The sequence below is a fragment of the Natrix helvetica genome, assembly GCF_964273705.1.
Source record: "Natrix helvetica genome assembly, chromosome: 2".
Classification (NCBI taxonomy): Eukaryota; Metazoa; Chordata; class Lepidosauria; order Squamata; family Natricidae; genus Natrix; species Natrix helvetica.
In genome coordinates this window covers 72994987-73524186 of record NC_138552.1, presented here as the reverse complement: position 1 = coordinate 73524186, position 529200 = coordinate 72994987, and the positions used below count along the sequence as shown (strand labels likewise).

The following is a 529200-nucleotide window of genomic DNA, read 5'->3' as shown; positions in this document are numbered from 1 at the left end:
GTGTTATTTGTGTGTGTGTGTGTGTGTGTGTTTAAATCTGGAGTGTTTTTAGCCACCTTGGGCAGAATAAGAAATTAAATAATAAATAAATAAGAAGGGATAGAATAGGATAGGTAGTTTGGCTCATAATAAACTTAAAGAAAGATCTCCACTTTGAATTATCCAAGTTTTTTTCAGTTTAAATCTAAAGCAACTTGCCTGGCTAACCCAGCCAAAGGTACCTCTTAAGCTAGGCTGCGGATTATGTCTGTTCCACAGCTGCATTATATAGAGGGGAAAAGAAATGAAATGATCCACAATTCATTTCTGATTACAGTTTGTCCCCAAGTGAGCAAATGAGTGAGAGGCAGTACACTCTGAGTGTTTTGCCTATTAGGGAAAATGCATCTTGGTCTTCCTTGGCCGCTAGTTGCTTGAACTCAGTCCAACCATGAGAACAAGTATAAGCTGGCAGTGGGCAATTCCTTCTGTACTTTAGACTTCATTACAGTATATTTTTATGAGATAACAACGTCCCCTGAATTAGAATAGTGATCTCATAACTATAAAAGCTTGGGATGTTTTTCTTTAAGTAAAGATAGCTTCAGATATAAATAACACTTTAGAGGCATGTGATTCTAATTTACAACATATTTAATGATTCCAGCAAGGTAATGTTAAATATGCTAGCCTAGTAACCAAACTAACATACTTCTAAGAACTTGTAAAGGAGTTCAGGAAGCCTGTTTTACTCATTGTTAATGTTTCCTAGACTACAGTACTGGCCTAATAATTCCTTGTCTGCCCCATTCTTTCATTCTTTAGCTATTATTTCTAATTTTTGGTGTTTTATCGTATGTACAGGAAGTCCTCGACTTACAACAGTTCACTTAGTGGCCAAAGTTACAACGGCACTGAAAAAAGTGATTTACGACCATCGCAGCATCCCCATGGTCACACAATCAAAGTTCAGCCGCTTGGCAACTGATTCATATTTATGACAATTGCAGGGTCCCATGTGATCACCTTTTGCAATCTTCTGACAAGCAAAGTCAATGGGGAAGCCAGATTCACTAAACAATTGTGTTGCTAACTTAAAACAACTGCATTGATTCACTTAACAACTGTGGCAAGAAAGATCATAAAAAGAGGCAAAATTCACTTAATAACTGTCTCGCTTAGCAACAGAAATGTTGGACTCAATTGCTGTCATAAGTTGAGAGCTACCTGTATAGACCTCTGTCTGAATAAAGATTAGCAATTATGTTTCTTCTAGTAGTGGTCCCAAGTGAAATCGTTTGGGATTTGTGTGAGTCATGAAACTATGATATACAAATATTCGTTCAACTAGTCACAGTTGGATTAGTAAGGCTATTGTCTGGACACTCACAGAATGGTTATAGGGTATCATGAGTGACAATAAAAAAATGAGGATTGGTATTGCAAATCAGCATTTTTTATAACATTTCAGAAACACAGTTTACAGGTTAAGCTTGGCAACATCAACAGTATCTGAGATCTTATATACCCATTTGCTTCTTCTCAAATAAAAAACCCTGTTACGCGTTATTCATTGTATCTTTCTACGTTGCTCAATAACCATTGTTTCTTTCTTTCTTTATAGATGAGAGTTAATAATTAATTGAAGTCCTCCCACAATAATTCCATTGGGGTGTTCCATATGCAAGGTTTTGTCTTGTGCTTTACCTTCCCGTAGACATGTCTTATATTGCACTTTCCCATGTGTTTACATCTTGGAATTACGTGAGTAGCAGCATACAAATGTGGACAAATTAATAACTTCTGGTATAACATTGTACAATTTATTAGAAAATTTTAAAGCTCAATTTCAACAAGTCGAGTCCAAATTGTAAAGGTGTTACAAGCAAGTGTGCAAACAGTAAAAGGTGCATAATATAGTAATGTGCAGTATTCCTATCTATCTTCGACCTCTCATCATTCTGAAATCTGATGGCCTATCTTGATGTTCTCTCAATAACTTCAAATGACTCTGTACCCTTAATAGAAATTTATGGAAGTTCCAATGCTGTCTTCAAGCTCCCTGACACACGTTTGCATACACACACACATACACACAAAATATCAGGGATCTTGGTAGGGAGGCAAAAAGGGAAGATCCATGTGATAAATATAATTAGTATAAAATAATTATAAAATTCCAGAAATATTGTAGAATTAAAGCCATTATTAATATGCACATATTAATATACACTTATTTATTTTAAAACAAATCTCACTCACTTATGATGATCTACACATGTATTTGGAAGTGTGAGGCCTATTGAATTATCTGGGAATTTCTGAGTAGATAAAACTATTCTGGAAGACTGTGGCCTGATAACCATGTGTAAATTCAGATATGACATGCACTGTTAATTATATTCATTTCAGTGCACTTTTAGAATCTATTAAGACTTACCCAAACAAATCTTATAAGCAGTTTTATGATCTGCTTATGTATTTAACACATGTGCATGTGTCTTAAATATGTTCCTCACATGGTTAATGATGTTGGTATGCAAAATGCTTAGCAGTGGTTTTCTTGGTCATTTTTAGAGCAATTTTGTAAAGCTGGCCTGTTATTTTAAGATAAAATGTAACTGGGAAAGTGAATGAACTAATATTTAGACAGATGATCAGTTTTGTGGCCACATTCTGACTCCTGATTTATGACATTATCCAACCATTGCTGTGCCTATATAACAAAAAATGAGGACAGCTTTAAAATACCTGAGTGATATTATGAGACACTACAAAGGGAAGAGATAAGCTTAAATGAAGTAAGAAATAACAGAATTGTCCCTGTTACAACTGTTCCAAATTTCATTTTCCTTTTAACTATGTAGTATGTTCATTTCCCCTCCAAATGTAAGCTGATGTTTGAGTACACTATAACACAACTGCTGAGCTAGATGCATGATCTGCATGCACGATTATTTTATTACAGGATAAAACTAGGATGCTAAAAGTTTTTAATGGGTTTAATTATTATATATGGTACATAAGCTGGGTATTTGTTTCTCCTACTTAATGTTTACAAAATGCCTTAAGCTAGTCTCCCAAAACACCTGAGATAGATAATTTGTTTAAAAAGAGACTAATCCATTTCCAGGACTAAAAGCTACATGTGGAAATGCAGAACAAGGCCTTGTCTAGTCTTTGTTTGCCTAGTTACTGCTTCCTCTATGAAGGAAGACCTTCTGTGCAAAGGTTATGAGGGGGAAAAATGGGTAAGGTCTGATGTATAATTATCAGAAGAACATTCCAAAACAATTGGGTGGGTGGGGAACAGAATACCCTGAGAAGAAGATAAAGAAGGAATTGATACTAATGTTAATGGTGAGGCAAAGCAGATAAGAAAGCTACATTTTTCAGGATTTAGCAGTAAATGCGTTTGTTTTAAAAAAGACACCCTACCCCCCAAAATTTGCAAAACAACAGAACAGTTGAAGTTGTTCTCTGCCTGGAAGGAAGATCAATTCTCCTTTGGAAGAGAAGCAAGGAAGGAAGCCAGCTTTGTGCTGCTTGCATGCTAGAAAAGTGACTGGGTTTGTAATCTTTCCCAGCTAACACCCAGCATTCCTGGTCTGTCCCCCCAACATAACTTTGTTTACAGAAGTTTCTACAGCAAATCCCGACTATTCAATGCAGAGCGAACACTGGTGGGGCCGCACCAACAGAGTGCAGACTGCACTGCAGGCTGCAGATGTACGTGCATCCGAGCCACATGCTGTTCAGGCAAAAGTACAGGCATCGCCCTTTTAAAGCTGTTCTGCAGGCGGCAGAAGGGAGGAGGAGAAGGAGAAGGAGAGGAGTTCATCTGAGGACACAGTCCCAGTTCTCAGAAATCCGCTGCTGGAACATCGAGCTCCCTTTACTGCAGTTGAACAAACTGCTCTAGATTGGGGGCTGGTGAGCCCGCCCCCAGCTTGTGCATGAAGCTCAGGGCGTCCATACCCACGTGAGCTGCACTGAAATTAGCACCTCCACCTTCGAGACAGACAGAAACAGATAGAAAGAAGAGGGGAAGCTGGATGGGGAGGAAAGAGGAGAGCAGCCCAGTGACAGCTAAGGTAGCTGCGCGACATCTGGCCTAAGGCCATGCTGCTTTTATCCAGTGGAAATTGCTGGGTGATGTTCTCCCCTTTTTCGACTTCAGGGTTGAAGGCGGTTCTTTCATAGATCGTGGCGCCGGCGTTTGCACTTTTCAGTGGCAAATACGCGCGATCAGCCTGCAAAAATTGGCGCGAGGTAAATCGATTGCCCGCCACCGACCCCCACGCCCTTCCCGCTCTCGCTGCGAGAGCAGCTTCTGTGAAATGGAAATGTTTGGGAAGCCGCTAGTGCAACAAGGTATTTTGAGGTAGCCAGCTCCACCCTCTCACACGCACGCACGCCCTTGCGGTGGTGGTGGAGGAACACTTTCGGTCACCCCAAGAGCGCCCTGGCTCAATAAAATAAGGAAACGAACCGAAACCCATGCCTATTTATAAACAGAAGGATTAGACCCCGAAGTAATTAACCGCCAGGGGTTCTTCTGGTTTTTTAAAAAAAACACGCCCCCTACATCGCCCTCCATTGTGGCACGCGTGTACGCAAATGACACATTTGCAATTATCTGTATACAGTGGAGCCTCCCCCCCCCCCCGCCTGTAGCTCTGTGATTCAGATGGGTGCGTTTCCTGAAGAGGGGTGTGTGTATCTGAGTGTGTGTGTGTGTGTGAGCAGTGTGCTTCATCTCCTCCTCCGCCCTCTCCTTTTCTCGCCTTCCTTCTTCCTCTTCCTCGCTCAAATACTGTATGTAAAAACCTCTCCGGCCACGTCCCTGGGCGATCGCCTCTGTTAAGTCTCCCCTTTCCGGAGGTGACCCTAAAAGCACGCCACATCAAACCTGCTTGTGCATGCACCCTCCCACGCCCACTTGGCCCCTTTCCAAAGGGGACCTTCAGGGATCCGAGGCCCGGGCGTGCTCGGGGGATCCTTTTCTCTAGCAAGCACGGGTGGGGTGGGGTGACTCGGGTGACCAAGAGATTCCTGAGCAGCAGCGCCCAGGATGAAAATGTCTGTGGAGAAACGCGGGTTCTGGAAGGAAACAGGTTGTTCTGGCAAAGGATAATCTTCGCCTCAGCCTTCGAGGCCCACGCCCCCTCCTCGCATTATTTTAGATCCCCCCTTGCGAGGCGTGACATCAACGCTCTCGCCCCCCCTCCCGCGCCCCATTCCTCCGCTTCTCCTACTTGTCCCCTCCATTCCTCCCCCTCTCCTGCCCGCGCTTCCTCCCCCGGCGTTTCGCTTCCTCCCCGGCCGCCCACCACCTCCCTTGCCGCCTATCACACACACACACACACACCCCTCCCCGTTCCCTTTACTCCCGCCTCGCAGCCGCGGCGGCGGCAGTCGCCTCCTTCCTCTCCTCAGCCTCGGCCCCTCCCGCCGCCTCTCTCCGTCTCCTCCCCGTTTCACCTCAAATAACCCTCCGTTCTCTCCTCGCCGCCCTCCCTCCCTCCGCCTCTCAGCCTCCCGCATGCCTCCATGTTGTACACACGGAAAGAGCGCGCTCGCCGGCTCGGCTTTTGCCCGCAGCCTGCCGCACCCCTCAAGCCCACGGCCCCCGCGCGGGGGGTGGGGTTGTCAAGAGAGGGGAGCGCCCGAGGCTTATTGAGGCCAGGATGCCCCCCCCTCCTCCGCCCGCCCCGCATTTTCCAATTCACTTTGCACGGGAGGCGCCGCCCCACCGGAGCAACCGAGCTCCTGGCACTGGCGGGGGCGCCACATTCAGTCCCCACCGCAAGGGCAGCGCGGGCGAATGGGGAGGGAACATCCCTCTGCCGCCGCGCCCCCCCCCCCGCTCCGGAAAAGCGGCTTTCGAAAGCAGAGCGGGGGAGGGAGGAAGGGAGGGGCGCCGCAGCTGTTGCTTCCCTCCTGGAAGCCGCGGCTGGCATTGCCGGCGCTTCACTGTTTACTTTCGCTCTTCCCTCGCTGGGCAGCCCCGAGCGCCAAACATGCGCAGCCGGCAGTCATGAGATTTCCCTGGAAAGGGTGTCGCCGCGGTTCACTTTTTTTTTTTTTAAACGGGAAGGGTTTCGCCGAGCTGGGTGAAATCCAGCGCGGCGGGGAGGGGGGGGGAGAAATACTTTGTGGTGGTTTCGGGTTACACGGCCCGCTTTTATGGGGATTTCTCCAGTCGCACGCGGGGCTCCTCCCGCCGCTTTGCTCGGCTCCGCTCTGGCTCACGCGCGCAATAAGCTGGGAGGGGGGGGGCGCCCGACGAAAACAGTCCCCCTCCCCTCGGGTTTCCCTCCCCTCTGGGGACCTTCTCCCTCCCCACCAGGAGGGAAGGGTCGTGGGCATCGCGTGGCGACTGCCGGACGCCCCTTCTCGGCAAGGAGGAATGTCTCTTCGTTCCAGCACATCAAAGCTGCATAGAACATGAGGAATCTACTTCAGCCACGTAGAGAACATTCCGCAGGACAGGCTGTGCAGCACCCGCGTCCCCTTATCTTTTGACACTTTCCCCAAAAGATGCAGCCGATCGCGCTGCTCCCACCAGCCGCCCTGCGGGGGACACCGACCGCCGCCCGGCTCTTCTAGGGGGCGATCCTGAGCCGTTGGACCAAGATCACCTTCCAGCCAGAATCCCGACCTCGGGGATCTTGTTTGTTTATCCACTCGAGGACTGGCGGGAATTCGAGCCGACGTGAAGCTATGTTTTGGATGCTGTTATTTTGGCTTGGTGCATTTTTTTTTACAAAGGGCATGCTGAAGATGCAGCGGTCCCTCTACATTTTGTTTCCTTTTCCTTTCCACCAGTCACAGGCTGACAGATCAGAGAGATAGGATTATTTCGGATCTGAAGTAACTTTGTATTAAATAAAAAAGGAGGATGTTACAAACAAAGTACCCCACAATGATTTCCTGATTTTAGTCACTGAAATGCTAACTGAAAGAAGGAAGCCTTCCTAGATTTTGTAATTTGTTCAGATTTCCTAGGATCAGTTTTGCATTATTTCACCTCTCCATTGCTTCTTAAGGGCTTTGATTGATTGATTGACTGATAACCTGTACTTCTTGTAGGACTTCAAGATGATGTACAGAGCTCTCCCATTTCAGTTCCCACCATAATTAGAATCCGGAGAAACAGAGAGGAAGGGGTCAACCTCTTTTCCAAAGCACCTGAGGCCAGACAAGGAATAGTGGATGGAAACTGATCAAGGAGAGATTCAATCTAGAAATAAGGAGACAGAACAATCAACCAATGGAACAGCTTGCCAGTTGTGGGAGCTTCATCACTGGAAGCTTTCAAGAAGAGACTGGACTGCCATCTGCCAGAAATGGTTTAGGGCTGTGATGGTGAACCTATGGCACACGTGCCCGAAGTGGCATGCAGAGCTGTGTTGCCTGACACATGTGGCATCACCTGTTCCTCTTCTGGGTTTCTAGCGCGCACATGCACACAACAATCAACTGGCCTTCATGTGTACAACAGTGCCGGAAACTGGAAGAGCTGGTCTTCCATTTTCCTACGTGAGCATGTGTGCCAGCCATCTGATTGTCATGTGTGCATGCACGCCAGTAACTGGAAGAATAGCTGGGCGGCACATATGCACATGCCAGAAATCAGAAATGCATTATTGGCTGTACACAGTTTTTCCGGCTTGTGGGCCTGATAAGCGCGCAAAGCGTGTGCACACGTGGCTCCCTTTTCAGTATTCAGTGCCAAAAAGGTTCACCATCACTGGTGTAGGATCTCCTGCTTGGGCGTGGAGTTGGACTAGATGACCTACAAGGTCCCTTCCAACTCTGTTATTCTTAGTGATTTTCTCTAAATTAACCAGGAACTGAATTGCCAGGGCTGAGGGTGGTCTTGAAATGGGCCAATGTACTTAAGCCCTTTAACCATAATGCCACAATGCCTTTATAGGTAATCCACAGAGTGACTATCTCATTTAGTGACCATCCAAAGTTACAATGGTGCTAAAAAAAAAAACTTGTATTTACAACCTTTGCAGCATCTCTGCCCTTACTTTCATTTGCTTAGGTACCCTGTATCAAGATGGCCTCAAAGGGAAACAATCCAATTTCAGTCAAAGAAGATAGTAAGAAGCAAATGAAAAGGGAAGTAAAATTATAAAAGCAAGTGTGGTCATGTGATTTTAAGTTAGTGGCCACTTTGCTTAATGACTTCTGGGTCCCAGTTGTGATCACTACACAAGGACTACCTCTACTTGCTTTACTAAAAAATACAATTGGGACATGCTGGTTCTGAGGCCAGTACCAGATGCCACCAGATGAACAATATTGCAAATGGTGAGATACCATTGCTTCATTTAGATGCAAAAGATCTCAGCGTTGCTTTGCAGCTCATCCAAGAAGCTTCTTCAGTTCTTGGATGAGAAGTGAAACGTCTTCAAAGGAAAAAAAAAAGTCCTATTCCCCCTTGAAAAAGCACCTTTGGGACAACCATGACCTGGATGACTGAGAATCTCCATAAACTAGTTCCATTGTAGTGGTTGAAGTGATAAATAGGGTTTGCCAGTGTATGACCCAATGATACCTTTGAAGAAAAAGAAGATCCATATGAGCCACAAATATATATCTTAAAATTAGAGGATAATCTAGAATAGAATTCACCAAACCAGTGCTCTTCAGATATATTGGCTTTGCAATTCCCAGAATTCCCAGCTAAAAGTACCAGAGAATTATGGGAGGTCTGGCCACCAGGAGCATATTACCCTACTTAATTTTAGAAGAGATTTTGTGAGTGGGGCAGTGGTGGATTTCAATTTATTTTACTACCGGTTTACTCGTGCCCGGGCGAGTGGACGGAGCCTCCTGCCGCCGGCACTACCGGTTCACCTGATCCGGGGCGAACCAGCAGAAAACCACCTCTGGAGTGGGGTCATGGACACATATGCATTACTCGTGTCTTATGCTTTGTTTTATTTAGATGCCCTCCAGATGTGTGGTCAATTCACCAGCTACTGTGAGAATTCTGAAAATTCTGGGACACAAATTTAGAGGAGTACTGGGGGGAGGGGAAAAAGTAGTTTCATTATATTCAGAAGCATCCACAATGACTTGGGATGGGGGAGACTCAGGGTGATTGGGGTGATGGGTATAACTGCATGATCAAATCCCCCTTTTGAACATATATCAACATATACATATGTAGAAAGGGGTGGGGATTTGACCCGTGGTAAGTTTAAGCAGTTTGCACACCTTTCCCATTGTGGAAATCTCTTAAGTGTATTCGTGAAGTTTCTTGATTGCAAACACACAGCCTAAATTCCTCACATTGAAATGGAAAGCGGAACTTCTGACTAGTGATGCCAAATAAAAAGGACCCTTTATTGCTTAGGCCTTTCAGTCAGTATTCGATGTAGTTCACTAAACGGTTCAATAACAAATAGGATTGAAATGTTAAGGGTGAAAATGTTGGCAAGTAAAAATCTTCCTTAACAGAGCTATGAGCTGACATTTTACCCATAAACATCGATTCCTCATTTTGTCTTCCGCAATTGAAGATACAAACAAAATTCCCCTATTTGGACAAAATGGGACACTATTGTTAATTAGAGAGGGTTTTTTTTTTAACTTTAATCAGGCAACTGCCATTTATAAAAAATAAATGAAGAGACTACAGGCAGTCCTCAGTTTATAACCAAATTGAACCCCAAATTTCCTTTTCTAAGCAAGGTCGTTAAATTATTTTTGCCTCATTTAATGTTCTTTTTGCCACAGTTGTTAGGTGAATCACCGTAATTGTTAAGGGAATCTTGTGCAAATCTGACTTAATCCATTGACTTTGCTTGTCAGAAGCTGGCTTGTAAGGTTACAGATGTTGATCACATGACCCCGAGACAGTGTAACTGTCACAAATACATGCCAGTTGCCAAGTGCTCAAATTTTGATCATGTGACCATGGGGGATTCTGCAACGGTTGCAATTGTGAAAAACGGTCATAAGTCACTTTTTTCACTGTTGCTATAACTTCGAACAGTCACTGAATGGTTGTAAGTCGAGGAATACCTGTGTGTGCCATTCATACCTGTGTTGCAGAGAACCATCTGGAAGATGTGCTTCTCATAAAATGAGGCAAAGTATTGACTTGACACATCTGGATTTTATCCTATACTGTTCACTTGACAGTTTTCTAGCATCTTCCTCTCTTAGAACATTGTTATTAATTAGCTTTACTTTCTGGAGGACTGGCACAAAATCCAATGAGACGTGCAATCTATTGTGGCCTCTTAAGCAATCAACGGCAAAATGGCAAAGCGTCATTTGCCCTCCTGTGTTTACTTGGAATTTAGAACCACACTTATAGTCTTAACAGTCTTAATTAATTCAACATTGTGCATCCTTGTAAAAAAAAATACTAAGAAATAACAGCCAAAACTCTAGTGTTGGCATTTTTGTTGCAATTTTCATGAAAACGACAGAAAATGCAGTAAATTGAATTAAAATAGCAATAGAACTTAGACTTATATAATGCTTCACAGTGCTTTACAGCCCTCTCTAAGTGGTTTACAGACTCAGCATATTGCCCCCAACAGTCTGGGTCCTCATTTTACGGACCTCGGAAGGATGGAAGGCTCAGTCAACCTTGAGCCTGGTGAGATTCGAACTGCCAAACTACAGCTAGCAGTCAGCTGAAGTAACCTGCAGTACTTCACTCTAACCACTCTGCCACCTCGGCTCAACAGTAAATTGAATTACAAATTCTCAGTATTTGAGAAAAGTCAGCATGAATTTGACAGATAACTGCAAGTATATATACAGGTTCTTCTAGAATTCTTCCTTGTGTAGCTATTATTAGTGCTTACCTTGTGACTTTTCTCCTCTGCAAATGTTGAATTAGCTATTTTTATTGATAACGGCAATACCTCCTATGTTCCTCTGTCCTAATAGAGCACAGCAAAAATATAGTCTGTACAAAAACATAAAAGTCTTGATGGAATAGGTCAACTCAACTTTGCCTCTACTAGTGGCCAACCTCGTTATTCTAACTCTTTTTTTGCATATATGGGATATTGTTTATCATAGATTTTTCTCTCTCTAACAGGACAGTTCTGGTCCTCTTGCGAAACAATGTAATAATTGCTGCTATTTAAAGGTTAAGCAACATACCATAATTTAGTATTATGACTTCTGATTCCACCCTGCAATAATCCAGATGGCCACTAGATAGCAGCGTCTATATAAATCTTTCAAAGTACTGTTGCACACCAGCTCAGAAAAAGTGACCTCATATATGAAGTTGATAGTCCTGCAGTGAAATATTAAGGGGAAAAGTATTGCTGTTCCTTCATTGTCACATGGTGGAGCTGCATGGACTGCGTGGACGGGCAGTACAGGATGTCCCCATGTGCACTTTAAGCACTCGCTGTGGGAACAGTGTGATTTGTGCAAACACAATTTCTTCCCATCTCTGGGATGAGAAGTAAGTATAGCCAAACAGCTGAGTGGATGAGGTTAGCCCTAGGAAGACCATAAATGGAGGCTTGAAGACAAGTTCCTCTCCTACGTCTTTTATAGAAGATTCAGAAATGATATGATTTCTACGCTTTAGAAAATATTTGAGAAAACTTGGAGCGACATTTCAAAATAAAGGATCTGCCAAATGTGAACAATATGTTTTGAGATAATAACTTTGGAGTTATGGAAAGCTGTATTTCAGGACACATCCTGTCCTAGGCCTTCTTCAAACTAGCAAAGCCTGACTATTTAAGTGGGTGTGTTTCTGGTGAGAAAGCCACAGGGAATTCAGCTAAATATTGGCACCTGCATTTCCATTTTGCATCATGAGCTTTGTTTTGTAAATCTGCTGGATTAGATCCAAAGATGCTAGATGCAAACTACTCAGAGTCCTTCTTTTCAATATCTTTGAATGTTTATGTTAAATAATTGCTCAGCAAAAGACATCAGGGTTCAGGTTTGTTGCAGAATAAAATGCTCAGCTTCACTCAAATTTATTTGGGTGTTGCCGCTGCGAGATCGGTGCACATTAGTGATATACCATCTGCATCAGGGCAAATATTGGGAGTGTGTTAAGTGTTGCCCCATGGATAAAATGTATCAGTTTGAAGAGTGCCAAGTTTTCTTATTATTAGAAATAATTTTAAAATAAGGAAAACATGAGCAAGACTCTTAACCATTTGCATTTATGGATTCCAGGAGGACTTTCTGGCTTTGGGTTATAGGTATGGTTATGAGTGCCCTGTTTAGTGACCGTTCAAACTGATGTCAGCACTTCAAAAGTAGCTTTATGGTTGATTGTCTTGAATTCACATCCATTGCAGCAACAGTTGTAACATTTAGCAACTGAGTTGCCAGTCGCAATTGCTGTTGTTAAGTGAGGATTGCTTGTACTTTCTACATAGCTGCTTTTCCCAGAAAGTTCATAGAATGTTATTTTAAAATTTAGGTAGGTAGGAAAGTGTGTGTGTGTGTGTGTGTGTGTGTGTGTGTACTTTCACATTCGTGGTATACACATACATATATAGATATATCCACACACACACACACACACACACGTTTAAAAAACCATGGCAAAAAGCAAACCTAGTGGCCAGCTAAGTTTCATTGCAAGAATTGGTCCTTCATAGATGTCACTGATGTATATGGAATAGCAAGAATGATGAACCTGCACAATTCTCACATAAAAAGCTTATTACAGCATAATATGAGCCAGCGTGCCATAAGATGAATTACATGCACTGTGTATACACGGCCAAAAAAGCTCTGAAGTATCAGATCTATTTGGATACGGATTACAATTAGAACCCTAGAGGAAGCTGCTAATATACCCAGTGGATTCTGTTTCACAGCCTAATAATTCCTGAACTCTCCAGGCTGCTTCCAATTTTAGCTTGGGAAATCTTCAAAAGCAATGCAAAGAATCATGGCTGTGAATGGGAAAGGAGAATGCCTAGCCATCCCCACCAAAAATGCTTGCCAAAGGTTTTGAGTAACTTGTCATGATGTATATCTAATCCATGAATCCTGGATGGATGTAATACTAGTTATAAAAGCGCTGTAAACAACATAACCGTCTTTGGACCAGAGTTGCAATATTGAAAGAGATTTAAGTGAGGTTCATGTAGCTCACAGCTAAAATATAATACAGGTAGTCCTCGACTTACATCAGTTCACTTGGTGAACATTCAAAGTTAGAAGGCTGCTGAAAAAAGAGAGGTACGACTGTTTTTCACACTTATGACTGTTGCAGCATCCCCATGGTCACATGATCCAAATTCAGACCATTGGCAACTGGTTCATATTTATGATGGTTGCAATGTCCTGGGGTCATGTGATCACCTTTTATGACAAGCAAAGTCAATGGGGAGCCAGCTTTGCTTAACAACTGTAGCAAGAAAAATCATAACAATGGGGCAAAACTCACTTAACAAATGTTTCACTTAGCAACATAAACAATTGGACTTAATGGTTGTCATATTGAAGGCTACTTGTATGTCAATATGTTTATGGAGAAGGAATGGGCACGTTTTCCCTGGCATCAGCCTTTCACGTGGCTTTAGTCCGCCAATTATCATTTTGACAGCTATTCTGTCTGTCTTATAGAAGTCTGAGCTTACCAGATGCTGAAGCAGGGTAGGACCTTCAAGGAAAGTATTGTGCAAGTAGTTGGAAGTGTGGGTTAGTGACTGCTGGCATAGGGCTGTCTTTAAATTGTGAGCTGTTGAAATTTTGGATCTCTCTGGGGACTGGTTTGGAGGACTATGTTTCCCTGGTGCTTCCTTGTTTGATTATGTGTCATCAAGTCGCTGTTGAACATTAATAACCCCTAACCTGGTCTTTGAGGTCTTCCAACAATGCAAAAGTTGCCACTACAACTGAGTCCCTCCACCTTATTGCTGGTTGTCCTCTTCTCTTTCCCTCCACCTCCCCTAGCATTACAGCCTTCTCCACAGAGCTAGGTCTTTGCATGATGTGTCCGAAGTAAGACAGCAATGACAATAGCATTTAGACCACTGGTTCTCAACCTGTGGGTCGGGACCCCTTTGGGGGTCGGACGACCCTTTCACAGGGGTCGCCTATTTTCGATGGTCTTAGGAACTGAGACACCAATTTTATGGTTGTGGGTCACCACAAGATATGGAACTGTATTAAAGGGTCATGGCATTGGGAAGGTTGAGAACCACTGATTTAGACTTATATACCACCTCACAGTGCTTTACAGCCCTCTCTAAGTGGTTTACAGAGTCAGTGTATTGCCCGCAACAATCTGGGTCTTCATTTTACCCACCTCGGAAGGATGGAAGGATGAGTCAATCTTGAGCCTGGTGAGATTCGAACTGCCAAATTGCAGGCAGTCGGCAGTCAGCAGAAATAGCCTACAGTACTGCATTCTAACCACTGGGGCACCACAGATCTTAAAATAATTTAAGTCTGGTAATTTGTGCCTCATGAGAATTCTGGGTTGATTTGCTTGATGATACATTTGTTTGTTTTCTTGGCTGTCCATGGTATTCTCAGAAATCTTCTCCAACATCAAAGCGTTGTTTTTTTAAACTTTTGCCCAAAGAAAAAAATTATATTGTTCAAATTTCCGCCCAAATTAATGTTGATACTATAATTTCACCCTTAAGGAATTTCTGTACAGCTAAAGACGAGGATGCAAGCTTCCAAGTAGCAAGAGTTCCTAGGACAGCTAAAGATCAAAGCAAGGCAAGAGGTTCAGCTAAAAAGGAGGCGCAGAGCAGCTCCCTGCACTGGAGCTACATTGGAAATGAAATTGAAAGTCTGTGGAATTAATCTAGAAATAGCATAAACAACCAGGACCATCATCCAAATATTTTCCCATTGAATTTCAAAAAAAAAAAATTGGGAGATGGATCCTTCTATTTTTATACATGTATTTATACAACTCATGTTACTTTAATTTGAGACTAAGAAGCTTGCAACCAGCTCGACGTACGACCACAACGGAGCCCAACATTTCTGTTGTTAAGTGAGACATTTGTTAAGTGACTTTTTCCCCATTTCACGACCTTTCTTACTACAGTTGTTAAATGAATCACTGCAGTTGTTAAGTTAGTAACACTGTTGTTAAGTGAATCTGGTTTCCCCATTGAATCCTTGTCATAAACACACAACAGTCAGGTGGTCACCGGACCCTGGGACACAGCAATGTGATAAATATGAATCTGTTGCTAAGCATGGGAATTTTGATCACATGATTATGGGGATGCTACAAAGGTTGTAACCAGGGGTGAAATGCTACCGGTTCAGGCGAACCGATATTTCCGATGATCAGCTCTGACACGTTATTTATATTTATTAGCTTTCTAGCTAAACTACATCACATGGCACAGTGGATCCCCCCACCCCCCCACCCCCGATGTTCTACTTACCTTTGCAGGTACGCTCGGTAGCAGGGTCCATGCGTGCTCACATGTGAACTGGTAAGCGAAGGTAAGCAGATTTCACCCCTGGTCATAACTATGAAAAGTGGTCATAAGTCCCTTTTTTTAGTGCTGTTGTAACTTTGAATGGTCACTAAATGAACTGTTGTAAGTCAAGGACTACCTGCATAATAAAATAATCAGCCAAATTTCCAAACCTGCAAATTGGTCTCCGGTATCCCAGAAACAAGAAGGAACAATTAAGATCAACCTTCTAATACAAATTGCCAGGTAATACGCTTGAGGTAGGAAATAGTGATTTATGAGTTCATAACCTAAAAGTGTACTTGGCCCTAATATTTCTTTTCTGCTCCTGTCATGCCAGGGTATTAGAATTCCCTAATTCATCACAGAGGTTTTACCTAGGATGTCTCTTGTTCTGAGCCTTTTGCCAAGACAACTGGTTCTTACCAGCAAGAAATGAATAATAGCCGTAACATGTTTTACCCAGTAACCTCTAAGTCAAATGTACAACTGGCATGAAGTAGGAATATGGGAATACTTCTTCAATTCTGTCGTGGTTGAAAAACAGTTTCTGGGTTGAGGGGTGGGAAAATAGGTTAAAGGCAATAATAATTTTAGAAATGTTTGACTCTGTTACTACTGCAAAAAAAAAAAAAATCAATCTCCAAACTCCTTTTTGGTTTGTGTGCAACATTCAAAACAATAACTCTGCTAAAGCCCTTAGGATAAAAATAAACTCAAAATGAATCTTTCCAGAGCATTTTAACTGTGAAATGTGCAGCCTATGGTCAAACGATGACATGGTAAGTTTGGATTGTGATTTCATCCTTTTAATACTGTCTGTTGGGATTTATAGCTTTAAGGGAGGGAGATGCAGCCAACATTCTTTTACATACCAGGAATTCCATTTTCTATTATTAATCCATTTTCCAACACTGCAGAGTGTCACGTGGTCTTATTTTATTTTTGGGTTCCAGAAACAATAACATTTCCTGCTTTAAAAAAAGAACAACAACAAAAATGTTACTTTCTCAAATTCAACTTATACATGGAAAACTCCATCTGGTCCCTGCAGCAAATACACTAAAAAACCATTGTCCTTGTTTTTTAGATTATCTAGGGTAATCCGTTACCCTCAAAAGACTGTTCCTACATCAACGGGTACAAATAATGCTCAGAAAGTTGGAAGTTTCAGGGTTTGAATAATCTTATTGTTTGCATTTGGGATTTGATATTACTGACTACGTTTCTTCATGGTGCACATCTATGTATAGGATCAAGAAAGATAGCAAGTGCTCCTGTGCCCAAGTAAGCAATGTTTTAACATGAGCTCATGAATTTTTCCTCCTTTTAAAATCAAAAATCACTTTCACACTCAGAATGTAGATGGGCAGAATTAGGCATTTCTGCTGATGCCGATGCAGCTGCATCAACTGCTGTGCAATGTTTTTCTTGAGGATGCCTTTGTGCGTTAGCACACACTGAATTGCACAACGGGAGAAATCCTGAGAGTGCAAGATACCTGTGTGTGCGTGGATGCCATGAAGGCCTCTTCACTAAAAATATTTACAATGCATGTAACAGACACTTGCTGGAATGTGAGGACTAAGTAAGCCATTAAGAGGGCATGGTTTATCATCAGAATTTGATATATGTGATATTTGATCCTATATCTCCTTCCCTACTATCTCCATTCTCTCTCTCTCTCTCTCTCTCTCTCTCTCTCTCTCTCTCTCTCTCTCTCTCTCTCTCACACACACACACACACACACACACACACACACACACCCCAAGTGAAGCACTACCTTAACATGATTGTGGACCTTTGAGGAAGATGATTGCTTATCATCTGTCTGTCTATCATCTATTTATCCATCTGTCTATCATCTATCTTATTGTCTCTATTATCTCTATCAATTATCGTATCCTGCCCCATACATCCCTTCGGCCGATTCGCTCACACAGAGGGGGACTCCTCCGGGTGCCGTCCACTAGGCTGTGCCAGCGGGCGACGCCTAGGGGAAGAGCCTTCTCTGTGATGGGCCCGACCCTCTGGAATGACCTTCCCTCTGACATTAGAATGACTACGGACCTCCGCTCCTTCCGTCAGAAACTTAAAACCCACCTGTTTCAGATAGCCGGCCTGGCCTAATTCCAGCTTTCCCACCTCAGTTTTATTTTTAAATTTTTATGATTGGTTTTATGGTCGAAGTTTTTAATTTTTATAAATTCGTACAGGGGCTATTTAATCTAATTTTAGCTATGTATACTATTGTTGGTATGGTTTTTTAAATTTATACCTGTACACCGCCCCGAGTCCCTTCGGGGAGAGGGGGCGGTCTAGAAATCTAATTAAATAAATAAATAAAATCTATTTCTCTCTGTCTCTCTGTCTCTCTCTCTGTGTATGCATATACTGTACACATACACACACACATAAAAACTATCTTCCTCCTCCTCCTCCACCACCACCTCCTCCTCTTCTGCATTTGCTGCCAAACCAGCTTCAAGCACTTACACATTTGAGCATATTCAAGTTCTTCACTGCATGCAGTTGCATCTTTAATCATCTCCTACTTATTTCCTTCCAAGTGTCTTGAAACTTCATTCCCACCCACCCCTCTTTCTTCCTCAACACTATGTGTTTTCACTTTTGTGACTAGCCTCAAAGCTTTCAGTTTCCAATGGAGCAATACTGATGCCTAGGTTTTAAATAACGGCATAACAATATTTAGAATATGTTGCCTTTTGTAACCAGAATAAATTGTTCCGGCATTGCTGGAATTAAGCGGGTAGAAAACACAGGAAATACAGATTGATTTTCCTCTACAACATAACTTGCCAGCCCTTGGACGCTTGCAGTCTAGGCTGTGCCTGTTAATTCTGAAACCTTGTCAAGCTCCTGACAAATTCCTTTTGCTTCACACTCACAAAAGAAATCTATATAAAGCCAGGGTAAATATTGGCCTGTTTAAGTATATTGGCGGGGGTGGTGGTGGTGTGTTAGACAATCTAGGGTGGTCTTAGAATGAATATTGTCTTTGTATATTCATTGCGGGGAATAGCCCAGTTAGGCTAAGCAGTTATAACTACTATTGATTAAGCATCTCGTATCAAAACAAGTGGGATTTAAGACTTGAGATTGGGTGGTTCATGTTATGTGTTTGCTTGTTACAACTCTTTTGAGTTTCAGGAAAGCTATTCAGACATGGCTTTTGAAGAAAATCCTGGGAGTAGGAATTATTTAAGCAGAAAACTTTCCCTTCCTGCCCTTTATGGATTATGTTTTATCCAAACCCCAAGACATTTTGTTATACTATTTTTCTTTGTCTTTTAATTTTGTAATCGACAGGATTGGATTGGGGTGATATAGAACGCACAAGGAAGGAAAGAAAGAAGGAAAATAGCAAGCCTTCTTGACAATTCCCCCTCTATTTGTTGCCCACAGGAAAATGAACATATAGGTAGTCCTTGACTTACTACAAAGTTGAAAAAAGTGACTTAAGACTGTTTTTCACACTTACGACTGTTGCAGCATTCTTGTGATCAAAATTCAGACACTTGACAACTGGCAAGTATTTATGATTGTTACTGTGTGTCCCAAGGTCGTGTGTTCACTTTTTGTGACCTTCTGGCAAGTAAAGTCAACGAGGAAGCCAGATTCACTTAACAACCATGTTATTAACTACAGTGATTCACTCAACAACTCTGACAAGAAAAGTCATAAAAGGGAGCAAACTTCGCTCAACAATTATCTTGCTTAGCAAAGGAAAATTTGGGCTCAATTGTGGTCGTAAGTAATGAAAATGGTTCCTTGATGTGATGACCTGGGACAAGGCACAAAGGTCACACAGCCAGCTGAGAGTTGAAGCTCCTCTTTTTAATGCTCCAAATTTCCTCCCAAATACTCCCAAGTTCTTGGCAAGTCCTAGAGCAAAGCGCTCTCACACACACCTACGGCAGCCTCTGGCTGCACCCAGTCCAGCAAAGCAAAGGTACTGAGTCCACAAAACAAAGAACAAACAATGTAAGGAACAAGGCACTAAGTCCACAAAGTAAGGAAGAAGCAAGCAGTCCTGCAAACTCGAAATGTCTGTACAGGCACATGAAACTTGACAAACTCAGTGTTTGTTCCCGACAAATGCCCCCCCCCCCCAGCGTCTCCTTAAATCTCAGTCCCCAGGGGTGCCTTGTGAAGATGGGTGGGGCGCTCTCCTCCCAAGTCATCGGGTCGGCCTGCGTTGTTCCCACCTTCTCTCCATTCTCTGTGCTCAGGGATCAGGAGGGGATGGTCCTTGCTAATTGCCTGAACTTTGTCACTCCTCATTTTCCATTGTTTGCCCTCTCTTGGTCATCCTGCTCCCCCCCCCATTCCTCCCTGCTAACAAGCCATCCCAATTCTGATGGGCCCTGGGCTGCCTCATCCTGCTCCTCTCCACATTCCTCCAAAGCCAATGAAGCTGCTCTCTCGATCTTCATTGGCTCCAGCTCGTCCTTCTCCTCAGATTCAGGCTGTGATGGGGGCATGACACTTCATAAATCAGTTGTTGAACCTTCATTTTCCAATAAGAAACCAAGGGAATGAGAGAGTGGGGTTAAGATGTTATATTTTGTTGAATTTAGCATACTAGCACCCAAATATGTCAAAACACCAAAATGCAAGAGGATTGGTCATGGTGAGGCCAAAAAATGTACATAAAACTCTACCTTTACTGGGTGTTTCTCTCACATTAAAAATGGAGCTTAACTCTACCTCTTGGTTCATCATAAGTGACTCAGAAGTTACTTCTTATTTCTGAAAATTTGGATTAAGAGATTGTGAGGCATTGGCTGTGAGGATTACCTTAACTCCTCTCACTGGCACGGTTTACGCATTTTTAACATTTCTTGGGAATGGTAGCGTGTGTGTGTGTGTGTGTGTATGTGTGCGTGTGTGTGTAGATATTAGTATGAAAAAATGCCAGTATTGCCATTTGGCACACAAATACTCTAGTTGGGTAATGAAATGTCTGCAAGAAAACAATCAAGTTTGGATAGCACCAAGGATCCCATGGATGCCAATATGATGGTAACTTGGTGGTTGGACTATATAGAATTTGGAAACTGTTACATTCTGGAAAAAGATAAGGATGGTTGCAATTGTTTAATTCACCAGCTGGTTATTATCCACTTCTTAGACTATAATTTTAGTCTGTGAAAGCTTTATGTTAACAACTTTATATGAAATTTCCATTCCAAGGATTAAAGAAAGACCTGTTTTTGTCTATAGTTTTCTACTGGCCTTAGTATAGAGAGGAGAGCTAGATTGCTGCCTTAGAGATAATTCAGGCAGTCTTGAGCCAAGAAAAGGATAAAACTTCATTGCTCTCATAGCTGAGCCCTCTCCTGCCTCTGTGGGACACATCTTCTTATGGTTTGAACATGGGGAAAAGTTGAGGAGAGCAACTGATGGATTCCTTTGCTTCATTTCCCTCCCACAGAGCATTGTCTGCCAATGGAATAAACAACCACCTCGTTCTTCTGATGATCGAGGTCCCTTTGAATATCTTGTTTAGCCGTCTGGCAAGTTTCCCCCAATAGGTTGGTGGTATGGAGGAGCCTGGACCTGTGATCTACACACTGGGCTGTTTTAGAACAAAGAGTGAATGCAGGATTCAATCTGGGCCGGTCACCAGGACCAGAGGTTTGGTCTTCAGATTCAAGCTGGAGCCCATTATCAGGGAACTTCTCTCTAACAGAATGTATGCTTTGAGCTGTTCTATGTGTATTGCTTCTGTGGTGCCTGGTTGTATGTGTTACCAATGTGTTAAAGGCCAGAGTTGGCTGTTGTTTCCTTGTGCTGCCAAGCCCTTGGCTCCTAAGTACTTGATAAGATGGTCGTAAATCAGCAGTTTGTTGATGGAAAAGAAGGCCATTTCCCAGGCTTCAATCATTTCCCTGGCTATTTTTGTCCCTGCTCAGCCAACAATCTTAATAGCTGCAACATTGAATGTATGTCCTTGTTCATTGCAATGTGAGGTTACCAGAGAGTTTGGCTCTCCTCTCCTGACAGCTTGCTTGTATTCTTGTAATCTGGTTGTTAGCTTCCTCCCTGTCTGTCCTGCATAGTTGAAAGGTCAATATTTGGAAGGAATCCAGTAGACTACATTAGAAGTATCTCCTATCTCTAAGTGATCTTTGCTGTGCATGATTTGTCTTCATATGGTAAACTCTGGGCAGTGTGTGATGCCCACTTGCAGATCTCTGAAGCTGCGTTCTACCCCTTTCAAAATGTTTTTGATGTATGGTAGAGTGTGCCATATAGTTAAGCTTGAGTGAAGAAATAATGAATGCTCTTTTGAAAGAAAATTTCCCAGTTATGAACAGGAATCGATATCTGGCTAGGCAGTGTAGAGAAGACAGAGTGAAACAGGAGGGAACAATTGGCAATGAGCAAGTTTTATTCTTGACAAAAACTGCAAAGGAGCAGCAGCACCATTGGTATGGAGCCATATAGTAGAGTCTTTATTGTCATTGTACAAAATAAATACAATGAAATTAGTTCCAGCGGTGACCAGATGTAACCTGTGGAATAGGCAAATGGTACTGCCCCCCCCATCAAAATAATCAAAACAGGAAAAGGTATGGCTACATGAACCCCTTTATCTTCAGAAGATGTGCTCCTCTGTGACAACACCAACTACAGAGCTGGGAGGACCCATTTTAAACAAAACTTCTGTACAACACACGGGATTACTGCTTTCTTAAATGGAAATTGAAGAATCAGTTTCAAAAGAGCACTAACCCATGTGGCTCGATGAGGGATTTGGAGGTCAGGTGGCTTTGGCAAAGCTGCACAGTGTGAGCCAAAGGAACACAGCCACAAAGGTCATTGTCTAGTGTTCAACCTTGACAACGTTAAGGTTTGTGCACTTCCAGCCAGCCATGCTTTGTGGATTGTATGGATGAGCCAAGGACAGAACCAATACATTACTATATGTTTCTGCCTTTAAATTATATCAGGCGCTGTTATTTCAACAGTTGGTTTATTGTTCACAATAAATCAACTTTTTTTTCTGATGTTGGAAATCACAAATTCTCCATTACGTAAAAATGTGAGTACTTGAACCCCTGCTGAAAACTGGAGTTGGAGACCATTGCCGTGGTGAGGGCATCCAGGGCTAAATAGCTTCATTTTATAAATTGCAGTCCTTTTAAGAAGAATTTCATTGGTCTGGCGCAGAGTTTAAAAGGACAGATTTGACTATGAAAAGAGGTGCATTTGTAAAATTGTAATTCCCCATCTGACTGGAAAATGTTGAAAGTTAAAGTCCACTAAAGTGACTTAAGTTGATATCGCTATAAAATGTATTTTAAATTATGTATAATGTAAAGACATTTAGCTTTTACATTTAATGTAACACATTGTGATTTTCTGCTTTCAGATAATTCTTCGTTTTCCATCACTCTGTATTTGCGACAGATAAATACCTTTTCTTCCAGTAGTTTTGCAGTCCTGGTAACTGTCCTGAGTCCTGTAGCCCATTTTTCACCAGATGTCCAGGAACTCCCACACCTAGTGTGGTCTTTGTTGACTGGGGAGATGACCAAGCTGGTGTGGATTTATGTAATTTACAGCTCACAGTAATTTATATATTTGTCTGATTCCTCCAATGAGGTTTTTCAGTATGATTGAACCAGTGGTGGGGTTCAAAATTTTTTACTACCAATTCTGTGGGTGTGTCTTGGCTTGGTGGACGTGGCTTGGTGGGTGTGGCAGGGGAAGGATACTGCAAAATCTCCCTTTCCACCCTACTCCAGGGCAAGAATGCTGTAAAATCCTCATTCCCTCCCGACCCCCATTAACCTGCTTTCCAGCTCCGTTCTCTTGTGCAGGGCAACAGAAGAAGGCTCAGCCGATCAGCTGGGACTTGGGAGGCAGCAAATAGATGGGGGCGGAGCCAGCCAGAGGTGGTATTTGCCGGTTCTCCGAACTACTCAAAATTTTCACTATCGGTTTGCCAGAACTGGTCAGAACTGGCTGAATGCCACCTCTGGATCGAACCTCTGGCATAGCAATTATCTTCCTCAAAGCCCCACAATCATGTTAAGGTAGTGCCTCACTTGGGGTGTGTGTGTGCGTGTGTGCGTGCATGCGTGTGTGTGTGTGAGAGAGAGAGAGAGAGAGAGGGAGGGAGGGAGAAAGAGAGTGGGGGGTAGATAGGTGAGTTTCTATCTATTCGGTCCGGTTTGGCTGAATAGGTAGTAATTCCGGAGGACGCGTGACCGTATCGGTTCTATCATTGGCGGCGCCCTCTTGATTTTCTGTTCTGCACACGAGCAGAACAATCTTCATTGAAAAAATGTACTGTTTATTCCTTTTTTAATGTTGTGCGCATTCACAGATCGTTTTAAGTGCAAATGTGGGCGTTGAAACAGTAGTAATGGTGGCCGGAACCCACTCCTGGTGTGTGTGTGTGTGTGTGTGAGCTATATATAAATTCTCTCTCTCTCTCTCTCTCTCTCTCTCTCTCTCTCTCACACACACACACACACACAATCATCTCCAGTAATTGGAAGCATCCTTTTTTCCTACCATTCAGCCTCTCTATTTCTCTACTCTCAATAGCTTTCACAGCAACATGTATCCTTTTTATCTCATACTTAACAGTCCAATTTTGAGGGAAATGGCTTGTCTTTATTTTTCTTCCCCTCTCCAGCACCGTTGCTCTATTTTTGGTATGTTTGCTCTCCTTTTTCAATAACTCTACTTCTTGTTGAGGAGGGAGAGGTGGGGAAGGTTTAAGTGTTGTTGTTGGTTTTTTTTTTAAACTTAGGTGTGTTTTATCCCTCTCTTTAAATTACAAAATGTCTTTCTTCTAAGTGACAGAGCAGGAACAGCAGTAGCTGACAAATGTTGGCAAAAATACACATTTAAGGCAGTACAAGCTGATTTGCCTTTACCAGGATGAGGTTTCGTGCTGCGGAGGAAACACAGCTATTATTGCTGAGGCAAAGCAACAACACGAATATCTTTCACTAGGCGGTTCAAAAAGGCCTCCAAGACTTGAGAATAGCTCCAGTTGCCAAACCCACCCACCCACCCCTGGGCGCAGCGCTGGAACTACTGGATATTGAAAACATGGAGGCCTTTGTGGAGAGGCAAAAAAGAACAACGTGGCCTCTTTACGGTACTAATAGGAGCTATGACACTCCAATTCTCAGAAAGCATCTTCGGGGAAGTCCTTTGCTTGGGCATTTGTTAGTTAGAACAGTGGTTCTCAACCTATGGGTCGGGACCCCTTTGGGGGTCGAATGACCCGTTCACAGGGGTCACCTAAGACCATTGGAAAACACATATTTTCGATGGTCTTAGGAACCGAGAAACCAATTTTATGGTTGGGGGTCACCACAACATGAGGAACGGTATTAAAGGGTCATGGTATTGGGAAGGTTGAGAACCACTGGGTTAGAAGATCACACAACAAATGTCCACATATGGCTAAAGTAATGAAAGCCCGTGACCCTTTGTCTTTGACACAGATCCTTAAAATCGATTTTATTTTGGAATGAAAAATTTGTGCTTCGTGGCTAATTTCCACCCTTAACCCTCTCCTTCCTGTTGGATAGAAGAAAAGCCAAAGGTACAGCTACATGGAGGAGCCCATTCCTGCCAAGAGAAGTTCTTCTATTCTGGAGTTTCAGAAGAGATTCCAGGAGTTCCCTACTGTGGATGGTTGAAGAGAAGCTTCCACAAACTTCAGAACTGGAGGAAAAGGATTATCCAGGCGAGTGATGGCTAACCTTTTTGTTGTTGCGTGCCGAAAGTGTGATAGTGGGTGTGTGATAGCGTGCATGCCCCCCCCACCCATAATGCAATGCACGCATGACCCCCCCTGCATGTCCCACCCCCCAGCCATGTGCACATGACCCACCACATGTGCCCTGTGCATGCATGCATGGCCTCCGTGCGCATGTGACCCCTCTGTACTCTCCCATGTATGTGCCATGTCCCCAACCATTTTTGGCTTCCAGGTTAGTACAGGAGGCTTTCCAGGCCCAAAACGGGATGCAGGGGAGCCTCGCACAACACTCCCCCATCCCGTTTTGGCTTCCAGGTTGGTGTAGGACACCTTCCAGATCCAAAATAGGGTGAGGGGGCACCCCCATGCCCCATTTTGGGCCTGGAAGGCCTCCTGGACGAACCTGGAAGCTAAAATGGGGCATGGGGGGCACACAAGGCCCCAACATGCAATGCAAGCACCCCAAAACATATGCACTCTGCCTCCCATGCATGGTGTGTGCATCCCCTGCATTTTCTCCTCCCCCCATGCATGCATGGCAGAAACCCAATGTCTCTTGTGACAGCGTGGTGTGTCTGAACAAGAAAGTAATGGTGGAGGAGATGAGTTACTAGGAAGAGCCATAATGTCAGTAGAAACAATTCCCGTAAAATTTAAGGAAAGAGCCCAGGTCAGCTAAAAGTGACGGGGGGGGGGACATAAGTGGAATGGGATTAAATATTGCTGAGAAATCCCTGAGGAGCTACTGAAATATTCAAGAAAATCTCCTGTCACATCATGTAGGGAAGACAGGTGTTCTGTGCCTGTCATATAGTTTGAAAAGGAAAAATAGACGGGAATAAGAAGAGAATTTGCTAAACCTTTCCGTCTTTCCTGCTGGGTTGGGTGTCTGACCTGGGATCGCCCAGATAGTAGCTTTTAGGCGCTTGTCCAGCCAGATTAAATTGGCCAGAAATGAATCCTGTTTAATAAATTGATGTCCAGATTTCAATCCGTTCTTCAGCTTTGTCAACAATGTTGGACAGTGGTTACCATGGGCCCTAACTGAGGATTCCCTTGCTTTTTAATTCCCCCTCATCTACTGTGGGATAGTAAGTGCCAGACACTTTCTTTCAGTGACGTGCGGTGAGGTTTATGGCTGGTGAGGCTGGTGACGTCATCAGGAAGGCGGGGAAGGGACCACGTGTGCTGGAGGCTGAGGCTGCCTCATCTTCCAGCACACGTGATCCCATTCCCCGCCTTCCTGAGCGTGCTCCGCCGGCTCACGCTCCGCAGTCCTCGAAAGCGACGGGAACGACGAGAACCTTCCTGCCTCTGCTGGACTTTGCAGCAGAGGCAGGAAGGTTCTCGTCGTTCCCCAGTCGCTTTCGTGGCTTCGTCATACGGCAACATTTCTGCCTCCGCAACATTTCTGCCTCCGCAGCTCCCGGGCGCGGCTGGGCGGATGTATATAATATTATAATATTATATATATATATATATATATATATATATATATATATATATATATATATATATATATATATATATAATATTATATACTATTATTTCATGAAGAGAGGTGAGGCTCTGCCTCCCTTGCCTCCCCTGACCGCACGTCCCTGCTTTCTTTCCATGAGTGGGTCTTGGAGGAGATAGAGTTACCTTGATGATTTTCCCTCTAGGCATCTACCACCCCAATAAAATGGACTGGAAGGGGGGGAAAAACCACTGCAGGTTTATATGTATGTTAGAGTTAAGTGCTGCCCATCTCCTATAGAGGTGACACTAGTTTTACTATCCGTCCTGTCACTTGGTCTAAAAGAGGAAATTTGCAGGCAGGCAGGTCCATATTTTCACTGGTTCATAAATAAACCTGTAAAAAACCAACATTTCTTCAGGCCATTGGTGACAGTGAAGGAAGAAAAGTCAAGCATTTAATTGAGTTTTGAGTTTGAGTTTATTAAATTTATAAACCGCCCCCTCTCCCCGCAGGGACTCGGGGCGGTGTACAGACATCACATATATAAAAACAACAAAGCACAACACGAAAACCCAGACAAACAACGTAAACCTACAGTCTGTATATTAACCCAAACTAATTAATAGTTAAAAACAATCTAAAACCAATTAAAACCCCCAAAATTTAAAATTTAAAAAGCCATCCAGGAAGGTCAGTAATAAATGTTACTTATGATTACAATTGGGCCAGGCCGGCTAGTCGGAACAGGTGGGTCTTGAGTTTCTTACAGAAGGAGCGGAGATCAACGGTAGTTCTAATATCGGGGGGGAGGTCATTCCAGAGGGTTGGGCCCATCACAGAGAAGGCCCTACTCCTGGGCACCGCCTGCCCGCATTGCTTAGCGGAAGGTACCTGGAGGAGTCCCTCTCTGTGAGAGCGGATTGGTCGCAGGGATGTATGGGGTAGGATGCGATCCCGCAGATAACTAGGTCCCGAGCCATGGAGCGCTTTAAAGATGACAATCAACACCTTGAAACGCACCTGAAAAGCCACAGGCAGCCAGTGCAGCTCGCACAGGAACGGTGTTACATGGGAGTACCTAGTACTCCCCATAATTGCCCGCGCGGCTGCATTCTGAACCAGCTGGAGCCTACGGGTGCATCTCAAGGGGAGCCCCATGTAGAGAGCATTGCAGTAATCAAGACGGGAAGTCACCAGGGCCTGAGTGACTGTGCGAAGGGCGTCCCGCTCTAGTAGGGGGCGCAATTGGCGCACCAGGCGGACCTGGTGGAACGCCCCCCCTAGCCACGGCTGTCACATGATCATCCAGCGTCAGCCGGGAATCTAGGAGGACGCCCAAATTGCGCGCCCTATCCACCGGGGGCAATTGTTCCCCCCCAATGGCCAGAGATGGAACACACTGGCTAAAGCGGGGCGCCGGTAGCCACAGCCACTCCGTCTTGGAAGGGTTGAGCTTGAGTCTGTTGTCACCCATCCAGACCCGGACGGCTTCCAGACACCGGGACATCACCTCGACGGCTTCGTTGGGGTGGTTCGGGTTAGAGATGTATAGCTGAGTATGCAGATGACACTCAACCCCGAAACCTCGAATGATCTCGCCCAGCGGTTTCATGTATGTGTTGAACAGGAGAGGTGAGAGGACCGACCCCTGCGGCACTCCGCACGTGAGCGGCCTCGGGGTCGACCTCTGCTCCCCTGTCAACACACATTGCGACCGACCGGAGAGGAAGGAGGAGAACCACCGTGATACGGTGCCCCTCACCCCCATCCCCTCCAGCCGACGCAATAAGATACCATGGTCGATGGTATCGAAAGCCGCTGAGAGATCTAACAGGACTAGGATGGAGGAGCAACCCCCATCTTTTGCCCTCCAGAGATCATCCACCAACGCGACCAAAGCCATCTCAGTGCTGTGACCGGGCCGGAAACCGGACTGGCGCGGGTCTAGATAAACAATTTCCTCCAGGTGTCGAGGGAACTGTTGTGCCACCACACTCTCAACAACCTTCGCTAGAAAGGGAAGGTTGGAGACAGGACGATAATTGGCTAACTCTGCTGGGTCCAGGGAAGGCCTCTTAAGTAGGGGCCTCACCACCGCCTCTTTCAAGGCGGCTGGTAGGAACCCCTCCCTCAGCGAGGCGTTCACCAGTCCCAGGAGCCAGTCTCGTGTAACCTCCCAGGCTGCCAGTACAAGCCAGGAGGGACACGGGTCCAATAAACATGTGGTGGCCCGCAGTCGCTCACGTAACCTGTCCATATCCTCGGCGGCAACAGAGTCAAACTCCTCCCAGAGAGGTACCTCAAAACTCGCCTCCGGTGTCTCCCCTAGATCACTAAAGGAGACCCATTCACTCCGGATCTGAGCGATTTTGTCCTGCAGATATTCCCCAAATTCCTCTGCCCTACCCTGCAAAGGGGCTTCCCACGGCCTCTGTGAAAGGAGGGAGCGGGTCACCCGAAACAGGGCGGCAGGGCGGTTTTCTGCGGACGCAATAAGAGTGGCATAATATCGACGTTTAGCCACCCTTAGTGCCACAAGGTAGGTCTGTAAATGGGCTCTTACCTGTGTTCGGTCAGATTCGGCACGAGAGGATCTCCATCTGCTCTCTAGGCGTCTCTTGTGGCGCTTCATCACCCTCAGCTCCTTGGTAAACCAAGGGGCCAGGGTGGTTCGCTGCCACCGGAGAGGCCGCAAGGGCGCAACCCGGTCCAAGGCCCCGGTCGCCGCACTATTCCATGCGGCCACCAGGTCCTCCATCCGGGAGCGGGTCAGGGCTACAGGAAGTGGCCCAAGCTCCGTCTGGAACCTATCAGGTTCCATCAGTCACCTGGGGTGGATCCATCTAAGATCTTCTGGTTCCGCCTCCCCGCGATGGGGGGTAGCGGCAGGGAAGTCGAGTCGGAGAAGCGAGTGATCTGACCATGACAGGGGAGTAATAACCAGATCCCCTATTCCCAGATCACTCTTCCACCGACCAGAGATAAAAACAAGGTCCAGCGTGCAGTGGCGTAGCGTGGGTTGTCAGCACCCGGGGCAAGGCAAGTAATTTGCGCCCCCTAAAGCGAGGGCAGCCCGACTGCAGCTGCCCCTGGGTCGGCATCAGTCAAGTGAGGCTCTCCATGTTGGCCTCCTGCCTTCCTCCCGAGGAGGAGCTCGAAGGGCAGCGGGAAAAGGCTCGACTGAAGGGAAGCAGGTGCCGCGGGGGTGGGAGGCGCACCGGGGGCTTCGGGAAGGCGCTGGCTTCCCGGGGCGCTCCAGGCGGAGCGGGAGGACGCGGTGGTGTTGCAGCGGCAGGCAGATGGAGCGCAGTGCCGCTCTCCTTCGGCTCCCGTGGGGGCGGCGCGGCGGGTCCGCTGGGAGGTAGGCGGTGCGCAGGAGGGGCCTGGGCAGGCCGGGGCCGGGGAGCTTAGTTCGCGGGCCGAGCCGGGCGTGGAAAGAGACGGCCACAGTCTGGCAAAGGGCGGCGCAGGGTGAGTCAGGGCGCCCCCCAGATGTTGCGCCCGGTGCGGCCAGCCCCCCCTGCACCCCCCATGCTACGCCACTGCCAGCGTGTGGCCTCCCTCGTGTGTGGGGCCCTGAATTATTTGGGTCAGGTCCAAGGCTGTCATGGAAGCCATGAACTCCCGAGCTACCTCGGATGATTCGTCCGTCGATGGCAGGTTGAAGTCCCCCATAACTAATAGTCTGGGGGTCTCAACCGCCACCTCCGCAATCATCTCGAGGAGCTCTGGCAGGGCCGCTGATGCATAGCGAGGAGCCAAGTATGCAATCAGCAGGCCCAACTGACTCCCTGGGCCCCATCTCACACCTAGAGTCTCACACCCGGATATCTGAGGTACGGTGAATTCTCTCAGTGCCAGGCCTTCCCGTATAATGACCGCTACCCCGCCACCCCTACCCCGGGCACGAGGCTGATGGAATACACGGTATCCTGGTGGGCACGGTATCCTGGGTGAACCCCCCTCGTGGCCCAACCAGGTTTCCGTGATCCCTGCAAGGTCCGGCTCCCCCTCAGAAACCAGGTCGTGGATGAGGGGGGCCTTATTAACAACAGACCTTGCGTTACACAACATCAGCCTCATGCCCTGGTTCTGTAAACCCTGACCACCCAGAGTGCGGGGGTTGGTACAAACGACCGGGCGTATCCAGCGCCCACGGTCTCCTAACCGGCTACAGAATCTTCTTCTGTCCTCGCATCCACCCCTTACTACGACCGTTGGAATATAGGAACCCTCTAAAGGAACGACGTTCTTAGTCCCTTTGACTGGCTATTGCTTGCCCTATCCATTGGCAAACCACTCACTCATGTGGAGAGCTTCAGTGTGTCCCTTATTTGAGTTATAGAAAGAATCAGTCTCTAAATCTCTCTCACAATGAACGGTAGAGTTCTGGTTTTAGGTGGGCATGTTCTCTATGGACACAGCTGCCCCAAATATAATTATGGAAAGAAACTACCATTGGATGACCATTGGAATTTAAGAGAGGGGTCAGTCTAGTTGCTCCATATAGTGAGCAACAATAGTAGAGACATTGTCTGATTTGAACTGTAGTCCAACATACTTCCTTTTTCTACATTAGGGGAATTCATGTGCATGACTGTTCCCACACTATCAACCGTTATTCCAGGCAGACAGCTATTTTTCTGTTCTTCTTCCTAGTCAGACTCTTCTGTAGCAGATCTGAGGCCATAGGATGGGAAACTGAAGATCTCAAACCTCTCTTCCCAGAAGCCGTCTGGATCTTCACAGGGAGAGAGGGTAGGTGACTCTCTCTCTCCCTCTCTCTCTCTCTCTTCCTACCCCCTCTCTCACCTATTTCTATTTTATAGCCTACCCTATCCATCTATCCTCTCCCTCCCACCCTCTCTTTTCTTTTTTCTACATGGTATTCCTCAAGTTACAACAGTTCAATTAGTGATTGTTCAAAATTATAACACCTCCCAAAAGTATTTATGACCCAGTCCTGAAGTTATGTATGTTGCTCCACCATAGCGGTTGTTCGCCCTTACGACTGAACGCAGAGACACTGCAACTTGCCCCTTGCCTATTTACCACCCCCTCATCCTGCTCCACCAGGTCTCCACAGACTGGGCCTGCTTTGCTAGCTTCCCAGATTCCACTTACTGCTCCCCACCCCATTTCTCATCCCTCTCTTACTTTTTAAAGATCTCCAGAGCTCCAGGAGAGGCTGACCCAAGAGGCAGAAAAGCCAAAGTCTTTTATTCGGATGCTGGCAATGCTGTTTTCCTTAGATCTCATGTTCTTACAGCTTTGCCAGCATCTGAATAAAAGGCTTTGGGTTTTCTGCCACATGGGTCAGCCTCTTCTGGAGAGCTTTGAAAAGTAAGAAAGCGATGAGAAATGGGGTGGGGAGAACAAATGGAATCCGGAAAGCAGGCCCAGTGCCTTTGGAGATCCGGCGGGGCAAGATGAGGGGAAGCAACTATGGAGACCCTAAGGGATTGTAAGCAAGCATGCAGTATTTCAGGGGGTTGGGGAAGGCCTTGGATGGCCTATTCCAGAATTAGACCCTACATGGTCTTCCTCACCCTGAGGTACCTCATGCGCATTTAATGACTTGCATATTCAATTAGCAAATGCATTGGGTAAAGCAGGGAGGGATCCTGTTCATTTAATGTGATCCAATTGAACGAATCCTTGGGTTACAAATGTAATTGGCAGGCTCCATTACATTTGTAACTTGAGGATTATGCTCCCTCATCTATCTAGCAATCATCTAACTATATCCTATCCTATCCTATCCTATCCTATCCTATCCTATCCTATCCTATCCTATCCTATCCTATCCTATCCATCATCTATCTATCAATCTATCTATCAATCTATCTATCTATCTATCTATCTATCTATCTATCTATCTATCTATCATCTATCTATCATCTACCTATCTATCATCTATCTATTTATCTATCTATCTATCTATTTATCTATCTATCTATCTATCTATCTATCTATCTATCTATCTATCTATCTATCTATCTATCTATCTATCTACCATCTATCTATATCTTCTATGCCATATATTTTATAAAAATGTGACTGGATGGCATACAATAAAATAATAAAAACAATAATTTCAAAAACACTTTACAATAAAAACATTAATATTATTATATAAAAAACCTGAAGGGCAACATGAGATGTTTCATACGATATAGCCATTTTGTTAGATCCCTATTTCTATGGCACCCTCAAGTCTGTTGACATTATCAGGGTATTTAAGGGACTTCTAAAAGGACATCATGAATGGGGCACCATCAAGGATCACCTTGCTTGAGGGGGATGATGTTCCACAGGGCAAGGGCCATGGCAGGAAAGGCCCATCTTCTGGGTTCCACTAAACATAGTTCTTTAGCAGATGGGACCCAGAACATACTACTTCTGCAACCCAAGATGGATGGGCAGAGGTAATTGGGAAGTCCTTCAAATAACCCATCCCCCATGCTATGAACGGCTTTAAGAGTCAAAACCAGTATCTTGAATTGGATCCAAAAGCAAATGGGCAGCTCATGGAGCAGAGGTGTAAATACTGTTCTAGGAATATACCATATTTTTCAGAGTATAAGACACACCTTTTTCCCTCAAAAAAGAGAGTGAAATTCTCGGTGCATCTTATACACTGAATACAGCATTTTTGGCCTCCCGAAATTCCACCCCCTTTGCAAAAATGGCCATGTTTAGCCTTTAGGAGGCTTCCAGGGTGCTCCTGGGGGCTGGGGAGGGCAAAAATGAGCAAAAATGGGCCATTTTTTGCTTGGTTTTGCCCACCCAGGAGCACTCTACAAGCTTCCTAAAAACAGCCCATTTTTGACAAAACGGGCTGTTTTTGGGAGGTCTGCAAGGTGCAAAAACTTTTTTTTTAATTTGCCTCTTCTTGGTGCCTCTTATACTCCAAAAATGCAGTACATAACTGCCAGTGTCATTGCATTTTGCACTAGCTGAAGTTTCCGCATACTCTTCAATGGCAGTCTCATGTAGAGAACATTACGGTAGCCTATCCAAGAGATGATCATGCCTGAGTAGTGTCTCCCGACTCAGGAATGGGTGCCACTGGATCACAGCAGAAGGATATCATTCATTACCCCTGAAGATAACATACTTCTTGCAGACAGCTGGTCATTGCATTCTTTTAGCGAGTTGTTAAGGCCACCTGGAGGTTTATCTCTGTCATCAGGGTCACCTGAGTGAGGCAAATGGGTGTGGAGCCTTCTTGGAATTGTTGAAAGGACTGTGTTGTAGACTGGAGATAGATGATGTTGTATTCCCCCCCCCCCTCACTGAGAGAGGGCTGTTCAATTTTGACATAGATGGTGTCTTTGACCCCTCTTTCAAACCAGTGATCCTCTCTGTCCAAAATATGGACTTTGCTGTCTTCAAAAGAGTGGCCTTTGTCTTTTAAATGCAGATGGACGCTGAATCTGGTCCTGATGTGTTTGTTCTCCTATGTTGTGCCATGCATTCATGAAGTGGAACTATATTCCAGCTGCAAGGAGTATGTCTGCAAGGAGTATAAAACCACCCAGTATAAAACCACCCAGTGAAGAAGCTTCTTGGATGAGAAGCGAAATTTCTTCAAAGAAAAACCAGAAAGTCCAGTTGCTTCCTGAAAAAGCACCTTTGGGACAACCATGACCTGGATGACTGAGAATCTCCAATAGACAATCCCCACAAGGCTTTACCCTAATGCCCTTTTCGTGCTGAAGGATTAAGCAGAGTTGTGCAGTATCTGGAACAAAGGCTGTAGGATATAGAGTTGTGCAACCCTTGGAGTGAAGGCATCCAAGACCACCGGTTTTAATTTTAAGATGTACATAAAGGAGGTTAACGCGGCTGATCACCTTTGAGAAAGGCAACTATGCCTGAGCTGTTCATCACTAGTCATGCCCTGGGATACACATTCAAATGTTGAAGCTCGTAGGTTTAAGTGCACAAGCTCATCTCCGTTATGGAAGATGGCAGGGTCTTGCCATTTGTAATCCAAAACAGTAGCTAAGTAAAACACGGGGTTAAATCACTGTCCGGTGCAAGTCAGTGGGAAAAATCATAGCTTTGAGATTTTTTGGGGAAAAAACCCAGGAATTAGTGACAGACAAATGTAACAAAGCACCTTTGCAGAATCCATCCGTGTTGTAGGAGGGACGTCGTTGCCCTGGGTTTCCTTAACTATAATTAGATTAAAGACAACTGGAGGGGAAAACCCTTTAAGTGGAGGATAACAAATGAGCTCGCAGGGCAGAAAGTCCGCTCATTCACCAACCTTGACCTATGCACACCCATGTGAGTATTTTCCTCTTTTTTTCCTTTCTTTTCCTCTGATGTCGATGGACCAACCTTTTGACTCATCCAGATTGAGAGTTTCTCTATTGTGGAGCTGTTGTGGCTGCCGCCACCGAGCTCACGTTGTTGATCTTGTTTTACAGCAGCTTTGCCTGTTGTTCAGGGAACAGAATGTTCTCTTCAGTGAACTGAGGTTGAACTTCCTAGCCCACTTGGTCTCTCAGAAATCACAAGGGGAAAGAGAAAGATGGATATATATATTTGGATTAAAAAAAAGGGATCGGTTTCAATTGAACCTTTTAATATTCCATCCCTTCACCGTTGACATTACAAGAACACACATTTGAAATCAGATGTGTTAAGGAGAATACAACCTACTTGCTGCTCAGAAGCAGCTTTCCTTCTTTCCTTCCTTCCTTTCCCACGATCAAATTGCCACGTCTTTTCCTCTGCTGTATTCCCTTCCCATAATGTTTACGTCCTTGTCAAAACTGGGATTGCAAGGTAAACTCCCATGCGTGAATCATGCATGGGAAGAGAGGAGACATTAACGTCTCAGAGGCATCTTGAGCTGCAAAAACAGCCCAAAGAATTCCAAAAATATTACAAAGCCATCTAGAACCCTTTGTGGGGCTGGGACTTGGCTGAAGGCAGGACCAGCCTTGGCGGTGATGGTGATGGAGCTCCCATCTCAAAAAACAGTTGAGTGCTAGAGAGGCCAGACTGAAATCAGACCCATGGCCAGGCATCAAAATTCTTTCCCTCCCGTGTTCCTCCCCTTCATTAAAATGGTTTGACCACAGGTAGTCCTCGGTTTACAACCACAAGTGAGCCGAAAATTCCTGTTGCTAAGTGAGAGATTTGTTAAGTGAACTTTGCCCCATTTTATGACCTTTCTTGCCATCATTGTTAAATAAATCACCGCAGTTCTTAAATTAGTAGCACGGTTGTTAAGTGAATCTGGGTTCCCCAATGACTTTGCTCATCAGAACGTCTCCAAGGGTGGCCACAATGACCCCAGGACACTTCAAAGCCATCGTAAATATGAATCCGTTGACAACCATCCGAATTTTGATCATGTGACCATGGGGATGCTACAATGGTCGTAAGTGTGAGAAATGACCACAAGTCACTTTTTTTCCAGTGCCATTGGAACGTCATAAAGGTCACCAAATGAACTGTTGTAAGTCGAGGACTACCTTCACACGATTTTTGCTCACCAAAAAGATATCGGTTCTAGACCACCTGAATGATGAAATTTGACTGGGAAGAAAAAATGAAGAAACATATACCTGATTTGAATTGGATACCTTCTCCTTGGATACCAGCAGAGGGTGGGTGGCTCCCCGTTCGGCTGAACCGGGAGTGGCGGCAGCGGGAGGCTCCGCCTACCTGCCCGGATGCTTCTGCGCATGCCCAGAATCGTCACACGCAAGCACACACGCGCATGAGCAAACCGGTAGTAAAACCAGTACAAACTCACCACTGGATACCATTATCCCTTGTTTTGTTTTGTTTTCCCCTAAAGAAGCCTAGGAAATGTTATTCTACGGATTCTATTTACTCTGTTCTTATACCTGTCCAGTGGAGCACCTTTTTGCTATTTCAAGGTTCAGCAACTGCATAAAATTTAAGGTGCCATACTCACTGCATGAATTATTTGTGGTTATATAAAGGCATATGGAGATTATATCTTTAGTATTTCCCTTTAGCATTCATTCATCATTTGAATTAAAACACATAGGCTGTGATTCTCAAAGACTCAGTTCTGCCACACACTTGGATATCCAGCCTTTTCAGCCATTTATTTCCATGGTTACCAAATTTGTGCATTAGTGTAGAGTCACTTTTCCCAACTTGGTGACCTTCAAGTATGTGAAAATGTAGATGAATGTGATTTAACCAGAGCATTAATGTAAAAGAACTTGGCTTCCCAATCCTGGGTCTAATATTTCTGACTGTACTTCTTAGTAATGTGTAGATACCACATATTCTTATTACTGATTTTCTTTTATCATTACACTGAAGTGATAGGTACTTGCATGCAGAATCTCGATCTCTGTAAAGCTCTATCTAACCATTCATCTTTGGATCTGTTCAGGTCAGCATTTCTCAATTTTAGCACGGTTGGATGCTGAATTCCCTCCGCTTGCTGGCACTTCAATTATGGCACTTCAATTCCCAGAATTCCCTGTCTAGCAAGCTAAGAGTGGGCTACATCCGTTTGAAAGGAATAGCAAAGCATGTTTTATATAGGTAGTCCTCAACTTACAGCAGTTCATTTAGTCACTGTTTGAAGTTACAACAGCACTGAAAATAGTGAGTTATGACCATTTTTCACACGACCATTCCAGCACCCCCATAGTCAGACACTTGTCAGCTGACTCACATTTATGACGGTTGCAGTGTCCTGGGGTCATGTAAAATCCCCTTTTGTAACTTTCCGATAAGCAAAGCAAATGGGGAAATCAGATTTCCTTAGCAACCGTGTTACTAATTTCACAACTGCAATGATTCACTTAACAAACGTGGTAAGAAAAGTCATAAAATGGGGCAAAACTCACTTAACAAATGTCTCACGTAGCAACATATATTTTGGGCTCAATTGTGGTTGTAAGTTGAGGACTATCTGCACTTACAAACACCGATGCTGATTCTCCATCAATGTCTTGCGATTTCTAGAATGCTTACTTTTTTGTCACACCCACAGTTTTTGTCATGGGTTTTTTTGTGCCCGTATGTCTGTTCTTTCTGTTCTTTGTCGATAACAGAATTGGAATTTCTGTTCTGTATTGTGTCATATATTGGCAACTATTGACACATGAATTCAACAAATCGGTCTTTGTACTCGTAGATTATTTGAGCATTAGGGCATGATTCACAACCCCCCCCCCCATGGGGCACAAAAATGTATGGATCTGGATGTAGACATTGCCCACAGCTAGCACTGCGAAGGCTGACCTAGAATTCTCAAATGTCTAGGTAAGATCTTCTTAAGAGACATATAAGCTGCTGGAGAAGCATTTGCCATGCCTGGGGATCATCATTAGCTTACCAAGAATATTTGCGTTATCAGTACCACTTTGTTGTTGTTGTATTCCCCTCCCCCCTACATTTAGGTTTTCAAGTACCGTATTTTTTTGGAGTATAAGATGCACCAAGATTTTGAAGAGGCAATTTTTTTTAAGTCCCCCAAAATGGCTGGTTTTTTTACAAAAACAGGTCCATTTTTTATCAAAAGAGGGCATACATAGCCTTTAGGAGGCTTATAGAGTGCTCCTGGGGGCTGAAGGGGGGGGGGAAACGAGCAAAACACGGCCCATTTTTTGCTCATTTTTGCCCTCCCCAACCCCCAGGAGCACTCTGGAAACATTTTTGCAAAGGGGGCGGAGTTTCGGGAGGCCAAAAATGCTGTATTCAGTGTATAAGACGCACCCAAATTTTCACTGTCTTTTTTGAGGGAAAAAGGTGCATCTTATACTCCGAAAAATATGGTATCTGTCATGGTCAGCATTTTTTCCCCATTTCATTTCTCACTGACCTTTATACGTGTTTATTTCTCAGAGAGCAACCAGTCGTGCATAATAGGAAGTAATAACATATAATACAAGCTCTAAATAAAATGTATTATCTAGATGTCAACAAAGATAATCTGCCTAAATTAACACCGCTGCATTTTGAGAATATCTTTCGGATAACAGGTCTGACCGCTTCAGCCAGGTCACATGTTAGGGAATACATCTAGCCCTCTCAATGTTGCATTTTTAAAACAATGACATAGGTAGAACACCTGACAAGGAACTATGGTTATATAATGAGATGATCAGACAAATCGTTCACTAAGAAATTATTCTGTCAAGGGTGTCAAACTCAAGGCCAGCAGGTCGGATCCGGCCCATGGGGTACTTAGATCTGGTCCATGGGGCCGCCCTGGAAACAGAAGAGGACCGGCCCGCGGTGCCTCTACCAGTGAACACAGAGCTCAGGAGGGGCATGTGCAAGCTCCATTTGTGCTGGCGGAGTGCTAACAAAACAATCCCTTGCAACACCTACCTCAGCCATGGTCACCCCAGGCCCAGCCACACCCAGACGCCCCCCCTCCAAGGTCAAACACAACTCTGATGTGGCCCAGAATGAAAGTGAGTTTGACAGCCCTGTTCTATGCCATTCATGGATATTAAGAGGAGAAAGTGGGAGGGCATCATCCCAGTCATATAATATTCCCATATTGGTGGTGCTGCTGGAATGAAGGAATGAAGCGTATTAGGAATGAATACCAAGAGCAAATACTCCAAATATGTTGACCCAGCATATGAAGGTCATCTCAGCGACCGAGTTAAAGCAAGCAGGTATCTATATTGGGCAGTAGCAACGTAGGAACGTAGGACGATCGCTTTAGTAACAACAAAGGCCTTTCATAGGACATGGAAAAATCCATAAATAGAGAAGATAAAGTGATTTTTAATGTAGTGCCAGATGATGGACCCTCAGGTCAGATGGTACTCAACATGCTACTGAGAAAGAATTGAGGATCTTTCAGAGTACTAATGGTGTTTGTGATGTAGCCAGTTTAAAGCCTTCAGGACATCTAATTTGCTGATGTTACCATGCAGGAAAAGAGAATCCAAAGCTGTAAAGACAAAATGTATAGTGGAATCGTGGAATGTAAGAAACATGAATATAGGAAAGCTGCACCGTGAGAGATTACAATGAAAAATCTGCTACACGTTGTCATCATACGACAAACTGAAAAGGACTGGGATTGGGCACTTTGTTAGAAGAGCACACGGTTTACTACTCAGAACACAAAATAACAAAGAAAGGAGACAGCGCTTTCATTGTCCGAAAAGACTAATAAAGAGAGTTCTTAGCTACAGTGCAGTCAATGATGGAATACTGTAAATTAATTTCTGCAGACAACCCTTTAAAACAGTGGTTCTCAACCTTCCCAATGCCGCGACCCTTTAATACAGTTCCTCATGTTATGGTGACCCCCCAACCATAAAATTGGTGTCTTGGTTCCTAAGACCATCGAAAATATGTGTTTTCCGATGGTCTTAGGCGACCCCTGTGAAAGGGTCGTTCGATCCCCAAAGGGGTCCCGACCCAGAGGTTGAGAACCACTGCTTTAAAATAACTCTTATTCAAGTTTATGTCCCAAACACTGATACTGAACAAGAGGAAGATGACAAATTTAATGGTCGTGTTTAATTTGAAACCAACAGAATGTGAAGCAAGAGAGGTGGCCTGTGATTGGAACCTGCTGAGCCAAAGCTGAATATAGTAAGGAGGAAGCTGGATTACACAGCCTAGGAAAGAGTAATGAAACAGAAGAATCAATTATCAGTTTCTATTCCAGTCTATTATACATAACAAAGATCTACCCCTTTAGCTCCAGGGTGATGGGATTAAGACATGGCCCTCAGGACATGATAGGATTAGCTCTCTACCCATCTCACCACATGGCACTTGAGGAGATTGCATCACCTAAGCCTGGGACAGAAACAGCCTACAAACAGCCTAGCTAAGACGCCCACCCCCTGGGAGTCTGACAGCCAGTGGGATAAATTTCTTATTCAGGAACAGGAAACTCTAAGGTGGGGCCCAAGAGAGGGCATAAAACCCAGTGACTCTCGGCATCTCTGCCCTTTTCTTTCTTCAAGATCTTCAAGGCATGTTTGGTTTGGTTTCTGGTTTATTTGGATTTATATGCTGCCCTTCTCCAAAAGGACTCAGGGCGGCGTACAACATTAAAAAACACACATCCCAAAAGTTAAAAAAGATTAAATCTATTTCCAAAAAAACAAACCGAATTTTTTAAAAAACAACACATTTAAAATAAGTTAAAATTAAAATTAACAGGCCAGGCCGGCTTGCTGGAAAAGCCAACTTTTTAGGGCGCGTCGGAAGGACAGGAGGTCAGGGATTAAGCGGAGCTCTGGGGGCAGCTCATTCCAGAGGGAAGGCGCTCCCACAGAGAAGGCTCTCCCCCTGGGGGTCACCAGCCGACACTGCCTGGCCGACGGCACCCTGAGGAGACCAACTCTGTGAGATCATACTGGACGGTGGGAGGCTACTGGTGGCAGTAGGTGGTCTCGCAGGTACCCTGGGCCTAAGCCAGGGTAAGCCATGTGATCCCCTTTTTCCTCAGGACCTCAAACCACGTGGTCCTGTCCACCATCAATAAACCTTCTTTCCAAGCAATGTCCATGAATCCAGTGTCTTTTCCCCCACTTGGAACTGAACCCAGATGGACATTTCTTCAATGGATAGCCAGATTCATTTAATAATTGTGTCACTAACTTAACAACTGCGGTGATTCACTTAACAACTGTGGCAAGCAAAGTCATAAAATGGGTCAAAACTCACTTAACAACTATCTTGCTTAGCAACAGAAATTTTGGACTCAATTGTGGTCAAGGACTATCTGTGTATCCTGAAGTTCAACAGGATTCTTTCTGCTTTCTTTCTTCTTAGTCTTCTGCAAAGCACTGAAGACCTCACTCCCCAAACCCCCAAAGTGTGGGATGAAATGAAGTGACTTCATATTAGGAGCTTAACTAGGCACCAGGTTTTTTTTTAATGTGCTTACTTTTAATAATATTTTAATGTGGCTTTTATTTTAGTTTTTGATGGGGAGGCTCCCAGTGTTTGTTATAGAATGGGCAGCTACATAAAAGTTTGAAATAAACAAAATCCTGACTCTCATTCATAGAGAATTAGAGAAACTGTGGAATTAAGTCAAAGAAGATATAAAGATGCACGTGAAAACAAACTGACCAAGATCAAGAAACCAAGGTGGATGTAATAGAAGAGAAGCCAAAGCCAAGGAAGACAAAAATTGAAGAAAGGAACTTCACAAAGAATTTTAAGTATCTGAGAGGAGACAAAAGTACCCATATTACAACATCTGTACTACATCTTTTCTCCTTAAGAGGGGAGAAAAACATCAAAAAAGAGGAAAATCTTCCAAAATATCTGCAAAGAGATTCCATACTCAAATTAATATGTCAAAGGATACTAGCTACATGGTAACAGATTTTAAAAAATCAAATCAAGATAAAAGGAATATAATGAAACATTGTACAGGAAGAATGTCATTTCTTTATTGTTGTTGTTAGTTGCAAAGTCATGTCTGACCCATTGTGATCCCACGAACAATGTTCTTCCAGGCCTTCCTGTCCTCTACCATCCCCATTTAAGCTCATGCTGACTGCTTCTGTGACTCCATCCAGCCACCTCATTCTCTGTCGACTTCTTCTTTTGCCCTCAATCATTCCCAGCATGAGGTTCTTCTCCAGTGAGTCCTTCCTTCTCATTAGGTGGCCAAAGTATTTGAGTTCATCTTCAGGATCTGGCCTTCCAAAGAGCAGTCAAGGTTGACTTCCTCTAGGACTGACCAGTTTGATCGCCTTGCAGTCCAAGGGACTCGCATTAGTCTTCTCCAGCACCTCCAGTTCAAAGGCCTCAATTCTTTGATGCTCAGCCTTTCTTATAGTCCAAATTTTGCAGCCATACATTACAACTGGGAAAACCATAGCCCTGACTGGCTGGCTCAGGAATTCTGGGAGTTGAAGTCCACAAGTTGTAAAGTGGCCGTAGTTGCCCACCCCTGCTCTAATACTAACAGACCGGTCAGAACTTCATCAAATTTGAGATTCCAGGAACTGGGCACCTACACAAACATGGGCAGCATCAGAATAGGAATTTTAGAAGTTAAAGCTTCTAAACAAACAATGCCAGCAAATCTGGGGAATGACAGAGTGACCAATATTTTGGAAGCAATCCATCTACATACCAACACCAAACAAAGGAGACTTAAACAGATTGTGCAAAGTATTATACAATATCCTTAATTTCACATGTTAGTAAAATAATGCTCAGAATAATCCAATACAGATTATTATATTTCCCTACAGGGGAAGGGGAATGCCAGATGTTCAAACTGCTTTTATAAAAGGCCAAGGATTATGAAATTTTCAGCAAGGATTTTGCTGAGGCATGCTGATAACTTAGACAAGACAAAGAATACCAAAAAAGGTGTTTCATTGCTTATAAAAAGGCCTTTGACTCTGCCAGGTTTCTCAAGATGTAGAATGTCCTTTGGAAAACACAAGTGCCAGAGCATCCTATTGTCCACTTGCAAAATGTATACAGTACAGAGATGGAAAGAATTTTAGTTTGTGCACTGACCAATAAAAATTGAACCAATAAAACAAACAGGATAAAAGTACCCCTTAATAATGAGAACTATGCAACAGTGGTAAATATCTGTAGCTTGGGTGTAGGATGAGGATGGGGGTTCATTCTCTGAGTGTGGGTTGGTTTCCAAATATTTCATTACCAGGCTAGGTAACGTCTTCAGTGGCGTTCAGGATTTGTCAATGTTGGTGTTCTGCTTGTAAGGGCTTCGTAGGGTCAGTAGATCTTATCATGGGGAGGTTATATCAGGTGGGGCAGGGGTGAAATCAACTTACCTTCGCTACCGGTTTGCAAATGTGAGCGTGCAGGACCTTCTGCGCATGCACAGAGCATCAAAAATGGGACGTGATGATGTCCAGGCAGGAGAGCAGACCCTCCTGCTGCCACCGCTGCCGATTTTCCCGAACTTGATAGAACCAGCTGAATTGCACCACTGGGTGAGGGTCACAGCAGGTATGGGTTTGGGGATGGGTTTTGGGATGTGTCAAGTGTGGATCATGTCAAGTGAGGATCTTACGATGGATCTTGTGATGGGAACTATTAGCAACCATTTATGGGCGAACTTACAAATAATGTAGCAGCATTTTGCTACTTTTAGAGAAATAAATTTATTGTGATTACTTAAGAATTAGTGCCTTATAAGGGCTATCAGAATGCACAAGAAATTTAAATCAAAGAGGGATAATCAACTGGTGGTGAATGTCCCTGGAGGAGTCTTTGTACAAGGGGATTTGTTTAACTGGATTTACACACATAGTGTGAGTTGTTGATCTGTAAACCCAGCTTGGTAGATTGGCTGTACATCTAGCCAGCTGGAGATTTTCTGAGTAACTACCACTACTCAGACTGTACTTTAGTCTCCAGGCAGCATGGCCAGTGATGAGAAATTCTGGGATAGATAGTTTTAACCATCGAGGGATTGCCAGGACTTGTCACTGGGTCCTTTTGGAGTCACTGATTGGACAGTCATTTACTTGGAGTGGGATAAGGTCTCCTGGTGGAGGAGGGGGTTGGATAAGAAGACCTCCAAGGTGCCTTCCAATTTTGTCATTTTATGTTCTATGAGAATTGCCAAGACATAAGCTGTGCTTTCTTTCTTTTTTTTATAAAGAATTTTTTTGAATAAACACAAACAGACAAAACACACACACAAAAAAACCACAAAACCATCTTCCATTATAAATTGTAGAAAGTGTGCCGATTGGTTACAAAAACTTCTATGCATCCCTTCCACAGTCATCACCTACAATTCATATCAAATCATATATTTTAAATCAAATATATTTATATATATATATTACTATCATCATACCTCAACCTTCATTTGACTATAATTGTTTTTATGTCCTTTTATATTAAATATTCCAGATTTAAAGCAAAACCACATAATGGCAATATCAACCAGTAACATTACATCTTTATAACATGTTCTAAATAAAAAATGGTTATATTTAATAACAGAGTTTCTAAACCTCCTTTCATAGTCACTATTTGCAATGTATATCAAATCCTCTTATCAAACCAATACCGTGTTTCCCCGAAAATACGACAGGGTCTTATTTTCTTTTTACCTACAAAATATGGCTTGGGCCTTATTATGAGGGGAGGGTTCATTGTTTTGGGGTTGCCGGGTGGCTGCTCTCTTCCAAGCAGGCTCCCAAAGAGCCGGGCACAGCCTCAGGGGCGAATGGCTGTGTTGCGCTGTTGCAGCAGCACAACACAACAGCCATGAAGCGACCAAGCTCATGAGCAGCCACCCGGCAAACCCCCTTTCCAGCCAGGCACAGCGCCATTCACTGACCTAGGGATATCGCCAAGCCACGTGAGCGCCTATTCGCTGCCGCCTGGCTCCCACGGCTTGGCACCTTTGAAATGCCAGTGAAAGGCACTCTGCATGGCTGGAGAGGGGGGTTGCGCGAGCGGTTGTTCCGCTCCCGCTTGCAAGCCTCCCAGCCTCACGATGCCTTGGCCCAGCTCTCTCTGCAGAGGAAGAGCGTCTCGCTGCTGCCGCTGCTGCATGGCTTTTTCAGCGGCTTCCAAACCGAGTCTTCCAGCAGTGGCCACTCTGGGCATATGCTCTCTGGTTGTACCCTCTGCCAGCAGTTGGCACACAACCATAGAGCATGCGCCCAGAGCGGCCACTGCTGGAAAGCTCGGTTTGGAAGCCGCTGAAAAAGCCATGTGGTGGCAGCGGCAGCGGAGGAGCCCTGGCTCTGCAGAGGGAGCTGGGCCAGGGCATCGTGAGGTTGCGAGGCACGCGAGTGGGAGCAGAACAGCCACTCATGCAACCCCCCTCTCCAGCCGTGCACAGAGCCTTTCACTGGCATTTCGAAAGCGCTAAGCTGTGGGAGCCAGGAGGCAGCGAAGAGACACTCACGCGGCTTGCCGATACCCTTAGGTCAGTGAATGGTGCTGTGCCTGGCTGGAAAGAGGGTTTGCTGGGTGGCTGCTTGTGAGTGTGGTCGCTTCATGGCTGTTGTAGTCCGCTGCTGTGACAGCACAACACAGCCATTCACCCATGAGGCTGTGCCCGGCTCTTTGGGAGCCTGCTCGGAAGAGAGCAGCTGCCTGGCAACCTCCCTCTTCAGCTGGGCACTGCGCCACTCACCAACCTAGCGGTATCCCGAAGGCACCAAGCAATGCGATCACCTTTGCCTCCCCCCCCCGGTTCCTGCAGCTTGGCACCTTCGGGATACCGCTGGTTGGTGAGCGGTGCTCTGCTTGGCAGAGTTGGGGGGTTGTCCAGGGAGCTTATTTGCAGGAGAGGGCTTATGTTTTTGCCCATCAGAAAAATGTCGCATGGCCTTATTATCAGGACATGTCGTATTTTGGGGGAAACACGGTACGTATATATGCATTATTATCATTATCAATCAATTATTTAATTGTATCCATTATTACTTCATTTTATACATAATGCTCTAAATTTAACTAAATTTGACTTAATTTTTTATTATAAGCTTTCATTATATCAACCTGTGTCTTTCCTGTAATAATGCAGTCTTATGTCTCTTGCCATTTGTGGCATTAATATTCTGGTTATTTCCTTAGTAAGTTTTGTATGGACTTCTCTTCGCAACTTATTGCTTATTGCATATCTTGTATAAACTCGAAACCCTCCATCTGCTTCTTCGATCAGCTTATCCTTGGTTATCACTAGAGCTTCTGACAAAATTTCTCTCCTTAGTTCCATCAATTCTTCTCTCTTTTCTTCTTCTGTACTTTGAAATGTGGGGTAGAACTCCAGTCCATCTATCTCCCCTTTCCATATTCCACTCTTTCCATTTCCAACCACGCTCAGTTCACTGTCAGTATCAACAATTTTCTTGTCTCTTTATTTTTTCCTTCAGTTTTTAGAACTCTGACCTCCACTTTCTTCATTTGATGAACATCTTCAATTTTTTCATCAAATTTTATGATCTATGTTCTCCAATCTCTTCTCAATTTTCTCTGTTACTTCTAATAATTTTTGAATTTCAAACATAATCTTTTGCAATGTTAAGTTTTTTTTTTCATGTTGCGCCATTCTTCCAACTTGTAAACACTGCCACTCTGGCATTCAAATTTTTTTTATTAAATTTAAAGCAAATTCATTTACAATCTTTCAAAACAAGGCTTTGTTTTCACTCCACTCCAGCTGCCAATAAAGCTCCCGAAGAGCATCTGTATAAACAACCCATGCTCTTCTCACTATCACTCTCTGTAAACAAGCTGAGGAACCTTGAAATGCAAAGTTAAATGATCAAAGAGAAAAAAAGAAAAGACAATATTTCCAAGCCTTCCAAGCCTCCAGCCTCCAAGTGGCAGTGTTACTTCTTTTCCCTCTGTTATTACAACCCTCTTTGTATTCCTTTTATATCTTCTTTATATTCCAGGCTTAAAGAAAACAATATTCTTAAATGGAGCAAAAAAACCAACAACATCCAATCCAGCATTATAAAAATAAGGAAAAAGATTTTAATCCATAGGTATAAAAAAAAAGAATATAAAAAGTAGAAGAAGAAAAACTAATCTGTTCAATTTAAACAATAGGAAACCTTTGCAAAAGTTCCATCTGTAAAAGAATTTTTTTTAAAAAGGATAACACACTGTCTAATGTAGCTTAATTTCGCCACTTGTTCTCTTCTGTTTTCAAATTTAATTTAGCTTTAATTTTTTTGGGGGTAGTCTCTTTCATAATAATAAGATTTCCTCACCAGATGGACACACCTTCTCTTTCTGTTTTCCTCCCATTCCGGAGCTGTCCCAACTTCAGCAGCTTCAATGGCTGCGCTTCTGTCGCTGGCAAAAGAGATTCTCCTGGATCAATCAGGGACTTTGCGGTGTCCCTGAGATCAGCAGGACGTACTCTTCCCTGTCACAGTCTCTTCGGGACAGTTTAGGTCCAAAAGGACAGCCAGCGGCAAAAGTATCAACTGCGATCTTGGAGCTCCAAGATCGCACATCATGTCATTGTGACGTCAGCTCCTCCTTCCACATGAGCTGTGCTTTCTATGGCACCCATGTCACAGGGATTTACTGGGTTTCATATGAGGTTTTCCTAAAGTTTCCTTCCAGCCTAGCTGTGAGAAAAACATTAAACTGAGCTAAAGATAAAGCTCTCCTAAATTTGGGAACTGTGAGATGATATAAATATGAGATTGGTTTAGACACTAATGTTTGCAAGACTATAAAGTCTCCTCTTAGTTATGTTGAATATGTATCAAGGGACTCTGGATTGGAAAAAGATGACTCTGATTTTAAAGTAGACAATAAACAGCTATCATCTGTGCTATGTTGATGACACCCTGCTTGATGGCTGAGAATGCAGACAATCTGCACATGCTAATAAGGAAAGACAAGGAGCATAGTAAAAAAACAGGTCTATAATGAAAAATAAATATCAATCCAATGAATATAGGTAACAGTAATAATCGTAGAACTGACATTGAAGACACTGACGTGGTGGATATTCTTGATAACAACAGTAAAGGGCCAGCAGTCAAGAAATGCACCATAAATTAGCAGTAGTGTAGCAATGAAGGCCTTGAAAAAGTTGCTATGATGTCTCTACAACTAAAGACTATCAAATAATATAGACAATTATTTTCTTTGTGGCATTCTATCAATGCAAAAACTGAACATTGAAGAAATGGGGTGGAAAAAGTACTGACACATTTGAACAATAGTGGTGGAAAAGACTTTTCAAAATGCAAAGGATGGACTAGAAAACCAACAAAGGCATCATAGAATAAATCAATCCAGAGTTTTTAGTCCAAGGACAAATGATCAAGTTCAATCTATCATAATTTGAACACATTACATTAAGACCCCGATTCCTTAAGAAATCTACAATAGTGAGAAAAGTGGAATGAAAGAGAATGAAACTACCAACAAGAGGTACAGATGCAATTACAACATCAATGAACTGAGAAACTTAAAAGGCCAAAATGAACTTTCATTTTGATATCATATTTTCCACCACACCCACAGTTTTTTTGTTAATTTTAACCAGAAAAAAATGTACTAAGGGAAAAAAAAGAATAAGTGATACTTAGCTACGTGGAAGATTTAAGACTCCAACCAAAGTCTTGAGTTATCCTTGTTATACTCAATTGCTTTTGGGAATCCTCTAGCAAAGCATTGTTGCAAACTGTTAAACAATAAAATCCACTTTGCAATAATAAGACTAAACAATAACTTTTGTTTGCATGTATGAAAGAGAGAAAATGTGTATGTATGGCCTAACCTACTACTGCCTTACTCAGTATTGTTCCATCCCCACATGATTGCACACCAATCCATAATCTGCTAGACCAGTGATGGCGAACCTATGGCACGCGTGCCACAGGTGGCACGCGTAGCCATTTGACAGGTCATGTGAGGCGCTGCCCTGTCAGCTGGCCATCGCGCATGCACACGCTGGCCAGCTGAGTTCACCCTTTTTTAAAGCCATTTTTCACCCTCCCCAGGCTCCAGAGGCTTTATAGGAGCCTGGGGAGGGCAAAAACAGCCTCCCCCACCCCCCCGGATGCCATCTGGAGGCATCAGGGAAGCCTCTGGACAGTCCCTGAAGCCTTCGGAGCGCTCAAAACGAGGCTTCAGGGAAGCCTTCGGAACGCTTAAAACGACCCTCCGAGCAAACCGGAAGTGACTTCTGGTTTGCTCGGAGGATCGTTTTGAGCGCTCCGAAGGCTTCAGGGACTATCCGGAGGCTTCCCTGACGCCTCTGGAGGGCATCCGGGGGGGGCGAGGGAGGCTGTTTTCGCCCTCCCCAGGCTCCTATAAAGCCTCTGGAGCCTGGGGAGGGCAAAAAAAGTATTTAAAAATGGGGGGGAAGCACCTGTAGTGCGCACATGCGCACTGGGGGGGTCGCGCATTGCATTATGGGTGCAGCATGCCCGCACACGACCCCCCCTGCGCTTCCCCCACTTATGGCACGCGAGCCAAAAAAGGTTCGCCATCGCTGTGCTAGACAATAGAATATTTATTTTTCTAGTTACACAATATTTTCCTGGAAATCTGTTCATCAGAGTTTAAGAATCTTTTTGATAGGCATGTCCTCAGAGGCCTATTTCAAACACAAAGCCAAAAAGATCCTTCAGAGTAAGAATAGGTAGGTATGTTGTACCTGGCAATATCTCCTTAAAGTAGTTGCATGGCAAGTAAGCAATCTCAGGAAGCTAAAGGTTTAAGTTAAGAACCTCCCACACTATGTTCTTCTTTGCTCTCAATAAACTTTCTGGCTTCGGATTCAAAGTGTCACATATTTTGTTTTTTCCAGAACAAGTGCTGTTCATAAATGATCCAAACCTTGTGAGATCATCAGATTTAGTAAGATTCAATTATTTCACCCAAACTTTTTGTGAGATGCTTTTCTTCCTTTCTGAAATCTTATGGAATTACAACCTTGTCACCTTAAATCAAGCGAGACTGGAAAAGCTCAGGATGTTTCAGCCATTTGAAGTTTTGAAAGTTCTTCAGATGCCACGTTGCCTGAGGTCATTGCATTGCCAACGTAGAATGTCTGTCCACATAAAAAATAATGTACATCTACAGCTCACCTGTACATATTTATGAATTGCACATGTGAAAAATTATCCACATTGTCTATACTATTTACTCACAATGGGTCCATATGAACACCACAAGCATTTGATAAGTTACTCACAGTTACATAAAATGTATTTTCTTTCTACTGGGTAGGCTGATCTATAACTTCCTTGAACGTAGCGGTGGAGAAACTTTAAGCAAACCTGACAAAGGACAGGATAGATATTGTGTACTTATTATTATGTATTGCATTTGTATTTTCAGTTGCTCCAAGAGTTTGAGGCCGTATATTAATCTCTCAGCTGTTCTCTGGGGGGTGGGGGACAGTGTCAGGCTGACACTCAATGGCCAGTTTATGACCCCACCTGGCAAGCAAGACTTTGATCCCTAGTTTCCCTGCTGAAGTCTAATACTATAGCAACCATATCTGCTCCTGGAAGACAGGGCCAGGAATTGAGAATATATAAATTAAAATGAAATTTAATTTTATGCATGAATGATTCAGGAAACAAATAATTTGACAGAAGTTGTGATGGGCATAAAATCCAGTGAGTTGGCACAAGACTAAATTAGTTGTACAAGCAGCAATCCTATACCTATTTACCAGAAGTATCGTCATTGAAATAAATAGGATGCCCTTCTAAGTAAGTCTTGTGAATTACACAGACCTTTCCCTTACATCAAGGACTGAACTGAATGAACTTTTGAATAGGTCTAAGCCATCGTTGGTGGTCATTGTATATACCTATGGGCCAAATGCCGGGCAATTCAAGAGAACTTACTAGAAGTCTTAAGAATGTCTGCTTCCTTATAATGGGCTTAGCCTTATATTTTTTGCAGAAATATGTAGCATTACCTTGTATATTCTTCTTTTATATTTTTGGGGTGGAGGGCTGGGGAAACATTCTATTTACTACATCAATTTAATTTACTTCAGGTATGACCAGTCAGCTCTTTCATAGTTGCAGATATTAATTTGGGCTGCAAAATTACAGGTAATCACCAGATGATTGCAAAAGGGAGTTTTTGTACCTTTTGGCTGCTATCTAGTGGCCATCCACAATTTTGCAGGCCATATCTGGCAGCTGTTTTCCTGGGTTTCATTTGTAATTCATTGTTATCCATTTGTGTATGTATATCAGTGGTGGGTTTTAAAATTTTTTAGAACCTCTTCTGTAGGTGTGGCCTGCTTTGTGGGCGTGGCTTGCCGGCCATGTGACCAGGTGAGAGTGGCTTGCCGGCCATGTGACCGGGTGGGTGTGGCTTGCCAGCCATGTGACTGGGTGGGCATGGCCAACTTGTAAAATGTGGTGAAACTCACTTAACAACGCTCTTGCTTAACAACCAAAATGTTGGCTCAGAAACGCTGGCATTTGAAGCACGCAAGTCTTAAAGCTGTCAAGTTACAAGACCCTTGCACCCCTAACCCTTTAGAAAAAAATCCCCAGGGATGTTCAAACTTGACAGCTTTAAGACTTGTGGACTTCAACTCCCAAAATTCCTCCTCCAGTCATGTTGACTCAGGAACTCTGGCATTGAAGTGTGCAAGTCTTAAAGCTGTCAAATTACAAGACCCTTGCACCTCTAACCCTTTAGAAAAAAAAACCGCCAGAGATGTTTAAGACTTGTGGACTTCAACTCCCAGAATTCCTCCTCTCGCTCTCTTGATGATGTGTGAAGGGGCAGGGGGAGGGAGCTGGAACCGGTTCTAAACGGCACTGTAGATTTGTGGAACCTCTTCTATATAGAATAGGTTAGAACTGGCAGGAATCCACCCCTGATGTATATATGTATGTATGAATGTGTGTGTGTGTATTTTGATCAAGTTCATTGATACATTGAAATAGTTTCCTTTGATCACATAGGGGTGTATGTGTATACATATATTAGTGTGATTTCAGTGAAATAAAACACTTCTAAAAGAAGTATTTCTTCTCTAGTTCTTTTCAAAGTACTGAGAAATCCATGGGCACAATGTTCACTTGACATTTATTTTTATCTGCATCCTTGGTCAATATAACTTTTTTTTTTTTGGCCCATCAAAGTGACTAGCCCAGAAAATGCAAATGCACAGGATACAAAATTCCAAAATAATTTTGGGGATTACATGCTTTCTGATCAAGTTTATTATTTGGATTAAAAGTGTTCTGAACCATATTTTGAAAGGAAGCCGAGCAGATTTTTAGGATCCGTACAGTCAAAAATTGCCTTAATAGTCTGCCAAGAGGCTGTATGCACTTTTAAGGGGTGACTGGATTATGAAACATCTAGAGATGCTTTATATTGAAGAATTTAGCTGCTTTTTATTGGTTTTGTTCCCTAATGGTTTTTTTTTTACCCATAATGTAATTTCCCACTGATGTCACCTAGCAAGAGAAAATAATTGATGCTATCAATGGACTTGGAAAGATTGCAGTCCCACTTCACCATTGAGGACACTCTTGTCGCTTTCCCATCAATTTAAGCCATGGGGGGGGGGGGGAATGCTTTGCTGGATCTTGTCCTTCATTACAAGGTAAGTTCTATCAAAAATGTACTTACACTTTTGATGGTTGCTGTGGTGATAGTAAGCCAATATTTCTATAATTGTTAATAGCTCATATTCTTGTTAAGGCGATTCACTGTAAAAGTTAACTAAGTAGCAAATTTCTAAAGCAAAAGATTTAAACTTTTTTTTGTTGTCAGGTTAACCTTTTCCCTCCTGTTCTCTACTACGGCTTTATCCTGAGCAGGGTCTCTCAGCTGGTTATTCCCAAGACAGGGATAGCCACAGTGGCATGTTGGTGGTTGTGGCAACAAACCACAACAATGTGATTGAAGGCCTGGTCTTTGTTTATGTATGCTTCTGGCCGCCACCTTGACCAGGGGTGGGCAACCATGGCAACTTGATGATCTGTGGACTTCAACTCCCAGAATTCCTGAGCCAGCATGGGCTCAATTGTAGACTATAAATTGAGGATGACCTGTAGACCTCAAGTCTCCAGTAAACAGTAACACGTTAATGTTGTTTATTAGTAATTACAACACACAACTGAAGCCACACAACTGTATTATTAATAAGCCACGGTTTATACTGGAAAAAGACACTTTACTTTTTTTTTAGCAACTGGCTGGTAGACTGCATGCATAGAGACACTCAGCCTGTAGCAGATTCTCACAAGCAACAACAGGACAATTGTGTCAATTATGGCTAATATCTACTGTGTCTCCACATCTATACCATCAGCATTACCAAAGATCACAGCAAAATTCGAAGTTTCCTCACATGCCCTTCCTTCATATAATAGAGGCCATCATCTGCCAGGAATAACCTTTTGGATTCTACATAGGACATATGAGACAAATTTTGCACAACAGATCTAGTTGGCATTAGTTTGACCTTAGGACTCAAAGCAAGGTCAGATGATCCTTCCAGGACATTACTTAGCAGACCTCAAAGTGATGGGGGATCAAGAGCACCAACAGCAAGAAACAAAATCACACATATCAAAAGATGTCAGGTAATCCCAGAAGGTCTCAACAAACCCACTGGGCTTTCAACACACTACAATTGTTAATTGATAAGATAAAGTACTTGTAATCAGTGTCACAGGTAACCTGCATCTGGATAATCAAATTATCTTTCTTCCTTTTTCTTCCCTTCTTGTCCTCCCACCCCACCCCAGATTAAATCCTACATCAGTCTAGCCACTCTGCATCTGATAAAATCAGCTTCCCTTGATTGACATAATCAAAGGCCTTTCTCTAATCAATGAAGTGCTATCTTGACTTTTTTTAAAGGTATTCTTTGGCTTTCTCAATTATCCAATGTGTACCATGAATAATGTCTTGTATTCCTTGGCTTTTTCTAAAGTCCGTTTGAATGTCTGGCAATTTTTTTTTACATAGAAGACTCTTATAGAATACAGGAATAGATGAAGCCATGACAATAGGTTCAAGGATACAAAATTTCTTCCCATTAGGTATCATTGGAATGGGTGTGGTTGTAATAAAATTATTGTTCATCACACAATCAGCCAAATGTTCAGACTGGGTTTGACATTTTTGTCCACCTATCATGTCCTTCCCAAGGATCTGGGATAGGCAGATGTATATGTTTGATGATGTTACAGATATTATTGCAGGATGGAAGCTGTTCCAATTAAAGTTGCCTTTTGCAATTGACTGAGGGTGAATTTGTCAATGCCACCGGGGTTCAAATGCTGCCCCTGTTGTTCTGGGATTGTACCCAAGGCACCTATTACTATTGGTACTACCTTTGCTTGCTTCTGCCACAGTCTTCCTATTTCTGTGTGCAGGCCTTCGTATTTTGTGATCTTTTCCAGTTCTTTCTTTTCTATTCTTCTAGATCCAGGTACTGCCACATCCACTATCCAGATTTTTTTGTCAGTCTTATTGATAGTTGTTAAGTCTGGAGGCATGGACCTGTCTGTTTGAATTCTAAAATCCCAGAGCAATATAACTTCTTTGTTTTCTATTATTTTTTCTATTTATGGTCCCACCAGTTCTTGCCTGCAGGCAAATTATATTTCTTGCAAATCTTCTAACATACCATTGTTGCTACTTTGTCATGCCATTGCTTGCAGTCAATCTGTGTGATATTCTTGCAGCAGCTAACCTGATGGTTCACTGTTTCTTCAGCTACTTTACATAGGTGGCATTTGCTGTCTTCTCAATTCTGGCTTTGTATGCATTTACTCTTAAGGTTTGGTCTTGTGCAGCCAGAATTAGCTCCTCCATCTCTTTCTTCAACTTTTCTGCTCTTAGCCATTGCCAGGTCTTGTTATTATCTGTTTTCTCTGCTATTTTTTTAATGTATTGGCCATGTAATGATTTGTACTCCTATGCCTCTATTCAGTTCTTAATTTGGTTTTTCTTGCAGGCCAGTTCTCCTCTTCCTCCCTCCCTTCCTCTCTTCTCCCTTCTCTTCTCCCTTCTTCCTTTTTTCCTGATAACTAAGCACAATGTGTTTCTATCATTCATTTGTTATAGGTTCTACACATTTGGGCACAGGAACAGGTGGTTTGTTCACAGAAGGAATGCAGATATCTCTATGATCTAGAAATACAATTCATGCATATTTGACCTCTGTTTCTTGAGCCTTGCTTAGCAATAAGTCACATGCCATGACTGGTAAACAAGCCTGCGTTTATTCCAACTCCATGTTTATTTTAAGCTGATTTGTACTTTTTCATTCCATCCAGAAATTTCACAGCCTAGATTAATTATGTTTCCAGATTTTTTCCCCAATGGATTATATTTTATACAATATAAAACATCTCCTCCTCCCCCCTCCCCATCTTTTTACCCAACGTATAGTACATTTTTGCTGGTTACAATTCAATTTCTGTCTTTGAGTTAGGAACTGCTGCCTGTCTCTGTGGCGGGTGGGGCAGCAGTCCAAGAAAGCTGAAGGCAGGTGGGTCATCCATGAAGGCAGCTAATGTTTGTATCTAGGAGGGATTTACTAATGGCTATAAAACAGCTTTTTCGCTGGGAAAATAGTAAATGGGGCACAGATAAGCCCTGCTACGTCAACGCTTCCATGATTGCTGTCTGAATCCCTACTAATTCAGTGGCTATTTTTTTTTTGAAACGTCAACTGGCAATTTATTGGCAGACATAGACTGCCTGCTTGTGTGTATGTGTGTGTGTGTGTGTGTGTGTGTGTGTGTGTGTGTGTGTGCGCTTTCCTGATCTCTGCTGGTGGATTTGGGGAAACTGAAGTGGCTATTTTTTATTTATAAACATCACTAAGCCCATCAGCAGCCGAGCATGCTTTTTCTTTCATTTTCAGGCCAACAATCAGGGGGAAATTGTATCAAGGGCATTCACTGATTTGGCCTTGAGGTTTTAGAGTCTGTTTGGTGGGGGGGGGGGTGTCTACCATCTGCATGGACGTGGGTTTCTCCACCCCTCATTCCCCAATTTCAGTGATGGGAGAGTAGAAGCAGCTTCCCCCCACCCCTCACAAAAGTAGATCATTGGTCCATTTTGTAGCCCAGCTCAATTTATACATTGTATTGTCATAAAGGACTTTATTTGTTTTGGGCTTTGTAAAGTATAAACTGTGCTATTGTCTTGTGAATCACAGTTTACGTTTTTGGGTGTGAACCAGGCTACCGAGACCTTTTCCTAGAAAATTATTGTGCAAGCAAATTGTGGCAAGTGCAATGGCTGAATCAAACAAGGGTTTCATGCAAGGGGTGGATTTGAATCTTACCTACTGATGGGATTGAATTGGGGAGCATTTGTATGCAAAGCATGCACTTACCCATAAAGTTCAGAGGTGGTATGCTGCCGGCACGGGCAAACCGGTAGTGGCGGCAGCGCGAGGCTCCGCCCACCCAGCCTGATGCCATCAAGGACCTTCTGCAGGCGTTCCCGCTACCGAACCGGTAGTGAAGGAAATAGATTACCATCTCTGCTAAACTTGCAGCCCTTCCACCATGCATTGGGCTGTGATTTAATCATGATGACATTTCTAACAGTTTAAAGGTAATTGCAGGCCTTCCTTCCCACTTCGGATGGGAGTGGTGAAGGGAGGATATTCTAAAATATGTTTCCTTTGTGCCAGTGTCAAAAATGGAGGGTTTGCTATTGTTATTCATAACTGGAACATTAGAAGGAGAGGAGCCAGTTGGTCCACCTATCGGCTGTATAAATTGCATGTGGCTGTGGTCCTACTTGGATCAGTTCCTACTTGAACTTTCCCACCTCTGTTCTGTATCATTGCTTTGTAGACAGCCATTTACAAGGGAACTTTATTTGCTTGTGCATTAGTGCCAAGTTGTGGTGTTTTGCTTTTTGCTTGGCTTCTAATGGCCAGGAGCTATATTGTTGGGTTTGAAGTCATGGTAGTGAAACAAAGTTTTGTTACATAATGGGTAGGAATCGGAAGTTTGGCCCCTCCCCTAAGAGTTTGACATTTTCCTTCATTCTTCATTCTTAAAAAAAATTAATGTTGTGGCCTGCCAGCGGCCAGTGAAGCTGGCAGCAGCATCGGACAGTGAGGTGGTTGGGGAGGAGCATGGGCCAGTCCTGGAGGCTGGGGAAGGATTGGACGAGGGCTCTGCGTCAGAGGTAGAGATGGGGCCGAGGCTGTCTGGCAGTGATCAGTTGCCTACGGAGCTAGAGGCTGTTCCCAGTGTGCGCATGTACAGAGCTGCCAGAAGAAAAGAACAACTCAGAAATCAGGGTGGACTTGGGAGTAAAGTCACAGGTGGAAGGTGATTGGCCCCTCCCACAAGAAATAAAAGGAGCAAAAGGGGAGTGGGCTTTTGCAGGGAACAATTTGTTCATTTGGTCATTAGATTCGTTTCAGGAGTGTGAAGATCTCTCTGTGACTCTCAGAGACTCGTGCCCAGTCTTTCCTTGCACAGCACCTCATTTGGAAAATATTTATATGGCAGCTTTCCAAGATAGATAAGGTCTGTAGTCATAAATATTCCTTTGAAAGAATGTTTGCCAGGCCTTGCTGAATGTAAATGACAGGAATTCACATTCCTTTAATAAAAGGGATTTTGTTAGGACCAGGACTCTGCCTCGTGCTTTTTGGGGAAGCCTAGGTCAGAACAATTAAGCCATTTTTTTTGGTTATATAGTATCACCTTCTTCAACACTATGGGAAATGATATAACTGGGTTTCATCCACACTGGGTCACAAGGGCCCAAAGCAGAATTGGGTGGTGGTAGTTGGGCAACAGGCAGTCTTGGACCCATGGGTGACAGGTTGCTTTTGTTGTGTAGAGACACAGACTGAGTTATGACTAGGATGGTTCTAATTTATTTGGACGAATGAAACCCTAGGAATGAAGAATGAACATTTGATTGTATCCAAGCAGTCCCGTGTCTAGATCTTACTTGAATGGGGTAGCTTGTCCAAAAAATTTCTTTGCTGTGGAAAAATGGGAGAAAATCAGCAGCATATCTTTACCATCAAGGTATTATTATTATTATTATTATTATTATTATTATTATTATTATTATTATTATTAGTATTAGTATTAGTATTAGTAGTAGTAGTACTTTCCCTAAGGAATTGGATGTATCAGAAACATGAACAAGTTAGCTTTTTTCAAATGGGATGATCAGGTGAGTCCATGTTGATACTCCAAGGGATGCAGATTGATTCCAGCCTGCCTGGATCAAAGGACTGGATCTCTAGAGATCAGCAGCAGCAACTTGGGCTGAGGCCTACCTGATAAAATGCAAGTGAGAAGTTGTGGCAGCCTAGGTGGCAGAGACATCTTTAGTCCAAGGCATTGATAAAGGAAAGAATTTAGTATTTAGTATTAGAGACCTAAAGGGACATGGTGGCTCAGTGACTAAGACTCTGGACTTGTCGATTGAAAGGTCGGCAGTTCGGCGGTTCGAATCCCTAGTGCTGTGTAACGGAGTGAGTTCCCGTTACTTGTCCCAGCTTCTGCCAACCTAGCAGTTCAAAAGCATGTAAAACAGTAATGGTCTTCTCTTATCTTCGCTACCGGTTTGGAACTGGGAGCTTGCACACGGTACTTCTCCGCATGTGCAGAGTGCCCGTGATGACATCTGGGCGGGTGGGAGGAGCCTCCTGCTGCCACCGCTACCAGCAGAATATCATCTCTGATGTGAAAATGCAAGTAAAAAAAATAGGAACTACCTTTGGTGGGAAAGTAACAGCGTCCTGTGCACCTTTGGCGTTTAGTCATACCGGTCACATGACCAGAGACATCTTCGGACAGCACTGGCTCTTTGGCTTTGAAACCGAGATGAGCACTGCCCCATAGAGTTGGGAACAACTAGCACATATGTGCGAGGGGAACCTTTACCTTTACCTTATTAGAGACCTGCTAGGGTAGTTGAAAACAAGCTCCTGGAAAGCAGCAACCTCTTTGGCTGAAAGGAATATAGAAAAATGAAGGAGTATGCAAAAAGACTGCAACCGGACACTCAGCCTATTTCTTCCAATATTTACTTTTGATTGAAAGGTATTGTCGGTTCTATTTTTTAAAGCACCTGCATGGAGTCATATAAACGTGAAAGGCTGCTCATTGATATCAGCTGACGATTTCGTCTCCCTCTGCGTAGGATACGTTCAGGGAAATTAAAAGATGCTCTCCCATTTTGAGTGTTGGGAAAGAATGACACAAGCTCGTTTTAAGTAAAAGTGGGTGTGGGTGTACATGCTTGCATGTGTCAGATAACCTTCTATTTGGAAGAAAGTCAGGTCAGCAGATGGCCTGCTGCTGAGTTTCACAGAGGAAATACTGACAGCCTGTGGCAAAGTGAGTCCATAATGAACTGTATTTCTCTTGCAGACAGATCTAAGGAGGCGATCTATGAAGCCAAGAGGGGGCCCTGAATCCCCAAGATTTTTTTGCATTCCTTCTGGATTCAGTCTCAGGGTTTTCTAAATGGTCTTTTTTTCAGAAAAACATGGGGGAAACTTTTGAAAGACATGATTGGGTTGAAATAATATCCTGTTTTTAATTTAAATTAAATGTAAAGGAAATCAAATATAGTTTTTTTATCTCAGCATATGATTAATTAATCCATTTATGAGCATGCTCCCCAGCAGGAACATTGAAAGTGTTGCCTTTGACCTTAAAAACAACAACAACAATGCTGCACAGCCCGACTAGGATGATTTCTAATTTTCCAACATTAAACTATGTTGAGGCAGGATAGGAAGCCTGATGTTCCGTTTGGATGGTTTGGATAATTCCTCCCATGATAACCACCGTTCATATGTGCTGGCTCATGGTAAATTGTGACCTAACCTATTTGGAAGGTTGACAAGAGTTATCTAACCTGTGCCAGAATTCTTAAATGGCATTGGGAGTTGGGCGGCAAGCAAGTTTATGTTGCCCAAAGTCACCTTGGACAGAAAGATGGGTAGCATATAAATAAATAATCAATTGTGGTGTTAGAACCATTGCAAATTACTTTTACAGCACTTCTAACTTTTGTGTTTTCCTAACTTACACAAAGTTTTCAAGCAATCTTTGGAATCAGTTGTCTGTGGTGGTCCTTGATGATGCCTAGCTGAATCCTGATACATGGAGTGTTTTATTAAGATTAGAGAGACGTTAGAGCAGTGGTTCTCAACCTGTGGGTCGGGACCCCTTTGGGGGGTCGAACGACCCTTTCACAGGGGTCGCCTAAGACCATCGGAAAACACATATTTTCGATGGTCTTAGGAACTGAGACACCAATTTTAGGGTTGGGGGTCACCACAACATGAGGAACGGTATTAAAGGGTCGCGGCATGGGGAAAGTTGAGAACTACTGCGTTAGAGAGCTTCTGATGTCCCAAAATGTCATATATTGAAGAATTTACTAAGATTGGTGGCTTGGAGTGCACCAGGGGTGGGTTTCAAAAATTTCAGCAATGAGTTCTCTGCCTGGTTGCTGGGTGGGCATGGCCATGGTGGGCATGGTCTAGTTGGCTTCCTGTACTACAGCAGGAGGGGCGGCAGCTGTTTTTGCCTTCCCCAGATTCCGGAGGCTTTCCTCGAGCCTCTGGGAAGGGAAAAACTGCCTCCTCCGGGCTCCGGAAGCTGAAAATGGGCCTGTTTCTGGCCTTCCGGAACTTCTGGGAGGCCCGTTTCCCCCACTCCGTGAGACTCCATGCAGGCCCTGCACTTACCTTGCATCCAAAATGGGCTGCGTGGAGACTCCTGGGAGGGGAGGAATTGGAGGGGCCAGCCAGTGGTGGGATTTGGAGGTTCTCTGAACCGGCCATAACGTTAGTTATGGCTTCTCCCGAACCAGGATGAACCCATAGCAGCTCACCCCTGGAATGTACTGTTCTGAAATACATTCAAGCATAGCCAGGTTACTTTGATTTGAGACCAGCACCTTCATCTGAAGAAGGCAACTCTGGATTGCCCAGATTTGCCGATATGACTATTTTCATTTTGAAATGATAACATCAATCCTCAATCAATAACATTACTTATATTGACTGTGGGGCAGATAAGGCTACTGTTTTCGATAAGTATAACACTTTTTGTTTTTTACATGGGAACCAAGAAAAATTATTCTTGGTCTTCTTTCACAAATCATAATTGTGTAGCCCAGTGCTTTTGTTCTGTAAATAAGAAAAAGGGAATAAACTATTGCACTGAATACTTTACATTGGGATTGATTGTTATTTAGACTCAGACAATTGAACAAACATTCTTTTCACTATATTGCTCATATTTCTTCTGACAATGAACTAATACACTTAACAATAACACTGTGTGTTGTTGATGAGAATCTGACTACTGTCTCAAATGTATAGCATCGTAGTGCTGCAGTTTCTCTCTGGTATCGTATAAACTGGATAATCTGGCCACTCAGCCTAGGCCTCCAAAGATGCTTGGTGTGTTGCTTCTCTTCTTATTGTTGTGTTGTATTGTTGGTTTGAACTTTGGAAACAGGCCAATTTGTCTTCTATTATTATTTTTTAAACCAACTTTTTAGATTGAGCACTTTCTAAACGTATATCACTTTCATGGTAACTCAGAACTTTTAACTAAATGGATTTCAAGCATTATGCAGAAGGGATGATAGTTGACACTATTGCTCCCCCCCCTTACATTCCCATTTATATATCTCAACTGAGTAAATCACTTGTGGCATTGGTATATATGGCAGATTTGGTTTAGCCTTTCTGCTCTTAAACTACATTTCTAGCTCCCACTAAATAGAGTAAAGCAATGTGTAAAGATGTCAATCTGCCCCTTGCTTGTATTTTATTTAACTGACTCATATAATTGGCCCCTTAAAAAAAACTCTAGCATGATAATTTTTATAGTGATTGCTTCTTTGTTGGAGTTGATAATCTCTGTATTTCTTTGCTGCCATCTGTTGGTAACCTAGTTTTTTACAGTTAGATCTGGCAGCCTTTTCTGTGGTTTTTGAACCATTCCGTCTTCGATATCCTTTTTCTAAGAAAAGATGGCAAGATATTCCTTAGGTTTTCCACTTGTTTATTTTGATAAATTTGTGAGCTGACTGTTGTCCATAGGATAATCTTCTTTGTCTCAAATTGAACACACACTGTGAAGTTAAATTAAATGCAGTGAGAAAAGCACAGCCTTCATAGTCATATTATTCATATTATAGGTAGTAATTTCCCAGGATTAAATGCAAGCAAAGTCTGATATCACATTCTCACTTAACAATTTCAATTTTTTAAAGCATCCTGTTAGGGCAGGTATTAACTTTTATATCAAAGCTCAAAACTGCTCTGTGAATACAGTTGAAGCAACCATTTTTGGGAAAGCTGAAAAGATGTCAGTAACAGCACAGTGTAAAGGTAGAGCATGTATATTTGTGGAATTGGTTAGTCACAGCAATTAGCTGAGTATTGGATTAACGAAGAGGGAATGACCATAAACAGAAGTACCAAGAAACTGAAGAAATATTTTCAACTACATCCATTTTTATTGCAAAACATTTGGTACAGAAATTTCGAAAGTTCTACTGCAGCAACTGTCAAATTCTTCTTTTTATTATATATCTAATATACAGCCTAAAAGTGAATTGTGAATCCAGTAGAACTTTAAAAGGACAATTTCTCTAGATATATATTTTCCTGTTAAACATTCCCCCCCACCCCAGGAAATGATTTGAAATTACATTTTAGTTGTTTTTCTTTAAATGAGTGTAATAGAGCTGAAAATAATAAAAAAATCCTGCTAATACATCTTTAACTTTTAGGGTAAATTGAAAAACCCTTTCAATTAGCAGAAAAACTTGCTTCATTCAAGATAGTTGTAGATGTCAAAGACATAGATCCCTTTATTACCTCATAATCATTCTCTCTCTCACACACATATCCCACTCTTTTACTATTATTGTATATATTTGGAAATAAAATAAAATGTATTCCTTTTCCAACTAGTTTCTATCCCTTGTACCAATATGTAGGTTGTAATCTAGGCATGCTTACTTGGCAGTGAGTATCACTCAGCTCCAAAAACTCTTTGTTTTTGAGTACAGGTAGTCCCCGATTTACAAAGGTCCATTTAGTGACCATTTGAAGTTACAGCGGCACTGAAAAGAGTGACATATGACTGCTTTTCACACTGATGACCATTGTAGCATACTTAGGGTCACATGATCAAATTGCAGTCGTATTTATGATGGTTGCAGTGTCCCGGGGTCGTGTGATTCTCTTTTGTAACCTTCCGTCAAGGAAAGTCAAATGGGGAAGCCAGATTCATTTAACAACCGTACTACTAACTTAACAACTGCAGTGATTCATGTAACAACTGTAGCAGGAAAGGTTGTAAAATGGGGCAAAACTCACTTAACATGTCTCACTCAGCAACAGAAACGTTCGGCTCAATTGTGGTCGTAAGTCGAGGACTACCCGTAGAAATATGTGGGAGATGCATTGGTAAAAGAATAAGAATTCTTTCCAACCTGATACCTCCACGGTAAGAATGTATGAACTTAATAGATTAATTTAATAATTTAACAGAAAATTAATAGGTCTGAGATATCGAGGTCCGAGATAGTCAAATATAGCAGATAAGTGTTTCTCAATCCTAGTAAGTTTAAGATGGGTGGAGCTGAACTCCCAGAATTCTCCAGTCAGCACTCTGAGGAATTCTGGGAGCCCAAAACCAATATCTTAAAATGGTTGTGGTTGAGAAATACTATAATACATTATCCCATTGGTTACCTGTGCTAATTTGCAACGGAGTCTATGCTTATTCTCTGAGAAATCCTGAGTGGAATTTTCACCCATGTCAGTGCAGGATGGATTGAAACCTCAGACTGCCTAGTTGTTAGCCAAGGCAACACAAAGGAAGTTCAAATCCAGAAGGAATTTGTAGCTCTACTGATGCACATCTATATGACTGTCCATGGAACTGTAGATCAGGGCATTAAAGACAATGACCTGCTTCAGGTTCACAGCTTAAAGAAATGTTGGGCAGCTCCTCCGAGCAGCCTTCCCTCTTTAGAGTTTGGACTGGAAGCAATTAAGGTAAAGAACAAGGATCTAAGAAGTCTGATTATTAGCACTTGTTAGAAAGAAGGCTAAGGGTCCCACAAGCTCCCGCAAGTTTCCCTACAGGTTGAAATACCTGTACATGGGGAATTTATGGAAGCAACGGTCTTTTTCTATGCAGAGGGTTGGAAGTGTGCCCTATTTTTGTGAAAAGCACAGCAGTCTGCATTTTTGTTTTCATAATATCACGGAAAGTAACTCTCATGTTGGACAGAGATTGATTTTCAGAATGCTAGTAAGATAAAGCTAGGACCCAAACATGTTTAGAAGCAAATCATTTGGTATACTAATTCCTAAGGCAGAGGTCTGTGACGGGATAAGTTAGTACTCACTACACAACATATTGTTTTGTGCATGCCTCACCTGAAATGTAGGATGTGGATTGCTCCTGCACCCCCCTGGGAGCAAAAAGTGCACCCACTGCACCCCGTTTTTGGCCTAGTAGGCCTCCCTGCAGCCTCCTGGGAGCAAAAACAGGTCATGGGGTATCGCGCCACAACCCCCGGTGCCCTGTTTTGGGCCTAGTAGGCCTGCCTGCAGCCTCATCGGAGCAAAAACAGGCTGTGTGGGGCTGCGCCACAACCCTGTGCCCTGTTTTGGGCCTCCCTGCACTTACCTGGGAGCCAAAACGGGGTCCTGGAAGAGGCAAGGCAGGAAGGGGTGGGCCAGACAGCAATTTAACAACCGGTGAGCCTGAACTGGCTGAATCCCATCACTGGGTTAATTTCTAATAAGTTTTATCCATTTTTCCTTCCGTCGCACTGCTAAACTACTATTTAAAGAGAAGTTTTGGATTTTATCTTCAGTCCAACTTTTTCTGGAAAATATTGCCGTCTCCTAACATTTAATGAGGTCTCCCCAAAACAGCTGATTTGAGGACCCTCCTCCTTGGCATCGTTTTAAACATTGCATTAGCAGCCAATTCCTTTTTCCTGCAATCTTATTCAAAGTTGATTTTTCTGTGATGCATATATTTTAGGACTGGTCAGTAAAGCTATGTGCAATACAATTCTCATTTGGCAACATAAGCAGTGCCTTACAAAATGGCACATATCACATTTCTACAGATATCAAGATTGCATAATCTAAAATATTCATTTGCCTCTTGTCCTGTCCTGCAGCTATCGTGTGTCCAAAGCCACCTAAACCCTGAGAACCTACTTTATATGCAAACATTTATCTTCCTCAAAACTTAAAAGTTATATGAAATATTCATATCAATGATTTTCAATTATGGATTTATGGGTTTTATTTTATTACTGGCAATTGTTACAATTTCAATAAATTTGCTGCTTGTCGCTACTTGATAACAGGCATATGCTAAAACAAACAATGAAGTACCTTGTTTCCAAAATATATAATTATTTCAATCATAAATGCTGTAGGTTTAAGACCCTACTGTTCTATAAGTCATTTTATATAATACTAAAGTGCTATTAAAATCAGTTTCATAAAAATGAACATATTGGGAGAGAATGTAAAAGTCCAAAATTGTTATTTCATTCTAACTCGATTCATTGTTACAGGCAGGCAATATTGAAATGTTGAACCCCATAATAGTCCAAAGGAATTAATGGAACAATGCATGCATTTTCATAGGCACAAAATAAGACTGTCATTTAAGGAAGAAGAAATTATTTCAATCATTATCACGTTATTATTGTGAAAGAATTATGTGCTATAATTCACTACCTAGGACAGGTGATATATCCAACTATAGAACAGTGTCACTTGAACCGGAAATAACAGAATGGATCACTAGAAGAAAGTATTTTAAAAATACTGTACACTCCTTCCTCAATTGCACAGCATATGTAAACAAACAGCTAACTCAACAGAGTTTTAAATATTACTTTAAAGAGGTTGTTCTCTTTGCCTTTTGCATAACTCCCTAGGTTTATTCTTTCACATTCTCATAATGCACGTATCACAGCTATTGGCGGCTCATTAGGGATATATGCCAGCTCAAAGGCTAGCCTTCTCTAACATAGCACCCTTCGGATGTTTTGGGATTCTAACCCTCAAGAATCCCAGTTCAGAAAGTCCCAATGCATCTGGAAGATTCAGGCTAGAAAAGCTATGCCAGAATTGATGGAGGAGCTCTGCCAATAAATACATAAATGGAAGCCTAACAGCAATGACGATAGACTCTGATTCCTTGGCCAATAATTGCTAATACTTGGAAAGCTAGGTAGCAAACCATATTGTTCAGTGGACTTTATTTCCTATTATCGAACATAGTACTGTACTGCTGTATAAAGATATGACTTTATACTTTTTTTTTGTACATGATTGCTACAAACTGACAGCAGAGTTTCAGGTAGGAAACATACGTAAACTGTTGTGCGAGGCCTAAATTAAGGACAACACAATGGAAAACATTTTAAAAAGAAAATGAAGGGAAATCCCAAAATGCCACTCCCTAAACCCAGATCTGGCCCTGTATATGTTGTGGCTTTCAAAGCCCACCTGTGCCATGTTAAGAGTGGCCTTTGACTCGCTAAAGGTTGTCCTCCCTGATATAGTGCTAGACCCAAAAGTTGATCTAATATCCCATTATGTAAAAAAAACCCCAACATTGGAATATTCTGGTGTCTCTTGTTCAGTTTGTAAATGGAGCCCTCTTGTTATTCTGAATTCTTGATTAGCATTTATCCTGATATTATTATGGTATAAAAGTAAATACACTACGTTGAATTGAATTCATCTTGAAATTTTGCCTTTCCTTTTCCATGGCTGTGCAATTAGTAATTTTATATTTTATAGATAACATTTCAGATTATGAATTAAAACTTTGCATGGTTTGATGCTTTTACTTTAGCGGCTTATACAGCATACCATACAGGTTTCTAAAAACAGATATCCACAGCACACAGGAAGTATTCAAGTCAGTATCAAAAGAGCCATCATGGTTTTAGAGAAAATGGGAACATTCACATCACTAGTTTCAGTGTTCAATGTAATGCATTTATCTTGATATAAATACAATCTTTTTTAAAAAAATGAAAATAAGGGTACATCTGTTTCCATACTCTAGAAAAGTTGCTTATTTTAGCAGGAAAATGCTTCATTTGCTTACTTATTCTTGAGTTAGCAGCATCAACTATGCAGAAATGAGCATTTTACTGTTTAATTATTGCTGTTTGATAGCTTATGGAAATAATTCCAATTTTTCCTGTAGAGCTGAACCTCTAGTTTACTAATGCTGTATTCTAAGTTCCATACAGCATCTCAATTTATGAATATCTTAACAGAAAATATATTCTGAACTGTTAACTGATCCTGTATATACTTTTTCAATACAGAAGATAAGAGGGTAAATGACATAATATCCTCGATCAGTCCTGGTAATTAAAATGGAATGCTAAAGTATGCTTTATAAATTATACAAAGAATACATTTTATTTATCATATGTATAAACTGTAAGTTCAATGAGATACGATCTTAAAATAGGTATACTTCCTAAGAATTATTCTCTGTAATTCCAATGAGTCTGCCTTCTGTTCCTGTGGGCAAGGAATATTTTATCCCAAAGGTGCTTTTTACCAAGAGGCAACTGCCTTTTGGGAAAAGCACCTTTGAGACAACCATAGACATTACGGAATATTTAAATAGTAAAAAAAACAACATAGTACTTAAACAATGTTTCTTTTTCTGTGATTTTTAACAGCAGAACACCCATGGTAATTTATGAAAAATGCACATTCAAATACACTTTTCTTAACAAAAGCCACAATATATGCCTTTGCATTTGTTTACAAGTTTGCAAGTATTTCAAAATAGGTTCCATTCCCAGGAAGCATGTAGAAGTGATCCTTAAGACTATGCTTTGGTAGAAACAGCTATTTTTTTGCATTAAAAAGTATAAATGCTGGCACTCCTGCCAGAATTTGGCTTTTGTCACACTAGGATTAGGGACACCAGGAGTTCTGTTTGTCAATTTGTTATCAAGCTAGGGCCCATACATTATCATTACCGTAGGTCAAGACATTGTCATTGAAGGCAAACAGGAAAATTCAAAGGATGATTTTGAATTGTTTTTATAAATCCATTTAGGAGTTCTTTCACACAGTCAGCTCAAATGAAATTGAATAATTCAGTAGTTTAAGAGAATAACGTTGATCTAGTCTGGGTTTATGTCCAAAGCAGAAATGAGCAAGAATGATAATACATTTTGACTTATTTAAAATAGGTCTGTTTCATCCGAAGTCATTGAAATATTGTTTGAATGAATTACCTTTAGAGATCCTATTCAAAATTATACAAGATTATTTCATATCTCGCAAAATCTGGAATGATTGTGATAGTATGAAAAAAGGCATTAGTAGTAAATTAAAAAGAAACCCTTCTTAGACACCATGTTGTGCATGGATCTGAAATCCCATATGAGATAGGAAACATGTTTGAAAAAGAATGGCTAATGACTAAAACATCCACTTGCACACCATATTTCTTTGCTGTAGAAAAGTTTTTTCTAACACACACACAAGCTCTAATAAAAATGTGCATTGTGCAGTTATTTACAACAATTGAATTAAAGTTGGGCCTTAGAAGCAAGGACTTCTAAGTTGGGCCTAATAAACCTAATAATCAGTGTATCCTGCTTGCCATGTATCCAGATAAGTTGGCATATGTCTTGATCTTTGATAAATTATTCTCATGGAAAAGCACATACTAAAAACATCTTGGCAAACTATAGAATAATAGCTGAGATAATGAAGATGGAGAGTAGCATGAAAGTCAATTGAGTGGGGCAATGTGCATTACATTTTATAACTGAAATCAATGCACAGCTGCTTTCAATAAGATCTGTGGCTGTGTTTTGCCCCCAGCTACTATCAGATAAATTAGGACTTTGGAAACTCTCAGAGTTCTGTGTTTATTCTGGTACCTTCCAAAGTTCTGGATAACATCCACATTCCTTGATCCCTGCCAAACTTTCTGGGGTTAACAGGAGCTGTGACTCCAAACAAAGGAGAATATCCTTGCTCTATCCTGCTTTGGAAGACTGCTTTCACAAATAGATTTAGTCTGAATGCTTAAAATTGAAAAAAAGGAATTTAGACAGCCAAGTCAAATTAATTCTTAAAATGTTTTCTACAATATCACTGATGTGAGAGCGTGATACATAAATTGAAACTCCATAACTATGCCATCTGCCTATTATCCTCTAGGAGCCATGCTTAATTCTCGCACCCAAGAGGGTTATTGCAAACATTATTGAGGAGTAGACCTGAGGACAATGAAACTTTTGCATTCCGCTCTTACATGGTATAAAATCTCCTCCCTTTGCCATTCTAGACAATGGAAGCATACTTAAAAGAATGGCTTTTGAAACAATCCAAAGTCTTAATTTCACTTAGGCTAACTAACCTCTCAATCCTTTAATATTTTCAGATAAGATCATCATTCAATACCTCCAGCAATAAATGGTAGAACAATTAGAAGAGCAATGAAATGCAAATATGCCCAATGAAATCCAAACACTTGGGGGAAAAAATATAGAAATGTTGTACAGAACAGTAAGAATACGATGTTGCCTCTGGACTCTTTTCATCCTCTCGTGTAACATTTTAAGGAGGCTCCATGGACTTCTTTCTAAACTAATAGATGTAATTACAAAAATAAGTATTTACTATTCCACTTAATTACAATCTTCCTGAGCTTGGTCAGCTGTGCGAAAAAGCCTGTTTAATACAGGAACCACATGATAATGTATTACATAAATTTCCCCCTTTCCCTTATGCTGCTATATAAAAGGCATCTTTTTACTTCCCTTCTTGAAAATATAACATTTGTGGCACTACAAGTTGTCAGTACAAAAAAAGACATGTGAACCATGAGAGTGAAAAATGGGAATTGATAGGTTTGTCTTCTATAATGCAATTCAAAGATACTGTTTCCTAAATTATCACAAATGTACTGATGTAAACAACAACAGAATCATAATTAAAACACCCACTTTAGATGCATGTTATTTTGCTTCTTTAAAAAAAAATCTATTTCTATTTGGAAAGGCAGATTTCTCAAACTATTTACCCATTTATGCACGATGTCATAAAGCTTTTTCTTAAAAAATAATGTCTTTAAAATCTTCCCTCCCACCCATCCCACCCCTTATTAAGTGCAAATGCCATCTGGGTCAAGAGGCAGAATCTCGGTGGCTGGCACTGAGATTAAAGAGGGCTAATTCAACTGGTGGTAGAAGCCAGCTTTTTGCTGACACATCATAATCTGAGGTTACTTCATTCTGCTCAAGAGAAGGACCAAAGAGCAGATGTCATCTCTAGCAATATTTGCTCTCAAAGCTCCGGAATGCATCTGTTCTAGAGAGTCTTCTCATTGACAAGGGGTCTCCTGTACTTTCTGGCTTGGATGACTTGCTCCTCTGAAATGTATTTCGAAGGCTGGCCGCATTGCGCTGCCTATCAAGTTTGTCACTGATGGAGTAGCTTTTCCGTGTGTGCACGTAGAGTAAGTTGGATTCATCTGCAGAATAACTATTGGCCCGTTCTATTTTAGGAAGCAGAATATTGTTAGACAAGGTCCTAGATGTATTGCTATCTTGAGGTGACAAGGAAACTGCTTTTTTGTCTTTGGCTTCAGTGTCCTCATTGTCAGAACTTGGGTGACTTAGTTCGGCTTCTCTCTCTGGATGGCAGCATCCCAAGTCATCCATCTTATCTCCATGGGTCCCAGGAAAGCTTGACCTTTCTGCAATGGTTTGAGGAGCACTGACACACCTTGTATCAATGCAGTCGGTAATGCTAGTGTACTCTGCTGTTTTGACCGGTACTCCAAGACTGCTGAAATAACTCCGGGAAGGAGAGAACATAAAACTATGAGATTTTACTATAGGTGCCTCTTCTAAAATAAAGGGGGTTGTAGCCAGGTATCGACTACTTTTAGAACGCTCTAAGGTATGATATAGAGGGGGATCCAATTCCCAGGGATTTTGGCTGTCTGTGATTTGGGAATAATCTGAAGAAAACACCCTTGTTTCCAGCGAAGAAGGCTCTTCATACTCAATACTTCTGCCTGAGATTCTATCACCAGAGGTACCACTGACGTAAGCACTACTCGAGAGAACACTGGAAGTTATCTGAGCTTGAAGAGTGGGGTCTCCGGTCCCAAGGATGTTCATTGAACTGTCCAGGGGCTCTATTCCTGACTGCAGCTCGTCCATGGCAGATACATATATATCAATGCAAGAAGAAGGCCTCCGAGAATCTGGAGCAATAGACAAAGTGCTTACAGGCACTAATGAAACTTTTGGTTCTTTTGAGACTGAGTGAGAGCTAGTGGCACGATGAAGGCTCAGAGACCTTTCTTTCAAAATACTTTCAAATTTCTCAAGCCCACCCTTCTCCTTCATATTCATCGCATAGAAGGAGTGACTTCGCAGTCGAGGTGTTAATGTTGGAGAGGTGGGGGACATTGATTCTTCTCCTGTGGGATCAATACTCTCTTGAAGTTTGTACGTGTTCCCTTCCTGGCTGTTGAAGCTACTTTGCCTCACAATGTAAGCTGCGTCAGTACAGTCAGAAGATGTTCGAGACCGTATCTTACTGGTCTCTCCTCTGTCCACGCCAGAGATTTTGTCCAGTGTTGTGGCCATTCGCCCAATCATATCTTCCAGCTGAGCAAGCCGTATATCTACAGTCTGAAGCGAGGCCTTCATGCAATGCTCTCGTTCGTTCACTTCCTCTAATCGCATTGCCATATTCTCTACTCTGCAGGAAGAAGAGAGGAAAAAAATGTTTTCATAACATTCAGTAGGGCAAGCAGGTTAGCTTAGTTATTTCTAAACCAGTTTACTTAATCAGGAAAACTGATAATAATGTAAATAGTATGCTATTAATATACTGATATGCACACTAAGAAAATTAATCCTCTTTTTAAAAATAAACAATTAAAAATAGGTTACTGGCTAACTGGAACTATAAATCCATTTACTGCTTGTCCCCTCAATGATTTTATCAACACATATTTAAACAAGAATTTGCATTTTGCTCCTGATTAAAGTTGTGAGATGTATTGATGTCCTTTTTTTAAAAAAAAAATCTACACATCTTAAAATACAGGCTTTTAGAGCTGTTCTATATACATTATTTATAGATTTAAAATGTGTAAACATGAGATTTACAGATCTACTGTATGTTATACAGGCTCACATGCACAAAGACAAAAATACTGATTTCTGGTATAGAAATATTTTCCATTCTATGGGTTTTATGTGGTGAACTCCTTAGAAAGTAGTAACTGATTTATCAAACAACTAAAATTGCACAGCTATACAGATTTTGAAAACTGCCAGGAAGTTGGAAAAGTGCCTAATTCTTGTCAAATGAATATGATGGCAACAAGTGATCCCTGAAGAAATAAATTTAGGGTGTCATGATATCATCAACCCCCAGTTATATCATTTATAAAAGCAGACTTCACACAACCCAATGTTCTACTTAAAAAATGACTCTGAGATTCAGGGATGATTTCCAATTCACCGAGAAGAAAGAGAAAAAAAGTAGGATATGCATAGGAAATACCAGAGCTGGATAAGACCAAAGGCCCAATCAGATGAGATCTCCCCCCCCCAACCTCCCCCTCCCAAAGGATTCTGCCATGCATATGGGGAGGAGATTTGGGTGTCATTTGCACTGGAGTCAGAAACAGCCCTTTCCTCCCATGTATTTCATGCCTTGTTCTCACCTTCCCCAATTTGATAATAGGGTAAAGAAAGACTTGACACATAGCAACTAAACCTATATTTTTGTATTCTAGGTATGTTTTAGACTTTATGTTCTACTGATGATTCTACTGATGACTCTGCTGAGGTCTCTATTTTAGCCAGACTTAACCAAGTAATCAAGTAAACCAAGGATTTTTACTTGGAAATACGCTTAATTTTTGTGGAAGGGTTTTCTGTATAAATACCACTTTTATGACAATTCCAAAATAGTTTTACCATCTTTTGATTACTATTAGTTTCCAGCCAATAAAATATTGTGAAACCTTTAAACCACTTTTTTGTTTTAAAACAACAAAATGAAAAATTCTATGATTACGATTTTCAAAACATATAATATCTACAAAGCCAAACAAAATGTTGTGCACCTTTCAGAAGTTACACGGATTCTCTCATCATTGGAAGAATTAAATCTATCGTCTTTCTCTCTGAAATATTCTTCTATGCACTGTTCTTCAAAATCATGAACCTTCTTCAGTTCATCATCTGTTATAAAAAGTTCTATAGGAGACATACAAGGCAATAAACAACAGTTAATAACTAATTAGCTGTAAGTATAGAGCACTGCCTATTTTAATTTTTTTACAACTGAAACCACCACTATATGTAACTTTATATGTAGATCATTTTGATGAGTCTCAGGTTGTAGCTCTACTTCTGCTCTCCCAAATTTGTACCCTAACTCCCACCTGCCAGGCATTTTTCAATTTATGTCAGACTTATTCAGATAGCCCGAGCTGTGATATTTGACTCCATTATTTCTTCGTCTTTGACCCTCTACAATCTCATGGAAAATGTCAATATTGTCCTAGCACTAAGGACATTGGGAGCAGTACGATTCTGTAGGTACTGGCAGGGCTTCTGATTGATAGTTAGTAGACAAGCAAGTGGAATTACTGGTATTCATTGTTCTTCATATCTTTGCAGAGCCCAATTTGTATGATGTTTTTCCACTATAAGAATTAGTTTTATATGTTTGAATTCGTTTTCACCTCCAACTATTCTGTGAGATAAGATGGGATGATAGACAATGACTGGCCCAAAGTTACCCAGTATCAACCCTACAGGGTAGACCAGAGTAAGAAATCAATGTCATGTAAGTCAGAACTACCTTTATTGTAACAGCTTAACTAACAAAATCTTGCAATGTGCTCCCCCTTGTGTAAACTAGCGAGTATTTTGTCTGAGACATTTTGCTCCTTAGTTTATTGGCCTACTTATAGTTTATTGGCCTACAGATAAGACCCACTTATCTGACTGAAGTCTTGGTATCAGCTCTTTCTTTTGTCTGCTAAGGCCATTCCCTATTCCCTCTATACCCACGAAACTTCCACAGCTGAGGATGGACCTAACCTGATTTACCTATATCTAGCCCAATTACTTAGCCACTGTACCAGTGTTGGCATTAATGTGATGAAACAGTAATATACAATGAAGTAAAACATAGTAAAGAAATGAAATAAACAGATAAGATAAAGATACAATGTCTGAGAATTTTTAAAAAGAATATTTTCATCAAATTAGAAAACGTGCGAAAATAGAAATGATTGTGCATAATGACAAAAGACAGAAAACAAAAACAAAACAAAACCTGAAGGCAGGCCAAATTAGGAAAATAAGAGATTTCAAAGTTTGAGTATGAGCTTAAACAAAATCACCTCTTTTGTAATATCTAGAGACCAGTTAGATGCTCATGCCAAGGAAATATTATTAATTGATTCTATGACTTGAATTTTTTTTGGAAATTATATTTGGACTGGGAATTGCAACCTGTTTTTCTCTGACTTTAGCCAACGATGCACATGCTTTATATACATAAGATATGGGCTTCAGTCCCAGTCTTCTTCAGTGAAAAACACCACAAAGCTGACAATAGGTGAGTTAGGTCTGGATACATAGTTTGTCTATCAAACTATGAAATTAAATATAATCAAAAGTGATTAAATCTTTTGCGGTAAAACTGGAGTGAAGGAATGCTATTTGAGAGATTTGTACAGCAATATTAATTAAAACTGAAACGACTTTTAAGAAATAATTGATGAAAAGAAAATCACAAATGGTGTGAAAAATGATAGCACTGCATACATATAACAGCAGAAATGCTAAATATATGGATGCAATTTGCTTATTAAGTAGCTATGCAGTGTAAATGTGTATGTGCGAAAAGAGCTCCTATGCCTCATACTTGATATGTTTTTATTCTCATAGGAAATGCATGGGAAAATGTAGCAAAAGTGAGTGCAAAAATGATTTGAGAATTAATTTGTTAAGGACACTTGAAAAAGTGACAGAACCTGATTGAGAGAATATAAGGAGGCAATGAACAAAATTGATTTAGCACAGCATGTTTTTATATTGGTCAAGAGGTGTACAGAACATTAAGAAAACTGAAAATGTGAGAAGTTTATTGTATATTTGTTCATATACAAAGCTTATGATAAACTAAATAGGCCTAATCCAAGACAAAACAAGTATACATGATGCTCCTTACATTGTTTAATGTATTTATGGATAAACACATAGGGAAAAGGTGGTAGTTACATTAGAAATGCATTGGCTGGGGTCATGAGTGTTTGTGTACTTTCAATGCAGGTGAAGTTCTATTGTTAGTCAAGAATCCAAACAATTTGGTCACATACAGAGAATGAATAAATTGCAAAATGATGATATAAAAGAAAAGTACTGAGAAGAAGAAAACTGAGGAGACTGGATGGAATTGATGATTTCTCAAAAGGACAAAGGGTAAGAATTTTAAATAACAAAAGACAATGTAGTAATTTATCAATGGATGCTGCAGCCGTACTTTGCAAGGATATAAAGATATGGAAAAGTGTAGTGAACGATGGTGGAAATGAGACTTAAGTATCTTTCTTCCTTTTATTTCTTCCTTTTAATTTCTTCTGCTTACTATGTCTTACTCTTTTTCTGTCCTTTGCAGAATGTTGCTTACCTTCAAAGGTAATTCTGTGATGATGGATGCAGCTTCCTATGGATTTGCTTTCAGCTTTAGATTTCCAAAACTCACTTTGCAGGTTATGACTAAGGAATGGTTCCAAATGTACAGTATCCCACAAGCTGCTGTACTACAAAACAACACATACCTCCAGGTTGTGTATTCCTTAGTTCAGGGGTGTCAAACTCGATTTCATTGAGTGCTGCATGAGGGTTGTGTTTGGGAGCTGGGGTGGGCTTGGCCAGGGCGGGCATGGCCAGCTCAACATTACTTGTGTCAGGGGCACCTGTAGTGGCCTGAGCACTCTGCCAGCGAAAATGGGCTCCCAAGCTCTGTTTTCACCTACCACAGCTTCCTGCAATCCTCCGCCAGCGAAAATGGAGCTCGGGAGGGGTGCAGGCGGCCCTTCTGAGCTCCATTTTCACTGGGAGAGGTACCGGGGGCCAGTCCTTCAATGTTTCCAAGGTGGCCCCCCTGGGCTGGATCCAGCCCCCAGGCCTTGAGTTTGACACCCCTGCCTCATCTGAAAGTGTTTGCTTATAGGTGGTCCTGTATCTAAGTGATGCCAGTGCCCTCATGAGCCATAACAGCTTTGTCCAAGTAATTCTGCACAAATCCTATGACACTTACTGAGCCCATAGTCTGTTTCATCTGGATCGCTGTCGTTTTTCCGCCATCTACAGCATATGTGCTGAAATATCATGGTCATGTGACTGAAGATGATTAGTGGAGGGGGTAAGACTGGTCTTTCATGGAAGGTCATAATAAGCTGATATCTCTGAAACTTCCATACCTGGTTTGATATAGACTTAACTTCGAAAAACGTGTTGCTGAAATAGGAATAGAAAAGGGAACAGGCTTTTGATAAAACAGCTGAATTGTTTTGTTTGCATATGCAACTTTGGGATCTGTTCTATACATTGAAAAACAGTAAATTTTAGAGTGTATGTACATTGAGCATCTGCGGTCAATTCCAACACCCTTTTCGATTGGACTATTCATAACTGTATCTGTTATGTTTACATTGCTGTACTGTTTATTTTACTCATATACAACATTTTTGATTTCTGCATAAAAATATTACTGTGTTTCCCCGAAAATATGACATGTCCTCATAATACAGCCATGCCACATTTTTCTGGTGAGCAAAAATACAAGCCCCCTGGACAACCCCCCACCTCTGGCCAGACAGAGGGCCGTTCACCAACCTAGCAGTATCCCGAAGGTGCCAAGCCGCGGGAACCTGGGGGGAGGCAAAGGTGATCACTTGGCACCTTCGGGATACCGCTAGGTATCTGTGCCCATCTGAAGAGGAGGGTTGCTGGGTAGCTGCTCTCTTGTGAGCGGGCTCCCAAAGAGCCGGGCACAGCCTCATGGACGAATGGCTGTGTTCCGCTGTCGCAGCAGTGCAACACAACAGCCATGAAGTGACCACACACACGAGCAGCCACTCGGCAAACCCCCTTTGCAGCCGGGCACAGCGCCATTCACTGACTTAGGGGTATTGCCAAGCCGCGTGAGCACCTGTTTGCTGCTGCCTGGCTCCCATGGCTTGGCGCCTTCCAAATGCCAGTGAATGGCGCTCTGCACAGCTGGAGAGGGGGGGTTGCGTGAGTGGCTGTTCCGCTCTCGCTCACCCACCTCCGCTGCCATCCCAGCCTGGCTCTTTCCGTGGCTTCCAACCCGAGTCTTTTGGCAGTGGCCGCTCTGAGTGCACGCTCTATGGTTGTGGGCCAGCTGCCTGCAGAGCGTACAACCGTAGAGTGTGCGCCCAGAGCGGCCACTGCCAAAAGGCTCGGATTGGAAGCTGCGGAAAAAGCCAGGCTGAGATGGCGGAGGCAGCGGCGGCGGAGGTGCCCTGGCTCCGTAATGAGAGCTGGGCCATGCATCGTGAGGCTGGGAGATGCAGCTTGGCAATACCCCTAGGTCAGTAAATGGCGCTGTGCCCGGCTGCAAAGGGGGTTTGCCGGGTGGCTGCTCGTGAGCATGGTCGCTTCATGGCTGTTGTGTTGCACTGCTGCGACAGCGGAACACAGCCATTTGCCCATGAGGCTGTGCCCGGCTCTTTGCGAGCCCACTCGGAAGAGAGCAACCCCAAAACAATAAATCCTCCCCCCATAATAAAGCCCAAGCCATATTTTGTAGGTAAAAAGAAAATAAGACCCTGTCGTATTTTCGGGGAAACACGGTAGGAGGTAGTTTACTTCTAAAAGAAATATCTATTCACTTAGGTATTTAAATATAACTGCTATAAGAACCAAGTTTCCAAGATTTTCCTTTGATTAGCACTGGCTATCATCTTAGGTTATTTCAGCAGCATGGATGCAACACCACCCCAACCTCCATTCTTTCTCACTTCACTAAGACAGGCAGAGGACCTCAAGTTCAAGTAAAAGCACGGAAATGCTGAGTTAAATCTGGACTTGGGGAAAAATTGTGAGGTGACTATCTTGTTTGATGGCATCCAGTAGAAGACTGTCCCTCATTACTGAGATATATAACTGGAGAATACAACTCAGTATTTTAACTCATGTCTTTGTCAAATAAACCAGGTGTCTTTTGCAGGCTTACTGCATGGAAACTCTTGGCACTACTGGAGAGCCCTGCTTATTCTGTAATTACCAAACTATTTTGGCTGCTAATACTCGCCTTGCACCTCTACCTCAAAATTGCTTACTTTGTATCAGGCTGTAAGTTTTATCTTTAAAGGATATCTTCAATATGTCATTTTCTACCTTCAGGTAAAAAATAGTCTAGAATAGGAAATAGTACAGGAAACACCTCCTGATATTAGTTGATTGAGGCATATGTATTGGAAGAAGTGTTCAATAGAAGTTCTTTTTTAAAAAATTCAATCTGCTCTCCACTGCTTGATGCATCCAAAATAACTGAAAAGAAAAATGGACTGAGGAGCAAGGGTTAATTGCCTCTTTTGAGGACTTTTTGATTTTGATCAACTTAAAGCTATCTTGAGGTATATATTTAAAAATAACATAAATTGGAAATCTTCATTTGTTTTCCTCATCATTTCTAGCTGGGAAGATTAAATTTTACCCTAAAATACAGGCTTTTCTTATTCAGAAGTAAAATATAGTTCCATCTATTTTTATCAGTTTATGAATTTAAAGCTGATTGAATATGAAACACAGTGAATTTACCTAAAGCACAATCACAACTTTTATAGTATATGTTTATTTGTATAACTGGGTGTCTTTGTGCTGTAGAACTGGACAAAGTTTCTTCAGAGTGCACAAATGTAGCCTCTGTCTGCAACTCTTTAAAACGGCTATATCTTTGTCAAGGCATACATAGTGCCTATAGAAATAGTCATGCAATCACAGGAATAGTAGTCCGTGGTTAATGTCTATGGAGATCCTCATTCATCCAGGTCATGGTCATCTCAAAGATGCTTTTTGAAGAGGCAACTGGACTTTCTGGAAGCTTCTTCCAGAAGCATCCAAGAACTCAGGAGCATCCAAGAAAGACTCACCTGTTTTGATTAGCTGGCCTGGCACATTCTTAGTTTTTACCTCCCGGTGGATATATTTTAATGGGTAATTTTGGGTAATATTTTAACTCCTGGGTTATTAGAGTTTTTAATGTACTATATTTATTATTCTATATACAGTCTTGCAACCTCCTCCACCTACGTATTTAATTATTTAACTGTTTTATGTATGTATTTTATAACGCATTTTAGTGACTGTACACCGCCCCGAGTCCCTTTCGGGAGAGGGGGCGGTCTATAAATACGAATAATAATAAATAAACCTTCTTAGACAAGAAGTGAAATGTCTTCAAAGAAAAGCCAGAAAGTCCAGTTGCCTCTTGAAAAGCACATTTAAGAGAGTCTGCAGTTAATGACTTGTTCAGTGGTTAGTTATTCAAAGTTACAAGGGTACTAAACAGAGGTGGGTTCCTACCGGTTCGGACTGGTTCAGCCGAGTAGGTAGTAACTTGGCCGGACACGCCCCCGAACCGGTTCTTTTGGCATCTTGTTTTTTTTACCTACTGCACATGCATGTCCATGAGCGAACCGGCAGTAGGAGCTGGAACCCACCCCTGGTGCTGAATGAATTGTTTGATTGGTTTTCCAAGTTTTGGCCATTGTAGTACCTGTAGTACACCTGTATTTCAAAATCTTTGGACATATACCCTCTGCAAAAGATATCCATGATTATGTACTCTAAAACTCTGTCATGGAATACTTACATCTTTTACTATTGCAAATAATTTATGTTGGTAAATGCTTTAAATCAGTCTTGTGCCAAATACTAAAAAGTTTGGCATGGCTGCTGCGGATGGAGGAGAAATATATAATATTTTATCAACTCACTTAAAAACTGCAATCAGTAAGTTCACCAGAAGGATGTTTGCAACCAAAAGATAGCAAGCCATTATGGCAGGAACGATCCATGCTCCTGTTTTGCAGGGAGGAAGCTGAATTATTTTACCATCTTCTCTAGTTTCATTTTGACCGCAAGGAGCTGAGGAAAAACAGGTGAGAGGAGGTGAAAGAAAATAAATTGTAAGAAGAAATGATTGCAGAACATACTGTATTTCAAAATCTTAGAAATGTCTGGACATCTACCCTCTGCAAAAGATACCCATGATCAATGTACTCTGTCACTGAATACTTACATTGTTTGCTATTGCAAATAATGTCTGTTGGTAGATGCTTTAAAACCAGTCTTGTGACAAAAATTTAAAAGTTTGGCATTTCTGCCAATTTCTAGGTACTTACTATGTGCTTTTAAATTTAACTCTCTTAAATGTGCTAAGAACTGATAAAAACATCTGTGTGAAATGTGATCTATACCTCCATTTGTTTTTTGGTAACTAGAATATATCAGTAGAATCAAACAAGAGTACATTTAAAAAAGGAATATTTGATGAATATAGTATATATGACTAATATATGTAGAATCACAATAGGATTTTTGTTTCTGCCTCATTTTAGTCCATTTTAGAATATTTAACAGTATTCTAGAATCAAATGTGGGCAGGCAGGTAAGATTTATAGGCAACAAAGCAGACATTTTACTTTATTTTGTGTCACCAGCTGCTTGAAAAGAACAGAGGACAAATTGGCATAGTTTTCTAGTGCTGATATAGTTTAGAAAATATGCCCTCGTATTAATTAGCTGAAGTTTTAATTTGGGATGACTTTGGCTATTTTTGTTCACCCAAACAGCGACTACATTTCCTCACCAATACTGTAGATCAGTGTGTTACTTTTAGGAAGTGTCACTGTTGCAAGGAATGCTATTCCTCTCCTACCCCTGGTTATTTTCTCACACATTCCCAATATAGCAGTGAATAAGGAGAAATTTGTACAACAAGAAAACATCCAGTAAATTAATTTGTTCAAGAAGTGAAAGAATGTTTAGCAGGTGCAGGCTCATTTCATATCACAGAATGCATGAGAAAAATATTGGCTCACAAAATAATCCCCCCCTAATTAATAAAGATACTGAAGCTCAGATTGCTTTTGATCATAGATGGGCAAATCTGCCTGGTGCAAATAGAAGAAAAGGAGAAGACAGTTCCATTGGTAAATTTCTGAGTGAGGCATTGGTGAACTAAGATATCTCTGGAGAAGTGGAAATGATGCATTGGCAAAGACCAAAGAATCAGTGATGAACTTGTCTAACAGAATATCTCCAGGTAAGGAGAGGCTCAGAGTTTGCCCACTTATGCTCCAGATGGCTATTCCTTTTGAGTAGACCCTGTCAACACACAAGTCTGAGCAATAGGAAGTAAGGAAAACCATTAAACTCTCAATCCTGGTGGAGCCTTTAAGGACATTAGTTTTCTCTATCTTATTTTTGAACAGTGGTGGTGGTGGGTCAACAATCTAAATATGTTTTCAAAGTTAAAGGAGAACTTCTAAGCAAAAAGTTTTTTAAAAACTATCTTGTGATGAGCGAAGAGAACATTTGTAGCTCAATGTTGAGCTGAACTGAACTGAACAGATAGCAGCAACGACCCCACACTACCTAATGAGTAAAACTTCACCCATTAAAAGAACTTAAAATATAAAATAAAGGACAAAAAGATAAATAATAATACAATAGTAGAGTTGGAAGGGACCTTGGAGGTCTTCTAGTCCAACCCCCTGCCTAGGCAGGAAACCCTATACCGTTTCAGACAAATAGCTATCCAACATCTTCTTAAAGACTTCCAGTGTTGGGGCATTCACAACTTCTGGAGGCAAGCTGTTCCACTGATTAACTGTTCTCACTGTCAGGAAATTTCTCCTCAGTTCTAAGTTGCTTCTCTCCTTGATTAGTTTCCACCCATTGCTTCTTGTTCTACCCTCAGGTGCTTTGGAGAATAGTTTGACTCCCTCTTCTTTGTGGCAACCCCTGAGATATTGGAACAATGCTATCATGTCTCCCCTAGTCCTTCTTTCTCTTAAGCTAAACATACCCAGTTCCTGCAACCGTTCTTCATATGTTTTAGTCTCCAGTCCCCTAATCATCTTTGTTGCTCTTCTCTGCACTCTTTCTAGAGTCTCCACATCTTTTTTACATCGTGGCGACCAGAACTGAATGCAGTATTCCAAGTGTGGCCTTACCAAGGCATTATAAAGTGGTAATAATGTAATTCAAGAAAGTTTTAAATAGATTAAGGGACCAGAAGAATTTGGAATATTGGAACTTTTGCTAAGATTTGTGAAATAAATGATAATAAAAGGATATTTTGATGGAACCTAAATTGTTTAGTTTATCAGATTAGAAGTGATTGTTGAGATTCAATAGAAATTTGAGATTAAAGTTCCAAGTTGGGAAAAAAGAAACAGAATTAAAATGGAAATACAAATGATGTAAAGAGATGAAAAATCCCAAGGACAAAGATTTTTAATGGGTTTACAAAAGTGGATTTCTAAAAATTTTGAGATGGGAGGAAGAAAGTTTAAATGCAGATTCAAGCCCACAATAGCAACTGTATGATGATATGAAGATTGAGATGGTTAGAGCAAAACCAATCAATCAACCAGGAATAAAAAGTTGTTTGTTTGATCAAGGGTAAAATAAAAGTATTGCTGGGACTCTTTATGGACTTTTTGCCAGTACTTGGAAAGAAAAGACAATGATATTTCAATTTGTGAATAAAAGAAGGTTTATAGTAAGAATTAGATTATTTTTATAATTTTATAAGAGGTGAGCAAACATTAAATTTGCTTGTATTTGTTACTGAGAGGAGTGAGAATCACTTCTTAAAATATTTTTTTCTATTTCCATTTTATTTCTTTATTTTCTTTAACTTTTTGCACTCTGCATTTTTTTCTTTCTCCTTTTCTGTTTTTTCGTCTATATTGCTTTGTATTAACTTTGTTACAATCCTTAATATAAGGTGTTTTTTTTTTAAAAAATGAATTGTTCTTATAGGTGTAAGAGGAAAAAGAAGCAAAGTTCAAATTGCTTGTTTTCATCAGAATATTAAAAAAAATCAGCTTTGTATCATGATGCTTGTTCATGACACTTGGTTTTGAAAAGTCAATAAAATATTATTTACTTATTTTGTGTCAGATAATTTCTCTTTCCTGCCCACATTGTTTGTCTTTTTCATGTTAATTGTCATGTTAATTAAATTGTTTCAATGGGTAATAAGTGACCCAATGGGCATCAGCAAAAGAATCAGGTGAATTGGCTGTGCCAACCTACCGTATATTGTCAAGGTAGTTGTTTGATTTGGATCACAGATTAAATTATACCATTATATGGATGGATTATTTCTCTAGGAGCAGGACTTTCAGAAGGAGCTACATTTGGATAGTGTATGGGCACACATATATTTTAATGAGCATTTTGTTTGAATCTCAGCACTCATAAAATATGATATTTTATTAATGTGTGAAATGAATACCTTAAAACTGAATGGATATTGAATCATATTTATGAGCAAATGCATGACAAATTACAACATGCAATCAATGCCTAATTATGGATAAATTTATTTATAAAACATCTCTCTAAAAATTACATCTGATATTAGTAAATTAATTCCGTCCTGAAAAAGGAATAGGAATAGGAATAGAAAAAGGAATAGAAATATGCACTGTGCAATTATTTCCACTATGTAGTTCTAACAAAGGATTTAATTCACCAATATTTGATTTGCATGAGGTTAAATTAACACCCTATTTTAGCTTTCCTTTTGAGTTTCAAAGGTTAGTTTCATTATACATTAAATAATTATAAATTAAATAAACTATGAAACTATTTACATGATCTGTCTGGTGAATAACAGATAATAAAATTTGATTATTAGGAAGATTTCATTTTATATTTATAAATTACAAAACCTGCAATGTATGTTCATGTTTTTCTTTTGTTATGATTGATGGTTCAAGCAACAAAGTCATTATTATCATCTATTCAAAACATTAACAATATTAATAATATAAAAGTTAGACTTTTTCAAGAGATATCTCTATTAGATGAAAGCAATTCAGAATGCACTGACAAATTATTTATTTATTTATAAAATGTATTTGTTGCCATCTTGTATCCAACAACTCTAGGAGGTTGTACAACATAGAAAAGCATTAAAATCATATGCTGTAAAAAACATAGGAGATAAAATCATGGATACAAGACGGCAAAGAGGGGAGCTGGGCACAAGGGGAGGTGGAGTGGGATTGAATTTAATTAATCAACCACCTGCAGTATGAAGCTTCCCCATTGGGTCCACACAAGCCATATGGCAGAGCCAAGTCTTGAGGCTTTTACAAAACATCGGGAATGTGGCAGCCAATCTCTCTTCAGAGGGTAAAATGTTCCAGAAGGCAGGAATTAAATAATAATCTTGATTTTGAAATAAATCATGCTTTGTTATTCGTCTGTACTTTTCATTCTAATAATTGAGCCTTCACACTAAACAGACTTTGGTTCTTGCCCTTCATTAACAAAAATAGACTTTTATACGAGCTTTGCATATTTATTTTGATATTTATCTATTTTTGTGTAATTCTTCTGTCCTCTTCCCCATTTTCCTATTTTTTATTCCTAACACGGTTTATTGAGTCAATAAAGTGACTAACACAGTCTTTAAAAATTGAACTGCTAAATTATAGGCAACTAAATCCAAGGTTTTTTTTTTGGTTTAACCTAACACTGTAACCTTCAGCCTCATTGATCCTTGGAGCAATTCAGTCTCTGAGATCATGATAAAATCTATGAGGTACTTAATTCTATTTTGTGTCTCTAAAATAACCTATAATAGTTAGTGAGGATTGACAGGAAATGGGTCTATTTTGGAAAACTAGGAAAATCAATGAATACGGGTATCTTTTAGAATGGAGGCATGGTTAGCGTGCACAATTAATTCCTGTATTGGAATGAAAATTCTAACTTTCTTGGCTAGAAGTGGTAAAGTGGTAGGATTCAAAATTTTTCACTACCGGTTCGGTGGGCATGGCTGGGGGGGGGCATGTGACCGAGTGGGTGTGGCCAACATGATATCATTCATGCCCACGCCCACTCAGTCACACCTAGCCATGTCCACAGGAAAAGATAGGAAATTTTTTAAGGATTATTCCCTATTCACCCCCGCCCTCCCTTTGCTAGTCGCCCCCATTTCCCTGCTTCCTCCCCTACCACAGCCTCTTTGGTTGCTTAGTCTGGAAGGCTGATCCAGTCTGGAAGGCAAGCTGACTGGAGTTTTTGGTGGCCCCCAGCTACTGCCACTGCTGGGAAGTGGCTGGCTGGCAAAGAAGCCTCCCAGCCACTGCCTCTCTGCACACAACCACCTGCAGCGGCTGGCAGCAGGCATCTGAAAAGTCATCTGGTTGGTGAAAAAGTGGCTGCTGTTACCGCCATCTTCTTCGCACATGCGCATACCATTGCCTTGCAAGTCCATTGCCTTGCAAGAGCCGGTATGCAAAGAGACAGCACAATCAAGTGACAACCAGATGGGCGGGGTGAGCAACTGGTGACAGGGGGACCGGTTCGGGGGCATGGCGAGCCAACCATCGCTACCGGATTTCTACTGGGCAAAATTTCTGCCACCGGTTCAGGCAAACTGGTGCGAACTGGTTAAATACCACCTCTGACCTTGCTATAATCAAAGTAACTAAAGCAGAACAACTCAGGGAATTGTAAATAACGCTACCAAATTCCGAAATAATGAGAGAATCTGAAGTACTATAATAAAAGGCTGAGATGAATAAAATGTTCTCTCTTCTCTTTTAGGAATGGAACATTAAAGGTAGGAAATGTCCCTTTCTCTCTATTCCACCAAGTCAAAGAAATGATCTAAATGTGCTTCTCTTAAGTTTGTAAGGGAGGATTCTGGATGAGAGATGTTTTTATGAACCCATCATTATATTGATTTACTATGACATATTATAAGCAAATAATAAAGCTACTACTGTTACTATTGCTAGTGCTAATAACTGAACAAATGCCAAGATCAAAGTAACTAAGGGCAGCCATTTCCTAAACACAGTTAAAATAGCTGCTTTCCTTGAAGCTTAAATCGTTTGGGAAGCAACTTGCCCAAAGACTAGAAGGCTCACTGATGCTTCCCCAGAGCCATTTAAGGAAAGTATTCTTAGAATACTCCTCCTTTCTTGAAAGAGAGCAGCAGTTTTCACATTTCCAAAGTATCCTTTGCCAAGAATTCTTTGTTCGTTTAGACTATGTTAAACATTTGAACATGAATTGGCTTAGAAAAGAAGAAAGGACAGACAATCTTGATATGAGCAGTTAGCTGGAGAAATAAAATAACCTTATGCACAATAATGCTCAAAATTGGAAGTAGCATCAACCCACCCTTCTGGATGAGTAAAACTCTGACTTAAGCAACACTTTTCTTCTGATTTAAGGATCACCCATTGAACTCTGATGTTCAGTGGGGAAGAGTGTTACTTAAGCTAGCAGGCTTCTTGGTGTCATTTATTCATCTTAGATGGTCATTTCCACTAGATCAAATTCTCATTTGTGTAATTTTTTGTCATTCTACTTCTCCAAATGTGTGAGAAAATCATACATAACTTATCTTCTGTGGCTTTGGTTCAATGGCTATCCCCGAGATGTATTCTATTTTCTTAAAGTCATGAATATTATCGCTTTGTGCTTTCTGTGTAGAGAAAACCTCATAAAACAAAATGTAAGGAGATTCCATCTGGACGTTTCAAAAAGTTATCCTTTTCCCTGGATTAGATACTCCATATAGTGTATGCTCTGTTCTTTATCATTCTGCATTGCACTTATTTTTCCTTCCAGATTGTTTGTGTAGTTTCTTGATTCCTCATAAAGATAATCCCTCATGTCTAGGCCAGGGGTCCCCAAACTTTTTGGTTTTGTGGACCTATGGCAGCAGCAGCCTTGGCAATTTTGGCAATGGGGAAGGAATGGTTTTGCACACACAACTGAAATCTTATGCATGTGCAAATGAAGCTTTGTGTACTTGCCCGCTGCTTCGGCAGCCCTGTAGCAGGCTGTGGCTCCGTGGTTGGGACCCCTGGTCTAGTCAGTTCAGGAAAGTCAAATCTTCCAACCTACATTTGTGTGTGAGTTAAGCCTAAGTGCCTCAAATGCATATTTACATAAAATATTGTTTCTCCAATTCTAAGAAGAAGAAGAAAAAAGGATATCTTAAACATTTTTTAATGTAACCTATGTGCAGATCTGTGGAGAGGGGCTGGTGCTGGTCCAGAGTATGTGATCTGCCATTCAGCAGCATAAATGTATTCTAGATAAAACTATGTATGTTTTAATTGAGAAATTAAATAACACTACTTTCAGAATCCTGCAACTGTGCCGTATGGGACACCAATGTCTTAAATTAAATAATGGATTTTTAAAAAAAAGTTGCTGTAAGAAAGCCAAGTGGTGAGCAAAGGTGTTTTATCTAAGAAACAATGCCTGAAGTGTTTGTTAAGTGGTGATGGCTAAAGAAAGTCTTCTCTTCTACTCAGATGAGAAGTTTAGTAGATGGTGAAGAAGAAAGGATTTAAACTCATACATAAAGATAGGAATGGAAAACGTTCCTGTGTATTCCAGTTGTTCTCCTGTTTATTTTAATGCATTCAGGAGGGGAAAACAGTTTATGAATCTGTATATTAAATATATTGTAGTATATTCTCTAAAAAATGAGCCTTGGTGGTGCAGTAGTTAGAGTGCAGTACTGCAGGCTACTTCTGCTGACTGTCGGCTGCCTGCAATTTGGCAGTTCGAATCAAGGTTAACTCAGCCTCCCATCCTTCCGAAGTGGGTAAAATGAGGACTCAGATTGTTGGGGGCAATATGCTGACTCTGTAAACGGCTTAGAAAGGGATGTAAAGCACTGTGAAGCGGCATATAAGTCTAAGTGCTATTGATATTGCCAAACACATTCATAAATATGGTTTCACACCAGTAAGGTATTCCGCCATGGTGGTGGGAATAAATTAATTTGCTGTTGTTTTCATACTACTTGCATATGGTACTAATAGGTCTTGCCAGACATAAATAATTTAGGCCAAATTTTTTTCTCATGTTGTGATCAAATTTTAAAAAAATCACAGATGTAATAAATATTTAACTAATAAAGATTTGTTAATCTACCAGGATAGAGATAAACATCAGATAACCATTAAAAACCCATTGTGATAAGGTGAACATATATTGAAGACCTGTTGCCTTTCCAATGAATTGCTGAATTATAGTAGAGTAGATACTTAGCAAATATGAATGAATTTTAGTTTATGTGTCTCTGAATAAGAGACAGTTTGGGCTAATAACTGGAAAGCTGGAATTTTAGTCCTGCTTTTAGCATGTAGCCTGCTGGGTGACTTTGGTGGAGTCATTCTTTGTCAGCCCTAAAAAGAAAGCAATGGCAAACCACTTCTGAAAATATTGTCAAGAAAACTAAAGTTGTTATAAATCAAACATGACTCAAAATCACACTCAATCAATCATTGTTGGATGGAACAGCAAGCAATCGGAACAATACAGGACAGCAGCCCATCATGATTTCAGGTAGTTTTCCCATCCTATGCATATCTTAAAAGGTCTGGGCAAGATGAGAGGGTATCTAAATTGCCTATTATTCCCTGATGGGTAACAATTTTTCAAAATACCATTCAAGATTCTCTTTCACACTGCCACTTTGCTTTGTTACTTAAAAACCTTTTAATTATAGACATGAAGGGATCACTAAGCTGTGCTCTCTTCCGAGTCATCAGTGAGAAGTCTAAAAACCAGATTCCATGAGTCTCAAATAGTAATATTCTTCGAACTTTAAGGAATTACCATGTCTATAAGTGAAACTCAAAACTTAACAGTACAATCCAGCCACCACACATATTGTTTTTCCCTCCAAAAGAATTTAAACATTTATTTACTGATACCCCATCACCAGAACCCAATTACAAAAAACATGCATTGGCCCAGAAATCATTAAATGCTTTGTTCTAAAAAAAAAAAAGTGATGAGGAATATAGAATACATTCATTGAATGGAGAGGCTGCCAGTTGATGAGACATTGACTGTTAACCTGGACAGCCAGATTTCATGCTTCACATACCAGTACAAAAAAATGAAACCAAAAGCCAAACCTATCTTAGAGTCTTACAGAATACTTGGTATATTTCTCAAATTCAGTGAAATATTTTATGAAATTAAGATCAAACAAATAGTGAGAGATACGTGGGTTTTTAAAAGGAACCCAGAATTTATAACTAGTAACAAGAAATACCAATGCAAAGGAAAGGGAAAAAAGCCTGAATCTATGTATGTATATAGCATACACTTTTAAATAAATGATACTAAACTCTAAGATAGATGGATTGATAATTCAGAAAGATAATAATTTGCATAGTAAATTGTGGCTGATTTAGCTTAGGCTACTGTGGAGACTAACAGCTGCACATTCCCCCGCAAAAAAGTGAGAAAATAGTACCCTTAATAGATAAATAACAGTATGTGGTTTAATATTCTCTCTTTCTGTGTGCAAAGATACACATTGTTCCATGACACATCAATAATAAATAGGTTGAACATAAAATATACAGAAGCAGAAAGATGGACTTACAAGTCCTAGATTAACAGTTAGCATCTATTCATTATTTTTTCTCCCCAGATCTCAATTTTTCGTATCTTGGGACATTTTCCGACTTTTACGTAACTTTATCTTTTAAATGCAGTCAGATTATATTAGTTCTTAATGCATTTTGGATTTGTATTCTGTATAGAAATTTAACTAGGAAACAAACATTATCCTCTGGCTATTTTGCCAAGCAATTAGCCAAAATCATAGGGATTTTGAATAGGTTGTTTGCATTACACAAGTACTGACAAATTCTGCCTTCTCTGTTTGGATGCAAAACAACATAAGGATTCATTAATTAACTATCATTAAGTCCTCCAATGGAGGGTGATACATGGCCTTCCACAATCTTACTTTTGATAGTACAATATGAAGCACTTCAGGCTGAAACAATCACTTCTGCAGCTTCATTAGGAGCTCAGTCATTGGTGTATATTTAAAACAGATGTAGTATATAGGTCTCTATATCGTCTAAACATATGCTCCTCTGTTCAAAGAGAACTACAGCATGCTCTGTTCTTGTCATCTCCATTCTCCATTTCCAGGGTTCTAAACTAGAATCAGCACACGGCAAGAAAAAGCATGTTTTCCTCAGCCAAGTTGCTGTGGAACATGTTGCACTATGCCAGTAGATTTTTTTAAGTACAACAGCAATAAATGGCCACTTGTAGAGGAACAGACATTTTTGAAAAGAAACTCCACAGTCTGGGATTCTACTTCTCCCCCACTTCTTGGCTTTCCTAAACCCCAAATACAGAACAAAAAAGGAAATATGTAGTCAAGCAGAAAGTTAAAGTCATGAAGGACTTTTGTGCATTTGAATTCCGCATTATAGCTCAGAACAAAGAGGAAGGGTAATTTGCAAGAGGAAAGAAATAATTGTTCTTTCTTTCTCTTTGGAGAATGATATGGGTTTCTTTTATCAATAGTAGAAAGAAAAGAGTATATATAAAGATATTTCAGCAAATGCTTCCTTCTAGTGGGCATATAAAATGAAGAGGTTAAATAAAAATGCAGCATTTAAAAAAATACAAACCTTCCTCAAATCTGAATAATTGGGGGAAACAATCTGCTTCCCCCTTTCTATATTTTATGTAGCTGAATTTTGCATGAGTAGGCGCACACTCATTCCTGAAAGAAGTATCTGACATCACAATAGATCTATGGGAACAGCTGAAAAAGTTTCTAACTATGCTCAGAGTGAATTTGGACCTTTAAATGCCATCCTTGTCCTCTCAGGCAGAAGAGAAGTGAGCTAACTATATTCTTCTTACATGCCTGTCTGTACAAGATTGTCTTACTCCTTCATACAGCTCCAAAATTTCATATGAGCATGATCTGGTCTGGCACATTACACAGACAGCCATCAGGAAATGTATTAAAAAGGAACGATGAGGTTTGCAAAGGGCCAGGCAAATGAATTCTTACAACAATATATGTGGAAACAGATTCTGGGTTTGGAACATAAAAAATGAAGTTTCTTATCTGTGTAACACTCTCAGGCTTCTCCCAGATAGTATGTAGGTGAAATTCTTGGAACAGCCTTGTAATATAAGTCAGCTTAATATCCCTAAATTACAATTAGGGAAACTGAGAATTTGATGAAGTTTTATCTGGGGAATTCACAGGTTGCAGCTTAGTCCCTTAACATGATACCCATCAATTCTAAATAAAGTACAAAGTGGTATACAGTCCTTATTCAAGACGTAGACAACACAATAGATTTTAAATTAACTATTATTTTACTAATATACCAAAATAGGGTGGACAAAATAGGTCACAAATATGGCAAAAATTAGTGTAATGCCACTGTAACTTCAATGCTGAGTAAAAATCTAGAACTGGTGCAGTAGCTTCTAGAATTGAACGGTCTATCAGCAAACATGTTTCCTACATTCCACCTTTAAACTAATGGATGGCAACTGATATAATCTGCACTACAAACTTAATCTGGTTAAGACTCCTCAACTATGGACCTCATTGAGGAGTGCTTGGGATCTCTCTCGGCATACCAGTGATTCTCAGGGAAAGGCAATTATTAATTAAATGATAGAACACCAATGTACATGTGTACTTTGAATATGATTTATATGTATTAAAAGTGGGGAAAAAGCAGCCTGGGTGGTATAGAAATGTTGATTTCACCTTCTGAGATTAACAGTTTAAATATATCATACTTTCCTGTAATGTTTGAGTCCTCTATCTTGAGCCATTTATTGAGAGCGTTAACAATAATCATGTAAGACATCACCTGATCAAAGTTTGATACCTGACTTTGGTGTATGAGAATCATAAACTTGCTTACGGTCTATCTGGTCTGCAAACACTTCCCCATAGATCATCCAATAGGGCATGTAAAAAATATTTTTTGCCAGTTTCCATGATGGCTCTTCGTTGGGGAAGAGAATTGCTTGCCTTGCAACACCAAAACTCATCAGAACCACCAACATAATAATGACAAAATACATCATATCTATCATCTGAAAGAAAAGAAAAAAATTACAGAGACAGAGAGAAAGAAGGCCACTTTATCCTGGATAATTGATCAACTTGTATATAAAGCATAAATCATCAAATGGTTTAAGCATCTGCATATTAACACACTATTTAAGCTGCTTGTCTTATCTTGGTAATCTTCTTCAAGTACTTGTGCTAGATCTTTGGCTATTACAATATTATGTTCTGTTATGTTGAAGATCTTTTGATCATGCACCATAATAAATCCCAGGTTTTCATGCAGAAATATTTTATTTTAAAATGGTATGGAAATTTTCTTTCCATATGTAGCTCAAGGGCAGTAATACAGATTGCAAAATAAATACAAATGAATTGTTTGGGACTATTACTGATTGTTTCTGCTTCTGTTTGTTTCCAAGTAAGTCAATAAAATCTGATCTATCTACCTACCTACCTACCTACCTACCTACCTACCTACCTACCTACCCACCTACCTACCTACCATCTATGTATGCACATACACACATGAACCGGTAAACATTATGTGACTTTCAGTTTCAGTACAGAGAAAATTAGCCCAACTTATAGCAAAGCATGGCAACTACTTGTTTCTTTGTTCTTGGATTAGACCAGTGCTTCTCAATTATTTTCTGTCATGCCCCCCCTAGGAAGAAGAAAACATTTCGCGCCCCCCGTGCGACTGTAAATAGTATCATTTGTCTATAAAATTGTTATAAGTACACCTCTGCATAACACTGTATTGAATAATGCAACGCTTCCGACGAGAAGTCAGATGCTGGGTGACACTGTTGTGTCTTATCTACCAGAGAGTTAAGACCCACTAAAATTGATTGGCTTTGCTTCCAATTTGGGCCTTCCAATGAAGCTGCAAAGCAACGCGGGCTGCCCCGGTGGCATCCAATCTTTCTTTCATGTTTGGTTTCTGAAGTCCCGCACAGCGCCCGGGGCCAGGCCGGCCTTTCTGCTGTCCTTTCCTTCACCGGACGGGGGCTGCCAAAAGAAGGGAGCGCCCCCTCCGCCCGACCGCTTTCCTTTCGCTTTGGGACTGCAGGTCAGTCATTTGGTCGGCCGGCGGGCTGCAGGGTAGCCCAAGCAAGAGGCTGGTCAGCGTGAAGGGACGTCCGCGCCCACCAGGCGGCCTCAGCTCCCGCTTCCCCTCGCCCGCCGCGGCCAGTTGCAGGGCGCGGATCCCGCTCGGAGAAGGCGGAGCGGCAGCTCCTCCCTCAGCCAGGAGCCAGCGGGGGCTGGTCGGACAGGCAACCTCGTCGGGAAACTCCAGTCCGCCGCCTTCGCCGCCTTCGCCGTTGCCGCCTTCGCCGTTGCCGCCTTCGCCGTTGCCGCCTTCGCCGTTGCCGCCTTCTCCACCAGTCCTCTGGGCTAACCAGAGGAGACGCGAACGAGGCCACAAAGACCTCTTTGTGCACTGGCGGCCGTGGCCCCCTTGTCCCTCGTTCTTGGCCGGCGCCAGCATGGGCGCAGCCAGCGCCGCCTTCTTAGTCCTGCTGGCAGCGTCCAGGCTTCTTCCTCTGATCGCGGCAGGTAAGCCCGAAAGCAGCTCCGACGGCTCAGGGCGTGCGAGGGTTGAGCACCCCCTCGCAGCCGCCTGCTACTCTTCATCCCCAGAGCAAGCGAGGGTTGCAAGAGGAGATTTACACATGGGCTGAACCCACTTGAAAGCAAACTGTTGAACGTGGTGGCGGGACCCTGCCTGTTGCTCCTGGCTCCTCGTTTGCACCCAGATGGAAAGGGAGCCTTTGCGCCCCCCTTTATGGAGCCTCGCGCCCCCCCTGGGGGGCAAGCCCCACTATTTGAGAAGCACTGGAGTAGACAGACATCACTCCTATTATTACTGAAGTGCTCCTAACTTTCAACAAGTGCCAATCAAGTAATGCTTTTTAGAACTTTTTTATTGCATCACCTCACCCCATCAGTGGTGAGTTGCCAATTTTCTTACTACAGGTTTGGGTGTACTCCCACATATACAACACTTCTGTGCATGTGCAGTGGGTGGGTGGGCGGAGCCTCCTGTCCCCCGCTACCACCGATTTGCCTGATCCGGGCTGAACTGGCAGCAACCGACCTCTGCACCCCATAATATGTTTGAGTGGAAGCTGAGCATACATTTTATTATGAATCATTATCTGTTTTGTGAGGAATTAATTGCTGCACATGAATGTGTGAATCAGCCCTCAATTTTACTTTGAAGTTCTCATTACTGGAACAGGTTTACTCTAGCCTGCAAACTTTATATTTCTGTCACTCCCAGTAAAATTCCACATTTCCACATTGAGAATGTGATGTGATATAACTTTGAAATATTGCTGAGGAACTCATCTCACTCCATCTCAAGAATGCTTTAATATTTTCTTTGCAAAGTAAATCAAAAATCAGGTATGCATCACAATAACATAGATGCATATGGATTGCCCTTTTTTGATATGCATGCAAAAACAAATGTTTTTTTTTGTGCACTTGATGTAAGACTGTGCAAACATTTGTATTTTGGCCTATGGCCTAGGCTACAATTAGCACTATCAAATGAGTCAGTTAACTAAGCTGCTTTGGTAGATGTTGAAATAAATCAACCTGTCAATTGTGTTCAAATGGCGCTTCAGATGTTTTGAAATTGCACTCAAGGTGCCTTTTGCTATTAGTCTTATCTTTTTTTTTTCGTCACAGTCATTCTACTTCCATTTTCAGGTCTTTGCATTTTGTGATCCCCCCTCCCTATTTTTTCTCTTCTATTCTGTTGTTTACAAGTATTTCTTTGTTTATTATTATTATTATTATTATTATTATTATTATTATTATTATTATTATTATTATTATTATTATTATTATTATTATTACATCTCTTGAGTCTGGCTTTATTGCTAATCTACCACTTTAAATGCAGGTTTATATTAAATTAAGTAGCCCAGTTTTATATTTATTGCTTTTTCTCACATCTCAACCCCTTATTCTTATCAACCCTACTGAAATGTATTATTCCTGCATAATTCAATACTAGATATGCAATAAAGGCTCTGTGATAAAGAGATTCCCAAATAATGAATAAGGGTGTTAAGATATTTGCTGTCATTTAAAATACACCATCTTTTAAATAGCAAGGGCTAAATAGCAAGATTGAATTATCTTAATTAATTTTATCCCACTTCCATCTGTGAGTTCCATATCATCTTAGTGAAATGTGAAATCTGTATCACAAAGCTTAGCAATCTTTCCCAAACTTCCCTTGTAACCTCAATATCGACTATGATTAATCACACTATCCTAGCCTAGATGCAAAATAGATTAGGATTATTTCTATCCCATTCCCAGATATTCATAGTCTGAGTGACATTTGAACGTATCTGTATGTGTTTTCTATAAAAATAACGAGTATAATGCTGCTTACAATTTTAGACCTGTGGTCCAAATTCCTAGAACTTCCATAGAATTCTGTTTGAATCAATGATCCAAATAACTTTGACAAGGACAAGAAAAAAATGCAGGAAGCTGCATTGCACAGAGAAGTACTTGAAAGATTTAGGCTAAAGATTGTACAAAAATAGTACCACCTTCTACTGTTTTCGCTTATAACATGCAGAACAAAAAGGAAGGATGGGTAACTTTTTCTTACCATTTTCCCAATCATCATTACATATGGCCCCAAATATTTGTTCACCCCGAAGATGTCTAACAATCGGATATACCAGTAAATAATGTTGACACAATATATGACGCGACCATCACTCCTGAACGGCTGATCCTGCAGGCGAAGCACCATGCCCACCGAGAATAAGAGGATGGCAATAAGATCGGTAACATTCCAGTATTCTTGAAGCCACACCTTCACCTTCTGCAGTAGTTTCCCAGGTTCTGACATTAATATCTAGAGATGGAAAAGGAACATCTTTTGTGTCAAAAATAATATGATGAATGATTTGACAACTATGTCCTGGATTATAATTTCACAATCTATTCACAGGGCTACCGCAAGCCTTATGGAATATGGACATTAAGAGCCAGTTAAGTAAGGATGTAATAAATGCCACTCTGAGGCATTTTTCTGGAATAAATATACTTTTCCCTATTGGGAAAAATACAAATTATATGCAGGGGGAAAAATATTGCTTTACACATAAACACATTAAAGTTCACTGTTAAATTTTACTTATTGATATACTATCAAATCAGAAGTGGTATTCAGCCGGTTCTCTCCGGTTCGGGCGAACTGGTAGCAGCAGCTGCGGGAGTTTATGCCCACCCCTCTGGACATAATGTGTGAGCACTGCACATGCGCAGATGGAGGTGCGCTCACATTTGCAAACTGGTAGGGAAGGTAATTGAATCCCACCGCTGCATCAAATCTTATGATTTACGGTGATTTTACAAAAATAGAAACTAAATTAGCAATCAGCTGTCAGTTAAATAAAATCAATTTGTATATACAATTCTGTCACAATAACTATAGGTACCCATAGATATCAGAATTTTTTAAAGGTTATAGTTTGCTTAAAAGGGAAGAGAAAGTATTGTGGACACTGAATTGGACTCTGAGTGTCAATTCCAAGGTTCTTTTATTCCATTGGAACTTCATGCAAACAGAAACAATGTGGCATTTTTTTTCTGTTTTCCCTTCCTGGTGTAATTTCCATTATTTTTAAGTATCTCAGTTCTTCACAGCACATATAGAAAACCAGCCAAAGTCAGAAACCCCCCCCACATTTTCTGATGATGACGGTATCCTATTTTGTTTACAGTAAGATTTATCTTTGGGAAAAAGCACAAGAAACAACTGTCTTTAGAATAGTATTACCTCTCTCATCTTTTCTATTCCCATTGTAAATATGTATGAGATAACTATCCACTCTTGCATGGAAGGCCAACGTTCCATTTTCACCAAAACAATATAATTAAACAGCATCAGGTACCCAACGTAAAACAACTGTAAAGAGAAAAACCCAGTTTACCTGCATATATGAGTTAAATGTTTAGCTGATATGTTACAGAAATAACATTATTTCTAGAAATAAAAAAAATCTCCTACAAGAAGACTAATTTTAGTTATAGAATTCTTTAGGAATACAAGACTTTCCATATATGGAATCTTATACTTAGATTTTATGAATTTATTTTAAAAGAGTATACAATGCCTTGAATGCAAGCAAAGCAAATACATCATTGCCTAATCTCTTTAAATGATTCTAAGAAGCAAATCAGTTAATGTTGAAAGATTGTTAATACAAACGTTTAATTTTAACAATTTAAACCCAATTCAGTGAATTTTTATAAACCTAGTAAAAGAGTATATACAGAAGAATGAAGTCTTTATAAATTAGTGTTACTAAAATAAAATTATAATTGCTCCTTACAGTATAGAACCAAAATTTAACAATTGGTGCATTGTAGAACTCATAGATTTTACGTCCAAAGGGGATCCATCTATGTCTATTCTGAACTTCCTCCTCTTCCTTCTTTCTTACTGATGACTCTCCACTGCTACGTCCCAACATTGCCTATAAAATAAGAAAACATTGGATAAATGAATGAGAGGAAGCTGAATAGAAATAAATTAATTTGATATTCAGCATTATAATATATTGAAATACTGCATTTTCAAATGGTAAACCACAACCACATCAACAAACAAAATCTAACCGCAATTCACAAATCTCTTGGAATACACAAAAAGATTTGCTTCTATTTGTGTGATTTGTCATTCTCTTGATTAGTGTGTTTGAATCAGATAAAATGAAACATACAACAGTGAGTGGAAGGACCATAGGACTGACAATTGTAATGTTGGAATAGCAACAGAATAGGATCTGAGTTGTTGTGAAAGATACTTATTTCCTACTTCACATTTGGATCCAATGTTGTTAGCTACAGGAACAGTAAGCACAGTGGTGGGATTCAGCCAGTTTGCACCACTTCAGGAGAACTGGTTGTTAACATCTTGAGCAATTTGGTGAGCTTCCAACTGGTGTTGGAAGAAATCATTAGGGAAGAGAACTGATTGTTAAATTATTTGAATCCCACCACTGTATGTGCCAATCAAACCAATCTTATCTCCCCTTTTCATATATCCCCCCAAAATGTGGAGTAAGACAACCATATCTGATCTCCCAGAATTTGGAGGACCTTTTAGTGACAACAAAGAGTTTTCAAAATTAGTGACAACTAAGAGTTTTCAAAATCTCTTTATTGCTACCTACCGCCTATCTGTATTTTTGCAATCCAGATACAATAGCCATGCATGGGAGAATAGCCTGAAACAGATTTAGGGCATGTTAAAAGGGATGGAAGACAGACTAGAAAGAAGAATATTTTTGTAGAAGCTTAGTCTAATTCAATTGCCTATCATTTAGTGGTGATCCTTATTTTTATACACCGGGTATGGTAGCTTTAACTAATTAGATTATGTTGAATTTTGTCCCAATTTTTTTGATAAAATGGAGTGCCATTCATTAGCGTTTCACAGGAAATTCCGAAGTATTTTCTTTAACAAACAAAGAGAGTAATGTGATGAAACAAAAGAAATGGTCTTTCTTTCAAGAGAACACAAAATAGTATTATTGGTATCCTTCATTGATTTAGAGCCTTAGGATGTAAAATTGAAAAAATATTTGTTTAATCATAATGTTTATTATAACAAATACTTATGATTAATAATAAATTATTGTCAATGGTAGATTTATCAAGCTGGATTGAGGCAATCTAGGAAGATGTTTGATCTGTTGGAAGGAGAAAATGCTCATGGATTGGCTTGAAACTAAATATATTTGCTAAAAGGAAAGATGAGTTTTCTAATCTTACTCTTTAAGTATTTATTTATTGGATAACATTTTGCCAATTCACTCCCCCCCCCCCCCCAAGTTAATTTCTCCTATAAAGATGGAAGAGGCTTTTTAAAGGCCATGACAGTTTTGTATAGATGCACATAGAAAAGGGGTGAAGTTAAGATTGGAACCAGCTCTGTTTTCAGGAATGTTGGCAGAATATATCTTTAAAGGTGTTATAAATTAATTTTAGTATCTAATTATGGAATTTGTATTTTAAATTGTATTATTGGTTTGTTTTTCTTTGCATGAATTTATAACACAGCATAGTAATACATAAGTTGATTAAATATTATTTATGCCAAATAATTAAAATCTTAACAATGAATAGCTAAATATTATTGTTATAAATCCAAGACTGCAAGCTATGTGAAGTCACCTTATCTGAAATTTAAAGGGATATTCTTGTGATTCCTTCCAGACATACTTAAAATTTCAAGATTTTTTCCGATTATTTTACATAAAAAAAAATAAAGAAAATCTTCAATGAAAAATTGTCTGCAATAAAATGATCCTTTTGTCAATTACATGAAAGAACTATGGATATCAATTGTTTAAACTTGATCAAATTGTCCAAAAAGTGCAAATATCATTAAATGATACATATTATGCTAAGATAAGAAATGTGAAAAAAGTATTATAATGTATAATTATATTTATAAAAAGGGTCATTGTAGGTTTTTGTCAGCATAAAGTTTGGATTTTTGATTGATATTTTTTTAATAAAAAAGCAAAGTAAAAATAAATAAAAATGAAGTTATAAAAACAAAAACATAAACAACATGAGTAATGTAAGGATAGCCTTAAGACATTTTGATGTTATCACGTTATAGTTACTAGGTTTTTTTAAAATTCCCCTTTACCCTTCAGTTTCAATGAGAACATTATGGTTTTTCTTTAAAAAGGGAAGGATCCATCTGGTCTAGTTACCACATGCTTTTCTTTAAATGTGTGGTATAGTGATTCTAATCCAGGAGTGTCAAACTCAATTTCATTGAGGGCCACATCAGGGTTGTGTTTGACTTTGGGGGTCAGGGTGGGCGTGGCCAGGGTTGGCATGGCTAGCTCAACGTCACTCAGGTCAGGGGCGCCTGTGGCGGCCTGAGTCCTCTGCTAGTGAAAACGGGCTCCCGAGCTTTGTTTTCAGCTGTGACAGCCTCCTGCAACCCTCTGCCAGTGAAAACGGAGCTCAGGAGGGTTGCGGGTGAACCTCCTGAGCTCTGTTTTTGCTGGCAGAGGCACCACGGACTGGTCCTTTGCTGTTTCCAGGGCGGCCCGATGGACCTGATCTAAGCACACCATGGGCCAGATCCAACCCCCGGGCCTTGAGTTTGACACCCCTGTTCTAATCAGAGTTGGTTGGATATAATATAATGTTTGATATTCTCCATGTCTTACTGCACATTGCTACCTCATTCCTATTTTTCAAACTATTGTATCCTGCTTCTTTTCTAGGCATACTTGTTCAATATTTATGACCGATCACCTGGGCAGTCTTTCAATCTCTCCTTTTTTCCTGTCAACAGCATTTAACCCAACCATGTGAACTTTTTGTTCATTTAACACAATGACACATTTTAAAGACTCTGAAAAAGAAAACCACCATATCAGACTCCTTCAAAACAACCACTCTGCTGTTGATTGAAGAAAGTCTGATTACACTCCATATACATTATACAAAGTCTGATCCTTCCATATACATTATACTATAGGTTCACTAATTTAATATTAGACATGGGGAAAATACAGGTAAAGGATTGAAGTCACAATAAGAGGAGGGAAAGGAAAACCATGCTACCATCTTTTTTGGTATTTTGCATGCCGGAATTTTGCTCAAACAAAACACGGTACTGGAGGAAATCATGGGTCTGGGGCATGGCAAGAGATCAATTGCTATTCACTATGATGTAGACCTATTAAACAATCTGTACTTTTTGGATTTGAATCACGTCATCTATTGATCAGAAGCCAGCAAGAATTAACTACTATTAAAGCAGAATAAGTTCATATCATAGGAAAGCAACCTGTCAATCTTATGCTGGCTTACGACCTTTTCCTCTTTTTCCAGGGTCCGGGGTCTTGCCTGAATAGGGGTCCTGTAGGTTGATCTTGTGCCTATGGTCGTCTCCTTCCCTGAATTGTGGTTCTTGTAGGCAAAGCCATCTGCCTGCCCGCATATAAGATCCTGGGGATAGTTCTTGCTGGTGGCCTGAAGAAAATAGCCTCATTTTTAACAAGCAATCCAGTTTTTAATGGTTTCTCTAAACTGAATAGGGCACTGAAAGAAAGTCAGTAGATGTAACAATACAAATAAAGGCTTATAAAATCTTATGCCAGCAGTGAACTTATGATTATTTGGATTATATTAGGGCTTTGATTCTCTGTTTTATGTACAACAAATTGATTTGAATTAGGCCTTCAAATTGCTAGAACTGTCAGTGTTTGTCATAATAAACGTGCTATCTAATGCATGTTTATAATGATTTAAAGAAAAGCAAATAAAATAACAAAAATAAAATGAATGAAAACTTAGGAAAAAGATTGGTATCAGTGGTATCAGAAAAGGCCAACCTACATTTTTTTACATTAATCTTTAGAGAAATAGATTTTTAAAAGCAAACTACTTTCTGTAGTTCAAATGTGAAATGATTTCCAAACATCCTATTTTACAATGTTTTAATCAAAACCCCCAATAGCTTAAAGCTTTTCTATTAAAATTAGCCTTTCACCTATTTGTGAAACCATTATCTTCGCTTTGCCTAATTTCAAGCTTTCAAATATATTTCATTAATAATTTTACAACTGGAATCACCCTAAAATGAAGTGCTTTGCCTTAGTATATTGCATCTACCCACATAGTATTTTAGAAATCTTTCTTGCATCATACACGAGCATGTTGGTAAAGTTCAAGATTCCTACATTTTTTTTAGAGGGGTGGAGGAGTCTATGGGATGGACAGTGTTAAATATTGAGCATATTGTTTTAGGCACATTTCTGGAGTATATTTTCCTAATGATAAATGGAAAATAGATACAAAATATAATGAACATAAATAATAAGGAACCGTATGCTAAGCATTATAGCTTTCAGTGGAGATATTTTTGGTTAGTTTTTGTTTTATTTTGTTTAAACAACCTGTAGAAAGATTGCTATTGATGCTGTTGTTGTATTCCAGCAGGTTTAATAGGCATTGTATAGAATGAGTTTTATTCCTTACAATATTATTGGAATTTGAACTTAATATCAACTAACAACCATCTTTCTTAGTTTGTTAATTCTCTTAACTTTTTTTAAAGTAAAAATTGGATAATTGGGAACCTCCTATAGTTGTATGCAGGGTAACTTAAGATATGTTCTTCAAAAAAGTATTATAAATAACTGTATGATAAAAACTCAATGTATAAAATACAAAATCACTAGTGCATTTTGGAAAGTGTGGTTATTCATCTCAATATGTTTTCTCCTAATAGATATACTGTACTATATTATATTCAAATTAGGAATTATCCCTGGTCACTGTGAATACTTGGGCATAGTTCAGGGGTGTCCAAACTTGGGAACTTTAAGACTTGTGGACTTCAACTCCCAGAATTCCCCAGCCAGCTGGCTGGGGAATTCTGGGAGTTGAAGTCCACAAGTCTTAAAGTTCCCAAGTTTGGACACCCCTGGCATAGTTTGTTTAAAAATGGATGCCTGAAGGAATGTATATTGAATTACACTGTGTGCCTTGACACAGATGACAACGATCAAAGAAATAATAATTATGCAGATCACTTCCAGCAGTGTTTTCTCCTTACTGTGAGTTCCATATCTTCCTCTTCTTTTTCTTTTACTGTTTTTTCTGGCTCTTCTGGCTCTTTTTCTTGCAGTTGGATCTCTTGAGCCTGAGACATGTAAGGCATATCGTCTTTGTTTTTGAACTCCAAGCTGAGAATTGAAGGAGGAAGTAGAATTCCTAGAATTACCTAAATCAATAATAACGATAACAATCATCACAATTAACACAATGATGGTTACTGCCAGTTTCTCTTTTTGTTTATTATTACACATGCACTTTATGCATCTAGGAATGAGACATTTGGGCGTATTAGTTTTAAAATTATGCAACTATTTTGTAGGCAATGGTAAGAATGAAATCAATAATTGATTTAGTACTCTATAAAGTTCTGGTCCTTAAAGCTTTAAAATGAGTTGACCATCCACCTTTCTGAAGTGCAAAGAGATATGGCTGTTCTCTATTTTTAGAAACAGTCAATTCTTTATATTATATTTATATGCTGATTTAACATATAAACTTTCCCACAAGTTTCACACTTAAAATAATCCTGACCTTTAGACTTGAGTTTTTGCGCATCCGAAGCCTCCCCATCCACATATCTGTGAGTAGCATTTGGCTACACGTGTGTGCAATGAAATCTCGATGCTTGGCTGCCACTGCAAGTTGCAGGCAAGTGGCGTTGCTCCAGTTCTTTAACTCATATGTCAGCAGTTTCATAGCCAGCTGTTCATCCTGCTTGTAGGATTGGTCCAGCAGCTCTACTGCCAGCTGGCCAAAATCTCTGCAAGAAAAGGCATTTTTTTTAAAGCTTGTGAATCTGTTACTGTTTGTGGCATCTAAACAATTGTTAACAGCTACTTATGCAGGGAATGCAACCCAGCCTGGCATGTTTGGCTAAGATCCTGAGAGCACTTGCAGATATTATGCTTCAGATTAGACCCTTCATTAAATCACTTCGTTTCAATTTTGCTAGGAAACCTTAGCTTCCACTTGTCTGCTATTCTCTCCTTATTGCTAATCTGGTTGCTCTGATCTCATTTGTATAGAATTCTGTGAGAGAATCAGATTTTCAATAATAAAAGTATAGTATAATTTAATCAAGCTTGACTGACTATAGCAGGGGTATCAAACTGTATTTTTCCCACAGCCCATTTTCGGTCTCTACAGCCTCCAGCAGCACTCTGCCGGCTGAAAAATGTGTTGCGAGGGGCTTCGTGTCTATCCTCCCCCCCCCATGGCCCATTTTGGCCGGCAGAGGAACCATGGGCTGGTCCTCTGATATTTCTAGGATGGCCCTGCAGGCAAGATCTAAGCACCCCGCCGTCTGCATCCAGCCCATAGGCCTTGAGTTTGACAATCCTGGACTATAGTCTTTATGATTAAAGGAAAGTCTGGAATATATGAAGAATAGTTGCAGGAACTGAGTATATCTAGTCTAGTGAAAAGAACGACTAAGGGAGATATGATGGTAGTGTTGCAGTATTTGAGGGGCAGCCATAAAAATAAGGGGTGAGTAACTATTTTCCAAAGCACCAGGAGGCAAGACAAGAACCAATGGATGGAAACTAATTAAGGAGACAAACAACCTAGAACTAAGGAGAAATTTCCTAATGGTGAGAACAATCAACCAGTGAATGGCTTGCATTTAGAAGTTGTGGGTGCCCCATCACTGGAGGCTTTTAAGAAGAGACTGGGGAGCCATTTGTCTAAAATGGTATAGACTTTCCTATTTGAGCAGGGGGTGGTACTAGATGACTTCCAAGGTCCCTTCCAACTCTGTTATTCTATGGAGTTCTATGAATTAAATCTTAGCACCTTCTTTTTCTATTCAATTTCTGTCTGATGCTCTGGTAATTGTAGACATAATGAGGGTCTGGATTTGGCTAAACAGACTGAGTTTCCAAAAGATGCTTTTTCAAGAGGCAACCGGACTTTCTGGTTTTTCTTTGAAGGCATTTGGCTTCTCATCCAAGAAGCTTCAGCTCATCCAAGAAGCTTCTTCAGCAAGAAGAATTTTATTACTCAGATATGTACATTTTTGTATAAAGAATACTTATAAAGGCATTTAACATGCCATGGTTAATCAGGCCATAAATGTTACCAGAAGGTACTTATATTAAGGTTAAACTATTGCACACAGTTATCAAACTCCTGGCCTGCGGGCTAGAATGCGTCACACGCTGGCCACGCCCGGTTTAACAAAGGAGAAAAAAAAAAACCAATCCGTCATGTGACGCCACTGTGACGAGTTTGACATCCCTGCTATTGTAATATACTTTTTATAGGGTAGCTCTTTAAAGGACTGACATGTAATAGAAACTGCCAGATAAAGCTACTTGGGCTTTAGATTGGAGTTCCAGCGGCTGCATCATTTTCTGAGCAGACTGTGAAGTACTGTTTTTGACCAATAAAACCCTGGATTTTTATGGACCTGGAAGATTGATTTCCCATGTTCCTAACAACAATCTTTGTTATAGCTGTTTTCCCTTTTGCATGGCGAACCCTCAATTCTAACAGTGAAGTCTTATAAGCCAATATTCTCAATGGCTGTTTGAAATGATTTGGCTTAGAAGCATTGTTCTGTTCTACAAGGCTAGCTCATTGAGCCCTTGGCTTAGAGTGAAATGTTTATTTCTCTTGCAGGCCTCTCAGTCATCTGTGAGAGTATTTGCAAACATTCCAAGAGGGAGCCCTCATGCCAATACAGTTTACACTGCCTGGTTTTTCTCCTAGGATTTAGAAAGCATTATGAGACTTCTAGTTTAATCAGCTCAGTAATAAAAAGAAGTGGTATTGTTCTATCTAGATTCTGTGTCATACAAAATAAAGGACATCAATGTAACATTCATGAATAGCTCAACCTGGAGTTGTGATTAAGTTCCTGAGATATGTCATCCACCATATCATTTTCAGATGCTTCATGGGCCATTGCTTTGCAAAGTTTACAGGCTACCAGAGCCTTAGCCATGGCTTCCTCTCCATGTTGCCAGAAGAAAAGAGCCATCTTCTGGCGCTTCATCAGCACAGCCCATACCATCAGTTCATGAAAGGGGAAAGGGAAATGGTTAATCTCAGGATCATCTAGGTCTATATCCACTTCCTCTTCTCGTTTCTTAGTGGTCTTTCTTCCCCTCCGTAGTGGAACATCATCCTGATGAGCATAGAAAGATATTGTTAGTCTAAAGGTAACTTTAGGAATATAACACCATTCTTAAAAAGACATTGAACTTGTTTCTTTTCTATAGTTGCACAGGAGCTTACCTGGATCTAATTATATATATCTTTCTCTCCTTGCAATAGCTTTCAAAACTGTATAAATTACCCTTAATTTATTTAACAGCAATAATTTTGAGATATACTTAACAATCACCAATTAAGCATTCCAAAAATACTTGTCTGGTATGCCCAGTGCTGATTTAAGACTCCTGGGAAAATCACTTTCAACATCTTCATGCATTTTCATCTAAATATAGAAATTTTAATAATATTGATTTCACAATTAGTTTTCTGATCATTTTTGAAGAGGTGTCCCCCCCCCCAAGAAAGCTTGTAATGACATTATAATTTTCTATACTGACTCTTACCTAATACTTCTAACGTTTGTGGTTGTTTCCAAATACAGATATTTTAATGCATTATTCACTAAAACTGTGAAATTTTATTAGAAGTCTTTAAATAAACTTCCCTGCCTCTTTTCCATAGTTATACATATGAATATGTGGACAGTATGAGAGATTAAAATGGACTTTTTTCTTGAACTATCTTGAAAGCATGTATTATTATCCTGCCAGGATTTAAAGATAAATTTTAGGTATGCCTGATCCTCTAGCCATGTTCAGTGGGATGTTTGATTTCTTTTCCATCATTTCTTCCTTCCTTTTCTTCTTGTTCTGCTTCCCTCTTCTATGGTGGGAAAAGAAGCTCCATTTGAAATCTTAAATTGCAAATGTTCTTGAGTACATAGAAGTAGTTACTGGGTTTTTAAAAATCCGTGTTCACATGAAATCATAGTCCTGAATATATTTTGTTCTGCTGTAAAAGTTTCTAAAATGTCATTAAAATGAGTGACCTGCCACTTACCTCCATTCCCAGAAGTTTTAAGGCCTTGGGCTGTGGGTAAAAAAAGAAAATAATAATTCTATATATAACTTTTCAAAAAGCACAGGGACTAATAAAACCTATCCTGTTCATTCATCATTTTTGGATTCAGCATACATACTTTGTAACCTTCTTGATGTTAGTGCAATCACTTTCTACTATTTAACTGTTTTTACATATCCCTATTGTTTCTGAAAGATCTGTATTATTGCACAAAAATTCCAAAGTTCTTTAAAGAAAAGTAAACTTTCCTTTAATAATGTGGACCTTTAGATTCCACCCCCCGGCACCCAGATTTATTCCAGCATTTTAAACTTTTGGACAAAAAAAATCAGATGTTGTTCCCTCAACTCCCCAGAAAATCCTGAAAGGATATTCTAAGTTTCCTATATGTTAGGAATTGGATAAAATGTCAGTAACATCCTTTTCCACTTTGTCTCAGGCTGAGCAATATCTTGCATCTAATGCTTAGCCCCTTGCATCTCTTCAGCATTTTGCAGCTATAATTAGAGTTTGTTGGATGCACCTGTAACTGAAAAGAGGCATTCAGGTAGAAGCTCAGCTGCAGTAGGACAGGGGTGTCAAACTCGCATTGTCAGGGCGGCATCACATGACGCATCACAACTTTCTCCCCCTTCGCTAAACCGGGTATGGGCATGGCCAGAGTGTGTCGCATCTGGCTCGTGGGCCATGAATTTGACAGCCCTGCTGTAGGGGTGGAGGGGTGGGATGATATTATTGATTGATATCTCCTGCATTTGTAAAGTGTCATAATGTTATGTGATTCAATTACTTTAATTTTAAAAAGAGGTGGTTGGACACATTTTAGAGCGGAGAATGATTTCTTCCAATTGTCATTTTATTTTCTTACATGTTTATGAAATAGATATATGTTGGGCTGGGGCCAGAATTCAGTAGTTCATAATTATTTACTGTGAAAAATGCACTGGAAAATGAAAGGAAAGAATAATAATATCCCATTGTTTTTATCCAGGAAGAAACAGACTTGAGGATGGAGTGGGAAAGCTGGCAGAAATCTGGGACTAATCTGGGACTATAGTAAGAGCTGTATCAATCCTTTGAGGCAGTCCAGGGCAGGAAACAGATAGCATAGGAACTACTGTAACTCTGCTTTATAGGAGATAAAGGAGAAACTTGAAAGCCTACTAAATTTTCCCTTTCCCTCCCTATTACACCCAAAAAACTCAAGGCAGATCACCTCTGAGTTTATTTCTCACTTCCTCCTCCCATTCCTGGGATTTAATTCCTCCTATGCCTAAAGTGATGTTTTCACAGTGATTGGTGCATATTGTCTCAAGGCTATTTTTGCACTCCTCTGAGGATATTTTATGAAAAGAATAGAGGAAGCAAGGACAACGAACAAGCTGAGGGATTTCTTGACATGAGAGATGGAGGACGGAAGAACTGAATTTGAATCTCAGATCAGCCTACTTCACAGGGTTGTTGTTATGGAGAAAAACACATGTATACTTGTGTTCCTGAGTGAAAGGAGAGATATCAATCAACACACAAATAAAAGAGAGGACAGGAAAGAAATATATTTTTGTTACAGACTGTGTTTTTGGTATGTACTATGGGTTTAGAATAAAACAGCGTATGTAACAGAAGTAAATAATTTAGGTGTATGTGAGAGCAGGGAGGTGGATGATGACTTTAGAATCTAAAGGTTTAGAATTTAGGAAAGGAATGACCTTGAGTAAGTGTATTCAAAGGAAGGAATTTGTTTACAGAATGAACTTAGAACACACCATTTTCTTGTGTTTTCTTGAAGTAACTGGCTCAGCCCAGAATCATCATACAGCAGTGCCTGCAACAGTTTTTCAACGTTCAAGATGCATCCAAAGGCATAATAATGTTATCTAACTAAGACACCTTTGACTTGATCACCTGTCAAACCACCTTCTTAAATTTACTTTTTATGAAATAGGTTTAAAAAACTCAATAATAACAATCCTTACTCTCTTGGGGCCAAATAAGTTGTGATAGAGTGTTCTGAAGCGTTTTCGAGTATAATTACAGCGATAAGCTCCTCCCATCAGGTACTCAATCACCAAGCCAATATCAATTAGACTTATCCTATAGTCTGGTGGTAGGTTTCCCTGTTTTTTTCCCAATAGAATAAAAGACACACAAAACAAGGGAGGGGGGGAAGATAAACTGATTACTAAGTCTATTGCACACATTTTTTTTCTATAATTATGAGAGTTTTAAATGAAACATAAGAAAACATATTATTATGCTTATTAATTAATTCACCTTAAAATAGATCCAACCGAAACCTGGATATTCGCGCTTGGAAAAAAGACATAAATTATGTAAGAAAATGTGTTAAAAGATAGCTGTAACAGAAGATAATAAGTTTCAGAACAGGATTTAGGCTATTCTGAGAAGAAAAACAGGATACACTACTGCAGAACAAGGAAAGCATGAAGGCAAAGCACAGAAATTCTATGTATTTGCTGGAACCTGGTGGTGTCCCAAATAACCCATACAACAGTCTGATATTCTGAGGAATATATTTATGCTCTGGCAAATGACTTGGGGTTGGGCATCTTCTATCACACTTCTAAGAATGTCTTTTCCAAAGTTAGTCCTGGAACAGGAAGGCAACTTTATCATAAACAGATGCTGAATGCTTTAATCACAAGTTTTGCTCTTTTGCTGAATATTAAATATTTATTAATATTAATTAATTGATATTAAATAAATATTAAACACTGAATATTAAATATTTAGCAGAAGTCTCCTTCTTGTGATTCTTTAATTAATACTATCACTTTTATTCCCTAAAACACCAAAACTGTCTTCATACATATGGCTGACAATTAAAAAGTGAAAAATTCTTATAGCTACCCGCCTGCACAAATGAAAATTCTTTCACTTGAAGTTTTGGTTACTGATTTTTTTGCTATGTGGTCCTGCATCTTCCAAAAAGGAAATATATTGGCTGTAGTGACAGTGAAATAATATCTGATATCTAGGAAAAGTGTGCAGAAGAATGTATTTTCACTTTTTAGAGAGAAATCTATATGACAGTGAATTTGTCCTCAATTTTGGGGGGAATTCCAATGTGTTCTCATTTAAATAAAAATTGATTTAAGTTATATCTACTTATTTTCATACACCATCTATCATTTAGTGCCAAAATTCATCTGTTACCTCATTACTTAGCACTGAGTGGGCCAAATAATGAATTTACCTCTTAAGCCATTTCTCAGATCTTGCTCCACTGACTTTCAATTCTCCTAATATCAAAAAGGACATGTTTCTATGTTATTACTGTAATGCAAAAACAGTTTACAACCCACCCATCCCTATGTATAGAAAGCATAGGCCTATTGCTGTATATACAAAATCTTGCACTTGCTTATTTGTCCTCTCTAAATAAATATATTGCTTTAAGAATAATAGTATAGTTGATGTAGCCCACACTTTATATGCCTAGTAAATAAACACAAAATGCCATTTTGAGATTATTACTGTAATTGTGCCTATATTACCTGTCTAGGATTTATATTATGAGCTATTAATCTTAGTGGTTCTAAAGACGTTTGAACGGATCAAATTTATATAATCTGGTCTATTGCCAACTAAAATAACATGAACATAAAACAAAGTTTTTGATTCCAAATATTTTAAATAATTATACAATCTATTGATATTTTTACTAAATTTTATTCTACTCAGGTATCAATCTGCTAGCTACGAACTGAGAATCTTTCTTCTGATTTTTTTTCTAGATTAGAAGGAATCCAAACTTATTCAAATAACGTCTGAATACCCAATAAAAGTGAAATATTTCTATGATACTTTTTATGACTCAGATTGTAAGGCTTAGTCGTAATTTTGTTTCTTCTAGACAAATCCAAGAATAATTCCTTCTTCTAAAACCTTTTAAAGTATAGCCTGATTATGTTGATTGTAATAAAATTTCATTATTTACGAACTGTATTGCTTGTTTGAAAAGCAATTTATACTCAAATGGCGCTCTCCTTTTAAATTGACATGCTTAGGACTGAAGAATAAATTGTTAGGAATACAGAAAGTGACATCTTTTCTACAGATGCTTAATTTTGAGTATCATCATAATGCATAGATACAGCTTACTGGTCATGAATTACTCAGAAAGATATCTTACTAAATATATACCTAGTAAGAGAGGTAAAAAAAGGGTAGAAATGTTTATTATATGAACATTAGAGGGCACTCTTTAGCTATCAAAATTCCCAAAGTGTGTCGTTTTCCTTTTGTTATTTGAGTAATTATTAAACATCAAATTTGGCAAAAAATGTAGTCATTATAGGTCAAACGTTTCTGACTAATGACTTGTGCCCTTGATATTCAAATATAGGATAAATGGCCTTTATTAACTAAATAAAAGAGGTAAAAGGCCATATTGTCCATTCTTTTCCATAACTCATTAGAGCATGCATTTGTTTATAACTGAAATTCGAGAATTATCCACGATCTTTCATTGTTATCACTTTTAAAGTCTTTTAATATAAGGAAAAATGGCAAAATTTTGAAATTTTTGCTAACATCTCTTCCCTTGCATGCAAGCAAAATTATTTTTATGGTTACTTGAATGGTGTTCTCTTTGCATCCTTTACAATTAGAAAGAAATGATTTTCCTTAACATAATTGGGGCAACATTATCTCCAATATTAGGTTCTGCTCACACTGCACTATTATAGTACTGAGAAAAACTGGATTTTGTTACTTAAATATATAACTGCTACATACCCACAAGAGCTTTTTTTGGAATTTTTCATATGCAACCTTAATTGTGCTCACATTCTGTGAGCACATTTATATTTAGCTGTTAAATTTTCTTTTTTTTAAAGATTTTTTTTATTTTTGAATAAACACAAACAGACAAAACACGCAACCCCCCCCGCAAACCATCTTCCATTACAAATTGTAGAAAGTGTGTCGATTGGTTACAAAAACTTCGTGCATCCCTTCCACAGTCATCACCTACAATTCATATCAAATCATATATTTTAAATCAAGTATATTTATATATATATTACTATCATCATACCTCAACCTTCATTTGACTATAATTGTTTTTATGTCCTTTTATATAAAATATTCCAAATTTAAAGCAAAACCACATAATAGCATTCCATTAGCTCTTTCCAATATCATCCAGTAACATTACATCTTTATAACATGTTCTATATAAAAATTGATCATATTTAATAACAGAGTTTCTAAACCTCCTTTCATAGTCACCATTTGCAATTTATATCAAATTTCCTCTTATCAAACATATATATATGCATTATTATCATTATCAATCAATTATTTAACTGTATCCATTATCACTTCATTTTATACATAATGCTCTAAATTTAACTAAATTTGACTTAATTTTTTATTATAAGCTTTCATTACATCAACCTGTGTCTTTCCTGTAATAGTGCAGTCTTATGTCTCTTGCCATTTGTGACATTAGTATTCTGGCTATTTCCTTAGTAAGTTTTTTATGGACTTCTCTTCGCAACAAGATATTGCATATCTTGTATAAGCTCGAAACCCTCCATCTGCTTCTTCGATCAGCTTATCTTTGGTTATCACTAGAGCTTCTGACAAAATTTCTCTCCTTAGTTCCATCAATTCTTCTCTCTTTTCTTCTTCTATACTTTGAAATGTGGGGGTAGAGCTCCAGTCCATCTATCTCCCCTTTCCATATTCCACTCTTTCCATTTCCAACCATGCTCAGTTCACTGCCAGTATCAACAATTTTCTTGTCTCTTTGTTTATTTTTTCCTTCAGTTTTTAGAACTCTGACCTCCACTTTCTTCATTTGATGAACATCCTCAATTTTTCCATCAAATTTTACGATCTATGTTCGTAATCTCTTCTCAATTTTCTCTGTTACTTCTAATAATGTTTGAATTTCAAACATAATCTTTTGCAATGTTAAGGTTTCTTTTTCATGTTGAGCCATTCTTCCAACTTGTAAACACTGCCACTCTGGCATTCAAAACTTTTTATTAAATTTAAAGCAAGTTCATTTATAAACTTTCAAGACAAGGCTTTGTTTTCACTCCACACCAGCTGCCAATAAAGACCCCAAAGAGCACCTGTATAAACAACCCATGCTCTTCTCACTATCACTCTCTGTAAACAAGCTGAGGAACCTTGAAATGCAAAGTCAAATGATCAAAGACAAAAAAGAAAAGACAATATTTCCAAGCCTTCAGCCTCCAAGTGGCAGTGTTACTTCCTTTCCCTGTTATTACAGCCCTCTTTGTATTCCTTTTATATCTTCTTTATATTTCAGGCTTAAAGAAAACAAAATTCTTAAATGGAGCAAAAAAATAATCCAATCCAGCATTATAAAAATAAGGAAAAAGAGTTTAATCCATAGGTATAAAAAAAAGAATATAAAAAGTATTAGAAGAAAAACTAATCTGTTCAATTTAAAGAATAGGAAACCTTTGCAAAAGTTCCATCCGTAAAAGAAAATTTAAAAAAAGGATAACACACTATCTAATGTAGCTTAATTTTGCCGCATGTTCTCTTCTGTTTTCAAATTTAATTTAGCTTTAATTTTTTTGGGGGGTAGTCTCTTTTATAATAATAAGATTTCCTCACCAGGTGGACACATTTTCTCTTTCCATTTTCCTCCCGTTCCGGAGCTGTCCCAACTTCAGCAGCTTCAATGGCTGCATTTCTGTCGACAGCAAAAAGAGATTCTCCTAGATCAATCAGGGACTTTGCAGTGTCCCTGAGATCAGCAGGACATACTCTTCCCTATCACCATCTCTTCAGGACGGTTTAGGTCCAAAAAGACCATCCAGCGGCAAAAGTATCGACTGCGATCTTGGAGCTCAAAGATTGCACGTCATGTCACTGCGACTTCAGCTCCTCCTCCCTGTTTAGCTGTTTAATTTTCAAGTGTCATAAAGGTGCCAGGAATGTACATACTAAAATTATTTTTGAGACTTGATATTAAACTGCCTTTTAGCAGAATAAAGTGAATATAATTTATTTCTCTGGGTAATACTTACAAAGTGCTTCATTTTAACAAATATTTATTTGATCTTAAAGGGTTACAATAAACTGTTGTTAAGGTACTAGAAATAAAAATTCATCAGATTGAGATAAATTGCTTTAGACATTCATCTGTCTCTGGACAGTGAAATATTGTGCTGACAACATAATGATATGTTGCATTAAGAGGTTATTTTTTAGAATATCATTTCATTTAAATTGATGTCAGATTTGTTGCTAGATTCAGAAACTGAAGAGAAAGAAATGTTATCACTCAGCTATAGGTTTACAGGAATCATCTAATATCAAGTAGCATAACATGTTACTTCTTCACTATTTATGAAGTGAGGAACAATTGCTGTCTAATGCAACAGATTTCAATTTGAGACCAACAATATATGTATGTGTGTGTGTGTGTAAACGTCTGTTGCCCTTAGACACACACACACATATCATCAACAACAACAAAAAGAGAACAGGGAAGCAAACAACTTAAATTAAATTAATCCCTGATTTTGAATTAGGCAGTACTGTGCTGCATATTCATAACATTTTTTGTTGTAAAAAGTTTTGTAATTGTCCCAATAGACATTTAGCTCTGTAATTGAAAAAAAAGTTACACATTTTGGCCTGGTTCTCCAAGATTAGTATTTCATAATAAATGAAGTAACAAATGTAAAATAAGTTCTCAAAAAGTTTTCCCCTGCTTCCAAGTATATTGAAAGTTTTGAAACATTTCAATTTTCCCCTCAAAATTCTCAGTTACTTATGATTTAAGATTCTTTAAACATTTTGTTGGATACTCTGTCTCTGTGTTTTTGTTTTACAAGAGTTTAAAGGGCAACCTATTTTAAATCTATATTTTTCTCATTCTCTGGACATTTCTACATGGGGCTTCCCTTGAAATGCACTCGGAGACTGCAGTTGGTCCAGAATGCGGCCGCGCGGGTGATTATGGGGAGTACCAAGTACTCCCATGTGACACCTCTCCTGCGCGAGCTGCACTGGCTTCCTGTGGTCTATCGAGTGCGTTTCAAGGTCTTGATTACGATCTTTAAAGCGCTCCATGGCTCAGGACCTAGTTACCTGCGGGATCGTATTCTGCCCCATACATCCCTACGACCCATCCACTCGCACAGAGAGGGACTTCTCCAGGTGCCGTCCACCAGACAGTGCCATGGGGCGGCGCCTAGGAGCAGAGCCTTCTCTGTGGCGGGCCCAGCCCTGTGGAATGACCTCCCCCCGGATATTAGGACCACTACTGACCTCCGCTCCTTCCGTGTCAAGCTCAAGACCCACCTTTTCCAAATAGCTGGCCTGGCTCAATCATAACTTCATAACGCTCCTGATGGATTTTTTAATTCAGTAATTTTATTTAATGGGATTTTAAATTGTGTTTTTAATTGTCTTTCACTTATGTCAACTCTCCTCCATGCACATATGTATATGTCTCTGTTCTTTTTGTATATATGTTTGTCTTATGTGTATTTTTATTCGTTTTGATTGTACGCCGCCCCGAGTCCTTCGGGAGAGGGTTGCGGCTAATCAAATAAAATTATTATTATTATTATTATTATTATTATTATTATTATTATTATTATTATTATTATTATTATTATTATTATTATTAATGTTTTAAGGTGAAATAGCCTTAAAACCGAAATCTACAAATATGTAAATTTATAGCTGATGATCTTTGTATTTTATGCATGGATTTCAAGCTCCAGAGGATTATAAGATTGTGATCAAGTACAAAGGCACCCACTAGGCAATAGATATTAAGTTCACCTGTTTTAGTACTTATTTCCACCCTCCTCCCCACATACAAATAATCAATTTATAGTTTTGCCAACGAAAAGAAAATTTGGGGACGAGGATTTATTTAGCTAATGTTATACTCTGGTTCTCCCCACAATTATTCTTATGAACAGATAGAGGTGTGACTTTCTTATACCACTTTAAAGTTGGGGCTTAATTCATATTAGTGTATCTCCATGAAGAAAATCAGCGCCCAATATAAAGGCATGAAGAAGCTGTAAGAATTGCAACCAAAGCCTGTAGGGTCAACAAGTTTCTTTTCACTCTCTTCTTCACTCTGCTGGTAATCATGCAAGAGATGGAATATGATTGAATAGGATCCAAGACATATTGATATAAAAAGCACAATCTCTTTCCACCAGTTCCTTTAAGTAGCTTCAAGTCACATAAACTGAGTTATATCTAAACTGTTTTCTTTTTAAACTTGCTACTTCAAAAAGATAAGGGGCTATATAAAAAAATAGCACTTAATGAAGCTGAAAATAATGCAATGATTCAAGATCCAGCACAACAATATTGCAATGTCCAACACTGGCCCACAATATGGAAATCAGCATTCATAACACTGATGGCTATTAAAAAACATCTATTGCATAAATCCACATCACATGAAAAACACCTACAGTCCACTAGCAGAAGCAGTATACCTAAAGCGTCTAAAGTAACCACTAGCAGCCACTAGTTAGCTGTATTGTACACAAGGCTGAGAATCATTACGAACACAGACTGCACAACTGCAATGGCAGAAGGTGGAAGAAAGCTCTTGTTGGTAGCCCATGCAAAACAGAGGCTGTCTCTAATGACAAGAAGCAGCTACAATATTACCTTCATATTACTGTCCACCTTCGGACTCTTACCTTTTTGACATCTCTGACAAGGTGATACAAAGTGTTGGATGGCCCATGTCTCTGAAAAAGATCACAACAAACAGCTTAATAGTTCTGATGTATCTGAAGAAACTATTTGGATTAAAGGACAGAGAGTCCAACTAAAAAGCTCATAACACCAAAGTACTGAATGTGACAAGTACTGAATGTGTAGTTTCTTAATGTCTTACCAAACACTTGAATCAAAAAAAGAGAATATTTGTAGTTTATGTTTGAGTTTTGTTATTTTCTTGCAAATGTGTCATTACCCAACTAGGTAACATTATCAGTGCTATTAGGGAGTGGGGTTTGCTCTCTGTTTATATAGAGAGAGCAAACCCCACTCCCTTCTTGCATTCATAATGTTATCTAGCTAAAAATACTCTCTTCTTTTGATTCGACAGTTCTACTTCCATATGAAAGATTTAGCTGCAGTATGCTAATTTTTTGAAAGATGTTCCAAATGGGTAGAGATAGAAGTAGACTTAATCCAACTTGTTAATGTGGATCAAAAGGTACTAAGCTGTAGTTCTTCAAACATTTACTACTAGGTGAAAAGTTTGAGTCATGGACAATGGCTAATGGCCTTTAACTATCTCATGAAACTTAAGTATGATATATTATGGATGCCTTATATAGAGGTTACCAAATCATGCAATACCTGATCTTTTAAAATGAGTTAATGTTGGGGAGTGATTAAGAAAACAGAGCAGGAGGCAAGGTATATTGACCTCTGCAGAGTTAGAATAATTACCATATGTCCTTAATATTATACCACCCATGCAGCCTGAGATAGACTTAAGATTACCATTATTACTCCCCATTATTAGTAAAGGAAAATCAAGCAAAAATTCAATAAGCAGCATTATTTTTTCTGGCTATATGAGGAAAATGGCTGTCTATTGAATTTTTGCTCATCTTTTAAGTGAAATACATGAGTTACAGCCTGCTGGTAAGTGAAAGTTTTATTATTTTGACAAGGCTGCTGCTGTTCCCTGAGAAATAATAGGAACCAAATAGAACATTTGAAATGATCTGCTTTAGCCTAGCCCATTCAGTGGTGTTTTGAAAATGACATTAAAAAAACAATTCATCTTGGGAGGAAATTATTTTTAACAGAATTCAAACTATAAAAGGGTACAGATGCATTTTTTAAAGCATAGTATACAGTTGTATTAGGATTTAATAAAAGATAAGCAGGCAAAACATTATGAGATTTTGTTACAGGAACACTTTAGGAAGGCAAGCATTATTTCGGGAATGAAGAAATTGGATGCATTTCTGGGCTTCATTCTTGGGCTTGAAAGGAATTAAATAAACAAATAGGGACCCTACCGTATTATACAGCTCTTCTAGTCTGGAGAGGGTGAGAAAACGATGCATGCTTACTCCATTTTCTATGAGTAACTTCACAAAATCCACTCTGTCTAATACCAGGGCATCCAACATTGCCTGTTCAAGGGACCCCACCTAAAAAGGAAATAGCTTAATCAGGGAGATCTTGTGATCAGTGGAGAAAATTCATACAAAAGGGGAAATGTTTTTCATTTTCCCATCATTTAATAAATGGGTTCCACATAACATTATTTTTCAATACAATTTTGAGATGTTGTAAGCTTCTTTTTACCTCTATTCTTTTGGTGTGGACATCTCCTGACAATTTTTACCAACCTGAATAAATGGTAACATTAAACACACTAACCCCAGTACAAAATATTGAGTGACTCTTAAAGCTTGCACTTCTCCACTGGAAGAATTGTTCAGTATCCTCCATTTTCTGTTCTTCAGTTTTAACAATGGTGAGAGGACATATTCTCTTGGTCAAACTTTGCAGAATGGTTTTGGAAAGTATGCTGGATGTACCATGGACTTTATCAAACGTTCTCAAGAGTTGAAAAATTTTCATTTGGAAATTCATTATATTATCAATAATACTTGTTTATCTGTGGCTCTGTTCAGGATTTACCATAGCGTGTTCAAGTCAAAATGGAAGAAGCAGTGAAGAGCACTTGCCTGTTCCTAGTTGTGCTGGTGACATAAGTGAAATTATGGTCTCCACATTACAACATGATTGTCTGTGGCAGAGAGCCTTCACACATAACAAGGCTTCAATTGGACAATTCTGAATTCTAGCTTATGTGGAAATGATCACATATACAGCTAGCCTTCTTACTGAAGACAATTGCCCTTCCTGTCACTAAATCTCCTCCAGGTTCATCTATCCCAATCTATTCAACAATTTTCCATTAATTTCCCTATCTGAAGTCATTATATTTCCTTTCCATAACACTCAGAAATGGTATTCATCCCTCCCAAATTTTCAGCTTTTTCCCTTTGATACAGTAGCTGAGATGGAAATTGTAGAATTTTCTGAATAACTGAAGATTCTATATCTGAATCGTATCTGCTCCATTACTTGTTGTATTTGTAAATCTGTGACATCTTTGCACGTATGCCAAATTACAGGTGGGCAAAAATATTTTTTCAACCTCGTTATTTGAGATTTCATTATCTGGAATTGCTGAACTGGAATAGTGTCTCTCAAAATATATATCAAGAGAGAACAAAAGTGCATAATATGACATTTCAAGCATCTCAAGAGGCAGACTGTGGTGTCTGAAAGCTTAAGCCACAGTAAATTTATTTATCCTTAGATTTTTTCCTACAAAATAAAGAACAATTGGTCATGCTGTATTTTAACAGCTCCACTAGATGACACTATTTCCTACAAGAAAAATTACAGACATCTTTATTATGATTACATGACAATGTAATGTATTATGATTACATTATGTTCCAGAATCCCTCTCTCTCCCTCCCACTTCTCCCCCATGAAAATAACCATGCTCAACTGGAAAAGTATTTGATAACCATATAGATACCGTACCGGCCACTGTTGCCCATAAATAAAAATCTGGCTGCGAGCAATGTCTACCCTGTTCCAAGCTAATGCCAAACTCAGTTGATCTGGAGCAGAGGCATTCGCTCCTGTAGAAATTGAGAAGAATAAGAATATTTAATTAATTCAACACAGTCAGTAGCAAAACAGACCCTCATGAGAAATAAAAGGAAAGAAAGTAGACATATGGTCCAAATGAGAGTTATTACAATGATAATTATATGATTTTCTTGTGGAAATTAGCAAACTAGTTCAAGATATTTAAATAAGCCAAGGTGCATGAATATTTTAGAAAATTAAGATTATAAATTAAAGGTCTCACTGCAACAAGGAAATAGTACCTAACAGATTCCATTTTTTCTAACTTTGATGAGCTAGGGATAATATACGCAGATTTATGAAAAAAAAACTGGAACCCCTTTCTCAAAAAGGGGGTAACAGAAGCAGAACTGCCTTACATCTGAGGAGAGGTAGTATAGAAGCTTGTATTAATTCTGCTTGCTAGATTAATCTAATGTTAAAAGAATCTCCCAGAGGTCTCCTTTGTATATTCTTCTCAGATACTGATCTCAGGAGTTTGCTTAGTCAGAAGGAAGCTCACAGACATAGCTTAGTTTGTTTAGTTATTTCATACAATTGAAAAAATTGTCTACTGTGTATACAGAGAACAAAGCTTATATAACATTTTAAATTGCAGGTTATTTTCTGCCTTTCCAATGATCACGTCAGTGGTCATTTTTGCTATCCTTTTCAAGGCCACTGGAGGCAGCTGACTATGCTGACATGGCAGTCCTCCCAAGCCTGGGAACTGCTGTTCCTATGTTGCCAATCTCTTTCCTAGCAATTCCATTCCTTTTAAAAACACAATACAGGTAGTCCTCGACTTACAACCACAAGTGAGCCCAAACTTTATGTTGCTAAGTGAGACAGTTGTTAAACAAGTTTTGCCCCATTTTGTGACCTTTCTTGCCACAATTGTAAATCACTGCAGTTGTTAAGTTAGTAACACGACTGTTAAGGGAACCTGGCTTTCCCATTGACTGCTTATCAGAAGGTCGCAAAAGGGGATCACATGACCCCAGGACATTGCAAATGTCATAAATATGAGTCAGTTGTCAAGCTTCTGAATTTTGATCCCATGACCATGGGGATGCTGCAATGATCATAGGTGTAAAAACTGGTCATGAGTCCTTTTTTTCAGTGTTGTAACTTCAAACAGTTACTAAACGAACTGTTGTAAGTTGAAGACTACCTGTGCAGAAAATTAACCTGAAATAAATAAAGGATACAATTTCTTCTGTTTTAAAAATTAAAAGCGAGAATAGATGCAATCGGTGGAAACTGGAACATTTCCTGGGCATTATTTAAAAAAAATGTTTTAAACTGAGATGGGCAACTTGGTTGTTAAGAGAAGTGGTTGCTGAGTAAAATTGCAAATGTGCTTAGGATTATTCTTCAGTTTTCCTTTGTTTTAACAGACCTATGAAAGTCACTAAGGGAAGGATTGCTTTTCTTTTTCATCACTATCATAATTGCAAATGGTTGCTAAACAAGGACTATATATGTGATTGGGGTTTTTTTTAGGAAGATAATTTGCTGGGATTTTTTTAACAAAGCAAAAACCTTGTTTTACAGTATTTGTCTTGCAAATCGTTTCAGAAAAAAAAACTCTTTTGGAGCTTTATTTATTTTAATTTAATAAACTGTGTTATATGTATTTGGAACCTAACACATATATGCAACAGAGTAACTGAACAGTATCAGCATAAAGAAACAAAACGAAGTGTATTCTGCAATTCAGGAAGAAGCAGCATGTAAGAAATGTATATTATTATTTCAGGTCAGTGAAAGATTCAAAAGTAAAGTAAAATGAAAAGCGACATGAGTATTGATGCAGATACAATATCAGTCACTGAGCTGTAATGAGATTTCCAATGCAACTGTAGCTCTTATATGGCCTTTATCAAAGGTTTGGATTAGATTGCTATGAATGAATGAATGAATGAATAAATTAGATATAATGAAACATATTTTTAAAAATTAGATCAACATATCTTGTAATAAGGAAGAAAACATCCTAAAGTGGTAGCCTGAATTGGCCAGGACAGTTAAATGATTTGAAAATGAGAAAATAGTATTGTATAATAAAATATTGTATAATAAAATCTGTGGCAATTCTATACAGATTTTAATCTTGCAAATCTCATTTTGTATACTTTAGCAATCATATATGCTTATGTTTTATCTGAAATACCCAACTCTGAATCAGTGGGTATTTGCCTGTGAGCCTGCTGAGGATAATATTGTATGCGTTTCATGCTCTCTGTGAAAGTTTATGAAATCTGATCATCTTTAATATAAAGAGGAAGCTATAGTGAAAAATATCAGCTGAATTAAACAATTACTGGTTTCATACATGGTACCAAAGCACTGTTGTTAAAATAATGCTGTTTTGGAGAAGAAAAAACATAGTTAATAAATGTAACGGCTAGGTTAGTATATCATGCCAAGCTAAAACAAAAAATCCAAATGGTTAACTTAATGTGTGAACAAAAATAAGCGCATTTTATATTCCAGGAAGCAATTTTCTACAGCTCTGGATCGAACAGTAGTATCAGCCTCTTTTCCTCTTTCCCTTCTTTACCTGGGTCTTTAAACTCTGGAGAAAAGTCTTGGAACCTTTTTATTAAAAAATGAAGGGAACAGGGATTTTTTCTTTATATAATTTGAACATACTTCTCTGATTTAAGAACATACTTCTCTGGGTTACAGTTGATGCAGCATGATTTTATACATATCATGTCTACATTATTTTGTCTCTTGATATTAATCAATCCACTGCAAACATTGTTGGGCAGGAGGTGAATTCTCTATTTTACACCCCCATTTCAAGGGGAGTAAAACCTGATCAAGGCAGAGAAATGGTTCTGAGATTCATCACGTGGTTTTTGTGTTGTTGCTAGGATACTCCCTTCTTGTCTGTCTGAGTTAGAAAGCTGTCTTGTGACTCTCCAGTGGATTTGCATCATGCCAATGTTATATCAGAGCACAGCAATATCTCAGTTGCTGCATGTTTCCATTAAATGTCCAGATTGTACAGATATAGTTAAATCGATCTCTCCTTTATGTCCCAAACATTCCAGCTAGATGGATGACAATATATAATAATAAAATGTTCTTGTTTTGCAAAAGTACGGAGGAAAAACATTCTGGACACTCTTGTTATCTAGATTCATTGGGGTCAAATTTATTTGGGTTAAATTTTTAAATTTTTAATCAGTTAAAAATTTGAAAACATCATCCTGCACTTTACACTTTCTCAATAATAATAAATGCCTACTAACTTTTTTCTAGAATCTATTCAATACATAGCAAGAGTATCTATTTCTGTGCACAGAAGCAACCTTAGCAAGGATCAAGGGAAACCAAATGATAGAAGCAGCATTATGTTGATGTTACACAATCTCAAAATGCTTGTAGAGATTCTCAGTCATGCAGGTCATGGTTATCCCAAAGGTGCTTTTTCAGTAGGCAATTGGACTTTTTTGTGTTTTCTTTGAAGACGTTTCACTTCTCATCCGAGAAGCTTCTTCAGCTCTGACTGGATGGTGAGGAATGGAAAGATTTATATTTATATCTATCTGTGTCCTCAGGGTCACCTGAGTAGTGCTAATGCCACTATCCAGTCAGAGCTGAAGAAGCTTCTTGGATGAGAAGCGAAATGTCTTCAAAGAAAAAAAACAGGAAAGTCCAGTTTGGGACAATCATGATGTGGGTGACTGAGAATTTCTACAGACTTTTAGCTATGCAATTTGGGATGAATACCCTTCAAATGGTGTGGGAATATGAACAGATTTCCAGAAAACAAATTGCAGACTACAGGAACCATTTGCACTTCTCAGGTCACAGATAAATCTCCAAGTGCTTCGATGACCCTCTAAAAGGATGCAGATGACCAACTGTCTGCAAGGAATATAAATCCTTCCATTCCCAAACATTCAATCAGAGCTGAAAAAGCTTCTTGATGAGAAGTAAAATATCTTCAAAGAAAAAACAAGAAAGTCCAGTTGCCTCCTGAAAAAGCACCTTTGTGACAATCTCAACAATTTCTTGTAGTTGTATTGGGGTGGAGCTTGCACTATGACAGGAGGAACTTGTATCACTACAGCAAAACACTGCTTCATTAATATGTTAAAAATGCTGGATCATGTGGGAAAGCCTTTGTCTTTGTATACACAGACAAAGTGTATGCATGTGGGTATATTTCACAGTATCCCCTGGAAATCCAAATGGATAAAATAAGCTATTTAAATAAATAAATAAATAAATAAATAAATAAATAAATAAATAAATAAATAAATAAATAAATAAATAAATAAATAAATAAATAAATAAATAAATAAATAAATAAATAAAAAGCAAGCAAATCTTCAGGAACACCTTATGCCCAATCTATCAACAAATCTGTTTTCTAGTTGGCCTCTTTCAGGGGTGTGTGTGGATATGTCCTATTTGCTGCTTCAAACACCTGGCACAGAAGGAGGAGGAGGAGCTTCCGGCAATGGCGGTCGCCTCTTGAGCTCCGGGAGATGCTACAGAGCTCCAACGGGGCAATGGGTGCTGTTTCCGGCCCTCGTTCCATCGGAGGGCCGAGAGTCGGACTGATAGACCACCCAGGCTGGTTTTGGACCTATTTTGGTCCGCCAGGGTGGTCGTGGTGATCGAGGGGAGGTCATAGAAGATCGTCGGAAAGGCAGGAAGAGGCTGGGCAGTGAGGAATGGCGGCGGCACAACAGCGTTCGGCGTTTTAGCGTTTTAGCGTGCGTGCCGGCAGAGGAGACAAGTGGAGCGACAGAGCGGCCGGTAAAGAGGCTAGGCAGCCGACTAGGAGAGGCCGAAAGAAGACCTGAGGCCAGGCGGAATGGAGATAGTAGCGGCTGCTTGCAAAGATGCCTCTGCCAAGGGCCTTGCCGAGGCTTTTTTGCTGAGGCTTCTCATCATCCTCTGGTGGCTCCCGGTGACTCCTGGAGGCCAGCGCTGTTGGAAGACGCCGGAAGAACAACGCCTGGAACATCGGAATGCTGGGTGAGCGCTGGGTGATAGCCTGGATTATTGGATTATTGGACCCTTCAGATGGGAGCCAGGACAGAGTGATAGGATGGTGGCTATGGGGGTTGGGGGGGCCTGGATCATCTGAGGCCTCTGGAAGATCTGGCCTAGGGCCATGGACTGGGCCTATGACCACGGAGAGGATGGAAGGCTGCCTGGGATTATGGTTATCTTGATACCTGGGCCAAGACTGCCTCCCCCCACCTACCAAGGACCCTGAATCTCTGTTCCTGAGCCTATGCCCACCTAGGACCACCTAAGACCATGGGGGGTTACCATCTATTTTACCATCTTACCATTTATCAGCTGGGGCTGTCACCCATTTTTTCTATCATTTTTTCTATCATCATCCGTCTAATCCTGGCATCTGGACATCTGCTCCCCCCCCCACTCTTTACTGAAGAATTATCCAGGACAATGCCTCTTACCCCCCCCCACTGACTTATGGGACTAATGCCTTTTACCCCCCCCCCCATACTGACTTATTTTTACCATCTACAGCGCCTTAACCCCCACTGGAATTTTGATAATAACCTATTCGAGGTTAGACTTGCTCCGCCTGCGGGAGGCCCCTCTCTCGCAGGTTTGGCCCTTGGCTCTTTCAAGGGCCCGCCTCGAGGACGAGTTCGTGGACCCCGAGAGGTGCAGGAACCGGAAGTTAAGGGGATTTTTAGTAAAATGTTTTCTATCTTTTTTAGGGGGTTCCAGGGTGGGGGGGAGGGCCAATCAGACCGGGAGGAGAGCCAGTGCCGGACAAACAGGTGAGTCCAGGAAGGACGGGGATGCGGTGGAGGGGGGGAAAATAAAGGTCACTCGAGTAGAGGGTTGTCCTATTATAACGGTCGTGGGGAGGAGGGGATGCGAGGACAGGACAAGATCCCAAGGTCGGTTGGGAGACCGTGGCTGCTGGTTACGCCCGGTCGTTTGTACCAACCCCTGCAGTCTAGGTGGACAGGAACTACAGAGCCAGGGCCTGCGGCTGATGCTTTGCAACGCAAGGTCTGTTACCAACAAGGCCCCCCTCATTAATGAGCTGATCTCAGAGGGGGAGCTAGACCTTGCAGGGATAATGGAGACCTGGTTGGGCCACGAGGGTGGTTTACCCCTCGTGGAAATGTGCCCACCAGGTTTCCGGGCATTCCATCAGCCCCGGGCCCTGGGTAAGGGTGGTGGGGTGGCGGTGGTTATTCGGGAATGTCTAGAGCCGAGGGAGTTCACTGTCCCTCAGATACCCGGGTGTGAGTCCCTTGGTGTGAACTGGGGCCCAGGGAGGCAGTGGGGCTTGCTGATTGTATACTTGGCTCCTCGCTATGCATCAGCAGCCCTGCCCGAGCTCCTCGAGCTAATCTCATCGACGGCAGTTGAGACTCCCAGACTTTTGGTCATGGGGAACTTCAACTTGCCGTCAACGGGAGCGGCTTCTGAGGTGGCTCGGGAGTTCATGGCTTCCATGACGGCCATGGACCTGACCCAATTAGTTCAGGGCCCCACTCACGAAGGGGGCCACACACTGGACCTCATTTTTGTATCTGAACAGTGGATGAGTGATCTGGGAATAGGGGACTTAGTCATCACGCCCCTGTCATGGTCAGATCACTCATCCCTCCGGCTGGACTTCCCTGGCGCTATCCCCCACCGCGAGGAGGCGGAACCAGACCCTACAAGCTGGCACCGCCCCAGGCACCTGATGGAATCGGACAGATTCCAGACGGAGCTTGGGCCAATACCTGTAGCCCTGTCCCGCTCCCGCTCCGAGGACCTAGTGACTGCCTGGAATAGGGCGACGACTGGGGCCTTGGACCGGGTTGCGCCTTTGCGACCTCTCCTGCAGCATCGACCCTCCTGGGCTCCTTGGTTCACTGAGGAGCTTAGGGTGATGAAGCGCCACAGGAGACGTCTAGAGAGCAGGTGGAGGTCCTCACGCTCCGAATCTGACCGAACACAGGTAAGAGCCTACTTGCGGACTTACCTTGTGGCAATAAGAGCGGCCAAGCGTAGACATTGTGCCGCCCTTATTGCGTCCGCGGATAACCGCCCTGCCGCCCTGTTTCGGGTGACCCACTCCCTTTTGTCGCAGGGGACGTGGGAGACACCCTTACAGGGAAGAGCAGAGGAGTTTGGGGAATATCTTCAGGACAAAATTGATCAGATCCGGAGCGGATGGACCCCCGTCAGTGGACCAGACGAGCCGTCAACAGCGAGTCTTGAGAGACCATTCTGGGAGGAGTTTGACTCTGTTGCCCCCGAGGATTTGGACAGGTTACGTGGACGGCTGTGGCCCACCACATGTTCAATGGACCCGTGCCCCTCCTGGCTGGTACTGGCAGCATGGGAGGTGACACGAGGCTGGCTTCTGGGCCTGGTGAACGCCTCATTGGGTGAGGGATACTTACCAACCGCCTTGAAAGAGGCGGTGGTGAGACCCTTGCTCAAGAGACCTTCGCTCGACCCAATGGAGCTAGCTAATTACCGTCCAGTCTCCAACCTCCCCTTTTTGGCGAAGGTTGTTGAGAATGTGGTGGCGCAGCAGTTTCCACGACACCTGGACGAATCCGATTATCTAGACCCACGCCAGTCCGGCTTCCGACCCGGGCACAGCACAGAGACAGCCTTGGTCGCGTTGGTTGATGATCTCTGGAGGGCCAGAGATAGGGGTTGTTCCTCTATCCTGGTCCTATTAGACCTCTCGGCGGCTTTTGATACCATCGACCATGGTATCCTATTGCGCCGGTTGGAGGGGATGGGAGTTGGAGGCACCGTTTTGCGGTGGTTCGGCTCCTACCTCTCCGACCGGAAGCAATGTGTGTTGACAGGGGGGCAGAGGTCGTCCCTGAGGCCACTCACTTGTGGGGTGCCACAGGGGTCGGTCCTCTCGCCTCTCTTGTTCAACGCATATGTGAAGCCGCTGGGTGAGATCATCCGTGGTTTTGGGGTTGAGTACCACCTGTACGCTGATGACACTCAGCTGTACATTTCAACCCCAAACCACCCCAACGAGGCTGTCGAAGTGATGTCCCGGTGTTTGGAAGCCGTCGGGGTCTGGATGGGGGACAACAGACTCAAACTCAACCCCTCCAAGACTGAGTGGCTGTGGGTACCAGCACCTCGGTTCAGCCAGCTGACGCCATCGCTGGCCATAGGGGGCGAACAACTGTCCCCTGTGGAGCGGGCGCGCAATTTGGGCATCCTCCTTGATGCCCGGCTGTCAATGGAGGACCATGTGGCAGCCGTGGCAAGGGGGGCGTTCCACCAGGTTCGCCTGGTGTGCCAATTGCGCCCCCTACTGGACCGGAGTGCCCTGGGCACAGTCACTCATGCGCTGGTGACGTCTCGCCTGGACTACTGCAATGCCCTCTACATGGGGCTTCCCTTGGGACGCATCCGGAGACTGCAGCTAGTTCAGAACGCAGCCGCGCGGGTTATCATGGGGAGTACACGTTACTCCCACGTAACACCTCTCCTGCGCGAGCTGCACTGGCTACCTGTGGCCTTTCGGGTGCGTTTCAAGGTACTGATCACCATCTTTAAAGCGCTCCATGGCATAGGACCTAGTTATCTGCAGGATCGCATCCTTCCACACACGTCCCTGCGACCTATCCGCTCACACAGAGAGGGACTCCTCCTGGTGCCGTCCGCTAGGCAATGCCAGCGGGCGACACCTAGGAGTAGGTCCTTCTCTGTGATGGGCCCAACCCTCTGGAATGACCTCCCCCCCGACATTCGAACTACCACCGACCTCCGTTCCTTCCGTCAGAAATTAAAGACTCACCTATTTCAATCAGCTGGCCTGGCACTCTCTTAGTTTACCTCCCGGGATATATCTTAATTGGGTTTGGGTTTTAATTGGGGTGTTTTTAGGGTTTTTTATAGTCTATTTATTTCTTGCACAGCCTTATCTCCTCCATCCAAATGTATTTAATTGTTTTATATTACTATTGTATTTTTATCTGCATTTGACTGTACACCGCCCCAAGTCCCTTTCTGGGAGAGGGGGCGGTTTAGAAATCCAAGAAATAAATAAATAAATAAATAAATACAGAAATGGCATTCACAAACTGCACATCTCTCAATACATGCTACTAAGCTTACTCCAGCATTTTTGTTTCAAATCAAATGAAATTGAATTATAACCATTTCATGGTTGATATGCATTGCCCTTTGCATCAGGCTAGAGAATAGTAGCAATGTTCATCCAGAGCTGCAGGACAAATGCTTTGTGAGCATGAGTCATGATACATTAACAAGCTAGAAGAAACCAAAAATATCAGAGTCAGGTAATCATAGCAATATGCTTCAATGAATACAACATGGATGAGGTAGCACTTATGGAAATGAACATATTGTATACCATCCACTGCAGAGGTGGGTTGCTCCCATTTGGCCCGGATCGGGAGAACCAGTAGTAGCGGTGGTGGGAGGCTCCGCCCACCTGCCCGGACACTTCTGTGCATGCGTAGAAGCATCGCGCATGCGCAAGCGTGCAGAGGAGCACACCCGAAGAGGTAGTAAAAAAATTGGCAACCCACCACTGATCCACTGTGCTTCTTCCAACATTTCATACAGTACAAAAATTTGGACTCATACTTATGAAAGGACTACGGGAAAATAAGCAGCAACTAAAATAGCAAACCTCTTGTGAAACAGCTGTGTTCTGCATCCTTTCCAGAAACACCCCCCAGATGTTAACAAAAAATCTCTAATCATATCTTTTTAAAGTATAACATAAATTGAATTAAGAATATCTAAATGTATAGATGCAACTTCAGAAGATAGGGGCAATATTAATGTTACCAACAGCACTCATTTGGTAAAACTTTTTACCTTTTCTTTTTTCTTTTTCTTTTTTCTTTTACTTTTTCATTTTTACTTCACCATTGCACCAAGCATCCCATTAGAATGTACATACTTCTGTGGCATTCCATAACATTTTATTCTCTTTCATGCAGCTTCCACATTCTATTTTCTAATTTTTCAATATATCATAAGCCATCAAGTAAATCATCATTTTAGATTTATATTCACACCTCTGTCATATTTTATGGCACTACTGAATTATAAGAATGTTTTCCAGTCATATATCAAACCATAATAATTCTCACTCACGGTGGGCACTTCCTATGCTTTCACCTTGTTCCAATACATCCATTCATGCCTTCTAGAAGAATATATTTCCCCTGGATTATATTCATTTAGAATTTGCTACAAATTTCCTATATAATCACATGTTGATTATCAAACATACAATGGATTTCAAACAAAGCTATCTAGCCTTTAACCTATTCCCCTTAACATTCTCTTTGAAAAAAAGTATAGATGTAAGAAAGGGATATTTATAAGACTATGATGTTTTAAAACAAAATTTGGATTCCTACATATTTTATAATACTATATTTATTTATTAGACTCCAGGCAGCTGAAAAAAAAATAAAAATTAGAAAGTGTAAAAGCTTTACAAAATCCGAACACAATTGCATTGATATGAACTACTATGCAGTACTGAGGTCTCTCCAGGGGTGGGTTGCTGCCGATTTTACTACTGGTTTGCAACCCATGCCTGTGCCAGACACATGCTGTGCCCTTGTGCACTGTTCACTGTACATTGTTCTTCACGCATGCGCAGAATAATTTACAGTGAACTGCGCATGCGCAATCAGTAAAAACCAAAATGGCGACAGCCCAGCAGCAGCAAGGGAACCGGTTCAGGGGCGTGGCAGGCCTGGGTCACTGCTGGTTCTATGATCCAGGCCTGAATTCCACTACCGGTTCAGCCGAACGGGGTCGAACCGGGAACAACCCAACTCTGGGTCTCTCCATTTGAAAAGTTCAATAAGTTTGGACTTGTTTTCTGAATAACAAAAAAGGGGCCCTTTCTGATCTTGGGACATTGAGTATCCCAAAGTGAGTGGGCTGCTGTTGAGAAGATTGTCCTATAGGCCCCAGTCCCCTCTACTGAAAGGACTTATTATATTTTCAGCAAAAGGTCCTAAGAGTAGCCCACGCCACAAAGATCTTTATAATAGTTAATCTTTATTGAATCATCTTGAATGAGTTCCAGAAGAGTATTGGCAATCATTGAAGCTCCTGCAAAATAGGTGCTTTGCCATTAAACCAGCTTTAGTCTGTTCTAAATTCTATTGTTGGTGGGTTACACCATTATTTGTAAGAGTTTGCTGTGTAGATTTAGTATAGGCTTGTTGAGGCAAACAATTACATTACCTTTTAACAAAGCTGTCAAGATAGCCAGATCAATATCCTGGTGTCCTTCTGACCCCATACGAAATACTGTAATCTGAAATGAAAAAACAAACAAAAAATTTCACATGTGCAACTAAAATACAGATAGCTATTAAAACAATATGTAAAATTTGCAGAGAGTCTGAATTCAGAGATATTGGGAGCAAACAAAATTGGTTTATATCAATACAGGAAGACCGATTCATAATACATAGCAAATATTAAAGATTTAATAGATCTAGATTCATCTTCCTGTTCAGATTTGCTATAAGAACTGTGGTGGCACAATGGTTAGAGTGCAGTACTGCAGGTTACTTCTGCAGATCACTGGCTGCCAGCAGTTTGGTAGATCGAATCTCACCAGGCTCAAGGTTGACTCAGCCTTCCATCCTTCCAAGGTGGGTAAAATGAGGACCTAGATTGTTGGGGGCAATATGCTGACTCTGTATAACCAGTTAGAGAGGGCTGTAAAGCACTATGAAGCGGTATGTAAGTCTAAGTGCTATTGCTATATGAATTCTATATGGAATATGCAAAATATTTTCCACTATTCATAATAATTCCTTTTCTTTGTCAACTATTGAGGGTAATTAAAACACCGAAATTGCAGAAAGCCATTAATGGAGCAGTGTTCAAACTTGTAGCAAAAATACCATTAGGATTTATATTGGTTAAAAGTATTGTAGTACTATGTCTCCACTATTCATCTATTTCAAAGTATGGATACGTTGTAGTACAGATTTATTCAGTATAAGCATCTTCTAAAATCTGACTCTAGGATGCATAGGAAAAAATTGCAGGTATAGTTTCTTCTACCCATGTAGCACAAGTGAAATCCTATACCCATGATGGTGAACCTATGGCACGCATGCCACAGGTGACACGTGGAGCCATTTGTCAGGGCACACGAGGCGTTGCCCTGTCAGCTGGCCAGCACGCATGTGTGTGCTGGCCAGCTGACTTCAGCCTTCGGTCTTCTTTCGAGGCCATTTTTTGCTCTCTGGAGCGTGAAAAACCTACCCTACAGGCAAACAGGAAGTTCGGGAATGTACTTCCGGTTTGCTCGTAGGGCTGGTTTTAGCCCTCTAGAGCATTCAGGAGCCTTCAGGAGGCTTCCCTGAAGGCTCCGGAGGGCAAAAAAATGACCCTACAAGCAAACCGAAGTCATATCTGGTTTGTTTGTAGGGCTGGTTTTAACCCTCTGGAGCCATTCCCGAACTTCCGGTTTTCCCTTCGGGCTGTTTTTTTGTGCTCCGGAGGCTTCAGGGAAGCTCCTGAAGCCTCCGGAGGGCCTCGGGGGGAGGACACACGGGGGAGGCTGTTTTTGCCCTCCCCAGGCTCCTATAAAGCCTCTAGAGCCTGGGGAGGGCGAAAAAAGCATGCCAAAAACAGGGGAGGGAGCTGGTCATGCGTGCATGCGCACTGTATTCATGCACATAGCATTATGGGTGTGGTACACCCATGCACAATCCCCCTGTGCTCCCCCCGCTTTTGGCACGCAAGCTAAAAAAGGTTCGCCATCACTGTCCTATACAATGTTCCCTAACCATACAGTAAATCACAATTTCCTCATTAAAGTTGAGTCAGAGAACTCTGCAGTAGTTAAAAATAATCTAATAAAGCAGAAACATGGGATATAGAGATTATACATCACTATCAACTTTCGTTGTGGATAGTGACACTGATCTAGTATTAAGCTTGTTAACATAAGATCAATGGGGTTACCATAGCAACCAGGCGAGTATATTTTCCTGTATGCAAACAACAGAAAAGTAGCATTCAACACTCACAAAAGGATGTGCTGAATACACAAACAAATGCTCTTCAAAATTACATTTATTTTTACTAATGCCTGTATTTGTGCTAAGACCAATGACAATAGGATTTCATTTAAGTAACAATTGTGTATCAAACAACAAATATGCAGTGAACCCTTACACCAGAAGTATGATACAGCCTCAAATTAATCAATAGGTAGCAAAAAGGGGAAGAGAGAACAAGAACATCAACATTCACTTGCCAATAATGATACACTCTGATGAGGCTTGTAGATGCCTGCAACTGTGGATAGAAAAGTCTATTCAAATAAGTGCATTATGCATATCAGCAGGGCAGAATCTTTTGGGGCTGACAGATGCATTTGGTTTTTGAATGAGATACCTGGGGGCTGCATTCTATAAAGTGAACAGTACGGATTAAGAATTGGGTGGGACTGGAATGGATACAAATTAACTTGGATATTTAAGTTAAATTGATAAAATATAGTTACTATTATTCGTCTGTGCATATACAATGCAGCAATTATGAAATAGCTCTGAGAGCTGCAGCCATGTTTTGAGATGGAATGTGTACTCTCAGTAGAAATAAATGTGTTCTCTTCTTACAGTATATTAGGATTCCATGCTTACTACTTAAAGCATTTAAAAATTTATATCTATTATTTTAAAATAAGAAACTCGCACGGTTCTTAACTTTACGTTTAGCATTATGTAAATGCTATGAAACAAGGCATATTTCATTTGGGCTTTGGGCATAATTTAGAGCTGGGACTGCTTTAGTTGTGTGATGGATGATCCATGAGGGAAACTGAAAAAGAGAAGCATAGGCCTACTAGTTTGACCATAGAACGTTGGGCACTGAGGACAGCATCCAGAAGCTTTGACTTCCTTTCATGGCTCCAGCAATCAGATAGTAAGTGTGGAACTGAAGTCTGGCTCTTTTGCCAAAAAAGAAGATATACCCACTGTGGATGACCTGTTCAATATAGCTTGGGCCTTTTAGGTATCAACTCCAATTCTGTCAACTACAAATAAGGAATTTTGAAGAACTAGATCTCTCTCTCTCCCCCCTCCCTCCCCCTTCCTCTCGCTTAAAAAAAGGGATACTAGAAAATCATCTACTGATAACCCTAATATGCATAGAAAGAAGTTCAAACAGATAATAAAAGTAGTCCCTTTTTAAGTATTTTGAAGGTAGTACAGGTATTTCTCAACTTACAACAGTGGCCGTTTGAAGTTACGATGGCACTGAAAAAGTGACTATCAATGGTCATTTTTCACTTATGACCATTGCAGCACCCCCATAGTCACGTGATTTATGTTTGGATGCTTGACAACATTTATGACGGTTAGTGTCCCAGGGTCGTGTCATCCCCTTTGCACCCTTCTGACATGCAACGTCAATGGGGAAACCCAATACACTTAATCACCATGTTACTAATTTAACAACTGCAGTGGTTCAGTTAACAAATGTGACAAGAAAAGTCGTAAGATGGGGCAAAACTCACTTAACAAATTTCTCACTTAGCAACATAAATGTTGGGCTCTATTGTGGTCATAAGTCAAGGACTACCTGTACTATGATTGCTAAGAGTCAACAATAGATTTAAAAAATTCTCAAAAATAGAACATGTATGACAAAGCTTATTTTCTTCTTTGACAAGGTAACCACTTTAGCAGACAATAGGAACGTTTTTGAAAGCTGTTAAGTGTGGTTCAAATGGCACTGCAGACAGGTGAAACTAACCGCCTAGCTAATGATCCTCAGAGGTTTGGTATTAATATTTCTATATTGAGTTGGAGAGCTTAATGAGAGGGGTGCTGCAGGAAGCTGTCTTGGGGCCAGTATTATTCCACATTTTTATTTTTATATATACACTTTATTAACATTGTACAGATAGCATAAAGACAGAAAAACACAAAGATAAACGTATCAGAATATAAACCTACAAATATAAACCTATACTAATAATAATGTGTTGTATTTATTACTAGAGTTGACTTACAACGACAAATGAACCCAAAATTTTCTGCTAAACAAGACAGTTATTAAGTGAATTTCCCCCCATTTTATGACCTTTCCTGACATAGTTGTTAAGTAATAACTGCAGTTGTTAAGTTAGTAATATGATAAGTGAATCTGGCTTTCCCACTGACTTTGCTTGTCAGAAGATCGCAAAAGGTGATCACATGACCCTGGGACATTGTAACTGTCATAAATGCACGCCAGTTGTCTTAATTTTGATCACAGGGCCATGGGGATACAGCAACGATTTTTAAGTGTGAAAAATGGTCAGAAGTTACTTTTTAAAGTGTAACTTGCAACAGTCACTAAACAAATGGCTGTAAGTTGAAGACTAGGTATAATGCCTGAAAAAAGCAATTACATACCAATTAAAATGTTCCAAGTCTTTGCTCTTCTTCAGTGTTCTACCTTAGATGAAATACCAAGACTGCTAACATTGTAGCACAGGTGTTGCTGCAATAAGAATGCTGCTTGGGTCCATGATTCATGGATGGCTATAACAAATAATTTGTTATAATGTCTGTCTTACTGGCATAAAAGGAAAAAGCTGAGTTACATTCTAATGTCTTCTTGGGAAGCACGAAGAATGATAATGCATCCAGCAGTCTGCATTTTGCTGCAGTTTCATTTTTTCACTTTGAAGGCAATCACAGCAAATATTTGGCCTAGTAGTACAATTGTTCATATTTATTTAACTGCTGCAGATGTAAATTATAAATGAAAAACTATTTTGCTTAAGGATAAGAGATGTTACTAGGATAGCCTCTTCTATTTGCAGCCTACGTTATTAATACATTAAGTTTCTCAGACTTGAATGGTAATTCTATTCTGGTGTGTAGGCAGCAATAATGATTGAGTTGAGTATGCCTGCCTGAATATTTTGATACAATTGTCCCTTGGAAGAGAGAATTAAATGAGAATGAATGAGTCCTCACACCTACATACAGTCTTCTACATTTTAGAAGAAAAGTGTAATAAAACCCCATTAACAGGCATGTAGAAGTTACAGAGTGTTTCCCCACTTTCATAAGCACTAAGAAATATCATGCTAAAGTGATTAATCAGCTATACTGCGCCCAACAACTGCTGACTGTAACCAACTGCTACTAATAAATAGTGGGAAAAATGGCATAACTTTGAATGATCACCAAATGGATGATTGTTAAATGAGGACTACTGGTACTGTTTTAAGAAGACTATTTTTCTTTGTTTTTTTATTTGCCTTTTAATAGTTATTTTGTTGCCCATTGCCCATAATCGCTAAAGCATTTGGAGGTCTTGTAAATCTAACTAACTAAATAAATAAACTTACATAGTTTTCTGCTATCTTTTTCAATACACAATTACCTTATATAGGTATTTTGCTCATCTCCTTTTATAGTTTGCTGGAACTTTGAATGAAAAACGTTTTCCCTAACACTGCACAGAAATCCTTTCTCTTGTTATAAAATTATGATTTATTAACTGTAAGTGAAATTTTGAATTCAGGAGCGGCCAATATATTAAACATATTTTTATGAATAATGACAGGAGAAAACAGCTCTGGCACAGAATAAGGAAATAATCACATATATGTAAATTCCACTTTATATGAAAGGATGCCTATTTTAAATAAATTCTTCTGAATTAGATTTTCATTTATCTTTTTTTGATATGTGTTCAGCTTTCTCAAAATTTGATAAAGTGGAGATTATTTGCACCATTAGTTATACTAGGAAAACAGCCAATTTAAGATAATCTTTAATTTGTCTACAGAGTAAAGTATAATAAGAAAATTACTTTTTTCATTTAATTCTACAAGGGAAGAGGAAAATAGCAGTGGATTAATATAGAATTTTGTTGTAAGTTGAAATTCTACACTGATTTCTTGGGCTGTCTTTATAAGTGTTGGTGAAAAAGAGAGACAAAGTTGAAAATATTCCTCTTTCCAGGATATATTTCTATGCTTCCAAATGTGTGCTATACATAGTCTTTGTTAAACGAATGCCTCATTTAGCCACTGTTTGCAGTTACAATAGTAATGATAAATTAATTTTCTGATTATTCCTCAAGTTTAAGACCTTTGCAGGTCTGTAAAGGAAAAGAAAACTCAGGTAAGATCATAAGGACAGTTGTTGTTTCACTTAGTCACTGCTTCACTTAACAGCCAAGTTACTGGTACCAAATGTAGTAGCTAAACAAGGACTACCTATACATATATCTGAAACAGGAGCACAGGAAGGAGTTGTTGGAATTGTGCGTCCTTTCAAATAGTTTGGCCAGCTTTGTGTATAGGTCTTGGATTCAGTCCTTTGCGCTAAGAGAATATCTTTCTCCAGAATTTCAAAGAGCCAATTTTGTGCAGTGGTTAACCAATCTAAAAACTGGGAAAGTGTGAATGTACTTTCCCCTTAGGCACAAAAGCCAGTTAGGTAACCTTGGGCCAGTCACACTCTTTCATCCCTAGGAAGCAGCGTTTCTCAAAAATGTTACCAAGAAAACTGCAGGGAGTTTTCAATGCAGTGGCCAGGAGTCAAAAACTGACTCAAAGGAACACATACGCACACATACAAGGTTATCCAAAGTGACTAACACTCAAGTTTAAAAAGTGTGAAGCAATTTTATGATATTCACTCAATCCACAATTGCCTGGAGGATATACAGGCAGTCTCTGACTTACAACCGCAATTGAACCCAACATTTCTGTTGCTAAGGAAAACAGTGAAGTAATTTTTTCTCTCCATTTTACTCCATTTTTCTTGCCAATTGTTAAGTGAATCACTGAATTTGTTAAGTTAGTAATAAAGTTGTTAAGTGAATCGGGCTTCTCCATTGACTTTGCTTGTCAGAAGGCTGCAAAAGGTGATCACATGACCCTGGGACATTGCAACCATCATAAATATCAGCTAGTTGCCAAGGGTCTGAATGTTGATCATGTGACCATAGGAACGTAGTAGCAGTTATAAGTGTGAAAAAAGGTCATGTCACTTTTTTCACTGTAACTTCGAATGGTGACTAAATGAAAATTTGTAAGTTGAAGACCACCTATGTACTTTAATATTTATGTGCATCTCTGGTTCATCCCTTTTCTCCTCAACTCCTTCCTTGAGGAAGGAATTCTGACCCAGGCTTCCTTAGAAAGCAAGAAGCAACGTCTTGGTCCTGGCAAAACCTCTTTCATTTACACGACTGTGAATTCATTTCATTCACAGTCAGCAATGTTTAGCAAACAGTATTTCAGAGGAATATTTATCCACATGCACCTTATCTTGTTTGGAGCACTGCCAGATAACTAGTTTCCAAATGCAGGACAAGGCAAACTTGACACAGAGTCTCTTATAGTCACAAACAGAACTTTCTACTCTTGAAATGACCAAATGAACGACTTGCTTCCTGCAAAAACCCACTCCCCGTTCATTCTTCTTCTGTTTCCTATGTGAGGGGACAATCACCTCCAAGGTGTGGCTTTACTCCTAAGTCGACCCTGCTTTCTTAGTTGTTCTTGTCTTCTGGCAGTTCTGTGCAGGCGCACACTGGGAACAGGCTCCAATTGCTCTTCTGCCTCACTGCTGTCTAACTTTCTCTCTGCATCCAACACAGAGCCCTCGTTTGAGCTTGCCTCAACCCCCAGGACTGGCCCATGTTCCTCTCCAACCTCCTTACTGTCTGACTCTGCTGCCAGCTCTGCTGGTTGCTGACAGGCCACAATTGGCTGTAAGGATGCATTTGTAAGCAATTTCTTTTTTTTCAACTAATAATAATCCATTACAATAGAATAAAAAACAATATTTTATCTTTCTTCATGTGTAGTTAGATAAATGTTGTGCTAATTGGTTTTTATTGGTGAGGGCCTTGGATGAAACAGGCCAGAGTAAATTGCCCTTTCACTTAGGCTTCAAACTTGGGTATAATAATGATAAAATATTGGCTGTACTTGTTGATGACTTTGGGCAGAACTGGGACAGGAGCAGGGCAACAGTCCTGATTCTCCTTTCTCTCTCAGTGACTTTCAACTTCATTGATCATTGTATCCTTCAGGACTGGCTTCAGAGCAGAAAGCATGATGTTTTCTCCCTCAGTGCAGGAGGGAAGATATCAAGCCCAAAGTCCCTCACGTCTGGGGTGTTACAGGGTTCAGTACACTTATCATAGGATTTTTCTTTCTACTCTGCTTTTGTTCAAATAGTCCTTAGAAATATGTTTTCAACATATTGGTCTCAATGGCTAGTGGGGCTCTTACTGGATTGGAAATGTTTGATTGCATATTTTACATATACATGAAGCCACTGGTTAAAGCCACCCATTCAGTATACTGATAATGCCCAGTCTTGACCCTATGTTAAGGAATGCTGTCATTGTCTTATCTCAGTGCCTCAAAGCTGGAAGGAAGATAGTGAGGAGGAGAGGAAGATGGAAGGGAGAAGGAGAGAGGGTAGGAAGGGGAAGAGGAAGAGAGGAGGAGGGGAGAGGTAAGGGAAGAAGGAAGGAAAAAGAGGAAGGAAGGAAGTAGAGAAAGGAGAAGAAGGTGGTGTCAAAATAGGCGAGGGATGGTAAACAAAACAACCCGAATGTAATATTACAATGCTATAAATGGAATGATAAATGTATTAGAATTATGAATGTAAAAAAGAAAAACAAAGAATAATAATTATGTGAATGTATATATAGAGAACAAAAAAAAAACTGAAGAAAAAGCTGGAAGAATCTGGATGAAAAGAAGACTGGTTGTCTGTGGCCATTTCGATTGCTGGATGTCTTGGGATTGGTGAATAATCTGATGATTTTCCTGGACCAACAGCTCATGTTCAAAGAACAGGTGGCACTTATGACCAGGAAAACTTTTGCACAAATTCATTCAAGAGCAGCTGTATCCTATCTTGGACCAGGTGGCACGTAGTCCCTTTGTGCTTTGGTCACCTTGTGCCTGGATTACAAAATTCAACAATAAATAGATAGATAATAAACTGTCCTGGTGCAAATATTTTAACACTGATATTTAAAATATCTGGAAGATGAAAGCTTTATCATATTTCCAACTTAAGAAAAGAAATAAGCAAAATAGTTTCATAACACTAAAGCAAAAATATCCTTCACCCTGAAGCACACATTCACTTTTTTATATCAAGGACTGCCATTTAATTTATGCATGACATTTCACTTTTCAAAGAATTAGTTATTCACCATCTTCAAATATGTACTTGTCATATGATAAGATCTGATCTATTGATCCAATGGAAACATCTAAACAAGATAAGCTTTCTTGATAGAGTCATTGTGAAGGACAGGAAGAAAGAGCACAGCGTGATAAAGAAAAACATGAGTCAAAGGAAGATTCACAATATTCTATTTCAGAAGAAAATAAAGCTATAAAAAGAAATAGAGGCGGATTGCTGATAAATAGCTTTTTAAAATATATATCAGCAAGTTCAGAGAGTAACCAAGCACACTTTGGTTAAGTATAAAATAAGACCTTATTCCTCTGCTGAACATTAAATATTTTGAATGACAGAGAGCCAAGTTTGAAAACCTGATAATTGTTTGATTCATAATATTACAGAATGAAGTGACTTTATGATATGTATAAAGAGCTTGTTAATTTGGCCCACCCCAAGAGACTGATAAACCCTATTTTTTCCAGGGGAACTTGGAAGTCAAGGACTTGGCTGCAGGCTGGAATAGGCATGTGACTGAAACTATGGACTGGATTCTGTTATACAGCCTTGGTTTTCCAGTGAATACCGGGAGATGAAATGCCAGAAGAAACTTCTGGAGTGCTGCTGGAGAAAGACGAAGACAAATCTGACTGAACAGGAGTAAGAGCCCATAAGGACAGTGAAAACTTGTTATTTCTCCGCTCCTACTGTGTCTACCAATAGCCACTCAACAGCCCTGTTTAGGCTGTTTAGTGCCCCACTCCCAATTGAAAGAAGGGGGCTGAGCCATAGGATCACATGCAGGTCATGGTGAAGAATATTCAGTCTCTCTGGCAGACAAAATCACTCAGATATGCTCAGAGTTGGATTGTGACTGGGCAAGTCCTAGTGAGTTGCCCAGGGCACAGTCTTGTTATAGTATCTTTTTGATGTTGTTATGCCCCATTGATGAGCTAAAAATGTAAGATCTGAGTATAAGGAAGTAAGATCGAACCTAAGCTATAAACAGCTGAATATATCATTATAACCACCTTGAAAGGGTTCATATCATGACCGACAAACAGTGAATTTAATGGTGGTAGTAATGAAGTATATTATTATTAGTAAGCACAATACCCCATTACAATGATAAATCATAATGGTTTAATATTATGCTACTGAACCATAAGATAGGGATGAATGATTATGGAAAGGATTAAACTGTTCTATCTGCCTGCTGATTTTTCTATTGACATTTTCCATCCCTGCTACATCCAATTTGGATTAGAGCCGGTTTATCTACTGGTTAAGGCACCAGATTAGAAATCAGGAGCCTGTGAGTTCTAGACCATTTTACGTATGAAAACTGGATGACTTTGGGTCAATCACTGTCCTTTAGCCCAACCCACCTTATAGGGTTGTTTTGAGGAAAATAGGAGGAGGAAAAATGTTAGGTATATTTACCGCCTTGAGTTTATTTATAAAAATAATAAAGATGGGATATATATATAAATATATAATTAAAATCACCCCCTGTCTGCTGTTAATTATAATAAAGCTCTCAACCATTTCCAAAGTTCAGCATCATATCTTGCTTGGTCGTGAGTTTTGAATTTTTTGAGATGAAAAAAGGAAGGCAATTCAGATTCACAATTAACATTGTGAAACATTTTATTTATATATTCCCACTAGTTGTGACATATAGATGAAAAAACAGCTGGAATTTATTAACACAGTTTCTTTTTAAAATGGGACTTTGTAACAATACTTTGGAAATCAAAATTGGAACTTTTTTCTTAGCAAAGAGAGTACATGTATCTCATACATACCAAATACAGGTGCAATGTTTTTGTTTCCCTTTATCTGGAGTCTAATAAAATGGTTTCCCTTTTGTACTTCCTTAATATAGTGACATACCCCTGGGATTCAATAGCCCTCTTAGTTTCTGAACATGAATTTTTATGCATCTGCCACCTAAATTTATATAAGCATAAACAATTTAACAGAATGGTGCTCCCTAATGAACAGAATTAACCATCCACATTGCAAAATAACTGTAATACAAAATGTAAATGTAAGGTAAAAATAGAGGACCAACTGAAATGCAAATCCAGACTTATGTAATTACTTATACATGAATGACAAGAGAGGGACTGGCGAGCATTTTATCTTTAGGGTTTTCAAATTCAAACAGGTGCTTAATATCATTATCAACATTAATTAAGTTTTCATATTCACAAGCGGCTTTAATCAAACAAATAATACTGTTTGTTGTAAGACAAAAGTGGCTAGCCACAGCCAACAGCCAGCCAATTGTGCTTTTTAGAGGCTTCTCAAGAGACTTGGCTGAGCTCAAGGAATGCACAGATCTCTTGCTTCTTTCAGTCCCCCTCAGTTAAACGTTCAAGTACATAAATTCCCTTTGGCTTCCTTCAGCCATAATTCAACACTACTTAATTTAGTGTTATTCAGTATTACCATTTACCATGGGTAAGTGAGCAAGGATTGCACAGGACCAAGATATGCAAACCCACTTTTCAAATACTGATTTTAAAGTACAATTTTGAGACAATGTAAGTTTGACTTAGCCATGTGTCGTGCAATTGAGACCTGAAATTATGTTTGAAATGACCCCGGAAAGCCAAGTTTCACATAACAGACCAATATGAACATTATGCTACTAAATACATTTGCATTACCAGTTCCTTCTTTTTCATGCATTCCATAAGAATTATGAAGAGATGCTGAGCCTGTGTCCTGGTGTAGGTGAAGGTTTTCTGGATAGTAACAAGTAATTGGTCTCTCAGAGATTCATTGATAAGCCTGAAATTTAAAAAGGACAGCATCTAAACATTCACCAATAAGCGAAACTCTGAGTTTAAAATTATGAATTAAATAACTCCAAGTTATTTACATCAAACATCAAAAGCATTGAATTTAATTCACTTGTCCAACATTTATTCTGCAGTGCTTGTTCCTTTGCCTAACCTGCTTTGCTTCTACTAATGATTCGTGGTGGTGGGACAAGAGCTGAGTACTAGAAATCTGACCTCTGAGATTTCTAGTACTTTCTAGTACTGAGATTTCTAGTAAAAACATTGCCTGCATGGTTTCATAAGCATAAAGGCTAAAAAGGCACTTTCCGTTTCTTGTTTTACAGTGAAAGATAAATTGTATATTTAGACCCATTTTGACTTTTCTCCCATTTCACACTTGAAGAATGGCACGTATGCCGTTCTGCCTGGGAGGTAAGAATGTACTCTGTTGTGTTTCATATGATTACAGTCATTCTGTAAAACAAAAGGCAGGAAAAGCAGATACAAATGCTTGAAAATGACCTGCTGTTTCTTTGCAGACTTGGTTTCAATTTCTAGATCATGAGTTGAAAAAAAAAAAACACCCCCTGGAATTAATTGCAGTACAACTGGGTCTGGCAGGTTATTTCAGAAGCAAAAGGATTTTTCAGATTTCTCTCTCTGGTCAGAAAGACAGCTCTGACCTTGGAGGAGGGTATCTAATATCAGAACCACTTCCAGGCTCAACTGAAACTTCCAGTACACACCCAGTTTATTTTGGAACTCTGACAGCGAGAGATGGATAATTTGCTTAATATATGCACATAGAACTTTGTATATCACAAGGGTGAGCAACTATGGCAAGTTTACAACCTATGGACTTCAACTCCCAGAATTCCTAAGCCAGCACGACTGTAATTAAAAGAGTACCAAGCAACAATATAAATAAAGTAATCAGTAAATCCAGAGACTCCTTTTATCTCACATGATTAGGCCCATTTAAACAGGTGCTGAGCATTTTACTTGGAGAAGATGTGAGGGAGAAGCATTTTATTGGAGAGGAAAAGTAATCCCCTCAGATGTGCTAGACCCCTGTGCTTCTAGCATCTATGAAGATACTTAAAATCATACTTTTTAGAAACATTTGACATCTAGCTATAAATAATGGATGACTGTCTGTTTTTAAATTAATTTAACGTTGATTTTAGTGAAGCAAATTGATTTTGATTGTTTTTAGTCTATTATCCTTTTGTACATTATCCTGAATCCTCTGATTGGTGTGAGGTAAATCTTCAAGTTGTCTCCCTCAGAAGGAGAAAAGATTCAGAAGAAGAGCAAAGAATCAAGAAGCCCAGCCAGGAATAAACAAGCAGAAAAGAGGAAAACAAAGTAAAGACTTGGACAGAAAAGAAACAGGAAAGTGGAAACTAAAGCCGCTTATAGACAATGGTTACAATAGAAAATAGTTTTATTATTAAAATTCAGCTCTACAATAATTGAGCACATTTATCATTTACAGTCTCTTTTTCTTTAATTTGTAAGTTTTTCTGTTTTAAAATAAAAGGCTTTCCCACGCCCAGCCACTAAGGGGAGATACAAAAACCCAATAAATTGTCCAAATTTTTAATGCTTTGCGTTTGTTGAATCTAGGTCAATCTGGTTATTGGTGGGAAATAAATAAATAAATAAATAAATCCTATGACTCTGTCACATTAGGTAAAGCAGGAGTGTTCCTGTTTATTAAGGACTACCATCTGGTTGGAGCATGGAAGGGAGCCTTTTCTCTTTTGGCACCCAATATCAGGCTATTTGACTGGTCCTAGCTCTATTCCCTTGTCTTTCAGAGAGGATGATACTATGAGACTATGACAAAATAGCATTGAGACAACCTATTCATTGCTATTTGAGACAGAGCAATGTCTATCAAGAAGGCCATGACATCCTGGGCTGACTGTGCCGTGTGGAAGAGCATTCCCCACAAACTCTTTATGGTTCTGACTCTTTAGGAAGGCCTTAAAATGGCTCTTCCAGCAGGCACTGAGCCAAGGTGAACCTGCTTAATTTACCCGATTTAAGCCTTAGTCTTGCTCTGGTATGTTGCTTTATTATTTCAATTCTTTTGTTGATTACTATACGTTTTACTCCTCTTTGTAGCCTGTCTTACTTGACAACTAGGTGTCATGCAAACAGCCTGGAAAAAAGAAATGCAAATATTTCAAAGAGGACCCACCTTAATGAATTCACCAATAAAGATTTGCTGGATAATTCCAATTTTGGTTGCAGATATTAGTTATTCATATATCGGCATAGTTCATCAATTTCAGATATTTCTTAATCACATTAACTAAATGCAGTCACTTTTTAAATTCAAAGTTACCCCCAGTATTTTTTCAAAATAAGAAACACTGTAATTTTCAGGAGCTATAAAATTTAGAGGATGTTAAGTAATGTCATAATATATGTTTATTACATTCAAAATTGTAATGAAACATATTTAATAATGCTATGAAAAACATTTGATTAAGTCTATCTGAGAAACTGAGAATTTGAAATATTTGAAAAGTTTATTGTGAAAAGTATATAGAAACCCCATCATTTATGCTTCCTAGCAAATAGTACAGAAAAAAGTATAAAAACATAACTGAAAGGTTTTCAATGAAGTATCTATTTGTATCTCTTCCTTATCTGTACCCAAAACATGACAAACATATTTTAATAATCTTGATTGTCTGTCTTACATTGTATCCATCTTACAATATGCTACTTGAAATCTAATGTCAAAAATTATAGAAATAAAAAGTACTGTAATCACATGACATAGTTTTTTAACAGAGTATGATAATAAAGTATTAGTTTTTATTTTTTTCCTAATTATTCACTTGCATAATTAGGGACCTCTTTCATATTTATCAAGCCTAAAAACAATTGCTCATTTGAATTTTTAAGTCTTGGATTATTATTGATCTGTTGATTTTCAATTTCTCAAGATGATCTAGAATTTTGTCATCTCAGTTCCTTAAATTCCCTTAATAAAGATATATTCTGCATATTTGCCATACATCTGCTGGAATGAAAACAGATGAAAGAATTTATTAAATTTCTTTGCAATCCCTTATTCTAATTTAGAATTCTTTTAATCCTCTTATAATATATCAAGGAAATTATCTTCAGAGTTTATTGTCCATGACATATTAAATTATTTTAAACATTTTTAGTCTTAATTACAAATAATATATTTTAAGACAACTTTCTTTTGTTCATAATATAAAAACAGTCTCTTTTTTGTTCTTATTTGGGCTATCTTTCCAATGAATGGTATCAACCTTTTTTCCGTTCTTTGATAGTGTTGATTAATTATTCTCATTACCTCTTGATCTTAAGATTCATGGAGTTGAAAGGGGTCATTTAAGCCATCAACCAAGGCAGTAACCAAAATTAAAATACTTCTGCCATTCAGTCTGTATTTGAAAACATTCAGTAATGTTTTCAAATTCAGTAATGTACAATAATGATCGATTCAACTATACTGTTATGGTTGAACAATTTTAGACAGTTTTTGTAATATGAAACAAAACTGGCCTTGTAATTTAAGATTATTATACTGTGTCTTGCATTTCAGGATAATATTAGAGTTTCTGTTACTCATCCTGGACTTGATATATATTCTAGTTAAGCTTTTCTGCTGAAAAGTACTTAACCCCACTGGATTCCTCTTTAAAGTTATTTTGCATTAATCCTTTCATTATAATTTCTTTTTAAATAAATTATTTTTAAAAATAAAAAGTAGCTATGTTGGGTTCCTTTGATACTTTTCCATTTCTATGTAATAGGTCAGTGGCACAGTCCCTAATTTCAATCAGTTTGACAGCCAATACATATTGTTCTAGATCAGGGATGGACAACTATGGCAACTTTACAACCTGTGGACTTCAACTCCCAGAATTTCTGAGCCAGTTCTACTCCATCAGTCTTAACTACATTTCCTCTCTTTACTACCATCAGGTCACAATTCACACTCTTGACTCGTCCCTGTATATTTCTTTCAGTAGCCTACTTATTGTCAGTTTATCCTGGTTGTCCAAAATCTGGCATACATCTTTTTAATCTAGGTGACATCTGAGCTAACGTGACTCTTTTAGTTTGTGTCACTCTCATATTCGAGGTAGGCAGGTGAAGTGTTAGGGGGTCTTTGCCCAAAGATCCTTACTGGTAAGGTAGGTACCAACAGAATTAACACCAAGTTTCCCACGTGATATGGCAGTGTTCCAACCACTAAACTAACCACATGCCATGCCATGCTATGCCCCCCCCCTCTCCTTCCCTCCCCCCCTCTCTGAATGTGTGTACAAACATAGCAACATACAGAGAGTTCTTTGTAGTCTATCTATCTGTGGACAAGTGCCTTCATATAAGCAAATTTAAACTCGTCACACATCTTCTGTTGATTAAAGAAATTAAGATATAACATTTAGCTGCCAAGTTATTTGAACAACTAGAAGAAATATTATTCTACTAACAGAAACCTTGTTGATCAAATTTGATTTCTATTTCTGTCAACAAAATTTCTACCTCTCCATCTGCTTTCTCACTTGCTGGGAAAAAAGCAAAGGGATCCATATGTTTGTCCACTGCAGATGGGAAAGCAGCTGCATTACAAGTAGATTTTGATAATAAAAATAGCATGGGCAGAAAGGATTAGAAACTTCATCCGTCAGTGCTGGTACTCAATTAAAGTTAAAATCCTTCTATTTGCATTCTACTTTTAAAAAAGAAATTGGGAGATTATCACACCTATCTATCCATTCTACAGTAACTTTTATTCTAAAATGCAAATTAAATATTTAATGCATATTTTTTCACTTGCCTGGAAAATGTCATACTGATTTATACATGCCACATAGTTTTAAAGAGTTATTTTCAAGTTACTTTCAGTTGTTTTTACAGGAGCACTTTGGTTCCACATAGCCTTAGTAAAGACCATTTAATGAAAAAAGTGAATAATGGCAAACAGGTCCCTGAAGAAAGCACTCAACCAGATTTCCCCATCTTTCTTTGCAATACACAGCTCTAGGGGGGGGGTATTGGAGTCATTTCGGGACACAGAATCAATTTTTCCAGCAAACTATCCAGATCCATTAGCCACTGGTGTCCTTCAGAATGCAGCTATTTTTTTAGTAAACAACTGATAAGACCCTAAGGAGAAAACATTTAAAATGGCTACTGTAAAGTGACAAACGTTAAAGTTATTTTTAATGCAATTATATACATTCTTTTCAAATATGTGGAGAAAATATTCTGCCATTTAGCATCTACATCTATATCTGATCCAGCATCGGGAATTTACAAATGTATTAAGGTATATCTTAGGGTTATGATGCTTTGGTTCAATTTTCAATGTTTCTGAATTAGGAATTCACACAAACATGTTTGTGTGTGATATTTGTTTGTCTGTGGGTACTTATGCTTTCACTAGCTCTTGGCATATCTTAAACTGGGTTCTTTCAGATTTTGGACCTCCATTTCTATTTTGAGTCAACATGTTTCCAATGACATTTCCTTGAAACATTAGTAATCGCATAAAGCTTCCACATAAATTATCTCAGGAACTGAGAAATATGAAACCATTAATTCTTTTGTATTTTAAGAAATATATTTGGATGACTGCACATGTGTATTTTTGTTCAGGGAATCACTGGTGGATGTTTTGCACACTTACAACATTTTAATAAGGATATTCGTCTGCTACCCAAGAACAGTGATTTATGGCATTATATTTTAATCAATATGCATATTTAGGATTGCAGATCACATTTACTTGTTTCAAGTAAGAATATTTAGTACTGAAGATGACATCTATAACAATATAAAGCATATCAAGCAAATAGATTTGTCAGTTGTCCCAAGATATTGAAGCAGAAAAATAGGCTATAAATATTTCATAGAGACAGAAAAGCAAATAAAAAAATAAGCATGCATCAGTCAAACATTAATGAAGCTTGACTTGTTGCAACACAACATTGGACCCATTGAAAAGTAATTTATTAGGAGTATATGAGATGGGATGAGAAATGTGTATTGGTTTTCTTTGTGCCACTGAGGGGATGTGGTGTGCATTACTTGTTTCTTCCAAAGTCACTTCCATTTGCCACTAGATATGCCAGAAGGATCTCAAAGCAATTTTGTATGCAGGTATACTGTATGTGTGTCTTTGAGTCAATCTTAACTGCTAGCAACTACATGGACAAACTCGGATAATTTTTTAAACACAATATTTGGCAGTGGCTGGCCACTGTTTTCTTTTTATGGCTGAGAAGAAACACAATCGGACTGAAGTCACCAAATGCTCGGTTTCTGTGTCTAAGATAGGAATAGAATTTAGGTCTCCCTGACTGTCAATATCTAAGTATACTTTTTAAAAAGACAGTGCTGGGAAAATTCTTAAATTATCAAATGAATTCCTTGTAATACCAAAATGCATTTTAAGAGGAAGGAAAGGAATATTTAAATTAATTCCATAGGTTCTTTTGAGATATACTTGGGCCTGAACTATGAAAATTTAGTGGATATTAGAAGCAGATGTAAATTAAAATGGAGAATAGCAAATATGCCTACTTTAGCTACTGGAATATTAAATAAATCGTATTTTGATCCAGCAGAATATATATTCAATGAGACCTTTCCCAAACTCATTTGGGGATGCAGTTTGCAGGACTGATACCTGCAAAAATTCATTCTTTCATTGGGCAGACTGATTTTAAGTCAGACAGACCTGAGAACAAAACATTCTCACACAATACCTTTTTTCTTTGCTATGGGAGATCCAGTAGAAACAGATGGCAGAGATGGCATATTTCTGTCTGACTTAGAAATCTCTTTTGAATTGATGCCCTGTGTCAGACAGGATAAGTCTTTCCACACTAAATTGCACTGCGATCTTTCAGCTATGATTCCTGCTAAACTGCAATGACCAGATTCTTTGGGGAATCTGGTCTGTGTCCAATTATAAATTATTTAGTAGGCTGTCACCAGATAACTTCAAGTTTTGTTTTGTTTTGTTTTTGGGAGAAAACAGTAGATGCTGCCAGATCTAAGCTCCTGTTTAAATATATTTTACTGATAAGATTAGTCAATACAATGGATTATGATTTTAATTATTGTTCTGCACATCCTTTTCTCTCCTTCATATTTTGCAACTTTGTTCTTCATCCAAGTTCATGTTCTCCAGAGCTAGAAGGTCAGGAGGGATACAGAGCAATGAAAGGAAACAAAAAACAGATTTGCAGAAAATAAAGAGCATCGGTCTCACAGTGATCTGCAATGTAACGGACAAATATTTCATGCATATCTGCACAATAATTTTGACAATATGGTTTAGATTGTGAAAAACCTATGATTGAGCACATGGGGCATTAACATGTACCAAGAGAATAAGGATGAAGATTATGGCTACAGACGTTTCCCAAGGCACTGCTTTATTTAGCTTCATTTTTCAACACTGCAATAATCTCTTCAAAGATTTTGCCACATCTGCTCCATTTTTATTAATACACCAAGTCTGAAAGTTTGTATCTTTCAGCAAAAAGACATTTAAGATATTAAAAGTGAATAATGTTAAACTGAACCTAATATGGATTTTTCACACAGGGAGTACATAAGAAAAATGATTATGCTTCTGCTATTTCTGAAATATTTCAATATTACAGTGACTGAGTTTACAAAGAAAGATTTATATGAATACAGCATTGTGTGAATAGACCTACCCTCCTTCTTCTGAGTATTTATGACCAAATGCAAGGATGTCAGATGCTCGGCCACTCCCATCACATACTACAACTGGAACTGGGGGTGTATCACGCAGATATTCCAGGACAATGGAGATTACATTGGGTCCACCTTCTACAATGAGGGCCACTACTGGAACTCCTTGACCAATCCCTGTTATGAAATAAACAAAAGCAAAACAAACAAACAAAAAGCATGCAAATCAAATAAAAATACACCAATAGAAACTGAAACTACCACCAATACTATTTTGCTTAAACAACATTAACAAACTATGTGTAATTCGTATCTTTGTCTTAAAGTACATAGCATAAAAGTGGAGATATAAAATAATAAATTGGCAAGATTTTGCTTTTTAAATGAAGTTTGCCATGAAATGAGGAGGGAGAAAGAAAAACTTAGCTCCTTCCAACTCACATTTTAATTCTTGGCCATAGCTTTCTAAACCACAAGTAAGTCATATCTGACAGAGACATAGGGTATCTGTACAATATCATCATAAAACATGAAAGTTCTGTTGCATTTCAGAAAGTACATATGGGTCTTATAAGAATGTAATCCACGAATGCAAAAATTTCCTATTTATTTTGTATAGAATCAATAAATAATAAAGTTGCATATTTTACACATTTTCTTTAGAAGAGAATTTAATGCAGGGATTCTATGGCAGGTCTTAGTTAACGTTACTTTCTCACAATTATAACCTATAACAATGATCCCAGGTAGCTGATGCAATAATGTAATACATTAGAATTTATCCAGATTATTATTGTGGAAGCATTCCCATAAACTGACATAATATTGCTTTTGAAATGTAGTCACCATGAAATGAGGAGAAAGAGAGAGAAACACCATAACATATAAACTTCAATCTAACACCACTGAGGAGCACCTAAATCAGGGGTGCCAAACTCAAGGCCCGGGGGCCAGATCTGGCCCACGGGATGCTTATATTTGGCCCATGGAGCCACCCTGAAAACAATGGCCCTCGGTGCCTCTGCCAGCGAAAACGGAGCTTGGGAGGGCTGCACATGGCCCTCCTGAGCTCTGTTTTCACTGGCAGAGGGTTGCAGGAGGCCGTCGCAGCCGAAAATGGAGCTTAGGAGCCCATTTCCTCTTGCAGAGCACTCAGGCCACCAGACACGAGTGATGTCGAGCTGGCCATGCCTACCCTGGACACTCCATCTCCCCAAGTTCAAACACAACCCTGATACGGCCTCAATGAAATCGAGTTTGACACCCATGACCTAAATTGATTATTCTAGTTCACAGTAATAGCCATGAATGTTACATTTCAGAAGGTCTCAGATCCTGCTTATGATACCTATCATTCTTTGTCCATCTCATGTGGTAAGGCCTTTCAAGAATCAGCACTGAATAGTGTAACACTTCAAGTATATTTAATGGTATAAATCAGATTTAAATGTTCTATTGAGCAATGATCTTTTAATTTTTTAAAAGCTCAAAAAAGCTCACATTTCATATATCAAAATTTTTTTACATACAATTTTCTTCGAGTTTCTAATCTGCTTTTCCTTGTTGGCTTTTATGTAACTTTACTGATGAATTATCTTGGGTATTTTGGACAGGAGGTTTAACAATATTTCAGTTAATCTCAAAGTATGATTCTTTTCCCACACAGTTAACAACTAGGATTTATCTATCTGTATCCAGCACCAGCTCAAGGATAGCTGGCATTCGGAATGACAGTGATTAATAGCACTACCTCCAGCTAATGTGAAAATTGCATTTTTAGAATGACTTGGAAGGAGGGGCTATATTTGTACTTTGGTGTCCTGGGCTAGTGCCTAATTGGCCTGAACCTAAAGCTTGCCCTGCATGTATTTATTTATTTGCACCTAAATGAAAATGAAAGAAAAGCAGCTTGCTTGCCCCATGACATGTCCTGATTGACGATCTCTCACAGACCTTTCATTAATTTTGAATTTGGGCTTATTCACCTTAATCAGAGATGAAAAAAAATGAAAAGTGAAAGCAGAAACCTATCAGTCAGAAATATATATTACTGGCCAATTCACAATAAAAGATGGCAAACCCTCTATCTCATATATAAGGCATTTGTAAGGCCACGATTAAAACTTCAGCTCTCTGGAGATAATTTCCATTTAGGATTTCCTCTATAGGATTTAAAATTGTAATTCATAAATACACAATAAGTAAAGCGTATACATATATACATGAAATATTTTATTTCCATGGTTAAAGATTTTACTTTCTACAATCTTCTCTAGTTGGATTAAGCATACATTTCAGAATCATTGGAAGTCAAGCAGCAAACAAGTTTAAATAATAGTAAGAACTACTTTTACTTTAATTTCCAGAAATCAGACCAAACTTTATGCTGTGACAATTTTATATGAAGCCAGAGAGACCAAGATTAGCTGAGTGTTATTTTTGTGGCTATTGAAAAATATAAAGGAAGAAATTGTCACTATGAAGCAAATGTTATATAATAACATTTAATGTTCCTTTTTATTTATACATGCTTTATACATCCAGTGTGTGTGTGTGGGGGGGGGATGACCCTTTTTAGTGAATAATTTTCTCCAACAAAATATTCCGATTGTTACAAATTTCCAGTACCATAAAAATGCTCTTCTGATGTTCGCTTCCATTTATTGGCCTGCCTGTTAATCTCTGAAGAGATTGCTTTCATGTGCATTGTATTAGGGACTCACAATTATGAATTCAGAATGGCTTCAGAGAAGCTGCAGTTCAAGAATGCTGTGTGGAATGGGCTGAAAAGGCTCAAATCATTTTTTTTTTTTGATGCTAGATTTTTAATGACTGGTTGTTTGCTTATTGGACCTTGAACGGCACTCAAAAGATTTGGGGCTAGTTGCAATTTGGCAATATTGAATCTTAAATATAAAAGATTAATGTATCACCACTTTTTATTGTTCTTAGTGGCCTATGCTTATAAGCAGTGGTGAAATTCAATTTTTTTTCCTACCGGTTCTGTGGGCGTGGCTTGGTGGGCGTGGCAGGAGAAGGATACTGCAAAATCTCCATTCTCACCCCATTCTGGTGCCAGCCAGAGGTGTTATTTGCCGGTTTTCCAAACTACTCAAAATTTCCGCTACTGGTTATCCAGAACCTGCTGAATTTCACCCTTGCTTGTAAGCCTATTTATCTATCCCAGAACAGTGTCAAAATATATCACTGTTGTTACCCAATAGGAAGATAAGGGTCTACACAAGAGGAAGATGGAAGTTTTCCCAACAAATACTTACTTTTGAAAGGTATTACTTTGAAAAGTAATCGTATATGCAGTGAATACAATTTCACTGAGAGTGAGATCTCTAAAACATACATGAGTGTGCAGATGAAGCCCTCCTCTTTTGTAGTTCATTGCAACTTCTTTCCCTTCCTGCCCTATTGCAGACCAGATACCCAGTAAGGTAACAAGCGGCATCAATGCTCTTGTCTGCCTTCCACTTGAATAGAAGTATACTATGGCATAGTGACTGAGCAGGATTAGAAACCTAAGCATGCTTACTTGGCAGGAAGAGATGTTGAACTCAGTAGGACTTAGTACAGTGACTGAGTCCGTAGATTTGTGCTGATCCCAACATAAAAACCTGTTAAGCCATCTGTAAGCTCTTTCATTTCCTGTCTAGTCTCATCAAAATCATGTCATCTCTATTTCTTTTTCTTTCTGTCCTTTGTTGTCTTTTCCTCCTTCTTTGTTGTTTTTTGCATAGGAGTGGAAGAAGATGTGATTCTGCCTTTGTCTATAATAAGTGAAAGACAAAATTGTTTCTGTACAGATGGGAGGAAAATTGCCTTATTTTATAGGCAGTTTATTTTAATCAGTAGATAATTCAGTTTGCTGGAGAGGTTTTCCTGGTCTTTCCTTTTTTTTTTTTTTTTGAGAATGGCTTCTGGCCAATATGTACAGGCGAAACTTGAAAAATTAGAATATCGTGCAAAAGTTCATTTATTTCAGTAATGCAACTTAAAAGTTGAAACTAATATGTGAGATAGACTCATTACATGCAAAGCAAGATAGTTCAAGCCGTGATTTGTCATAATTGTGATGATTATGGCTTACAGCTCATGAAAACCCAAAATCCACAATCTCAGAAAATTAGAGTATTACATGCAATCAATAAAACAAGGATTGTACACAGAACAATATCAGACCTCTGAAAAGTATAAGCATGCATAGGTACTCAGTACTTGGTTTGGGCCCCTTTTGCAGCAATTACTGCCTCAATGTGGCGTGGCATGGAAGCTATCAGTCTGTGGCACTGCTGAGGTGTTATGGAAGACCAGGATGCTTCAATAGCGGCCTTCAGCTCTTCTACATTGTTCGGTCTCATGTCTCCCATCTTTCTCTTGGCAATACCCCATAGATTCTGTATGGGGTTCAGGTCAGGCGAGTTTGCTGGCGAATCAAGCACAGTAATCCCACAGTCATTGAACCAGGTTTTGGTGCTTTTGGCAGTGTGGGCAGGTGCCAAGTCCTGCTGGAAAATGAAGTCAGCTTCCCCATAAAGCTTGTCTGCGGAAGGAAGCATGAAGTGCTCCAAAATCTCCTGGTAGACAGCTGTGTTGACCCTGGACTTAATGAAGTAGTGGAACAACACCAGCGGATGACATGGCTCCCCAAATCAACAGAGGCTCTGGAAAATTCACACTGGACTTCAAGGATCTTGCAGTGTGTGCCTCTCCATTCTTCCTCCATACTCTGGGTCTTTGGTTTCCAAATGAGATGCAAAAGTTGCTCTCATCACAAAAGAGGACTTTGGACCACTGAGCAACAGACCAGGTCTGTTTTTCTTTAGCCCAGGTAAGACGCTTCTGACGTTTGTTGTTCAGGAGCGGCTTGACAAGAGGAATACAACATTTGAAGTCCATGTCCAGGATCCGTCTGTGTGTGGTAGCTCTTGATGCACTGACTCCAGCCTCAGTCCACTCCTTGTGAAGGTTCCCAACACTTTTGAATGGCCTTTTCCTGACAATCCTCTCCAGGCTGCGGCATCCCTGCTGTTCGTGCACCTTTTTCTTCCACACGTTTCCCTTCCACATAACTTTCTATTAATGTGCTTTGATACAGCACTTTGGGAACATCCAACTTCTTTTGCAATTACCTTTTGAGGCTTTCCCTCCTTACGGAGGGTGTCAATGATGGTTTTCTGCACAACTGTCAGTAAGCAGTCTTTCCCAAGATTGTGATTCCCACTGAACCAGACTGAGAGACTATTTAAAGGCTCAGGAACCCTTTGCAAGTGTTATGGCTTAATTAGCTGATTAGAGTGGGACACTTTGAGCCTAGAAATTGCACCTTTTCACAATATTCTAATTTTCTGAGATTGTGGGTTTGGGGTTTTCATGAGCTGTAAGCCATAATCATCACAATTATGACAAATCACGGCTTGAACTATCTTGCTTTGCATGTAATGAGTATCTCATATATTAGTTTCACCTTTTAAGTTGCATTGTTGAAATAAATGAACTTTTGCATGATATTATAATTTTTTGAGTTTCACTTGTATTCATAATGTGTCAGGTAACCAAAAGTGTCATGAAATTTTCCCTACTTTTGAATCATAGAAGGTTTTGTGGGACACATGAACTTTGGGGGAAGGAGCAATGGAAATGCATTCCTGCATTCAGTAAAAGAGAAGGCCCCAGGAGACTTGCATGGATCCATCCCACCATGTGAATGACATTACTTTCAGCCGATTCCAAAAGAAAAACTCACAATGTAACCTTGATGTTTACAAATCACTCTATTTAACCTGCCTGCCTGTTACTACTTTTGTTCTTTGGATTCAGATTCAGCACAGCCTTCCACATTGTAATCTAACTATGTCAAATTCCAAAGAAGCACCAAGGGCATAGAAATTCATTAAATATTGAACAGAGTATGAAAAAAAAAGATTGGGACATAAGCAAATGAGCATTCCAATGCATTTGATGATAGTGCAATGATCAAAGAAGATGCCGGTGATGACAATTGAACGTCCCTTTGCCTTCCCAGCCCTCTTCATATATCCTCAGGCATAGGATGACAAAGGGAAGTCCACAGGTCACATGAATAGGTACTGCAGACACTTTACAGTGTTAGAATTTGCCACTTGTTTCAATTTTCCCTATATTCTTCTCAGTTCATTTTCTATTGTTGAGGAAGAATAAATTTAGTTTTATAAATTTACTTATAATGGGCTGCAATATGTTACACATATGTTAACATAAACATTTAAGATTTGTACAAGTCAATCAATCTGAGGATTACCTAGTTTAGGTGAATAATGCAAAATATTTTGTTCTTATATATAAAAAAACAAATGCGCGTCATGAAAAAATATTTTTACAGTATTTTTATATGATTCAGTAAAATGTATACTTTTTTTTGGCTATGTCTGTGACAGTGCAGGTTCTAAAAACCAAGCAAACATTCAAGCTTTTTGAAATACAGACCTATTTAGAAGAATGCAAAACATTTTCCACTGGAAATATGCATTTATAAATATTCCTAATTAGAGCCAGGATTTGGATTCAATTTTTTAAAAATGGCCCTTTCTATGTATAGTAAGGGGTGCTTATATAGCCCCTGTCTTCAATTTCCTAAAGCAGTTTTTTTTTTTTTTGCAGGATAACATGGCAGCCCTTTGTGGCCATTGTGTGATCCCAATTAAGACACACCTGGTTTAAGGTGCTGCAGAGAAGTTCATTGCCAGTTCCCCCTAAACCAGTGGGTCTCAACCTTCCTAATGCAGTTTCTCATGTTGTGGTGTCCCCCAACCATAAAATTATTTTATGTTTTCTGTATTTTTTCAAAAATATGTGTTTTGCGATGGTCTTAGGCGACCCCTGTAAAAGGGTCGTTCGACCCCCAAAGGGGTCCCGACCCACAGGTTAAGAACCACTGCCCCAAACCCTTTGAAGACATTTTTTGCTTTTGAATCTGAAGTGCTACCTCACTCTGTTGCTTATTACAAGATCATAAAAAGGCATGTATTTTAAGACATGAAGTACAATAATGTTGGGCATACAAATAATAACTGCAAGGGAAAATGGAATTTTATAGAAAAATATATACTATGTTTGGAACTTAGTTTGTTTAAAAGATTTGGATTGGAGACACCTGAACAGTGTATAATTCTTTAACTTTATAAAGGTATTGGTTCGCTTTGGGCCTGCGCACCAGACGTGCGTTGCATGCGCATGCACAGTTTACTGTAAATTGTTCTGTGCATGCGCAAAGACCACAAAAAGCTAATAAAAAACATGCTGGCAATGGCAGTGGAGACCAGGAAACCGGTTCAGGGGTGTGGCCAGCCTGGGACGCTGCTGGTTCTGTGACCTAGGCCAAATTACCACTACCAGTTCACCTGAACCAGTGCAAACCGGTATAAACCAATCTCTGGTATAGATGTTATTGTACATTATTTCTCAAGGAAACTTTTACTGCTAATTTTGAAAAAAAGATTAGCAGATATATAAGATTAGCATCCTAAAGGACTTTAGCGTCCTTTTCAGTTCTCTTCTGTTCCTTATTGTTTTACCAGGCTTTGCCCTCATCCTTGCAAGCATTCTTTCAGCAGCTTTAAGCACTATCAATTTAAGATGAAAACTGGCATTTTCAAAACTTTTAACATTGTGCCCAGTACCAAATTCTGTGTAGTAGAGTGGATTTGGGAATATGAAAACCACCTAGCCTTTATTAATCCAACATATTTCCATAGTTCCAAGATAATTTGTCAATCATGAAATGGTACAATGCATATTTATTATAATTAACAGGACCTTTAAAGCTATTTTATGGGAAAAACAATTGCAACCTTTTCTATGAAAACATTCATTTTGTAGGTTTTTGAGAAATAGGATCCCTAGGAAGATTGTTGGATTGCTTGTTCTCACTACCTTCTAAAATAAATGGGCACCCACTGGTGATATTAAGAACAGATTTTTCTTGGCCAGAATGTCAAACTAATTCTTTCAAAATGCAATTGTACAAAACCAAATTAAAATAATTATAGGTTTAACATTATATTACTCAAATACAAATGGTGTAATTTATTTATTTTGCTAGAGCAGTTCAATTGTTACAAATGCCTTCTCAAGATTACCCTGTTCTCTTTTTTTCCTTTATAATACAAACATACGAAGGCCACACATTTAAAAGTATCATTACTTCTCTATTTTCCCAATAGGCTAATTGTGTTCTAGCAGCTGTCCAAGGAGAAACATATTAACTACTTTCTCCTGAGAACAAAGAACAGTGGTCATAAAATAAAACTGCATGGTTTATCTGGTGGTTGGCTTCTTATTTATGATTATTACTGTTAATACACACATTGAATATTCCTGTGAACTCAAGATTCACATACACATCCCCTCAATTTTTTGTTTTGGTTAATTTTGAATATTTTGGCAGAAAAGAAATGAAAATAGAAATAATATATAACAATTGAGTCTATTATAAATAATTACATAATGAATGGCTCATTTGTAAGAGCAATTGTGCAATGAAAACAGTTGCTAGAGGGTGGAATATCTCAGCTACATACTACATCAATATTGGTACTGAATTATATATAACCTTGCTATTAGAGAACTTTGTGTAAATAATTTTCTTAGAAATTATTGGATATTGACACTGAATTGCCAAATTGGTTCTACATGAACAGAGCAGCTTCTTTAAACAACATCTCCCTCATCACTATAAAGAAATATTTTTTTCAGGCAGAAAGACAGGCTTTTACATAATGAGGATTAAAATAATTTGTTAACGTTTCTTTATAAAGGAAATGTAGCGTGACAACAGGCTAATGTAAAATTTGAACATATTGTATGTGGCCTATTTTCTGCAATTATACTTGCAGGTTTGAGAGAATTAATTACCTTTCTTCTCAGATAATACTGAATAAAATCTTTGTTATCTAATAAATATTTAAATATTTATTACATAATAAAGTTATCATTAACATGCAAATGATATTAAAGTTATTAAATAATGAAGTTAATAAATAATATTATTCATTAATTACATTATCATTTATGTGGTAGATGTTGGAAGTCCATGGTAGTCTGCAAAGTGCAACAACATATGTGAGTATACAATAACATTTTAATAGATCCAGTTATATTTACTGAAAAATCAGCCCTACTATAGTGTAGATTTTTCATTAATTTCTACTATATTGTACAGTTGTAACAGTAAAAACCAAGAAAATAAGGAACTCATACTTTTAACTTATCTGCTTTGGAGGTCCTGCACTGTTTCTAACAAATATGTTTTGCAGTTAAATATTGCACAATCAAATGCTAAGCATAAAGAAAAATAATAGAGAGGAAAAATACACAAATGCTCCTATATAAAAATTTAAATAAATCATAAGTTGGGAAAGGTTGGTAAAATATATTAAAAATGGTGACAACACTCAGTTTTTACCTTTAAAAAGCATGTAATGGAAAATAGGTTGTATATACCGTAGTTCTCACTGCAGTTTAATTGATAAGGTATGTATTAGGCTATAAAATTAAGAAAATCAAGGTGAAATGGAAAATACACTTGATACAAAGAATAAGAACAAGAATGCAAAGTCAGTGAACCCTTTTCAGAGCCAAAAGACCAGAATGAAGCATCAACAGTCTCATGCTTCAGCAGAAGAAATAAATGGTTCTATTTCCATCAATCCTAAACAGACATGTGACAAAAGGCAGCTGCAATCTAGTGTCATATTAACTCCAACCTTTCTGTATTTGCAATGTGACATCATGGCATCAATGTGGAAAGATGGAACTTGTTAAGTGACATCATGGAGCAAACTGTCATTCTAGATAGAAAAGCAGCCTGTAATTGCTTAAGCTCTTCTGTGTATACAGACCTTGTTGTCATTTTTTTGCATTTAATTGATGGGAACAAAACATTTTAGATTGATCCAATAGGTTTGTTTTTAATTTACTCAGTGAGATCTGGGATAAATGAAAGGGGCTGTGCCTTAACCAAGTATAAATAATATCATTTTATTAATTTTTCCAAGGTATTTTAAATAATTATGCAGTAACAACATAGATGACAGCTTGTGCTCTTTCTTGCAAAGAGGGTTATCATAGGTGGGGAACTAGCCATTGCTGGCTGTCTAGGAACGCCAGAAGTTTCCCTGGGGCATTTCTAGAGGGTCATATGTTTCCCATCCTTGCCTAAACAAAATCAAGAATGTTCTTGCTGCAAAGTCATTAGACTTCAACATGTTAACATTTTGGAAACAACCTTTAGTGTAGCAAAAGTAGCTGAAGTTAGAAAACAGATAAACCAAGAAAGACTGAAAAAATCATCTTGTTTATCAGATTTATTTTTCCCTGCCTTCCCTGATTTTCATTGTGAGATAATTCTAGATTTGACATCCTTTTAGCATTCTTTCTATTCCTTTCTGGTATTTACTTAGGCAATAACTTTTTTCCCTGGTTCTTGGATTATGATTTGAACCTTCATTTCTGAATTTGCTTTCTTATGTGTACATATGTGACATTTGTGAAGTCATCCTAATGAAATTCTTTACCAAAGCCAGAAATGGAATGAACACACACACACACACACACACACACACACACACTTCATTATAGGTGCATAATACTATCAATTCGCACTACATCTGTTATATGGTAAATGAGAAACTAACTTCCCATGGGATCGGAAGTAAACTGGAGTGTTTGACCATAATTTATATCTAGTTACAGTTAATATAGTTTACTTTCCCTCATTCCCTTCTTTCTCCCTTCTCATGGTTTTTGATCCAGAATTGCAGGCACTTCATTTTAAAGTTTAACCAATACTATCTTATTTTGTTTTACTATGGAATACAGGTAGCCCTTGATTTACGACCACAATTGGGGCCCACACTTTTGTCGTTAAGCAAGACAGTTATTAGGTGAGTTTTCCTCCATTTTACAACTTTTCTTGCCACAGCTGTTAAGTAAATCATTACAATTGTCAAGTTAGTAACCTGGTTGTTAAATGAAGCTGCCTTCCCCATTGACTTGGCTTGTCAGAAGTTCGCCAAAGGTGATCACATGAGCCTGGGACACTGCAACCTTCATAAGGTTGCAGGTTTTTAGGGTTTTTATGGTATATTTATTTCTTGTACAGCCTTATCTCCTCCACCCAAATGTATTTAACTGTTTTATATTATTGTATTTTTATCTGCATTTGACTGTACACCGCCCCGAGTCCCTTTTTGGGAGAGGGGGCGGTTTAGAAATCCAAGAAATAAAATAAATAATAAATAAATAAATATGAGCCAGTGGTCAAGAGTCTGAATTTTGTTCATGTTACCATGCGGAGTCATAAGTGTGACAAATGGTTATAAGTTACAGTACTTTTTCAGTGTTGTTCTAACTTCGAACAGTCATTAAATTAATGTTTGTGCGTTGAGGACTACCTGCATCTCTTTTATATCTTTACTTTTTATCATGGATTATAATAATGATTTTAATTTTTAGGTATTCCATGTATTTTTGTATTTTAATAACTTGGCAATTTAGGGATTATAGGTTGTCCTTCAAAGAGCATTTTTCATAATTCAGTCAGTTTTCTCTAGGTATCAAAACTTTAAGCATTCTTGTAATTGTATTTCATTGCTCAATAATATTCAACTCTTTTATACCATGTTCAATTCTGGTTAATGATGATAATAAATATACGGATGGTACAGTATATGTGTACATAAAACTGATCCATCTTTGCTAGAAGAGATACATTAAACACTCTTTCAAACAACAGCCTTTGTACCATTGCTGTTCAATTTTGATACCATGTAAGAAGAAGTAGAAAGTGATCTGCTCACTTGTATTTATCTTCTGAAGGGAGATGTGCTTTTCCAACTGCCTGCGAAGTTTAACCTCTGCACCATATTTTCCTGTGGTTCCATTATCAGCCAGAATAAAATGAGAATGCATACTGTTGAGTACTGTCAGCTTACTCATTGGATTGGACATTGTTTGATACGGTCGGACTACCTGCATATGTGAAAAAAAGAGAATATAAGCATAGATTATTGTAGTAGCATGGAAATCCTGATAAAGTCTAGTATTGGGATAACAAGCCAAAACCAAGATACTGAAATCAATTTCCAAGCATTTCTAAAATTCAAGTACTGTTGGAGGTTTTCAAACTCAGAAAATCAATAATAAATTATTGTCTAGATAGAATAGTAGAAAAGTGACACAACTCTTTTAAAATCTTATTTAAAACCAAACCCAACCAACCACTGTGAAATTTGATTCCATATAAGTATTCACGTTGCATTTATTCATGTTATAATGATGGAAACTCAAAAATAGAATTCCAGTAATATTATTTGTTTTTCAGTTTAAAAGACTATAAAATAGGCAGATTGGCCAGGGGAAATATAGCTCATGTGATGATATTGTGTAAGTATGTTTACCAGTCATCATTATGTCATTATATAAGAATACCATTTATGAAATTACTTCATGTTATATGGTGTTGTGGCTTGCAGATGCTACTTGAAGTACTTATTTATAGCCACCCAACTCAACCAAGAGAGCGTGAGGCTTACAATTCTAAAATTATAAAAATTAATAACATGAAAACAAAACATCCACATAAATAAATAGATCTAATTAGCTGTGATCAGATGTTTTGCACTAACTTTCATCAGTTCCAACAGTCGTGCTGTGAGAATTGCAATCTAATAAGGCCCCATAGATGTAAGTCATCAAGTTACTTATTCCTTTTCAAAAATATAGGGATTAAAATAATTAACTTTGCTTTTGGTTTTTCTGTTAACTACTTCTTTTATATAAATATGGTAGATAAAGTTATAACAAGTCAAACTGGTTGTAAAGAGCTGTAGAAGTTTATAAATTCTGGGACTGATTCGCAAGAGGAGGAAGCGATCATTGTTTCAATATATTAATCTGTATTTAACTAAGGGAGACAATATCTGTATATATGTTTTTGTTTTTTGTCTTTTTAATGCCGATTTTTAATGTGTTTGTCTAATTTTGTTTTGTTTTTGTAAAATTTCTTTTCCTCTTTTTGGAGTTTGTATTTTAACTTTCTGAATAAAAAAATATTGCTAAAAAAATAAAAAATAAAACAATCAAGTTTATTTCTTAGATAGTGTATATACTTATATGACATATTGCCTCCTATATCAATGAGCTTCAGTTGTTAAGAGAACATAAATGCAAAATTCTACTTCTTTCATATCCTGTTGTAAACTGTCCAAGTTCTGAAAAAAACTTGAAAACAGTTTTATCCTCTGGCCCGGGGATCCATTAATGTAGGTATGGAATTTGTTAGGGAAACTGACTGCTCTTTTCTACAAATTAGATTTTATGGTTTTAACGGTTTTATTACTTTAATGTTTTTTGTTAAGTTTTTTTTATTATTTGAGGTAGTGTTCTTTCTAAACTTTGTTCACTGCCCAGAATTACATTTGTGAGAGGGGCAGCTATCTAAAATTTCCAAACAAACAAACACGGAATATTGAACTAAACAGATGTGTGATCTGATTACATTAGCTTGTAACTTATATATGTGCCCATAAAAGTCTTCCAAAATTATTCATTTGAAACATGATGTCATAGTTTTCCCTATTATTACAGGACCTCCTCCACTACAATTGAGAATATACTCTCCATAAAGAAGGATAAGATTATTTATTTTTATTTATTTATTTATTTTTATTTTATTTTTATTTTATTTTTATTTATTTATTAAATTTGTTAGCCGCTCCCTCTCCACAAAGGGACTCGGGGTGGCGTACAATAAATAAAAACTCATATTATAAAATTACACATTGTACGGAGGAGGTATAAAACACAATACAATATTATAATAACATAGAAATATTAAAATAAGTTAAATTAAAACCCCAATGGAAATTACAAGTTTAAAAATTGCCAGGAGGAATAAAATGGAGCTATGGTTGAGCCAGGCCTGCTAGTTGAAAAAGGTGGGTCTTGAGTTTTGAACGGAAGGAGCGGAGGTCAGTGGTAATCCTAATATCCGGGGGGAGGTCATTCCAGAGGGCTGGGCCCATCACAGAGAAGGCCCTACTCCTGGGCGCCGCCCTCTGGCACTGCTTAGTGGACAGCACCCGGAGAAGTCCCTCTCTATGAGAGCGAATTGGTCGTAGGGATGTATGGGGCAGGATGCGATCCCGCATATAGCTAGGTCCTGTGCCATGGAGCGCTTTGAAGATGGTAATCAATACCTTGAAACGCACCCGATAGACCACAGGAAGCCAGTGCAGCTCGCGCAGGAGAGGTGCTATATGGGAGTATCTCATACTCCCCATGATCACCCGCGCGGCCACGTTCTGGACCAGCTGCAGTCTTCGAGTGCATCTCAAGGGAAGCCCCATGTAGAGAGCATTACAGTAGTCTAGGCGGGACGTCACCAGCGCGTGAGTGACTGTGCGAAGGGCATCCCGGTCCAATAGGGGGCGCAATTGGCGCACCAGGCGAACCTGGTGGAACGCCCCCCTCGCCACGGCTGCCACATGGTCATCCATGGACAGCCGGGCATCCAGGAGGACGCCCAAATTGCGCGCCCGTTCCATGGGGGCCAGTTGTTCGCCCCCAATGGCCAGTGTTGGAATTAGCTGGTTGAACCGGGGGGCCGGAAGCCACAGCCACTCCGTCTTGGAGGGGTTGAGTTTGAGTCGGTTGTCACCCATCCAGACCCGTACGGCTTCCAAACACCGGGACATCATTTCAACGGCCTCGTTGGGGTGGTTATAAATAACATACCTACAATCCTATCAATTTGTAGTTATGCATCATTGTAACCAAACAACCATAAAACAGCAATGTACGCCTAGCTAAAATCCAGGAAAATCATAGTTACTGTACGGCATTGTTTTGGATTGAATTCTTATTTTCTTTTTGTTGCTTAATCCGATATAAAAGCCAGTGGCTAAATAAGAATTAAACATCTTTAAAGCTTTTTTGTAGTAAATCAGATTCTTGATGATATAATAATAATAATAATAATAATAATAATAATAATAATAATAATAATAATAATAATAATAATAATAATTTCAGTTATTAATTCACTACTACCACCACTTATTCTGCTACTAATAACAATGTAGGCTTTGCTGACAAAAAAAGGAACAAGGGCAAAGACAGAATATTACATCCTGTGGCTTGATAAGTACATTACTAAACAATTCAAACCCTGTCTGGTACATATAAGGCTTTAGTAAAGATTTCATTTTGCTTCTGTCTTCAGAGTCCTCAGATACTCATATAATCTGCTGCTATGTCCAAGTTCAAAGAATAGATAAAAGATGTTTTCTTCTATATAGGATGAATTAATCTAAAATTATAGTATCACAGAATGTACAGATTGGAATAGACCTCGGAGGTCATCTAGTTCAACTCCCTCTGCAGTGCAGGAATCCATTTGTACAGCATATCCTGCAGACTACCATGCAGCTTATTAAAGGAGCAAAGGAGAATTTGCAGCCAATTGCGGCAGTTGGTTTCATTGTTGAATAGTAATTACCATTAAGATTGTTTTTTCTGTCACATCCAACCAAAATCAATTTCTTTGTAAAACCGTTATGTCTTGAAGAGCTTCAGAAACAGCTCCAGGAAATTCTATCCCATCTTCCACATGACAGTCCTTGAACACATATCTATTGTGTCTCCTTGCAAACTTCTCTTCTAAAATAAAACATGCCCAATACCTTCAAGGATTCCTCATAAGCTTTCCCTTCCCTTTCCCAGCTTGGTTGCTTTTCTCTCAACTTTTTATCAATGTATTTATAGAAATGCGATGCTAGAAATGGACATCATATTCTAGATGCAATCTGACCAGTGCCAAATAGTAACAATGACTTCTCTTAACCTTGATCCCACTTCATGGGTGAACTGTTGAGCAGTAAAGTTATTCCTACCACCTTTACATGCTCTAATTAGGTGTTTCATTTTTCATAATAGGTTTCTGCCCATTATTCTAGCTTGCCAACATGCCCTCAGATTAGGCTAATGACCTCTAAAGTGCTTACTATATTCTGATTTATAGAATAAAATAGTGTATCTTCTAACTCATTCATGTAATCATTTACAAATATGTTGAACGGCAAAGGATCTAAATGGTATCTTGCAATATACCAATCTAGAGCTCTCTCCAGAATCACAAACATACACTTATTGGGCACTGTTGTTCAATCTCTGTCTGCATCCACCTAACATACCATAATTAACTCAAAATTTCTTATTATCTCTATTAGAATTCCGGAGAGGTCTTTGTTGAATGATTTGCTTTGAAAGGAATGTTTTCACCTCATGGTAAACATATGTATATCATACCTAATGTTTTTACCTTACTCATTTTTTATTACAAAGTGCCAAGAATGGAATTCAGGTTTGGGTTTCACTATATATTCTAACAGATTTATATTTTGCCTTTATTTCATATAGGTCCAGGTCAGAGGTGAGTTTCGACAGTCACTACTGCTGGTTCGGTTGTGTGTGTGCATGAACGCACTTGATGCATGCTTTGCACACATGCTCAGTGCAATAAAAATGCTTCTGTGCATGCACAGAAGCAAAAAACAAGATAGTGCCACCTATGGCGGACCGGGAGAACCGGTTCGGGGGCTTGTCAGGCCTGGGTTGCTGCCGGTTCCAGCAACCCAGGCTACCAAACCACTACTGGTTCGGCCGAACTGGTCCAAATCGGTAGGAACCCCCACCACCGGTTTAGGTGGTGTATGCAATGCTCCCACCTCCTATTTTCCCCACAACAATAACCCTAAGAGGTGAGTTGGATGGGAACAGCATCCTAAGTCACTCAGCTGCCTTTTACGCCTAAGGGAATCCTACACTTCACAATCTTGTACTTTCTAGCTCTTATCTTCTCCATCAAACTGGCTCTCACAATTTAACACCGGTCTAATATTATTTTAAATGTAGGATTCCTGAAGAATTTTTTGCCCTAGCAAAACACTTGGTAATTCATGCCTGTGCAACTTGTGAGCTGGGAGATGAGAGAAATATGATTAGTTCAAAGTGCAGTGCTACTGAATTCTAAAGCCGCAAATCAAAGGCAATAAAACAATTTCTGACAGAGAGGATGAAAAGATAGATTTGCTATTATCCTTCTCCCATTAAAAAAAAAAAGACGATATCAACTTCATTACAAGAGAAATGGAGAACACAGCTGTTAGGTACCCAGGAGAAATGAAGCTGGATAACCTCCAGGAAAAGCATCAGATTTCCTTTATCTATCTAACTTGCAGGCAGCAGTTCCAACTATCAAGGAATCTATGAATGCTGCAGCAGGTGTGTTAGTATGAATATGAAAAGCAAACGGAAACGACTTCATTTTCTCCTTCAGATTAGTACATTTCATCTTTAATCACAGAGAGAAGTTCCTGTGTCTTGACTGGGCGCCATTCAAAAATGATTTGAAGGAAGTGCTCTGGACCTTGTGAGTGCAACACTCCTCTGCTATTCATTAAAGTAGCCTGACTTTTCCCCCCCAGGTTTCTATGTAAGCCTGAAAGAAAGGCACCACTGCTTCAGGGAAACAACTCATTAAAGTTAACATGAAGCAGACACATCTTTTCCTATGGATATGTGATGTGTTTGGTTAAGGATTTGGAAGCAGATGCTGTATTCCTACACACGCCCCCACATGAAATTTTAACCTTCAAATCTGAAATGCTATATAGCTTTTCCCTTTTCTCATTACTGAGGACCTGCAGCCAATATTTCTACCAAAAAAGGGAATTTGGCCACATAGTTGCCAAATATATGCATTCAGTGTTGTGGTTTCCCTGAAGCCTGGAAGTTCATGATATCTAAGTTTTCAGTAAATAAAAACTATGCTTGGCATTATACCGTGTTTTCCCAAAAACAAGACACGGTCTTATTTTCTTTTGATCCTCGACCTAAGCACTTGGCCTTATTTTCGGGGAGGTTTTATTATTTTTGAGGTGCAGGAGGTGGTGAATGTGGTCACTTCATGGCTGCTGCTGTGTTGCAATATTTTTGGGGAGGCTTATTTTGGGGGAGGGCGCATGTGCTCAAAAGCCCAATTGGGCTTATTATGCAGGGAGATCTTACTTTTGAGGAAACAGGGTAGAGGAAAGACTGTTTGTCAGAGATCTATAATGCCACTATGAAATAACTTTAACTCAAAATGTTGCACTTGAAGTATATCTTCATTTTTGTCTAAAAAACAGGCCCATCATAATAACAAAATGATTCTCCTCAATTCATGACTACAGAGGGTTTGAAGCATCACTTTGATATAGAAATGAAGTGAGAATTCCAAGAAACGATACTGAAATAGGAAGTAGAGCCAAATGCTATTCTCTTCTGAAAAAAGTAACCTTAAGGAGCAAAAAACAAAACCTCAAATGATCCTATGATCCGCGAAGAGGTTTTTTTTTTTAATTAATGCAAAGTTTTCTGGAAGAATAATTTTTACATCATCAACTATTTTTCCAGGCACAACATTGGACATTTGTCTACTTCTGCCACCAATTATGGTTTTCTTTGCCACAGATTGTTAGGTTTTTTTTTAATTTCCCCCTCTGCTTATCATATTCAGACTTACCCAACATGCTCCCATGATAAGAGATTAGATCAGAATTATTTTTTATTTGAGAATTCTTTTTCAATACCAACAAAAGCTCTTGAGGCTTTCTAGGAACTAAAAGGCAATATTTCACATATCTGAAACAAATACAGGGATCTTCTCTTACCCCTACACAACTCACACATACAACATAAATCAACAACCTCAAAATGAAAAACAGAATAAAATGATTTTTTTATCTTGCAAGTAACCACTATATTCAAGTTCTGAATTTTGGCCAGTAAAAGCTCGGATACATGCTGGTTTGTTTTAAACTAGTCATCATATTTCAGTTTAAGCTATCTCAATGGCTGTTTTGAGATTAAGGGCGAGGGAAAAATATATAGTGCCTTCAGTTACTGGAATAACAAATTAAACAAATAGCATTACTGATTTGAATTTTGTAAACAGTTTATTGTAGGTCATGAATGCACAAATGTCATTCTCCAGGTGTCACCTCTTACATCTCCTAGTATCTTACCTATTGGTGATTCCACTGGGGCTATGGTGATTTATTCTTCAGAAATATTTGCAAAGCTACACAGATGCATCAAAAACATACAGGGATGATTTTTTTAAAACCCAAAGATATATTTGCATGCGCTTTTTGGCAATAGATTTGTACTGAATCCTGTTGTTTAGTTTTCAATGTGTGAATAGATGTAAATAAATTTAAAACCTTATCAAATTTAATGGAATAGATATTATGCACATGCACAAGTGTGTATATACACATGCATTTTGCTTTGCCACAAAAGACTACCCTGCCATATATCAAGAACTGTCAGCTTAGTATGCAGATTATATGGTAGTAAAAAGCTAGATACATTTCAGTGAAAAGACTCTGTCATCCTTGAGTAAAAACTCTAGATTAATAAGATACATTTCTCCAATCTCTATCTTTGAGCTTGTTTTTATTAAAGACTAGCCTATAACCCGGCATTGCTCAGGTATTTATTTATTTATAGGAGGAAAATGTCCAAACCAAACGTAATTTCTAATGTTGGATTTCCCCCCTTACTAGAGGGAGCCCCCTTGTGGAGTATTGTGAAGCTGTTACCATGGCAACTCTACTGCGCTGTACAGTAGAAGCCATTTTATGGAAGTACAGTAGAAGTCATTTAAAGGCACAACAGGCTGCATTTTAACAGAACAAACCTCCTCCCCCCGGGATGTGTTAGGGGTGTCTTACTCCCACAGTATTTGTCTCCAGAGAATAAGTCATCTGTGTACCAAGTTTGGTTGAAATTGCTCGAGGCGTTCCACAGTTATGCTTGAACACACACACACACACACACACACACACACTTGTATATACATATAGATTGCCCAATCCTAGTCCTTGTGCTTAAGGTTTAATTCAATGTTTAAGAACGAAGTGTTTTTATTTCTTTGTATGTCTTTGACTGTCGTAATAATGAATCATTATTATGGTTCATTGCACAGTACCCCATATGTTTAAACTGCCATTATTATTGTTGTTGTTGTTGTTATTTTAATGCAATAAAGCATTAATTACAAATATTATGACAGTTGAAAGGAATAAAAAATAGAGAAGGCAATAACTATAAGCTAAGAGAGACCATGACAAAAACAACATTTCCTCCAGAAAATGCTGCCATAGGCACTAATTATAATAATGTGAGAGACAAGTAAAGAGCTGTGCCCAAAAACTCTCTAATGTTTTGACAGGAAGAACAGTGAAATTACCAGTGTTATTAACAGATATGTGAGTGGCACAAAGAGCAAAAAGAATAATGAAGTCTTATTGGCTTGGTTCACAGGTCAAAATGTGCCTTAAACTAAAGCTGGATGAAACCAAGACCTGTTTTAGGGGACATTTTAAGGAATAAAATAGGTACCTTAAGGCTCTACAAATTCCTAAAAATGTAAAGCATAGGTAAAAGCCTTAGTTTCACCCAATTTGGGGAGCTTTGCCAACTGCAAAATGGATGGCAAATTCAGGCAGTCTGCAAAAACAATTTTACATTTGTGGATAAGGAGGATGAGCCGACATTTGCATTGCTGTATATGTAAAAGATATGTCCAAATAATATGAATTGTCCTTAATTACTAAAAAAAATGGATGGAACTAAATTGTTCATCCTTAAACAAGAATGCATCCTCTAAATGATTAAATGATGGTTTAAATTATCAAAACATCTAAAGAGCTATATATGCTCATACAAAGCATTCTGTTTTAATCTTGGTGTTAAGGTAGATTCCTGGGTCAGGAAGTTGTGAAAATCTCAATATCTAAAATATACTAACAAAAGCATATTTTATAGATGAACAAGAGACTCACATCCTTGCCAATCAAGTCCTCTTGATTTTCTACAATTCCCCAGGGAGCTATTCCAATAGTGCAGATCTTTCCTCTAGATTTTGAAGCATGGTCTTTCAGTGCATCTCCAACATGCCGAATAACTCCTGAAAAAGAAATGCCAACATATGACAGGATGACATTAATATTTGCTATAAAAATGTCTGTACATTAAATTTTGTGATACAAAAATGAAAACATTATGAGTCAACTAGAGATCAGGCAATTGGATTAAGATTTAAAATAAAAGCAAGAAAGCCACCCACTGTATAGTTCAGGATTTCATGGAAAGCTTTGGGCATAAATAGAAAAAGTATGTTTACCTATAACATTGCCTTAAGTCACATTTTGATTTAACCAGAGCTTGCATTTAACCTTGAAGATAAGTGATAACAGAATTCATGATCATAGCTCAGTGATGACGAACCTTTTTTGGCTCCTGTGCCAAAAGTGGGCGGGAATGCAGGGGAGTCGTGCGCGGGTGTGCCACATCCATAATGCTATGCGAGCATGGCCAGAGCCCGGCTTTCTAGGAGCCTGGGGAGGGTGAAAACAGCCTCCAGAGGGCAAAAACAGACCTACAGGAAATCTGGAAGTTCGGGAATGATGACTTCTGGTTTGTCCGTAGGGCTGATTTTTGACCTCTGGAGCCTTCAGGAGGCTTCCCTGAAGGCTTCAGAGGGCGAAAAACAGACCTACGGACAAATCAGAAGACACTTTCAGTTTGCTTGTAGGGCCGTTTTTTGCCCTCCAGAGCCTTCAAAGGAAGCCTCCTGAAGGCTTCGGAGGGCGAAAAACGGACCTATGGGCAAACAGGAAGTCACTTCAAGGAAGCCTCCAGAGGCCGAAAAACAGCCTCAAAAGAAGGCCGAAGTTAATTGCCCAGCTGACAGGGCAATGCCTTGCGTGTCCTGACAACGGGTCCACGTGCCACCTGTGGCACATGTGCCATAGGTTCTCCATCACGACCATAGCTAATTCATTACATGCATTCTTGCCTCTTTTTTTTCTAATCTTGAATAGGGATACAGAGGTTGTGGTGATCCTGATATTTTTGGCCTGCAACTCTCAGCCACCCCAGCCAGTACCGCAATGGCGAGGAATGCTGAAAACTGTAGTTCAGCATCATTTGGATCAGAGACTTGGCAAAAGCAAGAATTAGGTTTTTTGTCTTTTTGATTTATACAGTAGAATGGTTTCCATTAAAGAAGCTAATTTGTATTGTACTATTTTTGACTGAGTGGATGTTGGAGGTAAGCTGAGAGGATACTGGAGGTGTCTACATTGGGTTGGAATATAAAGTGTTCATGTATGTATCAGGGAGAAGAAATGAGCGATGATCATCAATACCTTATGAAGATCCCTCAATTTCTATTGTAATTATGAGGCACATACCAAGATCTCAAGTTCATAATTTCCACACAGGAAACAGAGATATTAATTTCTCTGATCCTTGAATTCTACTTATCCAATCCATTATTGTTATATTTAATTATCAAAAATAATAATATAAAGAGGTGGAGGTAGCATGGTCCAATGTTTACCTGCCTTTCTGCCAGTTCTATATCTCTGTGTTCAATACTCTGAAGTTAATCTCAATTTAGGAATACACTTTTAATACATTATTTCAACCCTCTGGAGTTGCATTAAACTATCATCAGTGCCATGGCTTTTTGCTCTTTGTCCATGGTTATTGCCTTTGCTTCTGTTTTAACTGAAAATAGCTGATACAATTGGCAGGCAAGGAAGCAGCAGGCATTTAACCTTCCTCTCCACCTGGACAGTATCTTGACAAATATTGTTAATGGACCATTCCTTCCAATGAGAATAACAGCAGGGGTGGTGTGAGGGTTGTGACCATGTCATTAAGAGTTTTTTTTTTAAGTTCTTCCTTAGAATCGTATTTTGGTTATCTACATTTTTATAAATGTGCCTGCTAAATGAAAATGTGTATTTAATGTGATGTTTATGAAAAAAGGAAGGAAAGGAATGTGCAGTGATATATTTCTTTGACAAGCCTTCTGAGAAATACTTGCTCCAGTGATTTTTCTCTTGATAGTTTTTATTACCTGTATTTACTCCGCCTGTAAATATCCATGCTCCAGTTGTCATAGCAGCTTTAATGAGGCCTTTCCCAAATACTTGTTTGAGTTTTGGTTGCAGTTCAAAATTCTGGAGACCTCCATGTACTGAGATGAGGAGTTTCGGTAGTTCAAGCTGCCATTCCTTGGTCATCAAGTGTAGAAGAAGATCAGGTTTTGTGTCAAAAGACACCCGCACATACTAGAGAGCAAGGGGAATTGATGGATAATGTAAAAAAAGAGAGTTAAGTTTGTAATAAACATATTGATTCCATCTCTGGTAACATGAAAAATAAGAGGCAAGAATATTAAGTATGTTCATCATTTTGAATTGACCAAATATTAAAAAGACACACACACACACCTTGGGATGGGAACAAAATCTAATAATGGCAACATTTAGCTAAATGGAAATTCTATCAATGGGGTTCTTGTAATAAAGTAAGACAATTCCATGAAATCGTTGTATGTTCTCTATGGTTATAGAGCAGGGGTGGGTTCCTGCCAGTTCTAACCTCTTCTATAGAAGAGGTTCCACAAATCTACAGTGCTGTTTAGAACCAGTTCCAGCTCCCTCCCCCCGCCTGTCCGCACATCATCAAGATTTTAGAGCGAGAGGAGGAATTCTGTGAGTTGAAGTCCACAAGTCTTAAAGCTGTCAAGTTTGAACACCCCTGGATTTTTTTTCTAAAGGGTTAGGGGTTCAAGGGTCTTGTAACTTGACAGCTTTAAGACTTGCATGCTTCAAATGCCAGAGTTTCTGAGCCAGCATTTTGGTTGCAAAGCAAGGGGGTTGTTAAGTGGGTTTCACCACATTTTACAAGTTGGCCATGCCTACCCAGTCACATGGCTGGCAAATCACTCCCACCCGGTCACATTGCTGGCAAGCCACTCCCACAAAGCAGGCCACACCTACAGAAGAGATTTAATTTTTTTTTGAAACCCACCACTGTTATAGAGTTAAAACATCTGTATATAAGGTAGCTAACACTGAACCAGAAGATTTCATTTCATTTCAAGGTTCATCAAGCACTTCATCATACATGATTGCTCATGCATTTCCTGATCATGATGATTATTATCATGATGATACAAAGTTCATCATGCATTTCAAGGTTCATCATCATTCTTAATCAAAAATGGTTGTAAAGAGTACTTGGGGTTCTGGGCCTTTGGATCAGATTATGATAAAATAGTTTCCCATCCTATGTCCTTACTACTGATTAATTAATTTAACTCTAAATTAACTAGTTGAATCTGTAGCAATACTGGTGGTTTGCAAATGCTGGAACATAATATATCTATTTATTTATTATCCCATCTTTATTATTGTTATAAATAACTCAAGGTGGGCAACATAATAATATTCCTTCTTCCTTCTCCTATTTTCCTCACAACACAATACTATGAGATTGGTTGGGCTGAGAGAGAGTGACTAACCCAAGGTCACCCAACTGGCTTTCATGACTAAGGTGTAACTAAACTCAATCTCCTTTTTTTGAACAAGCACCTTAACCACTGCACCAAACTGAAAGTCACTCATTGGAGGAGCTAGCCATGGAACGTGGGCACCAATGCAGCATTTTCAGTTTATCTATTTCATTGTTAAATGTGACGTGTAAACATTGTCTTAGTATGAAAAGCCTATCAGCAAAAATAGTTTGCCAGTAATGGGAAGAAATGTGTTGCAATTAAATGAGACAGGGTTTTTTTTTATTCAAGCAATATTCTATTAAATATTGCTTGAGTTAAAATTACATTACATAGCATAAGATCAAGAGAATTTTAAAATTGCTTGGAGGTGGGAGATTGCCCCTGTGACTATGTAGGACAGATGGGGTGGAAGCTAACCACCAGATCACAAGAACACAAGAAAGTGGTCAGACGAGGAGATCCAAACTCTTTGGCAGCCTCACACTGCAATGGACAAGGGTATAATTTTGCAGCTACTAAGATTGTTGGATAAGCAGGCACAAAAACAGCCAGGGAAGTGATTGAAGCCTGGGAAACAGGCTCCTCATCAGTCAACAGGAGTGCTGATTTATCACCAGCCTATCAAGTACTTAGAAGGTGACGGCTGGGCAACACAAGCAAATGACAGCTAATGACTTAAAAGACAGTCATCAACATACCCCAATCAACATCTAAAACCCACATACACCAGGCACTAAAAATACCACACACAGAACCATGCACACTCTGCTAGAGAGAAGTTCCCTGAAGATGGGCTCCAGCATGAGTCCGAAAGCTCAGAAGACAAAACCTCTGGTGACTGACGTAGATTGGATCCTGCAACATTATCGTGGCACACTTATATTCGCCTTCCTTCATGAGAATCTTAAAACCTACTCAGTATACTGATTACCATTTTGAATCGATAATTGACAAACAGCAGTAATACAATAAAATACCAATTTTCCAAGATTGTGAGATACATAGAATAAGTTATGAGTTGCTTTAAAGAAATTCCTGCTACCTTTATACAAAGAAATTGTTTCTATCTCCATGGCAGTAATCATCCCAAAGATAGAAAAAATGGATTATGTAAGCCAAGGTCCATTCATGTAAGTACAAAAGCAGTAAATCTGTGTAATTTATTTGACAAAGCATTTCATGTGCAGGCAAAATAGCATCCTGAATTTGTGTCTTCAATAGGCTACACAAACTACTGGATCCTCTCTAAATATTGGTGTGACTGTTTCAAGGCTCTCTATAGTCTTCTGGTATATGTATGTGTGTGTATGTGCATGCATTTATATGTGAATACTCAGAGGCTGCTTCCCTCAAATGAGTTACATATGCCTCTAACTCAATTGTTCCATTTAATGATATGCCAAGTTTATATTAATCTTTTAATTCCTATTTATTGAATCAAGCCAATTTCAAACATTGATTTAGGAAGCTTTTAGATTTTTACAGTAAAGTTATATTAAATTAATATTAGAAGTTGAGCTGAAGGAAAAAGTATGAGAAGAGGGAAGGACATGAATCTAAGGTCAGCAAACTTAATATATTGTCATTAATCTAAACATCATAATTATCCCTCATTTAACACAAAATAATGTTGAATTTTGACATCTGGGGGACTGGCATTTAGGTTACATTGCTTCTACAATTACACAATTGAATATATGCCAGAACACCTATTTGCCCTCCATTTACAATTATATAATCAGTAGCATAGCTTAAAAACTGGTCTGGCAATAGCCACACCAGGAACTCACAAAGTTTTGTAGTACCCATAATCCTTAGGAACAATGAACACAGTGTGACACCAAAAGCATGGGTGCTTCTGGGGGCACAGGAGAGACTCAATAGAAGGCAAATGGCAAAACGTATATTAAGGCACCAAACCTACAATATATGTAATTGTTGAGATGCACATATCTAAGTCTGGGTTTGGCACTCTAATGACATTGCAAATGTCATCATTCTTACATAATCTCAGTTTGCTGCAGATGCCCATAGCTACATGCTTGCTAAATCTTATTAAGATGGAATTGCAAGGTCAATGCATCTTTGATTATTTAAAACATTTATATAGCTGTCCATCTTTAAATCAACTTTGAACAACTCCCAATCTAATAAAAGATATATGATATATAAAGATATAAAAATATATGACAGATAAGACAGATAAAATTAAATATAAAATATACATTACATTATATTAAGGCTATAAAACTCAACTGATTAAAATATTAAAAATAACAACACATGGTGCCAAATCAGTTCTATTATGGGATTATTTAGTTTTCTCCCAATACTTGGAGGAAAAGGCAGGTCTTCAAAACTTTATAGTGGATGCCTGCCAAACTTCAGGCGGCACAGTGTTCCATAGGCAAGGGCTGCCACAGAAAAGGCATGCTTCCTAGCTGCCATCAGATGGCAGTATTTAGGGGGACTAGGAGCATGCCCACCCTATCTGACTTATGTCGTTAGAGAAAGATGGTTCTACAGATAACCTATGTCTGTGCCATAAAGAGATTTAACGTGATGATCAACATCTTGAATTGTACCTGCAAAGAAACTGGAATCCAGTGCAGTTTGTGCAACAGAGATGTTATATGGGCAAACCTAGGGTCCCCCTTTACTATGTTCGCCGCTGAACGCCACTGGACAAGTTCGCCGCTTTAACTTGCCGCTGGACAAGTTAAAGTTTCTGTGTGGTCTACAAAGGCAGCTTCACTTTACCATACTTATTCTACACTGCTACACTGTAATAATTACATTCATAAATCTTTCTCTTCTCTGTCTATATATATATCTATATATCTATATATCTATCTATCTATCTATCTATCTATCTATCTATCTATCTATCTATCTATCTATATATATATATATATATATATATATATATATATATGTTGTAGAATAAGCAAACTAATACAGCTGGTAAAATAAATGAAACTACAACTTTTCACAGCAAAATACTTTTGGAAAGGGTAACTTGAAAGTTTCAGAGATAACCTGAAAGTTTCTCACACGTATCCTATTTTAAATTTGCATTGCTCTGAAACAGTACTTTATATTTTCATTGGAAATTAGACAAGGACAAATCCTTTCTTCTTTTAATAAATGCAGTATACTGCACTGCAATATGGAGTTTGTCATTCTATACTGTATTAAATAAGTACAGTTTTATTACATGGTTTTCTAATGCAAATATCTCTTCTCCTTTTAGCAAAATTGACAAAATATAATAAGAATATGTTGCCAATAAAATTTTATTTTTCACTGACTCCAAGATCACATTAATTTCCATGGACCAAGTTCATTTCAAAATGTTATATATAATGTAAAATACTAGATTTTAATAAGGAGAGAAATGCATTCACAGTAAAATGGAGCAATTGAATTTGGACTTGACTTTATAATTATAGAAAATATCTGAAGTGTAGAAAGTAAAGATCAGAAATCCAGAAATGTTGCTGAAAATGCCAAACACATTCTGACAAATCTTCATTCCTAGTTATAACCATTCTCAATTCCCTCTTATTCTACACCAGACATGTCCAAAGTCCGGCCCGCGGGCCATTTGCGGCCCGGGGGGTGGTTCAATACAGCCCTCTAACAGCCCTCCCTGCTCTGTGTAAATGCGGCCCTCCCACGGCCCTCCATTCTGATTGAGAGCGGCAAGCAGAAGACTGTCTGCACAGGAGGGAGGGCGGTGAGAGGGCCGCATCGAAAGCTGGCTGGGGAATTCTGGGGGTTGAAGTTCACAGGACTTAAAGTCGCCAAGGTTGAGAAACTCTGTCCTACAGCAAAGGTACCTGTCATCCACGGGCCAGCCTAAAAACAGGCAAGGCGACTTGCTTGTAAACTGGTCGGGCCACATTCATACCAAAGAAAAGGGGGAAACTTCTGTCTCCCTTGGGGGGGGGGAGAGAAAGGGTGCCTTTTGAGGAAACGAGAGACCAAGCCTCATGGGTATCGCCGAAGAACGCGCGCTGTAGCCTTCGCAACACAGGCTGCGAAATGGGCAAACTATCAGGCAACGCAGGCGCAGTACGTGAAGCACAGGGCCAAGGGATACTTGTAAAATTCTCCGCCGGGCTCGGAGAGGTCTGGCAGGCGAAAAGCAAGGAACCTTCCCCCAAGGTGGGTTGGTTTTTTGTTTTTGTTTTTTTTAAGGAAGGAAGGAGGAAATATTCAGCCACGCATTAACTTCTCTGCTTGAAGAGACCAAAGAAAAAAGAGGAGATGGCCTATTAAAGCTCACATGAGCCGCTATAAACAAATATCGGAAGGTTTTTAAAGGGTATCAATAAGCGTACGTGTGTGCGCGCTCGCATATTTGCTGCGTCTAAACTTTGTGGAAGTTTATTAACATCTTAGCGATGTAGAGAATGAAAGAGAGGTGCGGGTGAGAAGGAATTGAAGGGGGTAACTCAAGTTCCCGGTTTCTTTCCTTGGGCACAACAACAACAAAACTCACATATTTTGCTTCTGCTTTAACAAAATAATGATTCATTGGGAAAATGGGGCATAAATCTTCATTTTGGACGCAATTAAAGTGTTGATTTGCCTTTGTACCAGACCGAGCCTATTTGCTGCAGTACAGATCTCAGTTTCACCCTTCACATTAGTGCAGGTAAGTTTTTTAAAAAAATTATTTAAAATACATTGTGAAAACTCAGCTGTCAGTTGATCTTAATGTTATGAAATGAGAAGTATGCCATTTGCAATTAACTTGGCATAAAATAATTCATTTGCATTTAATTGTAATTGTTCAAAGAATGTTCGGAAAAATGTTTGGCCCTCCAGCATGTTCACTTCATCCAATCTGGCCCTCTTTGAAAAAAGTTTGGACACCCCTGTTCTACACTATCACTAAATCCCCATTTTTACATTTGAAAACTAATATCTGACCACTGAGATCCATCTTTGTTCATAAAGTCAGCAGTGAGTATCAGTAGCTTCCCACTATTTCAGACATGTACCTTCAGCTGTCTATGGCGATACCAAGAAGAAAAGTCACATTTTTTACCTCAAAACATGTGGGTGTTCTATCTTGCCCACATATTTCCCACCCATTGTTTATTTCTTTCACTTCTGTTTTATAACTTTCCTCATTGGTTTTCTTAGACCAGTGATGTTCAAACTTGAGATACATTGAGAAGAACATTGGTCATGTGAAAAATCAGTGTGTAGCTCATTAATAGATATGTTTCCTCATAGACGTTTCTCTTGTAAATGAAACAATGCAATGAAGATTTTAAAAAATTGAAATTGTAACAATCCTTAGAATAATTTGTTATATATAAAACCCCTGGATGATTCTCATGGAACCCCTGGGTTCCAGGGAACATACTGCAGTTTGAATACAATTGTCTTCAGTTATAAACTCCTTGAGAGCAAGGGTCTATCTAAGTTACCAATGGATTTCTGTAATATATAGATTTTTCCATAAAGTATAAGAAATAATTATAATAGTTCTTATACAGCAGCCTAGAGATATATATTCTTTGCTAGAAAATAAACCCTTGTATAACAGATAGAGTAATAAATTCATTTGGACATTAGAATTTTTAAAAATTACCATGGCTTTATTTGAGTGGCCACCTCCTTGAAACTCAATGGTTCCAAAGGCATCCGTGGGGCTGAGTTGTGTGTGCTTGCCGACTGACCACTTCTCTGACTGGATGTCATTTCGAGCGAGCCGGCTTTCATTTTTCTCATTCTGAATAATGGAGATACTTGGAGTAAGTCCCACATGTTGACCTATTAGGCGCCCACAGCAACACCTATGGCATTAAGCAAAAACTACTTAATATTTTGTTATAATAAAGCAGAAGACTAAAGTTACTAGAAGTCTTGCATGAAATAAGTAATCATTTTGCCAGGAGAATGAGATATAGACAACTAGGCCAATTGTAATGATGTACAAAACTTAGCACTTGTGAAAAGAGTTCTCAGTAATATAATAGTCTATACATACACAAAAACCAAGCAAAAAACTTTGTTAAGCTTTACTTTATTTTCAGAGTGGAAATAAGATTATAACATTGACTGGTACAGCTATAGCTAATTCTGATGCAAGTGAATACATTTAGAATAATCATCCATATGATTAAAACATTTTACTTATTGTTCTCTCAGAAATTAGAAGCCATATTAAAAGACTGTATTTTGCAACTATTACTGTCTTTTTAGGTAAAGTATTGCAAAGAAACAGCCACAAGAGCCAATTGCAGGAGGGTCAAATTCAAGGCCAGATTCGGCCCACAGGCTTGCCCTAGAAAAAGTGAAGGACCAGCCCGTGGTGCCTTTGACAGTGAAAACCAAGCTCAGGGTTTTGTGGGCGGCCTATGCAAGCTCCAATTTTGCTGGCAGAAGGTTGCAGGAGGCTGTCACAGCTGAAAATGGAGCTCAGGGGCCCGTTTGTGCTGGCAGAGCTCTTGGGCCACCACAGGCCCCATCAACACAACTAACGTTGATCTGGCCATGTCCACATTGGCCTCCCGAGGTCAAATACAACCCTGATGCGGCCCTCAATGAAATCAAGTTTGACATCCCTGGTCTAGTGGTTAAGACACCAGGCTAGAAAATGGAAGTCCTGCTTCAGCGATGGAAGCCAGCTGGGTGACTTTGAGCCAATCTCTCAGTTAAATGTACTGGGCTGTGTCCAATTTTTTACATCTGTCAGTAAAATGGAAGTCACCACAGAAAAAAAATATTTTCTCCTTGACATGCCTTCCAAAGCTTCTCCAGAAGTTGAAAAGCCCTGTGGAATGACAATGGCCACACATGGAAACACAGAGGAAAAGAACAGTCCCTATGACACAAAGATATGGTCATGTGATCTTAGAAATGATCCATTCCTGTTTAAATGGAAGAAGAAATCTATTCTCTTTCTTTTAAATCGTTTAAACATTTTTCATAAAGTAGCTACCATATCTCCATCCAGGGTGCTGTATCAGTGTACTGCACATTCTAAGTATAGTGTATATTTTAAGTAGTTGTTCCTTATTAATAAAATAAATATGTTTTTCCTGTAGCATATATCAAAGGTTTAACTTTTTCAGTATATATTATAGCATGCTTATTTTCATATTCAATGCAAATTAAGTAACCAAATATAGCACTCTTACCTATGGGGGTCTTTGGTGCTGGGTATTATATGGACGCACTCCCTTTTGTAAAATGCTCTCTCTATCCATGACTTCTGAGCCTGAAAAGAAACAAGATGAATTTTGAAAAAAGCTGTTATTAAATTTTAAAGAGCCATGAAATATTTTAACAGATGCCCTGCAGCAGCACAACTCAAGGAAGGTGTTATGCTCTAATGCACACCAGTGCATTCCTTCCAGATGATGGGCTGCACACTCTATTAATATTAATACCACACAATCTATAAAATATGATTAATGGAAATAAATGACAAATCAACATTCTCCAACTGATAAGAAAGGCCTTGATGGTGTGTTATTTTTCTTTTATAAATTCTCTTTTTAAAAAATATCTGTTGTGCATAGTGAAATATTGAATATTTTTGTCCTTTAAAACAATTCAAGGTCATCAGAGAACCTTGATATTTTTAATATTCTGATATACAGTATAAGTTTTAGACTGGAGTATGGGAGTATAAAATATCACCCAATTCATATAGAAGGCACTTGGGAAACAAGGAACACAGATGCAGCAAAGAATGTTAAATAATTAAGAAGAAAACGCAGAAATGTAGGCATATAAAGTTGCAGGCAGGTTGAGCTCTGGTAAGGAGATATTCTCAGCTATCACTGTCAGCAGCTCAAAGTTCAGAAATTATTTTTCCCTCCAGATTCATGACAATTATATATTCACACCTGTAAGGATAAATCTAGAGTAGGCACATATTTCTATTACAAATTTTAAAGCATTCTATATTAATGGTTAATTAAATGTCAGTATCAGGTTTAGCTGATCAGAAAGAAAAAGGTTGTGAGAATGGAAACTCCACAGGCTACACAACCATTTTCTTTATTTACTCCAATTTGTCATTTTCTACATTATATTCCATTTTAATAAAAGGCATAGCTTAGGCAAAGAGGTCTGATTTCGCTCTTCTCCTCCGCAACCCAAAATTGCTTAGGCTTCGGAACAGATATGGAAGAACAGTGGAGGAATTCACAGGAAAAAGAGGGGATGGATGGATCAGTATACTGGGAACATAGGTGTCTGCAGGATAGACATGTGATTAAAATACTTTGTGACATTACAATGCAAAACCTGCCAGTTATATATTGTATTCATCACTGGAATATTGAAAGTGTGGGCTTTGTTCATGATGCCACAGTACATGTTATCTCATTTTTCTATTGCCATAACTATGTTGGGCTACTCATGTGATAGAAGAACATCCAGATATACTATATAACTCTCATTAATGACATTGTTAAAATAATTGGATATAAGAAGTGACATAATAGATGTCATATAGCACAGGCACAGCAAATCCAGTGAGCCCGAATGGGAGCAATAAATCATACCAAATGCACACATACAGATGCGGACACACACAAAGAAAAAAAGAGAGGGAGAGCGAGAGGGAGGGAAGGAGGGAGGGAGAGAGAGAGAAAACCTAACCTATACCCATGAAATCATTTTCACTGTATACTCTTGAGTAGAAACTTTTATCATCACTCATGTTATCAATGGTGAGAAATGCAAAAACAATAGAAGGTATGCATACTTTTAGTTTCTGCATAATACAAAATCTTTATTTGAAAAAAAAGAAATGTGTATATGTTAACACAAGTCATGAATGGAAATTATTGCCTTTTAAGCATTATATTTATATTATATATTAAATATCAATACTTTGTTTTGAGCATTTGTTAAAGCAACTTCCTAATGCTTAAAAGGTAAAAATTTCCATTATTATATTATATATTATTATATTATATATTTTTATATAATTACATTTTTATTTAAATATAAAATGTATTTGACAATATAACCCAATTTTAAAAAAAACTATGGTCATAGGCCACTTACAGAATATAAATAATGGGAAACGTTGACAGTAGGGTAGCATATATGTTTAATAAATATAACAGTAAGATTTACAGCATAAGACTGTTGGAAACTTAATAATTCAGATTCTAACCAACGATTTTAGAATTATTAAGGTAATGTTCAAGAATATAGGCAGTTTCAAGGAGAGTGGATTTTTATAAAATTAAAGGGTTGGACGCATATTGAACATGGCACTATTTATGTACATTGATTTTATAATTGCCCCTTTCTTGTTTCTATTTTCTTTTAATTTTGATAAAGCCCACTGAGTTTTGGATATTTTCTATTACTTCTTTTATTTTAGCCTGAGGTTGGGCACAGGTGGCTGGTACCTTTAGTGCATTTTAATTCTGATCTGGTGAGAAAAATGGATTTTTTAAAGATACTGTTTTAATGGTCTCTGATGAATTGGATGCAAAAACTTCATCCTTAGATAGAACATTTATTCAGAGAGCAAGCAAAACTTTAATAGTGTGATTTTATTGTTAACAAATACTTAAATAATGCAAACTGTTTTATAGTGATTATCAAATAAAATCCACTAATTTTAATAAAGAGGAAATATGACTTCATCAATCAAGTTGCATCCCTTTATGTATTACAATATAAACAAGTGAAACCATTAATTTCTTATATTTAAATACTTTTCCTAGTCACCAGAAATCGAGTAGAACAAAAGGATTCACTTTTTTAATTCTGCCCTTTAAATTCTCGCTTTATTCAATTTTATTTGCTTACTTATTTAGTTAACCTTTGGTTGTTTAGAAGCTTGAAAATAAAGAATAAAATTATGTTATGTACAGGTGTTCTTAAAAGGTAACTTGGATTCAGCTTTTAGAATATAAAAATATATCTTAAAAATTCAAATGTAAAATATTTTTGAAATTATCAGAAAAGCTAACTGGTTAAACCAAACAATATCTATGTAATCATGCCTTTTGCTTTAAACATCATCTGATAGGCGAGACATGTATGTACAGTAATGGTTTGGTAGGCACTAGGCAGTGTTCAACTGATCACCAGGTCAAAAGAAAAATAGTTATGACATTAACACAAACATGATTATATTATTATATGTGCTCCAATTTCTATGAAACATTAATGACAATCAGAAAAAATAATGAAAACATTTTAAGATTCAATTGTAAAGTGTGAAAAATATATCTTACAGTTTACGAAAATATATTAAAAAACTACCCAGATTTAAAATGTACTCTGCTCTCTGAACTGATGTATTACTGTACAAAAGACAAATCGCAAGAAAGACAAATCGCGAGAAACGTTGCTATTTAGTTTAAATCGCCAAAAATGAAGAAATGAAAATAAACTGTACTGCACATCCAAAAGTCTGTAAATGATGTTTTATAATCTTCACATATTTTAGTCGTTATTATTTTAGCTTTGATTAATTAAACACAATGTTATGTTAAATGTTATACCATTTGAGCAAATATGGTTTCAACATTGTTTTGTTATTAAGACTTACAACAATAACAACAATAATAATAATGTTTACCTTTCCTTCCACACTGAGTCTGTCTCATGCTCTCTCTGATCTATTTGTGCTGTCTAAATTTCACTGCAGCTGGTCATTCAACTAATACTAATGCCCCATGACTGCCCACCAGACAAGTTTTTCATTCCAGTTTTGACCATGAGATGTTAAAGTAAGCAATGAACTTGCGCCCATTAGCTACTTGGAATGTCCTGTCATGGGATTAGCCTCATTAAGAGCTCAAAAGAGATTCACTCACAGCCTCCAAATACTGCCTTCATTTGAAGAACTAATCTGGTGCCAAAAAACCCCACGTAACCAATAAACAAAACATAGCCAGAGATTTTGGATTTAACTGGCACAAGCCCTGACAAGCTAGTTGGATGGATTTTCTTCTTTCTCTCTTTTTTTCATTTCCACAGAAGGTTTTGTGCAATTGTGATATGGTGTCCTGAATCCTGAAAGTTCAACTAGAAAAACAAATCAGTCAAAAGAAACGGTGTATTAAACTGGAAAGGGTCTGAAAAGTACATGGCATATTTTTAAATCTTCAAAGAATGAAGATTAAAGTGTGCTTGTTTGGCAACTGCCGGGAATCTTATGAATTAAAATATATATTATAGTTAAATAACAAGAGGATTTACCAAAAGAGATGGAGTTTGCAACTGCCTTTCGGCAGTCTTGAAATACAGTAAAAGTGTATTTTTCAGAAATAAGTTTTAAAATGTAAAACTCTTTTAATATACAGAAACACATAGGTAAATTAAAATTTAGGAACTGATTTTCTTGGATCCCCACAAGAGCAAAGCAAGTCATGAAATAATAAAGATAGACAATGACAAATTAAAAAAAAAACATATGGAGAAACACCTTCTATGCAGCATTTTGGAATTTTTGTACAAGGAAGATTATACTGTACTTGTTCAAAGGTCAGCCTCACACTTTGAAGATACTTTCCACTGACTGCAGCCTTTTGTACTAAATTTCATATTTTTCTGGGAGTTGTATTTCTCCAAAGTAGCTCTTGGGGGTGAAGTGGGGGCAGAAGAGAAAAGAATGCTCTTTGAACACCTTCATTCTCAGATAAAAGCATTTTGCTTCTCCTTTCAGGGAACTTCTCCAAAGTTTTTTGGAAATGACTTGTATTGATATCTATTTAAAACAAAAGGATCTATGATAGCAGTTCTTAGAGAAAAATATTGGCATAAATGGTATGAATATGGGAAAGATGTATAATGATACTGTTATTCAAAACAATATGTTTAGAATAAGTTCAAACTTGAGATTTTACAATGTTTTCAAGGAATAGGAAATGGATGTCATCAGACAGTGATTTCATTTTTAAGATTATCAACTGGTTGTGGGGTGTCAAACTTTGCAAACTGGGAAGGTTTAAGGCTTTGAAGTTATCCTTTTTTCTTGCTTTTTCATTCAAATGGGATTCAGTACTTTGTACTTCTTTTTGTAAGGAATGCTGCTGATAACATAATTTCACACTTAGTATAGTTAGAATAAATCATGCCACATGTTTTAAGAAGAATTATTGTATTATGAATCTTTTTTCTTCCTTGTTCAATTGATTTAGAACAGATTTGCCTATTTTGCCTCACCACGAAGTTATAAGGGCTACAAGCTCTGTAGTGTTTGGATTCAGAATTAGCTCCCCCTGCATTGGCTAGGAAAAGATACAGGTAATTCTTGACTTATGATCACAATTGGTACCATAAATCCAGTTGTAAGTCATTGTGGTCATAAGCTGAGGCATCCACGTGATTGGATCAGGTTTTTTGACATTTTTCACAGCAGTTAGATGAATCACTGTGGCCGTTAAGCATATGCCATGGTCATTAAGTGAACCCATTCTTCTGAAGTGGTGCAAATTGGCAAAAATGACACAAATCATGATCACATGACTGAGGTACAGAGCAAGCGATTGCAAATGTGATCTGGTTGCCAAGCATCTGAATGTAGTCACATAACCAAAGGGGGAACATGATATTTTACAACAGCTGGAAGTGTTTTAGGAGCCACAGAGCACCTGTTCCAGGGCGATTATAATTCAAGGATTATCTGTATATCTATTTTGAGAAAACAGAAATATACCTTTTCTCTATTATGTTGGATGAGTCCAAGCATTAAGAAATTTGAAGGCCCAATTTCCATAGCAGTCAATACCTTAATCACAATGTTCTAAATTTCAAAAACCCAATGGGTTTATATTTGAACCCATTGGCATTATAGTATGAGAGACAGCAGGATGGGTATATAGCTCATTTGACCAGAATGCGTAAATAAGCTTACTAAGTACGAGAGATTTAAATGTGGCAATTGATTACATTTATTGATTTTATATATATATTCTATTATATATGCAGTATCTTAAAAATTGTTTTGCAGCTCATTTATAGCATGAAACCTAGGATAAGAAGACACCTAAATATTTTTGAAGAAATCTAGTTCAGCACCCTTTAAGGTCACTGTAAAGTATCTCTGATATAATTCATTCGATTAAATAAGACCTTCCTTTACTGTTTGACAATACATGAAAAAGTAACGGCTGCTTGGTTTTGGCTTGGAGCTTGATGAATGTGGATCAAAGTAGTCAGTGGCAGTGGCATTCACTGAGGGGACACAAGTGACAACATGGGTGTCATGATGTCCTAAATAAAAGATTACAGGATGTCATTTTGACACAAACTTTATTTGCTGAGGAAGCTCACAATCAGTGGCGAGGTCACAAAATGTTTAGGTCTCATAAAATGTTATCTACTAATTTTGATTTCTAAAGGTGTTATCAACCTTCTATTTTCATTTTTAAGAAATACCGTCTAATTTCCGAAGCTTGTTTGCTTTTATATTGATGATATTAAAATTATTCACTAATGGATGGTAAAATAAATAAATTAAAATGAAATGAAATAATTAGAATCAGGAAATGATAGATTAATAGGTCACACTTTTCTGTAATTCCACAAAATACTATAAAACATTGACTGTATTAGCTGTGACAATGAATTACTAGTGTTTACTTAACACTAAGACTAAATTTGCAGGAGATGCTTGATACAGAGTCAAACCAGAGGTGGTACTCAGCAGGTTCTGACCAGTTCTGGAGAACCGGTAGCAGAGATTTTGAATAGTTCGGAGAACCGGTAAATGCCACCTCTGACTGGCCCCGCCCCCATCTATTCTCTGCCTCCGGAGTCCCGGTTGATCGGGAGGAAATGGGGATTTTGTAGTAATCTTCCCCTGGAGTGGGGAGGGAATGGAGATTTTACAGTATCCTTCCGCTGCGACACCCACCAAGCCACACCCACAGAACCGGTAGTAAAAAAAATTGAATCCCACCACTGAATCAAACCACTGGCTAATGCAGTGAATGAAAGTGATAGGTAGTGAACCTTAACTCTTTGCAATGCTTAAATATGGACTCGGTCACAGAACTTATAGCCCTATACCCTTAGCATTTAAGGACAGGTTTGAATATAAAACAGTAATTTTTATATTCAGCAGTGGTTAACTTCTAATTGCGGTTACCTTACTGATCTAGGTCAAAGGTTAATTTGAATCATGGTGCACTAAGGAAGAAGCATTTTTATACCTAATAAGAGGAACAAGTTATTTTTTCATTCCTTTCTCTGTTCTTCCTTTCCATTTTGTCCCCAACAGGAGTTTGGCTTTACTTCCTACAGAGCAATATAATTGCACCTGAAAATAATACAGCTCAAAACTGTAGGAGCATAGACAAACTGTATAGAAGTACAAGCATATTTTTCTGGGGCCATTTTAACTGCTAATGTAACATTGCAGAGAGTGGAATAATGTTTGCCAGACAAAGTAAAGGTTCTTTATATTTTTCATGAGATGTATTGCTACAAGAATTTCAATTAAACCTTTATCTGTTCTCACAGCCCAAGTGCCAGCAAGAATAGTTGCCAATAGCTTTTTGAACACAATGAACAGCAAAAACAATGAAGTACCTCATTATCACCATTCATAGTTTACTTGATACTTTTTGAACTATAAGAAGAAGAAACAATTTGGGGAAAACCCAAAGAAAGGTTCACAAGAGTCTATAATTTAGATTACGCTTTATACACTGAATGTTCTTCTTGAGGCTATAAATAGCCCAGAAACCTTCACACCAATAATTCAAAAATGTTAAGTATTTTATACTTATGACTAATTTATACTATCTTAATAGATTCTGATTTAGAGGAATCATTTAATTTATGAATGCTGGACACCAAAGATATATTCTATCCTCAACTATTAATGTCCTTATCTAAGTTCTGTGAAGTTTGGCTCACACTTTTATCTTCCTCTATGCCATGACATTAAAGGGGTAACAGGAGTACAGATGAAAGTTATGATCAACCTCCTTGTCAGACAAGAAATTAACAGCGTAAAAAATAGCAATTCTTTTTGCTAGCAGCCTGGATTATATAGATAGCTAATATCAGAAAGATTAGTTTATGGTTGTTCTTATTTGACTACAATGATATATGGGCTAACACTGTCCCATTAAAGAACTTCACAGTGCTAGATCCTTGCATAGTAAATTAAGGGGCTCCTAATGTAGCATGCAAAATAGAAATACATGCTGTCATGATGAAGACCCATTGTTCATTTTCATACTCTATGATTAAAGAAAAAAAACACATGCACATCAGTGACAAGCCTGATTAAAACTATAGCCTGTATTGTCTTCCTTTTGGGGAGAGGCAGAGTGGTATAAAATACACTATACAAAGGCAATCTGTTATTCTACACATGGTTGACTAGGATCTACTTCAAGGATCTAGCACTTTCATCAAAAGCAGATAATATGGGTGCTGTTTCAAATATAATTTAACCTGATCAAAGTATATACTGTTTAATTCAGGTAAACTATTCTCATCGGTTTAGCACAGATAGACCAAGATGCTATGCTACTTGAGTATGAAATAACAGGGGGAAATCGATGTGTGCATTCTAGACAAACTCTAGTGTTTTCCATCATTGCAGTATTATTAAGCCTAATCAAAAAACTTCTCAAGCAAAGGAACAACATATACTGCTTTCATCATTTTATGCATTACAGCTGTGTCAAGATTATGCTTCTTACAGCTTGATATACCATTGATATATTAGCGATATCATGTTAAGATTTGCTGACATATTTATTTAAACAAAGTATTTTAAAACAATGACATATTAAATTGCTCTGAGCATGAGAAGGGCAATCCCTAAATTAAATAAATAAATAAATAATCTTACATGAATCTGTAATATTAAATGATCTTTCAGCCTTTGAAAAATGTAAAAAAAATATTGACTAGAACTGCAATAATCGTAACTGCAACCATAGACAAACATAAATAGCGAATGGTTAAATTGATATGCAACAACAATCATAGCACAATGATAGTTCAATATGTAAGTGTGTAATTCATTTGTCTTAACAAGAAAAAAATTGATCCTCAGGAGAGCCTTGGGGGACGCGGGGCTGATGTCACGACGGTACGACATATGAACTTGAAGCTCCAAGATCGCCGTCGATATCTGTTGCTGGATGGTCCTTTTGGACCTATACCGTTCCGTAGAGACAGTGATAGAGAAGGGCACATCTTGCTGATCCCAGGGACATCACAAAGTCCCTGGTAGATCCAGGAGAAGCCCTTTTTTCTGGCAACAGAGGAGCAGCCATTAAAGCTGCTGAAATTTGGGACAGCTCCAGAAACAGAAGGCAAGCTGGAGAGAAAGTGTGTTGAATTGGTGAGATAATTTTTATTATTAGATGAGAGAACACCCCAAAAGATTAAAAATAAAGTTAAAATTGAAGACAGAAGAGGTCAAGCGGCAAGATTAAGCCTGAGTCAAACTTAGTGTGTTATTTTTATTTAATCCTTTTACTGCTGGAATTTCTACAAACGCTTCTTATTTTTTAAACTGGATTGATTTTATTTTTCTTTTTTTAAGACTTTCATTCTTTTTCTCTTTTCAATGCCCTATAATATTTTCTTTAAAAAATTCTTTTCTTTCTTGGAATATAAAGAGGGAAGTCAAAGTAGATGAAAAGAAGTAACACTGCCACTTAGAGGCTTGGAAATATTGTTTTTGTTTTCTTCGTTTGAGCATTTGATAATCTTGTGCAAAGTAAGAGATGGTGTTACATTTCAAGGACTCTGAGTTTGTTTATTGAAAATGATAGTGGGAAGAGCACGGATGTTTATACAGGTACTTATCTGGGTACTATTAGAGTGAAAACCTTGGAGTTGAAAGAAAAAAGATTGCACTGAACTTGGAAAGAGATCAGTTAACTTTGTTTGGAAAAGAGCCTTGGATTCTACATAGTAGCAGTGTTTACTATCTGAAGGAAAATATCAATATAGATGATATTGCAGCAGAAAAAAGAAAAGGAAGTGACATTGCAGATGATTATGCAAGAAATTCAAAAAATACAAGTAAGAACAGAGAACATTGAAAAGAGAATAGAGAATATTGGACAAAGAACAGAAAAAAACAGATGAAAAAATTGAGAATATCCACCAAACGATGATGAAATATGAGGACAGATTTCAAAAAACTGGAAGAAAAAGATGAACAAAGAGATAAGAAAATTTGAGATATTAACAGCAGATTGAGTGCGGTTGAAAAAGACAAGAATGGAATATTGGAATGGGAGATCAACAGACTAGAATTTTACCTCAGATTCCAGAATATAGAAGAAGAAAAGGGAGAAAATTTGGCGGAAGTAATGATAGAAATTCTGGCAGAAGCATTGATGATAACCAAAGGGAAGATAATGGAAGGAACGGATGAGGAATTTCGAGCCTTTACAAGATATGCAGTGAAATATAAGTTGTCCATACAAGATTGACTAAAAAAGCAATTAGAATACAAATACCACAAATGGCAAGAGATAAAAGATTGTACTACTATTGGATGGATACAGGATGATGTAATGAAATGTTATAATAAAAATTAATTTGAATTTATTTAAGAATGGAATTGCACTGTGGAATTTTACTATTTTACTCTTTTGATGCAATCTTGGTTTGCTGTGGATGCCACTAAAGTTTACCTGAAAGCACATCTTTACATTTTCCTTGCTACCGATTTGATTTTAAAAAAAAAAAGGGGGGGGGAGGGTTGCAGTCATCAGGAAACAATGCATTCTGCTTTTTGATATATTATTAAAATGAAAACAATTCCTGGTTGACAGAAAGCAACTGCTATGACATATGCTAAGCAAAATAACAATAATTATGCTGTATTTCAAGGGTATATTGGTAATCTCTGACAAAGAATCTCCCAAGTTCAGTGAATATACCCAGAATATATTCATGTAGTCAAGCTCTATCACAAACCATCTATGTTCTTAAGATCATATGCAAGAAATAGGAATGTGTGATTAGGCCTTAACTGATTTCTCAACTATGCATCTGATTTTAGACTTGTCAGCCACTTTAAAAACTAGGAATAACATTTTACAATTTAGTATTGTATCAAAGGATACTATATTGTGTCTTTTTCAAAGTGCAGAATAAATATTGGGATTGTTTTTTAAAGGCAGACATCATTAAGAGCATTAATCATATCTACAATAAAAATGAATGATTAGTACTAAAGTTTTAGATATTGGAAAGATTGACTACTTTAGTGCTTAATAAGTACTCCAACTGCAGAGGTTGTAAGTAATTTGGTTTGGAAAAGTTACTTGTAAACCTTGGACGTGTTCTGATAGTTGATACGTAGAAGTAAATTCTATGGAATTTGATTAACTGGAGATTCCAACTATTTGCCCCAGCCAGATCCTGTGTTAAAACATGCTGATTATTTCTTAAGCATTGTTTGAATGTGATTTGTTGAAGAATTTCATTAATACAGATTAGTCCCTATATTAAGCCATGGTTAATTGGAGTCTCTGAGCTTGGTTAAATACCTTCAGAAAAGTGGATTAGTTGCTTTAATTTTATGTTCCTTCATAAGAAAAAAAAGACTGAGAAGAGTAGAGTAATTACTTTTTCTGTTAGACAAGAAAAAAAAGACTGCTTTTATGTATTAAGTGAAGCATTTTCTAGATTAGTGTCTAATTTAGATTTTCTTTCCAAGTTAGAAATGTACTAGTGGCCTAGTAATATAAAGATGATAAATTGGATCACAACAGGCCCCATCTTGATCTACATCTGTTCTGACAGACCATATGGGAGCAAACAACATGTCTGTCAGCTATATATCTGCAGGTGGGAATTGCATGGAAGCATTTTTCTATGCTGAATATCGTAGTCTTGTCTATGTGTGTTGCCTTTGCGTGCATGTCATTTCTGTTTTCCAATCTGTTATAGTTCCTTACTTAATGCAATCATGATGATGGGATATGAACTTACAGAGACAGCCTTTAAATTGTGTACCAAAATCTAGCTGTCATTGTCAGAAATGTGTTCTTGGGTGGACATTTGACATTTTTCAAGCTGGCTAAATATTTATGCCAAATACAAATTTCTAAATTGAGAAGCGTCCTAGTTCTGGCAAGATTTAATCCCTCCCAACAGCTATTCTCAAGAGAAAACCTCTGGACATTTCATTTGAACAAAACATTGGCCTTGTGATGAATGAATCCATGAAACACTAACCCATATTTGTTACTCTTATTACAAGGATAACTGATTACAGTTAATATTGCATATATTCAGATTTCAAAACCAGCCAGATAAATTTTATTTTCAGTTGCTATTATCTGCTATCTATCAATGAGATCTGATTTTCTTAACATGGCTAAGTTTTGTTTTACTATTTGCAAAGTGTATGTCCCCAGTTTTATAATGATTGGGTTTTTCTATGGTTTTTATTGTTTTCTGTTTTTTTGAACAGGTCCATGACTTTAATACGTCTTCTCTCCCAGTCTCATTTTCTCCTTCTGTGTGTATTCAGCAAAGACAGTGAACCCTAGATCACCAACAACTGTAAAATAAATCAGCTGAATTAGTTTTAACTAAAGAGGGGATACAGTGGCTCAGTGGCTAAGATGCTGAGCTTGTCGATCAGAAGTTTTGGCAGTTCGAATCCCTAGCGCTGTGTAACGGAGTGAGCACCCGTCCCAGCTTCTGCCAACCTAGCAGTTGGAAAGCATGTAAAAATGCAAGTAGAAAAATAGGAACCCCCTTTGGTGGGAAGGTAACAGCGTTCTGTGCACCTTCAGCTTTAATCATGCCAGGCACATGACCACGGAGTCATCTTCAGACACCGCTGGCTCTTCATATTTGAAACGGAGATGAGCACCGCCTCCCTAGAGTCGGGAACAACTAGCACATATCTGCGAGGGGAATGACCGTTGGCTTACCTGAATGGTCTTTCTCTAGGCGCTGCGGGAGTGTCCAAGCACGCGTTAACTTCAGCTTGCTGCCCAAGGACTGAATTCGAATTTCTTGTAGCTCCACCTCTTGCTCTCCTCAGAGGCTCAGTTTTAAAAAATGAAGGAATAGTCCAAAGGACCTGTCAATGGCGATAGTCCGAACGTCCAATGGAGGTACCCCATGGCCCTTGTACAGGGTGGGGTTGGACACTCCCGCAGCGCCTAGAGAAAGACCATTCAGGTAAGCCAATGGTCATTCTCCTAGGCGCTGCTTGGAGTGTCCAAGCACGGGACATGCCAAAGCTATGTTGTCCCAGGGAGGGAAGAATTGTCCAAAGCCGCGGGGGTCGCGACAACTCTCTGCAGAACTCTCCTCCCAAAGGCTGCCTCTGCCGAGGCAAAAATGTCCAGTCTGTAATTCTTGATGAAGGGCGACGGGCTTGACCATGTGGCGGCCCAACAAATGTCTTCGATGGATGCTTGGGTGGCCCATGCAGCCGAGGTTGCGGAACTCCTCGTTGAATGGGCAGTGACATGAGGAGGAACTGGCCTGCCTTGATGCTCGTAGGCCAGCTGGATACACGCCCTTATCCAATGCCCTATGGTGGAAGAGGTAACCTTCCTGCCCATGGTAGCGGGTTGAAATGACACAAAGAGTCTTGCGAAAGGGACCTGTCCTTCTCATGTAGATTCGCAAAGCGCGACGCACGTTTAGCTTATGCCACCCGCGTTCCCTGGGATGTCTGGGACGCGGGCAAAAGTCTGGGAGGACGACCTTCTGTGTTCTGTGAAAAATGGTGTTGACTTTTGGCACAAATGCTGGGTCCAGCTGAAGGACCACTCTGTCGGAATGGATGACACAAAGATAGTCTCTGACTGAGAGGGCGGCCAGCTCAGAGATCCTACGTGCCGAGGTGATGGCAATAAGGAAGGCGGTCTTCAGAGTCAGGTGACGCAAACCAACAGTCCGGAGAGGTTCAAAGGGAGGCTCTGACAGAGAGCACAACACAACAGACAAGTCCCAGGTCAGATACCTGTGGATGATGGGAGGAGACAGGTTGGTGGCACCTTTAAGGAAAACTCCGCACCTGCGGGTGTTTGCTGAGAGGCAGGTGGGAACCCGTGGACAAGACGGTAGCCAAGGCGGCCATCTGGCGCTTGAGGGTATTGGGCGCCAGGCCCTTGTCCAGGCCCTCCTGCAAGAAGTCCAGGACCTGAGGGACTGTGGCAGATGTAGCGACGACCTGATGTTGGAGGCACCAGCAAGAGAAAGACGACCAGGTAGTCTCATAGATTCTGACCGTTGAAGGGCGCCTGGACGCCTGGATGGTACAGATAACCTTCTCCGAAAATGCGCTGAGCCTCAGGATGTCCCCTTCAAGTGCCATACGGCAAGTTGCAGCCACTGGGGCTCTGGATGTTGAATTGCCCCCTGGCTGAGGGATATCTGATCCTGAGGAATGCGCCAATGGTGTGACATGGAGAGACTGATCAGGTCAGCAAACCAGGACCTCCTCGGCCAGTGAGGAGCTACCAGCAGCACTTCTGCACCCTCTGACAGAATCTTCCTGATGACCTGAGGAATCAGAGGGAGGGGAGGGAAGGTGTATAACAGGCCCGGAGGCCAGCGAGACCGAAGAGCATCTGTGCCTTCCGCCCCGGGGCACTGGAATCTCGTGAAATACCTGGGAAGCTGGGCGTTGGTTGGGGACGCGAAGAGGTCGACTACTGGAGGGCCGAATCTCCGTGACAGCTGGTGAAACAACGCCGGGTGAAAACGCCACTCTGCGTTCTGGATGGTGGTTCTGCTGAGCCAGTCCGCCGTCACGTTGTCCTCTCCCGAGATGTGGTCTGCTCGCAGGGACGTCAGGTGTCTCTCTGCCCACCTTCCCAGGGCTTCCGCCTCTGTCATCAGGGCAAGGGATCTTGTGCCACCCTGATGATTGATGTATGCCTTTGTGGTGATGTTGTCGGTCAGGATCAGCACGTCTCTGTTCTTGACTAGCCGAAGGAAGTGGCACAGAGCCAGTCTGGCTGCCTGGAGCTCTAGCCAATTTATGTTGTGGGCAAGCTCCGCTGGTGACCATCTGCCCTGGATTACCTGGTGTTGAAGGTGGGCGCCCCACCCGAAGAGACTGGCATCTGTTGTGATGACCAGGCACTCCAGCTCCTTGAAGTAGCATCCCTTCAGGAGAGCGTCCGACTGCCACCATCGGAGGGAGCGAAGTACCTTGGGGGGTAGGTGCACCACCCTCCTGGAGTTGCTGGCCTTGCGTCTCTAGAGCGGTAGCAGGAACCACTGCAGGTCCCGTGTGTGGAGACGTGCCCATGGGACCACCGAGATGCAGGACACCAGTCTTCCCAGAAGTTGGGATAGGGAGACGACTGATGCTGACCCTGTGGAGCGAATCTTCCTCACGAGAGATCTGATGTTGTCCACTCTCTCCTGTGTGAGGGAGACCTTGCAGGACTCGGAGTTGATGACTGTGCCGAGGTGCTGGATGCTGCAGGTCGGGGTCAGATGGCTTTTGGCGAGGTTGACTGAGAACCCGTGTTGTTGCAGGACCCAGATGGTGGTGTCCAGATCTCTCTGGGCCTGCCCCCTGGACGACGAGTGGATGAGAATGTCGTCCAGGTAGCATTCCAGTCTCACCGGGATGAAGCGGAGATGTGCTGCGATGGCGGCCAGCAATTTGGTGAAGGTGCGCGGGGCCGACGAGAGTCCGAAGGGGAGGGCTCTGTACTGGAAGTGCTGGTTGGTAAACTGGAATCTCAGAAACCTGCGATGGGCCGGGTGGATTGGGATGTGCAGGTACGCCTCCTTCAGATCTATTGAGGTCAAGAGGTCGTTCTGTCTGACGCAGCCCAGGATAGTCTGAAGGGACTGCATCTTGAAGCGTTTGTACTCCAGATGCGTATTGAGTCTCTTGAGATCCAGTATTGCCCTCACTCCCCCCGATGACTTGGGGATTAGGAACAGGATGGAGTAAAAGCCTGTGCCTTCCTGACCCTCGGGCACCCTCTCTATGGCCGCTATCTCCAACAGATGGTCTATCTCCGCCCTCATGAGTTGGAATTTGAGGGGGGATTTGGGAGTGGGACAGCGGACAAAGGTCCGTGGAAGGAAGGAGAGGAAATCCAGGGTCAACCCGTGACGGACCATGTTCAGAGTCCAGGTGTCCGTCGTGGTCTCCTCCCACTGGGCGGCATAAAGTGGAGACGGCCGCCAATGGGAGGATCCCTGTAACGGTCACTTCTGTTTCCGGAAGGACCGATTGGAGTACCCCCCACGGAATGACCGTTGGCTTACCTGAATGGTCTTTCTCTAGGCACTGCGGGAGTGTCCAAGCACGGGTTAACTTCAGCTTGCTGCCCAAGGACTGAGTTCAAATTTCTTGTAGCTCCGCCCCTTGCTCTCCTCAGAGGCTCAGTTTTAAAAAACGAAGGAATTGTCCAAAGGACCTGTCAATGGCGATAGTCCGGATGTCCAATGGAAGGAACCCCGCGGCCCTTACACAGGGTGGGGTTGGACACTCCCGCAGCGCCTAGAGAAAGACCATTCAGGGAAGCCAACAGTCATTCTCCTAGCCGCTGCTTGGAGTGTCCAAGCACGGGACATGCCAAAGCTATGTTGTCCCAGGGAGGGAAGAATTGTCCACAGCCACGGGGCTCGCGACAACTCTCTGTAGAACTCTCCTCCCAAAGGCTGCCTCAGCCGAGGCGAAAACATCCAGTCTGTAATTTTTGATGAAGGGCGACGGGCTCGACCACGTGGCGGCCCGACAGATGTCGTCGATGGATGCTTGGGTGGCCCATGCAGCCGAGGTTGCGGCATTCCTCGTTGAATGGGCAGTGACCCGAGGAGGAGCTGGTCTGCCTTGATGTTTGTAGGCCAGCTGGATACACACCCTTATCCAGCACCCTATGGTGGAAGAGGTAACGTTCCTACCCATAGTAGCAGGTTGAAAGGACACAAAGAGTGCCTCCGTCTTGCGAAAGGGAGCTGTCCTTTTCATGTAGATTCGCAGAGCACGACGAACGTCCAGCTTATGCCACCCGCGTTCCCTGGGATGACTGGGATGCGGACAAAAGTCTGGGAGGACAACCTCCTGTGAACGGTGGAAAACGCTGTTGACTTTAGGCACAAATGCTGGGTCCAGCCGAAGGACCACTTTGTCGGAATGGATGACACAGAGGTCATCTCTGACTGAGAGGGCGGCCAGTTCAGAGATCCTACGTGCCGAGGTGATGGCAATAAGAAAGGCGGTCTTTAGAGTCAGGTGGTGCAGTCCAACTGTCCAGAGAGGTTCAAAGGGAGGTTCGGACAGAGAACGTAATACCACAGACAAATCCCAGGTTGGATACCTGTGGATGGTGGGAGGTGACAGATTGGTGGCGCCCTTGAGGAAACTATGCACCTGCGGGTGTTTGCTGAGAGGCAGGTGCGAGCCTGTGGATAAGATGGTGGCCAAGGCGGCAGTCTGGCGTTTGAGGGTATTGGGCGCCAGGCCCTTGTCAAGGCCCTCCTGCAAAAAAGTCCAGGACCTGAGGGACGGTGGCAGATGTATCGACGACCTGATGTTGGAGGCACCAGCGAGAGAAGGACGACCAGGTGGCTTCGTAGATTCTGACTGTCGAAGGGCGCCTGGATGCCTGGATGGTACGGATCACCCTTTCTGAATATGCACTGAGCCTCAGGATGTCCCCTTCAAGTGCCATAGGGCAAGTTGCAGCCACTGGGGCTCTGGATGTTGTACTGCCCCCTGGCTGAGGGATATCTGATCCTGAGGAATGCGCCAATGGTGTGACACAGAGAGGCTGATCAGGTCGGCAAACCAGGATCTCCTCGGCCAGCGAGGAGCTACCAGCAGCACTTCTGCTCCCTCTGACAGAATTTTCCTGATGACATGAGGGATCAGAGGGAGAGGTGGGAAGGCGTACAACAGGCCCGGAGGCCAGTGAGACCGAAGAGCATCTGTGCCTTCCGCCCCGGGGCACTGGAACCTCGTGAAGTACCTGGGGAGCTGGGCATTGGTTGGAGACGTGAAGAGGTCGACTACTGGGAGGCCGAACCTCTGTGACAGCTGACAAAACAACGCCGGGTGAAGGCGCCACTCTGCGTTCTGGATGGTGGTTCTGCTGAGCCAGTCTGCCATCATGTGGTCTGCTCGCAGGGATGTGGTCTGCTCGCAGGGATGTCAGGTGTCTCTCCGCCCACCTTCCAAGGGCCTCCGCCTCTGTCATCAGGGCAAAGGATCTTGTGCCACCCTGATGATTGATGTACACCTTCGTGGCGATGTTGTCGGTCAGGATCAGCACGTCTCTGTTCTTGACCAGCCGGAGGAAGTGGCGCAGAGCCAGCCTGGCGGCCCGGAGCTCTAGCCAATTTATGTTGCAGGCGAGCTCCGCTGGCGACCACCTGCCCTGAATTACCTGCTGTTGAAGGTGGGCGCCCCACCCGAAGAGACTGGCATCTGTTGTGATGACCAAGCGCTCCGGCTCCTTGAAGTAGCACCCCTTCAGGAGAGCGTCCGACTGCCACCATCAGAGGGAGCGAAGCACCTTGGGGGGTAGGCGCACCACCCGCCTGGAGTTGCTGGCCTTGAGTCTCTGGAGCGGTAGCAGGAACCATTGGAGGTCCCGTGTGTGGAGACGTGCCCACGGGACCACCGAGATGTAGGACACCAGTCTCCCCAGAAGTTGGGATAGGGAGACGACCGACGCCGACCCTGTGGAGCGGATCTTGCTCACGAGAGACCTGATGTTGTCCACTCTCCTGTGTGAGGAAGACCTTGCAGGACTCGGAGTTGATGACTGTGCCGAGGTGCTGGATGCTGCAGGTCGGGGTCAGATGGCTTTTGGCGAGGTTGACGGAGAAGCCGTGTTGTTGTAGTACACGGATGGTGGTGGATCTCTCTGGGCCTGCCCCCTGGACGACGAGTGGATGAGAATGTCGTCCAGGTAGCATTCCAGTCTCACCGGGATGGAGCGGAGATGTGCTGCGATGGCAGCCAGTAGTTTGGTGAAGGTGCGTGGGGCCGACGAGAGTCCGAAGGGGAGGGCTCTGTACTGGAAGTGCTGGTTGGCAAACTGGAATCTCAGGAACCTGCGATGTGCCGGGTGGATTGGGACGTGCAGGTACGCCTCCTTCAGATCTATGGAGGTCATGAGATCGTTCTGATTGACGCAGCCCAGGATGGTCTGAAGGGACTGCATCTTGAAGCGTTTGTACTCCAGATGCGTATTGAGTCTCTTGAGATCCAGTATTGCCCTCACTCCCCCCGATGACTTGGGGACTAGGAACAGGATGGAATAAAAGCCTGTGCCTTCCTGGCCTTCGGGCACCTTCTCTATGGCCGCTATCTCTAACAGGTGGTTTATCTCCGCCCTCATGAGTTGGAGTTTGAGGGGGGATTTGGGAATGGGGCAGCGGACAAGGTCCGCGGAGGGAAGAATAGGAAGTCTAGGGTCAACCTGTAACGGACCGTGTTCAGGATCCAGGTGTCCGTCGTGGTCTCCTCCCACTGGGCGGCATAGAGTTGGAGACAGCCGCCAATGGGAGGATCCCTGTAACGGTCATTTCTGTTTCCGAAAGGACCAATTGGAGTACCACCCACGGAATGGTCTACGGTAGCCCTGCTGTTTATTCTTGTCCCTGTAGGATGATTTATCCTGGGGACGATCTTGGGACTGGGTGTAAGGACGGCTGGCACCCCCTGAAGAGGTAGAGGGCTCTGAGCCACGAAAGGAATTTCTGCGAAATGGCTGGCCCCTGCGATCCGGTTTCTTAGACATGGCGGGCAAGATCTTGCGCTTGTCCTTGGACTCGATTAAAAACGAATCCAAGGCCTCTCCAAACAGCTTGCCTCCCTTAAAGGGCGCGGAAGCGAGCTTCCACTTTGCCTTTATGTCCGCCTGCCAGTGGCGGAGCCACAGCAGACGGCATGAGGTTACGTTAGAGGCTAAGGCTCTGGAGGAGAAATTGGTAGCCGCAAGCGAGGCGTCGGCCGAATACTCCACGGCCGCAATTATCTTATTAACATCCTGCCTCGTCCTGGTGTCCCCCGCTGGGAGGCTGGCCAGCAATTTGCGGAGCCAGAATAGGGCCGCCCTGCCGAAATAAGAGGAGGAGGATGAGGCCCTCATGGCCCATGCAGTGGCCAGGTGGGTCTTGTGGGCAGCTGACTCCGCCCTTTTATCCTCCGCTTTAAGGCCTTCCAGTAGGTCAGCCGGGAGAGCCGAGGTAGAGGTGAGGGATACAATTGGATCATCCACCTGAGGAAGTTTTAATAGCTCTTCGAGGGGGGCCTCCATGGTAAAGAGCTTTTTATCAGTTCCACTGGGATTGGCCATGGAACCTGGTTGAGCCCATTGTCGCAGGATGATGTCCAGAAACAGTTGGGGGGCAGGAACCAAATCAATGGGAGGGGGAACTTCTTTAAAGAGCCCCGCGCCCGGATCCTGAGGCCCTATGGTGTCCTTGCCACCTTGGTCAGAGGTGGGTTTATCTGCCGGAGGGAGCCCCATTTGGGGGCCCGCGGCATGGGCCTTGGTCAGAATGGCTCTAAACATGGAGGGGTTGAAGAGACCAGAGGTGGAAGGGGCCTCTGGGGTGGGGTTTTCGTCCTCTGAAAGGACCGGGGCCTCCTGCTCAACCTCCTCACAGTCAGACACCTCACTGATGCCAGTGGGTGTGGGAGAGACCTCTCTAGCCAGAGGGGCCTGGGGTCTCACAGATCTGCCCTTTCTGGGAATAGCAGACATAAGGGGCAACTTGGAGACCAACTGCTGCATGCCATCAGAAATACCCTGAGCGATGGCGCGCTCCACCACCCCCTGCATTGCCTTGGACAGGTGTGGTTCCTGCATCTGGAGGAGGGTTGGGCCAGCCTGGGAGGGGGCCAGGGAACCCTCCCCATCCAGGGAATCTGCCTCATCCAGGGAATCCTCAACCAGAGAATGGCTGGGGGAACCAAGGGAGGCCCTAGAGGGATTGGGAGGAAACCCAAAATCTTCCTCAGCTGGCAAGGGAATGGATTCAGCTTGTTGGAGGGAGGGGGCAGGAATTATTGCCCCTTCCTCCCTGGGTGAGGGTGCAGAAGGCTGCTGCTGTTGAGCTGACTGGGCCCTTTGGAACTGCTTCTCAAGAGCCTTTTGGTGCCTTTCAGCCATTTTCTCTGCGGCCTTGGGGGTCTTCTGAACCTTGGGTCGCTTCCCCTTGGCTGGGCACCCCACCCCATCACCTTTGGCAGCAGGGTTGGGCCTGCTGCGTTTGCTGGTGGTAGGACCAGCCCGAGGATCCACTTGCTTCTTCATCAGATCTTGGGTGAAGGTCAGATGAGATGAGGCCTAGCTGGTTTGCTGTGCTCGAGGCCTGTAGAAGCTGAGGCAAGTGGGCTGGTCTATGGCGCCGGCTAGAAGGCCGGGTGCCTGCAGATCTGCGCTGATAAGCAAGAGTGAATGGTCTGGTAGACTCAAAAGAACCCTTGCAGCCGCTTAGGAGGTTTAGAGAGGAAGGGGAGCCCGTCAGGAGACCCAGAACAAGGCCCGGAGTTAAGGAATCCTCTCAGCGGCGATCTGCTGTGAGAGCAGGCTGCGTGGCAAAGGCAAAGGCCCGGGAGAAAATCGTGCCAATTTTGCAATCCAAAATGGCGGCCGCACGCGTTTTTTCGAGCCTGGAGCGACCCCGGGGGAGAAATTGGAAGCCTAATGCCTCCCTGGTGCCCCTAACTGCCTACCTGACCCCACTCTGGTTGTTGGGAGATTCCAAATGACCCCCCCGAGGAGCGGCTGTGATCGTGGAAAACGAAGGCAAGCCACGCTGCAGGCAGCCTGCCTCGTGCGTCTCAGTCTTTTATTTAAAGCGACAGGAGGAAGAAAATAACAAACATTAAGGAATTGTCTAACTATACTCAAAAAAACAAAAAAGGAGCTACACTATGCTATCTAGAGGGTCCAGTTTGCTGCACAAGGACTGGAGCACCCCAAAAAGCGTCCTGTAGGGCGATTGAGTTTTTTTAAAACTGAGCCTCTGAGGAGAGCAAGGGGCGGAGCTAGAAGAAATTTGAACTCAGTCCTTGGGCAGCAAGCTGAAGTTAACCCGTGCTTGGACACTCCAAGCAGCGCCTAGGAGAATGGCCTGCAGTAACCTTGCTGTTTATTCTTGTCCCTGTAGGATGATTTATCCTGGGGACGATCTTGGGACTGGGCGTAAGGGCAGCTGGTACCCCCTGAAGAGGTGGAGGGCTCTGAGCCACGAAAGGAATTTCTTCAAAATGGCTGGCCCCTGCGATCCGGTTTTTTTGTGATAGCGGGCAAAACCTTATGCTTGTCTTTGGACTCGATTAAGAATGGGTCCAAGGCCTCTCTGAATAGCTTGCCTCCCTTAAAGGGTGCGGAAGTGAGCTTCCACTTCGCCTTCACGTCCGCCTGCCAGTGACTGAGCCACAGCAGGCGGCGTGAGGTTACGTTAGAGGCTAAGGCTCTGGAGGAGAATTTGGTAGCTGCGAGCGAGGTGTCGGCCGAATACTCAATGGCCGCTATTATTTTATTAACATCCTGCCTCGTCCTGGTGTCCCCCGCTGGGAGACTGGCCAGCAATTTGCGGAGCCAGAAGAGGGCCGCCCTGCCGAAATAAGAAGAGGAGGACGAGGCCCTCATGGCCCATGCAGTGCCAGGTGGGTCTTGTGGGCAGCTGACTCCGCCCTCTTATCCTCCGCTTTTAGACCTTCCAGTAGGTCAGCCGGGAGAGCCGAGGTAGAGGTGAGGGATACAATCGGGTCATCCACCTGAGGGAGTTTTAATAACTCCTTGAGGGGGGCCCCCATGGTATAGAGCTTTTTATCTGTTCCGCTGGGATTGGCCATGGAACCTGGTTGGGCCCATTGTCGCTGGATGATGTCCAGGAACAGTTGGGGGGCCGGAACTAAATCAATGGGAGGGGGAACTTCTTTAAAGAGCCCCACGCCCGGATCCTGGGGCCCAATGGTGTCCTTGCCACCCTGGTCAGAGGTGGGTTTATCTGCCGGAGGGAGCCCCATTTGGGGGCCCGCGGTACAGGCCTTGGTCAGAATGGCTCTAAACATGGAGGGGTTGAAGAGACCAGACGTGGAAGGAGCCTCTGGGGTGGGGTTTTCGTCCTCTGAAAGGACCGGAGCCTCCTGTTCAACCTCCTCACAGTCAGACACCTCGCTGATGCAGTTGGTTAGTTTGTCATAAACTCATGGTCTCACATCCAGTAGCAACATTGAACACACATTAAACATTGATTGAATTCTCATGAAGAAGGAACATGTATATATCTCACTTGCAGTTTGCTTAGTTGTTTTGCTGACTTTTTCCTTTTTCTTTCTTTTTCCTTTTTTTCTTTGATTTTTAAAAAATCAGATGAATGCCATGTGATCATACATCTACTTTACAATTCTTTTAGCACTAAGCAATACACTGTATATAATTCTTGCAAACTTGAAGACTCATTGAATAATTAATTATATACTGATAACAGTTTCTGTTCTGTCCAAGTACTGTCCATATAATTCAATGCCGTAACCCATGAAAACATTACTCTGTGAAACAGATCAATAAACCACATGCAATTAATCTTTAATTCAGCTAGAGAGGGAACCCTTTCATGGAAACAACTCAAATCATTCTTGTAACAAATAATCTATTTGTTTTGAAAGAGCCCTCCAGGTTTCTGTATTTATGTGTTACATAACATAAGCACCTTGTACAATACTGAAAAGTACAGTTTTGCAAAAGTAGTTTCCCTTGAGAATAAGCCACTGGGATTTTGTTTTTACAGCTCTTGGTGCCTGCAGTCATAAGAGAAAAATAACTATATTGGTTGATAATTCAGTATAAATAAAGAAAAATGATAGAGTTTCAAGAGAAGTAAAAATAATTCAGAACGTAACATATAAAGGAAAGGAATGGAAAGGTTGCCAAAATAAAATTTGTTTTAATCTAACAGTAGCAATACCAATCCTTTTTAAAGCTATGAAAATTTGAGTCAGATATGGCCACAAACTATGATTTCAAGTTATTGTTAGATCTGATAAGAATACAGACAAAGTTCCAAGGTCATAACCACAGTCATAAACAACTAGACCGATCTGTTTGTTTGTTTAAAAAATGTACGTAGTCGCCCATCTAATATAGGATAAACCTTGGTGGCTTACAAACAGTAAATAAGGAAGAAAATCCATAAAAATCGGCTACTAGAAACAGGAAGTGGCAGGAACTTTACACCATAAAAGTTAGCTAGATAACCGAAGGTATTATAGCATTCTTTCCATAATAACTCTTGTATAAACATATCCAGAGATTACCATATTAAAATGTATTAATGCATTGTTCTTGAACAGCAATAAAATATGCTTTGTAAGTCAGTAATAATTCTGGTTTAGCTCAGAGTTCCTGTATTTTTTCTTGAACCTTGTCTTCCCTAGTGCAACTATATGTCATTCTTCAATCCCTCTTTATATGAGCTTATTTGTTGTATTGCACAAAAAGGAATGAGGATGAAAGTGGAAAGTGGTGCAAAGGATATTCAGTTTTAAATCTCAGCAAAGCAATTCAGGAGAATGTAGTGGAGAGGGAAACTGTGGAGTGAGATGGACCTTATGATGCTTTGTACAAGCATAATAATTTACTACTATTTTTACTGAACATTTAGAGACAAACTGTTTCAGTTAAAGCTTGCTTTCAGCAGTTAACATGTCATGCATTGGGCAATTTTAGTAATTTACTCAAATTAACCTGTCTTCATTCACTATTACAGCTGTTTGATTTTCCTACATATTATAAAACATCTATTATGCCTGCTATTAATCTTAACCCATGCCCAAAGAAGAAAAAATTACACAGTTGTTTTCCAACATCACCTCAACAGCTGACATTTACATTAACAAGATTTATAACCTGTAAATGACTGCAGGAAATATTGTTTTACTAAAAAAACAGGCGTATGAAAATTTAAAAAAAATTCTGTAGAACTACAGTATATTATATCATGGCTGTGTGTTTTACAATGTTAATAATTTATGATCTTGAGTTAGGTTGGGTGATTTGCTGGGAATATCTAATTATTTAGGATGGTTAAAAGGGCAGCACTTAATTTAAAATGGGAAATGGACAGTGAAATGGTAAATGAAATTCAGTGTGAGTATAAAATTATCCATAGGAACAAAAAGTTTCCATTTTCACTTATGTAGTGATATAGTTGAAGATGGTAAAAATTTATGGGTAAACAAATATATTACTTGGAGTGAATATTTAAATGAAAATGTCAACTACTTGTGTGCTTGCTATGAAAGATAATATTACTGCCTGTATACAAAATCCTGGAGAAGATCCATATGTATGGTTGTCTAAGAGTCAACACCAATTTGATAGCATATAATCAATCTCTATACAAATCTATGGAATACAATATACTGGAATAGAGTTTGTGGTTAGTTAGTGGAGTAGTCTGGCTTCAGGCTATTTGCTTCTGGCTCTGAAAAGTCTTCCTTTCAGGCAGCTTGCAAGTCAATAATAGCAGCTGCAGCACCAGCACCCAATGGTTGAACATAATGGGGACATTATGTCTGATTTTTCCCCCCTCTTGGATCAATGGGAAGTTCAATGGTAGCAAACTTAAGACATTTTTGCCTTTGACTTAGCATTGACCTGACTGCTTAAATGAACAAGTTTATGTAGTTTTCACAGTAATGCTTTTCAGCAGTGATTTTTTTCAAGTTTTCAGAAATTGGCATTCTTCTGAGGACTGATAGAGAATGACTGGCCCAAAGTCACCAGCTGGTTTCATTTTCTCCTAGTTTCTAGGCAAATAACTATAACCCCTAAATCACGTTGGACCTCAAATGTAAATTGGTGGACTAAGAAAATAAGTATATGAATTTCAGTAGTATCCTTTTTAATGTACAGTGGAACCTTGGGTGCCAACTGTAATCCCTTCCAGGACCTTGGTTGGCACCCAATTTGGTAGTGACCAGAATCAAGACAAACTGTGCATGCGCGCAGACACAGAAAATGGCACAGAAGGGGAAATCACTGTGGCAGGGAAAATCGCCATGGCTGTGTTTATTCGGCACCCGAGGATGTATTCATGACATGAGTAAAACATTTAGCGGATTTTTCGGTCAACACCTGAATTGTTTGTGGTCTGAGCCGTTTGGGACCTAAAATCCCACTGTATGGTAAAAAAAAAATCTGAATATTTCCTATCTTGGATATGGTTAGTACACCACTTAAAGGAATGTGGGCAACTTTACCCTGGATGTAAGGTTACCTCTAGATTAGAGATTTTAGTTTGCAGGCCATGGTATTAAAGTGCTTGGTTAAAACTTGTATTTATGTTATACTGGTCAAAATTGGCCGGCACTGTCCTTAACAATAATATTGCATCTAGGTACCTTCATCAATACCCTCTTTTTAGGTACCTTAATCAATACACTCTTTTTTATTATATGTGAAAGCCTTGATTCAACAAACTCAGAATGGATGACACCGATCTCTCTCTCCCTCTCCGCACATGCATGCATGGCATCTGTTTATCCATCCATCTACCTACCCATTCATTCTATTGTGACCATAGGGGCAGAGAGTTTGTGACTTGTAAAGTAAGAGGATAAATGAATTAAAGTGTAACACAAAAGAAATAAAAATAAATGCAATGTATGCTTATAAAACTAAGAAAAGGGAAAGATGAAATACATCTGAATGAAAGTAATCTGATTTTGTGAAATAGACTACATTCAAGAAAGTGAAGTCGTAGTTTAACTATGAATAAAAGGAACAAGATGTATGTCAAAAAGAATGTTGTGGTATGATCTCTAGCTGATATGGGTATATATGAAAATAGGTAAAGTAGAAAAACAGGTATGAGTTTTAGAAATACTTCTGTAGCATTCTGGATGAATTCAGTCTAAGGTAGTGGCTCCCAAAGTGGGTGGTACTGCCCTCTGGGGCGCGGTGGGACAACTTAGGGGGGTGCTAAGAGGCAAGGGGATGTGCCTAAACGTAGCCATGGAGTTGTCCTCCCTGCTTCTTGCTGGCTTTGCCACCTTCCTTCTCCGCAGCCCACTGTTATTTAACAAATGGGCATGTGGGTGAACAGCTTCACAAGAGCCGAAGGTCCTGTCCCACCCAACATGAGCGCACGGAGACCCTTGGCCGATCTGTCATGTTGTGTAGAAACTGAGCTGCTGCCTCCGTAAAAAATTGCAGGGGAAGCTGAAATTTTGGAATGTGATTCTAAGAGGAAGAATGTCTATTCCATTTGAACTACTTTCTTATGTAAATAAGAACAGCGTACAAAAGAGGTTGTGGATTGTAATCCTTTCATGCTGGGGCAGGGTGTGATTTTGCAACTAGTTCATAGATGCACATTTTTTTCTATAGCATTAGTATTGTTAATAGGATTCTTTTTAAAATCATCTGGATTAATAAACAATCTTAATCTTGGCCACTGCTGGAAATACTCCAGAAAATGTGTTTTAAATAAGTAATAATTTTTATAGCATTAGCTGGCTGGCTGATCTGCTGAAAGAGGGAGGCATGTTTTGTTCAGAATAGTTTGTGGAATTGAGACAAGTGGTTCTCAAGCATTGACACATCTAATACAAGTGGTTTACAGTGCAGTTTAACATCATGTCCTGACTACATCCTTGTGTTTCCCCCCAAAATGAATTACCTATATCCAAATTATTTTTACTAATTGAGATTATTACTTCATTATTATTATCATAATGAGTTATTAATTAACAAATAAACATTTTAAAGAAAACATTCTGAAAGTGTCTAAGAAATCCTACTTATTAATCACCAAAGGTTAACTAAGTTTTGAGTTATCAACCTTCATCATCAGCCTGTGTTTTCCAGGAACAAAACTGTCTTATCTCTTTAGCCAGTTGTTGTTTCAATTCTCTTATAAACTTCTTTATAAAGTTTTTAAAAACTTCTCTCCGCACTTTTTTGCTTGAAAAAGCTCTCATATAGTCTTGTTGCCCTTGAACTGGTATTAAAATTGACATGTCTTTAATTATCCGATGTCTTTCTAAAGCTGTTTCTCTTCTTAATTCCACCATCAAATCCATATCTTGACGTGTGTGTGTGTGTGTGTTAGAGCTCCAGATCATCAAGTATATAATAATAATCAGATTCATTTTTCCATGTTCCCTCCTTTCCACTTTCACTCGTAGGTGCTCCATTATTAGGTTCATCTGTTATCTTGTCTTTATCTTCTATATCTTCACTCTCTTCTTTATTTTTTGAGGCTCCAGTCCCTTCATCTTTTATTGAGCCAGACAATAATCTATCTAACTTCTTATCAAACCTCTCAAATCCTTCCAATATCTTTAGAATTCCATCCAAAAAATCCGGGTAGCTTAGGATTTCTTCATCTGTATATGAATGCATATTTCCCAGAAGAAAAGAAAAAGTTTAAAATCCACTGCCAGTCTCAATATCTCTTTTATGTATAAAATATTTTTGTTTTACATTTGCTTAAACATAAGATCCTTTTAATTTTTTCAAAAAAAAAAATGAAGGTTCTATCTTTTCTTTTAATTCCCTTCCCTTGTCCAAAATATTCCACAAAGACACCTGCAAAAAAACAGTTCGTGTCCTTGAGCCAGTATCAGTCTCTACAGACAAGCTGCAAACCCTTTAGTTACAATGTCAACAAACTCAGAGAAAATAGAGCAAAAGATACTTTGTTTCAAAAAGAGAAAAAAACCAAGTTCTGGCTTCCGAATGGCAGATTCAACTTTCTCTTATTCGTATCAAGCTTAAGGAAAACAAAAATCTCTAAGTGTCTTTAATAAAATTTAATAATCAGTAAGAGGAAGGATTATTAAAGTGAAAAAAGTTTTAGATCAGCCAAAAAATAAAGGTAGCACAGATTAGGAGAAAAAATCAATTCATTCACTTAAGAGGAGAAACGGGAAGCATTCCAATCACTTCAATCCACAAAACGCTGCTACATAGAAGAGGAAAAAAAAACTTTCTAAGGCAGTCCAATAAAGATAAATTTCGCCACTTTATTCTTTTGCTTAAAGGACTAATTTATCTTTTAAAAAAAAATTCTTTGGGCAATCATTCTCAAAGAAAAAAATCTCACCAGTTGGACTCACTTTCACTGCCTTCTTTCCGGAGCCGTCTCCAACTTTGTCATCCTGGAGGCTGTCTGTTTACTGCTTTCCTTGGGTTGATCAGGGACTTTGCGGTGTTCCTGAGACCAGCAAGGATTTGTCTCCCTGTCACCGTCTCTTCGAGAAGGTTTAGGTCCATATGGACCGTGCAGCAGGTAAAAGAATCAACGGCAGTCTCGGACTATCGAGACCGCAAGTTGTGTCATTGCGACATCTGGCTCATTCTCCCCCCAAATGAATTGTCATTGCCCTGATCTCATTCCCAGTAATGAGTGAAATATCTTTAATCATTAGTTGTACTAGCTATAAAGTGGCATTTTTCCTCCTTTCCTATTGACTTTGTTGTCAGAAGGTCACAAAAGTGACCAACATGACCCTGGGACACTGCCACCATCATAAATATGAGTAAGTTGCCAAGTGTCTGAATTTTCATCACATGGGCATGGGAATGGTGCAACGGTTATAAGTGTGAAAAACTGTCCTAACTCAATTCTTTCAGTGCCATTGTAACTTCATACTGTCACTAAACTAATAGTTGTAAGATAAGGACCATCTATATTTCACAAATTGCTAGGGAAGATACACATTTGCTCTCTTCCTGCCTACATTCCAAACTCTGCTATCTCTTTGCCCGCTGAAAAGCCTTTTTCCTCCTGCTGCAGACTACAGGTAGTCCTCAGATTACGACTATAATTAAGCCCAAAATTTATGTTGTTAAGTGAAAAGTTGTTAAGTGAATTTTGCCCTGTTTTATTATCTTTCTTGCCACTTGTAAAATGAATCACTGCACTTGTTACTAACGTTGTTAAGTGAATCTGGCTTCTCCATTGACTTTGCCTTGTCAGAAGGTTGCAAAAGATGATCATATGACCTTGGGACACTGCAACCATCGTAAATACAGTATGAGTCAGTTGCCAAGCATACAGATTTTGATCTTTTATGACCATGGGGATGCTACAATGGTCATAATTGTCAAAAATGGTCATAAGTCACTTTTCCAATACCTTTTCAATGATGAAGATTTTGATCGTTTGCTGCTTCATACAGAAGTTCATTGGCTATCAAAAGGCAACTATGTGAGACACTTTTACAATCTTTTTGACACTGTTGTGGAGTTTTTTGAAGACAAGAATGCTTTGCTCAGTGGTGAACTCAAAGAGATCAGGCATGACATTGCTTATTTATCAGAACTATTTGCAAAGTTCATTGAAGTGAATTTGCAGTTGCAAGGAAATAAAGTCAATCTTATTAAGGCCAAATCTGTCATCTCTACGTTTATTTCAAAGTTAACTCTATTTAAGCGCAATATAGGCTGTCGCGAGCTATGCCAATTTCCGAGCTTGTCTGAGCTAGAAGAGAAAGGTGGGATACAAGATGATGATCTTCAAGTTTTTTGTGACCATTTGGACATGCTGCATAAAGATACGCCTGAGCGATATCAGGATCTTCTTTTGATGGAAATTCCAGATTGGGTGATAAATCCATTTTCAGATACTGAGGAAGATGGGGTAGTGGAGGAACAACTCACAGAGCTGCAAAATGACATTGAGCTGAAGCCAAAGTTTAAGATATCGTACCAAGAGTTTTGGTTACAGAAAGAAATTTCTGATCGCTATCCTGCACTATGGACAGTGGTTAATAAGCTCCTTGTTGCATTTCCAACATCATATTTGGTGGAACGTGGCTTCAGTGTGGTCATCCAACTTCTCTCCAAGCAAAGAAATCGACTCCAGATTACTGAATGTGATGATTTAAGACTCCTGTTAAGTGATTTTAAACCAGACATTGGGAAACTGGTATCACTTCATCAAGCTCATCCATCAGATTAAGAATTTACTGAACAGTGAAGTAGTTACTAAATTTTACTGAGTTTACTAAGTTACTAGTCACTAAGGTTCTTGATAAATGACTATCAGACTTTGAAAACCTGGTATCACTGGATCATGTTCAACAATTTTGTTGAATTAACATTAACTAAAAAGGTTTTTAAATTGGATTTTGAATAAATGTGCAATTAATTGTTACAGTTTTGAATTTTACTGTTACTATCTTCCTTCTGTCGTGCAAACCGTCCAGTCACATGATCCCCCAGCCACGCCCACCAAGCCACGCCCACAGAAGCGGTAGAAAAAAATTGAATTCCACCACTGGATGGGGGGCACTGAGGATCAGTTTGTAGCACCAAGGGGGCGGTGGACTGAAAAAGTTTGGGAACCACTGATCTAAAGGAAAGATGAATGAGTGAGAACAAGACAAATTAATATAGAACCATTTGACATCAAGAATGAATCAGACTAAAATGACTATTTGGTAAGTATCTGCTTATAGAAAAGTGTGCTTACATGATTTAAACATAAATATATTCATACATCTGCATGTCAGAGGAATAAATATAAATCTAAAAGCATAACTAATTAGATTATTTATGCTAACAGAGATAATTAGTAAATATTGTAAGTCTTCTAAAGTGGGAAGACCATTATTAGGTAGTATCAAGACTGAATTAGGAAAAAGTACATGGAAGATAAAGATATGAACATGTGCCAGTAGAATTGTTGAAGAGAAAATACAAATTGAGTATGAAAAAATAATAGAAGTTAAATTACACACTCAATGGAATAATAGAAAGAGAACATCAGGAAAGAAGATACAACAGCTGCTTGGAACAAACATGAAAAGAATAATACTATAGGACTTTATGGAGCCCTGCGAAATACAAAAAAGACAGAATAAGGTAGAGTTTGGCTTCTGGAATTGATCCTCCCTCTTAATAAAAACCCTAGTTTATGTGACTGGAAAAGAAGAGGGAAGGGGATTTAGAATACAGGTGTTAACAGCATCCTGAGCCACTATCATACTTTTTTGGAACTTCATCTTACTTTTGCTGGCTTCTTCTGCCCATGGCAGATATGGCCCCATTCTGTTCAGTTTTTTGGGGAGAATTATCTTGCTGATGGACAGACAGAGAGAGAATTTCTTTCCAATATACTGTTGAGTTAGAAAGAATAAAAAGGATGATTAGCTTACTGATGAAAGGAGTTAGTGGATGACTTCAAAATAATGTAAGGGAATGACTGCTGGGAAAATTTAGGTTGAGAAAGATATTGTCCAGTATGTATTTCAAGAAAAAGACTTGAAAAGGATATAGACAAAGGAATAATGAAGAGCTAAGATTAAAGAAAAGAGAGAAAATTCAGAAAGATATTGATGGAAATAAAAATGTATTTTAGAAGAGACGGAAGAGAACAAACCAAATATCCTCCTGCAGAGTAAATATAATTAAAAATAAAAGCAATGACATGTTTTCTAATGTAACTGAAGTGAAGGAATGGTAGAAGTATTTTTGAGATTTATGAGGTAATGATAGTGGTATTAGAAGTGAAGCAAATATTGCATATTTTAGTGTCTAAGAAAAAAACTGATGAAGAGGAAAACTAAAATATTGCAAGAATGTTGGAAATGGTAAGATCACAAATATAGATTTGGGAATTTGAAAAATATTGAAATATGAATGTGACTTGCTTATTGAAAGCTGTACAACATGTTTGATGAGTATTGTATGGTCCATTTATGCCTGATGATTGAATTCACAAACAAAAGAGGATTAAATGGTTAAGTGTGCCTGGGAAGATAACTATTAGAGTTCTGCTCAAAAGGGCATAACGTGTTGGCAATGAAGATGACTTAAAAAATACAATATGGTTTATGGTGATCAAGAAATGCAGACCAGATATGTGTAAGGAAGAAATGTTAAGACTTTACATATCTGTGGGGAATAGCAATAGCATTCTTGTTATGGCTGGAATTATCTTATTTTCGAATTCCACTGTTAGTCTAGGCATTTAAGTCTTCTTAAAGAAAAAGAAACAACACCAATAGTTTCAATACTCAGGTGCCAAACCACAAGAGGGCAATTGTTATGCAATCACATTACAGACCAATAAATAAGAGTTATGGAAATTCTAGATGAATTATTTTCTTTCTTTAAAAAAAAAGTCCAATGCGCCATAGCTCTGTCGACACTGGAGTAAATGTTCACTTGAACTCACTGTTCAACTTGAACTCAGGTATCAACTAATAAATAAAATATAATATCCGGCTGAACTTGTATAAGCTGGGGAACTAAACAGACTAGATAGTACTTAGATGAAAAGATATAAGAGAAACCCAGAATAGTTGACCTAACCAGAACTGAAGAAAAATAAATCCTAGAAGAAACCAAAGGCAAACCATTCCTATACTTCCTGGCAATAAAATTACGTAGACATTACAGTAATGGGAAGAGAGGATCGGACTGGCGATAAAAATTGCATTGCCACATCCTAAAAGGAACTCTGCCATTTTTACATGAATAGCAACATCACAGGTATATCCCAAAGGTGAAGAGTCTGCAATGAAATGACATGAAGCTGCTTTCATTAACTTGAACCTTCACTTACAGAAAGAAAATGACCCTGTAGCAACTAGGAGTCAATTTCAATTTAAGAAAGTCTTAGTTCTATAATAGATGAAATCATAAGGAAAAAGATGGGCTTGCTAGTTTAGTTCAGAAGAAAAATACAAAAATATCTCAGTAAACACAGGGGAGAAATATATACAATCAGTTTTAAATTCCTTAATGAGTCAATAAGAATTCATACACATATAACTCTGTTGATTAATTGAGAATAGCAGAGTAATAAGTTGAAATGTAGGCTTTAATTTCCCTCTTGGGTATTCTCTTGGAAAAAAAGATAGACTACAACATGTACTTTCTGAATGTTCTTGTGTGAATATTTTAATTGTATACTTTAATTGCATATTGTTTGAGTCATATGAATTACAAAGTCTTTTGAGAATGTTGCAGTCTCTAAATGTGATAAATAAATAAACCACTGTACATCACTTAACAAATCATTCTGATTCAATCATTTTACTCAATCAATAATAATTTTGATTTAATCTACTTCTATGGGAAATATTTTATGCAAGGCATATGTATTGAATGTTGGATACATATGACTTCCAACCCTTTCCGCATCAATGTGAAAGAACAATAGCACTCTAATAAGAATTAAGAATTATGTTGTGGAAGCACACTTAAATCCAAGTGTTTTGTCTATCTTCACTTGCTCCCAAATCTACCTGAATGATTTCTCCAACCAATAAGGCTGACTAGAGGAAGGATAAGGGAATGAGGATAGAGGAAGAATTGTTCCATTAGCACATTCCATCAATGGCCAACTACAATTGGATGTAGTCTTATCCAATCTCCCTTTTCTTACTGATTTAAAATACAGCCAATATAGGGGAAAGATGAATGGTTGTTGCTGATTGTCTTCTCCTCTAATCTACATCCTTCCAATGAAAAATCTGAACGGAGATTTATGTATCAGCAACTGTACAAATACCGATTCTTTTGCATGCCTATAAATCTTGCAAAAAGCAAAATCCCTATCAGAAGCTTATTGGTACCTGTTAAAATTGGAATGTTTGTAGGGAACTGTGAGGAGGTTCAGAGAAATATGACAATAGGTAAAATCCTATTTTACTTTCCATACGTTACAATTCATATGCTTTGAATACAGAATTTGTAACATGTGAACAAATGTTTTCTTGTTAAGTTTCCAGTATTATTGCAATCATTAAGCAAAGATAAAGCAAAACATAAAAAGAAAACATGACATAAACTGCTATGATTCTTATGATATATATATATAAAGCTGATGGACCTAAATATTTAAACATATGTGTTGTGAGTTAATTATTCATCCATCAGCTGAATAACTATCATGGTTTGCCAAGATCAAAGCAAGTAAAGGTGGACTTGTTTTTGTTGTAAATTTCCAGTATTTAATCTAAAAATCTACCAGATCTGATATACAGGTAGTATTTGTCAAGATTTGTTTAGTTTTTTAAAATGAGAGACAAAGGTAAGAAAGATACCTTTTAATAAGCTTAGTCAAATATTTTTGGAATTTTTTAACTATATAAATTTCTAGCTTTTTAAATATTCTTTTATTTTCATACCAATATTTAAATATTTAAAAGCACAAAAAAAGAAATTCAGTGTAACATACATTGTATTGATGGGTTTTTAATTTTGCTTCCACATAGATGTCCCACTCCTACTGCACTCTACTCATTAATTAAGAAATGAAATGAAAAATCTACTCACATGTTATCATTTAACCTCCATTATATAGCTGCTACATACTGGATAAGTGACGTTATCCAAACTTTTCTTAAAATAAAAACACAAAGCAGAGAAATGTACACAAGTTGGTAGAAGAAATTGAGGGAAGAGGAGAAGAAAGGAAGCTTAGGCAAGTCGTGAAAAAGAGTGAGAAATTTATAAAAAATGGTTAAATGTGGCATTTATTATTTTGGTAACAGGAGCCTATAGTTTTGCTATTTTGTGTATAAATAGTCACACTGCATATTTAAATTATTGATAGTTTCATACAACTAGTAAGGTAAAGGTAAAGGTTCCCCTTGCACATATGTGCTAGTCGTTCCCGGCTCAAGGGGGCGGTGCTCATCTCTGTTTCAAAGCCAAAAAGCCAGCAACGTCTCCATGGTCATGTGGCCAGCATGACTAAACGTTGAAGGTGCATGTAACGCTGTTACTTTCCCACCAATGGTGGTTCCTATTTTTTCTAATTGCATTTTTACATGCTTTCGAACTGCTTGGTTGGCAGAAGCTGGGACAAGTAACAGGAGCTCACTCCATTACGTGGCACTAGGGATTCAAACCACTGAACTGCTGACCTTTCTGATCAACAAGCTCAGAGTCTTCGCCACTGAGCCACTGCGTCCTAGTACTTTCCTCTAAATGTTTAATAGCAGGATTAGTAATATAGATATTTCGCCTATAAAGAAGAATGGAAAGAATGTGAGTGCTTCCTAAAAACAAACATATCAAATCCATCCTGACACTATACATGCTATGTTCACATAAGAAATGCAGGCATCTGATTTCAACTATAATGACATCAAAATAACAAAAAGTGGCTTGTGAAATCAGTGTAAGATTCACTCTTTCATAGTTGACTTTTGCCCTTTTAGACATCTGACATAAACCCTTGAGAAAAATAAAGCTCCAATAAAGCTCATTTCGAAACAAAATTGTAAAATATATTTGCTCTCCAGTTTCTTAAAAATAAGCCATCTGGATCCCAAATCAAGTGACAGTCATACTATGTGATAATATTTTGGGCATTTTTTTCTGTATTGAAAATCTTATTCATTCAAGCCTTTGTTTAAGTTATGTTCTGTCATCACTTACCAACAATGGAAAGGGTATGAAATCAGACTAAGTGATGAGCTTTCTCATGACAAATTACATAAGATCTTTTCGTTGTTCCAACGGTCATCATTGGGCTAACTTAATTCTCCTTCCATTATTAGCACGAAAAATGACTGATGCTTTTGATAATAGAGATTATAGCCATTGTATATACCTGGCCAATCAGCACCATCAGAAACAACTAAAATAAAATAAGCACAAAAGTAGCATTAGCAAAATGCTACCCTGTTTTCTATTCTAGGTGATACAGTAAAATATAATAAAGTAAAATATAATTATATTTGTGTGATTTTTTTTTAGAAATAAAAACAATTCAAAAGTTTTTTTCGTAAATGGGGAAAAGTATAAACTCATCCAATGTTTAATAAAGATTATTTATAAAGCAATAAAAACAAAAAAGTCATTTGGATTATTTTTATCATTTATATAATGCTTAAATGCTATTTTAGCCACCAGCCCTCTCTTCCACAGGTGTATTTTAAATAGCAATTGTATGATAAAAACACCTATCCCCCAGCAATAGATGAAACAATAGATGAAACCTTTCTGCTAATTGCCATTTAAAAAAATTAAGTGTAACTTGTTGCAAATTTATAAAGTGTAGGTTTTGATACAAAATAATCTCAAAACAAAATGATTGAACAATTCACTTGGCAGCATTTAGATGGAAATTGTAAACAAGTGGAGCATTTAGATGGAAATTGTAAACAAGTGGACTGTGACTCAACACTAGATGATTATCATGATAAATATTATTTATTATTTAATAGTTAAATATTTTAAATAATAATAGCAAGTGTGGATGGTTGTCAGAATTATAAAATAAAACACAGAATTAGGAAGGAAAATCTCCAAGATCCCATTATTTTGTATGATTCAAATATCATATAAAGTATCCTACAGACTTCCAGAATCTTATTTAACTATTCATTCTCACACAGAATATGATTTTTTGAAAAAACAAATATTGAAATACTGGATTCCAACATACTGTGGAAACGTATTTCCACAGTAAATTATTTACTATTTATTTGATTTAAAGTATTGTATGTTGTTTCAATCAAAACAAAACTAAGCACTTTGTAAAAGCTATACATTATAACCAACTGTACAAAGCATGCATATGCATTTCTTTAGGAGAAAGTAGTGGACTATATAAGTGTGACTGTGTGACAAAAGCTAATTTTTTCAGGGGATAAAATTCTATTGACTTATATACCTAGTATGGAATTTGGCAACTAGACAGTGTAAATGGATTCTTTGTGCCCTTATTAAAGCTACAGAACTGATATTGCAACAATAAAAGAGTCTCTTATCTTATTTTCTATTTCCCCTGTTAGCCTAGGAATTTAAGTCTTCTTAAAGAAAAAAACACCAATGGCTTCAATACCCAGGATCTAAATCACAAGAGGAAAATTATTATACAATCACAATACAGAGTAATAAATAAGAGAGATGGATATTCTAAATAAATTATTTTGTTAAATTAAAAAAAGTCAAATGCTCAATAGTCCTGTCGACACTGGAGTAAATGTTCATTTGAACTCACTGTTCTCAGACATCAACTATAGATAAAGTATAACACCTGTCTGAACTTGGGTAAGCTGGAAAACTAAACAGTGTCAAACTAGATACGGGCTAGAAGGCAAGAGACTGTGAATTCAAGTCCTGCCTTCGTCATGAAAGGCAGTTGAGTGACCTTGGACCAGTCATTCACTCTCAACCCAATTCACCTTACATGATTGTTGTGATGGTGAAAATAGGAGAAAGGTGTGTTGTATATGTTCACAGCCTTGAGTTATTTGTAAAAATAATAATAAATGTGGGAAACAAACAAACAAACAAATATTCCCATTTACTCAATTAATTTGAAGATCTGATTATACTTGCTACTTGCAAGCAGATTGCTCATAGATGTAATCTTTGAATTCATACCATTAGTAGATAAAAAATTGGTATATTAGTTTTATAAGTATATTATAAATACACACCCACACACATATATACTGTATTGATGTAATTAGATAATTATATATAAAATTGTAATTGTTTACTGTTGTAACAACATATTTAACCCTATATTTTATTTTTTCTGTTGCATTTTTCTTCACTTGCCTTTTAGCCACCTGTTATGCATTTTTTGATACATACATACATACATACATACATACATACATATGCATTTTTTCTGTTATTTAAAAAATAAAATTATGTCTGCAGGGAAGACCTTTGCTACTTTGTAGAATGAGTATGCCATTTTATGTGCAATGAGTAAAAGAAATCTTTAATAATTACTATATTAAACAAAAAGACATAAACTAAGAGATGTCATGAAATATATTTTAAAATCTGAAATTCTATCCACCCCATCCACCCCAATTGCACTATATAGAGCTTGCTGAGTGAGTTAACAGAGAGAGATAAAAGAAGGGGGAAAATAACCACATAAGCTGTGTATTCTGCATGTTTGTTCAGCTGTGGGAGTGAAAATGTCATGGCCCCAAATCTGGTTGAATGCTTTGTGTGGGGGAAGAGTGATTGCTTCTTGCTGACTAAGCAGCTACTATAAGACGTATATGAGGCAGCCAAATTTCATGGAGCAAATAAGCAGGAGAGGCCAACAAGAATTTGTCAGGATAATTCAATGTTTAAGGCAACATAGCATGGAACTGATTTTCCCATCTTGTCATGATTGGCCAATTTAAGAATCCCAAACTCTGAGAAGGGACAACAACAAATAAAAGCCTTTTTACTAGTAGAGTCCCCAAGTGATGACAAATGTTCAGTGGTCTTCAAGTGCAATCTGAAGTACTACTGGTATGTTTGTCTTCCACATTGAGAAAGAAAGGATTAATGAAGTGAATGGCTACACTTTAGCCGATGAGAAAGAACAAGAATTTATCAATTCAAAGAAAGTAGGCTCTGATAGGAGAAAATGCCAAAAAGAAAATAGAAAAGCAGAGTCAACGGATGAGGTAATAACCAGAGTGCATCCTGGAACATAGAAATAGGGTTTTATATATATATATATAAAACATGTTTCAAATATTCAGGGGAAAAAATAACAGCTGCAAAACCTGGTGACCATGATAGTGGATCAATAAAGAATAAAGAAATATAGGACTATGTCCATAATACACAATAAAAAAAAATATGGTAGTTACATACTTCACCCAACGCATTGCCTTGTGAAATATAATGTTTGTTGGAGGAAAAATTAGGGCTGTGACAGAACAACTTCAAAATCTTATCACTTCTATTGACAATGATTAATTTTTTGCTATTCTTTCGTGAAGACAAGTGATAGTACTACAGTCACAGATTTTGAAACTATTGGAAGATAGCATACATTGCGGGGCATAGGTGGCATTCCTGTCCATCCTTCTATGGAAGGAAACTGTAAAGATAACAAATAATACTTCGAGTCTTGTTCTGGCTAAGTAAATGGGAGCATATAGTTCTGGAACTATCCTTTGAGTTATCTGAGGATATTTGAGTGTTTTAAGATGTTTTGCACTTCAAAGATTTGATAAGTTTGATTAGGAGACCTATAGACTGACCTAGAGAGGGAGTGGAGGGAAAATGAAATCTCTTAGGTACGTACTTTACATAAAGAATATTGGCTCATGAATCATTTTAACACATCATTGTCTTCACTGTTTATATGCTGATGGTCAAATAATAATAAAAAATAGCTCCAGTTTTTACCACAAAAAGGCAGAAATGATTTAATACATAACAACAAGTGGGGTAGAGAGGGGATGGTTCCATAGGAGTGTGAGCAAGCATGTGTGGTGTGTGCGCAACTCCATTTGCGCAAGTGGTGGGCAAGTGTGCCCATTATTTCTGCAAACGGAGCACGCATGTGCACTCTCACCTGCTGTTTGCGTGTGAATACACACACATGCTCGCCCGCCTCTTCCACATCCCAGTTCCAAATAGCTCAAAGCCCAGAGGTGATCTGTGGCCCGGGGGTTGGGTGCCCATGATATAGAGAACAACAAATACACTAAAATAAGTAGTTGAACGAATAAAAAAATATTGTTGCTGGTGTCTATATAGCCTGAACAACACTTTCAAAAACCAAAATACATAACTTTTAATGAGGCATGAAGCTGTAGTAAAGGGTCATTTTAATTACCCTGACATCTGTTGGAAAACAAATTCTGCCAAGTATAGTCATTCCAGGACAATCCTTATTTCCCTTGCTAACCACTTCTCCTTCGAAGACTGAAGGAACAGATAAAATAATCTTGATTGAGGGAAGTCAAGAGTGAGTACTTAGTTGAGAAACTAGAAATCATCTGAACATTAGAGGAAAGCGGTTATGTAATGCTGATATTCATGGTTTTAAGGAAAATCAGAGTTTATCATAAACAGCATTTTAGGCTTCAAAAAATGGAGTTTAATAAACATGCAGTAGGAGTCTGTGGCAGGAGTAGCTAATGGGAAAAGGATCCTAAACGTGATGCTCACATTACATTTGTAATCAATTACAGTGAAGAAACAGTGGAGAATAAGTACCAGGATATTAACTAGGACACTAATTTAGTATTAAAAACTCAAAATGAATTGAAGAAAGCAAAGGACATTAAGAACACATAAATTTTTAAAGGCACGTAGTGATGGCTAATGGAGACATGACAGGAGACAAAGGGGGGCGGGCACTGCCAGAGACCACTCTAAAGGACAGCTCTGGTGGCATGTTCCAATCCTCACCTGACCTTATTGCCAAGTCTTGGCCAATGGACTTTCAAGATCCTGGGTTTTCAGATACTGTTGCTGAATGCCAGGGTAGCCTGTAAGAAGGATGTCCTCATTTGTGACTTAATTATGGATGAGATAGTTGACATGTATTACCAAAATTTGGCTAGGACCAGAGAGGTGTGTTCTCCTCTTAGAAATATGCCCAGACCCTCTCTGTTAAACTGGACTCTAGGGTTCAGATGGGACTATATTAGTTGCTCTGCTGGGTGGCAATATCCTTTCCTCATCTCCTTGAGTCCATGGCCAGGCTAGTGGTAGAGTTGGTGATATGGTTTTAGGAGACATTAACTTGCTTTCCTGTGATGTCGGAAGTAGTTCCGGAGTTCATAGCCACTATGGACCTTGGGCCTGTCCCAGATCACCTGAGGCCAAATACATAACAGTGGTCATATGTCCGATCTGCATTTTCTGTTGAAGCAACAACAAGATCATCTGCATTTAGAAAAGTCAGTAACCCTTAATCTTAGTAGAATACCTGAAATCTCCCAAATCTGTCCTACCACATTTTATGAAAACTGTCTGATAGTTGTTTTCTCTGCTGGACAGTGAGCTCAACATGAAACCAAGAAATCTGCCCATTGCTCCCCTTGAACATGTAAGAATACCATTGTTTGCCTATCTCAGTAAAGCTTGGTTGTGGGTGGGAGTACAGGAATTTGTGACAACTTAATTTTCATCTGATTGAGGAATAAAGAAATGCATACTAAAATAATTGTCAGGAAGAAATGAAAGAATCCTACGATGTGCTAATTAACAACATACTGTAGTTATGCATGGGCTTGATGGTAGGACCTTTAAGTGAATATACTGTATAGCTGGATGAAATATTTTAATCAAAAAAGATGATAATATTGATATTATATAATATTAATCTGACATAAATAGATAAGTTTCATGCAGATATTTATAACAACAAATTTAATAAAATCTAGGCTCTGATATTTCAGTCATGAAAATAAATATGCACAGATATTATTTCAAAACATTACAATTTAGCTTCAGATATTCCTTTAGGGTAAAGAGCTTGCAGTCAATAAATCAGCCTAGAATAATAGCTAGGAAGTTTTAATGAAACTTTATGAACACAAGCCTTGTTCAGAATTTATATTTTATAAAATATCTCAGAAAAATATCTCTGTGGGCTGAGTTTTTAAAGGCTAACTTATCAACTGTAACAGTAAGAAAAAAAATCCCACAAATGCAAATAATACTACTGAATATGAAGACTAATTTGTTCTCTGCCTCTTTTTCTCTTGAGGCACATCAATCAATTTTGTAATAAAGTAGCCCATTTTGAAATAACTTTGCCATCTTCCATTTTTCTAATGGTACCAAGCAGACAAAAATGTTACAAATAAACAAAACAACCTATATTTTCAATACAGATAACGCTCGAGTTATGAGAGTAACGGACCCTGCCCTCTACTGTCAGATGCTGGGATAAACTTTGAATGAGCTGTCTCATTAATGACCCCATCCCTACTCTCCCCAATGCATTCGTTAAATGAATATTTGCATTCTAGAGGGCCTAATGCAGGGACAAGTCCATCTGCCTCAACCTCTCAGGCATCCTCCACTCACACCCTGAGTTCCCCCATTCTCCACCTACCACTCCTTGAGGTCCCCCACAGCTTCCTGGGTCTCCTCCCCTCCCACAAAGACTCACTTACCAAGTCAGTCCTTTACCCTCCCCACCAGCAAGCAGAGCTCAAATTTCAAACTGATAGAAAGCTATTTGCCATCCCCCGTGAGGGAGGGAGACAAGCAAAAACTGCTTTGTTGCTAGGCTGAATGGATGGTTCAGTCCAAGAGGTGTGCGATTCACAAAAAGGCACTGCTTATGAGATCCAAAGGCCATGTGGCCCAGCAATAGAGTGGCCTGTTCTCCTTCCCCTCCTCCACCTCCTGAGCTCTGGAGATTTTTGGAAGGTAAGTGAGTGATTGTGGGTGGACCATGTGGGCTGGCAAAGCAGGCCTAGTGCCTTTGGGGAGCTGGCAGAGCCGGATGGGGAGGAAACAGGTGGGTGGGCATGCTGCAAGTCCGCCATCAGTCATAAGGGTGAATGCATCACGTAGAGGTGCTGCAGATGTAACTTTGAAACAGGATCATATGTAGCTTTTGGGAGGGAAGGTCTGTTGTAAATATAAAATGTCATTAAGTGACTTGTCATGACTCAAAGATTACCTGTATTCATGAGACACATTTTGGCATTTTTACATTAAGTAATATATCATCTCATACAGAGAGTTGGTCTTACATTCCATGAAGGTATATTGTTATAATAATGAGCTTCTACATAATAGTGGACATTTTGTGGATTTAAATGTTTCAGTATCAGAGAAACCATCAAGTATCAAAAGAAAGTGCTGGCATCATAGTAAACAAAGGTGCCATGTTCTGTATCACACATCCCTAAATGAGAGAGGGAGGGGGGAGATTGTTGCCAATGATAACGGATGACATTTTGGTAATCTTATGTGAACTCTTCAGTTGAGATCACCAACATTTTATGATATTTAAATATACCCACTGAATGAGAATTTGTATTCACTGATTCAGAAGATTTTAAAGAGTATACAGTTGAAACAGAAGCTTTTCTTCTGGGACTGCCAAGTTGGAAAGAACTTCATTTTTTTACATGGTAACTACAGCAAGATTATTGCATGCACAAAGATTGAAAGATTTGGTACTACCAAAATGGCAGAATGATATTAGAACTGGCACTGCCCTTCTTCAGAGTGATTATTAATTAAACTTTCTTTAAATTTGTATTTCAAAATCTGAGACATTTGTACTATGATTAAATCCTGTCTCTATTTGTGAAACACATTTTCAGTAATCATTAATTTTTTTCACTAAATGTTAGGGAATCATTTTTCTTTTCTCTCCAGACTAGGAATATTTCTTCTTCTACTCTTGCACAATTGATAGCGGTAGAGCTGACAGGTTTGGAGAAACCATTATAAAAATGTAAGAAAATATGCTCCTGGGAACAACAGCATTAGCAATAGCACTTAAACTTATATACCACTTCACACTGCTTTACAACCTTCTCTAAGTGGTTTACAGTCAGCATATTGCCCCCAACAATAAGGGTCCTATTTTACTGACCTCGGAATGATGGAAGGCTGAGTCAACCTTGAGCCGGTGAGGATCGAATCTCCGGCAGTCAGCAGAATTAACCTGCAATACTGCATTCTAAACACTGCATCACCATGGTTCATGGTGCATTGATCTTCACCGATAAATTCAAGCAATAGTTTATTTCGTATTCTGCAATTATGTTCAGGGACTCAACATGTTTCTTGCCTGTCCTAAAGAGATGTATTTGGAAATATCCCAATTTCACTAAGTATCATCTCATGTATATTTTAATAGTATTCTCTAAAAGAAGAGTGAAATTTTCTTTCTCTTAAGTGCCCATCATAACTACATTTGGAGAGCTTCATTTTGTTATATTACCAGTTTGCATGCTGGCTGCTACCCCCGTTTAATTTCCATATGAACATAAGAAGATGTGTGCTGCAGCGGGTGAAGAGTTGTCATAGTCCACTATTTTGTTCCCACAACAATTAACCAAGCACAGAGCATAAATGCTGCAGAGGCATGCTGTTCGGAAACAGAATTATAAAGTTTTTCTTTTAATTGGTGAATTTAAGAAGCATGATAAGAAACAAATAAAAATAGTGTAACAGTTATAATACAAATCAAAAAGACAAAAAAAATTAAATATTACAAAATAGACAGGAATAGATCCTTATTAATATATAACTAATGTAGTCCTTTACTATGTTACTAAAACTAGACAATATAGAAATAAAATATCTTCTTACCTCTACAACAGGGGTGTCAAACTTGCGGCCTAGAGGCTGGGTGAGTCATGCACTGGTCACGCCCACCCCCGGTTTAGGAAAGGGGAAAAAAGTTGCTATTTGTCACGTGACACAATGTGTCGTCACGAGTTTGACACCCCTGCTCTACAATATAAAGACATTCCTCAGATTAAAAAATAATACATTTTTTGAAACTATTGGTGTGTTGTTTTCTTCTTATCTATGTGGAATGATTCTTTTAACTATCCCTAGGCTCAGCTAAATCATATTACTTCATAAAATGTCACATTTCCCACTTGTGGAGTATAGTTTAATATCATGTTTAGACCTTTAATTGTAATTTTCTCTAAAATTGTTTTAATATGTAAATTAACATGAGATCAAAATGGGATAAGCTGATCAGAATTTGAGAAATATAATAGACATCATGATTAATAACCATTAATAACTTTATCAATGATGAATTTTCTAGTCTTCACTTAAAGACATTCAGATCATTTGTCACTAGTGAACAGTATATTGTTGTTAACTCCATTGTTTAACCTCAACCTATGTGAAGAAGTATTTTGTTTTTATCTATTCTATAACTTCCAACTTTCAATTCTATTGGATGACCTCAGATTCATTTACTCTGAAAAAGGGGAAGAGGAAAAACTTTTTATATCTGGTGTAATCTTATCTGTTTCTATCACACTGCCCTTTTTTCTTTTCTTTTAATTTATAAAGTTTTTGATATTGTACGCAACCTTTCAACACAGGGGAATTATTTCAGCCTACAAATATTTTTGTTTGTCTTTTCTAGATGTAACATATTCTTCCTGAAGTTAGGCAAACAAAACTCTACATAGTAATCTAAGAATAGCTATGTCGTTGTTTTGCATAAGTTTTTAAAATTATTAACAGTTTTGGGTTTTACAGTTCATAGTCTTTAACATAGGTTTTTTACTGAATTATCCATCGAAGAAGAAGACTGTGATGTGGTAAATACCAAATCTGTTCAGCATGCAGGTGAAAACAGGTATTTACATCAAGTTACATTTAATCCCATTTGTCATTTTAATCTTTTCATCTTGAAAAGATTCTCTTCATTGCCACTTCTTAATTTATTCCTTCTAAGTAATCTGGTGTCATCAACAAAAATCCATCTTTCTATAGTGGTTAATTCTGATCTCCCTGTTCTAATTTCCCAAATACTGATAGCAAGTTGTAATTTTTTTTAACCATCTATTTATTTTCCAATATAGTTTAGTAAATACAAAGTGAATGGGCATATATAAACGCAGTTAAGAATTTTATTTGCTGCTTTAACTGCTGCAACATTTCTATCAAATAAAATGCTCTTTCTTAATTAATGCTCACTTTACCTTCCAATAGATTTTTATGTTAGACTTATGCTAGCAGGTCCTGTTTTTTTTTTTAAAAAACCATTAAATCTTCAAGCACATATACCTCAACCACTGTTTCACAGTAGAAGAGTATGCATATATAATATTTTAAACTTTAAGTAGGGTTTTAGATAAGAAACATGTATTTAAGATTGTAGAATTTTTGTTACATATGTTAAACTCAACAACCATCTTGTAAATATTCTCTATTTATAAGTTATTATTTTGATTATATCTCTTAATTTGATTGATCTTTCATTTTTACGACATTTTTTTACTAATTACTAAACCCCCTCCCTCCATTTATTTATTACATTTGTATATTGTTATATACTCAATAGACTCAGCAGTTTACCACACAAGAATAACATTAAAAAACCTCTTTAAACATTTATGGTATAAATATAAAAATCCATGCATGGAGTTATCTACAGGTATAGTCCTCATTTAGTGACCAACATTGGGGCTGGTAACTTAGTCATTACTGAAAGTGGTCACCAAATGAAACATCACAATTTTACTTCAGCTTTACTTTGCGTTACAGAACTGCAGAGGTTGTAAATGCAAGGATTTGTTGCAATTACTTTTTCATCACCTTCATAATTGCAAATAGGTATTAAGTGAGACAGACTAAATGAGGGCTATCCATATGCAAATTTAATGCTGCATGCATAACCTTAATTGATGTAAACACATATCAATCTTTGGGGTAAACTTATTAATGGACCTATTAGAGTTTGACTGCGAATATATACATCCTAGCAAATGTAACTATATGAAATAGTGAGGTTGATGTAGGAAGGATTGGCTGTTATGGAACAGCATAAAAATGGATGATTATCCTTGGAGGAATAGAAAAATGCAAAAGGCTACAATTAATGCAAAAGAAACGGAATTCAAAATCAGTTTCAACATATCCATAAAATACAGCAGTACTTATGATTCTTATAATATTTCTAAATTACCATAAACAAAATTAAGTCATAATTCATTTTATGATTTTCAGACAGCTAGGATGGCTCTTAAATATGCAATCGCCATTCGCTACTGGATTAATGTCCCATCTACTTAGATATACCATTTTATGAATATTAATACTTTAATAATTCTACTTTTGCTCACACCCTGTACTTGTTCAGAAGCATTTTGCTAGAGCATTAATTATTAGAAAGTACCTACTAGGGTCAAAATAGGCATTCTTTATGCAAAATAGAATGCAGTAATGCAATAGATTAAGAAGCCTGAAACAGGCTAAATCACTCTTAAAAGATTCCTTCTCCCTGAGCACAATATTTGGGTCTTTCTATCATCGTCTAAGGCCCTTTTTTAGATAGTCCTACTAAATGAAATTCAACTATTAGTTCCAGAAAGAGGTCCTGTTCTACACAAATGACCACCATGGAATATCATACCAGAGAGACATTCCTGGCATTTTATTATGATTATTTCAATGCCAGATGAAAGATGCTAAACAAGGTAAGGAAATTGCGCAAACCATAGCTTTGGGAATTCTTCCAGCTCCTTAAAAATGGCTCTGTTCCAGGTCACATGACTGGGAAGGAAGAGAGAATGGAAAGTCAGCAGTGTTCCAGGCTAGAACCTAAAGGACCAAGGTAAAGCCTGTCAGCAGAGGTGGATGAATCGAAACCATCCTCTGCTACCACTTGTCAGGGTGTAAATTCAGCCCTGTATTTAACGAGGGGATGAACCGTGGCTTCTCCTTGAAGTATACTTGATAATTAAGCAAAATAAACCCGAGATATATTCTAAGAAACACAGTTTATTGTAAAGAAAATGAAAACACAAACTCACTAGCTAATGATTACATTTTGGCAGAGTTCCTGCCTACTACCTTGGCAGGCGAACAAAAGACAAAGAAGTGAAATAATAATGATGAAGGAATGTGGAAGAATGTGTGACATGCGCAGTGAGTTTAGTGATAAGAGTAAGATCAGTCTACCGTATGTCTTAGAGTTGAAGCATAGCTGGCAAACAAAAAAACGCAGTGACAAAGCCTTTGGATTTCCTCTCAAATTTATTTGATTTTTTATATCCTGCCTTTATTATTTTGATAAATAACTCAAGGCGGCAAGTATGCTTAATACTATTTCCTCTACTTATTTTCCCCACAACAACCCTGTGAGGTTGGTTGGGCTGAGAGAGAGAGAGTGACTAGCCCATCTTTCTTCTCAGCCCCTAGCTGGAAATGGTCTAGCTCTAACTCAGGGGCTGCCCCTTCCCCTTATTTGCTTCTCTTCTACTAATTTCCAGAGTCATTCTGCTGACCTACAGATGGAAAGAAGCCCAAGACCTATCAATTCATATCAACAGTTTGTATCGAATCATATATCATATCATATCATATCATATCATATCATATCATATCTGATGTCTGGGATGCTGTATCTGGGAAGTCACAATGAAAGCATGATAAAACACAATACAAAATGAAAAACAAGATAAAAATCTAGCCATTATGCATGTATGTGTGCATGCACACACATACACATACAGGTGTACAAAACTCATTCAATAAAGAGCTCCACCCACCTATCCCAAGGCTTGGGAGAATAGCCAGGTCTTGAAGACATTTTGGAATGTCATTAGAATTGCAGTCAAATGGATCCCGGAGGGCGGGGGAAGAGACCTTAACTCAGAGGACAGGTCCTGTGGCAGAGAAGACATGCTTCCTAGATGGCATTGTTTAATCCAATGGACTCAAAGCACACCAACTTTAACACTTATACCACTGGGATGAAACTATGGACAAAAAGTGATCCCTCAAATAACACTGGCTTAGCCACCTAGAGATAACATGCTCAAAAGTCCCAGCTACCTATTCCAGGTAGCAAATTCTTTCCACTATTTTCCATACAAATATATGGAAAAATTGAAAAAAAAAGAGTAATCTTGGGATTATCAATCCTAATGTACCTATTTTCCATATGTTTGTAATTAAGATTTGGAAACACTTGGAGCCCATTTTATCTCCTATGTCTGTTTCAATTGATTTTTAATATATTTTGAAAGAAATGGCTTTTATATTATACTTGAAGAAGCTAAGTTTTTGTTCCTGAATAGGATAAAAATATCATAAATTTCAAAAATGGACTGTACAAAAAATTGATTCAAATCCACCCATTAAGCAAATTGATTGAATCAACCATTTCTCTTCAATATTATTTAAAAACGTCAGTCTACTGTATAGTGCAGAGATAAGTGGTGGGATTCAAATTTTTTACTACCGGTTCTGTGGGCGTGGCTTGGTGAGCGTGGCTTGGTGGGTATGGCAGGGCAAGGCTACTGTAAAATCTCCATTCCCACCCCACCCTAGGGGAAGGTTACTGCAAAATCCTCATTCCCTCCCGATCAGCTGGGATTCGGGAGGTAGAGAATAGATGGGCCCAATCAGAGATGGTATTTACCGGTTGTTTACTCGAAATTTCCGCTACCGGTTCTCTATAACTTGTCAGAACCTGCTGAATACCACCTCTGGCAGAGATGCTCAATGTTCAGTACACAAGAAAGTAATATCTCAATGCTGAAGACATCTCTTAGATTTTACTACTTATTTGTATCTGATATTTCATCATACAAGAACACACTTTTAATCAAGAATATCTAAGATAATACCCATTTTATTCATAGAAAGTATGATTCAGACAAAACTTTTTTTTTTAAAAAATGTTGAGATTCTGGTGGACACATACACAGTTCTCTTATTCAAGGCAATGGAAACAGTATATATTTAGTCCTGGCTTAATTATGTTTATTGCCTGGAAATCATCAGCTATTTCTTCTTCAAGGCAACAGAGCTATGAACTTGCAATTATATATTGATAGCTACTAGGATTGCTTATGTTTTATATGCTTATATGTTCCAATTTTAATCCAAATGTGGTGGATTTAGTCTTTACTGTCTAAGAAAATAGCTATAAAACAAGTTCTTCAAAATTGCAGCAAAATATAAATGTAATAAATAAATATTTATTCTATGTGCCTAAAACAAAGCCTCTTATTCAAAACGAAATAAATGTTCACCAAAAAAAGAATGTGGTTTATTTATTTTATTTTATCAAATTGGACTAACAAAGCAACTGTCACTATTCAGTAAACCATGATGAAAACAAACCTGGATTAGCATGCTGAATAAGTCCAGACAAAGAATATATTTTCCTTGTTTACTTCTTGCATTGTTCATGTATAATGCATTCATGCATTAATTACAAACACAGTAAAATCAGAATTTCAGTTTAGCTTAGGGGTTATCAGTACAGAGTACATAAATGAACTTCCACCTGCTGTTCTTGGCCCCAGCAGGTTTTCCATCTGGTTGGCAAAGCCTTAAGGATTCTTTAAATTTTAATTTCAGTTCCTCTATTATTAGCTTTAATAAAATCAAAGTAATTGGATACCCTGCTCCCTTCCATTGGAGCCTGCAATTAATTTTGCTTGAAGCAATACAGGCCCAATATTTGAATAATGGGAACAACCAAAGATTCTTGGAACTTGATGAAAACACAGGACATTCGTATTGGAAGCATCAAGATTCACTCAGTGGATAAAATTAATTGTCCAGCCAGAGTAGAAAAGAGGACAAAATGCCTGGTTTTCTTCATACTTGTTTTAGAAGGCATAAGGTAATAAGCCATAAAAGTCCCATCTGTGCCACAAATCCTATTATTCTCCTTTATTTACTTTTCTGAAGCATGGCCTCCAACTCTAGGGAGAAAGAACTATGGTTGTTTCCAACAATCCTGGTGCAGAAAAGTCAATGCATATGAAAGTTGTGCAATGCATATGAAAGCTATGAAAGGTATCTATTGTTTTGACATGGGTGCCACTGAATAAATACTCCAGTACCTTGATTGAGAGAAACATCGCTTTACCTTGCATGTGCAGAATACTTGTCTAAGGAGGCAGCCAGTCAAAGCAGATTGGTCCAATCTCAACATTTCTTACTAAAGGATTAAGGCAGAATGGATATACTGGAATCACAATTTATAACATCCGAGGCATGGGCTTCCAGATGTGAACAAATGCTAGTGGACAGTTGAAATGCTGGGAGATGGGGTGAATCACAAGCTCCTTCAAATGGAAAACCAATTATAACTTTAGTTGAGCTTCAGCTTTGCAAACAAAACAGCTGTTTTCCTGTCAAAAACGGTTTAGCTCCCAAAAAGCATCTGAAGTGTCTCTGAACTGATGAACAGCCCTTGAATACAGGTGCCAGTGTTTTCTAAAACTAAAAACATGCTTTTCAGATTCCAGTTTCTTTTATAAATAACTGATTTGACTGAAGAGAATCTTAATGGTACTAACCACTTCATGGGAGTTTTGTTTAGGAGTTTTGTTTCTGCAGGTTTTTTTTTTTTTAGCAAAAGAGATATTCCCCAAACTCCATGCCAGTTCTGGGAGTGTTGAAATAAGCATGTCTCAGTTCTGAAGCAAGCAAACAAAAGTGAGACCATTAAATTGGAAATGTATTTCTCTCACTCTGCTTGAAATGAAAAAAAAAAGTTCTTTATCAGATGATAGACAGCTCTTGCTTCTTTTCTTTCAAGCACCGCATGATTACAAAGAAACAACTCATGTGTTCATCTACAGAGAAAAAGGAGACCCTGGAATATGTTATGCTTCTATCAAATGTAAAAAAGATACCCTATCAACTCTTTTTTAATATGTTGTTAAGATTCCAAGAAAATAAGACATCAAGATGATGGTACAGCTTTTTAAGATTTATTTCTAAAGGGGTTGTGTACCCAAAAGTTACATTTGGTCATCATGCTAAGTTCTAATTTAATGCTAAAAAAAATGAATGGCCTTCCAGATATTGGACTTCCAACATCTCCCATTTCTGTCCAAATTTCAATTCAATTTCAATTCAATTTATTTGTGCTTCTAGACCGCCCCCTCTCCCAGAAGGGACTCGGGGCGGTGTACAGTCCATAGAGAATATCACAAAAATACAATAAAAAATTAAATATTAAATATGTACAGTTTGGAGGAGGTTAAAATGCAATTAAAAGAACTGTACAAAGCTGAATAAATATAATTTTTTAAAATCCCTAAAACAGACACAACAGATTAAAAAACCCTAAAATAACCAGATAATAATACATTTGCCAGGAGGGACAGTTGTAATTATGCCAGGCCTGCTAATCGGAACAGGTGAGTCTTCAAAACATCTGGGTTTGTTGAAACTTATGGTTCTATAAGCTCCACATCCTCATTTAACACTACAAGAATGAACCATGAGGAATAGAAGTGTTAGATTGGGTAATGGATAGGTACACACAGGCTTAACGGTAACAACAGCTCTTTATTAAGTACAACAAGTGAGAACAATCCAGTGAAGGTTGAGTCTGACAGCAGTCCTTTTATAGGGAGCTGTCAGACCCTTCGACCAATAGGAATAAACCTCTGTTCCCGCCGGAACAGAGGACCTTGGTAGAAACCATTGTAGTTAGAACAAGTATCTAACATGAAGGATCACATACTATTTTCTTTTCTACTTCTCCCATTTTCACAATTGTAATTTGAATTATTGTATTTTTCGGAGTATAAGACATACCAAGGTTTTGAAGAGGCAAATAAAAAAAAGTTTTTGCACTTTGCATCCTCCCCAAAACGGCTCATTTTTCACGAAAATGGGCTTGTTTTTTTTAAAAAACCGGCATGAATAGCCCTTAGGAGGCTTGTAGAGTGTTCCTGGAGGGGGGGGGGGTCAAAAACGAGCAAAAAATGGCCCATTTTTGTCAAAAAAGGGGGCATTAGGAAACTCATAGAGTGCTCCTGGGGGCTGGGGGGGGGTGCAAAATTGAGCAAAAAACCCAGCCCATTTTTTGCTCATTTCTGCCCTCCCCAGCCCCCAGGAGCTCTGCAAGCCTCATAAAGCCTATGCATGGCCATTTTGGTGAAGGGGGCGGGGTTTCAGGAGGCAAAAAAATGCTGTATTCAATGTGTAAGATGCACCCAGATTTTCAGCCTCTTTTTTGAGGGAAAAAGGTGCGTCTTATCCTCTGAAAAATACTGTAGGTGAGTTTATAAGGTCTTCCAGACCTGGCAAGACATGATGAATCTGAATAATGGAAACAAATAAAACTCTGATTCTTAAATAAACTTACAAAGGTCATATGTTAAAACAAATAATACTTAATGTTAATCCACAGTTTTTTTAATGCTGAAATAGGAAGGAAATACTTATGATTCATTCTGTGTGAATTTGAGGTTTTTCCTGGCCTAGACAAGCTATCGTTCTGCATATTTCTGAACAAAGAATAGGAATAGCATCAAACTGTTAAGCATTTATTTCTATGGGACAACTTAAACAATACGACATGTGTATTATGTCAGGTTCTGAAAGGTTAAATAATAATAATAATAATAATAAATTTGAATTTATTAGCCGCTCCCTTTCCAGGCAGGACTCGGGGCGGCGTACAATGGGCATATAGAACATAGAAACATGTGTACAAACACATAAACATACAAAAATACAGAGACACACATGCACGGAGGAGGTAACCAATTACAACATTTAGACAGTTAAAATCCCCATTAAAATACCCCAATTGTAAAAGACCCAATGTACAATTAAAATTTTAAAATTTAAAAAGACAGTCAGGAGGAGTGAGAAAAATTACGGTTGAGCCAGGCCAGATAATTGAAAGAGGTGGGTCTTCAGCTGTACACGGAAGGAGCGGAGGTCGGAAGTAATCCTGGGAGTTCCGGTTCCGGCGGCGGCGGCGACGGGCAGCTCTTTGCCCGCTCCGGCTCCCTGGTGGGCTTCCCCACTCCTTGGGGGGCACAGGACACCCCGCAGAGGGGTCCTGCCGGAGGGGCGGCATCGCGGAGGTCTCCTGCAGCGGCGGCAGCCGGCGGGAGTTCTCTCGCGCGCCCAAGGCACCGGGGAGCAAGCTCGGAGGGCGCATCGCGTTTCCACGCCTCGCGCCTCGCTACAAGCCGACTGGAGAATGCTACAATTGAAGGAAGCAGCTGCGGTGCGGTGAGGTTGCCTCTCTCTTCATCCCTTACTTTGCATGAAGATTTATTCAGCTTTTAAAACTTTAAAATAACTTTCGGAGCATTTTGGAGGTGCGGCTGGAGGGAGGGGGGTTTTCCCCCCCCCTTGGACAAGCGGCAAGAAACAATTTTGCTCTCAGCCCCCAGGGAAGGAGGAGGGGGGAGAGCCAACGAATGAAGCCTCACTTAGGCTGAGATGATTTTCTTTTCAATTTAATTTTACATATTACAATGATTTGAGGACTTTTGGAACTTTTTAAAACTTTGTTACGCCTCTGTGCCCAAAACTGGCAGGGCAAGATGGCACACTTCCGTTGTCTTTATGAACTCTGAAACCTGACTCCACCTTTAAAATTCAGGCTTCCGGTCTTTGTCTCCGTGTCTCCCAGAGGAACCTCTTGTGGATTGGTATTTTTTTAACCTTCTAGGGGAAATTTTCTATCTATTGCCAGACTTATTGGAGAGATTCTCTTCTGCCTGGTCATTCTGCTCCCGGATTCACCTGGCTACCCTTCTTTTCTAACTGCTTACTTCATATTTGGATTGAACTTTTAACGTTATAAAGGATGGCATCTAAAAGACCTCCTCCTGGAAAACCTGGCTTTGCCACTTCTGCTCCAACATCCGCAACATCCAGTCCAGCCACACAGTCCAAGATAACAGAACTGATGCAACATAAGACTACAGAGATGGACTTCCAACAAATGCTTCAACAAATTCTACAGGGCCAGGAGGAAATCAAAAAACAGTTAAGGGAAATGAAAGATGAAATTAAAGAAAATCAAGCCCAAATATATAAGAACTCACAAAGACTGAATCTTGTGGAAGGGGGGGTGGAGGAGGTGAGGGGGGGGGTGGAAGCTGTGCAGAAAGGGAACAAAGATCTTGACATCCAACAGATGAAATTAGAATTTGAGAGAATGTCCTATTATCTTAGATTTCAAAATGTTATAGAAGAAGATGGGGAAAATATAAGGGACATCATGACAAACATTCTGGCTGACTATACACACAAAGAAAAACAACAGATGGGGTGGGATATAGATCTGGTTTATAGAGTGAACTCAGCTTATGCTAGAACACACAATGTACCCAGGGAGGTTCACATTAAATTCCTTAGAAAAAGCACAAGAGATGAAATTCTGGGTGTACAAAGGGGGCAAGCATTGACATATCATGATATGGAGATAACCATTCTGAAGCAGATCCCTAAGAAGATTAGAGAAAAAAGAAGAAATTATTCGCAATTAGCGAATAAATTATACCAGAAAGGGGTGTGGTTTAGATGGTTGATGCCTGAAGGTATGCTGATATTCTGGGAGGAGACAAGAATCAGAATTAATTCACCCATAGAGGCGCAGGCCTTTATGGAAAAAAATAAAACACTCCTAGAGAAACCACCAGACACTACAACGGACACGCAGGACACGGGAGGGGCCAGAGCTCTGCCAGTGGAGGGAGATGGGGCAATAGCAAGAAGACTCAGATCACAGAAATAAATATGAAAATCATATTATTATAAATTGACCGAAAGTGAAAATGGAATTATATTTGGATTTTATATTGTAATGTTTAATTTGATTGAATTTAATAATAGAACTAATATGCTGATTATAATCAATTATATACTAATGCATTATATATAAATGTACGCTATGGGTATGGAGGGAGGGGGGCCTCACACACTTTGCAACTGCCAAAATTTGTATACCTGTCCATTTACCCTTTTCCCTATAAATTTTGAAAAACCAATAAAATTTTATTACAAAAAAAAAAAAAAAAAAGGAAGTAATCCTGATGTCACGGGGGAGGTCATTCCACAGGGCTGGGCCCATCACAGAGAAGGCTCTGCTCCTGGGTGTCGTCCCCCGACACTGTTTGGCGGACGGCACCCGGAGAAGTCCCTCTCTGTGTGAGCGAATTGGTCGCAGGGATGTGTGGGGCAGGATGCGATCCTGCATGTAACTAGGCCCTGTGCCATGAAGCGCTTTAAAGATCATAATCAAAACCTTGAAACGCACTCGGTAGACTACAGGAAGCCAGTGCAGCTCGCGCAGGAGAGGTGTTACAGGGGAGTATCTAGTCCTCCCCATAATCACCCGCGCGGCCGCGTTCTGGACCAACTGCAGTCTCCGAGTGCATCTCAAGGGAAGCCCCATGTAGAGAGCATTGCAGTAGTCCAGGCGAGACGTCACTAGCGCATGGGTGACTGTGCGTAGGGCATCCCGGTCCAATAAGGGGCGCAATTGGCGCATCAGGCGGACCTGATGGAACGCCCCCCTTGCCACGGCTGTTACATGGTCATCCATGGACAGCCGGGCATCTAGGAGGACGCCCAAATTGCGCACCTGTTCCATGGGGGCTAGTTGCACGCCCCCGATGGCCAGAGATGGAAGCACCTGGTTGAACCGGGAGGCCGGAAGCCACAGCCACTCCGTCTTGGAAGGGTTGAGTTTTAGTCGGTTGCCATCCATCCAGACCCGTACGGCCTCCAAACACAGGGACATCATTTCGACGGCCTCATTGGGGTGGTTCGGGGTGGAAATGTATAGCTGAGTATCATCAGCATACAGATGATATCCCACCCCAAAACCACGGATGATCTCGCCCAGCGGTTTCATGTATGTGTTGAACAGGAGAGGCGAGAGCACCGATCCCTGTGGCACTCCACATGTGAGTGGCCTCCGGGTCGATCTCTGTTCCCCTGCCAACACACGTTGCGTCCGGTCAGAGAGGTAGGAGCCAAACCACCGTAAAACGGTGCCCCTGACTCCCTGTAAAAGAAAACAGCCAAACACGGCGACAGTTTGAAAATGCAGTTTATCTTCTTCTTCACAGCACAAACTGACCAACAAAGCACTAAGGCAATGAATAAATTGTCAGAGTTGACACCTGGTGCTCCCATCACCTTTATAGGTACTTGGTAATTAGGCTGAACCTCACCCCTGCACGAGTGCACACACCCATCACCTCGTGATCCAGAGGGCAAACCACCCGGCAGTCAATCATGGATTGTTTGCAGTCAGTTATCAGTTCTGGAATGTTCTCCCTGTCAGTCAATCATGATGAGCTTTGTGGAGTTTTCAGCTGGACTGCTTGTGGAGGAGGGAAGTCTCCATCTGGTAAGCACGAGTCTTGGCAGCTGGTCCAGTTGTCCCCCCCCCCCTCCGAATGGCAGCCAGAGCAGACATATTATGGTTGCACAATTAGCCAGATGTTCAATTGGATTTGGCATTTTTGTTTATCTATTGACTTTTTCCCAAAGACTTGGTATAGGCAGATGTAAAATAATATTAAAGGTATTGCCGCAGGATGTAAGCTATTCCAAGTAAAGCTGCTTTTTGCAATTGACTGATGGTGATTTTGTCAATGCTGATGGTGTTCATTGTCTTGATGGCATTTCCACCACTAAGTTTGGATTTTAAAAATCTTCACTGTCATGACATATTCACTATTAACCTTCTTTTTGTCTTCTGTGGGCTTGATATTGTCATGTTATTTCAATGTGGCATTTTGATTCCTTCAGTTTGCACAACTTCCCCCTGCTGATAGTAAGAGTGGCACATATCCTTCTTAAGGAAGTGTTACCAACCGGAAATCTTCATTCATAGTCTGTTTCCTCAGCTATCTTTTGAAATGACCTATCATGACTGAAGGAGGCATGTATGTCTTTCAGCTCTTTGCAACTAGTGGTGCTAATTATGCAGCTAGTGATGTATGCCTTTTGTGAGTCTCATTCTTTGAATTCATTCCTTTAGTCAGGGTTTATGATGTTAATAATTTTTATGCTTGCATTTCAGATATATACATTTGGTTACAGGCTTGATCCTTGGATGAAACTGAGCTTGATTTTAATCCCACTGATCCTCTGTGTGCAGTGCTTCATCTTTTGTCTAGTCAAGTATAACCTCGTGACCTACAAGGTCTACATCACCCCGTATCATCAATCAGTCTGGGTTGGATTTCTATGCTTTCATTTATGAACTGCACCCCACTGGTTAAAGTTGGGTTATGCAATCAGATGGTCCTTCCCTTGAGAGGGTGAAGGTTATGGCTGACCCTCATCAGATCATGTGGGTGGGACAAAGAAACAGAGATCGCTGCCATGTTTTGCCTTCCTGTCCTGGTCAATGCTGGGAGGAAGATATGTTTTAAAATTGCTGTTGATTAACCATAGAATCTTTCACAGAACCAGATTTACAGAGCTTTATATTTCCACTAAGATTTATTTTCATTTCTTATAGAGAAAGTAATTTTTTGTGTTTGGTTTTTATTTTATTTTTTAATATTTTGCAAAGTAAATCACAGCAGATTGCTCTCCTGCTCTGTTTAGAGACAGAGCTTTCATATCAAATTAGGCACACTGCGGGAATTTATTTTCTGTTTTCTACACAGCATATCTAACTAACTTCTATTCCTAATTGATTTTCTTGCCAACAGTGTACCCAGGCAGCAATCCTATATACACTGACTTGCAAATACGCCTCAATGAACACAGTGGGACTTATTTCTGAAGAAATGTTTGTAGGATTGTACTGATAAATACACACACATAAATTGCAATTTCTGTTGTTGGTGTTGTTGGGAACAGATTATTGCAAAATTTCATTTTGCTTTTTTTGTTTTTTAACAAAAAGCCTGGTATTTTAGAAACTGTTCATTAAAGACACTACTTTTCTCTGGTTGAAGCAGGAAGTATTAAAGAAAAAAAATACATGTTTTTACCCTGCCCTGGCAGTGCAGTGGTTAGAATGCAGTATTACAGATTATTTCTGCCCACAACCTGGAGTTCAATCCTGATAGGACTCAAGGTTGACTCAGCCTTCCATCCTTCCAAGATCAGTAAAATCAGGACCCAGATTGTTGGGGACAATATGTTGACTTTGTATAGTGCTCAGAGAGTGCTGTAAAGCACTATGGAGCAGTATATAAATTTAAGTGTTATTGCTATTTTACGCTTGCTATGAGCCATGTAGGAATATATTTATGTGTTCAACTGGAAAAGCTGGAATATGATAGCTGCAATTGTGCACCATCCTGAGTCATTTTTGTGATAATGGCGTCTGTATATATTTGAAAAATAAATAAAAATTTGTCCAGTCAAAACTCCATTGCAATATCTTAGTTGTATATATGGACAGTATTGACAAGCAATCCTATTTCAGATGATGTTTTTCCATACAGTTTCAGATCTTCCAGTAAAGGAGATGGGATATAGTGGCAGATATTTTCTGATTTTAATAGCCAAGGCCTGAATTATTCAGTATTGTTGACAGAAAGATTCCTCTCTTGATATAAATATCAATGACCAGAAACGGTGTCTTCCTTTTATTTCTAGGCACTTTGATTATCACGGTTGGTCAGACAGTCAACCAGATGTTTAGGATGGATTTGACATTTTCATACACCTATTATTACTAGTAGATTTTTTAAAAAGTAAACTTGGCAAATTTCCAGCAGACTGATGCTAAATTTCAGCTTTGAAACTTCAGGGACTGTCTTCTGTAAATGGTTTGTAGTTACAATGAGACGAATAAAGAAGAACTATATTAGAAATGTCCTATTTCCTCTTCTAAAAGGCAGAAGCAGTTAACACTCTTTTTAGAAAGCAAATATATTACCCGTCTATCTTTTCTTGAATTTATTTCTTTTATTAACTGTAATGGTTATCAATACTTAAGTCTGTCTCCTGACTCAATAAAATGTGCTCTTTCCTACAATGTTATTGTTGCTACTTACAGAGTCACTGATGATAAACTACTGGCAAGTGAATAATGTCAGCTGACAGGTGGATGGATCTATAATTTGTGATGTGTTTGTTATGTAACACAAAACAACTAAAGGCACTGAAAGAAAAATGAAATACCTGGAATAAAAAACAGTCTGCACATTTTCTGTAAGTCTACTTTAGTTTTATGTGTAATATTTTTCATTGTTGTTACTGAACTCTACATCTCTCTTTTGTCTTAACATCATAGTCTTTTCCATCATGGTTTGGATAATATATCCACAGTGTATTATATTCAGGCATAATGAATTAACTCTGCTTCCTTCCTTACTGACAGCCCAGCTTTTGCTCCCTCTTCCTTCTTTTCTTGCCAATTCTTCCAAAGCTTACTATTTGTGAGTCTGCCTGGGAGTTGTTAAAGCGAAGTATGGACTGTCAAAATTCCCTAAAACATTGAATTTACTCTCTCTGTCCTGACAAACTGGTCTGAAAATCAGTCAATGGTGGAAGAAGATGGAAATATCACCACGCTTGGATTGACTAGAATTTTAAATATACTTTTTCTAATACAAACCATAGACATACTTTCCTTATTTAAAAAAAACTGTAAGCATCAATAATCATGTCCTTCAAAGTAATGAATTTGTAAACAAATGTCCTTACATTAAAATTAAAAATCAGATTGCAGCTAACCGAGGTAATAAATAATTGTTTTAAAAAATCCTGAAGTTCTTAACAAGGATAGGAAGAGACCCATGTCTCTGAAAGCTTCATTTTCTCTGTCAGATAACTGAGCAAGTGGAATCTAATACACACACACACACACACACGAGACCCACGGCTCACCTCTTCCTCTGTCAAAGGAAGTTGGAAGGTAGCTGAATAGTTACATGACTGATGTAAGTGTGGCTGCATTCTGTCAATTTGTTATTACAATTTTAACTGTTTTAATTTCTTTTAATGGTTGAATTATGATTAGAATAACAGAGTTGGAAGGGACCTTGGAGGTCTTCTAGTCCAACCCCCTGCTTAGGCAGGAAACCCTACACCTCTTCAGACAAATGGTTATCCAACATCTTCTTAAAAACTTTCAGGGTTGGACCATTCACAACTTCTGGAGGCAAGTTGTTCCACTGATTAATTGTTAATAATTAATTATCAATTGTTAATTGATTGTTCTGCTTATTCTGTTATTAATTAGGCATAATTAATTGCTAATTAATTAATTCTGCTGATTGATAATCTCTGTTTTAATTGTGTATGCCACCCAGAGTCACATTCAAATGAGATAAGCTGTTATATACAATCATTCTACCAAACAAAACATAACTTGTAACATGAAATAATCATTTTACTATCTAACAATTCTACAATTCAACCTGCCTGGCAGTTATAGCACTGCACTGCTTCAGTGGTGGGATTCATTTTTTTTTACTACTAGTTCTGTGGGCGTGGCTTGGTGGGCATGGCAGGGGAAGGATACTATAATATCTCCCAAAATTGGGTGAAAATTTTAATGCGTCTTATAGACCAAATATGGGCCCATTTTGGGGCTCCTGAAACTTCCATGCATTGCATTTTTGCCCTCCCCGGCCCTCAGAAGAATTCTGCAGGCCAAAAATGGCACGTTTGGTGAAAATGGGACACGTGGAAGGTTCGTGAGGCCAAACATGGGCCTGTTTTTGGCCTGCAAAGTGCTTCTAGGGGCTTAACCCTGCAAATGTTGTAAATGTGAGGACAAATCACAACATTACTTTTTCATTCCTATCATAACTGAACACTGTCTAAAAGAAGACTTACTAAATGAGGACTACTTGTATTACTTTCCTGTGGTTGAGGCTATTGGTTGTAAGATCTGTTGCTACAGATCCTTCAGGGTGTGAAGAATAGATTTATTTCTTAATTTTGTTATATTTAAAAAAAGGTATCCAGATAAACAAAACATATCTTAAAAATATCAAAGTGGAACAAGCAAATCTAAGTAATGAACAGGAAAGAAAGAACAAAATGATTACCTATTCTTTAGACTGGAGTACTTTTGTTATTCATGTATATGGTAATGCAATTTTTCAACAGTATTTAGTAGTTTATCACTGACTTCCTCTGGGTTGTTTTGTTAACTACCCTACAGTTCTGATGCTCCCTGAAGATCTACTCTCCAAATACTAAGCATGCCTGAGCCCAGCTTTTGGACCCAGAGAAGATTGGCCAGGTGCTGCCACCTACTGACACACTTCTATTCTTACTTCTGAATTTATTTAGTTGCTCTTTTTATAGCTGCAAGGTATGATACATTGACTTTCCTTCACCAATTTTAATATTAAAGAGAACAATAATGAATGTGATATAACCATTTTTATTTCTTTTGTTCTAATTTCTGAACAAAATAGTCTGCTAAATATTAGTTTTTAAAACACAAGTTTTTTTTTAGAAAGTATATTGTTTATATATTTTTGTTTTGCGTTGCCTCATGTGCTGGCAAGAAGTGTAATAATGATGCTTTCATTATATTTCTGCATTATATCTTCACTGTAAAAATAACACAAATTAGATAAGTACATCGTTTACATGCTATTGCAGTTGTGGCTTAGAATTCTATTAATGACCATGCTCTTTTTCTGATGTGTACTGAGTTTTCACACAATCATATATCATTAATACTTGATATATTTCTATATCCCTCTTTTTGGATGGAGTCACTCCTTCCTTCCTTCCTTCCTTCCTTCTTTCCTTCCTTCCTTCCTTCCTTCCTTCCTTCCTTCCATCCATCCATCCATCCATCCATCCATCCATCCATCCATCCATCCAGACACTGGAGAGCAAAACAAGAATTCAAGAAAGGACCTATAGTATCTTACACTGAGTTTATACATTACAGTAAACCAAGATTAGTAATCATTTATTGAATAAATTACAATTGGCTGTTTATACAACACACTAAGCCAAATTAATTAAACCACCTATGACCTAAATGCTGACAGTCACAAAGTTGAATTGCAAATAATGAATATGCAATCTATGAATTGGAAGGTGAAAGAGTATAAAAGCAAGGCTATAATGTGAAAAGTGGGCTGATGAAAAACAGACAGAAGAATGAGGAAAAATAGGTTTACGCGTAAAATGCAACATTGTGGAAAGAGGATCCATTTCATTGAGAAAGTTAGGGCTTATAATTGGAAGGGATGAAGCAACTAAGAATGTAAAAGCAAAAACAGGTGTGAACTTTAAAATTGATTGTCTGCATATAAAGTTACTATTGTGATGTGAACTTTAGCAGTGCATTGAGATAACTTTATTTTATAGACAATAGAAGAAAAGAAAAAGAACAAAAAGAATGTTGGTCCTTACCTGAATGTGTCTTTTTGGTTTTACTAAGGATTTGCTTTTAGATTTTGCTCTGGCATAAAGATGTCCCATTAATTAAACAATTAATTAACCCTAAAGGTATGTCCTCTTGATGCAGCCTTAACCCCAGCAGCCTATTATGGAGACAACTTAATTTTGTTCCTATCTGTCCTAGTTTTTGTTTTATTCCCAACACAAGTCTTAGTGTACAAACAATCTATGATACTTCATTCACGAACTGTGTATGCTAAGTTCTAGTTGGCCAGTAGAGGCTGCTTTGCCCATATACCTTTCTTCCCACCGGATGAGTAGGCTTCCCTTCTGTGATCATTTTGGCTGGGATGTAGGAGAAACTGTACATCTGATCTATCCTAGCTTCACAAAATGCCTTTCAAACTTTGCTTTTCACTTCTGGTCTACAGGAAGTCCACTAGAATAGTTGCTAAATATGCATTTAGTGGTCTTTCAAAAGACTGGTACATCTGCATGTAAGTAAGTGCTGCCAGTTGATTTAAACTGGGAAATATATACGGTGATAGTTTTATCCCAGATTAAGTCCATTACAGGCTTTCTGAGGCTTGTGTTAACAAGGGTGCTCTCTTCTATTTTACTACAATGGGAAAAATGGAGCAATTTTCCCTACAATAAGTTTCGTATAGTCCAGGGATATTTCAAGTGCCAAAAGAGACCATTTGCTGCCAGTTCTATTGCCTCTTATGGATTTTGAATAATGGGAAACTGCAGTGAAATTGGCAAGAGTTCTGTCAGTTTTACCTTCTAATCTAAGTGACAGGTAAAATCTATACCCAAACAGAGTGGCTGCCAGGATGATGAGGGTGGGGGAAAGACAGTCTAAGGTAAAGCAGATGATAGCATTCTCAGAAAGCTCCTCTCACTGACCCATATCAACCTGGCAGATGGACTGTTCTTGGCACAGATCTACTGCATTTCCAGAAGACTGGTAAGCCATGTTCAAAACTAGATGGACTTGAACATTCCTGTGCTGGCAATCTGTAACATAGGCAGTCTGAAAGAAGACTAAAACCTCTGCCTGAAAAGCCATTCACACTTCTCCAAGCATCCCTTGCTACAACATCTGCTGAGTGATGATGCTGGGAGTAGGAAACTCAAAATTAAAGTAAAGAAAAAAGAACAGAAACACGCCTCAACATTATTACTGAAGCAGATTAGTGTGTGGCTTTTCCAGGCAGCACAAATTTATAATGGCTTATTTTACTGCTGATTGAGGGACTTTGGAAATGTGGTCTTGAGGAAAAATCCCAAGTCACTGATGACTCCTTACTCCAAGTACAGCATGCTATTGTGTTTACATAATGGGGATAGTTTACTGAGTGCTTACAACACTATGCAAAAAAATGTCTTCACTCTGCATTGTCTCCATTAAACTGATTGAAAATCATGACTAGAATTACAAACGTAGAGCTAAAATTAACGAATTTTGTATCTGAATAAAGTTGTCTGAAAAGTTCATTGTTTTTTAACAGAATGGGTTGATCCATACAGCATATGTATATTCTAATTTATTTCATATCTTTAAAGTAGTAGCAACATCTTCATTTAGAATATAGGTCATTCATAGAAGCTAAATATATCTATGAAAAGTTTTTTTAACTATTCTGTTGTATTTAGTTTCTTTTTAAAAAGATACATCTGAAAAGCATGCATCTTACAGTAACATAATTGTTAAGAGTAAAGCAATCTGATAAGTGAACCCAAAAAAAATTCAATAAATTAATTAGCTATTTTCTGGAAAATTATTGGTTGCATCAAAGTAAGCTATAAATGTGATTGACACTAATTGCCATTTGAGTTGGCAGTCTAAACTTATTGAAGCAGAACACATGATAAAGAAGCTAAATTTGGCTGAGATGTTAAAGAACTGAGAATTCATACACCTCTTACTATTTAGGTCTGCTTGCAGGTTTATCCTGTTTTCCAGGTTTATATATTTTTCATTAGACATAATAGAAGTTATTGCTAGAGGATAATGCAAACACAATTTAAAATGTTCTTCAAACAAAACTGTTTGTGCAGATTATATAACCAGCTATCCAGTTATATTGAAATACAATAGATTTAGAAATAATATTGAAAAATATACTTGTTACGAATATTTCTTGCAAATAATATTAAATGCAAGAATCGTACAGTGTTGTTTACCTTATTACAAAATCGGGGCTACTATATCTCAGTTGAAAAATCCAGACAACCAAAACAAGAAAGCAGAGAATTGGTTTCCTTTACTTAATGCCCATCCAGATTTTTTAGAACCGAAATCAGGTAGTCCTAATAAAAGGGTGACTGTAGATAACTTGGTTTCCTTTGAGCAGCATGGTAACATTGTGGTGAAGATACTTAGGTAGGGGCAAATGTTTCTCTTTTAGTGCAGAGAGAAACAATATCTGCTGTGAACTCCACAGGGCATCAGGAAGGGCATCCAGCCAGTAAATGCTCTGAATAGTCACCCTGACTCTAGCCTGAATTAAGGATTACAGGGCCATAAAAAGGGAGATAATCTGGTTTCCTCAACTTGTTCAACTGAGTTGTGGAATTTAATTTAATTTCTTGGTATTTTTTACAGGGAATTCTATTTCTGTTGGTCTGCAAACTCTGCTTTAGTTTTAAGTCAGTTGTGTGCCAGGCCCTCTGTAATTCAGTTTGGGATGTAAATTACTCTATTGAAGAATTATGATAACTAAATTGACCTTCTCACTGCTGGTATCCACTTTTTCTACTATAACATTTAATGGACACATTAGGCTTCACTTTACTGCATTATCATGGATAATTTAACTGCCCCCTCTGAAATACTCTGTTTACAAGGTATGGATTACTCAATGCTTACTATTTTATGAAGGATCTTCTACTATCAGTCTTAAGGTGTTTTTCTCCTTCAGAGGCCACTAAAGCATGTAATTCTGGGGAAGAGCTTCTATATGTTTCTCTAAACTGTCCCCCCAAGCACAGAAAGTGATACTGCAGATACTAATTATTCTGCGAAACATCTAGGCTTGGGTAGTGGGGTTGAAGGCCAAGAGAGGATAAGACTGGTCTCCTTGTATATTACTTGACTATTCAATTACTTGATTTTTAATAGCATAAAAATAATAGGAGTAGAAGTACACAAAGGTCCAAGTAAGTGTCTGGAAGATAACATGCTACATTATATCCAGCAAAAAAACCTCTCTTCCTTCCTGTGTCATCACATCTAACAATAAATAGATAGAATATTTGTTACAAATAACAAATTTAAAAGATTTTGTTTGAATTGGGAAACAGATGTGTCATACAAATGTGTTTTGCAAAAGTGCACAGACTTATATAAATAATATGAAGTTTATAGTTTTGATTCTGTGTGTAATTTGATTTGCCATTATGGACAGCAGTTTATGTCTGTGTACAAGGTGTTCAAGGTTTTGCTTTTGTGTGTTATATGATATCCCAATATAAACGTAAATCCTAAAACATAAACGTAAACGTAAATCCTAAAACAGCATAATTCTAGTTTAAAACTGGATGTAAAAATATTTGTTAGAATGCTCTCATATGTTTGTAAATAAAATAGTCTGGTCCCTCTCTAAAAACTACAGGGAATGATTAATAATCATTGCCAATTGAAAAGTTTCCCATAATTTCCTCTTTACCATCTGCAGTTGTGCAAATATTTGTAAGGAAATTAAAATAAGATGCTATAAGAAATTATTAAATAATATTATTAGCATCTGCTATAGCTGACATTCAATTCAGCATTGAAATTAAAGTTGGATTTAACAATGTTATCAGATGCTCAAACAATAATATACACTATATTGCCAACTATATCGTTCACCCATCCACATAATCAGACTCAGTTGTGAGCGAATACTTTTGGCAATATAGTGTATATATGTATATACTGGAAATCAGAGTTAAATCCCTTTTGGATGTCCTATCATAGGCCATTCTTTATTAGCAACTTATAATACTATGGCCATATAAAGATTAACTATAATAGCGCTTTATCACCACACTGATGGTTGGGTGATACTATAAATGACACAAAGCAACAATTATGTGGAAGAGAAAAAGTGCCATGCTTGATAAATTTATGCCCAATGGGCCCATGATTATTATCACTCTCCTCTCCTCACTGTTATGTCTTCTCTGGTTTCTAACACACGTTTGCATGTCCTATATCACCACTTATTACCTCTTATTCCTCTCCGCACCACCCCTCCCATACCATTTGTTTACACTTGTTTCAATCTGTGCTGCTTTTTTTTAAACCCACATTTATTTCATCTTGTCCAAAGGAGGAGTCCATGCCCTTTGCTTCCCCTCATTTTTGGATCATGAAATAGCTCATCAACAAGATAAGAAAGAAGCAGTGGTGGGTTGTCATTTTTTTGCTACTGGTTCAGGCATCCAGGAGAATGAGTGGAGCTTCCCACTGCTCCACTACCAGTTTGCCCAATCCGGGCCGAACTGGGAGCAACACACCTCTGGAAAGAAGCCTCTAAAAGCCTAAGAAAGAGATATAGGGATGAGTATAGGAAGCTGATTTACATATAGATTTAAATTGAATAGATATTTTAAAGATAAATTAAATTATTTGTGCAGTCAATAGTAATTGCTATATAACATGTTGAATAAACTGGTAATACCGTATTTTTCAGAGTATAAGACACACATTTTTCTCTCAAAAAAGAGGATGAAAATCTGGGTGCATCTTATACATTGAATACAGCATTTTTGCCTCCCCAAACCCCGTCTCCTTCACCAAAATGACCATGCATAGGCTTTATGAGGCTTGCAGAGTGCTCCTGGGAGCTGGGGAGGGTAGAAGTGTCAGGGTTGACATGTATTGTCCTTGTTGCTCTTTGAGCTTGTTTGGTTTTTTAGAGACTGTTCATTACACAAACTAGGTATCATCATTGAGGAGTGCAGTTTGCTGTCACTTTATACGGTTAATTCTCAACTTACGACCAATTGAGCCCCAAATATCTGTTTTTTAAGTGAAACATTTGCTAAGTGAGTTTTGCCCCATTTTACAACATTTCTCACCACAGTTGTTAAACGAATCACTGCAGTTGATAAATGAGTAACCCAGCTGTCAAGTGAATCTGGGTCCCCCATTGATTTTGCTTGTCAGAAGGTCACAAAAGGTGATCACATGATCTTGGGACCCAGAAATGGTCATCAATATGAACCAGTTGCCAAGTATCTGAATTTTGATCACATGATCATGGGGATGCTGTAAAGGTTGTAACTGTGAAAAACTGTCACAAGTCACATTTTTCAGTGTTGTTGTAACTTTAAATGGTCACTAAATGTTGTAAGTTGAAGACTACCTGTATTCTAGTGGCTTGCCTGTCAGTATTGGTGGGGATGATCTTAGAAATTAGTCCACGTAGAGATTCTAGCCTGTTTCCTCTTTTGACTCTGCCCCCCAATGTTCTGTCACTAATTCTCTTATAAATAATGAAAGCAATATAGAACGTGTCAGATTTTTAATATTTGGGACTCTAAGCAGTCTCCGGACTTGAAAAATTAAACACCCTAAGTCCAGATTTGTTCCTTCATGTAAGACCATATAAGGACGCTCTTAAATGATCATATAGTTCCCCACTAATGTGCCATATTTACTCAAGATAGGTTTCATTAATGTTTGGATTCATTTTATAACAAAATGAGACTAATGATTAGTCGCACAAGAAGAGCAAGGTATGCAAAAAGAGAAGTCACCTTCTGGTTGGTGATTCAATCGTAAGGGATGTAAATTTAGGAAAGGATATGGAGGTTTTAAAAGAGGTCAGGTGTCTGCCAGGTGCTACTGCCAGCAGAAACAAGAGGGGTATTCTTAAGATAGTCAAGAATGCAAGTAAGGACTGTGATGTTGATGCTATTATACATCTTGGCACAAATGATCTGTCTCCAAAAGATGTACTTTCTGTGCAGAATGATTTCCAGAGCTTGGGTATGAACTTAGTAGTATAGGTTGTAAGCTTAACTTTTCAGAGGTTTTACCAATATATGAGGAACAAAAAGGGAAGGGCCAACATGTAGCAGAGTTTAATGTGTGGCTAAAGGAGTGGTGCAAAAGGGAAAGCTTTGGTTTTATTAATCATGATGTCTGCAGCTGGTCCAATGAAAAACTGTACAAAAGAGATGGTTTGCACCCATCCAAGAAAGGCATGAGTGCATCCCTTGGCATTAAATTCACAGATTTTCTCAATAAACATTTAAACTGAACAGTGGGGACAGAGAATTAAGCAAAACCAAGCATTTAATAGTCATGCCATCGCCTCTCCTGTTCAACGCATATGTGAAGCCACTGGGGGAGATCATCCGTGGTTTTGGGGTTGAGTATCATCTGTACGCTGATGACACCCAGCTGTACATTTCAACCCCAAACCACCCCAACGAGGCTGTCGAAGTGATGTCCCGATGTTTGGAAGCCGTCGGGGTCTGGATGGGGGACAACAGACTCAAACTCAACCCCTCCAAGACTGAGTGGCTGTGGCTTCCGGCGCCTCGGTTCAGCCAGCTGATTCCATCGCTGGCCATAGGGGGCGAACAATTGCCCCCTGTGGAACAGGTGTGCAATTTGGGCGTCCTTCTAGATGCCCGGCTGTCAATGGATGACCATGTGGCAGCCGTGGCAAGGGGGGCGTTCCACCAGGTTCGCCAATTGCGCCCCCTACTGGACCGGGATGCCCTGCGCACGGTCACTCATGCACTGGTGACGTCTCGCCTGGACTACTGCAACGCTCTCTACATGGGGCTGCCCTTGGGACGCGCCCGAAGACTGCAGCTAGTCCAGAATGCAGCCGCGTGGGCTGTGATGGGGAGTACTAGGTACTCCCACGTAACACCTCTCCTGCGCGAGCTGCACTGGCTGCCTGTGGTTTTTCGGGTGCGTTTCAAGGTTTTGATTACCATCTTTAAAGCGCTTCATGGCACAGGACCTAGTTACTTGCGGGATTGCATCCTCCCACACACATCCCTGCGGCCAATTCGCTCTCACAGGGAGGGGCTTCTCCTGGTGCCGTCCACTAGGCAATGCTAACGGGCGACACCAAGGAGTAGGGCCTTCTCTGTGATGGGCCCAACCCTCTGGAATGACCTCCCCCCCGACATTAGAACCACCATTGACTTCCGCTCCTTCCGACAAAAATTGAAGACTCACCTGTTCCGATTAGCAGGCCTGGCATAATTATAACTGTTACCTCCTGGTAGACATATTTTTAACTGGTTATTTTAGGGGAATTGCTTTTAAATTTAATTTGTGTGATATTTTTAGGGGTTTTAAAATTATATTTGTATACACTTTACTCAGCTGTACAGTTCTTTTTAACTTTCTTTTTAACCTCCTCCATATTTAACTCTACCTATTTAATTATTATTATTATTATTTATTAGCATTTATATACCGCCCCCTCTCCCGAAAGGGACTCGGGGCGGTGTACAGTCCGTATCAAAATACAACAAATTAAAACATAGTAATAACTACATAAATACATGTATGAGAGGAGGATAAAATATGCCAAACTGTACAGCTAAATAAATAAATCAATACAAAAGTTTAAAATCCCAATATCATATCAGGTTAAATTTAAAACACTATCCCTCTAAAAACCAGTAAGAATGTGTATGCCAGCAGGTAGACGTTATAAATTATGCCAGACCAGCCAGTCGGAACAGGTGTGTCTTCAGTTTCTGTCGGAAGGAGTGGAGGTCAGTAGTGGTTCTAATGTCGGGGGGGAGGTCATTCCAGAGGGTTGGGCCCATCACAGAGAAGGCCCTACTCCTCGGTGTCGCCCGTTGGCATTGCCTCATGGACGGCACCAGGAGAAGGCCCTCCCTGTGAGAGCGAATTGGCCGCAGGGATATATGTGGGAGGATGCGATCCCGCAGGTAACTAGGCCCTATGCCATGGAGCGCTTTAAAGATGGTGATCAGAACCTTGAAACGCACCCGAAAGACTACAGGCAGCCAGTGCAGCTCGCGCAGGAGAGGTGTTACGTGGGAGTACCTAGTACTCCCCATGACTACCCGCGCGGCTGCGTTCTGGACTAGCTGCAGTCTTCGGGCGCGTCCCAAGGGAAGCCCCATGTAGAGAGCGTTACAGTAGCCAGGCGAGACGTCACCAGTGCATGAGTGACTGTGCGTAGGGCATCACGGTCCAGAAGGGGGCGCAATTGGCGCACCAGGCGAACCTGGTGGAACGCCCCCCCTTGCCACGGCTGCCACATGATCATCCATTGACAGCCGGGCATCTAGGAGGACGCCCAAATTGCGCGCCCGTTCCACAGGGGGCAATTGTTCGCCCCCTATGGCCAGTGATGGAATCAGCTGGCTGAACCGAGGTGCCGGTAGCCACAGCCACTCGGTCTTGGAGGGGTTGAGTTTGAGTCTGTTGTCCCCCATCCAGACCCCGACGGCTTCCAAACACCGGGACATCACTTCGACAGCCTCGTTGGGGTGGCTTGGGGTTGAGATCTACAACTGAGTATCATCAGCGTACAGATGGTACTCAACCCCAAAACCACGGATGATCTCACCCAGCGGCTTCACATATGCGTTGAACAAAAGGGGCGAGAGGACCGACCCCTGCGGCACCCCACAAGAGAGTGGCCTCGGGGTCGACCTCTGCCCCCCAGTCAACACACATTGCATCCGGCCGGAGAGGTAGGAGCCGAACCACCGTAAAACGGTGCCTCCGACTCCCATCCCCTCCAGCCGGCGCAGTAGGATACCATGGTCGATGGTATCAAAAGCCGCTGAGAGGTCTAATAGGACCAGGATAGAGGAGCAACCTCTATCTCTGGCCCTCCAGAGATCATCCACCAACGCGACCAAGGCTGTCTCAGTGCTGTGCCCGGGTCGGAAGCCGGACTGGTGTGGGTCTAGATATATGGATTCGTCGAGGCGACGTGGAAATTGCTGCGCCACCACATTCTCAACAACCTTCGCTAAAAAGGGGAGGTTGGAGACTGGACGGTAATTAGCTAGCTCCGTTGGGTCAAGTGAAGGCCCCTTGAGCAGGGGCCTCACCACCGCCTCTTTCAAGGCAGTCGGTAAGGAACCTTCGCGTCACCTCCCAGGATGCCAGTACCAACCAGGAGGGGCACGGGTCCATTGAACATGTGGTGGGTCGCAGCCGTCCACGCAACCCGTCTAAATCCTCGGGGGCAACAGAGTCAAACTCCTCCCAGAGTGGGCTCACAAGACTCACTGATGATGGCTCGTCCGGTCCACTGGGGGGGGGGCATCCGCTCCGGATCTGAGCGACTTTGTCCTGCAGATATTCCCCAAACTCCTCTGCTCTTCCCTGCAAGGGTGCCTCCCGCGTCTCCTGCGACAGGAGAGAGCGGGTCACCCTAAACAGGGCGGCAGGGCGGTTATCCGCAGACGCAATGAGAGCGGCACAATGTCTACGTTTGGCCGTTCTCAATGCCACAAGGTAGGTCCGTAGATAGGCTCTTACCTGTGTTCGGTCAGATTCGGAGCGTGAGGACCTCCACCTGCTCTCTAGACGTCTCCTATGGCGCTTCATCACCCTAAGCTCCTCGGTGTACCAGGGAGCCCAGGTGGGTCGCTGCCATAGGAGAGGTCGCAGAGGCGCAACCCGGTCCAAGGCCCCCACCGTCGCCCTATTCCAGGCGTCGACTAGGTCCTCTGACCGAGCGCGGGTCAGGGCTACAGGTAAAGGCCCAAGCTCCGTCTGGAACCTATCCGGTTCCATCAAGTGCTTGGGGCGGTACCAGCTTGAACAAACTGGCTCCGCCTCCTCGCGGTGGAGGGTAGCACAAGGGAAGTCCAGCCGGAGACATGAGTGATCTGACCATGACAGGGGCATAATCTCTAAATCCCCTATTCCCAGATCACTCGTCCACTGCTCAGATACAAAGACAAGGTCCAGTGTGTGGCCGCCTTCGTGTGTGGGGCCCTGAATTAGTTGGGTCAGGCCCATGGCTGTCATGGAAGCCATGAACTCCCGAGCCACCTCGGACGCTGCTCCCGTCGACGGCAGGTTGAAATCCCCCATAACCAGAAGTTTGGGTATCTCAACCGCCGTCTCCGAGACCAGCTCGAGGAGCTCGGGCAGGGCCGCTGACGTATAGCGAGGAGCCAAGTATACAATCAGCAGACCCCACTGCCTCCCTGGGCCCCATTTCATACCCAGCGACTCACACCTGGGTATCTGAGGAACAGTGAACTCCCTCGGCTCTAGACAATCCTGTATAACTACCGCCACCCCACCACCCTTACCCAGGGCCCGAGGCTGATGGAATGCACGGAAACCCGGTGGGCACATTTCCACGAGGGGTAAACCACCCGCGTGACCCAACCAGGTCTCCGTTATCCCTGCAAGGTCCAGCTCCCCCTCCGAGATCAACTCGTTAATGAGGGGGGCCTTGTTGGTCACGGACCTTGCATTGCAGAGCATCAGCCTCAGGCCCTGGCTCTGTAGTTCCTGACCACCTAGGCTGCGGGGGTTGGTACAAACGACCGGGCGTAGCCAGCAGCCACGGTCTCCCAATCGACCTTGCGATCTTTTCTTGTCCTCGCATCCCCCCTCCCCGCGACCGTTGTAATAAAACAACTCTCTGCTGGGATAACTTGTTCCCTCTCCCCCCTCACCCCGCTCACTTCCTTCGTAGACTCACCTGTTCGTCTGGCGCTGGCTTCCCTCCTGGCCTGGTTATCCCCCCTCCCCTTCCTAGAACCCCCTAAAAACACAATAAAACATTTTGATAAAAAGCCCCTCAGCTTCCTTTTCTTCCACCTCTCGGGGTTCACAAACCCATCATCAAGGCTGGCCCTTGAAAGAGCCAGGGGCCATACCTGCGAGAGAGGGGCTTCTCGCAGGTGGAGCAGGTCTAACCTCGAGTAAATTGTTGAATGCTAAAAGTCCCAGTAGGGTAAGGTGTTGATAAAACAAAGTTAATAGGTAATAGCCGGCAGGGCTAGGGTCTCAATGGAGGACCAAGAGTCTTAAAGTCTAGATGGTAAATAATGTCTAGATGGTAACTTCAGAGGAAGGGGGGGGGGAATGGGAGGTATTCAAGTGTCGCAAATGGTGGAGAGAGGCAAAGATGGTAAATGGGAGAAAGATGGTTCAAATGGTCCCAGGTGAATATAAATTCCTTAATGGGTGGGGGGGGCTTCTTGGCCCGATTGTTTTAGGCTGGGCAGCTGCTCAGGCCTGTCCATAGCCCCAAGTGCCTGCTCAGGCTGCTCAGGCCTGTCCATAGCCCCAAGTCAAGATCTCCAGTGGCCTCAAGGCTCCAAGTCATCCCCAGCCATTATTTCCAGTGCCTCACCGATGTCTTTGGTGCCTCTCCGGCGCTCTCCGGCGCTCCGTTGTTCCTTCCTTGTTCCTCCCTGTGCCCCCGATGCTGGTAGTGACCCTCCGGTGCCTCCGGTGGCTCTCTGGGGGCTCTCCGGTGGTTCTCGTTCCTTCCCTTTTTGTTTTTCGGGTTTTCCGGCTTTTTTAAATTTGCCGGCGTCAGCGCCGCCCGCGCAGCCGCACTGCGCCGTCGCCATGTTCACAGGCTTCTTCCCAGCCGATTCCCGCTTACGATCTTCCACTCCTTCCTGCCCTCCGATCTTCACCGACCACCCTGGAAGGCCAAAACTGGCCCAAAACAAGCCAGGGTGGTCGGGCTATCAACTCTCAGCCCCCTCTGATGTCATAGGGCCGGTTGCAATCCTTTACCCGGTCGGGCGCTCCATAGTTCACTCAGGAGCTCAGGAGGCGACCGCCATCGTTGGAAGCTCCTCCTCCGCATTTTTCTACCTATTTACCCTACCTATTAACCCTACCTATTTAACAATTTTAATTGTTCAGCTATTTAATTATATTATGTTGTATTTTTGTATGGACTGTACACCGCCCCGAGTCCCTTTTGGGAGAGGGGGCAGTCTAGAAGCGCAGTAAATAAATAAATAAATAAACCATGTGCATGAATCATGAATCATACAAGTGGCAAGAAAATAGGGGCAGTCAGGCATAACATAAGTTATGTAGGCAGTAAACACAGGGTCAATCAAAATGGACTCAAATGTCTATACACCAATGCACAGAGTATGAGGAATAAACAGGGTGAATTAGAAATTCAAGTAAATGAGGGCAGATATGATATTGTTACCAATACAGAAATTTGGTGGGATGAAACCCACAAATGAAACATACAGTTAGAAGGATTTAAATTATTTAAAAGAAATAGACCAAATAAAAGAGGAGGTGGAGTTGCACTATATATAAGAAATAACTACATCTCTATAGAAATAGAGCACAACAATGATGAGAACTATCTTGAATACATTTGGGTCAATATTAAAGGTTGGGGGGGAAATGACATTGCCATAGGTCTATACTACAGGTCACCCAACCAAGCAGAGGAAGTAGATGAACTTTTGGGTAGTCAGCTAACTAAGGTATTGTAGGAAGCACACCACAATAGTAATGGGAGATTTTAACTACCCTGACATCAACTGGGAAACAAACTCTGCATCAAGTGGAAGATCCAACAGGTTCCTAACAAACCTAGCAGACAACTTTGTTTCCCAAAAAGTAGAGAAGGGAACAAGGGTATCAGCATATTGGACTTAATTCTCACTAAAAGAGAGGAAATGATAGAAGGTGTTGAAGCTACAGGAACCCTGGGGGCAAGTGACCATGCAATATTGGAATTCAATATTATGCAAACAAAAGTAGTAGAACAAAGTCAAATTAGAGTCTTGGACTTTAAGAGAGCTAATTTTAATAAACTTAGAGAGAGCTTGGGAAGAATTCCCTGGATGAGACTCCTCAAGGGGAAAACAACTCAAGAAGCTTAGGAAATTTTGAAAGATGAGATTACAAAAGCCCAGTCTAGCACAATACCAACGAAGAAGAAAAATAACAGCTCCCAAAAGAAACCAGCATGGCTGCATAAAGAACTCTCTGACAAATTGAAAGACAAAAAAGATAAATATAAAAAGTGGAAAGAGGGGGAGATAACTAAGGCAGAATATCAGCAAATAGCCTGAGCCTGTAAAGATCAAGTGAGGAAAGTTAAGGCTCACAATGAAGAAAGGCTTGCCACAAAAGTAAAAAATAACAAAAAAAAGCTTCTTCCAACATGTTAAAAATAAGAAAAAAGTTAAGGAAACAATTGGTCCATTGCTGGGAGAACGTGGCAAGAAGGTGACAAGCAACAGGGAGAAAGCAGAACTATTTAACTCATGTTTTGCATCTGTCTTTACACAAAGGATAAAACAGTCCAATCTATCAAAAACAGCACCACAAAAATCAGATTAGGAACACAAGTTGAAATAAGGAAGAAAATGGTAAGCGAGCACCTGTCTAACCTAGACGAGTTCAAATCACCAGGATAGGATGGATTACACCCCAAGGTTCTGAAGAAACTGGCAGATGAGATTTCAGAACCCCTGAACTATATCTTTCAGAGATCGTGGAGCACCGGGGAACTACCAGAGGACTGGAAAAGAGCTGATGTGGTTCCCATCTTCAAAAAGGATGAAAAAATAGATTCAGGAAACTACAGACCTATCAGCCTGACCTCAATACCAGAAAAGATTCTGGAAAAGATAATCAAGCAATGACTTAGCGAACACCTAGAAGTAAACAAAGTAATAGCCAAAAGCCAACATGGGTTTGCCAAAAACAGATCATGCCAGACTAATCTTATTGCATTCTTTGACAAAGTGACAAAATTAGTGGACCAGAGGAATGCCGTCAATATAGTTTACTTGGACTTCAGTAAGGCATTTGATAAGGTAGACCATAACCTACTACTAGATAAAGTAGAAGAATGTGGGTTAGGCAGCATCACCACCAGATGGAATTGTAACTGGCTGACCAACCGCACTCAACATGTAGTCCTCAATGGAACTGCATCTACATGGAGGGAAGTATGCAGTGGAGTACCCAAGGCTCTGTTTTAGGCCCAGTACTCTTCAACATCTTCATCAATAATTTGGAAGAGGGAATAAATGGGGAACTCATCACATTTGCAGATTACATCAAGCTGGCAGGAATAGCCAACACTCCAGAAGATAGGCTTAAGATACAGAAGGATCTTCACAAACTTGAACATTGGGCACTATCTAATAAGATGAAATTCAATGGTGAAAAGAATAAGCTTCTACATTTGGGCAAGAAAAATGAAATGCACAAGTACAGTATAGGTGGTACCTTGCTCAACAGTAGTAACTGTGAGAGGGATCTTGGAGTTCTAGTGGACAACCATTTAAATATGAGCCAACAGTGTGCAGCATCTGCCAAAAAAGCCAACACAGTTCTAGGTTACATAAACAGAGGGATAGAATCAAGATCACATGAAGTGTTAATACCACTTTATAATGTTTTGGTAAAGCCACACTTGGAATACTGCATTCAGTTTTGGTTGCCACGATGTAGAAAAGATGTGGAGACTCTAGAAAGAGTGAAGAGAAGAGCAACAAAGATGATTAGGTTAGGGGACTGGAGACTAAAACATATGAAGAATGGTTGCAGGAACTGGGTATGTTTAGTTTAAGAGAAAGAAGGACTAGGGGAGACATGATAGCAGTGTTCCAATATCTCAGGGGTTGCCACAAAGAAGAGGGAGTCAAGCTATTCTCCAAGGCACCTGAGGGGAGAACAAGAAGCAATGGGTGGAAACTAATCAAGGAGAGAAGCAACCTAGAACTGAGGAGAAACTTCCTGACAGTCAGAACAATTAATCAGAGGAACAGCTTGCCTCCAGAAGTTGCGAATGCCCCAACACTGGAAGTCTTTAAGAAGATATTGGATAGCCATTTGTCTGAAACGGTATAGGGTTTCCTGCCTAGGCAGGGGGTTGGACTAGAAGACCTCCAAGGTCACTTCCAACTCTGCTATTGAATTATAATTATTAAGTGTTACAGGAGTGACAACAAATTTTGGTCACAAGAGAAGCAGTTAATATTGAGTTTTCTTTGTACCAATAGAAGTAATCAGATTATTTACCTGAGAACGATTTTTCAAGAACTGAAACAAGATAATTCTTAGGTTCAAAAATCTGACTGCAACAGCTAATGCTCGAGTTTGCTGATTCAATGAAAAAATGAGGCAATGGGGAGGATCAGTAGAAATTTAATTTGCTACTAAGTAATGTTTGCCAAGCTGTGCAAGTGATTATAATTAAGTAAATATGGTACTTTAATTTATATCTTCAGAACAAAGATATTCTTCTATGACTTTTTAAATTTGTTGGAATTGCTCCTGAACTGTCGATGAATAAATTTATAAACTTCTTAATTTTGGTATTACATAATGTAAGCATCAATAATACCAACTTAAGTTTATAATTATAAATGGAACAAGTATTACTGTGAAATTGGTTTGTAATTTACATATTTTTCTTGATTTAATAATGCGAATGTAATCCTAGTGATCACGATGTGGGCTGAAAAGTGATTAATTATACAATTATAAGAACAAATGTTGCAAATATTTTTAAAAGAAATATTTCTGCTATTTTTAATAGGAAAAAACCCTCCAAGCTTAGGAAATGAAATTTCTCATCTAAATCTAACACAATTCTGTACTTTAAAAAAGAATAACAATGAACTGGACACAAGACAGTTACATCACTGTATTCATGTGGTCTCAAGACACTGAATCTAATCATTGGAATAATTGCTCCCATTAACTTTCCAAATGATCTCTATTTAAATTTTTGAAGAGTGCCTGTAGACTATTAGCTGAAGGTAGTCCACCAGACTACTACTCTAATTGATTGCAGGAATGTTGTGGACCTAATTTATCCTGACTTTTGCAAAGTTCTTGGCAAAGCATCAAGATAATTTTATTATCAATGGTTAAACGGTAAGGATACTTTGCAAATAAAGATTTGGGAATATTTCTTAATCAGATTTGCAAATCATACATTATTCATCTGGTAAAATACACTCCAGAAAACAAACACAATATTAAATATGAAAACATGGCCATATATACCCGTGTTTTTGGAGCCATGTGCATGAGTGTAAGGCCGTGTGCATGTGCAGAAGGCCTCACACATGCTCACATTTCCAGTCCTGGGCGAACCAGTTGTTACATTATGTCACGCCCACCTCTGCCTAATTTGAAATATTTTATCTAGTTAGTAAAATCCAGTGGTGGGATTCAATTTTTTTTACTACCGGTTCTGTGGGCATGGCTTGGTGGGCGTGACAGGGGAAGGATACTGTAAATCTCCATTCCCTCCCCACTCTAGGGGAAGATACTGCAAAATCCCCATTTCCTCCTGATCAGCTGGGACTCGGGAGGCAGAGAATAGATGGGGGCAGGGCCAGTCAGAGGAGGTATTTACCGGTTCTCCTAACTACTTAAAATTTCCATTACTGGTTCTCCAGAACTGGTCAGAACCTGTTGAATACCACCTCTGGTACAATCTTTTTTCTGAGAAAGGATATAGGCAAATTAGCCTGAATTGCTTAGCCTGAATTGAAGAACAATGAAGTATGAAAAGCAAACTCTATGAGAAAAGTTGAAAAATGTGCATATGCAGCATTATGACAGAATACAAAGCAATATAATAGCACTCTTCCAATAACATGAGATTTGCCTGGATTTCCCAGAAGAGTGACCAAATGGAATTCCATAGCAGGATGGTGGACTTAAGGAAAAGTTTCAAGAATTTGTGCTTAAAACAAAGAGAGGTTTAATGAAGCAACCAAGTACATAGACTCCTCTTTGTTATAAAACTTGGAACAAATGTTGAGAAGGTATCTATGGAAATAGTCTAGTGAGTTTTCTGCATCAAGATGAGATTGGACTAGACATAGAGAAGTGATGAATGCCAGAGAGAATAGAAGCCATGTCATCTAACAGCATCCAGGAGATATTCTGGCAAAGTAGAGTAGTAGTGTGAGACTTGTTGTATCATCAACAATGTCCTTGTCCATTAAGGTGAAGGTAAAGGTTTTCCCTTTCCAATTGTGTCCGACTCTAGGGGGTGGTGCTCATTTCTGTTTATTAGCTGAGGGAGCCAGAATTGTCTGAAGACACTTCTATGGTTATGTGGCCAGCATGACTATATGCCAAGGCTCATGAAATGCTGTTACCTTCCCACTGAAGTGGTACCTATTTTTCTATTCGCATTTGCATGCTTTTGAACTGCTTAGGTGGTCAGGAGCTGGGGCAAGTAACAGGAGCTCACCCCGTCACCAACCACTGAGCCATTGCGCCTTTCCCCTCCCCCTTGTGCATTATATGGCACAAAATTTTCTCCTTTGACATGTCACCAGACTAGAATGCAGACTCCTACAATTGACTAGATAATGTAAGGCCTTTCCAAATTTCATTGTTGGAATATTCATTCCTTAATTTAAGTGCCACAATAAAAATATATACTTTGAATTAAAAATATTAAAATAATAGTGTGCAATTGAAAATTAAATTAAAATTATATGGTGGAGATAGAAACTGTTGACAGATTCTGTTCTAAGAATCATGTGATGCCAGGATCCATTGAGTTCTAATTGCTATCAATTTCTTTCACTGTGTTTTACTTACTTTACTTCACTACTATGATAATGCATTGCCCTTCAGCTATTGCAGCTTATTTTGATCCATATAAGTAGGTTTTAGATCATGTCCCATACCCTAAAAACTAAAGATCTGCAAGGCTAGGTCTGAACCAGAATTACAGCCTCCTTGGATTAGCATAGTGAAATCCAAAATGTAAGATATGGTGAAATCACAAAGACTTGATTTTGATTTTTTTTTATTCCAGGTCCAGAAAGTAGAGAGAAGAGGAAAATTCAGAAATAGCAGGCTTATTTGAATGGAAGTCAGAAGTGGGTTGCTGCGGGTACGGCCCGGTACGGCTGTACCAGTAGTGGCCGGGAGCAGCTGAGAGTGTACAGGTGCCCGCCCGCTCTCTATAGCTGTTTTTATGGCAAATGGCAAAGTGCACACACACGCACAGCATGCAGTGCCTGCACGAGCCCTAACGAGCAGCTGGTTGTCGCAGGGGCGGTAGATTGCACATGTGTGTGCACACACGTCCAGCGCGTGCACAGCACACGTCCAGCGCTTGCATGAACAGATCGCGATCAGCGTACCGGTAGCGATGGTAAGAGCAACCCATCACTGGTGGAAGTCCTCTGAATTCATATGGGTAGAAACTTTAAAAGTCAAAGATAAAAACATTTCGATTGGATTAGATTATTGATTGATTGATTGATTTGATTTGATTTTGCTGGAACAAAGTAAATATCAGCTTTATTTTCACCTTATTCAGCTCCTGATAGCTCTTGACATTCAGTTTCTATATGCCTGACCCCCTTCAACTATACTACTCTGACGGGGCCTTTGTATGTCTACCTAATTATTGTATTTCCTTCTCTACTTACAGAAATACAGAAGTAATGACTTCTCTGCTCACTCATTTCCACCCTTGCACTGACTCTTTAATCTGGTTATGAGTGCTATTTGCCTTTAGATTTCCCAGCTTGATCAAAATTTAAAGAGAACATTTTCCAGACATGTATTGCCTTGATTAGCCATATTTGCTGGGACTAGCTGCTCTCTTTCATTTTGTATTGATATTTCAATTTCATTATCTTCCAACTGACTGTTCCAGCAAATAACACCCGACATTTACAGACTTGTCTCTCTCTTCCGATAATGCACTGGGAAAGATTACGGTATACTTTGGGAGCAACAGAATTTAGATAATATTGCAGACCATTTTGTGAGAAGCTTGTATTTTCTTATAAAAGAAGACTACTCTTTTCACCATGTATTTGAAGGTAATCATTATTATGGGGACAAATATGCATTTTTTTCATATGATAGAAACATTCACATAAACTGCATGTAAAAAAGAAGTGCAGAAGCAAAGAAAGCTAAATATTCATCCATCCATCCATCCTTATCTACTATACACTACAGCTTTAACTATTTTAGTTCCCAGATATAATTTCAAGTATCAGAGCTGGACTGTAACATACTTCAAGCAAAGGGCTGAAACAAGCTAAGGAGGCTTTTCTTCTTAATACATTCTTATGACATGAGGTACACGTCAATAAAAAGGATAAGTGTCCCATTGCATCTACTTTGACCTAGACATGAATTAGTTGCCCAGGGCTGCCTAATGAGTTCACAGTGATAGAGATGGTTTTGAGAAAGCGTTTACATAATTAGTTGTTTCTGAATAGTCACTTAGTTAAGTTTCCTAATATGTCCTACTATTCAATTTCAAAATACAGAGCAATTTAAACCTTTAATGAATAGTCACATTAGGTGTTAGATTACAGCAACAGCTTGTGAGAAAAAAAATAACAGAAAATTATGGACAGATATAAACAACCATGCATTTCTTCATGCAAGGTAGATGGACTTGTGCTTCTAGAAACACTGTTACAGTCCCTTTTCGTTATGCTTTCAGAGATATCTATAAAGAAGCATATAAAAAAGAATTGTTAAACTGAACTATAAATAATATGGTGCAAAACACTAATTGCTTTCAGCTCAGTTATGATAATTACAGAGTTATGTTATTATTTATTTTGTAGTGAAACACATTACCATAATACTTCTCTATTATCCCTCTAATTTCGTTATATAAATGAAATTATTCAAGGCAAGAGAGGTAATACATGATATTGGAACTAAGAGGAGCAACTATTCCCAAAGGAAAAATATATAACGGTAATGCCGCTTTTGTTTGTTCCTTGTATATTACAATCAGTACTTCATTTTCAAGTTGTCAAGCTGACAAAACTGGAAAAGTACATCGGCTTCCAGAGCCAACATTTTAGCCCTGTGTTAAAATAAATACAGGTAGAATTTGCATTTGTAAAAGCCCTTCTTAAACTTAGAAGACAATAATATTTACTATGAAAAAGCTGACATTTCAAAGTATTGATCTTACTGCAACACAGAAGAAGTTACATATCAACATAAGAACATACTTTTTAATACAGATTTGATGCTGCTGTTTGGAAAAACAAATAAAAGAAAATATATATTATTTTCTAATTCAATCTCCTATGTGGGCAACATATTATCTTCATATATTGAAGTCCAGCTTCTTTCATGTCAAACCAGCACTGCCAACATATAATGATATTTGCCACTTACATTATTTTGATTATATTATTATATTATATTGCCCAACCTGGCTTTAGAAAACAGCATCTAAACCACATAAACATGCTATTTAAATTACGCGATTAAATTCCTATGAACTGTATTAACTCCACCTGAAAGATTATAATTTTATTTGATACTTTAGCAATCTATCAGCCACTGTTCATCTAGCTTTTATAATTGATGTATGCAGTCTGAAAACAGTAACATTGTGATGACTAAGTGCTAAAAGTTATCTGGGGACAAACACTATTGCTAGATCAGGGTTACGGTTAAGCTACTGATACTAATAAATTTAGACTGTACTTTAGCACGAGTATCCAACCTTGGCAACTTTAAGACTTGTGGACTTCAACTTCCAGAATTCCCCAGCCAGCATCTACCCCTATACTATAGTTTTAAATCCCAGTGGCTCCATCAGGGCATTTGTGATAGAACTCTTGGCAATCCTTGTCAGGATTTTTATAAGGTTATGATGTATGCAAATCAAGTTATTGGAACTTACTGTATAAATCTTATCATATCTTTTTTAGAAGAGGGGGAAAGTCTTTGCTCTTTTTTTTCTTTTGGCAGAAATTTATATTAGCAGCATTACAAAGTCTGAAAATCCGGCAAATTTAATGCGTTAATGTAAATTTAGCACAATTTACAATATTTGACATTAGTTGCAATTATAGATTTATATTCTTTCTAAAGTCTTGCCTGTACAAACTGCTTTGTGAATTTAACTAATCGCATTAACTTTTGATATAACACATACATTCATTATAGGAATGAAAGATTGACATTTGTTACAATGAGGAAGAACTTTTACAGTGTCAATGTGAAAAAAGATAGTTAGGCTTTCTGGTGCTATATTAAACTCCTACAGCTGATCTCAAGTATCAATCAGTACTATGGGTCTAAGCATAATTAAACCCTGGTGACAACACACATTCATACTAGCCATTTAATGGGTTCCATCCTGCTCTGGGTTTCCCAGGCCTACTGGCAGAACCACGTCTTCAGAGCCTTCTGAAAAAGTGGTAGAGTGGGGGACAGTCTAATCTCCAGGGGGATGATGTTCCACAGAGAGGGAGTCCTTCCTTCCCACCAGATATATCTCCTGAGGGGACGGGATCCACAACATTCCTTGTTTTCCCCTCTATTGGGTTGGATAGATGTGACCGGCAAGAGACGGTCCCTCAAATAACTTGGTCCCAAGCCATGAAGGTTTTAAAGGTGACAACCAGCACCTTGAATTGCACCTGGAAGCAAATCAGCAACCAATGCAGTTCCCGCAGAAGAGGTGATACATGTGCACACCGAGGTCTGCACAAAACCATGTGGGCAGCTGTATTTTACACCAACTGGAGCTTCTGGATGCCTTTGAGGGGCAGCCCCATGTATAGCATGTTGCAATAGTCAAGATTGGAAGTGACTAGGGCATGAGTGACCGTGAGTAGGAATTGTTGGTCCAAATACTGGAATACTGCTATCATATCACCCTAGTCCTTCTTTTCTCTAGACTGACCGTGCCCAGTTCCTGCAACCATTCTGAATGTTTTAGTCTCCAGGCCTTTAATCATCTTAATTGTTCTTCTTTGCACTTTTTTTTTTCAAAATCTCATCTTTTTTGTAATGTGGTGACCAAACCTGGATGCAGTATTCCAGATGTAGGCTTATTAAGGGTTTATAAAGCAGTACTAATACTTCATGTGATTTTGATTCGATGCCTCTGTTTATACAACCAAGGTTTAGTTTGTAAGATTCTAATTCTCAGTGTGAGAAAAAGCAAAAATAATTTTTACCTGAAGTGAATACAGGAGAGAGAGGAAATGGAAAGCAGAATGTGAAGAATACCAAAGAAGACGTACTTCTCCCTGGAATACAAGTTGTTGTCTATCCATTCTTTGGATACCAGGGACAGAGGAAATCTTCTCTATTACTTTATGGATGTCTGATCTATATTTTTCTCTAACCCATCACTAAGTGAAGGATATTTGATAATGGGAATGGGGTTGGTTTCTGGAGTGACCTTTGAACTGAATTGACATAGTGGAGTTTTTTGTTTTAATGTCAGGAATGTTTCAGATTGCTCCAATGGGAGATGTGCTGAGTTTTGGGTCATTATGAGACTGGAGGACAACTACCTCAGTGATGGACAAGCATCATATGACAAAAAGTATTCGGTTGATTTTGGTTCCCTCTTCTAAACTAAGTTTCCTCTTTGAGTACCTGTATTCTATTTAGTTAAAGTTCCAGTCATATTCTTGTCACTCAGAGCCAGGTGAATTTGTAGAGAGTAAAGATGATAACATAGATGGAGATGGGCAAAATCTATTGCCTAGGCAAAATGAGGTAAAGCATTTTTAAGTCAGAATTTCCAGATAACATTTGCAACACTTTCTTAATTCATTGAACTATAAGAAGGAAGTAGAAGAAGTATATCACAACCAGACTTGCAAGATTCTGTTTTTATAGCCAATCTCAAAGTAGATTTAGCCACCCTGTGGAGTTGATTTCATTCTAGCTGTTGTGGAAAGGGTGGGTCATTACATTGCCTTACAGGTTTAGAGAAAACTTTTTAAAAATGATATACTATTGATATAAGACACCAGAGGAATGTCTAAGACATATAAAGGTATTTCTAATCACTGCTGGAAATGTGAAAAAAATAACAAGATGTTTTATTGTGCATGGTGAACTTGTGCAAAAATATATTGGACCAAAATGCATATGGTGATGCAGAGAGCTTTAAAAATAAATATTCAGATGAAACTAGAACTTTTTAAATTAGGGATTATGGACAATCATCTGGAAAAAGCTCATGGACAATTGATTTTATATATGGTAAAATATATTTCTAATATATAATAGTCTGCAGCAAGACTATATACATAAGATGAAAAATTATAGAAACACTGGTAATGGAGGAATGTTCTGTGCAGATTGCTGAGTTTGCAGAAATGGTTAAATTGACTTGTTTGATTAAAGAGGAAACTATAGCAACTTTTATTAAAGAGTGCAAAGCTTTTATAGAATTTTTGCTGAAAATTGATAAAAATGAACTGCTGATTTTGGAATTTATTGATTAAAAAGGTTTGTTTATGAGAAGATGAAGATAATGAAGTCTGCCCATTACAGTCACAATAGTCTTTTAGTCATTCGGGTGCCCCACCTGATTTTATGACCTTTTTGTTGTGGCCCTTAGATTTTGGGCTGGTTTTGCCGAAAACTGGAAATAAATGGCAGTTCTTGGCAAAACTGTTATAAAATGCAGTCATAGGACCATGGGATTCTGCAAATGGCCATAAATGCAGGTTGGTTTCCAAGCAGGCTGACATTTGTGGTCAAGTGACTTTGGGGATAGTAGTGGTTGTCAGAGGTTTGGAACCATGTCATAAGCACTCCCAGAAATGTCTGTCATAAGTTTGAATGGTTGTTTGTATAGATAGTTTTCACTTAACAACCATTCATTCAACAACCATTAGAAATTCTGAAAATGCTGAATGAAGGGACGTGACCCGTGCCTAATGTTATAGCTGTTGCAGTGCCTCTGCAGGCATGTGATCAAAATTCAGGAACTTGGCTGTATGCCTGCCTGCCTCTCCCCGCCCCCAAATCTATGCTCTTTAACATACAGGATGGTTCCACTTTCCCCACAAAGGGCCAAATGTCCAGGAAACTTCTCCAGGAAAACACAAAGCTCCATCCCAGTCCCCTTAACTCACCATACCAGCTCCGCCGTCCCATCTGATCTTCACCATTTTCTTTGCTTCACTGCTTACAAGGGACAAAGTGTTACAGGAAGCCAAACTGAACTCAATCTATGCTAGAAATCTGCTTGATGGTTTTAATCCAGAGGAAGCCAAGTCTTCTTTTAGGATCGATGATGCTCTTTTTCCAGACCCTTGGGAAAGCTAGAACAGCTCCCCCCACTTTTTTTTCCAGTGTGAAGCCAACTCCATCACTTTTTTTTTCAGTGTGAAGCCAACTCCATCACTCAGCCCTATGTAGGATCATGGCTAAAAGGGCCATTTTAGGACACTGCAGCTTAGCATTTCTTTTTCTCATCGTTCTTCACAAAGGGTCAGGCTGGATTCACTCATAAGCCATGGGATGAAGAAAATGTGAAGGTTAGGGGTGTGACAGAATGCAGGGCCTGGAGCTTCCTGGACATTTGACCCTTTGGTGGCAGGAAGCATAACTGCTTTGTGCTATGATACATCCCTGGAGCCTTCTGAATTTCCTGCGGAGCAGTTGCTTTGCGCTATGCTGTAGAGATTTCCTTGATGTTCAGCCTTTTGTGGTGTGTGTTTTGATCGCTTCACATGTGGAAGTGGGCCAGGCCTCCTACCCCCTCTGGGGCATTTCTGCACTCCTTACTTGAGACTCTAATTACAGCCACTAATTACAGAAGTACAAGAACCCTATCTAGGAAATATTTGGTGTCTCATGTCTGCAATCTTGGCAATTCCCTTTCTCCTTTCTTTCCCCGTCACTTAATGACAGAAAGGGGACTTGCCAGAATTGCAGACATGAGACACCAAATATTTCCTAGACAGGGATCTTGTAATTCTGTAATTGGTGGCTTTTGTCCTAATTAGCATGATTGTTGACTGTTAAATCCACAATCAAAGAGATCTACAAACATATTGTATATTTGCATATAGAACAAGGCCCTTCTGTAGTTAGCCAAGAGTTCAAGTAGGCTTTTTTCATTACTAGGAGCAGAATGTTTATAGATTGTATTTTTAGAGAAAATAATATTTATACACCTATGTGTAAATTTGTGTAAATTATTCACACACATTCTTACATAATTTTAAAGCATTGTTGTATTGAATAATTTGTTTTCCAGTGTAATTTATTGTAATTCCCATTATCTCTTCCTAGTGTCACTCATTTAGCATGCATGAACAGATTCTGCAGAGAAATATATAGTGAATTACTTCCCTGCTGAAAAGAAACTGATAACAAAATGGAAGAGAAGAGGAATTTGTGGAATTAACTCCCTGTCTTCAGCATCTGCTGACTAATAATAAATATAACTATCTCAGGGCAATCTGATATATCCACTTTCTTACTATGATAGATAAGAAAAAGGAATAGGAATAGATTAATTATCTTTTCACAGTATGATAACTCTGAAGTTCTGGAACACATTTGTCTGGTTATTTAATGTAAAGGGAGTTAATAACCTTTATTTTGACACTTTTAATGGCCTTCAGATTTAATGATTTTATTATAGTCTTATAAATTTAATGCATACTTTTGTCAAACCTAAGGTGTTCCTGAAGGATTTTGACTCTGAAGAGCTTGTAAGACAGTTACAGGGTTGAAAGTGAGAAACACTCATTATTCTTATAAACAAATGAGTCCAATCAATTGATTTCATTCATGATCAGCACAGTGATCTAGTAATAATTTTTTGAGGTATACAGTTGGTAATCCTTTCTCCTAAGGAGAAGACATTGCTTTACTCATTGAGTTATCTGTGTCAACTAGGTTTCCATTATATCTAGTTTGGATTATAATTGAGTCTGAACTTTAAGAATAAATAATCAAATATCAGTTAGGTTTATATTAGCACTAAGGCTTCAGCAAAAGACCATAATTTATAGCTAAAAATAGATAAATAGGAGGACAGCCATTATTAGTAAACTTGTTTGAGTTTTTGATCATTGTTGTTAGTTTTCAAAATTGTGTGCCACAAGATGCTAAAATGAACAAACTAATCTGCAGCAAGTCAAATTGTTCTTATTTAATGTTTAATGTTAAACATTAAACAAAACAATGGAATCTTTACAAGAGAGTCTGTCTAGGAATTTCCAACACAGCTGCTATAATCATAATCATGATAATTGATATTAAAAAAACACTATCTGAATATTGAGTTAATGAAACGATGAAAAAGTTGCAACTCTTGAAAGGATTGACAGTAGAGAAGCATTTGGGCCGTTGTTTCAATGGCTTTGATTTAAAGTGACAAAAGTATTCATTGATTCTTTCATTCATAAATTTGTATGGCTGTCCACTTTATAGCACAATTGAGTGGCTTACAATAAGAAATATTATATGCAATTTTCTGGACTGTAGTATACAAGCATCACATCTTTTTGAAATTTTGGTATGGTGATTAGATTAAGATTTATTCATTCATTTAATTAAAGAGGTACACTGCCCGATTCCCAGAAACTCTGAATGTTATGCTTGGTTAACTTGGTTACCTAAGAAGATATCAGTAGGATATCTTCAATGCTCCATATCAAATATTTCTTGGGTGAGGTTTTTCTTGTTGAAGGTATATCACATTGTTATTAACACTTGAGGACAGAATGGGTGAAACTTTTCATCATCCATTCCATTTTGAGATAAAGGGATCAACTTATAAACATGCGGCTAAGTCATTAAGGAAAATAAAAAGTTATAGCCAAAATTCAATGATATTATCTTATGTACTAAGTAAGCCTGCATCTATATAAAGAACATACTAGATGCACATCAAAACACTTCAAAAACATTTCTGAGAAACCTGGACAGAATAGACTTAATCTCTGAGAAGTTGCAATGAATACCGAGTATATTTCCTAAATAATTTATAGAAAAGAATTTGTTGAAAGACCTGAAAAGAAGTCCTGGTATCCAGGAATGAACTGGACACTCCAACAATGGTTAAAGGCTTGGATAGCTAATTAAATGCATTTTGTATCACATAATCTTACTGAGAATACTTTTTCCCTGATGTGTGGAAGATTACTCCAGAGAGACAGATGATAAATGGTCTCTTTATGTGCATTGATGATATTTATACTTTCTATATCAAATCAGTCTTTGAACAATACATAACACCTTGAATTCTCTGTGGGCTCCTGATAATTAAGGTTGGCTGCAGTGCTTGCACTATTAAATTATAATGCTCCATGATGCTGCTTGACATATCAGAGATTAATAGAGTAAAATAAAGATATTGTAAGTGTTTTGAATTCAGTGCAGGGGTAATATGTTTTCCGAGATCATCTTGCACAAGAGAATCAGATCTCCAGCCCTGACTTTGAGAAGCTGACTTTCTTAAGGCAAAATACATTTCTTAGAAAATTCAGACACAGCTCCTTATTGAAATGGTCACAATCAAGATGGTAAGAATGTTGAATATGAATAAATGAGTTGGCAAGCTGGGTGAAATATTGACTATACAGTCAATTGTAGAAATCCTAGATGTGGCCCAAAAAGTATATTCTGTTAGATATTTGTATACTATGATACCATGACAAAAATATACATGTAATGCAACAGATGTTTGTGTAGCAGAATTCCATATTTGTTCTTGTATTGTCAAATAAGAATAATTGTCATTATTTGGGGAGAGGAATTAACATTCATTTCATTAAGGGGAGGAGAAGAGCATAATATAGAACAAGCTACTGTTCTCCTCCAGTCTAAACTTAAAGTCTCCAGTAACCTTTGAGTATGTTGTGAATAAGCTCATTTCATTTCTTTTATGTATATTTAATAATGTTCCCCACAGATTGGGGGGAATGGATGGCATGCAAACATTCATCAATACATAATGTATTTTACCAGTCTTGACTGTTGGGGCCATTGCATAATACACACGAGATGGGAAAGTCATGATTGTAGCCTGGATGGGCAAAAAAGAAGAGCAGGGTGTCCTCTATATGTCTGCCATTTGAGGGACCGGCAAAACATTTAGTGAGAACCATCAAGGGTCCTCAGACAGCCAAGCCACTTGTAAGAAGAGCAGCTTGTGTATATACACGAACACACACACATACACACATGATTATTATGACTGGAGTGGTAAACAGCAACTAGCAATAGCGTCTGCACTTTGTCCAGCTGCACGTAAGAAGTCTTTTTAAAAAAAAAATCATAATAAATTATAAAGGAAATGGATGATCCAAATTAATATTCAAATTTTCAATGAACAAAGCTCTGTTTGCATAGTTTTTGGTTTCTGATACAATTGGATCTTATATAGTCTTATCAGAGTATAACAGTTGTTTCACTATCTGGAAGCAAATGTGATTTGAAAACAGCATGACTGTTTGCTGTTTTAAGGAAGTAAAATGTGCTTTCATTATTGAGTGTAGAAAAGAACTTGTCAACCTTGAATCGCCACGGAAGCTTTTGTGGTTTCAAGGCCATATTATAACTTGGCCTATTTCTTAATCATTTTTGTTCTTATATTTTCAAGGGAATGGGACACTTCTAGAGGTGTGTCCACAGAATCAGAGGATGAGATGGAACTCAATGTAGATAAAGTTGCTCTAGATACAAAGATACAAAGATCTATTCTCTTCTGGGCATTCTGGAAGACAATACCATCACATCTTTGACAATCCAAGGATTTGTGCTCCGTGGACTCTTTTTTTCTGCTGAATTGTATACGATTCTTAAGACATTGACAGAACAAGAACCTGTAATTTTCTTGGCAGGATTTTTCAGAAGCAGTTCATCATTGCCTCCTTAGTAGGGCTGAGAGAAAGTGATCTGCCAAAGTGTCTATGGAGATTCTCAGTCATCCAGGTCATGGTTGTCCCAATGGTGCTTTTTCAAGAGGCAAATGGGCTTTCTTATTTTTCTTTGAAGACGTTTCACTTCTCATCCAAGAAGCTTCTTCAGCTCTGACTCGATGGTGGGGAATGGAAGATTTATACTCCTTGCAGACAGCTAGTCATTTGCATTCTTTTAGTGAACCATTAAGGCCACCTGGAGGGTTTTCTGTGTTATCAGGGTCACCTAAATAGTAGTCCATCTGCATTTAAAAGGCCACTCTTTTGAAGACTGAAAGAGACAGAGAGAACCGCTGGTTTGAAAGAAGGGTCAAACAAGCCATGTATGTCAAAATTGAACAGCCCTCTCGCAGGGTGAGGAATACAACATAATCTATCTCCAATCTACAACATAGTCACAGTTCCACAGTTCCAAGAAAGTTCCATACCCATTTGCACTACTCGGGTGACCCTGGTGACAGAGATAAGCCTCCAGCTGGCCTTAACAAGTCAGTAAAGAATGCAAATGACCAGCTGTCTGCAAGGAGTATAAATCCTTCCATTCCCCATCATCTAGTCAGAGTTGAAGAAGCTTCTTGGAAGAGAAGAGAAATGTCTTTAAAGAAAACAAGAAAGTCCAATTGCCTCTTGAAAAAGCACCTTTGTGACTGGACAAAAGCTTTGTGCCTAAGGTGGAACTTGAACTCACAGTCTCCTGATTTTTAGGCTGATACTTTAAGCACTAGACCAAACTGGCTATTAAAGCAAACTGTTATACAACAGTCCAAAACCAACTATTTCAGAAAGACTTTAACCCTTTGTTTCTGGACTTTGTCTCTTGTCTAAACTGATGCTTGCCAGCAACATGAGCAATTTCTGCTCAGCTAGCTGCTTTGGCACTCACTCTATGAAGACCTGTAGTAAATAAAGAAGTGTGTCTATTTCCTCTTGATTTATTAGTATTTAAAATGTAAGTTTGTATCAGAATGCTGTGCATTCCCCCCCCCCCCAAAAAAGCAATGTATTTTTAAAAGAATTATGTAAGCATTGACTAACATGAAACACGAAAAATTCTTATGAAGTATTTGGATATTAAACATTTAAAAGAAGAACAATTAAAATTTTGAGTCATTTTAACATTCATGTTTCAGAAAAGGAAGCATACTCTATGTAAAATTGGCATCTGGTAAAAAGAAAATTCATAAAATGTAGCTAACACAGTCAGTTATGAAAACCATCACTTTTACATACTACATCTTCATATTTCATCGCTGCAGGTCGTAAATTTCAACACAAAGAAAAAGCATAATTTTCTTTCTCCTTTGTATTCCCAACTATATAGAAAAGCTGTTTTATACCGGGCCAGTTAAAGTCCATGTTATCCATTTTCTTCTATTTATAGACAATAGTGCGGTATTCGGAACAGCAACTTATTAATTTTAATTGATTTATTTGGCCACCAAATTCACCACAGTGACTCTGAGCACCTACCACTATACAAAAACATTAAAACCAGCATATAAAAACATTTTAAAAATTTAACATATGTGCAACCCCGCATCCCTAACCTAACTGGCCATGACAGCTATAGCCACAATCACAAAAAAGTCACATATCATGGGCACAAAGTAACTTTTCTATCTCTGTGCCTGGGAGAAACACAGGCAAGGTTTTAAGACGGTCAGGTCAAATTTCAGAGGGTGCGATGGCTCTGCTGTTAAAGACACTAAGCTTGTCAGCTGGAAAGCTTGGCAGCTGGGTTTGACACCTGAGCTTTGTGCAACAGGGTGAGCTCCCATTCTTGCCCAGATCCTGCCAACCTAACCATTTGAATGCATGCGAATGAAAGGAGATAAATAGGTATCACTTCAGTGAGAACATAACAATGTTCCATGCCTCTTGGCGTATGTTGGCCACATGACTATGGAAATGTCTTCAAACAATGCTGGCTGCCTTGGCTAAGAGATGATCACCACTTCCTAGAGTCAGACACAACTGGATAGGGGAAATCTTTAACCTTTCTATGGCAAACAATGTCCTTTGCTCTGCTAAAAAAATGCCCATTTCCCAGGTCCTGCTAGATGATGGGCTTTGATCAATGGAACCCATAACAGTCTGACGGAACCCTCTCATATTGGAATTTGTGGATGGGTGGAAACAACTGTAAAGAACTAGCCCAGCCAATAGCCCTGGTCTATTCCATGTAGGGCTTTGGAGGTAGCAACCAGCATCCTGAATTGTACCCAGAAACATACTATATTGGAAGTCTATGCAGTTCACAAAGCACAGGTGATTTGTGAGCAGTGACGTGCAGTCAGGTGAGGCAAGTGAGGCACAGCCTCACCACTCTCATCATGAAAAAAAAAGTAAAAGGAAAAAGCTGAGCTAGTTGCTGCCTCACCGTGGATGACTCTGCTTAACCTCACTGGTGCTCTCCCTCCCCAAGTGTAGTGACTTCCTCCCCAGGCCCCCATTCATTTCTCTCTCTCACACACACAGCTGGATAAAACTATATAAAAATCTAGCCCAGCTTCACTGATTACAAGTTTGAAAAGGCAACATGGCTCCACCTGCAATCAAACTACACTTGGGGAGGGAGAGCACAAGCGAGCACTGAGGAGACCACAGGAGGCGGCAGGAAGCCAGGCAAAGAGCCATGCTGTAGTACACACACTTCCCCCCAGCCTCTTTCTTTTGGAAGGCTCGGCTCCCCTCCGGCTTCTCTGCCTTTCCTCTCACCCCAGCCTGCCAGCAGGAGGTGGTGGGTGGGCTTTATTGTGTTCCAGGCATTTCCCACCCAGACAGCAGGCTGCATTTGCAATGGTGGAGGTGTTTGGGAAAGGCAGCAGGGGAATGGGGGGGGGATGGCAGAGGAGCTGTTTTCAAGCCACTGGAAAAGATATCCAATCCAACTTTTGTGTGTGGGGGGGTTTGTTTGAGAGTGAGTGAAGAGGGAAGGGGTAGGAGAGATAGTCCAATCCAACTTCTGTGTGTGTGTGTGTGTGTGTGTGTGTGTGTGTGTGTTTGAGAGAGGGGGAGGAAGGGAGAGAGGGAGGAAGGAGGGGAAGGAAAAGAAAAAGAAAAAGAAAGAAGGAGCAAAGGAAGTTGAAGTCCACAAGTCTAAAAATATTTGAAACTCAGCACTATGTCAGTGCCTCACCAGTCATAAACCTCACCGCACGTCACTGTGAGTGTACTGAGGAGCACTCACAACTGTCCGTGCTACTGAATTGTACACCAATTGCAGCTTCCAGATGGTTTTCAAAGTCAGCCCTATGTAATGTGCGGTGCAGTAATCCATACAGAAGTTGAGCAATGCCTTCTGATCCAGGAAAGGATGCTGTTGGCATGCAAAATGAAATTGTGCAAGAGTCACCTTAGCTATAGCTGCCATCTGTTCCAAATTGCATATTGGTTTTATTTGGGGTAATGTAAATATATCCAGAATCAAAGAGGTAAAATCTATGGAACCCAGAGGTTTATTCTTGTATTAATTTTATTAGGTAGTAGGGTGGTTGTTTTTTTTTGCATACTGGGTTATGTTTTTTTGTTCTTTCCTTACAGCAAACACTCTTTGGTTGTGATGTCTGGACGCAGAGTCCAGTAACCAAGGGGAATAAAGCGTTTATAACTTGGTCACTTTTAATTAAATTAACTATGGTTACTAATGAAGCTTCTAAATAACTCTTATTACTGTTAAATATAAACTGCATAATATATCATAAAATGGAGGAGGCAAAGGAATTTTATGAAATATTGGATGTGATATGTAGGACTAAGGATGTTTATAAAGATAAAAGTTCCCTTCGAACATATGTGTTAGTCATTCCCGACTCTAGGGGGCGGTGCTCATCTCCGTTTCAAAGCCGATGAGCCAGTGCTGCCCGAAGACATCTCCGTAGTCATGTGGCCGGCATGACTAAAAGCCGAAGGCTCACAGAATGCTGTTACCTTCCCACCAAAGGTGGTTCCTATTTTTCTACTTGGATTTTTACATACTTTCAAACTGCTAGGTTGGCAGAAGCTGGGACAAGTAACGGTAGCTCACACTGTTACGTGGCGCTAGGGATTTGAACCACCAAACTGCCCACCTTTCTGATCGACAAACTCAGTGTCTTAGCCACTGAGCCACTGGATGTTTAAAGGATGTTTATAAATCAGTGTAAATCCTTCAGCCAGTTTTGCATAGACTCACAAATTATAGCTTTGTGTATTGTAATCCCCCCCCCACAATTTCTGCACAACTTTTTCCTATATTTTCCAAACATATGCTGATTATGAAAGTTTCACATGAACATGTTTTCACATAATTTTTCACATAATTTTTCTAAACACTTTTGCAGCTTTTCCAGTAAAGAAAAGACTGTTTGTTCCTGCCATTAGTGAATACTACTAAATGAATATTTTTAGTCTAATGTATTCACTAATGCATTAGTGAATACTACTAAAAAGGCTGCACTTTCACAAAATATTTCAAACCTTTTATTTACTGTGTTATTAAATTTCTAGCCTTTTTTGCCTTCATTATATCCTGAGAATATTAAATATTTGGAAATGTAAAAGTGCTTGCTAATAGCTAAACCTTAGTCCACATGAGAGACTATTATGATAGTTGCCTTTAAAATAAAAAAAAATTAAAATGTTGAAGTAAAAAAACAAAAAAATAAAATTCAAGCACTTTGAGCAGAGAAAGAGAAAGATGGAAAGAGAGAAAAAGAAAAGTAATTTAAATGTTGGCAGCTGCTTATAGCATTCTTGTTTATGCAGCTATAGAGTATACACGAGCCTTTTTTAAGCAGCACAGAAAAGAACTTTTCTAAAAAAAACATTTCTAAAAATAATAATTATATTTGGATTTCAACCACTAGTTAACACTGCCATGCTAAGTTTTTAGTGTTTTAAGGTTTTCAAAAAATGTCAATGATTTCAAGTTGGATTCAAATGGCTTTGGATTTATTTGGAGGATGGAAACAATGGTGGTGATATAAAGATACCTTATGTTTCCCTTCCAACTACTCATATCTAACTGCTAAAGTCATAGCTGGAAAACTCGGATCTGCAGAGTGAAATGTATACTTCCAATATTCAATATATGACATATTTTTAACTTACAAACATGATTGCAAATTAATGTTGCTGCCAGCTTTTCTATTGTTCATTTCAAGAGACATATAAATAATAAGTACTAAAATAATCTCAATAGCTGAAGGAAGTTAAGCATTTCACACACCAACGATTTCAACTTTGTTTTCTGGGTCAACATTTAAACAATATTGTGTAAAGGCTGTATCTTTGTGACAGTCTTTAAGTATATTATTTGATATGCTGTAGTCTACTGAAAAACCTATTCACAGGAATAGGTTACCTATGTAATATCAGATATTTTAAATATATAGTACAAATCATTTAAAACGTTTCTTCTGTTACTGTCTCGGAGTGAAAACCCTCAAAGCCTATGAAGAAAACCATATAACTTTTTTCTTTTTTGAAAATAAAATATATTTATATTGTTGGATTGGGCTCTATAAATTTGTTTATAATTAATGAAGAAGTGTGTTTCACAGTCAACAACATGCTCAATATGATCCTCTTTGCCTTCGAATTCAGTTCCATTTGGAACACATTATAATATTCAAAACTGGATTACATTTTGATTTTAAATTAAAGGTTCATTTCAGACATGAAAACTCATAGAAACTGATTTACAGCCACATATTTTCAAACAATTCAACATTTAAGATAAAAAGATGCTATTTTCAGTGAGTAAAATATTGCCTTTACTTGGTAGTATTAATTTTGTCCCTTCACATCTATTGACAAGATCCTTTTTACCCCCATTGCCCTCCTGTGCCCCTATACTTTCCCCAGAGAAAACTAAAGGATGTAGAGTAGGTTGCACAGTGATTAAAATTAAAAGAAAAAGTATATTTAGCTATCCCAGAGAATAGTTTAGGAATAATTAGATTATTCCTTTGAAATAATGAATTTGGATTGCATGAAATACATTGCAGGACAATAAAAAGTAATAAATTAAGATTAGACAGGACTAAAGGTTGAGAGAATTATAAGCAAATATTAGCATTGTTGGTTTTCTAATTTATTAGTGAGCTATACACAGTGTTTACTATATCTGAAATTAGTCAGTGACTTGTCCAGTTGGGACCAAATCTTACTTGTTTTTTGTACAAAGCAAAGACTATTTCCTTTTCTTAGGCTAATGTTAACTGACTCGGGTTTAATTTAACTTAATTTTAGAATGAATTTTATATGATTAATGTATTTTTTACTTTAATGCTTTTATTTCCATTAAGGTAGCTGATCTTTGCTTGTGCTGTATTAATAGGTTTCAAATAAATAAAGCTGCATGGTTCAATGAATTAAATAAATGAAGCTCCATGCTACTTACTTAATAAATATGCTCTCCCAAGAATTTTAATTAAGAGTATAGTTACATAATTTATTCATGAATTATATGGAGTCAGGATAAATAGTAACATAGGCAAGTATGTCTAATAATCTAATAAAGCTCATACTGATGAAATTAAAACAGACTATGAAGAATTCCAAAGGGATCCCTCTTATCCTTACAAAACAGCAACTAATAGCAAATAAGAGCAACATCAGGGCAAAAAAAAATAATGTACAAAAACCTCATTAGGATAGGGTAAAGTCATTAATGCAAAGTGGAGGGAAAATCAGATTTCTAGACAAGTTAGGTGACCTAAGAAATTTTCAGCCTTTCCGTTTCAAGCACTTAGATAATGCCATGGTTCACATAAAGTGCCAAGCCATGGTTTGTTTTATGGTTTGTTTAATAGCCTGATTATTATGAATTACACACATCCTGCTAAACCATAGATTAAGAAATTACTTTATTCCATTATCACCTCATTGAAACTCAGGATTAAACGAATACATTTGCATATGTTCTGGTTTGGCTCAATAGCTCACATGATTAGGATGCTAGGTCGACAATCTGCAAGCCCATGTTCAAGACCTGAGTGCTGCTGTGTGACAGGTGAGCTCCCATCATTCGCTCTAGCTCATGCCAATCTGGCAGTTTGAAAGCAGGCAAACACAAGTAGATAAATAGGTACCACTGCAGTGGGATCATTAATGGGGACATGAAAGGAACCCCCAACTGGGCATGTCCCGGGCAAAGATGGTGTCAGAAGTTAATTCTTTAAACATGGAATCATCTTAGTGCTTTTCCGAGAAAGAGCGTTGGGCCTTATCTGAACGCTTCTTTTCGGTGGCGAAGGTGGGAGGGGTTACAGCAGGGTTTGTTACAGACTGATTGGTCCAGGGACTGAGGGATTTTTCTTAAGTATCCTCCTTTCCCTCCTGGCTCCCAGTTTCCGAGGTCGAATGGAAAAAGCTGATAGCAATATGTAAGGAAAACAACCATAAAACAGTACAAGAACACCGACCCCCCCCCCGACCCCTGTGCCATAACCTAGGGTGGGAAAGTAGCCCCTCCCACCTTTGCCACCGAAAAGAAGTGTTCAGGTAAGGACCAACGCTCTTTTTCCAGTGGCTTCGGTGGGAGGGGCTACAGCAGGGACATATCCAAGCTAAGTCCCAGGGTGGGTCGAATGCTCCGGGGAGGGAGGGTCACCACCTGTTGGAGTACCCTACGGCCGAAGGCCGCCCTGCAGATATTTTCCAGAGGAGCCCTGGTAGCCCAGGCGGCGGTGATAGCCGCACTCCTGGTGGAGTGGGCTGTGATACCCTGTGGCGGAGTCTGGTGGACTGCTTGGTAGGCCTCAGAGATGGCCTGACAGACCCACCTACCAATTGTGGTGAAAGACACCCTAGCCCCCAGGGATCTGGGCAGAAAGGACAGAAACAGGGCCTCTGACTGCTTGAAGGTGGAAATGCGCCTGAGATAAATGCGAAGCGCTCAGCGGACATCCAGCCGGTGCCAACTGACCTCCCTCTCGTGGACCGGAGAGGGGCAAAAATTGGGCAGCACGACCTCCTGTGATCTATGGAACAAGGAATTGACCTTCGGGAGGAACGTCGGATCCAGCCGCAGGATAACTCTGTCCTGGTGGAACTGACACAAGTCCGCCTTGGATGACAAGGCACCCAACTCTGAGATGCGTCTGGCCGAAGTGACGGCCACAAGGAAAACCACTTTCAGGGTAAGGAATCTAAGATGCATGGTCCTCAGGGGCTCGAAGGGAGCCCCCGTTAGGGCTCTAAGGACCAGAGCCAAATCCCATGTGGGGAACCTGTGTACTGGGGAAGGACACGGATTGGCTGCGCCTTTAAGGAAACGTTTCACCAACAGTGACTGAGTTAACGACCACGGCCCCTCCCCTTCTAGGACTGAGGACAGGGCCTCTGTCTGCCTCCGCAACGTATTATGGGACAGCCCGCGGTGTAACCCATGTTGCAGGCTGAGGTTGGGTTTATCTGGAACCTCCAACACCAGGACACAAAGGCGGACCACGTCGAATTATAAATGCATGTGGTCGAGGGACGCCTGGATGCCTCGATGGTGGAGATGACTTTGGCGGAAAGGTTCGCGTCCCTCAGGAGGCTCTGCTCAAGAGCCAGGTGGTCAACTGGACCCACTGGGGCTCTGGGTGCCTCAGAACCCCCTGGCGCAAGGCGACCGCCTCCTGAGGAATCCGCCAGTGTGGGGCCACTGACAGCTGGACAAGGTCCGCGAACCAAGGGCGCCTCGGCCAAAACGGGGCCACCAGGATGACATGGGCCCCCTCTAATACTATCTTCCTCAGGGTGCTCTGGATCAGGGGAAGGAGAGGAAAGGCATAAAGCAGACCGGAAGGCCACGGGCTCCTGAGGGTGTCCGTGCCCTCCGCATTGTGAGCGGGAAAACGGGGAAAAAAAGCGGGGAAGCTGTGCGTAACTCGGGCTGGCAAACAAGTCCACCAGTGTATCGCCGAACCTGAGGCAGATCCTGTGAAATATCTCCGGGTCGAGCTGCCACTCGTCGTGATCCACCATCATACGGCTCAGCCAGTTTGCCTGGTGATTTGCAACGCCTGAGATGTGTTCTGACAGGATCGACGCCAGGTTCTTCTCTGCCCATGTGCCAAGTTTCCGAGCCTCTAGCCACAGGCTTATGGAGTGGGTCCCCCCCGACAATTTATGTGGGCTTTTGTTGCAACATTGTCCGTCAGGAGGAGGACATGCCGATTGGCGATCGAGTCCCAGAAATGAAGCAGGGCAAGGCGGGCCACGTTCAGCTCCAGCCAATTGATGTTGTGATGCAGGTCGGACTTGGACCATCATCCCTGCGCCAGGCTGGACTCCATCACTGGTCCCCAACCGAAGTGGCTGGCATCCGTCGTGATGGTAATGCAGTCCAGCTCCCAGAACTTGGCCCCGCAGTTCAGGGACGGGGACAACCACCACTTCAGGGACTGTCGGAGGTCTGGCGGGAGCCGAATGGGGCGGGGAGAGTTGCTCAGTCTCCGCCTCTGGAACAGAATGAGAGTCCACTGGAGCGTTCTGGAGTGTAGTCGCGCCCATGGCACGATCCCGATACATTACACCATCTTGCCCAATAATCGTGCCAAGGTCAGGATGGAAGCAGACCGACTTGCGTGGACGTGTCTTGCGAGTTTCTGCAGACTTGTTAGACGTTCTGGGGAGAGACGAACCAGGCCCGACCTTGAGTCTATTACTGTGCCCAAGTGTAGAATTGTTGTTGAGGGTGAGAGATGGCTCTTGGGAAAGTTGATGGAGAAGCCCAGGGATTGTAGTGTCTAGATGGTAGTCTGCAAATCCCAGACCACCTGTGACCGGGATTGGGCACGTCGTCAAGGTAACAATGTAGTCTCACCGGCCTTGATTGCAGGTGAGCTGCTATTGCTGCCAGGACCTTTGTGAATGTACCGGGGGGCGAGGCCAGGCCGAAAGGAAGTGCTCTGTATTGAAAATGTTGACCCCCCGTGGGAGAAATGGAGGAATTTGCAGTGAGTTGGCCAAATTGGAATGTGTAAATATGCCTCTGTTAGGTCTATCGATGCCATGAAGTCATCCTGTCTGATACCTAGGAGAATTGATTTGAGGGAGGACATCTTGAAGCGCCGGTAAACCAGGAAGGAGTTGAGATGCTTCAAGTCCAGGATTGCTCTCCATCCCCTGGAGCTCTTCGGGATGACAAACAGATTGGAGTACACACCTTGACCCCACTCCTCCCGAGGGGCCGGTTCGACCGCCCAAATGTCCAGCAGGTGCTGAATTGCGCGGAGCATCAGGCGGCACCTCTCCGGATCCCTGGAGGGGGAGAAATTCCTGAAGAGCGTCGGGGAAGGGGCGAGGAACTCCAGCTGGAGCCCCTCTCTGACTGTTGCCCTGACCCAGGCATCTGATGTTATCTGATCCCACTGGTCCGTGAAGGACGCCAGGCGGCCGCCTATGGGTAGACTTGGGTTGGAGTCATTTCCCCCTGTGGAAGGGATGGCCCCCCCGCCCCCCGTGAAAGGGCCGTTTGGATTGACCCTGGAACCTGTTCCTCTCCTGATAATACGGCCGCTGGTTCTGCCTATCATACCTATAGGGAGTGAACCTCTGCTGCCGGTAATCCTGATCTGTCGCCCTAAATGAAGAGGATCTTTGGTATGAAGATGGACAGTTGTCCGGCTTCTTGGCGTTAGAAGGAAGGACCTTCTTCTTATCCTTGTTCTCTACAAGGATGGGGTCTAGAGAGGCCCCAAAGAGGTTGAGGCCCGAAAAGGGCGCCGCCGCCAGACTCCATTTGGACTTGTTGTCCATTTGCCAATTTCGGAGCCACAAGAGTCTCCTTGCTGTCACAGAGGTGGATAGGGCCCTGGACGCAAATTTGATGGAATCCAGGGTGGCGTCCGCTGAGAATTGGGTGGCCGAGATAATTTTAGTGAGGTCTTGGTGAAGACGCTCATCCTGTATCGGTATGCGGTCCTGCAATTACCGGAGCCACATAACCGTAGTGCGGTTAAAGTAGGAGGCTGCCACAGCCGCTTTAATGGCCCAGGCAGAAGCGTTAAAGATTTTACGCAGAGTAAGTTCCGCCCGCTTGTCTTCCAGTTTCAGCTTGTCGGCCACGTCACCCGAGACTACAGCAGAGGCGTTGGCTAACAGGGCGACTGGAGCTGTGGGAAGCTGCAGTGCCTGAGCAAAGGCCTGCTCCATATTGTAGTAACGTTTGTTGTTGCCACCTGGGTTGGGCAGGGAAGAGGGCCTTGCCCACTGATTCTGAACCACCTCTAGGAAGAGGGGAGGAGCTGGAACCTCCTCTTTATCCGTATTGGGATTTATGAACATGGCCAGATTAGGATCCCTATGTTGAGACACTGGGGGAGCCCTCGTGCCAATTTGCGTGGTCTTTTTGGCCTTGTGCAACATAGGCTTGAAAGCAGGGGGAGGAAAGAAGCCCGGGAATACAGGGGCCTCTGGAACAGCTTCCTCATCTTCAGAGAACCCAAGGTCTGGGTGAGTGGCCTCCCCCAAGCTGGAACCCTCGCTGACCACTGAGGGAGAAGGAGGTCTGGGGTTATCGTGACCTCTGGCGACAGAGGGAGACCTACCTCTGGCAGCTGCCGAAGGAGTAGGCCTCCCTTGGCAAGCATCCCTCTGGGCTAGGCCCAAGGATATCCCCCTGTATATGGCAGTAGATATCAGTCACCTAATGCTTTCAGGTAAGTTCTCTAAATCCTCTAGATCCTCTTCTGAAGGGTCTCGAAGAGGCCCCCGTGAGGCAAATTGAGCTGGTGGTAAATAGTCCCTGGAGCCCCCTTCACCTGGGTCCTCCACCCTTTCCCTGTATGTTCTGGGAGAAATGGAGCCTAGCCGGAGAAACAGAAGGTGAAGAAGGACTGAAACCCCTAGTGGATGAGTCAGATGCCTCTCTCCTGCGGCTTCACAGGCCTTGTCCTAGATGCTTCTTGCACGTGGTGAGAGGCTGCCACCCACGAGTTCGCACCAAAATGGCCGCCGTGCCTCGTAGGTGAAGATCTGGGAGATCCGTCCAAACTTTTGGGCTCTGAGGGGATTAGCCTTGCAACAAGCCAAATCAGAGACTCCTTCCTTGCTCTGCTGCCATCACGAGTCTTCAGCCACCTCCCTGACTGCGATCGGCACTCCACATGTAGTTTTACGAGCCGCGGCAGGCTTTTGAAGCCGCGGCAAGGCTCAGAGCGGTGCGAAAACGCTGATCGAGGGCTCTCTCTCTTGCTAGATCGCTGGAAGCCTCGGAAAACGCCCGTTTGAAATCCAAAAGCCTTCCCAAAGCTCCGGAAGAGCCAAGGGATCTCAGAGAGCTCCTGGGAGCGTGGAGGTAAAGCCTCCCTGCTCCCTCAGTAAGACAATAAGTCCCCTGACAATATATTTAAAATTTTAGAGTATCCAATTAACCAGATTAAATCTATTAGAATTAATTAATAAACTACCTCACAGGAGCCACAGCTAGTGTTTGGACGAAAGACTGAGGGAACTGGGAGCCAGGAGGGAAAGGAGGATACTTAAGAAAAATCCCTCAGTCTCTGGACCAATCAGGCTGTAACAAACCCTGCTTTAGCCCCTCCCACCGAAGCCACTGGACAATGACTGTATTTTCCCTATATGTTATTTTTCCTTCCAAAACAGTGTCAAAAGAGCTATGAAATAGTTTTTAACTTTACCAATGGAATTTAACTAAATTTATAAATTAAGTTCAGACTCCATAATCAGCATTCATAAATAATGTTAAAATTTGAAACAAGTGCATTGTTTGTGTATCCCTCCCTCCCTCCCTCTCTCTCTCTCTCTCACTCACTCACTCACACACACACACATACTAACTAAACTATTTTAGTTTATTGTGTGCAGATTGTTTATTGAACTTTTTTCTTTTTTCTTTCTCTTTAAAGCACATATATAATTTAAAATATATTTTACCAAGCACAATAATATGGGTTTAAATAAAAAAAATAGACTAGTCCTACTTTTCCTGCATTATATTTATTTATGATGAACGTTGGGGAGATTTTTGAAGGTGGTTTAGTTGAATTGTCAGCACTATGAATCTGAGGTACAAGATTTTCAGTACAGATTAATTTTAATTTGAACACCATGATAATCCTCAGATTTCCAATGGAGCAGTGCTTTCTTTCATGATCTGAAACCATGCCAAATTATGAATGTATTCATTAAATTGGTATATTAGTCTGAAACAGAGTGCGAGCAGATCTTCTCTTACCATCTTCCCCCTGTGTTAACTCTCTAAATTGTTTGTGTGTAGAACAATTTGCATTTGTGAGGGACATACTACAGCCATATTGCTAGTTGATGCCATTCTGTTCTAAGAATTACATCTTCTTATACAATTGTGAAAAGCTCTTTTCTTCAACAAAACATTGCTCCCAAGATACTTGTGTAATGCTTCTCAGAGTCATCCAAAATAATGTTTAAATTTGCATTTCTAACCCACATTTAATCCCAATTGAGGTTCCCAGAATTTTTCTTATATGTTGAATGAGGTAGATTTTTAGAAGCCCTATCTGGATTAAATATGTCCTAGAAATAGAAACATAAACAAATGGTATTTGGGAAGAAATTTGAACAACTTGAATAATAGATTATTAACAACTTTTAATAGATATAGGAAGCTTCTGCTTTAATTATTCCACACACCCATGCAGTGGTGTTCTTAAATTATATTGGTGCATACTGCTTTTAAACATGTTCAATGGATATTAATCATATTACCAACACTTCTAAAAATCCTTCTTAAAGTTTTAATAAACTTTGATTTAATGAACTATTTGGAGGAAAGGAGTGTGGAACACTGTTTTAAAGCAGGATAAAAATGTGAATTAAAATATAAGAGTAAGAAGTGCCAGAAGGAAGAGATAAAAGCCTGCTTGTAAGTCGTGTACAAAAACAGGAAAATGTCATAAGCCCTAAACCACAGAAGTCCAGTAAAGGTTCCAGTAAAAGTCCTTATGTCAAAAGCCCAAAACCACAGGGTTCAGCTAAAGTTCATACAGACACACATAGTCGGTACTTATGGCCCAAGACAAAAGGAGAAGTAAGACAATACCTACTTATAAGGCTTCTTTCCTTAAGATAACCAATAAGAAATGAGTTCAGTGTTTCCGTGTTGCGCTGCTTTTGATAATGGATAAGAATGCGTGCTTCGATGATGAAGGTTGTTCAGAATTTGCAATACTAGCCTTTGACTAGTTTTCTGAACCTGGCTGCCAATAAACTTCTCCTTGAATCCCGAGACATCTAAGCCCTGTCATTTTTTGCAACAGTTTGAAAGTGCTGCATTAAATCAAGATTTCAGCGCAAGTGAATATTAATATAAAACAAATTGGAATTCTTCAAAGAATGAAAATATAAACAGAAAGATTTATATTTTATCATATGAATAGCCATAGATGCTTTCTGTCTCTATGGCTGTTTTCAGTTTATAGATATGAGCTACCTCGTAGTACATTGCAATGCATTGCTAAACCCAATTCTCTTTTTCATATAGTGGTATATATTGAAAAGTTGCTGCAGGCCAAAAAAAAAAAAAAAAGGGCAGCTTGAAAAATCTTGTTGGCACTCTGTCTGTGGAGCTCATATAGCATTAAAAAACTTAGTGCACTGTGGTATAATTTTTAAAAATCAAATTAGGAAATGTACTCTGCCTACTTTTAAGACACCCAGAGAGTTTAGAAAGAATAAAACATTGATGAGTTGGCAATGAAGAAAAGTTCTCTTTTCCAAAGCAACCAAGTGTTTCAGAGTAATCGGTTGTGTTAGTTCTCCTTTGACAAGTCCCTTTAACAAAGCTTTCAGGAACATTTGAGGTGACAGACTCCCAAGGTAATATTTCCAGCAAAGGTAATTATAATTTTTCATGAATCTTGACTTTGTGAATATTAATAAAATGCAAAACAAGGCAGATGCTATCTGAAAAAAAGCAGGCCACAACAATACTTGCATTTATGTTTCTTTTTTAAACGTTGCTATTTATACCATAGAAACTAACACTTTTACCAAGTGCCAAACTTTACTTCCATGAGACAAACCTCAACTGACAGTCAGGATAGAATTTTGTAAATCTCAGATAATCTGTTTTAAAGCTACTTTCATAAAGAAGGTAGATTTATCTAGCATCAATGCAGATCTCTAGAAGAAGTGCACTGAATATGTAATAAATGGCCTATTTAAATATTTCTTTAGAAGTATTTTGCTATCTTGTATTGTTTTATTTATTGGAGAGCAGACAGGTACAAAGTCCTTCCTTGCCTGAAGATGGACCTTCTGCACCACTTTAAACACTACAGCACATTAATTCTGTATTCTTTAATATGGTGAAATGTGGAAGACTGTTGGACAAAATAATTAAGGCTTCATTTGTAAATATGAAACAATCAGGAATCTAATAAATCTTTGGTAGCTACCCAGAATCATGTTTGAGATGGGAAGCCATACACATTGCATGAACGAACAAATGAACAAACATGCATAACTGGATTTCAGAAGGAAACAGAAATTTAGATTATGTGGAGAAATAGGGCTAGGCAGATTGTAAAGGTTTGTGAGCAAATAGCTCTAGACACATTCACCAATAGTTTAATGTGATATTTGGCGTGTGTGTGTGTGTGTGTGTATGTGTGTGTATGTATGTATGTATGTATGTGTGTGTGTGTATATATATATATATATATAGTGTGTGTGTGTGTGTTTTCGTAGATTTTCACGGGTGTAGGTATGCTGGTTTTCTTGTTGTATTCGGGTCTTTTCCTGTGTAAGATTGAGAGTATCTTGGCGACGTTTTGACGAGGTCCCACTCGCCATCTGCAGGCTGGAATACAATAAGAAAACCAGTACAAGCACGAAGCCGAAGGCACCAGCCTGAAGATGGCGTACACATACATACATACATACATACATACATACATACATACATACATACATACGTGTATGTATGTATGTATGTATGTATGTATGTATGTTACATTTGTGCTGATAAATAAAAGCAGTATGTTCCCTCCCATATTTGGGCATACCAAAGGTTGTGACATTATATATATGCCCAAATATGGGATGGAACTCACTATTCCCCCTTTCTGTCTATCGGTTCATTGCAAGAGACCATCCAGGCAGAAATACATACCTATTTCCCTGGCTCAGCTGATAAGGAGGAGAGCCTGTGGCTTAGTGGCTAACACATCTGCCTAATATGTAATACAGCCCAGGTTCGAATCCCAGTAAGGGTATGGCTAGCTGATGAGAGCTAAACAGCTTGAAATAGATCTATACTAGTCTCCCTTTATTTATTTATCGGCACAAATACAACACATACACACACACACATACAGACACATATTTATTTATAGATTTTCACGGGTACAGGTATGCAGGTCTTGGCGTATTCGGGTCTTTTCCCGTGTAAGATTGAGAGTATCTTGGCGATGTTTCGACGCGGTCCCACTTGCCATCTTCAGGCTGGTGCCTTCGGCTTCGTGCTTGTGCGAGCAAAACATGATACAATATCAAATCAACACTGATCAAAAAGTAGCCAACATCTTAAGAAACCCCAAAGACAAGATCCAGATAGAAAACGAAGGAGTCTATGAAATACCATGCAAAATCTGCCCAGCCACATACATTGGACAAACTAATAGGAGAATAAATGCATGCATTGCAGAACACAAGAACGCAGTCAGAAAAGAAGAAAAAATTTCCTCTCTCTTCCAGCATCTTAAAGCAACAGGACATGAAATTGATTTTGAAAGAACCAAATTAATTTCCAAAACTGAACACTTCTACAAGAGAATAATTATGGAAGCCATCGAAATAGAGAAACACCCTCACAACATGAATAAACGTAACGATACCTCCCACCTAACAGACATCTGGAAACTAGCCCTAGTCAACAAATGAGTCCTAGCCACGAAAACCGACACTGGACCTAGAACAACACAGAACGCAACCACCAATCACTCTCACCAGACTCAAACCCAAACCCATCCCATAGACCAAATGCAGCCACCATCCAGAAGCCAAACCATGGCAGCATCACCAACTGTTGCACCCCCTCCAACCCCCACACAAAGCAAACTGACACACGCCATGAACACATGGCCAGACGGCAAAACTGAAGTCAAACCAAAGCCCGGAATGTTACATCTCAGCCATCTGCTCAGGACATTACATCACAGAACTCAGGAGGTTACAACACAAAGGCTCAGGATGTTACAATGCAGCCAAATCCCCAGGAGGTTGCAGCACAGGACTCAGGAGCAATGTTCCCTCTAATTTTTTTTCAGTGTGAGCAGAAAAGTATAGTGTTTGAGCGGCACATTTTTATGCCTGAGCACCTGAATTTTTTTTCACAGATGTCACCTAAGACAACAACGAAATCAGTATTATTTGAAACTCAAAGTTATGTTTCTTCAAGGTACTCACTTAATTAAAAGTATTATATAATGTCAGTATCACTTAACAACGCTCCTGCTTAGCAACCAAAATGTTGGCTCAGGAACTCTGGCATTTGAAGCACGCAAGTCTTAAAGCTGTCAAGTTACAAGACCCTTGCACCCCTAACCCTTTAGGAAAAAAAAACCCAGGGGTCTTCAAACCTGACAGCTTGAAGACTTGTGGACTTCAACTCCCAGAATTCCTCCTCCAGTCATGTTGCGGCGACGTCATCTGCGTGGATCTGCTCCATCTTCGGTTTTTTTCACAGGGGGCAGGGCTGCCGCTGAAGATGCCGACGACGAGCCCTTGCCGCCACCAGAATAACAGCTGCCTCCTCCTCCTCCTCCAACAGCACCACCATATTTGGAGTGAAGCCGCCAAAGCTCCCACTGGCGCCCCCCTCCACTCGGAGCACCTGAGCTGGGCACCGCGTTATCCCTGCTGCCTTCTCCTCCGCCGCCGTGCTTTTGAGAAGCCATGAGGCCTTTTCCCCCTGCTCCTGCCCCCTATGCCGCCTTCCTACTGGCTCCCACGGCCTCATGGCTCCTCAAAAGCACAGCAGAGGAGGAGGGGGGAGGGGTAACGTGGGGCTCAGCTCAGGTGCTCCGACCGGGGCGCCGGCGGGAGCTTTGGCGGCTTCACCTCTGCCGCAGCGTCGGGCAGCAAATGTGGTGGTGCTGTTAGAGGAGGAGGAGGCGGCAGCAGATATTCTGGTAGCGGCAGGGGCTTTACTTTAGCTGCAGTGTTGGGTGCAAGCAGCTAGGATTGGCCGCTCACAAAGGACCTCCCCGGTCTTGCTTTGCTGAACTCAGTTGCCCCGCGCTCATCAAAACAAGTCCGGGGAGGTCCTTTGCTGGCGGCCAGTTCTAGCCGTCTGCAAAGGACCTCCCCAGCCTCCGGCGCCTGTGACAGCAGAAAACACTGCGCGGCAGTTGGAAACTGCTGCGCGGTATTTTCTTGCCACCTGCGCAGCCACGCAGGAGCACACCTTAGAGGGAACAGTGCTCAGGAGATCACTACAATAGAGCTCAGGATGTCATCACACAGCCCATTATCCAGGTCGTTACAACACAAAAGAACAATAGGCACACAGCCAGTATCTCAGCTATACAGGATGTTACGAAACAGCCGACTAATCTGCAAACATCAACTCCATCAACTAATCAAGATGTTACAACACAGCCAACCAATCCGCTTACAGCAACAAAGCCAGCACTCCACACACCCCACCAATATTAAGAGAAAGATGGCAGCTCCGATCACGCTTTGCTTGCACAAGCATGAAGCCAAAGGCACCAGCGCGCATGCGCAATTGGCCCATTTCCCTCCAAAGAGGTAAGGAATGCGTAAGGGTGGGCAGGTAGGCCCACTGAATACCGTCCTGGTACGGTGGCTGCTGCTCCCAGCTGCCACTGGTATGTATGTATGTGTGTGTATATGTATATGTATATGCATATGCATATGTATAGTAGTGATCTATAAATCATAAATGTTCATACAATACAAAAAGCTGAAATTATAGTTACAATTATGTGACTATTGGTATAGAACCCAAGACACTGAGCCTGAGCCAGTGTCTGGAGGTTGTCAGGTTCTGAGTAGGACAGAACAAGTTTTGATTCAATTTTACCAAGACCAAGTTGCCTTGTCAATAAACATTGCGGCAATATACAGTAGTAACATCAATCCCGAGAGACCTAAGAGAGGGACACAGTTCTCCCTAAAAAGAACTGGTACAATAGATGGTAGGAGGTAGGGAAGACTTTGTCTGCTGCACCAATAATAATCCTATGTGGAGCATTATGTCCTCATAATGGCCTTCCTTCCTTCCTTCCTTCCTTCCTTCCTTCCTTCCTTCCTTCCTTCCTTCCTTCCTTCAGTATAGGAAGGCATTCTATTTCAAGAGACTTTGGAGATGACATGGAAGGTGAACCCAGTTCAGAATGCACTGATCAGACTAGTGTTAAATTAACCCAACCACTTCAGGTTGCACCAATCTTGAAGTCACTGCATGGTTATCTATAGGTCTCTAAATCCAATTCAGAATGCTGCTTATCACTTATAACATCCTTTACAGTACAGCCTATGGTTATGTCTAGCCATTACCTTGCTGAAACTGATTCTGCCTTTCTGATACGAACAGATTTCCTGCTCAGAGTCCTTTGTCTCAGGAAGTAAATAGTAAATAGCTTAATGGTAGAATTGCTCTGTGATGGCTCTCATGCTACTCCTCCTTGCAGTCTAAGTTGATTAAAATATTTGTACCCAACCATGACTTTGATGACAATTAATTGTGGGTATTGTAATTGAAACGAGTGCTTTGTACTGTTCTAACCAGAGGTGGTATTCAGCAGATTCTGACCAGTTCTGGAGAACCGGTAGCGGAAATTTTGAGTAGTTTGGAGAACCAGTAAATACCACCTCTGACTGGCCCTGCCCCCATCTATTCTCTGCCTCCAGAGTCCCATCTGATCGGGAGGGAATGGGGATTTTGCAGTAACCTTCCCCTGGAGTGGGGAGGGAATGGAGATTTTGCAGTATCTTCCCCTGCCATGCCCACCAAGCCACACCCACAAAACCATGCCATTCCCACCAACCCACACCCACAGAAATAGTAGTAATTTTTTTTTTAATCTCATCACTGGTTCTAATTATTACTATTTTTTTACTATTTCTATTACCTTGCTTTGTTATATATTATCCAGAGTCTCAACTGAGCTAGTGAAAAGATATTAGAAATGAAATAAATGAAATAAATATTTATGTACAAACCAAGCCAAGTTTCCCTTATCATGACATCTTTGGATTTTTCTGACCGAAGGTAAAGGCTTTAAAAACAGTATAGAAGTTTACTGAAAATTCTTCTACCTAATTTTCCAACCAAAAAGTTTAGCAACCGAATTTATGAGAACCTTAGTAACATTGATGTTGTCCTCAAAGACGTAATTCAATTCTTAGATTCAGTTTCAAAAACAGAATTCAAAGCATGATATATAATGATAGCCTGATAATTTTTCAGATAATTTACAGATAATTTTTATAGCTTTAATGTATTATTTAAATAGTTTTATGTACTATTAACTAACAATATAGTATAATATTGATTACTAAATAAAGTAAAGTATTGAACCTCTTTGCCCTAGATATTTTCAGCATAAGTAAACCACCCAGTCATTGGATACGAGATGGGCAGCAAAGAAATTGACTAACTAACTAAGTAAGTAACTAAGTAACTAAGTAACTAACTAACTAACTAACAGGCTGTGGTCTCTTTTTCCTTCTTTCATTTTATCTGCATCCATTTTTAATTTAAATTTAGTTCATCTTTAGAAAAATATTATAAATATTTCTGTAAAAGTATTATTATAATATATGTAATATTTTATGTGAATTATGTAACTATAGAAACAAAAGTTGGAATTTGGAGAAGAAGAATAGGAAGATATTGACACTTTTGAACTTTGGTTCAATGTTCCTGTGAACATTGTGGACAACCAAGTAAAAGAAGCCAACTGATCATCCAAAAAAACAGCTAAGAGTTTATTTCACTCAAGGCACAAATGACAAGGCTCAAACTATCCCACATTATGCAAAGACTTAATCCTCTGGAGCAGTGGTTCTCAACCTGTGGGTCGGGACCCCTTTGGGAGTCGAACGACCCTTTCACAGGGGTCACCTAAAGCCATCGGAAAACACATATTTTTGAAAAAATACGGAAAACATAAAATAATTTTATGGTTGGGGGTCACCACAACATGAGGAACTGTATTAAAGGGTGGCGGCATTAGGAAGGTTGAGACCCACTGCTCTAGAGAAACCTCTAATACTAGGAAAGGCTGAGGAAAAAAGAATCTGGCAGAAAGGTGGATAAATTCAAGTTACACTGGAAATGGGTGCATTATTGAAAGACCTGAAGGTCTAGGTTGGGGACAGATCATCACAGAGAAAAATCTATCTGTGTAGTCATTAAGAATTGAAAGTGACTTGATTACATAGAATCAATTCATTGGATCATGTAGTTATATAACCATGTTACTATTAGATATTTACAAGAAAATATCAATATCTTATATATCAAAATAATATTATACTTTAAAAAAACTATAATAAAATATTAAAAAGAGATAACAATTAAGCACTCAGCCTATAACTTTTAATATAAAACAAATAAGTAAAAATAAGAAAAGAAATGTAATAAATTGAAAACATTTTCAGTCCACACGTTATGGAATTTCTACTTACAATTCCTGACTGGTCAGAGATTAATATTATGAGGAACCAAGTAATGGAAAGTGATTGTGGCTGAAAAATATACGTTTTTCCTCATATTAAATCTACAAAGTCTAGAATCTCTTAATTTATTAAGAACATCAGATAAAACATTGCTACAAAAAAGATAATCATGCATTCCTGGAGGGATACTTGTTTCCAGACTTCCAAAGTTCGTTTAATGAAATTTGTCAAGCCTAGTATTAGAATTCTCTTTGTACTCAGAGGCACCTGAGACTAGAAAATACGATTCTGCATGGTTTAATGTTTTCTAAAAACTGAATTATAATGATGAAATTGAAAAATGTAACATAATTTTAATACTTGTATAACCTGACATTTTTCTTAATAATCATCATATCTGTAATTTATTTGGCAAACATTTTTTATCAGATCCTCTTATGTAAAGACAGTTGTCAATTTTTTTCTGTCTTAAAACCATTCAAATAATTCTTAGTATTAATACATGACTTTTAAAAATCAAGTTCTAAAATTTCAGAAAAGTATGTGTAAGCAATTAAGACTATGGAGAGCAAAAATCAAAGCATAGTCAAAAAACTAAATCTTCCACAGTCATGCACCAATGAATGCAGTTCAGGTTGTATTTAGAATGTAGTCTAAGATTATATACTATATTAGTATAATTGTGGAACATTTAGACGTTTGAGAGGTCACATGTGATTTAATCATTTCTATTTACAGTCCCAGTATATATGCCACAAATACAGTGGCACAATGACAATCCTGAAAGCCCCTTTTTCTTAATTTTGAAAATATTTACACATGTGTATGATTTTGGGGAGCATAACTTTTAAATTAAACAGGTTGTGCCTAAGATTAAAAAACACACAACAAAAATAAAAGGCAACCAGCTATTTTTTTAGCAAAAGGACAAAAACAAGATTTCAACTTACAGATCCACCTTTAATGAACTGATTACTAAGATCGTATAAAGTAGTGGTCAATCATATTCACTGTATTTGGGATCAGTCTGTAACTTGGCTTAATCTATTTCATACTATTGCTATGAGAAAAAACTTGGTGAAGAAGTGTTTTATAAATATATATATATAAAACCTTGATGTCCAGAAAGAAAGCCTAAATATATAAGTGACAAACACTGGGCTAAATTGATGTAAGTTTGCAATAAAAGCTGGCTCTATCTCAGTGTAGCCCTTAGTGCATCTGATGAAGGGAGCTGCAGCTCACAAAAAGCTTCCGCCATTCTGTAACATTTATTACTCTGAGTTAGTAACATGGTTGCAAAGTGTCTTCCCCATTGACTTTGCTTGTCAAAGGGTTGCAAAAGGCGATCACATGACCCTGGGACAATGCAGCTGCCATAAATACATGCCATTTGCCAAGTGTTAAAATAAATCAGTAATAAAACTCATTTCTAAAACTACTAAAATTGAACTATTTCTGGTTTCTAGGTAAGCAGAATAGCAATATATTAGCAGTTTTATTGCCAAAACTGCCAAATAGTCCATGTACTATATATGAACTATTAAGAATTTTAACATGTTTCAGACACACAGAGAATATATAAATTTGTATAAAAATATACATTTTAAAATCAAAGAATTTGAGGTTTCTATTAATATTTGCTTAATACACTCAACATTTGTTACCAAAACATATTTTACAAAATAAATCTTCATTATAGTTATTAAATGTTTTAAGAATCATACAAACAATTTTCTGTGGCAATACTTGAATAAAACTTTCAATTAAAGATTGGTAACTTTGACATTGTCCAGTCTCACTTATTCTTGATTATTGACATAGAAGTAGTCATTTGTTAAAGATTAAAAGTTCTGTAGTTCTGATTTCAAAACTGATTAGCTCTTTTATTTTTTAATTTTATTGATCCAGTTGTGGAAGCAAAAGTTTATCTTCTCTTTTAGAATATATAATGCTAAGGGGTTTAATTGCATATTTGGTATAGTTACACTTTGGTAAGTGTGAACATTCTGGATGAAAATAATCCCGATGAGTGATTTATATATTGTAAATGCTTTTATTTTTTATTTTACATAATTGCATACATTTACTGGAAATGTACATCTTAGCTCAAATAGTTAGCAGGCCAGGAATTTAAATACAAATAATAGATATTAATGTTCAATGTTACAATTACCAATGTTGGTCCAAGGCAACTTCAGACAGTGTAAAAGAACCAAAAGGTTTTTTGGTTCTTTTATTTATTTATAATTCCATTTATTTATAATTCCATTGAGAGTATTTCACAGAAAAATAAATGAAAAAAATTAAAAGGCATCATGATGTTTTCAACATTCTCAAACCATTGTCAGGACTATAACACTCAACTAGGCTTTTTCATATGTATTTGTCCTGAATGGACAACTTTTTCTCTGATGACATTTTATTAGCAATTTGCCATTAGTAACATCTCTGGGCACTGCAGCAAATATGAATGGTAGTTTCCAGATCCTATTAACAGGATAAATACAATGGTCACAACCCTTCTTCTGCAAGTATTCATTGTGATTTACTGCTTTAACCCATGGCTGTTAGGAATCAATAACTATGTTTATTCTCTGCATGGTATGTGACTGGATTGGCCAATCATTTCTATTGCAAAAGGTATACCAGAATTCTTTCTCCTCAGAGGGAGCTGAGCAGCTAAAGGCAGAGGCGTTCCCAGGATCAAAGTTTTTTGCTCATACAAGGAAAGCAGGATCATGCTGCAAGGGACCATTCTATAAATTTAAAACGATGGGCAACACTTCCTTATAGACAAGACCTGAAGCATGTTTTGTATTTTTCTGTCAAAAATGGAGAAAAATAGAAGTTAATCAATTTTGAGTCCATCCTGAAACATTAAAGATAGAAACCTGTTTCTGCACTTAACTTATGAAGCCAGAGGCATGCTAACTGGGAAAAGGGGGGAAAGATAGAAAAATTAGAGAAGGAAATAATCATACATAAAATATTCCAAACAAAACAATTCAGCATAGCTACGCTAATGGCTTATTACTTGCTTGAATATGCTTTTTTCAGCTTAATTTCAGAATTCAGTGTAGTTAATTGAAAAAAGGTCACTGGATATCCTGTTTAGATATTTCTTAATCTAACTTTTCTGCAAAGGTTTAATTTGATATTTAGAAGGCACTGAAATGCTATACCAAAATCTAGAGAGTTGTCACATCCATTATAAATGGAAGAATTAGCTATTGAAGATGAATTACAATTTTCCACTCAAAGATGAAAAATTGAAGCATTAATATATTAAATATTACTGTAGATAAATATGAATTTTAAGCAAAGTAGCGGACATTAATTTAGTAGGCATTTATATTTTTATCATGAACCAGTTTCTCCATTAGTGACATTTTATCTAGATTTTTCTTCTATGTGAAAATTATTTTTTTGTTATTTATGGCATAAAATAATTATCAAGAAGAGATTTTATCACAGTTTATACATATTTGTGCTAAGATCACAAGTTCAGAGGCATAAAAGTTAACATGTTCAAATGAAAGATATCCTGGAATTCAGAAGATTAAACAGTACAAATGTCAAGGCATGCTAAGAAAAACAACTTATTTTTCTTCTTTTTGTTTTGACATTGACAACATTCGTAACAATTTACAAGGAGCTAAATTATAAAATGTAGCAATAAGGACAGTACAATTCAAGTTAAGAACTAAGCTAAATCAAAGAACTAAATGTTTATTACATGCAACTTATACACAAGAATCTGATCTACTAATGGTCAAACCAAATAGTGGATAAGGGTTAACAAAATTCACAGGAGCTGGATTTGGTCTCTTGTGGGAGCTTAGTGACTTCAAACATATGATTTGTTTGACTCCATCCTCAGGTTCAACATATTCATATCCTACAGTATACTTATTGTGACACAAGTAAGATAAACAAAGACACACATAGCAAATATTATCTGAAACTAAATAACTGGATTATATTAGAATATAAATGAATTATATCTGTGGGCACAAATAATAAATAAAGAATCAGTCTTAGTAAAATCTAAAAATTCAAAAGCATTAATAGCTTCTGGAAAGTTACATGGTCTGCAAAAATTCAGAAAACTCAAGAACGTTGCGGAAGAATTAGCTAAGGGAACAAACTTAGTTAATAAATTGATGACCAGAAAATTCTAGGGCCATTGAATTAAATGGTAAGTTAATATTCCAAAATGTGGCAACAACAAAAAACCCTCTGTACTATTGCCACAGAACTACCTGTATATCCCAATGTAGCCACCAAGAGTCTCAAGAAAGTGATTTTAAACAAAAATTTACTCAAGAAAGTGAATTTAGAAGAAGAGTTCCTAGAGCTACAAGAAACCCATTTTTCAAGTAGTTTCTTGAATTAAGGCAAAAATGTAGCTTGGCATTTAATCAATTGACAAACATTAATGCTGTCTGTAAATTAAGGTATTTCATTTTGCTTGATTAGATGAATTGTAGATATATGTGATTGCTGCTGCTTCGGAAGGAAATTTCTTCAACTTAGAGAAACTACCACTGAATATATTCAGATCCTGCACAATTTGTTAAGCTAATTGTTTTGTCCACTATGTAAGCTGTTTAATGAATGCTCAAATAGTGTTGTAAATGTGTACTGCATTTAAAATTTACTACTGGATAGAAGAAGTAAAGGTTTTTAACATCATCATAAAACACTGTTAAATACAAAGTAGATGTATAGCACTTTCAATTAAAATCTGTCTCTCAAAAACAATAAGAGTCTTTCATTTATTGTGAACTCACATATAGCTTTACTTTAGCTGAAAGATAAATATTTTATGAAGAATTGACACATTTTATTGTTATCACTATTTAGGACAGTCAAAGCAGATTGTTTTGACTTTCATGTTGACTTTGTTTTACAAAATACAGCTATTTTTGTATATGAGTACTGTTCTTTAATTATTTTAGTATAGAGGACAACTTAAATATTGCCAATTGACAAATTTCTAAAAATATAAAATACACTTCCCTGGAGAGTATTAGCTTTAACTGTTATTAAAATATAAACTCTTTCCATTCTCCATTGCAATTTCTTTCTGATAATTATAACTCTTGTTTCAACTAGGAAATGGAACTGTCAATTGCAATAATATTTCAAAGTAATATAAATTACTGTTTGTCTCCAGCAAGGATTTGTGGTGGAAGTGATATTATCTTTTTGATTTCTTTTTTTTCCTACCATCAGAACAACCAACCATCTGCCATTATGTGTAAAGTATTTTCTCCCTCTTTCTTCACTAATGATCATTACAGCTTTAGGGCAAAAATGATCTTTAAAAATTGAAAAATACTTTTAGAAAATATGTTTGTTAACTTGCAGGCCTGTCCTCTGTTACTAAATCTGGTTCTGACAGCTTGACAGTCAATGAGACAACAGTCAAGAAGACTCTCCTGGGGAAAGTAGCAGAGACAATGTATCAGATCACTGATACAGAAAGCAATCTCTAGAATCCCAGTCTTTTTGAAATAAGACGTTTACTAGATTTAGCAGAATTCCAGGGTTACAGCTCCTATAATGACCTCCAAAGGCCCATGAGCCAATTACGGTTCTTTATCTGTATGACAGGTCATGATTAAGATTGTGTTACGTATTGTCTTAAAACAAAAGTATTGTTTTTTAGTTTGTCTCAAAATGTTGTCAGATACAAAAGAAGTGTCACGGAAACGACTATAAGATATTTGATTTAACTAGAGCAAGTTGCATAAACACATCTCCCTTCTAACATAATATTTGTCAGCCTTATTTTATTTTATTTTGCCTGATGTTTCTATGCACTTGTATGTGCTTTACATAAACTAAGAGTCAATCAGCAGAAGATGCTGATAACAAGAATAATAGAAGGCAAGAGAGAAAAGCACAAGAATAAGGAAAGGTTTGTGGACAACACACAACAGGAGCAAGTAGAATAAGGAAGAAAGGCATTCCGATCAGACTAATTTATGAAGGAATTGGATGGCTATGAAATAAGGAACTACAAGGACTATAACACACAATAAGTTTGTCCCAGGTTCTAGCTTTCCAAAAGGGGTGGGAAAGAGTAATTTCTCCCTTCTCTGTATCTAAGAGGAGGCTAGCAGTAGGAAAACAAAATTAAGTAAATCTGTCTAAAGAAGGGATGAATAAAATAAAATCCAATGATTAAGTTTAACTGTCTTGGGCAGCAATTGAAGCCGTTAAGAAACTTCAAGGCTGCTTTGTAACTAGATATTATATTAATTCCTGTCTCTTTTCCACTTTGTGAAAATCAACAAAATGGGATTCTTATGCCTCAAACATCCAGTGTGGTTTGGGAAAAGTACTTGGAAGACTGAAATAAAAGCAACTATAGTATGTATTAAGCACAATTTCTTTTCACTTCAATACTTTGGGAGTTTTCACTGAACAGATATTAGAAAGACATAAAAGTGCTATTCCCTGACCTTTCTGCTACTTAATGCCTTCATATCATAATTTTTCTATGGGATGACTACAATTTGCGTAGCATAGCAAGCCCTCAATCAGCCACTGTTTATATGAAATAATGCGATGAGGACAAAAAGGAAAGAAATATGGCATGATAACAATTCTGTGTTTCTTAATATTTTTAGCTGTACTGTCACAATTTATTCAGTGAAATGGAAACTGCACACATGAGTCCTAATGGATATATCTGCACTGAAGACACATGAGGTAGACATTATTAATTTACTGATATCAGCAACTTAATGTATTATTTTCATCAGAATGAATGTGATGAGCTTATTAGAAATTGTTTTTGTTTACTGTGTTCAGCTAACATATGCCTTGGGATGCAAAATGTTCCCAATTATTGAAGTTAAAAATTTAAAGATAAACCAGTTTGCTCATTTTAAATAAAATTAGTATTAAACAAAATACAAACACAATTCATAATATCACATTATAGGTATATGATATAATATGTTAAAAAGTATTTTGATATAAATTAATGCTTAATAAAAAGCTGCAGAAAGAACCTAGTTGCTTCATTTTATGATAATTATTTGGTAGCCTGTTTTTCGAAAATGATCACAAATAAAACACTAGCTTTGCAAGTGAGTAGCACTATGCAAAAAAAGTAACCTTGTTTGACAAGCTACAGTATTTAAAATAAAAGAGGAGTTGGGAGTTGACTGTTTTTCATTTTTTCAAGATATCTAGTTATTTTCATTTCAAAGCAAGATGGAAAATTCCCAAAGTTGCGGCAAAAGACTGATCTTATTTTTAGAAAATTATTCAATATGTTTCAAGCTTGATGTTCTTTTTCAACATTGTTTCCCTTAACAGAAAACAGATTCTCCCTCTTTGGTTACCTTCTGTTCCTGTCTTCTATAGCACTTTGCATATTTTCCTACTGGTTGTCAATCATTTGATTTTCTTTTTAGGTTCCCAAATTCATAACACCTTACTGCTGGCAATGGTTTTTTGAACAGCAAGATAGGTCTTCTCAGAGATACTTCGGAAACACCTGGTGACATGAAGCTTTTAACTGCCTGCAGCATTTTAAAACAATTGCCATGAAATGCCCTCCTCCAAATGACTGCTTTAAGTAATTTAAGTTATTGCAGACAGGTGCTGAATTTGTGCTCCTGCACACTCCAAAGATCTTTTCAAGTTCTTTTGGAATTAAGTCAGAGGCACTTAATGGATAATGAACTGTAACAATATTCCAAACCATTGTGTCCATCAGAAAATAAGAGAACAGAGACTGCCCTAAATGACCTGTCTTTAGAATGACACAAGTATGACATTATCAGATAACGGAATCATATTTTGAATGTGAACCTTAGCAAACATGTTAAGCAGCAAGAAAGCAGGGCTGAAATTCTGTTTAGGACAACAAAATTTAGAGTGATTATTGTTTTGACACAGTGGGGGGTTTCCATTATTTTTACTACTGGTTCGCTCGTGTACGCGTGACGCTTCTACGCATGCACAGAAGTGTCTGGGTGGAACCTCCCGCCGCCACCACTACCGGTTCGCCTGATCTGGACGGAACTGGGAGCAACCCACCTCTGTTTTGGCAAGTTCTGCTAGGCACATTGCCCAAAAATCTTTTAAATTCTTTCTACCATGTTTAGTTCTTTCAAACTTAAATGTTAGCAATCCTATCCAGAAAATAGAGTTAATTTGCAGCGCTAATAAATGCGTGAATACTATGGAATGAATCCAATTAAACCCTTAATCAACTACTTAAGGGTTTAAAAATCAAACAGCCAATTTGAGCTCCATAAAAGTTGGAATTCTCAACATTTTGTAGGAAAAATAAATTTCCAGAAATTTCCAGTAGAATTTACTTGATTCCATTAATATTTCTTTCCCAGATTCCACATATTCCTTCTATAATAAAATTCTGAAGAATTAGACTTAGCTTCACTTTGAAACTAAGATACATATTGAAATATTTAATTGAAATGCTGTATCATTTGCCTCAAGTTATGTAAGACAGCAATATATAGTTTGGGAGCTAAACACAGTAGATGAAAAAGAAATATGTTTTAACTTTTTGATATTATCAAATGAACTAAAATGCCATATGGTGATAGCAAATATTTGTTTCAGATAGTAACATATCTGCTTTCAAATCAGTGAATCCTGCAATTAGACTTCCACATGTACAACCATTGGCTCAAATGTCTTATCATGTATCCTAAGAAATACTGGTAGTTCTCGACCTATGACCACAATTGAGTCTAAAATTTCTATTGCTAAGTAGAACATTTGTTAAGTGAATTTTGCCCCATTTTACGGCCTTTCTTGCCGCAGTTGTTAAGTGAGTCACCATAGTTCTTAAGACACTGACATGGTTGTAAAGTGAATCTGGCTTTCCCATTGACTTTGCTTGTAAGAAGGTCACAAATGGTGATCACATAACTGTAGGACACTGCATAAATATGCTTGGCTTCCTGGGAGGTTACACGCGACTGGCTCCTGGGCCTAGTGAACGCTTCGTTGGGTGAGGGGTCTCTCCCGGCCGCCTTGAAAGAGGCGGTGGTGAGACCCTTGCTCAAGAAGCCTTCCCTGGACCCTACGGAGCTGGCCAATTATCGTCCTGTCTCCAACCTTCCCTTTTTGGCGAAGGTTGTAGAGAGTGTGGTGGCTTCTCAGTTTCCACGACATCTGGAGGAGAATGATTATCTAGACCCGCGCCAGTCCGGCTTTCGCCCTGGGCACAGCACAGAGACGGCCTTGGTCGCGTTGGTAGATGATCTCTGAAGGGCCAGAGATAGGGGTTGTTCCTCTATCCTGGTCCTATTAGACCTCTCGGCGGCTTTTGATACCATCGACCATGGTATCCTGTTGCACCGACTGGAGGGGTTGGGGGCCCGGGGCACCGTTTTGCGGTGGTTCGGCTCCTACCTCTCCGGCCGGACGCAACGTGTGTTGACAGGGGAGCAGAGGTCGACCCTAAGCCCCCTTACTTGTGGGGTGCCACAGGGGTCGGTCCTCTCGCCACTCCTGTTCAACACATACATGAAGCCGCTGGGTGAGATCATCCGTGGTTTCGGGGTGGGATATCATCTGTACGCTGATGATACTCAGCTGTACATCTCCACCCCGAACCACCCCAACGAGGCCGTTGAAGTGATGTCCCGGTGTGTGGAAGCCGTACGGGTCTGGATGGATGACAACCGACTTAGGCTCAACCCTTCCAAGACGGAGTGGCTGTGGGTTCCGGCTCCCCGGTTCAACCAGATAATTCCATCTCTGGCCATTGGGGGCATTCAACTCGCCCCCGTGGAGCGGGCGCGCAATTTGGGCGTCCTCCTGGATGCCAGGCTGTCCATGGATGAACATGTGACAGCCGTGGCCAGGGGGGCGTTCCACCAGGTTCGCCTGGTGCGCCAATTGCGCCCCCTATTGGACCGGGACGCCTTACGCACAGTCACCCATGCGCTGGTGACGTCTTGCCTGGACTACTGTAACGCTCTCTACATGGGGCTTCCCTTGAAATGCACTCGGAGACTGCAGTTGGTCCAGAATGCGGCCGCGCGGGTGATTATGGGGAGTACTAAGTACTCCCATGTGACACCTCTCCTGCGCGAGCTGCACTGGCTTCCTGTGGTCTATCGAGTGCGTTTCAAGGTCCTGATTACGATCTTTAAAGCGCTCCATGGCTCAGGACCTAGTTACCTGCGGGATCGTATTCTGCCCCATACATCCCTACGACCCATCCGCTCGCACAGAGAGGGACTTCTCCAGGTGCCGTCCACCAGACAGTGCCATGGGGCGGCGCCTAGGAGCAGAGCCTTCTCTGTGGCGGGCCCAGCCCTGTGGAATGACCTCCCCCCGGATATTAGGACCACTACTGACCTCCGCTCCTTCCGTGTCAAGCTCAAGACCCACCTTTTCCAAATAGCTGGCCTGGCTCAACCATAACTTCGTAACGCTCCTGATGGGTTTTTTAATTTAGTAATTTTATTTAAGGGGATTTTAAATTGTATTTTTAATTGTCTTTCACTTATAAGTCAACTCTCCTCCATGCACATATGTATATGTCTCTGTTCTTTTTGTATATATGTTTGTCTTATGTGTATTTTTATCCGTTTTGATTGTACGCCGCCCCGAGTCCTTCGGGAGAGGGTTGCGGCTAATTAAATAAAATTATTATTATTATTATTATTATTATTATTATTATTATTATTATTATTATTATTATTATTATTATTATATGAGTCAGTTGCAAGCATCCAATTTTTGATCACATGACCATGGGGATGCTGCAATGATTGTAACTATGAAAAACAGTCATAAGAATACTGTAAATGTTGTAACTGTGAAAAACGGTCATGTCACATTTTTCAGTGCCATTGTAACTTTGAATGATCACTAAATGAACTGTTGTAATTCAAGGACTACCTGTAGTAGCATTTGCATCCAAGTTATTGGAATGGCTTAATGATAATGATAATGTTTATTTTTAAAGATCAAATAAATGAATCTATTATTTATCTCTCCACATTCTATTCCCAAAATCAGCTGTGATTTATTGACAATGGGCACCAATATTTCTAGCCAATATTTCTTCCCTTTTTATATCCCATCAAGTATCTAGCTACAATTTATTACTGATATTACTCTACATGGTTTTCAGTATCACTACAGACTTCATTACATGCTTTTAAATATTCCTTTAAAACATTTTTAATAAATTCAGCACGTATGTGAACTTTTAAAACTTTAATGTCAGAATTTAAGGGATTTAGTTTCAAATGTATACAACTTCTAGGACCTTAGGCATCCTTCATCCTTTAAGAACAACCTAACTTTTCTGTAAATTCTACCCTATTTGAAAGAAAAATGAGCACTTTAAAAACAACTTAAAATTTTACGCATCCTTTCTTTTTTAATGACGTTTTGAATGTTTCCTCCACATAAATTTTTACTTTAATAAATAGAGGTAGTCCTCAACTTACAACAGTTCTTTTAGTGATCGTTCAAAGTTACAACGGCACTCGTTGTAACATCCCCATAATCATGTGATAAAAATTCTGATGCTTGGCATACTTATGACCATTCCTGTGTCCCAAGGTCATTGTCACATTTTGTGATCTTTTGACAAGTAAAGTTAATGGGGAAGGCAGATTCATTTAACAACCAGATTACTAACCTATCCACTGCAGTGATTCACTTTATAACTGAGGCAAGAAAGATTGTAAAATTGGGCAAAACTCACTTAACAAATGTCTCACTTAACAATGGAAATTTTGGGTCAATTGTGGTTGTAAGCTGACGTCTACCTGTAATAATAAATTACTATAGTATCACATTCTAATAAAAGCCAACCCAATGATTAATGATAATTTTAATGCAGACACTGACCAGTCCAAAATAATATAAAGAAACAGATCAAATAGAGCTCTGGGACTAATTAGCTCACCACTCAATTGATTCCTGAAGAATCATTTGGTTAACTCTACAAGCTGCAGCACAAAATTTGGCTACTTCAAGTGTAACAGCTGAATTTGTAGCTGCCAAGATAAAATAAATAGGTCAAATCTTCCATGTCTTTTTGTGAAAAACAGAATAGTGCAAGTGACACAAACACCTCAGTAAAATTAATAATATAATAATACATAAACTAGGATCTTGACCTTTCCTCTACCCCAAGGACAAATCCAATTTCCTGTAATAATATAACAGTTTCAACTATAAGATCATTGAAAATTCAGTCTACATAAAGGCTCTGTACTGCCTCAAAATGGTTAATGAACAAATACTTAATAAAATCATCTGAAAAAAAATCAGATATTCTCCTGCATAAATCCTCTAAGTTGATACTTTCAATTTAAAATTCTTTTCCTAATAATCTGTTTCCATTTTCTGCACCCTAAAGATAATGCATAAGAATCCAAATGGGGCCACTTCGAGTCCTATTTATCTATGCCAATTGGATTGAAAAACATGAATCAGAATAAGAGCTACTAAGCTCATTAGAAATAAATTTAACTCAAAGTAGTAGTTGATGAAAAATAACCAGGCCTGACTTCAACTTAATGAAGCCTGGTTCCATTTTTAGTGCTACCTGAAGTATGCATTACAATTATATACATTTATTTAGCTCCCTTTATCACTTGCCTCAGCTCCTGCCAACCTGGCAGTTCAAAAGCATGTACAAATGGAAGCAAATAAATAGTTATTACTTTGGTGGGTAGGTAATAGTGTTCTATGCTGACTTCCGGTTGCCGTTGCGGTGGGATCGGACACACGGAGCGGGTCTCTACGCTCCTGTGCCACGTTCTTCTCGCTAGTGGGCTTTGAAGAGGAGCGCCCTGTGAGGTTGCAGAGAGTCACAGCTCTCCTGTCTGATCCATGATTCTTTTTTCCTCTCGGTCATGGCAAGGAGAAGAGACAGCCTAAATATGGCTGCCACGAAGCTGGGACAATCAAGGAACAACTAAGAGTGAAGTAGGTGAACAATGACTGGAACTGGGGGAGATGACTCATTTTCACTTAAAACCTAGCCCCAAGGAATAATTTAGAACTATTTGCTCAGAATTACTTGTTAAAGCGGCGATTAAGTATTCTGAAAAAATATCAGACCGGATGGAAAAGACTCAAAGAGAGAAAAACAATAAATCTTTAAAAATACAGAAAATTGTACTCTTAAACAGGGAAGACATGGTAATGGGAAGGCGTTTTAAAATGCTGGAATTATTTACTTTAAAAACATATCCTGCTTCTATAATTGAACTACAATTAAAATTACAATTGAAAGACTAAAAGTAGACTGACTGAACACCGAAATTTAAGTTGGGAGTACCACCTGCTGACGAAGGGCAAATATACAAGTCTGGGAATACTTATATGAAGGATTGTGAAAATATTTACTGGGTTATATCTAACTACCCCATGACTACTGGAGACTCAAATATGAGAATAAGGAAGTTATTTAATTAAAGTGACCCCTGAATGTTATGTTAGAAGATTGAATCTGTAAAGGGGACATAAAGAGGCTTTTGATAACCTCTGGAACTTTTTAAACAGAACTGATTGATTACCTATGGGATACAAAGAACTGTAATTAGTGTACTTCTTGATGGAAAATCTTAGGTTTGAATAAATGGTTCTTGGTCTACTAGACAAAATTGGATTTTTAAAAACAAAATAAGATGCTTCATAAGGAAGAAATGAGTGGAACTTTGAAGGAGATGGTGTTGACTTTCCAAAGCATAAAGGACATTATGGAGAAAGGATTTAAGGAGATTATGGAAAAAATGGAAAATACTACACGAGGGATGATGAGTAACACTCAGAAAAGGAAGGCGCTAATAGAAGAAATGGAGGAAAAGATTGAACCAACGAACCAGCAAATAAAAGAAGAATACAAGGAGATAATAATAAAAATAACAGTGATTCATAAATTAAACCAGGGAAATATTTTAAAAGAATTGAAAAGAGAATTGGAGATATGGGAAGATGCTTTTGAAAGGAAGATAGGGGTTTGGGCAAATATTTTGGAAGCTAGGCAGTTGAAGAGGGTAGAGATGGGAGAAATACTTAGATTGTTCAACCAAAAAGTAGATGCAGGCAGAGATAAAGATCCATGAGAGGAATATGGGAAGCAAGTCAAAAAAAGCATAGCAACTAATGTACTGAAGTGAGCAAGAGATGATGGATAGAAAGGAAAGTGTTGTTGTTCTGATTTGCTTTTTTTTCTCTTTCTTTCCCTTTTTTAGAATGGCGGAATGATTAGAAGTTAGGTAGGATAGAAAGAAAACATCTTTAAGTAAAAGGGTGACATGATTAAAAGTTAGAATAGAGATAGAAATAAGAGAAATGGGGAATATTAGTGGACATTTTTTTACATAATAAAAACTATGGGTAACTTGAAATGGCTGAGTAAATACAAACATACTTTTCAAATAGACAGCTATTTGAAGTTACAACTGCCAAAACATCTTAGGGAGATATTTACACAAGCAAGATTCAAACAGCTTGACACAATGGTCAAATATGGGAGATTCCATTCTAGACCCTATAATGAGCGTGTCTGCATTTGCGAAGTGGCAGAGGTAGAAGACCTGGCTCAGATCCTATTTGATTGTTGCTTGTATAAGGGGATGAGAGACAGGTACATTGGTCTATATACCAAACGAATGACCCATTGGGATCCTCATACCAAAACAATTTACCTTATGTGGGGCCAGAACTGGAAAATAACATTTAACACAGCATAGTACTTAAACAAAATGGTTCGGTTGAGATCTGCATACCCTGTTTTCCTGAAAATAAGACCTCCCCAGATAATAAACCCAATTGGGATTTTGGGGACATGCGCTAAAATAAGCCCTCCCTGAAAATATTACAACATAGCAGCAGCCATGAAGTGACCATGCTCACCGCCTCCTGCACCTCCAAAATAATAAGACCTCCCCAAAAATAAGGCCAAGAGCTTATTTTAGGGGGTTAAAAGAAAATAAGACCCTGTGTTATTCTCAGGGAAACATGGTATGTGGGACTGATTGGGGTACATTGCAGAGCGACACCTAAATATAATTTTATCATATTTTATCTATATCTTAAATTATTGTATTCTATTCCAATTTCATTTTAGACTGTATTTTATTCCAATTCCATCTTAAATCACATTTTATTCCAATTCCATTTTAATTTGTATTTTATCAAATTTCATTTTAAATTGCTTTTATCAAATTTTAGTAATAATTTGTTTCTGGAACTTTGCACTTTGATATGGCCCAAAGGCTAATCAATAAAGACTCAGTGTCAATGTCAACATAATAAAATAAAAGTAATAACAAGAGGGAAGCTTACAAATTGAATGGTAGTATTATTATGAATGATTAAATAATATGGTGAGTGGCATTAGAGCAATATATTAAAACATGGAATAATTAAATAATGATATACTATAACTCAATATAAATGTGTATTATTATTAGAAATACATTAATTGGTTGAATGTAATAACTATAATTAATTTTACTAGTTTTATTTGTATTAGGATGTATGACACCCGGGTACCACACTGTTCACGCATTGATATATATATATATATATACATATATATATATATATATATATATATATATATATATATATATATATATATATATATATATATATATATATATATATATATATATATATATATATATATATATATATATATATATATATATATATATATATATATATATATATATATGTATATGTAAAATAAAATAAAAAAATTGAGGGGGAAAAACAGTGTTCATTGCTGTGGCATGATATCATGCTGGCTAAAAGATTATGGAATAGTCTATGGACAGAGCTGGCTGAAAGGCTTGCAGAAATGGAGATGAGTACTTCCCCCTAAAGTTGACTACAACTAATGGAGTAAAATCCACAGGGACAACTTTACCTTTACTATTTTTAATTCAAATTCTATATTACAGTATGTAGCCTCATCAAGACCTTTATGGCATCATCACAGACTGAAATAACACAGCCTACTTACAGCAAGTATTATCTCATATTTATTTAAATATAGCAGCATATTTAACAACTTGTTCCTACAAGATAAATCTGAGAAAATTGTTTAGATGTAAAAAAAAATGTTGAGCAAACAGCATTCATTAATCTGAAAAGCAACTAACTTTGATAATATATTTTTAGGATACAGGAATGTCAGATTTAATGCCCACAGCACCTACTACATTCCATTCTAAATTTGAAAATGGCACATTTTTATTTGCTGTTTGTAATTTAAACACTGTTCCGATAAAAAGAAAGAGAAGAGAAAAGAAATCCTATTCAAGGGCATTGGCTTTTCTTATAGGCAAATTATGTACAACACAAAAGTTCATGAGGGCAGTTTTGTTGAGAATTCTTGGTGAATTGGCTATTCCTGAATTGCCTCTTCCAAATTCTACTTTCTATACTGAAGCACTGAAATTGCTTTATTGCACTTCTTCTACCTCAATACCCTTGGGTTTGATCTGTCAAATGTTTTGTCTGGGATGCACCTGACATTCCATGCATAAAATAGGGAGGGAAAAACAGAAGGTGAAGCATTTCATTGTGGGGAAGTTCTTACTTAAGCATGCTCCACACAGCTGATGTCCTCTCCTTTCCATATTCTTCCTCATTTTACCACAGTCTTGGTGGATTTGAATGGGGTGGGGATGAATTGGGTTTGGATCGTTCCTCAAAGCTCTTTAAATCAAGGTTTTTTATTCCAAATTGTCAGCCACTGACACTTCTTTAAGGAAAGCAGGTCAGCAACCATCCAATAATCACACAGTTTCCCTGCATCGACTTTGTAAATTTGGAGATTTATGGTTGTCAGATGCCTCTTGAAGCAACATACTCTATTCCCAGTCATAGGATGTATAGTATCATAACATAGAAAAACACAGATTTCTAACCCAAAAATTGTTTAAACTTTTTTCCTGATGTTAGATTCAGAATGTAACTTCTGTGCAAGAATTTAAAGAATATGAAACAAAAGCGAATTCTTTATAATAGCTCTATTCAAAGTCTCACTTTTTCTACATTAATCATCTCTTCTTCAACATCATCCCTACACCACCAGTTTAACATGCCTTAAAATAATTAGATGCATTTATTTTGAAAAGTTATAGTCTGGCTTCCTTTATAAAACAAATAAAATGAAGCTTTTACTGTTCTTTAAGTAGGGAAAAATAGATGCCCTAACAAGAGAACAGACACAAAACACTCATGCATGACAGGCTTACTCACAGATGACAAGCTGTTGCACTAAACTATTTTGGTATACAATTCATTTGTGATATCAAGGACAATTTGGTTTCATCCATATGACTATTTATTACTGGGACATCTTGTGCATGATTTTAAGTGGGCCACACATTGCAGTTAACATGTGATGATTTCTATGAGTAATTTCCTGCTGACAACATTAACAGTATTGTACATCTAGAAATATGAGTAGCCCAAGCACTTCACTATATTTTTTAAATATACATTTTAATTTATTATAAATCTTAGCATACTGTTTTAAAAATGAAATTAATGATTTCTGTTATTACCAATGATAGTTTAATTTTAAGAGCACAGTAGTTTAATTTCCTTCTGCAGTTTTGACATCTGAGGATACAAAAAGAAATAGGGGTCAAACTAATAGAAGATATTCCTCAGAATGAAATCACATGGTAATAAAGAACTAATTTGATTTTTTAAAAGAATAGCATAAAAATCTAATACATATTCCCTACTATATGTTAAATATACCTGAATTCCTCAACTTTTCCAGCTTTGTGGATCAGCGGGAGGGGGGGGGATAGGGAAGGTTCCACGCAAGTGGTGGGCAAGCGTGCACAGCTCCATTTGCTCAAGCATCTATTAATAGCAAAACAGCAGGTATCTTCCTCTGGTTATTTCTTAGCTGCATGCTTAGTATGACCAACAAAACAAACATTTGCTACATAACAAACTAAGAATTACACAACTATGTTATTAGACAGTGTTTCTCAATCCTGGCAACTTTAGGATGCATGGACTTCAACTGTAGATCTTAAAGTTGCTGAGATTGAGAAACACTATATTGGAGCATAGACCATTCCAGAACTTGTTTTCTGCACATATCTCTTTTTAATTGCTGTTTGAGCATTGACTGATTTATTTTTAAATCAACTCATACTATTTTCAACTTGCCAATTCTAAGGAAATTTAGATGTGAATATGTAAACAGGCAATATATATACACTTCTAATTTATTAATGTGTATTTCAGTTTTTTTAAAAAAATATCCTGCAGGTTTAGGTATTTAAATGACAATTTCCCTTCATTTTGTGATCCACAATAACAAGGCTGTAGTGTAGATAGATTAGGCTGAACTCCAAATCTGCTAGTAAGTTTGTGAGTTGACGATACAGTTGCACTATCTTCAATCCTATCTCACCAAGCCACAATTTGCCAGTTAAGATTTCTTTTAAAAGGAGCATAATTCTTTTTATTTCTACAGAACTGCAACTGTGAAGTTTTAGATTGACTACTTCTTCTAAGGGAGATCCTGATTAAAAGATAATAAAAGATGTTCTCCAGAAGTTGTATTTTTTTAAAATACTACTATTAAAATTGTGGGTCTCAGTGAAAGAGCTCAGAATTTATGAACAAATAAACAGAAGACTGATAAAGCAATAAAATCATGAATAAAAGTGAAATGTTTGGTCATTACATAGAGGCTATTTTTCCTAATATTTAGGAAAGTTTAATTTAATTGGGATAGGGAAGAATTTCAGAAAGACTTTTGAAAGAGCCATTTCAGCAGCAGTAACAAAGAGAATGGTATGTGTGTATGTCAATTCACTGCTGGTTTTGAATCTGAAAACTGGTTACCAGTGTCTTTTCTGGTAGACCACTAAACAATATATGACAGCATAAGAGTTGAAATATCTATATGTTGGAAGCCTTAAACAAAATAACATATTTCATAAAATCATATTGGGCATTCTTTTGAGAAGCAATTGGGCACTCTTTGGAGAAGAATCAGAGGGATCCATATACTTTCCCCTCATAAACAGAAGCCATGGTCAGGAAGATTTTATTGGTTTTCTAATCTCATCTTTTTCCTCATCTGTGTGCAACAGTAGCAGTAGTAGTAGCAGCAGGAGAGGAGGAGGAGAAGGAGGAGGAAGAGGAGGAAGCAAGGAAACAAACAAATATAAATTCCATTCACATGAAATAAGGAAGAGAAAGAACCCTTCAACAATGGCAAAATGTACAGAAGCCAAGACAGGGCTCATGGATCAGGCACAGCCTTACAAGCAGTTCCTACCTCTCAGTTGCTAAATAAAGCAGAAGATTTCATGCTAAGTCCTTCAGGAGAGAGAACTCATTGACATTTACTTCAAAATTTGGGTGAGCAAATATACAATCTGTTGTGTTGGCGTAACAGGAAAGACTGTCCTTTAGATACTCAAGACCCTATTTTACCACTGCTTACATCTGCACATTTAGTGACAGCCAAGAATCACAGAGCACTTTCAAACTATGAACCCATTCTTTCAGTGGTATGCAATCTTGTCTAGAACATGATGAAATTCAATCACTAAGTCTAGGTTCTTATTAACGAGAAGAAGTTAGATTCAGTAATTTCAGCCTGCCTCCTCACACTCACATAATTATTGAGCAATATTCAGAAATAAGAGACCCACTGGGAGCTGGATCATTGCCCAAAGGCAACATTGCCTGCAAACATTCCTATGACAAAAATCTTTGTTGCTGAATAAAAGTAACAAAAAAAAAACAACCCGTGTCACTTATGGTTCATAAGGACAAGGACTGTTACAAATATAATGTTTTCATAGCAGAGGTCAAGTATTTTCCTTTCATTTAGGAAACTGACTCTCAGATCTCATCATCAAGTATCCAGAACCAGTAGTCACAGCTCAATAGGAGAGACATAAGCCAGCACAATCAACCTTCAATGTGCCACATCATGCATTCAAAGAGGTGCCAGAGATGGTCTGGCTGAAATATATGCTGATATTTCAAAGAAAACCAACAGATACTTTCTTCCACCTTTATTCTCCAGGAGGCACTTTGGGGCATTTAGGTTATTAACAATTATCTAGCAATGAGTATAAATGTGAGAAATTAATAATTTTATCATATCAATATTGGTATCATTTTAATTATTTATATCAGGAGTTTTCAATTTTTTAAACTTAAACTTCTTTTAAAAATACCCAGGGAATTTCTGATCTGCAAATGGCAGCCTAGTTATTTTATTTACAGGGAAGAAACTGCACATTTCTGTGTATCCTAGAAAAATTGCAATGGATATTCTTGCTCAAGTTTTTTCCTTAGGCTCTCACAGAGCTTCATTTAGTTTCTGGAGAAGGGTAAAGTTCTAATTTGAAAGCCCTGATTTACACCACTCTTGATATGCTGCCCTAGGTTCAAGAAGAGGAAAGCTCCAGGATATTTATAATATAACTCCAGAATATTTGCAATACAACAAAAATAAAAGCTAAACAGGAGATAACACAAAAACCAGTATTTAAAAGATTATAACAGCAGCCCATGTATTCTACCTGTACCAAAGGCTTGATGGAGCAATAAGGTTTTAACCACCTTACAAAGTAAAACAGTGTTTCCCATTCTTCCTCCTATAAGGTGTTCCATCAAAAAAGAGGCTGCATATTTGTGTGCATAATAAGAATGTACATATTTTTTTGAATGTGTGGGTTATATATCAGCTTCATCAGGTTACCTAACAAGAGGACCCATAAATAATCTTAGCATACATTAAAGAAGTATCAAATAGGTTTATTGTAAGAGTCAAAGCATCAAAAATATTCAGAATACCTTGGTATACAGACTACACCTTAGAGTAGTTTTCGATTAGTGTCTGATTTATAAGGACCATTCTTAGAGGTAGAGGATAAGTAATTGGACACAGGACACCTATAGTTTTGGCTCTGAAGACAGATCCTGGTAATTGCCGGGCCTAAAGATATCAAAACAACTCACTTGGAACTCTGGGAGATAAAAAATATTTTATCTGAGGAAGAAGTACAGGATTAGGAGGTATAGTTCATTTGTATTAGTTACACCTATTTTTGATTAACAGCTTGTCTCTAGATTCTGCATTTATTCAGATAGATAGACAGCTCCTCGACAGTCTTGGTAACCTTCCTTTTTAAAGCATTTATCTTGCTCTGCTGGACAGTTCCCTCCCTTGCTGGGGAAAACCATAGCTAAAATACTGGTAAAACCTGGGCTACAAATCAGGGGGGGGGGAATGTTTTTCTTATGTTCCTTGTTTACTTATTATAGTGATTTTATGCCATCACAATTTAAGGAACCACTCTGCTGTAGTTGTCAAGGCATGAGACTAGAAACCAGGAGATTACGAGGCATGAAGCCAGCTTAATGACTTTGAGCTAGTCCTTCTCTCTCAGCCCTAGAAAGCAGGCATTGGTGAAACATTGTCAAGAAAACCGCAGGGACTTGTCCAGACAGTTGCCAGCTTGGGGGCCCAAAAAGGCACCACTTAAGTTGCTTATAACAGTAAAATATTAGAAACACCACATAACTTTCTTTCTCTGTGCTGTTAGATTGGTTAGCTTGAATCTGCAGCAATTGCGAATAATACTCTTTTCACTAATTGGACTTTTGTGTGTCAGAATTTATTCACTGTTGCTTTGTGTAACTGAGAATCATCTAATAGATCCATATAATGTGAAAATGTGAATCTAGAGATCTCTGCTGAATACTGTGCAATTGATGAAGTGGCATGATGTATTCCTGTAGGATATTTAGATATTAACAATTCGGGAAATTATCTATTAACTTCAGGGAATAAAAGCAGTCTACAAATAAAGTTTCACAGTGAAAATAAAAAGTAGCTGTATTATAGAAGCTAGACTTCTTGGCTGGGAGACCAAATGGAGGGGAGGAGGGTCAATGGTGGAGGTGACTGCTGACTGATGGCAGTCTCTGGCTCCCTTCCCTTGCTCTCTACTGTTCACCTGTCCATCTTTTTGGTTGTCATATTGATGTATTCTGATTGTGTTCTTTTTTATGGTTTAGTTTACTGTACTATTATTTTACTTTTATTCTTTACACTCTTCTCATATCTTCCTTTTTATTTATTCCTTTTTGTAAGCTTCCTAGAGTAGCCCCATGGCAAGACAGGTGGAAAATAAAAAAAAATGTATTTAAAATTTTCCATAGTGACTCTGATTCACTTTTGAAATAGTTATAGCATCCATGGGGAAAAGGAGAGAAATACTGTTTTAGCTTTTCCCCCATTTTAAATAAAGATTATCTATTTCTATAATTCTATTTTATATATAGTTATTCAAATTCGCTAAGTTTCAAATGCTTACATGTTCACACCAAAAGCTAAAAACAAGAACCCACTCCATCTATTAGCACTCTTGGCTTTGCATTTCTCTCCTTCCTACTCCACCTCAACTGCTGCTACTAAAATAATAATAAATAAAGATCCCTTGTGGTTCAGACAAGTGCTATGCAATTGTGGCATTTATCCATGGATCATTTTATGAAAGCTCATGAGAAAAGAAACTGCTGAGTTTTTAAAGTACCACAAGATTCTCCTATAAGAGAACAATAATCAAACTTCAGCTATAAAAATGTGGTGTATCGTATTGGGAATTTCTGAACAATTTTCGGAAGAAACTCAAGCATTTTTCTAGCTCAGAGAAACTCCTCTGTAATAATCTGGCCTCTATAGAAGCTGCCATCAAGAGTAACCATCTTAAAAACAATTCAGTCTTAATTTTGGATTTTAAAAAAAATCAAATTAAAATTTCCAAAGTTCACATCAACAGGAACATTTTACATTTTACTAGGAACAGGATGAGGTTGTAATCCTTCCTCTTCCTCTTGTTATAATTTGATAAATGTATAAGATTATGGACTGGCTTGATCCACGAACTAGTCCACAGCAAACATATGTACACAACATGATGTGTGTTGATTCCGGGGTTCATTCCAGAGTAACCCTCCTTTTGCAAATTTCTTCTCCAATCAATAATTCCTATAGAAATTTCTACTTGAAATTATGTCATTGTATGTGAGAAAAGCAAGAAATAATTAGATATCTTTATAATTGGTATCTCTAAAAGCAGTTAGCATTCTTTTATACCATTCTGTATTGCTATTAGAACCAAGCACTTGATGCATTTGCCTTAGGTTGTATCACAAAATGTCCTCAAATCCCTCCACATTCTTTCATGTTGGGGAAGTCCTTTATAGCAAAGCTTTAGTCAGAGATCATAACAATGCAGCATGATTTAGGGGTAGGTGGAGGAATATAGATAAGAGCACCAGAAAGGTGCTGCTGAGTCTGTTTAATTTTTTTCCTGCTACTTCTTCCCTGCCTATGAACAGCTGGTGGAGCACAGGTTTGAAGAGAGAAATGGGACAAAGGAAAAATACTTCCCTCTAGCTTTCTAGCCATAGATCAAAGCTCAGTGGCTGCATTTCAGCTTAACACGTTCTGAATACTAGAAGCATTATACAACGGCAGGTAATGCATAGTGTGGCTGTAATCCTGTGAGCGCATCTGAGAGAAACATCATTAATCAAAGTGGAAGTTTTTGTGAAACAAAAGTGCAAAAGTAGAGAAGTCGGTCTAATAAAACCCACTTTTACAAACAGATATTAAATACTTGTTTCTCAATATATCCCCTTCCAAGGTTGGTCTAAAATATACTCAAGTAGAATACATCAGTCTCAATGATACCCTACAAATTATTGTATAGTTAAATAGAGGATATGCTCGGGTTCTACTTCTACTGGATCAAAAGGAGCTTATGCCACTTTTATAACAACAACAACCAAGACACAGATGCTTAAGAAAATCAAAAGAAGCTTGTTTCTAGATGGAGGAAAGAATATGATTAGGAAGTTTTCCTCTATCCAGAAGCTGATCTCATACCTCCATGGGAAGATTCTGAACTAGTCTTTATATAAATTGCAATGGGAATTACCAAAGATGAGCACAACACTCCACTGTTCCCATAAATGGATCTGGAGACTTAAGAAGAGAAACTGAGAGCTATTGATATTTCTTTCAATCTATACTTGTACCAAAGAAACAATTATCCTTGCTATCTCAAACATTTTATTTTAGCATTAAATGCATCTGACACTATACCAAGGCTAAGGATTCCACCCAAGTCTACAAATGCACTTTTCTTACCTACATATGAGCAACAGAATATCTCCACCGATTGAAAAAAGCAGCATCTACTGCAAAAAGTAATTGTGGATTTGTACTACATATAATTGCAGCATGAGAAACAGCTAACAACATAATCACAATCATAAAACACAGTGTTTTCACAGTACCTTAAGTAGTCTGACAGATGGGAGAAAGGCAGCATGGCAGAGCTTCCGAATGGTCCAATTTAGTGGTCGGGGAGCATCACTTTGACTCATGACCCTCAAATATTCCACTGGAATAATGAAACACAAACCTTACCAATGTCTAAAAAACAAATGCTCTTCCACTGTGCTGAAATTCCATGTCCATTAGGGGTCCACACCTGCAATTCCATTAGCCAGATGTCTCCTTTAACTTGACTGAAAATCTGACAAAGTGCTTTAGCCACTGATTTGCTTTAGCCACCGATCCTCCGTAAGAAAACACCTTCCCAGCTTGGATTGGTTGTGCTCATGCATACCAAATGTATTGAATGAGAGCAATCAGACTGCTTGCTGCTGCTCAGGGGAGGGCTGCACCGTATTACAGAGAAAGGGACAGCATGCTCTAAAAAAAATGCCTGCAGTAGAGCTGTGTGCTCATTCTTGCTCCTTTCCTTTAGAGCACAAGCATTCTGTTTTTGCTTCCTTTTTATCACGGGAAACTAGCAACAAAATATATCAAGCAATCCAGCGGACAAGTAGACTCCAATTTCTCCTGTGGAGCATAAGTGAAGATAAAAAGCTTTCAAGGAAAAGGGAGGGGTTTAATGACGATAATGAGAAGAGCTAGCTAGCTCTGAAATGGTTAAAAATCATCTAATCACGCTTTGATGAACTGTGTCTGATTTTAAGAATTTTAATTTAAAATTATAATAGTGATGCAATGCACACATTTTATTATTAGCAAATGAACAGGGAAGCCCCCTGGCAAGCTGCCAATTTTACTTAAAAATATAACTGAAAATTGTTTGCATTTCTTTTTCTTTTCTTTGCTAAGTACCGTAAACCATATGAGGTCTCACAGAACAATGAGTGACATAAGATCCTTCAGTTTAAAGGATGAACTAAAAACACAAGGAAGTATCCATTTTCATGTATATCTCTGAAAAAAAAGGAATTATAACTCTGTTACAACCGATGTAATCATGTACATTGGATTAGGGTAACCTCCTGCTTCCTTGGTGTGTGCATTTTTATGCCTTCTTTCATGAAGAAGGGAATGACTGTACTTTAAAAAAAACGGTGGCTTTTCTTTTCAATGCTGTATACACACTACACTGCCTTTAAAGAGGTTAAGCCTTTAAAAGTGTCAAATGTGATTATGGCTATATGAACTTGAAAGGAGCATTCAACTGTTATGAGTTTGGAGGAGGTTGGTTAAGGTGACCCCAAAGGATTCCTTTTTCCCATAAAACTTGACCTAATTTCTTGAGTCCAAGATGTCTGTAAAGTGAACTATCAAAATAGGTAGTCAGAGACAATGCCTCCCGACATCAAAGGGGCAGGTGACAGATGTCATTGGGTTTTAATAGTTCAAGATGGAAGGTAGAGGCTGAGAAGGTAGGGAAATTACTTCATCTTACTTTCTCCCAGGGTCAAGAAGAATTGTCATTTTTATGATCGCCCTGTAGTGGAAGTAACCTGCAAAATGCTGTGGATATATCTAGAAATCTGGTGTGAAAGTAGTGGTGGGTTTCAATTTATTTTACTACCAGTTCGCTCATGCATACAGAAGTGTCTGGTGGTGGAGCCACTACCGGCCCACCGCCACCACTTTTGGTTTGCCTGATCTGGGGTGAACTGGCAGAAACCCACCTCTGTGTGGAAGAGTAATCTTTGGAGTATCAATGCAATAAATGCCTCACCTTATTTTCTTCTGTACTGTATATATCTGTAAGCAAACATTATAGCCCGGAACTATCATCTTTCCTCAGAGACTTTCTCCTAAAAAACCCAAGTCTTAATTTAGTGCTGATACCTCTGAAAATCTTCATTGTTAGGAAGCAAGGCTTATATGCATAACACAGTATTAAATGTTATCTTAAAGGAAAAATGCAATTAAACTTTTCAAGATATTGGGTTATTATTAAGAGGCTGCAGGCACAATACACAGCCAACAACAAGCACAGTTGTCATTCTACTTAAACATATGTAAATGTTCCATTTACAGAAAGCTTTAGGCCATATTTTAAAAAAATACTGCAAGGAGAGGAAGAAAAAGATATCTATGGAGCCAAGACTATCAATAGCTACTAACCATTGCGCCTAGATTATTTTTAATATAGTTCTAATAATAGATGCTGGGAACACAACTGGATATATGCAGTATTTTTACCTACAAAAAGGCATCTGGTTAACCACAGCAGGAACACAGTGTGGGATTTGACAGGTTTGTTGATCCCACAATGATTTCAACTGTCCCACACAGGTTCATCTTTCTATGAACCCAGAAATCCTTAATTATTTTATGATCTTCAGTGAATTCATGGAATCTAAAGAAAACTTAGAATGGTATGGCATAAGATTAGCCATTTATAACATTTTTTTCTATATTAATAATGGTATCCTTCCAAATATGAGTTCTTCTGTGTCCATTAACAGCAGTTGTTTCATTTTTCATTGAAGAAGATTCCAGGATTAATTAATAAAATAAAACATCAAACATTAGTAGATGAAATCACTACAATAAAATTTAATATTTATCTCCAGAAACGGAATAGTCCATTACTTTAAAATACACATTAAATCTCATATCAAACTAACAATACATTTATATATAGTTTTAATACTTTAACCAGTCTTACAAAGGCCAACAAAAGTGGTTAAACACTTTTTAACCTTGTTGATAGATTACAGATAATTTTTTGTAGAAGTTAATTCTAGAGGATTAGGACCAGTGATAGGTGAGATGTAGCTATTTAGTATAAGGAGATACCAGCTGGTGCTTGCAAAGTGACTGAGTTCAACCCAGAGGAATGTGAGTTATAAGTTGATTTTTCAAACAACTAGTATGCTCATAAACAAAGCTTATGTTAACATTAAATGGGTCCAATACAACAATTTAAAATCATGTAGAAAGAAACTGAAAGGGGGGGGGGGGTTGGAATTAACAGCACACCCGCAACACCCACACTCAAAACAGAATGCCTATTTTCAAGTTGGCAGATACAGAAGGACAAATACAGTGAAAATTAAAATGTGCTATTTTTATTTATTACAACAATCTATAACATTTCTGAAAACACTTTAGCACTGTAATAATCTGACAAGGCAACATCAATGAGTTTACAGTTTTCTTATTCCCAGCATAGTCATAATGTTGAAGGCAGGTGCCGTTAGGGAAATGGGGAAAATAGGATAAGCTTAAAGCAAGGGTACTGTATGTTCTTATTAGTAAGCTCTTACTTTTGAGCTCGCAAGCAAATGAGCTCCTGTACTTAGCCTCCAAACATTCCCATGAAATTCTGCATTAATATGCAATACCCTACATTTTATAGATTTCCTTAATCAAACAAATAATTCGCTGTATTTAAAAAAACCCAAGTAGTTTTTTTTTACATATCTAATGCCCCTATCTGATAAAATAATTACTATAACTTTGGTCATGGTGGATGATTGTGGAATTGAGGAAACTGTTTTGCACATCCGGATGATAATGAACTTGGTTAAATATTGTCAATTTTTAAAATGTTATTTAAACATTCTCTGATTGCATTGTAATATGATTTTTTCCAGGATTGCTGTGTGTGTGTGTGTGTGTGTGTGTGTGTGTGTGTGTGTGTGTGTGTGTGTAACCAATTTATAGGGTTTATAAGCCAAGCTATGTGAAGAGTAATGGTGATTTTGATAAATACTATCACAAATCCCATTGGAGAAAGAAACAGACTTTTGGTTACATTAACATGACAGAAAGAAGAAACAAAGTACAGAATACAGGAGTAATTATTTCAGTTATAACTACTCTTCTTAAATCCTCAGGGATTCAGCTGTAATCAATTTTACTATACTCTTGGAAATCATTTTGGTGCTTTAGAAATTACATCCAGCATTAAAGTTACCAAACAGTTAGCATTTACAATTGGCAGTCTGTTACTTTAAGCAACACTTTTTCCTCAGAAATAAGTATAAGACTAAACTTTTACTCAAACTCAATTAATTAGGATATAATTCTATGGATTACTGTTGTAAAGGGAAAAAACAGAAAAGTAAAATACTTTGTTCATGTGAAAGAAAGCATGTTCACTGGGGATAAACCTGTTTTAAAATCCTGGGAGGAAATCTGAAAAAATGCCACTTATATTAACAAGCAAATAAGTTTTGCTAAATTCTTATGTAAAGCTTTCAAAAAATGATATGCTACAGCAAGTGATATCATAAAAGGCTATGCAGGTAGTGCTAGACTTACAACAGTTCATTTAGTGACTGTTCAAAGTTACAACGGCATTGAAAAAAGTGACATGACAATTTTTCATTTTTAAAACCATTTCAGCATCCCCATGGTCATGTGATTTACATTCAGATATTTGACAGCTGGTTCATATTTATGATGGTTGCATTGTCCCAGGGTCATGTGATCGCCTTTTGCAACCTTCTAACAAGCAAAGTCAATGGGGAAGCAAGATTCACTTAACAACTGGGTTACTAATTTAACAACTGCAGAGATTCATTTAACAAATGTGACAAGAAAAGTCATAAAATGGGGCAAAACTCACTTAACAAATGTTTCACTTAGCAACATAAATTCTCGGCTCAATTGTGGTCGTAAGCTGAGGAGGACCTGTACAGAGAATATTCTTCAAAAATCTCAAAAGAAGTAACATACAAGAATATTCAGACTTCATATATTTTTTATTGTTACAACAATTAATACAATGTGGGGTCACTGGGTCAAAATTGTAAGCAAAAGAACAACAATATAACTTTAAGAGGGATATTTTTGAAATAATATTACATACTTCTGAGCTGATAATATATAGTGCAACTGCTTCGGAGAACAGCAGAAGGCTATGCCTAGTACATGAACATTGTTGAAATTTGGTGGTTTTGGGCTGAAAAACAATGCTATGATTTTTGGCCATTTTGTCAGCTATGGGGAGATAGTCAAAAGTGTGGCTAGAACCTCCCAGGGGCTAAAGGTCCCCATTTCCATTCATAGCCTTAGATGATAGATCCCCTAAATCTGGAAAAAGGAAAAAGATGGAAAACATTTAATACTATTCTTTTCTATGATGTCAAATTCCCAGTAAGTCTACTACAATCTTCCAGAACATTTGGCAAACTGTTTCATAACATGTTATTTCTTTATAAATGAAATAAGTAATTTGGCTTCTTTTATGCTAACCCACAATGATATTAGTATTTACACTTTTTTGTATTTATAACGCAAAGTTGTTACATTTTGGTGTGACTACAGAATTTGTCTACAAAGCAGCCAATTCGTATTTTAGATGACTACTCCTAACAAAGAATAAGTAGGAAAAAGTTGAAATGTAGATAAAAATATTGAGCACTGGCCAGTTTCTAGAAATGCATGGGTAGTCTATCAATTTTTAAAAGGCATTTTTACCAGTGAAAATTGATGCAATATGTTCTATTTGGGAAGGATTTCATGATTTAAAAAAAAAAACTTAGGGATTTTTAATTTGAATTTTATGAATGTTGTTTAATACTTGCTGTATTGGTAATATGCCCAGTTGTCCATATTCTTTTTTTCTTGTTCTTAAGTATCTTTGTTCACTCTTTACCTTTGTTTATAGTTCATTTTTGTATAGTTCATATCAATTTAAAGTTGATCTTGCTTACAAAAAAGGTGCAAGTGCACTTCTATGTGCTTATAAATATATGTATGCATCCGCCAAAAGGTAAAGAAGAGGAGAAACAGGATTGGGGGTGGGGGAAGCAACTAACACAATCAAATAAAATTATTTGCTTATAGCTTACCGTGAGGTAAGCCATTCACATGAATTCTTCTACATTTTTAGAAACAACATGTTTTGTCATGCAAATATGAAAGAATACACACAAGCACACAAGCACATGGATTCCCCTTATTCCTTCTAGCAGATACCTCTTCATGGATTACTGCCTTGTTGTGGTGAAGGAGCTTGCATAGCTCAATGAAGCTATGAGCTCTGCTGTACAGGACCACCGAAGACGGACAGGTCACAGCAGAGACCTCTGACAAAACGTGATCCACTTGGAGAAGGAAATGGAAACTCACTCCAGTATCCTTGCCATGAAAACCTCGTGGACAATACCAAAAGGCAAAAAGATATGACACTGGAAGATGAGCCCCTCAGGTCAGAAGGTGTCCAATATGCTACTGGGGAAGACCAGAGAGCTAGTACTATTAGCACCAGAAAGAATGAAGCAATTGGTCTAAAGCTGAAAGGATGCTCAGGTAGATATATATGGTGGTGAAAGGAAAGGCCGATGTTGTAAAGATCTATACTCTATAGGAACCTGGAATGTAAGATCCATGAATCAAGGCAAGCTGGATATGGTCAAACAAGAGATGACAAGACTGAACATCGGCATCTTATGAATCAGCAAACGAGCCTATTTGAGGACGTACCTTGTGGCATTAGGAGCGGCCAAACGTCAATATTGTGCCGCTCTTATTGCGTCCGCAGATAACCGCCCTGCCGCCCTGTTTCGGGTGACTCGCTCTCTCTTGTTTGAGAGACCGCGGGAAGCCCCTTTACAGGGCAGAGCAGAGGAGTTTGGGAAATATCTACAGGACAAAGTCGCTCAAATCCGGAAGGGATGGGCCCCTTTCAGTAGTCCAGCTGAGACGCCTGCGGCAAGTCTTGAGGGACCGCTTTGGGAGGAGTTTGACTCGGTTGCCATCGAGGATTTGGACAGGTTGCGTGGACGTCTGCGACCTACCACATGTTTATTGGACCCGTGTCCCTCCTGGCTTGTACTGGCATCCTGGGAGGTTACACGCGACTGGCTCCTGGGCCTAGTGAACGCCTCGTTGGGCGAGGGGCTTCTACCGACCGCCTTGAAAGAGGCGGTGGTGAGGCCCCTGCTCAAGAAGCCTTCCCTGGACCCAATGGACCTAGTCAATTATCGTCCTGTCTCCAACCTTCCTTTTTTAGCGAAGGTTGTAGAGAGTGTGGTAGCACAACAGTTCCCACGTCACCTGGAGGAGAATGATTATCTAGACCTGTGCCAGTCCGGCTTCCGACCCGGGCACAGCACGGAGACGGCCTTGGTCGCATTGGTTGATGATCTCTGGAGGGCCAGAGATAGGGGCTGTTCCTCTATCCTGGTCCTATTAGATCTCTCGGCGGCGTTCGATACCATCGACCATGGTATCCTGTTGCACCGGCTAGAGGGGCTGGGAGTCAGGGGCACCGTTCTACGGTGGTTTGGCTCCTACCTCTCTGACCGGACGCAACGTGTGTTGGCAGGGGAGCAGAGATCGACCCGGAGGCCACTCACATGTGGGGTGCCTCAGGGGTCGGTGCTCTCGCCTCTCCTGTTCAACACTTACATGAAACCGCTGGGCGAGATCATCCGTGGTTTTGGGGTGGGATATCATCTGTATGCTGATGATACTCAGCTATACATTTCCACCCCGAACCACCCCAATGAGGCCGTCGAAATGATGTCCCGGTGTTTGGAGGCCGTACGGGTCTGGATGGATGACAACCGACTAAAACTCAACCCTTCCAAGACGGAGTGGCTGTGGCTTCCAGCCTCCCGGTTCAACCAGTTGCTTCCATCTCTGGCCATTGGGGGCGTGCAACTGGCCCCCATGGAACAGGTGCGCAATTTGGGCGTCCTCCTAGATGCCCGGCTGTCCATGGATGACCATGTAACAGCCGTGGCAAGGGGGGCGTTCCATCAGGTTCGCCTGATGCGCCAATTGCGCCCCTTATTGGACCGGGATGCCCTACGCACAGTCACCCATGCGCTAGTGACGTCTCGCCTGGACTACTGCAATGCTCTCTACATGGGGCTTCCCTTGAGATGCACTCGGAGACTGCAGTTGGTCCAGAACGCGGCCGCGCGGGTGATTATGGGGAGGGCGAGATACTCCCCTGTAACACCTCTCCTGCGCGAGCTGCACTGGCTTCCTGTATTCTATCGAGTGAGTTTCAAGGTTTTGATTATGATCTTTAAAGCTCTTCATGGCACAGGACCTAGCTACATGCAGGATCGCATCCTGCCCCATACATCCCTACGACCAATCCGCTCACACAGAGAGGGACTTCTTCGGGTGCCGTCCGCCAAACAGTGTCGGGGGGCGACACCCAGGAGCAGAGCCTTCTCTGTGATGGGCCCAGCCCTATGGAATGACCTCCCCCGTGACATCAGGACTACTTCCGATCTCCGCTCCTTCCGTGTACAGTTGAAGACCCACCTCTTTCAATTATCTGGCCTGGCTCAACCGTAAATTTTTTCTTATTCCTCCTGACAGTTCTTTTTAAATTTTTTAAATTTTTAAATTTTAAATTGTGTTTTTACAATTGGGGTATTTTAATGGTGACTTTTAATTGTCTAATGTGATGTAATTTGTTACCTCCTCCGTGCATGTTATGTCCTGTATATATGTAGGTTTATGTGTTTGTATACATGTTTTTGTTTTATACTCCATTGTACGCCGCCCCGAGTCCTGTCTGGAAAGGGAGAGGCTAATAAATTTAAATTTATTATTATTATTTATTAATCCCTCAGAAGAAATGGAGTAGCCTTCATAGTCAACAAAATAGTAGGAAAAGCAACACTGGGATACAATCCCCAAAATTACAGAATTATCTCAGTTTGAATCCAAGGCAAACCAATCAACATCACAATAGTCCAAGTCTATGCCCGAACTAAGGGTGCTGAAGTGGATGAAGTTTACAGATTTTATGAAACCCTAAAGTACCTTATAGAATTAACAGCCAAAAATGATGTCGTTATCATCACGGGATATTGGAATGCTAAAGTAGGAAGCCAAAGATAACCAGAATAACAGGCAAGTTTAGCCTTTTAATATAAAATGAAGCAGGGCACAGCTGGTAGAATTTTGTTAAGAGAATATGATGCTCACAGCAACCACTCTTTTCCAATAACCCAAGAGACAACTCTACACATGGACAGCACCAGACGGTCAGCACAGAAATCAGATTGACTATGTGCTCTGCAACCAAAGATGATGAAGCTCTATACCAGGGGTGGCGAACAAGTTCGACAAAAAGAGCCAAAATTTTAAACTGTGAGAGTCAGAGAGCCACACCACGCAGTGACCTGCCAAAACAGACAAACACTCACACAAAAGCATATAATTTTAACAATAATATATTAAACACATAATATAACATGCTCAGTCAGGTGTTTTTTGTTACCTTGTTGGAGTGATGGGATGATAATCTCAGTGGGATTTGACACACGGGCAGTGGTGGGTTCCTGCTGGATCGCGTTTATTTTCTGTTGGGCTGTATGACTTTATACTCCGGTGGATATATATTCTTACATTTTCTGTATCACTTCGTTTTGTGAGTTTCGGGAATTCTCCACACTTTGCTTCCTTTTTCTTTAGTGACCTACACCCCCTCCCCCAAGGCTTTCCTCAGCATATTTTGCTCTTAGGAGTGGGGCTTATTTTTGTTCCTTTTGCCTCCTCCCCTAGAACTGAAAAATCCCTTCCCTCCGCTCAATTTTTTTTTTTTATTTCTCTCAAAAAATGCAATAAACAAAACGCGAAGCTGGACAGGGTACAACCGCGCTATCACCCCTTGCTGCCCGGGGCGGGGTGGGCGGGGAAGCAGATGACCAGGCCCAGAGCTTCGTCTTCCCGTCTCTGTTGTACCAGGCGGGGACGGGAGGGCGTGGCTCCCCCCGCTTCCGTTCCCATTTGGCCTTATAAAAACCGCTTCGAGCGCGCTTGCTCCGCCTGAATGCAAAGAAGCCCGCCGGCGGTCTTGCAGCAGTGTTTCTCAATCGTGGTAATTAGAGCCCAAGTCCATATATGTTAAAATTGTTAAGCTCGGATCGCGCGCTTCGGCGCTAAACCCGGAAGTACGGTCGACACGACGACGCTTGCCTGCGCTCCACCAGCTCGGCTGTTCCCAGCCGAGCTGGTGGAGCGCAGGCAAGCGTCGTCGCGTCGACCGTACTTCTGGGTTTAGCGCCGAAGCACGCGATCCGAGCCACAGTATACAAAATAATGATAAGAGGCAAAGAGCCTCAATCATTTTGGCTGCGAGCCGCGTGTTCGCCACCCCTGCTCTATACAGTCAGTAAAAACAAGATCAGGAGCTGACTGGCTCAGATGATGAGCTTCTCATCACAAAATTTAGGCTTAAATTGAAGAAAGTAGAGAAAAGCACTAGCACTCAGGTATGAACTAAATCATATCCCTGATGAATACAGGGAATTAGAATCTGATAGACAGAGTGCCTGAAGAACTATGGACGGAGGGTCGGAACATTGTACAAGAGGGAGCAACTAAAACCATCCCAAAGAAAAAGAAGTGCAAGAAAGCAAAATGGCTGTCAGAGGATAGCTAAGGAAAGAAGGGATAGCTAAGGAAAGAAGGGATAGCTAAGGAAAGAAGGGAAGCGAAAAGCAAGAGAGAAAGCTACACCCAATTGAATGAATTGAATTGAATCTAACTATAATGCTGAACCAAAAGAAATTCAGTGCTTTATAATGTTCATCTATATAATTATAAAAATCTAATTGGCACAAGAAAAGTGAAAGAATGAATAAAGAAAGAGTATAAAGATTGTGCAGATTTTCCATATATTTCAGGATCATCAATAGAATAAGAAAAATGCTGGATAAATAAGTATAGAGTAAAATTTGGGATGGTGGACAAAATAGAGCGCCTACTCTCTAATAAGGATATAGTGCCAAAAAAAATTTAAAAATAGAAATATGTAATTTGTAAGTGTGTGGAACATTATGTAGAATGCAAAATTAAAGAATGTGAAAATAACAAGATAATACACAAAGACATGACATCTATTTCTAAGTTTGATTTCAAATTCTTCAGAAACCAGCAGTGGGCCTAGCAAAACACCAGCATGTATTCATTCTCACAGATGTATTACTCATTACTTAGAAGTAGTTTTATCAATAAACAGCAGCCTTGAAAATCTACATTTTGCAAGGAAACCCTTAAAAAAAGCTCTTGGCAGTAATATAGACTCTTGTCAGGATGTTTTATTACTGGGAATATTTCCAGTCATATCTTCCTCTGAATGAAGCTTTTTACCCTAAGCAATTACACCAATGCAAAATATACATTATCTGGATTGTTCCTTACCTGTTCAGAAGTGTTTTGGCCATTAAGACACCACGAAGTTAGTAAACTGGATTGCTTCGTGGCAGGTCTTTTCCTATATGACTGAACAGTTTCACAAAATGATTCTTAGGAAATTTTCCATAGACTTCTTATTTGTTACTTAAGGCATTATTTGGTTCTTTATTACTATGATGCATTTGGGAGATACAGTTTAAAGATTAGATTTCATGCTTAAGCTAATGATTAAATATGAAGTTTCCCTTGATCTGAGTTTGACATTTTGTGACTACATGAAAAGAGCTGTGTAGCTTTCTTGGTAATAATATGGAAGACACTTGCCAATGTCTTCTTTTAAAATGGTTTCTAGATTTCCCACCCTAATGTGCTCCCTAGGATTTTCTAGTCTATACCTGCTCTCAGAATGTAGACATACTCGGAATGTTTCTTGTTATTATTGTTGTTATTATTGTATACGTGAGTTGTTCCTCCATAAAACCTTATGGTTTAAATGTGATCTATCAAGAATTACAGTTAAAGGATTAAAATGTTATCTTACTATAGTAAAAATATAGTTCAAGATATGAATTGGGAGACATATCGATCTAGGCTAACTTAGAAAATCTTGGCCAATGTTATCTTTTAAAAAAAGAGACGCTAAAAATAGTTAAACTTATAAATTTATTATAAGGTATGCTTCCTCCTGTTTGTATCCATGACAACACAGATTTGTTTTCTGGAACACTAGATAATTACTTCAATATAGCATACATAAAATTAAACAGGGGTTTGTCCCCAGAAATATTAGAGGTACACATTTTGACATCTTCCAAAATATGCATATTATAAAGGTGTATATAAAAGCATCATGAGATGAAATTATTTGGTGATCGTGAAATAGGAAGCCCTTTAAAAAAAAGAATAAAAATTGGAAAATATACAAAGTGATAGATTTTTTCTGTAAATTGAAATGTCTTTCTGTGTTTCTTATTACAAATAATCCTTGAATAAGCTTTAACAAATAGGGCAGCAGCACAATAGTTTTATTGTGATTTTGTTTTGGAGTGAAGCAGTTGTGATTGCCTTAGTAACAATCTTTAAGTAGGCCAGGATAGTTAACTTGACACTGACACTTTGAAAATCAGCGCTGGAAGAATCTTCCTTCCCTCATACATGGAGCAAAAATGTAGTACAGATTAGTCAAGTTGTAAACAAATTTGTAGTCTTTATTTTCTTGAGTGTAAAGATAGTCATTGCCCTTATTATTGCTCTGATTAATTGATAGCCCTATACAGAGCACTGCTAAAATATTCCATAGATATTTTTCTAAATTACATTTTGCAAACTGTAATATGCAATACAGTCTATGCTGGTAATTGTAACTTAATCTAAGATCCTCAATTAAATAGGAATGTTCCCCTTCACCTCAGCCCATTGCTTCTTCTTAAAACTGTATTGCAATACAATAAAAATGCATTTCAATTTCACATATTGTAATTTAATAGATATTCTATATTCTCTAATTATAATATACAATGAATATATTTTATTTTCTCATATGTATTAACATTGTTTTAGAATAGGTATTTTAAAATTTTGCCTGCTTTGATAGGTTATTTTGTAGATGGCACACTCAACCCCATTGTAGTCAAAACCCATAAGATAGGTAGTCCTTGCTTAATATTCTCTAATTATAATATACAATGAATATATTTTATTTTCTCATATGTATTAACATTGTTTTAGAATAGGTATTTTAAAATTTTGCCTGCTTTGATAGGTTATTTTGTAGATGGCACACTCAACCCCATTGTAGTCAAAACCCATAAGATAGGTAGTCCTTGCTTAATGTCCCTAATAGGCACAGGAATTTCCTTCATTAAGTAATGCAGACATTAGACAAAACATCACACGATTGACTGCTTACAGACAGTGCAATCATAAATGCAACTGCAATGGATTTAACTTTGAGGACTGGTTGTAAAAACCATTCATTCAATACCACTGTAACTTAGAACAGTTGCTGATCATTAAGCAAAAACCACCTATATACCTATTACTTAAAAATAAGTAATTTCAGAAGATATTGAAATTCTCTCATATGAGAACCTTGTTTTAAATAAAATTTATTTTAAAAATGAGTTTTGCCAAATATGTTAACATTTTGGATGGATTTAAATTATTTATATGTGGATTATTATGGCATTAAAGTTTTAAATCTTGCAGAGCAAGAAAAGACAAAAACTCTAGAAATTCCTCAGTTGAATTTTACCATGAGCAAAGGTTCTAAGAATTCTTCGCATCTCTGTCAGGGACAATGATATAATAACCATATTGTCAACATGAGAACCAATAGGTTTATCAGCTAGTTTTGGCAGGTAAAAATTTCCTTTATTGAAATGTCATGTAATTAAGTTTATGTAAAAATTAAAGTGTGTGTGTGTGTATTTCCTAGCCTAGATGTAATAGCACCTATTTTGTAGTTGTCTATAATAAAACATTTACCGTATTTTTCGCCCTATAAGACGCTCCGGAATATAAGACGCACCCAATTTTAAAGGAGGAAAATCTAGAAAAAAAAAGATTCTGAACCAAATACTGTAGTAAAATATTTTATATCAACTGTATAAAGTTAACAGCAGTTTAAGAACAATTTTATGTCCCCCATTTTTAGATGACCCAGGCAATGTTCCCTCTAATTTTTTTTCAGTGTGAGCAGAAAAGTATAGTATTTGAGCGGCACATTTTTATGCCTGAGCAGCACCTGAATTTTTTTCACAGGTGTCACCTAAGACAACAACAAAATCAGTATTATTTGAAACTCAAAGTTATGTTTATTCAAGGTACCCGCTTAATTAAAAGTGTTATATAGTATCACTTAACAACGCTCCTGCTTAGTAACCAAAATGTTGGGTCAGGAACTCTGGCATTGAAGCATGCAAGTCTTAAAGCTGTCAAGTTACAAGATCCTTGCATCCCTAACTCTTTAGGAAAAAAAAACCCAAGGGGTCTTCAAACTTGACAGCTTTAAGACTTGTGGACTTCAACTCCCAGAATTCCTCCTCCAGTCATGTTGGCTCAGGAGCTCTGGCATTGAAGTATGCAAGTCTTAAAGCTGTCAAGTTGCAAGACCCTTGCACCCCCAACCCTTTAGAAAAAAAAAACCCAGGGGTCTTCAAACCTGACAGCTTGAAGACTTGTGGACTTCAACTCCCAGAGTTCCTCCTCCAGTCATGTTGGCTCAGGAACTCTGGCATTGAAACATGCAAGTCTTAAAGCTGTCAAGTTGCAAGACCCTTGCACCCTTAACCCTTAAAAAAAAAAACCCAGGGTCTTCAAACCTGACAGCTTGAAGACTTGTGGACTTCAACTCCCAGAATTCCTCCTCCAGTCATGTTGCGGCGACGTCATCTGCGTGGATCTGCTCCATCTTCGGGTTTTTTTGCAGGGGGCAGGGCTGCTGCTGAAGATGCCGACGACGAGCCCCTGCCAGAATAACAGCTGCCTCCTCCTCCTCCTCCACCACCACATTTGGAGTGAAGCCTCCAAAGCTCCCGCTGGCGCCCCCGCCCATGGCAGCAGCGGCGGCGCGTCCCCCTCCACTCGGAGCATCTGAGCTGGGCACCGAGTTACCCTGCTGCCCCCTCCTCCTCCGCCGTGCTTTTGAGAAGCCATGAGGCTTTTTTCCCCCTGCTGCCCTCCGCTGCCTTCCTACTGGCTCCCGCCCGTGGCAGTGGCGGCGGCGCATCCCCCTCCACTCGGAGCATCTGAGCTGGGCACCGCGTTACCCTGCTGCCCCCTCCTCCTCCGCCGTGCTTTTGAGAAGCCATGAGGCTTTTTTCCCCCTGCTGCCCTCCGCCGCCTTCCTACTGGCTCCCACGGCTCATGGCTCCTCAAAAGCACAGCAGAGGAGGAGGGGGCAGGGGTAACGGGGCTCAGCTCAGATGCTCCGAACAGAGGGGGAGGCGCTGCTGCCGCTGCCACAGGCGGGAAGGCGGTGGAGGGCAGCAGGGGGAAAAAAGCCTCATGGCTTCTCAAAAGCACGGCGGAGGAAGAGGGGGCAGCAGGATAACACGGTGCCCAGCTCAGATGCTCCGAGTGGAGGGGGACATGCCGCCGCCGCTGCCATGGGTGGGGGCGCCAGCGGGAGCTTTGGCGGCTTCACTCCAAATGTGGTGGAGGAGGAGGAGGCAGCTGATATTCTGGCAGGGGCTCGTCGTCATCGGGAGCTTTGGCAGGAGCTTTGGCGGGAGCTTTGGCGGCTTCACTTCTCACTGTCAGGAAATCTGCCACAGCGTCGGGCAGCAAATGTGGTGCTGTTAGAGGAGGAGGAGGCAGCAGCAGATATTCCAGTAGCGGCAGGGGCTTTGAGGGTTTATTTTAGCCGCAGTGCCGGGTGCAAGCAGCTAGGATTGGCCGCCCACAAAGGACCTCCCCGGGCTTGCTTTGCTGAACTAGAGTCAGTCACCCCACGCTCACCAAAACAAGTCCGGGGAGGTCCTTTGCGGGTGGCCAGTTCTAGCCGTCTGCAGAGGACCTCCCCAGCCTCCGGCGCCTGTGACAGTAGAAAACACCGCGCGGCAGTTGGAAACTGCTGCGCGGTGTTTTGTTGCCGCGCACCTTAGAGGGAACAGTGGACCCAGGTGGCTACATTCGGCTTATAAGACGCACTCAGATTTTCACCCTCTTTTTTGGAGTAAAAAAGTGCGTCTTATAGGGTGAAAAATACAGTAATCTTTTTGTTATTCCCTCCATTGTTTTATGATATTTATCATACATTAAAGTCTTTTAAAAAGTGCACTAATTGTTCAAGCTACAGATCAATATGCTTTTAAATATGGAAGCAAATAATGTATGCATCTCAGTTTTGGATTTATAAAACTAGACAACATTTGATAATTTCATCATAAGGTGAAGCTGATAGTAAAAATTATATTATTAGCCTTCCAGGATAATATAGTCTCCTGACTAGAGTAGGTCTAATAAACTAAATTAAAATTTTAAATTAAATTAAGACATTAAATTAAATTACATTAAATTAAGCATCATAGGGAAAACACAATTTTAAAAATATATCAATGTATTACATAAGCTAGAAGAAAAAGATAGAATGTTATTGGTTGGAAGGAAAATACTATTTGGACATTAAGGTATATAATTGTGCAAGTTAACTGTTACATTTATATCTTGCTTTTCCTAGAGGAATGCAAGATGCTGTACATGGCGCTCCCTCTTTCTATTCCCCCACCCCAAAAACCTTGGGAGGTAAAGCTGCGCTGAGAACAAGTGACTTGGCCAAAGTTACCCTATAGGCTTCAATGGCTGAGCTGGATCTTCCTTGATAATTCTGCATGCTTTACTGACCTGATACTACCATGTATTTATTAATTTTTAAGCACCCATTATCATGTCAATTTCCAATCTAATACTTAACATGAAAGGTGTTATGCCTTCATCTCTTTCAACTTTAATCAAACTCAGTTGCTAGACGGATCATTCCACTTTCTTGGCCAAAAAAGAGAACTAGTTTTGCTGTTGCCATCTTCAAATAAAGTCTGATTATTCACTTTATTCTCCTGGTCATTCCTGATAGTTTATCACCCACAAAAATATCTTGATCTAATCCTGTTTTCTGAGATCAGCCAAAGTTCACTAGGTAGTGAATTATCTCTAATAAAAACTTGTTGAAAAATAGTTAATCCTTTTGTTCAGTATATGGGCCAAGATGATTTGACCCACATTGATCCAATAATATTTTGCCCTGTTTCATAGATAATGGCAGGATTGATTCTGTTTAAAACAGTAGATAAAATTACACTCTGCTATTTTTAAAAAACTTGAAAATCTGATAAAGAAACATGACAAATAACTATAAAGTGATTAAAAAGGTATTTCCTATACCAGAAGTTTAAATGTCAATATAAATGTCTATCATTGATATTTTATAGAATTTAGATATGATGAAAAAGAAAAGAACAAGTGAAACAGCAGCAGTAAGACAAAGTTAAAAACCTTTCTACAATAAACTGAGGGTAGATTAAACCCTTTCATCACAGAGAGGGGCTCCTCCGGGTGCCGTCCACGAGGCAGTGCCAACGGGCGACGCCTAGGAGTAGGGCCTTCTCTGTGATGGGCCCGACCCTCTGGAATGACCTTCCCCGTGACATCAGAACAACCACCGATCTCCGCTCCTTCCGTAAGATGCTCAAGACCCACCTGTTTAGTTTAGCGGGCCTGGCCTAATCCCGATCTAGTCCCTCAATTCTGTACTTTTAAATTTTTGGGGTTGTTTTAAGCTGATTTTTAACTTTTATTACCCTGTACAGCTCTACTGTTTAATTGGTTTTTAAGTGTATCTGTTTTATACTAGGTTTTAATCTGGTGTCTGTACACCGCCCCGAGTCCCTTTGGGGAGAGGGGGCGGTCTATAAATTCAATAAAATAAATAAATAAATAAATAAACTTTCCTTCAGAATGTTTTGTCCTTTCTCAGTTTTATTTTAAAAAGTCTTATAAGACTCAGGCTCTTTCTTAAACGCCTCTGAAAGTGGAGAAGTACTAAAGCCTTTACAAATAAAAATGAAGGAACTGGATTCCTAGAAGGGCATCTATCCTTTGCTAATGGATTTTATTTCCTGATATTCAGTTAGGATGAACAAAAAAAAGAGGAAAAATTGACAGCTGCATCAGTCCTTATTACAAACATATCTCTTTTATGCATGTTTCCTTGTACGTAAAGAAAAGAATGTTAACATCTTGCAATAATTAGTAGCCATATTATTCATTGATGGGTTCCTATCAGTTCCGACCGGTTCGGCTGAACTGGTAGTAGTTTGGCGGCCTGGGTCGCTGGAACCGGCAGAGACCCAGGCCTGCCACGCAGAGCATTTTTATAGCATTGTGCATGACCGCGCAGCGTGCATCAAGTGTGCGTCTGCACAGCATAGCCATGAGCGAACCAGCAGTAGCGACTGCAGGAACCCACCCCTGATATTATTGCTTCTCACTTAATAGGCATTGACAAGCTGTGGACACACTTAATAGGCATTGACAAGCTATGGACAAATCCTGAATTCCTATACAATTTCTCACATTAGAGAACCTATTCAAAAAAGTTGGGAAAAAGAAGCAATTCTCCCATATTGCTTTTTCAGGTGAAAATGGAAAAAAGGAAAAAGAAAAGAAAAAGAAGAAATGTATTCAGCAGGCTTTATTATTCTGACATTTAAAACATCAATAGTAAGAATATACATTATTTCTCCGAGGTTAAAGTTAATAAGAATATGCATTAAATACCTTTTTGTATGACATTGTAGCCATAGGACAATTTCTCTAAGAAATTGTCTCATTTTTTTCTGCCATTTTTAAAATTCGGCACAGAATAGAATTATGTAGAAATGTTCATTATCATTTATAGTCTAAAAACTAAAGACCTGAAATATTTTACTCTAATTTCAAACAGCCATTCCCACTTCAGTTTTATGGCTAGAGGGTCCAACTTTCTGTTTCTCATGAGATCACTATGATGCCTCAAGGTCAGAACTCTTAACCCTTATAATATTTTTACAGAGCTTTAATATTCATAATATTCATACATTATAGCTTAACACTATGGCTATTTATTTAAAATCAAACCAATTCATCTCCAGTAAAATACATAGAATCTTTGGCAAAAACGTATCACACTTGATTCTTAAACTAAGTTCTTCACAAGCCAGCTGTGGAACCAAATTTTAGAGGAATTAATATAAGTAACATGAGCTTGAAGGAGTTTAGACATTTAAAATAGATACAGCAGGGAAGCAGAAAAGTAGAACATGCAAATCTTCTAAAATGTAATATACTTTAGCTGCTTTGAAAAAATGTTTTACCACTCCATGCTGAAATTGCAGTTAAAACGGTATATATTGTCACGATGTTAAAAAGTTTGCTAGGCCTGAACTGACTGAACTGACATTCAAGAGTTAAACTAAGAAAGCTTTATTGCGCAGGTCATAAAACAAAATGTTATCTGAAAGTGATTTATTGCGCATGCGTCACACATTCCAGAACTCTATTCCTTTGTTCTTTGTCCGATTGCCAGGGAGCTGGCAACCGGAGCTTTTAATATCAAAATGTAACCATTAGTTAATTTTCTGTTTTATTTTATTATTTAAGCTTGTTTATTAATTAGAATATACTTCTCAAAGACTTTTATTTTATTTTCTTAATATCTCAAAAGATATGCTGAAGGGAATCAGCCCGGTCCATTGATCTCATATTTTCTCCAGGGTGTTTTTTCCCCTGACATATATAATGTGACATATCAGTGTGACTGAGCAGGAAAAGACTCATTGGTTTGAGAGGCTTTCTTAAAAAGAGTAGATCCAACAGAAAAGGATGGGGGAGTAGCATTATGTTGAAGCAGTATGCCAATGATCTGCAGGGGGAGAAGTTTTCATCAACATGATAAATGTAGAATCATTAATTAATTACTTTTAACAAGGCTGCCTGTTCCAATAGACCTTGTGCAGCTTACAACAAGAAATACAATTTAAACAAATTAAAACATAACACATTGCAGCCCCTATTAACAACCTTCTGGAACACCAAGAGAGTAAGCATCATTTTACAACCATTAGTTTAGTGACTGTTCAAAGTTACAACACATTGAAAAAATTACTTATAACCTTTCCTCACACTTACAACCATTGCACATCGTCATGGTCACATGATCAAAAATTTGACAACCAGAATGCATTTAGAATGGCTGCAGTACCCCGGATTCATGAGATCATAATTTGCACCTTCCCAGCCGGCTGTAGACAAGCTATGTCCATGGAGGAAAGCCAGATATGCTTAACAATTGCAATGATTCACTTAACAATTGTGGCAAAAAAAGTCATAAAATTTAACATGACTCCCTTAAAAACCTTCTTGCATAGGAAAAGAAATTCTGGTCCCAATTGCCTGAAGGGTACCTGTAAATTTCTGAGGAGATGCTTGTATGATTGTACTCTTCAAATATCTGAATGTTTTTCCTGCAAGTGTTGGGAGTACAATCATTCTCATTTATTGAAGTGGACAGGCCTAGACTTAATATTAGGGGATAGATTTGATTTAAACATTAAAATAAATGTCCTTATATCATTATCTGTAACAACACTCTCCAATGCAAAATTTGTACTGACCAGCAAATTAGATTAGTTAACCTTCCAAATTCTGTCCTAAAATTGCATTACTTTATTACATACACACAATTTTTTTTTGGGGGGGGGAGATGACAGAGAGAGAGAGAGGGAGAGACAGAGGGAGAGGGAGAGAGGGAGAGGGAGAGGGAGGGAGGGAGGGAGGGAGGGAGGGAGGGAGAGAGAGAGAGAGAGAGAGAGAGAGAGAGAGAGAGAGAGAGAGAGAGAGAGAATGAGGCTTTAATCCCATTACATACTTACATACTTGTAAGTCCAATGGCTTTTGGCAATATTTACTACCGAATAGCCTGGAATGAATAACATCCCAATTTATTTTGCAAAATAGCTTTAATGTCCTCATTTGTACATTACTTTAAGTTGATGACAATGTGAACAAACTTAGCAAGCTTCAAGTGAAGATCTATTGGTTTACAAACATTTGCTTGTTTGGATGGAAACCATAATCTAAATTCTCTCTTCCCTGGCTTGTTTACCTACTTATATAAGGCTATGAACATAAAAGTCAGTAGCTTTTTTCTAAGCAGTAAAGGCAATCAACAAGAAAGCTGCTCAAAATATACCTTTTGTTTCAATCCATTCATTATATGTTTGTATGGATACATAATCAAGTCAACAAACAAATTAGTGTGATTACTTGCTATTGTTAAATATACTCAAGAGGTGGGGGGGGGGTTTAAAGTAAGATTTTTTTAACCTAATAAAGAAAAAAATCTGATGAAAAAAGATAAAAAGATGTTTCAAAATGATATTATTAGCATCATTTTTATGCTTGACAATGCACTGTTCTATTTTCTTAAAACTGGAATAACAGCAAGAAAACAGATTTAATTTTGTCTTAAGCTATTTCAGAATAAATTGGAATAAATTTTGAAAATTGGTTTTTCTCTAAATCAGGGGTATCAAACTCGATTTAACTGAGACCAGCATCAGGGTTTGGCCTCAGGGAGGGGGTGACCAGGGTGTGTGGCCAGCTTGATGTCACTTATTGCGACGGCCTCCTGCAGCCCTCTGCCAGCGAAAATGGAGCTCGGAGGGGGTCATGCGCGACAGCCACTTGCAGCCCTCTGCCAGCAAAAACAGAGCTCAGATCTCTGAGCCCCTTTTCCCTTGGCAGAGGGCTGCAGGAGGCACTCACGGCTGAAAAAAAATTGCCAGAACTTTGAAATTTTATTTCAAGAGAACGTTTCATGACAACTTTACTCATTCTAAGATAGTACATTCCTATTCCTGATATTTAAGAATTGTTAAGTTGCTTTGATTCTAGCTTATACAATTTGTATTATTTATATGAACAGCAGTGCATGAAACATTTTGCCTGAAACGCTGAAATGATAATACAATATCTTGTCAGCAACATATAGTAAATGAACTGTGAACTATCTCTGTTGTAGTTTTCCTCTATCATACTATACTGGTAAAAATTCTTTGGAGAAATGTCCTGTTATACTCTTTAAAAGAGAATTTCTTGCTATAAAGGCAAGTTAATTAATCTATTTGATTCCCTCCAGTGAGCTGCCTAAGGCCATCATATTTAGGAAGTATGAACAAATTATTACACTTCTATTTTATTCCCTGCAAGACATTTGGAAGCTAATGTAGTTTTTTTAATATTCTGATCAGAATTGTTTTACTCAGAATTATTTTATCCAGCCATATATCTTATCAGACAAATATTCATAGTACCTTTAAAATACAAGAGCCTAAATTATAACAGACGCTACTACTTAAAATAAATAAAAATGATTATGTCTCTTTAATTTATTTTGGCTTTTATTGTGTCCTGTTACTGAAGCTTGATCTCAACCTTTTAAAAAACAATTGAGATTTATAACAATAAATTTTGTTATAAAAATCAAAAATCCTCCCCCCCTTCCCCAAAATTTGACTCATCAAATATTTCAGGTAGTTGGGTAATGTTAGTGTTACAAAAATAAGAAATCTTAAAATGAAATGCACTGCAGAATAAATTAAATATTTCTCTGTATCTACTACAGGGGTGTCAAATTCAAGGATTAGATCTGCTTAGATCTGGCCTACGGGGCTTGAAAATGCAGCTTGGAAGAGCTGTGTGCGGCCCTCCCGAGCTCTGTTTATGCTGGCAGAGGGTTGCAGGAGGCCATTGCAGCCAAAAATGGAGCTTAAAAGCCTGTTTTCGCTGGCAGAGCACTCGGGCCTCCACAGGTGCCTCCGATATGAGTGACGTTGAGCTGGCCATGCCCACCCCGGTCCCACGAGGTCAAACACAAGCCTGATGGGGCGCTCAACGAAATCAACTTTGACACCACTGATCTAGTACAATCAATGCAAGATTGGAAGATGCAGAGAGACCTGGCCATTAGAATCGCAGTTGGACACAACAGAATGGATAATATCAGTATCTAGCATAATATACCTGAACCCCTGTATATTTACTTAAGTATGTCCTGCTGAATTCAATACATGCCTACATACCCATATTAGGGATAAGCATTTTTTAATCCTCCTTGACTCTCCCTCCCTCCCTCCCTCCCTCTCTTTCTTAGCAGTTAACATATCTAATATTCCTGCCTTTCCCCCCCCCCCCCCCATAATCCCAAACCTATGAGATCAGCTGGGCTGACAGAAAGGGACTGCCCAAAAGTCACTAGCCAACATTCATGCCTACATTCACTTAGCAACCTAGTCCTTGCTTAATTAACATAATTGGGGCTAGAATCTTGGCACTTACTGAAGTCTAATGCCTCAGCCCATTCAGAACCAGGATATGCAAACGGTGGACACGCACGCTCGCATGCTGCTTGCATGAAACTATTCCCTCTCCTCCCCACGGGTGCTGGTCTGCAAAGCTGGAAAGGTTGGGAACCGCTGGTATAATGGTTAAGGCACTAGGCTAGAAACAAAAAAGACAATGAATTCTAGTCCCACCTTAAGCATTAAAGCTAGCTGAGTAACCCTCTCAGCCCAACCCAACTCACAGAGTTGATGTGGAAAAGGATTATTAGGGATTTCTCCCACCATGAGTTATTTATAAAAATAAGAAAGGGGACATATAAATAAATAAATAATTCAATTCAATTCAATTCAATAGAAATTGAGACTCCCAGGTAGCCATGACCGCTTCATTCAACAACCATGGTTCCAGTACTCCCTGTAGCAGTCGTTATGTGATCTCATGGGTCATTAAGCAAAAGGAGTCCCTCTCCATGCCTTTCTTTTTGACTCTGCAGGACTCTCCACGAAGGTTAGGAGAGAAGGATTGTGGGCTCTGTTCATGCTTGGATTTTGACAATCAGTGTCCATGCATGTTGGAGGTTAGAATCCTTCTTTCCCTGCCTCTGTGGCTCTCTGAGCACTTGCATCTGAGCATATTTACTCAGAACCCATTCATTCATGACCCTACTTCTTTTTGTTTTATCACATTAAACAAAAGTAATCCATTTAAATAAGTACAGAACTTAAATATTTAACCCATTTCAGTAGTTAAACAATTAAATACTTAAGTAACCATTTACACTGTTTTCAATTAGACTTTATGTTTCTCCTCTATACAACTCTCTCTTGTATATAACAGTGAACAAAAGCACAATCTTATCAATGGCCATTCTAGTTTCTTTCACCAAACATTTAAACCTTACAACAGACTATAACACTACTTTTCTATCATTATCGGCATACAGATTCTCCATCCATTTTCTCATCTTTAATAAACATTATTCAAATGTATACAGATTAATAGTAATTATATTTCATTTCTAACTTCACTGATTAATCTTTCCTAACCTCCTCTGCACCATATATGTTTTACTCATAAATATCAGAATAATTCATCATTCCATCTCATGAAGTACACTATATTAAACCAAGTATAGCAGTTGCAGGAAATTAACAAGGGGGGGCTCAAATGAGCTCTTGAATCCCTTCATGCTCACAAGACATCTAAGTCCAACACATATTGAATTCCTACCGCTAATTTCCCTTGATGGTTAGTAGTTCAGATGCTTATAGAGAGCATAAGCTTGCTTTTAAACCTTTATATTCATTTGATTCACCTGGATTTCCTGATTTCCCTGTGATAAAAACAATAGCTTGATATGATATGAAACATGTTTTTAATAAATTGAAGAAAGTGGTTGTCATTTGTGTGTTTTACTGGACAGAATCTTCAGTGTTGACAGTAATCATATTTTCAGTTTAACTTTTCATTTCATCTCATCCAGGAGAAGTTAGCCTTTGTTGATATGCTAATGGATGACAGAAAGGTAACAATTGGAGCTCAGATTGTTCCTAAGGCAATTTTTTAAAATTCAGATTTTTATAATTTATATGTTTATAAATATAAATGGGCTTGGGTTATTTTCTTGTTTTCATTTCATTACCAAACTATGTAGCATTACTGATGATGTTACCTAATATGGTAATGGAATGTCTGCAACAAAACAACACATATTCTCTATTGGTGGTATAGATGTAAATATTTTTTCATCTTACATGAGATGTATACAATTTCATATATTACTTTCACACTTGAATATGCTGCAAATGTTTGCACTGTTAAATATAGAAAACCATTTGTTTTCTACTTTATTATAGCAACCTTTTCAAAGCAAGTATTATCTGCTGAATATGTGACAACTGTTTTTATTTAGAACACAATAAGAAAATTATTTTGGAAATATAAAAAGATTGCTTGGTGTAAAAGCAGTGTCATTTTTTCAGTTTGGTTTGGTTAAAAGGCAAGTTTCTTTTTTTATGTAAAAGCAGCAAAAATTAGTATTTGAACAGCAGTGAATAGGAAATGGTGTTAATTAAAGGGCTGTGAAAAGATTAGCAATACAATTTTAACGCTCAGTGAAATTCTAATAAAAACCCTACCTAAATTTCAACATTTATGTGGAATGTTAATTTCTAGGTTAATTTTTGCTGGGTTAACCAAATTAATCTTGAAGTGACAATGAAAATAACCAAATAATTACAGACACTGCAATCAGGGATGGCATCCTACCGGTTTAACAACCAGTTCACTAAGCATGCTCTTCGCATTCAGTGCCCCCACGCCCCATTTTGGCTTCCAGGTTGGTGCAGGATGCCTTTCAGATCCAACACTGGGTGCGGGGGGGGGCATCCCCCCGTGCCTCATTTTGGGCCTGGAAGGCCTCCTATACCAACCTGGAAGCCAAAAGAGGGCATGGGGGTGCTGCGCAAGGCCCCAAAATGCAGTATGAGCACCCCTTGCACATATGCTGTGCCGCAGCTCCCATACATGTACATGCACACACCCCACATGCACCCCAGTCCCCCACACATGTGCAGCAGAGACCTGAAAACTAGCTGGCTAGTGGGAGGTGTGTGCACATGCACAGTGATGCTGGGCTGGGGCGACAACTGGCATGCCCACAGAGAGGGCTGTGCGTGCCACCTGTGGCACACGTGCCATAGGTTCACCATTACGGCTATAGAGGGACAAATCGAGAGCATATTGTCATATTGCATTAATGTCTGGTTTGAAAGCATTACTGCTTCAGACAGAAAGGCGGTTCAGAGAGTGGTGAGGATGGCTGAAAAGATCATTGGTAGTTCACTTCCTTCTATCCAGGACAAAGCACATAAGTGAGGCTTGAGCAGAGTTTGCAGGATTGTTTGGGACACTACACATCCTTTTCACAACCTGTTTCCCTTCTTACCTTCTGGGAGGAAGCTTCGTAGTATCCAAAACAGAATGTCCAGATTCAGTCAGTTTTATATATATAGTGCAGGCATATATTTATGTTTGTATATAAATATGTATATGTTATTATGTATATGCTTGGGTAGATATACTTTCTCTTGAGAACAGGCAACAGAATTTCATTTTTAATGTGAGCCGGTGTGTTCTCAGTAAAAAAAAAAGACAATAAAGTTATCTTCTCTTCTCTTATCTAAACAATGTCATTTATCGGGACACTTTAGCAGGCCTGCAGTAAGCATGATTGATGCGTCTTTTTTCTTTAGTCCCATCTTGTTTTATAATTTCTGTAATTTCTGCCATCTTTTCTTTTCTTTTTTGGTTTTGTTGTTTTAAAATATTTTTAACAATTTGTAACCCAGTCACTCTGGGAATCAAGTGGCTTATTATTATTATTGATTGGTTACAACGTCATCCGGACTGGATTTGACATTTCTATCCACTTACAGAGTTTTTCCCATGGATCTGAGTTAGGCAAATGTTGTTTGATGGTGTTAAAGGTGTCATGGAACGAAAGCTGTTTCAAGTAAGACTGCCTTTTGCAATTGACTGAAGTGACTTTGTCAATGCCAAGGGTGTTCAAGTTATGCTCCAGATATTTTGGGATTGCAGCGAAGGCACCTATTACTATTGATACTATCTTTGCTGTCTTCTGCCTTAATTCTATTTCTCTATGCAGATCCTTGCATTTTGTCATCTTCTTCCATTCTTTCTCTTCTCTTCTGCTGCTTCCAGTTATTGCAACAAATGTTTAAAATGATTCTCCCTAACCCACCTTTTTTCCTTCATGCTTAAGCATTACTAATGCAGTAGTCATCCTTGTGTACTCAACAAATTGCACTTAGTATCCAAACTGAAAACTGTGGGAAAATGTGTTGCTGCTATAACATGAAGAATGGCACACTAAAGCCTGACATATTGTGAAATTCCAGGCAGTAAAATGGCGAAGTTAAGAACTATTGTAAGGAATAAATCTCCTGTGCACAAGATTACAATCAAACTTCTGAAATACTTCTGTGACATTTCTGTAAAGGTAAGTTTTATGAGACCAGCAGAGTAAAACAAGTAGGATGAAGTATTTAATACCTCCTTTAGGCATTTGAGAAGAAACAAGAAAATAAAAAGTCTGTTAAAAGTTAATATGATTAAACACATATCACAATAGGAAAGTGACTGCACTATGAGGAACTAATATTATGTGTATTTTTTTCACTAAAAATGATCCTAGAGAAAATTAGTTCAGCTCAAGGCCTCCAACAAAAGAATTGCATAAAAGAGGCTTGACACAATGTCAAAGTGCTGAAATTCTCTTGTCTTTTCTAGGGCAGTTTTATAAAATAACGATGCTTTCAAAAATGCTAAATATACTAAATATAACTTAAGTATAAGAATTCATGCAGTACCTTTTTTTAAAAAAAAGAAATCTATTATAAAATGTTGCAAACCCTACATCTATGTGTTAAAAGGGAACAAGGTTGATAATCCTTGGGCTCTATGCACAACTTTTGCAGCAAAAATGATAGAACCATCTTAAGAGAAAAAGATAATGATTAATATTCTGGTTTTATGCATATGTATTTACTTTCTTTATTAATGTACTGATCATACTGCTAATATAGTACTTGAACAAGTGTAGGAAAAGAAATTAAAATTAAGGAGGTATTTTGTAAATGAAGAATTAAAAAATAAGCCTACTTCAAACCATTCAACATCAATGGGACAAAAGGCACCTGAAATCAGTCTTAAAATCAGCTTACTATGGTGATTCTTGTACTTCTTAAAAAACTTTAGTTTTAACAAGCAAAGCCCTGTTTTTATAACACTTGGCTGTTATTAGAGGATAGATAATAATCCTTTAACAATGAACAGAAAAAGGCATAAAATGCAAATGATTTCTTCCTCCAAATTAATATAATTCTGCAAAAGTAGACTTCCTAGAAGTTTAAATCAAATGAATATTGGCTTCAAATAAGCTATATCTAGACTAGCTTTAATCTAAATAAATAAAACATCAAAGCTTTATTCACTTTTTTGTATTTATTTATATACAATAAGTCATTAAGCTGATGCAATACCAAAAACATTGTTTAAGTGCGTCTTCCTGCTTTTTTTCCACTCTGCAAAGCAGTTTTGTATGCAAAGCCATAATTGACAATTAAATCAAAATTGGCAAACTATGATTTGTACTTCAAAAATATCAATATCAGGACACAATATGCAATCAAGTGCAGAGGAACCTGAATGATATAGGAACTAAACAGGGTTAGGACTGAATAATTTTAAATTTTAAGAGGTCCACAGGAAATTCCAGGGATATAAATTGCATTGGAAAGTCAATAATAACAATGGCAATAAGATAAAACAACAATAAGCCAGACACTAGCTTCTTTACTCTGCCACTAAAATTGCCTTCTCTTGTGTGTCTTCATAATATTCATTCATGAAAAGAGCACAGCTCTTAATATTATATATAGAAGACAGGTCAATAATTTGGTTGTTTAGTCTGCAGCTCTTTCTCCTGTCTCCCAAGGTCATTCCTACATACCACCATTACAACAATATATAAAAAGTGGATGAGCTATTTGGACAATGATGGATATCTGTTTAGAATTTTTCCCCTTGTCCTAAATACATAAATTAAGTATAAGTGCATGTGGAAAAGTAATGAATAAAAATATTATTGATCTGATTCTTTGAGATGAAAGATTGAAAGAATTCAGTGAAAGACACAAGAATGCTAAGAGGTTCAGAATGTGTGACAAACTATAAATAGTTCCAAATGTGACAAACTATTACTTGTCAGCCTAGAAATGGGGGGAAATGGACACGAAAGAAAAAAGAAACAAAGAAAATTAAAATGGAATAATTGCAAATAGAAATAATAAGGCATAAATGAAAACATAGAGCAGTCTGTACAGGTTTTTGTTTTAGAGGCCAGCTTCTAGGACATGGGTCTTCAAACTACAGCCCGTGGGCTGCATGCGGCCCGCTGAAGTCATTAATCTGGCCCGTGCAGGACCACAAGGCTGCCCCACTCACATCTCCCCACCAGCCGAAGGGCTGGAACTGAAAGGTAAGGCCAACAATTTTGGCCTGCAGAGACATTCTGGAGGCAGGGGAGGTGAAAAATGGGGCACACAGGCACCCCAGGAGGCAAAAACAATGGGCAAAACAGCTGGTTTTGTGGCCAAAAAACAGCTGTTTTTGCCCTGCAGAATGCTTCCGGAGGTGGGGGTGTGTGAAATACTGGGAGCACAGAGGCCACAGGAGGCCAAAAGACTGGCAAAAACGGCCCGTTTTCACCTCCCCCACCTCCAGAAGATAGATAAAGAGAGATAGATAGACAGACAGAGACAGAGGGAGAGAGAGAGACAGAGAAAGAGAGAGATTTCTCAAGCTCCTTGGGGCTGAGAAGAATTGCTGCAAAACTGAATTTCCTGAAGTTGACCACTAGACGCCTTAACAACTGAAAAAATGATCTAGTAAAAAGAAAAGGCAACCAAAAGAGCAACATGCAAATAAAAGCAAATAAAACATTCCCAGGAGCAAAACAAATTAAAGTTTAATTTGTGTGCATTGTTCAATGGACTGTTAAATTGGCTACGCTCACCCAGCCACATGGCCACCTAGTCATGCCCACCCAGCCACTCCGGCCCCCCCAAAGTCTGAGGGACCATGAATTGGTCCCCTATTTAAAAAGTTTGAGGACCCCTGTTCTAGGATGTTCTTAGAGTTAAGTGTGTCTAAAAATTTTAGTTTGCCTGTTTTGAAGGTTGGATGGGTGAGGCATTAAGAAGCATTCTCCCCAATTTCAGACCATTGAAAAAGGGTATTTTAAGGGACAAAATGTATTTTAAACTCAAAGTGAAGTAATCCATACAATCCTGTCCCCAAAACAGTGTTGTGCAACATGACCTTGCATACTATGATGCAGTCCTCATCACAGGAACGTTGCTTTAATAACTAGTGCTGAATATTATTTTATCTACTCTAATTAATTAATATCTATAGTCATATAAGTAATGCCCATTTGATTACAACTATCTTAAAGGATATTTGAGGAATGCTACAATATCCATCTGAGGCTTCTAGTTCATAGATTAAATATATTCCTTCAAATTCACAGTGAGATTACTTGCATGGTATAATCTTAAAATAATTGGATATTCAAAATATATTATTCTATTAATTTAATTCTGAGTTGTGCATAAATTTTTATACTTAGGATTAAATTTTATCTACGTTAAAGTGCTGTATCATTAATCTATCCAGACAGCCTGTTTTATTTTCAACATTTGACTGAAGAAGAATTTCTTATCTAGTTTGTGGTACTTCTGTTTTTCTGGAATAGGAGAAAAAAAGGGAAGCCCGAAGAGCTTATAGTTATAGACTGGTATTGATAACTTCCCTTCCCAGCTTGCCAAATGCAAGAATTGTTTCCCTTCTGGTGAGCTTCCTTCCCTGTGAATAATTCATGATTTCATGAATTTCAAAAACTGTTAGATTGGAGAGATATCTAATTCCCTTCCAAAAGAAAATACCCAAAAGCACTTTCTTGGCATTGTTTTCTTGGAATTATATAAAAATATATATACTATGTGCACACACACGGAAGGGGGGAGGGAGGGAGAGAGAGAGGGGTGGGCAGGGAGAATAGTTTCCCTATAAAAGAGAAAATTTGCATAGTAATTCAGTTCATCCTTTGAGATATTCTTTGGCAGCCTTGCCTGACAATAAAAGTGTTTCCTTCAGGGACACATAAGAGATTAGACAGTCATTAGTTCAGAATGATATAGGATCTCCTGTTTGAGCAGGAGGTTGGACTAGAAGACCTACAAGGTCCTTTCCAATTATGTTATTCTGTATTCTATATTTAACTATTTGTTTTTAACAATCTTAATACTACATACATTTGCTATGAGTTACAGGAGTTAAAGTCCAAGACCCCTTTCAACTTACATATTTTATTATTCTAGTTTGAGGAAGGTTTGCATAAGAATTCAAAAGATAAGAAAGAAAAAGCTTTCCCATCATTTTTTCTTAGCAATAAACCAGGGAGAAGAGGCAATAATGCTAAAGTTTTTATTATCCAATTAAGTTGATTTCTATAAATCAGGTTCATTTACACACTACATGATCTCTATGAAGCATTTTGAAGTCGACAGTGATATTTTCTTGTCTGCTGGATTTAGTATGTAGAACACTACTCAAAACTCATATCAATAGACTTAAAGGAATATTTCCAAAAATGGCATCTATTAGTAACCCATTCCAAAATGCTAAGTTACAAAAAACATTCTCATTTCCATTTCACCAAAAAAGGAAGGATGATACATTTTGTTTCTTCTCCTATTAATTATTTTTTATACAGGTGATGGAGTAATTACTATGATAGGATACCCACTCAACTTGTTAGTTGGAGTCCTGGGGTGAGGTGAGGCAAGTGTCCCAGTAATGAGAGAATCACCACACTACAATCTCTGCAAAGCTTCAGCATTTCAGATAGAAATGTGACCTTTAGTACAGCTTCATATACACTGTAAGTGAGTTAGAAGTAAATCAATAGGTACCAAATACGAACAAAGGACTGGACTAATTTCAGCAGCAGTGGAAAGATGGGATGTGGAAGTGCACCCAATTGGGGGGGGGGGATCACAGTTTGCTCTAGAGCAGTAATATTGTTTGCCATGAAACAGGTCTTACAAAAATGGCTGATTATTGAAATGAGATAAAGAGCTACCCAGTATAATCAATTAACTGTTATACCTTTACAATGTAAGTAACTATTGGTTCTTTCTATTCTTTTTCTGCTTTTGATGTAAGATTGTAGATGGGTGAGATGGACTGAGAAAAATCACTCAAGAACACAGTAAATATTGTGGCACCAATCGCGTGTTGCTGATTACTTTGAGGATTTTGTTTTTTGTTCTTGCTCTACCTATAACTCTAGTTTAAGAAGAGCTAAACATTAGCAATTGAGGAATTCTATAGTGGCCAGTTTCCAGTCTAACCATGGAGACAACAGATTTGCAATGGGTGTAAAAAAGATAGTATTTATCCAAAATGTAACCTACCCATGTTTCGTGGAATGATGATATGTGCCTTACAATAAACATGTTAAGTTCCTTTTCATTCTAGGTCAGAGTTGTGTGTAAGATGATATTAATAAACACAGTCACTTCACCTTTTGTGTCCTTGCCTTCTCATAAATGAACAACACAAGAGAAATATGAAGTAGAGTGCAAGAATTGTTCTAAATGTCTTCATAGTAGGGTTTTTTGTTTTTTGTTTTTTGCAATAAGTATATCCCCTGATGGAGAACCTACGGCACGAGTACCAGAGATGGCACACAGAGCTCTTCCGAGTTTCATCGGATACATGCGTGGTGCTCAGCTGGTCTTCAAAGACAGAATCTAGGTATACATGACTGTGAGGGGGAAAAGTGTTTCAGAAAGGATGAACCTCAAAAAGAAAGAATGATATGACTAGAGTTAGTAGATATTGGGTATCAGAAGATATAACAGTCATTGATAAACAAGGAAACTGTGATTTCAGACATACGAGTTAGTTTTGTTGGTGAGCTTGTCTTTACCTTAGAACAAATTAATCAGACTCAGATGATAAGAGAACACTGCCTGTATATCTTCTTTCTATTTCAGCCTATAACCACAACTGATGTACAACCTGAAAGCTGATTACTTGGCTTATTTGGGCTGTAGGAATTTATGGAGGTCAGGGCTGGTAATTAATGCTTCATTAATGGTAGAGTCTTGCTCTTCTTCTTGAAGGAGATGGTAGTATGGCCCTCCTAGAACATGTAGTTCTCAATCCAGCTGTACTAGACAATTTCCATTGTTTCTAATTTCCCTGGTTCAGAACACAATGGAAAAATGTTGTAATTCTGCCTGCAGTGTGAGCAGTCATCTGTTCTCCACAATCTGTACACGTTACATCTCTGCTATGCAAGTTGCATTGGTTTCCAACTTGTTTTGGAGTCTAATTCAAGATATTGGTTATAACATTTAAACCCTACATGGCATAGGATCAGGATATTTGAGGGACCACCTTTCCCCAGTTATATCTACCTGTCGAATCAAGTCAAGCTGGAGATTTATGTTGCTGGTCACATTGGCTGGGGAATGTAATCAGACAGGACCTAGCCTTTCTGCCATAGCCCCAGCTCATGGAACATCTCTACCCAAGGTGAGGTTGCCCAAGCCGTGTTAACCTTCAGAAAGGTCCTTAAAGCAATGGTTTTGTCAACTAGCTTGGGGATCTCATTATAGAATGGAAGCTATTAGATGGCCATATGACAGTTCATGGAATGTACCCTATGTATGTTTTCCTGACATTTGGGTTTAATTTTTTTTTCATTTTAATTTAAGTTGGTTGTTTTAATGATTTATATGTTTATTACTTTGTATGCTGCCCAGAGTTATTATATGAGATAAACGTCTAAATAAATGAGATTACATAAATAGAATTCTGGTTATTTGGAATGAAGCCTATTATCATGAAATCTTCCAGTTAAATTTCTTACCTGGGTGTGCAATGACTCTTATCCACTTCTGGATGGAAGTAGTACAGCCTTCCTTGTTCTTTTAGACTTCTCAGTGCGTTTGTTATCACCAATCCTAGTATCTTTCGGGGCTGCCTTTAAAAGTTGGGAAGAGGCATCATTTTATGGTACTTTTGTGTCCTTTCTGAGTGAGTGGTTCCAGGCAGTGATCATGCAAAGTGAGTGACTGAATTCTTGATTACTCAAGTGTGGGATGTCCGATGCAATCTCTCCTTTTCCTCCATCCCTACAACCATTTTAATATCTACATGGAAACACTGGAAGGAATTCATTGTAATGAGAATCTCCATTCCTCCTGGGAGGTTGTAAGAACCCAATAGGATGAAACAAGCTCACACTAAATCCCTAGAAATGGAGTGGATAACTGATCAGAAAATATCTGGCTTATTGTTAGCTCTTATAATTGATCACATTTCCTATAAAACAGCTGGCCCGTGATTCTGTAGTTTTCTTGGATTCATAGCTCAATCTATTCCCATCCTTGATTATTGCAAAGAGCTCTTCTGGGTTGCCTTTGAAAATCACCTAAAAAGTTCAGTTGTGAAAAGTGTAGCACCCTGTATGCTGGCCAGTGACAGTCTGTTCAGCAAGACAAGTGTCTTTGGATGTTACATTACCCATCTACAGATTTCTGAGTACAATAAGTGCTTGTTTAAATTCTATTTGGCTTGAATCCTGGGTATCTTCAGGACCATCTTCTCTGAGTAAAATTTGCCTGTCCTGTGTGATCCCAGGAAGAGAAACTCTCACTTGATCACACAGGGAGGCATTCTCTAGGGCTATTCTGGTTGTATGAAATACCTTGTGGTTCACACTCCAAGCATTTAGAAAAGCAGCACTTTGGGGACTTAAATACTATTTTGCTGGTTGTTTCTACATAAGGCTAAACTAAGCTAATCAACTAAACTGAAATATATGTAATTTAGAAAATCAGATCTTCTTTGGTACCTTAACTTTCTCAATTGTTTCTATGTAGATTTTTAAATTATAAACTATTGCAAGGCAGGGGTCTGTCCTTTATATGCTGTAAAGCATTAAGGATTCTGATTATGTATATAATTCAATACTAATGATTCTGGCTACATATATTTTCCTATATGAATTAAACCTATATTAAGTCTTCTTTATTGTTCAATATCATTTAGCATCTCCTATATACTTTCCTTTCTAATTAATACAATACAATAGTAGAGTCGGAAGGGACCTTGGAGGTCTTCTAGTCCAACCCCCTGCCTAGGCAGGAAACCCTATACCGTTCCAGACAAATGGCTATCCAACATCTTCTTAAAGACTTCCAGTGTTGGGGCATTCACAACTTCTGGAGGCAAGCTGTTCCACTGATTAATTGTTCTAACTGTCAGGAAGTTTCTCCTCAGTTCTAAGTTGCTTCTCTCCTTGATTAGTTTCCACCCATTGCTTCTTGTTCTGTCCTCAGGTGCCTTGGAGAATAGCTTGACTCCCTCTTCTTTGTGGCAACCCCTGAGATATTGGAACACTGCTATCATGTCTCCCCTAGTCCTTCTTTCTCTTAAGCTAGACATACCTAGTTCCTGCAACCGTTCTTCATATGTTTTAGTCTCTAGTTCCCTAATCATCTTTGTTGCTCTTCTCTGCACTCTTTCTAGAGTCTCCACATCTTTTTTACATCGCGGAGACCAGAACTGAATGCAGTATTCTAAGTGTGGCCTTACCAAGGCATTATAAAGTGGTATTAACACATCACGTGATCTTGATTCTATCCCTCTGTTGATGCAGCCTAGAACTGTGTTGGCTTTTTTGGCAGCTGCTGCTGCACACTGCTGGCTCATATTTAAATGGTTGTCCACTAGAACTCCAAGATCCCTCTCACAGTTAGTACTATTGAGCACAGTACCACCTATACTGTACCTGTGCATTCCGTTTTTGTTGCCTAAATGTAGAACCTTACTCTTTTCACCATTGAATTTCATTTTATTAGATAGTGCCCAATGTTCAAGTTTGTCAAGATCCTTCTGTATCTTAAGCCTATCTTCTGGAGTGTTGGCTATTTCTGCCAGCTTGGTGTCATCTGCAAATTTGTTGAGTTCCCCATTTATTCCCTCATCCAAATCATTGATGAAGATGTTGAAGAGTACTGGGCCTAAAACAGAGCCTTGGGGTACTCCACTGCATACTTCCCTCCATGTAGATGCAGTTCCATTGAGGACTACGAATGCGGTTGGTCAGCCAGTTACGAATCCATCTGGTGGTGATGCTGTCTAACCCACATTCTTCTACTTTATCTAGTAGTAGGTTATGGTCTACCTTATCAAAAGCCTTACTGAAGTCCAAGTAAACTATATCAACGGCATTCCTCTGGTCCACTAATTTTGTCACATTATCAAAGAATGCAATAAGATTAGTCTGGCATGATCTGTTTTTGACAAATCCATGTTGACTTTTGGCTATTACTTTGTTTGCTTCTAGGTGTTCGCAAATTCGTTGCTTGATTATTTTTTCCAGAATCTTTCCTGGTATTGAGGTCAGGCTGATAGGTCTGTAGTTTCCTGGATCTAATTTTTTCCCTTTTTTGAAGATGGGAACCACATCAGCTCTTTTCCAGTCCTCTGGTAGTTCCCCGGTGTTCCAGGATCTCTGAAAGACAATCTAATTGTCTCCCTCTTGCTTATTTTATGAAAAGTTTTATAGCCCCTCTCAGTTGAACTGTGCCTGGATGCACAATTATGTGCTATATCTGTACAGGCTACACATGTAACTATTGAAAGATTGGAAGTGTTAATTCTTGGAAATATTAGGTACATGAAAGACTACTATACATCAAAAGACAAATTATTTCAGTATGTTTCTAGGAATAATATATATTAATGTATATGTATAATACAGGGCAGTGTTACTATTATATCAAATATTAATTGCTGTAAAAAGTATACAAACTTGCTCCAGGATCAAAACATTCAAAACATGTTTCATAATGTTAGGAAATTCCTAGTTATACAAATCTGTATATAAACAAATTTTATTAAAAGTCTATATGCTTAAAACTAATGTGCATCAAATTACAAGTATCCTAATGTTTTGCCTATTGAAAAGGATGCTATACTTTTCCACAACAAAAATACTAAAACATTTCTGGGTTGAATAAAAATACATCATTTTATTGTGTTTTAGTAAATGTAAAAAGCACTAAAGCATCAATTCCACGCTAGATAATTTTATTAAAGAGAAAATCATTGAAAGCAACAGAGGACTGCCATCAAGTGGCTGAAGTTAGTACGATTTAAAACTGTGCTTTTTCCCCAAGCAAAACTATGAATGTGGAATTGCTCTAGCTGAAGGGCTATAATTCTACAGATTCAGAAGTTCCAGGTATTCCAGCCTATTCTACCATCTCCCTGGATAGCTATTTCTCTACAGAAGGTGACAAAAGTTCTTACTGGGGACTTTAAAGATTCTTAACACATATTAATTTCATCAACTAGAATTAAACACAAATATTTAAATAGTCACATCTAGTTGATGCAATCAAATGCTGATGAAACTTAAGAATTTCTTTCATCACATTTTAAAATATCTGTATGTGTCTTCTGTTACTTGAATACAAGTAATAGATTATTTACAGGACTGTATTTTCCCAATTACATCTATCCATTCCACCAGATTATGGTCCTCTCTATCAAAGAGGTCCACCTAGTGGGGCCAAGAAGAAGGGCCTTTTCTGTTGTGGTTTTCTCCTTGCAGAACTTCATCCCTGTGAAAATAAATATGCCTCCACCTTGATATTCTTGATATTCTTCTGAAATGTCCTGAAGACACAGTTTTGCCAATGGCCTGGGAATTCGAGGTTGATATTGAGCCCATCAAGTGGTTTATTTGAATGTTGTTGCCCGCAGGGTGAGAGTGTATTGGGTTTCGATTTGGGGGGCGGTATTCCTGCAAGTCACCTGAAATTACTATGAGTCAGTTGAGCAGCCATATTGATGTCTTTAATAAATATTGTTTTTAAAAAGTGGCTTCATAGGGTGAAAAAGTGAAAGAAGCCCAGAATAGCTAAAATATTCTCTTTCTTAAAAAAATTACATGGCTACCTAACTACCAGAAAAAACTCTGGATGGTGAACAGGAATAAAGACATACATATGTACATACTGTACATAAATCAAGAATTCTCTTTAAACCAAACAGTCATTAGAACTCTTTTGTAATAGCTTCTTTTTTTTCCAGTAAAGCTTCCTATTTTTTTCCAGCAAAGATCATCAGATGTTCTCAAATGTTTGTGAGCTTGTCTAACTGGTTCTAGACTTCCACATGGGTGAAATATGACATATGTAAAAAAAAATTATATAAAATGTAGGCAGCAATAAAACATTGATATAGGCTCTTAACTGTTTCCAGCATCTTCATCGGGAGATGGCTTTTAAGATTTAGATGGATGTAACTGTAAATGCTGTGTTTCACACTCAGTACAAAAAAAATCCATTATGCAAAGGATTCATTTTTTGGTATGATATCAAAACATAATGATAATAAATTTAAATACATTATTAAGCAATGACAAGTTGTCACAGAGTATAATTAAACAAAAGTATGCTAGTGTGATAAGATATGAAATAAATGTTGATGTGATTTCCTAAATTCTGTAGGTGTATCCTTAAGCCTACCTAGAAGAGACAGCTAATAGCTAGTAATGAAACCTTTGTATGGTAGGACAATTTGTTCTTTTTAACTTATGTTCAACACCTACTTAAATTTACTCAAGTGCAAATTTAGAGACTGTGTGACTAACATGAAGTATAGTATGCTAACACAACATGATTTTGAATTTCATCAGATACAAAATCTTTTTACCATATTCTGCTTGTTTTATTTGTTTGACAGCTTGTGTATATATTTGTTTTTAAAATGTTTTGTTAAATTCTGAAAACAATTAAATGTTTCCAAGTTTTTGCTGGAAAACATTCTGATTCAAAAACAGACTTTCACTTCACTACATTATTTCAATTTCATTCATTTATACACTTTTAGTTCTGAGGTAGGATTTCCCAAACATTATGAACTATGTGACAATTACTTTCAAAAATTGTAGAGGTTATATGGGGTGAGAATATGAACAGTTCATTTTGAATGTTGTCCTAGTAAAAACTGTAATCTTTGAGTTGATTTTAAATGGGAGCTTTTAGTTTTTTCCTTTCTCCTTTTGGCATTTGAAGTAAATGTGAAAAAAATGTAGAATGTTGGGGGGGAAAGCCCACAACATTAAATTCTAATCAGGCAATTTGTCTATAATTCTTATTTTAGTTCTACTTTATCAGTGGAATTATTGATATATTCAACCAGAATTAAAATTTTGTCATTTTTTACTGGTGTAGAAAAACAAAATGCCACCAAACTGTTATAAGAGCTTTGCTAAAACAGATTCAAGAATAATAGGTAAAAACTAAATAAGGCAGAGGTATTGCATCAGAACTATATACACTCATTTTTCCATTAATGGAGCACCCACTTTTACCATTTATGATCAGCAAACTTTTGATTTTAACAGCTTCCTTGCTGAAACAACTATTTCATAATGTGTGCAGACATTTAGTCTGAACATAGTGAGAGGCAGCTTAGTTTTGGTGCATTGCTATGGGTGCTCCATCACTGGTTTTTAAAATGAGATTGGACAGTTCTGCTTGAGCAGGGGGTTGGATTAGAAAACCTCAAAAGTTCTTTTCAACTCTTGTTAATTTGTAATTATGTAATTTGCAACCAATTTATGTAACTTGATCAGCTGATATAAGGTAAATATCAGTACTTTAACTGAGCTCAGAAATTAGTTGCAAACCAATGGAATCAGTAAAACACAGCAGTAATGTGAATAAAATTCTAAGTCTCAATAATTTGATATATTTTGGGCCAAACAAGGCAGAATATGTTTCTTTCTATGAAAGCAACTATACAAAGTTAAAAATGAATGTGCTTATTAAGTCAGTTGTGAACATGTAGGAAAACTCTTCAGCATAGGATATGTATCACAGATCCAGAGTAATATGATGTTTTTTTCCCAAGTTACCTATTATGTTATCAGGTACTGGTTTATTTGAACTGGATGAAAGAGGGTTGCTTAATGTGTTAATTCATTTGTCAGTTAGATCCTACATTTTTTGTGCATGAGCTAAAGAAGACACACATCCTATCCTATGGACCCAACATTCTTAGAATGTGTCTTTAAAATCTTACAAATGAATAAGTGGTGCTGCGGTATCTATCTGCTATAAATTGAATTCACATAATTTTTTTCTGGCCAGGCAAATTATGTTTAAAGCCTTAGACCATGGGTCGTCAACCTGGTCCCTACCGCCCACTAGTGGGCATTTTGGGATTCCAGGTGGGCAGTGGGGATTTCGGAGGTTAAAACCTTTTGAACTAACGCGCACGATAATGTGTGCATTAGGGATTTCGGAGGTTAAAACCTCCTTTTGTGCGAGTGGGCAGGCGAGAGCAAGCGCGTGCACAAGCAAACACGTGGGAAGAGGAAGGGGAGGAAACTTCTCCGGTCGTGCCTGAGCTGTTGGAGCGCAGGCAAGCGCCGTCCCATCGCCAGGGAAACAGTGAATGAGGTGAATCGCGTGGTTGCTCAGATCACATGGGCGCAGCCCGAGAAGAAATTTCTGAGAAGAGAAACTTCTCCGGTCGGGCTGCGCCCGTGTGATCTGAGCAACCACGTGATTCACCTCACTCACTGTTTCCCTAGCGATGGGACAGCGCTTGCCTGCGCTTCACCAGCTCAGGCGCGACCGGAGAAGTTTCCTCAGTGAAGCTCCTGAAAGGGACACAGGCTCAGCCTGCCAGGCTGCCACCGCTCCACTGAAGACATTTCTGAGAAGAGAAACTTCTCCGGTCGCGCCTGAGCTGGTGAATTGCTAGAAGGGGGTGGGGGGAGGAGCAGAAAAGACAAAAAGGAGAAAGAAAGGGAGAAAGAGGAGGTGGGGGATAGTGGGATCCTTGCTGCTTTCTGAGCTTGGGGGGGGGAAGGAGCAGAAAAGACAAAAAGGAGAAAGAAAGAGAGAAAGAGGAGGTGGGGGATAGTGGGATCCTTGCTGCTTTCTGAGCTTGGGGGAAGGAGCAGAAAAGACAAAAAGGAGAATGAAAGGGAGAAAGAGGAGGTGGGGGATAGTGGGATCTTTGCTGCTTTCTGAGTTTGGGGGGGGGAAGGAGCAGAAAAGACAAAAAGGAGAATGAAAGGGAGAAAGAGGAAGTGGGCGATAGTGGGATCCTTGCTGCTTTCTGAGCTTGGTGGTTTTCTTACAGACATTTCATTACCAAACTAGGTAACATCATCACTGCTAGAAGGGAGTGGGGTTGTGGGGAAAGGAGGAGGAGGAGAAGTCAAAGGACAAAACTGGTGGGCGGTAAGGAAATTTTTCCATCAAGAAAGATCCATTAGTGGGCGGTAGGTAGAAAAAGGTTGACTACCACTGCCTTAGACGCTCTTAATCTTGGACCATAATAAAAGGTTTGCCATTGCCCTCTTTCAGGTTCTTTTTTCACTTACCCAATTTTGTCTATGGCATTACATTCTCTGGCGGTGCCATCCAAAAAGCAAGTATGCTTGATCCCACTTAGCTAAAGTTGTCTAGTTTCTGCCATAAAAGACAGAAATAATACAAACACCACACACTGTTTTGCTTCATAACAAAATAAATCTGTATGAATGATTCAAGGCTGTGGATATCCCATTCACATTACAACTTTGTTCTTTATGCTTTTCATTAAAATAGAAAAAAATGGTCTTATTTTAAAGTAAAAAATTACATTAAATACAAGTTATGCTCAAACCACTAGATGTCCCTAGATGCATTTCTTATCAAGGTACTCATTAAAATATGAATACAGTTTTAAACTCTTATCTAATGATGAAAATTCAGACTTGGGTTATTTCCTCAAAATTGTGAAAAACAGGTTGCTATTTGATTTACGAACTATAACATTCCCTATAACAAAGGCATCAGATTGTCTACTTCTCTATGTTCCAAATGTGTTAAGCATACCATTCCCAGAATTCACCATTAGCATGCCTTGGACTTTGTTGTAAAGCTAGCAATTTAAGCAGTCATTCCTAATCTGGTAGCTATCAAATAAATTTGTGAAGAACCTAAAGATTTATAGATCTTTCTTACCGTGTTTCCCAGAAAATACGACAAGGTCTTATTTTCTTTTGATCCCCCAAATAAGACTTGGCCTTATTTTCGGGGTGAGGGCTTATTATTTTGGGGGTGCAGGACGCAGTGAGCATGGTCACCTCATGCTGCTGTGTGGTGCTGCTGTGACAGTGCAACACAGCTGCTCGTCAGCTGTTGCCCCATAGGCTGTGCCAGCATCCTCCTGTCCCTGCGCCAGGCTCTTCAGGAGCCTGCTTGCATGAGAGCAGCCACCCGGCACCTCTTGCCACATGGTGCCCACCCCCTCTTTAGCCGGGCAGAGCACCACTCACTGACCAAGCAGTATCTCGAAGGCGCCAAGCTGCATGAGTGTCTGTCCTGCCCCTGATCACATGCCTCCCAGTCCTCACCACATAAATGTGAGCGAATGACCGTTGGCTTACCTGAATGGTCATTCTCTAGGCACTGCAGGAGTGTTCAAGCATGGGTAAACTTCAACTTCCTGCCCAAGGACTGAGTTCAAAGATTGTGTAGCCACGCCTCCTGCTCACCTCAGAGGCTCAGTTTAAAAAATGAAGGTATGAGACCCAGAAGGATGCTGTATGGAGAAAAGTCTATGCCAGGTGTGTCCAAACTTTTTGCAAGGAGGGCCAGATTTGGTGATGTGAAAATGTGTGGGGCCGATCATTCAGCCTGACATTCTTTGAACCCTTAACATTAAATGCTAATTAACTACCATATTTTTCGGAGTATAAGACGCACCAAGATTTTGAAGAGGCAAATTAAAAAAAAAGTTTTTGCACTCTCCCAAAAATGGCCCATTTTTCACGAAAATTGGCTTTTTTTTAAGGGCATGAATAGCCTTTAAGAGGCTTCTAGAGTGCTCCTGGGGGCTAGGGGGGGCAAAGTTGAGCAAAAAATGGCCCGTTTTTTGCTCATTTATGACCTCCACACCCCCAGGATCACTCTGAAAACCTCCTAAAGGCTATGCACAGCCATTTTGGTGAAGGGGGCAGAGTTTTAGGAGGCAAAAAATGCTGTATTCAGTGTATAAGGTGCACCCAGATTTTAGCCTCTTTTTTGAGGGGAAAAAGATGCATCTTTATACTTTGAAAAATACGGTATTTTATGAAAGACTAAACAAATAACTCCAGTGGGGAGAAGAGGCTGCGGGCCGCTTGAAATTTGAAAAAGGGCCACATTTGGCCCCCGGGCCGCACTTTGGACATGCCTGGTCTATGCCATAGAGGTGATAAGTCATGTAACCTCAGGCGACCCCAGGGCGGGGTTGGGCACTCCTGCAGCGCCTAGAGAACAACCATTCAGGTAAGCCAACGGTCATTCTCCTAGGCGCTGCTTGGAATGTCCAAGCATGGGACATACCCAAGCTACAAAGTCCCAGGGTGGGAAGAAGGAATGTCCTGGTTAGCAGGAGCCGCAAGGACCTGCTGTAAGACCCTCCTTCCAAATGAAGCCTCTGCAGAGGCAAAGGATTCCAGTCTGTAATTCTGAATAAATGGTGACGGCGAGGATCAGGTAGCCGCCCTGCAGATCTCTTCAATAGGTGCTTGAGTAGCCCAAGCAGCCGTAGTCGCAGCGCTCCTCGTGGACTGTGCTGTGAAACAAAGAGGAACAGGTCTGGATTGTTGCTCGTAAGCCAGCTTAATGCAAGCATGCAGCCAATGTCCTATGGTGGAAGATGATACCTTCCTGCCCATAGAGGTGGGCTGGAACGATATGAAGAACGATTCTGACTTGCAAAAAGAGGCTGTCCTCTTTTTGTATACCCACACAGCGCGGCGTACATCCAATTTGTCCCAGATGCGCTCCCTGGAATGACTGGGGTGTGGGCAGAAGTCGGGGAGGATGACCTCTTGCGTTCTGTGGAATAAGCTGTTAATTTTTGGTAGAAATGCTGGATCCAATCACAGAATGACTCTGTCCAAATGTATAATACAAAGGTCCTCCCTAACTGATAGCACGGCTAGTTCCGAAATTCTGCATGCTGAGGTGATGGTTACGAGAAAGGTAGTTTTGAACGATAAATGTCGTAGGCCAATAGAACGAATTGGTTCGAATGGCGGCAATGTTAAGGCCTGTAAGACAATCAATAAGTCCCAAGTTGGGTAACAGTGTACCGTCGGAGGGCGTAGATTGGTAGCCCCCTTTAGGAAACTGCGGACCCTTGGATGTCTGCTGAGCAGTTGAGAATCCTCTCTGGACAAGATGGTGGCCAGGGCTGCTGTCTGTCTCCGAAGGCTGTTGGGGGCGAGGCCCTTGTCCAACACCTCATGTAGGAAGTCTAGGATTTGTGGGATCATTGCTGCAGTGGCATTGATGTGATGGGGCTGACACCAAGAGGAGAAGATAGCCCAAGTAGCATCATAGATCCGCACGGTGGAAGATCGCCTGGATGCCTGGATGGTTTGAATGACCTTGTCAGAAAAATTGTCTTGCCTCAGGAGGTCCCCCTTAAGTGCCAAATGGCTAACTGAAGCCATTGAGGGTCCGGGTGAGGTATGGCCCCCTGGCTAAGGGAGATCTGCTCCTGAGGTATGCGCCAGTGCTTGGTCACTGACAGGCTGACAAGGTCGGCGAACCAGAACCTCTTTGGCCAGTGTGGGGCGACTAGCAGTACTTTGGCGCCCTCCAGTAAGATCTTCTTGATCACCTGAGGTATTAGTGGGAGGGGCGGGAACGCGTGTAACAGTCCGGGAGGCCCGCAGCATCGAAGAGCATCCGTACCTTCCGCACCGGAGCATTGAAATCTTGAAAAGAACCGAGGGGGAGATGAGTGTTCTCGGGACTGGCAAACAGGTCTATTGTCAGAAGACCGAATCTCTGGATCAGCTGGTAGAACAGAAATGGATGAAGTTGCCATTCTGAGTTGCTGATGGTCATTCTGCTCAGCCAGTCTGCTGTCACGTTGTCCTCCCCCGAGATGTGGTCCGCTCTCAAGGAACTCCGCCCATCGTCCTATGTCCTCCGCCTCCGACATCAGGGCCGTTGATTGAGTTCCGCCCTGGTGATTGACGTAACCCTTGGTGGCAATGTTGTCAGTCAGTATGAGGACATGGGAACTCTTGATGAACCGACGGAAGTGGCACAGGGCTAGTCTGGCGGCTCTGAGCTCCAGCCAGTTTATGTTGTGGGTGAGCTCTGCCTGCGACCATCTGCCCTGCGTCACTTGTGTCTGTAGGTGGGTGCCCCAGCCGTACAAGATGGCATCTGTTGTTATGACCAGGCACTCTGGTTCCTTGAAGAGGGACCCCCTCGTCAGCACTGAAGATTGCCACCACCCGAGTGACTGGAGCATCTTTGGGGGAAAGCTGGCCACCTTCTTGGAGTTGCTGAATGGGAAGAAGGAACCACTGAAGATCCCGTGCATGCAGCCGTGCCCAAGGAACTACAGCGATGCACGAGATCAGCTTCCCCAGTAGCTGGGATAGAGTCTCTAGAGGTGCTGACCTGGATCTCCTGATCTGACGCACAAGGGATGCGATGCTTTTCCTCCTGTGTGAGGAACACCCTGCAAGTTCTGGAGTCATCACAGTGCCCAGGTGTTGAATCCTGGAGGTAGGCTCCAAGTGACTCTTCTCCAGATTGATGGAGAAACTGTGTTGCCGTAGTGCGTGAATGGTGACATTGACATCTTGACACACCCGCTCCCTGGACGATGACATCAACAGGATGCCATCCAGATAACAAACGATTCTTACTGGATGAGATCTGAGATGTGCGGCGACAGCAGCCAGACGTTTGGTGAACATCCTGGGGACCGATGATAGGCCGAAGGGAAGAGCCTTGTATTGATAATGCTGGTTTGCAAACTGGAACCTCAGAAATTTGCGATGCGCTGGATGAATGGGAACATGCAGGTACGCCTCCTTCAGGTCGATTGATGTCAGGAAGTCACCCTACCTGATGCAACCCAAGATGGTCTGGAGTGATTGCATCTTGAAACACTTGTATGCTATATGGATGTTGAGTTTCTTGAGGTCCAGTATGGCTCTCACCCCTCCCGAGGCTTTGGAGACTAGAAAGAGGATCGAGTAAAATCCTCTGCCCTCCTGACCCCGGGGCACCTGCTCTATGGCCGCTATGTCCAGTAGATGCCGGATCTCTGCCTGCATAAATTGTAGCTTGTGGGTCAATTTCGGGAGGGGGAAGCGGATGAAGGTCTGAGGAGGAAAGGAAAGGAAGTCTAAGGTAAGGCCATGACGGATCGTATTCAGTACCCAAGCGTCCGTCGTTGTCTCCTCCCACTGGGCGGCATAGAGCTGTAGCCGATCCCCAGTGGGAGGTGACCAGTGATGGTCACTTGGGTCTGCGAAAAGAGCGGTTGGAGAACCCTCCTCGAAAGGACCTGCGGTAACCCTGTTGTCTGGTTTTGTCCCTGAAGGACGTCCTATCCTGAGAGCGGTCCTGCGTTTCGGGATAGGATCTGGTAAATCCCCCAGATGTGGAGGGGGAGTCAGTGTTCCGAAAGGGCTGCCTACGAAAAAAGGAACGACCCCTGCGGTCCGGTTTCTTGGTGACTGCTGGTAAGATTTTGTGTTTGTCCTTGGACTCAATTAAGGCTGAGTCCAAGGCCTCACCAAAGAGCTTACCACCCTTGAAAGGGGCCGAGGCCAACTTCCACTTCACCTTCATGTCCGCCTGCCAGTGCGGAGCCACAGCAGGCGGCGTGTGTGGTCACATTAGATGCCATAGCCCTAGAGGAAAATTTAGTGGCATTAAGGGAAGCGTGGGCCGAGTATTCGATCGCAGCAATAATTTCGTTGACGTCTTGGCACGATCTAGTGTCTCCAGCAGGGACGTTGGCTAGGAGCTTGCGGAGCCAAAATAGGGCTGCCCTGCTAAAGTAGGAAGAGGAGGAGGAGGAGGCCTTCATGGCCCACATGGTGGCCATGTGAGTCTTATGACAGGCCTTCTCCACCTTCTTGTCTTCCGCTTTGAGTCCCTCCAGTAGGTTGGCTGGGAGAACTGAGTTGAAGGTTAGCACCACTATGGGGTCATCTACTTGAGGAAGATTCAGGAGATCCTCCATGTCGCTCTCCATAGAGTAGAGCTTTTTATCCACCCCACTGGGATTAGCCATTGGCCCAAGCTGGACCCACTGTCGCTGGATAACATCCAGGAACAGCTGTGGTGCCGGAACCAGCTCCTGAGAGGGGGGGGTCTCCTTAAAGAGACCTGCGCCTGGATCCCCTGATCCGACCGTTTCCTTGCTACCCTGTTCAGTGGCAGTCTTGTCGGATTGAGCGGGAAGTTCCATTTGAATGGACGAAGCCCTAGCCTTGGTCAGAATGGCCTTAAACATTGAAGGCTTGAATAAGCCAGAGAAGGCGGGGATGTTGGGGACCTGATTCTCTTCCTCCAATAGATCAGGGGCATCCTGTCCACCCTCCTCCTCTTTAGACACCCCGCTGACCGCTGAGGAAGCAAGAGGAGAGGATTGAGTGTGAGCTCCTGTGGTCTGCACCCTAGCTTTGGCCTTGTTCTGGAGGGGCAAGGAGAGACCCAGCTGTTGGATGCCATCTGCAATCCCCTGTGATATCACCTGTGCAACCACTTCCTGTATCGCTTGGGATAACTCAGGAGTGGTCCCAGAAATAGGGCCAGAAGGGGGAGACTCCTCCCCAATTAGAGAGCAGACCTCCTCCATGTCCACCTCTTCCAGGGAGGAATCAGGAGACCTGGGGGATGCCCTGGAAGGATTGGGAGAAAAACCAAAGTCCCCTTTGTCTGCCAGAGATGGAGAGCCCTCCCGTGGAATATCCGGGATGTCTGCAGGAAACTGAGCTGGTGGTGGTTCCCTGACTTGAACAGTTTGCGCCTGGGTACTAACTGCCTTTTGAAATTGTCTTTCCAGGACCTTCTGTTTTCTCTCAGCGAACCTTTCTGCAGCCTTTGAGACCTTCCTGGCTTTGGGCTGTTTCTCTTTTGCAAGGCATCCTGTACTGTCCCCTTTAGCAGCAGGATTGGGCCTGCTGCGCTTGTTAGAGGTAGGTTCAGTTTGATCCCTGACTTCAGCCACACTCTTGCTGGCCATGGTACACTTCCAGCCCTATCACAGCTTGGTTGTAATTAGTCCCTGTATATGATATAGCTTTGGATAATAGGCCCCTTTAATTCAGTCCAAGTCCTGAGGAAATGGGGCAGGGATCAATAACAGCGAGTAATATTTTTGGCGTCAAAATTGGAAGTCCCAAGGCGCTGCAGATCTGCGCTGAAATAAGGCAGGGAATGGCCAGAGAAAGGCCAAACTCCCTGCAGCCGCTCTTAATAGTGTTCCTGGGGAGGGGATGACCTGCCTGGAGCCCCAGAGCGAGATCCCAATATTAAGAAGTCCTCCTAGCAGCGATCTGCTGTAGAACCAGGCTGTGGCAATTCAAATGGCTTGAAAAATAAAGCGCGCCACTTGTTTCCCCTTCAAAATGGCCGCCTCAAGCTTTGAAGCACACCGGGGAGCTGTCGGCAATCCGGAGGGCTCAATCCGGGGCTAAAAACAGTCCTCCGACAGCTTTTGGGGTATCCCTAACCTACCTACCTGCCCCCAGAGCTCGCCAGCGGCCGCTGACAAACCTCCCAGTCGTGCCTCGACCGCAGTGGTCGCGGAAGGCAGCCGTACTTCAAGCTACCTGTTCCGCGCTTCAGAAGGCTATAGGAAGGAAGCTTTCAACTGAAGGGAGAAAATAAGAAAACCTAATGCTTCCTAATCTACACTCTAAACACAAAAATAAGAAAAGAGGCTATACTAAGCTGTTTGGAGAGTCCAACTTGCTGTCCAAGAACTGGAGCTTCCCAACTTTTAGGGCAATTAAGTTTTTTAAACTAAGCCTCTGAGGGGAGCAGGAGGAGTGGCTACACAATCTTTGAACTCAGTCCTTGGGCAGCAAGCTGAAGTTAACCCATGCTTGGACACTCCTGCAGCACCTAGGAGAAGCCGGTAAGCACCAGGTCCTTAAGGAGCTCACAGCTAATGCCTCTGGTGTCCACCACCAGCACCCGCACGGATGTCACAGCCTGGGCCAGCTCCCCCTGAAGGGCCAGGGCTGCCACCACCGCCATCCCAGCACTGAGGATGGCTTCCTCTGCGGCTTCCAAAACCCCAGCTGGAAGCCGCTGGAAGCTAAGAAGAGACCAGTGAGGCCAGACACTTGCTGCCAAATTTTCCGGGAGCTGGGGCAGTCTTCTGGTAGAACCATAGAGCGGGAAGTGGGCGCTTTATGAGGTGCAATGACAATAAAATAAACTAAAATAACCAGCTGTTATGGATAAACTCTAATTTCTAAACCACACAAGTTGAATTCACACAACATAAAAATCTAAAAAGTGAAAACAATGTATAGTTTAGCACAATGTGTAATTAGTCAATCTAATTAACATAAAAAATGAAAAATCTAAAGCAACGAAAACTAAAACCAGTGGAATATTAAGGTATTCAGCATTCTAACATAATCATCCAAGAGATTAACTTCATCCTGTATAAATTTTCAGGTTTTATATATTAAGTAATGACTTCCAAGTCATCCAAACATACAAATTTCCTTTATTCAAAATCATTAACGAAAAGATTAGAACAATTTCAATGACTGATATAATAGCATGTAGGCGCCCAGCAGAATTTCACTGACTTTGTTTATCGTTGCATTTTTTTTAATTTGAACTCTTTCTATTGGTGTCTGTATTCCTGTCAATGGTGTCTACACAATATAGGCAAAAAAAAAAGATTATGAACATGCCATAACCATCCAAGCAACAGGTGGAGATTCGATTGCAGCAGCATAGTTACTATACCCTACAGATTCGGCAGGCTCCTGTTAAACCTGTTTCCACACATATATTATAGTACAAGTATTAAGCATAACTACAATATGAATTTAGCATGATATTACTATTATGGTTTTTTTTGGGGGGGGGGGGAATACTAATATAGCATTCTGAGTGTTCCTAAATTTGTTTCTGTAACAGTTATGCCATTAGATTCTAGGAAATATGAACACTTTACAATGGAAGAACATTTTATTATGGCTCAAACATTCAAATGTAGAAAAACACTGCAATATTTGTTACAATTGTTTTCAAAAGTAAAAATAATGAAGGCAACCCACCAACATTTAATAAACAGATGTAGTTATCAGTGCCCTGAATTATATCCTCTCCTAAGTCATTGAATTAATGTTGTTTTGCAGAAGGACAGCAAATCCTCTACACGTTTTTAGTCTAAAGCTAAATATCTGTTGAGTTCACTTTTAGCTTGACATATTGAGGACAGTGAATGCCATACACCAATATCCACCCCACCCCACCCGGGAATACCAACATTTGAGTTAAAAAACAGGACTGAAACAGCACTTTGAGATGCCAACATACATGGACGAATAAAGAAAATGCAGTATTCCTCTCCATACGTATACAACCAAAGAAAACAAGCTGCTAGCTTTCTGCTGCCCCATTCCACTTTGTTAGTGCATGATATGTGATTTGTCTTATTTGCAAAAAAATATGAACAGTTGTTATGAGGGAAGCCACCTGGTGTGAAGGCGCCTTTCCTTTTTTTCTGTTAAAAAGCTTCTGCTAGCTGTGATATTGAAACAAGTACATGGCAGCCTTTTTGGATCTAGGCACTTTTCACAACAGCTGAAATCATGGTTGTAGCTTGCAGAATAGAGCTCTTGTGTGCCTTTAAGGGGAAAGGAAAGTAATGGGTCACTGAATCCAATGGCTGGGAGATAGAGTGAGACTAGAGTTGAGTGCACACTGCTTTTATTTGGAGGAAAAATCAAGGGTCAAAAATCACTTGCTTTTTTAATAGCAATTATGAGTCAGACCAGAATCATACTAGAAAGGATTATGATCAGATTCACTGATTATGATGCCTCCTTTGGTTAGGTGAACATGAACTTGCTCACCTAACCTATGAAGCATGTTGAATCAAACTCAAAGCCTAAGTCAGCCAAAGCTGAATAAAAGAATGATGCTTTTTATTTCATTCTCTTGATGCTGTTTACTAAAAGGCAGAGAATAATTTCAGTCTTAAAGGACAACATGTTAAATTGGGAAATGTTAGAAATGCAATGTTAGAAATGATTTAATTGGATTAGACAATATTATTTTGTTCTAACACATACTAAAATGTAATAAGTATACCACAAAACATAAATGCAATATATTGCTAATGTTAACAAAATTCAGAATGATGAGAAAGAAATAATCCTTAGGTTGCAAAAAAATTGGTAGAAATCCTGAGATTTTTCAAAGGGTTATAGGGACTGAGAAGAAGGTAAGAGATAAGCTAAACTAAGAAAAACTAAGCTAAGCTAAGCTAAACTACCATCCCAAAGATAACAATAATAATATAATAACAGCAGAAGAGGCCAAAAATGTCAAGTTATATAAAAAGCAATAAAAACCTAGTCACAAATAATTTTGAATACAATATGTATTTCCCCAAAAATAAGACCCAACTGGAAATAAGCCCTAGCATGATTTTTTAGGATGCTCATAATATAAACCCTACCACAAAAATAAGTGCAGGTTAAGATTGTCAGCCAGATGAATGCATTTAGTAGCATATTTCCAAAATAAGACCTAACTGGAAAATAAACCTTAATGCATCTTTTGGAGCAAAAATTAATATAAGACCTGGTCTTATTTTCAGGGAAATACAGTAGCAGAAAAAAAGAGTCTTGAGAGTTACAAGGTTGATGCTGTATGGAACAAAGCTGTTACAGAATCTAGTTGTTCTGCTTTGGATACCATGAAACCTTCTTCCAGAAGGCAACAAAGAAAACCAGTCATGCAGAGGATGTGTAAAGTCCCAAGACAACTCTATAGACCCTGGTCAAGCAGCATTTACATGGATAGAAGAAAGTGAACTTCCAATAATCTTTTCCACCATCCTCACAACTTTCTGCACAGCCTTCCTGTCTGAAGCAGTTACCACTTCTGAACCAAGTAGTAATACAATATGACAGGATGCTTTCAATTGTCTCTCTATAGAAAGTGGTGAGGACAGGGGAAGGAAGATGTGCTCTTCTCAAATGACAGAAAAAATGCAGTCACTGCTGGGCCCATTTCACCAGTGTTTCACTGTTAGTGATCAAGGTAACCTATTAGCTGCACTCCCAGAAACTTAATACTATTAAGCATCTCCACAGTTGAACAATTAATGCACAAAAATGTCTATCTGTCCCTGCCTTTCTTGAATTCGACGAGGATCCCTTGCTTTTCAACATTTACAGCCAAACTGTTCTTATTACACTGGTCCACCAAGCCCCCTACCTTCTCCCTGTAAGCACTATCATTATCATCTCGAATGAGGCCCACCATTGTTGTATCATCCCCAAACTTAACAATACAGTTGGTAGCTAAACTTGAACAACAGAAGAACTTCATAAATGAGAGTTATGAATGAGAATGAGAATGTAAAGTAGTGGAACAGACCTCCCAGGGGAAAAGGGGGGGGGGGGTTCATTTAGAAGACATGCTTCCACAGGAGTTGGATGCCAACTGTTCAAGATATTTATAGATTCCTGAACAATTGGACTATATGTACAGCTATTGATCAACTGCAGATGCGTCTTAGAATCCTTTGCAATATGCTGCCCATTCAATATTGCTTTTTCTCTCAAATTTTCTCTTTTACTTCTTAACTGCTAAAGCTACTAATTACTGGCATTGGTGCTCTTAATTTTCAGAGTTCTTATAATGTTTTCTGGGAATTCCACATGTGGTGGTATCAGGCTGCAAAAACCAAGAAAGAAATGCTGAGATTCTTCCAAGCACTTTCCTTTATTGTTCTCACTTACAGACAGAAACTAAAGCAGACTACTTGCACCATACCACATATACTCTAGGAACTACTAAAGAGGAGCCATCATTACTTCCTTTCTCTCACACAAACTAAACTGTGCTGTCTTTTGCTCCTCTGGAATGCACTCCCTCTCTCTTGGGAATCCAGAAAACACTCCACCACAGGTAGTCACAGCACCTCTAGAGGATACCATATTCAAGAATCCCCTCTGCCTGGGGTTTGTATATTTTTAAATTCTATAATATTTAATTTTAATGACTTTTACTATTTTTATAACGACTGTTTTATATGTGTGTTGTTTTTATTTGCTTATTTATGCTGCCCAGAGATACTCCTTATAAGGTGAGTGGCCATATAAATTAATCAGACAGACAGATAGACAGGCGATAGATAAGAGTGGTTTGCTATTCAGTCTCACAAATTATCAAGAGTTTTTCCAGAAGAAAATTTAGGAGTAGCAAATAATTAATTTAACAATTTGTGGAAAATATTTGCTCAGTCTTTAGTTTGGGACATGTATTTGATATAGTTACAAAGAGATTTGAAAATTCATAATAAAACTATCTCAGTAATGTTATAGCACCAAACAATGCTTAAACTATGCAAAGCTTTAAAAATGAAAACTTTAATAATTTCTGCTTGATTTTTAAAAAGCACTTTAAATAAGCTACATAATAACTGGGATTTAAAGAATGAATTAGATTTCTTTTAATCTTGTTAGCTGGAATTTGCTTTTATATAATTGCTTAGACTGTCAATTGTAAACTTCAGAAAACTAATGCAGTGCGTTAATAATACTACAATCCTATGTAACTCATCCAGTAAAATGATAGAAGTAATTATCACAGATAGTAAAAAAGAGAGTTATTAGATTGTTAGGAAAGAACAATGTTTATAGCTGTTGTAAAGTTATGTAAATTAAATTAGAAGGAATTTTTAAAGAGTTGATCAGGCTTGCAAAGGCAAAATGAAAGTCCTGTTAAAATCTCATTCCAGCTTTGATTGGCTAAGCTTGCAGTTAGCAGTTCTACAAAATTTGTCACCTATAGATTAAATCATTATTAAAAGTGATATAGTTATTTTTTCTTAATCTTAACCCAAATGAAATAATTTTATTCTTGTGGAAATAGTCAAATGATTCTGTAATCATTTGGAATGGAGGCTGGGGGCGGCCTGGAACACCGGAGGCCGCCGGAAGCCCTGTATTAGGGCCATGGGTAGGCCACAGGGGTGTCTAGGCCAAGACCATCTGCCCCCAAGAACATCGGCCCCCTCCCAATGGGGATCTCCATTCCTCAAGATCTCCAGATTACTATCTACAAACTCTCTATGAACTCCCACCCACCTAGGATTATCTAGGCTGCTACCACCCTTTGGACCATCTCTCCACCCCCCCAGACCACTTGGACATTTGATCACCCTCCCCCCCCCCTCTTTTGACTGACCACGCATCATCTACAACACCTTGACCCCATCGTGTTTTTTTAAGATTTTTAAGATTATTTATTCGAGGCTAGACCTGCTCCGCCTGCGGGAGTCCCCCCTCTCGCAGGCATGGCCCTTGACGCTCGTAAGGGCCCGCCTTGATGACGGGTTTATAGACCCCGAGAGGTGGAGGAAACGGAAGCTTAGGGGGTTTTTAACCAAGTGTTTTTTGTCCTTTTTAGGGGGTTCCAGGGAGGGTTTTAGGGTGGGTGGGGGAATCTGTCCAGGAGGGGGGCCAGTGCCAGGCGAACAGGTGAGTCTAGGAGGGAAGTGAGTGTGGTGGAGGGGGGGGAGGGGAAAGAACATTCCAATAGAGGGTTGTTTTATTACATCGGTCGCGGGGAGGAGGGGATGCGAGGACAGGAGAAGACCACAACGTCGGTTGGGAGACCGTGGATGTTGGTTACACCCGGTCGTTTGTACCAACCCCCGCAATCTAGGTGGTCAGGAACTACAGAGCCTAGGCCTGAGGCTGATGCTCTGCAATGCAAGGTCCGTGACCAACAAGGCCCCCCTCATTAATGAGTTGATCTCAGAGGGGGAGCTGGACCTTGCAGGGATAACGGAGACCTGGTTGGGCCACGAGGGTGGTTTACCCCTCGTGGAAATGTGCCCACCGGGTTTCCGTGCATTCCATCAGCCTCGGGCCCTGGGTAAGGGTGGTGGGGTGGCGGTAGTTATGCGGGAATGTCTAGAGCCGAGGGAGTTCACTGTACCTCAGATACCCGGATGTGAGTCCCTTGGTGTGAAATGGGGCTTGCTGATTGTATACTTGGCTCCTCGCTATGCATCAGCAGCCCTGCCCGAGCTCCTCGAGCTCCTCGAGCTGATCTCAGAGACGGCAGTTGAGACCCCCAAGCTTATGGTCATGGGGGATTTCAACATGCCGTCGACGGGGGAAGCATCCGAGGTAGCTCGGGAGTTCATGGCTTCCATGACAGCCATGGACCTGACCCAATTAATTCAGGGCCCCACACACGAAGGTGGCCACACTCTGGACCTTGTTTTCGTATCTGAACAGTGGACGAGTGATCTGGGAAGAGGGGATGTAATCATCACTCCCCTGTCATGGTCAGATCACTTATGTCTCCGGCTGGACTTCCCTGGCACTATCCCCCACTGCGAGGAGGCGGAACCAAACTGTCCAAGTTGGTACCGCCCCAGGAGCCTGATGGAACCGGATAGGTTCCAGACGGAACTTGGGCCATTCCCTGTAGCCCTGACCCGCTCTCGCTCCGAGAACCTAGTGGCCGCCTGGAATAGGATGGCCGCTGGGGCCCTGGACCGAGTTGCGCCTTTGCGGCCTCTCCTGCGGCGACGACCCACCCGGGCTCCTTGGTTTACCGAGGACCTGAGGGTGATGAAGCGCCATAGGAGACGCCTAAAGGGCAGGTGGAGGTCCTCGCACTCCGAATCTGACCGAACACAGGTAAGAGCCTATTCACGGACTTACCTTGTGGCATTAAGAGTGGCCAAACGTAGATATTGTGCCACTCTTATTGCGTCCGCCGATAACCGCCCTGCCGCCCTGTTTTGGGTGACCCGCTCTCTCTTATTACAGAGGACGCGGGAAGCCCCTTTACAGGGCAGAGCAGAGGAGTTTGGGGAATATCTGCAGGACAAAATAGCTCAGATCCGGAGCGGATGGGCCCCCTTCAGTGGACCAGAGGAGCCGCCAACAGTGAGTCTTGTGAGACCATTCTGGGAGGAGTTTGATTCTGTTGCCCCCGAGGATTTGGATAGGTTGCGTGGACGGCTGCGACCGACCACATGTTTAATGGACCCGTGTCCCTCCTGGTTGGTACTGGCATCTTGGGAAGTGACACGAGACTGGCTACTGGGCTTGGTGAACACCTCTTTGGGCGAGGGGTCCTTACCTGCCGCCTTGAAAGAGGCGGTGGTGAGGCCCTTACTCAAGAGGCCTTCCCTTGACCCGATGGAGCTAGCTAATTATCATCCAGTCTCCAACCTTCCCTTTTTAGCGAAGGTTGTAGAGAATGTGGTGGCACAGCAGTTTCCACGGCACCTTGAGGAATCCGAATATCTAGACCCACGCCAGTCCGGCTTCCGGCCCGGACACAGCACGGAGATGGCCTTGGTCGCATTGGTCGATGATCTCTGGAGGGCCAGAGATAGGGGTTGTTCCTCTATCCTGGTCCTATTAGATCTGTCAGCGGCTTTTGATACCATCGACCATGGTATCCTATTGCGCCGGCTGGGGGGGATGGGAGTTGGAGGCACCGTTCTGCGGTGGTTCGGCTCCTACCTCTCCGACCGGATGCAATGTGTGTTGGCAGGGGGGCAGAGGTCGACCCTGAGGCCACTCACTTGTGGGGTGCCTCAGGGGTCGGTCCTCTCGCCCCTTCTGTTCAACGCATATGTGAAGCCGCTGGGGGAGATCATCCGTGGTTTTGGGGTGGAGTATCATCTATACGCTGATGATACCCAGCTGTATATTTCCACCCCAGACCACCCCAACGAGGCTGTCGAGGTGATGACCCGGTGTTTGGAAGCTGTCGGGGTCTGGATGGGGGACAACAGACTCAAGCTCAACCCCTCCAAGACTGAGTGGCTGTGGCTACCGGCACCCCGGTTCAGTCAGTTGATTCCATCACTGACCATAGGGGGTGAGCAATTGCCCCCTGTGGAACAGGCGCGCAATTTGGGCGTCCTCCTAGATGCCCGGCTGTCAATGGATGACCATGTGGCAGCCGTGGCAAGGGGGGCGTTCCACCAGGTTCGCCTGGTGCGCCAATTGCGCCCCCTACTGGACCGGGAGGCCTTACGCATGGTCACTCATGCACTGGTGACGTCTCGGCTGGACTACTGCAATGCCCTCTACATGGGGCTTCCCTTGGGACGCGCTCGAAGACTGCAGCTAGTCCAGAACGCAGCCGCGCGGGCTATTATGGGGAGTACTAGGTACTCCCACGTAACACCGCTCCTGCGCGAGCTGCACTGGCTGCCTGTGGTCTTTCGGGTGCGTTTCAAGGTGTTAATTACCATCTTTAAAGCGCTCCATGGCTCAGGACCTAGTTACTTGTGGGATCGCATCCTACCACACACTTCCCTGCGACCAATTCGCTCTCACAGGGAGGGACTCCTCCGGGTGCCGTCCACTAAGCAATGCCAACGGGCGGCGCCTAGGAGTAGAGCCTTCTCTGTGATGGGCCCAACCCTCTGGAATGACCTCCCCCCCGATATTAGAACCACCACCGACTTCCGCTCCTTCCGACAAAAACTGAAGACTCACCTGTTCCGTTTAGCCGGCCTGGCCCATTCATAGTCTTATTCTACCTCCTGGCAGATATTTTAATTGGGTATTTTTTAGGGGTTATTTTAAATATTGTTTTTAAATGCTTTGCTTTATGTACAGTTTCTTATAGCCTCCTCTTTTAGGTACTGAGTATGTAATTATGTTTGTACTTTCGATTTATTTATGTGTTTTATCTGACTGTACACCGCCCCGAGTCCCTTTGGGGAGAGGAGGCGGTATAAAAGTCCAAATAAAGTAAAGTAAATAAAGTAAAGTAATCAACTTTGATACACAGCATAGGGACAAAAGATATGAAAAGTGCAAATGCCATCAATATAATGAAATTGGAATATTAAGGATTCATGATAACTATGAGAAATATTTAAAAAGTGATTATACTCAGAAATGTCCAAGGAAAACACAGCATGGCAAACTATGCATATCTTGGATGGAAAAATCAATGAACATGGTTTGCCAAAAATAATAGTAATGTTGTTTTATATAATAATCTTGATAGAACAAATAGCATTGACAGCTGTCAAACTCCAGTCAGAGGTGACATAAAAGATGATATCTCGCTTGTGCCAACATTGCCATTGATTTATTGCCAAATTGTTTCCCTATTTATACAGGATGTTAAGCTGTATTTTATTAAACATATTCCATTTGATTGTTTTTTATTTATAGTTTTTGTGTTTGCATTTATATTATATTAAATTGTATTACATTTTATTCATGGCTATATGCATTGAATTATCTGCAAATTATATGCAGATTTAGAGGCAATTTCTAAATAAATAACAATAATCAATAATTATAGGCCATAATAATGAAGTAACAAGCTCTCAGCTTGAGAAGACCTGTCACTAGCAACATTCTCTTGTCAAGTGAGAGACAATTATCACCTTGGCCAGTTATACTGTAAGAAGGAAAAAGTAGCACCCTTTAGTAAAGGACTCTTTTCCAGCTTGCCTTCTTGTCTTCTTATAGCTTAACATCTCACAAAAACCATGAAATTCCTCACAAAACCATAAAATTGATTAACTTTCTGGGATTTAAAAGAACCAGTGCCCTGAGGCAATAAGTATGCACTAAGGATATGGAAGCTTGATGTTGAGGTGTGGAATAGCTATGATCTACAGGAAATTCTTTTACTGCCAGTAAATCCATTGAACTGTTGATCAGTTTAAGATACATTATATCCTACTGCATTTGGGATATATAATATTTAGTATATATTAGGATAGCATATTACTGAAGGTGTACCAATGCAGTCTAATATTCTGTTTTTCTGATCAGGCTGGAGCTATCCTAACTTCAGGGAGGGAAATGTCCCATAAGGTGGGTACTATAGCAGTGAAGGCCCACATCCTGGGACCAACCAAATATTAGTCCCTAGCAGACAATACCCACAACAAGTCTTCTCTGGCAGATCTAATAAGAGCTGATATAATCAGGAAGAGGAGGTCCTTCAGATTACCAATTCATAGTTCCAGAAGCATCTGGATTAGAAGGCTAGTGCAATCAGGCTTTGGGTCAGGATATGCTTCTGTAAATTTAATATGTGACCAACATTACAAACTGGAAGGGTGGGTAAGAATTGAGATCTGCTTCTCCTTCTGGGCATCTTATCAGCATTCAGTGTTACTGAATGTCTAAATCTAGGCTTTTTTATGATATTCAGCTTTGAGATATTACCGTATTTTACAATGATTCCTGTCCTTGTCAGGCTACTTATAGAAAGTGGTGTTATCATATACTATTCCTACAAGATTAACAATAATGTCTTACAAGGTTCTTGCTCATGAAAGGTTGTTGTTCATGAAAGAATTAGAAAAAGTCTTTGAAACTCTGAAGTTGGGTATTATAATACTATCATAGCAGTATGCTGCTTCTTACCAATTTCCCATCTAATTCTATTGTTTCTTCAGAGGTGGGTTGCTCCTGGTTTGGCTGAACCAGTAGTGGTGGAAGACTCTGCCTACCTGCCCGGATACTTCTGTGCATGCGCAAAAGCATCACATGAGAGAGAGAGCACACACAAGCGAACCGGTAGTAAAACTGGTACAAACCCACCATTGTGTTTCTTGCTCTCTAACAAGAAAGCAATCAGTATCTTTTAAAGTCATCTAAAATGGAGAATGGATTGTTGAAGCTAAAATTAAATCCAATTTAGATAGTTAGTAGGAAACTGGATTTAAGGAACAATGTTTAGAATCCTCATCAATCCTCATTAAGCAGTAAGGCCATAGTCTGAGAGGATAATTTGACTGTCAAAGATTTGGCACAAAAATCATCAACTTGTTTCAATGGTGAGGAATGGATTTGCACAGTCATACTTATTACATCATCATCTGTGATCACTTCTCAGTCATATTTGGCAAACATTATCTGTGCCTCAATTATATTCGGTCTTACTCATTTTAATATGAACTCCCTAGGATACCCTTTCAAAATGTTTAGATGTTTCAAATAAAGCAAAATGCAAAGTTCCAGAAACAAGTTACCACATCACTTGTCAATTGCTCATAACTTCAGGCACTGTATTATTCTTTAAAGGCCTAAACAAACAAGGCCTGAGAATATGAAGTGTCATCTCTACCATTACAAATTTGTTTTGCTATCAGTATCTGCAGAAGAGACCTTTCTGTAAATGCCTCCATTGTCAAAGCTTGTTTATTAGGCATGCTGCTCCAGATTATAGAATATCCTGCTTTTGTGTTCACTCTGTTTGCATTTAGAAAACTGTAGAAATACTTTCTGTTTATAGGATTTTTTAATTTAAAAGTAATACACTGCAGTCCTTTGAAAAAATAAGTAATGTGTACATGATTCATAAGATACAAACTGATATATCCAAATGGAATGTTTAAATTAGAAAGTGATGTAGATAAGGAATGTCCGTATTATAGATATTGCTAGTCTATTATATATACTTGCCACTGACTAACAATAATAATGTAAAATCAGTCAACCACAACTGGGGTTTACAATTGTACAAGCCTCATTTGGGTAATAGATTTGAGATACAGATTTACAATACTGATTTCTACCTTCTGTTTCTACATTTCAATAGCTCAGACTTTTCTGTAGGCCTTTCACAAAATTCCAATTATGTCTAGTGTTTATATTAATTAACTGTTCATAATAGCTTTTGTTTATCATACAAATATGAAGCATCTGTATGTCTCCAATTCAAATTAGAAATAAATTTCATCAGTCACATTTCACTGCTTTCTTTGGATTATTCATTTAAGACAACTCTATTGTACAGAAATTATTTATCTCTACAAAGGCAGCCAGTTTAAACATTAAAATTCCACAAATTCAATAAATAAATTACAGAGGATAAATGTTACATAAGTTTGTATGCCTACAAAACTCAACTTCTAAATTGCAGTAAGAGCTGAAAAAAGAACTTAACATAGTGGAAAAATAATACTGCCTATCTTTAAACATAGCACACCATAAATTACATTGTTAAAATGTTAAGTTCCATATACTGTATAACTTTCATTCTCATTTCAGAGAGAAGCAGGCATTCAGAAAAAAATGGGAGTTCCATTTCAGTATTTCAGTAACATAGGATTCAAGAGAATAACATTTTCTATGTGATATAAGTGCTACAGTTAGCATTTCTGCATACACTTCTACAGCCCTAGGTTTTTCTACCTATTTGTCCCCTCTTAACAACTTTAAGGCCTCCAAGGGTTATAGCTATTTTTATATGTTATTCTTTCTTTTAACCCAGCTTCTCATTTCTCAAATACAAATAAATGCATTTTAAAAATTATTTTTGTGGCCATGCATCTATCAACCTCCTGATATTTTTACATGAAAAGACAGTGGGGATTCAACAGGACTAGACTAAAATGAACAATAATTTGACCTTTATAACAATGACTATTGGGACCTCTGGAAACATTCCACATATTTTAGTCTTTGGAGAATTGTTAGAGACCTACATTGTTATTGAAAAAAAAATTAGTTCATCATTGCTACATGCAATGGAAAATATGCAATGAAAAACAGAATGGAAAGATCTCCTTAGGAAATACCTTTTTGTTTCTGTTCACAGTATTCCTAAATCATTAATATGTCATAAGCGTACCATAACTTATACATTTATATTGGTTTATATAGATGCATTTTATTTAGATGGATACAATATTAGTTATCTTTAAAAGCAGTATCTAAGATTCCATGTCCTGTTGCTATTCAGTGAAGAATGACAGTTAACATCTGTTAGATCGGGTAATGGAAAGGCACACTCAAGCTAAAGGCAACAACAGTTCTTTATTAATACACAACAAGTAAGAACAATCCAGCGAAGGTTGAGTCTGACAGCAGCCCTTTTATAGGGAGCTGTCAGACCCTTCAACCAATGAGATTAAATCTCTATTCCCGCTGGAACAGAGGACCTTGGTGGAAACCACTATAGCTGAAGCTAGTATCTAACAACATCGGTAATATTAACGTGCCCACTCCTCATGTATTAATTCATAAGAATATTAAAGAAGCAGTGGATAACTCCATATTATTTTTCTATTCCTTCCTCAATGCTGAAGATGAACAGAAATATATATCGAATTAAGCAAATAGAAAATAAAATGTTGAGCGGTGCATATATTGTATTCATGCTTTGAATTATGTTGAACTTCCCATCAAATATCCAGGGACCTAGATTTTGGAATAAAGTATAAATATATATTTCGTTCCCTTCTATGTTCTCAATACTGAACAGTTATTTAGCATTCCACAGTCTCAGACATGCTTTACTGCCCTAATATACCAGTTTAATTGTACACATTAACAAATCATTGTCCATTAATTCAACCTATGCATTTATCATACATTTTCTCTAAATCAATAAACATGTGAGAAGTGTACCTTCTCATATTCATACTCAGTGACCAACTGAAGAAAAAGAAAACCTGATCTGCACAAAGCCTCATTGTACATCCCAAATTTTTCTGATTGTCACCTCTTTCAGAATTACAAAATTATTCCAATCAGATGGAAATGTGGTCTTCACACACACATTAATTTACATAAACAAACCCACATTTCTTTCTTAACATTTTTCTAGGTGCAGCCTTGCCATTTTTTCAACATTCTTACTTCCCTTTCACCAATAACATTAATAACATTTGCTTTAATTGCCTCTCATCTCACCAGAAGTGAGCAGTAAAAACAATCATTATAAAAATATGGACAAACGTTATTAAAAATATTTTAAAATTAGAGTATACAAACAATGAATAAATGGAGCACCTATAACAATCCCATATCAACTACAATAGGGGTTAAAATATTGCCACTTTTCATGTGAGCCCAAACCTGGTGACATAATCAAGTCCTGAGGGAGTTCCTGAACATTAACAGAGATGGAGCTCCCCTTACTGTAGGGGAGAGAATGTTCCATCAGGCAGGCGCCATGGCAGAGAAGGCCACATCCTGGGATCCATTAAATATTTTAATTGTGAGCCACCTTGAGTCACTTTTCAGATTCACTTTTCAGAGTGATATGAGTGGCATATAAATTTAATAAATAAAAATGAATAAATGTCAGTAGATAAAGAAGATGTCTGCAGCAAGCCTTCTCTGCCATACATATATCAAGAGTCCCTCTGAGAGGTGATGAATGATTTAGGAATATAAAAAATAAGTAAAATCAATAAAAATTATAAATCTCTAAAATATTCCTTCCAACATTTCCTCACTTCAGTTTCATTTCAAATCATTTTATTATTTTTATTTTCAATTCCATTCACTCCATTGGGTATTTACTGTACATCATTCACCCATTTCCAAAACAATTGCTTATTTCCACTGAGATCTCTGCATTTTCTACTTTAGCTGTTCCTTGTTCTTTATGACTACATTATTTGCAACCTTTTCTCTATATTCACACTGTGAGATATCTCCCACTCTCAGTTTTGCAATTATCATTTTATTGTTGTTTTCCTCTCATCAGAGTCCCCGTGGGGAGAGGGGGCGACTAACAAGTTCAAATAAATAAATAAATAAATCAGTGGCTTATTTGACTTTATCTTTGCACAAGCATTCATACTCATATTTCTCATAATTCAAATCAAAACATTTATGTGACACACAGCAACATCTTTCAATTTCCACATTTCTTACCCCTATTACACACTCTTACATGGCAAATCTATAACATAATTATTTCCACTTTATACCAGGCACCTTCTTTCCTCTTTCCTTATGTCCACTCAATTCATTTTGTTGGCGCAGTCATATTTGCTCTTTCTACACTTATTTTAATTCCACATTTCTTTTTTTCTTCCATGTTTATATTTTCCAAGATCCACTCTAGAAACTAATGTTAATGGTGCGTCCCTCAGTCAGAGTTCTTAGCACTCTTATTTTCTTATTGATTTTCCTACTCTTTCATCATAAGCAATAATATCTATCAAGTTGTTTACTGATTACTTTCCCAACTCTATGATTCTATGATTCAATGATCAGATGCATCACCCAACAGTCTGACAATACAGGACAGTAGGCCATTCATTTCTTAATGCATCTATCTGAATGCATAGCAATTTTCTGAAGTAATCAAGTTAAACTTAAGCTCCCTGGATTTTTTTTTTTTTTCAGGAGAACTTAGCATTCTTCTTGAACTTACAATTCCCATTCAAGTCATTTAGGCTCACACCTCAACTATTGCAACATAGTGCATGGGGCTGCCTTTGAAGTTCACTGAGAAGTTCCAATTGGTTTAGAATGCAGTAGCATAAGTAGCAATGGTGGGATACGGCCGTACCGGTGCCTGCTGGGAGCACCAGGTACTGTTCCAGTACGGTGCTCCGGAGGGCCCGCCCGCCCTCCTTACCTGTATTTGAGTCGATCGGGGCTTCCGCGCACGTGCACAGAGCGTATGGCACCTGCGTGATGCTCCGCTGAGCAGCTGGAGTGTTGCAGAGCATCATGGGCGGTAATTATGCATGCACGTGCTGCGTGCATGCTGTGCATGTGGTGGATGCCCCGTCCCGTTGCACCATACCGGTTGTACCAGGACCCAGAACCCATCACTGCAATGGACTAACCTCAGCATGCCTGTGACTCCTCTCCTTTACAAGCTGAATTGGTTGCCAGTGTGCGTCAAGGTGTTAATAATATAAATATATAATAATAAATTTGAATTTATTAGCCGCTCCCTTTCCAAGCAGGACTCGGGGCGGCGTACAATAGGACATATATAAACATACATATATACAAAGACATACATGCACGGAGGAGGTAATAGATTACAACATTTAGACAATTAAAACCATTAACATACCCCGTTTAATAAAAACCCAATATACAATAAAAATTTAAAATTTAAAAAAGACAGTCAGGAGGAATATGAAAAAATTACGTTTGAGCCAGGCCAGATAATTGAAAGAGGTGGGTCTTCAACTGTACACGGAAGGAGCGGAGATCGGAAATAATCCTGATGTCACGGGGGAGGTCATTCCACAGGGCTGGGCCCATCACAGAGAAGGCTCTGCTCCTGGGTGTCGCCCCCCGACATTGTTTGGCGGACGGCACCCGGAGAAGTCCCTCTCTGTGCGAGCGAATTGGTCGTAGGGATGTGTGGGGCAGGATGCGATCCTGCATGTAACTAGGTCCTGTGCCATGAAGCGCTTTAAAGATCATAATCAAAACCTTGAAACGCACTCGGTAGACCACAGGAAGCCAGTGCAGCTCGCGCAGGAGAGGTGTTACAGGGGAGTATCTAGTCCTCCCCATAATCACCCGCGCGGCCGCGTTCTGGACCAACTGTAGTCTCCGAGTGCATCTCAAGGGAAGCCCCATGTAGAGAGCATTGCAGTAGTCCAGGCGAGACGTCACTAGCGCATGGGTGACTGTGCGTAGGGCATCCCGGTCCAATAAGGGGTGCAATTGGCGCATCAAGCGGACCTGATGGAACGCCCCCCTTGCCACGGCTGTTACATGGTCATCCATGGACAGCCGGGCATCTAGGAGGATGCCCAAATTGCGCACCTGTTCCATGGGGGCTAGTTGCACGCCCCCAATGGCCAGAGATGGAAGCACCTGGTTGAACCGGGGGGCCGGAAGCCACAGCCACTCCGTCTTGGAAGGGTTGAGTTTTAGTCGGTTGCCATCCATCCAGACCTGTACGGCCTCCAAACACCGGGACATCATTTCGACGGCCTCATTGGGGTGGTTCGGGGTGGAAATGTATAGCTGAGTATCATCAGCATACAGATGACATCCCACCCCAAAACCACGGATGATCTCGCCCAGCGGTTTCATGTATGTGTTGAACAGGAGAGGCGAGAGCACCGATCCCTGTGGCACTCCACATGTGAGTGACCTCCGGGTCGAACTCTGCTCCCCTGCCAACACACGTTGCGTCCGGTCAGAGAGGTAGGAGCCAAACCACCGTAAGACGGTGCCCCTGACTCCCAGCCCCTCTAACCGGTGCAACAGGATACCATGGTCGATGGTATCGAACGCCGCCGAGAGATCTAATAGGACCAGGATAGAGGAACAACCCCTATCTCTGGCCCTCCAGAGATCATCAACCAATGTGACCAAGGCCGTCTCCGTGCTGTGCCCGGGTCGGAAGCCGGACTGGCGCGGGTCTAGATAATCATTTTCCTCCAGGTGACGTGGGAACTGCTGTACCACCACACTCTCTACAACCTTCGCTAAAAAAGGAAGGTTGGAGACAGGACGATAATTGACTAGGTCCGTTGGGTCCAGGGAAGGCTTCTTGAGCAGGGGCCTCACCACCGCCTCTTTCAAGGCGGCCGGTAGAGACCCCTCACCCAACGAGGCGTTCACTAGGCCCAGGAGCCAGTCGCGCGTAACCTCCCAGGATGCCAGTACAAGCCAGGAGGGACACGGGTCCAATAAACATGTGGTGGGTTGCAGACGTCCACGCAACCTGTCCAAATCCTCGATGGCAACCAAGTCAAACTCCTCCCAAAGCGGTCCCTCAAGACTCGCCATGGGCGTCTCTACTGGACCACTGAAAGGGGCCCATCCCATCCGGATTTGAGCGACTTTGTCCTGTAGATATTTCCCAAACTCCTCTGCTCTGCCCTGTAAAGGGGCTTCCCGCGGTCTCTCAAACAAGAGGGAGCGAGTCACCCGAAACAGGGCGGCAGGGCGGTTATCTATATTGACGTTTGGCCGCTCTTAATGCCACAAGGTACGTCCTCAAATAGGCTCGTGCCTGTGCTCGGTCAAATTCGGAACGGGAGGATCTCCAACGACTCTCTAGGCGTCTCTTGTGGCGTTTCATCACCCTTAGCTCCTCAGTAAACCAAGGGGCCAGGGTGGTTCGTCGCCGCAGGAGAGGCCGCAAAGGCGCCACCCGGTCTAGGGCCCCGGTAGTCGCATTATTCCAAGCGTCCACCAGGTCCTCTACTCGAGGGCGGGTCAGATCCACAGGAGGTGGCCCAAGCTCCGTCTGGAACCTATCTGGTTCCATCAGACGCTTGGGGCGGAACCATCTAATGCCTTCCGGTTCCGCCTCCTCGGAGAAGTGAGTGATCCGACCATGACAGGGGAATAATGGCTAGATCCCCTATTCCCAGATCACTCGTCCACTGGCCAGAGACAAAGACAAGGTCCAGCGTGTGGCCTCCCTCGTGAGTAGGACCCTGAATTAACTGGGTCAGGTCCATGGCTGTCATGGAAGCCATGAACTCCCGAACCCCCTCAGACGCTTCTCCCATCGACGGCAGATTAAAATCCCCCATCACTAACAGTTTGGGGGTCTCAACCGCCACCGATGAGATCAGCTCGAGGAGTTCAGGCAGGGCCGCTGACGTATAGCCAGGAGCCAGGTATACTATCAGCAGGCCCAACTGCCTCCCTGGGCCCCATCTCACGACAAGGGACTCACACCCGGATGTCTGTGGCACAGTGAACTCTCTCGGCTCTAAGTCTTCCCGGATAATCACTGCTACCCCACCGCCCCTTCCCTGGGCCCGAGGCTGGTGAAATGCTCGATAACCTGGCGGGCACATTTCCACGAGGGGTAAACCACCCTCGTGGCCCAACCAGGTCTCGGTTATTCCTGCGAGGTCCGGCTCCCCCTCCAAAATTAGATCGTGGATGAGGGGGGCCTTATTGACAACGGACAATGTTGGTTATTTGCTTGAAAGCTCTACATGGCATACAGCCTGCTTATTTGAGAGACCTGCGGTTTATGTTCAGCTGATACCATCTGGCATAATGGATGTGCTATGGTTCACCTTGATTAAATTATGTCATATTTTGGGACTACAGGAAGCATAGAACGTGGATCATAAAATCATAGGTCTGGAAGAGACTTCAGAGGTCTTGTAGTTCAATGCCTTGCTCAAGGTAGGAGTCTTATACAATCCTAGTCAAATGGTTGTCTGGTCTATTTTTGAAAACCTCCAGAGATAGAACATCCACAACTCTAGGAGGCAAGCATTCCATTGATTAATTGTTCTCATTGGCAGAAAATGTATCCTTATTTCTAGGTTCAATCGCTCTTTAACAAATGTCCACCCATTATTTCTTGTTCTTCCCTCTGGTACTTTGGTGAATAAGAGTACCTTTTATGTAAGTAATCCATGGTCTCTGGAATGAAGTCTCTACTCCTGATGATGATGATGTTCCAGAAGCCCTCAAAATCTGATTGTCCTTTCAGGCTTTGGGGTAGGATAGATGGGACTCCCCTATTTGTGATGTGATTATGTGTGTGTGTGTGTGTGTGTGTGTGTGTGTGTGTGTGTATGTATGTATGTAGATTTTCACGGGTGTAGGTATGCTGATCTTGTTGTATTCGGGTCTTTTCCCGTGTAAGATTGAGATTGTCTTGGCAACGTTTCGGCGAGGTCTCACTCACCATCTTCAGGCTGGTGTTTTGGGCTTAAAGCATGATGGGAGTTGCCGTCCATCTACAAACCTCGGTGGGGGTGTGTGGAGTGCTGGCCCCGTTTCAGCAAGTGGATTGATTGGATGTGTGGCTGTATCATGATTGATAGATTGGTGCTGATTGGTGCTGGCTGTGTGTCCGTTGTTGTTTTGTGTTGTAACAGCCTGGGTGGTGAGTGGGGCTCGTTTGTTGACTAGGGCTGGTTTCCAGATGTCTGGTAGGCAGGAGGTATCATCACATTTATTCATGTTGTGAGGCTGTTTCTATATTTCGATAGATTCCATAATAATTCTCTTGTTGAAGTGTTCCATTTTGGAGATTACCTGGTCCCTTCAAAATTAATTCTATGTCCTTTAGCTTCAAGGTGCTGGAAAAAGGAGGAAGTTTTTTTCTTTTTTTCTTACTGCGTTCTTGTGTTCTGCGATGCGTGCATTTATTCTACTGTTCGTTTGTCCTATGTATGTTGCCGGGCAGATTTTGCATGGTATTTCGTAAACACCTTGGTTTTCTAGCTGGATTTCGTCTTTGGGGTTGCTTAAGATGTTGGCGATTTTTTGGTCAGTGCCAAAGGCTGTCTTGATATTGTCTTTGTGGAGAATTTTGCTGATTTTATCTGTGGTTCCTTTGATGTAAGGGAGGAGGGCGATGCCGTTCTCCTGTTCTGTGTCTCAGTTTTTTGGGGGGAGTCTCCCTTTGAATACAACAAGATCAGCATATATACTCTGTGTGTGTGAGTGTGTGTGTGTGTGTGTGTGTGTTACAACCCCTGGTATGCCCAAATATAGGAGGAAGCTCACTACTCCCTCTTTCTGTCCTTCGGCTCATTACAGAAAACCATCCAGGCAGAAAACCATATTTTGATTTTTAATGTTGCCTTTTTATATTTGTGTTGTATTTGTGCTGATAAATAAATAAAGGGAGAGTAGTATAGATCTATTTCAAGCTATTTAGCTCTCATCAGGTTCAAATCCCAGTAACGGTATGGCTAGCTGATGAGATATATATAGTCATTTGGACTGCCATGTTATAATTAATTTTTAATTTACCTTAAATTATTGAATTTTATTGATTTTTATATTGTTCTTGCTGTGTGAACTGCTCAGAGTATGGCAGTACCAAAAATAAAATAAAATAATTAATAACATCCATACTGAAAGTGCCTAATCAAAAGCAATTCAGAATTTCAAATATTCTAATATGACAGATCACAAATAGTATCTTGTTCCATATATAAAATAGGGCAGGGGTTATATTTGATTTTCCTGGAAGTGGTGATATGATAATGGATGAGGTCCATAAGATTACATCATCATGACCCAATCAATCTCCAGTGAGTTAAACTTCTGCCAGGTTGAAATATTGCTTGCTATGATCCAGTCCAAGTGTTTGACAATTACAGAGTTTCCTAAATGCAACTGGCATTATTTGTCTGCAATAATGGCAATTATCTGTCAAAGCTGTGAAATATGAAGATGGTCTCAGTAGCCAACAATATTGTTTTTAAATGCCCTCTTCCAACTCACAGAACTAAATCAACTACTTGATTAACTAGAGTCTGAGAATGATGAAGGACACGAGACATTGGCTGGAGCACAATTAGAGGGCAGCATGGATCATGGAATGTGACGTGAGAAGTTCAGCAGTTGAATGAACCCATACATTTTTAAAATGCCAATTATTCCATTCGGATGAGAAATATAAGTTGGAATGGAGAAGATGGATTGACTATATTCAAAATAAATATCAGACTAAAAAATTTCAATTAGCTTATGAGTGAAGGCACAAAGAATATTACAATTTACCTAAAGTTAGCTTAAGAAAAGGGGAATTAAAGCACAAGAGGAGGTAGGATGTTAAAATCAGTTAGCTTATGTTAGCGTATGATTGTTAAATGTTTATACCCTGTATTTTGCTCTGGGAGGTTGGGGGGAGGGAGGGTCAGAGCGTGGGAAGGGGAAGGGGTGATATTTGTAAAATTTATTAAAACTTTTAATGAAAAAAAAAAAGCCAGATACATCATTCTAAGGGAATTATTCTAATTATTAGAACTTAATATAGAACTAATGCAAACAATCTCCATTCTAATTTAACCATGAAAGATTGTAAGGAGTGGCTCTTCATTAATATAAATAATAAGCCATTTCACTTTAGGAACATATTTTCCTCAAAATACATTACGTTAAAAAAGAGCAATCTTTGTTAAACTTGTTTTAGGTTATTGTACTTTGTTTCCCCGAAAATAAGACTCAGTCTTATATTTTGGGGGGCTTCAAAATAATTAGTGCTTATTTTCAAGGAAACATGATTTCAGAGTGATCAGCCCTGCTGGGTGCCCCATCCCACCACACAAAAGGTGGTGATCATGCAAGGCCAATGTTGTCTGGCAGCAGCAGCAGCCTGCTGGCCCTTTAGTTGGCGTACTCTGGGGCTGTGCAGCCCGTGCAGCACAGGTGAGTTGATTACCTGTCCAAACAGCAGATGGCGGCAAAAGTGCGGGGGAAGATATGTAATCCAGACATGCTGTGTGGGCTACGGGAAAGCCTGAATGTGTGGCCAGCCATGGGAGGCTCATCTTTGCACCTGCAGCAGACAGAGGCAGAGGCGCGAAGGGAGAGGCACACAATCTGAATGACTCGCACAGGCTACAGGAAAGCTGAGACAGTGGGATAGAGGGGGTCTTTGTGTCTCTCAGCTTGCCTGCAGCTTCCTGCTTACTCCATCCCATCAGTGGTGGTGGGAGACTTTGCCCGGACACTTCTACGCATACACAGAAACTTCTGTGCATGCGCAAAAGTGTTGCACATGCACAAGCATGAGCAAATTGGTAGTAAACTGGTTAGGAACCTACTACTGGTTAGGTAGGGTATGGGATCTGAATTGGGAAGATCCAAATTCAAGGCATCTCTTGAATAGGAAACATTAGATTACATCCTAGGGCCTAGGACTCAGGCTGATCTACATTGTGAGGATAAAGGGAATTACCACAAATAAAATACCTTGGTATCTCAATGAAAAGGGAGGATATTATTATTATCATTATCATTCCAACTAGGTTTAAAAGTTTTTGCTAAGTTCTTCACTTGTAGCTTATATTGGTATATCTGTGATGGAATATGCAGCTGGAAGTTTGGGGAGAAATCTTGACAATTGAACCTTGGCTTCCAGGTAGGAGGCAGCAAACTCCAGGCAGAAGCCCTTGGAAAACTGCACAATTCTAAGTGAATGGGGTACAAAGATTCAGGGTAGTCAAACCTTAAAAATTCCCAGGGTATATCTATTATGTTAGAAAATTATAGCTTTAGTCTGGCACGTTTAGGTGTAAGCAAATAAAAAATAGTCTTTGGGGTTAGGCCTGAACCAACTTGGTGAGAAACTAACTATAACAGGGTGTAATCATAAATCTAATGCTTCCCAGCATTAAAAAAAAAAACTATTTCAAAATGCATTTTAACTTTGATAAATGAAATATGGCCAAAGGTTGCTATGGCAGCTACAACTTCTTTAAGTGTTTCACCTACAATTGAAAGTTCCCCAAGGGCACTTAAAAGCCATCCCATTACACAGTTCAGGCAATAGGATTTTTGGGCAACAGAATAGACCTATTACCAGTGGAATCTCTGCCATACTTTGCACAATTTACTTTAACAATATCTATCAAAAGCTGCAATCATTGATAGTAAGAGACATGTACACACATATACCGTATTTTTCGGAGTATAAAACGCACTATTTTCCCTCAAAAAAGAGGCTGAAAATCTGGGTGCATCTTATACACTGAATGCAGCATTTTTTGTCTCCTGAAACCCCGCCCCCTTTACCAAAATGACCATGCATAGTTTGTAGGAGGCTTTCAGAGAGCTCCTGGGGACTGGGAAGGGCAGAAATGAGCAAAAATGAGTCCTTTTTTGTTCGTTTTTGCACCCCCTGGAACACTCTACAAACCTCCTAAGGGCTATTCATGCCCTTTTTGGAAAAAAAACGGGCCATTTTTGGGAGGTTTGCAGAGTGCAAAAACTTTTTTTTAAATTTGGTTCTTCAAAACCTCGGGGCGTCTTATATTCTGGTGCATCTTATACTCCTAAAAATATGGTAGTTCTCTCCCTCCACATTCCTTAGTTTCCAATACTGTTGTGCTTTACAACATGCAGAAAAAGCTGCGAATTTATATTATATTATCTTCTAATCTTCTATCTTCCCAGTTCACATGAGGAGAAGCTCATTACTTACTAGGAGTCCCTCATCTCAGAAATGCATCCTATTGTATTTTCTGGAGCTCCAGAGAATAGAATAGCACAGTGATGCTGAACCTATGGCACGCGTGCCACAGGTGGCACGTGGAACCATTTGTCAGGGCACGCGAGGCACTGCCCTGTCAGCTGGCCAGCGCACATGTGCGCGCTGGCCAGCTGATTTCACCCTTTTTTAAAGCCATTTTTCACCCTCCCCAGGCTCCACAGGCTTTATAGGAGCCTGGGGAGGGCGAAAAGAGCCCCCCCCCCCGAGTCCCTCCGGAGGCTTCAGGGACCGTCCGGAGGCTTCCCTAAAGCCTTTGGAACGCTTAAAACGACACTCCGAGCAAACCGGAAGTGACTTCTGGTTTCCTCGGAGGGTCGTTTTAAGCGCTCCGAATGCGTCAGGGAAGCCTCCAGACGGTCCCTGAAGCCTTTGGAACGCTTAAAACGACCCTCCGAGCAATCCGGAAGTGACTTCCGGTTTGCTCGGAGGGTCGTTTTAAGCGCTCCGGATGCGTCAGGGAAGCCTCCGGACTGTCCCTGAAGCCTTCGGAACGTTTAAAACGATCTCCGAGCAATCCGGAAGTGACTTCTGGTTTGCTCAGAGGGTCGTTTTGAGCGCTCCGAAGGCATCAGGGAAGCCTCCGGACAGTCCCTGAAGCCTCCGGAGGGCCTCCGGGGGGCCGTGGGAGGCTCTTTTTGCCCTCCCCAGGCTTCTATAAAGCCTCTGGAGCCTGGGGAGGGTGAAAAAAGCATGTAAAATGGGGGGTCGTGCCTGTTGTGCGCACATGGGCGGACGCGCATTGCATTATGGGTGCGGCACGCCCACACACAACCCCCTTGCACTCCCCCCACCTGTGGCACGCGAGCCAAAAAAGGTTCGCCATCACTGGAATAGCAATAGCACTTAGGCTTATATATCACTCCATAGTGCTTTACAGCTTACTCTCTGGCCGGTTTACAATATAAGTATTATTTGTATTATAAGTATTTGTACTGCATATTGCCCCAACAATCTCATTTTACCGACCTTGGAAAGATGGAACACTGAGTCAATTTTGAGCCCCATAGGGTCAAACTCCAGGCTGTGAGCAGAGTTTCCATGCAATACTGCATTTTAACTACTGCACCACCAGGGCTCAATAGCAACTCTTACTAATAATTATTTGTGTTATTACATTATGCATTTCCATCTATCTGTTCTTTCAGTCAAGTTATTCATCCATGTAGCCAGTCCAAGGACTCCCAGGTATCCTTCCTTTTGAGCTGGAAGGAGATGAAGAATTCTACCTCTAGTCCATTCATTCTCTCTTCCAAAAAGGGAATTATCCTGCACTTTACCCATATATAATTCTTACCACCTTCAGGGAAGAAAACATGAACTCTCATTTTTTCAGGCGTAATTCCTGCCCCCTGGAATGATATCCTCAAAGATATTTATGTGGGTCTTATAATGCTCCAGTAATTATGAAAGTCATGGTTGTGCTCCCGGGGCTTGGGATAGAGCAGTGATGATGAACCTATGGCATGCGTGCCACAGGTGGCACGCAGATTCATTTGTCAGGGCATGCAAGGCGCTGCCCTGTCAGCTGGCCAGCGCGCATGCGTGTGCTAGCCAGCTGAGTTCACCCTTTTTTAAAGCCATTTTTCGCCCTCCCCAGGCTCCAGAGGCTTTATAGGAGCCTAGGGAGGGTGAAAAGAGCCTTCCACGCCCCCGGAGGCCCTCTGGAGGCTTCATGAGCTTCCCTGAAGCATCCGGAGCACAAAAAACAGCCCTACGGAGAAACTGGAAGTTTGGGAACGGACTTCCTGTTTGCTCGGAGAGTTGCTTTGAGCGCTCCCAAGGCTTCAGGGAAGCCTCTTGAAGGTCCCTGAAGCCTTCGGAGCGCTTAAAACGACCTTCCGAGCAAACTTCATGTTTGCTCAGAGGGTCGTTTTGACTGCTTCGGAGGCTTCAGGGAAGCCTTCTGAAGGTCCCTGAAGCCTCTGGAGGGCTTTGGGAGGCGGGGGGGGGCTGTTTTCACCCTCCCCATGCTCCTATAAAACCTCTGGAGCCTGGGAAGGGCAAAAAAATCATGCAAAAATGGGGGTGTCGCGCCTGTAGTACGCGCATGTGCATTGCATTATGGGCATTGCATAATGCAGGCGTGGATTGCATTATGGGTGCGGCACACCTGCACACGGCCCCCTGCACTCCCCCCACTTATCACACGCCAAAAAAGGTTCGCCATCGCTGGGATAGAGTGACTGTGGATCTTCTTTAGATTAGGTTAGTTTTGTTGTCCTGTTTTTCTGTGTTCTCTTTTATATGCATTTTTTAATTTTTTTGTATTTATAAGCCACCCAGACTTGCCAAGGAGTTGGATGGCCTCAAAATTGGAATGAATGAACAAATGGCCTGTATCCTGCAGCTCATAAAAGTAATTCTTCTATCTCTATGTTCCTCTGATGAACAGCAACGAACCAATAACCAACAAACAAGTGTCTCCCCCTTGACCTTCTTTGCCATGTTCCTGTCTATTCTCCCTGTTCTCTTTCCCAGGGATGTAATTCTCTAAAATGCTAGTATGAATTGATATAGGAGTCTTTTTATTTAGAATTGTTTATTAATAAGGAAAACCTATATGTACCAAATCATTTACCGTATTTTTCGCCCTATAAGACGCTCCGGAATATAAGACGCACCCAATTTTAAAGGAGGAAAATCTAGAAAAAAAAAGATTTTTGGGCTCAATTGCCACTCAATTTTGGGCTCAATTGTGGTCATAAGTTTTTCTTTCTTTGTTTGTTTCTTTCATCTCTCTCTCCCACTTTCTTTTTTTTTCTTTTCTTTTTTCATTTTTTCTGACTTTCTTTCTCTTTCTCTCTCTTTCTGTTTCTCTCTGTGTGTGTCTGTCTGTCTCTCTCTGTGTGTGTAGCTCTTTGTCTCTCTCTCCCTCCCCCCCTCTCTGTCTCTCTCTGTCATTCTTTCTGTGTGTCTGTCTGTCTGTCTCTGTATCTCTGTCTCTCTCTCTCCTCCCTCCTCCATCTGTCACTCTGTATGTGTGTGTCTGTCTGTCTCTCACCCTCCCTCCCTCCCTCTCCCTCCCTCCCTCTCTCTCTCTGTGTTTCTCTCTCCTCCCTTCCTCTCTGTCTGTCACTCTGTGTGTATATGTGTGCGTGTGTCTGTCTGTCTGTCTGTCTGTCACTCACTCAATCACTCACTCTGTGTGTGTCTCTCTGTGTATGTGTGTCTCTGTCTGTCTGTCCCTCTCTCCGTCCCAACCGGAGAACAACCTTTTCTGTCCCCTTACCAGCCCATCCGGGAAGATGAGGAACGCGAGGGGGATCCCTCCCCCCCGCGGATGGGCTCCGAACCAGCGGAGCCTCGTCCTTCTTTTAAGCAGGCAGCTATCAGAGAAAAGAAGGCAGCGCGGCTTGTGCAGCAGCCGAAGATCGCCTGCTTAAAGATCGCCTGCTTAAAGATCACCTGCTTAAAAAGGACGAGGCTCCGCTAGTTCGGAGCCCAACCGCGGGGGGGAGGGATCCCCCTCGCTCGTCCTTCTTTTTAAGCAGGCAGCTATCAGAGAGAAGAAGGCAGCGCGGCTTGTGCAGCAGCCGAAGATCGCCTGCTTAAAGATCGCCTGCTTAAAGATCGCCTGCTTAAAAAGAAGGACGAGGCTCCGCTAGTTCGGAGCCCAACCGCGGGGGGGGGAGGGATCCCCCTCGCTCGTCCTTCTTTTTAAGCAGGCAGCTATCAGAGAGAAGAAGGCAGCGCGGCTTGTGCAGCAGCCGAAGATCGCCTGCTTAAAGATCGCCTGCTTAAAAAGAAGGACGAGGCTCCGCTAGTTCGGAGCCCAACCGCGGGGGGGGGATCCCCCTCGCATTCCTCATCTTCCTGGATGGGCTGGTAAGGGGACAGAAAAGGTTGTTCTCCAGTTGGGACGGAGAGAGGGACAGACAGACAGAGACACAAAGAGAGAGAGAGAGACACACACACACACAGAGTGAGTGATTGAGTGAGTGACAGACAGACAGACACACACACACATATACACACAGAGTGACAGACAGAGAGGAAGGGAGGAGAGAGAAACAGAGAGAGAGAGAGAGAGAGAGAGAGAGGGAGGGAGGGAGGGAGAGTGAGAGACAGACAGACACACAAGCAAGGCAGCCCCCCCCCCCCAGAAGAAGGAACAGGAGAGGAGTTCGCACCAAACGCCTCTGCAGACGATCTTGAAAACCTGCGAGGTTGCTTTCGGAGGGGAAAGATGGGCAGCTGTGCAAAGACTTGTTTTAAAGCTGCAGGCTCCAAGGCTGCAGGTGCCCAGGGAGGGCGGCAGGGGCAAATGCTGCCGCCTGCCCCCTCCCAAAGCAACATCGCAGGTTTTCAAGATAGTTCGGACAGGTGTTTCTTAAAAAGAAAACCCTGAAAAAGCCGCAAGATCTGGAGAGAGATCCGGCCAGCCTGAGAAGACATTTCTGAGAAGAGATCTCGCCATTTTTTGCATTGGGGCATGCTGCAAGGGGGGGGAAGTGAAGACCTTTTTCAGCTGGCGCAAAGGACTTCCCCGGACTTGCTTTAGTGAGTACGGGCCCGCACCTCCACCACCACCAATCCGGAAAAGGTTTTTGTTCCCTCTCTCTTGCAGCAAGCCCCGATGCAAAAAAACGCCAAGGACTTGCGAGTGAGTGACAGGGGCGGGGCTTCCGGGTTCATTGACCAACCAGCAGAAACCCACCACTGCCCAGGTGGCTACATTCGGCCTATAAGACGCACCCAGATTTTCACCCTCTTTTTTGGAGTTAAAAAGTGCGTCTTATAGGGCAAAAAATACGGTACTTCTTATGGTTTTTTTAAATAAGGCTCAGTACTTCAAATTCAATTCCAAAAGGCACGGGTGCTTGAATGGAACATTTTGCAATGCGAACACAGCATTTGTCTGAAATTCTTTAAAGCAGTTTGCCTTTTCTCACATGATCCAAGAAACCGAAACAGCTATTGTAAAGAGCTGCAGACTGCTGAAGTTACATTCCAGTTTGCTCCAAAGCAATTATTTGAATCAAAGTACAGATAATCTTGTTCTTGGGGTGGATATGGACTTTAGAATTACAAAGAAAAATACTTTCAACTAGAAAAAGATACATATTTTGATGAGAAATAAGAGCAGGAGTCTCCACATAATGGACTCTCTCTCCTGACTCACAGGAATTTTTTTCTCTCCTGCTGATAGACAGCTCGTTTTGCTGACAAAGTTGGCTCTTTGGCAGCATGCTTCCCAGATTTCAACAGGAGCTACTAAGAGTGATTCAAGATGATCCTTGGATGACTATGGACCTACCTGAAAAGAAGACCTAGGAGGTAGCAATTCTCAGTGGGAGTGGTCAGAGGGTTGGGTCTCTATCTTTTCTTTCCATCTGCCTGTTTTAAGCACTCCTGGATTTTAATATTTTGAAATGTTAATTCACTGGCTGAATGCTGATTTAATTTAACCACTTGCTGGATCTTAGTGTTTTTTGTTTTTTCCCCTCAATGTTTTTTGAGGCTAATTTGCTATGCTGCTTTTCTTGTCTTTGAAAAGAACTGTGTATAGCCGGCTGGAAAAGTTCCAGTTGTAAAAGTTCAACTATTGAAGAATTTAGGACTGTATCAAAACATAGTAAAATCAAAATAGTATATACAAAGTAGTATAACAAAACAGAATTTATTGGGAAAGTTGGGCAAAAAGAATATTTTTAACTTACAAGCTTAATTTGAAAATTTGGATAAAAGCTTAATAAAGTAACAATGGTTTTAAATAAACTTGAAGATGATAACCCGATTCAAACAGTAGCATTAAAACCAGAGGGATTGGGATGTAACTTGCTACTGGCAGACCTGAAAGATGAGATTGAATTGGAAAATATAAATTGGTTAGAGACTCCAAGAGAGGTATGGGTTTTAAAGATTCAAAATTGATAGAATTAACCAGTGATGAACTTAAGTTTTTCAAGAAAATTGAGGGAGATTAGGGAATGGATTTATTATACCCAATTGGAAAACAAATGTTAAGAGATGTTATCTTACAATTTACAGGAGACTTGTTTGAAAAACAAATGCTGTAGAGATATACACAACAGAGGCTTATGACTTTGGGGAATAAAATCCAACTGTTAGGAAAGATCCCAATTAATATATTAAGGAAAAGCTTTATCCTTAAGAATCAATCGAAGATATTTGATCCTGGACGGACCAGAGGCAATGACTCTGGTAATTTATGGTAGACCAGAAGCTGTTTTCGATTTCTGTTAGTGAAATACAATAAATAGACTGTTAACAAAGGGTTTTGAAGTTTAATTTAGCTATTGGTTTTACCTGTTAACTATGTTTCTATATAGTAGATAGATATCAGGGTAAGTGGTTTGGATAAATAGTGTTGTAAAAATCCATAAATTGTGTGTCTGCTTTGCAAGATGGAGGGGGAAGAGTTATTATCTTTGAACTATATTTATAAGTATTCAATTGGGAATTTATGTACCTGTCTGTTTTGGTGTTTTAAGCACTTTTTGTGTAGTCTCTTCTAGCTTTATTCTTTTGGTATTTTTCCCTTTTGGGGGGACTTTCTATTTTAATATTTCAAATAAAGTAAAATTGTTTTTTTTTTTTAAAAAAAAGAAAAGCCCATCATCATTTGTGGGTGGGATGGTAGTTGTAATATAGTCATGCACAATAGCATTGACTTTGGAACTGAAGCTCTTCATGCAATACCTTTCCACTAAATTCTATAGGAAGCTACTCTACAGTCGCATATATACTCCATTGCCTGTATTATATTAACTTCCTAGTGAACCATCTCTTTTAATTTCTATGAGAAATTAAAATAATGTATGTGAAGAAATCTCTGCCAGAATGAAGCAAGAGAATGTTCAGCCAAAGGTATATGGTAAATTAACACAATGAATACATCCTAGAATATATAGCTGCTATTCCTATCTTTTAAGAAAACAAATAAATGGATCATCAAACACAGCACTCACAGTTCTCATTCAAGCAACAAATGACCTAGCTCAAATGCTCCTACTTTATCCCACATTATGCTGGGATAATGATCTGAGATCTAGCTCTGTGGAGAAGCCTCTGATTCTGGGGAAGGTGGAAAGAAAGAGAAGAAAAAGATGACTAACATCAAGGTGGATGGAGTCAATTAGAGTGTTAGAAGCCCTAAAAAAAACTAGGTTAGGGAAAGATTGTCAGGGGGAAATCTATCTAGATGTCTAAGAGTCAACAACAAAAATTATGACACATGGTCAATTCCTATGCTCTAATTCATTGAACAGCAGACACATAATTATGCTTTTCATGAACAGGCCTTCCCTGGTTCGAGCTCCACACAGGTGGGTAAGATCAAAGAAATAAAAAATCCATAGGCTTTGGCAAGCTGTTTTTAATGCAAGTCTGAGTTAAAGACAGAATCTGAGAAATCAGATAAGGAATTCCGACTCTCCTTTATACTGAGTTCAGAGCTCTCTGAATATTTAAACAGCTTCTACCCAGGTTTCCGGCACCATGAACTGTTGTCATTTATAAGATAAGCTGCTAATGGAGTTGCCTTCTTGGTCTTGGTGTTTATGATTACTCTCCCTTCCATTCCTTTCCCTGTCTCCACACAATCTCTCCTATCCTGTGAGAGGCAAATAATTATTTCCAGTTTTACAGATGAAGAAACTAATATTTAGAAGATAGCAATTTACAAAAACCATTTACATAGTAAGTAGGAATCTAGGGCCAAGTCCTATTGAGCACTTCCATGTATCATTTTTTTCCTTATGGTACTGAAGCAGAATTTATGATGAGTTTATTCTCCCAATCTGCATTATTGAAATTGGTCTGTGATAAACTTCTGCTTTTGTGGCGTTATAAGATTGTGTTTGTTTGTTTGTTTGTTGTATGAGATAGTCCACAAAGCAGTCAGGAATACTCCCTTCTAGTACACAGTCATTAATTCTAGAAGAGATCATAGGCAACTCCATTCCATCTGTAGTTATATAGCAATTTCAGATACTTATTAACCAGGCAGCATATAATTATTCTTCTTTAGTGCTTCTGTTTGGAAGAAGGAGAACCTCTTATATAATAGTCTCTCCGTCATCCCTTTTCATTTAGGTGGAACATCTGAATACTGCCTTTTGGTTTTTTGTACAGGCAAAACCACTAAAACACAAGACAATATAAGTAATATATTCAGGTCTCCTACAATGACAATTAGCACTTCAAATGCTGGCAGTGATGAACTTGGAAAAGTAGATCAGTAACTAAATGTTTCATTTCTAATAAAATTAGTCTCTAGGAATTTTAATTAGATACCCAATGTGGTGTAGCAATTAGGCATCAAATTAAAAATGATATGAGTCTAATCCCACTTTAGGCATGAAGCTCCCTGTGACTTTGAGCCAGTCAAAACCTCTCTACCATGGGAGAAGGCAATGGCCATTCACTTCTGGAATGCGTTGCCAAGAAAACTGTAGTAGTTCATGTTCAGGCAATTGCCAGGAGTCAAGACTGATTTGAATTCTCCCCATCCACCAAAACCTAATAAAATAACTGCTACAGAAAAAGCATTTAAAAGTCTTGCCCTAAATTGCTTAGCACATGTAATTCAAGTATTCTATCCTAAAGAGAAAAAGGTCTTCTGCAACCATGCACTTTTTAAAGACCAACATACACATACATACACCGATATCTATACATTTAATGATGCCAGAGCTATGAATGGATGATCAGGATTGGGATTTTTTAGGTATAGTGGATAACTCAGTAAAAATCCCAATCAGATGTGCAGCTGCTATATAAAGAGATGGATTCCATATGGGAATCATTAAGAAAGACTGAAAATCAAATTACCAATTTAATACTGTAATGCTGTTATACATGAAATACATTTGAAAGATTTCTTTCAATAAGAAGGAAGAGGTATAAACTATTACAGTTATGCACTGCATTGCAACTTTGCCCCTGCTTTGTCAAAAGGCATATGGATCCCCATTCATTGTTGTCAATATGGAATTTCTTCAAAAGATACGTGGGATGGTTTTTAGTAATATAATCCCATTATATTCTAAACAAGTAGTTCTTGACTTATGATTGATTGCCTAGTGACCATTCAAAGTTATAGCAGACCTCCCCAGTGCTACTTATGACCTGGATTCAAAGTTTTGATCTCTCCAGCCCCCTCCCCCCCCCCCCAGACATGATTGCATTTTGGGTGCCCACATCTACAGTCATTAGCAGCATCCCACAGTTATATGACTACGATTTATGGTGAGTTTTTTTTCCAAGAAACTGGCATTTACTTCTGGTTTCTGGCAAAAAAAAATGCCCATTGCAGACACTGGATTCACTTAAAGACCGTGGTGTTTGCTTAACAGCCACAAGAAAAAAAGTTGTAAAATCAGAAATAGTCAGTTGGTGACCTACTTAATGACAGCACATTTTAGGACTATAATTTCAGGCTTATTTGTGGTCATAAATTGAAAACTGCATGTAACACTTTCTGTATTGTATACAACAGTTACATCTTTAGGGAGACATGTAGTTTAATGACTAGCCTCTGATGTTAATTTCGTCCTTCTCTGCCTGGCTGAATTCCCAAAATGGAAGTTTTTGTACAGAATTCTCTGTGTTTTTAGGTATTCTTTAGCCAGCATATTCTTATTTTACATCTTACAGATGTTAATCTTTTAACATCTGCCTGTCAGTCCAATGCCATGATAAATGTCCTTACTAATGAAATGAAAATAATGAATTTATACTTAAGCAAGAAACATGTGCTTCAGGAAAGAATACGTTGCAAATAATTGCATATAGCTTCCATGGATTTTCAGAGATTTTACATTTCCAAAGATAAACCTACTTCAGAAGTGTTTCTTTCCCCACAAGCTAGAAGAAAATAAGTCCAGTCATTAAGAAATGTTAATATTTGGTTAGGTCTCTAAACACTCATCTGTTCCAGTAATGAGCGGTAATCAAGATGGCTAAGCTCATATCACCTTTGTTCTCTCAAAAGAAAGTCTTATCCTCAGACTAGTAATGTAGAAGGCCTCATTCTCTCCAAATAATAAACATATTAGTATGTACAATGCAACTTTATTAAAACATTGGTGATAGACTAAACATCAAGATCACATGCTGGGGCCAGCGTCGCAACAATATGGTTGTGTGGTCTCAATGTTCTGAGACCACAGCCAATACTTTTGTCACTGGGGTGGTCCAATGGACCTAAACCGTCCTGAAGAGATGGTGAATAGGAAGAATACATCTTGCTGATTTTGGGGATATCGCAAAATCCCTGAAAGAAGCAAGAGAAGTTCTTCAAGCCGGCGACAAAAAATCCAGCCAAGGCTGACGAAGTCAGGGTGGCCCCAAAACGGAGGATATGGAAAGAGAAAGTGTTTCCAGCTGGTGAGGAATTTTTACTGTTTTAAAAAAAGAGTCTGCCTATAAAAACTTAAAAATTAATTTAAATTGAAGAATAGAAGATTTAAGTGGCGAAATTAAATTTGGAATGGTTTTGGACAGTGGTTATCTTTTTTTTAAAATGCTTTTTACATGGATGGAATTTCTACAAGCTTTTTAAAATGGATGGATCAAGTCTTCTTCTTCTTCTACTTTTTCTTTGTGACTCTCCGTGATCTATAGAACAAAGTTTTCTCCTCTCATTGTTGTGGATACTTTTCTAATTCATTAGAAAAACCCATTTAAAGATCGGATTACTTTTTTCAATTTGAAATATAAAATAGTTACAAAAAATAAACTTTTTAACAGTGCTGTGCTGCTCGAATGCTGGGAGGTTTTCTTGAACGGAGCTTGTGTATTCAGGCGAAAATTTCTTTCTTTCTCAGAGCTGAAGAAGCTTCTTAGATGAAAAGTGAAATTGTCTTCGAAGAAAAAACAGAAAGTCCAGTTGCCTCTTGAAAAAAGCACATTTGGGACAACCATGACCTGGATGACTGAGAATCTCCATAGACTGTTCTGAATAGTTTGTAATAAGTAGAGAGATTGATCGTTGGCTTACCTGAACGGTCGTTCTCTGGGTGCTGCAGGAGAGTCCAAGCATTGGTTAAATTCAGTCTATTCGCCCAAGGACTGAGTTCATTTTCTTAGCCACGCCTCCTCTCCTCATTGAGGACCAGTTCAAAAACAAAGGCGTTGTTCTGTGATGGACGTGTGCACGGTGTCTCTTCTAGTCTTGTTAAAAGTGTCTTTGCTCCACACAGCCTGATGCGATCCAATAGAGAGAGAGTAAACCCCAGGGTGGGGTTGGACTCTCCCGCAGTATCCAGAGAATGACTGTTCAGGTAAGCCAACAGTCATTCTCCAGTGCGCTGCTTGGAGAGTCCAAGCATGGGACATACCCAAGCTATGAAGTCCCAGGGAGGGAAACAGAAACATCCAAAGTGCGCGGAGTCACTACAACTTGTTGTAACACTCTCCTCCTAAAAGAAGCCTCGGCTGCGGCGTAGGAGTCAATGTGATAGTCTTTAATGAATAAGGTTGGAGAAGTCTATGTGGCTGCCCGACATATTTCCTCCACGGGAGCCTGCGTCACCCACACGGCCGTGGTGGCAGCACTCCTCGTAGAGTGAGCCGTCACCCTAGGTGGTACTGCCTTGCCCTGTTGTAGGTAGGCCAACTTAATACAAGCCCTCAGCCATCGACCGAAGGGGAAACCTTCCGTCCCATGGAGCCTGGCTGAAAGGAGACGAAGAGTGATTCGGATCGGCGAAACCCATCCATCCTTTTGATGTATCTGTGGACCATCCGCCGAACGTCTAGCCTGTGCCAGGTTCATTCTTTGGGATGCTGAGGGTGAGGGCAGAAGTTAGGGAGTACCACTTCTTGAGTTCTGTGAAACAGTGAGTTAACTTTCGGCAGAAAGGCCGGATCTAACCGGAGGATGATACGGTCAGCATGAAAAATACACAAGTCCTCACGAATCGAGAGAGCTGCCAGCTCCGACATCCTCCTGCTGATGTAATAGCAATAAGGAAAAGGGTTTTCAAGATCAGGTGCTGAAGACCGATGGACCGGATCGGCTCAAATGGAGTCTTGGTCAGAGCCCTGAGAACAAGGGGAAGGTCCCATGTGGGGAACCTGTTAACAGTGGGCGGATGTAAGTTGGAAGCCCCTTTTAGGAAGCTTTTCACCTGAGGATGCTGCCCCAAAGACACTGAAGAATGTCTAGTTAATATGGTGGACAGGGCAGCAACTTGACGGTGAAGGGTGTTGGGTGCCAAACCCTTGTCCAACCCCTCCTGCAAGAATTCAAGCAGCTGTGGCACTGTAGCTGAAACCGTGACGATGTCGTGAGTCTGGCACCAGGTATCGAAGGCTGCCCAGGTGGCGTCATAAATGCGAGTCGCGGAAGGACGACGCGATGCCTGTATGGTACAAATGACCTTGTCAGACAGGTTGTCTTTCCTTAGGAGTTCCCCCTCAAGGACCAGATGGCCAACTGGAGCCAGCTGGGATCCGGATGTACTATGGCCCCCTGGCTGAGGGAGAGCAGCTTCTGAGATATCCTCCATGGTCTGCGAATGGAGAGGCTGACAAGGTCCGCGTACCAGGATCTCCTGGGCCAATGAGGTGCGATGAGAAGAACCTCTGCTCCCTCTGCCAAAATCTTCTGGACCACCTATGGGATGAGAGGCAGCGGCAGGAAGGCATACAAGAGGCCTCTTGGCCAATGGCAGCGCAGGGCATCGGTCCCTACTGCTTGCAGAGTGGCGTACCTTGAGAAGAACCTCAGGAGTTGAGAGTTGGTAGAACTGGCGAACAGATCGATCACCGGAAGACCGAACCTGACCGTGATCTGGTAGAAGGTGTCCGGATGAAGATGCCATTCCATGTTGTCGATGGTCGTCTGGCTCAGCCAGTCCGCCTCACATTGTCCACTCCCAAGATGTGGTCCGCTCGTAGGGAGGCCAGATGACGTTTGGCCCACCTCCCTAGCATCTCTGCTTCTGCCATGAGGGTCTTCGACTTGGTGCCCCCCTGGCAGGCATGTGGGCCTTCGTTGCTATGTTGTCCGTAAGTAGCAACACATGGCGGCCCACAATGTCCCTTTGAAAATGGCGCAGGGCTAGCCTGGCTGCCTGTAGTTCTAACAGGTTTATGCTCTGTGTCGCCTCTCTCTGCGACTACTTGCCTTGCATCACTTGTTCCTGAAAGTGGGCCCCCCATCCTTGGAGACTTGCGTCGGTCGTGACTACCAGCCAGTCTGGTTCTCTGAAGAGGCAACCCTTCGTCACTGCCCATAATTCCCACCACCGAAGGGACTGTTTTACCTTCAGGGGTAGCTTGACACGCCTGGGAGAGTTGCTGGCCTTCGCCCTCTGGATGGGAAGGAGGAACCATTGTAGTTCGTGTGCGTGTAGACATGCCCATGAAACTATGTTTATGCAAGAAATCATAAGTCCCAGAAGTTGAGACAGTGACACGGTGGATGCCAGCTGGTTCACTCTCGCAGTCCATGCGCGGGTTGTCAGGTTGCGTCTGCAGTCTGGAGACAAGAACTCTCGGCAGCATTTTGAGTCTATCAGCACACCGAGATGTAATATGCGGGTGGACGCCATTAACTGACTCTTTTCCCAATTCACTGAGAAACCGTGATGTTGTAGAGTGGAGATGGTGTGTTGAACATTTCTGACAGCTTGGTTGGAGGATGCTGATTGAATCAAGATGTTGTCCAGGTAGCAGAGTAGCTGTATTGGACGGGAGTGCAGGTGGGCCGCTACCACCGCCAATATCTTTGTAAAGGTCCTCGGTGCAGACGATAGGCCAAACAGGAGAGCCCTGTATTGGTAGTGCCTGCTGTTAGAGATGTAACCAAGTCTTGGCTTGGCAATGTATATAAGCCATGATTGTAACAAATGTATCTGCTACTTTAAATGCTAGAGAGATGTAATTGATTGCTGTTACCTCAAGCAGCCATAAGTGGGAGCCAGAATGTTAGCTCTCTGTTTGTTAGACGCTGATCGGTGTATTGTGAGGTACTGTATTTTGCTACTGTTAGCTACATTGTGTGCTAAACTGATTATTTGATAACTGACTGACTGAAACGTGTATGACTTGGACTGTAAACTGAACTCTGAATAACTCTCTATTTCCATATAGTAAACTACTATTATTTATACTATTCAGTGTCCCTGTATGCTGGTTTGTGCTTGATCTTGCATACCACTCTCATTACGCTTCTCTGCACACTCGCTCTCCTAACGGGGAGCTTACTTAACACCTGCCGTCGTAGTGGAACCTGAGGAACCTCCTGTGAGACCTGCGGATGGGGATGTGCAGGTATGCTTCCTTCAGGTCTGTAGAGGTCAATCTGTCCCCTTGTCTGATGCAACCCAGGATAGCCTGTAGGGATTGCATCTTGAAACGCTTGTAGGCCAGATGTCGATTTAGAGCTTTGAGGTCCAAGATGGCCCTCCACCACCACCCCTGAGCTTTTGGGGACAAGGAATAGAATGGAGTAGAACCCTTTCTTTTCTTGCTCTATGGGAACTGGGTCTATGGCATTTATCTGTAAGAGATGTTGAATCTCCACCTGCATGTGTTCCCTCTTGGGAAGGGATGTGGGGAAGGGACACCGAACAAAGGTCCTCGGGGGAAGGGATAGAAATTCCAGGGTTAGACCCTCCCTGACCGTGTGGAGGACCCATGCGTCCATGGAGATCAACTCCCAATGGGCGGCGTATAGTTGGAGATGACCGCCTATGGGAGGACCCCATTGGTGGTCACTTGGACCTGCGGTAGGAGCGGTTGTTGGAACCGCCGCGAAAGGGGCGCTGAAAGGACTGTTGTTGCTGGCGGCCCTTGTCCCTGAAATTCGTTCTATCCTGTCCACGGTCATTGGTCTGGGGATAGGATCTCTGATAAGAGGTTCCCGCACCTGAGGACTCAGCCCCTCAAAAGGGCTGCCTCCGAAAGAATGAACCCCCCTTCTTATCTGGCTTCTTAGTGGTGGCAGGAAGTACTTTTCTCTTATCCTTGGTTTCAATTAAGAATTTTTCCAAGGGTTCCCCAAACAATTGGCCGCCCTTGAAGGGGGCAGAGGCTAACTTCCATTTTGACTTCATGTCCGCCTGCCAGTGACGAAGCCACAGTAGACAGCATGAAGTCACGTTAGAGACTAATGCCCGGGAGGCAAATTCGGCTGCATTGAGTGAAATGTCAGCCGAATAGTCTATAGCAGCAATTATCCACCTGGACCCTACTGAGGGGGGATGAGCTCTCAATTGCCACTAGCGAAGCTCTAGTAAAAAATGACGCTGAGGAAGAAGCCCTGATAGACCAAGCGGCCACTTGGTGGGTCTTGTGGCAGGTTTTCTCTGCCTTTTGTCCTTGGCTTTGAGGCCCTCAAGGAGGTCAGCCAGAAGGACAGAATTAGAAGTAAAGGAGATAATTGGGGTATCCACCTGTGGCAGTTGCAACAGATCATCTAGTTTGCTCTCCACAGAGTAAATATTTTGGTCTACTCCACTGGGATTGGTCAGGGAGCCCGGTTGCCCCCACTGGCGCTGAATCACATTGACAAACATGTTCGGCACTGGAACTAGTTCCTGTGCCGGGGTGGCCTCATCAAAAAGCCCCTCCTTTGGATCTTGAGATACAGAGGGGTTAGTGGTCCCTTGGGTAGTAATACCCAATTGGGTGGAAGCTTAGTGCAATATTGACTTAAATATGGAAGTATTTTCTCTATATCCTCTGAAAATTCCTGTTCCTCTGCATTGTCCTCCTCCAGGACAGATTCCTCTGTGGCAAAAGAATTGCCTGGAGAAGGAGGACCTTGTACCTGGTCCCCTTGGACAGGTTTCTGGGTAGTCTTGGCAGAAGTAGCTCTGAAGGCCTGGAGCTTCTTTCAAATACCAGCCTTGATGCCCCTCTCAATGGCCTGTTCAATGGCCCTTTGCATCTCAGAGGACAGGTTGGGACCCTGATCCTCAAGGGGCCTTGATGTTCCTGGCCCTTCCCTGCCAGCCTGTCAAGAGGGAACCAGATCTTCCCCAACAATTGACCAGTCAAATGGACATATTTCTTCCTGGATGGAAGAAGACTCTGGGTACCCCAGGGAAGCTGCAGGTGAAGAGGCCTGAAATCCCTCTTCCACTACTGGGGGAGAATTGCACTCCCTTGGAGAATCCTGGAAAAAAACCTCCTGAGGTTGGGGCAAGGGACTAGGATCCCTAGATGACTGTCCAGATGAAAGGGACAGTCTTCGGGCCCTTTCAAAGGTCTTTTCGAAAGCCCTATGCCTGCGGGCCTCAGCCTTGGATAAGGCCTTGCCACCTCTGGGATTAGGGGTCCCCTTCCCTTTGGTGCCCTTGTTTCCCTTTTCCACCTCAGGTGGATCTGGCCTACTGTGTTTCGATGAGGGTTCTGGATTGTCCTCTGGCGCCCTGAAGACCTACATCCGCCCGATGTAGGTCTTCTTGGGAGAGGAAGCCTTGCCAGCGCCCCGAACAAAGGCTAAGAACTCCCCCACGGCAATCTGCTGGCTAGGAGGAAAAGCCCGGCAATCTGCAATGGCTGGAGCTCCAAAGCGTGCCAAAACGGTTTCAAAATGGCCGTCACGCCTCTTCGGGCAATAAGGGAGCTGTGAGATGCAAACCGAAGCCTCTGATGAGGTCTCCGGGTGAAGGGGAATCAATTGACAGCCGGGGAGGGGGGGAAAGGAAGCCTCTTGCCTCCTGGCGTTTCAAAAGGAATTTTTCCTCCTGACTACAATGAATACAAAAATAAGAAAATCTCTAACTAAATAGGAGAGTCCCAGTCTATTCACCCAAAAACTGAGGAACTCCCCAAAAATGCATCCGAACTGGGCTGGACTGAGTTTTTGAATGGTCCTCAATGAGGATAGGAGGCGTGGCTAAGAAAATCAACTCAGTCCTTGGGCAAATAGACTGAATTTAACCCATGCTTGGACTCTCCAAGCAGCACACAGGAGAATAACTGCCCTCTAAAAGTGCTAGTTGGGGCATTTCCAAAGAACCTCAGGCTGTCTCCAGGCTTCATCCAAGCCTAGCATGGATACAGACTGGAGAGTGAGCCTATGATGAGCTAGGTCATCTATTACAGTTTTCCTCGACTTATAACCACACTTGGGATCAGAATTTCCATTACTAAACAAGGTGATTATTGAGTGAGTTGTGTCTGATTTTACTATCTCTTTTGCCAGGGTTGTTAAGCAACTCATGTGATCATTAAGCAAATCTGCTTCCTCCCATGACTTTGCTTATCAGAAGCCAGTTGAGAAGGTTGCAATCGCTAATCACATGACCCCAAGATACTACAATTGCCCTAGATATACACCAATTGTCAGGTGCCCAAATTTTGATTATATGACCATGGGATGTTTTGATGGTTGTAAGTGTGAGTACTGGTCATGTTACTTTTTTCAGTGACATTGTAATTCTGAACAGTGTGACTACAATTGTTTAGTCATTTACTTTTTTTCAGTATGTGTCTGGCTGTAAGGCTAGTTACCCCTACCACTCCAATCTTTTTAAGCCAATATTTCTACTGGCAGAGTTATAATTGAGCCTCAAGTGAAATGCACCCAGGTTCTAGCTGGAGAACTTAACATGTGTTTCCATTTCCTGAAAATAAGCAATATTTATCATCTGGAGTAAAATATGCTTCTTTAGACAAAAACAACATTTTAAGAAGCTTATCAGAAAAAATTAGCATGAATGACTACTCTAACAGAAAGATGATACCATGATTGATCTTTGGTTTTGTATTATCTTTATAACTATATTTATGTAAACTATATTTATCCCTATCCAAATTATGCCACAACTCAACACAGAAAATAAATTGAAAGAGAGATGTGTACGCCTTTGCACAAAAGCAGAAATGACTTAAAATTTAAATGATAAAATAAAGTCTGTAACAAAGCACATTATTTGGCATTATGGTATAGATAGATAGATAATTTTTATTATGGTCACAGACCAGCATTATGGTATGTCTTATTTCCTTACAGAGAAAATTATCTTAATGTTTAACAAGATCAATTATTGCTTTAACAATAATTGCTGTGTTAAACTGCTGGTCAAAGTCACATATTATATTAATTTCAAACTATACCAGAATGCAAATAAGTTTCCAACAGAGTTATTTTAACTATAAATAACAAGAACAAAACTATAGAAGAATTATACAATAGCATAAGTGAAAATTCAATAAAGTTGCCACTTAATCTTTTTTTTACCATAAGTGTTATTAAATTGAGTAAAGATAAATTTCACACACTTTCAAGGGACAAGTTTAAAATAAACCCTATACCGTTAAATTAAGTTAAAATAATAATTTTAAAAGAGTTTTTAAAAGTTAAGAGATAAATAAAAGTGCTACAGTTTAAATATAACTAAGCTTTAAAATTTACGCAGGTATATGAAAACTTAGCTAAACAAACAATTCTTATCTATGAAGCAGAAGATAGTACTTCACTAAGGCAGACTTAGTGATCAGGCAGACTTCTTCAAACAATGGGAAAAAATAGTGAGGGAGGATATACTACAATTGGGACCAGTAACAATGCTGTTGTTTGGGGATAAAGAAAGGCAGAACTAATACCTAAGTTGGCTGCCACCACCAGTTTCCATTGCCTGAATCCTGCAACAATCAAAATATTCTTTGTTTCAGGCAAATAGGATCAAATCAAACAGTTTGGCAGAACTTCCATAACCTAGTGATTTGTTCTGGGCTTGAAATAAAACATATTTCCATTTCATGCATAGCAAAGAGCTGGTGTAGACTTTTGTTTTTTAAAAAAATCTCTAGAATCCAAGAGATAAAACCCAAACTGATCATCTTTCCAACCACAATTCCAGATGCGTTGTCTGATAAGTCAGACACAGTTGACATTATTGTTCTCAAACACCTTAATTCTTTTACCTGTATTAATCTGTTAATGAAACAGATATATAAAGGTTTGCGGCATACATTGAACGCTCTTTCAGCCCTACCTACCTACCTACCTACCTACCTACCTACCTACCTACCTACCTACCTACCTATCTTGTTTGTTGTTATAATGATACTAAAATTCAGGAAGATTCTTATATAAAACTACTTTGAGTTGATGGCAAAATGTGAATAAAGAAGGATGGGTTATTTTTTAAAGCCCAACTGAAATTCTAATCTAAATACAGTAAATACAATGATCGCTACTTGCCTTTCTATCTTTTCACTGATCATATTAATGGATATTAAGTTCCAGTAGAATTAATCACATGGCCTACTAAAGAAATACATCATAGAAAAAAAGAAGGCAAAGATTTTAATCTCAAACTTGCAATCTCCAATGATGGCAATGCATGCCCTCTGCAACCCTTAGAAGCCGATTAAAAGTTTTTAAAAGTTCTAAGCTCTCAGATTAGTTCTGAATGTAGAAAAATCTCAAAGCTGCAATCCGGAGGCTTTTTGAATAATGCAATACCTGTGGGGTACCATACAGAAGAGATCCCCACTATTTTTATCTGAATTATTTACTTGAATAATTTCAAATATTTCAACTAGTAGTAGTTTATAAATAGTAATAGGATGTTATTATCTACAAGGCATTATTCACTATAGAAGTACACCAAAGAGAAGGAGGAGCAGTGACTAGGAATTATAAAACTGGAGAAGCAACAGTAAATGTAGAGCAGAGTTATAAATTATTATAATGAGATCATCAGTGATGATGAGATCAGTTGATCATCACAGATCAACTTTCCACTCAATATCACTACTTTGATATTAAAAAGCAGTAAGGTAAAGTAAAGATTCCCCTCACACATATGTGTTAGTCATAGCCGATTCTAGAGGGCGGTGCTCATCTCCGTTTCAAAGCCAGCGCTGTCCGAAGACGTCTCTGTGGTCATGTGGCTGGCATGACTAGACACTGAAGGTGCACAGAACTCTGTTACTTTCCCACCAAAGGTGGTCCCTATTTTTCTACCTGCATTTGTAAGTGCTTTCAAACTGCTAGGTTGGCAGAAACTGGGACAAGTAACGGGAGCTCACTCCATTACACAGCATTAGGGATTTGAACCGCCAAACTGCCAACCTTTCTAATCAGCAAGCCACTGAGCCACCCCATCCTTAAAAAGCCACTCAGGCACCGCATCCCTAAAAAGCAGAGTGTGCCACTAATCTATGGGAATTACTTCCATGGGATATGAAATTAAAACTATATGATTCATTGTTTTCTTTTATACAAAATGTAGATAGCAGAAGGGGCATTGGTCTTACCTGACATGCTCTTTCTCAGTGTGCTGAGAGAAAATCCAAGGAATGGGTTAATTCTGCCATGCTGCTCATAGACTGAATCTGTCAATCTTTTGTAGCCATGCCTCTGGTGTCTGTGTCCTCAGTTTTTGATGAAGGTGTAATGATTGACTTGAATGTGTTTCCTGGCCTGGCCTGGCTTGGCCACTCCTGGACTCTGCACCAGATGGTCACCGGGGTGGGTTGGCTTCTCTCTCAGCACACCAAGAAGGAGCATGTCAAGTAAGACCAACACCCCTTCTCCTAAGTGCTGAGAAGAATCTAAGGAATGGGGCATACCAAAGCTGGCTCATCCTATGGGTGGGCAGCAGTCTGGTTCAGAGTTCCCAAGTCTGTGTAGATCTTCTGGAGAACTTATCTGCCGAAGGCCGCTTCAGCGGAAGTGAAGGCATCCAGCTTATAATGCCATATAAATGGGAATGGAGAGAATCACATTGCTGCTCTGCGTATCTCTTCAATGGATGCCTGGCCTATTGGTCGTGCTTTTAGTGGAGTGAGCTGTCACTCGCTGAGGTAACGGAAGAACCTGAAGCTCATATGATTTGGTGATGCATGCCTGTATCCATTGGCCTATGGGTCAATGCTGTGACCTTATTACCCAATGTAGAGGATTGAAAGGATACAAATAGAGACTCTGATCTCTGAAAGGAGGCTGTCCGTCTACTATACAGGTGAAACTCAAAAAATTAGAATATCGTGCAAAAGTTCATTTATTTCAGTAATGCAACTTAAAAGGTGAAACTAATATATGGGATAGACTCATTACATGCAAAGCAAGACAGTTTAAGTCGTGATTTGTCATAATTGTGATGATTATGGCTTACAGCTCATGAAAACCCCAAATCCACAATCTCAGAAAATTAGAATATTGCATGCAATCAATAAAACAAGGATTGTACATAGAAGAATATCGGATCTCTGAAAAGTATAAGCATGCATATGTACTCAAAACTTGGTTTGGGCCCCTTTTGCAGCAATTACTGATTCAATGCAGCATGGCATGGAAGCTATAAGCCTTTGGCACTGCTGAGGTGTTATGGAAGACCAGGATGCTTCAATAGCAGCCTTCAGCTCTTCTGCATTGTTCGGTCTCATGTCTCTCATCTTTCTCTTGGCAATGCCCCATAGATTCTCTATGGGGTTCAGATCAGGCGAGTTTGCTGGCCAATCAAGCACAGTAATCCCACAGTCATTGAACCAGGTTTTGGTGCTTTTGGCAGTGTGGGCAGGTGCCAAGTCCTGCTGGAAAATGCAAGACGGTTGCATTGACCCTGGACTTAATGAAGCACAGTGGACCAACACCACAAGATGACATGACTCCCCAAATCAACACAGACTGTGGAAACTTCACTGGACTTCAAGCATCTTGCAGTGTGTGCCTCTCCGTTGTTCCTCCATACTCTGGGTCCTTGGTTTCCAAATGAGATGCAAAAGTTGCTCTCATCAGAAAAGAAGACTTTGGACCACTGAACAACAGACCAGGTCTGTTTTTCTTTAGCCCAGGTAAGACGCTTCTGGTGTTGTTTGTTGTTCAGGAGCGGCTTGACAAGAGGAATACGACATTTGAAGCCCATGTCCAGGATCCGTCTGTGTGTGGTGGCTCTTGATGCACTGACTCCAGCCTCAGTCCACTCCTTGTGAAAGTCCCCAACACTTTTGAATGGCCTTTTCCTGACAATCTTCTCCAGGCTGTGGTCATTCCTGCTGCTTGTGCACCCTTTTCTTCCACACTTTTCGCTTCCTTATAACTTTCTATTAATGTGCTTTGATACAACACTTTGGGAACATCCAATTTCTTTTGCAATTACCTTTTGAGGCTTTCCCTCCTTATGGAGGGTGTCAATGATGGTTTTCTGCACAATTGTCAGGTCAGCAGTCTTTCCCATGATTGTGATTCCTACTGAACCAGACTAAGAGACCATTTAAAGGCTCAGGAACCCTTTGCAGGTGTTATGGCTTAATTAGCTGATTAGAGTGGGACACTTTGAGCCTAGAATATTGCACCTTTTCACAATATTCTAATTTTCTGAGATTGTGGATTTAGGATTTTCATGTGCTGTAAGCCATAGTCATCACAATTATAACAAATCACAGTTTGAATTATCTTGCTTTGCATGTCATGAATCTATCTCATATATTAGTTTCACCTTTTAAGTTGTATTACTGAAATAAATGAACTTTTGCACGATATTCTAATTTTTTGAGTTTCACCTGCAGATGCAGAGAGCTCTTCTGATGTCCAAGGTATGCCATTCCTTCTCTAGGCCATGGGTTGGACCAGGACAGAAGTCCGGTAAAATTAGTTCCTGTGTCCTGTGAAACAAGGAATTGACCTTGGGAAGGAATGAAGGATTTAATCGCAGAACCGTTCTGTTGGGATGGAAAATGCACAGATCCTTCCTTATTGAGAGGGCTGCCAATTCAGAGATGCATCTCGCTGAACTGATGGCCACAAGAAATGACACCTTGCAGGTGAGGAAATGAAGGCTGGTGGATCTCAATGGCTCGAAGGGTGCCAGGGAGAGAGCCGGATAACAGCAGTTATGCCGGTTGGACCAGGGAGCCTGCCTATGAGCCTCAAGGGGCCTCGGCTCCGCTGGACTGAGCTGGATAACGGCGGCTAGGCCAGTTGGACCAGGGGGCCTGCCTGACAGTTTGCTTTTCCTGCGAACATCAGAGGAAGCTGATTGCTTTCCTCCGTTGCCAAGTGAGAATCCAAGGAAAGGAAATCCTGTCTATTTTTGATCTTTAGTATTGAAGTGGAAGTTAAGTTATAAGCGTCTTTTGAGCTATAGACTGAGTCAAAACTGACTCAGTACATTGGAGAAGCTTGTGAATTACACCCACTAATATTAAAAGTTGTCTTATAATTTCTCTGACTCCGGTAAACTGTTAAGGGATCTACACCAAAGCAATTTCAGGAAAACTCTTTACTTCTATAAATAATTTCCACAACATCAATTTTGATTGATGTTGATAATTATTATTTTATCATTACATTTTTCCAGTTAGATCTATGTAAAATTATAATGGTACATTCCAAGGAAGATACGTATGGCAAGAAGGTATCTTCCAGAACACCTTTATTACACTGACAACAAACTGCTCTCCTTACTAGCACTGATGATGTTACCTAGTTTGGGTAATGAAATGTCTGCAAGAAAACAAGCAAGCTCATATCAAGCCTGAGCTACAAATGTTCTCCTTTATTAACACTTTTATTACATTTTATTCTAAATCTACGTTTGATACCTAGACTCAATTTAAATAAGGCTGGTTTCTCTACTCCACTCTTTTTATTATTCATCCCAGAGAAAAAAAGAACTTCCTTACTATCTATTAATCATTTTGATCCCACATATCTTAAGAGGCATGTTCGTTGAATCTATATAATATACAATGCCAAGGTAACACAAATTGTTTGCTTGATTAAACCTCAACAGGTGTTGACATAAGATAGGTAGAAAAAAAACGCTATCTGCCTGCAGGGATGTCATCCCCCAGGGAATAAATCCTACCATGCTAATAATTATAACCATGCCAGCAACATTACAAGTCCTGTTCAAGTTTAGCTTCCTATGATAAATATGAGACAGATATAAATAACATAAAGTATTTATTCAGTAACTATATTCTACTCCATTAGGATTTTTAAATTTCATTAGGGAAAAAAAATCCTAATTTTTCATGCTATGGCTTGGAAGATGGAAAGTGACTATAGCTCTGTAGACTGTAAATGTGTTTACTTCTTTTTGTTAGCTTCGTGAAACTGTTTTTTAAAGAAATGTACATTCTTATAATCTATCTATCCCCTGCTCCCCTATACATTCTTTTATAGTCTGAAAATTACTTACCAGTAATCAAGAGAAAAATCTATTTAGCAGCCAAGATTGCAAATATTAAGGCAGATTAAACTTTAAAATTAATAGTCAAATTCTTTTTTCTCTTGTGCACTGACTGCTTACTTTGCTAGATATATCGTCATTTTAACATGCTAATACCATAAAATATTTCACATTATTAATCCTGTGATTTCAAAAGATCCTCCATTTTGACTTTGAGAAAACAAAACAACTGGAAAAAATAGATCATTCGAGCAATTTATATGCAAATTTCACCACGTTGATTACTATCACTTACTGACTTTTATACAAAGCATATACTAAAGATGCAATGGTGGGAAATATTGAAAAATTATATGCATATTGCAAAAGAAACACTAAATGCTACATAAAGAAAGAACATACTATTGTTAAGGAATGATTAGAATGCCAATGTTGGAAAAACCAGGAAATAAAGCAAGGAATGCACTAGGCAAATGCAATAATACAGAAAATAGGCTAATAGAAATGCAGACAACATTACATACAAACATTTCATAATAGAAAACACAAGAAATAAAGAATAATAAAATAATCCAGAATACTTCCAAACTATGGGATGTATTTTATGTGGATTAAGAATGAAATATTTTGGGAAAGATTTAAAAAGACAGGATAAAATATTTCCTCTAAAAAAGAAATAAAAATCTTAAGAGAGACAGAAACTCGGAGCCCCAGTTCCCTCCCTCCAGCAGATATTTTGTGCCCACTAAAGATGGGCCAGCCTATATACAAAACAAATGACCTTCAGCTCCAGGGTGATGGGATGAAGACATGACCCTCCAGGACAAAATAGAATTATCTAGCAGTAGAGCTCACTACATTCCACAATCTCCTAAACACATTGCATCATCCAGCATACTATAACCAAACTTGGCTCAGACAAACATGATCCCACATGGATCAATGGGAGTTTGACAACAGCCAATAGAATACATGTTCTTGCACAGGAACAAGAAGTTCAAGTGCAAAGCCCCAAAAAAGTTATAAAAGATCCTCACTCTCAACTCCATGTGGTCAACTACCCAGAATTGCACGTGCTTGGTGGTTTTGCATCATCATTAAACCATCATTCCAATTAGCCTCCGTGTTTCCAGTGTTTTTCTCTTGGCTTGAAACTGAACCAAATGGATATTTCTCCAAAGTTAGGGAGAGAAGATTTGCTTTTAACATATGATTTGGAAAACATGCAGTTAGTATACAAGATCAATTTAAGGAACATACTTCATATTCTTAACCAATTTATGAGAAGGTAACCTGGGTAGTTATGGAAAGAAATTAAAGACTTGATATTTTTCTTGGAATTTCAAAAAGTAAAAAGATCCAAGTGGCTTTCAAACACACGTCATGAGAGTCAATACAAGACAGAGGGTGAAAGACATAGGCCAGTAATGGCAAACCTTTTTTGGCTGCCGTGCCAAAAGCGGGGGGAGCACAGGGGGTTGTGCGCCGGCGTGCCACACCCATAATGCTATGCTTGTGCGCCCCCCAATACTGAAATATTTTTTACTAAAGAATTACAACAAAAAGCTCTAGATCAATAAACATGGGACATGACTGTTTGGCCTAAACTTTGGTATAAACAGGTATATACACTGTAAAAAAGAAAGTGATTCAGGAAAAAATGTGCACATACTAAACTGATGCTGTAATTCTTCAGGCAAGCAAGATTTTGCTTTGAGGGAGAATAGAAGGAAGAGAAGTACCAAATAGACAAGCAGATTTCAGTAAAGGCATATTGAAAAATGAGATGGAGAAAGCTAAAAAATGCAGGAAGACAATTTATATTTGTCTTCCTTCGATTATAGAAATCATGGTAAATGAAGAACAAATTAAGGCTAACTTACATGCAAAGACATCGAGTTATTTTCCTATGGAAAAAGTTTGATCTAATAGTTAAGGCACCAGACTAGAAACCAGGAGACAGTGAGTTCTAGTTTCATCTCAGGCATGAAAGCTGATGGCTGATGATTTGAATAAGTCAGCTTATAACAATGAATAAGAAATTCTTAACAATGAATAAAAAATTAATGTAATAACTAGAAGCACACAGATGCCTGTTGTCTCATTATCAGATTATCTGATATGATAAACATAAGAATAGGAGGTGGGATTAAAATCTGATGCTCTCAGATGTCAGTGGCCCAGGGGTCTCCTGTACGCATTTCCTCCCCTTCCCCTCATTCAGAGGGTAATTGAAAAAATGCTGGAGCAGGAGGCAGACCTGTTGCTGCTAGCACCGAATTGGCCACGCCGGCCTTGGTATGCCTACCTAGTGACTCTGTCAATCTCCACCCCATGGCACATCCCACGGTCTCTCCTGTCTCTCCACCAAGAGTCAGTTTGTCATCCCGACCTCCAGTGGCTGCAATTAACCGCATGGCGATTGAGCGGCAAGCCTTAACAGCCAATAACATCTCTCTCAACGTCATTGCTTCCATTCAGACATCACACAGAGGCTCTACTAACCGCACTTATGATGCCACGTGGCATACTTTTGCTCTATGGTGTTCCAACCAGACTGTTGACCCACTTAGGGCATCCATTCCGCAGATATTGGACTTCCTGCAGCGGGAGCTTGATCAGGGACTTACCCCTAACATGCTACTCCAACAGGTGGCCGCTCTGGCCTCTGTTCTGGATGGCCTGGCATCCGAACATCTACCTTCTCACCCCTTGATTGGAATCCAAAGTAAAGAATGATTGGAATCCAAAGTGATTGGAATCCAAAGTGGAGAATGAAAATCAACAAATTAATCTATGTAGACTCTACATTGTAGAGAATGCTACTTTGTTAGTAAATCATAAAGAAAACTTAAAAGAATTCATTATGAACATAAAAATAGATAAGTGGATTAATGTTAAGTATAAGACAGAAGTTACAGTCAATATGAAAGAAATGAAAAATGATAGATTAGTATTTTGGGCTGAAAAATGAATAAATTGGGGAATAAATAAAACATGAATTCTAAGGCACAAAGCAATGACACACAGAGAGAAGATCATGAAGGATAACAGCATTGCAATGACAACAAAGCAATGCCCTTTCTAATAATGATGTATGGGAATGAAATCTGGAAACTGAAGGAAGAAACAGAGAAAGAAGATACACACTTTCAGTTTATTGGTAAAGAGATGGTTCTAATAGTACCACTGATTCCAAGAATAAAATTTCACTGCTTCCTTAAGATGATGATCAGCCAAGCACAATGCTTGTTGTTTTGGGCATAACAGTAAATGCCTAGAATAGACTGAGAAAAGAAGATTATGGTTGGCAAATTTGAGAAAACTTGAAAAAGAGAAAGCCAGGGAATAAGACTTATCAAAGAGATGGAACGTTGGTCCTACCTGAGATGTTCTTTCTCAGTGGGTTGTGGAAGAGTCCAAGAATGGGTTCACTTGTCCTTTCTGCCCAGAGATTGAGTCATCAAATTGTAGCCATGCCTCCATGCCTCTCTGCCTGGTTCTAGTTTTGACGAAGACACACTGTGGATAAATGGCCTGATCAAAAACCCTGCTGAACTCCTGGACTACAGACCTACCGTCTAGAGGGTGGGTTTGGACTCACCTGGAATCCACTAAGAAAAAACAACTCATGTAGGACCAATGTTCCTTCTCCAATATGGTTGCAGGAGAGTCCAAGAATGGGACACACCAAAGCAACAGTCCTAAGGGTGGGGAACTGACTGGTCCGGAGTCCCTGATGTAGTATGCACTCTTTGAAGGACGCTTTATTCAAAGGAAGCCTTGGCAGACACAAAGGTGTCCAGCTTATAGTGTCGGATGTCTTTGTTCTCTATTAAGATAGGGTCTATGGACTCCACAAACAGGGAGCTTCCTGTGTAAGGAGATTCAGCTAATCTCCATTTTGATTTAGCATCCGCTTGCCAATTGCGAAGCCACAGCATCCTCTGAGCTGTCATGGATGAAGATAGGGCTCTGGAGGCATACTTCACAGCATTTAGTGTGTCATTCGTTGAGAACTGCATAGCAGCCAACAACTTATTTATGTCTTGCTGCAAGCGAACATCCTGGGGAGAAACCCTTTCCTGTAACTGGCGAAGCCAGATCAGGGATGTAGAGTTAAAGAAGGAAGCTAAAGATGCCTCTTTAATAGCCCATGCCACTGACTGGTACCTTTTACCAGTAGAATTGTAGAATCAATTCAGATCTTTTGTCCTCTGCCCTCAAGCTATCCGCTATGTCGCCTGACACTATTGAGGAAGAGGAAGCATGGGCTGCCACTGGGGCATCTATGGTTGGCACCGGATGAGCCTGTGTGAGTTCAGCTTCCATGTTATAGAATCGCCTATCATTCCCACAAGGAGTGGGAAAAGAGCCTGGGCAAGCCCATTGTTTTTGTACTACGTCCATGAATAGTTTAGGAACTGGAATCTCCTCCCATTCTGCCAGAGGCTCGGAGAAGAGCCGGTTTCCCGGATCTTGCTGTCCCATGGGTATTGCTGTCACAGGGGTCGGGCTGTGGCCCTAGCCTTGTGTACTAGCAATTTGAATAGGGTCAGTGTAAACAACCCCGTAAAGGTGGGAGGGTCGGGGGTTAGACCCTCGTCTTCAGAAAGGTCAAGTTCTCTCTGACTATCATCTCCTAGGAGAGAGGCCTCGCTCCTCAGTGAGTGGGAGACAGCCCAATGCTCTTGGAAGCCTGGTAAGTCTGTGAGAAGCTGAGACTTCTGTGGGCAAATGTAAGGCTTATAAGCTGCGGAGGCAACTGAACTTCTTTGCTGGAGACCACTCACTATGCCATGATAAATGGCTTGGGAAATAATGAATCTGAGATTCTCAGGTATCTTAAGCATGGGGCTTTCCATTGGGCACAGTCCCGCCACTGTGACCGTGACCTGTGGAGCTAGACTGGGTCTCATTGGATCCTGATGCCGGGTTGCTGGAGCCATGCAGAATCATTAGTTATGTCTCCACCCTCTGCAATAGATAATGGGGGAGGGAGAATGCCTCATCGCCCCCTGGAGACCAATCAGTTCAGCCCGATAAGTTGGAAGCGGCTATCGGTTCCATAATTACTGGGCGGGAGGTAGATGGGATGGCCAGAGATTGGCCTGGGAATTTCCCTTGATTAGTCAGCTCCCTTTCAGCCAGGGAGACCTGCTTGTCTAGGCCTTCTGGCTTTTCCTTTCATCCTTCTCGCCGCCCTAGAAGGACGCTTCAGGAAAGAATACTTCTTTCTTTTTAAGGGGGCAGATGATCTGCTATTCAATTGCACCTTCAGATTCCTGAGCAGGGCCTTGAGGCAGAGCCACAGAATGGCTCACTTCTCCCACAGACTCGAGATTTGCCATCTTAGGTGGGAACCCCTGGCGTACAAAGCTATACAAATGGGGTCATTTGTGGGCGTGCTTAACGCGCCAGACTTTGTGCACTAACATTATCTGGCAATCCGAGGGCCTGGAATGTCAAAGTTTGCTGGCAATCGAATTAAGATCGCTGCAGGCAGCCGATTGTGCTGGGTGCGATCCGGGCCTCCTACAAGGTTGGGGTCTCGATGTGCTGGCGACCTAGAGGGAAATTGTTGCAGTTGAGAGTTTGAGTGTGCATATGCAGGGACTTGAAAATGGCCTTTCAAGTCCCTGCAGAAGCCTGAATGCTCTGGGCAGCTTCAGGGGACTTCCCCATTCAGCTGGTAAGCCAAGGGGAAAACCAACGGGCCACACCTCAACACGTGGCCAGCGGCTAAGGATGGAGCAGGGGAATTTCCCTGATCAGGTGCTTATGCAGGAAATCCGGAGGTGGCCACCAATAAATGGACGGCCCATGCTTCAACACGTGGTTATCGGCTCTGGATATGGCAGGGAGATTTCCCGATGAGGTGACTGAGAAGGGGAATCCTGAGGTAGCTGCCGATAGACAAACAGCTCTGGCCTCAACACATGGCCGGCTGCTCTGAAGGCAGCAAGGGGATTTCCCTGATCAGATTGTTTTGAGGAGAATCCTGAGGAAGCCGCCGGTAAACGGGCAGCTCTGGTCTCGGAAAACCTGGCCAGCGGCTCTAATGGCAGCTGGCAGAAACAGCGCACCTAAGGAGCTCTGAGCTGGTCAGGTGGCGAGCAGTGCACACACGCAACTACTGACTTTAAGACTTTTGTAAATAACAGCGGAGTTTTTTTGATGGAGAGTCCAAGAATGAAGAAAGTCCTAAAGCCAAGGAAATATGTGTCTCTCTTGGGCAAGACTGAGTCGAAACTGTAGCCAAGCAGAGAGGCACGGAGGTGTGGCTACAATATGATGACTCAGCCTCTTGGCAGAAAGGACAAGTTAACCCATTCTTTTTTTTTTTTAATTAAAAGAGTTTTATACAAACAGATTTTCCCCCTTTTCACACACACACCCGCCATACAATGTAAATCTCATACAAATGCTATGCCCCCCCAACCCCCCCGCAAAAATTCACATTCAAATATTATACCAAATACTTTGCCCCCTCCCCTCCCCCCGTCTTAAAGTAAATTACTCGTTCACATATTGTAACCCCTCTCCTCCCAACAAACACAATGTAAATTTCTCTTAGATTAATAATAGCACATTGATCCCATCTTCTAAGCTAATTTAACATATATAACTCTTAATATAAATTTCTCCTAAAATAACAATGTTTCGTTAATCCCATCTTCTAATTTATTCATACATATATATTGCTCCGCCCTCCAATTTATTCATACATACATATTACCCCGCCCTCCACCCTAACCCTCCCCCACCTCCCACACAAACCCACCCCCCTGACTTCCGCTATATACCACTCTAACAATTCCAAACATCCCATATATTATTTACTTTGATCATCTATCAATCTAAACATTCTTACATAAAGGCTACATAATAACTCCTAGTCTGGTATTTATTCTGTATATAATCAATCCATTTTACCCATTCCTGTGTATAATCCTCCTGTTTCTGAGCTTTTAAGAAAGCTGAAATTTTTGCCATTTCGGCGAACCCCGCCACCTTCTGAATCCATTGATCAATTGTCGGTAAAAAATCTTTTTTCCAATGTTGTGCAATCAACAACCTAGCTGCTGTAACCATATGCAAGGCCAATTTTATTTCCCCTTTGGTGAAATCCTTAACTATACCCAATAAAAACATTTGCGGAGTGAATTGTATTCTTTTCTTAAATACATTCTGCATAACCCACCATATTTTTATCCAAAAAGCCTTAACCTTGTTACAAGTCCACCATACATGAAAAAAGGTAGCATCTAGACACCCGCATCTCCAACATTTTGGTTGAACATTTGGGTACATGCATGAACTCTTGAACTCTCCCACAACCACACTGGAGAATATGTGAAATTCTTTGGAAGATCTTCAAATAAAGATCACTTACATCCATTCCTGGACAAGTGTGGCCTTCCCACAGTCACCTACACACTGCTTATGTCCTATTTGGATTACTGTAATGCTCTCCACATGGGGCTAATCTTGAAAAGTACCCAGAAGCTTCAAGTGATTCAAAACACAGAGGCCTGCAAAGTTTTGCACAAACCAAGATTTATGCACGTGTCACCCCTTTTGTGGGAGCTACATTGGTTGCTGATTTGTTTCTGGATGCAATTCAATGTGTTGGTTATCGCCTTTAAAACCCTACGTGGCTTGAGATCAGGTTATTTAAAGGACCGATTTCTCCTAGTCACATTTACACAGTCCATGAGGGTGAGAAGGCAGGGCATGTTTACGGGTTCCTTCCAGAAAAAGGGTCTTGTGGGTTGTGGTTCCCTCACTATGGAATATCATTCCTTTTTGTCACTTTTCCAGAAGGTCCTGGAGAGGCTATTCTGTCTACAGCAGATACAGAGCCATCAACTGGTGTGAGTATATTTGCTGCTGCCATAGGGGCAAGGAGATAAGTTTATATGGGTTTTATGTTGTGGGTTTTAATGTTGTAAGCTACCAAGGGGTATGAGTTGAGCGGACATATAAATTTGTTAAATAAATAAATATGTTATTTGTATAAAAGTAATCAAATATACAATATGTTAAAAATATTACAAATAGTAGGGACCCAGTTACATTTTACAAAGCATGCCTCTTTTCATATCCATCAAGCATAAGTATTGAAAATCAATGTATAAGCTATTCATAAAAGCTATATCTTGAAATACCACAGAATAGCTTTTCAGAAGATAATTCTCATCTATCCCTGAATGAACTGCCCAAAATCTAGCAGCTTTTTTGAAAATAACAGGAATGCAGGCAGCATTTGTTTAGTGTTCACAGTTACAATAGTGATGAAAAAGAAATGTGACCAATCCTTGCATTTACTACCTTTGCAGATTTGTAAAGCAAAGAAAAGCTTGAAGTAAGATCATAATCACAGATGCAGTTTCACTCCTCAACCATTTCACTTAGCAACTGAGTTGTTGGTTCCAACTGTAGTCACTAAATGAGGATTCTCTGTAGCAGATTCATACCAAACAATGAACAATTCTTCAAGCTGAAGGCACTATAGCAACTTAAGGAACTCCAGTTCACGCATAACATTTTGCAATGAGTATTTTGGTTAGGTCTAATTTCCTACAGAATAAGAGTATGTATGATCAAAGTAGTCTGTGGGTTTTTAAGATTTCATTAACAATCGGTGCAAGATGCTACTTAAAAGTGTTTTTGCACCCTTTTATTAAGAAGCACTTTGAAGTGAAAAGCATGAGCCATTCTGTTTTCTTAGCCTCATTTGGCAAGCAATTAGTTGAATTGCATTTCATTGCAAAGTCCTCCATCTTACTAAGACTTAGTTGGCAAGCAGTTTAAACTACAACATGAAAGCATTCCTCTTGTATTAAAATAACTCAAATAATGCTTATATGCAACTTATAATATGATGGTAGCTTACCAATACATTTTTTTTATTGCTAACCTTACCTGCTTCCTAATTTTAGAGTTAAAACTTTGAGATTGCTGGCAATTGTCTTTCCTCAGCCAAAATCTGCAACAACAAAAATGTTTCAGATTGCAGTTCAGTTGGAATACGACCAACGTATGATGGTTTATCAAACTGCAATGCATTTTCAGCTTTGTATATACCCTGTTACAGGTAATCCTCGAAGTACAACAGACCATTTAATGAATGTTCAAAATTACAACAGTCCCCACCAAAAGCTTTATACATACATATTTATCAAAGTTATAATGGCTGCACTGGGATTGCGGTCATACACGCTTATGACCCACCAAGAGTCGCTGCAGTGTCCCCTCACCTCTTCCCCATTCCACCCCCGCCAAAATCCTGCAACGCTTTAGCCTATCCCCACATGTCCATCATGCCTCACTAGTACCTTCTGAAGCTCTCTGGACCTCATATTGTGGAAGAAGGCAGGCATGTGTCCCAGGCCACATGGCAATGATCCAAATGCAACTAACTGCCTTTTTGTCCCACCCATTTGTGGGTGGGACAAAATGGCAGATGTCAGACAAACTGCTTGCTTTTTCTGCCTTAGAAAGGTTTGTACAGTGCTGTAGAAGCTTCTGAATGGTCAGAAACCTTCTGCAGCATTGTGCAGACCTTGGCAAGGCAAAGTGTGCACAAAGCAGTAGTACTGCACTATGCGACCTTAATGCAGTTGCCATTATTTCTATTTTTCCATTTGTGGGTGGAACAAAACGGCAGCTACTTTTCAGAACTGTGTCGTATAGCCACACGAAAAAGAAAATCATTCTAACATCATAAAAGGCCCTGCAGTTCTTCAAAAGTAAATAAGGAGAAGGGTGTGGGAATCAGGTCTAAGCTCTGGGAGGACCTGATAGGAGTGGGAAAAGGCCTTTTGGGCATGGGAAATACAGGTATTTCAGAAGTGGGGGAAGTCTTGGGAGAGCCAGAGCAGGCAAGCCTGCACCTCTACTAGGCCTCCAATGGCCTCTCCCACCCAGGAGGCACCCCATCTTCTACTTAATGATCCGCAGGTTCATTTTTATGTTTCATTAGGGAGAGAAGGGATCGGGTGGCTAATTTTACCTAATGTCACATTTTACCTAACATCTGCCACAGCAGGTGACTGTAATGGGCAAGCTCCATTCAGTCATATCTCAAGGATCACCTGTACACGGTAATAGTTGTTATTCAGCCTGTCTCTAATTTTGAAAAAAAAAATTACTAGATAATGTTTTACTGCCTGCAAATTAAGAATTAAATTAAATCAAAATGGTGTGATTTAGTACTCTTTCCTTTAGAGTCCAGGCTTTTGAGTGTCTATGAAAATAAAATCACTATAATTTGGTATTACGATATTAAGTAATGTATATAGCATTTAAGACTGCTTTCCTCCCATGAACTTAACTCCATTTAACTTACTGTCTTGATACTTTACACTTTTCAATATATCAGATCATATTCCTCAAATATACAACACAAAATAAGAACTTTCCAAATCTATTAGCTTGCAAACTGTTTTTGAGTGCTATATACATTTGAGGCCTACAAATTATTAACTTTGAAAATGATTTCATCCATGCCTTCTCTTCCACTGTGCCTTCCAATAGCTTATTAAATCCCCTAAAATGGCCAGCAATACAGTATAGTTACAATGAGGAGAAGAACTTTTAAAATGTAGAGCCATGCCCTCTCCCCAAGTATGGCACAACTCTTCTAAACCTATTTTAATTTTAGCATCTAATGAATTTAGCTGAATACTTTCATACACAAATTCAAATCTCTTGTTATCCATCCTTTCTTAGTTATCTGTGGTACTTATTCAAAATGCATATCCTGAAATAAATTTCCTGTGGAAGAGGGAAGGTGTCATTTAGATTTGTTGCGAATGCCATGGTAGAGAAAAATGCTGTTGTAGGCAATCAGATTTGCATGAGTTAAATAAAGTATCTAAAAAAGAAGAATTAGAGAGACTAGAGCCATTGTTGTCCTTCAGAGGAGACAAAAATGAATCCTGTAAATTTCAAGACATTAGACTTGTCCTTCTTTTGTATAATGTATGTTTTCATGGTGAAGAATCCACTTTATCTATAGGCTTTCTACACAAATTAATAACCTGAAAAAATCAGAATCCACAACTGACTGAAAGTCTCCATGAATAAAGAAGATTCACAAGATCTTGCAACTGATTTCCAGAGTTTCAGAAATTAATCATTGGGCAATGTTCATAATGCCCTTCTTCAGCCAATCAGAGTCTGAGATTTTGTATCATCTGATTATAATAGGACTGAAATATGTTTTTATGCCTGTTTTGGAAATTAAGGAAAAGGATTGTTCATCAAGTGCATTAATATACTAGTTAAACAACAATGGCACAAGAATACAGCCTTTCTTACTTCTTGGTTAATAGCATATAGTTTGTCATTGGCATAGCTTCCTTAGGTATTGCATTTAATTTTTATGTTAATTTTATCATACAGTTAAAGGTCAGTGGTAGCACCTTTTTTCTAAGAAGAGTTTTGTAATTTGCCCCAACAATTGGGTGAAAAAAGAAATCAGATTGAAAGCTGCTCTAAAACCCATAAAAGCTGTAAAAAGTGAACCCTGTTGGTTTGTAGAATCTTTCTGCCTCATTTTTTTAGAATTAAAACATGGTCAAAGGAGATCAAATTCTCAATCAATTTGTTCCTCCATCCATATGTTCTCTTAGACCATCTAATTTCAGAAACTTAACAGTAAGGTACTTTGAAGGAGCCTGATGTTCAGTAACTAGTTGCAGAATCCAATCACCCTTTTTTATAAATGGGTTGGCTAGGTCCCTGGGAGGGTTTAGTAAAGTAGATAGTATTTCTTCTTTCATCTCCATTTAATCATATCTGATTTTGGAGACTGACTGGACAAGTCCCTGCTGACTGATGGTCCCTGCAAAACCATCTTGGCATGGTTTTTCAGAAGTGATTTGCCATTGCCTCCTTCCTAGGGCTGAGAGAAAGTGACTGGCCCAAGGTCACCCACCTGGCTTTCTGCCAAAGGCAGGTCTAGAATTCATGGTGTCCCAGTTTCTAGCCTGATGCCTTAACCACTACAATTAATTGTCTCTTTCGTTTAATGATTAAAATTATCTTCTTTACAAACACCTATTATGCAGGTAGGGTCAACAGAGAAGATATATTTCATTGTTTGTCTAATTTCATCACATCATGTAATCTTTCACTTTGCCCACACATATAAGGAAAGCTGAAACACTGTCCAAGACTCTCCAAAGGCATTAAATCCGGGGCAGGGTGCTGCCGGTTTTGTTACCGATTTGCAACCCACGCTGCACTTGCGTGCGCTGTTCAATGTAAATTGTCCTTTGTGCATGTGCAGAACAATTTACAGTGAACTGCGCACACACAGTCACTAAAAAAACAAAATGGCAGTGGCCAGCAGCGGCGAGGGAACCTGTTTGGTGGCGTGGCAGGCCTGGGTCGCTGCCAGTTCTGCGACCCAGGCCTGAATTCCACTACTGGTTCAGCCAAACCAGGCTGAACTGGCAGCAACCCACCTCTGATCAAATCTCCAGATTGCCCTTAAATCCCTTCAAAGAGATGGAAAGACACTTTATTCAACAATCTGGAGTAATTCAATGAAATCTCATTTAATTTTAATTACCTCTGGAAAGCATCACACAGCCCAAGGTGTAACAAAACAGGGAAATCTCAAGTGCCAAATATTTATATCGGCAAATTATTTATATCATTTACACACTTTAAAGTCAAAAAATCATATATTCATTCATATATTCATTTAGTTATCTGTTCAGCAAATCATTTATCATGATTCCCTCAAGAACATTATTTTACTTAAGATATTGCTGTTCTTTTGTCCTTTGTATATTTAGCATAATTAACCAAGCATGACAAACATCATATTTCCTATTAATATTCCCACGTTCTATAGCCTCAACAGAAATGTATTTTGCTAACAGTTCCTTAATCTCTTTTTACCTACCAAATTACATTTAAACATTTAAATTGCCATTATTTTTAATTCTCTTCACATCTCATTACATTCATCTCTTACACTGATGCTGCTCTGCTAACACTATTTTTACAAGCAAATGTGTAGGCAATTTAAGAAAGGACAGCAACCAATGGCCCAGGAAAGTGAAGGAATATAACTAATCATATTTAAAAGGCCTGAGAAAACAGATGGGGCCCTCAACACATTTTGATTGTATCACAATTATGATGTGAACCACCAGACATATGTCAACAGAAAAAGGTAACACGGAGATACAAGATAAAATTCTGTCAAGATGGAATGAAGCACTAAAAGGTTCTTCTAAGGAAAGAAATAAGTTTATTTTTGACACAACTCTCTGATGGGAAAAGTACAAAATTGAGAGAATTAATTAATAAAATATAATTGGTGGAAAAAGCATAATCTGATACAGTAGGCAATACAATACAATCAGTTTCTCAAAGTGTGGTCTAAGGCCTTCTGAGGTTCCCAAGACCGTTTTTGGGGGGGAAGGTGTTCACAAAATCAAAATTATTTGCCGGTTCATACTGAAAAATAATATAGTATTAAAATCCTATCAAATAATCATGAGAAGTTGTAGTAGCAATGAGTATGCCAATTGCAATTTTTAACATGATACATATCAATAAATATAATCCATTGAAATGAAATCTCTTGCAGGATCCTCTATGATTTTTAAAAATAGGACTGGATCCTATTTAAGAAATACTAAGATTCAAATTTAAGTTTAAGAAATACGTGTGTGTGTGTGTGTGTGTGTGTGTGTGTGTGTGTGTGTGTAGATGGATGGTTGGAGATAAAGATATATAGTGTATATATCAATTCCTATCTAATAGATTTCGAATGAAGATGTTTGTAAGGAAATGGTGTTAACTGTTTTAAAATTATGACACAGTGGTTAGAATGCAGTACTGCAGGCTACTTCTACTGACTGCTGGCTGACTGCAGTTTGGCAGCTCGAATCTCACAGGCTCAAGCCTTCCATCCTTCCGAGGTCGGTAAAATGAGGACCCAGATTGTTGGGAGCAATATGCTGACTTTGTAAATTGCTTAGAAAGGGCTGTAAAGCACTGTGAAGCTGTATATACCGTATTTCTTATTTTCTTTTGACCCCCCCAAATTTTGCTTTGACCTTATTATCGGGGGGGCTTATTGGTTTGGGATTGCTGGGTAGCTGCTCTCTTGCGAGCGGGCGCCCGAAGAGTCGGACACAGCCTCAGGGGCAAACGGCTGTGTTGCGCTGCAGCAGCAATGCAACAAAGCCGCCATGAGGTGACTATGCTCATGAGCAGCCACACGGCAACCCCCCTTTCTAGCCAGGCACTGCACCACTCACTGACCCAGTAATATCCCAAAGGCGCTAAGCCGTGTGGCGCTCTGCCTGGCTGGAAAGAGAGGTTGTGCGAGCACTTCTTCTGCCTCCAGCTCGCCTGCCTCCACTCTGGGACTACGCTCTATGGTCGTGGGTTGGCTGTGGGAAGACTCTCTGTCCCACCAGTGTCTTCCAACAGCCAGCCCACAACCATACAACGTAGTCCCAGAGCGGCCGCTGCTGGAAGACTCGGCAGCAGATCTCCAGAGTTTGGAAGCCGTTTATGCTCGGAGCATAGCAGCAGCAGCGGCAGCAGAGCTGTGACGGTGGCGGCAGCAGGGCTGTGGCAGTGGCGGCAGCAGGGCTGTGGCGGTGGCGGCAGCAGGGCTGTGGCAGTGGCGGCAGCGGGGCTGTGGCGGTGGCGGCAGCAGGGCTGTGGCAGTGGCGGCAGCGGGGCTGCAGCGGTGGCAGCAGCAACGAGGTCGTGACGGCGCCCTGGCCCGGCCCTGCAGGGAGAGCTGAGCATGGTGAGACTGGGAGGCACGCGAGCTGGAGGCAGAACAAGTGCTCGAGCAACCTCTCTTTCCAGCTGGGCAGAGCGCCACGTGGCTTAGCACCTTTGGGATATTACTGGGTCGGTGAGTGGTGCTCTGCCCAGCTGGAAATGGGCGTTGCCGGGCAGCTGCTCGTGAAAGCAGCTTCCCAGGCAACCCCCGTTCCAGCTGGGCACAGCACTACCCACCAACCTAGCGGTATCCCAAAGGCGTCAAGCAATGTGAGCGTCTTTGCCCCCCTCCCTCCGGCTCCTGCGGCTTTGCGCCTTCGGGATATCGCTAGGTTGGTGAGTGGCGCTCTGCCTGGCTGGAGGGAGGATTGTCCAGGGGGCATATTATTGGGGGAGGGAGTATATTTTTGCCCACAGGAAAAATATGGCATGGCCTTATTATCAGGACATGTCGTAATTTCGGGGAAACTCGTTAAGTCTACATGCTATTGCTATTATTGTTAAGAAACATACCATTTAGATAAGACAATGGTCTTTCTCCTGTGTGCTGCTTGGAGAATCCAAGCATGGGATATACCCAAGCTTAATGTCTTATGGGTGGGAAGTCAGATTTTCCAGGGTCTTATCTGCTTCCTGAATCATCTGCAGGACCCCTCAGCCGAAGCAAATGAATCTAGCTTATAATTCTTGATGAACAGCAATGGACAGGCTCAAGTAGCTGCTCTACAGATCTCCTCCACTGACTCTTGAGTGGCCCTGGCGACTATGGTGGCTGCGCTGTGAATGGAGTGAGCCATAATCCGGACTGGTGCCTGTTTGGATTGGTGTTCATAGGTCAGCGCTATACAGGCCCGCAACCATCTGCCAATAATAGAAGGAGACAATTTCTTGCCCATAGAAACATGCTGAAAAGAAACAAAGAATGATTCAGTTCAATGGAAGGAAGCGGCCCTATTCATGTAGCAGAAAATCGCCCTTCTGAAGTCCGATTTATGCCACCCTTTCTCAGTTTGATGGCTGGCGTTGGGGTAAAAGTCAGGTAAGATGACTTCCTGAGACCTGTGAAAGCATGTGTTCACTTTAGGAATGAATGATGGGTCCAGTCTGAGGATCACCTTGTCTGGATGAATGATGCACAGGTTCTCTCAGATAGAAAGAGACACCAGCTCTGAAATTCGCCTTGCAGAGGTGACTGCCACAAGGAAGGCAACTTTACTTGTCAGAAGACGAAGTCTTGATGTATTCAACAGCTCAAACGGTGGATCGATGAGCTCTTGTAAGACCAGGGAAAGATCTCATGTGGAGTATCGGTGAATCACTTATGGCCACAAATTTGCTGCATACAGGAGAAAACTACACACCTTTGGATGTCGAGAAAGGGTGTGATTGTATTCAGTTCTTAGAATAGTGGATAAGGCAACAACTTGCCTCCAGAGAGTGTTTGGGATGAGCCCTTTGTGAAGTCCATGTTGTAGGAATTCAAGAACCTGAGGGACGGAGGACAAGATGGGATTGATAGTATTGATGGAGCACCATCTGCAGAAGGCGGCCCAGGACATGTTGAAGATACGGTTAGTAGAATCACATCTCGAAGACTCTATGGCCGTGATGGCAAACCTATGGCACTCGTGCCACAGGTGGCACATGGAGCCATATTTGGTGGCACGCCAGCCAGCAGCTCCGGCACACATGCGTGTGCCAGCCAGCTGATTTTTGACCTTTCTGGTGGGCCAGGGAAGGCTGTTTTCACCATCCCCAGACTTCAGGAAAATCTCCGAAGGCTGGGGAGGGCAAAAAATGGAACAGAACGAACTTCCGTTTGGTCCAAAGGCTTTCCGGAAGCCTGGGGAAGGTGAAAAACAGCCCCAATGGACCAACCGGAAGATGACCAGAGTCATTTTGGAGTTGGGCAGATTCCAAATCAAATCAAACCAAATCTTCACAATAAGATTCGATTTTAGTATATTATATATAATTATCTCTTATTCCTTTAGTTCAGCCATTATTTGAAATACTGAGGGGAAAGTCTGAAGAGTCCATTAGTGTTGTTTTTGTTGGTTTGTTGTTTTTTAAATAGGCAAACATAGCTGAAGAAACGGATGAATTTGTTCAGAATGAATATGTTCATTCCATTTCTCTGAACATTAATATCCTCCAAAAAGTTTCCATGCATAAAAAAGTCTATTGGTAGGAATAACTGTAAAAAGGAAAACAGAAAAAGAGGACTGAGATAAGAAGGGAAGTTGATGAAGTTTGTTTATAAAAAAGTATTTTAAATCTTTTATAATTACTTAGGACATTTCAGTAATTCAAGGTTCAGAATTAAAATATCTATAATAATTATTAAGCAATTTTGAAGTAATAGGAAGAAAGCAAGTGTAAGAAAGTATCACGCAACTCAATTTCAGTCATAGAAAAATGACAATGCTAATTAGATGTGAAGCACCAAGCCATTTATTTCACTGTCATTCACTGCTAGTTTTTATTTTACAGTCAATTTAACATGGCTGTTTTTTAAAATCACTGATCACCTGAATTATAACAGGATTTATAAGCAAACAGGTTTGCAATTTCTAAGTAAATTAACACCATGAAAAGATCTAGGAAGAATGAATATGTTACAGTTTATATTCACGTAGTAGAACACTGACCAATTTCAATAATATGATATAATGCTTGTTTTTCTTCAGGAGGGAGGATACAAAAAACGGTGAAATACATATGCAGGAATGTAAATTTCCCCACTGCAAAATGGTAATATATATGAAAAATTCCAGCATCTATTATTGAATGTAGACTAAACAAGTACTTAATAAATCTGAAACCTTATTTCAGATTGTTACCAATTTCATAAAGTCAAACATTCAATTTTATTTTATTCTATGAATTATTTTGCAATGCAAAACACAGTGAGTGGTTGTCATTGTTCTAAGCTAGTCTAATATCAAATATTGTTTTCAACCTGAAGTTGATAGCATTTATTAGTCAACTTCTCAAATATTCAGTTGCTCACAAAAACCTTTTTGTCACTGTCGTGTCTTACTGTTTTGTCACTATCATGTCTTACTATTTTGTCACTGTCGTGTCTTACTATTTCCTAGATAATCAGAGAGGGATGCCTTTGATAGAGAAGGAGCCTTAAGTTTCTATATAGAAAATGAAGAAGATGGCCTTCAGGGAGATATGTAGAAGTTGTAGTCGAGGCAAAACTGGCTAAAGCATTTTTAAGTCAAGAACATCCAGATAACATTCCAAAGCAGCTCAGAAATCTCCCTAATTCATTGATGTATGAAAAGGTGGAGGTATAGAAAAATTGGATTTGAAAGTTTGTTATTATAGCCAATCTCAGTAATAGTAGATTTAGCCTTCCTATGGAATTTATTTCCTAGAGTCCCTAGACTGATATGCCTGATCACTTGAGACCTAATATCCATCTCCAGATACATCAATAACAATAATCATAGCAAAAATATCGAGTCATCATGTGGTGTGTTTTTTTAGAACCCGATGAATTTTTCCAGTGATCCCTCCAAAAGCATCATTAAATTAGATATTGTACAATAATTAATTTACACAAAAACAAATATTGGTTCATGTCCTTACATTTCTACTTAAATCAAGCACTGCAAATAGTTTTTTTTAATTGCTGGAAAAATTTACAAGTTCTAAAAATGCCTTAATGCAAACAAAGTTACAGTTTGACTTTTACAAACAATTTCACATGTGATTTCAAGACTACTCCTTTCCTCAAACCGAGTTTGGGAGGTGCTAAAATGTGATCTAGGAAAAGAAGTAGTAGAGAGGTCCTGTCCCATAAGCATAATACATATGAAAACACAACCAACAGAATTTAGAAAGTGCTTAAGGTTAAACAGAATTACTCTTTAATTCTTTACCCAGAGTCCAAGTGAGATCTATATCATAATTCTAACTCTGATTTGTTTTTTTTTAAATCACTGATTTTATACATCTCTAAATGAAATGTCAGGAAATTCTTCTGGATTTCTTTTGTAGCAATTATACCTAGGATTTCAGCCTTAATTTTACAGATTAAGAGATTGAGAAGGGGGTTATTTTTAATTTACTGCTACTGATGAAACAACAGCAACTGCAGTCATTGAAAAGGAAAATGTAAACCCCAATAGATAATATTTAAAATCAGTCTTGGAATTCTTGAATGCTTGAAACTTCTGGGTAAACAGTCATTATATGGATATTGATACCATACTGTACCATAACCATTACACGTACCAGTGATGCAGAAGCAAGAATCAGGAACAACAGAACTTCAAATTATATACAATAGAGATTTATGATACATTCTTCTGATTCTTTAAATGATTTGAAAACAATACATAGGAAACAGGATAACTTCACCAAAACAATGCTGGATCATGCCAATTTCCTTATGTTCCCAAATCACACAGACATTAAATTTCCAAGAATTACATAATTTTAGAAGGAACTCTATAATCCAGTTGTGCTTTTCCATCTAACCACTCACCTTATGTACAGCATACTAACTGAAATTCTTCTGTAGAATTTATTTCTGCCCTCGGACAGGCCAAGGCACCCCTGAGTGCTCATCAGTGCAATAGATGTGATAATGATTTTGTACTTTCAAAGCTGAGAGAGAGTGTGAGCAATTATTTCCTTTGTCCCTGAATACTCTATGTAATTTGACACCAGTAACACACAACACTGACTTGGCATTCAGTTCACAACTTCCATTTGTGACTCTCTTTGAACTATAAATCTATTGGTCTGAGGAACTGACCTAATTTTGGGACTTTTTGCCTCTTCCTGATTTGTAACATCCTGCTCAGTCCTGGAGAAATGAAATAACTGCACACTTTTATGCCACTTTTATCCTTATAAACTCTTGTCCAGATAGAGATTTTGGAGTTTTCCCTCAGAGCAAAATAGTAATCCTTTAATTATTGCTTCTTATTCTGTCAAGGAACCCATGCACATTAGTCTTTACTCAGAAACATAGTTTGAAACCATGTCTGTACTTTTCTTTCAACTGTCTTGTTTATCAGGAGAGCTAGACTCATTTTTAAAAGTTCAGATATTCTTATTTTCTTTAAACTACCACAATCTGGATTAGGAACCATATACCCAGCTTTAAATTTTTATAGTAAAATATTCTTACATAGATCAGTTCCATCCACACTTTTTCTAGCTTAGAACTTTTTTCATAATCAGAGACATTTCAAAACATAAGAGAGGTTTTTGAATTAAACTAATATAACTGTTCTTCTGAAAGCAAAACAATTATTAAAACATAATTGTTTGCAAATTTTTGAAAGGAAAAAGTTTGAGATAGAATAAAAGATGTAAAAAATGTTTCAAATGACAACTATGGCTTCTACGGGGTATATTGAATATACGGAACTGAATTATGGCTTATTATATACAAATGAGGCAACATCATAATCAATCAAAAAATTCTGTCATTTTTCTAAATGATTTCTTAATTCTTGTCAACACATATCTTACTCCAAATTCTACTTTTTAAAAAAGCATCATGAAATAGTGCCACTTGAAAATATATTATATGCACATTTGTTCTCCACACATATTTTTGACATCTTAATAATTATGTGTACAGGGCTTTCTTTCCAACCCAGACACATAACAGGAATTAGTTTTTGTAGTTAATATCCCTTCATTTACAGGTTGTATACAGTATGTTAGAATTATTATTTCAAGAACTATTAAAATACTGATTTTTATGATACTCATTTATACTGCTTTATTTGACAATTAGGTTTACAACTAAAGATTTGTTTACCACTAGCCAAAATAATGATACCTTACCATCTGTTTATATCAGAACCAAGTTTTCTCTCCAGATTTTGGTTGTCATGGCATCCATTTCATATCAAGTCCCCCTCCTCAGCTTTCTATATTCTGATTCCTATCTACTCAACCTGTTGCTGTTTTACCTGGTGCTTTCAAAATCTAACACACATCTTCAGACAAATCCAAACATATAATTTATAGAGAAACTAGAAAACTATTAAGGAAAGATCTTTAATTATTTAAAATAATCTTCTAAATAAAATTAATGAATTATGCAAAGCTACTTGTCAACTGACATTGCTACCCTTCCACTTGAAACTTCACACGTTTCTACTCAACCTAAGATGTATATAGTCCTCATCTTCACAGTTGAGCCATTGTAACTATTTGTTGCATGGATTATGAGCCTCATTATCTCAAAATGGTCTAATAAATTATCTATTATTCTCCAACAATGAATACAGAATTGAAGAAAATACTAATCATCCCTTCCTCCAAATGCATTAGAAAGCCAACAGTAAATTGCAGACAGAATAATTACATCATTTACCAAGATACAGAAAAATTAACAGCAGTCCAGAAGGTAATCACAGACCTGTTCAGTTGAAGCAATTTTCACATTGTATTCAACTATCTATACACCGGGAGACCTATTCAATGAATGAAGTAATGAGATATAGCAAGGTTGGGCAAGATAAGTAGGTCTTAGTAACAGGTGGATTTCACTGCTGTACTCAGATTTAGCATTAAGGGCATCTCTCCACTAAAGAAAAGCTTTCCTCCTGTCTTATAAGCGCCGAAGAACCATCAGTATTTGTTATGTTCCCAGCACGTGCAACGTTCATTATCACCCATATAGCATTGCAGTCAACAGAAGGGGGAAGTTTACACCAGAGAGAAATGTGTTGTAGTGGCATAATGGATGGCAGACAATGAAGGCAATCCCTTTATCGTTTAAAAGAACGCAACACTAGATGTCGAAGGAAAAAAAAAGAACGACGTTATGTACAGTTAACCATTCGCTACCTGGCGCTTGTGATGTAAAAGAGGGTTCGAGAAATGACCCTGCTTTTATTCGCTGTAAACTACTTATATTTGGGGGAGGAGGGGTTTCCTCCACAGAAACCCGAACATCAGGCCCGGTTCCCCTCAGCCTCGGCGCCACAGGAGGGGAAAAACAAACCATCGCCGAGGGCGACCCATTCACCCGAGAGAGCGCAGGCAGCCTACGGTTATGAAGTCTCCGGCACACCAACACACGCCTCGCGCTTTGATCTGGCGAAGAGCAACAGCCCCACCAACTCCCTTCCACGCCCCGTCGGAATCGGGCGCCAATTCCTCTCAGAAGAGAGAAAGTGACCGACCTCGATGGCCGCTCGAGCCCGGCCCACGAGAGACCTGGCGGGGCAGCAGGTCCACTGAGAGAAACCGGCGCCCTAATAAGGCAGCAGAAGTTGAGGCGCGCCGCACGAAAAAGGGCGCCAAAGCGAACCAGAACCAAGGGAGCCGGCGGCTTACCGGAGGCTGTTGCGAAGCCAACCCAGAGCGTTTGGTGGAGCCCTGCCTGGAACTTAACCTCTTCCACGACTCCGCGAACCTCCCTCGACTGGCGCTCCGACTCCTCCGCCTGCCAAGTTCTTCCTTGTCGGAGCAGCCTTTCTCCGCCTGGCTGGGACTACGCCACTTCTTCCCCATCTCCGTGGCCGACGGAGCCCGCGAGACATTAAGTTGAGGCTTTTCTTCGGGAAAAAAAGCGCCCCGCGTCTGACTGAGGGCGGGCGGGCAAGCGGCCGTCAGGCGGCACCTCAGAGCGCTTCTTTCTTCTCGCCCTTTCTCGGCTCGCCAGGCAGCCGGCTGGCGCGCGCGCGCTCTTGGTGCTGCCGGCACGCCCGCTCCCCCGTGGGGGCTGCGGCTGCGAAGCTTTCCCTCGCTCTGGTTCGGAGCCTCGGCGGACTCTTAGGAAGAGCAGCTCCCGTGTCTCCCTTTTCCTCGACGCCGATGGTCGAGGCACCCTACTGGTGGCTTTCAAAAGTCCCGTTGCCAAGATACCTGGACAAGGAGGATGCCTCTGGTTGTTGTTTTTTTGCCGGGTTTTGCCCTCCGGATATTTTCCCTTCAGGTGTGCCGAACGGCAGATGCAACAAACAGCACACCTTGCCGCTCTTCCCAGCCAGCCACCCCGGCCCTCCCTGGGAGGCAATTGCTCTCTCGACAGCTCCAGAAGCGGCGCATGACACTTACAAGACAGCCCATCAGGGACCGCCAGAGACTAGACGCGACGTGGCCTTTTGACACTTTCCCCAAGAGGAGACCCGACTAGGGATTCGCATTCCCTGCCCCACAAACTTGTTTCTCTAAAAACTGGGGCTGCACCTCTAAAGTCTAGGTATTGGGTGTCATTCTTTACAAGCAGTGCCCAGCCTTTTGGAGCCAAGGTTCGTTTAACACTCTTGTCTCTCCTTAACTCAAGTTTGTTGCACACATCAAGCAGCAGCGTTTGGATATTTAAGGAGCTGCCACAAAAAATCTGAAGATCCAAAGTATCTGAAGGCAGAACAAGAAGCAATGCATGGAAACTAATCAGGAAGAGAACCAGAATCAGGAAGAGAAATTTCTGACAGAACAATTGATAAGGGAAGGACTTGCCTTCAGAAGTTGTGGGTGCTCCATCACTGGAAGTTTTTAAGAAGAGATTGAACAATCATTTATCTGAAATGGTATGAGTTCTCCTGCTTCAGCAGATGGTTGGACTAGAAGACCTCCAAGGTCCCTTCCAACTCTTATTCTGTTATCTAACTCTGGGACTACAATCCCCCAACACACTAGGACACAAAATGTAGTCTGTTACGCATACTCTGCCTAAATAACATACAGAGTCTTTATGGAATTTTTACCTTCTAGTTCCAGTTGGTGTTTGTGGATGCACTTCGCTAGTCTTCAGCCTGCCTGTCTTACATAATGGCTGCCACAGTCCTTAACTCTGTACACTGTAGATGACTTTTGGGGGGGCCCTATTGGGTTTTGGTCTGTTGGTTGTTTCCGAGATATTTTGGTAGATAGTATTATCCTTTTCATAAGCTGTGCTAGTTGTGCTATAATGGGAGACTCCAGTAAAATAAACAGGTTGCCTTTCCCCTAGAGTAGAAAAAGTAGCAGGGAAAGAGGTCTTTCAAATTGTCAATACATTCAGCAAAGTGAGAGAGAGAAATGTTCTAATGCAACAATAAAAATCACTAGCATAAATAGCTTAAATGACTTTAAAAGATGAGAAATGAATGAAAAATTAGTCTCTAACTTGCCTAATTCAGTAAACTGTGGCTCAGTTAATGTCATTTTAATAAGTTGTATTAACAGAGTCAGCATACCTTTAAATATGAATTGGTTGGAGACCACAGGGGAGGATGGGCTATCTTTCATGTCAGTGGAAGATGACTAGAGGTATCTGGATGGCCAGGATGCTTTATTATGGGAAATTCTGTGTTAAATAACAAAGTCCCTTTAAGGTCATATTCATATGATTCAACAAATTGAATCTGGAACTATTCCAGCATCAAATACATGAAAAAACTCAGGATTAAGTTTCTGATTAACACAGAAGGAGTCATCTCATTGAGTATTCCAGACACCGTATTTCCTTATCTACTTATCTGTCTATCTATCTACTTATCTATGTGTCTTAGTATGAACAGAATCAGAACCATTGGGAAGGGTGGAGGGAGTGAAAAGAAAAGACAAAACCATTACAGACCACCATTTGTCAGGTCCTCATTTTTTTGTGCTGGATACCAGAACCTTTGGTCAATCATCTCTTTATATCAGACAGTATTTGGATGCCATGGCTGATATGAGACATCCAGCAACAAAGTTTGGGTGCAGGTAAAAGGGGTGAATCATATACAACTTTAACCTAACTGAATGATTAATCTGGCCACTGTAGAATTTTTCTCCCTTAAACAAAAAAACAGGAGCTGCTGTTTGCAAAAGTAATTGGACTGCCTGATGAGATGACTGTTTTGATTTTAATGGGATTGTCCCTGGTTGTCTAATTCATCTGGCATCAAATAATTGGTTGTTAATCATGAGTTGTGCCAGAGTCAGTTTGTTATCTCATGTAAACAAGCTATAATTCTGCCCCTGAAAAGCCTGAAATGAATGGCAGCAGGTCCCTATAATGTCTTCTCTGCTTATAGGATCATTTTCTGTGTGGCTAATCATAGCCTTGCTAACAGTTGTAAAAGGACATGTCTTCATGACATCATCTTTGTGATAGCCCCTGAAGGCCACAGGGGAAATCTAAAGTCATCCTTAGCTGTTTTAGTTTTAAAGTACTGGTTTTCCCTTTCTTATGACACAAGGCCACAACATCTTTGACATGATGACACTGATGATGTACCTGATGATGTGGTCAAGGGCTGGTTTCTATCTAGCTCTTTGGTTATTGTAAATTTTTGCAGGGACATTCCCTCATCTTTGGTTGCTGATCATTGCCATCCATAGCTATTTTGGTTTGAACTGCTACAGGGACCAGGTTCATAAAAAAGAAAAAAAGAAAAAGAAAAAATGAAATGTCAAAAAAGAAAAAAAAGAAAATTTGAAATATGAAATATGAAAACATTTTTTAAAAAAATCCTGAGGACAATTAACCAATGGAACAGCATGCCTTCAGAAGTTATGGGTGCTTCATCACTGGAAGTTTTAAGAAGAGACTGGACAGTCACTTGTCTGATATGGTATAGGATCTCCTGCTTGAGCAGGGGGTTGGACTAGAAGATCTCCAAGGTCCCTTCCAACTCTATTCTGATTTTGATGATCTGACTGGGTGTTCCTGAAGCCCTGATCGTGTGCACTTTACACTTTGGAAATAGTAGTAGATCTGTTTCAGAAAAAAACATCATTCCTGAAAGTACATACAGGCTTTATGCTGTTGCAAAACTTTGCCATTCTGAAATAGCATTATTCTAGAATAGAGCTACATCTCAGTTAATAACTTGATAGCCATCTTCCTGTAAATGTATTCCCATAAACCACGTGCTTAGAGCCAGAATAAGCTTTGGCCATCTGTCAAAAATAAGTGATATGTTTTTCTCTCCAAAAAGATATAAAAAGATGCACTTTTAAATTACAATATTTCAAAACTTTTGTGCATTCTTAATTTAGAAATAGTAATGTTATTTAGAAACAGTGTTAACATTTTCTTCTAAAATGCAAGATCTGAAATTACATATAGCAAAGTAAGTTGTAAGTATTCTGATCTCCCAATTTGAATAATTCAATCATAAAAATAAAGATGTAAAATATTCATAGCGACCCTACAATATACCGATACAATATTCATAGCTAATTGTCTCTTTGTATCTGAGGGATCTATCAGCCTTAGGGTTGACCAGAGAGGGAACACAACCAGATGAGCTAATTCTGCTTCATTATAAAGTTACATTAAGGTAATACATGTAATCCTCAACATATGACCCTAATGGAGCCTGCAAAACAATGAATCAGCAAAACTGCTGTAAAGTCACATGATAAACAAACTCTGTTGATGTGGCTGTGTTGCCAAGCACCTGACATTTAGTATGGAGGAGGCCCAACTGTCAGAACTTTGAATTTGGGTCAGAAATCAGCTTTTCAGATTGGTTGTAACTTTGAAAAGTTGCACAGCAACTGGTCGTAAGTTGAGAACTGCCTGTATTGCAAATCTGAAAGTACAATACAAGTAGTCCTCTACTTACAACAATTCATTTAATGACCATTCAAAGTTACAACAGCACTGAAAAAATGACTTATCACCATTTTTCACACTTACAGCCTTTGTAGCATTTCCATGATCATGTGATCAAAATTCCGATGCTTGGCAACTGACTCATACTCATGACTGTTGTTGTGTCCCAAGGTCATGTGATCACCTTTTGCGACTTCTGACAAAGTCAATGGGGAAGCCAGATTCACTTAACAACTATGTTACTTATCAACTGCAGTGGTTCACTTAACAATTGTGGCAAGAAAGGTTGTAAAGTGGGGCAAAATCATTTAACAAATGTCTCACTTAACAACATAAATTTTGGGCTCAATTGTGGTCATAAGTCAAGGACTACTGTAATCCAGCCATTTCCTTTACAGACCGAGAAACTAGTGAGAGTTGCTTCTGAGCCTCTTGACTCACCTCCTAGCCAGTTGCAAGCTATGCAGTCTCTTAAATGACCATTCCCTAGCCTAGGCAGTATCTCTTGATCCTGTCTCCCAAGATATACCCACATACCATCACAGGATCCCACTGGGTTACATTGTCCAAAGGCCAGATATTTATTTTCTCGGTATCTGATCATGGATCAGTGGCAGAGGTGATCCTTATCCTAGTCTTTCTGGTTTAATAATATTAGAGGAATGGCAGAAAGTTGCACTGAATCCCTAAAAGACATCACCTGTTAAGAGATTATAGCAACCTTATATAAACTTGATACTTTCTAGAACTATGGCCTTCAGTTCTCTGAATTTTTTAGAATGACCCTGCTGTGACTTGAGTTTCTGGTTGGTACCTGAAGGGCATACAGATTGGATAAAGTTGGTTATAGAACTTAATAGTGATATGTACAAATGAAGGGCTTCAACTGGAGGTATTATTTAAATTATGTGGCAACAACTAGTTTTAAGAATAATACATCATGTTGATTCTCTGGAATGAGAAATATCAGGCGATACCAGCACTTTTTATTTTAAAAAAGGTGTATTATTTCAATCAGATTAATAAAAACCCTAACAAGTCACAGCCATGCCAGTAAGAAAGGAATTCCTATTGAGGTGATCTGAACCACTTATATTGCAAGAGGACTGATCTTTCTTGTTTCCTTCATATTACACTATTTCAAATTCTGTTCAGGAATTGAGAAATACATTGGTTCTGGAATATCCCCCCTTCCCTCTCTCTTCTTTCTGTGTGGTGTGGTGTGGTGGTGGTGTGGTGTGTGTGTGTGTGTGTGTAAATCCCTTGAGCTTTATGGCAATACTTGAGGATAGAAAATTTGGTCCTTGTTGCTCTCATCAGAGTATTAAAGAGATAAGGAGAAATAGCTTTATATAACTCTTAAATGAGGATTGTGGAAATATGGGTGCTTGGAAAGTTTGTTTTCTTTATTTAACTTCCCCCATCCTTTTTAAAATTTCTGATATTGTACCCTTTAAAGGATTTACTAGTTAAGCTGAACAGCTATATAAATCTAAACTCACTGTCTATGCTTCTGCTTAGAACCTGGTTGATGTAATACAGTTTTGAGCCCCAGGTCTTACTGACGTGAATAGGCAGATGTAGATTTAAAAATTGGGAATGATTTATCTATCAATCATTATAATATAATTGATTGATTAGATACCATCAAGTTGCTTTTGATTCTTAACAAATTTTCCTTAATTAATATTTACGCTCTTCCAACTTATCACCACTGTAACTGAGTCCATCCACATGAATAAAAAATATACATATAAAGTCCTGTTCAAAAAAATTCAGCAGAAGTTAACCTCTTCATTAAGTGCTAAAATATTAATTCACACTTTTCCTAGCTCTCCCCAGGCAAGGGCAGTCTAGAAAGCCTATGTATGCAAAACCAAATCCCTGTAAGACATGTAAGACAGAGAGAAAAAATGTGAGCTTTTGATTCTGCTGTAATGCATGAGACATTTTAAGAAATGGTTTTCATGAATCAGACTGGACTAGTTAAATAACATTGTTGCTTTGGGTAGCATCTGGGAAAATTAATGGAAATTATAGTATGATCCCAAATTGTGGGAATAATATGTGAAAGAAGAGCACATCATAAAAGATTTCTAGTTATACGAAGTACCTTGCAATACACAATGTAATTGTAGTACATCAAATATACTAGAACTGCGACAGAACTTAATTCCCTCCTGGAACTCCCCCTTTCCTGGGGATGGCCTTCTGACCTATCAAGACTCTTCCTTAATGACGGATCTTGGGATCCCGAGAGGTGGCATGCAAAGAAGAGATTTCTTAGGGGTTTTTTACAGGGGCTTTTAAACCAAATTTTAAGGGGGGGAGGGGGGCTTGATTCGGATGGCTCAGACAGGCTTGTGGGGGGGGAGTCTGCCAGGGCACAGGCCAGAGCTAACTAATGGGCACGGGTTGGGAGGGCTGGGAAAGGTTGGGATTCCGGGGGAGACGCTAAGCCATTCCATTGGGGGGGTTCACCATCTCTACTGTTTGTGGGAGAGGCAGATATGGTGGGGGCCAAGGGCCAAATGATGTTCGGAGGATGTGGGTTTGCTGTTTAAGAGCGATCGCGCGTTCCGACCCTCATCGCCCTTCTCGCACCCCCAGGTGCTCGGGATTACAGGACACTAGTCTCCGGCTGGTGTCGTTTAATGCCAGGTCCGTGGTACATAAGGCGCCCCTCATTTACGATCTCATACAAGAGGGTAGAGCGGACCTGGCGTGCATTACGGAGACCTGGTTGGGCCATGAGGAGGTGTGCCCCTTAGCAAACTATGCCTACCAGGATTCCGGGCGTTTCACCAGCCGAGAGCCCAGGCAGGGGCGGGGGGTGGTGGCAGTGGTTATTAGGGAAAGTCTCAGACCTCAGGAGGTCACTGTGCCTCAGATAGGTGGGTGTGAGTCCCTCTTTGTGAAGTGGGGCCTTGGAGCTCAGGTGGGCCTTTTTGTTACGTACCTGTCTCCCTGCTACGTTTCATCGGCCCTGCCGCAGCTGCTGGATGTATTAGCTGGATTGGCAGTTGATTTCCTCAGTCTTATGGTCCTGGGGGATTTCAATCTGCCTTCCATTGGCGAGACATCCGAGTCAGCTCGGGAGTTCATGGCTTCCATGACAGCTATGGACCTAACTCAGTTAATTCAAGACCCCACCCATAATGGGGGACACATGCTCGACCTGATTTTTGTCTCTGGGCAGTGGATGAATGATCTAGATTTAGGGGATATTTCTATTCAACCCTTGTCATGGTCTGATCATTTCCTCATCAGGCTTGACTTCCATGCCACTACCCCTCGCCGCAGGGAGATGGAACCGACTAGATGGTTCCGCCCCAGGTACCTGATGGACCCCGAAAGGTTCCTGATGGAGCTTGGGACTTTTCCTGAATCCCTTGCTCACAACTCAACCGAAGCCCTAGTGGAAGCCTGGGATAGGGCTGCCGCTTGGGCCTTGGATCGCGTTGTGCCTTTGTGGCCTCTGACCCGGTGTCGATCCCGGATGGCTCCCTGGTTTACCGAGGAGCTCCGGGAGATGAAATGCCGGAAAAGATGCCTAGAGAGTGGTTGGAGGGCCAGCCGGTCCAAATCTGATCGAACACTAGTAAGAATTCATATTAAATCCTACTTAGTGGTGATGGAAGCGGCAAAACGGCAATATTTTTCCGCTCTTATCGCGTCTGCAGATAACCGCCCAGCCGCCCTGTTTAGGGTGACCTGCTCCTTACTTAACCAAGGAACTGGGGAAGACCCCTTGCAGGGTAGGGCTGAAGAATTTGTTCAGTATCTGCAGGATAAAATCGCTCAGATCCGGACAGGCTTGGACTCTGACTGGGTAGATTCGGGCGAGCCGACGGGGATGAATCTTGAGGAGACAATCTGGGATGGGTTAGACCCTGTGACCTCCTGAAGGCATGAACAGGATGATGGGGAGACTCAGTGCTGCCACTTGTGTGCTGGACCCGTGTCCCTCTTGGTTAGTTTTGGCTTCCCGGGAGGTGACACGAGGCTGGCTCCAGGCGATTACCAATGCTTCATTGAGAGAGGGGTTCTTTCCCACCGCCTTGAAGGAGGCGGTGGTGAGACCCCTCCTTAAGAAGCCTTCCCTGGACCCAGCTTCTTTAGCCAACTATCGTCCGGTCTCCAACCTTCGCTTTGTAGCAAAGGTTGTTGAGAGTGTGGTAGCACGTCAGCTTCCCCAGTACCTGGATGAAGCTGTCTACCTGGATCCGTTCCAGTCGGGTTTCAGGCCCGGGTACAGCACGGAGATGGCAATGGTCACATTGGTCAATGATCTCTGGCGGGCCCCAGACAGGGGCTGCTCCTCTGTCCTGGTCCTATTAGACCTCTTGGCGGCTTTCGATACCATCGACCATAGTATCCTCCTGCGACGACTCAGGAGGTTGGGAGTAGGGGGCACCGTTTTACGGTGGTTCTCCTCCTACCTGTCGGATTGGTCGCAGTTTGTGTTGACTGGAGGGCAGAGATCGACCCCCAGGCGCGTCACTTGTGGGGTGCCCCAGGGGTCGGTTCTCTCACCCCTCCTGTTCAACATATACATGAAACCGCTGGGCGAGATCATCCATTGTTTTGAGGTACGGTATCATCAATATGCTGATGATACCCAACTTTTCATCTCTACCCCAAACCACCCAAATGATGCCCTCGACGTGATGTCCCGATGCCTGGAGGCTGTGCGGATCTGGATGGGGAGGATCAGGCTCAAGCTCAATCCCTCCAAGACTGAGTGGCTGTGGTTTCCGTCATCCCGATCTGTACATCTTGTCAAATCTTTGACGATAGGGGGAGACATTTTAGCCCCGTCAGAGAAGGCTCGCAATCTGGGAGTCCTCCTGGATACACGGCTTAGTTTAGAAGAACACCTGGTGGCCGTGACCAGGGGGGCTTTTTACCAGGTTCACCTGGTACATCAGTTGCGCCCCTTCCTGGATCGGGATGCTCTGTGCACAGTCACTCATGCCCTCATCCTTTCTTGCCTGGACTACTGCAATGCTCTCTACATGGGGCTGCCCTTGAAGAGCACCCGGAAGCTTCAGCTGGTCCAGAATGCAGCCGCGCGGGTTGTCATGGGGGTACCTAGGTGCTCCCATGTTACACCCCTTTTAGGCGGCCTGCACTGGTTGCCGGTTGTTTTCCGGGTGCGATTCAAGGTATTAATTATGACCTTTAAAGCGCTCCATGGCTTAGGCCCAGAGTACCTGCGAGACCACCTACTGCCACCAGTAGCCTCCCACCGTCCAGTACGATCCCACAGAGTTGGCCTCCTCAGGGTGCCGTCGGCTAGACAGTGTCGGCTGGTGACCCCCAGGGGGAGCTTCTCTGTGGGAGCGCCTTCCCTCTGGAATGAGCTGCCCCCGGAGCTTCGCATAATCCCTGACCTCCGGTCCTTCCGGCGCGCCCTTAAAAGTTGGCTTTTCCAGCAAGCCGGCCTGGCCTGTTAATTTTAACTTATTTTAAATGTATTGTCTTTTAAATTCGGTTGTTTTTTTGGATATGTATATAATTTTTTTAACTTTGGGATGTGTGTTTTTTTAATGTTGTACGCCGCCCTGAGTCCTTTTGGAGAAGGGTGGCATATAAATCCAAATAAACAGTAGAAACAGTAGAAACAGTGGTGGTCTCAGTCTAAGCAATTAAGAATAAAAGTGCACATATACCACTATTTCTGCTTCTAATATCCCCAACTGCTCATTAGGTACTAGATATCACAATATTTTGCATTTCATAGGGGAGAAAACATTTGCAAAATAGTTTTATATCTGATAATTTTTATTCATATTGATAAATTTTATTCATATTGAGTGAAAAATAATTTCTCTTTATTGATGATCATTAAAATGATCATGTGTATTTTAGATAATGGCAAATACTGGAATGGAAATATCAATGTAAATATTAATGTTACATTTCCAGAGATCTACAATTAAAAGTAAAGGTAAAGGTTCTCCTCGCACATATGTGCTAGTCATTCCCAACTCTAGGGGGCGGTGCTCATCTCCATTTCAAAGCCAAAGAGCCAGCGCTGTCTGAAGACGTCTCTGTAGTCATGTGGCCACGACATGACTAAACACCGAAGGTGCACAGAACGCTGTTACCTTCCCACCAAAGGAGGTTCCTATTTTTTCTACTGGCATTTTTACATGCCTTTGAACTGCTAGGTTGGTAGAAGCTGGGACAAATAACAGGAGCTCACTCCATTATGTGGTGCTAGGGATTCAAACGCCAAACTGCTGACCTTTCTGGTCGACAAGCTCAGCGTCTTAGCCATTGATTATATGTAATTGTATTTTACATGTATTTACTTGCATTATAGTAAATTGTTTTTTTACACATCCACTAGATCTACTTATGTACTGTATGTAAGGCTGCTATGAAAGCCTAATAAAGCATGATTAAAACTATGCTTTAGTTTAGCTATCAATTACAACAAACTAAAATGTTAAATTAATAGTCAGGTTGCTCATCCAATTGCATATATTTTTATCATGTGAAGAGAACACATAGTATTTAGAAAAAAGCTATAATAATATATTTTTCTCAAAACATAAGACACAAATAAAAATAGATTTCATATATAAAGTCTGAGGGTGCTAATGCAAAGCAGTTGTCAAGGATATAATAGGAAAAAACCCTAACTTCTTATCAGACTTAACTATGCCATACATTCTCACAAAAGGTGATAGACATCCTAGTAGCTCAACTTATATTTCAGTTTTTTTAGAAATGTTATGATAATGATTTTGTGGGCCATTTTGATTTTGTATGCTTTGTGACTGTTCCTCTAGAATCACAAGCAAATGCACATAGATACACTCAATATACAGTTCTGCCTATCACATTAAACCAGAGCACAATTAAGTCTATAATAGTGTATAAACTTTGACTAAGCATTAAACAATTAGAAAAGAAAAAGCCTACCAGACACAATTTTTATCTATCATTTGTTTTAATTATCCCAATCATGGATCCACATTTTGTTAAAACCTAGTCAAGTATTTTTGCTATTAGATTTAAAACTCCACTATTTCCTTTTCTGTTTTTATCTTCTGGTGGCATATGTAGGATTAAACAAGTATAACTAGAAGAAGAATACTTTCCCAACCTTTTGGTGCTGCAATGCTAGTTGGACAAGAGAGGAACAGCAAACTACTGCTAAAAGTGGTTTATCTGCTCATCTGTAGCTGAACCCCTTGGCAAAGTTTAGTTATGTTTGATGTTTGGCATGTGAATGTGTTCAGTTTCTATTTCTATGTGCCCTACAGGCTATATAATGCATTGGCAATGAGGGTTTCTTTTTAAAGCAATACTATAAAAACAAAGAAGCCTATTTTAGGTATTGTGAGAACAGAAGAAGTGCCCTGCTAAATCCAATTTGCCCCATCTAGTCCAGCAGTCTGTTTTGACAATGGCCAATCAAATGTACAAGGAAGCCTATTACAGGCAGTCATCACTTAACAATGGTAATTGGAACTGGAATTTCCACTGCTAAGCAACATAGCTATAAAATGGTATATCACATTACTACACTTAGCAAGGGACATTCTGGCACTCCTGGTTGCCATCATTAAGCAAATGACTGTGGGTCATTAAGCAAGGACCTCACTTAGTTGCGATTTATGTCTGCTGCAATTGATGTAGATGCTAGAACTGGTCGTAAATATGTCTTAATCAACACCATTGTAAGTTTGAATTTCACTGAATGAGTAGTCATTAAGCAAGGACCACCAGTAATCTCTCAGCAAACAGTCTTCAGAGGCAGTCACTCTACCCTCAAAGCTAATAGTCAATATCACACAATAATACAGTTTTTCATTCCAATGTCTTTCCATTACATCTCTTTCCTGTAAGATGAGGTATGGGACTAGGGAAATCAGCTCCTTTCTTTGGGAGTTAAATTAATTTCAAAAGGGATGATTAAAATAAATCTTCATTTTATTTTATTTTATTTTTAAATGGAAATCTGAGAGTTGGAACATACCTTTTTGATTTTAATTGCATGCAAAAATAATGTTGGATGAAATAGCTTAAGAATATTAGGCCAATAGTTAACTCACTTATTTGGAAGAGGAAAGCAAGAGATAGCACTCTTACTTAGTTGCTAAAGAAATATTTTCCTCCTTCAGTCTATTTAAGACAAATTCTCATTGTGAGGCTATTCAGCTGAATTCAATTCAAATATCAGGCAGACTCACAGATACAAAGTTTGAGCTAACTACTTTATTACATTCTGCCTGTAATGCAAGAATCTCCCCCATTTGGAAGCCTACTCTTGGGAACAATTAGATAAGGCTCCAAGAACGTAGGGGAGGTATTTTGCAGTTGCACAGTGACTCCAGGCTAGCTGTGCACATGATACCTCCTCCCTGCTAGGCTGGATGCTTACCAACGTACTGCTAATTAAACATATCAGTGTTTATGATCTTGGGTGTAGTGTTTTGAAATACTAAATACTGAAAGGTTCAATTTTGTTATATTGTGTTCACTTAAGGAAAATAATTTTATAATTTATTGTTAAAACATTGCAAGGACTAGGATCAGGGCCGGATTTTCCTATAGGCTAACTAGGCTTCAGCCTAGGGCCTCAAGATCAAGAGGGGCCTTTTATTTTTATTTATTATCCGTGCCACATTTTTTATAAAGGTTAGTACCAATTACAACATGTTTCATTTAATATATTGATACATATCACAGTAATGATGTATTTTATTATCTCTCATGTAATTTACAAACTTAAAAATGGGAGGTGAAAGGGCCCCATAAGTGGAATAGCCTAGGGCCGTGATGGCGAACCTATGGCACGCGTGCCACAAGTGGCATGCGGAGCCATTTGTCAGGGCACGCGAGGCGCTGCCCTGTCAGCTGGCCAGCACGCATGCGCGCGCTGGCCAGCTGAGTTCACCTTTTTAAAGCTATTTTTCACCTTCCCCAGGCTCCAGAGGCTTTATTAGGAGCCTGGGGAGGGGCGAAAAGAGCCTCCCCCCCGGAGGCTTCAGGGACCATCCCTGAAGCATTCGGAACGCTTAAAACCACTCTCCGAGCAACCCGGAAGTCACTTCCGGTTTGCTCGGAGGGTGGTTTTAAGCACTCCGAAGGCTTCAAGGAAGCCTCTGGACAGTCCCTGAAGCCTCCAGAGGGCATCCGGGGGGTCGGGGGAGGCTCTTTTCGCCCTCCCCAGGCTCCTATAAAGCCCCTGGAGCATGGGGAGGGCAAAAAAAACATGTAAAAATGGGGGGGTCGCACGTTTTGCGCGCATGCGCACTGGGGGGTCGCGCGTTGCATTATGGGTGCGGCACGCCCGCACTCGACCCTCCTGCGCTCCCCCCACTTGTGGCACGCGAGCCAAAAAAGGTTCGCCATCACTGGCCTGGGGCCTCTTTTCATCTAAATCCGGCCCTGACTAGGATGGGTATTTTATTGAGCCTAAAGTGCCTCGTCCTTGAAAAGCAAGGTTTTTTTAGAGTGAGAAGGGCTTTTGTGACACACAAACACCTTTCTGACAGATGTTTTCAACAAGCCTTTTAACACATCCATGTTACACTGTATAATTTTTTAAAATCTGTGCATGAGTAGGAAGTGTTTTGTTGTATTAAACTAGTTGCAAAAAATCAAATGTTTTCAGACGTAAACTATGTAGGTGGCACCAAAAAGTAACTGAGCATAAGTGAAGACAGTTTTTACCTTTTTAAAAATGTGGTTTTTAATCGAGTAAGTAGTGAGAGAGAGAGATTACATCACAACATATGCTTATATATTTAAAGTGTTAAGGATAAAAAAAATACCAAAACATTTTCTTTAATTTCCTAATTTTGAAGAAATGAAACTACCATATTAAAAATTGCTTATAATAATATTGGGCAGGAGAGCTTTCTAGTCCTTGTAAAGGCATATGTTGGTATATTGGTCTAATTATCTAGGTTTATGTGTTTATATATACATGTCTTTGAGCCACTGTTGACTCCTGGCAACTGCCTAGACAAGTCCCTGCAATTGTCTTGGCAAGGTTTTTGAAGTTTTTTCTTTGCCTCCTTCCCAAAGTTAAGAGAGAGAAATTGATCCAATGTCACCCGGCTAAGGCAGAACTAGAACTCATGTTCACCCAGTTTCTAGCCTGGTGCCTGAACCATCCTGGTTCTGAGGCTTAATCTTAGATAAATACAATAAGACACAAAGTGAAGGTGATTTTATAATCCTAATGTTCCTAATAATACTTGCCTATATTTTAATTTATTAAATTACATCATGCTATTATTATTACTATTGTAACAATACATTCTTTTTCTGGACCACTTCAGAGGTGGGTTTCTCCCAGTTCGGCCAGGATCAGGCAAACCAGAAGTAGTGGCGGTGGGAGGCTCGGCCACATGCCCAGACGCTTCTGCCCATGCGCACGTGCGCATGAGCGAACCGGCAATAAAACAAAATGGAAATCCACCACTGGACCACATAATGTGTACTACAAAAGTATATATCAATAAAATTGCACACATTGTATCAAGAATATTTTCGTTTTCATACTGCATTTATCTGTGAGTATAGGCTAAAGTCTAGCCCAGTGGTTCCCAAAGAGGCAAGGGGAGGTGGGATGACTTAGGGGGGCACTAAGAGGCAAGGGGGGGTGGGGGCGCTAAGAGGCAAGAGAGGTGGCAGAGGAGTGCTGGAGGTGGCCCCCTCGCAGGGCAAAATTCTGCCTGGGGCTCTGTTGTCAACTGTGCACTTCCAGCAGGGGTGAAATTCAGCCGGTTCTGACCGGTTCTCCTAAATGGTAGCACAAATTATGGGCAGTTCAGAGAACCGGTAAAATGCACCACTGAATGGCTCCGCCCTCACCTCCCGCCCCTCCCACTCATTCCTTTTCATACCTCACCTGCCTAGAGGCACAGGTGCTGCTGCTGCTGCTCCCTGGTTCCCTCGCTTATCTCAACCACACAGCCCAGCAGATCTCTGCCCGGTGAGTCTTCCTTTGCTTCTACTTCCCCCATGCCCCAGCCAAGGTATCTATTCTTTTCCCAAGCTATTTCCCTCCATCTGGGCTCTCCCTTGCAGAGCTGAGCCTAGCATTCAGTTTAAAATGCAGGACGGGGGAGGGGGGCAACAGAGCAGCCAGGAGGAGGGGAAAAAGTTTTTCTTTTTTCCCAAGGTATTTCTTTTTTCACAAGGAGAGGAGGAGAGAGGGAGGGAGGGAGGGAGAGAAAGAGAAGGAGAGAGGAAGGGAGGAAGTCAGAGAGAGAGGGGGGAAGAAAAGGAGGAAGGGAGAGGGAAAGAGGAAAGAAGTGAGAGGGGAGGAGGGAGAAAGAAAGTGATAGGAGAAAGATGGAGAGTGGGGAGAGTAAGAAAGGAGAGTGGGAAGGAGATAGGGAGAGAAAGGGGGGAAGGAGAGAGGAAGATAAAGAGAGGAAGAGAGGAAGAGAGGAAAAGAGAAAGAGGGAGAGAGAAGGGGAAGAGGGGGAGGAAGAGAGGTGAGAGAGAGACAACTGAACTTTACTTATGAAAAGGTGTTAATTATGTCAATGGAAGAGATAGGAAATTGCATTAGTGATATATATGTCAATCCGTTGATTTGTACTAAAAATGTTTAGCTTAAAGAATCACAAATATGTAAGTTAAAAGTGTGGAAAATGTAATGTAAGTGTGGATGACCCTTTGCATGAATTGTATTGGGAAAAATAAAAATAATAATAATTAAAAAAAGAAAATGATTCCCCATAGAGGTAAAATGCTACATTTTGCTAGAGTTATTCTTTGCTTCCAATCTGTTGAGGGAGGGGATTGGACTCCATTGTCTATATTTCCTTTTCCATCCCCATGGTCCTTTAGTGAAAATTATAACCCAAGAACATATAGATCTGTTAAAATGTTCTCACTTTCCATATTGGGAATTCCTAGGTACCATGCAATAATCTCATCAAATAATTCAAGCAAATGTTGGTGCTTTCTTAATTACACCAATGCAAACTATGTGCCCACAATGACTTTGTAAAATGAAACTTTATTTAATTGGTCATCTCATCATGCCTCAGAATCCTTGCTTTGCTGCAGAGTAAAGAGCAACATTCTGGTTTATTTGCACAGAGAAGACAGGCAGGGAGTTGGTAGGGTTTATTTATTCACTTAGCAAAGCCTTAAGCCAGATGTGAACACACACATATTGTAAGTATTCTGATTTTCAGAGCAGAAATGGCAGAAGCAGAAAAATCAAAGAAGAAATGTAGACAATATAGTGTGGAATATCTGAAGTATGGATTTATACCAGCACCATCAAACCAGCAGCTGCCACGGTGCCTACTATGTGAAAAAGTATTTTCTAATGAGGCAATGAAGCCTTCAAGACTGAATGAACATTTGAAGAAGGCACATCCTGACAAGGCAAACGAGAACCTAACTTTTTTTCAATCACTTCGTGATAACTTGCAAAAGCGCCCAACACTGTCACGCATGTTTTACAATGCTTCCCAACAAAATATCATACAACATTTCATTGCTGATTGCTAAGTCTGGAAAGCCACATACTATTGGTGAAGAACTCATCCTACCAGCCATTAGTGAGGTTCTGAGTACTGTTTTGCATAAGTCACCACACGATATAATTAAGACAATTCCTCTCAGCAACAATTCAGTGCAAAGACGCATAGATGAAATGGCTGAGAATGTGGAAGATGTATGGTGCAGCATACTATGCACAACAGACTTTGCATTACAGCTGGATGAATCAACTTTGCCAGGCAATGAATCTTTGCTTCTTGCTTATGTGCGCTTTATTAAAGATGAAAGTTTGACTCAAGAGTTGTTATTTGCAAGACAACTAAAACAGATACCAAAGGGGAGTCAATATTTCATGTTGTTGAGCAGTTTTTCAAAGACGAGGAAATTCCACTTACCAACATACTAGCTTGTACAACTGATGGAGCAACATCAATGACTGGTCGCTACCGTGGGTGCGTTGCTTACTTGAAAAAAGCAGTGCCAAATGTCTTTACCATTCACTGTGTCATTCATCACCAACATCTGGTTGCAAAAACCCTCAGTGATTGCTTGCACAAGTCATTATACACTGTCATTACTGCAGTTAACAAAATTAAAGCACATGCTCTCAATGATCGACTATTCAGAGATCTCTGTGTTGAGAATGATGAAGATTTTGATCGTTTGCTGCTTCATACAGAAGTTCATTGGCTATCAAAAGGCAACTATGTGAGACACTTTTACAATCTTTTTGACACTGTTGTGGAGTTTTTTGAAGACAAGAATGCTTTGCTCAGTGGTGAACTCAAAGAGATCAGGCATGACATTGCTTATTTATCAGAACTATTTGCAAAGTTCATTGAAGTGAATTTGCAGTTGCAAGGAAATAAAGTCAATCTTATTAAGGCCAAATCTGTCATCTCTACGTTTATTTCAAAGTTAACTCTATTTAAGCGCAATATAGGCTGTCGCGAGCTATGCCAATTTCCGAGCTTGTCTGAGCTAGAAGAGAAAGGTGGGATACAAGATGATGATCTTCAAGTTTTTTGTGACCATTTGGACATGCTGCATAAAGATACGCCTGAGCGATATCAGGATCTTCTTTTGATGGAAATTCCAGATTGGGTGATAAATCCATTTTCAGATACTGAGGAAGATGGGGTAGTGGAGGAACAACTCACAGAGCTGCAAAATGACATTGAGCTGAAGCCAAAGTTTAAGATATCGTACCAAGAGTTTTGGTTACAGAAAGAAATTTCTGATCGCTATCCTGCACTATGGACAGTGGTTAATAAGCTCCTTGTTGCATTTCCAACATCATATTTGGTGGAACGTGGCTTCAGTGTGGTCATCCAACTTCTCTCCAAGCAAAGAAATCAACTCCAGATTACTGAACATGGTGATTTAAGACTCCTCCTAAGTGACTTAAAACCAGACATTAGGAAACTGGTATCACTTCATCAAACCCATCCATCACATTAAGAATTTACTGAACAGTGAAGCAGTTACTAAATTTTACTAAGTTACTAGTCACTAAGGTTCTTGATAAATGACTATCAGACTTTGAAAACCTGGTATCACGGGATCATGTTCAGCAATTTTGTTGAATTAACATTAACTAAAAAGTTTTTAAAATTGGATTTTGAATAAATGTGCAATTAATTGTTACAGTTTTGAATTTTATTGTTACTATCTTCCTTCCGTCGTGCAAATCACCCAGTCACATGCCCCCCCAGCCACGCCCACCAAGCCACGCCCACAGAATCGGTAGTAAAAAAAATTAAATTCCACCACTGGGTGGGGGGCACTGAGGATCAGTTTGTAGCACCAAGGGGGTGGTGGACTGAAAAAGTTTGGGAACCACCGGTGTAGCTGCTAGACCAGTGGTGGGTTCCTACCGGTTCCAGCCGATTCGGCTGAACCAGTAGTATTTGGCGGCCTGGGTCGCTGGCAGCAACCCAGGCCTGCCATGCCCCCGAATTAGTTCTCCGGGAGGCACCATCTTGTTTTTTGTTTCTGCACATATGCAGAACAATTTTTATTGCACTGCACATGCACGTGCAGCGCACATCAAGTGAGCGCAGGTGCGGCACGCCAACGAGCAAACTGGCAGTAGTGACTGCTGGAACCCACCTCTGCGCTAGACATACATGTTAAAATTTATTTTTACTTATTTGTTGATATACTGTATATACATTTCTATGTTACAATGGCACATCTAACCTCTCTTCAACTATGTGAAGGAAATTAGGTGTATTGTACATTTGAAAAACATAATCAAATAATTTCATGGTGGAGATGTATAGTTTCTTTTGGGAATAGCTTCCTTGTCTGGCAGAATAGAAGATAGATTTATCTCCTGCTTTTGAAAACAATCCCCAATTTTCCTTCCTTTTTTTTATTCTATTAGTGCTATTAATTGAACATTAGTAATCATTCTTCTGTTTCATACATTTTCAATAAGGAAGAGAATGACTGAGAGCCTGTAAAAATAAATGCAACTGCCGAGTGAAAGCATGAAAGTACTTCCTTCATCACAAGAACATTTATTTGTCTCTATACACATTTCGGATAGGTAAAATCCAAACATGACTTATTGCTCTTTCTTCCAGATAACTGTGCTGGAGCATGGGTAGGCAATTGTAGGCATCTGCAAAATAGCCAGTGGGGATTTCCTGATGATGCATAGTCCCATTTCCTAGCTTTCTTTTTAACAAAACAGCAAATATTTTTAGATGCTGAGGTATGAGGTCAAAAAGGAATCATATTCTGCCCATGTTGTACTGAAAAACTATTCCTGCTTTGAGTGTTTTAGGTAATGAACGGTCATAGCAACAATTGACACAGCGTAAGTTCCTTGTTCATTTTTATTAAAATGGAAGAGATTTGTTCTTTTTTTATCCTATTATTCCTTCTAAAAATGATGCTCAAAACAGCAATAAGCAAAAAGCAGCATTATAAATGTAGCGAAGAACATCAGAATTATTAAAGCACATCAATTAAAAGAAGCCAAAGCACTAAAATAGTTAAAAGCTATTTGAACAAGCTGTATTAAATTATAAGCATCTGGCTTAGTAGGAATGGCTTTGTTTGCATAAAGCAACAGAAAAAGAGTTAGTCTGGATTCCTTGAGAAATAATTCAGAATTTAAGAAGCTGAGAAGGCCTTTTCTAAATATGCCTCTGCTCATAGCAAGAATTTACACTAAACATATGCAAAAGAGAATCTGAGAACTTGTGGGAAGATGTAATAAACACTGTGAAAGTGAGGAGGAAAAAAAATACACCTGAAAAGGAAAAAAAGCCAATAGCTGCATGAACAAACTATTATGGTAACTTCAGAGTAATCTGAAACAGATTAAGGTCCTACCTATCCATCTGGTTGAGTTTTTCTGTTTTTAGCTGACGCAAACAAGCTGTATCTAGACAAAAATAGAATAACTACGGATTTAAAAAGAAAATAAATTTAAAAACCAAAGAAGAAAGAAATGTAGGGTTACATGAATACATAGACACGTTTCAGGAGAAATGCAAAGTTTTGTTACCAATGGGCAACATGATTATCCAGAATAATATTTGTACAGATGAAAATAAGCTATTGGAAAAAGTACAGCTATGAAATAGTAGCCCAATTTGAATGAACATATTCCTTATTTTGTGATCCTTCATAATTATTTGCTATGTTGTTAATGTTTTGGCTAACAAATTTCCTAGACTTTTAAGTACAGCGTTGACTAGCTGTACTTTAATTTTTCAGTGCTTTGCAATAGCAAACTTGGTAACTAACATTGGGAACTGAATCATTTTCCTATATTGCATCAATGTATATACCAACGATGGCGAACATTTTTTGGCTCGCGTGCCACAAGTGGGGGGAGTGCAGGGGGGTCGTGTGCGGGCGTGCCACACCCATAATGCAACGTGCGACCCCCCCAGTATGCCTGCGCGCACAACGCATGACCCCCCCCATTTTTACATGCTTGTTTCGCCCTCCCCAGGCTCTAGAGGCTTTATAGGAGCCTGGGGAGGGCGAAAATAGCCTCCCCCGCCCCTTCCGGTTTGTCACTTCCGGTTTGCTCGGAGGGTGGTTTTAAGCGCTCCGAAGGCTTCAGGGAAGCCTCTGGACAGTCCCTGAAGCCTACGGGAGGGGGCGGGGGAGGCTCTTTTTGCCCTCCCCAGGCTCCTATAAAGCCTCTGGAGCCTGGGGAAGGCAAAAAATAGCTTTTAAAAAGGTGAACTCAGCTGGCCAGCGCGCGCATGTGTGCCATAGGTTCGCCGTCACGGGTATATACTGTGAAGAAAACTGAAATAATTCAGCTAAGAATTCATTTTCAGAAATTTTTGGCTAATTTTCTTCAAAAATATATAAACCATACATTAATATTAATCACCCATAGACTATGCTAATTGGGCACATTTGTCAACAATGGTGATAGATTTCAGGATACAGTTAGTTCTTGACTTACTACCACAATTAAACCCAACATTCCTGTTGCTAAGCAAGACAGGTTGTGCCCCCTTTTACAGCCTTTTCTGCCACAGTTGTTAAGCATATCACTACAGTTGTTAAATGAGTCATACAGTTTGTTAAGTGAATCTGGCTTTTCCAATTGACTTTACTTGTCAGAAGCCAGCTTGAAAGGTTACAAATAGTGATCACATGACCCTAAATACATATGATCAATTATAAATACATGTCAGTTGCCAAGTGGCCAATTTTGTTTTCCTCAGGAATTTTTATTAGCTTGTAAAATAAGATACAAAATACAAAAGAAAAGGGGAAAGGAGTGGGGGGGAGAGAGAGAAGTGAGGAAGTGCTGGGGAAAAGAAAGAAAAAAGTCCAACTCCCACTGTTGCAGTAATATAAAGCATTAACATCAAACCACAACTTCTATAAACACATATCAGTGTAATTGGTAAACCCAAAATCAAAGTTTCATTTGGCCAAGTACCCAACTTTTGATCACATGATATGGGAATGTTGCAACGGTCATTAAGTGTGAATGCAGGTCATAAATCACTTTTTTTCAGTGCTACTGTTACTTCAAGCTGTCAATGAATGAATGACTGTAAAGTCAAGGACACCGCTGTAAAGATTGTCATCCGCCTATCAATTGTCTTTATGGATCATTTTTGGTGACATGCTGAAAAGGAAGGTTTAAAAGGAAGTCTTGACCACAAAAAACACAGCAAGGTTTAACTGTGTTCAAAATCCAAATTATGCAGTCACAAATTTGTGAAATCTCAGGAAAACCTATGATATTTTATATAGTGTTTTATATAATATTGGAGATATCTCCTTAATTTTAAATGAACTAGATTAATATAATTTCTAAAATGTGGTGAATATAATTCATATGCTGAGAATGTAATGGTTGAACTTGCCTTATTTGAAATAACATTAAAACTGGTAATCAAATATATGCATCATATGTCAAATATATTCATCAGTAAAAGATTTTTAAAAATAATCAAATCTCTAATTCTATAAAATCTTCCTTGTTCCGGACCAGGAGCTGCTCTGTTTAATTAATTTGTCTTCGTCCATTGAGTCCATTTAATGATAAAGGCACTGTTTTAAAATTTAAATATATTTTTTGGGATTTCAGCACTTAAGATTTCAGTTGAAGCAGAAATATATTGAAAGATACGTATTTGAAAAAGATAGTTATAGCAGCCTTTTTCAATTTCAAGCCCGAATGGCCTTGGCAATGTGAACTAAATTTTTTGAAAATTATAGTTTGTTTTACCATGGCTAGGAAGACTCCAGTCTAAACGTATATCAGGCTGGAAAAAGCTAGATAAACCCTGGGCAATTTGACTCATCAGCTATTAATTCTTCAAAATGTATACATGTTCTCCATTAATTTTTTAAATTATTATTGATAAATGTGCAATGATTGACTGATATGCAGATCCGGGAATTGGATGCCCAGATAATTATGTTTATAATGCAAGTAATATTATTCTATATTACTGGGAGAAAATCCTTTTATAATGCAGATAATTTTGTGATATATTTGATTACTGGGAGAAAAGCTTTAAAGTTGTAATAAATCAAAGGAAAGTTCTAGTATACATTAGGAAAAACAAGAACTTTGTACATGCACAGACACACAAAGCAGTGGTGGGTTTCAAATTTTTTTAGAACCTCTTCTGTAGGTGTGGCCTGCTTTGTGGGAGTGGCTTGCTGCCATGTGACCGGGTGGGAATGGCTTGCCAGCCATGTGACTGAGTGGGTGTGGCCAGCTTGTAAAATGTGGTGAAACTCATTAACAACAGTCTTGCTTAGCAACCAAAATATTGGCTCAGAAACTCTGGCATTTGACGCATATAAATCTTAAAGCTGTCAAGTTACAAGACCCTTGCACCCCTAACTCTTTAGAAAAAAAAACCCAGGAGTGTTCAAACTTGACAGTTTTAAGACTGAACTTCAACTCCCAGAATTCCTCCTCTCACTCTTCATCTTGATGATGTGCAGACGGGCGGGGGGAGGGAGATAGAACCGGTTCTAAATGGCACTGTAGATTTGTGGAACCTCTTCTATAGAAGAGAGTGGAGAAAATCCTCTAAAAAGCCAAATGAGAACTAAATAAGCTCAGTGAATCTAGAATGCTCACTCTTTTTTTGGAAAGAACAAGCAACTGGTCAACAGATTGGAGTAGTTTAGAAGACAACATCAATGGACTGGAGTGAGCAGACCACAGAGTTTTAACAGAATCAACTTGTATCTTTCCAGTAACAAAGCAGTCTTATCTCTCTTGCCAATTGTGGTGTCAGTCTTCTTTTGATCTCCTTTATAAGGTTTTTATAGACTTCTCTCCGCACTTTGTTGCTTGAAGGATCTCTCAGGTAATCTCGTTGCCGTCCATCTGCTATTAAAATTAGCTTGTCTTTTGTTGTTAATCATGCTTCTGAAAAAAATTCTCTTCTTAAATCCATCATCATTTCTCTTTTTTCTTCTTCTGTATCTTGGAATCTGAGGTAGAGCTACTGTTCGTCGAGTTCCCTTTTCCATATTCCCTTCTTTCCACTTTCATCCACATTTGCTCCATTAATAAAATCATCCATTGTCTTGTCTTTATCTTCTATGTGGTCTGTACACCGCCCCGAGTCCCTTTGGGGAGAGGGGGCGGTCTATAAATTAAATAAATTAAATTATGTCTTCATTCTCTCCTTTAATTTTTTGGGCTCCAACCCCTTCATCTTTTGCTGTGAGGAACACTAGATTTTCCAGCTTCTTCTCAATTCTCCCATATTCTTCCAGTAGATTTTGAATTCCAGCCAAGATATTTTGGAATTTTAAAGTTTCCTCATCTGAGTATTGATCCATGTTTCCAAAAAAGAAGGAGGAAAAAGAAAAACTAATAACCACTGCCACTCTAGCCTTCCAGGCCTCTTTTATTTTTTTTATTTTAGATTGACTTAAACACAAGTTCTTTTATGCTCTTCAAAGGAGAAGGGTTCTGGGTTTTTTTCCCTTTCTCTCCTCTGCCAAAATAGTTCTCAAAGAGCACCTGCAAAAACAATTTGTGCCCTTGGCTCTTTATCAGTTTCTGTAAACAAATTGCAAACCCTTCGGCTACAAAGTCAGTAAGATCAAAGAGAAAAAAATAAGAAATACTTTTTTTCAAAAACTCCAGCCTCTGACCTCCGAGTGGCAGTGTTGTTATCTTTCACTTTCTATTATTTATCTCTGGCTTATAGGAAACAAAGTTCTTTAATGAAATTTAATAACAATAGGAAGAATTGTTAAAATAAAAAGGAAGGTTTTAATCCAAAAGTCAAAAAATAAAGTAACAAAAACAGAAGAAGAAGAATTAATCCGTTCACTTTAAGAGGAGAAACAAAAACCGTTGCAAGCACTTCAATCCACAAAGTATAGTTACAAAGGAAAAAAAAGCTTTCCAGAGCAATCCAATATAGGTTAATTTCACCACTTAATTCTTTTGCTTGAGGATTTAATTTGGCTTTTAAAAAAGTTTCTTTGGGCAGTTTTTCTCAAAATAGAAAAAATACCTCACCAGATGGACTCACTTTTTCTTTTCACTTCCTTTCTTACGGAGCCATCCCAACTTCATCAGCCTGGGGCTGCCTGTTTATCGCTGGCTTGAAGAGCTTCCCTTGGGTCAATCAGGGACTTTGCGATGTCCCTGAGACCAGCAAGGCATCAACTTCCTGATCACCATCTCTGCAGGACGGTTTAGGTCCAAATGGACCATCCAGTGGCAAAAGTATCAACGGTGGTCTCGGAGTGTTGAGACTACACGTTGTATCATAGTGACATTGACTCCTCCTTCAGCAGACCACAGAGTTTTGTTGCAGACCTTACTTATTTAATTAAAAATAATCAATTTGTGATTAATTTCCCTACAGAATGTCATAGTGATTTAAGGCAGAGAGAATAGTCCTTTCATATCTGGAGTAGCTGCATGTCAGTCACATTTGTTGCTGGCAATGCTTACAATGAATGCCTGTTATTTTTAGAATATATACCATATGTAAAATACTCAGTGTATGTGTATGCATGTGCATGTTTGTGTGTGTGCGTGCGCACGTGCACACATACACATGCACACCATGAGACTGTCAAATTTATTCCATCATTTCCAAAGCCTTTAAATGAGAAAAGTGGCATGCTAAGCCTCCCTAATCTAATTTATGTAAAATAACTGTCTAGCGCAGTAAGAGTCATATCTGCTGCATTGTGAAACAGGAATGGATACAGTTTTTAAAGATGAACAGAAGTTTTGACAAGTACCACATTAATTCCTAACAGTATCTTAATAATCAACCGCATCATTAACTAAAGATTAATTTTCATAAGAAAATATTTAATGACTGGTTTTCTAGGTTCCCCTCTTCTAAGACCCTTTTACTGTTCTAAAAATGTCTCACTTTTCTCCCTGTATGTCTTCAGCTACAGAGTGTCAGAGCAGACAAACAATGTAGATATTTTTTGGGGGGGGGGTGGAATTCCCTTCCAGTTTTGGGCAAGTTGGGATTTCTTTTTTCTTTTCATGAAGTCCATTTTACCAGAGATTTAAAGTTTCTGTTAAAAATAAGTTAAAAAATCATTTTTACTATTTAATTTTGGAATTTAATAATGTAATCTTAGAGGCCACCGGGGCCATTGAGAAAGTAATAGATTGTCCATTCCTGTAGGATATCCTACAGAGAGCGCCTCAAGGTGTCTTTTACCTTAAGTAAATTTATTTTTATTCTCCAAATGAAAGGAAGGGAATTTTGCTATGACAAACTCAAAACAATGTAGCTAAGGGACTAATTTTCAGATAGCTTGGAATGTGGAATGATCTTGAATCCAAAGTTTCTTAGATCCCATTGGCTAATACTCTGATTTCCACTAATAAAACTTTTTGTCCACAGACATCTCAGAAAAATTGCAGGGTTCATTTTTTGCTAGTTTTTCATCAGCTTCAATAGAAAGTATGGACTTGTTTGTTGAATTCATTGTTTAAAAAATGTTTAATAGTGAAATACAAGAAAGTACTGTTTCAACAAGAAACACAGTTATAATTAACAGAAAAATATAACTAAGCGTAATATTATAAAATGTAATAAGTAGAGATAATGATATAAAATAAATCCAGTTTTATTACATCTAGATCAGTGGAAGTGTTAGATATTTGTTCTAACTACAGTGGTTTCCACCAAGGTCCTCTGTTCCGGCGGGAACAGAGGTTTAATCCTATTGGTCGAAGGGTCTGACAGCTCCCTATAAAAGGGCTGCTGTCAGACTCAACCTTCACTGGATTGTTCTCACTTGTTGTACTTAATAAAGAGCTGTTGTTACCATTAAGCCTGTGTGTGCCTATCCATTACCCAATCTAACAAGAAGCATGACTAATAAATATAAACTCATATTGTGGATCCTTTCCTTAAAATAAGGAGAGGTTGCTTCCAATCCCACCTAGGCATGAAAGCCGAGTGGGTGACTTTGGGCAAGTCTCTGTCTCTCAGCCCAATTCACCTCACAGCATTCTTGTTGTGGGAATAATAGGAAGAGCATTAGGTATGTCTGCCACCTTGAAAGATTTATTATAAAAATAATAAAGGGCAGGATAAAAGAAAACCTTAAAAAGTTATGTTCTCTGATGCATCTTTAAAAGTATCAGAAATATAAGATAAAGACTATATTCCAAATAATTAGTCTAGATCTATTATCCCTCACTTCAATATGAAATATTTTTCTTAAATTGAATGCACAAATAAGTATAAAAAATGCTGAGCATAATAGTAGTATAGCCTTTATTGTCATTGTATATCATGTATTCAATGAAATTGGTTAATATTTAATAAAATGAAGATATAATTACTGGACTTAATATTTAATAAAGATATAAATAGTATAGTCCAAATAGTTCAAAAGAAATTATAAAGCCAGGGCAGACTACTTAAAGACTTGACAGTATTCATAAAACAAATAGAATAGAATAGAATGGAATGGAATGGAATGGAATGGAATGGAATGGAATGGAGTGGAGTGGAGTGGAGTGGAGTGGAGTGGAGTGGAGTAGAACAGAACAGAACAGAACAGAATAGCTTTATTCTTTATTGACCAAGTGTCAGTGGACATACAAGGAAGTTGACTCTGATGCCCAAATTTATTATAAATATAAGCATATTTATTTATATATGTAAGATAACAGAAAAATAAGCAAATCAGTGATTGCATAATTAAATTATACCATTCACAAGACACATGTGGTAAGGTGGGTGGCATAAAGCAAAGGCAGCAATGTTCAGGGAAGGAGTGAAAGTGGAGGAGTCTTACCTATACAACCTGCAACCTTCCCTGCTAGATTTCCCCCTTGAATTTCCTTGGGGAAGCCAGTAGGGAAGGTCGTAAATGGTGATCTTGTGACTGTGAGCTTTTGCACCCATTGTAAATGTAAGCTGGTTATAAAGGTCCCAGAACTCAATCATGTGACTATGGGGATGCTGGAGTGGCAAGAACTCTGAGGGCCAGTTGCAATCATCAGCCACCAGTCATTCAGCACTCTCACAAGTTCAAAAGATCACTGAACAAATGGGCTCAAACTGAAGACTACCTGTGTTGCTTACTTTATACCTACAATTTTCAAATAAATGATGGGTGGGACTGCTTTGAATCTTGTATTTTGAATCTTGGCTCTTTGTTCTTTAATTTCCAAATTCTAATGTGACAGTTCCTGGTGCTTCAGTGCCAGGTTGGATCCCCCTTGAACCATGAGTTGAACATTCCTCTGGCTTTCATATTGCATCTGAAGGCAGTGAATTTTCTGACCAGCTATTCAATGAGCCTCTCCCTGAATGGCCCCAGTTTCACCTTCCAAAAACTAATCTCTCAGTTGCAAAATAATAAAGGTTCTGGTAAAAATTGAATTTTTCCAGAACACTTAAAATGAAATCCTGCATGGTGTACATCTGTGCTTGCTCCTCTTTTCACAGCCATCAATAACTTTCTGTGCCTTCCTAAAGTTTGACTTAACTCTATTAATATTCCAATTGATAAATGTAACAAGTGTGACAAATGTAACTGAGATTACTTCCCAGTTAGCCCCCCATCTGTAATTAGCACATTATATGCTAGACTCCTATATTTAAACCCTTGGACCTGATGTCCTCTGAAAATACTTTGGCCTCAGAGCAAGCTAGCTCTGGGACTGGAGACTCAACCATGGATCATTGTATCATTCTACATGTGTGAAGACCTTGGAGAATGAGGGAGGAAAATGCTACCTAGGAAGCAATCAGGCAAGGGAGGGTGGAGTCATCCAGAATGTAACGACCATAGAAAGAAACCTAGGAAGGACTTACCCTAACTCATCAGAGGATTAAAGTGGCAGCAGGAAGTTGGACCTTCAGACTTGCAAGGTTCTGTTAATGTAATTTTACAATAAAGTAGATTTAGCTCATCTAGTCATGTGTCTGGTTTACTCAGGAGGGGTTGACAACAGAGGTGGGTTCCTACCGGTTCGGACTGGTTCGGTGAACCAGTAGTAATTTGGCGGCCTGGGTTGATGGAACCGGCAGCAACCCAAGCCTGCCACGCCCCCGAACCGGTTCTCCTATGGGGCCGCCATCTTGTTTTTTGGTTCTGCGCATGCGCAGAATAATTTTCAGTGGAATTTTTTTTTATTTTTTAAGGTTTTGCACATGCACAGTTCTTTTTATTTGCAAATGCGCACATGCGCGTAGCACACAGCTGGTGTGCACCAGCACAAAGGTTTTGAGGCACCGAACCAGCAATGCCGGCAGCAACCCACCCCTGGTTGACACTACATCCCTTAGCTGAGAAATATTACAACTAATCTAAAGGTGCACCTTATGTAACCTTGATACATTTGAGGATAACATTTGACTCTTATGCCACAAGAGCTTACTCTTAAAGTTATTCACATAGCAAGTAGCACTTAAACTTATATACCCCTTTACAGTGCTTTTACAACCCTCTCAAGGCAGTTTACAGAGTCAGCATATTGTCCCCAACAATTTGGGTCCTCATTTTAGTAAGCCAGGATGCCATCCTCCTTCCCTTGGCCTCTGCTCAGTCTCTATTCTTTGTGCTATAATTCAGCCATATCCTTTATAATCACAAGTAGGCCTCCAAAGATGTCTCTGGGTTCTATCACTTCAGTGTTCCAGAAAACACTTTGAAATAAGCCATTCTTAAAAAAAAAGTATTACTATTTTCTAGGAAACACTTTAGGATCACAAACAGATGGCGATGAATAGCAAATTATTGAGCAAGTTAAACCCTTTCAATATCTAGGTCAGTGCTTCTCAACCTGTGGGTCGGGACCCCATTGGGGGTCGAACGACCCTTTCACGGGGTCGCTTAAGACCATCGGAAAATACAAAATTTCGATGGTCTTAGGAACTGAGACACCAATTTTATGGTTGGGGGTCACCACAAAATGAGGAACTGTATTAAAGGGTCACGGCATTGGGAAGGTTGAGAACCACTGGTCTAAGTGATCATTTTCTATTCTCTACCTGCTACAAGTAAAAATTCCAAAAGCTTCCCTTCCAGTCTGAAATACTATAAATATGCCCTAGTAGCTATTCAAATGTTTACAGCTAAAGTTCTGTGTATAATTCTATACAAGGCTAAGCTGTGTATATATAAAGAAATCATTCAATCAAAAATTTTAAAAATCTTGTTACAAATCTCTGTTACAATTTCTATACTCGGGTTAGTACAACTGGAACTAGGCTGCATTTCTCTTGGGCCCCAATTAAGATTTCGTCATCTCAGATTTTGGCTGGAGCAAGTCTGTTGGGAAAATTTCTTGGTCCACCTCACCTTGCTAGCCAGGTTCTCGTCCATTCTAAGAATATTAATTAATTATAATTACTGTAGTCTTCCCTTGTCAGCATTATTCATTTATTTGTCAGCATTATGCAACTTGGTTGAACTGTAGCAGAGGAAATTTAAATATCCAGAATGATAGAATAATTTTTCCCATCCCTTTTATAAGTACTTGTCAGCTTACATCAATTCGTTAAGTGACTATTCAAAGTTATACCATGTTTTCCCAAAAATAAGACAGGGTCTTATTTTCTTTTGACCCCGAAATAAGCACTTGGCTTATTATTTTTGAGGTGCAAGAGGCGGTGAGTGTGGTTACCTCATGGCTGTTGCTACTATTTCCCTGAAAATAGGACAGGGTCTTATTTTATTTTATTTTGCCCCGTGAAATATGGCCTTGGGCTTATTATAGGAGGAGGGCGTATTGTTTTGGGGTTGCCGGGCAGCTGCTCCCTCGCGAACTGGCTCCCAAAGAGCCAGGCACAGCCTCAGGGTTGAAGCAGCCATGAGGGAACCACACTCACAAGCAACCGCTTGGCAAACCACCTCTCCAGCTGGGCAGAGTGCCATTCACTGACCTAGGGGGTATCCCTAAGGCGCCAAGTCACGTGGTGCTCTGCCCGCTCCCCAGCTCCTGCGGCTTGGCACATTAGAGATACCCCCTAGGTCAGTGCATGAAGCTCTGCCCGGCTGGAGAAGGAGGTTGCATGAGCGCCTGTTCTGCCCCCAGCAAACATGCCTCCCAGACTCACCATGCCCTGGCCCAGTTCTCCCTGCAGCGCCAGCGCGCCGGTGCCAAATTCCAAGCATAACTTCTTCTCTGGCTTCCAAACTCCAAAACTCAACTGCTGAGTCTTCCAGCAGCGGCCGCTCTAGGAGTGTACTCTATGGTTGTGGGCTGGCTGCCAGACAGAGAGTCTTCCGGACAGAGAATCTTCTGGACAGAGAGTCTTCCAGCAGCCAGCCCACAACCATAGTGCGCACTCCTAGAGAGGCCATTGCTGGAAGATGCGGCAGCCGAGTTTTGGAGTTTGGAAGCTGGAGAAGAAGTTATGCTCGGAGCATGGCAGCAGCGCCCTGGCCCTGCACGGAGCCCCCTGGACAACTCCCCCCTCTGGCCAGGCAGAATGCCACTCCCCAACCTAGCAGTACCCCGAAGGTGGCAAGCAACGTGAGTGCTTTTTCCCTCTCCCGCAGCTCCCGCGGCTTGATGCCTTTGGGATACCACTAGATCGGTGAGCGGTGCCCTGCCTGGCCGGAGTGGGGGGTTGTCCAGGGGGCTTATTTTCAGGGGTGGGCTTATATTTTTGCCCAAGCGAAAAATGTGGCAAGGCGATAGTTTCAGGACAGGTCATATTTTCGGGGAAACACGGTATGTTGCAATATTTTAGGAGGATGGCTTATTTTAGCACATGCACTCAAACGCCTGATTGGGCTTATTATCCAGGGAGGTCTTATTTTGGGGAAAACAGGATAGCAGCACCGAAAAAAATGAATGTACGACTGGTCCTCAAAATTCTGGCTATTGCATTATCCTCAATTCACGTGATCACAATTCAGGCATCTGGATGCCTGAGTCACAATTATGACATTGCCGTGATCTTCCCTATCAGCTTCTCATAAGCAGTGGGGAAGCCTGCTGAGAAACTTGGTAGTCATTCCAGTAAATTGCTCCAGCCACCTGCAGACTCTGCCAGCACACCCATAGCCTCTGCTGGCCCTTCCCCAAAACTTGTTGATGTATCTGTGCTCCCTAATATATGGCTGCAGCAACCCCCCCACTCCCCTGCAGCACACTTGCAGCTCCTGCACTCCTCACCTGGGACTCCCATCTCTTCCTTCTTAATGACCTGCATATCCTGGAGTTATATCAGCAATTAGAACTTCTGGGATTGTTGTCGCTAATTAATCAAGTCACTTGATGTCACACTTTTTCTTTTGTTTAGTTTCAGACCATAAATAATGTTTGATCTCATTGTTATTTAATTTGAACTTGTATCTCATCCAAAACTTGGGTTTCACTGAACATTAAGGCTTTAATATCATAGCTTTTACCCAACTTATTAAATAAGGATAAAACTTTTTTGATCAGAAAGGCAAAGATATCTGGCTTTAGTCCTATCTTTGAAAAGTTTTTGACTTTGCATTGGCACACTTTTTCAGGCTTATTCGTAGTCATATTCAGAAGTTTTAATGGCTAAGGAAGTTTCAAGAATACTGTTGCCAATTAATTAAAACATTATAACTAGCAGGTGTTTTTTAATGGTTTTAATAGAGAACTAGGGATTTTTAAAAATTGGAAGGTGCAATGAGATCTGTTACATTATGCTTTATCTAATGTCTTTCACAGGATTATTGAACACTAATAAGACAGAATACTCATCATTTGTAATAAATTGTGCTTCCATTAAATCACTTTAGTTTTCCCTGGGTAGTCTACTAGATTCTCACTTACTTTTTAAAGGACTGGACTCCTTCGTAGCATAATCATGCTGTAGCATAAACAAACAATTCTGCTAATGAAGATTAGCAAAAGATGACTTTCTCTTTGAATTAATTTTATATTTGATACTATACGATATAAACATGAGGCAATGTTTTAGGTGTTATGTCATGTAGCAAAGGCAATGCTTTAGATGTAACAATGGATAACAGTACCTACACATATTATCATTGCTGGTTCATGATATTAAAATTAATTTCCACTTTTAATTCAAATTCAGTAGAACTGCAAGACTATGGGTGATCTTGCTTGAGGAACTGGGCTTCAGTGCCAGTGTTGTGATGGTGTCACTTAACCAGCTCCTGAAGCCCGAGTCTCTTTCTGACAACCCACTATTAATCTGGTTGGGGTGTATGGGGTGTTCACAGAGGGTTAGCACCTCAGGTGTAAGGGCATGTCGTGTCTTTTTAGGGCAGCTCATTTTTGGGCAGCTTTTGGGGCAGCTCATTCACCTTTGGACCCCACCTGTCATTCAGCTCTCACCTGTGGCTCCTAGTAGCTGTAGCATGCCCAGCGGCCACACCCTGGGCATCAGCTTCGTCAGGCTGGCCAAACCAGGTTGAGAGTAGCTGTTGGGTCATTGACCTTCGGTGAGATTGGGACTTGCCTATCCCAAGCATGTGAAGGCAGATTTTGGATTGAGCGGATGAAACCTACTAGAATAGGATAATGGTCATGAAGGCGGTCTCTGCAAGTGATGTGGTACGCTAAGAGCACAGCAAGACACAAAAGACACTCAGGATCAACCACTGCGCTCAGCCCATCTCCAACTGTCTTGACTCTTTTCCAGCTATTGGAGCAAGATGGAATCTGGGAAGAGAGAGCGAGGCTGACTCTGCGCACCTCTCCCTCACTTTAATTCAATTCAAGCACAAGTCTTGACATCCCAGATGTCAAGGTCCTATTCGAATACAATGGACGAACATTAATCTGGTCCTTGGATGGCTGATGCCATAAATGGAGAACTGTTGTTAGACTGAGGAAAATGGTGTGTCTACTTCTGTGGGAAGGAATGCATAGAATATAAAAATTCTATATCCTGAGGGCTTTATATTAAGAAATGTGAAGTTAGATTTGGATTGGCTAAACATAGAGCAATGATTTGAATCTATTTATATATTGAGAGTTCTACTTTATGTCAGAAGTGATTAACTGACTAAGCATCTTATTGCAATAAACTTAGTCCTGTCACTCTTTAAGAACACAGAACAGAGTAAATTCCTCAATGGAATTCAGGAATCTCATAGATCAAAGGGTAGATTACTTATATTTTAAGCATAATAACACCTTCTAAAGTTTATAAATCAGTTTGCTGATATCAGTAAAAAGACAATGTGTTTCAAACATAGTGGAACCATGCCCAAGACCCCACAGGCACATTCGATATGATCAATCATCCTTCATAGAAGTGGGTCAGAAAGAGAAAAAAGATTCCAATAGAGGAGAAAATATACAGCTCAGAGATGAACCATGGGGTCTGAGCTTGGTTGTTTTTTTGCAGATGTTTCATTATCAACTAGGTAACATCAATGCACTGATGATGTTACTGAGTTTGGTAAAGAAATGTCTGCGAGAAAACAACCAAGCTGTTCTGAGCTAGGTTTCCTGATACAGTAAAATGCACATGACTAAGTCCAAAAACCCTCTTTTTATTTCAAAGGCTGAAGGAATGAATTATATTCATTCCAAATAGTCCAAATAGTACTTAAAGAGTCCTGCAGTAGGCTGCCAAAGTCCTTTGGGTTAAGGCTGATAAGCACTCACCTTTATCTTCTTTGAAAACACTGCCAAAGACTTAATTGGCAATTAGCTTGGCAAGGCCACACGGAGCATAGAGTCCAAATGTATTTCAGAAGGTAAACTGCCAACATGAACCAAGTTGCTTCCTGCAAAGGCTCATGTGCCTTTGCTCCTCCTTTATATCCTATGGGAGGAGCCAATCATCTCCAAACCTTACTCCTGAGTCATCCTTCCTGTTTTAACTGTTCTTGACTTCTGTCAGCTCTGTGCATGCGCGCACTGGGAACAGGGGGAGCCTGTTCCTCTGCCTCACTGCTGTCCGGCTCTGGAGGTAGCACATAACTCCCAGATGGCCCCTGCCCCCTCTTTGCCTCTGATGCGGAGCCCTCATCCGAGCCTTTCTCAGACTCCAGGACTGGCCCATGCTCCTCCCCAACGTCCTCGCTGTCTGACTCTGCTGCCAGCTCTGTAGGCCGCCGGCGGATCACAATCCAAGCTCAGAGGGCAGCAAGGACCCCACAGAGAAAAGAATAGTAGCTAGACCAGGGGTGTCCAAACTTGGGAACTTTAAGACTTGTGGACTTCAACTCCCAGAATTCCCCAGCCAGCATGGCTGGCTGGGGAATTCTGGGAGTTGAATTCCACAAGTCTTAAAGTTCCCAAGTTTGGACACCCCTGAGCTAGACCAATGGTGATGTCTGTATATTTTGCTTCGGGACCATCAGCTAAGATAATGGATGTCTTATGAGACATATTGTATATGTTGGATGACGGATGTCTAGAATGAGACATAGTATACATAAGAAGTGTTGATAAAATGTATGATGTATTTGGCCAGGAGAGCTTCAACTGACTCCTGTGGGGGTTGGAGATGCACCTTGGATAACAGATTTGTGCACTGCAAAAGGAAAGAAAGTGTTGCTGTAATGGAGCTTATTAAACCACTCAATAAAAAAAAATCTGAAAGAACATTGGTTCATAAATTTCATGCCCTTTATTCTCTGTACATTAGCAGCCAGAGTATGGGGAATAAACAAAATGAGCTTGAGGTCATAGTAAAGGGAAATAAATAGAAATGTAACAGATATAACAGAGACCTAGCAAGAAGATTCTTTTAATTGCAATATGGCAACTGAATGATACAATTTAAAAGGAATGGAAGCGGTAGGAAAGAAGTTGCAATGTTTATTGTAAGAAACCACCACTGCTTGGGAATCAAAGTGAACGAACTTGAATTGTAGGCTTATCTGAGTTAAACAAGAAATACAGAAAAGCAGCAGTGCTAGTGGCTACTATTCCTTATCAAACCAAAGAGAAGAGGTGAGGGGTGTCTTTGAAAACTAAGGTGCAGATCTTTCCAAAAGTCTATGAAAATCAGGATTACCAAACATCTGCTAGGAAACAACATCTGTGAAGACTGATCTTTCAAGAAAATCCAGCTTTCTTTGTCAGATGGAGACACAAGTTAATTTGATATTATCAATAGGAAGGGCAAATAGTTGGAACATTGGGGGGGAAGTGGTTGTGTATTGCTTTTATAAGGATCAAATCTGAAGGACTGATAGTCCTAGTCAGTGTGGAGTTATCGTGAACAAGATGAAGTTTATCTTATGTTTTAGTGAGTCACTTCCCTTTTAGACTTCTCTTTCCTGGATATGTTCAACCTGAGGCTAGGCAGCCTATTAGAGATATTTTAATTTGAACTCCTGCACTTCATTTCATTAGGTAAGTGAATATATAGAAAATCCATAATAAAGTAAAATACAAAACCTACTTTATTATTGAAAAATTATTATCTTTGAATAATTATTAGCCAATCTATCTATCTCTATGTAAATATTAATGCAGATTAGATATCCTTTCATTTCATTTTAAGGTAGAAATTAATGCACATGTGAGAATTTTGGGTAAAATACTACATTGAAAATCTAGTCAGGTAGGTAAACAATCCAAGTTGGAAAGGCATTTACCTGTTGCCTCACCGCATACCAAGCTCCTTCTATTCCACAGTACAAATAATTTATATTTAGAAGTTAGCATTTTAAAAAATGGAGAAGTTTATTATGAAGTTTTAAATGCCATTGTGAGCACTGTTTTCCCAATAAGATAATCTTATCAAAATTCCTGATATCACTTATAAAGTATGAGACCACAGCGACATATAATGCATTTTTCTCTACAATTAGTCCTTGACTTACAACAGTTCATTTTGTGACTCTTCAAAGTTACACCGGCACTGAAAAAAGTGACTTATGACCATTTTTCATACTTATGACCTGTACAGTTAATTAATTAATTTGTTTTGCTTTGCTGCCAACTTACTGTTTAATTTCTTAACTAAAATAATCGTTTCTAAGTCATGCGCAGCAAGAAATCTGTTTGGGTGTTGTAAGTACCACAGTGTTACCTCTGTTGTAAGATGGGTGGATTTGAAACCTAAAGGTAGGACAAGAGCCAAGAATCTACTACCTCATGCTCCTGTGGTATGCAAAATTGATATCATTGGAACAGATTTAGGTTCCAAACCATCATTTACACCTGGGGTGTTAAACTCGCGACAACACATCGTCACATGACATATCACAGCTTTCCCCCCTTTGCTAAAATGGGGGTGGGTGAGGCCAGTGCATGATGCATCCAGGCTGCGGGCCGCGAACCACGAGTGTGACACTTCTGATTTACACTCATCAGCAAAGCTACCAGAGATATGTGGATAGCATTTGTAAGGATGCAACTTTCACTTTGCATCACTTTGGAAAAAGCGGCCAATAATATTTTAATAATTCATCTCTGCATAAAGGAAGTACATTCATTTCCTTGGTAAATAATTTTAACCTTGACAGCAAAATCATTGTTAATCTTATTATGTAATGCTCCTTCTTAGTAATTACCATGCTTCTGTGTATATTCTTAGTATTACACAGTTCCACCGTGTATACATTTTAATAATTACACATGCTATGTATTCATTTTCTACTTCTGCTCCGCTACTGACTCATCCATGTTTCTGATTTTATAACTTTGTTTCATGATAAAATGTTATGGGCAAAGTAGATGTATAGTGATGGAAATGTGATTGTGCACCACTTTGATGAAAAAAGATTATCATACAGATTACAAGTCTTGCATAATTTAATTTTGTGAATAATTTACTAAATTAACCATCAGTACTTTTTCATCTCTTGTAGCTTTCCTTGTCTTAGTTGATAAGTGCTAGGATCTAGGTAAAATTCCTTTGAACATAGAGTTACTTTTCTTCAAATACATATTCAAATATGCTCCCAAAGAATAAATTGAGAAAAGAAAATACTTATTTCAGAATCCTTTGTAAGTAATGTCTTAATCATTTATAGCAGCATCTTTTAATATTTAGTTACATTGACTAGTGCCCTGTGTATTGTATTGCTTTTCTCATAGTTGGTTGGTGGCAAGCATTCATTATAGAATATACACTACTAACATGGGCCTTCTAAGACCTTCTGTTGCCTGCAACAATACAGCAACATCAGTCTCTTAAAGCACGTAGACATACAGCAGGTCTATTGGCCAGCTGGAGGAGAAAGTGGAACTTATTTAAGGTGTCTACCGTTGCCTTTATGTGAAATAATCAGGTCAAAATACAACATTATTTAACTGTCTTACTAGATGGAGCAGAATCTAAGAGACGAGATGTTAAGATATAGCTTACTCTCTCAAGTGGTATTCTTGTGGATTACATGTAACAATCTGTTGACTGCAGATATTTTAAGATTGATCTATAAAAATTCTCTAGAAGTGGAATTAAAGGCTTTTTAAAGATCTACAAGTAGGAGAAAACGAGCTGGTTGGATATACTTCTTGATCAGTTGAGATAATTTATAATACAGAATAGTCTATTCAGAATCCTGCATGCTCGCCTTTAGGATATTGTCTTGTTCCAACCAGTGCAAACATTTCCATTATACATATCTACCATTAATCTTACTTATTGGCCTAAGAAGATTCAGTGGGCAATAAATGGTATCCTCACATCACCCCCATTCTTCCGAATAGGAATAAGTAGAGTTCTATTTTCCCAAATTATCTTATTTGCAGATTCAATTGCATCAAAAGATCTGCTAGAGTAGCCAGAATAACTTGGGTCATTTCTAGAATTTTATAACTCTCTCAAATCAGATTAAATCATGTGATTTGTGTGCATTCTTCTCGTTGTACAAATCATTTACTTATCAGAATATGCATTCATGCTTATCCTTTCAATTTACCTTTGTCTCATGAAAAGGCTCAGTTTGAGGTTTGTTGGATGATTTCAGCTTGATCTCTTGATATATTTGCCATACTCGCCTATTGCTGATTCCTATGCCAACTCTTTACATTTATGCAAATGTGGCTAATTTCATAATTCTGAATTAATTACTGTGATCTATATAGAATAGCAATTCCAATCAACTGTGAAATTAGATGGTTTTAGTATTACATTGTATCTGAAGGTTCCTAAAGTATTTGAAAATAGTTTCATATTTAAAAAAATATTCTACAAAGTTTGCTCAAACCAATTTTGAACATTTACATTGTCCTCACTCCAGAAAACTATACTTGATATGTATCGCTAATTCCCACTTTGTATTGGATATATGTAATATCATATTGTCCCATGGATGTGTACAAGCCAGAGTGTTTTGAAACAGTGATGTTTGGGTTTACTTCTCTTTGACAAGAACTTTGAAGGAATTTCTTTAGTCTGGATCCCTCTTCCTAACTGCTTGCAGGATCTGAGACCCTGCTTTGGCCATTAAAAATGTTTTTTTTTTTAATTTAAAAGTTTCCATGATTTGCAAATAGGTAAATATATTTAAAGAAAAAATCTTGCTGAATAGTCTGTTTTATCTTTTTCATTCAGTAGAAAAGCATTACCATGGGATAAATATTGCTTAGACTGCTAAAATGCAGATTATATATTATCAACTATTTATTTATTTATTTTTATGCTGCTCATCTTCCCTAACTCTGAGTGACTCCGGGTGGCTTACAAGTTATAAAATAAATTTTAAAAAAGTAAAATGTTAAAACCACATATATTAAAATATGATTAAAAACTATATAAGAACTATCAACAGAAGCCTTTTTATTTGCATTAATTTATAATTAGATAGAATTTATATCGATATGGATAATCAGAAATAAGTATTTCACAACATAAAGGCACTGAAATAATGAATCCTGAACACTTACCTTGAACTAAATAAACAATGCAAATTGTTGCTGGTGTCAGAAGAAAGAAAAACAATTTATTCACTGACCCTTACTGTTTACCAGTAAATAGTAGATACAGCTCTCTTTCAAAATCTGTCCCTGACTTATGAATACAGTATATACTAGCAATTTTAATGTGTATAGAACTGATCTTGGCGTCATTGTTATTTACAAAAAAATACTCTTATCTTTAAAATAGGATTTATTTATTATTTTATTCTTCGCACTTCTAGACCGCCCCCTCTCCCAAAGAGGAGTCGGGGCGGTGTACAGTCCACACAGCAAATAACAGATAATAAATACAAATATAAATATAGATATAAATATACATATGGAGGAGGTTAAAAAATTAAAAGAACTGTACAGAAGAATATGAAAATGGCTCTAAAAGCCCTAAAATCAATTAGATTTAAAACAATACCCTTAAAATACCAGTTGAGGATGGTTTTATTAATATAATCAAAGGGTGATGATAGATGGAAACCAACTGAAATGTATGGAATTTTGTTAAAAATTGAAAAAATAATTTAATAATGACTGGGATTTGCTGATAAAAAGGGTTGAATATGTAAAGAAGGAAATTGTGATGTGATCTTAAGGAGGAAGGCAAAATTTCTTGTTTGCATTTATCTGCTGTAAGAAAGATGGGGAATCACTTCTTTCTCTTTTCTTATTTCTATCTACTTATCTTTTTAGCTTCTTACTTCACTTTTTCCCTTTCTTTTCCGTTTTCCTTTTCTTTAACTTCTTTTCTTTAATTTTACTTTATGTTATCTTTTATTCTTATGAAAATTCATAATATAACTAATATTTAAAAAGGAAACACATTGAAATGAAGGAATGGGGGAAAAAGAGTAGACAAAGAACAGGTAAAGTATATGCAAACTCTGAAATAAATTGGACTGCTTCTCAGGAATATTTTAAAATGACTGCAATTGCTAGTCATTTGGAGGTGAAATCCTAAATTATCTTGTTAGGAATCAAATCGTACTCTCGAAATACCAAGAGAAATTCGGACCTCTTCTATTGTCTTCAGTCTTGCATTTTCCTGCACAATCTCAACTATTTTGGTATATAAATTTAATAAATAAATGCCCCCTTTCCATCACAGAACACACTCCTGAAAGAATTTAAGAGTTTACCTAAAGTAACAGAATAACAGAGTTGGAAGGGACCTTGGAGGTCTTCTAGTCCAAACCCCCGCTCAGACAGGAAATTATATACCATTTTGGATAAATGATTGTCCAATTTCTTCTTAAAAACTTCCAGTGTTGGAGACAAGTTGTTCCAGTGATTAATTGTTCTAACTGTCAGGAAATTTCTCCTTAGTTCTAGGTTCTTTCTCTCCTTGATTAGTTTCCATCCATTGCTTCTTGTCCTGCCTTCAGGTGCTTTAGAGAATAGCTTGATTCCCTCTTCTTTGTGGCAACTCCTTAGAGATTGGAACACTGCAATCACATCATCCCTAGTCCTTCTTTTCAATGAACTAGACATACCCAATTCCAGCAACCGTTCTTTATATGTTTTAGCCTCCAGTCCCCTAATCATCTTTGTTGCTCTTCTCTGCACTCTTTCTAGACTCTCAACATATTTTTCAATTTTTCACAAATCTGGATGCCGTATTTCCACTGTGGCCTTAGCAAGGCATTATAAAGTGGTATTAACCCTTCACGTGATCTTCAGTTGACATTGCCCAGTCCCATTTTCTGCTGATAATAGCAGTTTCATTAGTAAGTGGGTTATGCTGGATTTCATCAGTGAAGGTTTTCATCTCTGCCTATGAGTCTGAACTCTGTTATATCTAATTATCGCTACTTGACTGTGTTTCAGGAGTGGTACAACAGGGAGCTGGAAGATTATAATTATCCAAGCAAGAAGAGAGGGTAAAAAGAACAGAAATAACTCTTGTTATCAGTTGAAGTAGAGCCTAATTTTTCCTTTTAAAGAAATTTAGCTGAAGGAAATGAGAGGAATGAACAATGGAATACCATTATATAGTATGGATATTGAACAACTCAAGCAATGAAAGCTGACTTTTTAAAAATCACTTAATTTTAAGAATGAAAAAAGAAACAATGGCATACTTGATGAAGTAACGGATGAAATAACTTCTGTTGCATATACTATATATGCTACATTATAAAGCTCTACTGACTTTTTTGCATATCAATATTTTCAGGTTAGCTTTCATTTGACTACTGCAATCCTTTCTAGAATCTAAGCACTTTATTAGCATTGCTCTATAGGGTTTTTCAATAACTGGAAGAAACATCTTGAGCAATTTGTGGTCCATTATTGTCACCAAAGATTTTAATAATTGGATCTCAGAAAGCGAAGAAGAAAGCCATATGGTGCACATATACTTTATTGTGAAATTTCAATCCTGACACATTTCAAATAGTTGTTATATTGTATTGTTATAATGGGCATTGACATTCAAAGGGTAAAACCATGATCAAGAAAGCTGAGAATGGAATATTATGAGCTGAATATAATTTAATAGTTTCTAATACAGTTTCGTACAAAATACAGGATCATTTCAAAAAATATTAAAACTAAAGAATAGGAAGAGGAATTCAGATGGTAATAGTTTCCAATAGTCATAGCACTGGAAAGACATAATTATATGTGGAAATTTTGGAATAGATTCCAGCTGAGCCAGAAACTGAAATATAATGCAATCCATATTTATTTAGCAATAAGTTCCATTTACTTTTGAGACTTATGTGCCTCATTTTATTTACTTCAGTAAAAAAGAGAATCTACAACCCATGTCAGTAGCGTCCCAATGAGATGGGGTAATTGCAACAACGTTCTAAATAATAAGTAGAATGTATTGTTAAAAAATAATAATAATCAGAGTTAAGCATAATTAGAATCTCTTGGAAGGAGAAAATGCCGCTACTGTGTGAAAATTTGATCAACTGTTGTTTTTAGGGTAGTCACTGGTTTATTACATTCTGATTAGCAATAATAACAAAATGTACATCACTTATTAATCAGCGTACATGTATTGCAGACAATAATCAGTCATTTGTTAACTTGAATGCCATTGCTGATAACTTTGTCTTTTCTTTATAAATTACACTGGGTTTGTTTCTTATTTTGTACAGTTTGGGGAAGTGAATAATTCTTCAAATCTCCTACCATTATGGTGTTTGATCTTTATCCAACTAGTTTGCTACCTAGTTTTAAAATATAATTGGTAGGGGATCGAAAGTGACCAGATAATGATGATGATAGTGAGAACAATGATACCAGCCTTCGCAGGTGGTCCAAACAGGAAACATGACCTAATTCTACTAATTCTACTTTGTGGTAAGACTACATTAGCAGAATCTTGAAAGCCTGGAGGCACACATTTCCTTCTATTTCTTTTATAGCCTGAGAAGTTAGGGAGGTTCTAAATTTCGTTCCCTGCCTGTTAAGACACTGTAGACTCCTCTCTCTCCCTCCTCCCTCTCTTGTCTGATTGTTCCCTAGGCAATATCTCTTCCCCTTGACTCCAAAGGCATTTCCTCCATGGCAAGTAAAATAACTTAGGTTTTCTTCAATGTCTCCCACTTGAGTAATCCTTCTACATGCTTATTCTGCTCTAGTTCAAACAACTGCAAGTTTGATTTCTTGTTTTTCAAACATCTGCAGAATGTTTCATTTTCCTAATGTTTTCATATTGTTAAATAATTAATGGATTAAGAATTAAATTAATTATTAACATTGGCTATTCTTGTTGTCAATGTATATTTTATACAATGCATTTCCCATTGTTCTCTTTGATAGTTCTTGATAAAGAACCATGCTTTCAAGCAACAGAATCTTGAAAGTCTGACAATTATTTGGGCACCCATTTTCTTATGTCAGAGTGTTGGGCCATTTGTGCAAATATTTAGATCACCTAGGAATAAAGACATGAACGAAAACAACATCAGATCTGTAGATTGGATTTTGTGGAATCCTTGGTGGTCTCTTGAGTTTGGTTGTTTGCTTGTAGACATTTTGTTAGCACTAAAGATGTGATCTAGTTGAGTATTGAAACATCTTCTTCAAGGAAGCAACCAAGCTCTGAGAGCACCAAGAACTCCACAGGCCAACCCTGAACTACATATATTTCATTGCATTAGATCTGCTCTTATTCACAACCTATTAAATCATCAAATAAAGGAGGAAAATCAATGAGATACAGTAAATAGAGGTCCCATCAGCATCAATATTTTATATGAAATATTGAATGCTATTGTGCATTCATTCCTGCACAATAGCTTCTATAATTTTTATCTGTTCTTGTCCTTATAATTCCATAAACATTACTGATAGCTAATGTGTTTCCTATGGATAAAAACATATGAATATGTATTGTAAAATTACTTATATTATACTCTTACTATAGGAACATCAAAACCCTTAGGTAGATAAAAATATCTGTACACACTTAAATACCTATAATTTGAAAATCATATTGTTATGGCAATTATTAGATGCCAATTCTTTATCAATTTGAACCAGAAAATGTTCTCATTAGTCATAAATGATAAGAGAACTTGGCTATATAAACGGAGAACATCAGACGGAATTATCTTTGGATGTAAAAGTGCAACAACAGCTAAATTCTTCTTTTGCACACAGTTACTATAAACATAGACATTGAAACCAAATAATGGCTTAAATTACTCTACTCTGAAATATCTGCTTGTCTACAACTGTAAACATCCTCTGTTTTGATAAAGTAAAAATAAACATTTTATTCCATTTCTCCTGTAAAATATCGATTGCATTTAAATAAGTTCTCATGCTTTCAGATGCAGAAAGGATATTTTAGTTTATAAAGCTACTCCATACACAAATCAAAGGTTATATAAGGATGCTGTTTCCAAAAACAGAGAGAAACAAAACTTACATTATTTAGCCCATCAATTGAATTACAATAAATAATGGCATGTGCCCATTCAGTTTGGCAGATTATTAATATAGTTGCTGAATATATTTTTGTTTACAGATCGAAAGTCTTGTCAAGCGTTATTCTAAGTTTTTATTGAACCTGTTTTATTAAATGATGTATAACATGGTATATTGCCAAGTAGCAATGTGTTTGGGAAGGCTAAAGGAAAACAAAGTTAAAACCACAAGGTTAAAACTATTTTTAACCAATAAAACAAATAAAGCCAGTACAATTATGAAATCAAATGTAATTGTTATGACCATGTTCAGAAAGATAGATTTTTAGGTGCTTTTTAGAAGCTAACAAGGTTCCAGCAGAGAAAATTTGATTTTGAATTGCCATCAGCTGAGCTTGTGACAACTATAAGGAATCTTTGAGATGATCTCAATAATTAGTCTGGAGAGTGAAACGCTGTTTCTTTAACTGATCGATCTTTTTTTTTTAAGGGGATAGAACATTAATGAAATCTCACATTCCTATTCATACACCCAAGAGTCTATCTATCCAGAATATATCCCATGTTTTTTACTCCGCTCTATGCTACAATGACAGATTGGCACCTGATTTTCTTTTACATGTTTACATCTCAAATTTGAATGATTCATTGAGCTGGCATTCTTCAACAGTTTAACACAAGATTGATGTGTTTGTTGAACATTAGTATAATGAAAGAGAAAACCATATGAAACTAGCAAACAAAACTCCAATATACTTCCAAAATAAAAGGATAATTTTGATTTATCTCTAATGCTGAAGTAGTGTAACTACTGGTATACTTAAGAATGAAAAAAATCATGATATGCATGTACGCTTTCTCAGTCTGTTGTTCTCTTGTTATAAAACTAAAATCAATTGTTGTTAATCTGCATAAATTATTAACTACTGAAAAACATTGTCTATTCTGTATCATACTGAACGTTTTTGTTAGATTTCAGAATACATTATATACAATATACAAAACTGCTGAAATCTGAAATGCTCCATGCTGGCTGCTCAATTTCAGCACAGTGCAAATAAAAATTACTTTTGTGAAAACTTCTTTGTATTATTGCAAATTACACTTTAGATGGCAAATATACTTTGCATGTAATTATAACTCTAGACTTTCAGAGGAATAGTATAAGGCTTCAGCCAACATCGGCTATAGCCAACACCACATGCGTATCCACCTTCGGAATGGTGGAAGATTAATTTTTTTCTTATTTTCTTCTCTGCTTCTGTTGTTCACTTCCAAAATCTAATCTGTTAAATCTTCTAAACATACTGCTCCAATTTTGCACAACAATATAGTGGAAAAGAAAAATCTGGTTTGCCATCATTAGGGATTCCTCTGGTTGATGGAGGCAATTATATACAACCTATAATTTGTAAGGGGTAGTTGAAGCATTCATTTCCTAGCAGATGAACTAAACACAAATCATGTTTTCTTACAAGATGGTTTAAGTTCTTAAATCCAGTATTTGAATGAAAAATTCTCATGTACCATTACTAAATTCAGCTTCTTGGAAGACGAATCTGTGGAGAGATCATCATTTCAATTATCTCCTTTTATCATTTTTTTTGTGTGGAAATCACATGAAAACAACATTTATTATTTAATAGTCCATTCTCTTTATGGCTGCCCCTCGTTTATACATAATCCTCTGCTTGAATCAGTATGCAATTCTATGGAGATTATCCAGGCATCAAAAGCAATAGTAAAAAAAAAGATCTAATCATAAAATAAGTTGCAAATGCCTGCATTAATAAGCAGAACAATTGGATAAATGCAGTTTCCAAATTAATGGGAAGATACACATTATTATTTAAAAGGTTAAAAAAATGAAGTTTGGTTTTTGAACAGGAACAAGCATATCAAATGGAAATAATGTCTGCAAATTGTAACTTGATCACATAAAAAGTTAATAAGCAACAAAAGATTGTCAAAAGACTTTATTTTGTAGACTGAATATAAAGTTAGTCCTAATGATTTTTTTCTGGAATAAGCTTTGGTCGTGTACATATTTATTTATGCTTAGACAGAACATCAGTCTAAACCGATTTTGATAGGTGTCAATGTGATTAAATCTATGTACAACATTTTAAATTACCTACAGGATTTATGAGTAAATATATTTACAATGCAATTAATGAAGTGTCAAATCAGAACTGAATCTTCCAAAAGTATAAGCTGACTATAAATAAACAATACAGAATTATTGATTTCTGTTTCTATACTATAGAAATATACTGATAATTATACAACTACGATATATCCAGTATTGTGCTACTTTGGCACCAGCCAACTAGTTGAGACATCATATTTGCAAAAGATTGCAATGTTAATCAATTACAAAAAAAAGAGAAAAGAATAAAACTCCATTAGAAAATATATCAATAATTGCAACATTAAGTTTATCTCTCCTGTGTTACCTGTATTTTATCGGTTTTAACATAAAAATCACATTTCTCTCAAATAGGACCAAAGTAGTAACGAAACAACAACAAAAAAACCCAAGTTAAATTCAATATATAACCTCATCCACCTTTTTTCTCCATTTCTCATATCAACTGATATTTTTGAAATTGTTGTACTCCTACCTGATTATTGGAAAAATAAATTGTTAGAGCACAATTCTTCCATCACTGACCAATTTAAAACTTAATTGACTTAAAAAGAGAACATCAGTACATGGATGCACATTTGTATTACCAGCCCATATGTGAAAGCAGAACTTGATGCTTTATTGGATTGTAACTCATTTTTATTTGGACATAAATGTAAGGAAAAATAAATAAATCACCGTTTTAATTGACTTGTACTAGAAAATAATGAATTAATTCCCAAAAAGCTTCAATAGGTTATGTTAAAAATTATGCAACATCGCTGCAATGCTAATGCACAGAGTAACTTGACATTTCATATTTCAAATTGCATCAACATTTTTTAATAATGTATTGATCGTGTACAAAGGACTTTAAAACTTGAATCACAATTTAATCTACTGACCTATCACTGGAACAATATATACTTCATATCACTGAATTACATGCTGTTGATTATTTCAGAATAATTTAAACCAGGTTCATTATTTTGTAGATACATTTTGTAATGCATCATGTTCAAAAGATAATACAAGAATTATTGCATTTCCATTGCACTGAAATAGAAATAATATAAAAAGACCCCTCTCGTATCTAAGTGCAAGATCTGCAGTCCTGAAATAATTAGTTGAAAACAACTGCATGGATGATATCATGATTATATTTCTGAATTTTGATTTACATTGTGGTTGTCAGTTTTACTAACAAAATGTTATGAAAAAATTGATTTGAAATTATCTTACAATATGAGAATTTGCTTTACATTTCTGATTTGCAGTTTACACTGAAGAGCTAATTGCCCAAAACATCACCTTTTGGGGTTCCTTTAAGGAAAGATCTATAGCTCTGGAAAAAGTTGACTCTCATTATATTCTCTGATGCTCAGTTCTAACATTCAAGAAGTATCTCATATTGGCGGCTCTGAAAAAATAAATATGTACAATTGCAGAAAAATGTAGAGAAATGTCAGACTCACCAAACTGGTGGATTTATTCTTCATGGGGGAAAGTTGGGCTTGATTCACCAGTTCAACCAGTGTGAGTCCACTTCCAAAAGTTTCATTCTGTGAAGACGGAGTACCCCACCAGTGCAAGCTAAGACAGATCTCAGTTGAGACAAGCCAGAGACAGACGTAAGGAGCGCTTTAAGACTTCGCCTGTGCTGCCTCTGCCACTGTTGAAGTGATGGGCTTTGCGTCTTCCTCTCTCCTCTGACATTGCTGCTTATGGAGCTGCAGACGAGCAAAGGAGACCTAATCACCCCATGCCTAAGCTGACTCCCACCGTAAAACCCCGGTGTTTTGTCAACTGTGGAGATAATCAATTCATTAGGAGCAGGGGGGAAGGGGGGAGGAATGCCATCTGTCACTTTAAGTAAAATGATCAATTTCCTTATTTGGGTGCTTATCTTTCTCTTTGAAACAAGCAGATAATTATCCAAGCTGGCACTCAAAATGCTTGGTCAACTACATCAACAATTTGCAACAGACGTGAAATGCTTTGTGGCATAGTAGTGCATTATGTCTGGGTGTATTAATAGTCCAGAAAGCTCTGTGGATGGAATTTAGCTGGTTTCATCATGGAAGGCAAAATTTTGCCTTTCTCCAAGGGCTAGTGAAAAATGAAATAAAAGTGCAGTGTTTGAAAGAGTCTTGGACAACTTGCCGCCACCACCTCACTGTGGGAAACCTTGCCCCAGCAACTTGCTGCAGGGACAATTCGCTATGTGCCTGGGCCTCCCACTCTGTTTCCAAAGTTGGCCAGGCTTAAGGGAGGCAAAAGTATCCACTAGCCAGCATTTCTTCTGTGAAGGCTTCCTAGCCTTGCTTTCCAGCACCCCCAATCTGCAAAAGGTGGTCTAAGGGGGAAACATTGTTCCATGCATGTGCATGCTTACACGCACCATTCCAAGCTTGGTGACTTTTATGCACATCTGAGCTGGCAGGGTGCAAATCGCTGGGGCAAGATGACGGGGCGAGGTGGCTGCGGTGAGGAGATGGGGGCAAGGTGACAGCAGCAAGGTGGCGGCAGCAAATTGCTCCATTCTGGTTTGGAACCTGAGGTGGGGGGAGGGGGAAAGACAAGTCAAAATGTAATTGATAGTGAGAAGACTACCCATTATCCCAGCTACCATAGCAGAACTGCAAAAGTCCTGGTTGCCTATTTCTTTGCTTCTGTTTCTTGCAGCTCTGATATGCTCATCCTACTTATGTACTTGATCATTTTATTTATTTGGTTTTGAAGTAACAAAAACAGAGTGCCGGTGACATTTTTCAGCCAGAATCCACAGAAATAGAGGTTTGGATTTGCACTGAAAGTTCTTGGAATACTTTGGTGATGGCCACCAAATCCCCAAAGCTTGAATTTTGGAATTCAGTGGCTGGTTCGCAAAAGATATTACACTAGAAACTATGGTGTACAAAATTAGCCAGTTAAATCATGAAGGAAGGGTTGATTTGGAGTTGGGCAGAACCTAAATTGAATGATGTATGTATAGATCAGAGATGGTATTCAGCAGGTTCTGACAGTTCTGGAGAACCAGTAGCGGAAATTTTGAGTAGTTCGGAGAACCGGTAAATACCACCTCTGACTGGCCCCGCCCCCATCTATTCTCTGCCTCCCGAGTCCTAACTGATCAGAGGAAATGGGGATTTTGCAGTATCTTCCCCTGCCATGCCCACCAGATAGAAATATAATCTTCATTCATGTAATTGTACCACATCCCAAGCTAACTGGTTAGTTTGCTCAGTGTGTTTTGAAAACAAAGTCATATAATCGTAGGGCTAGAAAGTATCTGGGAGATGATTTTATCCATACTTTCTTGTCGATGGATTTCCATTCATAAAATAACATTGTTGTTGTTGTTTTATGTCCAGCATTCACTTGTACTGGCCTCCCATCTCCAAATCATCATAGAAAGTTCCTCCTCTTTCTGGAGCCGGTTTGAAGAGTTCAGAAGGTGAGGGTTCCTTTTGTAGGGTCCATAGTTTCAAAGCTCCTTAGTAGCGAGAGAGAGAGAAAAATAGCTTTTTTATTCTGCGGGAGGAACAACAAATAAGAAATTCAAGGTTGTGTTTGAGGAAGGTTGTGTTTGTTCCTCAAGCTTGTTGTATTTTCAGTCATAACCTTGTTCGATTGATCTCTGCATACATTCACAATTCAAAAAAAGCACACAAAGGATGCAAAAGGATTTTCAATATGTATTTCACCAATTATAATTTTTGCAAGTACCTTATACACAAAGGGGCTAATTTATGTTAATTAAGGTTTCTAAAATATTTTCTTTAGTATTAGGAAATTAATTCATGGTAACTCACACAATATATCAATTGCAACCTTAAACAACTACTGATGATCACAAAAAAGTCTTCCCACTCTTGTGCATCTTAGTGAAAGAACATTATATTTGAAAAAAACCACTTTCTTTTTTTTTTAATTATTTAATTAGTTTGGGTTGTATATACAGATGGTATGTGTGCGTTGTTTTGTCTGATGTTTTATGTTATGTTTTGTTGTTTTATACACGAACAGTCTGTACACCGCCCCGAGTCCCTATGGGGAGAGGGGGCGGTCTATAAATTTAATAAAACCTAAACCTAAACTTTCAATATCTGGATCCCTTAGAAATGATGCTTGGAAAATCCTTCCTTTGAAGATGGAAAACAAAAACACTTTTTTGGTTAAGGTCATAATCAAGAAAATGTCAGAAAGAAGGTGGGTACTATTGATTGAATAACTAAATTGAATGATTTAATAATTGAATAATGATTGAATAATGATTGCAAAATCAGCATGTTCCAAAAACAATAATTAGACCACATTTTCTCAACTCCAAATCAAAGTTTTGTCTATGATTCTATTCTTCCCAAAATCTCCCTTTGTGTTAAAGAAGCATTTCTGCTCCACTTTGGGGGTCCATTAAATAGGATTTGTACAAATATAAAACTAACAAAGCAATCATTTTCTAAATTAAAATATTCTATTCTAATTCTACCCTAATCTAGGGTATGCTTATTAAACATTTACTTTCTTTGAAGCTATTGTGTGGCCTACTTAAAAATCTGTAGCAAAAAAATCTCATACTGGATCTCTGTTTTTTTTACTTGATTCTCAAATATCGTCTAAACCACCATTAAAAAATGAAGGGTTACTAAAGGAATGCGTGAGAGAGGAGATGGGATTGCAGTGAAGGAAATAAGTAAATTAGAACTTATTTCCCCACAGATACATGTCCCATTTATGTAGCCATAGCAAATGAGCATGAATAACACAGATTGATAACCAGCTGGAAGTGGGTGGTTGGTGGTGTAATAAATGATGAAAAGAGATTAAACAGGTCAAGAAAAAGCAACAAGAAAACAACCCCCTCGCAGCATAATAAATATATTACAGCCTACTTCAAAGGCGAGTTGAAGACTAATGCTAAAAGTAAGGGAATCTGTGATTACCGTATTTATTCGAGTATAACGCGCACACGTGTATAACGCGCACCCCCTAATTTTCGATTAAAAATCGGTATAAAATTTTGTTTTATACAAAAAACGTTGTTGAACACGCTGCGGCTTCAAGCGAGGCGAAGAAATGAAGAGGGGACATTTTTTTTTCTTTGCCCTTCGCTGCGGCTGCGAGCAAGGCGAAGAAATGAAGGGGGGATGTTTTTTTTTTCTTTGCCCTTCGCTGCGGCTGCGAGCGAGGCAAAGAAATGAAGCGGCAACGAGGGGATGTTTTTTTTTCCACCACCCCAGCTCAGCCCTCGTTTATAACGCGCACCCACACTTTGATTCCTTTTTTTGGTACAAAATTTTGCGCGTTATACTCGAATAAATACGGTAGATTGGTTAATCTATACAGCCTTGGAGCTCTTTAAGGTGCTTTGCTAACATGCAGGGATATACATCCACCTTTAATATATACAAATATCCTGCTGGGATTTCTCCTCTATCTTAGGAGAATTTAGGCTGTCAGGGTGATTTTATTTTTGTTTATCATATGAACATTCAAGGAACAAATTACTTCCTTGCTAAATAAGAAATTAATAATTGATTAGTAATCAAGTGGCAGGATACACAAAATTATATTTGAAGTAACATCTGTGGTTTGATCTTACTGCAAGATTCATACTGCTCCTCACAACCTATTGTAAGCTATGGCAGCAATAATACTGCCCACCAGATTTTAACTAGGACTGGTCATTTAAAAAGTATCTTTTCAGGGTTTGGACAGTTACAGTGAACCTACAAATGCAAGTCTGTATTTGAGTATAATTCAACTGGTTGGCAACTGTTTATGAACCCTATATATAGATCCATCAATATCCCTTGACCTCAAGGTAAGTCTTTAAAAACTTCTTCCAAGTGAAGGCAATTCTCATTTCAGACAAGGTGTTCTCAGCTGTGACATTTCCCTTTTGCAATTTTCCACTGGTAATCATCTATGAAATGGTTATATATCTGAATCTGAAATCCACAACTGTGTATAAAGTGTCTAAGATGCTGATTGGAGACCCTCATGAGGATAATTGAAACAAAAACTGATTTCTAAGGAAAAGATGCACTTATTACATTGAATTGGTAATAATTGTGTGTTAGTCTTGCACGGTGCATCTTGCCGAATGAGTGGCAACTGAATAATGGACGATTTTGAAACACGCCCCAAGAATGGCTCACATTGGGAAAAGACCACCATGGATTTTACTACTTTCATCTCATCTCCAAATGCAATGATTTTCCCTTCAGATAGTTTCAGTTAGGAGTCATGAGAAAAAGAAGGTAATTGTCTCTCTGAATAAGCCGATTTGTGTCTGCTGGCCGGCCCCATCAATCTATAAGCATGTTGCTTAAGAAAGTATTCCCTTAACAAAGTCTTCCTACTACAATACTGCTAGCTCTAAAACTGGCCACAATCTTATAACCAGGGAATGGAAGATGTGTAGCAATCCAAAGCAGCTAAAGGCAACCATGACATTAAGTCGTCTCCCTACATTGTACATTGGCATGCTGTGACTACTCTCAGTGGTGGGTCAAGTCCTCCATGGTAACGCTCTACAGGGAGCTTTAGGAACTATTTAATTATTTAAAATGAATAATTCCTACCAACACATTTAATTGGGAAACATTACATGTTGAGATGGGCCCTAATGGAATGGCTCAGAGACTCTAACAATGTAATTGTGTATGCTATTTGAAGTAAATTCTTGGAGGATTTCTCAGCCAATAACATCATGCATTATTTATCCTCCTCCCCTTCTCTCTCTCTCTCTCTCTCTCTCCCCCCTCTCTCTTTTTCCTATGAAGATGGAATCACTGAAACCTAAGAGATAAAAATGCAAATCCAAGAACAATCCCCTAACAGCCCAAACCAAATCAGATCCCTAGTTTACACTTCTTCTTTCTTGTTGCATTATTTCCCAAGAAAATGGCTACTTGAATTTTTTGCTGCAAAAGAAAGTAAAAGAAAAGAAAAGAAAGAAACAGAAAAAAGAAAAGAATAGAAAAGAAAAATGCATGTTATCTTCTTGACTGGTGGGAGAACAGTGCATGAAAACTAGCGGAAGTAACCTATTAACACAGCATAGTTAAAGAGCGTAATGTTTATCAGAGGGTAGTAAATACTCCGGGATATTGGTAGCTAAACAATATGAACACTAATTGGAGGTGTCAAGAGATAATGCAGACATAAAAATTAGACCTGTAAATACATAGGCAGATGTATTTATCCTTTGTCTATAGAGAAAAATAGAATAATGCAAGGTTAGCCTGAATTTCTGACTCATACAGGACAATACTGGGATAAACTCTTTGCATATTTGCATTTGAACTGTTGAGTGGATTTTTTCACTGCCAATAATGATTCATTTTGAAATGGAGGAAAATAAACACCTTTTTTGTTAGAGTGCTCAATAGAAATAACTGCAAGCATATTCTCTTGGGCCATTATAAAAAATGCACAAAATCTCACCAAGTTTTGCTTTAGTGTGGAGGAACATTTAGCTTTGCAATCAAGTTTCCAAAAAGGAATGGCTGGTCATCAGCCTTTAGGAGTTCCAAATTCTAGAAGTTATTTCATGTCCAATATGATTTGCTACTGTTCTTGTATCCAACTCTAAATCTCATTAATCCTTAGGCTATAGAGCTTCTCAATCACACTGTCAATGATCCTTTTGAACTTTTGTGTGGCAGAATCAAATTCACCAAAGATAATTTCCAATAACTAAGGCAAAGAGAGAGTGAAAATCCACTCAACAAGATCCAGACTCCAAACTAATACTTTATTGGAGTTGGTCAAAATCCTGGATGGCTTACTGGTTGAAAGTTTTTCACCTACACAAACACCCATTTCACAGTAAGACAAACTGGGGGAAAAACAGAAGACATATTTAGTCCCTTTCTCAAAGGACAAACCAGCTACTTTTAAACTATAGTTCTTTTTCATTCATCTTAATTCTCTTCCTTCCACAATCTTCACAAGAAAATAAAAGCAATCTGCAGAAGCCGCCATTTTTCACAAGAAATTGACAAAGCACTGAAAACGGTGGCTGCCTCCAGTAGGCAGGGGAGCAGGCCCGAGTACTGAGGAGGTTTGGCAGGGTCAGATGAAGGAGAGAGATGCTGCATGACTCTTGTGGTTGGTCATAATAGTGAATGATCATGGGGGTGCTACAGCCACCTTACCTTTGTATGGATGTCGTACCAATAGCACTAGCAATAACACTTAGACTTACATACCGCTTCACAGTGCTTTACATCCCTAAGCGGTTTACAGAGTCAGTCTATTGCCCCCAACAATCTGGATCCTTATTTTACCTCAGAAGGATGGAAGGCTGAGTCAATCTTGAGCCGTTCAGAATCAAATTCCTGGAGTGAGCAATGAGTTAGCCCTGCAGTACTGCATTCTAACCACTGTGCCTATGTAACTTTTGGGAGGGTGGGGTGTCTGTCATAATTTCGAACTGTTACGTGACCTGTTCATATCTCAAGGACTATTTGTATCTTTCTGTGTGCAATTCATGATGCTAGTTATTTGTGGGATCCTTTGTCTCTAGTGGTTTCTTCCTACCAACTAATTATTATTCATTTTATTATTTATTCATTTTATGCACTGCCCAACTTCCAATGACTCTGGACAGTTCAGGCAGAATGAGGAGAGTTCTGGGTCTGTTCTATTAAGCAATGCAACATAGCAAGATCTGGAAGCGCACCTAGTCCATTGTGGTAATTGCCCTCTGGATTATGGAGGCATGCATGTAGCTCTCCTGTCTGCAAGTTTTTAGAATCACAGTTGCGTTCCCTGGCATGGGGTTAGGTGGTTGAGCCTTTAGTGCAGGGGTCTGCAACCTCTGGGCCACAGTCCACTAGTAGGCCATGAGGTGTTTGCAACCAGGCTACAGAAACGGCAGGTGAATGTGTGCATGTACGCATCCCTACTTCCATGAGCAGCAGGCAACCGAGTGCATGTGCACTCCATTTGTGTGAGTGGCAGGTGTGCATGCATCCTGCTTGTGCAATTGGAGCTGCGCATGCATGCCTACCAGTCGCATGCGCAAAACAATTTCCTATCCCCATGCTGGTCTGCAAAGCCAGAAAGGTTGGAGATCTCTGCTTTAGTGGATTATGGGTTATGTAAGGTGTATAGCCTTCTAAATGCAAATAAATAAATCATGCCTTACCTAATTGTGGTTTAATTTATTAAGCATTGTTAAATATCCCTCTATTCCCAGGCTTCTCTGATTCTAGGCTTCTCCCCTGCCTGTATTGCATTGGTATAATGAAGGCAAACACAATTTTTTTCTTTCTTTTATTATGATTCCATTTCAATGCAAAGAGAAACAGATAAAAATTAAAGCCTGGCTGTTGCAGATGAAGTTTTATAAGCCAACTATCCTGACCAGGGGTGCGTTCTGGCTTCTTCTCAGGGACGTGCTTCAGGTGCATTTGCTTGATGCACGCGATGGGCGCTATGGGTGCGATGCGCAGAAGCAAAAAACAAGACAGAACCGGTTCGGGAGTGTGGCCAGCCGAGTTACTACCTACTGGGCTGAACTGGGCCGAACCGGTAGGAACCCACCTCTGATCCTGGCTCAGCTATCAACCACAATAAAAGACATAGTTTTTCAGCATCTGCTCATGGCCAATGCTGCTGCTGTTGCTCTTTGATTTTGTGCTGATTTGTTTTAAATGTAACTTCTATTATAGCCCCATATCTGATACTGAATTTAAAAAAATGATATCTCAGCAGGATATTTTGCAATAAACCTGCCATCAAGACTTAGGCTGAAGGGTCTCTATTTGACCATTTTTCTCCTCCTGGCATATTCAATAAGAAAAATACTAAGTGTCTATATAAGAACAGAATGGAATTTTACTGTTTGCACTACGGAACTATAACAAGCCTACAAGTACATAAATAGTACCATTTGAAGACAGATTGTGTATATGTGGTTGTGCGACACCTCTTGCGGGCATCACACATATCCTGTTTGACTGCAAACTTTATTCTGCAGAAAAGGCCATTTGTATTTCACCCTGACTTAGAAAACTAAGAAATATTGGGACGCTTGGGATAAATGGTCTTACTTCTTGCAAGGAACACATTTGTGTATTACTAGAAAGACTACAATGTTCATATCAAAGGCTACTCCAAAGACGATATAACTAGCTAGGACAGATTGCGGTAGATTGTAGGGGTGATGATTTATAATGAAGGTATCCTATGGCTTTATGTGTCTTGCTTTTATAGCTTTTTGGTATGGTCAAATAGAATAGAATGCATCCCATCTCATCCCATTCCACTCCACTCACGCATGCACATGCCAGAAACCAGAAGACCAATTTTAAAATTTAAAATTGCCAGGGGGATTAGAGAGTGGAACTATAGTTGAGCCAGGCTGGCTAGTTGGAACATGTGGGTCTTGAGTTTCTTACGGAAGGAGCGGAGATCAGTAGTAGTTCTAATGTCGGGGGGGAGGTCATTCCAGAGGGCTGGGCCCATCACAGAGAAGGCCCTGCTCCTGGGCGCCGCCCTCTGGCACTGCTTAGTGGATGGCACCCGGAGGAGTCCCTCTCTGTGAGAGCGAATTGGTCGCAGGGATGTATGGGGCAGGATGAGATCCCGCAAGTAACTAGGTTATTAATAAATAAATAACACATTTCCTTTCTTCTTTAAATAATTTAATAATAATATTTAATATTTAATGCTTCTAGACCGCCCCCTCTCCCGCAAGGGACTCGGGGCGGTGTACAGTTCATACAAAATATAACAGGATACAATAAGATTAAATTAAATATGTACAGTTGACAATTGACATGGAGGAGGTTAAAATGTAGTTAAAAGAACTGTACAAAGCAGATATAAAATAAATTCAAACCCCTAAAAACAAATACAGTAAATTAAAAAACCCCTAAAATAACCAGATATAATACATTTGCCAGGAGGGACAGTTGAATTATGCCAGGCCTGCTAGTCGGAACAGGTGGGTCTTCAGTTTTTGCCGGAAGGAGCGGAGGTCAGAAGTGGTTCTAATGTTGGGGGGGAGGTCATTCCAGAGGGTTGGGCCCATCACAGAGAAGGCCCTACTCCTCGGTGTCGCCCGCTGGCATTGCCTAGTGGACGGCACCAGGAGAAGTCCCTCCCTGTGTGAGCGTATTGGCCGCAGGGATGTATGTGGGAGGATGCGATCCCGCAAGTAACTAGGTCCCATGCCATGGAGCGCTTTAAAGATGGTAATCAGGACCTTGAAACGCACCCGTAAAACCACAGGCAGCCAGTGCAGCTCGCGCAGGAGAGGTGTTACGTGGGAGTACCTCGTACTCCCCATCACAGCCCGCGCGGCTGCGTTCTGAACTAACTGCAGTCTCCAGGCGCGTCCCAAGGGCAGCCCCATGTAGAGAGCGTTGCAGTAATCCAGGCGGGACGTCACCAGCGCATGAGTGACCGTGCGTAGGGCATCCCGGTCCAGTAGGGGGCGCAATTGGCGCACCAGGCGAACCTGGTGGAACGCCCCCCTTGCCACGGCTGCCACATGGTCATCCATTGACAGCCGGGCATCAAGGAGGACGCCCAAATTGCGCGCCCGTTCCACAGGGGGCAATTGTTCGCCCCCTATGGCCAGCGATGGGATCAGCTGGCTGAACCGAGGTGCCGGTAGCCACAGCCACTCAGTCTTGGAGGGGTTGAGTTTAAGTCTGTTGTCCCCCATCCAGACCCCGACGGCCTCCAAACACCGGGACATCACTTCGACAGCCTCGTTGGGGTGGTTTGGAGTTGAAATATACAGCTGAGTATCATCAGTGTAGAGGTGATACTCAATCCCAAAACCACGGATGATCTCACCCAGCGGCTTCACATATGTGTTGAACAGGAGAGGCGAGAGGACCGACCCCTGTGGCACTCCACAAGTGAGTGGCCTCGGGGTCGACCTCTGTCCCCCTGTCAACACACATTGCCTCCGGTCGGAGAGGTAGGAGCCAAACCACCGCAAAACGGTACCTCCGACTCCTATCCCCTCCAACCGGCGCAATAGGATACCATGGTCGATGGTATCAAAAGCCGCCGAGAGGTCTAATAGGACCAGGATAGAGGAACAACCTCTATCTCTGGCCCTCCAGAGATCATCAACCAACGCGACCAAGGCTGTCTCTGTGCTGTGCCCGGGTCGGAAGCCGGACTGGCGTGAGTCTAGATACTCGGATTCGTCAAGGTGTCGTGGAAACTGCTGCGCCACCACATTCTCTACAACCTTCGCTAGAAACGGAAGGTTGGAGACTGGACGATAATTAGCTAGCTCCATTGGGTCGAGTGAAGGCCTCTTAAGCAAGGGCCTCACCACCGCCTCTTTCAAGGCGGTTGGTAAGGATCCCTCACCCAATGAGGCATTCACCAGGCCCAGAAGCCAGCCTCGGGTCACCTCCCAAGATGCCAGTACCAACCAGGAGGGACACGGGTCCATTAAACATGTGGTGGGTCGCAGCCGTCCACGCAACCTATCTAAATCCTCGGGGGCAACAGAATCAAACTCCTCCCAGGATGGTCTCACAAGACTCGCTGTTGACAGCCCGTCTGGTCCACTGAGTGGGGCCCATCCGCTCCGGATCTGAGCGACTTTGTCCTGCAGATATTCCCCAAATTCCTCTGCTCTGCCCTGTAAGGGTGCCCCCTGTGTCCTCTGTGACAAGAGGGAGCGGGTCACCCTAAACAGGGTGGCAGGGCGGTTATCCGCGGACGCAATAAGGGTGGTGCAATATCTACGTTTGGCCACCCTTAATGCCACAAGGTAGGTCCGCAAGTAGGATCTTACCTGTGTTCGATCAGATTCGGAGCGTGAGGACCTCCACCTGCTCTCTAGACGTCTCCTGTGGCGCTTCATCACCCTCAGCTCCTCGGTATACCAAGGAGCCCGGGTGGGTCGCTGCCGCAGGAGAGGTCGCAAAGGCGCAACCCGGTCCAAGGCCCCAGCCGCCGCCCTATTCCAGGCGGCCGCTAGGTCCTCCGACCGAGCGTGGGTCAGGGCTACAGGTAATGGCCCAAGCTCCGTCTGGAACCTATCCGGCTCCATCAGGTGCTTGGGGCGGTACCAGCGTGGACCGTCTGGTCCCGCCTCCTCGCGGTGGGGGGTAGCGCCAGGGAAGTCAAGCCGGAGACATGAGTGATCTGACCATGACAGGGGTGTAACAGTAAAATCCCCTCTGCCCAGATCACTCGTCCACTGCTCAGATACAAAAACAAGGTCTAATGTGTGGCCTTCCTCCTTCGTGTGTGGGGCCCTGAATTAACTGGGTCAGGCCCATGGCTGTCATGGAAGCCATGAACTCCCGAGCTACCTCAGACGCTGCTCCCGTCGACGGCAGGTTGAAATCCCCCATAACCACAAGCCTGGGGATCTCAACCGCCATCTCCGAGATCAGCTCGAGGAGCTCGGGCAGGGCTGCTGATGTATAGCGAGGAGCCAAGTATACAATCAGCAAACCCAACTGCCTCCCTGGGCCCCATTTCACACCAAGGGACTCACACCCGATATCTGAGGAACAGTGAACTCCCTCGGCTCTAGACCTTCCCGTATAACTACCGCCACCCCACCACCCTTACCCAGGGCCCGAGGCTGATGGAATGCATGGAAACCTGGTGGGCACATTTCCATGAGGGGTAAACCACCCTCGTGGCCCAACCAGGTTTCCGTTATCCCTGCAAGGTCTAGCTCCCCCTCAGAGATCAACTCATTAATGAGGGGGGCCTTGTTGGTTACGGACCTTGCATTGCAAAGCATCAGCCGTAGGCCCGGGCTCTGTAGTTCCTGGCCACCTAGGTTGCGGGGGTTGGTGCAAACGACTGGGCATAGCCAACAACCACGGTCTCCCAACCGACCTTGTAATCTTCTCTTGTCCTCGCATCCCCCCCTCCCCGCGACCGTTGTAATCAAACAACCCTCTATTGGAATCACTTGTTCCCTCTCCCCCCCCGCTCCGCTCACTTCCTTCCCGGACTCACCTGTCCATCTGGCACTGGCACTGGTGCCTCTCCCGGCCTGGTTATCACACACCCCCTCCCTGGAACCCCTTAATAACAATAAAAAACTTCTGGATAAAAAGCCCCTCAGCCTCCGTTTCTTCCACCTCTCGGGGTTCACAAACCCGTCATCAAGGCAGGCCCTTGAGAGAGCCAAGGGCCATACCTGCGAGAGCGGGGCCTCCCGCAGGCGGAGCAGGTCCAACCTCGAATAAATAGTTCGTTAAAAGTCCAATGGAATCAGGATGCTAATAAAGGTTGATAGAAAGTTGGTAAAAGTTCGTAAAAGTTGATGGTTAATGAGTCGGGGTCTTAGAGGGAGGAAGGAGATGTTAAGATATTTAGATAGAGAAGAAGGGGGTGGGAATGATCGAATACCCCCAATTACATAAAATTGCATAAAACGACGAAGGTGACCACAAGGTGAGAGATTGTTCAAGATGTTCAGGATGTTCCATGGCAGAGTGACCCAAACGTGGGAGATTATTCGCGCTGGTTCAGGGTGGTTCCTTCCTAGAGGTCCACAGAGACTTACAGTTAGAGTTTGGTGTCCCCTGCTGGCGTTGACAAGGCTGGGGGGGGCATAGGAGCGTTGGGAGCAGCCAGGGTATGATGGAAAAAACAGCAGAAGTCCAGGCAATGGCGGCCTTCCTTTCCCTCACCTGCCGCCATAGCCACCTCTAGTTGGTCTCTCCCGGCTAACTCACCAACTCCTAGCCATATCTTGTTCTCCTTATTCTCCCCCCCCCCCCCCGGTCTTAGGTTAGTTGCCAGCAGCAATGCAAATCTCTTGCAAATCTCTTGCGCCTCAAGCCTCACACCCATCTGACCTTTTTTGGTTGTTGTTATTTTGTTGTTATTTTGTTGTTGTTCTCTCCAGCGCTGTTCATGCCAGTATCTTTCACCTTGCCCATTCGTCCTGGGGCAACCCGCAGTCCGCTCCGTGCTGCTATTCCGCTCCGTGTTACTGTTCTCATTGTAGCCACCATTGCAGCCCCGCCTTCTCCTCGCTCCAAACAGCCTTCCTTCTGTTTCTATTTCAGCGCTCTCCGCGCTCTCCGCCAGACTCCGAACTCCTCCGACCACCCTGGCAGCCCAAAATGGGCTCAAAACAAGCCAGGGTGGACAGGCTATCAAACCCTCGGGCCTCGGATGGCATGAGGCCCAGCAGCAGCCCTAATCCATCGGGGAACTCCGCAGCGTTCTCCGGAGCTCAGGAGGCGACCGCCATCACCGGAAGCTCTCCTCCTAAAGTATATATCTAAATCTGTATCTTGCAGCCACAATTTGTCAGAGATTTATATCTTCCCAGACTCTTCCAAAGTTCATTTTCTGTCTCACTATTTTTGGGACAGATTGCTTTTCTATTTTAATGTTTGTTTTTTAAAAAACAAACCCTTACTCTTTTTCCTCCTTAAATCTACTCTGCTTATTTTTATAATTGCTATTTCCCTTGGATTTGACTTTTTCTAGGTACAAGCCAGTGCAATCAGAACTAGAGTATTTTAATTTGCACTTTATTATGCCATTGAATGCGAGCTACTCATAATCCAAGATTAATTAGTGGCATACAAGTCCCTGAAGATATTAACGTATAATATATCTACAACGTACATCATATTAGTCATCATACATTTTTACTCCGTAATGATTTATATCCACCACATTTTACTCAGTTAAACATTTAAAACAAAACTGACAGAATTGATTCCAAGACTGACAAAAGAGGAAAATCAATTTAACAGAAATAGCAGAAACATCAAATATGATGGATGAATCATGTTTTTACTTGCACTTGATGTTTTCATTGATAATTGGCTTTCATTAAACATTTTTCTTCGCCTTAAAAATAAGTTATGCAATAAAACTGAGCTAAAAAAATGGAAAAGACATTTTAAAATGTTGGCTTTAATAGTTCACTTCACTGCACTAAAAATGGTAAATATAGTGTATACGTCATTGAAAATTCTCAAAAAATACTATATAAAATATTTTAATAGTTAAAACCTGCTCTGTATGACTTCCTTGCAAAGCATTTTTTTTAATTCAAGAGAAATGCAGAATAATTTTAGATATCGGCCCCAAAGTTAGGAGCAAATTATTTTCTGTGTTCAAGATGTTATATAGAATATTACTTGCAAACCGCTAAGGCTGATGATTTACTCTTCCTCTGTTTTATTAAAAAGCATTATAGTATCTGAAAGCTCCAATTGACCAAAACCAGTAGAATTTATAAATATGAGCTGGAGTAGAATTGACGGAGTAGAATTGATGAATACAAGCTGGAGTAGTATTGATGGAATAGAACTGATGAATACGAGCAAGAAAATGTAAGTTTAATTAAAAATGAAAAGGTAGAAGTGATGGCAGGAACTATAAATTTATTTGAGATATGTACGCAAAAAGGAATGCATAGGTTGCTGAAAAGATGAATGCAACCTTCTAGGGAGTAGTAACAATGAAAAAGTAGGTATTTACACTATATGGAGAAAATATGTGCAATATTTAAAACAAATACAATTTAGAGGGAAATTATTCTGCTATATGACATGAATGGAAGGTAGGTCTGAATTGAGGGATTAGAAAAAAAAAGTCATTGGTTCATATGGTGAAGAATGAGAGAGAATGACAATCTCTTCATTTTCAATATATTATGTGGTTTAAACATATATGTACGTGTATATCTACTTTGAAAAAGCATTATTTGCTCCAAATTCAAAACTAAAGTCTTTTCATGCATACATATAGAAAAAGAAGGAATATTCATCTACATAGATCAGGGGTGTCCAAACTTGGCAACTTTAAGACTTGTGGACTTCAACTCCCAGAATTCCCCAGCCAGCAGAGTTCTGGGAGTTGAAGTCCACAAGTCTTAAAGTTGCCAAGTTTGGACACCCCTGACATAGATGGTTGAATAGATTATTTATGATGAAGGAGGATTGAGAGAACTAGGAAAGGATACAAAGTTATCAGAAGTTCTGAATGTAGGACTCTCCATTTCTGGTAGTGTCAGGAATGGATCTTGGGAACATGGAAGAAACAGGAAGCAGCAGAAAAGAAAACTAAAAAAATGCTAAAGGACTGCAGAAAGGAAAGGTACAAACCAGGGGTGAAATGCTAACATTCGCCCAAACCAGTAGTAAAAAAAATGCTTCAATTTTTTTTAAAAAGTTCAGACAATCAGCTTTGCCACAATCGTTGGAACTTTTTAAAAACCTCTTTAAAGCTTTTTTTTTTACTATACAATGCAATACAATGCAATACAACAGAAATAGCAGAAACAGCTATGTGACAATCAGTTGTGCCTGATTGTCTGTGAGGTTCCTGCTTGTTGCAGGGCCGTTTTGTGTCAAGTCCAGCTGCTTTTGCATTATGTGTGAGTCAGTTGTGTAGCTTTTGTGTTATTTTTGTGTAAAGTGTGATAGTTGGGTTTGGGGCTCTCTGTGACTCTGTGCGGTTGCTGCTTGTTGCAGGGACCATTTTGTGTGATGTCCAACTGCTTTTACATTGTGTCTGAGTCAGTTGCGCAGCCACGCCCACCCGATCATATGACCACCAAGCCACACCCACAGAACTGGTAGAGAAACTTTTTGAATTTCACCACTGGAAAGAATAGTGTGTGTGTGTGTGTGTGTGTGTGTGTGTGAAAGAGAGAGAGATATATATATAGAGAGGGGGGGGGCAAATAATAGCAAGGAATTGGCAGAAAAAATACAAAGCTATTTTGATGGAAATTTTAAAACAAGTGAACAGAGCTAAACGAACAATGTCCAGCCAAGTGAATGGATTAAACATAAATCCATTCACTTGTCTAGACACTTTTTGTTTAGCTCTGTTCACCTGTTTTCATCTTTTAAAATTTTCATCAAATTGGAACAAAATATTTTTAAATGAAATTGAAGTGAGAGGTTGCTAGAAAGAGCCAACTGTATAGGAGAGATGTTAACATATCCAACAGTGAAACTGAAATGGATCATGAAGTTTTCAGGTGTTGATGGTATCACTGGATTATTATTAAAACATACACATAGCTGCTCTGAAAAACAATTTAATTGCTCGCGTTTGTTTGGGGAATGCACTTATGCCTAGTAATTTAAAGAATGTCAATATTTTCCCATGGACAACAGTAGGAATAGCAAGAAGGAATGTAAGAACTAGAGGGAAATTACTTTAAGTGTGCCTGGGAAGTTGACTGGCAGGATTCTAATCAACTCAGATGATGTACTGTAATTGAAAGAAGTGAAAGGAAGATAAAACCTGGGAAATAAAATGTAGCTATATGCCAAGCAGAAGAAGATTTTTGCTCTTCAGGAAATCGTTAAGCTACAGTATGTTTAAATGTGGCAAAGAAAGTTTATTGTAAATCTGTAGATGTTTTTGTTAAAATCAGTAAGCCTGAACCACGGAAGGTTTAGTATGAAAGCGGAATGGAAGATTGATCTCTGTAGGTGATAATAGCGGTATATCACACTAATAATGCATGCATGAGAATAAACAGAGTGTTTAGCAAATGGCTCCGCATCAAGCAGGAAGAAAAGCAAGAATGTTGCTGGCACTGTCTCTTCGGTTGTTTAATGTATTTATGGACACATGTGTAAACAATTCCTCCAATAATGTTAGAGGTGCATTGATTGGGGAAATGAATAAAAGTGCAGTTTTGTATGCAGATTAGGACTTCCGTTGTCAAATGATTGGCAGGGAATGTTACATGGTATGAGGCAGCGATGAGTAAAGAGCTGAAAATAAATGTTTCAAGATAATTGTGTTTGTCAGGGAGCATGGAGCGAACTATTACAAGTTACACATAAAACACAATTCATCGAGATCAAGTAGATGAATTTCTATACCGGTGGTCCTTGGCTTAGAGCCACAATTAGGACTAGAATTTTAGACATTAAAATGAATCATGTCACTGGACACAGTTTTACAACCTTTGTTGGTCATTAAGTAAATTGCATGGTCATTAAGCAAATACAGCGTCCCCAAATGGACTTTGCTTGTTGGAAGTCGGCTGGGAAAGTCGCAAATTGCAACCCCGTGACTGTGAGATGCTGCAACCATCTAGTTGTTCTGGTGTGCAGTGCCCTAAAAGTATCTTTTTGAGGGTAGGCGTTGAAACAATTTATGTCCAGGATGCGAGGGATCTGTAGATATTTTCACAGCCCTCTTTTTGGCTCGTGCAGTGTACAGGTCCTCAATGGAAGGCGGGTTGGTAGCAATTGTTTTTTCTGCAGTTCTAATTATCCATTGATGTCTGTGTCTGTCTTGTTGGGTTGCAGAGCCAAACCAAACAGTTATAGCGGTGCAGATGACAGACTCAATAATTCTTCTGTGGAACAGAATCAGCAGCTCTTTGAGCTTTCTGAATTGGCGCAGAATGAACATTCTTTGTTCTGCTTTTTTGATGACGTTTTTGATGTTAAGTGTCCATTTTAAGTCTTGAGATTTGATAGAACCTAGAAACATCTCTACTGTCTCTATTGTTGATACTGTGTTGTCTAGTATTGTAAGAGGTGGTAGTATGGGAGGGTTTCTCCTAAAATCTACCACCATTTCTATGGTTTTGAGTGTGTTTAGTTCAAGATTGTTCTGGTTGCACCACAAGGCTAGTTGTTCAACCTCCCATCTGTATGCAGATTCTATCTATTCCACACAACAGTCTTTTCTATCACTGGAGTCTGATTAGTCACACACTGCTTTAGAAGTACACAAGCATCATTTGCCACATTTCAGCTTCAACGCTCATCATAATATGCTAAAAGGCTACCTCAGATAGTGCTTCAAGATTAGATGGTCTGTAGAATTTTATTTCAGAAAATCTCACTTTTAAAACCAAAAAGAAAGTATGAAGCAATGACGGTTTACTGTTCATTAAAATTAGCCCCGTAAAGCTCTGTCTTCTTTGATGAGATGACATCCAAGATTTTAATCTCCTTCTGTATCTGATTCTGAAATGCTTTGATCTTGACGGAATTACTTTACTTCTTGGCTGTCTTCCATAGCAACATAAGACTGATGCAGCCTGTGTTCAAGATGGAGATGTGGGAAGCTGGACTGAGATCCTGCCAATCTTTTTACCTGGCGACAGTGCCTTTTGAAGTTCATCCTTTGAGTCTCCTACCCTATGGACAAGCAGCACGTGATTAGTGGTGCATGGTAGACTCTTGGCTCAATATTCCCCCAAGCTTTCATAGTCTTATTCTACCTCCTGGCAGATATTTTAATTGGGTATTTTTAGGGTTATTTAAATATTGTTTTTAACTGCTTTGCTTTATGTACAGTTTCTTATTGCCTCCTCTTCTATGTTTGTATTTTCTATTTATTTATGTGTTTTATCCGACTGGACACCGCCCCAAGTCCCTTTGGGGAGAGGGGGCGGTATAAAAGTCTAAATAAAAGTAAAGTAAAAGTAAAAAAGCTTTGTTTCTGGAATACAGATTATTCTGCTCTAGGATCAACGTAAACCAAAGACAAGTTTTGTTTCACCTTGCAGAGAAACATCTATTACAGAGTTGTTCATGTACTTTCAACATTGTTGATCTGACATTCCTGTTGCCATTATCCCTCTTTAATAGATGTGAAGTAGCAGAATCAAGTCTCTTAAAAACATTGGAGGATTATAATTACAATGGGATTGAAGAATAAACACCTTTGCATCAGTAAAATGAACTTTACTGCATTATCAACTCAATCTGAGTGTACCAAGTATTGATAATGATGGGTACATTCATTATCAATACTGAATATTTATTCATACTAAATTTTGCAGCATTATTCACCACTCACCGTTCCTGTCCTATAATGAGTCAATCAACATATTGTACTATATAATTTTCTAAATAAAAACCCAATTTTTCCAATACTTAGTAAATTGCTTTCTTATGAGGCAAATGTAATGGTAAGTAGGCATGCTAGAAATACAATACAGAACAAAGAAAACATTTCCATGCAGTCACAACAAAGTGCTAACCTATTCTGTTTCAACAAGAGCTGCTTTGTGTGGTCCTGAACCCTTTTCAGAATTTTCTACAACTGAAAACCTTTGCATTCAGGAGCCATATTTCTACTGACAGCTTTGCATTTGGCATCAAATATTTTTCTCTCGAAAGCATCTGGCGTGCTACCTTTGAACATCTCACCAAGTGTTGTTAGCTTGCTTTAATGAAGGCTTCTTTACTGATATCTCCAAGCCCTCCTAAACCAACAGAAAATCATAAAGTCCTTGACTAAAGGAAACCATAAAGCACTGGAAGAGTTAAGTACCATGGCCTGCCTTGTTGAACTAGATTACAGGTAGTCCTCATTTAGTGACTGCCTCGGACAACAACTTTTCACAGTTATGATGTTGATGAAAAAGTAGCCTTGCAACCACAGTTACAATTTTCACAGTCTCTCTGTCATGTGTTCACCATTACAGCCAATTAGTATTAGCTGTCCTGTGGTTGACCCATTTTTCTCCAGCAGAGCTGAAAGATTGCCTAAAGAGGCTATCTCTTCCCCAGCTACCTTCCTCCACAGCAAAGTAAATTCTTTAAAAGTGCTCGCTGCAAATTTACAAACTCAGTTCTGTGACCTTAAGTAGTTGAATAAAACTCTCTGATTCACTGTTGCTGCCTGAAATTGATAAGACTCTAATCAGTTTTACACTAAAGGCTTTTTTTCATATTTTGTTTGCTACTCCTAGCTCACACCTGTGAGTGTGCTAGGCAGACAGCTGGCACTAGCACATTCCTTTCAAACTGTATATACCTGCTTACTCTCTTGTAACCCCTTCCTGTCCAATAAATGTAAATAAACATTAATTCTCTTCTTGCAAATTAGCATGAGGCGAGCATTCCAAAGGGTGTGGGAATGGAGAGCAAGAACTATATCCGTGAGGGCAAACATATGGCACATCTGCCACAGGTGGCATGCAGAACAATATTAGCGGGCTGTTGCCCTAGCTTGACTCCAGTGCGCATGAGCATGCTGGCCAGCTTCCCTTCCCTTCCCATTTTCAGCTGGCCTGCCCATGCTGCCGTCCCTTCCAAGGAGTCTCCATGTGATGCCAGGTAAGTACAGGGCTTGCACAGAGGCTCTTGGAGGGTGTTTTCATCCTCCAGAGGGCCTCCAGGGGTGGGGGAGGCCATTTTAGCCTTCCCCAGGCTTCAGGAAAGCCTCTGTAGGGCGAAAAACAAGTCTACCGGGCCCACCCGAAGTTGGGAAATGGGCTGTCTATATTGTAGAGTTGTATATTGTATACAACTCTTTTGCATGTTCTTTATACATTATTTTCCTGCTTTGCAATAAGCATATTCCAGGTAATGGTAGCACTTACTGGTTCAAAACTGAAGAGCAACTGATAACATTCTGTATCAATGTTTACACAACATAGTTAATCCAGACAACTCTTAATCTATTTCCTTACTGGTAAACTATGGCAGCATAAAACTACATGAATCTGGTTGAAAGTTACAATCTGAGAAATACAAAGTACCCATTCATTTTCTCCAGGAAGTACCGTTATTCTATGACTTCTTAAATAAAGTATTACTAGTTCATCCTCTCTAGTTGAGCATACACTTAGTAATAATCATGAAGACTTTGTTCCAAAATACAGACCTAAAAACATAGAAACATAGAAAACTGACAGCAGAAAAAGATCTAGTGGTCCATCAAGTCTGCCCTTTGAGTGGATGAGATTTATTTGTTTGTTTGTGTTTAAATTTTTGTTTGATGAAGGACATTCCAAATATATTTAAACTCAGATGAAAAATAACTTGTTTTAAAGAGTTAAAACTTTAAAACAGTCTGCGTTAAAAGAGTTTCAAATCACTTTGTTCATACCCCTTATGCTTCAAAGCACCTTTATGGAACCAAAATTGAAGTATTGTACAGCTCCACAATAAGGCAACATTATTTGGTTTATCTCTACAAATAAAATGAATAAGCGTAAGATCAATGATGAAAAACAATTGTAATTAAGTCATTGTTCTTCAGATCTACAGTATCAAATGGATTATTGTGGTGGAGGAAATAGGAGGAGGAAAGAGAATTGGTATGTTTGCCATTTTGAGTTATTTATAAAAATAATAATAAAAGTGGGATATAAAAAATAAAATGTCCTTACATTCTAAGAGTTTAAACACTTGTCTTAATATCAATGTAACCAAGACATTATTAATAGCAGAAAATCACGAGTTCAAACTTTGCTTTAGCCACGGTTTATTTAAACATGGGACTGCCTTCAAACATCACCTTGAAACTTCAGCTGGCCCACAATACAACAGCATGTGTGTTTAGTGGTTAGTTGTGGCATTGCCATATTACACTTCTGCATTATTAGTTGCCCTGTTTACTAGGAGGTTTCCAAGGGTATTTTAATGTTCGGGTCACAACTGTTAAGCCTTACAACTTTATATAGCTCAGAACTTGGCATTGTAGGGAACTATTTTCCCTACAATATAGGGAATTTATGCTTGCTCAAATATTAGAGTGCCTGCTAAATCACTCCTTACCAGGAGACACAGCATTAGGGAGCTTGATGTTGAGCAAGCTCCATTGCAGCTGTCTTCTGGAATAGCTTGCTCCTTGAAGTGTGGAGGGTCTCCACTTTTCAGACCTTCTGGAAGGCTTTGGGGACTAAATTGTAGACAGTGGTGCAATTTTCTATAATAAAGCTATTATAAAATAATTACTATTTTAATTAATTTATTCTAATGTTATATTCTGCTTTTATTATGTACCTTCTGTAGGCTGCCAAGAATCCACTTAGTTTCTGGCAGTCAGATCCATTTCATAACCAAGTAAAATATTGTATTGTATGAACCACAACTACTGAGCCATGGTGGCGCAGTGGTTAGAATGCGGTATTACAGGCTAACTCTGCTGACTGCTAGAAGTTCGATCCTGACCAGCTCAACGTTGACTCAGTCTTCCTTTCTTCAAAGATTGGTAAAATGAGGACCCAGATTGTGGCAGGCAATATGCTGACTCTGAAAACTGCTTAGAGCAGTCTGTAAGCCTAAGTGCTATTGCGATTTAAATTTGTCCAACAAACGATGATGATTGCAGTGTTTGTGGTTGTCATTTTTTGCAGCTTGGTTAAATTACAATCTTTAACCCAGCTAATCATACGTTTTGGTTTTAAAAATTCTAAATTTACTTCCAGCAATCATGTTTTGCTCTTGTGGGCAGCTGAGAAATATTGCTATGATTAATTCAGACAGAGACCATCCAAAAAACCCACCTAATTTCATTTTGGATCTATTCAGGTGTATCCGTGTCTCAGGCCGTTAGATGTGTAACTGCAATCTGGAATATAGTTGCTGTGGCAACCTTTTCTCACTGTGTTAGGTAGCATTTAATCTGCAGTGAATATTCACTTATGGTAAGGTCATTAGTGAGATAAACCCTTGAGATTACAGCTAAGGGAATACAGAATGATTCCAGCCCCCTTATTTTTTTGCCCAGAAGCTGTTAAAATATATTTTAGTGAGTCTGTCATTACATTCCTAAACTTTGGCATCTTCACTATCAACAGCTTACAGTTACATAATCTTAAAAGTCTTACCTTTCTGCCATAATAGCTCCCTTGTAGAAGGTATGGAAGAAGAACGCATTCCGGCTTATCAAAAACTAAACCCAAATAAAAACCAACAGTCCAATGTTACTAGCTTGTATAATTCAATGAGGTCAAAATAAAGTGAAAGAAACAGCAACAGTGACTTCGAATTTCATTTCACTCTTTTCCCAAAGGAAACAAACCCTTTACACTGCCAAGCAGGATCTAATGGCTATTCAAGAAAGCAAAAGAAATTTAAAAGGATTTTATGAAAGTTATGGATCATTGAACAAATCAAGCCAAAATTTTCATTAGAGGCCCAAATTACCATATTTTTGGACTATAAGATGCACCAGAGTATGACGCACCATGATTTTGAAGAGGTAAATTTTTTAAAAAAGTTTTTGCACTCTGCAGGCCTCCCAAACCGTCTGCACACCTCATTTTTTGCAAAAAAAAGAGGGGCATGCAGAGGCTTTAGGAGGCTTCTAGAGTGTTCCTGGGGTTTGGGGGGGCAAAGACGAGCAAAAACAGCCCATTTTTTGCTCATTATTGCTCTCCCCAGCCCCCAGGAGCACTTTACAAGCTTCCCAAACCCCAGGCACATCTATTTTTGCAAAGGGGGGCAGGGTTTCGGTAAGCCAAAAAATGCTGTATTCAGTGTATAAGATGCACCCAGATTTTTACCCTCTTTTTTTGGGGGGGGAAAGGTGAGCCTCATACTCCGAAAAATACGGTACCTACTTCAATTACTTAATTATGTGAAGACCTAGCTCTCTAGTGAAAGTTTTAATACTGTGAAAGATGGAAGGAAAAAGAGGAGAACCAGCAGCAAACTGGATGGACTCAGTTACATTGATGATGGGTGCACCATTGGAAGCAGTGGTGGGTTCCAGATCCCGTTGAAACCAGTATGGTGCAACAGGGCCGGGCGTCCCCCACCTGCACGCACACATGCATACTTACCACCCGCGATGTCCCGTGACAGCTCTGCGACGCTCCAGCTGCTCGGTGGAGCATCACACAGGTGCCGTACGCTCCATGCATGTCCATGTAAGCCCCGATCAGCTCAAATACAGGTAAGGAAGGCAGGCGGGCAGGTGGGCTCTCTGGAGCACCGTACCAGAATGGTACCTAGTGCTCCCAGCAGGAATCGGGAGCATACCGGGGCGTACCAGTTATAGCCCACCACTGATTGGAAGATCTGAAAGGCCAGTCATGGAGAAAATCTATTGGATGTGGTTGTTAAGAGTTAACTCTGACTTAATCAGTCAATCATTAATCAAGCCATCAATCCATCATTGCTATTCTTAATGTTTGTATAACCAGCAATGACAAGAATAATCCAATTATTTGGTTTGGCTTTAACCTTAGATTATATATTATAAAACCAGTCACTGTATTTTTTTTAGCTATGGATTATAGTATAGTCTGTTGCATGAAGCCAACAAATTATGGTATATTCACCACTCAAAAATAATGTTAAGTGTGTGCTTTGCTTGAGCGCAATAAACAACAGGTTTATGTAATAGAATTGATGGATATCTAGTAAACATATGTGTAATACAAGCATATACTTTTACTATCAGCATGTGAGCAAGCACATTGTAGAAATATCTTTTAAATTGCCACAGGAGTTAAAAACAACTTATACGGTAGGATATACAGGTAGTAGTTAAAATGTGACTAAAATAATGGTGTCTATAACAAGTCACATTATGATATCAGAATACATCTGAGTGCATATAGGAAACACAGTAATTCAGTGAAGAAGCTTTCACAGATAGATGGAACATATTTGTCATAATAAAAAATAATAACTAGAGAAGACACATGGAACAACTTCAAAATAATAAAATCCACATGGGAAGGGAAAAACAAGAACACACCACTCTTCCTGGCTATCTTCATCAGCAGAGGAACTCAAAGCAAATTAGAAGCTCAAGTCTAAAACAATCCACACTATCCAAGTGTTCCATTATCAAAATAATGACTGAACCTCCCATAAGAGGATCTATGTAAGAACATTATTGAGACAAGTACAAGTGTACTGCAGCAGCCCAAAACACCAGAAAAAGGAAACAGGCTGCCTACTGCAGGGATATCAAACTCAATTTCATTGAGGGCTACATCAGGGTTGTGTTTGACCTGGGGAGAGTGTCAGATGGTGGGCGTGTCCATGGTGGCCATGGCCAGAGTGGGCGTGGCCAGCTTGGCATCATTTGTGTCAGGGGCAGCTGTAGTGGCCCTGGGGGGCTGGGGGGAAACCTCCTACAGCCCTTTGCCAGCAAAATCCGAGCCCGGGAGGGCCATGCATGGCAGAGGCACCGCTGGCCAGTCCTTCACTATTTCCAGGGTGGCCCTGCAGGCCAGATCTAAGCAACCTGTGGGCCAGATCCGACCCTTGGGTCTTGAGTTTGACACCTGTGGCCTACTGTATACAACATCTTCCAACAAACTTTATCAAAAAGTACCTGATTACTCAATCCACCCCAGCTTAACCAATGCAACCACTGTGAAAAGAATATCACTGCCATCAACCGATTATGACATCCACATGGTATTACTGTGACACAGAAATCAACTAAAGCTCTGCAAAACATCATAAAAAGACACAGCAGCTCAAGAAGAAAATTGGACGGAGGCTGAAACGGGACGTGCAGAGGCTGAAAATGTGATGTGCGGAGGCCAAAATTGGGGCATGCAGAGGCTGAAAATGGGCTGTACAAAAGCCAAAAATGGGGTGCATGGAGGCCGAAAATGGGATGTGCAGAGGCTGAAAATGGGGCACATGGAGACTGAAAATGGGGCACGCTGAAGCTGAAAACGGGGTGGGGGAGGGTGGAGGCAAAAAGCGGGAGTGTGTCTTATGGTCAGGTGCGTCTTATGGAGCAAAAAATACAGTATCTGAAGCTTGTTCTTCAGAAAAATCAGCCAACAACAGGCACATAGACCACATTTTCATACCATTGCAGAGCAAAGAGACAATAAAAAGTCAAAATAAAACAAAAATACCAAAACACCTCATTGCCAGGAATCAACACCTGGATAAACAGAAATTAGAACCAGAATTAATACCAGATAAACAATCAAGCAGTAAACAACAGCTTACTCAAGGAACTAACAGGGAGAAAACAATATCCCCATCAGCACTGATAGGGCAAGCTATTATATAAACATAGAGCAATCCCCACTCCCTTCTAGCACTTAGTCAGATAATAAAAAATCTGCAAGCAAACAACAAAGCTCAGAAAACACCAAGAGCATACAATCAGAATGTAAAATCAGTGTAAGGAACAGATTCAGTCTATAATATTTAAGAATGAGAATTTGTGGAGCTAACGGAGAATGGCTGTTAAACCAAAGTGGAAAAACTATATATATTCTCAACATGAGAAAAATATGCATGGGACTTTCACTGCATGCTAGCATACCAACCAAAGAAAGATGTGGAATGAAAGCTTTAAGCACAAAAAGTACAACAGCTGAATTGATTTCTAACATCAATCAAGCAAATACAAGAAACATACTGCATCTCCATAATGATCATCTATAGAGGAATATTGAAGAATTAAAAAAGAAGCTCAGAGTAACTACAACACGGGAGACAATGGCAAAATGTAGGTAAGTTCATGAAGGATACTGATGTTTAAATGACCATGATCAGAGTTGTTAAAGCAATGGTCTTTTCAGTAGTAACATATGGTTGTAAGAACATGATGCTGAAAACAACTGAGATGGAATATATGCATATGAAACGTTTGGAGAGAGTCAGTAGTAATACCACGGACTAGTAATGCATTAACCATACTTGTTGATTATCTCTGGCCAGACTGGGATGGAGCTAGTGCAATCATCGTTGCTTTCCTTGATCTCTCACCAACCTTTGATACGATCGACCATGATATCCTTTTGGGCTGGCCTCGGGGTTTGGGGCTGGGCAACACAGTTTTGCATTGGTTTGGTTCCTTTCTCCAAGGCCGGTCTCAATCAGTGTGGATAAGGAGTGAGAGGTCCAGCCCATGGTTGCTTCTTTGTGGCATACCACAGGACCAGGTACTCTCTCCACTCCTTTTTAACATCTACATGAAGCAGTGACGTGCGGTGAGGTTTATGACTGGTAAGGCACTGACACAGTGCTGGGTTTCAAATATTTTTAGACTTGCGGACTTCAACTCCCAGAATTCCATAGGCAGGCATGCTCAGTTCCAATTTAAAGCGACAGCATTTGTTTTTCTCCTTTGCTCCTTCTTTCTTTTTCTTTTTCTTCTCCTTCCCCTCCTTCCTCCCTCTCTCCCTTCCTCCCCTTCTCTCAAACACACACACACACACACACACACACACACAGAAGTTGGATTGGACTATCTCTCCTACCCCTTCCCTCTCTCACTCACTCTCAAACAACCCCCCCACACACACAAAAGTTGGATTGGATATCTTTTCCAGTGGCTTGAAAGCAGCTCCTCTGCCATCCCCCTCCCCATTCCCCTGCTGCCTTTCCCAAACACCTCCACCTTTGCAAATGCAGCCTGCTGTCTGGGTGGGAAATGCCTGGAACACAATAAAGCCCACCCAACACCTCCTGCTGGCAGGCTGGGGTGAGAGGAGAGGCAGAGAAGCCGGAGGGGAGCCGATCTGAGCCTTCCAAAAGAAAGAGGCTGGGGGGAAGTGTGTTTACTACAGCATGGCTCTTTGCCTGGCTTCCTGCCTCCTCATGTGGTCTCCTCAGTGCTCGCTTGTGGTCTCCCTCCCCAAGTGTAGTTTGATTGCAGGTGGAGCCATGTTGCCTTTTCAAACTTGTAATCAGTGAAGCTGGGCTAGATTTTTATATAGTTTTATCCAGCTGTGTGTGTGTGAGAGAGAAATGAATGGGGGCCTGGGGAGGAAGTCACTACACTTGGGGAGGGAGAGCACCAGTGAGGTTAAGCAGAGTCATCCACGGTGAGGCAGCAACTAGCTCAGCTTTTTCCTTTTACTTTTTTTTTCATGATGAGAGTGGTGAGGCTGTGCCTCACTTGCCTCACCTGACTGCACGTCACTGACATGAAGCCTCTGGCTGAGATCATTCATCACCAGGGATTGAGTGATGGTTGAGGATGATAATCAGTATGCTGATGATATTTCCAGCCCCTATGATCGAAGTGATGCGATTGTCACTCTCTCCCAGTGCCTGGAGGCTGTTGGGTCCTAGATGGGGGTCATCAGACTTCAAATGGTTTTGGGTGCATGGAGCTTAAAGATCTGGGACTTTAACCAATTTAGCTTTGGATGAAGTTGCACTATCCCAGACAGACCCTGTTCACAACTTGGGGGTTCTCCTAGACTCATGACCCCTGCTGAAAGAGCAGATGGCAGCCCTGGCTAGGAGAGCCTTTGCACAACTTCAGCTGGTGCACCAGTTGCAGCCTTTCCTGGATCAGGAGCCCCTTCTTCAGTCATTCAAGCCCTGGTCATCTTAAATCTGGACTACTGCAATGCACTCTATATGGGGCTTCAACTGGTGCAGACTGCCACAGCACTGGCAGTTCTTGGGGTCCCTAAAATGATCCACCACTGCTCTGCAAGCTGCACTGGCTGCCAGTCTGCTTCTAGCTGCAAGTCAAGATGTTGGTTATTACTTTTAAAATCCTGCATAGCATGTGTTCTGACCTACGGGTCCCCAAGAAGCATGAAGCAGATTCCTGGTCCTGACAAAATCCCTTTTATTAAACGAATGTGAATTCCTCTCATTCACATTGAGCAAAGGCTTGGTAAACAGTCTTTCAAAGGTGAATTTATGACCACAGACCTTATCTAGCTTGGAAAGCTGCCATGTAAATATTTTCCAAATGCAGTGCTGTGCAAAGAAAGACTTGGCACAGAGTCTCTGAGTTTCACAGACAGATCTTCACACTCCTGAAATGAACTAACAAATGAATGGATGGTTTCCTACAAAAGCCCACTCCCCTTTTGCTCCTCTTTTTTTTCTATGGGAGAGGCCATTCACCGTCCACCTGTGGCTTTACTCCCAAGTCGACCCTGATTTCTTAGCTGTTCTTTGCTTCTGGCAGATCTGCGCATGCGCATACTGGGAACAGGCTCCATCTGTTCCACTGCCTCACAGCTGTCTAGCTCCAAAGGCAGCTGAGAACTGCCAGACAGCCTTGGCCCCCATCTCTACCTCTGATGTAACACCCTTGTCCGAGCCTTCCCCAGCCCCCAAGACTGCCCCATGTTCCTCCCCAACCTTCTCACTGTCCGACTGCTGCCAGCTTTGCTGTCTGCTGACGAGCCACAACATGAATCCAGGCTACTTGAGGAATTGTCTCACCTTCACTGGCAGAAGAGGCATGCTGCAGGCCCTGTTTGTCAAGGAATTGCAGAAGAATGGCCTTCTCTGCTGGTTCCTGCCCTCAGGAACATCTTACCCTCTGAGGCTCCCACTCTTTTGCCCTTCCATAGGAACCTGAAGACCTGGCTCTGCCAGATGGCTTGGGGTCCTAATGGGAGAGGCTTACATTGGAGGTGATTATTGAATTAAAAGGCAATCCCACCTCCCCACCTCTTGGACATTGTATTCCCTCCCTCCCCATCTTTTAACTATATTATATCTTGAGTGGGATTTCTATTTTTATTCTTTTAAAAATATTTGTTAGGATTGTAATGTTTTATTGCTGGAAGCTGCCTAGAATCATTTCATTAAGAGAGGGAAGATTCAATAGAAATTCAATAAATAAGGATTGTTTATGTAAACAAAGGTTGATAAACATTTGCCCATGCAAACACCAGCAATTAAACACAACTGAATGCATTTGGCTAATTAGGGCTAAACACATTGTGCAAATCCAGGCACTGAATTAGGTCAGATCTCAGAATTTATCTAGCATATCCTAAGGATTAATCCACACAACTATATTTGGTCCAGTACAACATGAAAGTGATTGTTGCTTTACTCAGGCCAAGGTGAAAAATTTACAGGGTAGAGGAGATCATGTCCAAGTGTTGGAATTGATTTAAGGCAGGGATGTCAAACTCAAGGCCCATGGGCCAAAAGTGGCCCACGGTGTGCGTAGATCTGACCCATGGGGCTGCCCTGGAAACAACGAAGGACCAGCCTACAGTGCCTGCCAGTGAAAACAGGTTTCCAATCTCTGTTTTCAGCTGGGACGGCCTCCTGCAACCCTCTGGCAGCCCTCCCGAGCTTCGTTTTCACTGGCAGAGGGTTGCAGGAGGCCGTCCCAGTTGAAAATGGTGATTGGGAGCCCGTTTTCACTGGCAGAGCACTCAAGCCTCTACTGGCACCTCTGACATGAGTGACATCAAGGTGGCCAGGCCCACCCCAGTCCCCCAAGATCAAACACAACCCTGATGCAGCCCTCAATAAAGCCAAGTTTGACACTCCTGGTTTAAGGTTTATCTTACTAATTGTTTATGGGCCGTGGGTCTTGCTCTGTCATTTAAGAAAAATATTGTCATAGATACATTTGCTGTCATGTACAGTTTGGTGTCATGTTAAGTAAGGCGCCAGGTTAGAAACCAAATTTAGGTACAAAGCCAAGTTGTGACCTTGAGCCAGACCCTCCCTCTCAGCCCTAGGAAGAAGATAATGGTAAATCACTTCTGCAAATCTTGCCCCCCAAAATTGCAGGGACTAATCCAGACAATTGCCAGGAGTCAATACAAACTCAAAGGTGCACACAGAAAATTGCTGAGTGTTTATTTGATTTTATTTGCACAGCTGCCCAGTCAGCAAGCAGCCATATAACCACAAGACATACTAACAAAAATAAACAGTACAGATGCCTTGTATTGAGCAACACAGCTTATTTGTAAGCTGTAAGCAGGGAACTCGCAGTTCCCTTGTTGCAAATAGCGACAAATAAAGGACCTTCAGGGATGTCTGTATTGGGGTGACCAGCGGAGATGAGTTTTGATTGATTCTCAAATATCCATTTGATTCTGAATAATAAAGGCCATCAGAAATGTGTCTGAGTTACTGCCCTTCGTCCCTATCATAATAATCATATCTGGCAATGTTTGTGTTGTGATTGTGGCTTGCTTACTAGATTGTAGATTGCAGATTCAGCCAGAATATGTAGATCTTGGCCGTGAACAGTGTCAGGTTACCCAGCTTTTCTCTCTGCAAACAACATAAGAAGTTTGGGTCTCTTCCAACGAAGAAAAACATTCTGGAGGACATTATTAGCCATCATTTCCCGCAGCCTCCAAGCTAAGGTTCAAGTTTCCAATCTGAAGAAAGTCCAAGTAAATAAAGCAAATGAACTTTTGCTGCAGAAAACGGTTCTTTCAGTACATGCAGGTAAAGCCTCTAGTAGGAATTTGCATGAGATATTATGATTCTTTTGCTTTCTATATTGTACTGAATGGCCAAGCCTCACTGGCCAATGTTCTTATTTCCCTGTACTAATTAGGAACAGTGTGTAAGCTCAGCTTGCATTTGGAAACTTAGATTTTATAATCTCTTAACAACTTTAAGCTTCTCCAGCATCTTCCCAAAGATTCCAACAAGGAAAAAAACAATTTGTAGCAGAAAAATGCCATCTTGTGGCCTGTCCAGATTATTATATTCTATTTTAATTTTTTTAGACAGTTTGGTCATTCATCTTCTTCAGCCCCGGAAATCTGCATTTTAAAGTTAATAAGAGGTTTTACAATTTGTCTTTTCTGTTTTTAATAGCTGCTTTTAATAGCATGTTAAGAACATTTTTAAAGAAAGTGAGGCTACACTAAGTATATCACAGTACATGACCAGACCAAAGCATTAGAGAAATGATATCACTTTTTGTATTTTAATTACCTGAAATGTGATTAAATAGAGATATGGGATCTTGGGGTGTTTCACACCCCAAGGATTAGCACCATGTGGAACTGAATAACCTACATAATCCCTCTCAAAGAACATCAATACATGACATGAAAAGCAGCTAAGGAGAACCATGATGGCAAAATTATCTCAAAATAAGCTCCACCGAACTCATGGGGTATTATTACTTCTGGATAATTTCATGTGATCTCTTTCAGCCAAATGAAATATTTTTAAAAAAAATTCCAATAATTATTCCCACTGAACTCTGAGTGCTGAAGCTAGAAAGTCAAAAGGAAAGAAATATGCTGATCCCATTTCACTAGTTGTCTCTTTTTTCTGCCTTCCTGTAAATGAATACAAAAGTTGAATTTTCACTTGATTCACTTCAGAGCATAGCAAACCCCTGAATTATTTGGATGTTGTAGCAGCTGATACATTTGCTCTGAAAGCCACATTGCTCCCCTGCTTCCCCCTGGCACCATAACACTGCTTCCTCTTGCGTATCCAGTGATATCTTCTCCCATTTCTGTTGCATTTAAAGCTTCGGTTGGTTTCACTGACACCGATTGCACAATTAACCCTTTAGCTGTCATTCTGACGGATTCATTTGAGGAGTTGGGAATGTACATTTCAATACATATCTGATCATTCCATTCAGTTCCGCACATTATACTAACGCATGATGTGTTTCATCACAGTTGCTGAATAAATGACAATTGAACACAGATTGTAGTAAACCACAAAACAAGCAAATCAAAGAATGACTTCGTATGAGTCATGAATCTAGGTTGGCTTAACATGATCTGTGAGTCACATTGTGGGGAAAATACGATGTTTGGCATTATTCCCAAGCCATCTTGTAGAGTCCAAACTTTCATCACCTCCCATTTCCCTTCCTGTCAAAGAGGCAGACAAAGAAGAAGGAAAACATTTCTCAATACTCAGCAATCCTTTGTGCTCTTTGCAGGTAGTGGTGTCATGTTAACCTAGATGTAGACATAACAGTCCTGGTACTGCAATCAAGACATTTGCCAAAGCACAGCTCAGGCCGCACCTGGTAGACAATTCCATGCTCACAAACTGAATTCTGTAGCTTTCCTCCCCCTATGGCTGGAATAAAATCAACCACACTTTAATTGCTTTAAAAAAAGATAAATAAATAAAGAACTGAAAGAAACGATGGGATCTTGACATTCCTGCCATATTGTGCAGCTTTGTAAAATGAGTAATAGTTCATGCTAATCTGTATTGTTCTTTGTTATTCATTAAATGTAGATGCCACCCGATGACTCTGCTCTTAATTAAGCAGAAATTGAGGGAGCTGGATGAAAAACCGTGTCTTTCTGTGTGTTTTCCCTAGACAAGATTGAAAGAAGGTTCCAATGTTTTACATGGCAACAATGTAGGATGAGACCAGTGTTAGTCTAAAGCAGCCAGGAAAAAAAATACAGGCGTCTGTTATCACCTTTTTTCATTAACAAAATTTATAAAAGGCAGAAGCTTTCATGAGTGGTAGCTCTTTTCACCAAATGCATCTAATACAGGTACCTTCTGACTGATGTGATGTTTTCCGTCTTTCCCTGCATCATCTGTATAATTAGATTTTATTAGAGAACACAATAATTAAAGAACTTCAGAAGGACAGTTTTTAATCCTGTGGAATTTGTTAGATTGGGTAATGAATAGGCACACACAGGCTTAATGGTAACAACAGCTCTTTATTAAGTACAACTGAAAACAATCCAGCGAAGGTTGAGTCTGACAGCAGCCCTTTTATAGGGAGCTGTCAGACCCTACGACCAATAGGATTAAACCTCTGTTTCTGCCGGAACAGAGGACCTTGAAGAAACCACTGTAGTTAGAGCAAGTATCTAACACCCCTCCCCTCTTGGATGGAGCAATCCTACTTGTTACGTAGTCACGCAGGTAGGCGGGCTTTTGGGTAGCTCTGCCTGACCTGCGCAGTTCAGTAGGAGGGGTTTCCTTGGACAGGTCGGACGGACCTGTTTACTCCACAGCTCCACTTGGGGGAAGCTCCTGGAAACTTTCAAAGGCCGCGGCTGGAGCTTCTAGAGCCGATTTGCTTGGAGCACGCTGCGGGTCTGCAACAAAACCAGATAAGTTTCCCGGTACCCTCAGGCTTGAGCTGGCCGTGGAAGGATGAGTGTTTGCTCCATTTGGATAGGGCTTTGGCTAACTCATGCAGGAGTTACCTCTGCTTGTCTAAGAGTGGAGTTGGAGAAGTGGCCACGGAATTGGTCAATATGCCTTCTCCAATTCCTACCGTCCTCGAGCTCTAGGAGGTAAGAGCGAGGTGATGCCTATCACTGTGGCAGGAATCCACAGAGTTCCCCCATCGTAGTTGTGGGCATATACCGAATCCCCTACGCTAAATGTCCGAATCTTGCTTGTGGAGTCTGGGGGCGATGTGGCAGAATAATTGGGGTGTAGCCGGTCTAAGTGGGACCTTAGCCGGTGACCCATGAAAAGCTCGGAGGGGCTTCTCCCTATAGTGGCACTGGGTGTGATGTGCTGAACTAGCAAATAGTGGTCAACCCATGTTTGCCAATCTCCCGGGCCCATCCTAGAGAGGGCCTCTTTTGCAGATCTCACTATTCTCTCCGCCTGACCATTGGAGGCCGGATGAAATGGCACGACCAGGACATGCCTGATTCCCTTAGCTGCTAGGAAGGTCTCAAATTGCATGGCCATGAATCAGGGCTTGTTGTCAGAGACCAAGATGTCAGGCAGGCCGTGCATGGAGAAAAATCTCTTTAGTACCTTGATGACCACTTCTGCCATAGTGGAGGTCATCAGGACTCCCTCTAACCATTTCGAGTAGGCGTCGACAACTATGAGAAATGTCTGGCCATGAACTGGGCCAGCAAAGTCAATGCACAGCCTAGACCATGGTGCTTGAGGTCGCTCCCACTCCTTAGCGGACACCTCTGGGGGAGCTGGTCTGGACTCCTGGCACGGTGTGCAGGTAGCCACCCATTCTTCGATCTCCCTGTCCATGTTAGGCCACCACACATAACTCCTAGCCAAAGACTTCATCCTGACAATTCCATGATGCACTACATGTAAAGCCTCTAATACTGCAATGTGCAGTTTGGGTGGAACAACAACTGGTCCCCCCACAGTAGACAGCCATTTACAACCAATAAGTCATCGCATTTGGCAAAATACATTTTGAAATCAGCCCCAACAGGCCCCTTGGGCCACCCCCTCCACACCCACTTCAAAATTTGCTTGATGGTGGAGTCCTTTGCAGAGTGATGGGCAACGTCACTGGATGAGACAGGCCCAGTCTCCAGGCAGTCAATGAGGAGGACTGGTGCCTCGGGGATAGGGTCAGCGAGAAGTTCAGACAGTGGGCAGTGGCTGAGAGTGTCAGTGTGCCCCAAAGTGGAGCCTGCTCAGTGGATGAGACGGTAGGAGTAGGCAGCTAGGAAGATGGTCCATCTGGTCATGCGGGGTGATAATGACACTGGGGTAGGTTGGTCCCCAGCCAGTAAGCCCAACAACAGCTTGTGGTCTGTAACCAGTTCAATGTCCTGGCCATATAGGTACTCATGGAACCTCTTTACTCCGGCCACTGCAGCCAAAGCCTCCCGGTCCAGCTAGCTGTAGTTCCGCTCTGCGGCGGACAAGGTCCTGGAGTAGAATGCAATAGGGGCTCCGGTTCCATTGGGCATGCGGTTAGGGTTAGGGCTGAGGATAGCATTGACACCGAACGGGGAAGCGTCGTAGGTCAACACCAACGGCAGGGTCTGGCTGTACTGTACCAGGAAGGAGTCCGCCGACAGGAGTTGTTTTACCATGGCAAGTGTGGCAGCCTTGACTTTGCCCCAGGACCACTTCACGTTCTTAGCCAAGAGACTAGCCAAGAGGTGTAAGGGCTCAGCACAGTGACTTTCTGTTTAAGAAAGATGCTGTACAAATTAAGGAGCCCAATGAACACCTGCAACTCGGTTTGATTGCGAGGTCTGGGGGCATCCTGAATTGCTTTGATTTTTTGTGTGGTCGGATGAATCCCAGAGCCGTCAATTAGGTATCCTAAGAATTCAACCCTTGGCATGTTAATTTGGCATTTCCCTTTTTTGAGGCGGAGGCCTTTGTCTCTAATTTGAGCCAAAACTGTTCGAACACATTTTAAAAGTGCCTCGTTTGCAGCCGATACCAAGATGTCATCGAAATAGGGGACGACTCCTGGAATCCTGCAAAAGCCATTCCATGACACTTTGGCAATTGTTGGTTTGCCTGAGCTATGTCCAATTTTGCGAAAAATTTTCCAGGGCCTAATGAATGAAGGAGGTGCTGTACAATGGGTACAGGGTAGGCGCTTTGTTGTAGCACTTTATTTATTGTGCACTTGTAGTCCGCGCAGATCAGATTTGACAGGTGTCACTATAGGGGTCTCTCAGCGTGCGTGATCGACTGGCTCTAGGATTCCATGGCCTACGAGCTTCTCAATTTCCCTGTCAATTTTGGGGCGGAGAGCAAAAGGTATTCTCCTGGGCTTTAGCCTTATTGGGGCTATGTTGGGGTCCAAACTAAAGGAAATTGGAGTCCCCACATACTTACCCAGACTGGTGCTGAAGACGTCCTCGGATTCCTTAAAGATGGCTTCAGCGCCATCATCTTTCAAGGCGTTGATACCGGTCACCTCTAGGCCCAGGGCGTGGAACCAATCTAGCCCTAGGAGGCTTTGCAGGTTGCCGCTGAACTGCTTGAACTTCACCTGGAACATGGCTTGGCCCACGATGGGGACCCGGTTTCCCTGGTAATCGCGTAGGCAGATGTCAGGGGTGCGAAGATGCTGCTTCTTTAGGCTAGGGATAGCCTGTTTTAGGGTAGACCACAGTATGATAGTCAGCGATGACCCGGTGGTGATCTCCATCTCACATGGAGAGTCCTCGATGAGGACTGTGACCTTCAGCTTTTTGGGCCACCTGGTGCGGACTTGGCCTATTGACGTATGGTAGGTGACTCTATTGTTGCCCTCTGAGCGCCATGGTGGCTTCTGCCAGGCCCCTTGGCTGGGCCTCTGTTGTCAGTTTGGTGCGCTTCTAGGCTGCCAGGCAGTGGCAGGGAATTCGCTCCAGCACACCTTGGTGATGTGCCCCTTTCGTTCACAGTACTGGCAGGTTGCATCATAGAAACAGCAAGCCACTCTGGCATGGTCTTCTCCGCAGCTAGCGCAAAGTGGAAGATGCGTTTTGAATTTGCACGCCGGCTGGGCGCGACTATTGCATCTGTCATCAACAGCTATCATCTTCCTCGCCTTCTGAGCTCTCGGGCTCTGCAGCCACGCAATGTATGCGTGTACTCTTTTGCGCGTCTTGTGGAGCGCTTTGGCGCTGCAGTCTCAGTAGATTTGACGGCTGATTCGGACGCCCTGGCCTCGTCCAGTGTGAACTGCAGAGTGAGGTTAGATTTAGCAAGTAATCTCCTCTGCAGGTTAATGTCCCACACACCGCAAATTATGCGGTCCAGAATCAGCTCGTCCAGGTCTCGGAATTCGCAGTACGCTGCGGCCTTGCGGAGTGCTGCAATGTACTCATTAATTGACTTGGCCTCCTTCTGGTTTCTGATGTTAAACTCATGCCGGCGAACGTGCTTGGATGGCTTGGGCACATAGTGGGTTCTCAGTGTCTGCTGAAGCACAGACCAGGTGACTGATTGTAGCAGTGTTGGCTCAGAGAGGTCTTTCGCCGTCTCGAACACTTCCTGGCCACAGTACCCGAGGAACATGTTCTTCTTGAGGCCTTCCGAAAGGCCCATGTGGTCGTTTGCCTCAAGGAATCGTAGCATGTACGAGTCCCAGTGCTTGGTAACTGGGTCATACGGAATCGGTGGGGCGTGAATGGCCATTTTGTGTTCAGAGGGTGTTTTGAGTTTGCCACTCAAAAATGGCTGCTCGAAGCTGCACTGAGCTCCGGGCTGGATGTACTTGCTGGATTGCTACGCTCTTTTCGGTTTGCCTAGTTGTCTTCCAATCCCACCTTCGTTGTGTTGGATTGGGTAATGGATAGGCACACACAGGCTTAACAGTAGCAACAGCTCTTTATTAAGTACAACAAGTGAGAACAATCCAGTGAAGGTTGAGTCTGACAGCAGCCCTTTTATAGGGAGCTGTCAGACCCTACGTCCAATAGGATTAAACCTCTGTTCCCACCGGAACAGAGGACCTTGGTGGAAACCACTGTAGTTAGAGCAAGTATCTAACAGAATAAGCTCTGTTAATTGGACACCTGACTTTGCAACAGCAACCATTATTAAATTAAATTATTAAATTAGCAGGTTTCCTGAAAAATTATTCTGAACTTCTTGACCACAAAGTGCTCTCCTTATTTTTGTTCTTAAGGCCTGAAAAAAGCCCAAAAATCCTTAGTGAAGGAATATTATTTGGTATGCGTGTTCTGTTTTGCTGATTAAGACCTTCTTAGTATTATTCCAGTGAGAATTATCATAGTTATTTTAATTCCAAATTAGCCATTTCTGCCACCTTGTGGCAAACCTCCTGTTAATTCTTTAATATTAAATTTTCCTTCTCTATCTTCATTGCTTAATATTGCTTTTGCCTGGTCCAGCTTTGACCTACAGGTTTCGTGTCCTTTTGTTTCTTCATGTAGGCAGGCTGCTTGTATCTTGGTAGAAAACTGTTTCGTAAAAGAAGTGAAGAACTGAAAGCATCCCAAGAAGCATATTCAATTTCCCAATAGCTTCTGTGGGCTAGGTAGAATATGGATTCAAAGTCTCATCCCCTTGCTCTCTCTAGGGCAGGCATGTCCAAAGTGCGGCCCGGGGGCCAAATGTGGCCCTTTTTCAAATTTCAAGCGGCCCGCAGCCTCTTCTCCCCACTGGAGTTATTTGTTTAGTCTTTCATAAAATACTGTATTTTTCAAAGTATAAAGATGCATCTTTTTCCCCTCAAAAAAGAGGCTAAAAATCTGGGTGCATCTTATACACTGAATACAGCATTTTTTGCCTCCCAAAATTCTGCCCCCTTCACCAAAATGGCTGTGCATAGCCTTTAGGAAGTTTTCAGAGTGCTCCTGGGGGCTGTGGAGGGCATAAATGAGCAAAAAACGGGCCATTTTTTGCTCAACTTTGCCCCCCCCCCAGCCCCCAGGAGCACTCTAGAAGCCTCTTAAAGGCTATTCATGCCCTTTAAAAAATAGGCCCATTTTCGTGGGAGAGTGCAAAAACTTTTTTTTTAATTTGCCTCTTCAAAATCTTGGTGCGTCTTATACTCCGAAAAATACGGTAGTTAATTCGCATTTAATGTTAGGGGTTCAAAGAATGTCAGGCTGAATGATCGGCCCCACACATTTTCACCTCACCAAATCTGGCCCTCCTTGCAAAAAGTTTGGACACCCCTGCTCTAGGGTTATTGGCCGACAGATCAGTGGTGGGTTTCTACCGGTTCGGACCGGTTTGGCCGAACCAGTAGTGGTTTGGTGATCAGGGTTGCTGGAACTGGCAGAAATCCTTCCCCGCCATGCTCCCAAACTGGTTTCCCAGGTGGCGCTGTAGATGCTGCCATCTTGTTTTTTGCTTCTGCACACGGGCAGAACAATTTTTATTATATTGCGCACACAGCGCACCCACAAGCAAACCCGCAGTAGTGACTGCCTGAACCCACCCCTGCTACAGATAATGGGAAGTCCCAAGACCAAGTGTTGAAAAAGTGGAGAAAAAGCCTCACTTCTGGTTCCATAGCCCAAATGGGCCACGTAGGTGGACTGGACGCTCCTTTAGTGATGTTCTCCAGTATGATTTTGATTGCATTCAGAGGAGCGATTTGAGATGTGTAGTCATTCCAGTTTTGGTTTTGATGAATAATAAAACAATCCATTATTTCAACATGCAGCTTCAAAATATGCTAACATTCTTTGAAGTAAACCAACACAGCATAAGTAGGTAGTAACCCTAACAAAAGAAAGTAGAATCACTAAATATAATCTGATTATTTAAATTAAAAAATAAAACAAAAACATTCACAACATTGCTAATATCAATTCTGGGATAGTATAATAGAGTCCAAACATACTGTATATATCCAGCCAGGAACAATTATTTTCAGTTGGATGTAGCCATTGTTGGAATCTTATCTGTGTTGACAATAACGTATTAGGTAGGCCTGGCCTTGTGTAATAGTGTGTGAATCATTGTCTTATTGAAGATGCAATGAGAATAATGCTTCATTGACACATGTTTTTGCTAGAGCCTGAACCAATTATGGTCTGAGAAGCAGTAACTATATTAACTAATTTTACCCGGAGACCAGGTTTAATATTTTTAAATGCCCATATTCTTTTGAACTATGTATTGTAGGAACTTAGCACCCACACTTCTAGAAAAATAAAATATTTTAGGAAATATTAAAAGGGCAGAATATTTCCCCTAAAAGTGAGGCAGAAACTCACCTCCCACCACCACCTTTGTCAATGGGTCATTAAGGCTTCAGCCAGTCTATTCTACATAACCAAGATTTACCTCTTTCAAGCAGAGCCATAATAAGAATCCCAAAGCCCTTTCATTACATCACCCAGCAAGAGTCAACCAAACCTGGGACTCAGGACAGCCTACAGAGTTGCCCCTGCATGACCCTATGGGAATCTGACAATCAATCAGAATACAAGCTGAAATTCAAAAGCCCAGAGAGGGTATAAAACTCAGGCACTGTCTGAATCTCCTCCCTTTTTTCTTCTTCACCCAACATCTTCAAGGCATGTGAACCTGTCCACCATTAAAACCATCTTTCCAAACAGCTACCATGTTTCCAGTGTCTTTCTCCCCACTTGGAGCTGAACCCAGAAGGACATTTCTTCCAACAGTATTATTAAATGGAAATGGTCAGCTAGATAAAGGTCTGTACTGGAGACAAATTACTTGTGTGTCTAACCACACTGGGCCAAATAAAGTATTCTACTCTATTTTCAAAGGTGTTTTTCCAAAAGACAACTGAATTTTCTTGGGGTTTTTCCCCCCTTGAAATCGTTTCACTTGGAAGAGAAGCTTTTTCAGAACTGCTACAGCAGTTCATTTCCATCATCCTAGCAGAAGACGGCGCAAAAAATATCAGCATCATCCTGCTGTTAAATAAGTTGTGGATTCTTTCTTTTGAATATCCTTCTGCTGCGAACTACAGTTGCCTGACGGGAATTGAAAGACAAGAAAAAAGATAATTCAGTGGTTTGCTGATAAGGACACAAGAAACCTATGCAGAGACTCCAGACCACAAACGAATTCTGCACATTTTTTTTTTTGTCACAGAAAGATGCAGGAAGAACTCAAGCCAGCTGCTTAACTCTCCTTAGGCAAGTGACGTCAATAGGACACAAGGCTGGGGATTTTCCTGTTTTAATCTTCCCAGATTGTTTTATTGTACCTACTGCCAATTTGAAACCATATGGAGATTCCAAAGAGAATAAAAAAACCAAAGAAATATATTCCACTTGCTTAAAGGGCCGAATAACTCCTTTAGCACAGGGGTGGGTTCCTGCCAGTTCTAACCTCTTCTATAGAGGAGGTTCCACAAATCTACAGTGCCATTTAGAACCGGTTCCATCTCCTTCCCCCCGCCTGTCCGCACATCATCAAGATGAAGAGCGAGAGGAGGAATTCTGGGAGTTGAAGTCCACAAGTCTTAAAGCTGTCAAGTTTGAACACCCCTAGGATTTTTTTTTCCTAAAGGGTTAGGGGTGCAAAGATCTTGTAACTTGACAGCTTTAAGACTTGCGTGCTTCAAATACCAGAGTTTCTGAGCCAACATTTTGGTTGCTAAGCAAGAGCGTTGTTAAGTGAGTTTCACCACATTTTACAAGTTGGCCATACCCACCCAGTCACATGGCCGGCAAGCCACTCCCACAAAGCAGGCCACACCTACAGAAGAGGTTCTAAAAAATTTTGAAACCCACCACTGCTTTAGCATCAGTATGTGGCACTGAGGAGCATAATGGTTGGAAAAAGACTTGCCAGCTGCCATTGCAATCCAGAAAATAGGAATTGAACAAGATGTATTAAAGATGGAGAAAAACAGTGTGGCTCTAACAGGTTTGGGAATCTCCCTCCTACTCCTCCTGAATAAGACACATAATAAATCTAAAAGGATGAGCTAGTTCAGGGGTATCCAATTGTGGCAACTTTAAAACTTGTGGACTTAAATTCCCAGAATTCCCCAGACAGGGTGTTGGGTGTTGAAGTCCATTGATCTTAAAGTTGCAAAGGCTGGTTCTAGTGCTTTAGTTAGAAGAAATCAGAAAATTACTCCACTTCTACCACTTCAGTGGTATCACACACACACAAATAATTCTGCTATTCTCTGAGTTGCATAACAATCCTACCTAGGGCAGATTTGGAACATCACAAAAGGGCAGAGGATTGATACAAACTGTGCTTCCTTTGCCAGGATGGAGAGAAATGGAAAAATTTCCCCTGTGTGCCACAATAACTTGGCTGGTTTTGGATACTCTTCAGCTTGACTGAGATGAATGGAAAAAGAAGTAATGTTTGCTCACCTGCTTCAGGCAGCCAAATGTCTGGAGCTAGTGCTGTTACCTAAAATCAACCCCCAAAATTACTAGCAATTATCCAGGGATGGATGATCCTAACGCTTAAACAGTCTCCTGAAATGCACAAGTACCTTTTGGTAGCTCCCATCTGTTAAAGATTTTGTAACAACA

At 40.0% G+C, this 529200-nt stretch overlaps 1 protein-coding gene across 1 annotated transcript; it reads right to left on the bottom strand.

The window, feature by feature from the left end:
* Positions 1–70294: 70294 nt before the first annotated feature.
* On the bottom strand, positions 70295–425556 carry TRPM3 (transient receptor potential cation channel subfamily M member 3). The gene is made up of 27 exons (XM_081940262.1): positions 425503–425556; positions 182135–182214; positions 180583–180787; positions 173526–173739; positions 171439–171563; positions 162346–162517; positions 150502–150676; positions 142646–142769; positions 131014–131086; positions 119677–119777; positions 118125–118259; positions 116781–116831; positions 109357–109392; positions 109059–109199; positions 107062–107091; positions 105843–106132; positions 103534–103762; positions 103001–103168; positions 101287–101412; positions 97737–97880; positions 97181–97309; positions 96002–96253; positions 92207–92381; positions 80198–80348; positions 76492–76691; positions 73277–73409; positions 70295–71895 (listed from the first exon to the last, which is right to left on the bottom strand). Exons 3-27 carry the CDS (start codon positions 180583–180585, stop codon positions 70449–70451), a joined length of 4824 nt encoding a protein of 1607 aa, XP_081796388.1. The 5' UTR covers positions 180586–180787; positions 182135–182214; positions 425503–425556; the 3' UTR covers positions 70295–70448.
* Between the last annotated feature and the right edge of the window lie 103644 nt (positions 425557–529200).

What these genes read in the sequence shown, in the direction of transcription:
- TRPM3 (XM_081940262.1), bottom strand. An exon ending in TTAAATTTTGGTTCTATACT is followed by an intron (nt 97,310 to 97,736) that starts GTAAGGAGCAAT and finishes TTCTCTTTACAG; the next exon opens with TTGTTTTACGTTGGGTACCT. An exon ending in ATCCGTGTAACTTCTGAAAG is followed by an intron (nt 71,896 to 73,276) that starts GTGCACAACATT and finishes TTCTTCCTGCAG; the next exon opens with AGTAGAGAATATGGCAATGC.